Here is a 469938-nt window from a genome sequence, read left to right on the forward strand (position 1 = left end):
GGGACAAACCCAACCTCGAAGCTCGTCTCGGCCCCAAAGTTCTTCCCGGAACAAACCCGTTCTCAACGATTGTCCTGGGACAGACTCGACCCCGTAGATCGTCCCAGGATCAACCAGACCCCGATGAAATTCTAGGGACAAACCCAACCCAGAAGCCCGACCCCGAAGCCTGACCCCGCCCCAAATATCTTCCCAGGACAAACCAGATCTAGATGATTGACCCGACCTCGAAGACTGTCTCTGGACCGACCTAGCCCCGAAGACCGTCCTGGGACCAACCCGACCCCAAAGCCAGCCTCAAGACTGATTCGACCCAAAAGCCTGACCCGACACCAAAGATCGTCCCGAGATAACCCGATCCCGATGATCGTCCAAAGACAGACTCGGCGCCGAATATCGTCCTGGGATTGACCAGACCCCGATGACATTCCTGGGACCAACCTGAACCCAAAGCCCATCCTGGGATCGACCTGGCCCTGAAGACCATCCCGGGACCAACTCGACCCCAATGACCGTCCCAGGACCGACCTGACCCCGAAGACCGTCTCGAGACCAACCCGACCCCGAAGTATGCCTAGGAGGTCGTCGTACGTGTGGTGTTTTAAAAAACTTCTGAAAACTTGTTTTTGTGTTTTTAAAATTTTTGAAAACCTGTTGTAGGATTTCATAAAAACGAAAACAAAAAATACAAACAAACACTATTTTTTATTTTGTTTTTTTTTTTAAAACCAAAATAGAAAACAATAGTGATACCAAACAGTGCCTAAGTGTATTCATATACCCAATATTGCAAGTAAGAGAATATGAGGTCAAACAACACTCGAGCCACCATAAACGATGGAATACAACCCACAAACATGAGAATTGCAAAACAAAATTGAGTTAACAAACTAAACTAAACTAAACCCTCACAGTACAAATGGATACCGGAGGTACTAAACCATGATGAACACCGGACTTCATAAATAAAACGAAATCACAATACAAAACAAACATAGAACTAATGTCTTCACATTGAGGTAGGATTGTGATAGCAAACTTGCATCTACAGATCCAGATCTATCAGTTTGAAACAGTATCCAAAATAATGACAATTTGAGTCAGCATCAAAGCATATGTAGATCCAAATGTAGATCGAAAGAGATCGACCATCATCATCATCGCACTGATATTGTCAATCGACAAACCCACAGATAGAACACGTAGGAAAAAATTTCTTGAGATGTACTTTATTCAATGATCCTGCTCGTTATGTTATTTACGCATTATAGTCTTACAGGTTTTGGTATAAGTTACTTTTATGTTTCATTAACTTAACTAGGTGTGAAACCTGCACTTTGCGCGATCTGTGATAAAGAACTTCACTATCTCATATAAATCAACTAACATATACTGAGGAATTTGAGAAAGATCAACAACTGAGACCAATAATGAATGGAAAGAAAGGCATACCAAAGAAAATTCAGTGAAATATAAAATAGCATACAATAGGGATCACAAAGAAAATATCATACCCAGAAAATAAATTCTATAAATCCTCATCTAAATGAGCAATAGTTTGTTCAATCTTCACCATTACTCTAGCAAACATAATAATTCTATAAACCCTCATCTACATGAGCCTCCTAGTAATGTCATCTTCAATCATCACTGACATGACAGTCCAAAAGAACCAATATCAAGCATTATCAACTCGCCCGACTTCAGCTTTTTCGACTCAGCCCCTCAACCTGCTTTGCAACCCCCTTCACCGATGACATCTCTTCCAGTACCATTGAATCCGATTGCTTCATATTTGATCGGCAACATGCACCCATCAATCCTCTGCTTGAATACAGAACAAAAGGCAAAAGAGGGACCTCAATCGCATAGATCCCAAGCATCATGTCACAAAGCTAATTCGAAATGACGATAATGAGAAACCATATATAACTTTTCTGAGTCCCTTAATATTAATTACTAACAACAACTTTTCAATAAACTCACAATAATAGTCTGTACAAAATTAATTCTCATATATTTTAAAGCAAAATCCACTAACACCTCTTAGTGGGAATGTAAGCCATTAAGTGTGAACGGTAGCTAAGATAAATTTAATATGATTTAATTTTATTTAAAACAATAATAAATAAACGTTATTTGTGTATGTATGTAAAACTTGATTTTTATTTAACCAGTCTTTATCATAAATCCAAGTGGAAATCATAGAGTTAATTTAGGAGCTGGCATGGCAGCACCAAAATCATTTCCTTATTCAGTAATCATATTGTGTATATGATTTCAAGTTCCTTAAGAAATTATTAATACAATTGTCAATAATTGAATCTTCCTTGAAAATACTTTTGAGAGCGATTTTGCACTGAATATATACCATTCGTAATTCTAGGTTAAGACTTTATTCCATTCATACACGATTTAGATTGAAAACCAAGATTTGAAGTTTTCGATTCCCATGCATTGTAAACTAAATCCTCGTTTTCTCCAAACATTGATGAGATGTCTTGTTAATCTATGACAATGGGAGTACTGAGAATTAGCACATCTCTTTTTAATTTCATGAATCAAAACAAGGTCAAATCTTGTTTGCACTTTGATGTGTTGGTACCATATGTGTGTATATATGTGTAAGTCACATTGAATTTCGGGGATTATCACTAGTCACATTTGTTAGATATCTCACATCGTTTGGATAACTCAAGTGATATGGGTTTATAAGAAAACCCAAGTCTTTACCACTTAATGAATTCTTTTTTTGGATCTAAATACCATTAAGTGAGATCGATACAGTGGTGTGGGTCCGATGTATCAATGAGAATCGGTACACCCAAAACGGACAATATCATTGATGTGAGTAGGGTCGAGTGGTCATTATCCATCATTTTATCAAACATATCAAACCCTATAAAGTTTTCTCTCAAATTTTTTGGTGGATTCTAGTGTTTCTTGTTTTCAATCAAACGTAGGTTTGATCTTTCGTTGTTCTACCTGTGTTAAGTACCAATGAGACGGTATCAATTCACATGTTATTAATACATTTTTGAAATATGAATTGCAAATTATCTATTACATTCTCAATTATCCATGCATTGTCACCAATCGCTCCTGTATTGACACAGTCCTGCAACTTATTGATTTTGATGCACCACATTAGCATATGACATGGTGTGCCAAGACTTTGAATAATTTCTCATCAAAAATGATAAAGATCTCATTGATAACCATCTCAGTAGTGTGTGGAATAAATGCATGCCACAAACTACTTAGATGCTTCTGGGATGGTTATTGCTGGAATCCCCAGCATTGTTGACATTTCTCATACTATCTATATAACTCCAAGCGAAAATGATGCATGGGCGTAAAGTTTCAGCAATCCAAATTCCAAAGGATACTTGAGGAGTTGCCGATATATATCGCTTTCCTTATTTTGTTTGACTTGCATACCCGTAAATCTCTTCATATTATGACAAAACTCTCTCTCTCTCTGTCATCGTGTTCAAATGAAAGAGTACATACATACATATATTCAGCATGATGTGGACAGAACACAAACAAAAAATGGTGTCAATACTATTTATACATTAAAAATACTTCATTATTTCTAGCTGTTGGTATCGTTGTCAAAAAAAAAATCAATTTGGAGTTCAAAGAATAAAAAAAAAAAAAACAGTAACATTGAAAAGGGAAAGAAAATGACATGAGTACGTATATATAACGATCGAAATATATGTATATGTGTATATATATATATATATAGCTTCAAAGCAAGTTGAATTTAGTCGTCATGATGATGATCAAGAGGTTTCTTTAGCACATGATTGTAAATTACCAGTTTTATACCTTCATTATAACTCCATAATTTCATCCTTCATAGTTCACTGAGAACAATATTTTTGTGGTCACGAGATGAGTTTTGATCAATTTACCCAATCGTCATGTACTCATGTGGAAAAATTTTGTACGCACAACCTTGACTGCCCAAATTTTCAGTCATATTTAGATTTATATTGAATGTCCAAATTTTTGTTCTCGTTAAAGGAATTGTGCTTGAAGCTGAAGCATGTTTTTAGGATTATAGGGTGAGACAGGGACCCGACTTGGTGGGAGCTTGGTCAACAAAATTCCTTCTGTGAGGGCAGTTCCACATAAGCGTGTCAATACGTGTGTGGGTGGTCCCACGGAGGGCAGCTATGGAAGTAGGGGTCCCCCGCACACATCGGGTCCACACAAGGACTGCCAGTACGGTCGCCCCCAAACATCCTCCTCTCTCTCCTATATATATATATATATTGCCACCCCATAAATATATAATCTCCATTTTTTTCTCACAACGTTTTTCATTTTCCCTTCAAAAACCTACATTTTCCCCCAAAAAAACTCACATACCTCTCTCTCACTACTCTCTTCTTTAAACATGCATTGGAGCTAAACCCAAGAAGACGAGCTTCTACATCCATATCTACCTAAATTTTTCTACACCATATATACATATATATAACAAGTGAGCAAGGTCAAACTTAAAGGATGTTGCAAGACTTGATGCAATTACAAGAACAGCTTCCCAAGGTCAATTTTCCAATCTCTTCTCGTTGTATGAATGCATTTATGCACTTTTTATACATTTCATGCCAAACCCAATTCATAGTTATATATATATATCTAAAGCATTCATGATCAATATAGTTGTTTGTTTGAATATTTTTATGTAATTATCTGCCTTAATTTGTATAATTGTATTGGGTTTCTCTCTAATTTGTTCCTACTTGTTGATCTTTCTGTAACAACATTTTCTTGCCTTTTCATGGTCTTTTGATACACTCATACACCAATTCAACTCTCTCTCTCTCTTTCTCTATATATATATATACACACATCATGCTTTAAAGATCGAGAAAATGCAACATTGTATTCTTGAAAACAGTCGTTATCGATCACTTAAAATGCGCATGATAAGTGTTTTTCAAAATTGAACTCATCATCTTCGTTTTGATAATCATGGAATATGTGTCTTTTTGTGCTTCTTGTTCAAGTTTTCCACATTTTTTATTCTTCTGTTCACTTAGATTGATCAAGGTGCCAACTTTACATCCCAATGGCAACACTTCACATCACATAGGATATAAACAGTACTGATTTTCTTTCAATTCCCACTGTTTGTTCCAAACAAGTCCTGTTTTCTATATATTGAAACAGACAAAAGCATACCATTCACTTCCCTTGTTTGTTAATGTAATTGATTTTTAACTAGTTTAGGCACATACGTCTCACATGGAGCTAGCATATATATATACTGATCATCTTTATCTCCTTTGTCCTTGTAACTTACATGGTTCCTTCACCAACATAGACAAAGTTCTGGGTATGTCTTAAACTAGTTCTTCATTTTCATGCATATATAGCTTGTGTGAACACATCACTCGCTGCGTCTGTTAAACGTTAGGAATTAGATTCTTCCCAATCATGACAAGTATAAAGAATCGTGCTTAAGTTCCATCTCAAGCTTAAGAAATCATCAATTAATCATAATCTTTTTGAATGTGTTACAGGAGGAGATTTTGAGCCCGTTTAGTGCTCAGATGTTTGAATTTTGCGACCGCGAATTGTTTCCAGAAACAGTACTTACTGCGACTTCAACTGCTACTGCAAATACTACTAACAATAACACCAATGATCTGTCCATAATTTTTGATTCCCAAGATGAGATTGACAACGATATCGCTGCTTCGATCGATTTCTCTCCTTCACCTGCATTTTCTGTCCCGCAATTTGTCACTAATCAGCAAGACCAGCTTGATTTACTGTCACTGCAACCACAAATTCAATTATCAGATGTTGTTGTTGATGGACTCTCTCAGTACCCTGCAGACCCCATTTCGCGTCTCATGGGGCCTCCATTGCCATCAGTTTTTGAAGAGGATTGTTTGTCTTCAGTCCCATCTTATGTTCCATTGAACCCTCCTTCTCCTTCTGGTTCTTTCCTTGGACCTGCCATGGGTACATACATGGCTTCTGGGTCTTTGACTGCTGCATTACCTGCTGACAATTCCGGGTTTGTTGCTGGAAGTAGCTTCATGGGTGGCCCCGAATTGCAACCACAGGACCTGGAATTTCAAGGTGATAATGGTGGAATTTTCTTCCCCGATTCGATTCAGCGCATGTTCAACCATGAGGACTTGCAGGTAACTGACATCATAAATCAAGGATCAATCAATCAATCAATTATTGTAATTACTTTGACGTTTTTGTCTTTGATAGGCACTTAGTGGGGAGAACACAACACAATTGGTTGGTGGGGTTGGGAGTTCTGTTCCATTAGCAACAGAAATCTCAAGCTTGGAGGATTCATCTTTCAAAGTGGGGAAACTCTCTGTTGAACAGAGGAAGGAGAAGATTCATAGGTACATGAAGAAAAGGAGTGAAAGGAATTTCAGCAAGAAAATTAAGGTACATACACCAAAAAAATTGTGCATGAAGATTTTATTTTTCCCTGTAGCTAGCCTTGCTACATAGTAAATAGTAAAAAAAACCAGAACCATCATCGTATCTTCTGTAATAGTTTCAAAACGTACTCAGATTGTAATTACTACTGATTGTGCTATGAAACATTTGTAGTATGCCTGTCGCAAGACGCTGGCGGATAGTCGACCCAGAGTGAGAGGAAGATTTGCTAAGAACGATGACTTCGAAGAACCCCACAGGAATGTTTGTAGCAACCATGAAGAGGATGATGATGATGAAGTAAGACATCAACAATGACAATGTTTTCTTCGTCTTACAATGGTATTAATTTGGTTTAGTTTTGTGGTTACACAGGTTGGTGTGAAAGAAGAGGATGATATGGTTGATTCTTCAGACATATTTGCTCACATCAGTGGTGTGAATTCCTTCAAATGCAACTATTCTCCGCAGTCCTGGATTGGATGAGCAACTTCACCAGATTAATTAATTAAACATGTTTGCAATTTTGGATGACCCTTTTCTTATATGCATCTGGGTCTGCTAGAGATAAAAAAAAAAAAAAAGAATAATTGGGTCATGATTATACTATGAAACTGAGTCAGATTACAATGTAATTTTTGTAGGCTTATATATATATATATGTGTATACATTACATGACTTTTAATAGACATTTTCTGTACAATTCTTTGGCATTGATGAAGAACAAAAGTTGGTATAGGTTAGATTCTTCTAAATTGATGAGCATTCCCAAGCCATATGCCTGTAAAGGCCCACACTTTAATATGCCTAATCTTTTGTATTCTGAGCACTTGCAGTTACTAGGTCATTCCAGGCCCTTTGGCCCATGTTGAGCCCGAGTTTGGGCGAAGATTTGGCCCATTCAAGCACCCCTTAAGATTGAATATTTTCTCACACAATTGATTTTCACGTACATATTTTTTTGTTACTAGGTCATTCCTGGCCCATTTGACCCATGTTGACCCGAGTTTGGGCAGAGATTTGGCCCAATCAAGAACCCCTTAAGATTGAATATTTTCTCACACGATTTTCATGTACATATTTTTTTGTAGTACTCAGCTCGAGTGGGCAGAGATTTGGCCCAATCAAAAACCCACAAATGGTACATATTTTTTTGTAGGCATATGTATATATATACATTACAATACAATACATGGCTTTAACAGACATTTTTTGTACCATTTTTTGGCATTGATGAAGAACAAATGTTGTACATTGAGATCCTTCTATATTGATGGACATTGGGTGCTCTTAAAGTGTGGGCCTTTATGGGCTTTCGAATAACATGAATGGCCTAGTGAACCATATGCCTATAAAGGCCCACACTTTATTGAGCTTTTGTTAATAAAGGTTAATTTGCCTAAATTTTTTAATTCTGGGCCATTCCTGACCCATTGATCCATGTTGAGCACGAGCTTGAGCGGAGATTTGGCCCAATCAAGCACCTATTAAGATTGTATGGAAAAAATTTCTCACATTTGATTTTCACCTACATATTTTTCAGTGTACCAATTCCTTTTTTGTTTTTTGCTTCGCATAAATATGTAGATATTTGGATCGTTATACTCTCCCAAATACCTTGGTTAGACCTTAAAGTATTAATAGAGGTGGCAAACGGGCCTCAAACCCGTCAGCCAATTTGGGGCCGAGCCAGCACCTCTTCAAAGTCCGCAATCTGTGGGCCCACAATCTCTGACGAGACCGGCCCACCCAGCCCCCGAAGGCTTCGGGGCCATCTGTGGACACTTGATAAAGTCAATTCAAATCGTTGTCGTATATCTACATTTATGAATATATATAATATTATAATGAGCAAATAAGACCAAGGTCCAACAGTAGTGAGTAGTGACCCCTGACAATAAGATCACACATAACATGTTCATGGGATTGAAGGGTACAGGGAGTTAGTTATATGTCCTTATATTTATAGTTATATTTATAGTTCTCTTAATGATTTGAAAGGTCACAACCTACTAATTGTTCGAGCCCACAACTACGAGTTTGAAATTAAATTGTTTGACAAATGGAGCCGAAAAGTTAGCAATCCTTTGAGAATAATGTAGACTTTTTTTGTATTTGATACACTTAATAACAAACAAGGTCTCCAATTTTTCTAAGGGTAGTTGGGTTGCTTTTTTGTTTCAACCAACACTTTGAACTAATTTCCAATTAATTAAGTCCACAAAATGCCTAATTGAGGATTCTATTGGACCCACTCCTTCAAAAATATTTCAATTATGAATATCCAAATTGCCGGGGATTTTGGGATTTCGAGAAGGATTCATTATAATTTACAACCCTAAACCTAACCACTTTGTTTAGGAGTAGTCGAAAATGATTAGAACAAAACAAAATGTTAAGGAACCAGTAAATGCGATCTCAATCATCCTAATAATTCATCTTATCACTTGATTGATATAAGTGTAAGGACCCACAAAACCTAATGATTGAATTAGAGGGGGACATGTCAGTCACTAGTCACTAGTATAACATATATCTCATTGACTGAGATCTCTATCACTTATGAGAAAAAAAAACCCTGTCACCAACTGATTTATTAAAAAAATAGGTAAAAGTTAATAGTCAGTATTGTTGCATGTATATTTGGATCAATCAAGAGAAATAGGTAGGTAGCTAGCTGAGTTGGGATAAGGACAAACTTCACTAGCTCCATGATCAGTATTTGAATTCAAAAATGTGGATATGGTGAAGCAATAATTGAGCAAATCAAACAAGAAATTAAGGGTCATGTGATCATCTGGATTCAAACATTATTGATTGCTGATGAATATAAAATTCAAAGAAAGCTAACATCTTTGAGGCAATTTGGGTGTTTTAAGGTCAAATGGTACATGATGCATGCATACACTAATATGTGTTAAGAGTAGGTTTTAGGTAACAAGCTAGATAAGTTAGATAACAACCCCTTTTTTTTTTAATCTCTATAGTTTTCAAATATTTGGATTGATTTGCTATGCTAGACAGATAAGGGAGCATGTAGTATTAATGGGTACTGTTTTATATAACTTATATTAGGGGTGGAGTCAGGAAATGATAATAGGGTGGGCTAACATTTAAATAATAGTATTTTGACATGTTTGAAAAAATTTAGCGCGAGTAGGGATTTGGGGGTGGCACTTTCAATTTTTTTTTTTCAGGGTTATTTTACAAAAATATAATTTATTGAAATATATTTTTGAACATTCATATTGATATTTGATCTCATAAAGTAACCAAAAGATTAACATAAATACATATTAAAATTGATGAAAACTGATTAAAAATCACGTACAAGACGAAATAGTATATAAATGTATAACTAGAAGTCATATTTCAAATGTAATATGTTTTTTTTTTATTTTTAAAATAAGTGTTGTTGTTTAATATTAAAAATAATGAAATGAAAAAAAATCCCAAATTGGTGTTCTCAATACTTTCTGACCTTGGATTCGACAAATTGTGACTCTCAGAGTAGTTGCATGTACATGACTTCCAACAGGGTGCTGTTACCCTGGTTAGTAGACTGTTGACTAATAGTAATTTTTTAAGCATACCACAAGTTCACATCAAAACCAACATTATTTCTAAGTCAGTATTGATGAAATAGAAAAACCAACCAGCTTAATATATGGTTCAGTGATGGAGTTATAGGAGTGCAACCTACAAATCACATGTTCTATTCCTAGATACAATAGTCTCTCCACATCCTATCTACCCCCGACTCCGTTCGATACAAAAGCTTAGTTGGTTTATAATTGGTCAAATAGGATTGCTAAGGTCAAATTGTCAGCCAATTAGACCAAATCAATGATTTGTGATATATGTTGTCTTGCACATGGAGGTGCCTCAACACTATGGGTGGCAGACACCTACTGTAAAATTTTTACGACAGGTCTCGCTGTAATGACCCTAAAGCCATTCTAAACTTTAATTTTTTTAAAGAAAAATTATGGATGTGTTTTGATCATGTTTACGAGTCCAACAGTATTTTTTTGTCCCAAACAAAAATCAAATTGAACATGAAAAATATATGAAAAATTGTGGACCGTTGAATATGAATCTAAAATGTCCTATGTCAATTTTGTTATGAATTTGATTTTTATTTGGGACAAAAAATATATTGTAAACACGATCGAAACACATTCATAATTTTAATTTATTTTTTAAATGACTTAAATTTATTAAGTTGGGGTCTGCTGTAAAAAAAATTACAGTAGACCCCCGGTACCCCAAGACTATATGCTTGTTCAATCACAGCACTACTTTTTTTCTTTTGTTGCTAGTGGAGGTGCCAGTTTTACCTATCACAAGACTCATATTTCTGCACCCACTCAACTTTACCCTTGAATATCGACAACCGCAAAAGCTCTCTCCCCAATTAATGAACCATACAGATGCTAGTTTTCTACTTTTCTGATCTCTACTTGTTCCTAAAAAAAGCCATATTTAAAGCTTCACCAGTTTATTAATGTAACACAGAAAGCACAGGTCAAGCATTGTTCATCCATTAAATATTGGAATAAAACAGTAGTCTCCTCCATCTAATTTGCTCATAAAGGTCACATGCAACTACATATAGGGCTCGTAAATTAGTCCATTTTACACCGACCAGATAATAAATAAAGTAGGAGAGATAAGGAGGAGTGTATGACATGACTCATGAGCACAATAAAGCCAAAAAATGGATAGATAAGAGAGGTGTATAGTGTAGGAATGTATGTAGTTTGACCAATTCTCTACGTTATCCTCAAATACCCAAAAAATTTCTAATCTTTCCCGAGAATCAAGTTCAAAGCAAAAGCATATATACACACAATAAGAAAACACATAAAGTCCCATGTCTAGTGATGTTGCCACCCCTGTTTGAGGCAAGTTGGCCGTGCCTTTCTTAAGAACTTTTAGTGGGACTCCTGTCCTGTAGCTGTTTGTGCGCACCAGCTCATCTACTTGCCCTCTTCTCATCGTTTTCCTTGTCTCTAAACTGCAACAAAAATTTAATAAAAAAAATTTGGAAAAAGTGGCAAGTGGGTCCAACTGGGCAACAATGGAACCAAAGTTCCACAAAGAGACGTGGCTTAGATGATGTGTTACCACTTACCACCTTCATCGTTGCTTGCACACCCATTACCTCGTTTTAGAAGTTTCTTTCTTTGGTTTTTCTTCCTCTAGAAACAGAAACTGGAGATTTAAAAGAACATTGTGCTGGAAACAGAAAAACTGTTCCTTGCCTTCGAGAAGAAAAAAGATAAAGTTTTGTCTGAAGTTGTGCTCTGGGTTATCATTCTTGTATGGGAGATGAGCTTGAGATTAATGAAAGTTGAAGTTGTTCCTTTATTGGGAAACAGAGTTTGATTGAAGTGGGTTTTTGGTTCTTGGATCCGTTTGTTAAGATAAGGTAAAGGTTTTCCCTTTATTTATTTTGTGTTGTACTCGTTCAAAGGCTGCAACTTTCGTTGTGTGATTATTCAGTAACATTATTTTTGGGTACTCTGTGGATTAACTCTGCAAGATTTAGTTTTATGTGATTTTGTGGGTTTGTTTACATAAAGGCGGTATAGAAGGAAAACTACTGGATTCATTCCTGGTCTATTGTGATTTTTTAAAAAACCTATTCAGTGATATCTTTTGCTACTTATTATTCAAGGCTAAGTCTGAGTTTAGTGAATTCCATTGATTGGATCTGCGGCAGCTGGAGTTTCGTGTTTTAGGTTCTCATCTTTCATCGGGTAAGGCTGTGTCTCCGTGTATTTGTCTGCTGGGAGAATGTGTAATGATTGAGTTTTAATGGATTGGGTTGTGTGTTCTGGGAAAATCAGTGACTGTATGTATATAATGGATTATATTTCTTTGATGTTTCTGTCTGTGATTCTGTTCTTGTTTCTTCTCTGTATTTCACTTCGATAATTAAAATGGTTCTACTTCTCTAATTAAAATTTTCATAGAAAATTTGAGTGATAAAAATTTTAGTTTTATCCTTCTTCTTTTTTTTTTTTTATAATTTTTATTGCCCATTTGATATGTATGAGCGTTTGCTGTTCTTCCCATTCACATATATACTTGTTTGTAATGTATTGATGGCAACTGTTCGTGTTACTGATTCAGAATCCTCTTTGGGGTGCAGCGAAGGTTTTTTTTGTTGCATCACATCTGAAGATGGAATCCAAAGTTTTCCTCCATTAATGCAATTTACTCGTTGAAGGCAGAAGATGGAAGATAGAATTTTCAATACTGAAAAAGATTCTCAGCATGAGGAACATTCATCTTGCTTGAACAACAATAGAAAATTTTCGAGAGATTATGGTTCTGATACTTCTGAGTTTAAAAGAGAAAGGTTGGTGAGGAAGGAGAATCCACAACATATGCTCACCTTGCAAATTAAGCAGTTACAACAGAGTAGGAAATGTGGCGAGGATCCATTGCTTCAAAGTATTCACGTCTTAGGTGGCATTATCCCGAAACATATGGTGACTCTTGATGAGAAATATCTTCGTCGTTGCCTGGAATTGATTCACATCAGTGCATCCAAAGCATCACCTTGCAACATCTCTGTGACCTATGGCACTCGGAATACTGGTATTTTCTCTGGTGACTTGCATCCTGATATATACAGGAATGAAAATGCAAGTGATTCGACTAGTTTTGTTTTTGAATGTCCTTTGACTGCTGGGACTGCGAGTGTGGTCTTTAATCCTACCAGACAATGGATTGTAGGCTCAATCATGGGTTCCAAGAGTATGATGAACCTATTGAAGAGCCCTTTCTTACAGCAACTTGGTGCATTGGATGGCGCTGATCTTGAAAGTAGGAGCTTGAATGATCTTAAAGATTTTGCATCTTACAATTTCATGGGCACTCCAGATTCTTTAAGTAATTACTCGATGCACAAGCTAGAGAAGGACTCGCCGAATTTGTATAACCATAAATATGAGTCCAAGACTTTGGATGACAGGCTTCTTTCTATGTCGAGTACAAACTCTTCCTGTTATGATTATTCTTCTTCTACTTCTGTCTCTATCGTTCAAAGCATGCTCCACTGCACATGGAAAGCTGGTATTCCACGTTTTGTTTTCTCCCTGGACGATCGGAAAGAGGTTTATATGGCTGACTTATGTAAAGTTGAGTCAGCTGATGACAAGTCCCTGGATTATATGTACTTGTTCTACTCAAGAAGGAGTGACCAAAAGGAACACGACATTTGTGATAAAGAATCTCGTCTGGTTGGCAAGATGAGGGTATCGACTTCTTTCACCATATGTCCAAACAACTCCAGACTCCTAGAGACTGAGTTCGTTTTGTTTGCCGGCTCAGAAAACTTAGGAGGAGAGATGCAAGCTTCAAGCCATAGCCTTAGGAATAAGGGGCTGTCGAAGAAGGTGGTGGAAGTGTTCAGGCCCAGCCATTCATCAAAGCAGAGATCTATGTCAAGATTTGGTGGATCCAGCACCATACTGGAAAACTGTTCTTGGGAGCAACACCATGATACAGACAATAATTTTGATTTATCCAGTGGGGCTAATATCCCCGAAAATTCTTTTCCACCAAATCTTGAATTGTCTGCCATTGTCGTGAAAGATCATCTTCCTGATAATTGTCAGGAGAAAATTGGAGGTTGGGGATTGAAATTTCTCAAGAAAGTAGGAGCTCGGCAAATTACTGATACTAATGAAGCCTTGGTTTCTGTTGCTTGTGCTAGAGATGGTGGTGATTGTTCAACGAGTATGTCAGTTGTAATTCCATCTGGTCTTCACGGAGGGCCAAGGACCAGAAATGGTGGTCCTTATGGTCTTCTCGAAAGATGGAGATCTGGTGGAAAGTGTGACTGTGGCGGTTGGGATCTAGGATGTCCATTGAGGGTATTTAATGCCAAACAAAGAAAAGCGGAAATTGTTCCCCACGCTGATACAGAGGGAGAGTGCAAGTTAGTTGATTTATTCCTACAGGTATCGTTAATCTTGTGGTACACAGTTGGTCGATTACAGTTTACAACGGATACTGATATTAATTGTTCTTCTAGCTTTAGTATCGTTGATTTTGTTTTTGTCTTATTTCCCTCTAAATGTGTGCCTTGTGTGCTCCTCATAATGAGAAAGTACATGGATTCCCTAGATGAGCTTTATTTGATTATGAAGATAAGAATGCTACAGCCTACACATTATACCCATATAATTTTTAATTCCTCTGTGAGTCTATGACCCTTCAACTATTTTTTGTTGCAAATAGAAGGTAGAGGGCTCACATTTGTTCCTTAATCAGATATCACTCAATGTCTTTCTGGTTATATTATCTGTTCTTCACTTCAATCGTTATGTGCATGGTAACTTCGTTTATAGAATATAGCTATTGAGTTCTTTTTAGGTAGATATAAAACTATTTCTTTTACTTCCCCTGTTCATGGATTGGTGCTATATGAATATTTTGTAATTATGAACTTGAGAACAATTGTACAATACTTGAACGTGCATGAGTTGACCAAGACCGACTTCAAATTTTCAGGGTTCAGAGCATGATTCTCCCACCTTGAGGATGGTGAATGTCCATGATGGGTTGTATTGTATTCATTTTCAATCAACAGTATCAGCTCTACAGTCTTTCTCTGTTGCGGTGGCATTTATCCATACACAGAGTCCCACCCTACATCCCAAAACTGTACAGGATTCGAAGTAGCAGCATATTCTTTGTTGAATATTTAGTGCTGTGACTGTTACTTTATAACTTTATCTGTAGGTTGAAACTGAAGTATCTATACATGCATAGTGTTGTAGGTTGTTTTGAGACGGTGGTGTTTTTTTTTTTTTTGGCTTTTTTGTTTAGTTTGAGCTTACTATCTCATTGTAGGTTAATTGGTACTTGCTATTGATTGGGTGTTTTTCAGCCTGAGAGTTTTTGTAAAAATTTATTGTAATCTGCTCCATTTTGATTGACTGTAAAACCTTTGATAAAGGGCATTTGATATTGAACCATCTTGATATCCATTATTAGATTGTTTGTAACAATTTCTCTTTCTAAAGCCATTTTGGCCGTGCAAAGATAAGTTTTGGTTAAAGAGGATCCAGGTTACTTATCTTTGCGTAAACCCAATTATTGCGCCATTACATTTGAGTATATACAATGAGTATGCAGTTTTTCCCTTTTTGTCTCAAATTTAAGAACTAGTTGATGATTAGAAAGATTTGGAAATAGTGTTGGGCTATTGTTTCCACATCTCATAAAAATGAATGTAGCATGATATACTTTGCTAACGACTTTGAAAATTGTTCTTTTTCTCACTCATGGCTGACAAAGACATTAGTTATGAATGTTCAAACAGTTTGTAGTAGCTCAGATTTTCCTGCTGCTAATAATGTTTTGTTGTAGTGGATGCCGAAAGTTATCAATTTCTATCTCCTCAATGTGTTCCTTTGCATTTGTGTCTATAAGTGTTTTTTGTATGTCCATGTGAGAGAGAGAAGGGGGTGCTTGGGGGGGGGGGGGGGTGAGGTACTGTTGGAAGCAATGAGGCTCATAGTTTTCCTTGCTCCTGTTTTGGAGCTTTGACTTGTATGGACGTGTTCAGTTCTGCTGTTCGAATTCAATGCTTGGCAATAATAATCTGCCTCCAGCTGGTGGGGGAGACGCATATATTTTGACATTTCTCTATCAACATCTACTCGACAGCCGGAACTGAGATTTTGCAGTGGCGCTTTCCATCATTGCTGTTCATTTGCATGCCGTTTGAACTTTATGCAAAACACTATGGTATGTTCGTGTAATTGTATTGCAACTTTTATTCTTTTGTCCTGCTGCTATAATTATTGTGTTCCCTCCCATTTGTGACGGCATTACTCTATCATGTCTTACTTTGGCATACCATTGTTTGAACTTTTAAATGGCCAAATGTAACATGTTTAGCTTAAAATCATAGATTTGGAAAGCATTGTCCTGCTGCTTATCGCCCGATGAATGACCTTGTGACCAACTGCAATTCCACATGTAAGGTAACCCTTTTTTCCGCCCTTAAATGTTTTAATGAACAAAATTGGCGGTCTCTATATGCCCTATGCGTAGACAGTTTTTTTTTCTTTCTTTCTTTCTTTCTTTCTTTCTAGGTACGCGGAAGAAACCTTCTTTGTTGGTCAGTAGCAGGACTTGGACTTGGTGAAGATGATAAATCAGGTAAGTTATTTGTCTATTCTGAACTCCTGCGATGGTTTTTTAGGCATGAGGGGCCTGAAAGTCAGTTTCTGGATGCATTTACGGAGCATGTGGCTTACATGATCAGTGTTCTACTGTAGAAGATAGCAGTAATTGTTGGCAAAGGAGATTCTATATTTATATCAAATAGTTGAGTTATGAATTCATGACTATGTGCTTCCATTCAGTGGCTCTCATGACGATATCTGTCCAGATGCTTTCACACCCGACACTTCTTTCTTGATTATGGGATAACATCATAACATGTAAAAGGAATTTAGGAAACCATCTCATGGAACGCGAAAGTCATCACATTGCCAAACGCTTCAGTAATATAAGCCTCGAGGTACATCAAGCTTGGTTGGGAAGTAATTGAAGTGTTGTTGCACTTGCATCACTTTGGCAACTTGCTGTCTTCCCATGTCCTAAAGAAAAGGAGAATGGCTCTGAGTGAGTCTGTTTTTCCGGTCCCAGGCTCCCTATGGGCAAGATGACATTAGGAAACAACTGTCTGTGACCAAAGAGTGAATTGCTGTTGTATTTTCTTTGCTATTGCGACGTTGCTTCCTCGGACTTATTTCATGTTATGTTACTTCAGTGAGAATTTTTCTTTTCCAAAGGTTCCATTTTAAAGGGAATCCCTTTGATTTGGGTGGATATATGAATTTTAAAGGGAATCCATGGTTTAATCATATGATATATCTTTGATTTAGATGAATGTTGTTGCAGGGGTGAGACAACTGAATGATGGTGTGAAGTGATACTGTGTAACGGCATTCTAAGCTTCTTCCTTCTGAAAAATGATTGAGTTCCTGCAACGAAATAGTTGATCGAGATACGTTACCTGGAAATGTATACTTTGGCATTATGGTTTTGACTTACATATGTTCTTTCTGTGACAGGACTATGGTAACGGACTTCAGTGTCTACAATGGCTTCTGGAACCCCATTTTTTCAGGGTCCCGAACCATCAAGAGTAACGGTAGGATCTTAACTATGATTTAGTATATTATGAGCTTTTGTCACAGAATTGACATAGATTGATCTTGTTACCTACAAATGGACTTCAGTGTCTACTCGCAGGATGTTTGCGGAATCTGAATAATGAGTTGCTAGTTTGCTACACTAATGCATGCATGATTAAGGAGCTCAAGGCACAGAATCACAGATCCTTCTGTTATTGCACTGTGACGGTGGGGCATCAGTCGACGACTCAGAAAGAGAAGGGGAAGGCTGACCAGATTTGTAGTACTCTTGGAAAATTTAAAGATATCTTAGCTGATGTGTTTACTGAAGATTTTATTTAATACGAGAGGAATTTGTGTACCAATACCATACTGTCTCACTGGCGTTTGGAAGAGATCATATTGTGAGAGGAGCAGAAATATAAAATTGTTGTGAACAAGTAACAGTTATATAATGATCTTACTATGCCTGGTTTTAATGAACTTTACATTCCATTTATATAAACTTCTCATATATGCATGTAGTCGACTCGAAACTTTTGTGATAAAAGCTCGGATAATGATAGTTCTTTGTGTTCAAAGTTTCTTAATGTAATGACCCTAGACTATGAGGCAACTTTTGAGATGAAAGGATGATTTTAAGAAGCTTTTAGGTTTTAGTCTTTGTGTTCAAGTTTCTTAATAAATATAATGACCCTAAACTATGAGATATTATCAAAAAAATCGTGTCAAATCGAATCAACCATCAAACCGATCGATTGACTAGTTATTGTTAAACATATGTCAACGATGACTGATCGAAAAACCGATCGAATGACCAAAAAAATCTATCAAATCGTCAATAATCGACTGATTGCTAGGTTAAATTTATGTCAAAAAATTAAGCAAAATCGACCCTGAACACCCCTACTATGAGATAGTATCAATTGACTCCTTGTAGTGGAAAGAAGCAAATATCTAAAAAAATTTATTTATTTATCCTGCATATTTAGTTTTAGTTCTTTGAAAATTCTAAACAAGTTAAATAAATTGAGAATATTACCTTATTGAATTAATTCCAAGCAATATGATTTTTGAAATAAAAAAATCAATAAATCATAGTTGTGCTTGGGCTTAGCCGAAGCGCAACCATTCTTAGGTCCAAGCCCAGTTAAAAATGAGCCAGCCCAACAAATAAAAGTGCCGTGTACTCTTCTGGTATTTTGTAAAATGAGCGTGGTCTAAACTGGTATTTCGCCGATCAGTCACAACCAAAAACCCTAGTTCCCCTTCCATATATCTTGCAACATCTCTGAATCGACCTTCCGTTTCCCTTCACTCCGCAGAGATGTCGAAGCGAGGTTAGTTTGCCGCTACTCTCTCTCTCTTTGAATAGTTAGGCCTTCCATACAATATTCTGTTTGTTTTCCGTGAAAATCACTGGGAATTAAATTTTGAATCGCATTTTCATTTGGTAATACTCGAGCTGTCTATTTTTCAATAACATCTATTATGTCAATATCTGTTGTGAATTCAAAGCGGAATAAAAGAGCATGATTTGATGGTTTTTTGTGTAAATTCTCGTCTTCGTAGCCAATCAAAAGTTAAAGCTTTTGTTATACTGGTTTTCTGTTTAAGGTGGCGTCATGATCAATTGCGGCTAACTAGATTTTCCATGGATTTGGCCTTTCTGTTGGGTTCAAAAATTTATTTTCTTGCGTTTCCGTGTATTGTTGTTTGAGCGCTAACTAACTCTTAGAACCAAGCCCAAACTTTTTAATGCGAGTGATAGCATGTATTATTTATTTAATTGTATGTTAAAATATTAATTCAGGACGTGGAGGATCTGCTGGTAACAAGTTCAGGATGTCACTGGGTCTGCCAGTGGCAGCCACAGTGAACTGTGCCGACAACACCGGTGCAAAGAACCTTTACATCATATCCGTGAAGGGGATCAAGGGTCGTCTCAACAGGTTGCCATCTGCTTGCGTTGGGGATATGGTGATGGCCACTGTCAAGAAGGGGAAGCCTGATCTCAGGAAGAAGGTCATGCCTGCCGTCATTGTCAGGCAGCGCAAGCCCTGGCGTCGAAAGGATGGTGTCTTCATGTACTTTGAAGGTCATTATTTATTTCTTTATCGTCTGGTGGCCAGTAATATTTTTAAATGCAATTGTTTGCTCTGTGATTTTTCAACTTGTGTTCATTCTTATGTTTTGTTTTGTATTTTACCTTCTGTTTAATCTGGTTGATTGCATCTACAGAAATGGATTTAGAAAGTTTAGTGAGACAGTTTAGTTTCACAATTATTTCATTTGATGTTTTATGATTTGCATTAATCTGCTTTAATGGTTTTGCATTAGTCTGCTTTGAGGATTTGTGCGTAGTATTTTGATGATGTCTTTTGGCAATTGACTTAGTTAATTAGTTCTTGTTCGTGTTAGTCACCATTGATGTTTAAAATTTTGGGCAGGCTACTTCTGAGTTCTAAGTTTAACATTTTCTTGTGGCCATTGAGGTGTTTTTGAGATGTTGTTTGCCAATATTTGTATTGTTTCCCAGTTTCCCTGTCAAAATTTCATAGCAAATTAGTTGATACAATTTATGTCCATTGTGCTGCAGGTTTATGAATTTTCCTGTATTTCCCACTTATCATATTTCACTGATTAATTTCTTGTATTGAATCTTCTGTGGTTATTATCTGTCATTATTTTCTTTGGTTGATTTGCTGGTGATGTGGTGTTGAGAATTTTCTTTCAAAGTTTCTCTTCACCTCCCATACCCAGCTAGACTTGTATTACCAACCTTACCCCTATTATGGGTGGTGTGTATTTCTATCAGACTATCATCCCTGTCAAGGTTGGGATATTTGTCAACTTTAGTGTAACTTGTTATTCTGGTTAGAATTTTTTGGGCAAAATTTATATAGTTATGGAACTTTTGAAGATTCTTTGTTTTTTATGGCTTCCGTTGAGAGCTTTTCTCTCTTAAACACCAGACGTAAGTCAGGTATCCTCTTTGTTATTTGATGGTTGATACAGTTACATGTCTGGGAAATTTATGGGGTCCATCGTTACAGATGTCTTGATGCTTTTGATGCTCACATCTGCTCCATTTGGACCCTACATCTCTTTGTATAAGCAATAGTTGTTATCAATTTTGCTGTTCTGTTTTAGAATTTTATTGTATGCTTTTGCAAATATGCCATTTTGGTGCCAAGTAATGATCTTCATATCCCCTTCTGGAGCTTTGTTTTCAATGTGGAACTCTGGTAATCGTTGGTCAAGTACAACATGCTTGCTTTCCTTAGATGCCTTTGGGTTTTTTTTCCATTTACGAAAATTATTTTTACTTCAAAACACTTCACCTGATGGTATTCCATTGTGTCTGGTTTCCTTTCAGATAATGCTGGTGTTATTGTGAACCCAAAGGGAGAAATGAAAGGTACTCGTCAATACAAATCCATTTGAAATTTCAGTTGCTCTTTGTTGTGGTGTGATCACTGAATGTAGTTTTTGATGTCACACAACCGTTGCTTCCCCGTTCCTATTTGCAGGCCAAATATGTAGTCTCTTTTGCTCTTTATGGGAAGGGGAAAGGGATTTAGTTTGGTTGATTTGACATTTGCTTCTAACCTTATCATCCACTTCGAATAAACAATATCGGATATAATGTCCAGCCCATTGCTTATTCTCTCCTCTCTATGTGCCTCTCTTCCCATTTTTGGTGGGGTTGGGGGGACAGGATTGTTGCTATCTATGGGGTGTTTGTTTCTGTCCTTGCTATAGATTAGTAAAGGTGTGCGTTGTATTATAGTTGACATTCTTGCTGATTGCTGTTGTTTTAGGTTCTGCTATTACGGGTCCAATTGGGAAGGAATGTGCTGATCTCTGGCCTAGGATTGCAAGCGCAGCTAACGCTATCGTCTAAGATTGTTTCTTGCGTTATCGTTAAACTGTAAAAGCCCTTGCTTCACAGTTTTTGCCATAACTGAAAATTTTGTAATGACCTTAAATGTGTGTAGGCAGACTTGAATTTTGTGTTTTGCTTGCTATCATATTTTAGTTTTGATGACTATCTGAAAACTTGGTGAGCTAATATGGTGAAATGTTTGTTGGTTAACGCTATCGTCTAATATATATGTTGAGTACTTACAAAGTCAAAACAGGCCTCAAAATAGATCCAATTGGATGTGGTAAGCATATTGCTAGCGTTCTCGATTCCTTTCATCACATCTTACAACACTCTTAAACGGCTTAATATATATGTTGAATTGTCTCACGTAATCAAATTAGGTCAATTATTTTATTTTAGATTTATGTAAAATGTAAATGTTAAGTGATTTTATATTAATATTATTAGTCATCTAATATGACTGTAATTTAGATACGTCAAATGCACCTCACAACATCGCATCATAGTTTTAAAAGTGATGCGCCAAACAATTTTTGCGATCCAACTCATCTCACAGCATCATAATTTTATAACTCACAACACTTTACAGCACTCCCAAACAACACCAATTTTGGACACTAGTCTGTTGTTTGAAGGACGTGGGATCAAATACTACTGGTTTCAGACGTGCAAAACATAATTGATGAATGATTGGAGCTGGTTCCATTGTGCTGCTAGGTTACACTTGGAAATATTATTAGTTTAAGGTATTTGCCAGCCTAACTAGTAACCGGCATGTGAATGTGATCCTTAATCAAGAATAATCAGATTCTTGTTCATGACAACTTGTTTCCCACAACCCATATGCGCCCCATTTCACTCCATTGAATATAATTTTTATAAACAAACTGTACTCATATTATAAACTCCAATGCCAGGTTCTCCCCAGTCCTCACCTCTTTTGTAGGGGAAGACAATGGAGAGATATCTAGGCTTCTTGTTTTGTCTCTTGGTAAGTGCATCAGCAGTCTCAGACTGGAACATTTTGCATCAGAAGACCAAGAATGGTCTGATGATCAGCTTGAAAAACTATTGTGAAAGTTGGAAGATGAATGTTGAGCTCCACAACATTAGAGAATTCGAGGTCGTCCCCGATGAATGTGTCGGATACATTGGCAAGTACATGACATCAATTCAGTACCAGGTGGACTCAGAGAGAGCAGTCCATGAATCAATTGTGTATCTCAGCACTAGCTGCAGCTTGAAGAATGATGGTAGAGATGCCTGGATTTTTGACATTGATGATACCCTCTTGTCAACTGTGCCTTACTATAAGAAACATCGTTACGGGTAATTTCATACTCTTCACACTTTGATTCTTGATTCATAGATATATTATTAAACACTAGATCATGTTTTGCTTACATGAGCAATGAAGTTTGTGATTGGAAACAGTGGGGAGAAGCTGAACTTGACATCTTTGGAGGAATGGATGAGCAAGGGAAAGGCACCGGCCCTGGAGCACGCGCTCAATCTCTTCAATGAGTTGAAAGCCAGAGGAGTACAAATCATTTTGGTGTCTTCAAGAAGGGAACATCTCAGATCAGCCACCATTGACAACCTTGTTGATGTTGGTTACCATGGTTGGACTGGTCTCATGTTAAGGTCTGTCTCCCTTTCTCTGCTCATTAGCAAAATTTAAATTCTTTCCACTCAACTCACAATTCTGGTTCATTTAGGGGGGCTGATGATGAACTGAAGGGAGTGAAAGAATACAAGGCCAGCGCAAGAAAACAATTGATCGATGAAGGATACCGCATTTGGGGCATCGTTGGAGACCAGTATAGCAGCTTTGAAGGGCTACCAAGCGCTAGGAGGACATTTAAGCTCCCAAATCCATTGTACTATCTTTTTTAAAATTCTGATCCTATTTTTTCAACTGTTGATTTGCTTCTGTCATTCATCACAACATCCAGAATAACAGAGTTTTACTGAAAATGGAGAATAAAAGAGTAAACTGCATTTTTCTCCTTATTATTCAAATTTCAGGTTTCAATCAAAGATTACTGGTGGCTATAACAGTTTGCAAGATGACTCTAAGCTAGTAATTGGACATAAAACAACATGCTTCAGCATAAACCATATGCTCATACTCAGGTGCCATTTTCTGTCTGTCGAGATCCAGTGCGAGAAGATAATAGCATTCACACACGCTAAGCTGAGTAAGGGCTTATCTCACAAATTGCGATAATGAAAACACCCATGAGACTTTAACTCACAACATCCTGCTTGCGCTAAGAGTTAGCGAGTTCAGATTCACCATCTCAGCCAATGACCCGTTCAATCTAATACTTACAGCTTATACTTGTACACAACACCGCTAGATATTTAATTTAGTCCATGTTAAACTCCCCAATAGTATGATAATTACCAGTGTAAGTCTCCCAAGGGTAAATCGTCCAAGTCGAAAAACGCAACATGTTGCTGAAGAACACTGAATCCATCATGCATATGACCCCAGGTGTAAGGTGTTCCATATATGGATTAATGGATACTTTGTGTCTGGAGCTGGTAATGCTCTAGCCGTATCTGGTTTTACATATATAAATAAATCATGAATTACGAAATAATAAAACCCAAACTCTGGTTTCCATGGACAAATACTCAAATAGAGCCTTGAGAGTTTAGGGGGCGAACTTTTTTGAACTCAAGCTCCGCCCATTTTTTAAAATCGGGTACGAGCCTTCAAGTATCTTCATTAAGCCCACTAGGCCCATCCAAAATGCTTTCAAACCAAACCGCTACGGCTTCTTGTAGTCCAGCCCATAGAGAAAGGGCAAACCGCAAACGTACGGGGGATTCCACAGAAGAAGGGAAAACGAGCCTTCAAGTATCTTCATTAAGCCCACTAGGCCCATCCAAATGCTTTCAAACCCAACCGCTACGGCTTCTTGTAGTCCAGCCCATAGCGACAGGGCAAACCGCAACCGAACGGGGACTCCACAGAAGAAGGGGAAACGTTTTGCAAAAACCCTGGACGGATTGATAATAGTTTCTTTCTGCCCAGGTCGTTATTCGGAGTCGGGGTTGGTTATTGACGGTACAATCTTAAAGGAATGGCAAGCGAGATTGCGACGGAGACATTTGTCCCGACAGAGGGAGCCGCTGCAGCCGAAAAGCAGCCGCACAAGTTAGAGAGGAAGTGGAGTTTTTGGTTCGATAACCAATCTAAGCCCAAGGCAGGCGCCGCCTGGGGTACCTCTCTCCGCAAGCTGTACACCTTCGAAACTGTAGAAGAATTCTGGTGGTATGTATGTTTTCTCTCCCCTCCTCTCTGTTTATCTCTATTCATATGAGTGTGTATATCTGGGCCGATCTACTGGTTTTGTGGTTTGTTGATGTAAATCGTTGAGGGGGTTGTATTTGGTGTTCAAATAGGGGAATTTTGAGGCTTCTACTAATGCTTTCCATTTTTTGATTTATTTCGTTGGATTAGTTGCGTTAGATAGTCTGGCTTATTGCTTATCGTGGATCGCCTTTTTCCTTGTTCCTCCTTGAATATGTTTGCAGTATTTTAGTTATTGGATTTCTTTCTGTTTAAAATCCTGTGAGCAGAAATTAGTTTTCTAGACTTTTATTTTATATTTCTTAACTAGATTGGTTAGCAAGAAAGGGACATGTTTAATTTGAAAGTTTTCTGCAGTTTGTATGATCAGGTAGTCAAGCCCAGTAAGCTTCCTGCGAATGCTGATTTCCACCTGTTCAAAGCTGGAATTGAACCCAAATGGGAAGATCCTGAGTGTGCTAGTGGAGGAAAGTGGACGGTTACCAGCAATGTGAAAGCTAACTTGGAAAACATGTGGCTTGAAACTGTAATTTTCTAAATTCCCCTGCTACTACTTATGTTGAATTTTTTTTGGAATGCCTGAGGTACTGGGTCTTGGTACAATAAGATTTATAACCATTTTTGTGATGAGTACTGACTAATTAGTAATTTTTTTGTAGTTAATGGCCTTGATTGGGGAGGAATTTGATGAGGCGGATGAAATTTGTGGTGTGGTGGCTAGTGTGAGGCAAAGGCAAGATAAACTTTCACTGTGGACTAAGGCAGCTGCAAATGAAGCTGCCCAGGTAATCTGTATATTCAGTTGTTACCCCTTACTTCTAGTTCTGGTGTTGATGAATTTTTATGACCTTTTCGTACTTTATATCTTTTCTGCAATAGGAAATATCGCATCTGTGTAATTCTATGACGTGTGAAGATTTATAGCTATTATTTTAACTTTTCATAGACTCCAACATTCTTTTTTCTTTTTTGCCTTCTTGGCCTCTACACGTTTTATTTTATGGCAAAATGATATCATCCTAGTTGCCATTGGGTTTCACTCCATTTTTAAAGAGCTGGTGACAGTGGTGACATTTTGTGGTAGGTATTATGTTAAGAGCTTTCTAAAAAGATGTTAGCTGTTACAATTATATTGAGCATCTCATGAAACATCTATATTGTTATATTGCGATCATGACTCAAGTTTGCATGATTTGTCCTACTTGTTTCTGATGAGTTGTTAGTTGTTACATTTGGCTGTCATCAAATTCGAGTATAATCCGTCCACTTTTGATGGAACCACTTATATCTCAAGCCATATGTTCGTAGAAAGAAGTTGCTGACTAATGTATGCCTGTTCTACGAATTGGGATCAATACCTAGTTGCCTAGTGGCTCAACTCTCAAGTAAGGATTCCGTGCATTTCGTTTGAGTCACTCCTCTGTGTTGTGCTAGGTAATTGCTCTTATGGTGGCTGTAGTGTAGTTAAAGATGCCAAGCACAGTTGAATCTCAAAGCATGGGGGATGGATCATTTTTGTTGTCAAAGTGAGCCATACAACCTGGTGCATTATAAGCACAAAAGCCATGCGCTTCACTTTTGCTTGAAGTGCAAGGAGAAAGAAGAAAAATAAAGCAAGCCCTTTCATTTTAGTAATTGGTGCATTAACAAAATTATCAATTTGTGGCATAAGGGTTAGTGGGATATGGATATGAGGTGGTTTATGTCTACCTCCCTATAAACGTGCATTTGGTATTTATGTCTACCTCCCTTATCACATTTTTTCATTTCTCTGCCATTTGTTGGTACAAAATAATAAACTTATCAAGCTTTCCTCTTTGGGGTTTTTTGGCTCATTGTTCTCTTTTTTGGAAGTGGTGTTCTTCTTTCTTTCCTTGCACTTTCGCGTTTTAGCAGACATTCATCAAGGAGTGGATATAAGTTATGAACCTTTTCTATTTTCAATTTTATTGATCTCTTTGTTCCACCTTCGCGCTTCAATAAAAGTTCTATCATTCAAAAATCCAAAGAAAAAGAAAAAAAGAGAAAAATATGGAATCTCTATTGTATTCATAAATCATAAATACAGATAATATAATTGTGCCTTGCTTTTTAGTTGTCTTCATGACCAAGTATTTATTGGCGTGTATTTTGAGTTGGACGACATGGTATGGTTGTAAAGCATGTGAAAATGAAATATTGTTCGGAACTGATTATAAATAAATGGATTGATTTTTCTTTGTTATTTTGTTGTCTACCAAGCCAAGAATTCTGGAACTTTTGTGTATCTTGTTGAAACCATTGTGATAAAGACCCACTATGATTCAAGTGGTTAATTACTGTGCATGTATTGGAACTGCATCCCCACATTCACCCGTTTTAACTGTTATTATTTATTTCTAGGCTTTTCGGCTCGCATGTGTGGCATTACCCTGTCCATTCCTTGTTTTCCTTCACTTGTTTCCATCCCCACTTCTCTTCTCTTTTCAGATGTAATTGGGCACTATTCAAATGACATTGGGTTTCCATTAGGTCAGATTTGGGAATATGGGTCTCAGTGTATGATGCTCATGATGATGGATTTCAACTTAGCAGATGTCTCATGTTATAGATGAAGTATAGGAAGGTCAGAAAAGCCTAAAACATCTATGAACAGTAAACCTAGGAATTTTAGAATGTTATCATATGAACTCTGCTCTGATCTTAATGTTGTTTATTGATTTTTAGCCCCTTTTTTGTGAATATTTGTTCTGAAATTTCATTCCTACAAGGCATAGGCTTTGCGTTTTTATTTTCTGGATTTGAGTAAACATTTAAGAGAATTTCATCTTTCCCCTCTAGTCATGGATATTGTAGTGTACATTTGTTAATTTCCAATTACAAGTTCGTCTTGATAATCTGCTGCTGCGAGTCTGTCCTTCCTACCTGAATGCATTGTTTTGGCTCCTTTGACCACAGCCTTCTTTTACCACCCTTATTTCCTACTCTGAAGTCTGAACCTTGGTTGTTAATGGAACTGGTCCATCTACAGTTATTAAGAAACCCTTCCTAGTGTTGTTCTATCATTTTAACTGTGTATCAAATATTAATGGATAAGATTTGACTAACTTACCATTTGCCACACATAATAACTGGATCTGTTACTGTGAGTTTACCTATAGTAGCTTTAATTTTCCGAAAATACCTTGTTTTTGCAGGCATGGCTGACTTTTTTTTCTCAAAGGGGTTATGTGCACACTTTAAGTTGCCTATAAATTTTGTTCCTTGTTAGTATTTGTCATGGCTTACTAATTTCTAAACATGCAATCCGACAATGTGGTCTTTTTTGCATATCCTCTGCTCTTTCACTCACTTTAACTGACTCATCATGAGTTGTTTTATTTGATTGATAAACATGCGATGTGATCTTCCTTTGACCTGTAATTCCTTATTTTCCAGATGAGCATTGGGAGGAAGTGGAAGAAGATAATTGATATCAATGACAAGTTCACATATAGCTTCCATGTAATCTTTCACTTTTTGTTTTTTGAATATGATCTTCCGCCAATTTTTCCTTCTAATTCTTAATCCTTATCCCTCTTCTGACTTCCAGGATGATTCCAGGAGGGAAAGATCCGCCAAAAGCCGATACACTTTGTGAGACCATCTCTCACTCGGCCTTGGTTTTTGTAACGTTTCGTCCAGAGCATCAATACACTGCAAAGCTATTTCAATTGAGATGTTGTATTTTGTTATAACTTATAATGCTTCCCAACAATATTTTAACTCATGGAATATCAGGATGTTCGGCCATCAATTGCAATGGTTGATTCTAAATTCCCCATTGCACTGGTGAATTTGTTATTTTCTTAACGCAGCGGTGACGGTGGTTTAATTTTGAGATGAACTGAGAGATAAAGCTGGTGATGATTGTATTGATGTGCCCCATGCTCTATTATCTATTCGAGGCAGTGCGAGACTTGATCTTCCTAGCGTTTTGGCAATTTAAGACGGGAAGTGTGCTAAATAATTAGTTCCGGTAAATGATAGATGTTTAAATTTCATTAATCTAAGAAAAAAAAAAACCATAACTCAATAGAAAAAAGTGTTAGATATCTTATGACCTAGTGTCTATTATGATTTTGGGGATACCAGATCAAGTATCAACATCTGAAATGCCTTAAAACGAGTAGGCATGTGATTTTCATCAAGCTAGGAACCCAAGTCTATCTCCATTTTTCTTAGCCAACCTCATCTGTCCTTGCCTCTGATTTGCAGAATTCAGTTACCACCTGCAAACAGCATTTGAAAGTGTGGACCAAATTCAGCTCAAGTAATCCAATATAAGAGCAAATGTTGGTTCATGGACTTAAGTTGTAACACAACGATGGTTTTTTGTTGTCTCAATTCTAATGGGCCGAGCATGAGAAATTGGTGTTTGGCTAACTCCATGTTGACTCACTTTGTCCAAAATGGAATTCACTTCAACATATACGCATATTTTTACACAGACTTATCAAAAAAAAAAATTTTTACACAAAAATCAATATTGACCCAACCTCTATTACACAAAAATCAAACTAGTAAATTTATACTATTGTACCAATACATTTTGTTGGTCCAACCACATCAACAAAACACATCCCCAATACAACCACATCAGCAAAACCGAAACCTCAAACATTACTCGTATGCATACCCCAACAAAAAAAACACCATTGCTCTAAGCCTCTAAGGCGCCGTTTGGATGGGAAGATAAGACTCTGTATAGTATAAAATTATCCTTTAATGAAGTTATCGGGTGTTTGAATGATTTTTAAAATACTTAGGATAGTATAACTTTATACAAAAGTGGTTTATACGATATCGGTCGTATAATATTAAAACACCTTTAACTCGTTTTTATTTTATACGGAGCGCTTAGTATAATAAATAACATGTCAAATGACAAAAAAGACACTCTCTTTCATTTTAATTGGGGATAATCCAGATATAATACTACAAATCTTATATTATACAAACCTAATATCATATTATTTCTAAACCACGGATAGAATTAAATTATATATCTATTTATATAAGGATTAAATTATACATTGAATAGAAATATTATATTATTCTATTACGGTGTCCAAAGGAGTCTAAACTCTTGATTCTAAAGAGGAGATTGGTTAAGAAAGGATCAAAGAACGTTGAAACTGAAAAAGGGTATGCATTCACGTGAAGTTTGAAACAACTGCCTCTCGATCGTCGCCGAGGGAGAGAGTTCCCTGTTCTGATGATTTGATCCGTGGACCCAAAAATGGCATCACTGGCCACCCATTTTTCAGCCTCTCTTCTCCTCCTCCCGGTGGGGTTGCGCCGCCTCCTCTACTCCTACTCCCTCTACCTCAAGAGCCCTTCCCTCTTCCACTCCAAGCTTTACTACTTCTCCCAACCCAGATACACCAATCTTGACCTCTATACTCTCCTTCTCTCCCTCCCCATTGCTACCTTCTCTCTCCTCTTCCTCTTCCTCACCCTCTCTCCTTCCCTTTCCTTCCCCTCCTACAGATTCTCCTTCCTCTTCCAATCCCAGACAATTTTCCTCTTCTGGGTTTTGATTCTCCTCTTCTTAGCCCGCGAGAGTGTCGACTCATTTTTCATTCCCGAGAGTTTCGTCTTCCTTCTCGCGGGAATCACCTTCTTCGCTGAGTACTCCGCAACTGGCTATGGTTTTGAGGGAATCGCAGCGGTTTGTTACGGTCTGTTGGGGAATTTGACACTTGTGTGTTGTGGGAGTTGCTTGATTTTGGCGATCAGGCCGACTGCGTTCTTTGCCGAGTTTGGGTTGTGTTTCGGGCTGCTTTTCAAAGGTACTTGGCTGATACAGTCCGGTTTGTGCCTATACACCGATGTGTTCGCTCTCAAAGGGTGTCAAAAGGTAGTGGTCTCACCACCACTGCCGGGGAGTGGAGGAGCTATGGATGTAAATTGTGGACTTGACGATGACCGGACGAGGGGCGTGGCGTTGATGAATTTACTCTTCGTCGGGCATGCAATTGGGGTCTTGATTGTGAGTTTTGTGACGTTTGGGATGCTTGCAATCAATAGAAATTCAAGGTGTGGGGAGGCTAGTGGGCCGTTGCTTGCGCAGCTTGAAACAGAGAGTGCATTGACGATGCGCGCTCATCCTGAGTTTGAACTGGAATGAAGCGTATGGCTTTCTGCTTTTTGTTAAATGTATCGTATTCTTTTTTTTTTTATTGGCACATTCTTGTTTATATACCCGAGGTTGTTACCGGCGCAGGAATGCATAGAAAAGACTGAAAGTTTTCTATTTCTAAATTATGAGTTACTGATGTTTTGCAACTCTTGATGGTCTTCTTGATTTTGCATTCTTTTGAATGATGGCATGTTCTTAGGCCTTCTCCCAAACCATTTTTAGGGGGACTCCTTTCCAATAATTACTGGGTGTTGAAATGCATTTTGACGAAGGGCATAGAAAAGATAATCAGTATGATGAAGAATAAAATAAACTCATCAAAAAACTTACTTTAGCACAGATTAAGAACCTTGAACTTATGTTTTGATGTGGGCAATACTTGAAATTAGTTAGTTTTTTTTACCCTTTAGCCTAACTTACATGGCTGCAAGTCATGAGTCCACTTTTTTCCAGAGGTAACTTCTATTATATCACTCTGCGAGTAATGTAAGTGTTAGAATGTCATCATGAGCTTATGTTGTGTTGATTTGCATGAGCTCAAATAAAATTCATTATAGACAATTTCACTTGTATAAATAAAATAAATTTTCAAACTCTTAGGTGCATGATGGAGATAAACTACAGATGAAGAATTATTATTTAAAAAAAAAAATTAGAAAAGAAGATAACCAATATGTTGTGGTACTTAATTATTTATTAAATCCTAACAATCACGATATAAAAACTGCAGATGCTAGTGTTGATACTATGCAGCAAGTAATTTATAACCCGTTATTTTTGAGGATATGAAAACATCCTAACAATAATAACTGCATTGATTATATGAAGGCTGGCGAGATATCAATTACTTTTTTTTAATGTTTATACTCATGTTGCACATCATGGACATGCAAGCACTATACCACAACTAATAATATATCCATGAGATGTTTTATGGCTTTTTCCATCAGTAAAGATAATAGTAAAACTGGAAATGTTTTTAGTAGAAGGAGATTGTTTAAAATGAAAGAAAACTGGATTCTTTGTATGTATTTTTGTTTATCTTTCTGGAGATCTATATGTAAAATGGCTGGGATCATAGATATCTATTTCATTTTTTAAGTTGTTGTATGAAATATATTATACGTATCAACGTAGCTTGCAGCTGGTCATTTTCTCTTTGTCCTATTTCCATTAATTTCTATGTATTCATTGGACAACCTTGGCATCATTGAAAGTAGAATTACGTAAATTTCTGTTGCTTTGTTTTGTATTTTAGTCAGCAAGTTTTAAGCACCAGTCTGTTCTGTGGTGCCTGAAACTAACTACATATCAAGGAGATGAAGTTGTGACAAAGAAAATTGGTACAGGATTATCTTTATTTATTTATTTGTTTTTGCTATTTATTGTTAGAATTAAAGAATCCATTTTATTTATTAATTTATTTCTTGACATTGTTAAAGGATAGCCTTGGATCTGGTGGTGTTGATTTTTATTTCTTGACGCCCTTTGATGAATTTTCTTTTTTTTTACCTCAAATGAATTGTAAAAGCTGTCTTCTAACTTTTATTAAATAATAATTCATTACTTGAGTGCAGACTCATTCTTTATGATCCATAAAGTATGGTGGATATTTTGGCATGGTAAATCTCATTCACTGGGCAATTGTATCTTGTGTCAATGCTTTTGAAGCTGTCTATTGATAAAATAGCGTAGTTGCATGCAGCTGTTTTTCCTTTGACTTGTAGTCTAAAGAGTGAAGAGAGCATTATCATTTTACCTTGAAGGAGGTAGAAACTGAAGCATTGTTGAGGACTAAATAGATTTTGCATGACTTGTGGCCACGCATTTGTGCCAGTTACTATAGAGTATCGACACCTGCATATGCCGTACGGTTAAGATCTGAATCATTAGTAAGTTTGTTGCTTCTTCACAGGTTCATATGGAGCAAACGAATTGATGAAGGTTGCCTTTCCAATTTTCTGAGGATCCTCTTATTGCCGGTAAACATGCTCTATTTTTTTTTCTCTGGTGCTATTTTGAATTTCTTATAGGCCCTTAATTGGCATGCCATTGAAAAATAGACTAGCTCCACTGTTTTTTTTTGTGTGTGTAAGCTAATTGAGCTGCAACATAAACTGCTATGTAAAATGGCACATGACCACTCACTCATATTTTCCTCCATTGGCCTGACACTCTTGAATTTATATTTGGCAATTGCTGCAATTATGTCATACTTTGAGAATATGAAGGGTTGTCTACTTGTCTACCAAAAGGTAAACAACACCTGTGTACAAGGCTCCCCAATGGGTGGGGTCGGGGACAAGTAAGATTTACGTGGACCTTACCCCCACATAATACGTGGAGAGGTTGTCTACTTGTCTAGCGTTCATAGAAAAAAAAAGTGCTCTTTTTTTAAAATTTTTTATTTATCTTATGATGGTTCCATATTCCTGTTTTTTGTTACTTGGAAAAACCATTACTTCCCTGCATTCGTTTCCCATTTTAATCTTTGACATATGCCAACCATAGGAATGCTGGATATTTGTCGATTTCTTGTGAGTTAGTGATTAAGCCTTGATTTGCATGCTATTTGTATTCAGTGATTAGATGTGGGATGGTTCCAAGACTTTCTAATCTGAAGCACAGTCGGTACTTATGTTAGATTGATATGGATTAATGAAAATACAACCACAAATTTATACATTGTCATACAAAAGCTTAATTTTTAAGGTGCTCATACTGCATCTAACATGATATTATAAATATCGAAACTAAATTAATCTAATTTTCTATATCCCATTCGGGAAGAAAACTTTGGCATTGCCAACCATCGTCGCTGTAGCTGGACACGTCCATGAATTTTTATTCGGGAACGGATTCTCTTGATCTTTTTGGTGAAATCACTACATCTTCGTTTAAGGATCTTTGTTTTTGACAACTTCACCAGTTTTTGCATGTACCTGCATCCTGCCTCTGCTCGTGGCCAAATACACCATAAGTATGACCAAAATGTAAAGCAAAACAAGGAAAATAAAGAAATTATCATTTTTCCTTTTTGTATGACTTTGACTGCAAACCTTATGCTAGTAAGGGTGTGAAAGAAACAGTCTTGATACTCTTTAGAAGTTGGGTTTTTTTTTTTTCCAGAATTATTGTTTCTTGACATTCAATGGGATGAACTTCGGGTTCAGTTAGCCCATCAAATCTGGAAACACCTTTTGGTGCATCCGTCTGGGTTGAGATTGGAAGAAAGATTAGTTAATACTCTTTTGTTTATCTTCGTTAATTTGTATAAATGTTTATGCATACCTTGAACCTCTTCATTATGTTTGTCATCCTTTAGGCTTGCCTTCTGCAGGACCTGCAAGTTGCATTGATAAAATCAATCTTGCTGCCTTTTAAGTGCTTGATGTTACTATTGGGTTAGTTCAAAAGTATTTCTTGATGCAAGGGGCATGGAAGCAATGATTAAAAAAACATAAACAATTTATTTATAGAAATCGAAAGACCATGATTCTGCTTGGTTCTCAAAGGTTCTTTTTTCAGTACCTCAACCAAACTTTCCATACACCTTCGCATCCTTCTCTGTATGTAGCCTCTGGTGCACTGTTTTAAACAGTTTGTCAGACCCCAATCTAGAATGATTACAATTGCATAATGGATATGAAGAGATTTCCTGTTAGGAAAGATAAGTCAATGGCCAAAGAGCATCACCTTTACATGTCTTTTCACATAGCCATAGAAGTTCGAAAGATTCCATACGGTTTTGTCTAGTTTTTTACCTTCAACATGATGTGAAGAAATATCTGTCAAAGTGTTAGCAGATATGCATTAGGTGAGTCCAAATGGAGTTTTTTTTTTTTCTGGTGCAACAGAAATCAATTATAAGGAAGAAATAATCTTTTTTGGAGTTTTTATGGTTTCTGTTTGTACTGTGATATCTTTGCCTAAGTCATCTGAATACAGTGCTTTAAGGACAGTTTCTTTGCTGGATTTGGTGCAAGAACGTACCAAAAGAGACAAATCCCCCATTGGTGCTCAAATCCTCAAAAGATTCTCCTCTAAGTTCTGGAGGAGGGATTGGTGACCAGGAGCAAGGTGGTGCTTTAGACCATTTTTCTGAACTTCCCTCATCCATAAGTTCCTACAACAACAAAAGTAAAAGATTAAAATAAAGACAAAATCAAAGTAACTTCATCATTCCAAAGAATATCAAGAAGATCTATTTCTGAAATGAGAAATGTTGAGAATATATGTTCATGAATGATCTACAAACCTGGAAGAAAGCTGTTGCAATGATCACGTCTGAATATTCTTTGAAACGCATCGGGAATACTGCAGTGATTTTTTGTGGCTGTGACACACATAAACCGATTTACTTTTAAGCAATCTGGAGATAGTGCAATATGATGTGATTTCATGCAATGGAATTTTGTATAGGTCCTGCTACCAATACTAGGTCCTGCTGCCAATACTAGATGATCAGTCTTTTGATCACATGATTTAATAATGTATTTTCTTGTATTTTCTTTATAATGTCTTAACGTCCAATTTAAAGTTTCTACTTTAAGTATATATTTATGTTTACAGAAGTTAATGTTGGGGATATCGAAGTCCAATGCTGGTTGAATACTTAAATTTTAAAGCAGGCTTCAACCATGATTGCTCCCAATTCACATTTGTCTTACGGATCTTCAGTGCCTTTGTTTCTCATTGTAATGAGTTTTGTGGAGTGGAATGCAAAAAGTTTGTACACTCTGAGCATTGGATAGGGATTCTGTGGTTGGAAAACTGCTTTTATAACATTACCTGTATGTTGATACAGGTCTCTCAGTGAAAATTTCGCTAAGCATTGTAGTTCATGTTATACTCAAAATAAAAAAAAAATGAAAACTTGGAGTGGTACCATCTAACATGAACTTTGTCCATGAATTCCAACGACGGCTTTCAACCACACAGCCTATTTATTCGAAGAGAGACAGAGAAATTACCTGTTTGATGACGTAGAATGGCTCTCGTGGGTGATAGACAAGTTTTATTGGCTTGTACATTCCTTGCGTTGAATCCTGGATGTTGACATTACTTAGCATTTCTTTCAACTGAGAACTTAGGATTACTGCTTGTACGGAGGAAATTTGCCCAATCACTTTTTCAGAGTCTGAAATTGACATCAAACAATTGTGGTTTGTGAGATATGGAAAATTGAAAGCTCAATATGAAAGTGATCTTCCTATCTTCCTCTATCATTTCTCTTCGATCGTTTATTACTACTCAAGCAATGATCTTTGGAAAGGAAAATATTTTCATTGAATGATCTGCTTCAGACCTTGAAATAGCATGAGCTCTTAGCAAAATAGTAAGTCCATTCCGAATATGTTTCATGTTCTTTTATTTGCCTTGACATACAATGCTGAATGCTCTTAGTCTCTGTTCTGCGACTTGTTCTATTTGGTTTGGAAGGTGATTTCAATTTCCTTCCTGGATGAATGTCCCTGTCATACGCTAGGTGCGGTGTGTATTTTTTTTACCCGAGAAATATTTACTTTGTTAATCTGTGCTTTAATTGCCATCTCTAGGTTCAAAATATTTTGGCTGCACTATTAGCCCTTCTCTAGTTTATCAACTGAATGTCATATTCTCTCTCAAGCATTTATTTACTTTACTTTGAACTTGATCAAATTCCAGTTAATTTCTTCTGCTATCTATCATCTCCATGTTTTTTTTTTCCCTGATTTGTTAGAGATGTCAACCTGTTTAAATGCTCGATGCACACATTCACAGGCATCATATATATGCATGTACTTGTTAATCCTTTTCTTTTCATGGTCGGGCTTAGTGCCAGTCATATTATCTTGCTGCTCTACATGGTATGAAAAAGCATAGGAAAAATAAATAACTCTCAAGAACGGCTGTCCAATTCTGGCTACCAGCACAGAGCAGAAGTGACATGTGAATGTCGACCCCGTATGTGCTTGATGCACATGGACGGCTGGGAATACTTGGATGGGCTCTAGAAATGATAGCAATGGAGAGGAATATTGTGACATTCCTGTATCCCCAAACAGTAGCATATTTGGACATTTCTTATTTTATCTTTCTCGTCTCTAAGAGATGCTAGTTGCACATAATCTGCTCTCTCTCTCTCTCCACACACACTATTTACAGAAGGATTATAATGCTCGAAACTGGGAACAAAGCGAATATGCTGCTAAGGGTTGAAAAATTTTGTGCATAGAGATATTGAAAAAACCGACCTTTTTTACGTGGAATCTTGGAAAAGTTGATTTTCATAGTAAGGTGGTATCCTTCTTTTGCAGGTTCAACAATCTCTACAGCATCAGAACAGTAATCCTTCACCATCTGTATTGTATTTGGAGAGAGCCCATGAGATTGCATGACTCCTTGGGACAGTGGTGGGGTTGATATTGACAAGTAGATGTCTTGTGCACTGGAAACTGAACACTGTTAAAGACACATGACAATCATCAGAAATAGTTATGTTATTTTTCAAATATATTTTTTAATAGATTGCTTGTGTTTAACCACACACTTGATTCTTTTGTAGCGGCTACATCAAGTTGAAATTGGACATCGCATTACATGGTTTGACCAAGTCTATAACAGATCCGACTCAGACAAATGGTAAGCTTGCCTGTACTTACCTGAATGTGGTATTCCACAGAGCCAAACTCATATAAGTGATGATCAATCTCCACGGGCTTTTCACTGCTGTAACGAAAGGAGGAACATGGTTAGCATTTTATTTTATTTTTGGGTTAAGAGCTCATGCGATGCACTGACCATATATGGTTTGGCAGGGAGCAGCTGCTAAGAAAACAGCAAATATCCAAAACAGTCTCTCTTCTTTCTACTTTCAAGGCTTTGGATTCGTTTTAGTTGTCTTGTTTCGATTAAGTAATGATTTATAGTTTTTGTTAATTTCTCAGTTTCTAATTCCAATCCCATTGTATGAGCAGTTTTCTATTTGGCTCATATGCATAATGCATTAGATGATAGTTTCAGGTATATATCTAGAGTTAGGGGGAGTCTCTGGTTCTTAATTTTGATTAGGAGCATACGTTTCTTCAGTCTAGGTCCGTGTTTCATATATTGGCTCTGTTTGTACTTAATTTTGTGTTTTTCGTCTCTGATGTTATATATATTCCACCATGTGTTTATTGAAGCCAAAAGGCTGAAAGGGATATTTTATCCAACAATAAGAAAAGCTCTCTCTTATGGTCAACTGAGCCTGACCCTAAAACCATTCAAAGGTTGTGTCTACATGTTTTTGTGCTTACTAATTTAAAGGACCAGGGATGGTGTGAGAAGTGAACTTCTTACCTCACTAGGTGGAAAATGTTGTCATAGACTATAATGGGTGAACTATTGAGTTATTGTCCAACTAATCCATCATTGCAGTACAAGTAATTGATCATCTACCTAGACAGGACCTATTATTTCCGCCAAAAGTTGGTAAGTTACTGTCATCTGATGAGGAAAGCTATCTTTTATTCCCCTAACAATGTCTGCAACTTCTTGTGCCTCCTTTTTTAATCTGTCTTGAGTAACATTTATTTTATGGTAATTAAGTGAAATTTTGTTGAGGACTGTTACAGGTACGTCAGCACAAGTTGCTATTTAGTATGCTATTCTTTCTGTCAAGAAAATGAGTTAGAAACCACATAGAACAACCCTAATCGTTGGCGAGTCTATACTACACTAGACAGCAACAATCTCCCTTTAGTTTTTTTAGTGATTATACTGTCAAGAATAGTGTCAGGTGAGTTTTGTTTTATGGAAGCTACTTGTGGGATTTTGATGTAGTTGAACTTGAGACTTCTAAGGGCAAGTTATGTTAGATGAACTGTGTACAAAAAAATGTTTTCCTGTTAGGATTGCTGTGTATTTATACACGAAATCTCTAACCATGATAGGGTATATAATGTCAGTCACAAGTTTTCCATGTGTAGCTTAACATTATCATCCATCTATATCTGCCATTGACAATTAAAAATGCTCACAAGTATGGCCACCAAAAGTTGGCTCTTAGAGCCACTTAGGGGTCAATATTTATTTGTTAAAGCATACTTTCAATAGATTAACAGTGCTTACCGGTATAATTTGAGCAGGATTTGCTTGAGAGCCGGCGAAGACTTGTCCCAACGTGCAGCCATCGCCGGGAAACGCTGAAACTCAGCTCTCTCAAAAAATTTCCCAGCTCCCAAACAGCAGGCACTCATTAGTGGTACTGAAGTGAAGTGAGGTTCTATCAATATAAGAAGGGTTTGAGTAAAACACAAGTTCAATGTTGCTATCATTTTTGCAGTTGGAAAGAAAGCTTTGAAGCAACTACATTCTCTCTCTTTATTTGAAGAGTACGCCAAATAATTACCTTTCTACTTGTTGCCTTCTTTAATAATTTACATACTCAAGGTCATTACATTTTGCTTCATAATTAATCTATTTTCTGTCACGGGTTCAAATTCCACCAGACGCACGGGACCAAAATACCCGCATCCATGAAAATAGAGAAATTACGACTTGTAGTAACCCAATTGGATGGCAGCATTGTGGAAATCTAGGATCCGTTTGACCGATAATTTCAACAATAACATATATTCTAGTATATATTGTGGTAGTAGATATACTTGATAATAATGGAGGGTGTTCGTAACTCTTTATGTTTGGAAACTAGCCATTATCATTGTTATTTTACTGAGAGTCTCAAGAGTTCTCACAAAATGAAAAAAAGAAGAGTAGAAATAGTAGTAAGGCAAACAATTCACACAGAAACATCATGCTTTTCAAAAGAGTAGGTAGAGAATCAAAACAATCCGAGATACGAACACTAAACAGAAGAAGCAAAACATTGTTTCTTTTTTGGAGTATATATCAAACCCTGCATCAGAACTTTGTGTTTCTTATTTTTGATGATGTTGTATAAAGGTAGACTGATCTGTTTACAGGCGCTACGCGTGTATCTTGCAGAGCAGAATGAACATCAGTGGCATCTCTCTGAAAGATCTGGTTTTGGACTCACTGTGGTGCAGTTATCCAGTTCGAGAGGCTGGCAGCAACGTTAATTTCTGGCAGCAGAGGCTTCAGCGGAGTATAATTCGATTCTGAATTCAAAGATGATGCTTGCAAATTTGACTTCGAGTTGGAATTGAGCTGTTTCATTGATGCTTGCTCTACTGCAGTATTTTCCTTCTTCTGGTGTTTTGGTGGTGCTGCACTTGCTTTCATTGCTTTCCACTGCGTGAGATTTTCTACCGGCTTCAGCACCGAATGCGCATATTCGCTCCTCTCTCGAGCATCCGCTCCAAACGTTCTCAACTCTTCGTCAGTTGAAGCAGAGAGTGGCTTAAGATTAGCATTCTTGTCCTCAGTGAACCATTTAAAAGAAGCTTCATTCCCAGGCAACTCTTCTTCTTGGTTCAATTCTTTATCACTGGCATCACAATACCAGTCATCGTCGTCGTCTTCTTCACTCTCATTGTCGAGGTATGCTATATCATCCTCCTCATCATAGCTGTCAATGAAATTCCGATATCTATGATTGGACGGATAAGATCTTATCTTTGATTCAATTAGATTTTCTTCACCAGTCTCTTCTTTCCTTCCCCCCTCCTCATCAGTCTCCCCAAAACCAGTTGCGGCTTCATCACTACAAATTGGCTCATAAGTTTGGACATTCAAGTTAAAGCTAACCTTCTTTCTGATTTTGTTGCAGGATCGCTCTTTTGGTCGGCAACTGCAAGTCAAACCATATTCAACCCACTTTAGCACCAGAGAAAGCTCCCACAACACGAAAACTAAAGCAAATCTGAGACCATAAATAATCTACTGACCTGATTTTAGAATCTGAGCTTCTGGGGTTTCCTGTGATGTCAAGATTTACGGGGACATAGGAATCCAGAGGTTCATAACTACCAATTCCCTGCAATGAATTCAACACAGAATGAAAATGTTAATCTAATCCAGAGAAGAAGAAAAAAACCTGTAAATGCAGTATTGAAAGATGGGCTTACTTGGTCCCCTGGTTGGATTTTATTGGCTGGTTTTCTGCGCTTTCTCTTGCCAGAAAAACCGAAGCAGCCAAGAAAACAACCCATCTGAACTCGTATGCTGCTTTCAGGTTCTTCTCTCCATGGTCGATCTGAAAAATGGTTCAAATAGAGAAGAGAGAGAGAATTTTAAATGGTTTTGGCTCCAACGGGTTTTTTTGAAAATAGGAACGTTGGAGTTTAATGATGGTGGCAGTGATAGATCGCACGGCTTCAATAAAGAGCAAAGACACGAAAAGGTCTTTGTCTATCTGGCGGCTTCGGCTCCTTTACCATGAACAACGGCCGTCGCATGTGAATGGTGAAGAATAATAAAGACAAAATGAGATGTTTTACTTTTTATGGATTTTTTTTATAAAAAAGTTGTGACCCGCATTTCATTCCAAGATAATAAAGTTCAACCTAACGCCACAAAAGTAGTTTAAGGATTTATAAACATCGGATTAAACCAAACTATACCAAGATATATCCAAATAGATTACTAAACAAAAAAAAAAAGAAAAGACAAAAAAAAGAAGTTCGGGATCAAGAATCTTACCTTCCCTTTCGAGAGAGATTGATCTCCATCAGATTTAGGAATCGTATCACTGTGCATCTAATATTTGTCGCTAGAACACAACAGAAATAATTGATATTACAATAATAGTGATTGATATTGCAAGTAATGTAGATAGGGGTGTTAAGAGTTTCCCCTATCAAAGTAGAGAGGTTTTTGATTTAGTGTTTGGGTTTATGATTTCAGGTTTATGATTTTTTTTTGAAATATATTATATTCTAATAACACATTTTAAAACCATAATTAAAGATGATGAAAATTGGAGTGAATTGTAACTAAAACAAGATAACTTTATTTGCATCCCATTATTTACTAAGGACACTTCATTCTAAACAAATCTAAATTAAAAATATAATAATTATGAGTTCACCCCATTTTGTGTTTTTTTGAATTTTACAAACTGCACCCCATAATCTCGATCCAACAACTAAGCTTAAAGAAAAATAAAAAAAATAACTCAATCTTCTTCATCAAACCCTAGAGAGGAATTTGAACTCAATGGAATCAATCTTCCAGGAATTTGAACTTGATGCAAACTCCCTCTGGTTAGCACCTAAACTTCATCTCCATTATCGCAAAACTTCAAACCAAGACCACCATGCTCCCCCCTCTCAACATTACCAGTGCTGTTTAGAGAACCATTTGTTGCTCGAAATGGATTTAGACCTGACCCCGTCTCACCTGATGAATTTCTCAGCCTAGCATGCGAAGATTTCCTCAGCTTTACCAGCCTAGGATGAACATTCTAGAGTTTGGCGGATCTGAATTTAGAGTGAGGAGAAAGTTTAGAGACGTGGTTATGATGGGTTGGGAATGAGATGATGGCGTGAGGAGAAGGTTCAGAGACGTGGTGATGATGGGTTGAGAAGGAGATGATGGTGGGGGAGAAGGAATGATAGAATGAGGAAGGAAATGATAGAAAGTGTCTATATATCAATGTTTTTAGAGTGTTTTTGAGGCGTACTTAGTAAACGGTGTGGTGCAAATAAGGTTATGCTAAAACAATTGTAGCCGACAACCCTCCCGCTTCACCTAGATGTGCGAATATGCGAACCCACAAGAAATCTCCACCGTCAATCCAAATCAAAATAATCTCCACCGTCAAAACCTAATATCTACCCGCACACATATTCCGTCTCTCTCAGCTTAGCCATAAAACTCTCTCTCTCGTCGGCCACAAACCCTTTTTTTTCCCCTTTTACGCCAAATCCCAAACCCTCAAATCTCCCACACACAGAGAGGGGAGGTGGAGATGGATTCGGATCAGGGAAAGCTTTTCATTGGCGGGATTTCGTGGGAAACGTCGGAGGATAAGCTCAAGGACTACTTCTCTCCTTACGGAGATGTTTTGCAGACTGTGGTGATGCGAGACAAGATCACTGGAAGACCTAGAGGCTTTGGATTTGTTGTCTTCGCTGATCCTGCTGTCCTCGATGGGGTTCTTCAGGACAAGCACACCATCGATGGTAGAACGGTGAGAGACCCCCGATTTTGTACTGGTGTATTTTGACCTAATCAGTTCTAGGGTTTCATTTTATTTTATTTTTTTGGCATTAGTGATTCCAGTTGTGCTTTTTTACGAGTCAGATTTGTGATTCTGAGCATGGTTGTTTCATAGATGTTTTTTAATGTTAGCGTTAACTATTTTCTTTATGGTCTGCGGACTTCCGTTGTTGTACTTTTGAATTTGTTATATTGTTTTGTTGCGTTGCAATTATTTTGTGAGTTGCATTAGCCTTTGATTTTCTAATGTGTTCGGTTATACTACTTGTATGTGCCTTCTGTGTTGGTACTTCTTCTTACTCTCTAGGTTGTCATATGGCTTGCACAATTGTTGTTGCATTGTTAGTGTTGTTTGGTATCTGTTCCAATTTTTCTGATTAGTAAAATCTAGATGTTCTGTTTAGGGGTTTCTAACTAGTTTGAATTTTCATCCATGTTTTGATTTCTAAGAACATACTGCTGGTAATTGAGGTTGAAGCATTTTGATTGAGGTTGAAGGTGCGAATTGTTCTTGGCTAATTTAAAATTACAATTGCATACATTTTCCATTCAATTTATTTTGAACTCGTTTGGATGTTATTTGCGCAAAAAAAATTGCATCTTAGATGAATTTCTGAGTTCTCTCTTAGAAAACAAAGAGGCGTGTAGACAAAACTTCCAATGTTCCTTTGTTTGACTTACCATTTCTTAAGCTGTAGGAGTAGTAAGCATGGATACTAAGTTAATGGTATCTCCTTGTTTGCTGGTTAGCAACTGATGTGTTTAGTGGCCAAATGTGTAGCACTTTTTAGTATGCAAGTGATGTAACTTAAACCATAATTTAAGTGATGTAACTTTAACCATGATTTACATCATTGTAGAAGCGATAATTAATGTTCATGTGAGTTGGCATTTTTTATGGTTATGTCAAGATTGAGTCTCTGAGTGAAAAGTTTTGGTGATGCAGGCCATTGTTGCATATTGAGGTTATGCTATTTTGTACTTTTTATGTATGTTAAATTGGAGTCTCCAAGTGTGTTCTAGTCTCATTGGTGCATATTTTGAAAATATAGTAATACACTTGTCCTGCTGTGTTTCATGAGATTTACAACTAGCCTTTTCAATGAGGGGAAAAGGAGATTTACAATGAACCTTCTGATGCAGATTTTCATGTTCTTCAGTAAATGGGTAGTTCCTTCAGAAAATGGTGGACACCTATAATTCATTAAGAGGTTTCAAACTGCGTTTATTTTCCTTAGTAGGCCTCCATGGACAAACCTTTATTTGGTTTCTTGAGCTTATTGGTAGACTTTTATGCCTGTGTTAAGTGTTATGGCCATTAATCCGAGTAATGTTTCCATTCATTGCAATGTTTAAATATTAATAGGCATTCATTCCTGAATCTTATCCAATGTTCGAAGCGTATGAACTTCTTTCAATTGACATTTTTGGATGATTTAATCTCAAATTTTGCTTCAACATGCTCTTTATATACTCTCTCTTTTGTCTTCCTCAATAAAGGTTGAGGCAAAGAGGGCCTTATCCAGAGAGGAGCAGCAAACCTCTGGAAGAGCTGGAAATTTCAATCCTTCTAGAAACAGCGGAGGTACTGGAAATGTTAGGACCAAGAAAATATTTGTTGGAGGGTTGCCTCCCACTCTGACAGAAGACGGATTTCGTCAGTATTTTGAAGCCTATGGCCTTGTAGCAGATGTAGTTATAATGTATGACCAGAATACTCAACGGCCTCGTGGATTTGGATTCATTTCTTTTGATTCTGAAGATGCAGTTGACAGAGTTTTACACAAGACCTTTCATGATCTTAATGGTAAGCAAGTTGAAGTTAAGAAGGCTCTTCCTAAAGATGCCAATCCTGGTGGAGGTAACCGTTCCATGGGTGGTGGTGGTGGTTATCAGGGATATGGTGCTTCTGCTGGTAATACTAGTAGTTATGATGGTCGAATTGACTCCAGTAGGTACATGCAGTCTCAGGGTACTGGAGGGGGTTATCCATCTTATGGCTCTTCTGGGTATACTACACCTGGCTATGGCTATGGTCCTGCCAATAATGGTGTTGGCTATGGTGGCTATGGTGGTTATGGTAGTGCCAATAGTGGATTTGGTGGGCCTGCTGGAGCTGCCTATGGTAACCCAAACATTGCAGGCGCTGGTTATGGGAGTGCTCCCGCTGCTGCTGCAAGAACTTCGTGGAGCAATCAGGCTCCCTCTGGTTATGGTGCTATGGGCTATGGGGGTGCTACTCCATGGGGTGCTCCTGGTGCTGGCAGTGGTGGTCCTGGTTCAGGACCTGCTGGACAATCTCCCAGTGGAGCTACGGGTTATGGGAATCAAGGTTATGGGTATGGTGGTTACGGTGGAGGTGATGGATCTTATGGGAATCCATCTGGATATGGTGCTGTTGGAGGGCGTTCTGGGGGTACTCCAAACAGCAATGCTAGTGGTGGTGGGGTTGATTTACAAGGCAGTGGTGGCACCTATATGGGCAGTGGCTATGGTGATGCCAATGGGAATTCAGGGTATGGAAATTCTGGGTGGAGATCTGATCCATCTCAAGCAAATGGTCCCCATGCATCACAAGTTGGTTATGGGAGTGGCTATGGCGGTGGTCAGTCTCGGCAAGCTCAACAACAGTAAATTTCAAGAATTTGAGGCCAGCTGGAACTTCGTCTCTGTTACATTGACCCCTCTTGTTTATTAATGGAAGCTCATGGTTTCTCATTTCCAGCGGCGAGGATAGCGGCTCAAGTTGATTCTCAATATGCTTTGGGTCTGGTTGGATTGCTTGAATTCCAGTACTTTGTAGTATCTATTTTGATAGTTTATAATAAGTAGTAATTGCAAGGCGTACTAGGTGCCCACATTTAATGCTTGAGTGTAGTTCTAAATTTGGCGTGCTTATAATTGTCTACTAGATCTTATGAGCTTTTATTTTATTGCCGTAGTTGTTTATATAATGTTGGTTTGATTGCAATTAATTATTTTGTTATTAGTTTGTTTGTTTTCATTTTACCTTTTTAAAATAGGGTGATGCTAAGGGAGATAGATTGAACAATTCTATCGGTAGATTTATCATATGACAAGTAGAAGACTTTTTCTGGTAAGGTATTTTTATGATAGCAGTGGAGTTATGAATGAGTCATTTGGGTTGAAAACGTCGTAATGGTAGCGGTATTCATAATGGTAGCGGTACACGTAGTGGTAGTTGACTCTTTCCGGATGGCATAATCATTTCTCCTGTATTTTGCCCTTGTCTTGTACAGGAGAGTCACTCAAGTTCTGAGGTGGAGTCAACCGACCACTAATTGCTGAACCTGAGTTTCAGTGTGTGGTGTTCAACATCAAATGGCGGTGGAAGAGTTTGTTCAGCTGAATTTTAAATCAACAGACATGAGAGGTCGGTTTTAGCTCGGCAATGCCGATCATGACTTGTGGTAAGCTGTTGTTGGCCTGCAGAATGTGAAGTAGTGAGTTGGTACCTCGTTAAGATACTGTAACCCATCTGTTTAGGCATGATTCATTGCAGTAGATGATGATTCTAGATGTTTTGGATGCTAGAATTGGCTGTGAGGTTTTCGTAGATATTTAGGGCTAGAGTTTATTCATGTTTATATCTTATGGAAGGCGTTTATGGGAAGTCTTTTTAAATTTGGGTTAATGGTCTCTCTCTTGCATTCTTCATTCAAATATCAGTTGTGACTCATAATTAATGCAGCTTTTCCCCACGGATTTATGAGGCCCTATTTTAATCTTCCCTCAGATTTTTTTTCATTAGGCTGGAACTTTCATTGCTCTAATTAGTTGTTCCTTTCGAAGAGGGTGCAATAGTTAGTAAAAAAGTGTGCATTGTTTTGCATGTGTTATCAGGCCAATTGGAGAAGGCCTGAGCAACATACTGCTTCTTCTTCTATCATTGTGTTGAATGCGAAAGACGAATGTTTCAAGTGTGATGGTTGATGATTGAATTGAAGTCTATATCTATATGTATGCCTAGTGTGATCTTTCTGTATCTCAAGTGAAATGTTGATCTTTGGTAGTCAAATATTTGAACAATGCTAGGGTTCCATGAAAATTACAAGTCTGTATTCTAAGTAAGACACCGGTTTGCGGTCGACGGCATTGATTGATAACTTGGATTGCATCCAGCATTAACCGTCAACAAATTTATCTTCCAACAAAAGATTGCTAGTCTCTCTCTTTGAATCTTAAACATAAAAAGTCGACTCCCACGCACAATATTTTCCCGGTAAGGTGGGATGAAACAACTCTACTGGCAGTGCTAGGCAATGGACATATAAATCATATAAAAAGAACTTTAGAAAACAGGGCCAGATGCCCAGGTCCAGTCGCCAGTTTTCAGCAGCGATAGATTCATAGTTTAAAATGTTCTTTCAAATAACGTCTAGCATCAAGAATCGGAAAGAATCAACTACTTAAAACCAAAATGATATATGTCCATAATTTTCTCATCCATAAACTTACATAATCTATGTGGCAAGCAAAAAATGCATATCACATAGATTAAAAAATACAAACAAATTTTATTAAATAAGTCGCATACGCTTGCCACATGTTTATGTAAGTTTATGGATGCTTATTTTATGAATGTGTAGTAATTCCGTACTTAAAATGGCTTGAAAGAATTGGCGTTCTTTCAATGACCGTGAATATACATACATATATGTATGTATGTATGTATGTATCTCAGTACTCTGAAATAAAGGCCTTGTATGGATTGCTGAACGTAGACACATTTCCTGGACGCGAGAATACGACCTACAGGAGAGAGGGAACCCAGATAAACTTCAGTTATATGAATGAGTAGTTTTATGCCATAGGCATCATGTCTAAACAAATAAAATTGAGAACAAGCAGCATGTATTCGAATAAGCAACAATTTTTGCTAATATATACAGTTACTAAGATACATATAGGGTTGGTATCAGCAATAACTTTGCAGTTTCAGATAGCAACTATTCCGCAACTATTCCACAAATATTTAGATTTCCAATTATGCTGCTATTTTTTGCTTGTGTCCTCATCTTAGTGGGGTTAAAAGAATTTTCGAAATTTGACGTCTCTGTCTCTGGTCTATTTTAATAAGCCACTAGCACTTGAGCATATATCTCATCATCATCATCATCATCATCAAAGCCTTTGTCCCAATTGCCTTTAGGGCCAGCTAAATGAACCTATATAAGAAATCAAAGAATGCTCTTTCACCACCATTCAATCTTGCCCCAAATGACACTCTCATCGAATCCTATATAGAGAGCCTATGTCATTTATATCCATGTCTTTTTTCAGTCCCCTTCCCATTTTTGTTCTCCTTTATAATCCCTTAAGCATATAAATAAGTAAATTTAGAGTTCAAGACTCTTTCGTGAATCCGACTGACGCGTTCGGCTAATTATCAGTTTTGTTATATTTTTGTAATCAAATTAAGGAAAGCATGAGTTCTCACATGATTCAGCTATGCAATGGAATCTTTTAGACAAAATGCTACCCAACTATCAACTTCAGACAATGAGCACAAGTAAATAACAGTTGCATGGTCTAGAGATTATTTACCTGATAATTGCCAAGTGTCTGTGTTTTAAAACCAGCTGCACAATAGTCAAAATAATACTCCCATGTCCTAATGAACTTCTCATTGAATCCCAGGGAGAGAATTTCACTGAGAAGAAAAGTTAATGCACCAGCATTAAAGGAAAGAACTTGGTCCAAGTATTAGTATCATAATTTCTTTAGTTGTAGAACATTACTGATTGTTACAAGTAAAAAAAAAAAATGTAAGAGGACAAGAAAATTTAGAGCACAATATAAAACTGCATGGTGGGCTAATATGCTAGGTTATTGATAAGGAGATACAGCTTGCACTTATCATTGTCCATATCAAAGATGTGACTGGAAGCACTGTTGGAAAATAAATTAAGGAGACATGAATTTGTAAGAATAAGTGCTGAAGTCTCATGGGCAATTGCTTATTTTGCAAGAAGTTCTATAAAGCACTAAATTACATGCCAGCAGTAGCAAACTTGTGATAATTATTCAATAGGGGACATCTCCAATTCTTTTAATTATTAAATAGGACATATCCACATATTATGTGAGGTAAGGTCTGTGTACATTTTGTCCGTCTCCAACCTTGCCCATTGCGGGAGCCGGGAGTCTTGTGAACGAGAGTTGTTACCCTTTTTTCCCCCAAAACTTTCAAGAAATTTTAGTGTATCATCTTTCGTGAAATGTTAAGTTTTCCTTTCAGCCATCTGGAAAGATCAAACCAAATGAAGTGTATCCTTCAAAAAACCCTTTGCAGCCCCCCCCCCCCCTCCATCGAAATGTAAAGCGAAGTCTCAGCCATGATTCAGGATGATTAAGATTAAGCATATTATCAGAACGTAATAAAAAAGAATCCCGGTAAATGATATCTAAATTCTAAATACTAGCTGAAATCTTTCCTTGCAAGGCTGTCAAGCTGATATCATGATATTTTAGATTGTAATACCCTTGACAAGGTCTTGGACCCCAAACAAGCTATTTAAGATGGGCGGTGTCATTGGACATTCTTATGATACCCAAAATCAATTGCTGCATTTACTGATGCACTGTAAAACAATATTTATTTTAGAAAATACATTTGAAAAATCATTTACCTCTGCTTTTCTAAGAAATTTTTTCTCCAGCATCGTAGTGTCTGGTAGTAATGGATTCCTATATTTTCCAGGTGCTCCACACTGCGACGACAGAAGTTTCAAGAAATCAATTGAAATCAATCAGAAGAAAAGAAAAGAAAACAATCAGCTATGAGGATTTGCCCATGGCAATAGCTTATACCAAAGTCTGGATGCAGCCGCCATGGCTGATGTCAAACTACTTAACGAAGGCAAGCATCCACCAGGGAAAATATATTCTTTGATAAAATCGGAACTTAGCCTGTACTCATCATAGCGCTCATCCGGGATTGATATGAACTAAGGAAAAGCAGCCATTAGCAAGGTATTCAACGGGACGAAAAAAACATGAACCTGTATTAAGTAGATGATAACATCATATGCATATAACAAAATCCCTTTATCTTGTCCCTTTTTCGTGTTACCTGTAGAACAAGAAGCCCATCTTCTGCTAACACAGATTCGCAACAGCCAAAGAACTCCTTCATGTATTCGTGGCCAACTGCCTCAATCATCTCACTGGAAAAGGCCATTTATTATGATAACTTTTCTCACGACAGAAACATGCAGAACAGGTGGTCAAAGAACTCACCAAGATATGATCCTGTCATATTTGTACGTTTTAGGCAATTGGCGGTAGTCACAAAGAAGAAATCTGATGCGGTCCTGTTATTAAGATCCAGTTAAAGGATGAAGTGTCAGGAATTAGGAAAATAGATATACACAGTTTAGTATCTGTTCTTATACAGAATGCAGAGAGAATTTATTTCATTGCAATTCAGACAGTTGTGGTAAGTTTTGACAAGCTTACAGTAACTTACTGCAAGGGATGGGCAACTTCTATAAGACGAGGGATAATTCAAATTTGGCCTATGAAAAGACAAATGGTTCTCAGGTTATTACCTGAAGGCCAGCTTCACTCACTCTCTTTTTTGCAAATTTCAGTTGCTCCTCAGATAGAGTAATGCCAGTGTACTTGCATCCAGTTTGTTTGACAACTTCAATAGCCAAGCTTCCCCAGCCACAACCAATCTCGAGAATTTCATGATTCTTATCTACTCTTGCCTGACATAGGTTAAAGGGTTACAAATAAGTCCAACAACAAGAAGATGAAAATAATTTATGAAAATTGATACAATAATCCAAGATGTACTCACTTTTTCAATCAGACGTGAAATTTTCCTCATCTGAGCACTTTTCAAGTCTTCTTCTTCTGACTGGAATAATTTGACACACATATGAACATAAGTTATATCCATGAATACTGTAGAATACAATTACTTCTCATATCCAGCAAATTAAAGTAAAACCATCAAAAGGTTGGTTTACTGACCTTAAACAACGCACATGAGTAAGTCATTGTTTCATCCAAGAACAGCGCAAAAAGTTCATTACTCTGAAACACAATACAAAGCAGAGATATAATTCACAAGAAAGATAATTACAGAAGTCTTCACCTCCCAACGAAGACTTGACATCTTCACTTCAACTAGTGTTTCAGTTTTTCTTTACAGTGGTAGGGTGGTAATCTTATGTTCTAACGTCTGTTAGTCTGTAGTTATGTCTGCCCTGGATGGGCATATCTGTCTTATGTTCCCATGAACACTCTTAACTTACAAAGGTTCTTCACAGAACCCTAATCTCTTCTTTCTATACTCTCTTCTCTCGATTTCTCACCAACTTGAAATGGTATTGGACATAATAATCCTAGCTGGCTGATTGGTGTCAACATTTGTACATCTCTTCTTATATCATTTAAGATCTGAGAAGAAATGAACGACGTGAAGGTATTTGGTAACAACTTCTAGAATGAACCTGTCAGTCTCTTTTTCATCTCTCTGGTGTATTTAAAAGAGTGGGTTTCTGAGTTCTCTGGCAGTGTCTTTGTCTACGGCCACCAAGTGCCACAGCAGTTGCTTACATGCGAACCCAGCCACATGGTAAATTGGACAAAATTACCTAAATTGAAATGTACAAACTTATATATATATATATATATATATATATATATATATATATATATATCTATATAAACGTTCAAACTTATGCAGGCACATACATGTAATAAACTCAGTTCATGCATCCTGCATCCATATCTGAAATATATCTCATAATTTGGTGCATGACAAATATTAGTAGAAACACAGCCTTATTGCCTTACTCTTGCAGTATAGAGGCTCTATATACCAATACAACAACCTTACGACTGCACCAACGTCTACATCGCCAGAACTATTCAAAATACTCAAATAATTTTCACAAAAAATTTCATTTCTTGAGCACAATGAAGGTCTCCAAAATTATTTATATTTAAATAAAAAGCTTATCTCCAGTAACCAAATTTTGAAATATGTCAGCACATGAGTTCGCCTCGTTCTGAAAGCTCATAATGCCACTGACCTACACTTCACCTTAAATGGTATATATTTAAGCTTGCGCATGCATAAAATTTAAACATTTAGCTTTTATTAGTTTTTCCTTCTTACACCTTTCAAAAGATATTTAAAAAAAAAAGAGGAATTATTGTGTCATAGTCTCATACCAGGTCATAATGACGGGAGATATTCCTACGAGCTTGTGTAAGACTATTTTGCCTCAAGAAATGCTGAAAGAAATATTTTGCTGATGCAACTCCGGCTGTGAGTAGCAATGGTGTCCACCATCCCCTAAAACCAGAACTGATGAACACTTAACACAATGTTCTACGAAAAAATGTCTAAGGAAAATTCACTGGAGGAGTTCAATGATCAGAAAATGCCTTTTCTTATTCAATTTTGGGACAGATTTATTATTATCTCTGTTGGCAATGAGAACCTGAAAAATATATTACAAAGGAAAATTAATTGCGAATAGATGCTACAAGAATGAGTTTGGAGTAGGACGATAGACAATATCTTACCATAATAAAATTCAAAATACCTTCATCTTTATCTATGAAAGAAAAATCTCCATTTATATATGCATCTGCAAGGCCTAAATCAGCCTGTGTTATAACCTGACAAAATTTTCTAGTGTTTATCAGCAATGGTAAGAGTAGGTTGCGGGGACATCATTCATGCTTTAATAATATGTTGTTAGGCCAGTTCTTTGAATTTGAGAAATTTTCTTTTAATTATATCAAAACCTCATGGAAGGCTATCCCCAATAAAAGAAGACCAGAAAAGGAGCAAATACCTTCCAATAAAATTGGGGACTGTGAACTCTCAGTACAGTTTTCAAAGAACATCTTTTTCCTGTTCCATCAAAGGTGAAAATTGTACCTCCTTCCTCCAACATACTGTAATAACACATGGCACAATTCAATATATCCTACATTATTAAGAATTTAAATTTTTTTACAAAGAACGCTGCAAATGTATAGAGATTTAGAATTGAGAAGTATTTTATTAGAAAGGCCAAAAGGTTCATGAAAAAATGTCTGGAGCAAGTACAGAATGCCCCACTTCTACGAACAAAGCAATAAAAAGTCCTAATGCATGATGGACAAGAGTGAATTTTTAGAGAAAGAATGTATAAAATTCTAGGAAGGCAATGGTCATGCTTAGTAAGGACAAGATAAAATGTCAATGTAGTCTCAGTTCAAGTGCAATGAAAAGCTGAATAGCTATCTGAAAATAAAGATGAATTCAAAGTCCAGGCTGCCAAAAGACAAGAAGCTCTACAATATAGATACTGTAGATAAAAAAATAAAAAAAAATAAAAAAACTAAGAAAAGGGATGATGATTCAATACTTAATGAATGCAAAACCCATAATGGTATTAAATCAAAAGATGTCAAAAGTAAAAAAGAAATAACGGGAACTTCATTGAAGTAGTGTACAAGAGTAAATAATTTACCTTATCACGTAAAAAACTGAGTGACATAAATCAAACATCTAAGGAAATAAACTTTTACCTCTATTATTTTTTAAGCTGAATGATGTGAGTCACCTATTGTATAACCCTCATTGCTTAGCATTTAAGACTACATGGACCTAGAAGAATGTGCATGTTTTTTTTCTATGAAAACTGCTTGACATTGTGTAGTATTCTTTAGTTTAGAAATGAAAATTACAAATGAACTTACATCAAAGAGCCATTGACGATATAACGATCAAGAAATCTAGTAACGAAAATGCGTGCCGCTGTTTCCATCACAGAAGGTACCATGTGTTTTGGGTTACTAAGAACAACATAACTTTTTCCAAGCACATCATGTGCAGCAACCATTCCAGACTGCAAAAACGCATTCCTCACTAATAAGCAATATATCAAGTTTGATTTATTATAGGAAAGAATAATGAGTTAAAAAGAAATGAGTACGATAAAGACCTAATCCTTTTTCATCTTAGAACTAGAATCACTACCACAAAAAGTGCAGATTCATGAAGCATTTGGCTACCTTTAATCCATCTTCATGGAAGCCATAACCTGAAAAGTAGCTCTGATTGTCAAAACTGTGAAGATGATGCTAACCATAATAAATCAAACAAGTTTGAGCGACAAAAACTATGTCATTATAGCAATGATAAATCATGTAAATATTAAGCAAAAGCTACAGAGTTGAAGCCAATGGGATTCATGGTCCCAGTAATCAAAACATAGCTGGAAGATGCTTTGTTTACTTCAAACTAAAATACAAAAATTCCGGTTGCAAATTATATTAAAAGCAAAGCGGGCCAAAATTAATGCCATTTTCACTTAAATGCAGTACAGCTGTAGCCATGATACTGAGATCATAGACATGTATGCTTTACATCACAATTGAAGCATCACAATCAAAGATACTAAATGCAAATTCAGGTGGTTCATAAACAAGTTAGTGCTTAGGCTCACCCTGGTATGCTCCACAAAACCAAATCCCTCTCTTCCCTTGAATATGATCAAGCTCAAGTGAAGCTTTTGATGCAGCAACAGATGGGACTGGATGGCTGGTTGACCACTTAAGTAAGGTATGCTTAGGTATCTGACCTGGATTGAGCGTCACAAGGTAAGGTAGACTTGTTTCTTCAATATTCTGCAAGGCTCCATAGTCCATACAATTGCAGAAGAAGAAAAAAATATTAAGAGCAGCTTTTGATAATAGGACAGTAGCTTAAAATAAGTATATCTTTCTTCATGGTGTGCACAACAGTCAACATACCATTCTGCCTTTTACGATGGTAGTTTAATTTGTTTGTTGTTTTATTTTTAGTTGCCCTCGTTAGTTTGTAACTCTGTATCAATATTTATCAGGTAGACAGTTCATAAAATATGTATCTCAGGCCTGACATAAATCTATATATTTGAGTAAATAGACCATCCCTGCACATGGTGCGGCATTTCCATTCCAGTGCTATGTTGATTATTGCAAAAAAGAAGAACATATCTGATAAGTTCTCCAAAATGTGCTACTATACAGCAAGATTTGTGATTATTTGAATACAGATTCTATCTATATTCGCACATATAGCCATGTAATGTACATCCGGAATATTTACATCCCTTGTATCATATGAAATTTCTCTATTTTTTTATATCACACCAACAGCAGAGTATAACAATTACCACTAGCCCATTGTCCGGTTACTTTTCGCTAAACAAAATAGGATATGGATTTTATTGTTAGATGAGCACGCACTTTGAATTTCAACAAAATCGTTTATTGCGCATCGAAAATCCATACATGTCTATATGATTCTATGGCAATTTTAATATGAAGTTCTCAGTAGTTATATGATGATTCCCAAATGTGTTTGACTATCATTGTCTCCGACGATGTTAGTTAATTATATACCCAACAGAAAGCATGTTTAAAATTGTGAATCCCGTGCATTCAAGTGGACAAATTCAAACAAGCAAGCAATCAAAGCCTTAATTCCAAAAATAATTGAAGTGAACAACCCTGACAACTTTCCTCTTTCTTAAATCGTTAGTGAAAATTATGTGATAATCACCCACATATTCTAATATCATTTGGATTCTAAAACAGAAAATTTAAATTTTGTTTTACATCAAGAGAATGAGCTATGTACCTGAAGCAAATTAAGCCAGTATGTCAGGCAAACTTTATTGCCTGTACTCCCCAGAAAATTCCACGCACTCCATGCTGCGTGATTTTGGGGCATAAAAGTTTTGTCACGGTGAAGGAAAATATCACTGCCAATAGAAAGTTAGAAAATGATTTTTCATTGTGAGTAAAGTAAGTTCACTTTTCACAGTAGTCAGCAGCTGACTCTTTAAGATTTTCAAGAAAAAGGGGTCTTGGGGCATAATCAAAAGTACTTGTTCATATTGTTCTTTTGACATCTATGACTTTCCCAGGGGTCATTCCAACGAGTACAAGCAACCTCCCAGAACATCTTACAACACAAACTGTTTGGAATTAATTATTCCAACAAAACATGATGGTTATATATGTGAAACATTAGAAGTTTTTAAGTTGAAAATCAATTGAAATTCTACCAAGTGTTGGGTAACAGTCAATTTCTATGTATTAATATCGACTACTCAGAGTTTAATAGCCGGAATCAAAATAAGAAGCTATATCCATAAATAATTAGATTAGTGCATTAAATAATGAGAAAAGTACCTAGATTCATATTGAAAAGCACCAAGTACTCTCGTCTCTTCAAATGTTGCTTGCTTTCCTAATATTTTCAAAGCATCGGGGGCATGAACAGCCATTATGCATCCACTATATATTTCTTGCGAACCATCACAAAGTACTGTGCAACCTGCTGAATTTTTTATTACATTACTATCAGAATTACATGAAAATTGATCAAAAAGAATCACGTAATGGTCCATCATCGATTTGCAGGTTTCAGATTGTAATAAGGCTCCATTAATGTTTTTCTCTTTGTTTGTCCTTTGGCCTTTCCTTTTTAACTGAGTTTTTTCATGTTTCAAAGAGCTTTCAAACGGTTGGGTACCAACTACTGCACATAGGTAGCTTCCTATAAGATCAAAATTCAATATCCAATTATGCACTCTATAAATAGAATTATGAGAAGCTTAACTTTGAAAACAATAAAATCCTTGATCACATTTGCATGAAGTATGATTACCTGCCTGGCAGCAGAGTGTGACTATCTAAGAGCATTTCTATAATGTCAAAGCATCTACTGGTGTTTTTGTAAAACTAAAAGGCACATCATCTCTTAAGAGTCTTAGGCTTCATTTCTAAATAATTTTCTAGCTGTTAAAATATTTTGTAACAAAGCCATTTGTATCTTTGTATGAGAAACATTGAGTCAATTTTATTTAACAGCTCGTTTTAGAAGCCATGCCAAACAATCCCTATGTTGAAATTGTCTTCGATAAAAAAAGGTAAACAACTCCCGTACACAAGGTTCCCACGGTAGGTCGGGGACAGGCAGGATGCACTTTACTGGACACAAAAAAAGCTAAAAGGACTGTGGTTTCTTGAACAATACATTCTTATGTTATAAATTCATTTGTTTTGGCCAGCAGCATCAGTCAACAAAAACCCCTCTCGAAAAAGAAAGTACTTTTTTAGTTTTTTGAGTTATTTAAATGAGTTTTCTTTTTCTAAGCTCATTATGTGTACTGATAAAAAATATATCAATACTCTCATTTTCATGATTCGTTTTTAATCCGACCTTGCCCCCACATAAGATGTGAGGAGGCTGTTTCCAACAATTGAACCATTGACCTCTAGGTTGCACCATTGCAACTCTATCACTATGTCACATATTCGCCTGTGAAATTGTCTTCAATGTTGCAAAAAAATTGTCCACAAAGTTTTGCATTGTATTTAAAAAGTTGATAAAGAATACGATAAAGATTTCTTTGCTTACCCTCAACTGTTGTAGAAATAGATTGTACCTCAGAACCAGTTCTTATCCAGCAACCCCAACTCTCGAGCTGTTCTCTAACCTGGACTTTTTTCATGGCCAATAAAGTTCACTTTAAATCTTAAATCTGAACCATTAGGTTGAATGTTTATGAAAAGAATACAATGTAAGAGAAAGGCACTAACTGACATGTACCTTGTTGACATAACTATGTGAACGCCATCTGACAGTAAGCCATTGTGGGCGACCAAAGAGCTGAAGCAAAGACCAAAAGGAAAAATAAGTCATTGCACACAAAATTTTCTAGCATTTGACAAAATTCAAAGCTTTACACGACATTAAAGTACAACAATGAAGGTTGTATACCAGAAAATGAAATAGTTGCATGTATATGCATGATCTTAAATGCACACATACCATCTATCTTTTAGATGAAATATGCAAAAATTATCATGTTCATCAGAAGGTTACTAGACCTTATGCTACAAAATAAAAGGTAAATCTCATATCACTGATCCCCACTCCAAACAACAAGAAAAAAAAAAAACAAACACCATTATTTACCAGTAAAACATGATGATTGCGGCAAAAAGAAAGAACTGAGTAAGCTGAAAAGCGCATGACTCCTTCTGAATGACAGGACCAAATTGAACCACATATTGGTATCTGTGGACATAGAAGAACATTATTATTGCCACTAAGCAGGAAACGGGGCAATGAGTACGCTTGAGTTAACAAGTTCAAGGATGTGAATGAAATTAAGAGTTCAGTCTTCGGAAATGCTCACAAGATAAGCCTTTTGAAATAATTCAGAGTAACCGTGTGACTTAATAAACTGTTCCAAAGTTTCATTGCGATCAATGTCTGGGTTGTTCTCAAGGTCGTCAAGATAACTGCACAGGAAAGGAAATTAACCATGGTAAAGATATACAAGACAAGTGAATTAAAAATTATTATAGCAAAGTCACACCGTATAAAGCTTGTGCAAGTAAAAAGAAAGCTGACCCATTTCCAGCCAAAACATAAACATTGTTTGAAGAGAATAAAAGGCAGCCAAAAGTCCAAAACAGATGCGAACAAGGACATGTCGCCAGCAATTTTTCTATTCCATAGAATATTTTTCGGAAGACGTAGACCAATATTCTGACTAGAACACCTGAGACAGGAACTATCTATACTATACTATACTAACAGATTTATTCTTAATTAAATCATTCCTCAAATATATTCAATATCTTTCGATTCTTCAAACAAATCTATTAGCTTGATCAAAGCAATATTTGCAGATATGAAATGTGACATTGGCAGCTTCCAATGCCTCATGTGGGAATGCCCCATGGCATCAATGTGATAGTATGTTGCTTTATTTAGACATCAACGCCATCTTTAAAAACTCTGACGAGCGGTATCCCAAAAAGATATAGCAAACGATACCACATTGTTTATTTTCAACTAAAAATCGAATAAATCAGTCAAGAGATAGGCTTGCCTGAGGACATCGGCCTTGAACTTGATAATTTCTCGAATCATTTGCCAAAAGTATGGATTCAAAATGTTCTTCTTCTGTGCAAACAAACCTGATAAGCCATTTAGACTACCCCATTCACACCCATTGCCTTTGTCCAAGCTTACTGAGAATGACATATCAGATAGCTCCATATCAACTCCAAGATTCTCAAAGAACTCCAACATATTAGGATACGTTACCTGTCATTGACCAATCACAATCAGGCAAAAAAAAAATATTTATCAATACAAATTGGCATTAAATCCACATTGACAAAATATATGTAGTGCCGTTACTGCACCCGAATTGGAAGTGGTATTAACATGTTTGGGCATACTTCTCTAACTTGTGATTTCCTATAAAAGTAAGCTCCAGCGGTTCTTGCTTTCGTGATATGGGACAATATCTATCAGTCTCTCACACATAAATACAAACAGTTTTCGTGCATTCCATTACATGCAGCAATTATAAGTTATAACTCGTATAACTAGTTGAAAAGAAAAAAAAAATCCCAAAAAATGAAGTTTGAAAAGAGTCCATAATTTCAAGAGAGTGTGAAATATTAAAGAAAATAAAACCCAAAAAATTTTCTAGAATTTTGCAAAAAAAAAAAAAGTCGTCTAGAATGATTAAAATTTTATGACAAAATTCATGCAATCCTAGCAGCAGAAAAAACTAAGAGGAGAGGGGGGGAACTGTTGAGTCATTTGATGAAACATCGCAGGATTATTTATCTCCCCAGTATAAACATAAATAAATGGGGTCCACACGGTACTGGCATTATCAAAAATGCAATGCAAACACTGATGACTGAATGTATATTTTACCCAGACAATTTCTGCAGCATTTTTTGACTGTTCTAAATGCTACAAAAGTGAAGCATTTTGTTTGCATTTTGAGGCAACATTTCCCTATTAACGTTATTCTTGAGAAATAGTACGCCAATTCGGCCATTCTTTTCTTTTTTTTGGTAAGTTCAAATATGGCCATTCGTTTATCATCCACTCAACCCCCCACATAGGACCATAGATTGATTAGATTCCGAGGCCCACCCCACATGCCACACTGCTTTCACAATTTTTTTTTAGTAAGAACTAAGAACACACACAGTTCAGCAATAATTATTAACTTTTTTCCTGTCTTATAGCAACATCTTTAATGTTACAAGACCCAGTTTCTCGGAGTCCGTGGGCTCTGCTCTGCTGTAGTTTCGGACTCCTTTTTTTTTTTTTTTGAGAAATCATAAATATTTTGGACTGACTGACAAGTGTGAGTTGTAAAACGATCCATTTTACCAACTGTTTTGGAGTATGGAATATTCACAGCAGTACATACAAATATTATCATATTCAGAATGTCAGAGAGAGAGAGAGAGAGACTTACGCGATTGAAGACCATGAAACCGAGGTCCAAATCGACGCCGTCGAAGTTGACAGTCTTGGCATGGCCGCCTAAGTAGTCCTCCCTCTCGTACAGAACCACCTGGGCTCCGGCTTTCGCCAGCACGTACGCCGATACCAGTCCGCTGATACCACCACCAATCACAGCCACTCTCATTCTCGACATTCTTTTCGTTCTTCTCTGCAAAATGGAATGAATGAATAATTGAATGAATCCTAACAAACCTAAGGGCTTTGGAGAGGGAGTTTGTGTTTCGGAAGCTACCGGGAGAAAGAGAGAGATTCAAACTTCAAACTTCAAAGTTGCTGCAGATCCAAATGCGGAGAGCGCGTCCTCTTTGAACTGCGAGATAAGTTCACGTATGGTCTCGGATATTGCATTGATGTCATTCCCCTCATGTGGACATATATACTCGAATATCAATAAATAAAATAAAATAAAATAAAGCTTTTATTTATTGTCTTCTACAGGAAAACTGGAAAAGTCTTTGTATGAGTTTGGCAGTGTGTTACAACTGTGTTCAGTTGCAACACAACTCACCGCACCACAGTTTTTTGTGACACGCCAAATAGCTTTTGCGTTCCAACTCACCTCACAGCACCACAGTTTTTTACCTCACAACACTCCCAAACGTATACAATATATGTTGAATTGTCCTACGTAATCAAATTAGGTCAATTATTTTATTTTATATTAATGTACAATGTAAACCTTAAGTGATTTTATATTAATATTAATAATCATCCAATATAACCGTAATTTAGATACGCCAAACGCACCTCATCGCACCGCACCACAGTTTTAAAAGTGATGCGTCAAACTGTTTTTCGCGTTCCAACTCACGTCACAACACCACACCGTATCGCACAACACCTCACAGTATTCCCAAACAACACCTTTAATTCATTGCAAAAAATCGTGTCGTGCAGCTTGGTTGAACCATAAAATCGATGAACCGATCATTAAATGTGCACGGTTCAACTAAAATACGAAATAAGCAATCGAATAGGAAAGAATCAATAAAATATACAAACTAAGCAATCGAATATGAAAGAATCGGTAAAATTGGAAGATTTTTTGAAAGAACCATTAAACCGTATTGATAAAATCAGATGGTTTTTAGAAATATCGTTTGAATTTTGAATTATTTATTATTAATTTATTATGTGAAACTTGATTTCTATATGCATATACGATATGAACTTGAATTTTTTTAATTTATTTTTTTATGGACAATCAAATGATATGATTTTAGTATTAATTTATTTTTTAATTGAATATGTGATTCGACGGACGACTCAGTGATTAAAACAGTGAAACATGACCTATTCTCTTAACATTGTCATGGATGTATATGTGGATATTGTGTTTGATTTACGATTTTGGGAACAGTAATGTTAGGTAGTCTATATAATGGTAGTCCATAGGAGCCCAAATCTTTTAAACGAAATTTTAAAACGTTTTGACTATTAAAATACATGTTAATTTTTAAAAAAAATTACATATTCAAAATTAGCAAATAAAACTCTTTCTAACAAGATCTATTGTCCATGAGTTTTATCGGGTAAATCTTAATTCCATTAGTTTTTTCAATGAAATTTCTTAATTCCATTGTTTTTTTGAATGAAATTTCAAAAACAAATGAATTCAGAACTAAAACAATAAATTCTAAACTGTGCTTTAAAAAATAATAGAATGTATATTAAAACAATAAATTATGGGATAAAATAATGTAAATAAAACTATTCCGTTGATTTAAGAATAAATGTGTTTGATTTTCATGGACTATTAAACACATGAGCTACATGTGTCATTTTGGGAAACACTCAAAAATTTACAAAGCATACGTGTTCAAATAGCATCCGCGTTTTATGTAGAGAGCATGTATGAAGAATAGATATGCCACGTCAGTCAGACTTAAATTATTAAATATAAAACACGTGAATCAAATGGACAAAGACTTAAAACACTAGCCTTTGAGTTTGAAGGGGAAAAAAATCTCAATAAACCAATAATATGTTTGTGTCATATAAAAAGAAAAGAATAATATTTGAGACCCTAAAAAAGTGATCTTGAAAAATCCTCATTTAATATAGAGTGTTGAATGTGAAGTGGACCCTACATATGTGTTTTTAATCAATCACTATTTTAATGTCACATAGATTTGAGGAATTTTTAAGAATCAAATTTTGAGAGTCTGTAGACTCTAGCATTGTTCAATAGAAAATCATGGGCCTAGACAATCATAGGCTGAAAAGTTGCATATTCAGGTCAAGTATCCAGGAGAGGTGCAGTGTTAAAACACACTAAACCCTTCCAGTGAAGATTCTTATCCATCAAATTAATCTGATGGCTTAAAAAAAATCATTTTTTTATTAAAATTTTCAGCGTCTTTATCTTCTCCTCTCTGATCCATTCCTCCATCTCCATCTCCATCTCCATCTCCATCTCACTAGAGACTCCTGAACATCAGAACCCATTTTAGCTTTCAAACGTTCGGTAGAATAGATCCCCCAATTCATTTTATGACAGAATCTCCGCTGCGATGCGTCCATCTCCACTGCGATTCCTTTCCTCCCATGGTGATGAGCTCTGGTTACTTGTTTAGACTTTCTAGCCATCTCTTTGTAGGCTTGTTCTTGTATCCTATTTGGGCCCTTTTCATTCGTCTTAAGTATTATATATTGGGCTAGCCCATATTGTATTTAGGCCCAATTTTCTTTTATATCTATTGTTTACCTATGTCTATTCCAAGTACTGTACCTATCAGTAATGGTTTATAAGCTTAGATTGAGCCGTTGCCTTTATAAGATTTTTGAATGCCTTTATAAGATTTTTGAATGAATGAATGAATTCTTTGAATTTGACTTCACCAACATCTCCTTCTTCTTCCTCATCTTCTTCTCTTCTTATCTGATTTCTGGTTCTTGTTGATTAACATCACATGCAAACAAACACAGAACTTTGTTATTACAAAGTATATCATTTTATGGCCCGTATGATTTCGGGGAAAATGAAGATGAAAAATTGAAGCAAATACGGGATTCGAGACTGCACAAAACAGTCAAGTTTTCTTATGTCTCTTCCTCATCAAACAAACAAGAAATGTTTCCTAGGAGGATGACCAAGGAGATTCTGTTGATGTCGATGTTAGAGATGAGCTTATAATGAATGTCTATCTGCTCTTGGCCCTTGAGACTTTCGGGGGACGTTGAGCCAAAGAGGTTAGGTCTCAATCGAACAAAGGGAAGGGGAGAGGGAAGAGTGTAGCAAATCAGAGATGAGACGGAATGAAGAGGAATAAAAAACATCCTTTTTTTTTGAATGGTGTTTACTCTTGATCGTTGGATGAAATGAACGGTTAAGATCCAAACGATTTTAAGTAATGGCTGCAATGTAGATTGCAGTGCCCCCATCCCATAGCAAACGGTAAGTCTTCTTTAGAATATTTAATTGGTGTGGGTCCCGCATATTTATACTTTAATTATTTTTGTCTTTCTATACTATTAAATTTTTCGTAGCACTCAATTAATATAAAATTAAAATATATAAAATATAATAAAAAAATATTACAGCTTCTTGACACAAAAATAAAAAATATTGAATAAAATAAATATTATAATTATTTACGTGATATATAATTTTAGAAAAATATTAATTAATTAATTTATCATAAAATTGATGATATAAATGATTTAGAGTATGGTTTAGAGTGTTTACTGAGTGATGATACTGTTAGAGAAACTGAAAATTTATGAAAAGTGTGCAAAAATTAAACATTTGGAGTTTTTGTTAAGAATATTTATTGTATTGTGGATGGTCTAATATCTAAGAACCTCAAATTGGGCTTTTGCATGAGAAGTATTTAATAGCCCAATATGGTTTGCTTCTTTAACCTAACAACCAAGGTCAAAATTCAAGAACCAATCACAGACTTGGGTAAGTTGACATCCTATAAATTAGCAGGAATTATCAATAGAATTTCACAGGGATAGGGGAGCTCCAATTTTTGGATCCAATTCTTTATCAAAATCATGTTTAATCATGAGTTAAAAAATTTGATTGAGTATTTTGGTGTTTATAATGTTAGAATATAACAGATTTTGAAAAAAAAAATTCTAAATCATAAACCCTAAATTCTAACCTCTAAAGCCTAAATACCAAAAATTAAGCCATAAATTGAGTAACTGAGGCCCGTGGGCATTCAGGGCCGCCATAAATATGGAATACAACCTAAGAACTAAAAAAACACAAATAAAGTAATAAAACACAAACACTAAATCAAAAATTACCAGACATTATTGGACGACACCAGATTACACCATACACCGCCGAACCACTGTCCAACGAGTCGACTCTATCAATCGAAACCAGGTAACAAACACACAAATTACAACTTAGATCTACTGCACGGATCCCGACTTCCCCTACAACAAAGAGGAGGTAGCTGCTCTCCTAAAGTTTCTTGAGAAAAAGTTTTTTCTTGAGAGGGGGAGAGAAAAGTTTCTTGAGAGAGAGGGAGAGTGTGCAGATATTGTAACCCTAAACACTAATTATTAACTCTTAAACTCTCTAATATGTCATTTTACAAAAGTAAAATCATGATTTAAGATGATTTTTAATAGAGAATTGACGCCAAGAATTGGAGTCGTTCCCATGCCCAATTTCACATGACCATTAGCTTGACTATTGGCATGTCTCTACTTAAAGCTAAATTAAGAAATCATGGTCATATATTACTAATATTTTATATAGATTCTGAAACAATGGAATGTGAAATCCAAATTTAGTAAATTAAATGAGAGGTCCTGGAATCCTTCTCGATCTTTACTATGTGATATGTCCATTTGTAGACACAATGAGAGTTCTTAACTTGAAGATTTATTCCTTAATCCTGCAAAGTAAAATAATAATAATAATAATAAAAGAAAATAAAGCAGAAATACACGGAATTGCAAAGGAAAAAAAAAGGCTATTATCATCCTTGTTTTCCTCGCATAACAGAACAGCGTTGTCATTAACCAATCTCTCTCTCTCTCTCTCTCTCTCTCTCTCTGTGTCTGTCTTAACATACAATCAATCGCTGTAATAACAACCTAAACAAAAAAACATTGTTCTCTTTCAATTTAAAAGAAATGCCCACCTCTCCCTACCCTCTCCCGCCCGATATCTGATTCCAATTGTCGCCGGAAATTGTCCCCCCACCCAGCGCTCCAGCTCCATGGCCCACCACTCCCGCCGGGACTCCGTTTCTAGCCCCACCACCGACACGGAGCTCGACTGGCCTTTCGGGAAGCTTGAAGGAATCGACCGTGACGACGTACGTGAGACGGCATATGAAATCTTCTTCACGGCCTGCCGCTCCTCCCCGGGCTTCGGTGGCGGTCGCAATGCCATCACGTTTTACTCCAACCATGACAATAACAATAATGGCGGGTCAGGGGATGGAAGTAGTGGAGGGTCAGGGTCTGGGTCACCGGGTGGGCGGGCGAATTCGGTTGTGACGACGCCAGCGAGCCGGATAAAGCGGGCATTGGGTCTGAAAATGCTGAGGAGGTCGCCTTCGCGGAGAATGTCGAGTATCGGATCGGGGATAAGCGGGCATGGAGGGTCTGCCCCGTCGTCACCGAATTCGCACGGATCAGGGTCGAGCCCAGGGTCGGGGTTTTCCACTGTCCCACCACCATTGAGGCCTAGAAGGCCGCTGACTTCAGCGGAGATAATGAGGCAACAGATGAGGGTGACGGAGCAGAGTGACAATAGGTTGCGAAAAACTCTCATGAGAACCCTCGTTGGCCAAGTACGTATACATACATACATACATACATATATATATAATTTTCTTTACGTGCAATATGAGCAATAATTGACCAATATATGTGCTTGAAAGATACATTCAACAAGGCCAGTTTCTTTGGATTTGCCGTCATTATTGGAAAATGTATTATTTTTTCTGATGATATATTGAATTTGTGGATGAATTGAGTTACATATTGCTTGCAAGTAAATTTCAAATGTAACAGAATCTTTATTTGACATGGATTACAGATGGGAAGAAGAGCAGAGACCATAATCCTTCCACTGGAGCTGCTTCGCCACCTAAAACCATCAGAGTTCAATGACTCGCATGAATACCATCTATGGCAGAAGCGTCAGCTCAAGATTATTGAAGCCGGTCTCCTCCTCCACCCATCAATCCCTCTAGACAAGTCCAACACATATGCAATGCGCCTGCGTGAAATAATCCGAGCCAGCGAGACTAAACCAATCGACACTGGCAAAAACTCAGACACCACGAGAACACTCTGCAACAGTGTAGTCTCATTGTCATGGAGAAGTGCCAATGGAACTCCCACTGATGTTTGTCATTGGGCTGACGGCTTCCCTCTCAACATCCACCTCTACATTTCACTTCTTCAATCAATATTTGATATCAGAGACGAAACGTTGGTTCTTGATGAGGTTGATGAGCTTTTGGAGCTCATGAAGAAGACATGGTCTACATTGGGGATTAATAGGCCTATCCACAATTTGTGCTTCACATGGGTTCTGTTTCAGCAATATGTAGTGACAGGGCAAACAGAACCGGACCTTCTCTGTGCTGCTCATGCTATGTTGACTGAGGTGGCGAATTATGCCAAAAAGCCGGACTGGGATGTTGTGTATGTGAAGATGTTGTCTTCTGCTTTGAATTTGATGCATGGATGGGCAGAGAAGAGGTTGCTTCAGTATCATGACTATTTTCATCGGGGAAATGCTGGCCTCATTGAGAGCCTTCTTCCTTTGGTATTGTCGGCTTCGAAGATTTTAGGTGAAGATGTTACAATCACAGAAGGGAAAGGGAAAGATAAAGGGGACACAAAGGTAGTGGATTCATCCGGGGATCGCATCGATCACTATATAAGATCTTCTGTCAAGAATGCATTTGCAAAGGTGCGTGCACAACTTAATTTTTCATGTTTTCATTTAGTTTCATACCAAAAACAGTATTACAATGTCCCTCTAATATATTTGCTTCCCTATTGTTGATTGCAACAGGTAATTGAAAACGAAAATGCTAAATGTGAAGCTGCAGAAGTGAAGGAAGAGGCAAGTGAAGCTTTACTTCGTTTAGCTAAAGAAACAGAAGATTTGGCATTGAAAGAGAGGGAAAGTTTCAGTCCTATTTTGAAGAAATGGCATCCGATTGCAGCTAGTGTTGCGGCGGTGACTCTGCACCAATGTTATGGAGTGGTGCTAAAACAATACCTAGCCGGGACCACGACACTCACGAATGAGACAGTTGGGGTGTTACAAAGGGCAGCAAAACTAGAGAAAGTCTTGGTTCAAATGGTTGTTGAGGACTCCACAGATTGTGATGATGGAGGCAAATCAATTGTGAGAGAAATGGATCCATATGAAGTTGATTCTATCATATTGAGGCTCTTGAGGCAATGGATTGAGGAGAGGTTGAAGACATGGATGGAATATCTTAACAGAGCAAAAGAATCCGAAGTAAGCATGTGTTTCTTTAGAGTTGAAAAGGGATATAAAACTTTAGAATACTAAAAAATGTCTTTCATATTCGTACTTGATACTAGAGAGTGCTCCTTTGCAATCTTTTTCTTGCAGACATGGAATCCAAAGTCCAAAACCGAGCCATATGCATTGTCCATTGTGGAGCTAATAAAACTCGCAAAGGAAGCTGTGGATGATTTTTTCCAAATCCCTATTGGAATTACTGAGGATTTGGTTCATGATCTTGCTGATGCTTTAGAGCATCTCTTCCAGGAGTACACATCCTTCGTCGCCTCATGTGGTAAGAACACACTTCTTTCTGATCTATTTCATTGTAACTAATGTCACATGGCGAGGAATCTAATGCAAGACTTCCTGAATTTATTTGACTCTTTTTGTTGGATCTTTAATGTTTTGCAGGAACAAAGCAGAGCTATATTCCAATACTTCCCCCACTAACCAGATGCAACCGAGACTCAAAGTTCCTAAGGCTATGGAAAAGAGCTAGCCCTTGCAGTGTGAGTGGAGATGAAATGCATACAATTGGAGTCAATGAAGGCCACCACCCTCGGCCCTCAACAAGTCGTGGAACACAACGCCTCTACATCCGCCTCAACACCTTGCATTATCTTCTTTCACACCTGCATTCCCTTGACAAGACGCTCGCTCTCTCCCCCAAAATAACTACTTCAACGCGTCACCGTTTTGGCAATGGCCGTAGGAAACGTGCCAATTCTTCTTGTTCTTACTTTGATTTTGCACAGTCGGCTATTCTATCTGCCTGTCAACATGTATCAGAAGTAGCTGCTTATCGCCTCATCTTCCTCGACTCGAATTCTGTTTTCTATGAAAGTCTATATGTTGGTGATGTTGCAAATTCCAGAGGTAGGCCTGCATTGCGGACACTTAAGCAGAACATCACTCTCTTGTCTGCAATTATCACAGACCGAGCCCAGGCATTAGCAGTGAAAGAAGTGATGAAGGCCTCCTTTGAAGCCTACTTGATGGTTTTACTTGCTGGAGGATGCTCTAGAGTCTTTCATAGATCTGATCATGAGATGATTGTGGAGGATTTTGAAAGCTTGAAGAGGGTATTCTGCACATGTGGAGAAGGACTAGTTTCTGAAGATGTGGTGGACAGAGAGGCGGAGACAGTGGAAGGGGTGATTACACTAATGGGAGAATGCTCTGAGCAATTAATGGAAGATTTTAGCATTGCAACCTGTGAAACCAGCGGAATAGGAGTCGTCAGTGCAGGCCAAAAACTACCGATGCCTCCAACAACAGGAAGGTGGAATAGATCTGATCCAAACACAATATTAAGGGTGCTGTGCTACAGGAACGATCGAGCAGCCAATCAGTTCTTGAAGAGAACATTCCAGTTGGCAAAGAGAAGATGAAAGAATTGTACATTTCTGGTGAAGGGAGCATATTTTTTGGTGCATTATTGTATATTGACTTCAAGATAGGAAATTGAGAGGGAACACATTGTATATCCAAATTCAGTTGTATGACATAGATTGCATAACTGTATAATCTGTCAACAAAGGGAACACCATAGATTATATCCTGGACTCTTCTTGGATATTACCCTGCAATCTTATCCCCTGCAACTCTTCAGCAAGAACCACCATTGAATCCGAAACTTCAGCTTTGTACACATAGAACTTGATCACAACCAAGAAGAAAATCAAGTTGAAGAAGTTCAATATTGCGAAAAATGCATAGTAATAGTCAAGATGAGAAGCATTCAGATTGTTTAAGATCCATCCATGGTGACCATGCTCCTTTGTGATGCGAGAAACTGTCGAAAGGAGGAAGCTACTAATGAAGTTTCCAAGTCCAAGACTTGTACTTGAGTAAGATGTCCCCAGACTCTTCATACTTTCCGGGGCCTGGTCGTAGAAGAACTCAATCTTTGCCACCTCTAGAAATGCATCAGCTATTCCCATAAGCACAAATTGAGGAAGCAAAATGAATATTGTCAATGGAACTTGTCCTCCATTTTCAACTAATCCATGATCTTTAGCCACGCGAAGCCTGTAATTCTCAATCAGAGATGCAGCTGTCATGATCATGATGTGAAAAACAAGACCAATCCCCATTCTTTGAAGGAGAGTGATCCCTCTAGGATTCTTCGTCCACCTTCGGATGAACGGGACAAAGAATCGATCATATAGAACAACAGAGATAAGCATTGATATGGTGACAAATGCAACTAAACTTGCGGGGGGAATGCTGAAGTTCCCAATTCTTCGATCAAGAGTAGTCCCTTGCTTCACAAAAAGTGTATTTATCTGAGCAATCATCGTGCTCGGAACAAATGTTGCCATCAAGATTGGAATCATTCTTAACATTTGCTTTGTTTCCTCTACTTGTGTAACTGAACATAGCATCCATGGACTGTTTGAGCTTGTTTTCACAGCAGCTTTGTTAAGAAACCTGAAAAAAAAAAAGGGCACCAATTAATATAGCCTAAGTTGTTAATGTTAATGCTAATATATATATATATATATAGACGGACACTAAGATGAAATAGCCCTACTAATATGCCCAATGTCGCTGCTGCAACAGCAATATGATGAGAGGCTATTCCTCCTGGAGCAAAAGGATTAAGACATTCCACACCCCACACTCGATTTACAGACCGGTTCTTTCTGTTTAGTCCATAAGGATCGGACACTCATATTCCAGCACCGTAATGGTGCGGATATCTATAACATGGACTCTGTTTCTTGAGCAGTTCTGAAAGCGAAATAGCAAGTGGGGTTTCCACTTGTTAAAAAACAGTGGAGTCCGTAACTTTTCTGCACCTGAACATTGTGTGTGTGTGTATATATATGTAATACATACCTTAAAGTGTTTGTGGAATCAATTCTGAACTTCCCTTTATTGGCATACACTTCCAAGTCAAGTTCATAGAGTTGTTTAGGGTCAGTAGGAATTGGCACCCTCCATTTTCTTATAGCAGCAACTATGACTCTGCCCATTCTTGTAAATGGGCTTCCTGCAGGCACCCTGTGCCTATAAAAAGGAGTACCAGCCAAGAAAATAGCAATCGATATGGCAAGCCCAAGAGTAGGAAGCCCATAACCCAAAGACCAGCCCACATTGTCTTGTATGTAAACAAGGACTGTGTTAGCAAAAAGTGTCCCAAAGAAAATACTGAACATCCACCAGTTAAAGAAAGATAGCTTATGCGCCTTCTCCTTCGGCTCAAAATCATCAAACTGGTCTGCTCCGATCGTTGAAATGTTGGGCTTCGTTCCGCCGGTGCCCACCGCAAGCGTGTAGAGCGCACCGTAAAACACCGCCAACTGAAGGGTCGACGCCTTTTTACAGTTCTCCAAATTGGTGTCATGGCAAGGAGGCGGCTTTAGTCCTGGTAGTGAGACTGATAGTGTTAGGACAGACATCCCCTGTATTGTAATTCAGCAAATGTTAGAAGGGTATTTCAGTCAATAATTTGCAAAATTGACAGAATGTACGAAATTATCGAACATTTATAGTAACACTTGAATTGTGCGCACGTGATTTCATTTTAATAATATGAAACTTGTGAAGTCCACGAATTCATTTTAATTTTGTATATTCAACTCAATAATTGAAATAATTGATAGATATACACTAGATATTTATCATTTTCGATCATGGAACAAGGTCCTGAGATCTAGTTGTGGGTTGTGACCCTCGAAAGTCGTGGTCATTGGGTCAGACTACTAGCTCATATTGAACAAGACAGGTTCCTACCGACTGTCGCGTTGCATATATTTCATAGTCAAGATTTCAAACGCTCTATCTGAACCAATAAAAAAAAATTATTTGATCCATTCCTAGGTCAAATCTATAATGAACAATGACAAAAATCCTATTGTCGTCCGTCAAAGTAATGGTTATCTTATATGTACTAGACAATGAACATTAATCAATCACGCATCCCAAAGTCATATATATCTATATATACAAACAAAAATGTGTCTCATTATCATTATTAGGCGCTGGGCTACAATTATTTTAATTAGATTTGGCTACGGCTCTATCCATTGTAATCAAAATTATGTTAAATCATGAATTTTTAAATTTTTTTCAAAGATTACATATTAGAATTTAGTAGTTATGGTTTTAATGTTTGATATTTTTATGATTTAAAGAACAAATAAGTTTTGGTTGGGACGATAAATGTGGTTTAAATTCTTCGTAGATGTTTTAAGTTCAACTCTTACGTCCAACAATTTTGATGTTATTTCCTTGCATATATCATTGCATGGGCCAAAGACCTATAGGAAGCTTTGTGAAGTTGACTTTTTAGGTTTTAAGATTTAGGGTTTGTTAACACATATATATAAAATTCAGTTCATTACCATTAATAATGCGTTTTTTTAGAGGAAAATATCTCGTATTAACTTCACAATTAAGCGTTGCGAGAGCATTATTGAGACGTGTGACCTCCTAAGAAGGTAAAGTCATGCGGATCCAATATATCCACCGGAATCGGACAATTCGAAGTAGTTAATATGATTGATGTGTATGAGCTAAAAATTCTAATAGGGTTTAGGATTTTTAGTTTTTTTTTTAGCATTGTATATGAACACCTAAAATACTCAATAACACATTTTAAACCATGATTAATATGATTTTGAGGGAGAAGTGTAGTCAATCTATCTAAAAGAATTATAGCCCTCCATCCCCATTATTAGATGCAACTGAAATATTCATTGCGATGATATATTGATATTTATGTATGTATGTATGCATGCATGCATATATGTATGTATGTATTAGGTGTGTGTGTGTGTATATATACGTACTGAGAGATAGATGACGGATGCGACGATGAAGGTCCAATAGCGGCCAAGATGAGCGTCTGCAACATAGGCACCCAAAATGGGTGTAATCCAAATAGTCCCAACCCAATTAGTGACATTGTTGGAGGACTTGACCGTGCCCTGATGGAGCTTCCTTGTCAAGTAGAGTACAAGATTGCTTGAGATTCCATAGTAAGCCATCCGTTCAAACACCTCATACACTGTGCATATATATATATATATATTCATACATACAAGTCAACAAAAGCAGTCAAAAAAAATAGGTAAAAGTCTTAGAGATGATAAGAGCCGGTAAGTCCACATTGTTGTGTTGTTTAATTAATAGCGTCTAGTTTCAAAGATAATTTGATATTTGTTAGTCCATGACTAGGAGAGAGTTGAAATTCCTGACTAATTAGTCCAAATCAATAAATGCAAAATGGAATCGTCTTTATGTAAAGAACTGTCAGTTGCAGCTTTGATTATAAACTTTTCAATGAAGAAAATGTATATGTTCTTTTCATGATTCTAGCACCACCAAAAAATTCTTTGATACCTTGAAGCTATCATAGAATCCATCCACAATATTAGACTTACAAAATTATGGATATAATCAAATCGAATCGAACATATCAATCGGTCAATTAAATTAATATCAAAAAATCAAAAAACCAAAAAAGAGGGACCATAATCGACTGTTTACACCCCTACATACATAATATTATTTTATTATAATTATACTATATTCCATTAATAACGAATGCAAGTGTAAATTCTGAAAATTAGGACAACCCATATATTGAAATTTGATTTTACTGGAAAAGAGAGATGAATTATTAGTTGAAGACGCTACTCACATTCATGATATTGTCCGCCTTAAGTTTACTGATTCTCATGGATATATCGAACTCACATGACTTTGTTCCTCCCTGAACCGTCTCATTTAATGGTACTTAAGCCCAAAGAAAAATGTCTCATTCATGTGAGAGAGGGGCTAGCTCATATAAACTCACATCACTTGGCTTGACCAAGCGATGTGGACATATCAACTCATAACATAACTAACATGTAAAATAACAAAATGATTATTATTACCATAAACTACAGAACAAAACCATACACCCAAGGAAAAAAAAGACAAAAACTAAAAGGTGATGTGAATTTCAAAACGATTGATGGAGTCTAATATCACAAATATTTTATGGAAAAAATAATTAATGTCATGATGAAACAACAAGGACTGATTTCCATGGAAAAAACGTTTGGTGTCTTTCTGGGAGGGAGGGAGAGAGAGAGAGAGTTACCGACAACAAAGGAGCAAGCAGTCCATCCTCCTCTTTTAGATCTAAGGACAGGGTTTCCTTTGAGATCCACAGTCCCATCTTGTGTATAATCATCTCCCTGCAGCTGCTCTCCTCCTCCTTCCACTCCAGAACTTTTTCTTTCTTTCTTCATACTCTTAAATTAGTTTTGTTTTGTTACTTGTAAATCACACAAGTTTTGCTTCTGTGCTGCTCCCTTTTTATACTACTCTCTCTGTTTCATGATATCTTCCTTAATTTGCTAAAATACCCATTCCTCTCTCCTCTCTCCTCTCTCCTCTCTCCTCTCTCTACATTGTATTATTTTTTGGAAAAGACTTAAATGACCCTCACTCTTTTCTTTTCTTTTCTTTTCCATCTATTTTTGTTTTTTTTTTTTAAATCCTTGAGAGGAGAATTATGTGCCAAGCTAAGAGCACTTGCAATGGTGTTATTTTGTCTGTGCCAACAAATATGTATGAGGTTTTGTGTTTTGCTGATGTGGTTGTATTGAGTTTTGTGTTTTGCTGATGTGGCTGTATTGGGAGATGTGTTTTGCTGGTGTGGTTGTATTGGAAAATTGTGTTTTGGTGTAGTTTTATTGTGTACAATATGGAGGGAATGAGAATTTGTTTGCCTGCATGTTGGATGGGAAGGAAAAATGTATAGCAATTTGTATTTTGCTGATGTGGCTATATTGAGAGATGTGTTTTGTTGATGTAGTTGTATTGAGATACGTGTTTGACTTGACTTTTTATGTAATAGAGATGAGATCCAGTCTTGATTTTTGCTAGCCCAGCAAATTGTTCCCATTGCAATTGCTCTAATATATTGTTGGAAAAAAAATGTGAATAAGAAAATAATTTTTAATTTGAAAGATGTGTTTTTTTTGTGAATAGCTACGATTGTTAAAGTTGCATCTCTTTAAAAGAGTTGTATCGTTTCTTTTGAATTGAAAAGACGTGATTATTGGTATGGATGCAGCTCTTCATTCCAAAAAACATTATCATTCATTAGAAAGACATGTCCGTTACATGATGTCTCTTGTGAAGAGTCCCCAACCCTGCTACTCGTCCTAGCAACTGGGATCCCAGTGATCTCAGTTGCGGAGGTGTATGGAGGAGATTAAAAGTGTAAGTGGGGCCCATCATTTGCATTTTTAATCTCTTCCATACACCTCAACAACTAGGATCCTAGTTGTTGGGACAAATAGCTTTTTCGAAGAGTCCCCACAAACTATATGAATAGAGAGTTCATTAAAGTATTTTATGTAGAGATTAGAGATAGATTAGAACAGATCAATTATTCATTCATTCGAGTCAAGTATATTTACATACAAGAGAGGACAATTATATATTTTGGTTCCATCAGAGACATATAGAAGTGCTGCTCAATTCCTTTCTTGTTGGGAGATCATTTTATCCTCTGAGATTTTTTGTTCGAATACTAGAAACAATAGTGGGGGACAAATCAATCTTAAAGAAACAATGTTCAACGCTACTCTTGATCAACATTTCTACATTTATTACTGCAAACAGATTTTGTTTCTATTGAATTACTGCTCATTATTTTCTCCACTTGTGTTGTGTTCTTGTTTTGTATTTTTCCTAAATATATATATAAGTATAGCATATTGTTAACTAAGATACAACATATATTAATTTGGTCATTAGAGGAAATGCTACATTATGTTATGGTCGATGCAAATTTGCACAACCCACACGTCAACAGGTAGGGTTCAGATTGCGACGTAGACGGTGAATCTCCAACTTGCAAGAATGGAAACAGGCGGTCCTTCGTGACCCAGGAATACTCGGACGCTCAAGTAAGTATTCTTTAGAGAGAAATCAGAGTAATCAAAGTAGTGAATTCTTAGTGCGTACCTCCTTCACAGGTATGATGTTCATTTTATAGTTGCTGTGGAGTGTATCTATTTAGATTTTTTTTATCCCATATTCCCCATTTGATATCGTTGTTTGAAATTTGATTTACAACGATTCCATTGATCTTACTTCGTTTGGATTTGAATCCTCCTCGATTGACGTGAGAAAGCTTCTTTGTAACTCTTCCTGTGTCACCTGATGTGTTGACTAGGCATAGGATTTTTATCCATTCACATTTATCGATGGGTTAGTATATGTATAAGTATATATATATATATATATATATATATATATATATATATATATATATATATATATATATATATATATATATATATATATGCTCTCTCTCTTCTTCCTATTCTGTTTAGATTGCCTAATTTGACCGTTTACATATGTTAAATATAATTATATATTTAATGTTGGAAGAATACATGCATCGTACGTCTTCATTTCACTTATCAGAATCCCTACTTACTGAGAAAAATCCAAGCACAAGAAATTGTGATTTCACATTATTGTTGTCCTTCATTTGACTAACAACAGGGCATATTGGAGCAGCTTCTAGAAGCTTGAAAATTACTTTTGATAAATTAATCGTGTCAATCTTTTCATACATTACGTAGCTGAATTTTGAAATATTTTAAGTTTCATATATATATATATATATAGACACACTAAGTAGGGGTACACATGGATCGGGTTTAGAGAGATATCTCATCCGATCCGCATAGGGTCGGGTGAGGTTTTCTTCAACCCTCAACCGACCTCATCTGAATATGGGTCGGGTCGGGTTGGATTGGGTTTGAGGTTGGGCCGGGTTGAAGGTTTCTATATTAAATATACATTTAAATGTAAAGGTTAAATAGTTACAGAAACAAATAAATAATAATATATATTTTCATAATCTCATTTAAGACATCTATACAATGTTGATCAAATAGATTGTTTATATAAAAAATAAAAAAATAAAAAAATAAAAACTAAGAAGTCTCTTAATCGAAAATGTACAGGTTGTATTGGACAGTAGACTAGTTAGTACAATAATGGTGGAAAGTTCTATTAAATATTGAGTCTTTTTTTTGATAAGCAAATATTAAGTTATTAACTATTAACTTACTAAGATTTATCAAGTATTAACTATTAATCCCTTAGTGATATAGAATTGCATGTCATTAAGGGTTGGGTCGGGTTAATAAGGGTCAGGTTGTACCATAACTCATAACCAACCCATACAAGATCGGGTTGCACATTACATAACCCTTATCCAACCCTCATCTAAATGGGTAAGGGTCGGATTAGCCGGGTTGGGTCGGGTTGTCAATGTTGGGTCGGGTCACATGTGGGTTATGTGCACCCCTGACACTAGTGTGTTTGGAATGAGGGATTTGGGGGAAGGGAAGGGAATAAATCTTCCCTCTAATTATCTCCAAATCTCTCCCTTTAATGAAATCTTTATCCCAATCTTTTTCAAATCCATCTCTTTAATTTTTTATAAACTATCCAAATAAAGAAATTAAAAGGAAACCCCTTTCCCTTCCCCCAAATCCTTCAATCCAAACACCCGATAATTCCACGAGTTGCACATCAAATGCCAAAATTTAATTGCTGTAAATTAATTGCAGTCCTCCGCTTTTGGAGACATCACATGATGATAATGAAGTGGAAGGTGGTACGATTTTCTTTTAGGTGTTGGGTTAATTCATTTATGCATGTGTACCGATAATTGGTGTGTTTCGCATGTGTGTAGGGAATCCAATGTAGCGGCTCATTTAATGGTTAATTAGGAAAGGCCTGGATTCTCTTTCTTTCCAAAAGTTCCAATGGATTTGATCCCCACCGTGGCAAGGGACAAGCATATTGAACTTGGATGAGTGTTTGTTATTTTAGGTTCTTTTGCTGCTCTGCAGGTGTTAGTTGGAGTGTCTATTGTTTGTATGTCTTAGGTGTAAGTATTTCGTTTGGTCTCTTCGTGGGTGCTTTCTCTTGAAGTGTTGTTTCGTCCACCTTCGGGTGGAGATAGTCACCACAATATGTCGATTTGTATTGGATTTCTCTAATCTAATCAGGTTCACCGACCTTTCATTAAAAAAAAAAAAAAGAGATGATGGGTATCTTTAACGCACAATACAAGGATTTTAAGTTTTCAATCACTGTATACCATATGGGATGAACACACTCTCACGTAATTAAAATACATATTCTTCTAATATGGCATTTTAAGACTCCAATACACATTTTTCATCCTTATCTTGTGCGTTAAGGACACCCGTTATCATTTTCCTTCATTTTATATTTTGTCATTATACATTACATTGCGCTTGCCTACATATGTCTACCAAGAATCCAATTGGCCTCCTTGTTTTCAAGACTATTGAGAAGATGTACCAATGAATTTATCCAGTGTCACAAAATACACACATTGCTATAGTTATTTCAATTATGGTATTACAATTCTAATCTTAAGATTGCTTGACGACATCGTAACTTGTTTGACAAAGCTTATAAGCTCTGCCAAACACCCCACATAAACTCCAAAAAACACTTATTTTAGAGTTTATGTTTGTTTTTTTTTTTCATTTTTTTTCTTATTTCTTATTAAGATAATATTATAAAAAAATTTCTTTTAAATTAATTTTAAATATACTTTTTTAGAGTTTATAAGCCAATTTATTTTGACAACAAATAAACTCTGCCAAACGGAACCGACATTTTACTTTTGATAACCAAGACAGCAATGTTTTTCCTCTTCTTGTTGCGCTATCTCATGCGACCACGTATTGTTTATTTTGTACCCCGTTGCCTGACTTGACAACTTTACATGTATTATTTTATTTTCAAATATCTATTGTTAACAGTGGTATAAATTTTTGGGGCCAAGTGGCAAACAAAATGTATTGGGGATGTGTTTTGCTAATAGGGATAGGCCAACAAATTAAATATTTTGTACAATGATGTAAATTTATTGACTTAATTTTTGGTGTAATATAGGTGATGCCCAGTATGTATTTTGGTGTAGATGTAAGTATGTTTATTGTGAGGCCCGACAAACAAGCAAACATGGGGCATTGCAAACTCCATTGGTTCATGTTCGTCCCATTAAATTTGGGATAATAAAATTGCACCATTGAAGGTATTATTTTTAGGGTGCCCATTAAATAAGCCAACAAAAGGTATCCGTATCCATGCACCCTTAAAATCATTCCGTTGTGGTTGCTTTACCGTTGTATGTGAACCCGAGATATATAAGCTCTCTGATACACTATTGGTGGAATTAATTGACTTTATTGATGGAATTAATAATATTCACAAGGAAAGTCTTCTCTTTTACAAATTAATGATAGATCATTTGATTAATTAACAAGGATTGGAAAAATAATTAGAAATTCTTTCTCAATGCACCAAATATTATACCACACATCTAACAAACACCAATACAAGAAAACTAGAAAAGTGGTTTAAATAAATCCAAAGTGAAAGTGACTCATAGTGTCAGATCCTTTTCATCTTCATCATCTTTGTCGTCTAACGTTTTGTTTGTTTTCTGAGAATCAGATTCAAGACGTATCTCAGATCACTTACAATTCACAACAATGTTAGAAACCTTTTCTCTCTCTCTCTCTCTTTTACAGAAAACTTTTCTCGAGGAAGTGGGCAGTTGGGCCCGTTTTTTGTTTTCTTTTTTTTATGGGCCGATTATGATTATATAAGTATGTGGGCCTCGTCTATTTCCAGTATGGCTAGTTGATAGCCCATTATTTTTGGACCTCTATCTCAACGGCCCATCTACCTGATTTGGACCTGTCAACCCACCCAAACCCCCACAACTCTGTCAGCAGTCAGCACTCCGCCGCCGCCGCCGCCTCATGTGTGTCCAAGTGTAATAATGGAATGCACCGCCGGCCCTGCGGTCCATTACGAAACTCACTAATACAAGAGATAACGTTTGAGGTCCACTGAAATCTATATATTCTCGAGGGGACATTGGGAGTGAGTGAGTGAGAGAGAGAACAAATTGAAGATTTGAAATGGAGGAGACAAAGACGACCATAGTCAATCGCCTACTGGCGTTGAAACTCAAGTCCGGCAAGACCTACAGTGAGATAGCAGAAGAGACCGGGCTCACGAACGTGTATGCGGCCCAACTACTGAGGCGCCAGGCGCAATTGAAGCCTGATACTGCTAAAAAGTTGGAGGCCGCCCTGCCTGGTCTGTCGAAGGAGCTTCTGGAAGAGATGATGAAGCCACCGATGAGGTCCTACGACCCTAATTTGATCCAAGATCCTGCTATTTACAGGTTTACTATTTTCTATCTGGTAATTTATGTGTTATGAATTACTGAATATGATTGGGTATTCGACAATTGGGAATTGTTTAACGAGTCGCTTTTTTTTTGTTTTCAATGGGCAGGCTGAATGAAGCAGTGATGCATTTTGGGGAGAGCATCAAGGAAATTATCAATGAAGATTTTGGTGATGGCATGTAGGTGTTTCACTCTTGTCTTTCTTCTTAAGTTTGTTTTTAACATTTGGTTCACAATCCTTGTTATCTTGAGTTTTTGGTACTTCTTTCTTGTGCCATAATCAAATTAATGATGAGTCTGGAATGCCAATATAGTGTTTTCCTCTAGTGGGTGCAAATTGATACAGTTACATAGTAGTTCACATGTTTTGTAGTCCTTGAAACTTGTTTGAATCTCATGTTTGTCTTTAGTAGAACCAGCAATCTCTACATGTAATGTTAGTTTGATCATCGGATCAGTAGCAATATGAGAGAGTTGGCAGCCAACCCAAAAAGCAATTTGATGGTTTCTTGAGTTGTTGAATGAGAGTAAAGTCAAGTAAGCTACATAGCACTAGTAACATCGTATTATGTATTCCTAGATCTTTTGCAACAATATATCTGCTGGTCATTCCTTTAATTCCGTATTCACGCTGATATGAACTTTGACATCGGCTGCTGATCTATTAGAAGGCTATTGTCTTCCTGAGAGACTTGATATAATGTTACGCAAAGGATGGATTGGAATATGTTATTGCAATGTATTTTACATTTGAGCCAGAAAATATATATCTTTGGAAGTGATTTTCTCTTTTCAGCATAACTAATGGCCCCTTTCTGGTTTGTTAAGTATGTCAGCTATAGACTTCTACTGCTCTGTTGACAAAGTTAAAGGCATTGATGGAAAGGATCGTGTTGTGTTGACATTTGACGGGAAGTATCTGCCCCACACTGAGCAGGTTTGTCGTCATTAACTCTGTTTATGTACTAAGTGATAGAAGAATGATAAACTCAAGCTTCAAGTAGAACATATTTTATAAGGTGCCTCTCAAAATTCCATCTGTTAACATTTAACATTAGCAGGATTTGCACCCATGACTTTATGAATAGTGTTCTTATTATTTTGTCCCCCTATTTATCGTTTAATGAAAAGTGATTGTTTCAAGATTATTAACAAAATTTTTTCCTTTCTGTGAGTATTAGTTTGTCATCAGTCGTATTCTTTAAAACTCTACGGCAAAACTGCAAAAGAAAACCAATATTTTTAGTTCAATTATGAGCATGTAGGACAAACTTGATTACACTTCACTTTTATAAATATCTTAAGGTCCTAAAAATGTAAGATTAGAAGCTGAATTATTTACTTTAATCTTTTATAATTGTGAGATTAATTATCATCACAATACCAAGTTTTTGCTAAATTAGGGAAATTTAATTGGGTAGACAATTATTCTCATATACGTCTTCGTGGGATCGACCGCTTCTTGCTGAGCTATACTTCTGTACGGTTCATGCGCTTGCGAGTAATTTGAGAACTTGAAAATGTCAAAACAATAGGGAATAAACAGAAATTCGGCCTGGTCAAGGCTTGCTATAATTTATACAAAGTCCACAGAGTTTGAACTCGTGCCCGCTGGAAGTAGGTGAGACTGACAATATCACATATGTATATACTTGTATTTGGATTGTTAGTTTTGTATTCATCTCCTTCTCACGTTCTGCGAATAGTCGGGACATTGTGGAATATCTAGAAAGGCATTTAGGGAATGGGTCTAATTCTATCTTTGTTCATTCAGTTTGAAGGAAGGAATGATCCCAAAGAATCGATCTTTCTTTTTAGTTGTTGAATCCCTCTTTGATTGATCAATGTGTGTGATATTCCGAATCCTCGTTACTAATGGAATCGAAATGATCTATGCATTGATCAAAAGATCCTTTCAATTAGCTAGAATCCCACTTGAATTTTCGAGTTTTCAATGAATGTTCATTGTTGTTTTCCATGTCATTTGCAGAAATCGGAGAATATGGTTTCACGACTAAAGGCATCACTGAAGTAAACATGAATCCGTCATGAAGATTTGGCGAGATGTTGGGTGAGATATAATAATGCATTTCTGCTTACGTACAAGTTCTCAGTACGACCTTCTTCTTCAGTGTGTATTAGTATTGTAAGCTAATGCTGGTTTATAGCAGCTGCTTGTGTAAGGTACACTTGTAATGATCAAAGCGTGTATTGTAATACTATTATCTACAGGAATAAGAAATGAGCACATGTTGTGTTCATTTTTTCTTTGTGCAGCAAGAATTTCTTTACACAAAACAAACAAAATACATTAGGGGGTTTATGCCCGAGACTTTTCATAGGCCTATTTTGAATGAAAACTGAGTTGGAAATGCGGCTACTCCATTGGAGGTTGATTTTAATACTCAGGCTAGGGTGGCAAAAATCAGGTTCCGAGTCGGTTTCGGATCGGACATCCCTGGATTAGATTTCAGACGTACTTAATTGACTAAACCAGAATTGGTTTAAATCCGGACAATAATCTAATCCGAATTGGGGTTCGGACAAGTAAATCAAACAAAATTTATGAGTTTGGATCCGGACCCGATTTTAAACTAGACAAAAGATTTGTATTTGGACCCAGATTTCGGATATATAATTTATGTTCATACTAGGTTTAATTCGGATCGGACAAATTCGGTCATTCGAATCGGACAGAGTTTTGCCACTCTTACTCAGACATGAAGTAGGGGTCCCTTTTTTTTATTTTTTATAACAAGATAAATTGTGTAAAATCGAATTTGAATCTTCTCATAGGCTAAAAATAACTAATAATAAAATTAATATTATTCTTTTAAGGGATAACTATGGATTTAGCCCCTCTACTTTACATCTTGGATCAAAAAAGCCCATGAACTTTGTTTTGGGTCAAACAAACCCCTCAACTTCCAAAACGATACAAGTTACTTCTTCTGTCAAACAATCGTTAAAAAATGCTTATGTGGACCCTAATATCTTATGTGGCTTTGATTTTTTTTTTAAAAAATTCATATGTAAATGACATGTCACTTAAATCAAAATACCTATTAAATTTATCAAAATGATATATGTTCATAATTTTCTTATCCATAAACTTACATAATCTAGGTGGCAAGCCAAATAGACAAGCCACATAGATTAAAAAAAAACAAATAAAGTTTATTATAGAAACCACATAGACATGTCATATGTTTATGTAAGTTTATGGATATTTATTTTATGGATGTGTAATGTTACCGTTAAATTTTAAAAAAAAACCTTAAATCAAAAAACATGCCAAATTAAAAAATTCTAAATTAAATTTTAAAAGCCCTAAATATTTTCCCCCCTCTCCTTCCTCCTCCTCCCTTCGTCACCTGTGTTTGCACACATCCACTGGACCACTACAAAAGCAAGTGGCAGCATAAAAAATTCAACTTTAAAATTAGCAATTCTTCTCAATCAATTTTCAATCCCAAAGAAACCACTTAAATTTCAAACAACTAAAGGAATTACAGTTTGACTGAGTGTATGTTTTGTGTAGTTGAACAGAGAGATCTTCGATCTATAAAAATCGATGTCCAAACAAGTCCGTTGTCGGGTTAACATCGTGATTTTCCAAAAAAGGATATGGATCCTTTTCGAAGAAGAACAAGTCCGCTGCAGGCTTAACATCGTGATTTTTCTGGCAGAGACCTACCTATCTCTCCTGTATATTTGATTGTGCTTTCTAGGCGAGAAGTGGTCCGATTTGAAGAAAGCCTTTTTGCAGATCTCGTCGGAGATGGAGCTGGACATTCTTTGTCGCCGGAGAAGATGAATGTTGTTTATTATTTTTTCATTTTTAAAATCATAAATTAAAATTTGTCACGTGTCACAAATTAATAGGTGACATCCACATACACACCACGTAAGAAATGAATTGAAAAAAAATCACTTAACGGCCACATCAACATTTTTAACGATTCTTAGACGGAAGGGTTAACATGTATCATTATGATAAGTATAGGGGTTTGTTTGATCTAAAAAAAAGTTCAACCGTTTTTTTATCCAAAATATAAAGTACAACGGCTAAATCCATACTTATAAAAGAAATTTATCATATAAAAGCCCACGAAAAGCCCAAAATATTTTATGCAAGCCCAGGTCAGTCGAGGATGAAATTAAATACCGCCCATATCCCTCGAAACCTCCCTTCTCTAAAACCCCGTTCCCCAGCCCCAGGTCCTCTCTCACTCTCGATTCCCAGAATGGCACATACCCTAGCTCGCTCGCCAACCGCCACTGTCATGCGCAACCTATCTCTTTCTCTTATACTCCCCAAGCGCCTCCTCTCGACCACCGCCATAACCCGTCCTCCTCCAATTTCATCTCCCCTTCTATGCCGTCGTTCTATTACTCCTCTCTCCCATGCCGCCCGATCTATCCAGTTTGGTCAGACTGCCTCCCGTTTCGCTATCATTAGGTGCCGGGTGAACAGAGCTGGCAACTCTGGCTACTCTCCCCTCAACTCGGGCTCCAATTTCAGCGACCGACCTCCTACGGAGATGGCTCCGCTTTTTCCAGGATGTGACTATGAGCACTGGCTCATTGTCATGGACAAGCCTGCAGAGGGCACTACCAAGCAGCAGATGATTGATAGTTACATCCAAACCCTTGCTAAAGTCGTTGGAAGGTAATTTTGGTTTTTAAACTCTTTGATTCTCGAGGATGTATTGGATAATAAAGGGAACTGATGGATTGTTATGCATTGTTTCTTAAAAGCAACACTTTTTTGGCTTATAATTGTGCTGTTGTTTCCCGTTTCTGCTTTCTGGTTTCTTCTAAAGTTTAGGACTGTTATGTTACTAATTTTTTTTTTTGGCTTTGAAATAATTGCGAGTTCAAGAATTTTATTCAGTTCTTTTTTTTTTTCCATACAAATTTTTGAACGGCAGACACTGAGGGAAATCTAATAAATTATATTCGAGTCTTGGTAATTGGAAAGTGTTATGGTTTCATTAGAAGATTTCCTGCATTTATTTTTTTAATTTATTAGTTTGTTGTTAATTTATGCTATTGTGAATGTATTCTTTCTGGTATATTACTATCATTACTCGGGCAGTGTGTGTGAATGTGGTTTTTGTAAGTGATGCATGCAATTGTTATTTCATTGATTATTTTGGTGTTTCTTTGGTTTCTCTGTTTCAGTGAGGAAGAAGCCAAGAAGAAAATCTACAATGTTTCGTGTGAGAGGTATTTTGGATTTGGATGTGAAATTGACGAGGAAACCTCAAACAAGCTTGATGGTATTTTCTGAACTTTCTTCATTAGTAGGTTTTTTTGATGGAAAAAGTTTTTTCAGTTGTAGATTGTTTCGTTTGGTTGATTGATTGTACTGATAGAGTGATTGTTTCATCAATAGGCCTACCAGGTGTTCTCTTTGTGCTTCCAGACTCTTATGTTGACCCTGAATACAAGGACTATGGGGGTAAGTCTATAAGCTTTTCAAAGAGTAAAACTTGTTGATCTGTATTGTCAGTCATACCACACATTAATTTGCATATATTGTGTCATAGACTCATACTCGTGCAAAATGTCCATGTAAAGGGTATTGTAATGGTCCATCTTGGAAAATCTAAGAGGCTTTTTGCAATGTTTAGCTTTTAATGTTAATGTACTGACATCAAGTGTCTCTTTTGAGTTTTCTGTGCTTTAGAGTTTATTCCTCATGGAGAAGCGGATCATTGAAGATGAAACATTATCATCTCAATTATGTGTACCGGTCCTACTTTCACATCACAAAATTCCCTTGTCCTCTGTTTTTGTTGGGCGTCTAATGTTATTTTTTTTTTATCAATCCTCTTAATTTATATGTGCATGAAGCTGTTAGATGCTGTGCCCCACTCATAATCAGGTTTTAAGTGCAAATGGCATTTATCCATAGAATCCAGTGTACATATTTCCCTAGGACAACCAAACTTTTATATCTTGGGTATGCAATTTGGTGGCATCCAATACAAATGAATTAATGTCCAAGGTTTTTTCTGCCATTTCGGTTTCTGGGCTGTGGTTGCTATTTCTGATATCTGCAGCTGCATTTGCATGTTCCTTTTTAACAATAAAGAAAAAGAAAATGTAATATTTGCTCTGCTACCTCCACAACTTGTGCTCACTTGAGGTTTGAAGACAGAGTCCTTGCATGATAAATAGGAATTGTGAGTCGAGTTTGGTGACTATCTCCTCCTTTACTAATTTGTCGTATACTTATGGCCTGATATGTTTAAGTTGAAAAAGAGAGTCCTTGTATTGCCTATGTTCTTATAACCTGATACCACTGTTGCAAAAATCCCTCTAGTCGGCGACTAGTCGGCCGAGTAGTCGCTAGTCGAGCCTTGCCGCTTCGACTAGAGGGTAATGGAGCCACTTAGTCGGTGACCCGATTAAATACCGACTAGTCGGGGCGAGTCGGCCTATTCGGAGGATCTGTGAAGCACTGTGCGGCAGATCTGCGACAGATCTGTTCTCTGTTGTCGATAGCTCTCTCCTCTATGGGTTCTCACTCGTCGACGGCTCTCTCCTCTCTGGGTTCTCTCTCATTGACAGGTCTCTGCCTCTCTGGGTTCTCTCTCGTCGTCGGCTTTCTGCCTCTCTGGGTTCTCTCTCGTCGATGACTCTGCCTCTCTGGTTTGTCGATGATGCGCGTCTCTCTGGGTTCTCTCGTCGACGACTTGTCTCTCTAGTTTGTCGATGACGCGCGTCTCTATAGCTAGTCACAGGTCAACGCCTCTGTTTAGTTAATGTTTGTGAATTGTGATATAATAATATATTAATATATGTGCAGTGTGATATCCTCGTGGTTACAGAACAACCAAACAAAAATGTTTTTTTAACATACACTGCCACTTGTTCTAACATGAATTCCAACCACAAAATCTAATATTGTTTAGTAGTCCCGGTTCCATTACTGGCATTACATGAATTCCAACCACAAAAATGTTTTGTATATATTCAATTGCAATTATTTTTTAAAAATGATGAATAAATTATATATTGTATATATATAATTGTATGTAAGAATTTGTCATTAATCTATATGTGTTCAAGGTATTAGTTCAAGGTATTACTTTCATTTATATTGTGTTTTTACATATATATATATATAATTAAAAAAACTCAAAACGATTAATCCGATTAATCTCCGACTAGTCCCCGATTAATCCGATTAATCCCTAGTCCCTGCGAACCGCCTAGTAGCCGACTAGCGATTTTTGCAACCATGCTTGATACTAATTAAAGCTACAGATTCCCAGATATACATTTGTTGACCCAAGATTTATACACTGTCTGCCAAAATAGTATCGGTATCCTCTGCATTCTTGTTTCCTGTAAATATTTTCGGCAACAACTACTTAAATTATTTTGCATGACAGCTTAACTTATCAACTGTTGATTTTGGTAACTGGATAACCAGCAAGACTAGACTTTAACTTCCTTATCTTGTCATGAAATGTATCTTGATTGTTTTGTGTTTTTCTGCTGTGAAGTAGCCAATAATGTGAATCACAACTGGTGTATCCTCATATTTGGTTGGTCAGGTTCCATTAAAGAATAGCAGATGTTAATAGTATTTCTGTCGCTTATTTCCTATTTCTCCATCTCTAATGGTTTAGTCCATCTTGGCAAAGCTATTAAACTTAAGTAGGCAATTTATAGTTTTGAATGCTTATGGACTCACTTAAAAAATCTTCTCAACCTGTTCTGTAACTCTATTCTATGTAGAGTGTTGTGGAATCATTTGAGATGGTACAAATTCTGCATTACTGTTTTGTTACCTCAGTGTTATTGAGTATTCAACTGCAGCTAAGACCTTGTGATGCGTTAAATGAAATGGAGAGGGTATATAGAAATCCTTTGACATTTCCATCTTCTTCCAAGTGGTTTTTTGTTAGCCCAACACGACTGATGTGTATCTTTATATTTGGTTGTTCTGGGTTCCATTAAAGAATAGCACAGGTTACCAATTTGCTGTTGCTTATTTCCCCTCCCTCGAACTCTAATGCTTCTAGTCCATCTTGGCAAAGCTATTAGCCTTAAGTAGGCAATTTATAGTTTTGAATGCTTATGGACTCAAATCAGAAATCCTCTCAACCTGTTCTGCACCTCTAGTCTATATGTAGAGTCGTAGAATCATTTGAGATGGTACAAATAAGTGATGCATTGTGATCATTTCTGCATTCTGCTATGTTACCTGTGTTATTGGGTATTCAACTGCAGCTAAGTCCTTGACTCCTTGTGATGCATTAAATGTAATGGAAAGGGTGTTGAGAAACCCTTGACATTTCCATCTTCTTCCAAGTGGTTGGTTGTTAGCCCAACACAACCGATGTGTATCTTTATATTTGGTTTTTCTGGGTTTCATTAAAGTATAGCCCAGATTATTAATATTTATGTTGCCTATTTCCCCTCCCATCTTGGCTAAGCTATTAGCCTTAAGTAGACAATTTCTAGTTTTGAATGCTTATGGACTCAAATAAAAAATCCTCTCAACCTGTTCTGTATCTCTACTCTATGTAGAGTTGTGGAATCATTTCAGATGTACAAATAAATGATGCATTGTTATCATTTCTGCATTGCTGTTATGTTCCCTCTGTGTTATTGCCTTATTGGCTATTCAACTGCAGCTATGTCCTTGTTATGCATTAAATGAAATGGAGTTGGTGTTTAGAAATCCTTTGACATTTTTATCTCCTTCCAAGTGGTTGTTTCTTTGTTTGATTTCATGTGTGTGGGTTGTTGATTGTGTCTTATGTTCATTCAGTTATTGTTGTAAGACTCTTTTAAAACTACCATTTGCGTAATTGGTTCTAGGATTGGTTTGGGTTGGTTCTCAAATACTTAGGAATTCGAAACTGGGTGAACAGCTTGGATCGATCTTTGTTATTGATGTTGCAATTTATTTATTGAAATTGAACATGACTGAGATAATAACCAGTTTTTGAGGGAAGAGCTGTAGAGGTTTTAATAGAAAATTGCATGACTGAAAAAGTTCTAGGCTTAGAGGAAATCTCTAATTAGTAATGATCTACCTGTTGATTTTCCTGGTCTCTTCCATAGTAGAGATGCCTATCCAATGATCCATTGAAATATGAAATTCGGATTATATATTTACAAGTTTTTGTGGCTTCATTAAACATTAGTTTAATGTGTAGGTGAGGGGTTCTTCTGGAACTTGTCCAAAGGACCAAAACACCCTTGTTTGGTCAATCTTTACAAATCTATTAGCCTTAAGTAGGCATTTCCTAGCTTTGAATGCTTATGGACTCGCATCGAGATCCTTTCCAACCTTTTCTGTACTTTCAAGCTTTTGGAGTTGACAACTGTTGGGGAGGATACACAAGCTGTTTAAAAAATCATTTCTGTTTCACATGTTAAGATACCGTAGTGCATTACTCTGCAAATGAAAAGGCTGTTTGTGAGCCTATTGAACTGGTTCAAGTCTCTTTTCAATATAAGTGAAATTTATGTGGTGATACGCATTCAGTTTTGGCTCTCTATCATGGGAAATTTTAGCTAAAAGTTCCATTTTTAAAGCCGAGTGAAGATTACAGTGGACTAGAGAAATTAGCTTGTTTTTTTGTGAGACAAGGGCTTAGAAATGGGTGTTGGATGAAAAAAAATGGTGTACCTTGTTTTAGATTTTGAGTTGTCTACATGCATTTCGTTGAAAAAGAAAATATTGTTATCTAGAAATGGCTTTTGATTTTACGTTTGTTGCCTAAAGATGCTACTTTTTTGTTGCTGGTGCCCAACTTTATGTATAATGTCTTGCTAATAGTGGTAAAACTTTCTAATTTGTGATAAATTCTTCATTACCTTGTCTTGTAGCTGAATTGTTAGTGAACGGGGAGATAGTTCAAAGACCACCTGAAAGGCAGAGGAGGGTGGAGCCACAGCCTCAGAGAGAGAGAGACCGCCCCAGATACAATGACAGAACCCGATATGCTCGCCGCAGGGAAAATATGCGATGAAAAATTAAAAAAGGGGATCTCTGTATAGACAACAAGGTAGAGAAGAGGAAGTGTGACCTTGTGAAGGCCTCCATCCATGTTTGGCTGTTGTGTTTTCGTGGTCGACCAAGGAGGGCACTTGGCTTTCAAGGGTCAGAGACTATGGTAATGGACCGGTGGTTGTCGTTCATCAAGTCCAACTAGAAGAAGTCAGATTTAGTTCTACTTTAGGCTAGTCGAATATGGTTATAAATATCGCATGCCATCAATTTGTGCTCACTACCAGACACTTAATTTAATAAGGAATGAATAATGGAAGTTTAATATGATGTATGTAGGATTAGGAAGAGTTTTTTTTTTTTTTTTTTTCCTCTCTTATTCTTTTGCCCCTCTTGAATATTGGTTGTTTCTCTGTCTTGATTTGGAAAACAGTTTAGATGGTGATGATTGCATATAATATAGGAGTAATGGATAGGATACTTTGGCAGGCTATCTTTATTATAATGAAGAATTGTGAGATTTCCTCTTACATAATCACTGTATCTTTAGGTTAAGTAGCCTTGAATTGTATTTGTTGGCGAAGCTCTAGTTCTAAACACTTTTTTTTTTTGATAAGCACTTGCTAGGATAAGTTGGTTTTGATGTTTAGTTTCTGTTATTATTTTGAGAAAGATGTATTTTATTAATTAATGTTGTTCACATCACAAACCTTTGAAATTCGGATTTGTGCTCTCTTTTTAGGGGATTTGTAGCTACAATTCTCTCCAAAAAAAAAATAGTAAAGCATGACTTAAAAAGTGTTATTTGGTGTTTATATAGAATATAGTAGATTTTGAAAGACAATTATAAATCTTAAATTCTAAACTCTAAATCTTAAATACTAAAATCTAAACCCTAATTCTTAACTTTTGAACTTGAATAGGTCATTTAAAAAAAAAATGATATAAAATGGTTTTTTTTGGGAAATTGTAACTAATAATTGGAGCCCTCACACTTCATTTTTTAGGTGGAATTTCATATAATTATTTATTTGCTATCTGTTTATATTGTGAAAAATGCTATACTTTGTATGCTGAGGGTGTTTGTTTTTCATTTTTTTTTTGTGGTAGCTTTTCATGTATATTTTTTGACAAATTACATATATGAGCGTTATCAATCAAACAATAATAAGGTACACAAATTTTAAAATATATATTCAATTGTGAAAAAGAAAAAAAAGAGACGCCCATAAGAGGGTAAAAGAAACCCTAAATCCCCTTACAAAAAATCAACTCAACGGTATTATGACTCACAAGTCTAATAATATTTGATTTGGACCATAAAAATTGTTAATTTTCTTAGAAACCCTAAATTAACAGCAGCGAGTCCAGTTATGGATTGAACCCTTGCGTCGGTTATGTGGTATGAATCATGCTAGTCTCACCGTAAGGAAATAATTGTGTAGACTTTCTCTAAGCTCACGTTCCCTGTTCGCTGCTATCCAACCCCAGGAAAGGAACCACTCCACTGTCTCCCGCTGCGCCTCCTCCCTCGAAAGGTACAATCTGTACTTACAACTTCTGTGTGTACTCATGTATTCTCTTTGTGCTACTCGTGTTTCAATTGTTCTATGCGATCAAATCGGCCCGTTTTGATGGCTTGCATCAGACGGAGAGAGAGGTTCTCGCTGCGAGTTGGCTTCGAATGCTAGATTCGAGGCACTGTAAATTCCTAATTCTGCTGGATAGTAGTTTTTTCCCCTCGTATCCCGAAAGAAAGAAAAGAAAATCAACTCGCGAGCTGTTCATATGCTATTTTTGAGTGCATGCGGAAAAAAAGTGTATTTTCCGACTGTAATGGCTAGGTTAGTGAATATTTTCTGAGACTGTTCAATTTAATTAGTTGCGCTTTCCTCTCTCTACTGAAATTGATGGTTTGTTGAGATGATCTCCTTAACAGAAAATTATTTTATTCTGCAGTTCCAATATGTAGACATTGAGAGGTGACTAGCTTGCTAGCCTGTTTTGAAGATTTATGTATGATCAGGCTGTAGTGTCAACTAACTTTTATATTGTTAAGCCGTTTTACTTTTTAATGACCCCAAAATTCTGGCAATGGGAAATTAGGATGAAAGCATGTTGAGCAGTAGTATGAGTTTGTTGAAAAGTTTACTCTCCGTGCAGTGTGCGTGTTTTGTTTTGGGTGGGCGAGGGGGGTGGGTGGGAGGGGTGATTGGTGGGTGAAATTGTAATGCCTTCAATATAGAGTTAAGTATTGCTGCTTTTGCAGCAAAATAATCATGGATATCATTCGAGACCCTAATGCAGTTTGAATATTAAAGGAGCTTGTAATTTATTTTTCTAATGGCTCGCTATTAATGGTATTTGTTTGAGTTTTGGAAACCGATAGACTTGCGTAGGTGTTGCATAAGTTGACGACTGATTTTTATTGTATCGCGGGATACAAATGTCTCCATTTCCCCTTTATAGTAGTCTATTTATAGCGTTGTGTGCCATTTAAACAAGCTTCTAATGAACACAGGACACTACTACAAGAATACATTCGTTGTCCCGCAATACAGTATCGTTGTTAATGTATCTGCTGAAAGTACTCGTGTTCTGTTATACTGACTGAAATTGATGATGCTTAATTTGTTTTTCCGATTTTCTTCGTGTTGAAGTGATGCTAGTTTACTGACAGTGAAGTACAAGCCGAGTTCTGGGCTTACAACCTGTGCATTCTACTATTTTCTGTGGTTATTGTCCTGAATGCTTTGTACTTTCTATTCTCTCACAATTAAGCAAGATGAGGAGCACTAGCCGGCAGAAAGAAATATATGGAAAAACTAAGCAGTCCCCTGGGAACTTCAATGAGGGAACTGCTGCTCGAACAAGACCCTTTAACTTTGATGAGATCATGGCTAGAAGGAAAGACAAGAAATTATCTGAAAATGTCAAAGTGGGAGTGGGAGCTAGTGAACCAGTGAATATATCAACAGTTGGCATTGTTGAAAATGTTTCCAGTCATTATAGATCTGAAACAGATAATGGAGGTGTTAAAGGTTCATCCTTGACACATGAAAAGCCCTTGTTGGAGGAATTTGTAGAGGCAGGTTTCAGAGAGAAAGATAAGCAAAAGTTTACGAAGGATGATAGTTCAACTAGAAGGAAACACAGAGGAGATTATGATTCAGAAACTAAATCAATGAGCAAAATGATAAAAGACGTAAGCAATAAAGCAAAAGAGGTGACCGATAAAACAATTCATGGCCGGGGAAGATTTGACAACCCGTTAAGTGATAAGGAAACTGCAAAGAAGCGTTCAAGAGATGTAAATAAGAAGGATGGACATGCAGACAAAAATAGAGGAGAATCTGAAAGAGGAAGCAAGAGAAATTACCCAAATGGAGGTAATGAGAAACACAGAGAGAGAATAGCCCCAAAGAAACATGATCGAGAAACAAAGCAAGAATCTGAAATTTCTGAGAGAAGGGAAAGGAAGGAGTTGTCAAAAGTTTATAATGAAGAATTAAGGTTGAAAAGAAGGCGATCAAAGAGTCGAGAGCGTGAAGGCAGGAAAAGGAGGTCTGTTTCACATTCACCCAAGTCACGCAAACATACTTCTCATCAGAGGCTAGAGCATGGGGAGATGTCCACACATTCTTTTAAGGATAGGTCTGGACAAAAGCATTCTGATGTTGACAGGAGGAGGGTAACGAGCAATGGTTTGACTAGCTACCATAGGCGACACGGTGGGTCATCTAGTGGGCTTGGTGGCTATTCACCAAGGAAGAGAAGAAGTGAAGCTGCTATGAAAACTCCTTCCCCAATTCATCACTCACCTGAGAAGAAAGCTGGTAAATCTACCGGAACAGGTACATCAGTCCCTGGTTCAGTCGCTTCTGATTTGCAAGCATCAAACCAAACTATATCCTCAAATATCCTTGAAGTTACCAGTACTGTTCCTATCGCTTCAACTTCAACGAAGCTCCTTTCTGCTGTTTCACCCAGTGTTTTATCAAATAAGGAGAGTGGTCCGATTGACTCTATTCAGCTAACACAAGCCACCCGTCCTATGAGGAGGCTCTATGTAGAAAATATTCCTGCTTCTGCTTCTGAGAAGGCTGTGATGGAGTGTTTTAATAATTTATTGTGTACTTCTGGTGTTAATTATATTGAAGGAGCCCAACCATGTATCAGTTGTGCGGTAAGTACCCCCATCACTCCTGAATTATGTGTTATTTTTGTAATCTGTATAATAGTAGTTTTTAGGCTTTCAGCATGATTTGTTGTATCTTAACTGCAGATTCACAAAGAGAAGGGCCAAGCTCTGCTAGAATTTCTTACTCCTGAGAATGCTTCAGCTGCCCTTTCTTTTGATGGCACTTCATTCGCAGGCTCCATTCTCAAAATTAGACGTCCCAAAGACTTTGTTGAAGTGGTAGTAAGAATTACAATCCTGCCACTTATTTCTTACTGTTATTATGACCCCATAATGATCTGTCTTTGTGTTGCTTGTTGTGATTTGGTTGATTGATGACCTGTGCTAGATGAGGAACTAGTAATTGTTTTCCAATTCTACGATATGTTGCAACTATGGATGTTTGAATTTTTCCCCTGCTATTTTCACCAGTCACATATCTGCAACTAGTTAATCTTTGCACGTAAGGTGTTATCTTTTGACTAGAATGTTTGGGCTCTGAGTACTTTTGCTTGAAGTTCTCTTTAGATCAATGTAATTGCAATTTTCTATGGGGATAATGGCAATGGGATTGGACATAGCCGTGGTTCACATCTAGAATCCATTTTAGTTAAGAAGCATTTTTTTTGAGAAGCGAAAGAGAGAATTAGTATAATAGGATAGACTAGTTAACAAATGGTGAGATTAAGTGCATGAAGAAGCTGATTTTCATCAACATTACAGTACCTGAATTTCAATGACTGAGGACTTTCCTGGTCCTTGAAAACTCTAAATTTAGACAGTATTGAAAAAGAGAAATAAAAAATGGTGAATTATGATTGTCCTCTTAGAATTTGGTAAGCATTATTAGGATTTTATCTGTGGTGGCTCGTATTAATTTCTCTTCACTTGATTTAGGTTTATTGTATTGGGTAGTATGGATGTAAAGAACCAAAGTTTAAGTGCCTGTGATGGATAAAGGAATGTTTATAGCAAAACCCTAGCACATGGGAGTTATACTCATTCTCTGGTGAAAATTTATGCTTTCACTGAAGCAATAGGTTGTGTTTTCAATGAAAGATTTGTATTATCGAAGACACATGATCCGCCATACGAAACTATTAGTTTTGGTTTCTGGTTTTCTCAATTCATGTATTTTGCAGCACAGAGTGGTAGTTGCACATAAGGAACCTCAGTGTTAGCTTGTCTTAAAGCTATTGCGGGCAATTTCTCGAAGAGTCTTATGGAAAAGGTGGCATTGGATAGTTCATACAATCATACTTCAGGAAAGAGATTCATGTCTGCAGCTCCAACTAGCTTGCTATTAAGCATATTTGGTTTAGCTGATTTTAGATTCGTATCTTGGATTACCAACAAACATTATATCTTTATGCGTATGTAAATACAAGTTTGTGTAAGTAGGACTGATATTATATTGAATCAACTAGGATAACACTAGTTCAACTATTCGAGCTCCTAACTACCCTGCCCAGTGAGGCAAGGGTTCACATGCCCACACCTATTGACTAATAAAAAAAACTAATTAACTGCAAAATGAGTTGACGGTGAACTATATTGGGTTCATAATAGGAAACACATTGGAACTATTAAGTCAGAAGACGGTTATGTTGTTGAGTTGGTTGGGTCTATCAATTAGTTTTAGATGTGAACCTCAGATGTAAGGCATTAAGTAAAAGTTTTGACTGGAAATATCCAGAGTCTAGTTATGATTGGTCAAATGAAAAGGCGCCATGGTTTGATGCATATAGATCAACTGCATAGCCTTATTCATTATTGAGTTGGTTTAGGCATTTTGATTCCTCAATATTGGAGGACACGGAGGAATTCATTATGAATTGTCTAATTATCTAGGGAGGGTCTTATAATTGTAAGAGTGTGTATGACATCACCATCTATTTTCACTGGGTTATTAATTCTCTTTTTCTTCATTGAAGCAATATCAATTGACTATCGACTTCATCACTGGGGACTATTGACTGTTGCTATTGCTTAACAAACTTTCTATTGCACATGGAATGTTCTGTTTGTCCCGTTATATGAGACATTTTCTGACTGTCATGCTGGAATCTCTTAAATAGGGAGTTTATGTTGCATGTGTCGTTATTCACGTTCTGGATGGTGAGGACGCTTGCTACTAAATAAGAAGATCTCCAGGTGTAGTGACAAGTTTGAGTGGTTGCCACTTCTTTTTCTGGCATTGGTTTTGAACGACTGATGTAGGCTGTTCAAACTGCAATTTTGTTATTTATACTACATGTAGTATAGTATTGCTGCATCTTTGGAATGCCTTGAGAGTTGAAATGTAGTCATACAAGGATAGAAGGTGTGATTCTCACGAGTAAGTGCTCACTTGAGTTTCTTCATAGTTATGCTGGACATAATATTTCAATCTTTGCTTACTAAAACACCGGTTAGTGTTGCAAACTGATGCTTTCCTCATAACACGAGCATGTATTGTACAAACTTTAATTGAATACATATAATCGCTCGTCATGAATGCTCATTTTTTTTCATCCTATCTTAGCGACTTCACTTTTTAATGGGTTATATGTTTTAACACAAGTTCTCTTCTATCACGGTTATGTCATCTCTCTCTTGTGCTTTGTGTGTGTCTGTGTCAACTCAGCTTCAAATGAATACATGGGAGTCATGTCAATAATTTGTAATAGTTCAGCTCAACTGAGTTTATTTTTGATTTAGTCCGTCCTTGCTTTCATCTTCCTTCAGCTATTTTATTATAGATGCTTTGAGGCTTTTGGTTTTGGAACTTGTCTCAAGGCATATAGGATTTTGGGTTTCTTTACTAAGTTTTTCACATGTTCTCTTGGATGATGGGGAAGCATTTGCAAAAAACAAGTAGGTTTTCAATTTTCTGGTTGCCACAATGGAACGGCACTTTTGAATAACTATGTGGAGTTAACTTTACATTTCTGTTTAGTTTTGTATTTTTATCCAGATAGTAAACAGGTTTTAATTTTCTAGTTTTAGTTTTTTGGTTACAATTTTTGCAAGTATTACCAAACAACTCACGGGTTCCCCTTTACCCTTCCGATTTAACTTCCATGTATGATTCGTAGAAGGTAATTTTATGTTACGCTGGGATATATATGTGTATACATGCTATTTGTATGATGTTTCCAGTCGAGAGTGATGTTTTTAGACTCAAATGATATTAGAGAACCACGAATTTTATGCTGATTTATATATGGTGATAGCTTTTCAGAATTCAGTGTTTTTTTGTTACTTTAATGTTTTGCATTGCACTCATTTAGCTGTCCAGTTCAATGCTTTAGAGTTTGTAACTTTGTTGTGGAAACAGGTATCCTGAAGGTTTCAATCTCTTTCGTGATCAATTAGGTACCTTTTAGTTATGAAAATTGGCACCATTCGAGAGGAACAGTAGTTTCACGTTGGGCCTTAAATCTTTAGCTGTCAGATATATTATTTTGTAGTTTTTTTACCTGTTCAACTTAAATTTGGCTTTTGATTTCTTTTCTGTCTTTTCTGTGCAAAAACTGGCATGTATGAGAAGGTTCATAATATCATGATCCCATTTCTGTCGTCCAAAGCCTTATTCTTTCGTCAGAATGATTACAATAATGCACCTGCGTTCTAGAATGGAAGTATAATGGTGGGATAAATAATCCTGCCATGTTTGATGTTGCTGTACAACAGGTTTCGTTGCTTACAATTTAAAGTTATGTGGAATTGTAATACCCTTCCCCCCCCCCCCCCCACCAAAAAAAAAAAAAATTGCATAGTCTTCCTGCTTGCTTATGCTGTGAGAATGAGTATTTTATGATTAGCACTTTCAACTACTGCTTTGCTGTTTCTGAGGTATGTTGTGGTTACCATTCATGTATCAGGTTTTCAGACACTTGCTATTTTCATGCAGACTGGTGAACAAGGAAAATCCATGGCTGCTATTGATTTGGTCAGTGATGTTGTGAAAGACTCTCCTCATAAGGTATGCATGCAAACCCACTTATTGTATTTACTATATTTATTTGGAGAGTATAGCACTAGACTCATGTAGATGACACTAAACTGTTATGGAGAAAGGCTATGGTGACGATGATTTAAGCTAATTTACTGAATACTGATTAATGTTTCCACAATAACTTCTGGGGACTTTGATGATTAAATGTAATAAAGCTTGACGTTGTTGATATGTGCTGTTGGAAGAGGTCTTTTAAGGCAAGGTTCCAAGATTACTCGATATTGTTGAAGATAAAGATTTCCTGGGTTTCTTTTATGCTCTCTCTCATAATTTTTATTTTCTTAGTTTATTCTGTTTGGGTCAATCTTACACAATACGCTTTTAGTCGTGTTGTTTTGCGATTTTTTTTTGTTCATTGTCTATCAAAGATACACACATCGAAACATTATTTTTGCATGCTATTCATTGAATGTTTTGAATGTTTTTTACCTATAATGTTCTTCGTTTGACTGTTGGTGCCAGATATTCATTGGTGGAATCTCAAAGTCAGTCTCGCCTAAGATGGTAATAACACTTTTAGACCCTTGTGGGCAATTTTGCTTTCATAATAACCTCTATAGTTCCCATTTCCTATCCTTACCAGTTACCACCCACATTCTTTCTTCTAAATCTTTTACTTTTTCTGCTTTTATTTCTTGGCTTTCTATTACTATTATTATATAGTGACTAGGACTTTTTACTGGTTTCTAGCTTATGGAGATCGTTAGTGCATTTGGACGTTTGAAGGCATACCATTTTGAAGTTGTTAAGGATCTTAATGAAGCATGTGCTTTTCTGGAGGTAATGTAGCACATAGTCACATACTTTTGGCTTGATTAATTTCTGTAGACTTGGTGCAATATTAGTTCAATCTGGTATAGTTGCACTGCCTACTTCTTTTCTTTTTGAAAATACTAGTCAAGTGATGTTCTGTTACATCTTGAATATGTTAACAGTCACTGAGTTGTTCATGATCTAATATTGTTGCGATCTTCTTCAATTTGCTTTTTTTTTTATCGGATTTCCAATCATTTGTATTCATTCCTTATTTGTTTTATTGAAATTGTAGTTACTTAGTTTTCTTATATGCAAATAGCTGATGGGTAATGAACACTTGTAAAGCATATGGGTTTTATATAGCTTGAACAAGTTCAAGTTGAATCAACAGAGGAGATATCAAAAGCCTTTTTAGTGGTAGTGCCTGCAGGAGTTTGATGTTCTAAGTTGGCAATCAGAAGATGGTATATTGGTCAACTCTAAAAGAATACAGGAATGAGGACCCAGATTGTAGTAGTTGATGTCTATGAGGATGTCATACTTGTGGGCTGTTTAGGGAATGGCGTGAGAACTTGATGGTAATGGGAACCTATGCATACATTCTGGGTTGAGAAAGCCCTGTTATTAAAGCCTTCTATGATAGTTCTAGGAAACAAATTGTGGAGGACCACATAAATCATAGTTTGGGGTTATATTGTGTTAGGTAACTCAAGTACAGGAGAAGTATAGTATTATGTTTTTCTTCCCTCTAATGTTTGCTGTTAGATGGTTTTTGATAGTTTCCGGATAAGCCTAATATTTTTATCTACTAATGTCAATTTTACGTTGCTTTAGATGGAGGAAGACGTTTAAAGTTCCCTACACATATACTTGCCTTGTAGGTCATTTTCTGTGCTTACATGTGGGTTTGGAAAAATGTTTTCTACTTGTCAAGTAGGAATTTGGTGGCTTTTCTCATTTGTGATAGCCCAGCCAAACTGGTATTTTTAAGCTCTTCTGATGTAGTTTTTGAAACTACCGATGTAAAATTTGTGTAGGATTGAGCAACCAAAACCCTAAAAGCATATAGATGAAGAATTATGTTGATGCTCAAAATTGGATAAACAAACAGAGTATGCCAGAGAATGATGTATAACTATAAGTTTCTGATTAAAGTTCTGCCGGCATTCTCACTTTGCATTTATGGAATGCTGGAGTGCTTTCTTTTGGCGTGTGGGATGACAAATGAGGGCTATCATGAGGTCCATTCCCTTACTGAATCCTTAGAAGACATCGTAATGTCAACGCCAACAATTGAATCGACATGCTACTACCCAATTAGCTATTAGAAGATTACGACCATTCTTATTCTTATTATTATTTTTGGATAGGAGGACCATGATTATTATCCATCAGACTTCAAGAAACACCTAACACAAAATAACATTGTAGTACAAGTACTCATCAAACTTGACAACATTAGTAATCTTGTCAGATGCTATGCTTCTTTGTGATTTGTGAATGTTTTGTAACTGTGAGTATTTATATTTTACCTTTATGCTGGTGCTCCTTTTTTTTTGTATTTTTTTTGTGACATACGCGTCGCTTTGGAGTTTGAAAATAGTTGTCTTGGTTGAATCTGCATTTGCTTAATTGCATCTCTCTCTTACGATATTGAATTTGTCAAGAAGGCAGCATGTCTTTTTGAGTTTGCGCAGACTCTCTGGAAATATACTGCTTGCAGATTTTGGGTTTTTGCTTTTATTTTCTTAAACTAATCAAAAAAATTTCCCTGAGTATGGATGTCTAAAATTTGTGTGTTCTGTGTCAATCAGTATGTTGACAAATCAGTTACTCTGAAAGCTTGTGCGGGATTAAATGGCATGAAGTTAGGAGGGAGAGTAATAACTGCAGTTCGAGCAATTTCAGATGCATCAGCATTGGTACTTGTGGTTCTGTTGCTGTTTATCTACAGATTTTTAATTTCCTATTTGCTTATTTACATTACTGCTTGAAGTTATTTCTCCTGTATATTTTTTATATTGAGATGTGCATTAATGAGATGAGAGAACACGTGCTAGGAAACAAGTGGAGACCTACCATTCTATGGGATCCCTGGACATGCTAAACCACTTCTTGAGCAGCCCACTCCAGTTCTGAAGCTGAAGAATGTGGTATGAAACGTGTCGCTAAATATAAAATTGTTTCTTTTAATAATTCCTTCATACCTTCTGTTCCACCGAACTATATGATTAGTAGTCTTTTTTTCTTACGAATTAAATTTATGATATTAAAAATTTCATGACGAATTATTTTATCATTTTCCCTTTTCCTTATTAGTTAAATTCAGAAGCGCTTTCATCCCTGTCTGAACTCGAACTGGAAGAAGTTATCGAAGATGTACGATTAGAGTGTGCCAGGTTCAAGAAGATACATTCTCCATTCAAAATTTTCACTTTACCCTGTTTTAAACGGGTGTTTGAAATGTGAATGTATTTATACTGCAGGTTTGGCACAGTTAAATCTGTTAATGTTGTCAAGCTTCATGAAGGCTGTATGCTCATGTCAGAAGCTTGCAAAATTAATGACAAAACAGAATGTGATGAGAGCCAGCAAATTTTAGGCAATGAAGAAACAGATTTGAAAGGAGGGTCTTCAGAAGAAGCCATTGACCAGTTCTCTGGAGGAAATAGTGGAGCGGAGTCTCTGGATGGCACCAGAGGAATGTTGGAAGTTGATGAAGTTTTAGAAAGCAGTGGCATCAATCATGAGAGGCCCGACCGTATGGAGGATGTGCCATGTGAGCCAGGTGGACTTGATCATGACATTGATGTTGAAGCCCTAGCTGGCAAGAGCACATTGGGATCATTTGCTCAAGAAGCTCTTCTGCAGCCAAATACACCAAGAGAGGAATCAGACCTTAGAGACAATGAGGTAAGCGTGGGTATGGAAGGTGGCAACAGTGGTGTGGAAACCAAATTAGTCATTCGAGAAGAGGGAACTCGTGAAAATGATAGTGTGGATGTATCTGAGGCTTCTGGCAAGTTTGACAATGATGATCAGGATCGTAGTAGTCTCGAACGCATGTTTGAGCCGGGCGGTGTTTTTGTTGAGTATGGAAGAACAGAGGCTTCTTGCACAGCAGCACATAGTTTGTATGGGAGGCTGTTCGATGACCGCATTGTGACAGTGGAATATGTACCTCACCATCTCTACCGGGCAAGGTTTCCGAAATGAATGTGCTACGTTATCGATTAAACTGGTTAGCATGATTTTGTTTGCCAAATGACAGTTTATATAATTAGGTCTGTCTAAGCCTGGTGATATTCCTACATTGAGCTGCACTTTGTTTATGCCAATATCTTATAACAACCTTCAAAGCTTTGGCCTGGTTGTGACTGGTGAGATGAGATCAGATTGAATAGTTTGGTTACGTCTAACACAGGTGTTAGATCACATGAGACAGGTGTTCAGTGATAACTTTATTTTTTACACCCTATTAGTACATGGTAAAGTTCTTGGAAGGGATATTGGCACCCCCACTTTTAGTATTCGAACTCCATTTTATTGAGCTTCGGGTCTCTTCAAGGTACAAACTTCAAAAAAAAAAAAAACTATTTTTGTTTGTCATTCTGTCGTTTTCTCATACTTATTTTTGTTTCTTTCTCAGTATTTTAATTAATTAAAATTTTAAAATATTCATTTTTATCATTTCTTTGAAATTCTTATAATTAATTAATTTCATTTCAAATGAGACATTTATTATACTATTATATGTTTTTCTTTTCTATTTTTTTATCTTAAATTAATCAATTATCTTTAACGTTAATCTGTTAGGTATATACCCCTGTTTGGCTGCATTAAGCAAGTGTTTAAATTCTTTTAAAAAGATCAAACTTTTCTAGCATAGCATAATCATAATCAACATCTAACAATGGAATTATGCTCTAACAAGGAAATCATGATAAAGGAGTCTTAAGGGTTTAAGAAATGAACGTCAGAACCCTCTTTGTTTTTGGTTGAACAATTTGATGCAATACTTTTATAATTTGTTCCCTAGGAAGCTAAAGCTTGTGCTTGTTCATTAAATATTAGCCAAACTCCTTGCCTTGGAGTGTCACCCAATTGCATATGACCAAAACCATGTGCATCATCTTGGCTCAGGGGTACACATTGCTCACCACTCCTTTGAGATCTCCATCTCCTTTAAGCTCCCCTTCTAATGGTGCATCCTCATCCAAGTCTAGTACCCATGTGTACCATTAGAATTCAACTCCTATGGATGTTCAAGGGCTCTTCAAACTTGAAAAAATTTGTTTATCTACCAGCACAATGGATTCAAGTGTGGTTATATCATAGAAAATTATCTAACACACTTTTCGTAACCATTTTAGGCGTAAATTTCTCAAGATTTTCTTTTGTATTCAAGAAGAAGCATTTTCAAATTAAAAACACTAAAGTAGACAACTTTAGGTTTCTCTTCATACAAAAGCTTACAAAGATGATTTATTCGATAATTACCTCATATTCAAACTATTTCATATATTATATGCAATTCATGCTTATTTTACAATCTTTTTCAATAAAATTTCAAAGGCATGCAAATTCATCACTCTCATGCAATAGGCAAGCATCATATGAAAATGTTCAGGCATACCCAATGGAATACTGAAACACTAAAAAATAGAGAGGGAAGGGAGTGGAGTGGAGTGTTGTGTTGTGCATGAGAGAGTTGTTGAAGATTATACAATGTTTTGTTTTGTTTTGTTTTTATAATTTTCTTAGTGTTTTTTATTTTTCTTTCTGGGCAGCTTTGTTTTGTGTTTTATTCTAAAACTATCTTGCATTTTCTTTACAATTATTTATGGGCAGTTTTGTTTTTCGTTTTTGATTTATAACCAAAAGTAAATTTCAAAGGAAGACGCTACTATTCTCCTTCATATCCAACTTCTTTGGAGAAATCGGAAACAGAGGTGACCGTTCTATACGTTTGGATTCTACATATAAGCGTTCCAACATCAAGTCATATTGACAACGCGTCCTTCTACGAACTGACTCACTCAAATCCATACACCCAAAAGCTCAAGAAGACCCAATGAAATACACAAAGACAGAGAGAGGAAAGGGAATGTAGTAAAAAAATTCAGTTGTGTATGAGAGATCTGTTGAGGAGAAGAAGAAATAAATGGTGGTGTGAAGTATAATGGTCCCTCATCCTCATCCTGTGTAGAGATAGGTATGAAGTAGAATGGTTCCCTCATTTTGTGCTTCTTTCAATTTTAGGAAACATACTTGGAATAGATAGAGTCATAGAGGCAGGGAGTCGGAACCCTAGTCTATCTATCTACAAAAATGCGTTGCTAGATGGAGCCCCCCATCAAATGTTTTGAAAATCAACTTTGATGCAGCTTTGAAGGCCCCTAAGATCGGGTTAGGGATGATAGCCAGAGATCAGGCAGGTGCTCACATTGCCTCTTGGTCTGTTTGCCGCTATTGGCCCTCTAACCCTTTCTTTGCAGAGTGTGTTGCTGCCAAGGAAGCTATTATGTTTGCCAGGTCTCTCAACTATGATCATGTTATTTTGGAAGGAGATTCGACGTTGGTCATTGCGGCCTTGAATAGTGAAGATATTGGTTTGTCTGAAACTGACCTATGTATCAGTGGAGTCAAAGAGTTGTTTTCCAATATTACATTGGTTTATAGTGATTTCCTGCCTGTTTTCTTTTTATTTTTTATTTAACTCAGCTAACAAATAAGACTTTGTGTTTATGGTTGTTATTCTGTGGTGCTAATGGGACGGGCCACAGTCGTAATTGGATTTACTATTGTTTGTTATTCGTCATGGTGTTCGTGTCGGTTTTTCCTCTGTTTTATTGTCATCCTATTAGGCATTTTTTTTATTCTTCTTTTTGATAGTCCTTTCTCAGTAATTTTTTATGAGTTGGTGCAATCCTATATTCTCTGCCATTTAATCTGCTTTGCATCCAATTGTTTATGCCTTTTTTCCTAATTCTGTGTAACTCTCGCTTTTTCCGATATTACATTGGTCTATAGTGGTTTCCTCCCTATTTTTTTTTGTTTTTTATTTAACTCAGGTAACATATTTGACTTTGTCTTTATGCTTGTTTTTCTGTGGTGCTAAGGGGACGGGCCACAGCCATAATTAGATTTACTATTGTATTCGTGATGGTGTTGGTGTCAGTTTTTCCTCTGTTTTAATGTCATACTTTTAGGCATGTTTTTCTTTTGATTCTTCTTTTCTATTGTCCGTTCTTAGTAATTTTTTACCAGGAGGTGAAATTATGAATTGTTTGCCATTTAAAATGCTTTGCAATCAATTGTTCAAGCCTTATTTTGTAATTTCCTTTTTTATTTTTAGTTAATTTAGGAAAGATATTTGGCTTTGTCTTTATGGTTGTTTTCTGTGATGCTAAGGGGACGGGCCACAGCCGTAATTGGGTTTCCTATTGTTTGTTATTTGTGATGATGCTCGAGTCAGCTCTTCCTCTGTTTTATTGTCATACTATTACGCATGTTCTTCTTTTGATTCTTATTTGGAATCATGTATTGCCTGTGATATAATATGCTTTGCAATCAATTGTTTATGGCTTTTTTCCTAATTCTGTGCAGCTCTCACATTTCCAACACTGCATTGGATCTTTCAAGCTTTGATTGTACACAACATTTTCCAGGTTATCTTTTATAAAAATAAAAGACTATGATATTATTCATAAATCTTTCCCGTGTTGTTACTTATTGATTAGTCGTCATTGATTTCGATTGTGTGCTGTCAATTTTTATTTCATGCTTGGGCACAATGGCTGATGTTAATCTAGCTGTTTGTCAATTAAGAAGAGCTAAAAGGAAACAACTTATTGTTGGTAGGAGAGTTAATAGTTCAAAAAATTATTCTGGGGGTGTTGTCACATCAATGGGGGAGGGAGGTAAGAGGAGGCAGATTATCCCCTCTTTGATGCCAAACCTGAAGCATTTGGCTACCTTTAATCCATCTTCATGGAAGCCATAACCTGAAAAGTAGCTCTGATTGTCAAAACTGTGAAGATGATGCTAACCATAATAAATCAAACAAGTTTGAGCGACGAAAACTATGTCATTATAGCAATGATAAATAATCGAACCACAGGATTGCACATGTAAATAATAAGCAAAAGCTACAGAGTTGAAGCCAATGGGATTCATTGTCCCAGTAATCAAAACATAGCTGGAAGATGCTTTGTTAACTTCAAACTAAAACACAAAAATTCCGGTTGCAAATTATATTAAAAGCAAAGCGGGCCAAAATTAATGCCATTTTTCACTTAAATGCAGTACAGCTGTAGCCATGATACTGAGATCATAGACATGTATGCTTTACATCACAATTGAAGCATCACAATCAAAGATACTAAATGCAAATTCAGGTGGTTCATAAACAAATTAGTGCTTAGGCTCACCCTGGTATGCTCCACAAAACCAAATCCCTCTCTTCCCTTGAATATGATCAAGCTCAAGTGAAGCTTTTGATGCAGCAACAGATGGGACTGGATGGCTGGTTGACCACTTAAGTAAGGTATGCTTAGGTATCTGACCTGGATTGAGCGTCACAAGGTAAGGTAGACTTGTTTCTTCAATATTCTGCAAGGCTCCATAGTCCATACAATTGCAGAAGAAGAAAAAAATATTAAGAGCAGCTTTTGATAATAGGACAGTAGCTTAAAATAAGTATATCTTTCTTCATGGTGTGCACAACAGTCAACATACCATTCTGCCTTTTACGATGGTAGTTTAATTTGTTTGTTGTTTTATTTTTAGTTGCCCTCGTTAGTTTGTAACTCTGTATCAATATTTATCAGGTAGACAGTTCATAAAATATGTATCTCAGGCCTGACATAAATCTATATATTTGAGTAAATAGACCATCCCTGCACATGGTGCGGCATTTCCATTCCAGTGCTATGTTGATTATTGCAAAAAAGAAGAACATATCTGATAAGTTCTCCAAAATGTGCTACTATACAGCAAGATTTGTGATTATTTGAATACAGATTCTATCTATATTCGCACATATAGCCATGTAATGTACATCCGGAATATTTACATCCCTTGTATCATATGAAATTTCTCTATTTTTTTATATCACACCAACAGCAGAGTATAACAATTACCACTAGCCCATTGTCCGGTTACTTTTCGCTAAACAAAATAGGATATGGATTTTATTGTTAGATGAGCACGCACTTTGAATTTCAACAAAATCGTTTATTGCGCATCGAAAATCCATACATGTCTATATGATTCTATGGCAATTTTAATATGAAGTTCTCAGTAGTTATATGATGATTCCCAAATGTGTTTGACTATCATTGTCTCCGACGATGTTAGTTAATTATATACCCAACAGAAAGCATGTTTAAAATTGTGAATCCCGTGCATTCAAGTGGACAAATTCAAACAAGCAAGCAATCAAAGCCTTAATTCCAAAAATAATTGAAGTGAACAACCCTGACAACTTTCCTCTTTCTTAAATCGTTAGTGAAAATTATGTGATAATCACCCACATATTCTAATATCATTTGGATTCTAAAACAGAAAATTTAAATTTTGTTTTACATCAAGAGAATGAGCTATGTACCTGAAGCAAATTAAGCCAGTATGTCAGGCAAACTTTATTGCCTGTACTCCCCAGAAAATTCCACGCACTCCATGCTGCGTGATTTTGGGGCATAAAAGTTTTGTCACGGTGAAGGAAAATATCACTGCCAATAGAAAGTTAGAAAATGATTTTTCATTGTGAGTAAAGTAAGTTCACTTTTCACAGTAGTCAGCAGCTGACTCTTTAAGATTTTCAAGAAAAAGGGGTCTTGGGGCATAATCAAAAGTACTTGTTCATATTGTTCTTTTGACATCTATGACTTTCCCAGGGGTCATTCCAACGAGTACAAGCAACCTCCCAGAACATCTTACAACACAAACTGTTTGGAATTAATTATTCCAACAAAACATGATGGTTATATATGTGAAACATTAGAAGTTTTTAAGTTGAAAATCAATTGAAATTCTACCAAGTGTTGGGTAACAGTCAATTTCTATGTATTAATATCGACTACTCAGAGTTTAATAGCCGGAATCAAAATAAGAAGCTATATCCATAAATAATTAGATTAGTGCATTAAATAATGAGAAAAGTACCTAGATTCATATTGAAAAGCACCAAGTACTCTCGTCTCTTCAAATGTTGCTTGCTTTCCTAATATTTTCAAAGCATCGGGGGCATGAACAGCCATTATGCATCCACTATATATTTCTTGCGAACCATCACAAAGTACTGTGCAACCTGCTGAATTTTTTATTACATTACTATCAGAATTACATGAAAATTGATCAAAAAGAATCACGTAATGGTCCATCATCGATTTGCAGGTTTCAGATTGTAATAAGGCTCCATTAATGTTTTTCTCTTTGTTTGTCCTTTGGCCTTTCCTTTTTAACTGAGTTTTTTCATGTTTCAAAGAGCTTTCAAACGGTTGGGTACCAACTACTGCACATAGGTAGCTTCCTATAAGATCAAAATTCAATATCCAATTATGCACTCTATAAATAGAATTATGAGAAGCTTAACTTTGAAAACAATAAAATCCTTGATCACATTTGCATGAAGTATGATTACCTGCCTGGCAGCAGAGTGTGACTATCTAAGAGCATTTCTATAATGTCAAAGCATCTACTGGTGTTTTTGTAAAACTAAAAGGCACATCATCTCTTAAGAGTCTTAGGCTTCATTTCTAAATAATTTTCTAGCTGTTAAAATATTTTGTAACAAAGCCATTTGTATCTTTGTATGAGAAACATTGAGTCAATTTTATTTAACAGCTCGTTTTAGAAGCCATGCCAAACAATCCCTATGTTGAAATTGTCTTCGATAAAAAAAGGTAAACAACTCCCGTACACAAGGTTCCCACGGTAGGTCGGGGACAGGCAGGATGCACTTTACTGGACACAAAAAAAGCTAAAAGGACTGTGGTTTCTTGAACAATACATTCTTATGTTATAAATTCATTTGTTTTGGCCAGCAGCATCAGTCAACAAAAACCCCTCTCGAAAAAGAAAGTACTTTTTTAGTTTTTTGAGTTATTTAAATGAGTTTTCTTTTTCTAAGCTCATTATGTGTACTGATAAAAAATATATCAATACTCTCATTTTCATGATTCGTTTTTAATCCGACCTTGCCCCCACATAAGATGTGAGGAGGCTGTTTCCAACAATTGAACCATTGACCTCTAGGTTGCACCATTGCAACTCTATCACTATGTCACATATTCGCCTGTGAAATTGTCTTCAATGTTGCAAAAAAATTGTCCACAAAGTTTTGCATTGTATTTAAAAAGTTGATAAAGAATACGATAAAGATTTCTTTGCTTACCCTCAACTGTTGTAGAAATAGATTGTACCTCAGAACCAGTTCTTATCCAGCAACCCCAACTCTCGAGCTGTTCTCTAACCTGGACTTTTTTCATGGCCAATAAAGTTCACTTTAAATCTTAAATCTGAACCATTAGGTTGAATGTTTATGAAAAGAATACAATGTAAGAGAAAGGCACTAACTGACATGTACCTTGTTGACATAACTATGTGAACGCCATCTGACAGTAAGCCATTGTGGGCGACCAAAGAGCTGAAGCAAAGACCAAAAGGAAAAATAAGTCATTGCACACAAAATTTTCTAGCATTTGACAAAATTCAAAGCTTTACACGACATTAAAGTACAACAATGAAGGTTGTATACCAGAAAATGAAATAGTTGCATGTATATGCATGATCTTAAATGCACACATACCATCTATCTTTTAGATGAAATATGCAAAAATTATCATGTTCATCAGAAGGTTACTAGACCTTATGCTACAAAATAAAAGGTAAATCTCATATCACTGATCCCCACTCCAAACAACAAGAAAAAAAAAAACAAACACCATTATTTACCTGTAGAAGATGATGATTGCGGCAAAATGAAAGAACTGAGTAAGCTGAAAAGCGCATGACTCCTTCTGAATGACAGGACCAAATTGAACCACATATTGGTATCTGTGGACATAGAAGAACATTATTATTGCCACTAAGCAGGAAACGGGGCAATGAGTACGCTTGAGTTAACAAGTTCAAGGATGTGAATGAAATTAAGAGTTCAGTCTTCGGAAATGCTCACAAGATAAGCCTTTTGAAATAATTCAGAGTAACCGTGTGACTTAATAAACTGTTCCAAAGTTTCATTGCGATCAATGTCTGGGTTGTTCTCAAGGTCGTCAAGATAACTGCACAGGAAAGGAAATTAACCATGGTAAAGATATACAAGACAAGTGAATTAAAAATTATTATAGCAAAGTCACACCGTATAAAGCTTGTGCAAGTAAAAAGAAAGCTGACCCATTTCCAGCCAAAACATAAACATTGTTTGAAGAGAATAAAAGGCAGCCAAAAGTCCAAAACAGATGCGAACAAGGACATGTCGCCAGCAATTTTTCTATTCCATAGAATATTTTTCGGAAGACGTAGACCAATATTCTGACTAGAACACCTGAGACAGGAACTATCTATACTATACTATACTAACAGATTTATTCTTAATTAAATCATTCCTCAAATATATTCAATATCTTTCGATTCTTCAAACAAATCTATTAGCTTGATCAAAGCAATATTTGCAGATATGAAATGTGACATTGGCAGCTTCCAATGCCTCATGTGGGAATGCCCCATGGCATCAATGTGATAGTATGTTGCTTTATTTAGACATCAACGCCATCTTTAAAAACTCTGACGAGCGGTATCCCAAAAAGATATAGCAAACGATACCACATTGTTTATTTTCAACTAAAAATCGAATAAATCAGTCAAGAGATAGGCTTGCCTGAGGACATCGGCCTTGAACTTGATAATTTCTCGAATCATTTGCCAAAAGTATGGATTCAAAACGTTCTTCTTCTGTGCAAACAAACCTGATAAGCCATTTAGACTACCCCATTCACACCCATTGCCTTTGTCCAAGCTTACTGAGAATGACATATCAGATAGCTCCATATCAACTCCAAGATTCTCAAAGAACTCCAACATATTAGGATACGTTACCTGTCATTGACCAATCACAATCAGGCAAAAAAAAAATATTTATCAATACAAATTGGCATTAAATCCACATTGACAAAATATATGTAGTGCCGTTACTGCACCCGAATTGGAAGTGGTATTAACATGTTTGGGCATACTTCTCTAACTTGTCATTTCCTATAAAAGTAAGCTCCAGCGGTTCTTGCTTTCGTGATATGGGACAATATCTATCAGTCTCTCACACATAAATACAAACAGTTTTCGTACATTCCATTACATGCAGCAATTATAAGTTATAACTCGTATAACTAGTTGAAAAGAAAAAAAAAATCCCAAAAAATGAAGTTTGAAAAGAGTCCATAATTTCAAGAGAGTGTGAAATATTAAAGAAAATAAAACCCAAAGAATTGTTTAGAATTTTGCAAAAAAAAAAAAGTCGTCTAGAATGATTAAAATTTTATGAGACAAAATTCATGCAATCCTAGCAGCAGAAAAAACTAAGAGGAGAGGGGGGGAACTGTTGAGTCATTTGATGAAACATCGCAGGATTATTTATGTCCGAGTATAAACATAAATAAATGGTGTCCACACGGTACTGGCATTATCAAAAATGCAATGCAAACACTGATGACTGAATGTATATTTTACCGAGACAATTTCTGCAGCATTTTTTCACTGTTCTAAATGCTACAAAAGTGAAGCATTTTGCTAGCATTTTGAGGCAACATTTCCCTATTAACGTTATTCTTGAGAAATAGTACCCCAATTTGGCCATTCTTTTCTTTTTTCTGGTAAGTTCAAATATGGCCATTCGTTTATCATCCACTCAACCCCCCACATAGGACCATAGATAGATTAGATTGATTAGATTCCGAGGCCCACCCCACATGCCACACTGCTTTCACAATTTTTTTTAGTAAGAACTAAGAACACACACAGTTCAGCAATAATTATTAACTTTTTTCCTGTCTTATAGCAACATCTTTAATGTTACAAGACCCAGTTTCTCGGAGTCCGTGGGCTCTGCTCTGCTGTAGTTTCGGACTCCTTTTTTTTTTTTTTTGAGAAATCATAAATATTTTGGACTGACTGACAAGTGTGAGTTGTAAAACGATCCATTTTACCAACTGTTTTGGAGTATGGAATATTCACAGCAGTACATACAAATATTATCATATTCAGAATGTCAGAGAGAGAGAGAGAGAGACTTACGCGATTGAAGACCATGAAACCGAGGTCCAAATCGACGCCGTCGAAGTTGACAGTCTTGGCATGGCCGCCTAAGTAGTCCTCCCTCTCGTACAGAACCACCTGGGCTCCGGCTTTCGCCAGCACGTACGCCGATACCAGTCCGCTGATACCACCACCAATCACAGCCACTCTCATTCTCGACATTCTTTTCGTTCTTCTCTGCAAAATGGAATGAATGAATAATTGAATGAATCCTAACAAACCTAAGGGCTTTGGAGAGGGAGTTTGTGTTTCGGAAGCTACCGGGAGAAAGAGAGAGATTCAAACTTCAAACTTCAAAGTTGCTGCAGATCCAAATGCGGAGAGCGCGTCCTCTTTGAACTGCGAGATAAGTTCACGTATGGTCTCGGATATTGCATTGATGTCATTCCCCTCATGTGGACATATATACTCGAATATCAATAAATAAAATAAAATAAAATAAAGCTTTTATTTATTGTCTTCTACAGGAAAACTGGAAAAGTCTTTGTATGAGTTTGGCAGTGTGTTACAACTGTGTTCAGTTGCAACACAACTCACCGCACCACAGTTTTTTGTGACACGCCAAATAGCTTTTGCGTTCCAACTCACCTCACAGCACCACAGTTTTTTACCTCACAACACTCCCAAACGTATACAATATATGTTGAATTGTCCTACGTAATCAAATTAGGTCAATTATTTTATTTTATATTAATGTACAATGTAAACCTTAAGTGATTTTATATTAATATTAATAATCATCCAATATAACCGTAATTTAGATACGCCAAACGCACCTCATCGCACCGCACCACAGTTTTAAAAGTGATGCGTCAAACTGTTTTTCGCGTTCCAACTCACGTCACAACACCACACCGTATCGCACAACACCTCACAGTATTCCCAAACAACACCTTTAATTCATTGCAAAAAATCGTGTCGTGCAGCTTGGTTGAACCATAAAATCGATGAACCGATCATTAAATGTGCACGGTTCAACTAAAATACGAAATAAGCAATCGAATAGGAAAGAATCAATAAAATATACAAACTAAGCAATCGAATATGAAAGAATCGGTAAAATTGGAAGATTTTTTGAAAGAACCATTAAACCGTATTGATAAAATCAGATGGTTTTTAGAAATATCGTTTGAATTTTGAATTATTTATTATTAATTTATTATGTGAAACTTGATTTCTATATGCATATACGATATGAACTTGAATTTTTTTAATTTATTTTTTTATGGACAATCAAATGATATGATTTTAGTATTAATTTATTTTTTAATTGAATATGTGATTCGACGGACGACTCAGTGATTAAAACAGTGAAACATGACCTATTCTCTTAACATTGTCATGGATGTATATGTGGATATTGTGTTTGATTTACGATTTTGGGAACAGTAATGTTAGGTAGTCTATATAATGGTAGTCCATAGGAGCCCAAATCTTTTAAACGAAATTTTAAAACGTTTTGACTATTAAAATACATGTTAATTTTTAAAAAAAATTACATATTCAAAATTAGCAAATAAAACTCTTTCTAACAAGATCTATTGTCCATGAGTTTTATCGGGTAAATCTTAATTCCATTAGTTTTTTCAATGAAATTTCTTAATTCCATTGTTTTTTTGAATGAAATTTCAAAAACAAATGAATTCAGAACTAAAACAATAAATTCTAAACTGTGCTTTAAAAAATAATAGAATGTATATTAAAACAATAAATTATGGGATAAAATAATGTAAATAAAACTATTCCGTTGATTTAAGAATAAATGTGTTTGATTTTCATGGACTATTAAACACATGAGCTACATGTGTCATTTTGGGAAACACTCAAAAATTTACAAAGCATACGTGTTCAAATAGCATCCGCGTTTTATGTAGAGAGCATGTATGAAGAATAGATATGCCACGTCAGTCAGACTTAAATTATTAAATATAAAACACGTGAATCAAATGGACAAAGACTTAAAACACTAGCCTTTGAGTTTGAAGGGGAAAAAAATCTCAATAAACCAATAATATGTTTGTGTCATATAAAAAGAAAAGAATAATATTTGAGACCCTAAAAAAGTGATCTTGAAAAATCCTCATTTAATATAGAGTGTTGAATGTGAAGTGGACCCTACATATGTGTTTTTAATCAATCACTATTTTAATGTCACATAGATTTGAGGAATTTTTAAGAATCAAATTTTGAGAGTCTGTAGACTCTAGCATTGTTCAATAGAAAATCATGGGCCTAGACAATCATAGGCTGAAAAGTTGCATATTCAGGTCAAGTATCCAGGAGAGGTGCAGTGTTAAAACACACTAAACCCTTCCAGTGAAGATTCTTATCCATCAAATTAATCTGATGGCTTAAAAAAAATCATTTTTTTATTAAAATTTTCAGCGTCTTTATCTTCTCCTCTCTGATCCATTCCTCCATCTCCATCTCCATCTCCATCTCCATCTCACTAGAGACTCCTGAACATCAGAACCCATTTTAGCTTTCAAACGTTCGGTAGAATAGATCCCCCAATTCATTTTATGACAGAATCTCCGCTGCGATGCGTCCATCTCCACTGCGATTCCTTTCCTCCCATGGTGATGAGCTCTGGTTACTTGTTTAGACTTTCTAGCCATCTCTTTGTAGGCTTGTTCTTGTATCCTATTTGGGCCCTTTTCATTCGTCTTAAGTATTATATATTGGGCTAGCCCATATTGTATTTAGGCCCAATTTTCTTTTATATCTATTGTTTACCTATGTCTATTCCAAGTACTGTACCTATCAGTAATGGTTTATAAGCTTAGATTGAGCCGTTGCCTTTATAAGATTTTTGAATGCCTTTATAAGATTTTTGAATGAATGAATGAATTCTTTGAATTTGACTTCACCAACATCTCCTTCTTCTTCCTCATCTTCTTCTCTTCTTATCTGATTTCTGGTTCTTGTTGATTAACATCACATGCAAACAAACACAGAACTTTGTTATTACAAAGTATATCATTTTATGGCCCGTATGATTTCGGGGAAAATGAAGATGAAAAATTGAAGCAAATACGGGATTCGAGACTGCACAAAACAGTCAAGTTTTCTTATGTCTCTTCCTCATCAAACAAACAAGAAATGTTTCCTAGGAGGATGACCAAGGAGATTCTGTTGATGTCGATGTTAGAGATGAGCTTATAATGAATGTCTATCTGCTCTTGGCCCTTGAGACTTTCGGGGGACGTTGAGCCAAAGAGGTTAGGTCTCAATCGAACAAAGGGAAGGGGAGAGGGAAGAGTGTAGCAAATCAGAGATGAGACGGAATGAAGAGGAATAAAAAACATCCTTTTTTTTTGAATGGTGTTTACTCTTGATCGTTGGATGAAATGAACGGTTAAGATCCAAACGATTTTAAGTAATGGCTGCAATGTAGATTGCAGTGCCCCCATCCCATAGCAAACGGTAAGTCTTCTTTAGAATATTTAATTGGTGTGGGTCCCGCATATTTATACTTTAATTATTTTTGTCTTTCTATACTATTAAATTTTTCGTAGCACTCAATTAATATAAAATTAAAATATATAAAATATAATAAAAAAATATTACAGCTTCTTGACACAAAAATAAAAAATATTGAATAAAATAAATATTATAATTATTTACGTGATATATAATTTTAGAAAAATATTAATTAATTAATTTATCATAAAATTGATGATATAAATGATTTAGAGTATGGTTTAGAGTGTTTACTGAGTGATGATACTGTTAGAGAAACTGAAAATTTATGAAAAGTGTGCAAAAATTAAACATTTGGAGTTTTTGTTAAGAATATTTATTGTATTGTGGATGGTCTAATATCTAAGAACCTCAAATTGGGCTTTTGCATGAGAAGTATTTAATAGCCCAATATGGTTTGCTTCTTTAACCTAACAACCAAGGTCAAAATTCAAGAACCAATCACAGACTTGGGTAAGTTGACATCCTATAAATTAGCAGGAATTATCAATAGAATTTCACAGGGATAGGGGAGCTCCAATTTTTGGATCCAATTCTTTATCAAAATCATGTTTAATCATGAGTTAAAAAATTTGATTGAGTATTTTGGTGTTTATAATGTTAGAATATAACAGATTTTGAAAAAAAAAATTCTAAATCATAAACCCTAAATTCTAACCTCTAAAGCCTAAATACCAAAAATTAAGCCATAAATTGAGTAACTGAGGCCCGTGGGCATTCAGGGCCGCCATAAATATGGAATACAACCTAAGAACTAAAAAAACACAAATAAAGTAATAAAACACAAACACTAAATCAAAAATTACCAGACATTATTGGACGACACCAGATTACACCATACACCGCCGAACCACTGTCCAACGAGTCGACTCTATCAATCGAAACCAGGTAACAAACACACAAATTACAACTTAGATCTACTGCACGGATCCCGACTTCCCCTACAACAAAGAGGAGGTAGCTGCTCTCCTAAAGTTTCTTGAGAAAAAGTTTTTTCTTGAGAGGGGGAGAGAAAAGTTTCTTGAGAGAGAGGGAGAGTGTGCAGATATTGTAACCCTAAACACTAATTATTAACTCTTAAACTCTCTAATATGTCATTTTACAAAAGTAAAATCATGATTTAAGATGATTTTTAATAGAGAATTGACGCCAAGAATTGGAGTCGTTCCCATGCCCAATTTCACATGACCATTAGCTTGACTATTGGCATGTCTCTACTTAAAGCTAAATTAAGAAATCATGGTCATATATTACTAATATTTTATATAGATTCTGAAACAATGGAATGTGAAATCCAAATTTAGTAAATTAAATGAGAGGTCCTGGAATCCTTCTCGATCTTTACTATGTGATATGTCCATTTGTAGACACAATGAGAGTTCTTAACTTGAAGATTTATTCCTTAATCCTGCAAAGTAAAATAATAATAATAATAATAAAAGAAAATAAAGCAGAAATACACGGAATTGCAAAGGAAAAAAAAAGGCTATTATCATCCTTGTTTTCCTCGCATAACAGAACAGCGTTGTCATTAACCAATCTCTCTCTCTCTCTCTCTCTCTCTCTCTCTGTGTCTGTCTTAACATACAATCAATCGCTGTAATAACAACCTAAACAAAAAAACATTGTTCTCTTTCAATTTAAAAGAAATGCCCACCTCTCCCTACCCTCTCCCGCCCGATATCTGATTCCAATTGTCGCCGGAAATTGTCCCCCCACCCAGCGCTCCAGCTCCATGGCCCACCACTCCCGCCGGGACTCCGTTTCTAGCCCCACCACCGACACGGAGCTCGACTGGCCTTTCGGGAAGCTTGAAGGAATCGACCGTGACGACGTACGTGAGACGGCATATGAAATCTTCTTCACGGCCTGCCGCTCCTCCCCGGGCTTCGGTGGCGGTCGCAATGCCATCACGTTTTACTCCAACCATGACAATAACAATAATGGCGGGTCAGGGGATGGAAGTAGTGGAGGGTCAGGGTCTGGGTCACCGGGTGGGCGGGCGAATTCGGTTGTGACGACGCCAGCGAGCCGGATAAAGCGGGCATTGGGTCTGAAAATGCTGAGGAGGTCGCCTTCGCGGAGAATGTCGAGTATCGGATCGGGGATAAGCGGGCATGGAGGGTCTGCCCCGTCGTCACCGAATTCGCACGGATCAGGGTCGAGCCCAGGGTCGGGGTTTTCCACTGTCCCACCACCATTGAGGCCTAGAAGGCCGCTGACTTCAGCGGAGATAATGAGGCAACAGATGAGGGTGACGGAGCAGAGTGACAATAGGTTGCGAAAAACTCTCATGAGAACCCTCGTTGGCCAAGTACGTATACATACATACATACATACATATATATATAATTTTCTTTACGTGCAATATGAGCAATAATTGACCAATATATGTGCTTGAAAGATACATTCAACAAGGCCAGTTTCTTTGGATTTGCCGTCATTATTGGAAAATGTATTATTTTTTCTGATGATATATTGAATTTGTGGATGAATTGAGTTACATATTGCTTGCAAGTAAATTTCAAATGTAACAGAATCTTTATTTGACATGGATTACAGATGGGAAGAAGAGCAGAGACCATAATCCTTCCACTGGAGCTGCTTCGCCACCTAAAACCATCAGAGTTCAATGACTCGCATGAATACCATCTATGGCAGAAGCGTCAGCTCAAGATTATTGAAGCCGGTCTCCTCCTCCACCCATCAATCCCTCTAGACAAGTCCAACACATATGCAATGCGCCTGCGTGAAATAATCCGAGCCAGCGAGACTAAACCAATCGACACTGGCAAAAACTCAGACACCACGAGAACACTCTGCAACAGTGTAGTCTCATTGTCATGGAGAAGTGCCAATGGAACTCCCACTGATGTTTGTCATTGGGCTGACGGCTTCCCTCTCAACATCCACCTCTACATTTCACTTCTTCAATCAATATTTGATATCAGAGACGAAACGTTGGTTCTTGATGAGGTTGATGAGCTTTTGGAGCTCATGAAGAAGACATGGTCTACATTGGGGATTAATAGGCCTATCCACAATTTGTGCTTCACATGGGTTCTGTTTCAGCAATATGTAGTGACAGGGCAAACAGAACCGGACCTTCTCTGTGCTGCTCATGCTATGTTGACTGAGGTGGCGAATTATGCCAAAAAGCCGGACTGGGATGTTGTGTATGTGAAGATGTTGTCTTCTGCTTTGAATTTGATGCATGGATGGGCAGAGAAGAGGTTGCTTCAGTATCATGACTATTTTCATCGGGGAAATGCTGGCCTCATTGAGAGCCTTCTTCCTTTGGTATTGTCGGCTTCGAAGATTTTAGGTGAAGATGTTACAATCACAGAAGGGAAAGGGAAAGATAAAGGGGACACAAAGGTAGTGGATTCATCCGGGGATCGCATCGATCACTATATAAGATCTTCTGTCAAGAATGCATTTGCAAAGGTGCGTGCACAACTTAATTTTTCATGTTTTCATTTAGTTTCATACCAAAAACAGTATTACAATGTCCCTCTAATATATTTGCTTCCCTATTGTTGATTGCAACAGGTAATTGAAAACGAAAATGCTAAATGTGAAGCTGCAGAAGTGAAGGAAGAGGCAAGTGAAGCTTTACTTCGTTTAGCTAAAGAAACAGAAGATTTGGCATTGAAAGAGAGGGAAAGTTTCAGTCCTATTTTGAAGAAATGGCATCCGATTGCAGCTAGTGTTGCGGCGGTGACTCTGCACCAATGTTATGGAGTGGTGCTAAAACAATACCTAGCCGGGACCACGACACTCACGAATGAGACAGTTGGGGTGTTACAAAGGGCAGCAAAACTAGAGAAAGTCTTGGTTCAAATGGTTGTTGAGGACTCCACAGATTGTGATGATGGAGGCAAATCAATTGTGAGAGAAATGGATCCATATGAAGTTGATTCTATCATATTGAGGCTCTTGAGGCAATGGATTGAGGAGAGGTTGAAGACATGGATGGAATATCTTAACAGAGCAAAAGAATCCGAAGTAAGCATGTGTTTCTTTAGAGTTGAAAAGGGATATAAAACTTTAGAATACTAAAAAATGTCTTTCATATTCGTACTTGATACTAGAGAGTGCTCCTTTGCAATCTTTTTCTTGCAGACATGGAATCCAAAGTCCAAAACCGAGCCATATGCATTGTCCATTGTGGAGCTAATAAAACTCGCAAAGGAAGCTGTGGATGATTTTTTCCAAATCCCTATTGGAATTACTGAGGATTTGGTTCATGATCTTGCTGATGCTTTAGAGCATCTCTTCCAGGAGTACACATCCTTCGTCGCCTCATGTGGTAAGAACACACTTCTTTCTGATCTATTTCATTGTAACTAATGTCACATGGCGAGGAATCTAATGCAAGACTTCCTGAATTTATTTGACTCTTTTTGTTGGATCTTTAATGTTTTGCAGGAACAAAGCAGAGCTATATTCCAATACTTCCCCCACTAACCAGATGCAACCGAGACTCAAAGTTCCTAAGGCTATGGAAAAGAGCTAGCCCTTGCAGTGTGAGTGGAGATGAAATGCATACAATTGGAGTCAATGAAGGCCACCACCCTCGGCCCTCAACAAGTCGTGGAACACAACGCCTCTACATCCGCCTCAACACCTTGCATTATCTTCTTTCACACCTGCATTCCCTTGACAAGACGCTCGCTCTCTCCCCCAAAATAACTACTTCAACGCGTCACCGTTTTGGCAATGGCCGTAGGAAACGTGCCAATTCTTCTTGTTCTTACTTTGATTTTGCACAGTCGGCTATTCTATCTGCCTGTCAACATGTATCAGAAGTAGCTGCTTATCGCCTCATCTTCCTCGACTCGAATTCTGTTTTCTATGAAAGTCTATATGTTGGTGATGTTGCAAATTCCAGAGGTAGGCCTGCATTGCGGACACTTAAGCAGAACATCACTCTCTTGTCTGCAATTATCACAGACCGAGCCCAGGCATTAGCAGTGAAAGAAGTGATGAAGGCCTCCTTTGAAGCCTACTTGATGGTTTTACTTGCTGGAGGATGCTCTAGAGTCTTTCATAGATCTGATCATGAGATGATTGTGGAGGATTTTGAAAGCTTGAAGAGGGTATTCTGCACATGTGGAGAAGGACTAGTTTCTGAAGATGTGGTGGACAGAGAGGCGGAGACAGTGGAAGGGGTGATTACACTAATGGGAGAATGCTCTGAGCAATTAATGGAAGATTTTAGCATTGCAACCTGTGAAACCAGCGGAATAGGAGTCGTCAGTGCAGGCCAAAAACTACCGATGCCTCCAACAACAGGAAGGTGGAATAGATCTGATCCAAACACAATATTAAGGGTGCTGTGCTACAGGAACGATCGAGCAGCCAATCAGTTCTTGAAGAGAACATTCCAGTTGGCAAAGAGAAGATGAAAGAATTGTACATTTCTGGTGAAGGGAGCATATTTTTTGGTGCATTATTGTATATTGACTTCAAGATAGGAAATTGAGAGGGAACACATTGTATATCCAAATTCAGTTGTATGACATAGATTGCATAACTGTATAATCTGTCAACAAAGGGAACACCATAGATTATATCCTGGACTCTTCTTGGATATTACCCTGCAATCTTATCCCCTGCAACTCTTCAGCAAGAACCACCATTGAATCCGAAACTTCAGCTTTGTACACATAGAACTTGATCACAACCAAGAAGAAAATCAAGTTGAAGAAGTTCAATATTGCGAAAAATGCATAGTAATAGTCAAGATGAGAAGCATTCAGATTGTTTAAGATCCATCCATGGTGACCATGCTCCTTTGTGATGCGAGAAACTGTCGAAAGGAGGAAGCTACTAATGAAGTTTCCAAGTCCAAGACTTGTACTTGAGTAAGATGTCCCCAGACTCTTCATACTTTCCGGGGCCTGGTCGTAGAAGAACTCAATCTTTGCCACCTCTAGAAATGCATCAGCTATTCCCATAAGCACAAATTGAGGAAGCAAAATGAATATTGTCAATGGAACTTGTCCTCCATTTTCAACTAATCCATGATCTTTAGCCACGCGAAGCCTGTAATTCTCAATCAGAGATGCAGCTGTCATGATCATGATGTGAAAAACAAGACCAATCCCCATTCTTTGAAGGAGAGTGATCCCTCTAGGATTCTTCGTCCACCTTCGGATGAACGGGACAAAGAATCGATCATATAGAACAACAGAGATAAGCAATGATATGGTAACAAATGCAATTAAACTTGCAGGGGGGATGATGAAGTTCCCAATTCTTCGATCAAGAGTAGTCCCTTGCTTCACAAAAAGTGTATTTATCTGAGCAACCATCGTGCTCGGAACAAATGTTGCCATCAAGATTGGAATCATTCTTAACATTTGCTTTGTTTCCTCTACTTGTGTAACTGAGCATAGCATCCATGGACTGTTTGAGCTTGTTTTCACAGCAGCTTTGTTAAGAAACCTGAAAAAAAAAAGGGCACCAATTAATATAGCCTAAGTTGTTAATGTTAATGCTAATATATATATATATATATATATATATATATAGACGGACACTAAGATGAAATAGCCCTACTAATATGCCCAATGTCCCTGCTGCAACAGCAATATGATGAGAGGCTATTCCTCCTGGAGCAAAAGGATTAAAACATTCCACACCCCACACTCGATTTACAGACCGGTTCTTTCTGTTTAGTCCATAAGGATCGGACACTCATATTCCAGCACCGTAATGGTGCGGATATCTATAACATGGACTCTGTTTCTTGAGCAGTTCTGAAAGCGAAATAGCAAGTGGGGTTTCCACTTGTTAAAAAACAGTGGAGTCCGTAACTTTTCTGCACCTGAACATTGTGTGTGTGTGTATATATATGTAATACATACCTTAAAGTGTTTGTGGAATCAATTCTGAACTTCCCTTTATTGGCATACACTTCCAAGTCAAGTTCATAGAGTTGTTTAGGGTCAGTAGGAATTGGCACCCTCCATTTTCTTATAGCAGCAACTATGACTCTGCCCATTCTTGTAAATGGGCTTCCTGCAGGCACCCTGTGCCTATAAAAAGGAGTACCAGCCAAGAAAATAGCAATCGATATGGCAAGCCCAAGAGTAGGAAGCCCATAACCCAAAGACCAGCCCACATTGTCTTGTATGTAAACAAGGACTGTGTTAGCAAAAAGTGTCCCAAAGAAAATACTGAACATCCACCAGTTAAAGAAAGATAGCTTATGCGCCTTCTCCTTCGGCTCAAAATCATCAAACTGGTCTGCTCCGATCGTTGAAATGTTGGGCTTCGTTCCGCCGGTGCCCACCGCAAGCGTGTAGAGCGCACCGTAAAACACCGCCAACTGAAGGGTCGACGCCTTTTTACAGTTCTCCAAATTGGTGTCATGGCAAGGAGGCGGCTTTAGTCCTGGTAGTGAGACTGATAGTGTTAGGACAGACATCCCCTGTATTGTAATTCAGCAAATGTTAGAAGGGTATTTCAGTCAATAATTTGCAAAATTGACAGAATGTACGAAATTATCGAACATTTATAGTAACACTTGAATTGTGCGCACGTGATTTCATTTTAATAATATGAAACTTGTGAAGTCCACGAATTCATTTTAATTTTGTATATTCAACTCAATAATTGAAATAATTGATAGATATACACTAGATATTTATCATTTTCGATCATGGAACAAGGTCCTGAGATCTAGTTGTGGGTTGTGACCCTCGAAAGTCGTGGTCATTGGGTCAGACTACTAGCTCATATTGAACAAGACAGGTTCCTACCGACTGTCGCGTTGCATATATTTCATAGTCAAGATTTCAAACGCTCTATCTGAACCAATAAAAAAAAATTATTTGATCCATTCCTAGGTCAAATCTATAATGAACAATGACAAAAATCCTATTGTCGTCCGTCAAAGTAATGGTTATCTTATATGTACTAGACAATGAACATTAATCAATCACGCATCCCAAAGTCATATATATCTATATATACAAACAAAAATGTGTTTCATTATCATTATTAGGCGCTGGGCTACAATTATTTTAATTAGATTTGGCTACGGCTCTATCCATTGTAATCAAAATTATGTTAAATCATGAATTTTTAAATTTTTTTCAAAGATTACATATTAGAATTTAGTAGTTATGGTTTTAATGTTTGATATTTTTATGATTTAAGCAACAAATAAGTTTTGGTTGGGACGATAAATGTGGTTTAAATTCTTCGTAGATGTTTTAAGTTCAACTCTTACGTCCAACAATTTTGATGTTATTTCCTTGCATGTATCATTGCATGGGCCAAAGACCTATAGGAAGCTTTGTGAAGTTGACTTTTTAGGTTTTAAGATTTAGGGTTTGTTAACACATATATATAAAATCCAGTTCATTACCATTCACAATGTGTTTTTTTAGAGGAAAACATCTCGTATTAACTTCACAATTAAGCATTGCGAGAGCACTATTGAGACGTGTGACCTCCTGAGAATGCAAAGTCGTGCGGATTAAATATATCCACCGGAACCGAACAATTCGAAGTGGATAATATTATTGATGTATATGAGCTAAAAATTCTAATAGGGTTTAGGATTTTTAGTTTTTTTTTTAGCATTGTATATGAACACCTAAAATACTCAATAACACATTTTAAACCATGATTAATATGATTTTGAGGGAGAAGTGTAGTCAATCTATCTAAAAGAATTATAGCCCTCCATCCCCATTATTAGATGCAACTGAAATATTCATTGCGATGATATATTGATATTTATGTATGTATGCATGCATGCATATATGTATGTATGTATTAGGTGTGTGTGTGTATATATACGTACTGAGAGATAGATGACGGATGCGACGATGAAGGTCCAATAGCGGCCAAGATGAGCGTCTGCAACATAGGCACCCAAAATGGGTGTAATCCAAATAGTCCCAACCCAATTAGTGACATTGTTGGAGGACTTGACCGTGCCCTGATGGAGCTTCCTTGTCAAGTAGAGTACAAGATTGCTTGAGATTCCATAGTAAGCCATCCGTTCAAACACCTCATACACTGTGCATATATATATATATATATTCATACATACAAGTCAACAAAAGCAGTCAAAAAAAATAGGTAAAAGTCTTAGAGATGATAAGAGCCGGTAAGTCCACATTGTTGTGTTGTTTAATTAATAGCGTCTAGTTTCAAAGATAATTTGATATTTGTTAGTCCATGACTAGGAGAGAGTTGAAATTCCTGACTAATTAGTCCAAATCAATAAATGCAAAATGGAATCGTCTTTATGTAAAGAACTGTCAGTTGCAGCTTTGATTATAAACTTTTCAATGAAGAAAATGTATATGTTCTTTTCATGATTCTAGCACCACCAAAAAATTCTTTGATACCTTGAAGCTATCATAGAATCCATCCACAATATTAGACTTACAAAATTATGGATATAATCAAATCGAATCGAACATATCAATCGGTCAATTAAATTAATATCAAAAAATCAAAAAACCAAAAAAGAGGGACCATAATCGACTGTTTACACCCCTACATACATAATATTATTTTATTATAATTATACTATATTCCATTAATAACGAATGCAAGTGTAAATTCTGAAAATTAGGACAACCCATATATTGAAATTTGATTTTACTGGAAAAGAGAGATGAATTATTAGTTGAAGACGCTACTCACATTCATGATATTGTCCGCCTTAAGTTTACTGATTCTCATGGATATATCGAACTCACATGACTTTGTTCCTCCCTGAACCGTCTCATTTAATGGTACTTAAGCCCAAAGAAAAATGTCTCATTCATGTGAGAGGGGAGCTAGCTCATCTAAACTCACATCACTTGGCTTGACCAAGCGATGTGGACATATCAACTCATAACATAACTAACATGTAAAATAACAAAATGATTATTATTACCATAAACTACAGAACAAAACCATACATCCATGAAAGAAAAAAGACAAAAACTAAAAGATGATGTGAATTTCAAAAGGATTAATTGATGGAGTCTAATATCATAAATATTTTATGGAAAAAATAATTAATGTAATGATGAAACAGCAAGAACTGATTTCCATGGAAAAAACGTTTGGTGTCTTTCTGGGAGGGAGAGAGAGAGAGAGTTACCGACAACAAAGGAGCAAGCAGTCCATCCTCCTCTTTTAGATCTAAGGACAGGGTTTCCTTTGAGATCCACAGTCCCATCTTGTGTATAATCATCTCCCTGCAGCTGCTCTCCTCCTCCTTCCACTCCAGAACTTTTTCTTTCTTTCTTCATACTCTTAAATTAGTTTTGTTTTGTTACTTGTAAATCACACAAGTTTTGCTTCTGTGCTGCTCCCTTTTTATACTACTCTCTCTGTTTCATGATATCTTCCTTAATTTGCTAAAATACCCATTCCTCTCTCCTCTCTCCTCTCTCCTCTCTCCTCTCTCCTCTCTCCTCTCTCTACATTGTATTATTTTTTGGAAAAGACTTAAATGACCCTCACTCTTTTCTTTTCTTTTCTTTTCCATCTATTTTTGTTTTTTTTTTTAAATCTTGAGAGGAGAATTATGTGCCAAGCTAAGAGCACTTGCAATGGTGTTATTTTGTCTGTGCCAACAAATATGTATGAGGTTTTGTGTTTTGCTGATGTGGTTGTATTGAGTTTTGTGTTTTGCTGATGTGGCTGTATTGGGAGATGTGTTTTGCTGGTGTGGTTGTATTGGAAAATTGTGTTTTGGTGTAGTTTTATTGTGTACAATATGGAGGGAATGAGAATTTGTTTGCCTGCATGTTGGATGGGAAGGAAAAATGTATAGCAATTTGTATTTTGCTGATGTGGCTATATTGAGAGATGTGTTTTGTTGATGTAGTTGTATTGAGATACGTGTTTGACTTGACTTTTTATGTAATAGAGATGAGATCCAGTCTTGATTTTTGCTAGCCCAGCAAATTGTTCCCATTGCAATTGCTCTAATATATTGTTGGAAAAAAAAATGTGAATAAGAAAATAATTTTTAATTTGAAAGATGTGTTTTTTTTGTGAATAGCTACGATTGTTAAAGTTGCATCTTTTTAAAAGAGTTGTACCGTTTCATTTGAATTGAAAAGACGTGACTATTGGTATGGATGCAACTCTTCATTCCAAAAAACATTATCATTGATTAGAAAGACATGTCCGTTACATGATGTCTCTTGTGAAGAGTCCCCAACCCTGCTACTCGTCCTAGCAACTGGGATCCCAGTGATCTCAGTTGCGGAGGTGTATGTAGGAGATTAAAAGTATAAGTGGGGCTCATCATTTGCATTTTTGATCTCTTCCATACACCTCAGAAACTGGGATCCCAGTTGTTGGGACAAATAGCTTTTTCGAAGAGTCCCCACAAACTATATGAATAGATAGTTCATTCAAGTATTTTATGTAGAGATTAGAGATAGATTAGAACAGATCAATTATTCATTCATTCGAGTCAAGTATATTTACATACAAGAGAGGACAATTATATATTTTGGTTCCATCAGAGACATATAGAAGGGCTGCTCAATTCCTTTCTTGTTGGGAGATCATTTTATCCTCAGAGATTTTTTGTTCGAATACTAGAAACAATAGTGGGGGACAAATCAATCTTAAAGAAACAATGTTCAACGCTACTCTTGATCAACATTTCTACATTTATTACTGCAAACAGATTTTGTTTCTACTCATTATTTTCTCCACTTGTGTTGTGTTCTTGTTTTGTATTTTTCCTAAATATATATATAAGTATAGCATATTGTTAACTAAGATACAACATATATTAATTTGGTCATTAGAGGAAATGCTACATTATGTTATGGTCGATGCAAATTTGCACAACCCACACGTCAACAGGTAGGGTTCAGATTGCGACGTAGACGGTGAATCTCCAACTTGCAAGAATGGAAACAGGCGGTCCTTCGTGACCCAGGAATACTCGGACGCTCAAGTAAGTATTCTTTAGAGAGAAATCAGAGTAATCAAAGTAGTGAATTCTTAGTGCGTACCTCCTTCACAGGTCTGATGTTCGTTTTACAGTTGCTGTGGAGTGCATCTGTTTAGATTTTTTTTATCCCATATTCCCCATTTGATATCATTGTTTGAAATTTGATTTGCAACGATTCCCTTAATCTTACTTCGTTTGGATTTCAATCCTCCTCGATTGACGTGAGAAAGCTTCTTTGTAACTCTTCCTGTGTTACGTGATGTGCTGAATCGGCATAGGATTTTTATCCATTCACATTTAACGATGGGTTAGTATATGTATAAGTATATATATATATATATATATATATATATATATATATATATATATATATATATATATATATATATATATATATATGCTCTCTCTCTTCTTCCTATTCTGTTTAGATTGCCTAATTTGACCGTTTACATATGTTAAATATAATTATATATTTAATGTTGGAAGAATACATGCATCGTACATCTTCCTTTCACTTATCAGAATCCCTACTTACTGAGAAAAATCCAAGCACAAGAAATTGTGATCTCACATTATTGTTGTCCTTCATTTGACTAACAACAGGGCATATTGGAGCAGCTTCTAGAAGCTTGAAAATTACTTTTGATAAATTAATCGTGTCAATCTTTTCATACATTACGTAGCTGAATTTTGAAATATTTTAAGTTTCATATATATATATATATATATATATAGAGTCATAGACACACTAAGCAGGGGTACATATGGATTGGGTTTAGAGAGATACATCATCCGATACGCATAAGGTCGGGTGAGGTTTTCTTCAACCCTCAACCGACCTCATCTGAAGATGGGTTGGATCGGAGTCGGGTTGGGTTGGGTTTGAGGTTGGGCCGGGTTGAAGGTTTCTATATTAAATATACATTTAAATGTAAAGGTTAAATAGTTACAGAAACAAATAAATAATAATATATATTTTCATAATCTCATTTAAGACATCTATACAATGTTGATCAAATAGATTGTTTATATAAAAAATAAAAAAATAAAAAAATAAAAACTAAGAAGTCTCTTAATCGAAAATGTACAGGTTGTATTGGACAGTAGACTAGTTAGTACAATAATGGTGGAAAGTTCTATTAAATATTGAGTCTTTTTTTTGATAAGCAAATATTAAGTTATTAACTATTAACTTACTAAGATTTATCAAGTATTAACTATTAATCCCTTAGTGATATAGAATTGCATGTCATTAAGGGTTGGGTCGGGTTAATAAGGGTCAGGTTGTACCATAACTCATAACCAACCCATACAAGATCGGGTTGCACATTACATAACCCTTATCCAACCCTCATCTAAATGGGTAAGGGTCGGATTAGCCGGGTTGGGTCGGGTTGTCAATGTTGGGTCGGGTCACATGTGGGTTATGTGCACCCCTGACACTAGTGTGTTTGGAATGAGGGATTTGGGGGAAGGGAAGGGAATAAATCTTCCCTCTAATTATCTCCAAATCTCTCCCTTTAATGAAATCTTTATCCCAATCTTTTTCAAATCCATCTCTTTAATTTTTTATAAACTATCCAAATAAAGAAATTAAAAGGAAACCCCTTTCCCTTCCCCCAAATCCTTCAATCCAAACACCCGATAATTCCACGAGTTGCACATCAAATGCCAAAATTTAATTGCTGTAAATTAATTGCAGTCCTCCGCTTTTGGAGACATCACATGATGATAATGAAGTGGAAGGTGGTACGATTTTCTTTTAGGTGTTGGGTTAATTCATTTATGCATGTGTACCGATAATTGGTGTGTTTCGCATGTGTGTAGGGAATCCAATGTAGCGGCTCATTTAATGGTTAATTAGGAAAGGCCTGGATTCTCTTTCTTTCCAAAAGTTCCAATGGATTTGATCCCCACCGTGGCAAGGGACAAGCATATTGAACTTGGATGAGTGTTTGTTATTTTAGGTTCTTTTGCTGCTCTGCAGGTGTTAGTTGGAGTGTCTATTGTTTGTATGTCTTAGGTGTAAGTATTTCGTTTGGTCTCTTCGTGGGTGCTTTCTCTTGAAGTGTTGTTTCGTCCACCTTCGGGTGGAGATAGTCACCACAATATGTCGATTTGTATTGGATTTCTCTAATCTAATCAGGTTCACCGACCTTTCATTAAAAAAAAAAAAAAGAGATGATGGGTATCTTTAACGCACAATACAAGGATTTTAAGTTTTCAATCACTGTATACCATATGGGATGAACACACTCTCACGTAATTAAAATACATATTCTTCTAATATGGCATTTTAAGACTCCAATACACATTTTTCATCCTTATCTTGTGCGTTAAGGACACCCGTTATCATTTTCCTTCATTTTATATTTTGTCATTATACATTACATTGCGCTTGCCTACATATGTCTACCAAGAATCCAATTGGCCTCCTTGTTTTCAAGACTATTGAGAAGATGTACCAATGAATTTATCCAGTGTCACAAAATACACACATTGCTATAGTTATTTCAATTATGGTATTACAATTCTAATCTTAAGATTGCTTGACGACATCGTAACTTGTTTGACAAAGCTTATAAGCTCTGCCAAACACCCCACATAAACTCCAAAAAACACTTATTTTAGAGTTTATGTTTGTTTTTTTTTTCATTTTTTTTCTTATTTCTTATTAAGATAATATTATAAAAAAATTTCTTTTAAATTAATTTTAAATATACTTTTTTAGAGTTTATAAGCCAATTTATTTTGACAACAAATAAACTCTGCCAAACGGAACCGACATTTTACTTTTGATAACCAAGACAGCAATGTTTTTCCTCTTCTTGTTGCGCTATCTCATGCGACCACGTATTGTTTATTTTGTACCCCGTTGCCTGACTTGACAACTTTACATGTATTATTTTATTTTCAAATATCTATTGTTAACAGTGGTATAAATTTTTGGGGCCAAGTGGCAAACAAAATGTATTGGGGATGTGTTTTGCTAATAGGGATAGGCCAACAAATTAAATATTTTGTACAATGATGTAAATTTATTGACTTAATTTTTGGTGTAATATAGGTGATGCCCAGTATGTATTTTGGTGTAGATGTAAGTATGTTTATTGTGAGGCCCGACAAACAAGCAAACATGGGGCATTGCAAACTCCATTGGTTCATGTTCGTCCCATTAAATTTGGGATAATAAAATTGCACCATTGAAGGTATTATTTTTAGGGTGCCCATTAAATAAGCCAACAAAAGGTATCCGTATCCATGCACCCTTAAAATCATTCCGTTGTGGTTGCTTTACCGTTGTATGTGAACCCGAGATATATAAGCTCTCTGATACACTATTGGTGGAATTAATTGACTTTATTGATGGAATTAATAATATTCACAAGGAAAGTCTTCTCTTTTACAAATTAATGATAGATCATTTGATTAATTAACAAGGATTGGAAAAATAATTAGAAATTCTTTCTCAATGCACCAAATATTATACCACACATCTAACAAACACCAATACAAGAAAACTAGAAAAGTGGTTTAAATAAATCCAAAGTGAAAGTGACTCATAGTGTCAGATCCTTTTCATCTTCATCATCTTTGTCGTCTAACGTTTTGTTTGTTTTCTGAGAATCAGATTCAAGACGTATCTCAGATCACTTACAATTCACAACAATGTTAGAAACCTTTTCTCTCTCTCTCTCTCTTTTACAGAAAACTTTTCTCGAGGAAGTGGGCAGTTGGGCCCGTTTTTTGTTTTCTTTTTTTTATGGGCCGATTATGATTATATAAGTATGTGGGCCTCGTCTATTTCCAGTATGGCTAGTTGATAGCCCATTATTTTTGGACCTCTATCTCAACGGCCCATCTACCTGATTTGGACCTGTCAACCCACCCAAACCCCCACAACTCTGTCAGCAGTCAGCACTCCGCCGCCGCCGCCGCCTCATGTGTGTCCAAGTGTAATAATGGAATGCACCGCCGGCCCTGCGGTCCATTACGAAACTCACTAATACAAGAGATAACGTTTGAGGTCCACTGAAATCTATATATTCTCGAGGGGACATTGGGAGTGAGTGAGTGAGAGAGAGAACAAATTGAAGATTTGAAATGGAGGAGACAAAGACGACCATAGTCAATCGCCTACTGGCGTTGAAACTCAAGTCCGGCAAGACCTACAGTGAGATAGCAGAAGAGACCGGGCTCACGAACGTGTATGCGGCCCAACTACTGAGGCGCCAGGCGCAATTGAAGCCTGATACTGCTAAAAAGTTGGAGGCCGCCCTGCCTGGTCTGTCGAAGGAGCTTCTGGAAGAGATGATGAAGCCACCGATGAGGTCCTACGACCCTAATTTGATCCAAGATCCTGCTATTTACAGGTTTACTATTTTCTATCTGGTAATTTATGTGTTATGAATTACTGAATATGATTGGGTATTCGACAATTGGGAATTGTTTAACGAGTCGCTTTTTTTTTGTTTTCAATGGGCAGGCTGAATGAAGCAGTGATGCATTTTGGGGAGAGCATCAAGGAAATTATCAATGAAGATTTTGGTGATGGCATGTAGGTGTTTCACTCTTGTCTTTCTTCTTAAGTTTGTTTTTAACATTTGGTTCACAATCCTTGTTATCTTGAGTTTTTGGTACTTCTTTCTTGTGCCATAATCAAATTAATGATGAGTCTGGAATGCCAATATAGTGTTTTCCTCTAGTGGGTGCAAATTGATACAGTTACATAGTAGTTCACATGTTTTGTAGTCCTTGAAACTTGTTTGAATCTCATGTTTGTCTTTAGTAGAACCAGCAATCTCTACATGTAATGTTAGTTTGATCATCGGATCAGTAGCAATATGAGAGAGTTGGCAGCCAACCCAAAAAGCAATTTGATGGTTTCTTGAGTTGTTGAATGAGAGTAAAGTCAAGTAAGCTACATAGCACTAGTAACATCGTATTATGTATTCCTAGATCTTTTGCAACAATATATCTGCTGGTCATTCCTTTAATTCCGTATTCACGCTGATATGAACTTTGACATCGGCTGCTGATCTATTAGAAGGCTATTGTCTTCCTGAGAGACTTGATATAATGTTACGCAAAGGATGGATTGGAATATGTTATTGCAATGTATTTTACATTTGAGCCAGAAAATATATATCTTTGGAAGTGATTTTCTCTTTTCAGCATAACTAATGGCCCCTTTCTGGTTTGTTAAGTATGTCAGCTATAGACTTCTACTGCTCTGTTGACAAAGTTAAAGGCATTGATGGAAAGGATCGTGTTGTGTTGACATTTGACGGGAAGTATCTGCCCCACACTGAGCAGGTTTGTCGTCATTAACTCTGTTTATGTACTAAGTGATAGAAGAATGATAAACTCAAGCTTCAAGTAGAACATATTTTATAAGGTGCCTCTCAAAATTCCATCTGTTAACATTTAACATTAGCAGGATTTGCACCCATGACTTTATGAATAGTGTTCTTATTATTTTGTCCCCCTATTTATCGTTTAATGAAAAGTGATTGTTTCAAGATTATTAACAAAATTTTTTCCTTTCTGTGAGTATTAGTTTGTCATCAGTCGTATTCTTTAAAACTCTACGGCAAAACTGCAAAAGAAAACCAATATTTTTAGTTCAATTATGAGCATGTAGGACAAACTTGATTACACTTCACTTTTATAAATATCTTAAGGTCCTAAAAATGTAAGATTAGAAGCTGAATTATTTACTTTAATCTTTTATAATTGTGAGATTAATTATCATCACAATACCAAGTTTTTGCTAAATTAGGGAAATTTAATTGGGTAGACAATTATTCTCATATACGTCTTCGTGGGATCGACCGCTTCTTGCTGAGCTATACTTCTGTACGGTTCATGCGCTTGCGAGTAATTTGAGAACTTGAAAATGTCAAAACAATAGGGAATAAACAGAAATTCGGCCTGGTCAAGGCTTGCTATAATTTATACAAAGTCCACAGAGTTTGAACTCGTGCCCGCTGGAAGTAGGTGAGACTGACAATATCACATATGTATATACTTGTATTTGGATTGTTAGTTTTGTATTCATCTCCTTCTCACGTTCTGCGAATAGTCGGGACATTGTGGAATATCTAGAAAGGCATTTAGGGAATGGGTCTAATTCTATCTTTGTTCATTCAGTTTGAAGGAAGGAATGATCCCAAAGAATCGATCTTTCTTTTTAGTTGTTGAATCCCTCTTTGATTGATCAATGTGTGTGATATTCCGAATCCTCGTTACTAATGGAATCGAAATGATCTATGCATTGATCAAAAGATCCTTTCAATTAGCTAGAATCCCACTTGAATTTTCGAGTTTTCAATGAATGTTCATTGTTGTTTTCCATGTCATTTGCAGAAATCGGAGAATATGGTTTCACGACTAAAGGCATCACTGAAGTAAACATGAATCCGTCATGAAGATTTGGCGAGATGTTGGGTGAGATATAATAATGCATTTCTGCTTACGTACAAGTTCTCAGTACGACCTTCTTCTTCAGTGTGTATTAGTATTGTAAGCTAATGCTGGTTTATAGCAGCTGCTTGTGTAAGGTACACTTGTAATGATCAAAGCGTGTATTGTAATACTATTATCTACAGGAATAAGAAATGAGCACATGTTGTGTTCATTTTTTCTTTGTGCAGCAAGAATTTCTTTACACAAAACAAACAAAATACATTAGGGGGTTTATGCCCGAGACTTTTCATAGGCCTATTTTGAATGAAAACTGAGTTGGAAATGCGGCTACTCCATTGGAGGTTGATTTTAATACTCAGGCTAGGGTGGCAAAAATCAGGTTCCGAGTCGGTTTCGGATCGGACATCCCTGGATTAGATTTCAGACGTACTTAATTGACTAAACCAGAATTGGTTTAAATCCGGACAATAATCTAATCCGAATTGGGGTTCGGACAAGTAAATCAAACAAAATTTATGAGTTTGGATCCGGACCCGATTTTAAACTAGACAAAAGATTTGTATTTGGACCCAGATTTCGGATATATAATTTATGTTCATACTAGGTTTAATTCGGATCGGACAAATTCGGTCATTCGAATCGGACAGAGTTTTGCCACTCTTACTCAGACATGAAGTAGGGGTCCCTTTTTTTTATTTTTTATAACAAGATAAATTGTGTAAAATCGAATTTGAATCTTCTCATAGGCTAAAAATAACTAATAATAAAATTAATATTATTCTTTTAAGGGATAACTATGGATTTAGCCCCTCTACTTTACATCTTGGATCAAAAAAGCCCATGAACTTTGTTTTGGGTCAAACAAACCCCTCAACTTCCAAAACGATACAAGTTACTTCTTCTGTCAAACAATCGTTAAAAAATGCTTATGTGGACCCTAATATCTTATGTGGCTTTGATTTTTTTTTTAAAAAATTCATATGTAAATGACATGTCACTTAAATCAAAATACCTATTAAATTTATCAAAATGATATATGTTCATAATTTTCTTATCCATAAACTTACATAATCTAGGTGGCAAGCCAAATAGACAAGCCACATAGATTAAAAAAAAACAAATAAAGTTTATTATAGAAACCACATAGACATGTCATATGTTTATGTAAGTTTATGGATATTTATTTTATGGATGTGTAATGTTACCGTTAAATTTTAAAAAAAAACCTTAAATCAAAAAACATGCCAAATTAAAAAATTCTAAATTAAATTTTAAAAGCCCTAAATATTTTCCCCCCTCTCCTTCCTCCTCCTCCCTTCGTCACCTGTGTTTGCACACATCCACTGGACCACTACAAAAGCAAGTGGCAGCATAAAAAATTCAACTTTAAAATTAGCAATTCTTCTCAATCAATTTTCAATCCCAAAGAAACCACTTAAATTTCAAACAACTAAAGGAATTACAGTTTGACTGAGTGTATGTTTTGTGTAGTTGAACAGAGAGATCTTCGATCTATAAAAATCGATGTCCAAACAAGTCCGTTGTCGGGTTAACATCGTGATTTTCCAAAAAAGGATATGGATCCTTTTCGAAGAAGAACAAGTCCGCTGCAGGCTTAACATCGTGATTTTTCTGGCAGAGACCTACCTATCTCTCCTGTATATTTGATTGTGCTTTCTAGGCGAGAAGTGGTCCGATTTGAAGAAAGCCTTTTTGCAGATCTCGTCGGAGATGGAGCTGGACATTCTTTGTCGCCGGAGAAGATGAATGTTGTTTATTATTTTTTCATTTTTAAAATCATAAATTAAAATTTGTCACGTGTCACAAATTAATAGGTGACATCCACATACACACCACGTAAGAAATGAATTGAAAAAAAATCACTTAACGGCCTCATCAACATTTTTAACGATTCTTAGACGGAAGGGTTAACATGTATCATTATGATAAGTATAGGGGTTTGTTTGATCTAAAAAAAAGTTCAACCGTTTTTTTATCCAAAATATAAAGTACAACGGCTAAATCCATACTTATAAAAGAAATTTATCATATAAAAGCCCACGAAAAGCCCAAAATATTTTATGCAAGCCCAGGTCAGTCGAGGATGAAATTAAATACCGCCCATATCCCTCGAAACCTCCCTTCTCTAAAACCCCGTTCCCCAGCCCCAGGTCCTCTCTCACTCTCGATTCCCAGAATGGCACATACCCTAGCTCGCTCGCCAACCGCCACTGTCATGCGCAACCTATCTCTTTCTCTTATACTCCCCAAGCGCCTCCTCTCGACCACCGCCATAACCCGTCCTCCTCCAATTTCATCTCCCCTTCTATGCCGTCGTTCTATTACTCCTCTCTCCCATGCCGCCCGATCTATCCAGTTTGGTCAGACTGCCTCCCGTTTCGCTATCATTAGGTGCCGGGTGAACAGAGCTGGCAACTCTGGCTACTCTCCCCTCAACTCGGGCTCCAATTTCAGCGACCGACCTCCTACGGAGATGGCTCCGCTTTTTCCAGGATGTGACTATGAGCACTGGCTCATTGTCATGGACAAGCCTGCAGAGGGCACTACCAAGCAGCAGATGATTGATAGTTACATCCAAACCCTTGCTAAAGTCGTTGGAAGGTAATTTTGGTTTTTAAACTCTTTGATTCTCGAGGATGTATTGGATAATAAAGGGAACTGATGGATTGTTATGCATTGTTTCTTAAAAGCAACACTTTTTTGGCTTATAATTGTGCTGTTGTTTCCCGTTTCTGCTTTCTGGTTTCTTCTAAAGTTTAGGACTGTTATGTTACTAATTTTTTTTTTTGGCTTTGAAATAATTGCGAGTTCAAGAATTTTATTCAGTTCTTTTTTTTTTTCCATACAAATTTTTGAACGGCAGACACTGAGGGAAATCTAATAAATTATATTCGAGTCTTGGTAATTGGAAAGTGTTATGGTTTCATTAGAAGATTTCCTGCATTTATTTTTTTAATTTATTAGTTTGTTGTTAATTTATGCTATTGTGAATGTATTCTTTCTGGTATATTACTATCATTACTCGGGCAGTGTGTGTGAATGTGGTTTTTGTAAGTGATGCATGCAATTGTTATTTCATTGATTATTTTGGTGTTTCTTTGGTTTCTCTGTTTCAGTGAGGAAGAAGCCAAGAAGAAAATCTACAATGTTTCGTGTGAGAGGTATTTTGGATTTGGATGTGAAATTGACGAGGAAACCTCAAACAAGCTTGATGGTATTTTCTGAACTTTCTTCATTAGTAGGTTTTTTTGATGGAAAAAGTTTTTTCAGTTGTAGATTGTTTCGTTTGGTTGATTGATTGTACTGATAGAGTGATTGTTTCATCAATAGGCCTACCAGGTGTTCTCTTTGTGCTTCCAGACTCTTATGTTGACCCTGAATACAAGGACTATGGGGGTAAGTCTATAAGCTTTTCAAAGAGTAAAACTTGTTGATCTGTATTGTCAGTCATACCACACATTAATTTGCATATATTGTGTCATAGACTCATACTCGTGCAAAATGTCCATGTAAAGGGTATTGTAATGGTCCATCTTGGAAAATCTAAGAGGCTTTTTGCAATGTTTAGCTTTTAATGTTAATGTACTGACATCAAGTGTCTCTTTTGAGTTTTCTGTGCTTTAGAGTTTATTCCTCATGGAGAAGCGGATCATTGAAGATGAAACATTATCATCTCAATTATGTGTACCGGTCCTACTTTCACATCACAAAATTCCCTTGTCCTCTGTTTTTGTTGGGCGTCTAATGTTATTTTTTTTTTATCAATCCTCTTAATTTATATGTGCATGAAGCTGTTAGATGCTGTGCCCCACTCATAATCAGGTTTTAAGTGCAAATGGCATTTATCCATAGAATCCAGTGTACATATTTCCCTAGGACAACCAAACTTTTATATCTTGGGTATGCAATTTGGTGGCATCCAATACAAATGAATTAATGTCCAAGGTTTTTTCTGCCATTTCGGTTTCTGGGCTGTGGTTGCTATTTCTGATATCTGCAGCTGCATTTGCATGTTCCTTTTTAACAATAAAGAAAAAGAAAATGTAATATTTGCTCTGCTACCTCCACAACTTGTGCTCACTTGAGGTTTGAAGACAGAGTCCTTGCATGATAAATAGGAATTGTGAGTCGAGTTTGGTGACTATCTCCTCCTTTACTAATTTGTCGTATACTTATGGCCTGATATGTTTAAGTTGAAAAAGAGAGTCCTTGTATTGCCTATGTTCTTATAACCTGATACCACTGTTGCAAAAATCCCTCTAGTCGGCGACTAGTCGGCCGAGTAGTCGCTAGTCGAGCCTTGCCGCTTCGACTAGAGGGTAATGGAGCCACTTAGTCGGTGACCCGATTAAATACCGACTAGTCGGGGCGAGTCGGCCTATTCGGAGGATCTGTGAAGCACTGTGCGGCAGATCTGCGACAGATCTGTTCTCTGTTGTCGATAGCTCTCTCCTCTATGGGTTCTCACTCGTCGACGGCTCTCTCCTCTCTGGGTTCTCTCTCATTGACAGGTCTCTGCCTCTCTGGGTTCTCTCTCGTCGTCGGCTTTCTGCCTCTCTGGGTTCTCTCTCGTCGATGACTCTGCCTCTCTGGTTTGTCGATGATGCGCGTCTCTCTGGGTTCTCTCGTCGACGACTTGTCTCTCTAGTTTGTCGATGACGCGCGTCTCTATAGCTAGTCACAGGTCAACGCCTCTGTTTAGTTAATGTTTGTGAATTGTGATATAATAATATATTAATATATGTGCAGTGTGATATCCTCGTGGTTACAGAACAACCAAACAAAAATGTTTTTTTAACATACACTGCCACTTGTTCTAACATGAATTCCAACCACAAAATCTAATATTGTTTAGTAGTCCCGGTTCCATTACTGGCATTACATGAATTCCAACCACAAAAATGTTTTGTATATATTCAATTGCAATTATTTTTTAAAAATGATGAATAAATTATATATTGTATATATATAATTGTATGTAAGAATTTGTCATTAATCTATATGTGTTCAAGGTATTAGTTCAAGGTATTACTTTCATTTATATTGTGTTTTTACATATATATATATATAATTAAAAAAACTCAAAACGATTAATCCGATTAATCTCCGACTAGTCCCCGATTAATCCGATTAATCCCTAGTCCCTGCGAACCGCCTAGTAGCCGACTAGCGATTTTTGCAACCATGCTTGATACTAATTAAAGCTACAGATTCCCAGATATACATTTGTTGACCCAAGATTTATACACTGTCTGCCAAAATAGTATCGGTATCCTCTGCATTCTTGTTTCCTGTAAATATTTTCGGCAACAACTACTTAAATTATTTTGCATGACAGCTTAACTTATCAACTGTTGATTTTGGTAACTGGATAACCAGCAAGACTAGACTTTAACTTCCTTATCTTGTCATGAAATGTATCTTGATTGTTTTGTGTTTTTCTGCTGTGAAGTAGCCAATAATGTGAATCACAACTGGTGTATCCTCATATTTGGTTGGTCAGGTTCCATTAAAGAATAGCAGATGTTAATAGTATTTCTGTCGCTTATTTCCTATTTCTCCATCTCTAATGGTTTAGTCCATCTTGGCAAAGCTATTAAACTTAAGTAGGCAATTTATAGTTTTGAATGCTTATGGACTCACTTAAAAAATCTTCTCAACCTGTTCTGTAACTCTATTCTATGTAGAGTGTTGTGGAATCATTTGAGATGGTACAAATTCTGCATTACTGTTTTGTTACCTCAGTGTTATTGAGTATTCAACTGCAGCTAAGACCTTGTGATGCGTTAAATGAAATGGAGAGGGTATATAGAAATCCTTTGACATTTCCATCTTCTTCCAAGTGGTTTTTTGTTAGCCCAACACGACTGATGTGTATCTTTATATTTGGTTGTTCTGGGTTCCATTAAAGAATAGCACAGGTTACCAATTTGCTGTTGCTTATTTCCCCTCCCTCGAACTCTAATGCTTCTAGTCCATCTTGGCAAAGCTATTAGCCTTAAGTAGGCAATTTATAGTTTTGAATGCTTATGGACTCAAATCAGAAATCCTCTCAACCTGTTCTGCACCTCTAGTCTATATGTAGAGTCGTAGAATCATTTGAGATGGTACAAATAAGTGATGCATTGTGATCATTTCTGCATTCTGCTATGTTACCTGTGTTATTGGGTATTCAACTGCAGCTAAGTCCTTGACTCCTTGTGATGCATTAAATGTAATGGAAAGGGTGTTGAGAAACCCTTGACATTTCCATCTTCTTCCAAGTGGTTGGTTGTTAGCCCAACACAACCGATGTGTATCTTTATATTTGGTTTTTCTGGGTTTCATTAAAGTATAGCCCAGATTATTAATATTTATGTTGCCTATTTCCCCTCCCATCTTGGCTAAGCTATTAGCCTTAAGTAGACAATTTCTAGTTTTGAATGCTTATGGACTCAAATAAAAAATCCTCTCAACCTGTTCTGTATCTCTACTCTATGTAGAGTTGTGGAATCATTTCAGATGTACAAATAAATGATGCATTGTTATCATTTCTGCATTGCTGTTATGTTCCCTCTGTGTTATTGCCTTATTGGCTATTCAACTGCAGCTATGTCCTTGTTATGCATTAAATGAAATGGAGTTGGTGTTTAGAAATCCTTTGACATTTTTATCTCCTTCCAAGTGGTTGTTTCTTTGTTTGATTTCATGTGTGTGGGTTGTTGATTGTGTCTTATGTTCATTCAGTTATTGTTGTAAGACTCTTTTAAAACTACCATTTGCGTAATTGGTTCTAGGATTGGTTTGGGTTGGTTCTCAAATACTTAGGAATTCGAAACTGGGTGAACAGCTTGGATCGATCTTTGTTATTGATGTTGCAATTTATTTATTGAAATTGAACATGACTGAGATAATAACCAGTTTTTGAGGGAAGAGCTGTAGAGGTTTTAATAGAAAATTGCATGACTGAAAAAGTTCTAGGCTTAGAGGAAATCTCTAATTAGTAATGATCTACCTGTTGATTTTCCTGGTCTCTTCCATAGTAGAGATGCCTATCCAATGATCCATTGAAATATGAAATTCGGATTATATATTTACAAGTTTTTGTGGCTTCATTAAACATTAGTTTAATGTGTAGGTGAGGGGTTCTTCTGGAACTTGTCCAAAGGACCAAAACACCCTTGTTTGGTCAATCTTTACAAATCTATTAGCCTTAAGTAGGCATTTCCTAGCTTTGAATGCTTATGGACTCGCATCGAGATCCTTTCCAACCTTTTCTGTACTTTCAAGCTTTTGGAGTTGACAACTGTTGGGGAGGATACACAAGCTGTTTAAAAAATCATTTCTGTTTCACATGTTAAGATACCGTAGTGCATTACTCTGCAAATGAAAAGGCTGTTTGTGAGCCTATTGAACTGGTTCAAGTCTCTTTTCAATATAAGTGAAATTTATGTGGTGATACGCATTCAGTTTTGGCTCTCTATCATGGGAAATTTTAGCTAAAAGTTCCATTTTTAAAGCCGAGTGAAGATTACAGTGGACTAGAGAAATTAGCTTGTTTTTTTGTGAGACAAGGGCTTAGAAATGGGTGTTGGATGAAAAAAAATGGTGTACCTTGTTTTAGATTTTGAGTTGTCTACATGCATTTCGTTGAAAAAGAAAATATTGTTATCTAGAAATGGCTTTTGATTTTACGTTTGTTGCCTAAAGATGCTACTTTTTTGTTGCTGGTGCCCAACTTTATGTATAATGTCTTGCTAATAGTGGTAAAACTTTCTAATTTGTGATAAATTCTTCATTACCTTGTCTTGTAGCTGAATTGTTAGTGAACGGGGAGATAGTTCAAAGACCACCTGAAAGGCAGAGGAGGGTGGAGCCACAGCCTCAGAGAGAGAGAGACCGCCCCAGATACAATGACAGAACCCGATATGCTCGCCGCAGGGAAAATATGCGATGAAAAATTAAAAAAGGGGATCTCTGTATAGACAACAAGGTAGAGAAGAGGAAGTGTGACCTTGTGAAGGCCTCCATCCATGTTTGGCTGTTGTGTTTTCGTGGTCGACCAAGGAGGGCACTTGGCTTTCAAGGGTCAGAGACTATGGTAATGGACCGGTGGTTGTCGTTCATCAAGTCCAACTAGAAGAAGTCAGATTTAGTTCTACTTTAGGCTAGTCGAATATGGTTATAAATATCGCATGCCATCAATTTGTGCTCACTACCAGACACTTAATTTAATAAGGAATGAATAATGGAAGTTTAATATGATGTATGTAGGATTAGGAAGAGTTTTTTTTTTTTTTTTTTTTCCTCTCTTATTCTTTTGCCCCTCTTGAATATTGGTTGTTTCTCTGTCTTGATTTGGAAAACAGTTTAGATGGTGATGATTGCATATAATATAGGAGTAATGGATAGGATACTTTGGCAGGCTATCTTTATTATAATGAAGAATTGTGAGATTTCCTCTTACATAATCACTGTATCTTTAGGTTAAGTAGCCTTGAATTGTATTTGTTGGCGAAGCTCTAGTTCTAAACACTTTTTTTTTTTGATAAGCACTTGCTAGGATAAGTTGGTTTTGATGTTTAGTTTCTGTTATTATTTTGAGAAAGATGTATTTTATTAATTAATGTTGTTCACATCACAAACCTTTGAAATTCGGATTTGTGTTCTCTTTTTAGGGGATTTGTAGCTACAATTCTCTCCAAAAAAATATAGTAAAGCATGAATTAAAATGTGTTATTAAAATGTGTTATTTGGTGTTTATATAGAATATAATAGATTTTAAAAGAAAATTATAAATCTTAAATTCTAAACTCTAAATCTTAAATACTAAAATCTAAACACCTTAATTCTTAACTCTTGAACTTGAATAGGTCATGATATAAAATGGTTTTTTTTGGGAAATTGTAACTAATAATTGGAGCCCTCACACTTTATTTTTTAGGTGGAATTTCATATAATTATTTATTTGCTATCAGTTTATGTTGTGAAAAATGCTATACTTTGTATGCTGAGGGTGTTTGTTTTTCATTTTTTTTTTGTGGTAGCTTTTCATGTATATTTTTTGACAAATTACATATATGAGCGTTATCAATCAAACAATAATAAGGTACACAAATTTTAAAATATATATTCAATTGTGAAAAAGAAAAAAAAGAGACGCCCATAAGAGGGTAAAAGAAACCCTAAATCCCCTTACAAAAAATCAACTCAACGGTATTATGACTCACAAGTCTAATAATATTTGATTTGGACCATAAAAATTGTTAATTTTCTTAGAAACCCTAAATTAACAGCAGCGAGTCCAGTTATGGATTGAACCCTTGCGTCGGTTATGTGGTATGAATCATGCTAGTCTCACCGTAAGGAAATAATTGTGTAGACTTTCTCTAAGCTCACGTTCCCTGTTCGCTGCTATCCAACCCCAGGAAAGGAACCACTCCACTGTCTCCCGCTGCGCCTCCTCCCTCGAAAGGTACAATCTGTACTTACAACTTCTGTGTGTACTCATGTATTCTCTTTGTGCTACTCGTGTTTCAATTGTTCTATGCGATCAAATCGGCCCGTTTTGATGGCTTGCATCAGACGGAGAGAGAGGTTCTCGCTGCGAGTTGGCTTCGAATGCTAGATTCGAGGCACTGTAAATTCCTAATTCTGCTGGATAGTAGTTTTTTCCCCTCGTATCCCGAAAGAAAGAAAAGAAAATCAACTCGCGAGCTGTTCATATGCTATTTTTGAGTGCATGCGGAAAAAAAGTGTATTTTCCGACTGTAATGGCTAGGTTAGTGAATATTTTCTGAGACTGTTCAATTTAATTAGTTGCGCTTTCCTCTCTCTACTGAAATTGATGGTTTGTTGAGATGATCTCCTTAACAGAAAATTATTTTATTCTGCAGTTCCAATATGTAGACATTGAGAGGTGACTAGCTTGCTAGCCTGTTTTGAAGATTTATGTATGATCAGGCTGTAGTGTCAACTAACTTTTATATTGTTAAGCCGTTTTACTTTTTAATGACCCCAAAATTCTGGCAATGGGAAATTAGGATGAAAGCATGTTGAGCAGTAGTATGAGTTTGTTGAAAAGTTTACTCTCCGTGCAGTGTGCGTGTTTTGTTTTGGGTGGGCGAGGGGGGTGGGTGGGAGGGGTGATTGGTGGGTGAAATTGTAATGCCTTCAATATAGAGTTAAGTATTGCTGCTTTTGCAGCAAAATAATCATGGATATCATTCGAGACCCTAATGCAGTTTGAATATTAAAGGAGCTTGTAATTTATTTTTCTAATGGCTCGCTATTAATGGTATTTGTTTGAGTTTTGGAAACCGATAGACTTGCGTAGGTGTTGCATAAGTTGACGACTGATTTTTATTGTATCGCGGGATACAAATGTCTCCATTTCCCCTTTATAGTAGTCTATTTATAGCGTTGTGTGCCATTTAAACAAGCTTCTAATGAACACAGGACACTACTACAAGAATACATTCGTTGTCCCGCAATACAGTATCGTTGTTAATGTATCTGCTGAAAGTACTCGTGTTCTGTTATACTGACTGAAATTGATGATGCTTAATTTGTTTTTCCGATTTTCTTCGTGTTGAAGTGATGCTAGTTTACTGACAGTGAAGTACAAGCCGAGTTCTGGGCTTACAACCTGTGCATTCTACTATTTTCTGTGGTTATTGTCCTGAATGCTTTGTACTTTCTATTCTCTCACAATTAAGCAAGATGAGGAGCACTAGCCGGCAGAAAGAAATATATGGAAAAACTAAGCAGTCCCCTGGGAACTTCAATGAGGGAACTGCTGCTCGAACAAGACCCTTTAACTTTGATGAGATCATGGCTAGAAGGAAAGACAAGAAATTATCTGAAAATGTCAAAGTGGGAGTGGGAGCTAGTGAACCAGTGAATATATCAACAGTTGGCATTGTTGAAAATGTTTCCAGTCATTATAGATCTGAAACAGATAATGGAGGTGTTAAAGGTTCATCCTTGACACATGAAAAGCCCTTGTTGGAGGAATTTGTAGAGGCAGGTTTCAGAGAGAAAGATAAGCAAAAGTTTACGAAGGATGATAGTTCAACTAGAAGGAAACACAGAGGAGATTATGATTCAGAAACTAAATCAATGAGCAAAATGATAAAAGACGTAAGCAATAAAGCAAAAGAGGTGACCGATAAAACAATTCATGGCCGGGGAAGATTTGACAACCCGTTAAGTGATAAGGAAACTGCAAAGAAGCGTTCAAGAGATGTAAATAAGAAGGATGGACATGCAGACAAAAATAGAGGAGAATCTGAAAGAGGAAGCAAGAGAAATTACCCAAATGGAGGTAATGAGAAACACAGAGAGAGAATAGCCCCAAAGAAACATGATCGAGAAACAAAGCAAGAATCTGAAATTTCTGAGAGAAGGGAAAGGAAGGAGTTGTCAAAAGTTTATAATGAAGAATTAAGGTTGAAAAGAAGGCGATCAAAGAGTCGAGAGCGTGAAGGCAGGAAAAGGAGGTCTGTTTCACATTCACCCAAGTCACGCAAACATACTTCTCATCAGAGGCTAGAGCATGGGGAGATGTCCACACATTCTTTTAAGGATAGGTCTGGACAAAAGCATTCTGATGTTGACAGGAGGAGGGTAACGAGCAATGGTTTGACTAGCTACCATAGGCGACACGGTGGGTCATCTAGTGGGCTTGGTGGCTATTCACCAAGGAAGAGAAGAAGTGAAGCTGCTATGAAAACTCCTTCCCCAATTCATCACTCACCTGAGAAGAAAGCTGGTAAATCTACCGGAACAGGTACATCAGTCCCTGGTTCAGTCGCTTCTGATTTGCAAGCATCAAACCAAACTATATCCTCAAATATCCTTGAAGTTACCAGTACTGTTCCTATCGCTTCAACTTCAACGAAGCTCCTTTCTGCTGTTTCACCCAGTGTTTTATCAAATAAGGAGAGTGGTCCGATTGACTCTATTCAGCTAACACAAGCCACCCGTCCTATGAGGAGGCTCTATGTAGAAAATATTCCTGCTTCTGCTTCTGAGAAGGCTGTGATGGAGTGTTTTAATAATTTATTGTGTACTTCTGGTGTTAATTATATTGAAGGAGCCCAACCATGTATCAGTTGTGCGGTAAGTACCCCCATCACTCCTGAATTATGTGTTATTTTTGTAATCTGTATAATAGTAGTTTTTAGGCTTTCAGCATGATTTGTTGTATCTTAACTGCAGATTCACAAAGAGAAGGGCCAAGCTCTGCTAGAATTTCTTACTCCTGAGAATGCTTCAGCTGCCCTTTCTTTTGATGGCACTTCATTCGCAGGCTCCATTCTCAAAATTAGACGTCCCAAAGACTTTGTTGAAGTGGTAGTAAGAATTACAATCCTGCCACTTATTTCTTACTGTTATTATGACCCCATAATGATCTGTCTTTGTGTTGCTTGTTGTGATTTGGTTGATTGATGACCTGTGCTAGATGAGGAACTAGTAATTGTTTTCCAATTCTACGATATGTTGCAACTATGGATGTTTGAATTTTTCCCCTGCTATTTTCACCAGTCACATATCTGCAACTAGTTAATCTTTGCACGTAAGGTGTTATCTTTTGACTAGAATGTTTGGGCTCTGAGTACTTTTGCTTGAAGTTCTCTTTAGATCAATGTAATTGCAATTTTCTATGGGGATAATGGCAATGGGATTGGACATAGCCGTGGTTCACATCTAGAATCCATTTTAGTTAAGAAGCATTTTTTTTGAGAAGCGAAAGAGAGAATTAGTATAATAGGATAGACTAGTTAACAAATGGTGAGATTAAGTGCATGAAGAAGCTGATTTTCATCAACATTACAGTACCTGAATTTCAATGACTGAGGACTTTCCTGGTCCTTGAAAACTCTAAATTTAGACAGTATTGAAAAAGAGAAATAAAAAATGGTGAATTATGATTGTCCTCTTAGAATTTGGTAAGCATTATTAGGATTTTATCTGTGGTGGCTCGTATTAATTTCTCTTCACTTGATTTAGGTTTATTGTATTGGGTAGTATGGATGTAAAGAACCAAAGTTTAAGTGCCTGTGATGGATAAAGGAATGTTTATAGCAAAACCCTAGCACATGGGAGTTATACTCATTCTCTGGTGAAAATTTATGCTTTCACTGAAGCAATAGGTTGTGTTTTCAATGAAAGATTTGTATTATCGAAGACACATGATCCGCCATACGAAACTATTAGTTTTGGTTTCTGGTTTTCTCAATTCATGTATTTTGCAGCACAGAGTGGTAGTTGCACATAAGGAACCTCAGTGTTAGCTTGTCTTAAAGCTATTGCGGGCAATTTCTCGAAGAGTCTTATGGAAAAGGTGGCATTGGATAGTTCATACAATCATACTTCAGGAAAGAGATTCATGTCTGCAGCTCCAACTAGCTTGCTATTAAGCATATTTGGTTTAGCTGATTTTAGATTCGTATCTTGGATTACCAACAAACATTATATCTTTATGCGTATGTAAATACAAGTTTGTGTAAGTAGGACTGATATTATATTGAATCAACTAGGATAACACTAGTTCAACTATTCGAGCTCCTAACTACCCTGCCCAGTGAGGCAAGGGTTCACATGCCCACACCTATTGACTAATAAAAAAAACTAATTAACTGCAAAATGAGTTGACGGTGAACTATATTGGGTTCATAATAGGAAACACATTGGAACTATTAAGTCAGAAGACGGTTATGTTGTTGAGTTGGTTGGGTCTATCAATTAGTTTTAGATGTGAACCTCAGATGTAAGGCATTAAGTAAAAGTTTTGACTGGAAATATCCAGAGTCTAGTTATGATTGGTCAAATGAAAAGGCGCCATGGTTTGATGCATATAGATCAACTGCATAGCCTTATTCATTATTGAGTTGGTTTAGGCATTTTGATTCCTCAATATTGGAGGACACGGAGGAATTCATTATGAATTGTCTAATTATCTAGGGAGGGTCTTATAATTGTAAGAGTGTGTATGACATCACCATCTATTTTCACTGGGTTATTAATTCTCTTTTTCTTCATTGAAGCAATATCAATTGACTATCGACTTCATCACTGGGGACTATTGACTGTTGCTATTGCTTAACAAACTTTCTATTGCACATGGAATGTTCTGTTTGTCCCGTTATATGAGACATTTTCTGACTGTCATGCTGGAATCTCTTAAATAGGGAGTTTATGTTGCATGTGTCGTTATTCACGTTCTGGATGGTGAGGACGCTTGCTACTAAATAAGAAGATCTCCAGGTGTAGTGACAAGTTTGAGTGGTTGCCACTTCTTTTTCTGGCATTGGTTTTGAACGACTGATGTAGGCTGTTCAAACTGCAATTTTGTTATTTATACTACATGTAGTATAGTATTGCTGCATCTTTGGAATGCCTTGAGAGTTGAAATGTAGTCATACAAGGATAGAAGGTGTGATTCTCACGAGTAAGTGCTCACTTGAGTTTCTTCATAGTTATGCTGGACATAATATTTCAATCTTTGCTTACTAAAACACCGGTTAGTGTTGCAAACTGATGCTTTCCTCATAACACGAGCATGTATTGTACAAACTTTAATTGAATACATATAATCGCTCGTCATGAATGCTCATTTTTTTTCATCCTATCTTAGCGACTTCACTTTTTAATGGGTTATATGTTTTAACACAAGTTCTCTTCTATCACGGTTATGTCATCTCTCTCTTGTGCTTTGTGTGTGTCTGTGTCAACTCAGCTTCAAATGAATACATGGGAGTCATGTCAATAATTTGTAATAGTTCAGCTCAACTGAGTTTATTTTTGATTTAGTCCGTCCTTGCTTTCATCTTCCTTCAGCTATTTTATTATAGATGCTTTGAGGCTTTTGGTTTTGGAACTTGTCTCAAGGCATATAGGATTTTGGGTTTCTTTACTAAGTTTTTCACATGTTCTCTTGGATGATGGGGAAGCATTTGCAAAAAACAAGTAGGTTTTCAATTTTCTGGTTGCCACAATGGAACGGCACTTTTGAATAACTATGTGGAGTTAACTTTACATTTCTGTTTAGTTTTGTATTTTTATCCAGATAGTAAACAGGTTTTAATTTTCTAGTTTTAGTTTTTTGGTTACAATTTTTGCAAGTATTACCAAACAACTCACGGGTTCCCCTTTACCCTTCCGATTTAACTTCCATGTATGATTCGTAGAAGGTAATTTTATGTTACGCTGGGATATATATGTGTATACATGCTATTTGTATGATGTTTCCAGTCGAGAGTGATGTTTTTAGACTAAAATGATATTAGAGAACCACGAATTTTATGCTGATTTATATATGGTGATAACTTTTCAGAATTCAGTGTTTTTTTGTTACTGTTAATGTTTTGCATTGCACTCATTTAGCTGTCCATTTCAGTGCTTTAGAGTTTGTAACTTTGTTGTGGAAACAGGTATCCTGAAGGTTTCAATCTCTTTCTTATCAACTAGGTACCTTTTAGTTATGAAAATTGGCACCATTTGAGAGGAACAGTAGTTTCACGTTGGGCCTTTGGGCCTTAAATCTTTAGCTGTCAGATATATTATTTTGTAGTTTTTTTCCTGTTCAACTTAAATTTGGCTTTTGATTTCTTTTCTGTCTTTTCTGTGCAAAAACTGGCATGTATGAGAAGGTTCATAATATCATGATCCCATTTCTGTTGTCCAAAGCCTTATTCTTTCGTCAGAATGATTACAATAATGCAACTGCGTTCTAGAATGGAAGTATAATGGTGGGATAAATAATCCTGCCATGTTTGATGTTGCTGTACAACAGGTTTCGTTGCTTACAATTTAAAGTTATGTGGAATTGTAATACCCTCCCCCCCCCCCCCCCCCCCCCCGACCCCAAAAAAAAATAAAAATAAAATTGCAGAGTCTTCCTGCTTGCTTATGCTGTGAGAATAAGTATTTTATGATTAGCACTTTCAACTACTGCTTTGCTGTTTCTGAGGTATGTTGTGGTTACCATTCATGTATCAGGTTTTCAGACACTTGCTATTTTCATGCAGACTGGTGAACAAGGAAAATCCATGGCTGCTATTGATTTGGTCAGTGATGTTGTGAAAGACTCTCCTCATAAGGTATGCATGCAAACCCACTTATTGTATTTACTATATTTATTTGGAGAGTATAGCACTAGACTCATGTAGATGACCCTAAACTGTTATGGAGAAAGGCTATGGTGACGATGATTTAAGCTAATTTACTGATTAATGTTTCCACAATAACTTCTGGGGACTTTGATGATTAAATGTAATAAAGCTTGACATTGTTGATATGTGCTTTTGGAAGACGTCTTTGAAGGCAAGGTTCCAAGATTCCTCGATATTGGTGAAGATAAAGATTTCCTGGGTTTCTTTTATGCTCTCTCTCATAATTTTTATTTTCTTAGTTTATTCTGTTTGGGTCAATCTTACACAATACGCTTTTAGTCGTGTTGTTTTGCGATTTTTTTTTGTTCATTGTCTATCAAAGATACACACATCGAAACATTATTTTTGCATGCTATTCATTGAATGTTTTGAATGTTTTTTACCTATAATGTTCTTCGTTTGACTGTTGGTGCCAGATATTCATTGGTGGAATCTCAAAGTCAGTCTCGCCTAAGATGGTAATAACACTTTTAGACCCTTGTGGGCAATTTTGCTTTCATAATAACCTCTATAGTTCCCATTTCCTATCCTTACCAGTTACCACCCACATTCTTTCTTCTAAATCTTTTACTTTTTCTGCTTTTATTTCTTGGCTTTCTATTACTATTATTATATAGTGACTAGGACTTTTTACTGGTTTCTAGCTTATGGAGATCGTTAGTGCATTTGGACGTTTGAAGGCATACCATTTTGAAGTTGTTAAGGATCTTAATGAAGCATGTGCTTTTCTGGAGGTAATGTAGCACATAGTCACATACTTTTGGCTTGATTAATTTCTGTAGACTTGGTGCAATATTAGTTCAATCTGGTATAGTTGCACTGCCTACTTCTTTTCTTTTTGAAAATACTAGTCAAGTGATGTTCTGTTACATCTTGAATATGTTAACAGTCACTGAGTTGTTCATGATCTAATATTGTTGCGATCTTCTTCAATTTGCTTTTTTTTTTATCGGATTTCCAATCATTTGTATTCATTCCTTATTTGTTTTATTGAAATTGTAGTTACTTAGTTTTCTTATATGCAAATAGCTGATGGGTAATGAACACTTGTAAAGCATATGGGTTTTATATAGCTTGAACAAGTTCAAGTTGAATCAACAGAGGAGATATCAAAAGCCTTTTTAGTGGTAGTGCCTGCAGGAGTTTGATGTTCTAAGTTGGCAATCAGAAGATGGTATATTGGTCAACTCTAAAAGAATACAGGAATGAGGACCCAGATTGTAGTAGTTGATGTCTATGAGGATGTCATACTTGTGGGCTGTTTAGGGAATGGCGTGAGAACTTGATGGTAATGGGAACCTATGCATACATTCTGGGTTGAGAAAGCCCTGTTATTAAAGCCTTCTATGATAGTTCTAGGAAACAAATTGTGGAGGACCACATAAATCATAGTTTGGGGTTATATTGTGTTAGGTAACTCAAGTACAGGAGAAGTATAGTATTATGTTTTTCTTCCCTCTAATGTTTGCTGTTAGATGGTTTTTGATAGTTTCCGGATAAGCCTAATATTTTTATCTACTAATGTCAATTTTACGTTGCTTTAGATGGAGGAAGACGTTTAAAGTTCCCTACACATATACTTGCCTTGTAGGTCATTTTCTGTGCTTACATGTGGGTTTGGAAAAATGTTTTCTACTTGTCAAGTAGGAATTTGGTGGCTTTTCTCATTTGTGATAGCCCAGCCAAACTGGTATTTTTAAGCTCTTCTGATGTAGTTTTTGAAACTACCGATGTAAAATTTGTGTAGGATTGAGCAACCAAAACCCTAAAAGCATATAGATGAAGAATTATGTTGATGCTCAAAATTGGATAAACAAACAGAGTATGCCAGAGAATGATGTATAACTATAAGTTTCTGATTAAAGTTCTGCCGGCATTCTCACTTTGCATTTATGGAATGCTGGAGTGCTTTCTTTTGGCGTGTGGGATGACAAATGAGGGCTATCATGAGGTCCATTCCCTTACTGAATCCTTAGAAGACATCGTAATGTCAACGCCAACAATTGAATCGACATGCTACTACCCAATTAGCTATTAGAAGATTACGACCATTCTTATTCTTATTATTATTTTTGGATAGGAGGACCATGATTATTATCCATCAGACTTCAAGAAACACCTAACACAAAATAACATTGTAGTACAAGTACTCATCAAACTTGACAACATTAGTAATCTTGTCAGATGCTATGCTTCTTTGTGATTTGTGAATGTTTTGTAACTGTGAGTATTTATATTTTACCTTTATGCTGGTGCTCCTTTTTTTTTGTATTTTTTTTGTGACATACGCGTCGCTTTGGAGTTTGAAAATAGTTGTCTTGGTTGAATCTGCATTTGCTTAATTGCATCTCTCTCTTACGATATTGAATTTGTCAAGAAGGCAGCATGTCTTTTTGAGTTTGCGCAGACTCTCTGGAAATATACTGCTTGCAGATTTTGGGTTTTTGCTTTTATTTTCTTAAACTAATCAAAAAAATTTCCCTGAGTATGGATGTCTAAAATTTGTGTGTTCTGTGTCAATCAGTATGTTGACAAATCAGTTACTCTGAAAGCTTGTGCGGGATTAAATGGCATGAAGTTAGGAGGGAGAGTAATAACTGCAGTTCGAGCAATTTCAGATGCATCAGCATTGGTACTTGTGGTTCTGTTGCTGTTTATCTACAGATTTTTAATTTCCTATTTGCTTATTTACATTACTGCTTGAAGTTATTTCTCCTGTATATTTTTTATATTGAGATGTGCATTAATGAGATGAGAGAACACGTGCTAGGAAACAAGTGGAGACCTACCATTCTATGGGATCCCTGGACATGCTAAACCACTTCTTGAGCAGCCCACTCCAGTTCTGAAGCTGAAGAATGTGGTATGAAACGTGTCGCTAAATATAAAATTGTTTCTTTTAATAATTCCTTCATACCTTCTGTTCCACCGAACTATATGATTAGTAGTCTTTTTTTCTTACGAATTAAATTTATGATATTAAAAATTTCATGACGAATTATTTTATCATTTTCCCTTTTCCTTATTAGTTAAATTCAGAAGCGCTTTCATCCCTGTCTGAACTCGAACTGGAAGAAGTTATCGAAGATGTACGATTAGAGTGTGCCAGGTTCAAGAAGATACATTCTCCATTCAAAATTTTCACTTTACCCTGTTTTAAACGGGTGTTTGAAATGTGAATGTATTTATACTGCAGGTTTGGCACAGTTAAATCTGTTAATGTTGTCAAGCTTCATGAAGGCTGTATGCTCATGTCAGAAGCTTGCAAAATTAATGACAAAACAGAATGTGATGAGAGCCAGCAAATTTTAGGCAATGAAGAAACAGATTTGAAAGGAGGGTCTTCAGAAGAAGCCATTGACCAGTTCTCTGGAGGAAATAGTGGAGCGGAGTCTCTGGATGGCACCAGAGGAATGTTGGAAGTTGATGAAGTTTTAGAAAGCAGTGGCATCAATCATGAGAGGCCCGACCGTATGGAGGATGTGCCATGTGAGCCAGGTGGACTTGATCATGACATTGATGTTGAAGCCCTAGCTGGCAAGAGCACATTGGGATCATTTGCTCAAGAAGCTCTTCTGCAGCCAAATACACCAAGAGAGGAATCAGACCTTAGAGACAATGAGGTAAGCGTGGGTATGGAAGGTGGCAACAGTGGTGTGGAAACCAAATTAGTCATTCGAGAAGAGGGAACTCGTGAAAATGATAGTGTGGATGTATCTGAGGCTTCTGGCAAGTTTGACAATGATGATCAGGATCGTAGTAGTCTCGAACGCATGTTTGAGCCGGGCGGTGTTTTTGTTGAGTATGGAAGAACAGAGGCTTCTTGCACAGCAGCACATAGTTTGTATGGGAGGCTGTTCGATGACCGCATTGTGACAGTGGAATATGTACCTCACCATCTCTACCGGGCAAGGTTTCCGAAATGAATGTGCTACGTTATCGATTAAACTGGTTAGCATGATTTTGTTTGCCAAATGACAGTTTATATAATTAGGTCTGTCTAAGCCTGGTGATATTCCTACATTGAGCTGCACTTTGTTTATGCCAATATCTTATAACAACCTTCAAAGCTTTGGCCTGGTTGTGACTGGTGAGATGAGATCAGATTGAATAGTTTGGTTACGTCTAACACAGGTGTTAGATCACATGAGACAGGTGTTCAGTGATAACTTTATTTTTTACACCCTATTAGTACATGGTAAAGTTCTTGGAAGGGATATTGGCACCCCCACTTTTAGTATTCGAACTCCATTTTATTGAGCTTCGGGTCTCTTCAAGGTACAAACTTCAAAAAAAAAAAAAAAACTATTTTTGTTTGTCATTCTGTCGTTTTCTCATACTTATTTTTGTTTCTTTCTCAGTATTTTAATTAATTAAAATTTTAAAATATTCATTTTTATCATTTCTTTGAAATTCTTATAATTAATTAATTTCAATTTCAAATGAGACATTTATTATACTATTATATGTTTTTCTTTTCTATTTTTTTTATCTTAAATTAATCAATTATCTTTGTTAATCTTTTAGGTATATACCCCAGTTTGGCTGCATTAAGCAAGTGTTTAAATTCTTTTAAAAAGATCAAACTTTTCTAGCATAGCATAATCATAATCAACATCTAACAATGGAATTATGCTCTTACAAGGAAATCATGATAAAGGAGTTTCAAGGGTTTAAGAAATGAACGTCAGAACCCTCTTTGTTTTTGGTTGAACAATTTGATGCAATACTTTTATAATTTGTTCCCTAGGAAGCTAAAGCTTGTGCTTGTTCATTAAATATTAGCCAAACTCCTTGCCTTGGAGTGTCACCCAATTGCATATGACCAAAACCATGCGCATCATCTTGGCTCACGGGTACACATTGCTCACCACTCCTTTGAGATCTCCATCTCCTTTAAGCTCCCCTTCTAATGGTGCATCCTCATCCAAGTCTAGTACCCATGTGTACCATTAGAATTCAACTCCTATGGATGTTCAAGGGCTCTTCAAACTTGAAAAAATTTGTTTATCTACCAGCACAATGGATTCGAGTGTGGTTATATCATAGAAAATTATCTAACACACTTTCCTTAACCATTCTAGGCTTAAACTTCTCAAGATTTTCTTTTGTATTCAAGAAGAAGCATTTTCAAATTAAAAACACTAAAGTAGACAACTTTAGGTTTCTCTTCATACAAAAGCTTACAAAGATGATTTATTCGATAATTACCTCATATTCAAACTATTTCATATATTATATGCAATTCACGCTTATTTTGCAATCTTTTTCAATAAAATTTCAAAGGCATGCAAATTCATCACTCTCATGCAGTAGGCAAGCATCATATGAAAATGTTCAAGCATACCCAATAGAATACTGAAACACTAAAAAATAGAGAGGGAAGGGAGTGGAGTGGAGTGTTGTGTTGTGCATGAGAGAGTTGTTGAAGATTATACAATGTTTTGTTTTGTTTTGTTTTTATAATTTTCTTAGTGTTTTTTATTTTTCTTTCTGGGCAGCTTTGTTTTGTGTTTTATTCTAAAACTATCTTGCATTTTCTTTACAATTATTTATGGGCAGTTTTGTTTTTCGTTTTTGATTTATAACCAAAAGTAAATTTCAAAGGAAGACGCTATTATTCTCCTTCATATCCAACTTCTTTGGAGAAATCGGAAACAAAGGTGACCGTTCTATACGTTTGGATTCTACATATAAGCGTTCCAACATCAAGTCATATTGACAACGCGTCCTTCTACGAACTGACTCACTCAAATCCATACACCCAAAAGCTCAAGAAGACCCAATGAAATACACAAAGACAGAGAGAGGAAAGGGAATGTAGTAAAAAAATTCAGTTGTGTATGAGAGATCTGTTGAGGAGAAGAAGAAATAAATGGTGGTGTGAAGTATAATGGTCCCTCATCCTCATCCTGTGTAGAGATAGGTATGAAGTAGAATGGTTCCCTCATTTTGTGCTTCTTTCAATTTTAGGAAACATACTAGGAATAGATAGAGTCATAGAGGCAGGGAGTCGGAACCCTAATCTATCTATCTACAAAAATGCGTTGCTAGATGGAGCCCCCCATCAATTGTTTTGAAAATCAACTTTGATGCAGCTTTGAAGGCCCCTAAGATCGGGTTAGGGATGATAGCAAGAGATCAGGCAGGTGCTCACATTGCCTCTTGGTCTGTTTGCTGCTATGGGCCCTCTAACCCTTTCTTTGTAGAGTGTGTTGCTGCCAAGGAAGCTATTATGTTTGCCAGGTCTCTCAACTATGATCATGTTATTTTGGAAGGAGATTCGACGTTGGTCATTGCGGCCTTGAATAGTGAAGATATTGGTCTGTCTGAAACTGACCTATGTATCAGTGGAGTCAAAGAGTTGTTTTCCAATATTACATTGGTTTATAGTGATTTCCTGCCTGTTTTCTTTTTATTTTTTATTTAACTCAGCTAACAAATAAGACTTTGTGTTTATGGTTGTTATTCTGTGGTGCTAATGGGACGGGCCACAGCCGTAATTGGATTTCCTATTGTTTGTTATTTGTGATGATGCTCGAGTCAGTTCTTCCTTTGTTTTATTGTCATACTATTACGGATGTTCTTCTTTTGATTCTTATTTGGAATCATGTATTGCCTGTGATATAATATGCTTTGCAATCAATTGTTTATGGCTTTTTTCCTAATTCTGTGCAGCTCTCACATTTCCAACACTGCATTGGATCTTTCAAGCTTTGATTGTACACGACATTTTCCAGGTTATCTTTTATAAAAATAAAAGACTATGATATTATTCATAAATCTTTCCTGTGTTGTTACTTATTGATTAGTTGTCATTGATTTCGATTGTGTGCTGTCAATTTTTATTTCATGCTTGGGCACAATGGCTGATGTTAATCTAGCTGTTTGTCAATTAAGAAGAGCTAAAAGGAAACAACTTATTGTTGGTAGGAGAGTTAATAGTTAAAAAAATTATTCTGGGGGTGTTGTCACATCAATGGGGGAGGGAGGTAAGAGGAGGCAGATTATCCCCTCTTTGATGCCGTCGTTTGCTCATTCTGACGATAATTATGATTCCATTGTGCCACTAGATCTTTGTTGTCCCATTTATAGCTGTCATTTTTGTGGAGCTTTGTATTGGCATGCTGAACGTGTTAAATCTGGTTCTAAAACTAATCCTAGATTCACTATTTGTTGTAGTGGGGGGTCGGTTGTTCTTCCATTGTTAAGAGATACCCCTGCTTTTCTTGATTATCTACTAGATTTAACTCATGCTGGTTTTGTTAAGTTGTTTCGTGAAAGCATAAGAATATATAATTCTATGTTTGCTTTCACTTCAACTGGCGCTAAGGTAGACGCTGCCATTAACAATGGATCAGGGGTTTATGTTTATAGGATTAATGGGCAAAATCATCATAGGATAGGTTCTCTTCTCCCTCAACTTGGTAAAAAACCATCATATGCCCAACTATATGTTTTTGACACTGAGAATGAGGTTAGTAATAGGATGTCATTGTTTCCATCTGCTGCTCATGTTGGTGGTATAGATCAGGGGACTGTTTCCGAATTGGTTAAATTACTTGATGAATGTAATGAGATTGTTAAAGCTTTCAGGATGGTTAGGGATAGATTCGATCAAAGTGGCGTTGTTTCAGTGCGATTGAGATTACTTGAGAGGAGAGCACGAGATGGTGTTCAATATAACTTACCTACCTCTTCTGAACTCGCTGCTTTGATTGTGGATGATTTTGGTCAACACTCTGAGGGTAGAGACAATATAGTCGAGCATATAAATTCTGGGTTGCAGCGTATTAGTGAACTGCATCCCAGCTTCATGGCAATGCAATATCCTATTTTGTTTCCATTTGGGGAAGATGGCTATAGGGTTGATCTTAAACGAAATTTAGGCCGTTGTCGTCTATATGGTAAGAGAGATCGAATAACAATGAGGGAATATTATGCATTTAGGTTGCAACATCGGATTAATGAAGCGAAGACATTATTAAGGGGAGGCCGTCTTCTTCAACAATACATTGTCGATGCCTTTTGTTCTGTTGAGGAGATGCGTTTACGGTTTGTGATGGATAATCAAAAGCAACTTAGAGTTGAAATGTATAGGGGGATTCAAGATGCATTACTTAGAGGTGATACGAACACAAATGATGTTGGAAAGCGTATTATTTTGCCATCAAGTTTTACAGCCGGTCCTAGGTATATGATCCAAAATTATCATGATGCAATGGCTATTTGTAAGGTTTATGGACACCCTGATCTATTTATTACGTTTACATGTAATTCCCAGTGGCCTGAGATCCCAAATGCATTAAAATTGATTGAAGGTCAGCGTCCTGAAGACAGGCCTGATATTGTCAGTCGTGTATTTAAGATGAAGGTTATTGAACTCCTGAATGATATTAGGAAAAAGATGATATTTGGTGATGCTCTCGCTTGTGTTCACACAATAGAATTTCAAAAGAGAGGATTGTCGCATGTGCACATTCTTGTATGGTTGTCTTCATCTCATAAAAATCCAAGCGCATCAAAAATAGATCTTTTGATTTCAGCTGAAATACCAGATAAAACCATTCATCTGCTTGCATTTAACACAGTTTCTAAATTTATGATGCATGGTCCTTGTGGTATAGATAATCATTTATCGCCATGTATGCTTAACGGAAACTGTTCAAAACACTTTCCTAAAGAATTTCTGTCGAATACAATTGTTGGTAAAGACAATGTTCCACGTTATAGAAGGAGAAATGACGGTGTGTCTACTATAAAAAATGGTGTTCCCTTGGATAATAGGCATGTACTTCCTCAAGATGTTAATCTCATTGTGAAATATCAGGCACATATTAATGTTGAGTGGTGTAATAAATCACGTCAATAAAATATCTTTTCAAATACATAAACAAAGGTCTGGATAGGGCAAGGGCAGTGATTGAAGAGGAATTTCAAGGTGATTCCTTTGCTTCTGATGGTGAAAATACATGTAAAATTATTGATGAGATCAAACTATATTTGGATTGTCGATATGTGAGTGCATATGAAGCTGTATGGAGATTATTTGAGTTCCAAATACATTATAGATATCCATCAGTAGAACGACTAGTTATTCATCTTCCAGACATGAATTCTATTATTTTTGGTGAAGATAAGGACCTACGGTTTATTGGACATGTAGAAGATCTTGGAAAGACAATGTTTACTGAATGGATGGCCACTAATTCAAACTTTCCAGATGCACGTGAATTAACATATGTTTTATTCCCTACACGATGGGTTTGGAATGGCGGACAAGGGAATGGGACGAGGCATTGGGAGAGGCTGAACATTGGGCAACTGCTCCACAACTCAGGCAACTTTTTATGACAATGGCTATATTTTGTGAGGTGGTCAACGCATGTGTTCTGTTTGAAAAATATTTTGCGGCTTTGTCAGATGATATTTTGTACGAGGCAAAAAGTGCAAAACATATAGGATCGTCGTTAATGATGGATCTGGATGTTAGGGATCAGCTTCTCCTTCAATTGGAATCTCTATTCAATGCAAATTGCAGCTCCCTTATAGAACATAAATTACCACTTCCAAACGTTTCTTCATGTGCTGGTTTGGAGAACAGATTTTTTAGAGAGGAAATGAGTTATGATTCTGATGTTCTTGCAAATTTGCATTCACATTTAATAAATCGCTTAAACGTTGATCAAAGGGTGGTATATGATTCAGTGTTGGAATCTGTTGATAATAACTTGGGGAAGTTATACTTTGTGTATGGTCATGGTGGTACGGGGAAAACATTTCCTTATCAAACATTGATAAGTAAGATTAGGAGCCAGTCAAAGATAGTATTGGTTGTTGCTTCATCTGGAATTGCATCATTACTACTTCCTGGAGGTAGGACGACTCATTCACGATTTAAAATTCCTATACACATTTATGAGAATTCAACATGTGATATTAAAAAGGGATCACAACTAGCAAAGTTAATCCAGGAATCAACATTGATTGTATGGGACGAAGCCCCAATGGTCCATAGGCATTGTTTTGAAGCACTTGATAGAACTATGAGGGATATATTAGGTGGTTACAATGGACGAGATAGTGAACAAATATTTGGGGGAAAAACAATTTTGTTGGGCGGTGATTTTAGACAAATTCTCCCAATTGTTAGCAGGGGTACAAAATTAGATACGATTCGTGCATCTATAACAAAATCTTATCTTTGGAAGCATTGCAATGTCTACCTGCTTAAAATGAATACGAGGCTTTCCTTTGATGGTCTTGACCCATCAAAAAAAATTCTCATGACAGAATTTGCTTCTTGGATCTTAAGTGTTGGTGATGGTGTGGCTCAAGGGACCAATTCACATGTTCCTGGAGATGGTGAAATGTGGATTGATTTGCCCCATCATTTACTCTTAGAAATGACACTTACTCTCACGTGTTCCGACTGAAGAAATGACATACCATAGCTTTGATTCAATATGTCGCTCCTCAGGATGCATTAATGACGAAAACATTCTTTACCCGACTGACTTTCTTAATTCCATTAAAGGAAATGGACTTCCTGATAATGAGCTAAAATTAAGAGTAAATACACCTATTATGTTGCTGCGTAATCTAAACCAAACATCTGGTCTCTGTAATGGGACAAGACTATTGGTCACTAAACTTGGTAAACGAGTCATTCAAGCAACCATAATCGATGGCTCTCATTCAAAACAGACTGTTTATATACCTCGGATAATAATGACTGCTTCTGACTGAAAATGTTGCTTCATCATATTATCTGAATCTTGCAGAAAATCTAATCATGCCATGCAAACAACATGCTACACTACCAAACCCATTCCCACACATGATTGAATGTATGATATATTATTCAATGCCAATGAAATCTCTATATAACACAGCTGCTCATTCTCTTTTCTTCTACCTCAATCACCTCCCCTCATTCTCTTTTTTTCCACACCAATCAATCACATCTACTCATTCTTTTTTTCTTCCACAGCAATCACCTCTACCTAACAGAGCCAATGGTTGTTTTTCGTCCCTCAAGAATAAGACTCCTTCAGGAGTTAACAGAGGCATTTCTTGTCCCAGAACCTGCATATTCAATCATTCACAGAGTCAACAATCGTGATAAGGTTGTTTAACATTGGGCATATATGACCTTGCCACAGGAGAAATATATAAGACAGAAGCTGTCATAACTGATGGCTTAAACAGGGCACAAGAACTTGCTGCGGAGGCAATGTTTAACATGATGAAGAACAAGTTTGCTCTTGAAATAGATGATCTCAACTTTGGTAACGTCATGTACTACCAAGACACCATAAACACGTGTGAAATACGATCTAAACTGTTGAATGGCAGTGAGGTTTGCTTAGTTATGTGATGTATTCCTTGTTTTATTTGGCTTATTTAAGTTTATGTTTGACTTAGGTTGTTACGTGTCTGACTTGTTAAGACATGTTTTATATTGTTTTATTTTTATGTTTGTAAGTGAGCCACGTGAGCTAGCTAGTTTCAGGAACTAGTTTACATCTAAAAGCATGTTTTTGTTCTTGTGTGGCTGTACTGTACTTTGTATTGCAGACTGAATATACGAAAGTTTTCTCTGCAAGTTACTATTTTTTGATCAGTTCTTCTGTGTTACTTCATTTCAGTTGTGTTTTTTGAGTTTCTCTTGTTGTGAAAGGTTTAGCTAGCTGCTGACCTTGTATTGAAGTTCTGAAGTGAAGGTTGCAGGGTGCTGGTGTGTTGATAAGTGTTCTCAGGTCAAGCCAGCTGCTGATCTTGGTGTTCTTGTGGTGCTAACAAGTGGTATCGGAGCCTAGCTTCTTAAAGGACCTGTGTTGGAGTCTTTGAGTAATCTAGGGTTTGTGAAAATTCTGAAATCAAAAGGTATGTCTTCAAACAAAATCTCTCTTCCACCACCACCTGTCTTTAGTGGTGAAAGCTATGATTTTTGGTCTATAAAGATGAAGGCCTATCTCATGGCACATGATTTGTGGAGAGTAGTTCTGGATGGTTATGTTGAAACAGAACTGCCAGATAATGCTACTGTAGCTCAGCTCAAATCTCATACTGATGTATACACTAAGAATTACCAAGCTCTTAGTTTTATACACTCTGCTGTACATGAGACTATTTTTCCAAGGCTGGTTGGTGCAAATACAGCCAAGGCTGCATGGGACAGGTTGCAGGAGGAGTTCCAAGGCAGTACTAGGGTGAGGCAGCAAAGATTGTTGACTTTGAAGAGAGAATTCGAGATGTTGAAGATGAAGGAGAGTGATTCTGTTAAAGATTACTCAACTAAGCTAGTAGATTTGGTGAACCAAATGAAGCTTTATGGTGAGGATGTGAAAGACCATAAGGTTGTGGAGAAAATACTTATCAGTTTACCTGAGAGGTTTGAAGCTAAGGTTTCAGCTATAGAAGAGTCATGTGATTTAAGTCAACTCACTATAACTGAACTTTGTAGTAAGCTTCAGGCACATGAACAAAGAACATCTTTTAGAAATGAAGATGTCACTGAGGGAGCCTTTCAAGCAAGGCATAAAGGGAAGCATTCCTCGGCTTCCAAGGATGGCAAAAAGAAGTTCAATGAGAAGGGTTGGAAAGGGAAGGCAGCTGAAGGTGCCAGTTCAAGTGATTCTGGAAAAAAGAAAATTTTTCCTCCTTGTCCACATTGTGAGAAAACTAATCATCTAGAGAAGACATGCTGGGAGAAGTATGGTAAGCCCCAAATTCAGTGCAGATTTTGCAAGAAGTTTGGGCACATTGAGAGGTTTTGCAAGCAAAAACAAAACTCAAGCCAATCTGAAAATTCTTCTCAGCAGGCTAATTTCTCTGATGTTCAAAAGAAGCAGCAGCAAGATAGTTTGTTTATGGCTTTGAGTGGTTCACAAACTTCAGAGAGTGATTATTGGCTTATTGACAGTGGCTGTACAAGTCACATGGCAAAAGATATCAGATTGTTTTCATCTCTGGACAAGTCTGTGAGGACCAAAGTTACATTGGGGGATGGTGAAGTTGTTGAAGCAGAAGGAAAGGGCTCAGTGTCTATTAATACTAAAAGGGGTACTAAGCATATAAATGATGTGCTTTTTATTCCAAGGTTGAAACAAAATTTACTCAGTGTATCTCAAATGATGAAGAAGGGATATTCTTTGATCTTTAAAGACTGCTGGTGTGCTATTTCAGATTCAAGTGGTTCTGAGGTGGTCAAGATCAAGATGTCTGATAATTGCTTTTCTTTGAATTTTAATCCTGCTGGGCAGCAAGCATGCACTGTGAAATTAGACAATTCTTGGTTGTGGCATAGGAGGTATGGCCATTTCAATTTGAAATCTTTGAAATTTGCTATTGATGGTGAATTGGTTAGGGATATGGGAGATGTGTATATCAGTGAGGGCGTTTGTAGTTCTTGTCAGCTTGGGAAGCAGCACAGGTTGTCTTTTCCAACTGAAGGAGCATGGAGGGCTAGTGAGAAGTTGGAGTTGGTACATACTGATGTGTGTGGACCTATGAGTGTCCCCTCACTGAGTCAGAACAAATACTTTGTGTTGTTTATTGATGACTATACCAGGATGACATGGGTGTATTTCATTAGTAGTAAAGCTCAAGTTTTTTCAGTGTTTAAGAAGTTTAAAACTCTGGTGGAGTCCCAAAGTGGGATGAAAATCAAAACAATCAGATCTGATAATGGGAAAGAGTACACCTCAAATGCATTTAATCAATTTTGTGAGGATGTTGGGATTGCTCATCAATTGACTGTGAGCTACACTCCTCAGCAGAATGGAGTTTCAGAGAGGAAGAATAGGACTGTGATGGAGATGGCAAGGTGTATGTTGCTGGAAAAGAAGTTGCCTAAGCTGTTTTGGGCAGAGGCAGTGTATACTTCAGTGTATCTCTTAAACAGACTTCCAACAAAGTCTGTAAAAGGGATGACACCAGTTGAAGCTTGGCTAGGTATGAAGCCATCAGCTAAGCACCTGAGAGTTTTTGGCTCAGTGTGTTATTCTCATATTCCATCACAGAAGAGAAGTAAGCTTGATCAAAAAGCTGATGTGGGGATTTTCTTGGGGTATGCTTCACAGTCTAAAGGTTACAGAATCTACAATGTGGAGACCAAGAACATTTTGGTTAGCAGGGATGTTGTGTTTGATGAAGATTCTTGCTGGAATTGGGATGATCAGGTTGTTCAGAAGTCTGTTTTGGAGCAGCAGGAGAGTGTTTCTACTAAAAAGGCTTCTAATATACCTATTGATGTTGCTGAAGTTGATTCGGATGATGAAAGGGAAGTGGTGAAGCACAAATCTCTTTCAGAAGTATATGAGAGATGTTGTGCAGCTATAGTGGAGCCTACCAGCTATGCTGAAGCTTCACAATTTGAAAAATGGAACCATGCTATGAAAGAGGAGCTGGTTATGATTGATAAAAATCAAACTTGGGAGTTAACTGAAAAGCCTCAAGGACAACATGTTATTGGAGTCAAGTGGGTCTATAAGACCAAATTGAACCCTGATGGTTCTGTATTTAAACACAAGGCCAGGCTGGTTGTAAAGGGGTATGCTCAAGTGGCCGGAGTGGATTTTGGAGATACTTTTGCACCAGTGGCAAGGCATGACACAGTGAGACTTTTGGTTGCTTTGGCAGCTCAGTTGGGCTGGAAAATATACCATTTAGATATTAAATCTGCTTTTCTGAATGGTGTGCTTGAAGAGGACATTTATGTGCAGCAACCTGAAGGTTTTATCGTGTCAAGTAATGAAGATAAGGTGTACAAGCTCCATAAGGCCTTGTATGGTCTCAAGCAAGCACCAAGGGCTTGGTATACCAAAATTGATTCATATCTCCTACAGCAGGGTTTTAGGAGGAGTGATAATGAGCCAACCTTGTACGTGAAGCATGGTGAAGACCAGCTGATTGTCTCATTGTATGTTGATGATTTTCTGGTGACAGGAAGGAGATTAGCTTCTGTGGAGGCTTTCAAGGCAGCAATGATGAGGGAATTTGAGATGTCTGATTTAGGGGAGATGAAGTACTTTCTTGGTATGGAAGTGTACCAATGTGAAGAGGGCATTTTCTTGTCACAAAAGAAATATGCTCAGGATATTTTAAAGAAGTTTAAGATGGAGAATTGTAAGGCAGTGGCTTCTCCTTTGATTGTTAATGAGAAGCTATCTAAAATGGATGGGGTTGAGAAGGTGGATTCATCCATTTATAGAAGCTTGGTTGGAAGCTTGCTTTATTTGACTGCTACCAGACCAGATTTGATGTTTGCAGCAAGTCTGTTGTCTAGGTTCATGAATTCACCTAGTCAAACTCATTCAGGTGTTGCTAAGAGGGTTTTGAGGTATCTTAAGGGTACTGTGGATCATGGAATGTGGTACCAAAGGCTTGGTGATTGTACTTTGCAAGGTTATGTGGATAGTGATTGGGCTGGAAGTGTTGATGACTCAAAGAGCACATCTGGTTATATGTTTTGCTTGGGAACTAATGTGTTTTCTTGGAGTTCTAAGAAGCAAGAGGTTGTAGCTCAGTCCACTGCAGAGGCTGAATATATCTCAGCTGCAGCAGGTGCAAATCAAGCTATTTGGTTGAGAAAACTTCTGTCAGATTTGGGGCATAAGCAGGAGGAAGCAACTGTTATTCATTGTGATAGTACATCAGCTATTGCAATAACAAAGAACCCTGTACAGCATGGCAGGACCAAGCACATTCGAGTCAAGTTTCATGCTCTAAGGGAGGCTGAGAAAAATGAAGATATCAAGCTTGTGCATTGCAGTTCTGGTGATCAGATTGCTGATATTCTGACCAAAGCACTGCCTAGGGGCAGTTTTGAAGCTCTGAAAGTTATGATGGGTGTTACTAAGCTAAACCTCAAGGAGGAGTGTTGAATGGCAGTGAGGTTTGCTTAGTTATGTGATGTATTCCTTGTTTTATTTGGCTTATTTAAGTTTATGTTTGACTTAGGTTGTTACGTGTCTGACTTGTTAAGACATGTTTTATATTGTTTTATTTTTATGTTTGTAAGTGAGCCACGTGAGCTAGCTAGTTTCAGGAACTAGTTTACATCTAAAAGCATGTTTTTGTTCTTGTGTGGCTGTACTGTACTTTGTATTGCAGACTGAATATACGAAAGTTTTCTCTGCAAGTTACTATTTTTTGATCAGTTCTTCTGTGTTACTTCATTTCAGTTGTGTTTTTTGAGTTTCTCTTGTTGTGAAAGGTTTAGCTAGCTGCTGACCTTGTATTGAAGTTCTGAAGTGAAGGTTGCAGGGTGCTGGTGTGTTGATAAGTGTTCTCAGGTCAAGCCAGCTGCTGATCTTGGTGTTCTTGTGGTGCTAACATAAACACCAAGAAGACAAAATCAAAGATCTCAACACCATTGTTAATTCTGTTATAGCAGAGAGAGAGGAGGCCATGGACAAAATATATGAACTGAACCACCAGTTTGAAATCACCAAAGCACAAAGAGAAGAGGCACTGAATGAAACTGAGGAAGTCAATCAACCTCAAGTATGATATCACAAGTTTGAATTTTGTTCATCAACAAATCACTACAAACCAGTGTTCATATTAATGAAGAATTGTCTTTTCAATAGGTGATCTTATCATTCCAATCACTATATTCAGAGTACTATCAAACCACAAACACAATATTGTATTTCTTTATAAAGCATCAATCACACAATAATTTAACATTCAATTAATTAGTTCCTTCGTGCATATCTAACTCTTGTAAACGCTAATTCTTCTTCTCCTACAACTAAACACTCTAACTATGATCCCTCTGCATTATATGAATCAAGTAATTTGTTCAATATTCAGAAATAATTTAAACCTGCCATAAAAAAATACTTGACTTTGTAATTTAACTAACTGTGTCCCTAGATTCTTTTAACTATAACATCTATCTATCAAAAAAATTCATGTTAGTATGCTTCATTTATACATCAGTATTTCAACACAAATATGTTGTTTAGGATTTAAGTATTATTTACCAAGGGATCAAAAAAATCTAAAAACATGATAAGAACAAGGTATTTGTCAGTATAATCTAATTAAAGGAAGCAAAAAAACTGATTATTAATGATTAAAATTAAAATCTAATTAACGCACGATCTTCCAAGTCATTGGAAGTAGAACCGACGGATGAGTGTTCCATACGTCGTATGAGTTTGGCAGTGTGTTGCAACTGTGTTGAGTTACAACACACCTCACAGCACCACAGTTTTTTGTGATACGCCAAACAGCTTTTGCGTTCCAACTCATCTCACAGCACCTCACCACACCTCACAACACTCCCAAACGCTTACAATATATGTTGAATTGTCCTACGTAATCAAATTAGGTCAATTATTTTATTTTAGATTAATGTACAATGTAAACCTTAAGTGATTTCATATTAATATTATTAGTCATCTAATATAACCGTAATTTAGATACGCCAAACGCACCTTACAGCACCGCATCACAGTTTTAAAAGTGATGCGCCAAACAGCTTTTTGCGTTCCAACCCACCTCACAGCACCATAGTTTTATAACTCACAGCATCACACCACACCTCACAGCATTCCCAAACAAGCCCGCCAACAACTCTCACAAAACGTCACCGAGAACGGACCCCATCCACACGGGAACAACGAGCACATGTGAAACAACAAGCAACAGAAGACTTCAAAGACGAAAGCAACCAATTTCAACATCACAACAAAGAGAAGGTAACTATCCATCCACTTTTTTGTTAATCAAAATCGAAATATCAAGTGTTCTACTCCATGTTCCTTCAACAATGCATTTATTTGCTTCTTCGAATTTGCTTCAATTTGAAACCCTTAAAACTCCAAATCAAGCCCTGGAATGGTAAGCCATTACATGTTTGTTGTCAATTACAAGTTTGAAGTGAGTCCCTAATGGGGCAAGTACATTCAAGACTACTGAAACAAACTAGGATGAGTTCAAAAAAAAACAAAGCAGAAAATCATTAATTAGATTGTTCTGTGATGAACAAACCCACATTAACTTTGAATTATTTATATCAATATTAGTCTTCAGGTGAATCCATCAATGGAAAAAAACTAATTCATAACAATTACAACTGCATGTATGGATTACTATTTTTTTTATCTCTCCTCGTAAGACATGGATAGTGATTGCCAAATTTCATTTTATCCTCCATGCATTAAATCCCTGTATCATATCAAAAGGATTACAAATGATGCTTTACATTGAGGTTGCAGAGCTGATGAAGACTATAATCTTATCAAGAAAATTGATTTTGGAAGAAATACTGAGGCAACTTCACTTGCCGCCCCCCTTCTATACCATTGAAATTCTGGATGATGATAGGTACAGATCAAGGATCAAATTGCCACGATACGACAATTTCAACAGAGACAGCATTAACAGCACTGGAGATGACTGTGTCACTACAGGGAAACTGAAGAGATAGCAGCAAACCGCATGCTAAACTATTTTACATACCTTAGGAAGATCGAGATCAATGACTACAATTATATCCTTCATTGTTACCACAGGGACTTAGCAAAGCAGATCGGAAAAAGTTATCGCAAGCAAAGGAAAAGAGCAAGAACATGGAAATTGCTGGCGCATAAGGAGCACGCTAAAAGAATGAGAGAGATTTCAGATGTAAGCGGCCAAGCAAGTAACACATCAGATCATGAAAGTCTTACTTGATGAACTGCCTTATTTTGTTCTACCTGCAAAAGATCGTTGATATCTTAATTATTTTTGTTTGCATACATCTCTCTGACAAATTCATGGAATGCCATGATAAAAAGAATTAAACTGTTTTACAATGAGAGAAAACGCCCATGTATTCACTTCTCTCAAGATATTTGTAATTTTTACTTTCAATGTGCATGCATAACTGACTATTAATCACATGGATTTTGCCTGAGTTTTCCTGTCATCTAAGTCCCAATTTATTGCATATATTATATATGGTGTCTAACTCTAATGACATTGACCTCCTTCCCATGACTGAAACAATTGACCAACATCATTTCTCATTAGTGTTAACTTTAAACCAGGTTCATTTGCTATTCATAGATTACCTTTTATGATCTTTCATAAATTAGGATCAATGGAATATGATTAGTTTCACTTTTAGGGTCTACTGATATATATTAACACACCTCTCCAAATGGTGTGTCACCCTATGTTCTTATAAAATCTCTTTTGTTTATATATTTAAAGTGTGATTTTTAATGTTTTATTTCCTGTCTTCTTATGAGATTTTTGCTCCAAGTTTTAATGATTGTGGCTTCCTTGGTGATTCTATGCAGCTATCACTTTCTCACAGGTTACATTACAACATCCCGTCTTCAATTTCGTCAAGTACTTTCCAGGCTCTCTTTTAAAAAAAAAAAATTCTCTGGTCTTATTTATAAATGTATACAACGATTCAAATACATTCCTTATAGGGGAATATTTATACAAATAATATACAACACACCATAACCCGCTGCAAAGCGCGGGAGTCACCTAGTATTAGTCAATTTGTGTTAATCACACTTTTATAAATTTGTGTTAATCATTCTTTTACATGGTTTTGTATTTGTGAATTTGTGTTAAAACCATAAAATTAATTTAAGTTAACGATGCGAGTTCGATTCTCACTACCCGCTCTATATATTGTCATAGACTTTACAAATGGAGTCGATATAGGATGAGTAGCTTGTTGGAAAAATGGTGGTCAACCATAGTTTGACCTAAATTTAATGACTAATGAATGAGAGTCATTAATAATAATTGATGGGTCTTAATCTTCAATATGAAGAAAAGAGTTTGGAGTTTAATATGTTTCAAAACCATTTTTCGGTTGAATGAAAATTGATTCCAAAAAAACCATGTTAATCATGAATAACAAAAGTGCAATAAGTGTGTGTATGAGAATCCCACATAGGAAAAATACAATATGGATGTGTTGTTTATAACCCTAATATTTGTATGAAGGCATTGGGCCCAAGGACAAGCTTTTGTAGAAGGGAGAGGCCCTCCACTATGGACTTGGATTAAAAACACACGCAGGCGAGCAAGCCGGGCCCATGCGCAGACTTGGGCTTACAATATCAATAGTCCTCTATATTTTTGCAGTTTATTTTATTTTGGCCCATTAATCCAGTCAGGCCTGCAATATCTGCGGCCCACACCCTTTACTTAGTCAAATCAGATGCAACAGCCCAAGGATATACATGTCCTGGTCAATTGCAGGCCCATAAATCAATGATAGTGCACTGATTTTTTGGGCAGTGATAGTGCACTGATTTTTTGGGCTGGTGGTTGCTGGGCTCTGCTACATAAGGAGAGCTTGACAGCAAGTTCAAAACACACCAAGAACATTCTTCTTCTTTCTCCCTGCCTGTCTCTGTTCTTCTCTGAGAGTGTAGTGTTCATATTGGTTCGTTTGAAATCCACCAATATTGTTGTGCCGCTTACTCGTGGTTTGGAGCATTATATCTTGGGAAGAGGTTGTCCAAAGGCAGAGGCACCAATTCGGCTGGGGCAAATTCTTTTTAAGGAGATTCGCAAAGGCGTACCTCGCTCCCACATTCCCTGTCCAGCTGTTTTCGGTTTTGGCATTTTAAATTTAAGCAATAATTACTGTATTCATATATGTTATTGTGTTATTGAATACATATGTCACTGTGTTATGCATGCAATCTGCTATGTTACTGTATCTGCAATAGTTCTTCGATACTATTACAGTAGTTTCCAGTTTATCATATGCATGTTTATTCCAACATAGCTTTGTTTTGTGTTTTTTTTTAATTATTTATAATTATGTTGTGTTTTTTATGGACAATTTTGTTTAGGGGTGACAAAATTTTGATCGGTCTGGATGATCAAATTTGTCCAACACAGATTAAACCAAGTTTGGACATAAGTTATATGTCCATTATATGTCTGAAATTTGGATCCAAATACAAAATTTTTGTTCAGTTTAAAACTGGCTCCAAACATAGTAATCTTGTCCGATTTACTTGTCCGGACCCTATACTAATCCGGGTTTGGTCAATTAAGTAAATCCAAAATCCAACATGTGTTAGGGTCCGGATATGTAAATATTTTATAAACATGTGCTATTTCGACCCGGAACCGATTGTTTGTCCCCTAGTTTTGGTTTCTGTTTTCTTCTATAATTATTTTGTGTTTTCTTTTCAATTTTTTTTGTCTCGCCTTTATGGCATCGGGAGTCTCATTTCTGATAATCATTAAAACTATTTATTATAAAACGTGTTTTTATTTTGCTTGTTCACTTAGTTATATAAAATAATATATATAAATTAATAAAACAGTATAATCTTAGATTTATTGTACTTTATAATTAACAAACAACATATAAATATTAAAAAAAAAATTCTTGGGCATTGCCCCTGAATCCCCACAGTACCCCTAATCCCGAATCGTGGCTGGCTATGTCCTGATTATTATTAACTATTTCTCGAAATATAATATTTTTCCATGGCAGCTCACTGTTGTTCTTTTGCCTGATAAAAGACGGATCTAAGCCGACCATCGCCCTCCCTCTCTGTTTTAATTTTTCTTTTTCTTTTTCTTTTTCTATAATTATTGTACAACATGTGAATTGTGAAATACTGTAAAAATTGAAACTACTATTTTTAAAAATATAAAAATTCTCTCTTTTTCTAAAGAAAAACTATTAAAAGATTGATTGACAATACAGACCCTTTTCTGATTAATGCTGAATACTTGAATTTTGATGATGAAAAGGAATTTTGCTTTCAATGTATAATAATTAGGGCTAAGAAGAAACGATTTGTTGCTTTAGTTACACACTTTACGGTCTCTGAAAATTGCCAAACCAGTAACAAAAACCAAAGGAATATGTTTGTTCTATAGAGGCCTGTTTACAAAAATATATTACTTACACCCACAGAGTAAATGACAAATGGACTCCTCCCCTCTATTATCTCTTTGCCTTGACGACTCTTGGTATCATCAGTCTATGTTATGTCACTCTGTAGATTATTGATTAATGTCCCGCGCTTAAATCAAACTTGATCATCTGAAAGGCTCAACGGGTGTAGATTCTTCAAGGAGAGCTGCTGCTTCGAAGCATTCGGCTGTTTCCAGTACCGAGACACTAGCATCAGCCTTGTACAGAAGGCCAAGATTGTACCATGCAGAGGAATTTGTTCTGTCGAATCGTAGTGCATCAGTGAGGAAGCCTCTAATGACAGGCGTAGACTGGCCGCCAAGCTTTCTGAGGATGCAAGCAGTGGATATCAAGCTTGGGACATGCGTAGGTTCAACATCTAACGCCTTTCTGAACGAGTTTAGAGCTTCTTGGTGGAAGCCCTTTGCTTCATTAAGCAATCCTGCAAAAATAGTAATCGAAGAGTTAGCTTTGTCGTGTAAATTATGAAGACCAGCCAAACATTCTCTCTGTACGTAATTTAATTAACAGATGACGCATAAAATCTTGGTATTCGAATGCAACGTCTGAAAAAATGATGCTAGAATATTTGCTAGCTATAGTACAAATCATTTTGAAGGTTTCCGCTAACATGCTATCAGTTTCAGATGGAAAGTTAAGAGGAAGTTTGGACCTTTAGAGGTGGTCACATGGGTAACTTTGAACAAAAGAGAAATTCCAATACAGAATGTAATCCAAAATTGCACACACTCTCTCAAGAAGGGTTAAGAGTTACTCACCAGTAGAGTGCCATCTAGAAGCCGAATGAGGATTGATGGCCTCAGACTTCAAAAGACAGACCTCAGCATCCCGCAGTTGAGACAAGCTTATGTATACGTTAGATAAATCATGCCATGTTTCCATTTCCAGACTTCTATCATGTTTTCCCCTATTCTGTGGTGAAAAGAATAATTCAGAGCACGTAATTTATCAATCAATTATTTGAGCCAGTAAATTTACATGATACTAGTACGGGGTAACGTTCAAGAATCAGAATGATAAAAGTACTTTTGAACTCCAGACCCCATACGCACTCCCACGTTATGAAATCTTTTGCACTCCTCTTCATTACTTTTTGTCATTCATTCCTTTCTAAAAAAGATCGTTAGGGAGTTCAGTCACAAAATTCTATATTGGTTCCTAAATTACGCACAAGAGAAAACATGTTCCATTTTTATTTGAAATCAATTCCTTTCACAGATGGCTATGGAAATATGATGTCGTGCCTTGTGAGCATACAGTTAAAGCAATATACCTTTAGAAGCTTCTTCGCTGCACCCAAGCTTTTAGCCCGAACTTGAAGAATAGCAAGAAGATGAGTATATGTTTCTACAGCATTTTTTAATTGACCTTGTGCAATCTGGAGCTTAGCTTTAGTTTGCAAGAGTTCTCCTTGGTCCCATTTCCCAGTTTGATCTAAAGCAGCATTAATTACATTCGCAGCATTAACAAACTGCTTTTGGGCAGACAATATGCGAGCCAAAAGGATATATCCTTTAACAGTAGATCCCGCCTCAAGTTTCAAAAGCTGCTTTGCATAATAAAGTGCGGCATCCAATTTCCTCTGCTCAGCATTTTCCAGACAAAGATGGTGTATAATATATGGATCTCTTTCCCTCATTTTTTTATCTCCAATTTCTAGTGCCTCAAGCGCTTCAGATTGCTTCAACGTCCTCTCGGAATCAGAAGCAGCCGACCTAGCTTGGGCTGACCGTAACAGTCCCAGAAAGCAGTGTCCAATGCTCACCATCTGTGCACATTTCCCATGCAATTCCTCGAGCGCTTTACAAACATAATTTATGCCTTCTTCAACATAAATCACGTTTTCCCCACAAATTTTTGAAGCCGTCAATAATTCTAGAATGCAGCCTGGATTCTCTCTGTTGTTTAACAAATTCCTAAGAAGATTCAAGGCAACCATGTTATCACCTTCACCATAATGAGCGAGAGCCATGGTGCAGTATTTTTCCTTCCTTTCCAAAATTCCAGGAAGTAACTCCTCTATCTGATGAGCTAATAGCCTTAAATCCCCTGAAATTGATAGAGCAAATGTAAGGTGATCTATGATTGACGGGTCCCATCGGATCCTTTTGAGAGCAAATTTTCTAAGTAGTATCAATAACAAGAGAATAGCCTCTTCTATGTTGTTCCTTGGCACGAATGAACCTTCCATCTGCGAGCCTAGATTCGGAGGACTCGCATCAGCTCCACTGTACAAAAGAAAAACTGCAAATTCCTTCTCGAGAGTTGCTTTAGTTGCAGTGTCAAGATTCCAATAATAAAGAAGGGCCTGCCTGTATGATAATATGACTTCTTGGGGAGATCCGGCAAGCTTCCATAATTCTGGAAGCAATTCAACAGCTTTGCTTAGAATCTCCTGTAATTTATTATCTGTGGAGAAGTTATCAGGAAGACCATCTGGTAATGCTGATTCAACAGTGTCCAAAATTACTTTGCATGATTGAGCAGCATCTGCATGAAAGGCCATGGAAATTTAGCCATGCAGTTTCACTGATTGTGATTCCAACTCCGGTGCATGAATGGGTGGGTGAACGTGTGTGCGCGGGAGGGAGAGAGAAATAAGTTAGAACTAATACAACAATGACCCATGTAAACAACCAGCCAAAGTCAAATATAGATTTCAAAATATGACGAGGTTCATGCTAATGTCTTTTAGTGAAGTGCAGAATCTGAGAAGCATAGAGACTTTTTCTCGCATCCGGTTAACCTTTATTTTCTTCTCAAGTGTAAAATCCCCAGGAAGAAAGAAGAAGAAATGAATGGGCTATGTCACAACTCTAAACCTCCAGGACAAGTTCAATTTAAAAGAAACATAAATACACACAGCTGGTTGGTCAAAGCAGGTACGGATGAAGAAATCAGCCTCTAAAGTCTAACCTCATCTGACAAGGTACCCAAAACTTGGTTCTCAATACATGTATAACATGATAGCTGAAACTTTTACATTGCAATAGATGAAAAATGTCAGTGGTGACAGATAAGCAAGCATAAGGTGAAGGTTTTACCTATAAACCTCCCGAGACCCTGCAATGATTTTGATTTTAGAAAAATAGCCTCGAGAAGTAAACAGATAGCATGCATAGACATGAGTGGAGCAGCATCACTTTGAGAACGACGTTTGTTTTGTTCACATCTTCTAGAAAGGGAAAATTTCATCCTCGAAGTCACAGCAGCAATGTCAATTCCCTCAAATACCTGAAGAGCACCTTCCACATTACCTCTCTGATATTCGAGCCTTCCCAATAAAGCTCTAGCTTCCTGAAAGTAAGGAAGGTACCGTAGCTCGGTGTTATATTATCAGAAACGATAAACTTCTAAGTATGTCAAAAATGGAGAATCAAGAACATGCAATAGATGATAGCAGTAGAAAATTATTGATTAAATATGTATCACTGGAAAATCAATGATAAACTGTAGTTGCATTAAAGTCACACCACTTTTACGTAATGGTTGTAACTTGTATATAATAGTACCCCAAAATTTATGGCTCCCATAGAAAAAAGAGTTTTTATGTACACATTCATTATCCTGCCTCATTTGTTAAAACACTGGATTTTGATGCACTTCAGTGGGACAATGATTAACGCAACGAAATAAATAAACATAATACAACTAACCACATTCTATTGTCCTGTTATAATATCAGAAAATACGATTTCCTTGCACCCGAGCAAGAGAATATTGACTAACATGCAGGGAAATACAAACTTGACCAACAACAGAATTCTTATATCACAGACAGCAAGTCTTTGGTTTACAGCAAGTGTACCACCAGTACGGTCATGTGAACAATGCCTTAATAGCACTATCCCGCAAATTAGTTGGTTTAAATACAAGATAATGATTAATTGTTACATTTTCGCACACCATATAAGAAATTTTTCTGAAGAGTTCCCAAGTTAAGTCAATAGTCTCCTCCTTTTCTTCAGAACACTCAACATTTCAGTATCAATTGATATCTTGACAGTCAAAATTTGGCTAAAACAAGCATTAGTTTTATTCCTTAGCTTAAAATGTAATGTAGAGGCTAGGTACCCAGTTGACTCACACAAGATTGCAATAGTTTACAGTGGTTTCTGGAGATTGTGTATCTACAAGGAAATGCTAACCTATAGGACACAGAAAAACCACCAATGCATTCCCAGCTCTCTAGTTCACAACTTCCGTACATTGACATTACATCTACGGTTCTATTCTCTGACAGACTTCAATGCAGTTGTCTTATGGAGGAATTGAACTTTTACAAGTGCATACCATCAGTCATCACGCAATACTTAGGAGAAAACATTTTATGAGTTTCAAACACTCGACTTGTAATCACATACGAGGGAGAACATGCTTGCAATAGAATAAAAAAAAAGAGATGCAACTAACCTCATAGTTCAGGTAACCACTCTCACGAAGAGACGACTCTGCTTCTTCAATATTGCCGTTGTCGACCTTTGTTTCCACTTCGCCAGCTCGAGAAGAAAAACCACTTACTGAATAGTCTCGAGTAGCCAGGGACTCGGATGAAGAATTCAAGTCCTCTACCTTTAACCGCTCACCTGAACGAATGCACTTCATCATCTTCTCCAGCCTCCCTCGAATGTCAAATCCCCACTTATTTATCCAATTCTTGATTCTCATAGCGCTTCATTAAACTTGACAACTTCACAAATGGAATAAACAATATAACATCCCAAATCAGCCCTTTTCAAAACTCAACAGCAAAAGGACTACTACTCAAAGATTCTTGGATAATCAAGACAGTCTTAAGTGCCCAAATCTCTGAATCACTGAATCAAGTTTTCGTACTTGATGAAATTACCTTGGTGTTGACATCATACAATAAGGACGAAAGACTATAAGACCATAAATTGCTGATTTTGACCCATTTTTCTACCCACAAACCCATGATTCCCAACATCAAATATCCATATAACTCTTATCTGATTCAACTGGAATAAAAATTCCTGCAACTTCACCTCATAAATCTACTCCATTCAGTCAATTACAAGGCTTAAATGCCCCATTATCTCATGAAAAGACTAGAAACAGAGAAAGCTTAATAACCCAGAAAATGCCAGCTAAACCCAGGAAAGTTCAATCAAATTTGCTCCAGAAATGACCAAGTTGCAATGATTAGACGTCAAAGTTGAAAGCAAAAGAGCCCATAACAGCACAATAGAAGGTAAAAAAACAGACCACAAAAGATCAAGAACAGGCGCCCAAGAAAGTACCTTTTTGCGGGTAAAAAGCAATGAACGAGCCCACAAGTCATCAACACCACACTGCATCTCCACAATTCAGACAAAAGAAAAAACCGAAAAGGGTCCCCTTGATTTTCTCTTGGAAAGGAAGAATCCAAAGCTCCAAGAAATTATAATCCCCTCCCTCTCTCTCCCTCTCTTCTTCTCTCTCTATGTGGACTTTTTTGTTCGGTTTAGGACAATAACAGTTGGACACAAACCATTCATTTACGACTTCCGGTGTGTCTACATTAAATTAAGAAACCTACCATTAACTGGTTCTTCGTGTCAAAGGTGGGAACAGATAAAAGATCAGGTAAATATTCTTTAATGCAATCTTTTTAAAATATATTCGATTTTTTCTTAAGAAAAAAATGATAGTTAATTCACAGAAAAAGAAATGTCATGGTCCCAGTTTGAAAAGAAACCACCCCCAACAGTACGGTCAACCGTCTGCCGGCTCCATTCTTCTGCTCCATCATTGATTAATTTATCTAATTATTATTATTATTGGTTAATCAAAAATATTAAAAATTTTAGAAGAATAAAAAATATAAACTAATACCAACAAAAATTAAATCCTCCAATTTTTTTTAATAGAAATAAGGTCACTTCCTCCTCAATTAAGAAGACAAAAATACAATTTGGGTACTCCTCAAGCCAAACTCGAAAAGCACCCCAACTTTTGGAATTTCTAACCACCCGATGAGTTACTTTGTTACAATTCCTAGAGATATAATTAAAACATTCCACACGCAATGGCGAAACAACGTTGTATTAAGGGGTCAACTTACCCCCTCAAATTTTGTTGTAAAAATCATGATCATGTTCAAATAATAAGGTATGTGACAAATATTACTTATTATATTTATAAATTTTTTATTCTTAGTGTTATTTTTTTTATACTTTCAAAAGTATAATTAATGGAAAACCCAAAAAAAATTCTTCCGAACCTACACTTAGCTTTGTCCACCTTAACATAAAATCCTCTGTCCACCACTGCGACCCCCTCGTGTTAAGTCTTGGCTTCACCCCTGTCCACACGTGGAGATTCACCAAATTAGGAGATGTAATCTAATATATAGTAATTTTGACCTCCATTGAAGACTCTTGAACTTGGTACTAATATGCCCACAAAGAGAAAGAGAACTTGGTACCTAATGTTACAATGTATCAGATATCTCTGTCTTATCTGGAATAAAGAGACCATGCCAATCAGTTTTAGGCAATGCACTAAATGTTGTGTAGGTACATCCACCAAATTTATATGTTTTTTTCTTTTCCTTTTTTCATATTTGTGATGTTCAGATTTACAGTTTAATATTGTACTAAAGTTCAAAATTTTCCAAAATAGAGATTGTGTAATGAATTTAAATTGATTTCTTGACTTGGGATTCAAGCAGAAATCATAATATTTGCAGTAGAGGTAGAGTACTGAAACAGGATTGAGCAATTCATCTCCAACCAGTGCCAACCAGGCAGCTAGCCACCCATGCTCTAAAGTCTAAAGAAAGCCAAAACCATGGTAGTGGGGTTGGACCCCACAAAAATATAATTACACTCTCAAAACCAGTCACCAATGGTCCACAGAACCAAATCTCTGTTCACACTTCACGGATAACCAAAAACAGAACACACAAACTTAAATGAAATTTCATTTGAGCAGTATTGCTTCTTATTTATTTATTTATTTAATAAAGGGAAAAGGAAATGAATAAGCTCGAACTCGAGACCTCTATGATAATATATCGCATACATGAGTGTCATGTGAGTTACTCGTAATTCTCAATATTGCATTTTAATTTGATATCTGTTCATTTATGTTTGTTTATATATAATTACACATATAGGCAAGGCATGTGATTGTTTGGTAGGTCATTAATCATGCATGAACCATGAAAATTTTTTCAGAGTGTAGAAGAATTTTTAGTCCAATAATACTGCCAAGTGTCAAGTCCCTTCTTTCTGCTGCCAAGTTTGATTTGCATCAGCGTCGACTGTGTGGCCATTTAAATTAGATTTTGGCTACAATTAACATGGTGAAGGAGAATATATATATATAGCAAATATAAAAGTATTTGTTGAAAAAATTATTCTACATTTCTACTTCAAGCACCATAAAACACGGTGAAGTTAGTTACTTGAAGCGAAAACATTGGACTCCTCATTGAGTCATGTTGTCAATCTTTTTTAACATATATGTGTAAAGTGCAACTCCCATGCATGCATGCAACGTGGAGTTTATGGTTGGCCAATTCCACCACCCCATCCACCCCCAAATCCACTTCCTCCACCTACTCCTCCACCACCTCCACCACCACCACCTCCTCCTCCACCTCCGCCACCTCCACCACTACCTATGCCACCTCCAAAGCCCCAACCTCCACCAGAGCCTCCCCCTCCACCATAGCCTCCCCCTCCCCCTCCACCTCCACCACCACCAATGCCACCACCTCCTTTTCCTATGCCCCCACCAAATCCACCTCCCTTTCCAAAGCCTCCACCTCCACCTAGACCTCCCCCTCCACCTCCACCTGCACCGCCACCTCCACCAATGGCGCCGCCTCCTTTTCCTATGCCCCCACCAACTCCACCTCCCTTTCCAAAGCCTCCACCTACACCTCCCCCTCCACCTGCACCTCCACCTCCACCAATGGCGCCCCCTCCTTTTCCTATGCCACCACCAACTCCACCTCCCTTTCCAAGGCCTACACCTCCCTTTGCACCGACACCTCGACCATTTCCGCCGCCTCCTTTTCTTATGCCACCACCTTTCCCAATCCCTCCTCCAACTCCACCACCTCCTCCTTTGCCAATTCCACCACCCTTGCCGATACCACCACCTATGCCACCCCCCTTTCCAATGCACCCACCCTTTCCAATGCACCCACCCTTTCTACCACCCTTTCCAATGCCCCCACCCTTTCCACCACCTTTTCCAATGCCGCCTCCAGCAATTCCTCCACCCTTTCCAATACCACCACCAGCTCCACCCCCGCCACCAGCGCCACCTCCACCACCAATTCCACCACCCGGGCCTATCCCAACACCAAATCCTCCGCCCTTCCCAAACCCACCACCACCTACACCGCCTCCACCTCCACCTCCATAGCCACCACCAGCAGCACCCCCACCCGCACCAAATCCACCTCCCTTCCCAAAACCTAGGAACAAATTCTTCTCCTCCTCGTCAGCTTTCGAGTGTCCGTCATCATCTCCTGCAACTACATGCACACTCACCAACAGAAAATGAAAGCAAAGCAAAGACAACACAGCAACAACTGTCCTCATCCCACCTCTCATTCTCGTTTGAATATCTAGGGAAACGAGCTTGTCTATGAAACATTTTGTACAAACGAACGAGGTCCTTATAATAGTCCCTCTTTAAGTTGTGCATTTAATAATCTCAACTACTAACAGTTCGCGGCATTTAATCTTGCAACCATAATCTCGCGTTTGGCTTGGGGGAGAAATAATTCAAAAAGAGAAGAATATAGGAGTAATATTTTTTCAAATCTTAAAGTTTGTTAAACAAGAATTAATGACATGCACATCAGCACATATACATTGATACATATTGTACGTACGTACAATATATTTTTGACGTGACATATATATGTATCTGACACAAATTTAGAGCCTACTGACAGGAAGGTTCTCATGAACATTCAAGAATAAGTAAATGAGGTTTGGGAAAAGCTGCAATTTCAGAATTTGGTAGCCGACGAAAATCGGAAAAAAATAAAAATGGGCACTTAGTTTTAATATGGAAATAATACATCAGCAGAAAGCCCTATGCGTCTAGTTTCTAATGCTTCAAAGATTGTGCGATTTGGAGTTTCCTAGAAGAAATTATGACCATTCTATTGAAGAGTGTTCAGGCCGGTTACAGGCTTCCAAAAATGGCTAGTTTGCTATTATAAATCTGTTTTGGTTTTTTTTTATGGTGTCTTTTAGAATTCCTATACTTGGAGGGTTCTTCCAAGTAGTCTATAAATTCTTCTAATCTTGAATAACAAGTCAGTTCAGATTTTAAGTTACATAAAAACTTGAGTGAAGAAAACCTTCTTCTCTACTCTGTATCTCTTGGGTGGATTCCCTAGAGTGGTGAGTTACATCTCCTTTCACTCTAAGTGGTGTTACTGTATCTTAAGAGTGGAGGAAATATCTTATCTTTATCCAGCCCGACATCACCTACACTACATGGTTGTCTCCTAGAATATTTAGTTTGACTTTAATTACTGCGTGAAACTTACACATCAATTGTACCATTCCATTAAGAATTTCTAAAGTTCAAATTTTGTTCGAAATTCTCATGAAAAAAAAAAAAAAATTTGTTTGAAATTGGAGCAAATATGTCGTCTTCGCTGAGAAAATTTGTGCCCTAATCTTTCAGGGCAGAAAATGCACAACTGTGCCTACATTATCCCATTGCAGGGTCTAAACAGACAATAAGAACTAAGATTATTGAACTTGAAATGTATTTGAGAAAAAAGAACGATATTAATTATTATTGCCAGCGATGTATGGTTGATGGATACACCAAGCAAGTCCAAAATGTTTGAAAAATTAGTGTTTGTTTTTTTCTTAGTTCCTTCGAATTAATTTAGAAGACTATGCATAAGTTGTTTTAATTAAGAGGATAATGACATCAATCAACAATGTGTGACTGTGACTCTATTAATTTGAGATGTTCAATTGTTCCATTGAACAAGCCCAGTCTCACTTAAATAAATGTCAATTAGATGAATTTTTAGGGGGAAAAAAAAGAAAAAGAAAAAGAAAAGAATATATATATATATATATATATATATATATATATATATATTAATCTAAACAGCATGACGGCTAGCTTAAAACGAGATTTATGGTTGAGAGGAATTAATAAACATGACAAAAACCCATCTACTTTTGATCTCCATGAACAGCAACAGCTAGCTTATAACTTTTATTATTATTATTATTTTGTTCGCATGCACGTGAAAGGTAGATGAAAGATTTATTACAACGATGATGATTTAGCACCAAAGCCTTTTCTTTCTTTCATATATATTTTTTTTAATATCAAAGGTCAAATAATATTGCTGCTTAGGGCATTTGCAATGGTAGAAATGCTAATGTCCCCAACAAAATTAATCTTGGGTCTTACCTCTATTACACAAAAAGTTAAACTCAAACACGTATTAGAGTCAAACACGTATTCTAATACAGCCACATTAGCAAAACACAAATTTCTATACATTTTCTCTTCCCACCCAACATGGAGGCCAACAACATTCCATTCCTCCATATTATCCACAACAAAACTACACCAAAACACAAAATACCAATACATCCACATCAACAAAACACTTTTTTCAATACAGTCATATAAGCAAAACACGTTTCACAATACAGTCACATCAATAAAATACAATATATTTATTGGCCAATAACACTTTATCATTTCAAGTGCGCTTAGGTTTGAATAATCCTTGTGTTGTCAATGGAGCTGGTAAAGCATCGCATCAAGATCAAAGAGTCGGTGACACTTAATGGGTTGCCCCCATAAACAGTACTGCAAACTGCAATTACTAATTACTACCTACTTTCAATAAACTCAACAAAAAAGAAGAAATAAGACTACCTTTAAGAGATATACATATACCAATGAACTCCTCAAACCGTCAACACTACACTACACGTATGTAGTTATAGCTAGGTACGTAAGTAGTATAGTCCATATTGTGGTAAATGTATCTCCTAGGTAATTTCTCATAATGTTCCATTATTAATGCACCCCCACCCCCTCTTGGTAGGTTTTCACATAGAACTTGGTCAAATCGCTTAGCTTGATTATTCTATATGATCAAGATTCAAGACAGCTCCTCCTACTACTGCTTTTTTAGAAATTAATGCTTTACAGAGAGATGCAATAAATTATAATGCAAGTTATAGACAACTTTCGGTCATGAGGAGATTTCCATTTTAGACCTAGTTGGGCCTGGCCATAAAAATGGGCTCAATAGTAGATGTTTACCTAACGAAAGTACAATTGTTCAATCAAAAAGCCCAACTCCACTTCTAAAGCTATTATTATTATTCATTGAAATTTGGATCTAGGAAGTACGAACTCTAATATAATTTATATAAATAAAAGCCTTTCTTATTTTTATTTTTGTTTAGTCAAAAAGGTTCAAAAAAAGTAAAATACAATAATATTTTACCCCACAAGTTTGGGGTGGTTCACAGACAAAAGCGCTCCCAGACCCAGTGGGGGTATCGTGATCTTGTCATTCTTGTGCTTGAACCGTCCCCAACTCCCAAGGATTGCTGTCATCCTTCGAAATGACCATTATCTCCTCTCTTTTTTTTGTCATTTAAATACATTTTATGAGCCATTATTGTTTTCTTTTTTTCATTTTCTAAAAAATGAAAACAGAATGTTGTGAAGGAATCTAATTAGGTGTGAGATATATTATAGATTGAGATATCACATGCCCTAGAAGATTAATTCCGCCTGAAATTTTTGGTACGACTTTAATGAGATTACTGGACATATCACATTCTTTTGTCCATAACTCATCACACACTTTACATTAATGGACCCCCAAACTATTGGTAATTAGGCATTGAATAATTCATACTTAATCAAGTAAATTATTCAATGCCTAATTATTAGTAGTTTGGGGGTCACACAATTACATTCACAGATATGAACTGAGCAATACAGAGGAGAGTTGAGTGAACAAGGAAGGAAGTAAAACGGCATCGTATGGTGAGAACTAACGATGTCACGTAGAATTGCTAGAATAACGAAAACTCTTATCTTCCATAAAATACATATACATAAGTTTCCTGAAGGAAACTTCGAAGAATTGGTCGCAGATATGAATCTGGAGAGAAATGGATGGTAGATCTAAGATCTGGATTTTGAGAGAAGAGTGGTTGTTCTGAAGGAAACACCGAAGAATTGTCAAGAGAGATGGAAGGATAGTAATTTCTTACATGCTGAGGTGGGATCTTGACAATGTTCTCCTTGGAGAGCTCCTAGACACTAGGTACGCTCTAGAAATTAACAAGGGCTTCATGGATGATTGATGACCCAAAATTGACTCTTTTTGAATCTAATGACTGCTTTTGTATCTTAGTTTTGGTAATGATGACCTATGGAGTATGAAGAAGCCATTGCTTTGGTAGATTTTTGGTTTGTTTGTTGGTTAGATGGTTTGATGAGGCTTGAGGGAGATGGTCGTGTAAAGAGAGGTGTGGGTGTTGATACTGTGAATTTTGAGGTCTACTTGTTAAGTAATAAAATACTTAAACAATGTAATAAGAAGCTGGACAAATGTAAAAAAAAGACTTAAACAATGTAATAAAATAAATGTCTATGTTGATCAAAAATAATGTAATAAAATAATTGAAATTTCTCATTGAGTCCAAGAACAAGATAGAGCTAGAAAAGTGAAAACAATAAAGCTTGAAAAAAATTTCAGGCCAAAGAGAAACATCTAACAAGAGAATTCCACTTGGTAGGTTGCAGTAGCTTGAACATACTCTCGCTTCAGTCAAGCCATGTGAACCAAAAACCAGTAAACAATGTAATAAGAAGTTGAAACAGTGTAATAAGAAGTTTAAACAATGTAATAAGAGACTGAAACAATGTCATAAAGATCTGTGTAGATCAAGAACAATGCAATCAAATAGTGAAATTTCTCATTCTATACAAATAACTTAAATGTTTTAAAAATAAATAATGAGGTTTCTCATGCTATAAAAAAACAATGTAATTTAAGTAAATATATAAAAAATAATGATTTATCCTTCTTTTGAAGAACAATGTATTTGTATTAATTTTTTAGTATTATAAATTGTTATTACATTGTTTGTAGTGTCCAAATTGTTATTACATTGTTTGTAATGTTTCAGATCTTGTTACACTGTTTACAAAAATAGTGTAATTAAGAATGACCGGATAAAACATATCGACAATAGTCTCGTTAGAAAGAGTTTTACATGTTAATTCCAAATATGTAATTTTTTTCGAAATCTAACATATCATCTTTCATATGTAGCATGCCACATGTTTATGGATGATAAGTGCTACCGACTAAATGAGGCCTTTTAAATAGAGGCTTGACATGATCAAGGCACCAAATTGGGAATAAAATTAAACCAAACAATGACACAATGCATAAGAATTTAAGGGCAACATAGGAAAGCTCGTCAAAGTTTGCCATAAATACATCCAACCCCAACAAAACAAAACAAAATGAAGCAATTAAACCTTTTCAAAGTTATAAAATGAAGGTGTAACTATCATTAGCGCATCCCAATGGGACATGCAAATAGAGAACAAAATGGTTTAGCTGTCATTTTGCTCCTTCAAACCACAAAATCAGGCCTCCGATATAGTGACAAACATAATAATAGAAAATTATGATCCTCTTTCTTGGATGCAAAATCTAATCTCAGAGTAGAGAGAAATTTGAGATGTGAAGTAACAATTAGGACCTAGAAGAGAGTTTGATTGAAGATATTTAAACGGTTTTGGGGTTTCCATATATGAAAATAAGACTTTGAGAGATGATTACTCGTTTTCGTTACTTGAATTGGAGTATGTGACTTTATTTAAAAATTAAATGAGATTATAGTGCTGTGGTAGTAACAAACGGATATTTTTATTACTTGATTTTGTTATTAGAATTGGATATGCTCTCCATATAAGTTAATGGCGTTTTCGTCATTTTATTAAACAGCAGGGGCATTCCAGAAATAACGAACACCTATAAATAATTTTAAATCTCCTTTCTTACTCACTCACATTTCTCTCGTTCCCTATCAAATTTCCCTCTCTCCGCCTCGTTACTTCCACAACTTGTGTTTCCTCCTCTCACCGCCGTTACTAGCGGCGGCGCCGTTCGGACAACTGGCCGTGAAGTAGATCCGGCAATCGCGCATCAGCCATCTGGATCCGATTTTAATTTCTGGAATCTCCAATCTAATTAGCCCTATCTCTTCTTCCTCTCTCCATCTCTCGTGTTTTTCAGTTAATTTTTTTTACTAATTTTTATTTCTCTTCATTTTTTAAAATGTTTTTATTTTCTGGCCAGCGGTGAGTCATTTTTCTAATCCTGTTTTAACCCGTATTGGACGCTACCCACTCTCTTCTCGATAAAGATGATTTGACATTTTTACCCCCAAATTGTAAACCGAGCTACAGACTTCGGGGTGCTTACGTGGCGTGTTTTAGGGCTATAAAATGAGTCATCATCCTCGTAGGATCGTGCCACCTGGCCTATCCAAAAAGCGCAAGGAGAGGGAATCTCCTAGTTTTCCTATTAAGCCCTCGGCTGCAGTTCCGGCTCGACCTGCAGCTTCAAAAGCCGTCGAGCCGATTTGCTCAAATCGGCTGCTGGCTGGGTATATGGCGTATGAGTTTCTGACGAAGGGGACTTTGTTTGGGAAGAAGTTTGTTGTTCCGGCTCGAGCGGGGGCTGTAGCAGTGAGGAGCAGCAGCTCAGCAGAATTGAAGCGGGTTAAGAGGGAAGCCGAGCTGGTAGGAGGAGAAAAGCAGGAGGAGAGGAGTTATGATGAGGTGGCAAGTATAGTGAAGTCAGATGGGGTCCACATACCTGGAATTGTTAATCCTACACAGCTGGCGCGGTGGACTCGAGCGTCTTAAATAAGAAGAAGGTGGATCATTTGAGAGAGAGAGAGATTTTGGTTGTTGGTATGTCGATTAACTGCTGTAGTTTTCTGTAGGGAGTAAAGAGTAGCAAAAATGTGTATCTGGGTATTCTCTGCTTCATATAATCTCACTCTGTTGATGTGTTTTTTTGTTGAATTGAATGGATGGATTGATTGAAACGTCAAGTCTGTTAGTAGATTTTAATTCATATATTGTATTCTGTCTTTGAGTTTCTACTCACTCTGTTCATGCATGTCAGATTTGGTCTTCTGGATCGATCTGGTAGTGTTTTTGCAGATCTAACGCATCAGAGGCCATTTGTGTTGCTTCTTCTCTTTTTTTCTTTGTTTGCTTGCTAGTAGCTATGTGGATTACTAGTTAGTAATTGGCTAATCTATATCTACCCTTTCTATGACTGTGGATTGCTTTGATTGGTAATTCTTTTAAAAATATATATTATAGGGAAAAAGAGGCTTTGATTAATGCATTAATTCATGCATGACTAACAAGCAACTACCATGAATATGATTTTATGCACCAAAGTCAATATTGCAAATCCATTAGGATCTTATGCATTAATTCATGCATCATCAAACAAGTTTCTAGTAATGGATGTTGACAAGATAACAACAACTGAGCAAATAATTGTTGCATGTTTTTAGAAGGAGGCAATAATGTCCTTTTTAAGGAGGTTTAGACTCGATTATACCCTAGTTAAAGTCAATGACCAGGTTAACTAACAAGAACACAGTAGCAAATACAGAGAGACTTCGAAACACCTGCAACAATAAATGTGAATCCTCAACTACGTATATTGATGAGATTGTGAAGCAGAAAAATAAGGGATGGTCAGAAACCTCTGCAAATCATTAGAATGGATGGTCTTGGGAAGAGTAGAGATCCATGCATACATATATATCATCCTCTTCTTCCCAAACCTTCCATTCTTATAACTTGCAGTGGCTTGTCTCCTTCCCTCTCCTCCAAACATGTCTCCTCCTTCTCTTAATATCTAATTTTTTGTGACCATGATCAGAAAACATCTATTTTGGTAATGCGAGTATGCTCTTTTCACAGAAAGAGCTAACCTTTCTAAACTAGAAGAACCAAGTCATCGAGACTAATTATATTTCTGGGTAAAACGATGATGAGATTAAAGAAGTAGAGGAAGAAGGGATAGGGATAAACCTCTGCAAATCATTAGAATGGAAGGTCTTGGGAAGAGAAGAGACCCAAATATCAACAGAGACCCATCAACCTCTTCTTCCCAAACCTTCCATTCTCATAACTTGCAGTGGCTAGTCCCTTTCCCTCTCCCCCAAAATGTATATTCTTATCTTCCTCTCCTGATTATCTGCTCTGATTTTTTTGTGAGAGGGTTTGGTTCTATTTATAATAGTCCCAATGGATAAAATCTCCACTTGTAGGAACTGAAAAGTACCACACTGTGTAATCTCTGTAGCTATTGAATAGGTCCAAATTCCAATGTATTGAAAACTTCAGAGGTAAAAAAAGCACAAAATTAGGGATCTCAACTGAAGTAGATCTAGGCTTGTCTCTCACAACTACTCATACTCTTTCTTTCTCTAGAAAATCCTCTCTAGAAAACTAAAAGCTTTCAGACCTTTTTTGGTGGAGGAGGAGGCGTAGATCACACATCTACTATCTCCTCCTCCATAGATCTGCCTATTTTGAAATCTCTTTTCACGTTTATTATAATTTCTTAGTTAAATGACTATTTTTTTTATTGCTCTAGCTTGTTTAGAGATGGTATATCCTTGTGGCTTCTTGATGAAGCATTTTATTGTTCGATTGGCATGTTTTGTTGGAACTCTACTTGTTTTGCAGGCTTATGTTCGGGAAGAAGCCATTTCACCTTTCTAGTAATGGGTTCTTCAAAGAAGGGTACTATTGGGTATGTTTGCAGTGGATATGGCTTCAGATATGCTTTGATGACTCATCACAGCCAACAACGTTGGAAATCGATGAACGGCTGATGGATATGCAACCTGATTCTTCTATGCCTAATGCCAATAAATTAATTTCAGCACGCCTACCACACTATCCGGTTGGGTATTCACCAATTGAAAAGTTACATTAACCCGGACACGGATGACCTAGATCTATGTCAAAAGGGCCACAGCATTGTGTTGCATTCCCTATGTCTTTATGCTTATCCACTTGGACTAGCTTTAATTTTGATTGTTTGAGGGAAAATCATGTATGGGTTGTATTTCATTCTCAATTGTACCTCTTTTTTTGTTAATAGATATTTGCCAGACAAAAAAAAAAGATAAAGAACTGAAGTAGATCTAGATATTCTTGTATTTGCTTATGGTACCCTTGTAGTTCTGTTCTTTTTTTTTCCTACCACATTTTAACTTCTATAACACTCGATGGGTCCTCCTACTACTATCTTTGCAGAAAATAAGTCCAAGAAATACATTTGGTGTGAAAGCAGCCACAAAAAGCTTTAAAATCATCTTACTTGGGGAAGCAATGCTGTTTTCTCCAGTAACATTAGGGACGCTGAGCAAGCTATTACCAATGTATTAGGCAATAAACAAGCATAGCTTCTTCTTATCTTTTATACATGAATAGGGATTTAATTCTTTCCTACATAATCAAGTAGGAACAAAGTCACATCGTCTATGCCTTCTTGATTACAACCGATCTTGCTTTCAGATTCAGAAAGATTGCCCTGAGCAGTAGCATCAAAAGAAATGAGTCCATATGCATGATACATATTACCATGTAAGACCTTGCATGATGTGATATTTTAATGCATCATTAGCTCATTAATTTAGAAAAATTGCAAAAGCCAAGAACAACTGCAGTTAATCACAAGCCCCATAAATGTTAAATTCGACGCAGTTATCACAGACGTTTCAAGTTCACAATTCATGCAACAACAAAATTAGCATACATACAAAAAATTAGCCAAACAGGAAGAGATCAGAATTAGAACAACCCAAGATTTTCTTGTATAAGTCACTATGCAGATGAGAGATGGACACTCGTGGGATGATGAAGGGAGATTGATAAAGGGAAAATAAGAGAACAAAAGACGGAGACAGAGAACGATACCAGCCGGAAGCAACGAAACTGTGAAAGAGAACCCGGAACTGCAATGGCATATACTGATAATTTATCCAATCAACAATAGGCCAGAACTGCAAGTCATAACCATCAAGTTTTAGTTGATTTTTTTTTTTTTTCCTTTCTATCTTGGTCTTTGGCAAACCACTCAACAGGTATACCATGTGATATGAGAAGTGAAAAGAAATGCGAAAAAAGAAAATTCACGTCTCTGTACCTTCCAGGCAGTCAACTGAATGGAAGGATAGTCCTTTCGAAGTTTACTCTTGACCAGAACCCACGGTCTTCCTGCATTGCCAGACAGGAACTTAAGTTTTTAGAAAACAGAAAATTGTGCAAATAATAATGTGATCCATGTCTCTTTGTGTTTCTGTAGTCCAAGCATGAACATTCTCCAGGAATTGACAATATAGTCAGGCATCTATGATATTAACAGGCGAAAACAGGAAAGACAAGACCAGACTTTTTTTTTTCTTTGTCGCCTGGAAGACAAGACCAGACTTGTGTGTAACTAGTATGTAAAAACAGTGACAAGAAAATACACATAATAAGGTTATAAGTATTATATTTAGTGCAAAAGTAAGTCCAAAGAGATATACTTTACATAGCATATTACCAATAACTAAAATTAGAGAAGGTGAATGAATCTACTTATAGTGTTAATTGATGTATGTTGTAATGATAGGTATAGGCTAATAAGAATGGACAAGTTACAATCATTTTGTTAACTGAAAATAAATATTTGGCTTGAGTTCTGTTTCTGGCCTACGTCAACTAAGTTTCAAGAAGAACATAGTCATCTGATTGAAACCATAAAGAGGTGGGGGTAAAATGCTAGGAAACAGCAATCTTATCTAGTCCATAAGAAATTTTGAAGCAATCATGTTTGTAGCTTATATGCAATGGAGACCTTAAAAAGCCAACGCAAAACAAATGACGAAGACAATTTGGGACAGCGAAAACAGCAGTCTTTCATTGATACATTGAGATATGACAATGCTATAATCAGATTGAAACAGATTAAATCAGAAGTTGGGACATACCTTCAACTACCAAGCCATAATACATTATAAAAAACATGTTGTTCCATGGAGAAGAAGTCCATTGCTCCAACATCACCTAAACAAGTTTAAAAAGGGGGAAAAGAAAAGAAAAGAAAAAGACTTTCATACACCAAATTTGAACGCAGATATCGCCATTACCACATAAATTACCACAACAATCAGAATAAGAAAATCATAAGAACACTATTAGGCATGAGACACTAAAGGCTTAACTGAAGTGGAATTTAAATGACACCGGAAGGCGTACCTTGTTGGCAACAGTTTCTTTACCCTTCTCCCCCTTGAAAATAATTTCCATTAGTTTGTGAAGGAAGTGTCCAAAAGGTCCCGAATATGCAAATCCATACAACTGCAATGCAATTTGAATCTCATACGGTCAAGACTTTGCATAAGAATTTCTGTAGAATAATCACTGTCAAAAGATTTTCTGTTTGGTTTCCCAGAAATTGGTGTCGGTGATTCGATGGTTTAACTCTAAAGTCAACCTACACAAGCTGTAACACTCCATTGACTTCATCAACAGCAATTGCACCATTGTAAGACAAGTCAAAAGGTCAAAATACAAATCACATTTTCTTTCCCACCATTTTCTCAGCAGCTAAAAAAGAACCCAAACTCTGACCTAAATTAAGAGTTGCAATCCCAACAGGAAAAAAAAGAAAAAAGAAAAAAAGAAATCCAAGATGGAGAATGAACATACCATGAAGAGGAGTAATCGCCTGAATTGAAGCTTCTTGACGCCAGAGATCTTTTGAGCGATGGCATCACTGCATCCAACCAAAACTCCTGAAGTGATTGCCTGATAACCCCACCCACAAAATAACATTATAAAATAATGTAAAGAAAACACACATAAGGGCTTAGAAGATTAAGGAAAAGAAAAGGTATAAAAGTGAACAGAACGGCCATAGAAGAGATTAATCAAGAATAAGAGAAAGACATTGGTCCTAAGAGGGTGAAGTTGGAGTTGCAGAAGATATTTTCTCCATGCTTCTTTGGCTATATCAGACATGATTCTTCTTCAACCTTGATCCACCCCCTCCCTCTCTCTCACTCTCACGATAGTAATAGTGTTTTTCTTTTCACTTCCAAGATTTTTGAGCAAGAGAAAGTTCAAACTTCAAAGAGGCATGTAAGAGAGACAGATCTCAAGGACTCCAGTTTGTATTAGGGCTTGTCCGTTTGAAGGGTTGGAAGGTGTTAGGTTGGGAGGTGTTCGTTCTCAATCTACAGTTTCAGACGTTGGAGACTATTGAGACAAAATCTCTCTATAAAGTTATATATAAAAATCTCAACACCTTCCAACCAATACCCCTCAACCCTCCAAAAGGACAAGCCTTTAAACGTTCAAGGTCAAAACAATATTCGTTGATGTAGTTGCTACTCAGTAGCAATTAAAAATTTAAAGGCGAATCTAGTTATAGCATTAATTGGTGGGTCAATATAACTTTTGTACATGAAAAGATAATCAGCCTTTCAATTTGTACATCGTTGTTTAAAATATTTCAATTTAATCACCCAATGATAAAATTGTTTCTTGGGCAGATTTTTTCACTTTAGGGAGTCAAACTGCACGTATGTCAATCAATATTTGAACAGTTAATGTGCCACATGTGAAGTATGACTGTCTCAAAGTGAGAAAATTTGTCACGGAGACTAAGTTGAAACAATTTTATCATTGAGTGACCAAATTGAAACATTTTAAACAACAGTGTACAAATTGAAACACTGACTATCTTTCGATGTGTAAAAGTGGTATTAACCCATTAATTGATATATTTGTTTTCCCTATTCATTTTCATCTATGACCATACTTATATCAACTCATATTGAATTCATATTATTTTTTATTATTTCAAGCCAATTTCTCTTTAGTTTTTTTTTTTTTTCGATTTCTCCTCTCTTATATAAATTATCTCAATTTTCTAATGGTCGTATAAAATTTATACCATCGTATACAATTTTCTCGCAACTTATCTTCAATTTTCGGTGTGCTTGTCAGAAAATATAAAGTTAAAGTTAAAGACAATTTATGTTGAAAATGTGGGCTCGATAAACAGCTCAATCCAGCTAGAGGCCTGCAACGTCTTTAATCAAGTACAGGAATTTTTATAGCGTGATTAATTTATAGAGGAGAGAACAACCAGCAAAGCAAATAACGTTGTTTTCTTTTTTTTGGTATTTAAAAAAAAAAAAAAAAACGTGTTTGTTGTTGTTAATTGAATAGCCCAACAACCACCATCGTTGATGATGCACGTGTTTAACAAACAAACAAAAGGGGCTGATGACCCTCCCTCCGTTAGTTTGCATCATCAACATGTGTATCTAAGTTGAACTTCTTCCATAAGTGGTGCACATCTGTAACGGGTATGCTTCTGCCCTCAACTACGTATGCCCCCAGCGTGTGTGCACAAGGCAAGTCAAAAGTGTGGAATGTCTTGTGGCTGCAAGCAGCTAGATCAACACCTAATTTATGTGCAACAAGAACTTCAGCTTCTATCTTCACCAATGCAGCATTTGAAACTACCCCAACCAGATTCTTGTATAGGTGATTTCTAAATCTTAGTGACGCTCTCGTTAAGCTCTCCTCGAAAGATGCATTTATGTCAAGTAGCTGACCCTCTTAAAAGCGGGTGGATAGTTTCCAGAGACGTAACAAAATCATGGACAGAATTAGTCAAATGTCGCTTTAACTTTACATGACTACCTTCAACACGATTAGTGGTGTGTGTTCCCCAAATGCAAATATTGATCAATCGAAGCAGAAAGAAAGCAATCTTTATAATTCATCAACCATGACCCTGTCACATATGTCAAGGCAGATGGCCAGTCCTTGAAATTTTGAATCAGCATTATCATGTTGTTGTCATACTCCTCTGCCGTGGATGAGTGCATCAAAGTAGCCCAATGTCCCATAAATTCATCAAAATCAGCTTTCCTGTTGAAGAAACCAACACATTTGCTAAGAACATTTCCCTTAATGTGCGAACGACATAGTAAAGACTTTGCAAGGGGGAATACCTGCTTCACTGCATTCATCAGAGCAAGTTCACGATCCATTACAAACACTCCTGGAAGCTGTCCACTGTCAAACAAATCCTTCAAGCAATTCAGAGCCCATTCATAATTATCTTGTTTCTCTGCATTCATATAATAAAAAGCCAGCACAAAAGTCTTCTATGTAGATGTCACTCCAACTATCTCAAGCAACGGTAGTCTATACTTATTTGTCTTGTAAGTGCAGTCAAGCACATAGACATACAGGAATGCCTTGGCCAATTCGATTAAAGGAGAGTATGCCCAAAAAAGATCCAGCACAACATTGGTAGTAGGCTCACCGCGATGCTTCGTGACATAACCAACCTCTGTCAACATCTTAAATAGTTGTTGCATCTGTGTTCTACCACACAGTTCCTTGATCTTCAAAGTGCTTCTGACATTGTAAATTGTCCTCATTGTGGACGCATTTGTAGAGTCATTGAGCTTAATTTGATGGAGGATTTCTCTAGTGTTCACACCAGTCTCTCCACAATATCCCTCTCTTCCTCATTTAGCTACCAACAAAGCTGTGACCCACCTCTATCTTCATGAGTTCATGGTTATGATGGCCATTAGTGACATGCAATTCCTATTTCTTTGTTGTCCTATCTACCATATGTGCTTTCAACCTAAACGGGCAATTGCATTTCTTTGTCGAGAACCTCCTCTTCTATGTAACCCTCTTGCCTTTTCTAGCTGATTTCTCCCTATAATTACCACTCCGCTCACAAGCAAGAACAATCCTAGGGGTCCTATTGACATCATTCACGTTAGACCTCAATACAACCACTACAACTCCATTGGTACATCCAATGCGCCTTGCCCATTCAATCACAATGTCTTTACTATCAAACACCAAATCAGCTGTGAAAGCAAGGGCAGTGCCGTTGTTAACCTCAACTCCAACTGTTTCCCCAACCTGCGACATGAAATCGAAAAACCCTGACCCACAAATCGACAAAACCCAAACTACCGAAAAAAACACGAAAAAATCCTAGCAACTTACCATTGTGATGAGTGTTGTTCCAAGCAGTTGGATGTGCGTCGTCTTCGTCTACTCTCCTTTGTGATCTACGTAGCACGCTCAGATGACCGCAAATCACCCTCTCGTTTTCGTCATTTGAGAGGAAGGAGAAACGAATATGTTTTTCGAAGACAGTGGGAGTGAGGTGTTATGAGCTAGGTACAAAAAAAACACAAAGTCAAAGGAAGTCGGGGTGTGACTAAAGTTTTCCGTGTTTGTTAGTTTACTTAATAACTTGGCCCAAAAGAAGAAGTTGTGCTGACCAGAATGGCCCAAGTTCAGTTGCACGGATAGGTTGGATGTGCGTTGTGATCTACGTAGCACGCTCAGATGACCGCAAATCACCCTCTCGTTTTCGTCATTTGAGAGGAAGGAGAAACGAATATGTTTTTCGAAGACAGTGGGAGTGAGGTGTTATGAGCTAGGTACAAAAAAACACAAAGTCAAAGGAAGTCGGGGTGTGACTAAAGTTTTCCGTGTTTGTTAGTTTACTTAATAACTTGGCCCAAAAGAAGAAGTTGTGCTGACCAGAATGGCCCAAGTTCAGTTGCACGGATAGGTTGGATGTGCGTTGTGATCTACGTAGCACGCTCAGATGACCGCAAATCACCCTCTCGTTTTCGTCATTTGAGAGGAAGGAGAAACGAATATGTTTTTCGAAGACAGTGGGAGTGAGGTGTTATGAGCTAGGTACAAAAAAAACACAAAGTCAAAGGAAGTCGGGGTGTGACTAAAGTTTTCCGTGTTTGTCAGTTTACTTAATAACTTGGCCCAAAAGAAGAAGTTGTGCTGACCAGAATGGCCCAAGTTCAGTTGCACGGATACGTTGGATGTGCGTTGTGATCTACGTAGCACGCTTAGATGACCGCAAATCACCCTCTCGTTTTCGTCATTTGAGAGGAAGGAGAAACGAATATGTTTTTCGAAGGCAGTGGGAGTGAGGTGTTATGAGCTAGGTACAAAAAAAACACAAAGTCAAAGGAAGTCGGGGTGTGACTAAAGTTTTCCGTGTTTGTTAGTTTACTTAATAACTTGGCCCAAAAGAAGAAGTTGTGCTGACCAGAATGACCCAAGTTCAGTTGCACGGATAGGTTGGATGTGCGTTGTGATCTACGTAGCACGCTCAGATGACCGCAAATCACCCTCTCGTTTTCGTCATTTGAGAGGAAGGAGAAACGAATATGTTTTTCGAAGGCAGTGGGAGTGAGGTGTTATGAGCTAGGTACAAAAAAAACACAAAGTCAAAGGAAGTCGGGGTGTGACTAAAGTTTTCCGTGTTTGTTAGTTTACTTAATAACTTGGCCCAAAAGAAGAAGTTGTGCTGACCAGAATGACCCAAGTTCAGTTGCACGGATAGGTTGGATGTGCGTTGTGATCTACGTAGCACGCTCAGATGACCGCAAATCACCCTCTCGTTTTCGTCATTTGAGAGGAAGGAGAAACGAATATGTTTTTCGAAGACAGTGGGAGTGAGGTGTTATGAGCTAGGTACAAAAAAAACACAAAGTCAAAGGAAGTCGGGGTGTGACTAAAGTTTTCCGTGTTTGTTAGTTTACTTAATAACTTGGCCCAAAAGAAGAAGTTGTGCTGACCAGAATGGCCCAAGTTCAGTTGCACGGATAGGTTGATTTTGGTAAGAAAAAGGCCTAGTGGCCCATTACAAAAATTACGCCCAAAAGAAGTTGCGCTGATCAGGACGGGCCCATGATCAGTTGCACGGCGTAGGATGATTTTGCCATTTTGGTAAGAAAAGGCCCATGATCAGTTGTGGCCCATTACAAAAGTACCTAATTAAAAGGCCTCGCCGTCTGTGGGAATCGAACCCACGACCACATGGTTAAAAGCCATGCGCTCTACCAGCTGAGCTAAGACGGCTACGCCTTCCAGTGTTGCCTATTTAATATATTATCGTAAGTGAAATTAATTAAGTGACGTCTGACAAAAACTGATGCGTCATTTTGTGCAAAAGGTACGTGTTTGAATATTTGCAATTAAATCTCCAGTAGGAATTGCTACTCCATAATCCATATATGATAATATATATGAAGTATGAACCACCAACCGTTTGATAAACAATTTTGACAGTAGCATATATTGTGGACAATTTATGCTGGTATAAAATGGTAGCATATATTGTTGCTGAAATGTTGGTAGGTGTTTGGTTGTACTTTTGCTGGTAGCATATTGGTGTTAAAATTGTTGTGACAAATTACGTGCAGGGGTATTATGTATTTAAGTTGTAATGTATTCAAATAAATAATAAAATAAATAACAAATAATTTATAATATTGATAAAAACATTGAAATTAATTTTAAGATTTTTTTTTTGAAAATTTCTTTCACTTTATTATTCAATTCAAACTAAAAAATTTCACAATTCATTATTAAATTTAATTTTTATTAAAAATATTTAAGTATTACAAATATACATATAAATAATCTATTATTAAAAATATTTAAGTATTACAAATATACATAAATATCAGTAGCAATCGAGGGTATTTCGGTAATATAGGCATAATATTGTCTCAAAATTGTTCAAATTGGAACAATTCCAAAAAGACAATAATATTATCCAAAAAATGCCTAGGAATATGCACCCAAAAATTGCTGTTTGTTTCACAAGTAGCATATATTGTTTGGGAATTGTACTTGGGCAATATATGGGGCTAGTTTGGTAGAGCATTTGTAAAGTAGCAGATATACCAGTAGAAATGGTGGTAGCAGAAATGCTGGACAATTTTAGTAGCAGATATGCTGTTTGAATGCTGGATAGGTGTTTGGTTGAACTTTTACTGTTAACGTTTGTGTTGTGTAACATATTGAATAAATTACGTGCAGGGGTAACATACATTTTAGTTGTATAGTCGTATCCAAACATACAAATTTTATAAAATAAATAAATGTATTTAAATTAATTGAAGATAATAATAAATTATAGAATAATTAATAAATTACCAAGATAATTAAATTTAATTAATACATTATTTATTAATTAAATGAGAAGGATTTTATTAATAACACTATTCACACATACGTGGAACATATTACAGTACGAGCAAGACGGTTAGCGGAGGTGAGACTCGATTTCGTACATTTAGGTTATACAAGGGTATATGTGGTAAATCATTAATATACATGGGGCAAGATTGAAAAAAGCTAGGCAAAAAATATGAAATTGTTCTCAAATGCAGCATTTCAAAAAGTAGTTGAAATGTTGGAATAAAATGTCTCGGAATACGTGTCGTAAAATTGTTGTTTGGTAGGCTTGGAGCATTTATACTAGATACTAGTATAAATGCTGATGAAAATGCCCAACCAAACGGGCCCATTGCCTTCAAAAATTGTTTGCCAAACTGGCACATACTATTAAACACAACAATTGTTACTTTCAAATGATCAGTACCATTAATCCATTATCAAACCTTGTCGTTGTTTGTTTCAGGAAGGGAAAAATCTAACTTAGAACTTTGTGTACAGCAACTATAATGGCTCAATTTTAAGGGGGCATGCAACCCTTTTGTTGTTTTTTTTATGGGGAATGGGAATAAAATGGTTCAAATGGTGGTAATTTGTTGTCTCTAATTTTGTTGTGGACAACATGGGGCATGGGATGGTTGGCCTCCATGTTGGCTCCGACATATGGGTCCCACTTAAATTACACTCACAATTACATTAAAAATCAATACTGGCCCCACCTCTATTACACCAAAAGGTAAGCCATCAAATTTATATTATTGTACCGATATATTTTGTTGATCCAACCACATCAGCAAAACACATTCTCCAATACATTTTATTGGTCCCAATAAAACCACATAATTGTTGTTGATCAAAGTGCATAGTGCATGCAACTGTGCAAGTGCCTCGATGTTCACATCATGATTCTTGTCATGTCCATGTACAAATTCAAATTTAAAAAATAATAATATTGATTCGATATATAAACTAACAAAGACAACCCCCAACAAAGTGGCCTTTTCTTGACTCATCAAAATTTTTTTATATTCCAACAATGCCTATTTATTAGGCTCTTTTTAATTGTCCCAACTTCAAGGCATGTAACATGCAATGCTTATATGTTGGTCCAAAATGAGACCCACATCTCACACATACTCATATTTTTTTTCCTTTAAATCAATATTGGATATTACTTCTATTACACAAAAGTCAAACCAGTAAATTTACACCATTGTATCAATATATTATATTGACTTTCCCACATCAACAAAACACGTCTCCTAACTCATATTTTTGTCCCGAACGAAAAGTTATCATTGTGATTGTTGTAATATGATAATAGAGGAAAAGACAAACTTAGAAATAAAAAAAAATAGAAATTTAAGAATTATAAAAACAATATAAAAAACTACATCATAATAATATATATTCTATAGTACAAAGAAAGCCCAGCTTGTTTGATGCAATATATACGTATATATAATACGTATATGTCCAAATTAAGGCCCAACCAGCACTCTCCCTTGACCTAAATAGTGATTTAGCTTTATAAGATTCCTATCAGGGTTTGGTAGTGGTAGCACTGTGAAGTTGTTATAATTCTCTGTAATGATCACTTCTTAGTGTATTTTACATTTCGATCATGGTGTTTGCAATTTGTAAAGAAATGAGTTGTTTATAGATACATTTTATTGTGTGACATCACTGCACTTGATTTCGTATCCAATTATTGGTTCAATATATTCCGTATCATGGACAACTTGTATCTCAATTCCGCTGGCTTTTGGTTATATATTATATTGAATCAATTTCAATGAATCTAACACACACACACTGGACGTAGTGTTTGATGATTTAAAACTTGTGTTGGGGTTAGGTATTTTGAGAGGTCACTGTAATGCATGCACCCACCTAATTAAGAGATGGGGTCTATACATGCGAAACCCACTAAGTATGAATAATACTTCATACCCCTAGATAAGACTCTCGTCTTACCCTCAATTAACGACGATGTTAAGTGGACCCTATATATATGTTTATAATCAATGACTATCTCAAATGCCACATCGAATTAGGAGTGAAATGAGAGTTATATTTTGAGAATTTGTAGCATTACTCATCACACACACATATATATATACTTTCTACTTTTTTGCTTTTATTAGTTTTAGGGCCGGTTTTAGCCACTTTTGGTGTCCGAAACAACACTGTAAAGTAGTGCCCTAGCGTAAAAAAAATCATGTAAAGTGAGACAATATTAATGTGTCGTGTGCGTGAGTACTGTTGGCCTGAGGGGGAGGGGAGGGAGTTGGTTCAAGTATTTTTTGACTAATAGATTGATTTTGGGTTGGGTCGCTGGACTTAATGGGTTACGTGTAAATTTTTTTTTAAAATTGTGGTGTTCTAGGTTGGCTTGGTGTCCAAAACCCTAACTTTGGCTACTTTGTGCAATTACTGGCTCTGATATATATATGATTTAGTGGTTGGAGTTTTCTATAAATAGTGTTTTAGAAAATTCACCCACTAACTTTACATATTAATGCATTTCAATACATTCCACTCAAAATGGTGAGGTCTCAATTAATTCATTTTGCTTTCTTTTTATAACCCTGATTGGCTTTAGTGTCTACACATGAATGATGATGATATTGCATCAGGAACACTATCAAATAACAACTTGAAGAGTCTCCAATTTGCTTCACCACCGATCCTATCTATATATATATTATAACTTACATGAATTCTCATATAAAGGTCTAATGTAAGGGTTTATGTTTATACCATTGATTTAAAATATGTGAGACCCAAAGTAGTGGACCTCACTTGTCATCTCATTCATTCACACCATTAAAATGTAACCCTTATTTTACACCCGTACATTAGACCCTTATGTGAGAAATCCTTTTATAACTTAAGCTGCAGTTTGAATTGAATGATATCTTTGTGAATGACCCACAAATATTACACTCATCTACCCCCTTCATTGATATGGGAATTTATTGACCATATATGTTTGCACTTTGCATGCGTGTTATATAAAACGCTAGTTGGCTAATTATTATTATTTTTTCAATATGGGATGTTCTAGATCACAATAATGTATCTCTTTGTGTTAGATATGAAAAGGGACTTAAAATGAGCTTGAATATCAGCACTGTGATATGTGATATGTGATATGTGATATTCAATATCATATATGAAAGTATACATGTGTTAAATTTTATAAGAAGAATAAAGAAAGTGAACAAATAAATATGTATATATATATATATATATATGGCATTGACAATGATATATTTTGGTTGGATAGGAAATGTTTCCATAATGCTTGGACAGGATTTGACCAGAAAAGAAATGGAAGTAATGTAATGCAACTCAATTCTCTTGCATATATTGCTTGTGGTTCCACTTTTAATAGTAGTTACAAGAATGATATATATAATTAGTCAAACTTTCAAGCAGGCCGCAGCCCTTTCTTCAGTCTACTCCATTGCCTGCCTTCCATCCTCTAATTGTCATTCTCGATCTTTACATTCTGTGGTTACAACTATATATATGGGAATTCATTTGCACAAGGTGACAAATACTTGACTATTTCTTGAGATGATTCCTCATGAATTGGAAGATAAAGAGCACTAAAAAATAAATGGGAAATATTTATTTCTTCCTCAAATAATTGCAAACGGGAGGTCCAATAATATATATATATGCATGGTCGAGTCCCCATAATTAACTTGTTTTGACTTTTATGTTATTTTCTCTTTAAGGTTTTATCATTATTACAACAAATATTATTGAGAAAAAAAATTGATAAACTCTTACTCAACCCAACGTGTGCGAATGCGAATGTCATTCTATATTATCTTTTTGCACTGGGCCTCGACCCAAGTCTCAATTGGTCCTTGGGGATTGTGGAGTTTCATGTGACCCGAGATTTATCAGTTAGTTATTCATTGGACAGTTGAGTGGGTTCCACGTTACCAAAAAAAAGGAGAAGAAATCGCTCGTATATATATGCAATAATGGTTAACTAGTACAACCTCTTTGCATGCATTACACAATTAATCAAAGACATGACTACATGAGTTTGGTACAATAATTGGTCATCTCTCTAGTATTCAGACAGATAAACATTGTCTTTCAATATTGAGCATGAGGTCTATGACTTCTTTTAAAAATAAAAAATAAAAATTAACATCATGTCCATCGTGTAAAGCACTAGATTAATTAAGAAAATTTTAGTTGGTTACATCCAAACGCGCATGCATGAATATAAGCCCTAATGGCTTAGAAAAAAATAATGAGCAATCGGATTCCATATAAGTTGATCAAACAAATGGAAAGTTACCTAATTTAATTAACATGTGCAATCGTGCCTAAAACTATAAATGGAAATCGTCTTTTTAGTTTTTTCTATTATAATTTTTCCGTCCATACACATAAACAATATTGTCTACTTTGGGTTGTCTGGTTCCATGTGGATACATCAGGCCCGCATGACTTTGCCTTCCCCAGATATCACCCATTCCAATAGTGCTCTCGCAGAAGCACGATCAACAATATTGTCCGCTTTGGGTTGTCTGGTTCCATGTGGATACATCAGGTCCGTATGGCTTTGTCTTCCTCGGAGGTCATCCATCCCAATAGTGCTCTCGCAAAAGCACGATTAACTGCAGAGTTATTACGAGATGTTTTCCTTCAAAAAATCACGTTAAGAATTGAAATTAATTATATATTTTAACACTCCCTTGCACTTATGGGTTAGGTTATACCTGACCCAACAAGTGGCCAGATTGTATGGGTTAGAGTTACTTGTGGGTGGTCTATCCATTGGACATCCGAAAGGCCCTACAAACACCCCTCACCTATGGGTGGTCCGTCCATAAGGACATCCGAAGATCCAACAGGTGACCCAAACGGGCTGAGCTGGCTCATGTTAACATTTTCTTCAAACTCTCCAATAAATGAATTTTATTCTGTTTAGCCAAATCAAACCTAGCCAGGCTTAGGCTTGATTGATTGAGTTCAATTGGAAAGAAAGCAAGCGTGAGTATTATATTATATTGTTAAGGCCAACTGACTAAGAAGAATCTGCCTACTTCGGAGACACATTGACATTATTGTGATTTATCATAATTAAAGTTGTTGAATCTCACTTTATGTTATAAAAACACACACACACACACATAATTGTCCAATTAGACGTTTTCCATAAATAAATTATCCAAGTGTGCATTTGGTCACATTAAAAAAACATGGTAGATACCAGTTGGTGCAGGCTTCGAAGGTAATTAATGGATTACACGCACACCAGCAAGAGACATTGTTTTTGGTTAATGCAATACGCATTTAATTAAGGATTATAGTAATGCAATAATATATAAAAGGCTACCACATTAAGAAACAATGAAAATGAGGGGGATTAGAGCACTAGTGGATTGTGCATTACAGTACAATTTTTTTCTTTTATCTTGTAAAAAAATGCAATTCAATGGAAATGTGACCTAGAAAGCTAGATCTCCAAATTTTATTTTCTTTTTCTTTTCTTGTGTTTTGTTTTGTGAGTAAAAGGCCTCAAAAGTTCACTCCAAAATTAAAATTGTTCTGATATCCTTAGTGGAAACTGAACACACTTGCAGCCAAAGAGGTGAGGTTCTTTTATTTTTTGATTTAGTTGTTGTTCCACTATTAATTGTTGTATTAACTACAGAAATCTGGCTCTTGTGCGAAAGATAGGGGCATTTTCTCTATTAATGTCTTCTAGCTCTCCATTTTGGGGCACATATATATATATATCAATTAACTTTACCATTCAATCAAGAATTATATGGTCTTGTTAAAGTTCTTGTGTTCTAGTGATGGTGTACTCTTAATTTATCACTTGCATCATGCAAATTAAACAAGAAAATAATAATAATAATAATAATAATTTAAAGGACCTTATAAGAAACCTTTTTACCTTATATATATAGAAGCAATCCTTAAATAAGGTCAAATTTTTTGAGATAGGGGAGCTCCAATTTTTTAATCCAATTCTCTACCAAAACTCTTATTAAATCATGAATTAAAATGTGTGATTGAGTATTTTGGTGTTCATAATGTTATAATATAATAGATTTTCAAAAAAAAAATTTCTAAACACTAAGTTCTGAACCCTAAATCCTATACTCTAAACCCTAAAAACTAAAAATTAAACCCTAAACCCTAAATTCTAAATCCTAAACTCTAATTCTTAACCCCTTAAACTCTAATATGTCATTTTCAAAAAAAATAAATCATGATTTAACATGAGTTTTAATAGAGAATTGGAGCCCCTCCCATCCCAAATTTTTTTGGCTTAAGCGTTAACACCAATCTCGGTAAATTGCAAAAAAAGTTCAACCTTATTAATTTGTGGATAAATCATATAAAACCATTTGCATTTTAAGTTTTTACTTTAATTCCACATAGTATATTTCATATATATATATATAATTATATATATATATATATAGAAGAATTCTCACATAAGGGTCTATTGTAAGGGTGTAAAATAAGGGTATATATATATATATCCACACCAAGATTTGAGGCACTTTGTACCCAATATGTTTCTTAATCTAGATGTTGTTTTATTAACATTCTCAATCAATATTCCCCACTTATTTGCACAGCATATTGAAAGATATATTATCTTTAACCCTAAAACACACAAGTTGGCTGACTACTTCATGTGTCAACCAATGTTGACAGCCTTTAGACTACTGCAGCCAGTAGTATCCCATTACATAATTGCCCCTCACTCTCTGTGTGTGTGTATATATATATATATAACACTTGAAAATGTTCATTTCCAATTTCCTTTTCCACCAAAAAAAATGAAGAGCTAGGTCCCCCACAACATTCCCAAGAACCCTAATTAAAAGTTGTATGTATGTATATATGTATGTATGGAGTTGTGTGTATTAGTGGTGGAACATATTGTTCCAACGTCATGCACACTCAAACTCAATTGGATCTACATTTTGTATGTATATTCATCAGCAACTCCCACTACTCATACCTGTGACTGTGATTTCTTTTCTTTTCGGTGACTGTAGTGCACAACTTGTAAACAGAACTCTCTCCAGATTCTCTTAACTTGTAGTAATGCCAACTAAGGTGTATATTAATTCTGGCAAAGAATCTGTACACGTGTTCTTTTAGTTCCACGAACCAAACGAGCCACCACTTGTGATTGACTGTATGCCCACATCAGAGATTAATTGTTAAATAACCCTTAAAAAGTTAAAACTGGTGATTAATTATATACGTAATTATTAGTTACTCCTTCCAATTAGCTCCGCGTGGAGGCCAATATATCCAGAAGCTCTGATCATGGTACTACTCTCTCTCTCTCTCTCTCTCTCTCTCTCTCTCTCTCTCTAGTAATGAATTATGATGTGCCATCACTAATCACTTTAGAAGATATGGAGCATATATTTGTGAATCACTTGGCAATAGCCTAATTGGTTATCTCTCAAAATTTAGAGTGTACGGTGCTCAAGATCGGGAGTTCAAACTAACCAGTTAGGATATTTTCTTGTGTAATATCTTGGTTTCGTGGGCTTTCTCACTTCCGGGCCCCTTCCTGCATGAGTTTTGGACCAATCTTATATGTCATCAACATGACGTAGGCTGTTCTGACGGCTCGAAATTTACGCTCACTCAGATGTTGAAGGACATGTTGAGTTGGGTGATTCCTAGTTTGGTTACCAAAAGGAGAGCATATATTTGTGCTCTAGTAGCGATAGGGATTACTACATACTCTCATACATACATATATATAACCATATGTAAACCTTGTAAGTCAATCAAGTGTACGTAACATATCTCTAATCTTGTTCACAAGAAGACCAATCGACGACGTATATACATTTGTGCCATGAACACAACACATACTGTGTATTATACCCCATGCTTTTGCTTGCACAAGTTGATCGAGTTAGCAACATATATAGAGAGAGTTCATGCACTAAACCAAACTATATATATAAGTGCTGCACAAAATCTTTGATAGGGAATATTCTCTGAATTGATACTCTTAAAACTATACGAATGATTCCCTTCTTGGGTCGCTAGTGCGATAGCTAGAAAATATATAAAAAGATTAATTAAATAGCACTTTAAAGGCTAAATAGAGCCGAAGAGCATTATGTGGTGATTTGATTTGGCTGACCAAATGTATTGTAGCTTAGTGATTAATAAATATATGGAGCACCATCCATTTTTTGCCAATGCTAGTTAAATTTGTGTTCAATGATACGAGGTAATAGGGGTGTCCACAACCGATCCGCAACCGAGAAATCGATCTGTAACCGTAGTTATTCGATTTTCGGATATGATTTTTTGGTTATGGTTTCAGATACGGTTATGATTTTAGTGAATGTTTGGATTTTTTTTGGTTATGATTTTTTTGGTTACGATTATGGTTATAATCGAAAAAATGAATAATATTAATATATATTATATATTATATATATCATATATCATATATTATATAAATATATGGTAGATTAGATTATATATATATATAAGTTACATATTGGGATATGAGACTATTATGGGAGGCCAAGTAGTTTATAACAAATTATAAATTTAGATATCAATTAACTTAATCATTACACAAATTATAAATTAAGATTGATTAGTTGAAACTCATGGTGGCTTTATCATTTTAAAATTCATATAAATTAAGATTAATTATTGCTAAAGCGAAAGTGGGGAGACATCTTCATGTACGTTTTATTTTATTTTCTTTTCTTTCTTGATAATATTATTTCTCTTGGTCTTGTAAATTTATTTTTCTTTAATTGTGATGAGATAATATATTTATTATCATTATCGTGAATTTTTATCAAACTTTGTTAGATGGAGTTTGAGTCGATCATGGGTTATTTTCTCACTCTATTTGAGATTTATTCATACTTGTTCTATGTCTTCAAAACCAATCCGATTCAAAAAATATGATTATTTCGGTTTGATTATCCGAACATATATGGTTCGATTATGGATTCTAAAATATCATAACCGAATCGATTCGGACATTTCGGTTATAATTAAAAACCGAATAGACACCCCTACGAGGCAGGATGTGTTCTATAATTCCCCCTAGCTCTTTGGAAATACCTTAAATGCCCTCATTATCCATTCCACTTGTTCTTTCTGCTTATTGGATGTAAATAGTTTATTGTTTAATCTTATGAACTATATATATATATATCCTATTTAGTTGTATTTAATGTATGTAATGATTAACAAGGTACGGTTTTATTCATTTTGCCCGGTGAGCAGTCTGGTATCCTATTTGACTGGTTGAACTGGAATGTATCGATCAGTATTTAAAACATTGCTTCCATGATCTTGAAAACTAGTTTCTCTCGGTCTTTCGTCTAATGAATCGATAGAATTATACTGTTTTAAATAGATAGAGAACCTATATATGATTTTCACCTAATCTTTTAATCTCAACCGTCCATCAAGGTTAAGAGTATTTATTTAGGAAAATCAATCATTATTCCATTAGGTTTTTAACAGCTAGAATTTTTATTTTTTTTTTGAAACGCTCATAGGACACACACACTAAGTCATGTTCGAGGGGCATGAAGATCACTACAACGGTTGAAAACTACTCAAATCTCAACCCCTGGTGAGAATAGAACCTTAAACCTCAAGGTCCTGAACAGGTAACGTGACCAACCACTGGAAGTTGTGGCACAACCCAACTCTTATCAAACAAAACAATGTTACGTGGACCACACTAATAGATTAGATTATAATACTTTCATGTAATTGATATTCAATCCTTGACAAATTATTATCTAATTATAGTCACTAATATTTAAGTATCTTCGTCATCATTATCATCAAATTATTTATCCCAAAAAAAAAATGTTTTGTGTTTGCAAAACGAATCCCATGAGACATTAATGAGAAATAATTGATCATACACATATAGTTCGTAGTATTTTCAGAACTCTTAGTCTCATATAGTCATGTGTTGGAAAGAAAATCGATTTCACCTCAAACCTCTTTAAAATTGACCAGCACGCACGAAACGACAAAAATGTCCTTCCAAACAAGAAAACATAATTTCTCCCCATTGTCAATAAGCAACCTCACTCCATTTCTCCACGCGACTCTTTTGTCCATCTCTCTCTCTATATGTATACCACTCTAGTTCCTCTCACAATCTGTCTTCAGCTCCTCCCTCTCTTTCCTCTCTGGTTTTTCACTTGACTTGAGAGAGGATTTGAATAAAAATGGTGAAGTTCTCGAAGGAGCTGGAAGCTCAATTGATCCCGGAATGGAAGGACGCGTTTGTCAATTACTGGCAACTCAAGAAACACATAAAGAAGATCAAACTCGCTAGAATTTCCAAACTATCTAAACAGTTAAACCACGACTTCGGGCGCTCCATTTTCGACCCCGTTCGCTGCTTCCTCTCCAAGAAATTCTTCACCAATTCTGGTAACAACAACATCGCCACCACCGAAGTCATTCAGGTTTGCGTTTCTACTTCCAAAAGAAACGAAATTTCGAGCATTTTTTTGTGTGCAATGGTGTGCGCGCGGGAGTAACTAGTTTTCGGGGCCGAAAAGATACCCGAGCTTTCGCGATACGGCGATTTCCGGTATTCATCGGATTTCGTTCCAAGTCGGCTGGTCCTTTAAAAAAAACATAAATCAGGTGCGGCCGTTTGATTTTCCGCCTAAATCATGCGCCGTCCGTTTAAATGGGGCCAACATGTCAAAGTTTGAACGTCATGATTGAACGAAAAATACTCGACACCCTCAATTTATAACCTCTATTTTATCCTCAATCCATGTGGAGTATTGAATATTAAATAGTCCTACATATATTGATAATCAATGACTATCACACATATTGCAAAGAATCGAGGATAAAATGAAAATCATAAATGAGCGACTGTAACATTGCTTGGTATTATTACGTAATACAAATAAATACAACGAGGAAGATGATATATCATATCTATATTCTATATTGGGGAAAAGTTGAATCCAATACGTTGTACGTAGCTAATTAAGTTTACCTTTTCAAGAAAATTTGCTTTCAAGTTTCTTCTTATTCAGTTATTTGGGAGGAGTTTCTCATTTATGTATCTAGCAAAAGCGACAAACGGTTATGTGCTGCTGTTGCTATGGCGTGGCTTAGGAATCACGAAACTATCGTGAATAGTATTAACAGATTAAAGCAAAGCGACGCCAAAAGGCGTGACAGGTTGTTGAATAAATTGTTAAGCACCAACTAATTAGTAATTATACAGGTGAATACAAAAAGCATGGATAGTGATGAAGAAGAACAAGTTTACCAAACCGATCTCCTTCATTTATTCTCTGAAGAAGACGAGGTAATTAAATAATTAATACTATATCAATTTAATTAATTTTCTTATATTATTTTTTTTTACTGAATTAATGTATGCTTTCTGTGTTGGTTGAATTTGTTAAGGTGAAGGCGTTTTTTGAGAGATTGAACGATGAGCTGAACAAAGTGAACCAGTTCTACAAGACTAAAGAGGGTGAGTTTGTCGAGAAGGGAGAGATTCTACGCAAACAGCTTCAGATTCTTGTAGACCTTAAGCAGATTCTCAAAGAGCGGCGTCGGAAGCTCAATCCGGAGATTCTTCCTCGATCTTGGCCTTCCTCTGGCCGTCACTCTGATTTTTCAGGTGAGTTTCTCTTCGCATCAAGTATAAAAGAAACTTATGTCATTTTCAAGGCACGATTGAGGGTAGTTGTGTAATTTCAACTCAATCACTTTAAAACGAGGGATAGGGGATGTAATTACCTTGGCTGTAATTAATCCCTGAATGGCTAAATCCCCCAAATAATGGTTTTTTTTTTAATATTCTTTGTGTTATTAAGTATTTCGGTCATCATAATATTATAGGATATATAGATGATTTTGAAAAAAATGAAATTCTAAATCCTAAATTTTAAATACTCAACCCTAAACCGCAAATTCTAGATCCTAAATCTTAAACCCTACAATAAACCCTAAATCCCAAAACCCTAAAATTTTAAACCCTAACACTAAATCCTAACGCCTAAGTTCCTAATAACACAAAAAAAAACTAAAAAAAACAACCATTTTTTTGGGAATTTAGGGGATAATTATAGCTAATTACAACAAATGCAATTACAAATCCACTTTCTCCCTCCTGAAAGGAATGGTTGATTTTCATACGTGTTGAAACACAGTTGGTTTAGCAATAGTTTGGAACCCTACTTATTGGGGATTGGGGTAGTCTGTTATTGTAAAATAGTCGTCCCTCCTCTTTCTTATTTTTGAGATATAAAATATTTTTAAAAATTTTCAATAAAATAAAATAAAATGGAAAGTATGTAAGATTGTAATTATTGGATCATTTATTCAACTCTTAGATTTTAAAAAATACAACATGTTACATACTTTACATCCAACGGCTTAGAACCACTCATGTTTTTCAATTATTTTCTTTAATTAATACAATTTTTTATTCAACAAAAAATACAAAATTAGATTCAAAATCATTGATATTTATCATTTATTATTTTTTGAAAATTTTTAATAAATTATTGATATCAAAAAGGTAAGGAAGAGGAGGTGTTGCTATTTTTTTACAATAACAGTCTATCCCAATCCCTTATTGGCATACTCAAGCTTTTGGAAAAAAAAGAGCAGTCCCTTCTCTTCTTCATTTTTGAAGTATAAATATTTATTAAAAATTTACAAAAAATAATAAATAGAAATTATGTAACATTTTTGACTGTAGGATTATGTAGTCAACTTTTGAACCTTAAGATAACATGTTACACACTTTTAATACAACGGCTTAGAACCACAAAAGTTTTTCGTATATTTTATTTAATTAATTGATTTTTTACTCAACAAAAATACAACATTAGATTCAAAAATATTGATATTTTTCATTTATTATTTTAAAAAAATATATTGATATCAAAAGGGAAGAAAGATGAGGGGCTGCTGGGGCTGATTTTTTTTTTCCAAGAACAGCATACCCCATTCCCACTTGTACATAAGTGAAGTGATTCACTATCTAGTTTTGAAGTAAATAGTAGTTGTTTTGGTCAAGGAAAAATAGGTCTTTTTGCAACCCAAAATATAAAAATATGTTAAAATGGTTACTTTGGATGACCAAACATCATGTTTCCGTTTCGGTGATAGAATAGTAGCATATAGGCTTTTTTTCATTAATCATAATATTATATGATTGTAATTAAAATCGGATCTTGAGCACACATATGTTTAACCCAGCCGATCATCAACCAAACTAATTCTTGTTTGTATTGACCCCTTAATTTTGCATGTGGAATTTGTACAGTTATAGTTTACTATTTTGAGTTTATATTTTATTATTTAGAATTGTTATATATGGATTTTCCAAAAAAATATGTAGAGAGTCCTGCGGAATCAATTGATCGGGCATCAACAGAGACATCAGAGACAGATGACATAATCGCTGCATTAGAGAAGAATGGAGTGAACTTCATCAACTCTGCGTCGACGAGGACTAAAACAAAGAACGGGAAGCCTAAAATGGCTATGAGGATTGATATTCCATCAACAACACCGACGCGAACAATCACAGCAGTGACATCAATGCTTTGGGAAGATTTGGTGAACAATCCGAAGAAATTACAAGGACCTGGAGATTACATTAATAGGAAGAAAATACAGTGTGCTGAGAAGATGATTAGAGGAGCATTTGTTGAGCTATACAGAGGTCTTGGTCTTTTAAAAACTTACAGGTAATGCTCATAACTTTAGACTTAAAGCAATCTTAATTATAGCTACATTTCTTCCTCAACAATTGTTATGTTGTGGATATGAAAATGTGTTCTTAATTAACAATTGAATTGCTATATTTGGCAGCTCATTGAATATGGTGGCTTTTACAAAGATACTCAAGAAATTCGACAAGGTAAGACAAATAAATAGAACCCTTTAAAGCTATTCAGTGACAGGTTCATGTGGGAATTCTCTATCTGTCATAGTTGCAGATCGAGAACATACACATATACTTTGTAGTTTCCAGTAGAACTAAACTTGAAATGTATATATTGAACAGAGACGACATGAAAAATACTCGAATTAATTTGTATAATCAAAGCATGTATAATACTAAAGATTGAAAGTTAATCTTACTTGAACAGGTAGCAAACCGGCAGGAATCAGCGAGTTACTTGAAAGTGGTAAAGAGATCTCATTTCATTAGCTCTGATAAGGTAATGTGTTAAGACAGCTTTTTTTTTGCAAATTTTATTCTTCAAGAAAAATGTTCTTTTACTAGATTTGAAGAATGAGATTGAAAATATTCTAATGGGGTATTCCATGAATATCATATGTCGAATTGATAAAGGTTGTTAGACTGATGGATGAAGTGGAGTCCATATTCACAAAGAACTTCGCCAACAATGACAGGAAAAGGGCCATGAAGTTCTTAAGACCGCAACAGCAGAAAGATTCACACATGGTCACATTTTTCGTTGGTAACAATCTCACCTTTCTCTCATCATACACGGAAAAACTTTGTCGATACTCGTATAATTTACGTCAATTTTTTTGCAGGTTTGTTCACTGGTTGTTTCGTATCATTGTTTGGTGTTTACGCGATACTGGCACACTTGGCTGGTGTTTTTTCCCCTAGTACTGGAAAAACGTACATGGAAACTGTCTATCCTGTTTTCAGTGTGTTTGCATTGTTGAGCTTGCACTTGTTTATGTATGGATGTAACCTATTTATGTGGAAGAGTACGAGGATAAACTACAACTTCATTTTTGAATTTCAAACTAGCACAGCTTTGAAGTACAGAGATGCATTTCTCATTTGCACCACTTTCATGACTTCTGTGGTTGGGGCAATGGTCGTCCATCTCCTTCTACGGGCCAATGGCTTTTCCCCGAGTCATGTTGATGCCATTCCAGGAATTCTTCTCCTAGTAAGTGGCATTGCTACTACTACATTCACTGTGTAATATTTCTAAGTAAAACTCACAGAACCTTGTACTAATTAGTTCTTGATTTCATTTTCAGATTTTTCTTGTGTTGCTTGTATGTCCATTCAATGTCTTGTATCGACCAACTCGCTATTGCTTCCTGCGGATCATACGAAACATAGTCTGCTCTCCATTTTATAGGGTACCATCACATCATTTCTTGTTTGCTGATAAGATCATCGGGCCAGCCCCTCTCACGCATAACCAAGGCCCAACCGACACCCAACATATGGGCCGGCTGTACCAAGGCCCCAGTGGGCTAAGCCCCCTGAAAACCTTGGATACTAGTGAGAGGAGAGCCCTCACTTATCTATTGCACTTCTCACTCACTCCTAACCGATGTGGGATACTTATCAAAGCCCACCCCTTCAAGACCAACGCCCACGTTGGTCAAGCACCCTGGCCCCACCCCTTCAAGACCAACGCCCACGTTGGTCAAGCACCCTGGCTGGCCCCTCCGAAGCCAGTCGGGCCGAAGCCACACTTCGAATGGGCAGGGGTTCGGCCTCTAGCCTACTGAGCCCCCATCGAATATCTGAACTCCGTGGGTCAAGCACCAAGGCTGGCCACTCCGCAGGTGCGGCCCCAAGTTGAGGGCCAGCAGCGTCCCCCCACATGGCAGGAACGAAGGCTTCGATACCTTTGATAAGATCATCGGGCCAGCCCCTCTCACGCATAACCAAGGCCCAACCGACACCCAACATATGGGCCGGCTGTACCAAGGCCCCAGTGGGCTAAGCCCCCTGAAAACCTTGGATACTAGTGAGAGGAGAGCCCTCACTTATCTATTGCACTTCTCACTCACTCCTAACCGATGTGGGATACTTATCATTTGCTTATATTATTTTAGTAAATTCCACTTAATATTCATTAAGTAGTACCTACAAATTTTATTCCTCGTTTGTATGCAGGTTTTGTTGGTAGATTTTTTCATGGCAGATCAACTCACTAGTCAGGTGAACACTCATATTCCTGTGACTTTTTCAACTTTCATTGGTTCACAATCAAATTAAAAGCTATGTCTATATTATATTCTTGATCATTATAAAACGTGCAATTCTAACACTGGGCTACATGTATTCTTGATCCATTATAAAATGAAAATTATGAAACTTTTATAATCTGTATATGCAGATTCCTCTGTTGAGGCACTTAGAATCCACAACCTGCTATTTTCTTGCGGGAAGTTTCAAGACAGGTAGCTATAAAACCTGCAACTCCACAAGGTTATATAGGGAACTCGCTTACGTGATCTCCTTTACGCCATACTATTGGCGAGCGATGCAGGTAACACTCCTTAGTGGTTTATTCACTTTAATTTGATAAAGTGAACTAATCAATTCAACTAACTCAGTGTCTTCTAATGACAGTGTGCGAGACGATGGTTTGACGAGAGTGACTTGAATCATTTAGTGAATATGGGGAAGTATGTTTCGGCGATGGTAGCAGCAGGATCCAGAATTACATATTCTAGGCAGAGTGACAACCTATGGTTTGCTATAGTGTTGGTGACTTCTGTTTTTGCTACTATTTATCAGTTGTACTGGGATTTTGTCAAAGACTGGGGCATTCTCAACACCAAGTCCAAGAATCCATGGCTCAGGGATGATCTTGTTTTGAAGAACAAAGGCATTTACTACATGTCCATTGTGAGTCTTTCTCCCTAATCAAAAGTCCCAAAGGTATTTGGTCTTGTTGAAAAAAGAGACTAGCTCACATTGTAAAAGATTTGAAATCTTGATTGCAGGCACTAAATGTAGTTCTTAGAGTGGTTTGGGTGGAGACTATCATGGGGTTCCACTTTAACGTGGTTGAGTCTCGATTACTGGACTTTTTCATGGCTTCGTTGGAGGTTATTAGACGAGGGCATTGGAATTTCTACAGGTACAATGCCTTATGACATGTTTCTTAACAAAAAGTCCTCTTTTTTTTAAAATTTTTTTTTTATCAAAGATTGTTTAACCAGATTGGTCTCTTAAAACAGGTTGGAGAATGAGCATTTGAACAATGTTGGGAAGTATAGGGCAGTGAAGGCAGTGCCATTACCCTTCCGCGAGACTGATTCCGATGGCTGAGATGAAATGTGGTTGTATACTTGTATGTATAGAATTGTCATGGATAAGCTGACAGAGGAGTAGCATTTGATCGGTGCTTTCTACCGCCATTGACAAGGGATCCACATTTTAGTGGAACTATTTGGCCAGAGCTCGCTCAGCATTCATTGCAGTGATCCGTGCTTCAAAATCTGCAATTGTAAAGCTCAGAGTATGATGAGTCTCATTTGTATCCCTCTCTTTCTGTTTTTTGTGATGTAAATGCATGCAATGCTAACAGTGTTGCATTGTTCTATATGTTTGACAGTTAGCTCCAAGTAGCTATGGTAGTATATATGGTCATCTGATAAGAGTGTGGCGATGGCAAAAAAAATAAAAACGGGATCATCAACCGCCCTAGTTTTTCATTTTTGTTGAAGCACAGACAAAATAATAAGTCATTTTCACCAATTTGAGTTACCATAGCAAAACAAAAATTATGTTAGGTGACTGTGAGTGTGAGGTGAGGTGCGTAGGGGTATTTGTGAAGACAGCGTTGAACCCCCCTATTTTGAACCCCCTCCCCACCCTAGACTGTCATTTCATTTCATGTCATGTCATGTCCCCCTCACACACACACATATATATAAAAAGATTACATTCTTACTTGTATTTTTTTCACCCATTTTTTTTATTAATTTAAATGTTTTGATTTTGATTAATATTTTTGGTTTTTATTAATTAATTATTTTCCTTTTTAATTTTTTTGTAAATGAAAGATAAATTATATTTTTTGATATTAATTTGATAATTTTTCAAGACAGACAATAATTTATTCAAGCACATGAATAAAATTTTCGAAATATTTGATGAATCCATATAAGTGCATGTACGCATTGAATCGTTTCGCATACGGAGTAGCCCATGCAGCTGCGTAAGTATGCCACAGTGAACCCATTCAGGAGTGATGGGAGACATTGGATAATCCCTTGTCAAACCAACTTTGAAGTAGTGATTACCATTTACGTGTCCCATAGCGATGGCAACGTGCTGATAGGGTGGTGGAGGAGCTGTACGTAGTGGTAGATATGTCCAACTCTCTGCATGATGAAGAACATGCAATATCACATTGTATACAGAAGCAATCAATGGATGTCCCTTCATATATGTTGCAGGATCATGATTATGCTCTGCACACACCACCTCCACCAATTCAATCATCGTCTAGCTTCATTTTCATCCCTCTCAATTTGAACGGACATTCTATTTTTTTCGTGCCAATCTGCTTCATTGAGGGTTTCTTGCTTTGGTAATTACCACCGCGATCACATTTGAATTGTAATCTGTGTTTTTTACCGAACCCACCAAGATCTGATCTATAAATGACGATGATATATCCCAATTTGCGTCCGGTTTGTTGAACCCAATCGATCAACGATTATCGTGATTTGAACACCTGATAATGTGTTAGTTCTTATTAGAAATTTATCAATATTCATTCAACATAACAAAAGAACTCATATTTTGATTGACTAAAACATTATACCATATCAGTTTCAAATTCACATCTATCGTCAATTTTGATATTATCTGTCATCTCGTCCGCATGTTCGTCTTCTTGTTTTATTCTGACTGAGATAAAATCACCCTATCAACAATATAATTTACAGTGAGTATGTGTAGAAAAACACTAAATAAAAATATTTACTTAAAATACACTAAATAAAAAATATTTACTTAAAAATATTAAATCAGTATCTGTATTTACATGTTCACTTGAGCTGTTTGGCAAGTGGTAGTCGAAAAGATCGCTCAAGTAATCCATATCCACAATAGATCTCGATTGCATTTCTTTCGAATATTGGTGCGGCTCTATAAGCTGTTGTTGTCCATTCTTTTAGTTCTGTTGGAAAAAAAATATACACATGTATCATTACGCAGCGGAATACCTGTTGTAGCGCAGATTCACGGATCGAGCTGCTTAGTTCCACGTCGCTTACCGTTGACACGTCGGTGACTAACACGGATCTACGAACACGTCTGGACTCGGGGATCGCTACCAGAGTCCTCCCACTATTCACACCCTAACTAGCCTTGATCACGTAGGCGGAAGATCGGAGTTTGAGAGAGAGAGAGCGTTTACGTATATTATTTGGGTGTGTGAAATACAAAGGACTGACCCTCTATTTATAGGCTTATAAGGGATAAGAATTGATGTCTTCTAATTTGATTAGAAGTCTATCAAATCTTTCAGGATAATACCATTCAAAATAAAATACTTAATTTGATTAATATCCAACTAGATATTATTCCTAATTATTAATTAAACAAATTAATTGATAATGTGGACGTTTATCCACATCTCCCACTCGTCCACATGGGACTCTTTCTCAAACGTTGTACAAGCAGTAGGGCGTGCGACCAGACAAAGAAGATTCAACACTCGGTTGAACAGTTACACTAAGTTACCACCTAACTAGTGTAACATATCATATAGATATAGTTCGTCTATGCTCTAGACAGTTTGACCACACCAAACCAAACACTCTCAACACCTTTTGAGAATAATCTCTGAACAGTGCTTGATTTCCACACAGGTACAAATACTCATCCATGATCACTTTGTTGCTAAAACAATTTGTGATCGCCCGGGCTATGAATTTGTACTATTAAGGCATGTTATCAAACAATCTTCCTTAATGACTCATATCAATTTGTCTTTGTTTTAATATTTTCTAGTTGTGCCTCATTCGACCGTAACAATATTCATGGCCGTGTATGACACAACTAAGAAAACACTTCAAACTCCAACTACATGATATAGTCTTAAGTCATAAGAGTATAAATAATTTTCAAGGCTCACACAATGACAGATAAGGTGTTTTTCATGTCACTCCTGAAGTGGTCGACTTAGCACATATAAAAGCATATTACATGCTATGATAAAGCTCCCATTTGATGGGATGTCACTAGCTTAAACATCATACGGATTTTTCATAGATGCTACACAATCATCCAACTTAAAATGTCAACTCATACATTTTGTCCGGCTTTCGTAAGGCTTATATGTGGTGATTAATCACACATTCGACTATAGAAATAGTCTCATCTCAGACTTACTGAGGCGACGTATAAATTAAGCAACTTATGCAAAAATAAACCACACATGTCACTACTTAAGTGACAACTAGGTTTCTTGTCTCTTTCTGCCAACCACGCAGGTGATAGAATTATTCCCCGTGTGAGTAAGGAGATCGTAGCCTTGTGACATTAAATTGTGCCTAAATTTATGGTGTAATAAACGTAAACATATTATGAATAATACTTCATTTTATTTCATAAAAAAAAATGAGAATCCAATAAATATCCTTTACATAACTAGAGTCTACGTAGACCCATTGTTCTAACATGAAATGAAAACAAATCTCTAGGTATTGCTTTTGTTAATGGGTCAGCTACCATCTCTTTGGTGGGAATGTGTTTAAGGGTAACTTCTTTCTGGTTGACCATAAGTCGGATATTATGATAACGAATATCAATATGTTTTGTCTTCCCATGATACTTGGGATTCTTTGCATACTCCAAGGCGGCCATGCTATCGGAGAAAATCTCGACAGGCTTTTCAATCTGAGAGGTAGCCTCTAGATGTCGTAAAAAATGCCTTAACCAGACGACCTCCTGGACTGCAGCTGAACATGCAACGTATTCAGCTTCCATTGTTGATAGAGCGATGCAGCTCTGCTTTTTGCTACACCAAGATATTGCTCCTCCACCAAGGATAAACACATATCCAGAAGTGGATTTTCTTTCGTCTCTATCACTGGCCCAATCAGCATCACTAAATCCAGTTAGTTTTAGGTTTCCTCCACCATAGCAGAGGATTAGATCTGTGGTTCCACGAAGGTAACGAAATTTTCTTTTCACGGCTTCCCAGTGGGTAAGACCTGGATTACTTTGATATCGGCTCACTAAGCCAACTGCAAAACAGATGTCAGGACGAGTACACAACATAGCGTACATTAGACTCCCAACTGCACTGGCATAGGGAACCTTGCTCATCCTATTTCTTTCTTCGTCTGTCTTAGGGCATTGATCAAGTGATAAATATCGACCTTTTTCAACAGGGGAATCAACGGGCTTTGATTGATGCATGCGGAACTTCTCCAAAATTTTCTTAATATAATTTTCTTGAGACAAACCAAGAATTCTTTTGGATCTATCCCTCACGATCTTGACGCCAAGCACATAGTTAGCCTCACCCATATCCTTCATTTCAAAAACGGAGGATAGTCAATCTTTCATGGCATTAATCATCCCCATATTATTCCCAGCAAGTAAAATGTCATCTACGTACAGAGACAGGATCAAAAAACCTTCTCCTGTCCTTTTGACATATACACAATGGTCATCTTCAATCATATCCATGCCTGTCAACAAAATTTCTTCATGGAACTTGAGATACCATTGTCTAGATGATTGTTTGAGACCATATATGGATTTTTTAAGACGGCACACTTTGCCTTCTTGTCCTTCTGCCACAAAACCAAAAGGTTAATCCATATAGATCTCCTTATCCAGCTTCCTATTTAAGAAAGCTGTCTTAACATCCATCTGGTGTAGCTCCAAATCTAAATGAGCTACTAGTGCTAGGATCGAGCGAATAGAGACAAATCTCACCACAGGAGAAAAAGTCTCTTCGTAGTCTATACCCTCCATTTGGGTATAGCCTTTCGCTACAAGTCGGGCTTTATGCTTGTCAATTGAGCCTTCGGCCTTCCTTTTTACTTTTAAGACCCACTTATTGCCAATGGCCTTTCGGCCTGGTGGGAGGTCAACCAAGTCCCAAACTTGGTTCTTTGCCATTGACTCCATCTCATCGTTCATGGCAGCTAACCAATCATTGCAAGCAGGTGATTGAAGTGCTTCTTTGTATGAAGCTGGCTCATCTACATCTAATAGAGAGCATAACAACGCATGTCCTTCAACTCCAAAATGTCGACGAGGAATGTTTCCACGTTGACTTTTCCGCAAAGAGTTTTCATCACTCACATTATCTATGGCGATTGTCTGAGAAGGACGTTCTAATTCCCTCTCTTCGCCAGAGATAGTAGAAGATTCCGTAGACTGTAACTCATACAATTCTAACTCTTTGTGGATATCACCAATGCTTGGGAATTCATTCTCTAAAAATTCCACATCTCTGGATTCTGTCTCTGTCATACCCCCATCAGGATGTTTACCATACATCACATACCCTTTTGAGTGTTCAGGATATCTGATAAACACCTTTTTGTTAGCCTTTGGGCCAAGCTTCCCATACTTATGGGAGGTAGAGTGAACATATCCTGCTGAGCTCCATGGTCGCAGATGATCTAACTCTGGTTTCCTTTTATTCCAGAGTTCATAGGGAGTAGTAGGCACAGACTTACTTGGAACACGATTAAGTATGTATGCTGCCGTAAGCAGTGCATCGCCCCAAAAACTTATTGGGAGATTGGCTTGAGCCATCATTGACCTAGTCATGTCCAACAAAGTCCTGTTTCGACGTTCCACTACACCATTTTGTTGCGGTGTCCCAGGAATTGTAAGTTGCCTACTAATTCCTTTAGTTTCACATAGAAGTTTAAAGGAATCGGACAGATATTCACGTCCCCTATCAGTTCGGAGAGTTTTCAAATTTCTCTCTTGCTGAGTTTCGACTACCGCAACAAAGCGTTTGAAGCATTCTAATGCTTTATGTCGATGGGAAAGCAGGTACACATACCCCAATCGTGAATAATCATCTATAAATGTTATGAAGTACGACGCTCCATGTCGGGCTTTAACATTCATAGGCCCACAGATGTCTGAGTGAACTAACTCCAATGGATGAGAGGCCCTAAGAGCCTTACCAAAAGGCTTTCTTGATGCCTTTCCCATTAGACAATTCTCACACATAGGGAGATTGACTTTTTCAAGCGAGCCCAATAGGCCCGCTTTGGCTAATCTAGCCATTTTTTCTTGACCAATATGGCCAAGTCTAGCATGCCATAACATACCATCTATTTTAGGGAAAGTAACAAGTGCAGAAGAAGAAGAAGCGGCATTATAATAATCCAAATTTAACTTAAAGAAACCATTGACAAGTTGTCCATTAAAGAACAATTTATTATCAAAAAACATGTCAACAACATTGTTCTCAAAACGAAAAGAATAACCTAAAGGCAATAAAGCTAGCACAGAGCAAAGGTTACACCGAAAAGTTGGACAATACAGAACATCATATAGGATTAAACTGTGACCCCCTAACAATCTAAGTTGATAGGAACCGCATCCCAAAATCTCCACTTGTCCATTATTTCCCAGATAGACATACTGAGTTCCAGTTGGGATTCGGTGAAAATCCACAAAGCCCTGTCTGTCACGAACTATGTGTTTGTTCGCTCCTGTATCCAAAATCCAATCAGGAATGGAGTTAGCAACTAATGCATAAGAACAAACATTGACAGAAATCAATTGAGGAACTACCTTCTTAGGCTCAGAACAGTTTCTGGCCAGGTGTCCCTTTTGCCCACAGTTGTAGCACTTCATCTTAGCTACATTCTTCTTGGGCTTTGGCTTCTCAATCTTCTTGCCTTTAGGCCCGTTCCATTGCTTCTTTTTCCCTCCTCCTTTTCCCTTATACCCATTTCTGGGTTTGTTGGGAGCGTTGGCCACTAAGGCCACTTTCTTGGTAGTAGCTTTGCAATCAGCTTCTAGCTCAAGGTGACGAGAAATATCATCGAAGGTCTTGATATTCTCTGAGTGAGTCATCAATTGCTTCATGTGGGCCCACTCAGGGTTCGGCAAGGAACGGATCACGGACAACACATGTTGCTCATCACTGAGCTCAACACCAGCATTCCTCAAATCCTTAATCATGCCCTTCATTGCACGAAGATGCTCGGGCATTGTGTGATTTGGGAGCAACGTATGCTCATTGAATTTGAGGTTCAAGGCACGTAGTCTAGTGGCGTTGGTTTGCCCAAACTTGATTTTGAGCTCATTCCACATGGCCTGAGCCGTAGTGCAATCCTCAAAATCACCAATTAGGTCATTTTGCATAGCACTAAGCATTGTGAACCGTGCACAACGATCCTTTTTGACCCAATTGTCATAGGCTTCCTTGTCACGGCGGTGCTAGGCAGTGTTACCTTCTTCGGGTGGCACCATAGCCATCTCCAAGGTCTCGAGCACTTCTTGCTCGTTGAGAAGATACTGAATCTTCCTCCTCCACACATCATAATTTTCAGATCCAGTTAACTTTTCTCCTTTATTAAGGTCAGCAATAACATTTTTCGAGGCCATTACTACAAAAGTAAATGAAGGTTGGATTTTAATAAGGCACAATTTATCAACTTCAAATATAAAAATCAAATAATTTTCCTAAAAATGCGAGATCGAAAAATCGCTATGCTCAAGTCATCACCCACAATCAAAGGAAAAATCATTTAACCTTCATATTTCATCAATCAATAATCAAAGAACGAATCTTTATGATCCATTACATTAACAATATAATATGTAAGCAATATTGCACATAAATTTATTATTATAAGCACTAAACTTATAATAGATATATTATGAGGATTATTATGCACATAGCACAAAAAAAATTTTGTGAGCTTTCTAAGTTAGGGACTAACAAATTTAGCAACCAGATTGTTCCCAGGAAAGAGGGGTCCTTCCGTTTAATACGGCGCACAATTAAGTAACCCTTTTTCTCGACAGAATTTTCTAGACATTGCTAATAACGTTTTGTCACTAACAAAGATTGCCCATAACATATATGGAGATCATAATTCAACGAATGAATTTAATCACAATTAAAATCCTCATTATAATTCAACAAATGAATTATTAATCATACAATACAAAAAAAATGATGATTTATAATCACAAACACTAAGCACACAATTAATAAAATCATGTGAGTCATCAATTAATTTAAGTTATCACATAAATATCAAAAAATAAACATGGATCAAATTACAACGGGAAAACACATTTGTAATATAAGTTTACTTAAAACGTGGGTTTAAGTTCAAGAAAAACATATTTTTAGGATTTTTCATAAAGACATAATCTTTATTCTAGCCTAAATAAACTTTAAAGTCCAAATTAGGACTAAGCCCATTTTTCATATATATATATATATATAATACATATATAGCCCATTAGTCTTTAGTCTAACCAAAAAAAAATAAGCCCATTTAGCCTTTAGTCTAACCAAAAAAAAAAATTCAGCCCATTTTGATTTAAAACATATAATCGGCCCTTCTTTTTTTTTTTTTATTTAAGACCATATTGGACCACAAAAGACCCTACTTTTTATATAGCAATTGTTGCAACATATGCAACAACAAGACTAAAACGATTATATATATATATATATAAACAGAATTATATAAAAATAAGAGGGTTCACATAAGTGTCATTAATTAAAAAAAAACGATTTACACAAAATCATAAGATTAAAATCAATTTAATCAATTGATGATTAAAACCTATTTAACCATAAATACGGGAACTGAATGACCAGCTCCGATATCAATGTTGGAAAAAAAATATACACATGTATCATTATGCAACGGAATACCTGTTGTAGCGCAAATTCACGGATCGAGCTGCTTAGTTCCACGTCGCTTACTGTTGGCATGTCGGTGACTAACACAAATCTACGAACACGTTTGGACTCGGGGATCGCTACCAGAGTCCTCCCACTATTCACACCCTAACTAGCCTTGATCACGTAGGCGGAAGATCGGAGTTTGAGAGAGAGAGCGTTTACGTATATTATTTGGGTGTGTGAAATACAAAGGACTGACCCTCTATTTATAGGCTTATAAGGGATAAGAATTGATATCTTCTAATTTGATTAGAAGTCTATCAAATCTTTCAGGATAATACCATTCAAAATCAAATACTTAATTTGATTAATATCCAACTAGATATTATCCTTAATTATTAATTAAACAAATTAATTGATAATGTGGACGTTTATCCACAAGTTCAATTCTTTACTGGTGGATATACGCATAGAAAGAAAGAGATATATATAGGTGGATATGAGAGAGATGAGAGATTGTCAAGATTCTCATAGGCATGCTCATGAATAGTATAAATCAGGGTTTAGGGTTTAGGTATGCTCACTTGCAAAATGTGACCACGACTTTGCTTTGCTTTGAGAATCTTGGCATGCGCAAGCCGACAAGAGTACAAGAGCACATGCAAAATATATGATTGATTGATTGATAAGATGGGATAGGTAGGTTATAAGGGGGTTTGAATGGTGGGGGGTTTGAATAGTGCAACCCGCTCGTTAATCATTTCTGGATAATCTATTTGGTTATCTCTTTGGACATCGCATGAAATTGACCGTTGGACTCTAAACAAGTGCATTCACTATGTGCCTTCTCTATTCATAATTTATCCCATTATATTTTTTTCATTAGTGCTATAAGAAGGCTCACATACTAATATACTATTGTGGTTTTCACCACCATCAAGATCATCTACATCCGTCTTCCTTCACCTGTCTCTCTTGGATACACTCTCTCTTGTTATGCACACCAATGCAGTCATAGCTGCATGCTAAAGATCAAATTTGTACTGTATTTCATATTTTGTTGAGGAAAATAAAAGTCAAAACACTGACACGAATCATCCTACTTGAAATGCTGCCTTTTAGGTAGGGCTAGAATCTCATTTGGGGGAAGGCATAGATTTATGAGGATACATTGATGGTTGGCATAATCTCCTTATAGTGCAGCCTATGCAACAGTCATGTTACTTATAAAGGAATGTGTTATCCAGTCCCTCTACACAAAAAATTTCTTAGTTTAGCACTTTGCTGTTTATTTATTGTTATTACATTAGCAGATCTTCATTTTTTTGACTCATATGATAATAATTATAACATATCTTTACATCGCAGTCCTATTTTCTCTTCCACTACTGGTTTTGTCTCTAATAAGCATCCTAAAGTTGTGTTTGATTATCATAAAAAAAATTTCATGGTCGTTCCGACGGAGTAGCTTTCCATTTTAGGCTTTGATCTTTATTGGGGTGGAGAGATCCATTTATATTTCAAGAATTTGGTCACTCAGGTTGCATACATTCATGTAATATTTGTGGCGTAGTGCTATCTCTATTTTGCGCTTCTTTAAATACAATATTATCTAAAGATTTTTGGGATTGTCAATCTTAGTAATTCTCTTTTTGGTGTAATCATGTAATAAATAAGAGTATGATGCAACAGTTTTTTTTTTCCTTAAAAAGAGACCGAGCTAGATGGTGTAGGGAGGGTCAGGCTTCCATGATCACTCAGACAGTTTTCCCTCAAAGAGTTTTTTGCAGATTTAATATCCTTTTTCTGGACATTATTTTCAAATATGAAATGATTGTCCCTGGATGGGGATTGGTATACGTTGCCCAGAATGAGCAGTAATCTGTTTACGGGAATTATATATTTGGCCTGCCAATTGGTTTTCTCTAGACGGGGACGAACTCCGATAGGTTACGTAAAATCTCTTTAAATTTATTCTATTTGAGCGATGGGCAAGGACAATAATTTTGGCTTCCAATACATTCCTGATCCTTTGCAGAATTCCTTGGACCTCTCTTGAGGTATTTGACACTTAGAGGGAATGAAGAGGAGCAACGAACATATCTATGCTTCTGCTACTACACTTATTTATTTTATTCAGAAGAAAAATGTATATAGACAGACATCTACAACTCTGACTAGTACATTTCAGTTGTATGAATTTTATTGGCTGCAGATTTGAAATAAAGTCTCCTCAGTCCCAAATTTACACAGTACGTGCTTGTTCCCTTGCTTCCATCACTCTTTTCTGAACTAGCTTTAATAAAATTTGGTTTGTACAAGATAGAGACATGCGCAACGTATTCCCGTTGTTTTAATACATTATCTTTAGATCGAGACTATTCTGAACTGCTAAAGTGAATACTGCTGAGTGCTGACCATATTATAAGCTGCAGCCATGCATTTTACAACTACAATAAATCTGACACAACCTGTTGGATAACTTATTTTCTCATGCATTGGTAGATATGATGATGATGAAGAGATGCAATGTGGGGAGAAGGGGGTGGGGGTAATTGAAGTTTAGCAATCTTTGTTTCTTAATGACTCTGCTATTCTCTTTGCAATGCAGTAAGCAGTGGACTGGATGGTGATCATGGGATTGACACCAATAGCACTTGGCAGAACACTTGCATCGCAGACATATAGATCCTCTGCTTCCCAACTCCCTCCATTCTCATCGACTGCACCTTCTTTTGCATTTTTCCCCATTCGGCAACTCCCCATCTGATGGGCAGAGCTATAGATTGTCCAATTCTCTTCAAGTGATTGTGCACCTCCTACTGCAGAAACGGTGTCTAAGAATTCTTGCAAATCCCTTTCAGTAATCCCCTTGGACTTGATTCTCTGCCCATCACTTCGATGGGTGCCCACTTCTACAGCTCCTGCTGCTATTAAAATTCTCAATGCCCTATGCAGTCCAGCCCTAAGATTTTCTCTGTCGAATTTATCCAAATTATGGCTTATCATACCCTCTACCTTAATTTCCCCAGACCCTCGATCCCTGATTATAGTTATCAAGTGAGCTGTTCTTGCATACTTCAGCATCCTTTCTTTCATGTCAAGTCCAGATTTCCAAGGACACATTACAGCAAATGATGCTGGTCCTAGTGCAGGGGTTTCTATTATAGCCCTTACGTTGGAGCCTTCAGAAAGCACCTTATGAATTGACGTGATTATACCACCTTCATAGGACTTCCCCTTGAGCTCTGAATTTGAATCTGGAAAGTATCCCCAAGCCATTAAAACAGGATGCAGATGGAGGTTCTTACCAATGTTCTGATTTTTCAATCCGCTGGATATCATTAAAGGGGGTGTCAAAAGAGCCCCAGACGCTGAGATTGTTACTTTGGCCTCAATTTGTAGTTTCTTTGTGATGGTGTTGCTTAGTGTTCGTGCTATAACTCCCAGACATTTCTTCTTCCTTTTGCTTCCATTCGTGTTATCTTTTAGTATGAACCTCTCTGCTTTGCATCCAGTTAAGATTACTGCACCTCCATTTACGGCATCAACTAGCCATGTCCGGTCAGTCCCTTTCTTGTCTCCACTCTTACATCCATAACCACAGGAACCACAGTAATGATTCTCTGAAGAATTTCGCGGAACTGTATTTACTTCAAGTCCAAGATTTTTGCACCCTTTTCTCAGTACTTCATTTTGAAATCCCTCCTCAGCACAGTTTTCTGTAACCCCAATTCTCTTGCAGACGGTATCCATGGCAGAAATATATTCAAGGCTCCCAAATAGTGAAATCTTATGGTTCTCTGCCCAATCCTGCAGCACCAGCCTGGGAGTTTTGATGCATGCTGACCAGTTCACAGCAGAACCACCACCAACTGCTGATCCAGCAAGAATAGTCAGCTTGGCATCAAGAGTTGCAAGGATCCCTCCTGATTCGTACAATTTATCCATGGAGGGTCCTTCTAGACCAGAATAATCAGCCTCAGTAAAGTAGTTCCCTTTCTCGAGAACAATGACCTTTTGGCCAGAATTTGCTAAAATTGCAGCTGCAACACCTCCACCGCAACCAGAGCCAACAATCACAGCATCACACTTGATCCTGTACAGGTTCTCTTTTGCATCCAATGCAACTCTGATACCTTTTTGGCTTAGGGAGTTTAGAAAGGTTGAGTCAGTTTCATGCATAGTCTCCACAGTTCCCTTTCCAAGGGGTCTCTCTTTTGGACCTTGAGACGGTCTTTCATTAGTTTCTGGGTGATATCCAATGGCTTTCCATGATGGATTGTCACCATCTTCATCAATCTGCAAGCAGAAGCAATTTATAAGTTGAGATTTTTTTTTGAGTTTTGTGCAAGTGTTGCCAGTTCTTCGGTTTTATTGCTTATGTCCAGCACTCCAGCTTCTGGTTTGTGTCTGTCTGCTCATATTTTCTCAAAAATTTGATCAACAAGTTATAAATTGTAATTTGCAGGAATATACACAGGCACAATGTATCACATGGATGTGGTGGTAGTAGTACTGGCCAAGTGAGAATCATGCACTGTCTACTTCAATATTTTTCCTATTTTGAGGGTCTACTTAGCTGCTCAAAGGAATTGTAATCAATATTTTGGTTCCTTAAGGACTTCAATCTCTTGATTGGGGTCACTGGACCCCCTCTTATCTTCCTCTAAGAGAAAGACTATCATATGACATTATTATTGGTAGCATCCACCCATAGAAGACTTGGTATAAATAATTTATATGCAATAAGTACTTAACCTAATTCATTGGCATATTCTGGTCCATACAGAGTTTTAGTTGCATCACTTTCCTTTCTGTACTAATGGTGGTTTGCATCTTTTTTTCCTTTTCAAGTAATTAAGTGGTTTAGAAGAACTCTTGTGAAAAATATCTTTGTAAGTCACTAACCATGCTATTAAGGAAGAAAGTGAAAGGAAACTGAAACATTGATTTCTTCATCGTCTTTCCTTTTTATCTCCTTTGCATTTTTCCTCTCTTTTGTCAAAAGAAATAAAGTTACTAAAATAATATATAATGAGAAGGATCTTCTTGTATTGGTAAATATCATTGGGAGAGTAGAATCAAGATTTGGGGGGGGAAACAGGAACAAAAATGATCATGAATTAATTTAATTTATTTACTGATTGAGATTTTTTGGGAGTCAGAATTACCTGGGAGTAGAAGATGTAGACACACAATATTTTGATATAAAAAAATGCAGCTCTGATAGGGGGCAAGAATCTGTTCTTGAACCAATTCTGCAAAACTTTCTCCCTCTTCTCTATCTCCATACATGAGAACCTCTTCATAAAAGGCCATTTCTCACCAAAACAGATTGACCCACAAAGCAAAAAAGTCCCCAACCTTGTACTCAGAAGCCACAAAATCAGTCTCACTATCACAATTGCTCTCTTCAATCCCCTCTTCATCAAAAGCTCTGCAGCCTGTCATCACACATGAACATTAATTCCAGTTAAAATCACAGAAACCATAATATATATATATACTATTTTGGGTAATTAATCCCTTAATCTAATTACCTTATCAGGCAGATGATCTTGAGAGCCAGAGAGTCCATAAAAGGACTGCACATCCTGGTTGGGTTGGTCTCCATTGGCCTCCAATTGAGCACTATTTGGCACAGGAGGGATAATGGTTTCAAATAGGCTAGCCAGTGACTCCATTTCAGATGAAGAAAACCCATGACTGTATTTTTCCTCTCCTCTCCCTCCTCTCAACAAATGATCACACTCTTTTGCCATCTCTTTCTCTCTGAATCCTTAATTTCTTGATTCTGTCTTGCCTATGTGTGTGTTCTATGCTGGTGATGATCTCCTTTATATAGTGGAGTTCCAAAGAAATGCAATTAATTTGGTTTTATCTCTTCCATTTCTATCCACAAAAGAAGTTACCATCACAAATGATTTCATGTAATATTGATTATTAATTTAAGTCGCAATCAGAATCAGGTTTTCGTGTATTAAGAAGCTTTTAAAGATATGAAAAATACTTCTAGGAATGAATTTCTAACCAAAAATCATAATAAACACCTGAATTGGGTAGACGTTTCTCAGTTTCATTGGAAGAGTAAGGAAACTTGCTTGATTGGCCAGTCTCGGAGTGCCAAGTGGATCTCGAGTAGACAGATCAGTATAACTTGTTTACGTGGGCAAGTCCTTACCCTAAGTACTACGTTACATAATCATGTATGTGTTAAAAAATAATAATCAATTTTTCTTTAAACAAATTTTAGAATGAATTAATTAGGGATTGAGTGTAATTTCCCCCAGGTTTTGTGGGTTTGGTTGGAATTTTGTTGTCAAACATGCAATTATTTTGTTTTATTATTTTCAGCTGAATCACATCACATGCATGCAGAGAGAGTTTAAGACATTCAAAGCCTTCAAATTAGGTGATTGCAACCAACAATAGAGGTGATTTGGTTGACAATCGATTGAGTTAGACATATACGTATCCAATGTTCGATTCCAATGTAAAACATATTTCTCAACGGTATTTCAAAAAAAGAAAAAAGGTAATTGGGTCAATTTTGGGGACATGAAACAATTTCTCATCATTTCAACTAGTAGAATTTTAAGCAAGTGATTTCTATGTGACCATATAATTCGTACCCACTTGAAATTAAATGGGACACAAAGATTAAAGAAAGTAGCTCGCTCATTAATAGATAGACTCATATCCACAACTAGTTCTCCAAGCACTCACAAACTTGTGAGATGGACCATTAGTTAGCTACATTAGTATCCAACTATCCATAAAAAAGAAAAAGACAAAAAGAAAAAAGAAAGAAACACAAGCCTATGAAAAACATCAATGCAATGGAAAGTAATATGTAGGGATGTGCCGTTTTGGATTCCAACTATCCAATGACTTTGTCAAGTTGACCACAACTGTTTCTGTACAGTTATGCAGGGGGAATATATACATATATATATATATGTTAGACTGAAACAAAAGTCTAAACAGTCCTAACCAAATTTATGTGTTTCCTTATTTGAAGGCTATTCAAACCAAATGGTACAATGTCCAGTGTTTCAGGCATGTGCTTCTACAGCTTCCACATATTTAATAGACATCAATGTATAACAGAGCAGTTGGAGGAAGTTTTTTGACATATAAAGTACACTTCATCATGCCTTTGAACAATCCTCACAACAAATAAAATGTACTAAGATGCTGAGCAGAACAAATATTGTTTAGAAAACTCGAGACTTTTGCATAAGCCAAAAACTGTCAAATGAGAAACATACCTCAAGAACTCCTCATCCAGTCATTTTGATTCGCTTGAATAATTTAGGAGGCATTGTATTTGTTCCACAATCCACATAACTTAAACATAAAACACATCAAAGTGAACATAAATACAGCATTTAGAAGCTGCTTCAGTTATCAGCAAATCTATGCTTAATGTTTTAGGCAGCATCCAATATATAAAAGAGCATAAACAATAGCACATTGTTATGCTGATGGTTCACCTTCAAAGCATTATAAATATACTTTTTATAGCATGTATTACACCTGTGCTAACTGCCTCCACATTGCCGGACGATCTCTTGATATGAGGAGAACGCGAGAGGATAAGTAATCAAATGAAGGGGAATACAAGTCATCTGTGCCAATAATTTCACTGACCTTTTGGGTATTACCATAATCAATGGTCGAAGACAGCAGTGCATCATCTTTCAAGGCATCAAATATAAACAAACCCATTCCACATACACCCATTACAAGGTTTGAATTCCCCCAAACCTGAGTTATGGCTGAGTGATTCAGGTGTGCTCCCGAATCTGGCAAAGAGTAAGTGCTGCACAGCCTTTGTTTACGCAAAGAGAACTGCTGCACCTGGGAACAATGTGCTTTTTTCCCAGATGATCTGAAGTTTGTGCAGCCAAGAAAGATTGAATCACCTCGAGAAAAGACAGACTGAGCACTGACACCAACTTTAGGTATCTTAAGACCAATGCCAGATGGGTTGCGAAAATCCAAGACATTAATAGAATCAGGAGTGCAGAAGACACCATCATTTCCTTCTGCTTCTGCCGAACTAACTCTGCATTTGAAATGCCTAGTTTAGAACTGGGAGGAACTTTCCACAAAAATTCTTCGTACAAATGCATTCAACAAGCACATTACATGAAAATTGAATATTTTTAGGAGTTACAGTGAGAAAATCAACAACAAAAAAGATTAACAAAAGTAGGCTATCATGTTCTCTTCTCCAAAACTTTGCATCCCACATGCCAGCCAATTTATACCCTAGTGGCTAGAACATCTTATAAATTCTTCCTAAGCTCTCCATATGTTCAATCAATATTTAGTGGCATTGATTCATAAATACACCAATACTAGCATCATCCAAATTGCATGTCATAAAAATCTGAGCACAATACTAAAACAATTAAGATGCGAGACAGAAGCATTTGTTTGGTAAATCACAGAACCATTTGTTTTGAACCAAAAAAAATGTGCAGTGAAATGCAGTTCAACATGAATCTAGGAAAAGCAAAATGAATAAGAGAACACCAGAATACAAGCCATCCAGAAAAAGGGTGACCAAAAAAAGCCAAAAGGTCTTACCTTTGTCGAACCCCGCCGCCTATTTCAGCATCAGTGTTATTCACATGAAGCGCTGAGACCTTTCTGCTGGACAAAGAAACAGATAGTAAAGCTTGAGGATTAAGGGAGTTCACATCCCAAATAGAGATTGCTTCTGCTTCAGCTATGACAACTTTCCCTCTGTTTCGCCATTGCAAAGGGCTAGAATATTCCATTGTTGACACAGGCTTCTGCACTTCCCATTTAATGATTTGCTCCCCGTCACGGACATCATAGACTTTTACAACCTTCTGAGAAGTAGCTGTAGAGATTATAAGAGGTCCACATGGTTTATACCACCATTGCCGTGTTTCGGGTAACAATATACTACATAAGGCATTTCTTCTATGTGTGGGATTATTATTTAAGGGACCGAGTATAGTTCTTGAAGTGGTTGTTCCGGCATCCTCAATGTGGAAAGCCTGTACACCCTTGTCATAAAAATCCCATGAACAAAATCCAGAATCCATAGAATTCCCAGCAGATGCAGCCACAACATATCTTCCTGAGCAACCATCAGCACCAGGTGCACGAATGATCCAACAATCTCTCCAAACGTTTGGAGATACTCCCATTGGAGGCCTGTAAACAGTCTTCTCCTGAGAGAAAATGAACACTAGAACAAATAAGCCTCAAATACATTGCTTACATTGCTCAACGCCAAACAAATAATTTGTTTTTTCTTTCCCCTGAATGAGTCTATGTTCATGTACACATTAACCTGTCTATAATTATAAGCTTACAAATTTTTTGAATCTTACTCTCATGCGTAAACATGTTTCAAATTAAGGACATGCCATGAAAGATATGGCTATAATAGAATCACATTATCAAAAATTGAACTTAAATAGAAAGAATGAAGCAATCCATTGAATTCTCATGGAATGCAGCTAGACGTCTAACTTCTGCAAGGCTGACAGAATTTCAAGCATAACTAACACTATTGTGGCACTTCCCATTGAGAGAGCACATTTACGAAAAAGAGAGTCAAAATTGGATATTCCAATGCAACAGAACCAATATTTAACTTTCATATGATGGAAAATCATACCTCACAGTTGGTAATATCATAAAATGAACATGAACCATCATCATGGGAAAGAAGCACCGACTCTCCCTCAGACACAAACCATCCTCCTGTTGAAGTTTTGTGGCCTATTTCATTGAGCTGATAATTGCAAGCATCCCCTGTGTCCTCTCCAATGATAATTTCACGTTTGTTCTCCTGATCATCAAAGTCATCAAGTGTTTCATCACTTGTGAGAATGAGTTCCAAATCGCGCTTTGAAATTGCTATGTTTGAATAATTTTCTTTCCCTGAAGTGTCACCACCATCTGTTGCTTGAACTTCAGAGCACTCCAAACCGGACAGCCCATCCCTTGTGGTGACCTTACCTTGCCCCTCATTAAGGGAAGCCAAGAACTCAAGAGCTACTGGATTCTCCCCGATAGGGCTCAATGACTTCTTATCCCCCTTTAGTTCACTACTGGAGTCCACTACTTTAAGGGGTTCATGATTTTGAGAACTTCCAGATGATGCCTTCATGGATGTTCTATTGCGAAGTAATTTCTGATGAGGTAGGAGCCTTGCTTCCAATTCCTCACTATTCAATCCATTAACTGAATTCTTAACACCATCCACTCCCTTATCCTTATCAACAACTTTGTTTCCTCCATCATCATTTTCATCACTTTGCAAGCCACTTACTTTACCTTCTAATGTCTTCTCAATCCCCAATATCTTGTCCTGAATATCTGAAAGGATTTCCTTTGACACATCAGTTTTGTTCTTGTCTAACATATCCTTCGTCTTCTTGATATCTGATGCAATCCTCTTCACCTTTCCTTCTAGAAATGCTAGCTTCTCATGAAGCTTGCTCTGATACTTGATGCCGACAGAACCCACAGAATCGTCTTCTTTTAAACCTTTCTCTTTCAAATTTTCAAAATCCTTCATATCACTTGAGCATCTATCACCCATAATCTTAGAGCAATGACTAACATCATTTCCAGCCTTCCCAACTCTATCACCAGATTTTAATACAGGCAGAGATATCTTGTGGACAACATTATCAACTTCAAAACCATCTTTTTCTTTAAATTTAATGTCTAGACCAACCTTATCTTTAATCACCCTTGATTTTACCGAAATGGAGCTAAAGTTAGCTCCTTGAATCATACTACCATTTGCCATTCCCTCACTTAACTCAAATTTTGAATCCCGATCCCTGCATATTCCATTAACATCCATCAAGTTTGGACCAGTACCACCATTTTCTTTAAAGTCCCTAAAAACCCTGGATCCATTTACACTTTTTTCGCTCACTTTAGAGTTCAAATACCTACTACCCTTTCCACCCTTATTCACGATCCCTCTATTGCTCTCGTCCCGATCCCTAAATATCCTAGAATCCTTATCCTTTTTCAAATCCGAAAACCCCCTAATAAACTCAGAAGGGCTAGCACTCCTACCTCTCGGCACGGATGACGTTGACCACCGTCCTCTCGCCTCGCCACCGCCAATCGACCCCACCGCGGCTGCCTTGTCTACACGGGGCACAGGTCTGACTATTGGCTTCTGCGCTGATGCTGCCCGTGGCCGAGAACTAGGCCTGGGGTTCTCCTTTCCCGATGCCGATTTTTTGAGGGCGGAATTAGAGGTTTTGTCGGAGATCGTAGTTAAGGTTTTGGATGGTTTCAGGAAGGCAGTCTTGGGTGCCGCGATTACATTTCGGTCTCTCAACTGGAGAACCGGTGGCTCCGGTATGGACATTTCTGTTTGGTATGGATTAGGGATTTGGGTGGTTTTCTGAGAGAAATAGACAAAAGAAAAGGTGTGTGAACTCTTTGAAAGCAGGGACGGACGGGTGAGTATGGGCGGGAAAATATCAAAAGTTTTGAGTTTTGAAATATCCTTTGGAAGGTTGCGTCTTCTATTTTTATTGCTAAACAATAATTATATGGAGTAATATTTTATCCTTCAAATAGAGTATATCCCTAATTTCACTTTCGTTCTTCATTTCATTCCTCAACTATGTGAAAATAATCCAATTGTCTCTCCATCAAACTCGAGAAAGACGTCAAATTCCATATTTGTTTTTGAGAAATGATGTTTTAAACTCTCAAAAAGTAGTATTACCACTTTCCCAATTATTGACTTACATATAGTTACATGGGATTTGATACTTTACTCCATCATTTTCTGTGTTAGCTAGCAAAGATGCACACGCTTTACATGAGATTTGATGCTTTGTATGTATTGTCTTTTGTTTAGATAAAAATATCATTATTCTTTTTATTTAAATAAAAAAAATTAATTAAGTAAATTTATTATATTACATCAATGTAGATTGACAGGTACATTTAATGTATGTTGCAAGTTGTTCTTTGTATGAGTGACTCATCGTTTGTAGAATCTTACATGTATCTAAACCACTGAATCATAATAGAAGGCATCGGATAATCATCTGTCAATACCAATTGAACAAAGTGATTATCATCACAAATCCTATTGTGATAGTAATACGTTCAAGTTGAGCTGGGGTATAGAACGCAAAGGCAAAAATATCAAGCACGGTGACGTTTCTCAAATCCACCCATTTATGACCTTCTTATAACAAAAACAAATCCAAGAGCACGTGCAGTATTATATGAAATTCGTATAAGAATATACCATTTCAGTGACAAATTCATCTGTGACATCGATATTCATTTCTTCTTCATTTCCTTCTTCCACAACAACCCCTTTCTCCTGTTGTATTTCATTCCTACTAAAATCATCCTGCAAAAATAATAAAAATTATGCTACTATTTTACTTAAAAAATTATTAAATAACTAAACCAATGATTTACCTCACTGGAAATTGGATAATCTTAAATTTTCGGCCCAAATTCTATGATTATCCATACTAAATAATGTAAGCACACTTGACATGAGAGGAAATCTCTTGAGAAGAACGAACCTCTTCACTTGAAGAAGACAACAGTGCTCGATGGAACACAGCAAAATGAAACAACCGGAGCACAAGAGAATATGAGTGACGAAGTCGTTTTTAAAGGCAACCGGAGCACTATAATAGTATAGTGCACAGAGAGAAAGAGTATGAAGAGAGATAGAGAGAAACAAAAGAGATAAAATAAAAGACAGAGAATATTGTCTTTATTTTTTTACACAAAATACGAATGGAGATAAAAACAAAAGAAAATACAAGACAAGCTTACACGAAAAATCAAGAAATAAAACATCATATCCTATTGTAAGTCTATTGGGGGAGTGGAAATATCACTTTTCGAGGGTTAAAACACCATTTCTCTTTGTTTTTACATGTTGAAATATACCTGGATGACAAGACAACACACATTTGAATCTTAAATTAAAAAAAAAAAAAAAAAAACTCCTCCTACATTTGAATATTTGAGGTAAGTTCAAAATTTGTTGACCGCTCTATGGTCCAAATTTGTAGTAGAGTTTTAAAAAAACTTCTCCTACAATCACTAGTAGTCCATTGTTAAGTTGTCTTTGATGAGTTTTTAAATGACAGTATACAATCTTTATTTGTCATATTGCTAGAGTTTTTTTTTTTTAAAAAAAAACTATCATAAATCTTAGTAATGTGATGAATATATGTTTTTGATTAGTTTTCTATATTTGTTCTCTACGAGAGATAAAGAACCACGTTTAGGTAATTTGATATCAGTGCTCTTATGGTAATTTATTCTCAATTAATTAAGTCAAAAGTAGGTTATTTATTTCAAACCACTCGCTCTCCTCTGTTATCATATTATGCTTTATTAACGAGTGCCTGGGAACGACCTCCAGCTTAAATGGTAATGATTCCCACACCTAAATATTAGGTCTAGGGTTCAATCCCCTCCCCATCCAATCCAATGTATAAAAAGGAAAAAAAAAAAAAAAAAAGGTGCCCTAACCTTTATTAAACCTTAAAGAGTGAAAACAACAATTAGCAAATGTCTACTGGTGGGTGTGGATGCATTTTCAATCCCTTTAACCAAAGGCTGTTCGACCCTTCTTTTAGTGACGATCAGACATTCACCACAGGTGTGAGCCTAAGCCACAATGTGAAAGAAAAAGAATTCTGGAAAGATAGTGAATAACACTACTGATCAGTAGCCAAATGTAAGTAGTTCTAGAACTCCATTATACAGGCCCTCTTATGATGTGAGACTCATTCACTACCGGTGTAAGCCACAATGTGGAAGAAAAGAATCTGAAAAGAATAACACTGATCAGTAGCCAAAAGTAAGTAGCTCTAGAACACCATTATACAGGCCACTCAAAAGCTTAATTTTAATACAACACATTATACCAGTGAGTACATATGTATATATACTCATCCTACTTAATCTTGAAAAAAGGCGCAGATATAGATATGCCTTCATCACGAGAGCTAATGTCTTCTGACAGTGATAAAGGTGCAGAAGTCAAGTGAGTGGAAGTTTGTTCTCCAGTGGAGTTAATGGGAGATGCCCATGTGAGTGTTTGATGGCCTGCAATGTTGTTGCCTCCTCTCCTGCGACTGTTGCTCCGTTGAGCTGCACATGCACATTCCATAAGCACTTCAAATATGCGAGCGAATTTAGGTTTGGAGGTTTTGACTAAAAATGGTAGTTCAATATATTATATGTAGTTATCAAAAATTAAAAAATGAAACAAATTGTTACCAACCTTCAGTGTGAACTTTCCATGATCATCTTCAGGATTCTCCCATTTGTCAAGCACGCCAATCTGCAAAACAACAGTATTATTTATTGTTAGGGTTGGAATTATCTTTGGAAACAAATGAAATCCCACCCGAGTCTATACCATACCCACCATTTTTTGAACTGGCGTGTTTTCCTTGTTAGAGTTTTTTGCCATGGAGTCCACCTTCATTGACAAAACTGGATAAGACTGAGGATCAATGTCCTCAGGCCTTTTCTTAGCAGGCACTGGAGTTCCAATATGTTGAGACAGCTCCCTGTAATTCCCACAAAGTGTAAATATGTTCTGAATTCTTAAATGCCTATCTTTTGAGCTCTCTCTCGCAAAGCTTTCTTCCCCTAGTTTTGTGCCAGAAAGTTCAGGCATTTGTTCAAGTTTTTGAGGAGAAGATGTCAAGTATCCTGCATCAAAATTGATTCTGGGGCTTGAACGCACACTCTTTACCTCTATAGCTTCCTTCTCTACTTCTTCATCCTCAACATTCACTTGATGTTCTTCCTCCTCTTCTGCGTCTTCTTCCTCAAAAACAGTGCTCAAACTTACTTTATCTCCAAATTTTGCTGCAAAGTCATCATCATGGTCAGCCATCTGATTGGCAGTAAGAAAGCCTTGGATGCCACTGCTTTTAAATTGATGAAGGGCACCATTTACATGTTTCACATCCCCAACAAACGGTTCCTGATCATCCATGTCTAAGTCCATGGATTTTACCATCCCTGGCTCTTCATTGGCATAAGCCCCTAATATCCTTCTTGCAAAGTTATTCCCATCCATATCCCTTGACCCGTTTTCATCAATTTTTCCACCCCTTGAACTACATAATTCTAACTCAACTTCCTCCAACCTTCTTCTTAGCATCTCACATTCCTCCTGCTGTCGTAGTATCCTCTCTTCCATCCTCCTCCTCTCAACTTCAACAAGCTCATCCACCATTCTCCGGTGCTCCAGCAACTTCTTTTCCAAGTCAAGTTCTAGCATCTGTGTGCGCTCATTCACCTTCATGTTGATCTCGTCTTCAGTAGCCCCAGATCCCTTCCCTTCAATACGAGCTCTTAGAGCTGCAATTTCCTCTTCTTTCTTCAAAAGATGTTTGTGTGCTTCATCCCTCTCTTTTTCCCGGAGCTTTTTCTCCATTTCCAGCTTGTAGATAAATTGGTCCATGGCGGCTATTCTGGATCCTAAAAGAACTGCAGATAAATCTTCAGCTCCATTTTTACCCTTAATTGGTGTATGAGGACCACGGACAATGCATTTTGCTTTAGCTCCATATTCAAGTGTGCAGATAGTCTTGTATAATTCCCTGGGGTCGGGGCTTGCACACAGTATCATTAAAATCTTTGACTTGTCATCCTCAAAAGAATCCTAATCAATGATAAAATTCTCAGACTTCCAATACACCATTATATAACCCAATCATAAATGACACCAGCATGACCGAAACAACTTACCTGGAGAAGCATGGTCAACTTGCTGTCTCTGAAGGGGACATGCGAATCTCCATTTGCAATGGATTCAACCACTCTTTTTAGGGCTATATTTCCTTGGTTAATCTTTGCTGTCTACAATTACAATGCAAGCACAAATTAGCTTCCCTTATTTTTTCTACAACAAAAATTTGAACAAACCTGGGACTAGTAGCAAGAAAGGAAGGAAATGAGATAAGAATTTAGCAAAGTAAAAACGAAGCAAAGCTCTAAATAATAACCTGCATTTTAGCTTCAAATCCCATCTGACCAGCTTGCTCAATATTTTCAGAACCTGCCATGTCCACAAGCATCAGCCGACCTCCGACTGTTGGGACATCAAGGATTATCTATGCCATAGGAAAATAATTATTAATTTTAGTGTGCAACAAGAATTTGGCAACGTTATCATCTCAGCCATCTCTAAAAGGATCATACCATGCAATGGCTTCGTGAACTTCTGTCATTACATTGCGTGCTTTTAACAATCCTCCTTTTCTCTACTTTCTGTATCTCTTTTGAAATCTTACCAGCTTCGTTTCCAGATATAAATGTTGCATTCTTCGCTTTTTTGCCCATAACCTCGAGTCTCACCTGAAAATGCAAGGCACAACTTGAGGAATGGTTTCTACTCTTGCCAACTTAATAACTAGTCAAACAATTTCATAGCCTCTATGCAAAGAAAGAAAAAATTGATCTATTACCCAGTTGTCAATTAAAAAACTTTTGCGTCTTCTACTCACTTCGGCCCATACAGAAAGGATAACTAGTAAAAGTTCTTAATGTTATACAATATGAATGTGGTACAATATTTTAGCAATCTTAAATTTTTCAGAAAGAAAAAGCAAAGGCTTGCCTTTAACCAAGATAGGTCATCTGGCCATGCATATAGGCATGAACACTGTGGGGTAGTTATCAATTACCTATTGTTACCTGATACTTTCTGTTACATCCCTTACAATATGTTTTTTATGTTCCTCTTCTGTCTTTTTTCAAAGCAAGTAAAGGTATTTAGCTACCATTGCACAAATTTATACCTCCCATTATTGTAAAACCAAATATTGTTTTTCCTGAACAAGAAGAGCAAATACCCATGAAACACAAGACAAATATTTGCACAAAAGCCCACCCATAAGAAATCAAACATTACAGGACTCACAAGTACAGATAGAAAGGTCATCAAAATTATATCCAAATTTAGCCATCAAAAGTAAAGAAAAGAAAGAAAAGTCGATCAGAACTACCTTAGATCCACAGCCTCCTTTGGGCCAACCAATACCAAACCCACCTCCACCATTGCTGGACAAAAGATCGTAGATCTCCTCATTGTATATTTCCAGCACTGTCACTTGCACAAAAGCAGCAGTACCCACGCTATCCTCATCCCCTTCACTTCTCACCTCCTTCCCGTCTCCCAATATATCCTTCAGTGACCGGTACACAATTCCCGGCTGTTTTCCGCACCCAAACATCGTGTGGCTCTTGCCCGAGCCAGTCGGTCCATACATCATTATAGTGCACTTCGCTCCCAGCTTTACTCCATTAATTCTTGCCTCAATGAACTTCTTGTAGAAACTGTCAATATCTTCTTCCTCAGATAAAGAGATCCCGTCAAGAACGAAATCTCTGTACCCAATATCAGCACGGACCCGGACGGTCTGTCGATCCGAGTTGACATTCAAGATGGAATTAGAGGTTTGCTGTTTGTCAAGAGAGTTTCGAATCCGACCAATAACTTCGATTGGATGGTCTAGCGGTGCCGTTTCTTTGAGAGCGTTTGAAGGATTGGGAGAGGGGTTCGTGTGCGGCGTCCTCCCGGCGGTGAAGTTGAGGCGGTGCTTCGATTGTGGGGTTTTGAATTGCACGTGATATGACTTTGCAGGTGTAGGAGGCATTGTTAAGAAACCAAGATTCTAGGGTTTTTTGATCTCAGTATTAATTAGAGATTCAAGAAATCAGAGAGAAATTGAAGATAGAGAGAGAGAATGAGTCGAAGTTCTTGAGATGGCAAGAGAAAACAAATGCGATTTTGGTTTTGAAGTTTAAAATGAAAATAGCCGTTGCAAGCTCTAACGTCTATTTTCCTGAGTTGTTACAGACTGAGCTTTCCCCGTCTCCTTCCCTTGAATAAAACCTTAATAAAATATGAAGTGAGACCACATGGGCCTAGAGAGACCAACCAATTCTCTTACGGGCCTTGAGTTTTAACAGAAACCCAGCCCAACACAGAGATTAAACCCAGCCCATTGCTATTAGTTGGCTAGCTTCCTTCCTGTGACATAGCATGAACATTATAATTGTACAGAAAAGTCACTTGTTCCTTAGGGGTACTTCATTGCTTGTGTTTCCACCTCACAAATCATAAGTAGCATACGGTCACAAGGCAACGATTAACAAATCTGACAAGAATTATAAACAGAACCACAAAAAAAGAAAAGAAGCCTGAGCTCCTCTCTGTCTCCTCCGGATATCGGGATCAATATAAGTAACTTGAAATTCACCACTCCCTGTATTTGATGAAGGCCTCAAGGCATATGGTATTCGAGGTATCTCTAACGGCAGAAGTCGTGACAAGTTTCCGGTCGTTTTGCCGAGGTTTTCTCGAATGTTATTTTCACCATTGCAGATCTTGTTCAAGCCATTATCATCATCATCATTATTTTTCCTGTTTTACAGTGATGGAAAATGTAGTATAATCGGAAGAAAATAGGAAGGAAACATAAATTCTTCAGAAAAAATGTAATAACTTGGATATCAAACATTTCAACTATCATAGGCACACAAGAACAAATTTTTGACAGACTACTTGACCTTGCGAATACACAAATGCCTAAAGAAATTGAGAGATATTGACGATTATTTCGTTTATGTGAGAAATGGGTTTGAAAATTTACCTACGAAATAGGTGTTCCTCTCTTGCCACTTTAAACCGTCGAACGACATTGTTGATGCGGCCACCGTCGTGTTTTCCAATAGATGAGAGGCGGCCACCGTCGTGTTTTCCAATAGATGAGAGACGGAGAGATGGTGATGCAAGAAGAATAGTCCATGGTGTGGGTAGAAGTCCCACATCAGTGGTGACTGGCTGGGAGTCGCAGTATATAAGTGGGTCAAACCTAACATTGGGTAACCGGTTTTCCAGTGGGTAGTTAGGGCAACTTATTGCTGGGCTTGGGCTGGGCCTGTAGTCGTTGCCCTCGCTGCATCAGTTGGTATCGGAGCCAGGTTGGGCTGTTAGGGCACTGGGATGTGCCCCTGTTGGCAGGGGGGAATGATGCAGGATGAATAGTCCATGATGCAGCGAGGCAACTACTACAGGCCCAGCCCAAGCCCAAGCCCAAGCCCAGCAATAAGTTGCCCTAACTACCCACTGGAAATCCGGTTAGCCAATGTTAGGTTTAACCCACTTAAATACTGCGACTCCCAGCCAGTCACCACCGATGTGGGACTTCTACCCACACCATGGACTATTCGTCCTACATCATACTTCTACCCACACCATGGACTATTCGTCCTGCATCATTCCCCCCTGCCAACAGGGGCACGTCCCAGTGCCCTAACAGCCCAACCTGGCTCCGATACCAACTGATGCAGCGAGGGCAACGACTACAGGCCCAGCCCAAGCCCAGCAATAAGTTGCCCTAACTACTCACTGGAAAACCGGTTACCCAATGTTAGGTTTGGCCCACTTATATACTGCGACTCCCAGAGGGCAACGACTACAGGCCCAGCCCAAGCCCAGCAATGAGTTGCCCTAACTACCCACTGGAAAACCGGTTACCCAATGTTAGGTTTGGCCCACTTATATACTGCGACTCCCAGCCAGTCACCACCGATGTGGGACTTCTACCCACACCATGGACTATTCGTCCTGCATCATTCCCCCCTGCCAACAGGGGCACGTCCCAGTGCCCTAACAGCCCAACCTGGTTCCGATACCAACTGATGCAGCGAGGGCAACGACTACAGGCCCAGCCCAAGCCCAGCAATGAGTTGCCCTAACTACCCACTGGAAATCCGGTTAGCCAATGTTAGGTTTGACCCACTTAAATACTGCGACTCCCAGCCAGTCACCTCCGATGTGGGACTTCTACCCACACCATGGACTATTCGTCCTGCATCAGATGGTGAGAACCAAAGAGAAAATTGGAGGAGAGAGAAGTTTCGTGATTGTTGGTGAGAGAGAGTGAAATCGCATCTGACAGTTTTTGAGAGAGGTGAACAAATATCTAGAAGGTTTAAGAAGTCCCGTCCAAATTTTGAGCAATTTGTTTTTCATTTGAATTTGTCATGTCATAGTCCTATGTGTCATGTCACATGTGTTTAGGCACACTTAAGAGATGTTTGCTTAGGGATGACTAGTGTCACCGTATATTTAATTTTTTTGTCACCATAAATAAATAAATATTAAATCTATCATATCCATAAATGTGGAGATAGAGAAGTACCGAGTACGTATACGGAATTAAGGACAGTCCTAAGAAATAACAACTGAACCAGATCATAACTGGTCTAAAGAACGAACCTTTGTCACGAGCCTAGGTTGACTCCGACACTATCCATTGGTTCCTCCCAGTTTCGTTGAGCGCTCTGGTTAAAAAACGGGCCTTCTCGTATTCTTTGCGTCTACATTCACTCCATTATACTCAACTCCCCTGTCTCGTACTTACCCTAAAAATTGAGAGAATTGGGGTTTTGTGCTCAATCCATGGAAGCATCAGGAGCTGCAAACCCTTTTCGCACATCAAGTGCAAACGATCCGAGCGATGAAGAGGTAAATCTGTCTCTTTTTTTTCCCTCTTATTTAACTTGATGGTTATGGTTACTCTGTTATCACGGGACCTTCTGTGTTAGGCCTTTTTTTGTTTGTCTTCATGTGGGGTACCTATTTTTTTAACCTGTGCATGCGACTGAATCATGACACAAGCTATACATCCCTATCGTGTCTCCTGAGAATGTGCATAACTGTTTGAATGGACTTCTAGTTATTCTGAAAAAAGATGATTCCTTTTTATGGTGTAATGATCCTACAATTTTTGTTGCACATATAGATTTTGTGGTGGATTTGATTTGGATTTTCCATTGCAGAAAGCTGAGTCTTGCATTAATATTTATGGAAGAATCCAGTGATTTTTTTTTGACTAAAATGGATCTTTTTGCATCAACTAGTTATCATATAAGCTTATTTTCATTGTCCTTCGCTTCGCTATCTCCCCTCCTTTCCTCGGTCAATTCCTTACATTTGAAGAGGGGAAAAAGTAATTAGTATTGTCAGCAAAGGAAGGGAAACATGTGGCTTGACCATTTAGGGTAAAGGAACTACAGTTTTCTTGTTATTGGATGTGATTGGTGTTTAAATAATTTTCCATCGATTTGCATTGAATGGAAACGGTTGTCTATACGCCTGAATTTATGGTATATCTGGGGACTTCGGCTTGTTAAGATTTCTGAGCCGTCTTAGATCCTCTCACATGCAAATTTCTAGTTTTAGGGTTATATTTTTGTGTGGAAGCTGTTGGCAACCTGTTCTTGTATTTGGGTGTCATATTTTTATCATGTCACGTGTTTGTACTTCGCTTAGTATCTTATAGGTGAGTGCATTTCATTAGAATTGTCCGGGGATTTTTTTAGCTAGTAAAAGCTTTTAATGTTATACATTAAAAACTGACCTCCAAGAGGTAATGGGTTTGAGTGAGGGAGGCGGGCATCCCGCCTAAATAAATCTGTGTGGGCCACCAAGGGTGCCAAGCCCAGGCCCAAAGCAGACAATCCCTTGGGTGTGAGGTGGACGGAAAAAAATCCTCTCACAAGAATCACATCCCTTCTGTTCCTCCATCCCCCAAAATATCCAAAACTAATCTGCTACAGGCATGTGAACCGTGTGCTTATATCTATTTTGTGTCATACACTTTGAATTGCAGCCGTGTTTGGGCATTTGTGTTTAATAAGATAACCTTTTCTGAATTAAATGGTTTCCTGCTCAGTCTCACCACCGTAATTTGGTCATGACTGCATTGATAGGGACAGTTCTCTTCTCCAAATGAGATATTGCTTTCCTTCATTGGAAACGAAAATAGAGGAAAATGTTTCCTCATTGCTTGCATAAATGGAATTATGGTTTTGAATTCATTAAAATTTCATGCTCTTACGGTACTTAATGTGGGTCCTCTTTCGGGAATGATTCTTTCCATATGTTTGCAGATAAATGTATACTTCAAGATTTTGAAAACTGTCGGTTTCAAAGTTAAGAGATCTGAGACCATTGACAATCTCAAGAAGCGTTTACGTGAAATTGAAGGCATCGCTGAAAATCTTCAAGAGTTCTTCTTTGCAGGAAATCGGCTCAGTAATGGACAGAGGCTAGTTGATTCTGGTATTCATGAGAACTCCAGTATTGATTTAATTGTCCAGAACGTTGTCTTAATGAAAATATTTGTCAAGATAGCATCAAATCAAAAGACATTCAGTGTGGAAGCAAGGGCTCAGGATAGAGTCCAATATGTTAAGTCCCTGATTCATGCGAAGGAGGGTTTCCGACCTGATCAGTTCACTCTTGTCTATGATGGAAAACTGCTAGACGACGATAGAACTTTGGCCTCCCTCAACATGAGAAATGAGTCAACCCTCTATTTAATTTTCTGTCCAAAAGATGTGTTGTCAATTTTTGTGAAAGCACCAACTGGAGAGATTGTGAAACTTGAAATAAAAGCTCAGTTTACTGTCCGTGACATCAAAGAAGTTATCGCGAGCATGATAGGTGTGCCAGTCATTGATCAGGATTTGTACTTTTCAGGGGAACGGCTTGAGAATTGCAAGACACTGGCTTTTTATAACATATTTGAGGAATCGGCCTTGGAGATCCGACCTCCTTCATTTCAGATATTTGTCAAACCTTGGAGTGGGAACTCCATTATTATTGATGTTTTTCCATTTGATACTATTGAGAACGTGAAGCAAAAGGTTTCCCAGAAGGTGATGATTCCTGAAAAGTATCAATCTCTTGTGTTTGCTGGAAAACGGCTTGAGGAGCATCGGGATTTAGCAAGTTACAAGATCCAGAGGCACTCTACTCTCAATGTGGTTATGACACTCTTAGCATGTAAGATGAGTTTGATGGACATTGGACGTTCTGAACGAGTTAGTATTCGTGATTTGAAGGCCACCATCAAAGAGAAAATGGGTTTCACAGTGAAGACAGTTGTGTACAAGCTGTTGGCACTGGACGATGAGCGTACACCATCATCTTATGGAATCTCCATTTATGATGAGTTGGTCTATTTGTTTTAGTGGGTGTTAATCTATGTTATTATCCACCTTCATCTGATTCCTTATCTGGGCTGTGTTCGTTGCAAATTGTGCACAGGTCACAAAATTTCAACCTTTTTTTTCTTCTTCATTTTGGATTGCCTTAAGTTCTTTTGCATGTTGTGAGAAAGAACTAAGAATAATGTGCATAAAAACTAGCCCTTTTATTTTCTGGTTTAAACTGACTGTCATGCAATATTTCTTCATGTGATTTTGTTTGGACGTTGAAGGTGTAAAATATCAACTCTTTAGCCCATTTTTATTTCTTACTTCCTTAAAAGGGTTCCGTGTTCCATGGATGGCATGATGCCTTAATGCATCTTGGATGTCCCAATTAAATGCCGACCGTACAAGTTATGTTCTCGTAGTTTAACTTATTTTCTTCTTTATCTGGATAGCAGGACATGAAAATATCACTAATTTTCCTTTGTGTGTCCAGACAGCACAAGATGCTGGAAGGTATCTATTATATGATTGTGTAACATTATTTTGGATAGGTATTCACAGCCTGAAAATACAAAATTATATTGGTATAAGTTTGTATGAAAATTCTTATCTCAAATTCATTAGTTGATTTTCTGAAATGTTCTTGCTGCACCAAGGGTTTATTTGTGGAAGAGTCTATAGTTTTGTTATGTCTGCGTGATTCTGAATTGTAATGCCCCCTAATTAAATGACATTTTTCAGACTTATAGCCTTATTATCTGCAGTTTGTTTAATCGCTAGGCGATGATTACCTAATGCCTACTATTGAGGTTGAATTTGTGTCTGATATTATTCCTTGCTTTAATATTGAATAGGTCTGATGTATGATAGCTGATTAGGGCAGTGTTGAGATATAGGTGTGTAGTTAGGCTGAAACTATTCATGTTCTCCTTTGCGGTACATCAAGAACTTGGAGTGTGCATCGCTAGTTTTCATCACAAGGTAATCTTTCTCTGGTTAATGACATTGATATGGAAGGTTTCTTGATAGTGACATTGATATTGAATTCATTTGATTGTATCTTTTCCATCGACGAGATCTTTATTTTGGAATGTTGTCGGAAAGTTGGTCTCTGAAGTGAATAGTGGTTCAGTCATGACCCTATAATATTTTCTTCAGGTTTATGAATTTCCAAAACCCTCGTTTAATCACAGTGATTGTTGTGATCAAAACTGAAAACCCTATTCCATCAAGAAGTTGTTCCTCCTTTTAATCTATGTTCTGAAAACATTTCTTATTGCTGAGACTCCATCGCCGTGTGCACACAATTTTATATTAAAAGCAGTAACTTTGGATTTAGGGTTCATGATAGGGTTTATTCAACAAGGGAAGAACAGGCAGCCTGTCCCAGTCCATTATCTGCCTCAAACCAACAACTCTCAAGTGTTGTCTCTTGCCTGTCACAATATTAACGTATTAAAGTTTGATTACACAACATGATCTAGCTTTCAGTGTATTCTCTCTCTCCCAATTCATGCATTCCCTACTAGGGCCTCAAGCAGGTTCTACATTACATCCATGAAACTACTGACTTGAGCTTTCATGTTTGAGTTGACTCTGCACTCATCTTTCTGTATTTTTCTGATGAGCACTGAGAGAGTTGCCCAAAAACTCGACGATCCACAACTGGCTGCTATCGCACTTTTCATCAGTCCGATTGTGTTTCATGGAGTGTCATCCCTATTGCTCTCTCTAGCTTCAAAGCTGAAAACCAAGCCATGACGCAGACACACAATGCTGCAAAACCCACCCGGCATTTGACATTCAATTTGCAGAAATGCTTAATAACCCTTCGTCTCTATTCGAGCTAGTGTGTCTTCTGGCCAAACTAAGCCTGGTACCTCTACTTAATTTGCAGTGCAACATTTGACGAGCATGAACCATTTCTCATGCATGCATGCATGCGTGCAATCAAACCCAAATCCAAAAGAATTGAAATATCAGTTGATGGGCACAAGGGAAACTCCTCTAATGTTAATAATGAATATATCAAATAAGGGATGAAAGAAATCATCACGAGAAAAATCACTCTGTCTCAGACACACCTGTCTTTGGATTCTTTATCCATCAAAACCGTTTCATTGTCCATATATGAACAACTACAAGGATAGCGTCCTTATTCTATTCAATTATAGTTGTGAAGGAAGAAATCAACCAGAAAATTTTTATTTAATTCTACTAATACAACCCAGAAATTTAAATCTCAAATTAATTGCACTTATTATTTTAATAAATAAATTGCACAAAGACAAACAAATCACATGTGGGTTTCTTGAATGAAAGATAAACCAACACGTCATTTAAGACAACCTAGTATAAAAACCAATTGAACTAGACGACAGTCACTATCAGCAGCTGAGGAATTCAAAGGCATTTCTGATCACAGGCTCACAGCTTCAAGCAGAGGTAAAAGCACCAATCTTTTTCATGTCGCAGCTCCTCCTAATCGTCCATTTTTTAGTTTCTTTTTTTTCCTTCTTTGATCTGTGTCTTGCTACATTTTTTACTTATTTGTCTATCAAAATTTAGGGAATTGGTTTCTGATCAAATCACCATGGAAGCATCAAAGGCTGCTGCAAATGAACCAACACCCTTCACAGGGTCTGGTGATATTGAGGTTGATTCTTTTTACACCCTTCATTTGCTTGTTTTATTTGGTGTTTATGTTGTGGTATCATGAGATACTTTTTTTTTTTGTGGTATCATGAGATGCAGTTTGAATTCATTTGAAAACCATTTGCTCTTTTGAGTGTTTGGTCGCTGAGAATTCTGTAGGACTAGAGAAAAAATGAAATAGATCAAGAAAATGAAAAAAAAAAGACTGCCTTTTTCTTGTTTGTTTGTCTGTCAGGTCGTTTGTGATATGATTTCCTTTTTGATGTGTCTCCTCTATACAATCCTACGTCCGAAGATCATGATTATATCAATCATGATTTATATGTCATGATATGGTGTATCTCACATATTGTGTTTGGCTTCACCATATATATCGGTCTTGATTGATACACCATAAATATCCTGTATCCATTTTGTAATTATGCCAAACAAACAAAGAATTGTAGAAGTTTACTGAAAACATAGATTGTGTGGTGGATTTGCCTTTGTATATCAAAAGGTGGCAGAAACCTGAGCCAGCATTGTAAACGTCCTCAAACTATATATCCATTGTATTATATTATTATGAGAAAGCCATCTTCAGGGCGCGAACTGGTTGACACATAGCCTTTTTTAAAAAAATAAAAAATTATTGTTAGTTCTCTAATTCTCTTTTGTTTTCTTTATCTGTTTGCTTATCACCTTGCATGGTAGAGCAAAAATTAGTTTATGATACTAGCAAAAGAGGAAACCATGTTGCTATTGACTGTGTGGGGTGATTAACAATTTTCTGATGATTACATGTATGATTCTTGTTTCAATATTTAGATCCTCTATGCCAGAAAAATCGTTAGTGTTACGTAAACTTTTTTGTGGGAGGTGTTACAAATGAGCTCTGCATCTGTGTTCTACATTTGCAATGTCAATGAGTGCATTTCCATTGAATCTGCATCCTTTTTTCTCCATCTTCGAAATGCTTGCATACTTGGACCTTGGTTTCGTTAAGCTAGTTCGGTGAATATGAGTAAAACTAGAAATCGTTTTCCGTATCACTCTATGTAATTAATGTTTCTTTCTCTAATTTCTCTAAGCAGTTTCCTCTTTTTTTTGCTTAAATCTAATTTCAATCATACTCTTGTCAAACTTTATTTGGATACTATTTAGGGAATGATGCCTTTTGTTTGATTACAGAATGATCTAGTCCACAAGATCAAGAAACTGGCGGCTTTGGAAGTTAAGAGATCTGAGACAATGGCCAATCTCAAAGCATTTCTTGAAGAAAAAGAAGGCATTTCTGCAAATGTCCAGGAGTTATTCTTCGCTGGCGAAGAGCTCCATGATGGCCAAAGGCTGCTTGATTATGGAATTGAGCAAAACTCCACTACCGAGTTTGTTCTTCCGGATGCTTTTATGATAGTCATTAAGATACCTTCATGTCAGAAAACCATTGCTGTGGAGGTGAGGCGGGAAGATACTATCAAATCTGTGAAATCAAAAATTCAAGCAATGGAGCGTTTCAGACCTGATGAGTTCGTTCTTGCTCAATGTGAAAAACTGCTTGAAGATGATAGGACTTTGGCGTCCTACGACTTTGAAATTGAGCCCACATTCTTTTTATTCTTTTGTCCAAAAGATGTGCTGTCATTTTTTGTGAGAGTACCGAGCAAGGAGACTGTGGAACTCAAAGTTAAGGCTATGACTACTATTCGCGATGTCAAAGAAATTATCGGGGGACTGCTTGGTGTCTCGGTCATTGATCGGGATTTGTGCTGTCGGGGGAAGCAATTGGAGGATGGCAAGACCTTGGCTTATTACAAACTCTATGAGAAGTCAATCTTGGAAATTCGTTGTCCTTCTTTCCAGCTATTCGTCAAACCTTGGAGTGGAACTACCATAATAATTGATGTTTGGCCATTTAATACCATTGAAGATGTGAAGGAAATGATTTTCAACAAGCTGAAAATTCCAGTTAAGTATCAGAGTCTTGTGTTTGCTGGAAAACGGCTTGAGAATGATCGAGATTTGGCAAGTTATGGTGTTGAGAAGCATTCGACTCTCAAAGTGGTTTTAACACCCTCAGCAGCGTTGTATGGGTTGAGCCTGAGACGCACTGGAGCCAGACCAACTGATAGCCTTCGCACTTTGAAACGCAAAATCAGAAAGAGAAGTCATGCTGGAATGAGGACAGTGTTGTACAACGAGTTGGCATTGGACACTCTGTCACTTATGGAATCACCATGAATGATAACGTGATGGCGGTGCTTTAACGGGTGTTAATCTACATCCTATCAGCTATTCATATGGCCGCACAAAGTGTAATTTGTGCATAGGTCGTTAATAATATGCTTTTCTCTTTTCGGATATTTTAAACTTTGTTCTGCATGTTTGGCGAGAAGTTTGCGAACGCCATGGATAATTTGCTATTCTCATTTTGGATATTTTATATGTTTTTCTGGATGTTTGGGGAGAACTATGATGATTACTGCTTGAAAAATAATACCTTCCCTTTTTTAGTATACGATCCGTTTTTTACTTGAACTGTTTGTCATGCAATATTTCTGTTCTCGACTTTACGTGCATGTCGGAGGTTTAATCTTTCTGTTCTTGATGCCAATGGTGTCGATCTGTTTGTAGAAGTGGTGATAGTTTCTTCACGTTGATGCTTCCTAAACATGATATTAAATGTCCTATTTTAGATTTGATTGAGTATGTTTAAGGTAGAAGTAGTCTGTGTCTGATATCATTCTGTGTCTGAATATTGAATGTGCATGATGTATATGGTAGTTCTACATTAATATTAAGGCCTAGTTTTGCATTGTTTGAGCTTAGTGAAACTACTTTAAAAAGCGCTTATAGATGTTCTTACTTTCATTGATTGCTATTTTTTTTCATGAATCCTGTTAGAGTAATCTGCAATATTTTCAACAGGGTTTTTTTTTTCTCTTCTTTTCGAACATATATGGATTTTAATGTTTGTTAAAGCACAACAACCTAAATCCTAAACCCGTTATCCGGTGATGTCCGGTGTAATACGGTGTCGTCCGAGAGTGTCCGGTGATGGCCGTTGGTAATTTTTTTTTCCTCCTGCAATCCATCTTTATGCTTCTATTAAACTGAACTGATGTGTATGATAATAGTGTGTATTTTTTTTATTACAGTGGAAGGGGATGGGGGAGACTCAAACTCGAGACTTCTATGAGATAATCACACACATGAGTGCCATTTGAGCTACTCATGGTTCTCATGTATGATAATAGTTAACCAAACACTGTAATTGATAACTTATTGTCTCTATGATTGAAGTAATAGTCCCTTTTTTTAAATGGAAATGAATGCATAACAAGGGATAGATAAATAATGGAGGAACAACTGCACTATTAGTTGTAGGGGAAAAAAAATTCCAATCACTGAATTAATCCAAAGCAAAAGATTCTACATTTCATTTATGATATAACAATAAACAAATAAGTAACAAGTTAACAAAACCATGGAGAAGAAGATAAACGAGCTCTCAATGAGATTATTGCTTTGTTTGTGATCACATTTTTTGCACCTCTCAAGTACACACAATCAGGTTTCTCTTGAAACAAAGCCTTTCATCAGAGTTATGTTTGTCAGGTTTTGGCAACTTCATTTACCACACAGAGAGATCAAAGCATTGAGAACCAACAAAATCTTTGAAAGGCTGTTTCAAATTTGCTTACAACTTTCTCTGTTGTCTTCTGTGCATAAGCAGCACAAAATAAAACCAAAAATACAATAATCATGGGAAGAATTTTAGTCCAGTTCCATGGACAGGACTCTGTTCAATCTAAATAAATTTTCTTTTTGTTACTTTTAGACTCTTACCCTCTGGGACTCCTATCAATTCTTTCTTCCTATGTTTCCAAAACTGAACCTAGTTGGTCCTCGTTGGTTTTCAATCCTTCCATAGATTCAGACACAGATCCAGCATCTGACGATGTTTCAATCGGATTCTGTCCCTTCAATCTTGACGACCTTGATGACCCTCCTGATCCCCCCTTGGATTTCTTTTGACGAGATTGTTTTGGTATGGTGGGTTGTTCATGAGAAGGTGATTCCAAGCCAAGACTTGAAGTCTGATGCCGTCTTGAGGTTCTGGAACTACCTGATGAATCTTGAGAAGGAGAGCCAAAGTTGGAGTTATGATTACGCCTGGAAGGTTTTGGTGCATCAGAGCCTCGTCGGGTTGGGGAGTTTAAAGCTGAACCAGTAGTGTTTGTTGATCGCCTTGATCTATGCTTTGGCTTCTTATTTCCATTCTGTTCTATCTGATGAACATCTGTTCAGAGATAGCAGCAGCATCAGAAAATTGGGCATTACAATTTAGAGACCATTAACTTCAATACCATTAACAAACACTGAAACACATTTATGGTTATAGAAACAAAATGGAAAACCAGACCATTAATAAACATATTGGTTATAGAAACAAAAAGGGAGACCTTCGAGGGATAGTTTATTTGTGAAGGGGCTCTTAGCTTCTCCAATCAAACTCAGAGGTTCAGAGGCGGAGAGCTCTGGCGCAGATTTAAACCCATTCATCTGCATAAATATCAGGAATGTCATTTCTGATGAAAATCAAATGAAATGAAGACAAACAACACAGAAAGAAATGATGTTAGATGCATTGTGTCGTACCCAGCTCGGTGTATTTGCAGATGGTCCCTCCCATCCAATGTGCGCTACGTGCTTTACGTCGGTGGGAAGACCAATTTGCATCTCTGGTTCTTTTTCATCTGCAAAAGTTTTGACAATCCGATGGAAGATTACCCTTTTTCAGACATTTGTAGATAGGCATTGTAATGCTTGTGCACTGGCAAGATAAAAATTGATGAAAGTGGCGAAGTTGACAGCAAGAATCATACCAAACATCTGGGAGATGTATCGGAAGCCTTTCAAAAGGCCCTTCACTTTTGTTCCCATTATAAGGCAATTTCTTGGCTATGTGCAACACAAACCTTCCTGGTGTTGGTTCTCCTTTAAGCCTTGCTTTGTTTGATCTTCAAGACATTATTGCAAGAATTCAGTGTCGTCTCTCCAGAAGTATTTGATGATTAAGACTGGGCAATTGAAGAACCAAAAAAATGCAGATTTGCTTACTCAAATACAATTCTTGATTGAACAAAATACAGACGACTTGTTTGTCTGATGTGTTCAATCAAGAAAAGAAGAGTGGAGATTGAAGTTGGGAAATCTCGAAATCGAAAACTGGGTGCATAGGGGAAAATAAAAGATCCAGAGATGTGAAACCAAAAGAGCCCCCAAGTTTTGGTGGTTTTTTTTCACCAACGGTCTTAATTTAATGAATGCGCGGGAAAAGCGGTTATAGAATAATGTACGGCAGCTATGGCTTGCCAACCTGTTGGGGGTATTTTTGTCATTTACGCTCCAAGATTAGGCCGCGTTTGGAGGTATTCACAATTTTATTTTGCTTGCCTTTTAATGTTAGCATAGAAGTATTTATCGCACTAATTGAAAAACCTGTGTTTGTGTGTTCATGGGAAGGACAAGCTGTGCTTGTGATTGCCAACATGTTTATAAGAGCTCCGTTTGGTAGAGCTAACTTATTTACTGTCAAAATAAACTAGCTTTGTAAGCTAATTAATGATTTATCAGGGGCGTCAAAATAAACTAGGACCAATTGAAAAACCTTCGTCTCGAGCCATGTCATGGGTAGTTATGTTAATGTGTAGTGAAAAATGAGACGTGATATGGATTTCCTAGTTTTCACAAAAAAATATAGACAAGTGTCCAATCTCAGGTAGTGAAGTGATTAGTTTCAGGTAGTGAAATGATTAGTGGCTAAAGAATGGCAACTCACAAGCATCACTTCCAATCTCACAGATTGCGACATGAGTCGGAAAGGGTTTGCATTCCCATCAAAACCATAGCATAACTTCAAGATGGCAATAGCATAGAAGAGATTGGCAAGAAAGATAAGTTCCTGCCGATATTATCGGTATTTCGAGGTTTTAAAGGAACAACAAAGTGTTCAACAGTTCTAAATTAGAAAAAGGAGGAGAAAACCATAGCCATTCTCAATACCCTTCTCCATTTATGAAGCTTTAAGACCATCCAAGTGAACACTAGCCTGCACCAGCAGAATGAAATTGGTTAGGCATCACTACAATGAATTCAACATTCAAACACAGTTTAATTTATGGAGAAAAGAGTCGGTGGTCGACTCAACACAATAGCAATACATAGAACTCTGATCCAGTTATGTAGCTCTTGCACAAGTTCTTACCAGAAATTTGTGATTCTCTTCCAAAAATGGAGAAAAATCAGAACAAAATTTCTGCATGTCAGCAGCAACATCACCAGACCCAGCAATAACTTCCATGAATTTCTTCCTATTCGGAGCAAGCTTCATTGCAAACTACAAAGGAAAATCCATAAATAAGTCAATTCTGATTAGTGCAGGTAGCCATCCAGCTTCCCAGGGCAAAGAACCCGATTAATTAGCAGGAAAGAACTACCAAAACAAACAAAATTATTTTCCTTATAAACCGAATACAAGAAATAATTGTAGGTACGGTACACTTTTTTTTTAATAGCATTGAGTTTCGTAGGTCATGGTTTCTTATTGAACAAAATGACAGGCACTAAAAGTGCATAGCCTTTTCCTCCCTTTTCCTCCTCAACAGGAAGAGTAAAAGACGGCAGAACAGACTGATACAGCTCTCTTATTATCAATTAAAACTTTTTTTCTGAGTAGTGCTTCCCAAGAATTGAAAAAATGGAGAGTGAAAATGAAATTGATTTGATAAGAAGACAATTCAAAGCCAATAATATTTTGCTTGCATCAAAAAAGTGGGAATATGTCAAACAAATTAATCAGAGTTTCAGACTATTAAACATGTATGACCAAAAAAATAACACCAGGTAAGAGTCTAGCAACTCTAGCACATAAAACTTAGGACAACATGCTGCAAGCTACTATAGCCAACAACATCCACTATTGTAATGCAAAGAATTTTATGAGCAATAGGACATTACAGTGAAACTTGAACTGGCAAGCCAACCGTGATATTTTTTCAGTGTCTTGCCATAGGAATCTGTACAGGCTTGTGACATTGCCCATTCTGGATGCACAAGCAAGTTGCGGAACAGTTCCACCAGAAAATCCATTGCTCTGAAATATCATAGAAAAGGACACAATCTATGAGTTGTTTGTCATTTACATTAGGCATTAAACTGCCATTCACAAAGTGGGATGGAGATTTCCTCGGTTACCCCTAATAGTCGAAATGTGAGAGTAAACAAAATAGCATCGAAATCAAAGTTCACTAAATTCCCATGCATTACTTGCTTTAATATAAAGAAAATCATGTGCAAGGTCCTCTTTAATCTTTTCTTTTTATATTGGCGGAACCAAACAAACACTCTACTTATAAGTATATTCTACTATTAAAGTGCCATAAACATAAAAGTGTCCAAAAACATATCCCTATGCATGGAAAGTTGTAAATATATGAAAAAACATATCGACGACAATATGCACCTTGTCAACCAAAGAAGACCATTGGTACAACTAGACCCTGATTTTGCTGTATTAGCCTCAACCTCTTCCTTCACCATACTGTACAAGTGTTCATATTTAGATGGATTTGATTGATATTTAGAATCCAACCTCTACAAGGAAAGAACAAACTGTTAGCACACAAATTTAAACGCGAAAAAAGGACGTATAGATAGCATTCTACAACAAACTTATCTACAGAAAGTAAGCAGACATGAGGCAAAAACTTAAAGGAAAAAAAATCTTACCGATATATTACCACCAATATCAGACTTCACAAGAGCCATAGCAGCTCCGAACTTATTTGGCATAAAAAAAATAGTGGAATAATTTAATTTATGTCATGGCCTGTAATTGTAGTTACATCGTGTTCTTAAAGATCAATGCCTAAATATTTGGGGGAAACTCTTTCATCAATGCTATACTTGTACAGTTGTACATAAACAAAAATTTCATGAGTCTGAGATCAAGAACAAGAATGTCATATGTAGTGGAGTAGCAGGAATAAATATAATTTTATTTTCTATTCACGAGAACATAATGCTGCATCCTCGAGATTCATACATGCATGGTTCTGCTAGTGTCTCGTCAACAATTTATAAACGCCAGCAATATATTTACTGCACAGAAGCTGGCTCAACTATTTCCAGACAGATGCTTCTAATTAGTTCTTTACCCTGGAAAAACAATAATATCTAGATGACTTGAAACTAGATCTTAGACTGTGAAGGATGTTCTGATCTAATTTTGGATAATGGTCGAGGAGAGTCAAGTTAGCCACCATGTAAACAGTACAAACTTCAGTTTTTAAATGCCAATAAAAATTGGATATGTTTTTATTAGCTTAATTTGTATTGAGCAGTCTAAGATGCCTTTCTATGTACTGAAATTTGATCAACAACCTACATTAAAATAACATAAAAGGGATAGAATTCCAATTTTTAAGAAATCATTTGTACGTATACTTATCGCCTTATCGGGGGAAAATGCAAATAGGCAGGTTACCATGGTATATACAGCAAAGACAAAGTTCAAATCCAGTCACACCTTCTAAGACACGAGTCACATCTACCACCAACTAAAGAACAATGGAAAATCGCCTAATGCAGACATATGACTGTACGTGAAGAACCAGGGTGGATATATCACTTGCTAAACAAATCCAAATGTGAACCCTGAACTAAGAATCGTAGATATAAACCACATCCTCAGAGAATTACAAAAACAATAATTCTTGCAATTTGCAAAAATCAACTAGAAGTTGTTAGCTGATAAGACAAAGAAAACACACCGATAACAGGCAATATCATCTTGCACACATCCAAGAAAGGCTTAGTCAGCATTTCCCCTTGTTCCGATTTCACATGCTTCATCCCACCCAATGCCGCGGCAAACACAGTCCCTTCCATTTATACTGTTATCTGCAATAACCAAAGCACCACAAAAAAATATGAAATCAATTGAACTCTCATCGATCCAGAATTCAGTGTCAGATCATCCATAGTTTCTAAAACACACAAAAGTTCATATAAAGCTTAACTAGTTAAGAATTAGTTCAAACAACAGAGAAAACCTGAAAAACAAAATTACTAAGATAGGAAATAAATTATAATCAACGACGCTAACTTATAAAACGATGGAACCCAATTTGATCAGACCTATCGAGACTACAATATCACTAATACGAAACCAAATGCTTAAGAGAGAAAGTGAGGGATTCATACATAGAGAAGATTCGAGCACTTCAGTGCAGAAATGATGCGGAACAGAGGAATGAAAGAGAAGAGGAAAAAAAAAAGAACTTCTTTGAAAGAGAAAATCACTGTACAGAATCAGATTCTGCTCTGTTTTGTTTGATTAGATCGAATTTTTTATGCTTTTTTTGAAAGCAGTGTAGAAATGAAAGGGCTGCTATGGAAGCTAAGCAAAGCTCTACGCTATCAGTACCCACCGTTACACCTCTTTTTTTTCCTGAGAAATACACACACACGATGCAACAGACACAGCAACACACACTGCACCCCGAAGGCCAAAGGGACCATCTTACGTCCACCCCACCCTCGTTAAAGACGGTCCGATTTAAAATATAAACTTTTGAAAAGACCATCATAACCTTCACATATAATTTTAACACCCTTATTCTAATGAGGTGGAGGATCCACTCTTTTGATGGAGGTGGACCTTAGTCAAAAATCCAAGGCCAAAAAGCAATAGGATTAACTGCGCCTATATACTACATAACACAAACACACACACTTCCGATGTGGGAGTTTCAGTGGTAGACACAGTCTCCATACACCACTCACACTTACCCAGGGGTCATCATTTGGCCCGCGAGCCTAGGCCCAACCCAGGCCCGTAGGCCAAAGCCCGGCTCAGCCTGAAATTAGACCACACCTGGGTAGCCAGGCCCGACATCTTGGGCAGGCCTGGGCTTCATTTTTGGGGCTCGACCCGAAGCTCGACACCTCAGGTCAATTTTAGCCAGGCCCGAGCCCGACCTAAGCCCAACTAAACAACATATATTATTTATTTATATATATATAATATGTATATTTACATATATTATATATATACATACATATGTATGTATATATATACATAATACATATATATTACACATATGCATATATATAATACATTTTCCTCAAAAAAATACATATATAAATATTATATAGTCAAAAACTTGGGCTCGACCCAAAGCCAGACTCGAGGCCCGAGCCTCAAGGGCCCAGGCGGGGCACGGGCCTCATTTTGAGAGTTAAGGCCGCCTCGAAGCCTGATTCTCAAAATAGGGCCCAGGGCTGGGCCGGACCCCGGCCTCATATTTCTGGGTCAGCCCGATGTCGGGCACTACACTTGCCCACCGTTAGACCTGATCAAATATTTTGTTATTATTCCATTTTTCAGATTTGGGGCATGATAAATTGTATCAAAACTAATGATTTTAGAAAACTATGAATAACCCCTAATCCCGGTAGACACGCAGTTTTCATGTTCAAAGCAATAAGCAAGCAATCACGCAAGTTTAATTGGCAAAGCAGTTTTTGACAACTTCAAGTGAAATATGGCAAGACATCGATTTCATTGATTTACATTAATTTACGATGAAAGCTTAAGAGTAGCACACTTAATTTTCAATCAAAAGACCTAGCCGTGCCAGCATCCTAGTTCCACACTTAAAAATCAATTCACCATAACATTACCATATCCATTCCATAGGTACCAAACTACTTCCAATCAAGACTCATATAATCACATACATGCAATCAATGAAGTTAAGAATTAGGCTTTGAGGACTTCCATACAAACATGCTCAGACATCGGATTGCAAGATTATCAATGAAAGCTTGGAATACAACACACCAAATTTTATGAATTAATGTTCCCAACGGCTTGGCTTAATTGTCAATCTAGTTTCACACTCCAAATCTCTTAATAATAACATCAACATGCTCGTTTATAATTACCCATATCAAAACCAGCAATCAATCACATGAAAAACATCAAAATATTTAGAACTACAAACCACACCTTGAACAATCCAACTTTGCAACTATCATTCAGGGACTAGAGACTAGATAAAGAGATTAGCCACTCATGACTTTGTGATAAACAATAATTTTATTGATTTAAATCAGGGCTAACTACGAAGAAAACAAATCAATTATCAAAAATGTTTCAAAATAACTCTTAGAGTAGGGTTATATAATGTCTCCTAACCCTAATAAGTCCTAACTACCCGTACAAAATGAGTCCCAAAGGTTCTATGTTTTACTTCCCAAGTTTCCTTCCAAAACACTACTCACGGGTCTGTTGGTCGCGACAACCCGTCCGAACGGGTAAGTTGGTCTTTCGGACGAACTCTTCAAAACATGCTTTGATCATCTGGCCGTCCAGACGGGTAAATTGGTCGTCTGGACGGTCTCTTTAGTTGAGCTCCATTCTACACTTGTTAAACTTCATTTGTCCGGACAGATTTTGATGATGTCCAGACGGGAGATCTGTTGGTCACCTGGCAGCTGCATTCACTCCAAAAATAGCCACTTTACTCCCGTTTCCTACAAAACCAATGGGAAATGCATGTCCAAGTAAAATGATACTAAAACACAAACAAACACATTAACTAGATATTAAAACATCATCATTAAAGGACGTTAGAACCTCAATTTAGAGGTCCAATCACATTGCTCACTGCAAACTCCATTACTGTAATTAGCTAGTAGTCACCTCAGAGTACTTCATTTGTCATAACATAACTTTTTGTACTTTGTCAAATGGTTAAATTTGAATCTCTCAATCAAGAGAATTCATTCCCATCAAACTCTCCCACCTTTGTCTATAGGAGGTAATAAAAACTTTAACCAGAAGAGTCGAATATATAAAGTTGAAGATTTTACATCTCTTTTTCTTGGAGATAATATAAGCTCTCTTTGTGAAGAGTATTTTTGAAGCACATAACATGCTAAAAAAATCAATACAATGATTCCAAAGTGTAAAAATTCTCTAGACTTATTCATATACTCTGTAATCAAGTCCATTCATATACACTGTAATCATGCCCTCCCTGCCCTACGTCACCACTGTGCACGCCATTCTCACTCTATCACAATGGTGAGTTTTTAGAATATATTTGTTTTTGGATCTATGGGTTTGCATCAGTTTGGGAATGATCAAATTCTTGATTTACTAAAGTTGAATTAGTCTAGGGTTTAGGGGTTTATCAATTGCATCATTTCAGGTTGACGAATAAGTTTGAGCTTGAAAATCATGAACTTTCAGCATAGATGCAATGCTTTTCAGTCTAATAAGGACAATAATTACTTTCATCAAAAAATAAGTAGAAATAGAGGCCATGCATGTGATCTCTGCTGCCACACAAAGCTGGGTGTTCTTGCCTCATGTACATATCCAGGTTAGAGAAGAAATCAACGTCGTCTCGGGAGGTGAAGAGAAGCAATGCTCCCAAGCAACCCATTACTGTCCCATAAATGATGTACTCGCCATCACTAAGAATTAGAGTGTATGCAAGCAAAGTACTGCTAAACATTTGATACTCACATGCCATAAAAGAAAAAGGATCTTCACACTTAAATTCCCATCACTAATGGTGACTTTTTTTGCCCCCTCACCACATTGGCCCCCCACCATCGCTGCAGGAATACAGCGCACAGAAAGATGTGAGTTTTGTTTCTCAAAATTTCTAGTGAGAATACTGTAGACTGAATACTCTTAAGTTAATTTGGAAGTTTAAACATTTTTAGGTGGGTTAAAAAAAAGTGTTATCAATATAAAATCATGGTGTTGTATTTAATAAAAATGCATTAAGGATATAATAATAAATTTGGGGTAGTGTATTTATAAAAATAAATATATTTTAAATTGATGTTGTAGGGTATTTATTACATGACATTGTATTTAACAAAAATACTGATGTATTTAATCGCCCTCTTCTGTAGAGATACTTGTTTGCTATATATATTTTTTTTACATTTGGGGTGTATTTCATAAATTCATGATTTTTTGATTATTTATGGTGCGGTTAGATATAGTGTAGTGGTGAAAATAAAGCCCACCAACCTTAAAATAATTCGAAAATCCGTCGGATCCATCTATCGGGGCCTAAATGAGGCTGTTTGGTTGGCCCAATTCAAATACACTCCTCAGTCAAGGATCCATTACACAGGAGCCATTGGTTCACTGGCAAAAAAAAAAAAGTTAGATCCAACGGTTTAAGGCCTCCCCCAAACGCCGAACGCGCTATAATGTAAAACCCTAATTTCTTCTCCCCATTTCATCTCTACAAACTCACCGCCTCTGTCCCTCGTCTTACGAACACTTGAACGAAATCCAAAATGGTGAGTTTTTCTTATCTCTTTCTCCGTAACTGCAGCTTTCTTTGTTTCGATCTCCCTGCAACGTGGTGGTTTTCTTCTATTGTTTCTTTTCCTGATTGGGTTTCCTTTTTGTTTTTCTTTTACAAAACTGTCTGGTGCAGCCTTTCAAGCGGTACGTGGAGATCGGGCGGGTGGCACTCGTCAACTATGGGAAAGACTACGGCAGGCTCGTTGTCATCGTCGATGTCCTCGATCAGAACAGAGTAAGTCATATGGATATACACGCGTTTTATGAATTCATTAGTATTTGTATCCATTTAGTCGTATATTTATAAAGAATGGTATATAAATGCCACATTGTTGTCTCGTTATTGGGAAAGTTGGATTCTGAGTTGAATTTTTACCTTTAAGATGACTTTGTAGAAGCACCCTAGCTATTGTTAGTTATCTATTTGGCTGTGTTTGATTAGGAGCACCTCTTGTGTTAGGCACTGAATCGTGTGTAATGATAATTGAAGAGAAGTTTATGCAGTCCATGCAAAACATTGATATTCGGAGATACAGTAAAGTACACTCGTCAGCTCTCCTTGAATTACTTGAGAGTGTAGTCCATGGTAGCCCCATAATCAATATGCTCTGAAGTAATATGTTTTCTTTATGCAGTAAAAAAATTAGCATGCTTAAATTATTGGAGGCTGGGTGATGTCTGTGCATTGTGCAATGTACAATGAAGTGGTGCTTTTAATTAAGTTTGTACTATGTCAGTCATTTTTATGTTTCATGAGTGGGTTTCTTTGGTTGGCTGGAGGTCTGTTCTGTTAGTGTTGCTGCCTCAAAGATTTTTGCAGTACATTTCTTTCCACGCTGAAAATGTTTTTCATCTTGTATTGACTTTTGTTCTTATCTGTTGACAGGCCCTTGTTGATGCTCCAGATATGGTTAGAACCCAAATGAATTTCAAGAGGTTGTCTCTAACTGACATCAAGATTGAGATTAACCGGGTGCCCAAGAAGAAGAATCTGATCGAAGCTATGGAGAAGGCTGGTAGGTCTAATTAATCTTTTAATAAGCTTTAGATATATCTGTTCCAAACTTTTTATATAATTGATTTTGCATTTCTTGGACTGCAGATGTTAAGAATAAGTGGGAGAACAGCTCTTGGGGTAGGAAGCTTATTGTTCAGAAGAGAAGGGCATCTCTTAATGACTTCGACAGATTTAAAATTATGTTGGCCAAGATCAAGGTATGCGTTTTATGAATTTACATTGAAATTATTTTTATATTTTAGAATCTCATATGCAAGCTTATGCATCTTGTAAACTTGTGTGCATGTGCAGAGGTCTGGATTGGTGAAGCAAGAGCTTTCAAAACTGAAAAAGGAAAATGCATCCTAGGTGATTATTTATAAGAATTTCCCAGTTTTGTTTGCATATTCCTTCAGATGATGTTTTTGGATCCTACTCATTTTTCTTGTTTACTTTAGAGAGAGACCTTCAATCTGAGAATTTTGCAAAAATGAGATTTTGTAACCTGTTTAATGTGACCTAATCTGTCATGTGGTTCCTGCACTTCAAGTTTATGTGCTTTGATGGCCTTTTAAGCATTTATTTTTCTGATATCCTTTTCACTGCAAATTGATTTTTTAGCTTTGAATCCCTAATTTTGTTCTGATATCTTTCCCAATCTTGCCGCAATGTTATAGCGTAATACTGCTTGGAACGTTTTACCAAGATCTGACAATTGTGCTTTTGACTCTGCAAATTGATTTTTCAGATGTGAATCCTTAATTTTGTTCTGATACCTTTCCTGATCTTATTGCGTAATACTGCTTGGAACTTTTTACCAAGATCCGAAAATTGTGCTTTGAAGTAGTGGTTCAAGTCTCTTTTTGTTTGGATCAAAAGTTTCATTGCTGTGGTGTAATCTTATTCCCTCAATGAACGGTTTCAATGATGCGGTTACTCTCGATGAAGGTGTCCTATATATTCGTTTTGTTTGGATAATTTATAAAAAATTGAAGGGAGGGTTTTGTTTTGTTTGGATAGTTTATAAAAAATCAAGGGGAGAGTTTTGAAGAGGATTGGGATAAAGAATTCATTATAGGGAGGGATTTGGGGAGAATTAGGGAGAAGATTCTCTTCCTTTCCCTTTTCTCCAAATCCCTCAATCCGAACACACTATTAGAAGAATAGGAAACTAATTCTGGTTTCATGCGATCATGAGCTGGGGTGTCTGTATCTCTACCGTCCTCTCCACTCTCAAACTAATGGCACTTGTGCATACCTCCAAGGGGATTTTCATGTCTGGTTCTTTTATAAATATTTTCTCAATATACTATTTATTCTCCTAAGAGCACTTGTTGTCTGGGCCAACAAATATGTATGGGGTTTTGTGTTTTGTTGATGTGGTTGTATTGGGAGATGTGTTTTGTTGTAGTTTTATTGTGGACAATATGGAGGGAATGAGAATTTGTTGGCCTCCATGTTGGGTGGGAAGGAAAAATGTATAGGAATTTGTGTTTTGTTGATGTGGTTATATTGGGAGATGTGTTTTGTTGATGTGGTTGTATTGAGAGACGTGTTTAGCTTGACTTTTTATGTAATAGAGGTGAGACTCAATATTGGTTTTTACTGGCCCAACAAAATAGGACCATTGCAACTGCTCTAATCTCCTTGCCCTTTGGATGGGCGTGAAACAACATTTGTGTTCTTTCAATATCTGCATTATGCAAATCAATGCAACGCTTGATTTTTTTTCTTTCAATATCCGCATTAGGATTTAGAGTGTGGAGTTTAAAATTAAATGGGCTAGCTCACAAAAAAGAGCTTATTAGCTCACTAGCCCATGGAAATGTGGGATTGGGCCGTCGTGATCCATGACTAGGAGTGGGTGAAGCCCAAGTCAATCAGTGAAGTTTCCAACTTAATCGGGCAAATATAGGACAATAAAAGCCTTATGTCATTTTCCGTTAACTAAACCCACCAAAATATGATAAGTGCAATTGTCAATTATAAAAACCTCTTCCTTTTCTGTTATTTATTATAAAAAAAAAGCACTTGTAGAACAATAAACACTTCTAGAACCCATGGTGGTCGTGGGGACACCAATCTGTCAAAGTTTATATATATATATATATATACACACACACTAGTGAGCAACCCGCGCGTTACTGCGGGTATGTCGTTTTTCTTTCTCGTTCATAACACGAAACAACAAATAAAACAAGAAAGAAAGAAAAGAAAACTATAATCCAAGGCAGACGATATGTTAAAAAGAAAGAAAAAAAAGCACTTGTAGAACAATAAACGCTTCTAGAACCCATGGTGCTCGTGGGGACACCAATCTGTTTTATATATATATATATATATATATATAAAATTTCCACACAAACCAAACCCACTCGCTATGTGTATATATTGACAGGGTCAACATTAGATATATATGCATTATAATTTCCACACAAACCAAGCCCACTCGCTATATGTATATATATATTGACAGAGTCAACATTAGAATTTACACTTATCTAATTCTTTAAACAAAACTCTGAAAATCTCTGCCATTGGAATTGATTGATATTTGATATAAAGAAGCTGTTGGATTGATTTCATGTAAATTAAAATCCTTGTTTACTTGAAAAGTAAGAAGTACGTTAATCATATAATTTTCAACTAAAACAGACAATTGGAGTTGAATTAAGGCCTAGTCCAAACCATTTGACGGTTCAAAAATTCTAAGTTGGTAAGCCAATTCAAGTCTTGAAGAGATTCTAGAGGGGTGTCTAGGTCACCATAGATGAAATTTAGTCACTTCGTTGAAAAACCTTGCCCCAAGTAAAATGACCAAAGAAGAGCAGAAAGAACAGAAAGGAAAACTGTTACATGTTTGATTTTTCCTTCTTTTTTTAATAGATACAAAAGAATCCAATAAAATCTACGCATTAATTCCAGTTAGCTCTATATATATGGTCAGGACTCTGTATTGACTTCAAAAATCAACCTTTGACTAATCTTCCAAGCCATTATAAATTTAAAACAAAACCCACATTTTACACTGCCTAGTAAATATCCCTCTCTCTCTCTCTGTCCCTCTCTCTCTCTCTACTTTTCCATTCATCTGCTCCAAAAACCAAAATTACTTGAAGGGTCTCTTGTCAATTTTGAGGAATAAACATGGGTTTGAAGCATCTTGGTCTCAAGCTTAAGGTGATTCTATTTCTATCATCTCCATATCTGCTTTCACTCTATGAATATATATGATCATCTCTGTAACACCTACTCCCGGATTTCCATACACGTATGCTTTACTAATCCACTTATGCACAATTAATCTCACAACCCACTTCTTCATACATGTTCCTAACAAAATTTCGGCAGTTTTTCCTTTATATTTTGAACAACTCACCTGCAAGAAATTCAAATGATGGCCTCAGACCCTCACTTATAATACTTGTTCCTAATACATCCTTTATTTGTTTATTTCACAAAATCATACTTATCTATTATTAAACCACACTTAAGAGGTTGAGGGTGTTACAATCTCTCTCTCTCTCTAATCTTGGGTTCCTGAATGAAACAAAGATTATGACTAACGTGCTATTGGGTTCAAAGAAAGATGAGAGCTTGAATAGAATGTCACCAGTAGATGAATAGTCTTGTAGTTGGTGTATATGAAATGTGTGTTCTTTATGGTGTAGGGATTTCGTTTGAGACTTTTTCGCATTGGAGATGTTGGGATGAGAAGAAGAGAGGAAGAGATGGAGAAGAAGCCTTCATGGATGATACCAATCTCTCATGGCTATCATGTTGTTGATAAAATGGATGAGTCAGAGCTGGACTCTGTTGTGGTACAGAGAGAAGATATTGAAGGACTGGAAGTGTGGTTTTACGGAGTTTTCGATGCTCGAATTGGAGATTCTGTAATCAAGTATATGCAATCTCATTTCTTTGACAGATTTCCAAAACAGGTAATCAGAAAAAAATATCACACAAGACAATTGCAAGCTTTATTAGTAATTGTTCTGTTCACAAAATGTTTTTGTGGCTTTCAGTGTCGTATAGGGAGAAAGAGCAAACAGACAATGAGAAAAGCATATCTGAGTGCAAGAGCAAAGGCTAGGGAGGCACAAAAATCAGATGAGAAATGCATGGCAGGCTCAGCATCAGTGATGGTCATTAATGGAGAAAAACTGGTGATAGCTAACATGGGTAACTACAGAGTTGTAATTTGCAGAGATGGCAAGGCACATCAGATAAGCACAAGGCATCACCGAACGGCCAAAAAACATTGGTCCAGTGGACTCTTTTTGGGTACTAAAATTTCTCCTCACTCCACTTTTAATCATAACTCACAAGATTCAGTATTGTAAAAATGTGAATTATGCTGTGTGTGTGTGTGTGTGAAGGTGGCATGTTATCATGGAACTACAAAAATGCAAGAGGCAGAAGCCATGACAAGGGCTCGGAGGTTGCTGTAGGTGCTGAGGGGATCGATTCTGGTACCGAATTTGTGATTCTAGCAAGCAATGGCATATGGGAGGTAAAAATCTGGGTTTTGTTCTTAATCATAAAGCATCACAATTCTATTTTAGAGAAAAGAAGCTTCAGAGAAATGATAAACTTCTTCATTTCATCTCTACGGCATTACTCACAGAGAAAGTGATATTGCAATATTGCATGTTTGGGCAGGTGATGAAGAATCAAGAAGCTGTAAGTCTCATTCATCACATAGAGGATCCACAAGAAGCTGCTGCGTACCTGGCCAAGGAGGCTGTGAATAGAATGAGCAAATCCTGCATTTCTTGTATTGTCATCCGCTTCGACTAATTCATATTAGCTGTGTTGTTTAGTTTTTTTAGAGTAATAGGGCCATGTATTGACAAAGTGAGACAAACCATCAAGTCCAGTAGAATATTTATTTTTTTTGAAATAAAATTAACCATCTCTGACGTCAGAACAGGTTTCCCTTACACTCTCCACCCACAGGAAAATTTCAAAAATTACCCAACCTGATCCCAGGAATCTAAAGCATTAGTCTACCGGATAAGTCTACATGTAGAGCTTTAGATGCTTTAGACAACAAACTTTACATCTATACAATTCTAAGGGGTTCGTTTAATTAGTTTGGATCAAGACTGTAACACTTCAGCATGACAGTTCAGAAGCAACTTATGAAGGCACAACTGCAATATATTATAGCCACAAGATCACAAGTTCACAACTTCAAGTGTTAATATCAAAATGCGGCAACACAAGCAGCATAATATGACGTAACTGATCAGAATTACAGAGAAGTTGAAATCTGATAAATCCCAAAAAACTATTTGCATTCCATAAGAATATCAAAATATTAGTTTCACTGCAAGTTCAGGTATACAAACCCATACCTCGTGCATTGTCCAAGTCCAACCAGTCATCAGTTAGAGAAGGTCCAGAAGGAGCAATAATGCAACGCACAAGAGAGCTGCTGCAGCCCTTAGGGCAAGCTGCATTTCCAGGGTCATGGTCGAAAAGTAGGGAGTTATGACTACATCCCATTTGATCAAGATTCATTGAAAAAAGAACACCCTAAAACTCTCTTGAAACTCAAATCTTATGGTTTGGGTATTGTCACGTCAACACAAAATTCAAATCATATTTTTCCCTCCTAAACCCCAACAAAGAGTTGGTGAATATCAAGGAATTTCAGGCTATTAGAATTTCTAGGAATCTCATCTCAATCTATATGGGATACTGAACGTAGGGTACCACCGTAGAGGAGTTATCTGTGGATGTACCCAGCTACTACCATTATTCCGATATCATGTAGCCAAACCATGTCCATTGTTGCATTGCATGACACCAAAAATCCAAGAATATATATATATATATATATATATATTTGTTAAGTGCCATAAACCCAAGACATCTTCCCCTTTCAGGCAAACGAGATACTGATTTCATCCATGAGAAGCAAGAAAAAGCTACCTAATTCACCACAAGAAAAGAAACAATTGATTGGGTATGTACAAAAGATCATTTATACAACACGTTCAATAAACACTCTTTCCAGATTACAAGGCCAGAAGATCAACAAATACAGAAAACACCAAAGAATCCCAGGGAACGTGGAACCAAATAAAACAAGATTGTTGCTTCCTCACCTTCAATTTCAGATAGTCAGCTTCTTTTCACTGGTCTTGCTCCGGAAGGGTGACAACAAAGAGAAATGGCGACCATCTGCAGCAATATTAATAATTTCTTGGTCACAAGTCTATATCCATTTCAATAGATAATATTCGTGACAAAAAGTGAAACAGCAAAGAATGGATTGCAACAAGTTGATGAATGCATATTGCATAGGAATGCTGCTTACTCTTCTGAGTACTACTAGCAGTGGGTGTTTCATCCTGAGATATCAGATTCTTCAATGTATGAACTGGTGAGAAAACCAACAATAGTAGTCAGCTCACAAACCAGATATAATCATGTATAACTAGAGCTCTCATTAGAACTACCCAGAAACTGAAAATCCATCAAGAACTTCCCAAACTTTCATGCAGACATTCGTTCAGGTAAACATAGATAAATCACAAATTTGTTAGGCATATTCCAATGTATCAAAGTTCACAAACAGTCTCCTTGAAAATATACTGATCAACCACCTTGGTTAAGTAATTAATCTTCGCACAGTTAAACGGTAAGTAGAACTGTGTTCAAAGCTTCGCATAAAGACTGAATTGTTTTGAAGGTTTCAAGGTCATTTGTTTCGCATATTCATCACCTCCACTACTGCAAATACTATCATGTAAACTTATATGATTTTATTTGAATTCCAATAGCACTCTCATTAAGCTCAATTAAATTAATTTTACCAGAAGCACACGAGTCCCATTTTAATGGACAAGAAGCTAGTAAGTTCTACAAAATTTCAGTCCGTTAATTCAAATTCCTTTTTACGCTTGTATCATAGAAATTCTCAATTACAACATTGAACATTAAGTTATGCTTGAACATTGCAATATGTGACTATGCCCGAGCTACCAACCAACTTCTAAACAATTTGAATAACAGTATAATTTAGGGGGAAGGGGCACATGTGGACAACAAAGTAATTGCAAAAGATATTGATGCAACTTTATCAACTTCCATAAATCTTTTGAATGAGAAACCCCGTAGCATAAATTGGACAGATTCCTAGATACTTATTTCAATCATTACATGTTTCTGCCACTTTTAGTCCCAATCAGTAGGACTTTTTTATATGCAGGCCAATCACGCATTTCATATTAAAGTGCAGTTTACCTTCGATGGATGAAGAAGCATTTGTAACCATATTATCAGCATCTGAGCCATTGACACTGACATTATTCGATTCAGAATTACATTCACCCGCAGTTGAGCTATTAGTCTTTTTTCCAAACTTCAACAAACGTCTAAACCCTTTTGACGATTCCTTTATCTGAGGCTTATCTAGCACTTCTGTAATCTTTTCTAGTTTTGAGTTTGTAGAATCAGCTACATGAACTTTAACAGTTTCCATGCCCATCGTTGCCATTTGCAAGTTTGTTGGGGGTGCCCTGCCATATTCAGAATTTCCAGTACACGGGTCTTCCAAAGAAGAGACTCGAGCATAAGGAGCTTGGTATGGCTTTTCAACACCACTAGAGCTTGAAATGCTGGACGGCTTCTTCTCCGCATGACCCACATGTCCAGTTGTGACCTGATGACCATGCATGATGTTACACGTAAATTTTCAATACATCCATGAATATGTAAAGTGGCCAGAGGAGAACTCCTATTACTCTTTCCAGAAAGATGTCCTGGGTTTCCCTCGGCGAATAACTGTATTTCTATCATGAGAAGAGAGATCACAAAACCAATTTAACAGCTATTCCAAATGCAACAGTCACAACGAGGACAGCGAGCAAACAGTAAAGCTACATGTACAGCTAGTTCTAAAAATAAAAATGCAAATTCCATGAAGGTAGTTGAAATCAATTGGTAATAACATTAGATTATAACTAGGAAACTTACTGCTGCGGTGATCTAGTGCCATGCTGACAACTACAAACAGTTTAGCAGCTGTTGTTTTCAGACCAATGTGATAATGACTACAAACAGTAATCCTCACATGCTCTCTCTCCTTAAATCTGAAATGCTTCCATATTTACATTAGTTTAATCTCTTCTGTAAAATATTACACTCATTATTTGCACTGAATTTTACATCACATAATTTCAAGACACTGCCCCATATGCTATAAATAAATTTAACTCATTCAATATGCAGTTTGTCAGACATTTTTAAGCTTCATGAACCCTACCTCACGAGCACTGGGTGGCACTGGTACTTTCCGTTCAACAGGTTCTCTACCATCTCCATGGATGGTAAGAGATGAAACTGGTGCATGTATAGGTGCGTAATCAGCCAACGGCTCAGTTTTATCCTCTATTTTATAGTTATTAACTGGTCCCCTCTGTAGGCAAATACTTGCTTCTGATGCATGTACAGCGGGATTTGAGGATTTCTCATATTCAAGCATCACAACAGTCTTCTCAACTATTGGATTGTCATCTCCATCACTGTGATGCGAAATCTTGTCAGAATTCCTCTTTGCGTCCAGGACTTCAGGAGCTGTAGAAGCTTTGGTATCATTCGCCTTATTTTGCTTTTCTTTTATGCCTGATTTCCCTTGGGCAACACTAAGACCTTTGGCCATTTTAATTTTCAGTTCTGGAAGAGAAGCAGCCTTGCTTCTATCATGGTTCACAATGGCTGATAGATTCTTGCTTTCCTGCCCCTCAGATGCCTTTTGCTTTGATGATGGTCCGCTGCTCCGTGGCTTCATGGAAGAAACCTGAAGGCTGCCACTCATTTTAGGTTCTGACAGTCTTCTAACCCGTGCCATGGATGCCTTCGTATCAGGTGTCACAACACTGTTTTCTTTCTTTGGCTCAGGCAGTGATGACACGGACCGGCTCAACCTGTTTCCACCTGATTCGTTTCCAGCATTCAATTTGCTGGATTTAGATGCTTTGTGGGAATTGTTGGATCTTGCTGAAATAGTTCCGACAGGAAACCTTTGTAGAGGAGACACTGGTCCAGGTTCTGAATCACTAAATTTTGATCCTTTCTGAGAACTTGGGGAAAGTTTTGTTGGCAATTGTTTTTTTGTTTGCTGAGATGGTGATTGAGTAGGAATGGAACCACTTCTGGCAGCAATTCTCTTCTGCCTCTCTATCTTCAGAGCTTCCAGCCGCTTCATCTGTTCCTCTTCCTGGAAAAAGAAAAATACATCAAGCTACATAAATATACAGACTATAGTTGAACAAGAAGATGCTAAGAGGGACAGGAAGTCGTGCCCAAGCTCAAATTATTGGAACCAACAGGAATTAAATTTGAGACAACAGTTATGATAAGCAGGATCACCAGGCCACTTGTATGCGTTCTAACTCTTCACATTCAAAACAAAGCATCAAATAATAGCCAAATACCTTCTCTTTCTTAATTTTTTGTAGATCAGCTTTAAAGTTTCTTAGCTTCTCAGCGCGTGCTCTAGCTTCATCCAGCGGACTTGGCTTCGCAGGCTTACCCTTCCTTATTGGCCCAACAGTCTTCTTCTTATCCGAAGTATCTGCAGTAATTTTGGATTTCTGGTAATTGTCTGACTTCTTAGAGCCGCGCTTGGCATCAATTACAGCCTCCTTATTTTTCTTATGCAATGAGGCACCATCCTTGGATTGAATCTGCATCTCATAATCTAAAGCAGGGTCATAACCACTTGATCCTTTTTCCATTCCGCGTTCAGGGATCAATGATAATTCGTCTGGTTCGTAATTGACTCTGTTTCCAGTCCTACTAGACAAGCTTTCTGCCCTTGGATGTGCAGATGGCAATTCAGAATCCATGACTATAGCATTTCTATCACCGGATCCAACTTGATCTAATGAATTAGACCTCAATGATACCACATACGAGTCATCGTCCATGTTTTGTGGTGACCTCTTATCCAAATCATAGGTTGCAGGATCAAATCCATTCAGTGGATCTGATGGAGAAGCTGTATAACCTGATTGATTTTGCCTACGAAGAATAAAATCATCATTTGTACTCCTCCTATATACACCTCTTCTGCCATCTATTTCCGTAGACTGTAGGTCCATATTACCATTCTTCGCACCTCTACCATCACCAGAATTACCCAAATTTCTAGAAATCAATGATTCATCATTTGATCTACGGATACGAGACAAGTTTCCATTAATTTTATGCATATCGATTACCTTGGCTTCTTCATACTCACCTATATCTCTTCCGTCAAATGCTAAAGGATCATCGGCCACCTTACTTTTTCTCCTGACTCGAGCCTCCTTTTCAATTGCAAACAAATTTTGGTTGGAGTCACGTTCCTCTTCATCAGCATCTCTCAGCAGATAATTTTGAAATGCTTGCCAATCCCCACCATCTGTCTCCTTTGCATCAGCTTTTCCTTCCTTGTCAGATGGATCCAATGCATCAACAGGTTTTGCATGACTTCCATTCCTTTTCGAAGACCTTATAGAATGCTTGTGCTTCATATTTGGAGTACTGGCTTGTGCATCTCCATCGTCTTCTTCCTCAGTTAAAGAGCCAGAAGCTGACTCTGATTCAGTACCAGAATAGTCCCCCCCTTTCGAAGTGATATAATTAATATTCCGAATAACAACCATGCCCGATTGCTTTCTACCTGATCGGTTTGCCTTTTTCACCGGTTCTCTATTTCGTGAAGCTCCCTTTTCCCTGTCCTCATCGTCTTGAGAGGTCCCTTTTGAACCATCCATCTCCCATGTTTCTAATTCGGTATTACCATCCCCACTATCAACGGATTGCCGTCTCTGTCCCATCCTTTGACCAGATTTATGTCTTGAATCCTCAGTGACTGGATAGGGCGACTGAAAAAATGGGCTATTTCCTTGATGGTTCTGATAGTATGGCATCCCTTGCATTGGATATCCTTGAAAGACTGGCAGTGTACCAGCTGAAGGATGTATTGGCCAAGGAGGGAACATATGATGTGGAAACTGGCCTTGAAAATATTCTTCTTGTCCTGGCGAGAGATGATGGTCCACATAAGGCTTCTCATCTGACACGAGCAGATGCCATATTTATTTATCAACTTGGAGATTTCAACAAAAAGATAAGAAGTATTGATAAACTTATGGAAATAAAATTTAGAAACAAATTAAACTACAATGGTAAACAACACCCGCGCACAAGGCTTCCGCAGTGGTGTAAACCTTATGCCCACATAATATGTGGAGAGACTATTTCCAGGAATAGAACATGTGACCTCTAGGTCGCACCTCTGGAACTCTACCACTAGACCACATATTCGCCTGTAAACAAATTAAACTACAATGAGGACATCATTAATACTATTTATTCCAGAATAAAAATGCTTTACAAAATTATTCAAATTGTTTCACGCACCATCATCATAATCATCATCAAATCCTTTATCTCAAATAATGTCTGGGATGACTACATGAATTCAGGAGAAATTAGTGAAAATCCATCATATGAATTCTCCTACGCCATTCATTCCAATCCAAAGCTACATCCTCACCTAATCATACAGAGTCCATGTCCTTTCTTATCACTTGCATCTATGTTTTTTTGGTCTTCCTTTTCTCCTTTTAACATCTACCACTAGAATATTTTCTTTACATACTACCACACCAAAATATTAAAGTTGTTTCACAGTTAAATTTTTTTGAAGCACTGAGGGCTTCAAAACCTCGTACTCATGTTGACACCTATACCTAGAGGAAGTTTTTTTTTTTAATATTGATTATGCACAAAGCAGAAAAATTTAACAGCATTTTTCAATCTGCATGATAGAATTAGAATTAAGGAGACATGTTTTAGGAAAGGAATCTCACTTGGAGTAAAATCTCATGAAATTGAAGGAAATGAACTACACTAATATGAGGGTATTTTGAAATCCTATGGGACCAAGGCACAAAAGGTGAAGTAGGTCAGTTGGATGTATCACTAATTCAGTTAATTTTAGCAAATGAAGGATCAGGTTTTAGCTTCCTTGACGTTGAGGATGGAAGCACAATATTATTTTTGTGTTTTGTTCTCCATGACTTAACTTTCAGCAAAAGCTGACCTATTCTCCATGCAGAGACTTCAATTTAACTATAATGCATAGACAGTTCACCTCTTCTTCAAAAATACAAAATGCATATCGACAAGTTAGTCTGTGAATTCAGCAAACCACCATATCAGAGTAATTAATGACTTATATCCTTTATATGTATGTACGTATGTATTTTCATCAATACCAAACCTCTTACATTTTACAAGCTCGTACCTGTATTCGAGTTAGTACTTGCTTTCCCATTGTTTTCTGAAGTTTCATGCCCAGCTTCCTTCATTCCAGATGCTTTTATCGCAGAAAAATCTGATTGAGTAGTCATGGCTTCAGCCGCTTCAATTTCAAGCCACTGGCCAGTTTCGTGCTTTCCTTTCCAAAGTTCCATAAATTTTAAACACGCATTCCTGTTCATGATTAAACCATATGAAATTACTCCCCAGGAGGCTTCACAATGGCTAGAGTATCAACAAATGATAAATTCGTCCTTGGAATATTTTATTGGAAAATAACATATATCACAAATGCAGCTTACATCAAACGTAAAGCTCCGAAGCTTTCTGCAAAGGACATTAAAGGTGCCATGTGATCCATGTCAAAACCGGCAGCTGCAGCACGTGCAAAAGCCATGCCTTGCTCTTTCTGCAGCAAGGTTTTGCGTGTCTCTAGGACTTTCAAAAGCTGAATTCTGCTCAATATCAAATTTTAAATTCGGCAAGTGATTAGCACTCTTGATTATGCTAATGTAATAGAAAAACTAAAGAAATATGCAAGCACAGATAACAGTATCATAAAGTCCCACAAGTACATTTGTCATCATACTCTGAGCCTTTTAATTACCTATGTACAGTACATGAATAGGCGGTTTAGTCCTGAACAATAACTAACTAAATCTTCTTGGTGGATACACACACATAATAAATCCAAGAAAAATTAAAGCATGGAAAAGTAAGTTTCTTATGATTTGATTCTTCTCCAACGGATAGAAGTAAAAAACCATAAGTAATTCAAGGAACTAATAGTAGAACTTAACCACATATATGGCATCTCTACTTCGCGAGCTACAAATAGATGCACTTAAAGGCGAATCGATGAATAAAACAGCATCAAAGTACACCAGCTTTAACGTGTTTGTAATTTAAATAATCAATAACCTTCATCTACTAACTTTAATTCACATTTTTCCAAAATCTGGGTTTCTGTAGCACATACTTGGAATTTCCCTCCTGCTTAGCTGAACCATTTCCCTCAGGTGGATGTGCACTAGGCTGCCAGATATATAAAGAAACCAAATTAGAGAAATTTACAGGAACATTTTATCAAGATTAGTTTTCGTTTACTGTCCCTTCACCTTGTAGAGTACAATAGCTGTCTCCTCATTAGAATCCATAATCCTGCCACCTGTTCAAAACCGTTCAGTGTTTCAGTTTTCATTCAAACGCCACCAGGAGCAAGAAATCAGATGTTTGAATCATAATCAAATCAGATGAGTACAGACAATCAAAATTATATTTATATCATTCTCTCCCCCTCTAAGAAGAATAACATCAGACTTTATTATGAAACAAACACCAGACAAAAAATCCAGTTCATCAGCACCTTCAAAGCTTTCCGCTGACTTTTCTTGATGATCAACCTGAAACAAAAAAAGGAAACTGAATATAAATCTAATCTGCAACTTACACTTACAGTTAGAGTTAAATTTTTTTTACTTACCGTACTCAACCCTATATCATTTCTTCCTTGAATTGCAATTGCCTCCTCAATCTGCAAGATCTCAGATTCTAAGGTGTAGACTCGTTCTAGGACCTCCGGAGTGTTGACAAAGCGAATAAACCTATTGAACAAAAACATATCATCTGCCAAGCCAACTTTTAGGGGGTGTGATTTCAACATTGCATGATCAGCTTGATAAGCTAAAAAATGGGCAAAATTGTTTTTTAGCAGAAAGATCAATTGGCATAGAAGAAAAAAACTATGCAATCTCAGAATGGAATGAAAAAGGTTGCTATATTAGTTTAACATCCAAAGCACGCAGCTCTAGCTTTGCATCCTAAATTAAATTATAGAGAAATGTACAGTTGGGTCGAAATAGAGTCTTGCTCCCCACACTGTTACGAAGTGGTCATGGGTTCAAACCTTCCCACCCCCAACTTACCTACATAAAAAATTTCTTGCACTATAAAGTTTAATGCTCTTCGACAAACCAAAGGAAAAGCCAGACGACAGTGGTAAACGTTTCCGCTAATAATTGATATCACATATTAATAGGGCAAAGGTACTTGATGAGCTGGATCTTTTCTGCAAAACACTATCCTAGCAAGAAGTATAGGGGAAAAGACTTCTATTTTGCGATGTATTACTTCAGGTCCTATTATAATGATGATGGGTTCCCTCTCCTTTACTTATTCTTCTAAAAATAAATCTACATCCACTTGTATGCTCAATTGTTCGTAGAAAAAGAATTTCACTAATATTTATTGAGATTCGATTGGTGAGATGCTATGCCCCTTCTTTCCTTATTCTAGATAAGGCATGCGCAGGTGATCCGTCAATGGAAACTTAGAGAATCTCAGAGTAGGTTAAATTGTCAACATGCGTGGATAATTTTCAATACTTCCTTATGTTGCTAAAAAAAAGTATTTCAACAGCAACACCATGCATAATTTGGCAGGCAGATACGTAAATTACATTTTTTGCCATCAGAAGTATAAGCTATTCTATATATGATCTTTTTTGCCATCAAAACTAAAAAGTAGAAGCTATTCTATATTTGTTCCTCATGAGAGCTATACTTCCACTAATTTTCATTCATATATTATGTAGCTGGTACCAGCTAGTCGAACTTGACTATAATTTGAGAAAGCATTCTCAACTGAAGAATGAACAAAGTTCATTTCTTCTCTACAGGCAAGAATTCAGGGGGAGGGTGGACTTAAACATATAACCTCTTGGCAATGGAGATGAAGTTCAACCACTCAACCAAGTGCCGATAGTCCAATACCCAAGAATGAGCAAAGTTAGCAAGCTCCAAATATTGAAGAAGTATATGAAAAGATAACTCTCCCGAACAAAAAAAAAAAAACGCGGACACATAAGAGCCAAGCATCAAATAAAAACTATACAAACCTTTCCACTGTTGCCTTCGTAAACCACGTTGCATCACCGATATGCTCTGGCTCAAGAGTAAGTGAATATCCCCCCTTGGCCATCTGATCCTGTGCAGTCTTCAAGTGGGCAAGAAATGGTTCGAGCAAACCAGAAATTATTTTCTCCGTTTTTCCTTTAGCAATTATAACCAAATCACACCTGGAATTAATGCAAATGTCAGGTATACTCCATTAATACAATTAGTCCCAACCCACTACGCCTATTCTAATGTATAATTGAGCCCTATTTGGACAGTAACTTCTATCTTAACTCTTAAAACTGCAAAATTTGACCAGGGTAAACCAAGAATCGAGGGGAAAAAAACACCATTTCATCAAGAAAATACACAAATGAAGCTCAATGATTGAAAACACCCTTTATTGCAATAACAACACACAAAAACATACAACATGGAAATCAAAACTTTTAAAGGAAAACATAAGAAAAGAAAGAAAATCATACATAATAAAGCTAAAAATAGTAATGCATCTACGGATTGATAAATCAAAGCACAATTAAATTAACTGCATATGCATATCAATTAAAATAACTTACCGAGTTCGAGTTGGTGTGAGCTGAAACACGACCGAGTCAAGCCGAGTTGAAGACTTCATTTTCGGCAGCAGAGACAGATCCTTCCCCCGGCTGAGATCGCTCAAAACTTCAATCAAAGGAGAGAAAAGATTCTCAAACCAAAATCTTCTTCATCCGAAAATAAATATAGGTTTCCCTCTCGTAAAGATAGCTCAAAGCCTCAAAGCAGCACCAGAGGAAAAGTCATACAGAGAATCGAAAAGCAAATCCACTATCAACAGAGAGTTTTAGAGAGAGAAAATGTGCATGTGAGAGAGAGAGAGAGAGAGAGAGAATCCAAGGACTGAAGAGAGTGAAAACTTTTGGCCGAAATAGAAAAATGTCACATCGTTTTGGTCGTTATTGAATTTTTCAAAGTAATAATTGAGAAAAGAGAAGGGTAAACTCGGGAATACAGAAAGAGTTGACCAGCAAATATGAGGAAAAAGCTGCAGGTTTTTTTAATTTTCTCTCCAGATCACGCATTGGATTTGGTATTGGCCACTAAAATTACTGAAATAGCCTTACAAATTTTCCTTTCCAACGGCTACGTTGAATTTTTTGGCAGCTACAGCGACTGACGATTCCACTGGCTTTCAGGTTTGCGGATCGAACTAACGTGCGCACCAATCATAGTTTATTAAATTATTTTTTTTAACATAATTCAATAATCAATAAATGCTTTGTTTTTTTTTTTTAAAAGAGAAGGGAGAAGGGGATAGAAATGGGGAGACTTGAACTCGAGACTTCTATGAGATATCGCACTGTCATCTGAGTTATTTGTGGTTATCTTACTATTGAAGAAGAATACCCTTTTTCCTCAAATAAAATAATTATAATAATTTTTCTTTATATGTTAATCTTTTGTTTATTTTCTCTCTATGTTAATAACCCTTACCGACAATAATAAATTCATAATTGTTAGGAGCAATGAAAGTAGGGTACTAAGAGCAACTTCAGTGGTGTAAATTTGCTGGCCCAGTAAAAATTTATATTGGGTCCCACTTCTATTACATAAAAAGTCAAGGCAAACACGTCTCTCAATACAATCACACCAACAAAACACATCTCCCAATATAACCACACCAACAAAACACATATTCCTATACATTTTCCTTCCCACCCAACATGGTAGCCAACAAATTCCCATGCCCTTCATGTTGTCCCCAATAAAACTACACCAAAACACAATCTTTCAATATAAAACACATCTCCCAATATAGCCACATCAGCAAAACACAAAACCCAATACAGCCACATCAGCAAAACACAAAACCCCATACATATTTGTTGGTCCAGACAAAATAACACCATTGCAAGTGCTCTAATTAATGCTTATTTTCTTGTAATGTTTATGGGGGTACTGAGAAGAAATTCATTTTGTCCCTTCATAAATAATATTAATGATATTATTATATATATATATATATATTTATCAAATCATCATCAAATAATCAAGTTGGGCTGAATGGATATTAATTTCATGATTCCTCTCCCCACCTATATATCTATCTAAAATCTTTAAGAAATACCAATCTAATCAGCCGAAAGTAAAGTTAGGGAACAGTCTTTCAATGTAGGTCCAGTGTCCTCCAACTTATAGACATGGAATAGGCGCAGTCCCAATGTAAATGAAAGGCAAAGAAAGGGGAGGTTGGTATGAAAAATTATTAGAATGGAATGGTATGGTATGACAAAATTTCTTTAAAGGGAATTTATTTTTTGCTGTTGTGGTGGGTTACATGTTTTATATGGATCTTCACCAAATTATTCCCAAATAATTGAATTTGTGTTGTGTCTACGATGACTCCAAATTCATGCATTGAACCCCTCACAGGACATCTCAATTATACATTATATGCTTTCTAGTTAATTTGTACACCCACCATTCTTAATAATGCACAAGTTAATTAAGTTTGTGTCAAGATTAATATGTCATATTGGATTGACATAACACAACGTACGAGTGATATATAAGTAAATGTCTTGCACTTCGAATACAACGGATGTGTATAAATAAATAATGCTTTGAGGCCATGATATTGGATACCCATTGAGAATTCGGGTAATATGTTGGACAAAAGATGACAGTATCCTTATGTGGGCCTAGTAATTCCTATGAACACTCCAATTCCTCAAGGACGAGTTTTCTGGGTATAAGATTCAACGACAACTACCCAACAAATATGCATAATTCGTGACTCAGAGCAAACAATATCCTTTTTGTATTGTTTAGGTTGGACTTACATAATTTGCTAGAAAGATTTATTCCCAGTCAACTCCGACATCTCATATGGTTAGCTGGCTGGGTTACTCAGTACAAAATAGTTATAATCAATAGTACTAAAATTAACATCTTAGAGAAAATTGGCGATCATAGATTTTCTTTGGTCTTCCAACATCAGAAAAGCTTCTCAAAATCACTTTATCACCAATACCACCACAGTCTTTTGAAGGAGAAATCCCAACAAGCTTGGAGCAAATTTTACCTATAATACCTTGTGCATTATTCTCATCATCTTCATCAGGATCCAGCAACCGACCCGATTCTTGAATCGGATGGCAATTCCATTTGTGTTTATCTTCAAATTCCTCCAAGCCTCCTTGAGAGTAGTTGCTGTCATTTGCAGCTAATTCATATATGGAACTTGTGGAGGAATATGAGCCAAATGAAGAGGCTCTTGATGCTTCGGAGGATGTTGATGATGAAGATGAAGATGAAGAGTTAGGAGAGGGAGTGAAATTTCCAAATCCTTGAATCTCTCTTGTTATTTTGAGTGCTTTCAATCTTGCTTCTTTCAGTGGCTCTCCTCCTCTTAGAAGTTCAAGTATGTTCTCTGCTCTCTTTTCCATGTTAGCACCCCAATTGAACCTAAACATACAATAATCAATAAACTTATATATACATATACATATACATATATATATATTCTCTATAGTTCCTATATATCACAATTAATTTTAATTATATACCCTTTGCCATCTATGTGTTTGAATGCCCCAAGATCTTGAATGATATCGAAATCGCGTTGGAATTCCTCTGCAAATTCTACAGGACCATGCGTTAGTAAGAACTCCAGGAGTACCAATGATTTGTACAGCTCCCTCCAATGCTCCCAGTTTATGCTCTCGAGCCTGTATCACATTGTCAATTTCTAATTAAGCAAACATAAACAAGATTTGGGTTCTTAACTAAAACAAGTAAGCAAAAAAAATTGGGCACTCAATCTACAATTTCTCCGCATGCACACATGAACAAAATGGTGGTTCTTGGAAGTCGTGATCGGAAATGTATACAATTTTGTTTTTACAGAAAGACTGTTTCTAGGATTTGAACCTGCGAAGCATAAGAAACATGAAACAGCAAAAAGAATCTGAACAAGATAAACTTTTCTTTAGGTCTATTTAATCGATTGAAGTTACCTGTTGTGAAGAACATCAGCAACTCTCCAAAAGTCCTCAACGTCAAAGGATGCCTCAGCAATTGTACTCATTGTTTTGGCATCAGGGCTCCCTGGTTCATTATTTGTTGCTTCCCCAGCCAACCTTCACACACATACACACACACACATATATATATATGGATGACACAAAATGTGTTAGAATAACGTATTGACAATTAGCTTTATATAATTCAACAATAATAACTAATAACTAACAAGAGTGGTTGGTTTACAGTTCAGCTTGTGTAATATCAGTTAAGGCAAGCCTAGCAGTTCTGTACTTGTCATGGAGAAAAGAGCATGCTTGCTTCTTCATCTGGTTTAACAAAGAGATTCCCATGTCTAATTGAAGAAGAAAAAAAAAGAGTAGTCTTAATTTGATTATAAGCAGCAATTAAGCTTCACAACAATACTTCCAAATTAATTATGTTAAATTAAAGGACTCATGCATCTATAAGACAAATAAGAAGTCTTTCATGAAAATCATCTTCCAACACTTGTGAGGTGTATATTAATTAGAGGAATTATACAATATTTGCATGGGTGTGCATGCTTTTAGGACTAGGTGTTTGAAGAGAGATTGTAGTTCAAGATTTGACTTAGTAGTGTAAATTAATTTCAGTTTCTTTTAAACTTTTTTTTTTCTTTGTGTAAATACTTCTCCCTTGAATTTGTGCCTGAAAGAGAACTATTCCATAGCATGAAAGTTAGGCCCTTTAGAAGAATTTGTGTGTTGGTGCTTGGAGATCTATATTAGATTCCAATTCCTAATCTAATAAGGAATGAAAATTTTAATTAGAAGTATATATATTTTAACTCCACAATTATCACTAAAGCATTAAGTCTAATTACCAAAGTTCAACTACAAGAATTAATCATAAATGAAAAAAAGAAGAAGAAAAGGTCACGTATATGGTGGATTCTCTTGAATCAGTATTTTGTAGGAGAGTAAATAAATAGGGTTGCACTTAAGTAGCTCGCAACCTGCATTTGGTTTTGGCCTCATGTATGCTACTACTTTTAAAAGAAAAGGAATTTAGAACCCATACGTGACTTTGGAACTTTGGTTATTCCTACAAATTTTGAAGAGGCTAAGAGACTTGGAAAGCATGAGAAAGCAAGTGAAAAAAAAGCCAAACATATTCAAAGCATATTCTTCATCTTCTTCAACCAAGATTTCTTCCATTGTTGTAGCTTTGAGCTCCTTACTGTAATTAAATCCGTCAAAAGCTATCTAACATTCATTGTAACCCTAATTTATAAAGAGCATATCTTCTTGATTTAGTTTTGATTATCCCTATTTTATTGACCACTCACGAATCATGTAAAAGTTATGAACGTTACTTCTAGCTACAGTGGTACTCTGTTTTCATTTGGGTATGCGATCTTGGATTGTTGTTGCATATATATTCAGATCCTGTTGTACCTGCAACTATTTTCTTGACATATCCAATAGCAAGGAAGTTTTTCTGATGGTATGTCTTTAGGAATCTATGATACTTTCAACTTTATGATTGTATTCCAAGCTAAACACTATCCTTATGCATCTATTTCACATGTTAGGCATGGCCAGTGTATTTAGCGGTTTCCTATTCAGTGGTGTATGTATGGTTCCCTGGTAAATTCTAGTTTGATCAGGGAAGCCAACGAAAATGAATATGCTAATGAAGATTACAAATTTGGTGAAGAAGAAGAAGAAACTTATAATGTTGTAGCTGTTCATGGTTATTTTGGTCGATTGATCTTCCAATATGCTACTTTCAACAATTCTCATTCTTTACATTTCTTTCTAGCCGCTTGGCCTATATAATAGATATCTGGTTCACCATCTTAGGTATTAGCAGCATGGCTTTCAACCTAAATGGTTTTAATTTCAACAATCTATATGGTTGATAGTCAAGATTGTGTAATCAATACTTGGGCTAATATTATTAATCGCGCTAACCTTGATATGAAAGTAACGTTCATAACTTCCCTCTAGACTTTGCAACTGTCGAAGCTCCATCTACAAATGGATAAGACTTAAATCTTAGTGCAGAAAATATACTTTTATTGTGGAAATAAAGAATCTTTTAAAAATAGCTGATGCAAATGGACTAATATCAAGGGAAGGAAATCACATTCAACGTAAAAGGGTTCGTAAGTATTAATGTTGAAATTTTATTAGCATTAGGGTTTTGAATTGAATTGCGCTATTAGGAACAAGTTGTTTTAATAAATTGAATTTATGATACCTTTTAAATTATAGAGGAAAAAACATTTTATAGCACTCTTGGACTCCCGAATTATTAGTATCATATGACTTCCACCTAATTTGTGATTGTTTTCGCGGAAACCGAAACACTTAGGCTTATTGTCTTCACTCCACTTTTATAAAATTTCTGGTGCAGACAATTTCCTAGTTTTTTTCACAAGAACTTGACATAGTAATGACAAGGGGGGCCCGGGGGGGGGGTGTGGAACTTCGAGAGTGCAGTACAACGAAGAATGGGTTATTATATAATCCGTCAATGAAAGTAATTAATATTCCTTTTTATGTGATCATAATTTTCTTTGATACTACTAGAGTTCAACTTTGCCGAACCACTTGTTGTAAGACAACTCCTTTGTAGACAATATATAATAGAGCAATAAAAGACAGAGCAATCGAAACAGTAAAGAGAAAGAATAAGAGAACACAAGATTTACGTGGTTCTGCAAGAGTGCCTATGTCCACGAAGTCTATGACTACTTTCACTATGAGAATTGCAACATTGTACAATTGCCCTAGAGTTTCTCGACTGGTACGTACACTATGCTCCCCTCTCGCACAACTTTCCCTTTACTAGAGCTCTTAGGTCTCCAATATGAGCCATTTTATTCTTATGTCTCATGGTAGCATGCTCCAGTCCCTTTACGGAATTTTCGTTATTGAGTTAGCTATACACTTCACATGTTTCTAGCGATTCACATGATATCATCAAATGATACAAGTCTTGGATAAGAATCTACAAGAACGCCCTTGTTAACAATCCTTTATTTCGATAGCATCCAGGGTTCAAGAAAGCTTCACTAAAAATTTATAGTCCTTTGCTAGGATTTTTTTATAATCAAAAGAACCACCCAATTCAGCATGTCATTCGGACAGCTAAACAACCCGCACCACGCTGACGACAAGTAAGATTGGGTTGAAGGCCCATGCGAATGAAAATGAGGCTCTTAACCCATTTTCAAAAGTGGGCTGAATACCCACAAGACTAGGGAAACCCCAGAGAAATACTCTCAATTGGTTTGAACTCCCAAAACCCAAAGATATAACTAATTGAGTTATTGCATAACTCTTTTTTTGTGGTAACCCTATTGCTAGAACTCCCTACAAGGACAAACCTAAATCAAATGTTGAAGTAGCCCCATTAAAATATAATGGTCTGAACTCTGAACTAGCATTGGGTATCTCATGAATACCGTACATAATATTTATATTATGCATCAAAAATGAAATATTTTATTTTACACTTCTTCTATCATTTTTCAATATAAGTCGAGTATACAACGACATATATATATATATATGAGGAACTAGACATTTCCTTCTGAAGAGAGAATAATCCAAATATCTGAATCGCTCATCAAGGAGGAATGTTGAAAGTCATGCATCTGTTCCGTGATCGTTCAAAACATGAATCCTCACTGAAAAAAAACCCAAAACTTGCCATGGAGACTGATTCATGAATCTCTGTATGTAGATCAGAACAAGAGTGGGGGGGAGTGAAATTTATTGAACATTTTGTCTATCATTTGAAAACTTTTTCCAACTCATTCAAGGAAACGCTATTTTGTAAGGAATAAAACGTTTTATCTTGTTGTCTTCCTTCCAATTTAACTTCATTGTAGCTGTCACCAATTTGTTTTCTATAGAAAACGTGTATAAAATGAATTGGATATGGTCATATAGATATAATTCAAAGCAGATTCGACCAAAGCTAGCATTGATTATTTAAAAACATATAACAACTGAAGGAAAAGACGACATGAAAAGAACACGGGGTTGGCACATCAACCTTACATCTCAACTCAAATTCTATTCCCCTGAAAATTAAATTCAAAATATTAACTAACTAGACCTCCTAAAAATGGTACTTTTTTAGGGCAGAAAAAGCTCATATCATATACTACCAAGTTCGATCTTCACAGAGATAGCTTCAAGGTCAAATCCAGTTTTGTGGCGCCAGATTTGGCACTGCTCTCTCCTCCTGGTCCTGGGGCCACGAGAGGACGATCCAATTGTTGAATAAGTAGCTTGGAGCCATCAACGTATGGCTCTTGACCCATCACTGCATGTTGATCAGTAGTCTGCAGTCGAGGTGTTGGATGTGGGGGTAACCCCATTCCAACTCCAAAGTTTCCATCTACCCTTGGAATTTGACTTCCCCCAGCACCCAAAATACGTGGTGTGGGTCTTACAATAGCCTGCTGTCGTTCTTGGTACATCGACGACGACGGCGGACCATAACCAGTTTGGCTAAGTGGAGGAGGAGGCACCACTGGCATAGGAGTAGAATTAGTCTGCTGTCGTTCTTGGTAGATCGATTGACCATAACCAGTTTGGCTAAGCGGAGGAGGAGGAGGAGGCATTGACATAGGAGTAGGATTAGTCTGCTGTCGTTCTTGGTACATAGACGGACCATAACCAGCTTGGCTAAGTGCAGGAGGAGGCACTGGCATAGGAGGATTAGTCTGCTGGTGCTGGTGCTGGCGCTGGCGCTGGTAGGGGTGGTAAAATTGGTGGTTTCTAGGAGTAGGAATATTGATTGGTCCCCGCCTCATTCTTGAGGTGGATCGATGATTCTCATCATTCATATGCAATTCAAGGTGGTCTATGAGAGCTTGAATGTTCACAAAAGGCTGATCACAAATTCTACAAGCAATTGTGAGGCGTTCAGGCCATTGAACACTAGCATGCCTATGGCTAGTAGATCCATGAACATTGTTATTCCTCAAGTTCAAAGGATATCCAGCCATGGCTAGCTAGTTCAACCACAAATCTAGAGAAATTCTTTGAGAAAGATTGAGATCACCCAAATGCAGATAAACCCTCTAGGGTATTAGGGTGTATTTATAAGGGGGAATTAATTATTCTACCATATTAAGGTTCTCTAATGGTATGATATAGATATATATGAAATTCTCATTAATGTTGCCCTTCTTGACTTTGAATAATAATTTTCTGTCATTCCATAAGAGAGAGCCAACTAGATAACCTCTGGGCGCACTTCATTAGGGAAGTGGTTTAATTGAAATAGTCAGATTTAGAATAAATGTTATTATGCATATTGATATGAATCCAGTACATTTTTAGGAGTGAATTTATTGCTGTTAGTTTTAATTAATTACCTGTTATTAAGTGATGCATTTTCTTGAATCACAACTGGATTTACCTATTCACATAAAGCAATTGAACAATTATAGAGTATGCACACAATTATATCAACTCATTATTTCTTTTTAATCTCCCTTTTGTTTGGTAAATCAATAAAGTTGAAAATTTTATGAAGTTTACATTGATTGTTCACATTTTCGATAATTTTATTACCTCTTTAAAAAAAAAAAATTGGTGAGTAAAAAAATTCACATATCACTACATTAGATAATAATTTTTAGGGGAACATTTGTTACAGCAAAAAAATTCATTATCGCCACTAAAAATAATGAGCGGCGACATTTCCACCGTAAAAAGTTACGTCACAAAAAATATGTAGCGATATCTGTTGCCGTATTATGTGTTGATATTAAGATTCAAAATGTCTATCCATTTCCATTGTATTCTTAGCAACCAAAGGAATCAAACAAGAAAAGAAAGCTAAAACGAGTTTTCACTTGTTACATGGGGGTCGCATGCGAGAACTACAACTCGATTAAGACGAAGATTAGATTTGACGAACACAAACAGAGATTTGTGGAGAGATTTCAAGGATCTGCGATATAGTGAGCCAAAAAGAAACGAAACAGGCTTCACAAATCAATAATCCAAACACTATATAAATAAAAATAATTGAAGAACAAAGAACCTACCGAAATCACGATTTCGCTTTAGATTTGTTGTTTGAGGGAGAGCAACGATTTAGAGTAAAAGGAGCGAAGGAGACTGAAATTTTATTTGTGAGATTTATGATTAGTAGAGGCGACAAAACAATGTTGCCGCAAATAGTCAAAGTTAACAACGGTGACATTGGCCATTACTGCTAAATATTATATATGTTTCCGCTCAATGTTATGTATTATTTACGACAATCATTTATATTACCGCTATTTACTTACATATTTGTGGCGATATTTGTTTTTGTTGCTGATAGCCTACATTTAACGGCAACACTATCCGTCACCTTATATATATATATATATATATATATAAGAATTCTCACATAAGGATCTAATGTAACGGTGTAAAATAAGGGTTTATGTTTACACCATTGATTTGAAACATGTGATACCTAAAACAGTGGACCCCACTTGTCATCTCATTCATCTACACCATTAAAACGTAACTCTTATTTTACACCCTTACATTAGACCCTTATGTGAGAATTCCTCATATATATATATATTTGATATATTTTTATGTGTATTTTTTAGTAAGTGTACATATATGTTTGTATATTTAGATTTTGATATTTGAAAATTTTCTTTTTTACTTATTACCTAATAGTAATGAACAATACATAATAATAATAATAGTAACCTTGAAATTATTCTTTCTATTATTGTTAATATTAAACAACAATACATACCAATACTTATGTGTTTTAGTTATACATTTATATATTATTTCATCTTACATGATTTTTATTTAGTTTTCATCAATTTTAATATGTATTTATGTTAACCTTTTAAGTTACTTTATGAGACTAAATATTAAGATGAATGTTCATGGCTTTCTATTATTTGTTAAAAAACTGCATGATCGAGGCAAGAGTGATGTATACACTTAATAGTTAGATCAAAGAAATTATAGTTAATAAGACAAAAGACATACCATTAACTCCTTTTTTAAAAAAAAATCAGAGTGGATAAAAGTATTGCCATCTAATTAATTGATTGCCCGACATGCCAAGAGATACTAGTCATCTAACTTAAATATAAACTAGCTAGTTTACTGGGGTTAGAGTGAAGGGGCATATGAGAAGCGCAATTCAGAGTTTTAGATAGTCCACAAGTGCAAACTTTAGGACTTATATGCCAAGGTGTCTTATCAAATGTGATAGTGTCTCAATGTATATATAGTTATAGACATCATGAAGAAAGAAAAAAAAATTCTCAACTTCTCAACTCTCCAAAGCCATCAATCGGATTGGAGAAGGTGGAGATCCTTCTTCTCCTCCTCCCTCTTTGTTTTCTTTCTTTTTCGAGCGGCAACCTTAGTATAATTGTCGAATAATTTGAGTTATCTTTGTGTTCTTCTTGTGAGTTTGTCGATTGACAACATCAGTGCGATAATGACGAACAAGAAAAAGATGATGATGGTCGATCTCTTTCGATCTACACATGGATCTGTTTTGATTCTACCTCAAATTGTTAGATTTTTCTTCGATACAATTTTAAACTGATAGATCTGGTTCTACAGATGTAAGTTTGTTGTTTCAATCCTACCTCAGTGTGAAGACAAGAGTCATCTGTTTGTTTTGTATGTTTTCATTTTTTTTCTTCAAAGTCGGATGTTCTACCCGTTGTAGTACATCCGGTGTCCGTTGGTACCAGTAGATTTTAATTCGTTTTCGTTTGTTATTGGGTTTTGTCTTAATGAGTTTCGTCTACCCATTCGACGGAGAAAATTACCACATGATGTGGTATTCCGTATTGGTTTTTAACTAATACAATAAGGTCTTCTGATCTTTCAAAAAAATATAGACATCATGAAAATGAAAAAAAGAAGAAGAAGAAGAAGAAGAAGAAGAAGAGAAATTCAATAGGAAATGAAAAAAAAATGAAAAAGACAAAGAAATGAAAAGAGAAAAAGGAAAAAAAAAAGTAGAAAAAGAAGGGGGTGGAATAAGGGTATTAAATGAGTGTGGCTAATTCCATGGTATTTCAGGATCATTGAATATTTTCTCTTACAAACTATGATGATTAAACATCAAAGAGAGAGATTGAGATATGGTGATTAAACATTAAAGAGAGAGATTGAAAAACTAAAGTAAAAAAACAATGACATAAATAGGGATTAATATATTAAACAACAAAACACTAGTTAAAAAGACCATGAAAATGAATACAAATTGACTAAAAAAAAACACGTATCTGTTACAAAACTAAGACTTAAAAACCATATGATATGGTGTTCATTCATTTTGCCAGATTAAGCAACATATCTAGACATGAGTTTATTTTCAATACTAAGATCCACATTCAATGTAAAAGGCTCTTACAATAAATAATTAACGTTGAATTTTTTATGAGGATTTAAGGTTTAGGGTTTCCACTCACCCTGCATTAAATTTGTTTCAATAATTTGAATCGTTTATAAGGATTAAGGTTTAGGGTTTAGAAGCACCCTGCATTCTTTGAAAGGTCATTCTGCTTATACTTAAAAGATAATTGTTTCAAACAAAACAAGATGAAGGACAAAGAGTTGGTTTAGTGGTGACCTAGACCCTAAATTTATCAAAGAAAGAAAAAAGAAGATCAAATATAAAGATAGAAGAACAAAAACTTGAAAGTGAACACCAAGTATTGAAACTGTAGCCTCTATTAAGGTATATGGAGAATCTAAGGAACAAAGATAAAGAACCTCAGTTTTCTCTTTGAAAATATTGATCAGAAGTTCAGAACATTTTTAATTATGCATCAAAGACTAAGAGGATTGCTGAAAGTGATGAATCGCTAAAAGTTATGACCTAACATCAATATAATTACATGAAATCAATAAGTATTAGTGATTTGGAAAGTGATGAATCGCTAAAAGTTTGTGGATTTGTTTCTTATGATCAAACTTATATATTAAATTATCACACGCTTGTCAAGCACGAGGGATCTGCGGCCTATTGTACATGCGAGTACATGAGTTTATTCGGTGCACATCTGAAAAATAGTGGTGAGGATTTATATGTCATGATTTTAAAAAAAAAAAACTAGAATAAAATATACCCGAAAAATTCTATGAAAAGAAATACTTCATGCTACTATGTATTTGGAGAGAAGGTCTGTTAAAAAAAAAAAAAAAAAAAGAGGACAGAAAATGGTAAACAATTTTTTTAACATTTTTTTTCTAAATTTTAAAAATTTTCAACATGTCCAAAGTTAATATGTTAAGAGTGGAAATTTTGTTGTAATTGTCACCAATTTGTTTCTTTGATTGAAAATTTGTTACACTGAATTATAACTAAAATTGAGTAGGAGCAAAGAGACTCAAAAAGACACAAGTCATGCGTCCCATAGTCTAGTTTGTTCTAATTAGCTAGTTATAAGCAAAATCATGTCAACAATTAATTGTGAGTTAGGTACAATTGTCTTTAACCAAGAATGACAATATAGAAATTTGTCATTTGGACATCTACTATGGGTTTAAACTTAGACTGTAAGGCTAGTGAGTACAGAAGTTTCCTACCTGACGACATGCTAAATTAGATCAAATCTCAGCGCATCATCACTACGGTATATCTCTCATTGGAAATCGAACTCAGGATTTTTTTGAATCCATATTATTTAACCCTGGAGCGTCATCAATACGCTATTACACAAGTGGTTGAATCCTCATTCTCCATTGTCATAATTTATCACAAAACCTAAAATATGGTCGTAACTCAAAGTAGATACTAAGATACTACACAATTGTATTTCATTTACTAAAATCTTATTGTAACTCTAATTATTAAATGAAAACTGAACCAAAAGACAAAAAAAAAAATACGAGGTTTGCATTCTGGTTGATGGAATTCCAAACTCTCATCGAAACAAGCTCAACGAGGCAACACCTCTTCAGAAACTAAGGAAAATAACCAAAGGACAGAAAGCATTAGTGTAAAATTCTAGATTTTTAGAGGGTCTAGTTGAACTAATATTGAATTGTGGGGTAATTAAAATCCGGAAAGGAGGGTTGTAAGTTAGATAAATAGAAGTTTGGTGTCAAAGATTTTTTTTTTAAATAAATAAAACCCATTCTCTCTTGCCTCGCACAGCCCCACAGCCAACAAGTGAACTTCGCCGACATTGCTCCGAAATGAACTACCAGGTAACTACGACCCATCCCCAGCCTCACCTACAGACAATAGCCACAAAATCTATCGGAATCAAGCTGCGAAGCCGCGACCACCCGTTGAAGGAAAAGACCTGATTCGGCCAATGCAATCGTTATCATCGACAGCCACTAGAACCACCCTCCATGGACTCACGAAGCACGGGCAACCATCCCCACCCCTTGGCCGACAAGAATAAGAGCAACCACAATGGTTATATTTTGTTGGGGGCATGGATATTGTATGGAGATTTGTGTTTTGTTGATGTGGCTGAGCCAACAAAATGTATTGATATAATGGTGTAAATTTGCTTGCTTGATTTTTGGTGTAATAGAGGTGAGATCCAATATTGATTTTGGTATAAAATGTGTGTGTGAATGTGCTGTGGAGCCCACTTGAGAAAAAATATGGCCATGGCCATGCCCACTCTCCAACAAAAATGTGCAAGCAAATGACACCTATTGGAGCTTCTTTTTTTAATTGTGTCATTAGAATGTGACAACAAAATAATCCATGCCCCATTGAAAAGCCTCCATTGCAATTTCTCTTAGAGTAGGAGGACCCGTGGAGGCCCAACGGGTCAAACATGACTTGAGTTGATCGAGATCCGATGGACCTGATTTCACGTTTTTGATGATCGATTTCTACTTCAAACGTGACCATGAACCCATATTCAACGATCTTAACATTCGAGGGATGATTGGGACACTTGTCGAGAAATTAGCGATACAGTGTACTTGACCGATGGGATTTATAATATTAAATAATATTATGGTGTAGGAAAATTTGTATATTGATAAACCCCAACTCATGGATCCAAGTATGCTTATGGGGACGAGTGTGAGGGGTATTTGGAATGTGTTTGTACGAAAACTAAAAAATTTGGGAAAATCATCCAATATTGAAATTTATATTGATAGTATGATAACTTGGAGAATTGTTGATCAGATTTCACTTCTTGGGTGTCTAGTGGTAGGGTTTGACCAAATTGACTGACCCGTTTGACCAAATGGGCCTAAAGGCTGATGGCCAAGCACAGTATAGGCGGAATATATTTGAAATGTTTGGGAGATAAAAACTTGTTTAGGGTAGCTTGATATTAAAATTGATTATAAATAATCAGTAGTATGTTGGTGTTTGTTGTTGTTGATGGTAGCCGGATGAAGTGGTTGGGCTACTTTGTGTTGGTTGAGTGCTAGCTACATACCAACTGGAGACGTCAAGATTGTTTGGGATTAGCTCCTCCTTTATTTGTTGCTACATGCGTGATGATATGGGGTATTGCTAGACCTTTCGTTGTCCCTGTTGATTCGACATCACGTTGTAGGAGCCATGGCCTCTGATGTGTGTTTATGGGTCGTGCATACATGTTTTGATTGTTTGTGTCATATTTGTATACTTATCATATGCATTAGTTCTTGCCTCTTGTTTGTCGTCATTTATTTCTTTAGTTTGCTCTCTTGTTTCGGTGGTTTTAATCTACACCTGATATTGTTTTGCTTGTTTTGATATTTTTACTCGGTTATCTATTTTGTAGGTTTTCATGTTCTTGTACAGTATTTATCCCTACAGAGTTTTTTAGCTCACTTTTTCTTTTGAATTCCCTTTTCAAGTGAGTTTGTTGAGGGAGATCAACACCATGTAGAGTGATCGTGATGGCGTGGATACTAGCTCTAGTAGGGTTAAGGTTTGTTAAAAGTTCCCGCGCATATTTGGATTTCGTTTGTTTGTCTTTAACATTTCTAATATTTAACTGGTAAGGGTGGGAAAACTGGTGGCTTGTAGGAATAACTAGTCGCCTTAGGCTTCTTGAGGCCGTCCGATTATCCTCTTCATTCATATGATCTTCGATGTGGTTGATCAGAGTTTGTGCACTCGCATGCAAAAGCATGATCACAAATTCTACAAGCAATTGTGGGTTGTGATGTAGCATGGCTGGATCCATGAACATTGTTTCTCCTTAAGGTCGAAGGATATCCAGCCATGGCTAAGTAAAAAATCTGGAGAAAATTATGAGGAGAATTGAGACCCAAATGCATGGAGCCTTTAGGGTTGTAGAGTGTATTTATATAGTGTGTAATTAATTTAATTTGTTTCCCACATTGAGATTTTAATTTAAATGGTATGATAGGATTTGCATGAAAGGCATTACTCGTTGTATAATCCTGGCATTTCATGGGTAAGAAAAATATTAATAGCCAACTAAATCCCACACCTAGTCCATTTATTAAGATAACGAAATTAATTGAAGTGGTCAAATTTGGAACAAATTGTTATAATCATTTCTGTTTAAAAAATCTTGTACATTTTAAATATTGAATTAATTGTTATTGAGAACTTTATGTACTTACCTATTGTGATATTAATGCAATTTCCTTGGAGTACCGAATCGTTCGGCGGTTGTCCGGTGATTTTCGGTGTCACTCGGTATCGTTCGGGAGTATCCGACAATGACCATCTTTGTGTTTGTATTTTTCAAGTTTTTCTTATTTTTTTAGTCATTTTGATTGTACTTCATCTTTGTCGCGGCCCAAGTGTCTACGGACTTCATTTGCCTAATTTATTGAGTAAAAAAAATGCAATTTCCTTCGATGAGTACTATTTACACCCCGTACTTGACTAACTAAACCCTATTCTAAATAAACCCCAGTAGAAAATATAACATTTATTACTGCACCCCTTTTTAAGGTTTTCTGAAAAATAACCATCAGCACCCCACCTGTTTCTACTTTTCTTGCTTTCCTCTACCGGCACGATTGAGGTGTTTGCATCAGGGTTTCCATTGCAGACATGTAGGTGTTCATCTCCCATGGCTTCTTCAGGTGTTGTAGCCTCAACTCTGAAAGTTTGGTTCTTTGAGAGGAACAAATTGTGGGTGTTCAACACTTTGAAGCATCTGACGGTATTTTGTCTTCTAAGCTTGGTTCTGGGTAAATGTGGTTCTTCTTCCTCAAAATTCAGGAGAAGTCCTTGTTGTAAACAGTACTCCACATGCAGATTCTCCCCTATGAGCTTCAAATTTCCATTTGCACTCTCTCACACAGATGTATGCAAAAGTTATAAATTCTAACCTGAAAATGCGTTGAGGTGGGGGTTTGCTGCCAGAGGTTCGAAAGGGTGACGGAGTAGCTTTGGCAGAGCCATCCCCGGAGGTGAGGCGCGCCGCAATGCTACGGGCTGACAGAGCGGAGAGTGGATCTGGCGGCGGTGATGGTGACCATTTGTCTCCGTCAAAATTGCTTGGGTTTCCAGGGAAGAAGAACAGTATGATTTAAGGGTTCAAAATGGTAGGGTCATTAGGGGTGTTATTAGATTGATGTTTTTTTGACTTTTTGGGGTGTAGTTAGTTAATTCGGTGGTGCAAATAGTCCTCATCATTTCCTTCATATAAGGAAACTCGAACAATTGTAGATTATTATATAAATATAATCATATTAGCTCATTTTCTATTTGTTTCCTTTGTGTTAGGTATACCAATATTTTACTGATAATTTCCTTAAAATCTCGTAAAGTTTCCATTTAATGTCCACATCTTATCTAAATCCTGAATTGCAAATTATCTTTCATCATATTAACACATTAATGTTTTAGCATTTATTGAGAATATACCTTATAATATGAAAAAAAAAAACCTCATGTTTTAGCGAAATTCTTTGCGGCCACGTCAGCATTGTGTTACTCCGAAATGCTACCACATGGATTGAGAAAAAATCACATACTAAATATTAATCATTATAACTGCATCTTTATTGATCATTTATCTTTATAAATTCATAATTAGTCCTCCTTAGATATATTGAGTACAATTGATTAAAGTCATGTGTCATATATCTTAATGTATCACATTAATCAAAATAAATATACAAGATACATTCATCTTAAATGAAGATAAGGGCTTTGTACGCATTTATGGCTCTTTGATGAATTGAGTCACTTAAGTAACTATATATAAAGGGTGGTTGGGACCTACTGTAAATTTTTTACAACAGCTCCGCTGTAATGGCCATAAACTTTTTTTTTATAAAAAATTATGAATATGTTTTGATCGGGATTACGAGACCAAAGGTATTTTTTTTGTCACAAAAAAATCAAATTGAACATGAAAAAGATATGAAAATTGTGAACCATTGAATACATACCTGAAACATTCCATGTCTATTTTGTGATGAATTTGATATCGTTAGACTCATAAACACGATCAAAACTCATTTGTAATTTTATTTTATTTTTTATAAAATTTTAAATGATTTATATTTATAAAAGTGGGGTATGTTGTAAAACAAATTACAATAGACCCCCAACACCCATATATAAAAGACTTTGGTCCTCTCCACCCAATCAATTTTATGATTCAATCCACGTTAATTGTTCCTCTATTGATATTGATATCGCTTTGTTTGATGATTGTTTTGACACGAGCGACACGTGTTAAATATTGCAGTAAGTTTCGTTGAATCATAACTTCGTCATCTATGTTGTATGTGTGATTTGACACAATTTACAACGATCATAAAAAATCAGAATGATTCTTACATATCGCTAAATGTTATAGTTGGATATTATATACATAAATAAGAGCACCGAGTATAAAGTTAAGATTAAAGGAGTGGAGATAATTAGGGCAATGAGAAGCAGTCTTGATTTATTAATAATTAAAACAAATTAATATGCACAAAAAAAAGGAAAACATTATATAGTTCACTAAATGAAATACACACAATTAACTCCTAATACAAAACTGCATAGGATGAAATTATTATAATTCAAATAATTGATTTACGACCGCATGAGAGTGAAACACAATCGTTGTGTAGAGTTACAATAACTTTTTTTTTCCTGCTTTTAAAATTTTGGAAAATCTGCTGTAGATTTTTATAAAAATCAAAACAAAAAAATACAAAAACCACTATTTTTTTTTTCTATTTTTTTTAAAACCATAACAAAAAAATAAAAAACATACCAAACAGAGCCAATACTTCCAAAATATTTACACAAACAACGCCAAAAAGAAAAACAACTCGTATCCAAAAGTTGTGGTGCAAGAGGAGAATAGATGAATATGCAGTTCAACTCAACAACCCAGGAAGAAAAAAAAACACACAGAATGCGGGATACCAATTTGGAACATCTCAATAGAACTTGGCGAGATTGAGTAACGCCATAGTCAAGACACAAATTAAAAAAAGAAAAGAGGAGAAGAAGAAAAGACTAACCCCTGTAACAAGAATAGAGTTGCACCATAATAACACGAACATGGTCCAAACCAGGTCCATTAACATCATGTCGAGATGCACTCGACCAACGGCCAAGCTACAGCATGCTGGGTGACTATGAATATACTGTACATACAGAGCACCAAACTTATAATCATGACTGAACATCCAGCAGCAGTTCTTCATTGATGCACAAGGTCGGTCCACTAACAACAGCATACTCCAGACACCTGCCATTAAAATGCATCAGTTAAACTACTTCTAATTTGGACTGCAATATCCAAAGTTCTTCACATATAATTTGGATACAGTTAATTGTACACCTTTTGTTTTCATTAAAACTCAAAAAACAAATAACAAGCCAGCAAGTTTACAATTGCCTCACCACTATGTAGTGGTCTACTTTTCTTCCCCCTCCCTTTTTGGGTGGTTCAGTTGGGAGCTACAACAGCAAAACGAACACAAACAGAAACCACAAAGCAAGCACCTTCCGATAGCCAAGAAAACAGAACATAGTAACATTGGCGAATTGTTCTAACCATAAATCACAGCTTATACATCAATATGCCCGCGTCTGTGATGCATTATTTGCATTTCGCAAGATCTCCCTACACACCACAGCCTAAATATTGCTTATGATGTCATATCTTAGGTCGATTGCTAATGATAACATTAACAAGAGGACTTTATTTTTGCTGGAATATTACGCACAATTCCTTCCAAATTAAGAGTACAAGAACCTGGCAAATGCATGCAAAGATGAAAGGAAATAATTCAAAATATCCTCTGAATTTTGCTTCCAGCTTAAAATTTAAGATATGAAATAATAGCTCTACAGGAAGGACAGTTTTTGTTGACGAAACTCAAAAGCCAGATAATTAAAGGATTATATGAAACAAAGAACACATTATCAAAAGAAAAAAGAAAGGGAGAACATATCATGCCCAATCTATCTGATCTGGAGAGGGAGAGAGGTTGCAATCCCTTGAGCAGTCAAAGGAGGATAGGGAGAGATAGATAGAAAGAAATGTCTTGAGAAGTCAAAGGTAGAGAGGGAGGTGAATATGAGGAATTGTCTTAAGCAGTCAAAGGGATCCTACCATAACCAAAGGCGACAAGGTCTTAGAAATTATGAAACTATTCTTTTATTCATACCACAAACCTAGGCAAAAATTTATTGCATTGCTATAGGTACGATCTAGATATGACTATCCTTTTTTCCTTTTTTAGGAAAATTCTAGATATGACTATCTAAGAGACTAAGACACAGATGAGTCAGAACTCCCCTATGTATCCCATTTAGACCCACATCATATATGAATCAGCCACTGAAATTTGTGATCAATGATTGTAAGCCTGCCAAAAACTAAGTAGACGGTAAAAATTGCCTTCTCTGTCCACAAGGACCACAACAGACGGAGAAGTGCATTATTTTCACGTGAAAGAAATGAATTAAACCTAAGGAAATTACAAAACTGGAATTTCATTTCATAATTACTAAAATTGTATTTCACCAATAACTTTTCAAAACGAAGCAAATGGCCAAGGAGAATCCAAACAATGGATTCAACTAGATTTTCTTATGAATTCATGTAGCTGGCACCAAAATGTTTGGGTAAGCAATATGATGACAATGATAATGACAAAGTTATAATCAGAATCGCTTCTTATGGATTCAACTACTTTTTCTTATGAATTCATGCAGCTGACTCCAAAATATTCGGGTATACAGTAATGATGACAACGACGTAGTTGAAGTTATAATCAAAGTATAGTTTTTAACATAAATTTAACTTTTTTCTAAATACTTTCTAATGTTAGATTTACTTAGTTCATTGTACCATAGTACTATAATATTGTAATGTCTGTTTATGTTACATCATATGTAAAGATCTATAAATTCTATACACGCTAATATAATCATGACTAATATCATTTTTTCCTTTAAGATTACCATATCCACATAGTTGTATCCCTTGTCTTTTTTCTTCTTTTTTTTAACTGACAACGACACCATACAAACTTTCCCTTTGGACATCCAATACGGGTCTAAACTCGGGGGCTATCAAGCCCACGCGCATTAAAGTTTCTCACCTGACGAAAAGGTAAATTAGGCCAAAGCCCAGTGCATGACCACATGGGTATTGCTCACGGTAGGAATCAAAGTCAGGACCTTCCGAGTCCATATGATTTGACCCCAAAGAGTTTGACCACTAGGCTATCACCCAAGTGGTTATGTATCCCTTGTCTGTATACATGACTAGTATATCGTCAAAATATGCTTCTTTATGCAACATGGTGGTCAGTGTAGTCAAAGTGAAAAACAAAACAACCCAAGAATTTCCGGCCGTTCAAAAGATTAACTATGAGGGTGGAAGCAGAAGAGCATATAGTAAGCATAGATGCATTAACAAGCGTTACACTAAGTGTAAAACCATTATCTCTCTAGCAGATCTGAGCCTCTAATGCTATAAATCTATCCTTCATTGAATATTAGGGTGGGTTTGAGAAATAGAAAAAAAAGAAAAGACATATACCCCAATTGTTGGGTTCTATCTAGAAGAAAATACCTAGAAGCACATGTTGGCAGTCGAGCAATATCCAGTAAGACTGTATCTCCTGCAATCCTTACTTCTTCTTCTTTTTCCCCTTTGGTTTTGAGGGCAAAACCATGAGGCCAAAAGAGGACAAAATGTCCCAAGCTGACCAGGGCATAAGCTTAGTAAAACTTCGTCAGGCTATGGCTTACGTACCATCTTATATAAGTAAGACTCGAGTTCAAGATAATAATGTTTCTAACTGAGCCAAGCTCAAACACGTAAATACTCCAGCTTCGATTGTCATAGAATACCAATTTAAATGCAAATAATGGTAAATCCTCGTAAAATAACAAGAGTCGAAGAAACTTTTAAATTTGAGATCACCACAGAAATTATTTGTTTCCTTCCCAAAAGATTGATCAAATTAGATTTTTAGATTTCCTTGAATGGTAACACTTGAATGGTAACTCCATATAACATACCAAATTAATTTCAAAATGGTGCCTCAAGCGATTCATCCCAGATATCTCCACTTCCATTTGAAGCATCTTCTCCATCTTCTTCCATTGAGAGTCTTATATATTCTCTATGTGCAAAACGATCCCATTCAGTCAAGGTAGGATTTTCACGTTCCTGTCAACGCATTTGTTTCTTATAATCAGCACAGCGAGCAGTAAAAATGCCTCAACTCAATTATTTGAATGGATAAAACAGCCACAACACAATTCTCTCCCAATAAAAATGCAAAATAAGAAGTTTTCACAACCTGACGAATAAGAAAAGGATCTCGGCTTTCAAAAGCAATGAACTTATTGAGATTGAAAAGAATATTGAAAACATTTCCCGATAGTTTGCAGCCTTTCAGGTCACGAAGGGTGATGTAGCCCTCATTCTGTGATCAAGTATCAGGAAGTCGACAAGGGTCATGCAGAATACATAATTAATAGGGGCAAAAGTTCAAATTCGAAATGTAGCCATGCTAAGAACCGAAAACTAACCTCTGGTCCAATCATGTCAATAATTTGGCATAGTATATCCTCGAAAAGCACTGGCTCTTGGTTCATGCATTCCATCCGATGTAACTGCTCCTCATAGAAGAACTGCAATTCATTTGGTGTGAGTACTCCATTTCCATCCAAATCAATGCATCTGAACCTGAGTATCAATGAATTCAACAGATCACATATAATATTTACCATAAATAATATGCAGACTAAGGCCATAATAAAAAAGCAATAAATTCCATCAACACAAATTACAGAAGTGAAATAAATCTCCGTTGTTCAGCCAAATGTCATGACCGAATGATCATAACCAAGTTCTGGTTTTTCATGAACAAGAAGCAGACTACGAAATATTTACAAACTCTAAAAGAACTTTTCACAATAATTCTTGCTGAAGTGTTACACCTAAAAAAATAAAAATAAAAGTTGCTTAACTTCACTGAGGAAAAAATGTGACACCAAAAACCCCCAATGCAAAATGCCATTGCAGTGTTCTAGCGGTCCAGAAAGGGTTAGCAGTATTACCCCTCCATTGCAGAAAGAGTGCTAATATATAAAAAGGACAGAAAAATACCAAAAATAAACTTACATACGCACTTCCATTATTTATATATTAAATGAATATACTGCAGAAAGAGTGCTAATATATAAAAAGGACAGAAAAATACCAAAATACATACGCACTTGCATTATTTATATATTAAATGAATATACATGAGCTGGAACAGTCTACCTATAATCATAGTTGTCAAAGGCGATAGGCGCACTCAAGGCGCAGAGGGTCTTCTATTGCCTAGGCGCAAGGTGAACTTAAAGTGCACGCCCGTGCGAAGCAAGGCTCAAAATTAAAAATAAAAATAAAATAATTCTAATAAATAGAGAGGGCTTGGAATAATAACTTGAATGAGAAATTCAGGTTATTATTTCAGCAGGGCTTGAAATAATGACTTAGCCATAGTAAAGCAGACAGAGGCCCAATACTAAACTAAGCCCAAAATGACTAAGTCCAATGAAGACCCATGTTCAATGAAGACCCACGTTCAAAAGAAGACCCATATTAGGGCACTGACGAGCAGAGAACGGAAGAAACCAACATGAAACTTCTAGATCACAGAAGTAGAGGCACAGAGCTGAGAGAGAAGTCCCACATCAGAAATCTATTCAAGACTCCATGGACGATCGCAGAAGCTCCTCTCATATGCTCCTCATCAGAGATCTAAGGAAGACTCCATGGAAAATTGCAGCAGCTCTTCTCATCTTAATTTATCTGACTTTTTCTCCACCATTAGATGTGAATTGTAAACTCTAGGGCATTGCAGAGCCCCTAAATCCGTGAATTAGCTATTTGATTCCTAATAATCAGCACTGTAAAGTCATATATTGTGAAGGACTCCAAAGGACAGAGGGAAGTTTTTCTTTTCCTCAAACTATTGTGTATTTTGACAAACATCACCTTGCACCAAACCAAGTAATACTCATAACAAATCCGCACAAAGCTAATGCATGTAATTCTATGAACCTAAACACACTTACAAGTGTCTTAATCACAAAGGCGAGTAATCATTGTCAACAACATCCTTGTCACATAATAAATTTATCCAAAGTTCAATAAGTGACTTAGTGCATAAAGCTAAGGACAAAGAAGGCAAAACATATACCAGTATTCAAGGCTAGGTTCAGAAGATTTATCCTCCTCTGACAGTATGAAGTAGACAAAATCTTCATAACCCATCTTCCCTTCAACCTTGCAAGTAAATTTCCTTGGAACCTGTACCGTAATTTGGGCATAGATAAAACAAAACTGAGTTATTTTTATTTCAGACAGAAGATAGTTTGACAATAATAGTAAGCATTTTAAAGCCATAGCAACAATAGCCTACAATAAAAACATCAAGTATGACACAAATGCAAACCTGAGAAAAAATTCTATCAACAATCCGGTAGGTAAGAGCATGGTTACCATATCTGATAAGGTTCTCCTTGTCTATCAAAAAATCATGGTCGGTGTCGAGCTCCCAGAATTTGCAGTATATTACATAAAAATGTTCATACGAGAAGTACCTGAACTAACAAAAACATCAGGAGAAAGAAAACATTACTTCATTTGGAGTGATCAGGACAAGAATATGTGTGAGCGTACGATACTATATGTATTGGCATTAGCATGAGGATCACCTAAAAAATAAATATGATTGATGTTATTAACAGCAGTAACAGCTAAGGTTAAACAAATGAAGATTTGAAGAACAAAAACCTTCTTCCTACCGCGCACCATAAAGCAAAAGAGAGATGTTTTAAATATACCAAAAAACAAGACCCTATCTCAGTACTCGATTTCTCTGGGATGCAGTAATTCTATACAAGTTCTAAGTAGGCCAGATAGAGAATAAAAAAGGAAGTGCCTTTCTTATAACAAAAATAGTTAAATTTCAAAGACTTCCACTAAAAAAAAGGAACCACATATGTAGCAGACAAGCTTACCTCAAAACTTTATTTATGTCTTCTTCTTCATCTACATGCTGCATTGCAGCAATTAGGTTCCCACGCTTCAACTCCCTGAGAGTCAGGTGCCCCATTCCTGATCTATTAACATAATAAAATATTCTGTATATGACCGTCTCAGCTGCTCATTGCAAAAGAAGTTGATGTATAAGCCAATCGGAGAAATATATAAGTTTTTCCTACCAAACAAGTCTGAAACTAATAGTCAGAAGATTTAAAATTCTAAATTCCTATGTTTACCATAAAGCAATAGAGAACTGAATCAGATTCAATAGAAACACATGAAAGAAATACGAGCATATATGCAGTACCCTTATTTTAGAATTTCCACAAAAGTTTCATGAGACAGAAATAAACGGAACATGGCCTGCATGTAGCATCAACTAATATAGCAAGTAGAACAATGTACAACCAGAGGTGATTCAGTCAAAATCATATGGCCTACATTGACACCATAAAGGATTAAGGAATCTGAATAATTAGCAATGCACAATTAGTTGATCAATAGCACATTTAATTCACATCTAGTCTGTAATCAGTACTGAAGGCACATTTTTGTAACCATTCAGCATTAAAATTTCAGTAACAAAAGCACATGCACAGAATCATATATCAGCCCCAATAAAAAAAACAATAAAATGTACTGAGAATGCTAACTATCATAGTCCTACCATATCTTTCCTGAAATTCTGGGGTGCTTTGTAGAAATTCCAATCCCGGATGAGAAGCCAAGAGTTCCTTTAAAATAGGTTTAAAATCATCCTGCAGTCAAGATGAAGTAATTACTAAAAGAAGGGAAAAGAAAAAGGCAAAAGAGGAAAGAAATCAGTCACAACTTTTGTCTTACCAACAAACACCATAGAGCTACTCCATACAGACCTGAGTAAGGTATCCATGATCTTGTTGGCCTAAAACAGCGTATACCCGGGTTGGTAAATCCATTGTCAAGAAGCAGCCTCTAATCCAATGGTCAACAAATTGATCCCTAGAATCAACCATTAAAACACAGGTAACTGTAGTTATGGTAGTTTTATTTATAATAATTAATAATGATTCAATAGTAGATCCAATTCAAAAAAGACAAGAAATACATATTTTGTTACTTGAAAGATTTGTAATTGGATAGCAACAGTTGAATAAAAACTCACCAACAAAGAAACCCACCAAATGAGAACAGTTAATGAATATGCACAAGCATTATAAAAGGAACTAATTGTACAAAAAACTATCCAACACGTTCTTTACTAGAATTCTAGTAGGGAAGAAATGTAGACCGAATAGCTCTTACATTTTTGTTGGAGTTGGACCCAACTATGCTTCCTAAGCCCTTCTCAATATGGCTTTGACATGATGAGTATCTGGAATGATAAGCCCTTCCCACCATAAAACGCGAAAACTACCAAAACTCCTCTTAAAACTGAAATCGAAATCCTGAAATACACTATGAAATTAAGCTCTCACTAGAATCCTAAGAACAGATCACCTAACCTATGGCCCATTAAAGCTTCTGCTGGACCACAAGAAAAATTTTACATGCTAATATTTGACAACCCATAACAAATCTTTGTAGGAGAAAAAAACTAAACCAGTACCGTTGACACCATACGGCATATCCTCTTCCAACTAAAACTAAAATTCAGGCGGAAGTTGAGATCATGATTCGATCCCATTTAGGACAGTATTTCATCAAGCTAACCAGCAAGAAGGGGTAAATTGTCCAAATCAAGGGCAGACGGATTACTAAAGTTTCTAAGCCATCAGGAACTCAGTATTCCTTACACAAATAAGAGTTTTCCAGCAATGATTCAAGCTGTCTTTGAGCCAAAACATGTCAAGAAGGTCCATATTCAATGAGGGAATAATAACATATATGCAACATTTAACCAGCAGAACCAGCTATTAGCTTTAAACAGTATGCCTCATGGATTGAGATCAAAAAATTTCCAGTCATTTTAGATTGACCATTTAGCTGGCTGCCATCAACTGCTGATAATTAATATAATTTTTGCATCCATCACAATCTTCCAAAGCAAATAAAGTGACAAAACCATTTCAACAAAACAACGTCAAATGATTAAATGACACAGTGACCAATATAGATATGCATACCTAGTTACAACACCAGTCCCATTGACATCAATCTTTCTGAACAGAGTACTGGAGAAAAAAGATGGTAACTTGCAAATTTCCTTTGTGATAGCTTTAAACTCTGCCATATCAAGACACAAGGTGGTGATGATGATAACTAACATTTGTGGATCCAAAAAATATTATAAAGAGAAAGTGCTTAAAGCAAATTTCGCACCAAAAACAGAAAAATGAGAAGATATATATTCTAGGAGAACTGTTTTATTTTTTTTGGGGGGGAGGGGGGGGACAGGGAGGAGAGAGAGAGAGAGAGAGAGAGAGAGAGAGAGAGTATATTAGAGTGCTTCTCACCATGCACTTGCAGTCCATCAGGGTGAGCAGTAAAAAGCTGATCGATTACAAACAAGCAACGTTCTTTCATTTCATCAGGAGGTGAGCAGCCATTTTTAAAGTAAAACTGAAGATATTGTCGAATTAGAAACTCTCCACTAAGTATAATATAAAATACAAGGAAATAAGAAAAGGTCCTTTTGCATGTTTATACCTGAGGTATGACCTCTCGTACTGGCTCGCTTACTACTTTCAAAGGAGATCCTAAAGAAGAAGGGTGAGTCCTTTGTTTCACCGTACGGGGGGAACCAGATGAACTGCGTGGAGAAAGTGGAGGAGTACTGCCAGCAGGAAACATGGAAGGTAATGAATTGCTTGAAGCGACATTTGCACTATTAGAGTTCCCATGGACATTTAAAGGAGCCCCTGACTTTGCATCAGCGACCAAAGACTTTACCTATGTTCACGGTAAAACAAAGGAAATAATTCTAGGTGATTAAACGTCCAATAAATGGTCATTCGAAAAAAGAAAAACAACGTAATGCGGAAATTGGAAGATGGGAGGATCAGGAAATGCATAAATCTAACGGAAAACTTATAATTCACTAGCATACTGATCTTTAGTTGGTCTTTCAACTCAGAAGAAATCTTAAACAAAAAAATTAGAAAGGTTTTGTAGGTTTCCTTGACTAAAAGACCGCAACGATGACAGCATTGGAAAACAATAAAATCTCCAAGATTCAATTCACACCAAACAATTATCTGCCAAAACGAACTTTCTGATTTCAACCCCTTGCATGCTTTCCAATACTAGCCATCACAAGGAATCACTTTCTTTCTCAATTCTTAAATCCAAGTGCATAGACAAACTTACTTTGTTGCACTGACATTGACAAGATCATAGCTGGCTGAAATTAACTGGATACCTCCCAAAGGATTATGTTAAAATTAGTTACTTTGACATTCTTCCCAATAAAATTAACTTGTTGGGTTGGGACTTTTCACATTATAATACTCCCCCTCACATGTGGGCTAGACAATCCGACTGCCCCACACGTGTACATGTAATGAGGCCCAACACTAGGACTACTCTCACAAAAATCCCTCACTTGGGGCAATAACAAACACACATAAAGGCCCACACTTGGGGAAATAACAAATGGGAGTTTAAATTGCAGAGGCTAAGGTTTGAATCCAAGACCTCAACTCTGATACCATGTTAAGATTAATTACTTTGACATACAACCCAATAAGTTAAATTGTTGGGTTCGGACATTTCAGATCATTTATGTAGATTCTAACAAATTATAAGGATATTATCAGCATCATATTAATCAGCCATGCAATCAAAATAAAAAGAGCAGATGTAACAAAATATAACAGTTAGAGAATCATGCCATAAGATCACAACCTTAAGGCATCTTTTTTAACTTGCACTACACTGAAGTAATACATAGAGAAAAGCAAGGGAAACCAATTGGCTAACGTGTATAACAAAGAGATCAAGAATATTAAATGCCAAAGATCGAAGAAAATTAAAGTCGTGGTTTATTTGGGACCTTATATATATAGGGGTTTTTTTGGCTTGGATTAAGTCTTGTTTTAAAGTTTCCTTCAGTTACAAATTATTTGATCAGTTTTCATGAATTTTTATAAGCACAGATTTTGTCAAAATTTCACATTCACTAAAATTTCAAATTTACTTAGTGATAATGGCCAACCTCCCCAATTTCAATACACTTCTACTGTTTGAGTATCCGTTGACAACAGAAGAACAAAATTCCAAATTCCACATTTTTCTCTCTTTGTTTAACCACAAAACTTTGCCTAGCTTTGCCCAGTAAACCCTAATCTCTAAACCCATTTTTTAGCTTCACGACACCAAATTTAACCTTCGAAAAGGAAGAGAGTTGCGATCCTACCACACCTAAACAACCAGCCTACAATCAAGCTAACAGTAAATAATAAAAACAAGAAACCTAATTCATACTCACAATTACACCCAATTTTCCCTTGGCTCTTGACCTTTAACACGATACTAACTGTAAATAGGTTTCTGACCCAATTAAGTTCAAACCAACACAAGTAACACTTACAGGCTCTTAGAAACTTCACTTTTTAGCACATATAACAAATATTGTTATCAAACAGAGGCCAGAACAGGCAGGAAAAATAAATAGTAAGACATAAATAAATAAGTATAACACAATTGATGACAACTGCGATTTTAAAGTACCAATCTTGCGGTGTCGGGGAGAGAGAGCCATTGCGAGAATAGCTCCTCGGCAATATATGGCTGCGATTTGAGGGCCAAAGGAGACAGCTCCGGTAGTTGCAGCATCTCGGGGTCCAGTGACGCCACGTCTCCTACAACTCCCTCCACATCCATCATATCGATCGAAGAATTACAAAACAAAAATTACGAACCCTAGATCCCAATTATCAATGGCACTCTCCTCTTCGATTCGACGCAAAAGAAGGCTATGCTTCCAAAGTCGAATTTCATTCAACTAGGGAATGTAGAGCGAAAGGAAAGATTTGAGAGCGCGAGAATTTGTTACGTTGGATGGTGATATAAACAGAGCGAGAGACAGACGGGGTGGGGGCAGTGGCACAACAAAAGGCGCTATGTTTTTGCGACGGTGAAAGTGAAACAGGAAGAGAACTTTTACAAGTAAGATTGATTGAACAAAACGAGGATAATCGGTAATCGCACGGTCCAAATTGCGTTCTTTTATTATCATACTATGGTATTCAACGTACTATATTCCTTGAACAGTCAACGGTAACATTTTTGTCGGACGGCGGTAAGAGATTGGGATAAGAAGTTAAAACCTTTTTTCTTTCTAACGTTAACAATATTGTTTGATTATTGGTGAAGGGGATCGGAGGCTTGAACTCAATATCTCTATAAGATATTACATATATGAGTGTCATCTGAGATACTCGTGATTCTCACCGTTAACAATAGCACAACAATTTGTATTTGATTTTCATAATTCTTGACATAGCATTATACATAATAAAAAATTCCAAATAAGTTTTGAACAATGTCAATACATTAACATTATAATGTAGGTTTATATTAGTTTAATATTAATTTTTACAAAACAATAACACGATGATGTTATTGTTTCAAACAGTAACATATAACTATCTGATCTCATATATATACGATCTCAGATCTAAACTAAGATACATCTTAGATCTAACAAGATGAGAATAAAGAATGATAAGAAGAAGGAGAAGAAGAATATCAATATGAAAATGAAAACAAAATCGATCTCTCCAAGTCAATGATGCCAAGTAAATCAAATTGATAGATGATACGAAGAGGTGATTATGTTACAAAAGAATGAAATCAATCATAGATTGAAATTATAAATCAAATCTGGTTAAAATTTTCACAAAATAGAAATTTCACATAAATCATGAAATATTTAAGAAGGATAAAAAGGAAATTACAAAATTATTAAATAAATAAACAGATACTTAGGAAAAAATGTACTCACGTGGCAAATTTTTTTGTTGGATCTCTGTCTCAACTTTAATGAGGTGGGCACTTATATGTCATTTTTCGATGACTAACCTTGGTTCATTCTTGCTCAAAAGAACACAAATGATGCACAGCTGATAAAATGCACCAAGTGATGAGTCATTGCTCCAGCATACGACAAAATATTGCAGCTAAAAATCATACAACATTACACACACATACCTATTTGTCTGTCTCAAAGAAGTTTTGCTTTTGTGAAGAAAAAATAATAACATCAACAGGGCTTTTATTACAAGGGTCAAATATACGAACAACAAAATCTCTTTCTTGTATGAATCTTGGAGAGGCTTTATAGTGGCAAAGAATCCCTGAAGAGACGTACCCTCCAGATAATGTTCGGGGTTTAGAGTTTAGTCTAACAATGCATGCACATATACAGGTTACTGCCGTGATAGGCAAAGCCATGACAGAAACTTCATTTCAGCATTTCAATCCTTTCCACGGGTTCATTGCCATGTAATACAATAAATATGTCGCCTATTTCCTCCTTCCCGTACCAATTGACAGGAGCTCCAAGCTCCGTAGAGTATCATCACGACCACCTCTCGCAGCACCAGTACGTGTAAAAGACAAAGATTTAGAATCAAATCCAGGCTGAACCCTTTGGGTTGTAGATACACGTCCGGTGCTTGAGAGCAGCCTGCTTGCCCGATTCTCACTAGTAGGCTCACCAGAGGAGCTTGGGCGACTGCCTGATACAACTGCTCTCTTAGAAGAACTGCCATTTCGTGACGAAGAGCGAGGCCTCTCTGAATCAGGATGCTGATAGGTGAAAAAATTGAGACAAACAGGATCAACATAGAAGAAGTAGAGTTAAAAAGTCTACAAAACTTCCATTAGGCAGAATAAAAGAGAATATTCAAGGAGCAAAAGGTAACACCCTATCAAAATACAAGTGACAGTACACTATACGTCAATGTTTAGTTTTATTTGCCAACACCTACCACATCCTTGGATGGTGGCACATCATCTGAAGGTCTCTGTCTAGAGTGATCGCCATGTAGACCATGCCCAGAGCCATTTCTTCTAGCAAAAGCCTCAACTGCACCTGAGAATCGATCTCGAATCTCTTGTCCCACTAGATGAAATACAAGAGTAAGATGTCTAACATGATAAATATACAATCTATGTTAACATGGCATGAAAAAATTGAATTGGACTTTTTCTTCTCTTGGGATATAAAAAATATTTAAGATAAGCATCATGGTAAAGTGAAACCCCATTAAGCGACGCTAGAAAATCTGAAGACTTCATAGAAGGATAAATCTAAAGATTTAAACTGACAGACAACACCAAGTACTACAAGCCAATATGAGAACTATAAATCAGCACTTTTTTATGAATGAGGGCAAAAATTGCACTCAGCACTCCTCAGAGAACAAACAAACCCGAGGGCCCTTCAATTCTTTCTACGGATGGTCCTGGAGCCATAGACATAGGACATTGTCTTCTCTCAGGAAATAAATTATACTCAAGATAACACAGCGTGGTAAAGTGAAACCCTAGTAAAAATCCAAAGACTTCATAGAAGAATAAATCTAAAATTTGAAATTTGAACGGAGAGACAACACCAAGTACTATAGAACGAAGAGTACAAGCCAATATGAGGAGAATTACAACTATAAACCAGCACTTAAGAGTTTATAAGGGCAAAAAATTGCACTCAGCATTCCTCAGAGAACAAACCTACCTGAGGGCCTTTCAATTCTTTCTACAGATGGTCCTGGAGCCATAGCTGGTTTGGCAATTGGCTGTCGAAAAAGAACAAAGGCGAGAGATGAGAATTTTAAAATGATTAAAGATATATATGCTGTGCAGTTTCACTTCTAATCAACATCTTACAAAATACTGACCCGTACTCTAGAGCTAGACCCAATCTGCGGATACTTCAATATGGTCCAGTCAAATACATAGTCAAATTGATAACCTGCAAGCATTACAATTTCAGATTCTCAGAATAGGTCCTAAGTTCCGAGAGCTTGTGAGGAAAATTCAGTATAAAAAATAGGGAAAATAATTTAATATTATATCCAAGTAAAATATCTTAAAATCCTGCAAGTTAACCTTCTCGAATAAACAGGTCCCGGAAAAGTCTCTTCAGGTATGAATAATCTGGTTTGTCTTCAAACCGCAGTGATCGGCAATAAAGGAAATAAGATGTGAACTCAGATGGATATGATTTACAAAGAACCTGTTAAGTATACAATGATACATCAAATATTCAGTTGAAGATGTTTAGTCCACTAACAGATGCATTAGGTCGAGCTAACAATTAGAATATTAAAATGGACTCCGGTATGTTCTTTTTTTTTTCGATGGCAAAAGAATTTAGTAAGAATGGCATAAGGGAGTGCCTTCCAAATACACAGGAAATTAGTTTTTAAGAGATAAGCTTTAAAAAATAAAAAAGAACAGAGAAATCTACATCAAGAGTGCCTCCTGTAGTAACTTTATACGTTTCAAGAATTTTGAATAATTAAATATATCCCCTCTCGAAAATATATTGTACATTCCTCAAATAATTGAGAGTGGTGTGAAACACGGGAATTTTGAATGGGTTGAGAGGTGGATTGAAGATGCTAGGAATTTAAGTTTTGACCTCAATTGGAGTAAGCATCTTCTTCTCACTAATCTTGTCGTACTTCTGCTTTTTAGTACCTGCTTTCAAACCCTGCCAAGGAAGGCTGAGACAAAGAATAATTAAAACTCAGCTAAGGGAGCATCCAAGCTCAAGAGATGTAGAAACAAAAGAGTTCAGTTGCCTACCTTCCCCTCAAAAAATACATCAGCACATAACCAAGGGATTCCAGATCATCTCGTCTGCTTTGCTCTGAAAGAATGATAGGATCATAACAGATCAAATGTATGTTAAAAAGAACTTGAATTTGTTAAAGAGTAGTAATCATCAATCATTAGTTGAAATGAGTTCACTCACCAACCCCAAGATGAGTATTAACACTAGCATAGCGTGCTGTTCCTGTGAGATTCTTGTTCTCCCTGTGAAGAAGGATGCGAGAAAGTGTGTGTGTGAGGATTATTCATGATACATCATCAAAAAAGGCTTATGTAAGAATACAAGAATCATAGTCATATTCAGTATGTTCATATAAACGACAAATATTTCAGAAGACATGGCAATGTGATTGCAACACATCATCATGGTAAACTTTTCCTACTAAATGGCGAAATGGCATGAAATCATAATGAAGGATAAAACATATAAAAATTGAGATGCCAACAATTTTAATATGTAACCATAAATCAATAGTTATTTAGGGAACGCTAGAACTCCAACCAACATGCAAGATACAAGTGACCAACAAATCAACAACACTGCTCAATTTAAATTTTCCACATCACATGCCTACAAATTGAACAAGTTTGCCTTTTCTTATGTCACAATATGCTCCATCTAATCCTCAATTACTCATAAATACTAACTATGAGACTATTCAAAGTCTTTGTTTGCTTTTCTTTACATATAGCTCCAGTCCGAAAGCATTAATTCATCACCAGATACTGCAAATTAAATCTTTCATGGTTCTAATGTAAGATGAGACCTTTAGGCTTAAAGCTCGATGGCTTTACAAGCAGGATTCAACTAATCGTCGTTAAGCTAATTTGGTCAAATGTCACCCAAGAGAATAAAATATAGAACACAAACAAAATTAAGCAAGAAAGCATCACATAAATTCCTTCCATTTCTCCAGGCTAACACCATTTGGATAAATACTGAAAATCCTAATAAGGACTAATACCAAGTATACAGAAGTAAACTGCACAAACCCAGCAAAACAACTGAGGGAAAACCACGAAAGGAATGATAAGAATTATTCCCAGTTTGCAAGTGAATTCATGGGAAAAGCAGTGCTAGCTTAGAAAATATATTTCCTGAATAAAATTTGGGGTTCAAATAACAGGCCAATAATGCAGTCATAACGTACATTGGCCAACTCATGGAAAATCTATGTCTGTTACCTGTACGGTATATGCTTGTGTGTTTGAAGATCCCGGTACTTCTTTGCAAGACCATAATCAATTACGTAAACCTGTTCTTGGGAAAAAAGGGAATTTGCAAGAATATATCAACACTTGAAATTACGGGATCTTGCAAATGCAAATTCATCAAATTTCAAAGGTGCAAACTAAAATGAGCTAGGTAAATGGCACCATAAATTCAAAGATAAACATTTTTAGCAGACAATTTCAGAGACGTGTTCTTGCTATCCATTAGCAAGAAAGTGAGTAATGTAGCTCAAGATGATCAATTAATAACTGCGCTCAGATAACTCAGTTCATACAGTGACAAACCAACTCCTCAGACCTCTCCCCCAAACATCCACATCTCAACTCATCATCATCCACATCAAAATAACTTCACATTTAAAACACCCATGGTTAATCAAAGCAATTGTCAAAGGCTCAAAGCATCGTCAGTTGCAATGGAACAAAATTTTGCAGCATAGTTTTAGACACCTCTCTCTTTATATTTCTTCAGTGTTTTTTCCCATATTACACCTCAACCAAGTAAAATGGCTACCCTTTCATCAATGTTTGGAAGTTCTACTGGTCAAAATAAAAATCTTTATGTAGCTCTTTCACATCCAACTTTATATATTCATTGATGATCCTATCTTCCACAATCTAGAATTTTATCATAAAAAATGCACGAGTAACACACCCAAACTCTTGACATTCAGTACCTACCAATTATGGTTCCAGCACAAGAACTTAGCTGGACAACATTTTTTAACATAGCATAGGTATTTGGTGAATGTTGTGTGATGTATTTTAACCCCTCAGCTCACAAGCAATAGACAGCAAACAACAATCTGCTTTGGGAATTACTGGAGCCAGGCAAGTTAAGCAGCAAAATATAAGTCCAATTGCAGTCAAAATTTTTTTAAGAGGACATAAGATATCTTCCTCCATAAAGATTATACCATCTCCAGAACATGCCTAAACTTTAAAGGCTCCATCTGGCAAACAGACACAAAAAGCAAGAAAAAAATAGGTGTCCCAAGATTATACATCGTCTCTCTTACTCAGCAGAGGAAACCAAATGGACACCCTTACTCTGTGACATCCTAAAATACTATCAAAGCAACTCCTGGTGAATTTTCTATTACACTGGATCTAGTTTTTCTTTTGTTTCTTTTATTTTCAATACTTAATTAGAAGACACCATTTTTAACTTCTCTCCGGTACGCAAAAAAAATTCATCCACGGGCTCTCTGATGCTCGGACTTGAATACTTTTCCCCCACGGGTTCATAGTTTCCTGTAGCATCTCTGTCATCAAATCCATGACATTAACAAACTGTTGAATACATCAAAAAAAGGTCCACCAACTTAGCATTAACACAAGACACAGGTAACAATGTTTCCATCAACTTAGCAACCGTGCTTCATCCTTCACTACCATCTTTGGCAGCAGCGTATATCAAGAATCACTCCAAACAATCCACTATAGATTCAACTATGTTTGCCAGCATTGTAGTCTTATCAATTCTTACTAGTGCCAATGCATTATTTAGAACAAAGGTCCCTTTTTTATTTGAGGGGAACATAAGAAAGTACTCACAATAGAAAACTATAAGGAAGGGCAGGCCATCATTTCAGTGACATAGTTGTCGCCCAACTTACAGAGATAAATGTAACCATCATCTTTTCCTTCATCAATAAGATTGGAGGCTTTGGGATGTGGCATGTCATATTGTAAATGTACCTTCTATGATAACTAGTTCAGTATAAAAGAGCTGCCCAACACAAATATTTACAAATAAACACGTATATGTAGGCCAAAACACATGCAAAGTTGGAAAGCAATAAGTGAATGAGCAAACCTGATTTGCTTTACGCCCTAAGCCCATTAAAAAATTGTCAGGCTTTATATCACGATGAAGAAAACCTCGTGAGTGCATGTACTCGACTCTGTTTATCTACATAATGCAAAAATACAAGCATAAGTATGATAGTTATTCATCCAAGCACGCCGTCCTCAGAAGGATAGGCACACTCACCAACTGATCAGCAAGCATTAAAACCGTCTTCAGCGAGAACTTCCGATTGCAATAATTGAACAAGTCCTCCAGGCTTGGCCCGAGAAGGTCAATAACCATAACATTATACTCGCCCTCCACCCCATACCATTTGAAATGAGGAATACCAGCTTTATGAAAATTTTAAAAAAAAAATTAGAAAGAGGTAAAAACGAAATGAATACACAAAAATGGGAAAACAAAAGTACGCATGGCTCTAGAAATTACAGATCACATCAATGAACATAAAGAGATACAAAATGAGTAACTTACTTCCTCCTTGAAGAAGCATATACAATTTCGACTCATAATGAAGCTGAGGGTGCTTGGTCTTCACTGATTCCTGGATCAACAAGAACAGCACAGGTTGAAAACAAATACTAGTTTTTGAACTATTGCTTAGATAAACTCTAAAATTGCTACAAACGTTTATAGAACAACATTATTATTATTTTGGATGTAAAAAGTGACATATTCAAATGCAATGATTTCTGCAACATTGAATACATGTAGTTTGATACCATCAAACAAACAATCGTGCAAAAAAATTTCTAGGTCCACCACATACCAGCTTGACAGCCACTTCCTCCCCAGTTTGAACGTTAACTCCTGAAAGAAACCCAACAAAGTAACCATTAATAGGATAAAAAAAACTTCAAACAATCATAGTATAACATCTAATCATTCTGACATGTAAAGTGAACACTGCAGACAGAACTGCCATACCTAGATAGAGTTCACCAAATGATCCACTGCCGATCTTGCGACCCTGCTTAAATTTGCCACCGATTACATGATCCATGATCTCAACAAACTACAAAAAATAATAGATACCCTCTTTCGCTAAGTTAGTTCACAATCCAATTCAATGCATGGATTAAACCGGAACTCCTCCTTTATTGTAAGCCACTATTAGAAAACCTAGCTGCCGATCCGTCAAGAGTACCTCCCAGATCCATCAAATTTATATACAAACACAATAATACATAACCCGAGCATATCACTGTACACCCAAGTCGAGCAATCAAATAAAAACCCAAATATGAAAGAAAAGGATGAATAAGAATATAGAGCTCTTGTAACCGATCAATAATCTAAGTGCACAAAGCAAAGCAAGAGGCAGCTTCAAAAACTAAGCAAAACCCACAGAATCAATTAATCGAAAGCATCGGATTGGAATGATGGAAGTGCGATTTTCTCAGGAAAGTTGGGGATAGAAAGTGGAGAGAAAAGGAGGGTTTTTGAGGGAAATGAGAGGTGCTTTTTTGTTGAGAAAGGAGAGAGAGAATCCAGTAGGGGACGGGTTTTGCGGCAAGAATAAGGGAATGGGTTTAGAGGGTGAACTTCGGATCTGGGTAAGTTTTCACGAGAAATATTTTGAGATTCTGGGCGAGGAAAGGAGTAACTAGGGAGAGAGGGAGACAGAGGGAGAGGGATTATAAAACGACAAGAAAGTTGGACGATATTTTTTGGATTTTGTTTAAAAGAAAATTAATTTTTGTTTGCTGTTTTTATTTTATAAAAAATGTAAGTTTCCACGACGGAAAAAATATTCTCACCCCCACAAATCGGTTATCCCACCCCTAATTATTTACTTTAATTTATTATTATTATTTTATATATGATTTGACATTTGATTCTTTGAATTGTGTGTGATTTGACATTTGATTCTCATTTTAAAAATTAATTTTCCCACCCCTTATTGGTTTTTCTATCCCGTCAATTAATTAAAACAAACTTATTACATCACATCAATACAGATTAGCGGGTACATTTAATGTATGCTGCAAGTTACTTTTTATACGGAGTGATCCATTCGTTCATATGATCATACTTGTATCTAAACTATTGAATCATAATAGGAGGCATCGGGGAACCATCTATCAATGTCAATTGAACGAAGTGATTACCATTCACAAATCTTATTGTGATAGTAATACGTTTATGTCGAAGTGGAGGTATAGAACGCAAAGACAAAAATAAAGCTGACGAGCACGTGAAACATGTAAATTTCATTTTACTTGCTTACATGTAAATTTATTGAGCTTATTGATTGTCAAAAGTAGAATGATTATTTTCATGTGAAGTTGATATTACGTGTTTAAATTAAAAAAATTTATATATAGTAGTATTTTTTTTTAAATAAGGGATTTGGGGACAAGACTCGAATCCACGCCTTAATGGATGAGTCGGTCTCTTACATGCAAAGTGATTATCATTAACCAACGGCTCACTTGCATAGATAGTAGTATGTTTAAATTAGGGGAAAATGCTATATTTATTATACAACCCTTGTGGTTTGATCCATTTAAAGGTTCAGCAGCTGTGGTTTTAATATATATACTGTATTCGAATCCCTTCCCAGTTTCAATATATATATATATATATATATATATATAAAAGAAAAACAGTTTATTACAGGTGGGACCGAATTAGTTTCCTTTTTGGTGGGATGGCTAATTGTTGTTGGCTAAGTCACCTTAAGACATGGTTAGTTGGTTACTCAACCCACTTAATTTATAATAAAAAGAGAAGTCTATGATTGTGGAAAATAAACCAAAAAAAACATTGTGGATTGGAAAGCAATAACCAGGACTGTTCAGAAAGCAAATATTATCAATATTATCTTGTGAAGATGAGACTTTTTTTGTGAATGTAGGGCTTGATAGAGTGGAAATCTCACCATATTTTCTCTTTGATAACGATAAATATATATATATATATATATATATGCAGGCTACCATTTCCAAGTCCTATACGTATATATTGGTGACTTGACTTTACTGAAAAGTGTTTACGTACCTGGAAAACACCAAGAGCTTGGTACAAAATTCATTTGCTGACCAGAGAATCAGCAGAAAATGCAGAATTAATGACATGGTCTTGTCATGTGTTCAACAATCTAAGCTGGTACATTGAGAAACCGAGACTGTCAAGTTCATATGTTTGCTTATGATTAGGCAAAATAAATTGTTGAGGGCCCATAACACCAATCATCATCTGTTGAAACATTTGGTGAGAAAATGAGTTTGCTTCCAAACTGTTGGCCTAACATCACCCTCTATTTGTGCTTAGAGCTTTACAAATTAAATATAACTTAAAAGAAAAGAGAATCATCTTTCAGTTACGACAGACGGATTTACCGTATACAATGCCAAGATGTAACTTACAGATTTAAGGTACCCCACTGGTGCAATTGGGTCCTGGATCTTCTATGCTTGGTACCTTTTGTATGATAATCAGAAGCACTGGAGCTAGATATGGCTGCTGCAAACCTCTTCATGGTTGATACCTGTGGCTGTGGTGTTGGCACCAGAATACTCCACTCTCCAACGCTTGCTCCATCCGTGCTGCAACAGCCGAACACTTATTCTCAAAGTACCTATAACAGAACCATAATGCAGAGTTTAAATGCATCTGATGGACTACAATGGAACAACATAAGAGACTTTTGATGTCGAATATCTTCGGGAGAAAAGGAAAAAAAATTAAAGTTACGCGGACCTTCATTCTCTTGCAGCTTGCTTAGGGATAGGTGAAACAGGAATTTCCCTGATCGGCTGCCACTGTTGTGTTCTGAACCTTTGTCATTGCTACATGTTCTCAGACTGTGTCAATCAAGGTGACTTTGAATTTCTTATCAGAAAACAAAATGAGCCTACAAATTATGGTACTGTATTAATCGAGCTATGTCTTGAGATAAATTTAATTAACTATGCCCTGTTACCAATAGTCTCCACAAGAACACCTTCCATCATTAAAATGGTGAAAACGGCTATTATCCCGAACAATTATCTCTCTCTGTACTATCTTTGATATAAATTTGATCGCTGTGTGGCAGTCCACACAAACCCGAAGGTTCTTTGTTACCCGAATTGTCATCCCAGCAGGAGTGCTAATAAGGCCAAATGCTATGGCTAGTCTCTCACTGTGACGAAATAGTAAGTGTCTCTTCTGCTCCTCATCAACATCTTGAATGATCTCTCTTGTATCAGGAACATACCCTGCTTGTTCCATCCGCTCTAACAGAAGATCTTGGGCCTCATTTATTTTATCATAATATGGATGGGATGTATCTCCTGCAGTAAAAGCGTGCACCTTGTTATGAACTTCAATCCAACTAGAAGCAGGTTTCTTCTTCATCCCCTTATCCCTCATTGTAGTTCTCAACTTTGCTGCATCTTTCCATCTCCGAGCAGCTGAATATGTGTTGAACAAAAGAATATGAGCTCCAATATTCTGAGGATCCACCCTAAATAATTTTTCAGCAACCTTTTCAGCCAATTCAACATTTTTGTGGACTCGACAAGCAGACAACAATGTTGACCAAACACTTCCCATTGCCCCAAAATTCATGCCAGAGATTAACTTATAAGCTTCCTCCAATTTTCCTGCTCTACCAAGAAGGTCTGCCATGGCAGCACAGTGTTCTAAGCCTGGAGCAATCCCGCGATTCTGCGTCATACTATTGAAATATCTCCAAGCTTCATCTATCAGTCCAGCATGACTACAAGCAGTTAATACAGCTATAAATGATACATAATTGGGTTTCACCCCCTCTGTTTGCATCCGTTCAAATAAGGAAATGGCTTCATGGGCACGTCCATGCAATGCATTTCCCATAATTATGGCTGTCCATGACACTGTATCATGTACCTCCATTTTATCGAAAAGCCACTTAGCAATCCTAATATGTCCACACTTGGCATACATGTCCAGAAGTGAGCTGGCTATGAACACATTAGCATCAAATCCACACCTAATGATGTATCCATGGAGTTGCTTTCCTAAATGTAGTGTGGTTAAGTGAGCACAAGCCGGCATGATACTAGAAAAGGATACATGCATGGGCTTAATTTTTGCCTCCAACATCTGCCGAAATAATCTCAGCCCTTGATCAAAGAAACCATTTTGCACACACCCTGCAATAAGAGAGTTCCAGGCGATGCCATCACGTTGAGTTAATAAATTGAAAACCCGACATGAATCTTCCACTCTGGTGCAGTTTGCATACATGTCAATTAAGCTACTTCCAATATAGACATCCCTATCGAACCCATGCCTTATGGCAAACCCATGAGTCTCCTTACCCTTAACAACATCTGCATACTCTGCAAAAATAGGAAGAACAGTTGACAAAGTGAAGCTATCAGGCTTCAAATTTGCATTTGCCATCTCCCTAATCATTATAAGAGCTTCTTCATACATCCCATTTTGTGAATTCCCAGCTATCACAATATTCCAGGAAGCGACATCCCTTCTTGGCATTGTCTCAAATATCTTTCTCACACTGTCCATCGGTAACATAACACTGACTTGATTCTCTTTGGCATTATCATCAATACCTACCAACGGTTTCTCCAATTCGTATTTGCATTCATGAATATTATTATTATTATTCAAATCATCACAAGTAGCCTCTCCTGTAGTAGAGTTCCCATAATAATTGCACGGAGTTCTATCAGTAAATCGAAGAGAACTAGCAAAGCAATTCCTAAGTTCGCTATTACTTTTTCTCTCAGGCATTCCGTCGAGCATGTTGCAGAGATGAATTCCCTGCCCATTACCCCCATTTAGGCCCTGAAGTTTAGCATACATATTCATCAATGCATTAGCTGTATACAAATAAAAGTCGACACCAAGCCTGATGGCGCAGGCATGGACCGTCTCACCAAGCCTCAAATCCTTCAACAAGGTGCACGCTTTTATGACAGAAGGAAAGACATTGTGATCAGGGTACGCACAAGAAGCCATCATTCTCGTAAAAACAGATAGGGATTGAGCACAATGGCCATTGGAGGTGTAGCACCTGATGATGGATTTCCAGGCGGAACAGGACGGTGAGCGGAGGTTGTTGAAAAGGAGGGCTGACTCGTGCAAAAGGTTCAAATTTGAGTATACAGAAATGAGTGTGGAGATGTAAGAGAGAGCGGGAGTGCTGGGGTTGGTGGACCCGAGGATGATTTGGGCATGGAGTTGTTTGGCTTGGGACGAGGACTTGATAGAGTTGGAGTCTCTGAGGAGGATTTTGAGAAGGTTTTGTGTTGAAGAAGACATTGGATTTTGGCGATGACGCGAATGCGCATAGGAGCGCTGCGGAGCTCCCAAATCCTAGGGGCGTGGGCCAGTTCAATTGTTTCAGTTCATTGACTTTGGCCTACAAACCATCCCCAACTCCTACTCCTTGTCATATTCAACAGGGAACGCTATGTATTTTTAATAAATTCAGTCATAATCAAATATAACATATAATTAGATATGTAATAATGAAATTCAATATAATTAGATAATGTAATAACGAAAGTCAATGTAATTATGAAAGAAATTATTAGGGATATATAGAGTTTTCGATATTCTACACGCTTCATTTGGTCGAGTTTTCTTGTGATTTTAAACGCTAACTGAGAAGTTATGAAAAAGAAAAAAAAAACTAACTCATAAATTGTTAAATAAGCTTTGGAGTGTTTAGCGAATCTTTAAGATTATGGTAGTTTATAAATTATGAATATTATTTTATATTTATTATTAAATTTTTTTGTATAAAATAAATTTCAAATTACTTATAATTTAATAAACAAAATAAAAGTAAAAACAAAAAAAATGCTGGAGTGGTTTCGCAAATCAAACTTCATATATTGTTTTTTTTTTACTAGCGATATCACCTCTTTGGTGGTTCACACATGCAAGTCATGTCCTTGTGAAAAACATGATAAAAATATTTCATTAGTATATTATTATTGTACTTAGATTTAATCAATTATATTTAGAGTACATTTTTCTTAAAAAATCATGATTTTATTAATAAGTATATGGCAAATAGTGAAGTCAATTAATTCAATTAACCAAACACTACACAACTCATTCCATAGCTTATAAGTTACAAACAACTTTTAATTCACAAAACACCTGATAGCTTATTTCATATATTGTTATGGTTTCGCAAATCAAACTTCATATATTGTTTTTTTTTTACTAGCGATATCACCTCTTTGGTGGTTCACACATGCAAGTCATGTCCTTGTGAAAAACATGATAAAAATATTTCATTAGTATATTATTATTGTACTTAGATTTAATCAATTATATTTAGAGTACATTTTTCTTAAAAAATCATGATTTTATTAATAAGTATATGGCAAATAGTGAAGTCAATTAATTCAATTAACCAAACACTACACAACTCATTCCATAGCTTATAAGTTACAAACAACTTTTAATTCACAAAACACCTGATAGCTTATTTCATAACTTTAAGTTCAATTTTTTTTTCCACAGTCTAACAATTAACGTTGAAAATCAATACAATCGCTCTACCAAACGGAGCCATTAACTTTAAAATAACGGTTATGTTCGGGATTAGTACATATTTAGAATTCACATTCATTTATATTAACTTCTATAAATGTAGAACAATAGGGCAGGAATCACCAGCCTTTCAACAAAGGAAGGGCAGTCAACACTACAACAGCTGCTATTACTTCCCTAGCAAACCAAATCAATGAAGAAGAGCAAATGTGTAAAAAAGAGTGTAAATTTCAGAACCGAATACCATTTTTGTCTCTCATTTTTGCCTTCCTGTTTTATCAAAGAAGGTACAGCCTTGGTAAAAAAATGAAACAAGGATGATTACATTGGGTATTTAGACCAAAAGCCGGCAATAGAGGTAAAAAAATTGAAAACCTATACATTCTGGTAGTTTATGGCTTATCAACTATAAGTAACAAAAAAGTGGCATTCTCTTAATGCTACAAAATGAAATTGTTTACTGCATGACTGCTCCGGAGATGCTTCTTCGTCCCTCGGATCAGCAGAGAATACAAAGAGAACTAGGAATGAATGCAAATATGTTATCTACTCTGCTTCTCGGACACTTTCACTTGTCAGCCACAACTTCTTCTGGATTACAAACACAACCTCATCTCCATCCTGGTCTGAATCTGAACTAGAATCAGTTGCCACTGCTTCCCAGTGCAATGCCGTTAAATACTTCTTTACGAAATCTACCACTGACTGTTTGTCCCGGATTATGACAAAACCAGTGGGTCTGAGAATGCGGTCCATCTCAAGCAGCAAATCCTCAGCGCTACAGCCTTTCTTTTCAATGTCAGAAAAGACTGTCCAAGCATGGAGTAAGTCGTAGGTCCGAGGATATGTTGAGAAGGCTTCACACCTATCAAAACAATTTCTCCAGTGAATCACAAAACAAATACACCAAATTCAAGGTCATTCAAATTCATGCTCACCCCACTAAATCATGGTTAAAGTCTTAAAGATTCCACAGAGGTAAAATAACTTTAAATAAATAAATAAACAAAGGCACCACCAAAAAGTTAAAACAAGCTACTCTGGTACTGTTTGAGCAGAATTGCTCGAGCAAGAACTCTATGCCACCTATTACCACATGCTATGAAAAAATTCATTTCTTTTTTGCAGCAAGAAGCTATAGGAAATATCTACGATCTGGTGATGGATTTATTGCCATCCCTAAGTCATAAAATTAACCCTACCCTCGAAGTTTTGCATTCGATTACTGAAGTAATTGAAAAGATTAGAAACAAGTAATACTACTGGCTTAGCCAACAGAAAAGGAGGATGGCCACACTATCTTAGATTGTTGACCACCACGACCTAGGAAGGCAAGTGGTGGCAAGTCCGATAATAGTTTGAAGGTTTCGCATGCAGAACATGGAAAATTTAAAGAGAACAGAAAATTCAGTTAAAGTAGATGTACGTCAACCCAAAAAAGCAAATGTTGCAATGTAGTTCGGAAAGCTGACTTGCATACCAGTTGTGGATAGTGCCTATCAGGCCTCTGTCATATATCAGCTTTAGGGTATTCGGACCATCCTCGGGTACAACATTCATCACCCAGACATCCTTGCCCTTCAGTGCTGCACCAAATGAACCCATGCTTGCTTTCATGTCCATCAAATTCCTCAGGGTGTCTGATTCAATCTTTGGACTCAAGATATTCCAATAACTCTCCACCCTCCGTCGCCACATTTCCTGCATTAAATCAGCAACACCTAAGCACAAGTCTTTGTATGCATTTAGTAACGGAATGATGGAACCATCTAAACGGGCAAACAATGGCATTTCTAAAATAAACAAATATGCTCTAAATAAAGCAGCCTCTAATTACCATGTCCTTTTCAAACATGTCTTCTGAATAGCCAAAATCAGCAAGACGTGGCGGAGCACTACTCAATCTAGCTGGCCATGGAGCTAATCCACTCCCTTGCACTTTGTGATCATCTGAAAGAAAAACAAGAAACGTTTACTCAGCATATGGTTTCAACAAGGATTATAATCTAAAATATTAAGTTTAAGCTTCAACTTATTCAATTAAACGAAAGTCAGTCACAAAAAGTATACTGAAAGATGAAAGGCACAGACTATCTAGTAGTCTCAAATTCAAGGAAGTTGCACCAAACAAGTCCTAAAAAAGAGTTGATGGCTCGACAAACAAGTAGTTGATAGCCTTGATGAACAATTATCGAGAAAGAAAATCAAGGATGCTACCCAGCATAGAGTGGAATACTCTATGTCAAACTTAAATAGGTAAACAATACCCATGCACAATTGCTCCCGTAGTGGGTGAGGTCGGGAACAGGCAAGATGTACTCAGACCTTACCCATTACAAAAACTGATGGTACGGGGCAGCCTATATCCTTCAACACATTTGCTAGAACCTAGTTTAGCATTATAAAAGCATAATCCCTCTAAGACTTCATCGTTATCGATAAGTCTTTGATAAACTTTTAATCGTTGTTTTATAAATTATCGGCACATAAACCATAACAATTTCACATATCAAGCATGATCATATTCCAACACGAAATTTTGGAACTAATTACGTAAGAAGTGTCTATATAATATATACCGTTCTTGATCAAAGGGACAAAAAGACAATGAGGAAAAATTAGAACAATTTATAGTTCATAGTCCATCAGCTAGAATGACGCTAAGAACAGCAGCTTAAAAGAAGACACTCACGGTCAGAGTAAGGTATGATGCATGCTTCCATTTGTTTACCCCATACTGAATCGGGATCATTGTCAGAACGGCAAAGGGGAGGTTGAGTACCAGGTTCTCTTTCCATGTAACAGTCATTTGACAGGGGTTTTTGCCAGACAACAGTTTGATTCCTCTTTGCAGCTACTCTCCAACACATCCGACCCACAAGGGCACTCATTTCTCTCCATATCTTGAGATCCTCCTCATCCTGTGCATAGGCTTCTGGAGATGAATAGGCAAAATATCCCCCTGGACGGAGTACCCGATCTAGCTCAAGAAGTAGGATACCATCCCTTTGAAGCCAATCTATTCTACAACGAGAGCAGTGTGCAAGCTCAAAAGATCTGCTAGGGTAAGGAAGCCTATTTGTCCCTAGAACACCTAGAAAAGCTGGAATTCCTCTTTCTAAGGCAAACTGGATTTGGTTTTGATGCACATCATTGGGTGCTAAGGACATTGCTATAACATCATGATTAAGAAGATAAGCTCCAAAACTTGCAACGCCGCATCCAACATCGAGTACCGTTCGTAATCGTCCTTCATTATCTATATTATTGTTTGAAAAGTTGAGCATCTGCAATTAAAACATAATAAAATTAATAAATTAATCCAGAGTATAAGAAAGTTCTGAGAACCATCATTGTCTAAAAAATTCAGCAATCCCAAAATCGAAAAAAGCAATGATCATGTACACTGCTGAACTTTTGTGAACCATCATGGTCTAAAAAATTCAGCAATCCCAAAATCGAAAAAAAAAAAGCAATGATCATGTACACTGCTGAACTTTTGTGCTCAATAAGTAATAGACTACCCACTAACAACTTTCAATCGAAATTTACGATGATACAATGCTCATAATATCATGATAAAAGTGGCTAAAAGCAATAAGAAGAAAAAATAATTCTATTAGCAAAATAAACACCATTTTCATTTTTTCTTTCAAAATTGTTCTTCCCTTGTCAAAATTTGCACATGCAAGCCATAGTCAACCAAAGATTTGATTAGTAGTCAACTGGATTCAAATTTTTATATGAAAAAAGTGCTTCTTCCTTCACCACCATATTGTGAATTGGGGATCACTTTGCTGAGTTTGTCAAGAGTTAGTAGCCTTACATTTGCAATTGAAGCAATATACTTGCCAGCTCCATAGTGAAAATGTGTGCCTCCCCCAGGAAAGTTTATCTTTTCACCTTTGACAATCATCCAGTTCTGATCAGACTTCTCATGTGCAAGATGTGTATGAGGAATATTTGCTTTCCATACTTCATCCCTACTTCTTGGCCACTTAATTGTGATCTGTTACACCACAGGTATTATAACAACAGTAACTTATCGCATGAGCCTTAGTGGTCAAGGAAATCACAATAAGACAAAAAAAATTTATCACATAAATTTGAATGCAACTTAATGATTTAAGCACCTTGTAACCAGGTGGAGGCAGAATCAAGCAATTGTACCGCCTTTCTGGAGGAGGGCAATGCCGTTCATAGTGCTCCATTAAAGAAAGATCTAGCTTCAACCTCATTTGATATATGAGGTTCCTGTCTAAGCAGGGAATTAGTTCTGAATGCCGGGCATCACAAACCTTCAAAAACAGGATCAAAAACGGACATGACATCAATATACACAAAACAATTCGGGGGAAGGGTAGGTGCTAAAACCTAGTTCTGCTTTGAATTAACTTACTGGGAAACTCTTAGGTATAATATCATCTTCCCTGTCTTCCCGCCCAAATTTCGTTGAATCATCTTGCTTACCATCGGCATAATCATCCCCACCCCAATAAGATGAACCAAGTTTTCTTAAGGATCTGCTGCCATATTCCAAAGCTGATGCACCATGGCTAGAGCCGAAAATTGATCCATGGTACAGGTAAATAAAGCACAGAAATAAAGTGACAACACACACGGAAGTGATCAAACGCTTCTTTTGGCCTCCATCAGATCTTCCCCTCATTTTTTATTTAGTAATGGAAATTTTCAATCAAAATTATCCAATTAAAGTTAAAGTACCAAGAGATCACAATGCAGATCTCATTGCACTAAAACTAATTTGCTTAGAAATAACTAATTCAAAATATTATTCACTTTCGTTGTTTACTATCAAGATTTAAAATGTGACGGTTCCAACAGTAAAATACAGCTTTGATTAACCTGTGAAAAGACAAGAAAACAATTATCAGCGGGGCTCTTTAGCATGTATGCACAAAAAAAGGTTATAACTTATAACAGAGAGTGGAAAACTCAAAAAACAATCGAAAGAATCCTTTTACCGCCTGTGGGAATTGAAAATTTTCAAATCAAAGTCAAAAATAAAAATTCAAGGTAGCAGCACAAATTATGTGAGATCAAAACCAGAACCGATAAACACGGCTAGCTTAATTTTAGGTACCACCATCCCAAAATCCAGACAATAGAACAATAAGTCCAGCCATTTCAAACCTGATCAGATCACTATGGAAAACCATGGTGAAATGGAAGCAACCGAAGCTACTAAAAGAAGAGCTTTCACAAACCATATGAGGATGCCAAATAACTCTAGCAGTAAGTTGAAGAAGACATGACACAGAAGGGTCTTAGGGAATACTCAGTTATGTATCCATCAAACACACACAAAGAAAATACAAGGGTCCTACTCCTGCAATCTTATCATAAGCATCGGCAGCAAAAACAAGACAATGATAAGAGATACCATTAATGCCATTGAACTAAGAAATAAAGATCATACAATTAATGAACAATTCAGAAAAAGAAACACCATTTTTGCCATTGAGAACCAATGTAAACGAGAACACAGAAGAACAATTGCAATGCCGACTCTTTAAGTAATATTAAAAGTCATAGATCTGACGCTAACATCCGATGCAAAACCACTCCTTTCATTGAAAATCCATCAATGAATCAGCCAAACTGACAAACCAAATTGTCCAACTAGACTGAAAAAAATCCAATTAATTCATAACAGGAATACATTAAAAAGAAAAACAACAATCGAATCAAAAACCCAGATGGGATTTCAATTAGATTATTCAAAAAATCTATACTTCGAGCAAAACCCAAGAAGTTCAACCACAGAAAACAAGCACGAGAGAAAGCTTACTGGGTTAGAACCAAATAACCAAAATGGAAAATTGAGACCCCTAGAGTTGCACCGGAGCTCTGAGCCGGAGAGGGTTCTATGTGTATAAATATCAAGTAACGAAAGAGGAATATACTAATCTCGAGACTTTGCTTTTGTTATTCTACTTTGGGAGAGAAAGTAGCTACTGTTTTTGGGTATGTGTGTGTAGATGAGAAACTTTAAGCACCCGTTACGTTGAGGTAGTTAAGGCTCCTCTATCTCGTCTTCGTCGCTGTCAAATAAATCTCTTAAATTTTGGTGCTTCTGCTGGTAAATCTCCGACAGAGAGTGGTTCCAATTTCCAATCTTTTGCTACAATCTTCCTACAAAATCATGTTACATACTTAAATCATGGGGTTTTTTATTTGTAAATTAGTATTTAGGGCGCAATTTTTGGGCTTTGCCCATCCTACTCATCTTGTTTGTTGCTATTGCATATAATCCTTATGCTATGTTTGGTTAGTCGTGGGAATGAGAACGAGGATAGGAATGAGAACAGGAATGAGAACGGGAACAAGAATGAGAATTTTAATGATTTTGATGTTTGGTTGGTGAAGAAATTGTGATAAAAACATTGAAGAATAGGAATGACAATAAATGACAAAAAACTATATTATCCTTGATAGCATATTATACTCATATGATAATCTTGTATTATATTTAGTTGGATAATTATTTAATGATAACTTTTTCCTCAAAAACAAAAATTGTTTAATGATAACTTTCATATTGGGCCAACAAGAGGAGGACATCACAGTTTTCTATATTTTACAAAAAATTAAATTTTGTTTAATTTTAAAATAAAGACATCCTGCCTCAATTAAAAAAAATACAATTTCTTTGTCTACAAATTATCTCTCAGCACGGTCAAGAAGAATCAATTTTTGGGTCGGTATTTGTCTGTGATCAGGGATAAAATTGTCATTACATGTGTTATGAAGTCTCCATTCCAATTGGAACCATAGATTCTTTAGGGGGAGATAGGAACCATAAGTTCTTGAGATGACGGGAATGGAACGTTCCGTTCCGTTCCGGTAATGTATGTCATACCAAACAAAGGAATCACTTGAAGAACAGAATTCAACGTTCTGGTTCCGACCGAAAAGATGCAACCAAACATAGGATTAGTTTGGTAAAACATTTACAAAGTAGCAGATATGTCAACAGAATTGGTGATAGCAAAAATGCTTGATAATTTTAGTAGCAGATATGCTGCTTGAATATTGTGTGGTGTTTGGTTAAACTTTTGTTGGTAACATTTTTGTTATGTAGCATATTATAATAAATTACGTGCTGGGGTATTATTCATATTGGTTGTGATTGACCAATATACATGTATCCAATTGTAAAAATTTATATATATAATTTATATATATTAATTTTAATAAATTAAATATACGTACTTAATAATCAATTAATAAATGAATTAAAGTTTTAATTAAATTAAATTTATTTTGAAGTACTTTATTAAATGAGAAATATTTTATAATATGTGGAACTACTTCACTTGAAGATTTTTGTTGTCTTACAATTACACAAAAATATATTCATATAAGTTTAACACATATGAGGGTAAAATTGGAATAAACATATTATGATGGCGACAAAATGAAAAAAAGCTGGTCAAATGTGGTGAAATTGTATCAAGTAGTAGCATTTTCGAAAGTAGTATAAATGGTCTCTCAAAATCTCTGGGAAAATGTACCCATATTATGGTGTTTGGATGGCCACCAGCATTTATACTAGCAGGTAGTATAAATGTTGGTAGAAATTTTGTTATCCAAACGGGGCCATAGTGTTAAATTTATTATTGGGTAGAGTCCACTGGGTGCTTTGATAGATACCCTCGTTATCCAAAAAAAAAGTGTTTAGTGTTTAGGATTTAGATTTTAGTGTCGACAAACAAAAAATCATGGTTCAGATAGTTAAGTTAATTATTTGAATCTCTTATCGTATGTACGTAGGAGGTCGTAGGGTTTAACACCCACTCTTGTGCAATTTGATATTATTTCTGCACTGAGTTTCGGCCCAAGACTTAATCAATCCATGTGCTTTGCGGGTTTTGCATGTGACTCGTGGATTTATCATTGGGGAGAAGTCTGATGGACTGTACTTTCAATAGATTCTCTCATCATCGGGAAAAAAATAGAATTTAGGGTTTAAAACTTAGAATTTTTAAATTTGAAAAAAAAAATCCATGGATTTAGTGACATGGGTTAAATCTCAGTTGTTGGTCCATGAAGAATAAACCCGTGAAAGTAATCTTATGTATCAACGAGAATCGAAACTCTAAAATGGATGATATAATTGATTATTGAGGTGTGGATTTCTGATAATTAAAAAGTGGGTGGGTGCTTCAACTTGGTACAAACGAGGTTTTTGTTTATTGGTGTATCACTGAATCTTCAATAATGGATTTGAGTATGGACGACATGTTTTTATGTCCAATCAATGAAGGGGTGCCCGGGGTCTGCTGTAAAATTTTTACAGCAGACCACACTGTAATTATATTGGACGGACGGATTTGATCTGATTAAATCAAATGGTTAGGATTTCAAGAGCCTAGAAATATTAAATGAAACATCTCTCTCCTGTTTGACTCTCTGATTTTTTTTTCTCTCTCTTAAATTCTTTCTTTCATTCATCAAATTGAATTGCAACTAAGAGATACTAACAGAGAAATGAAGGGAAGACGAGAGACATGTAATCCAAGGTAATCGCGAAATCAAACTCTTTTTGGTCTCAAAATCATATTCCTTGGGCACTCAAAAAACGAAGATCTGCAAATGAGTGGAGACAAGAAATCGATAAGGAAACTAAACCAGACCTCTCCTTCTCTCTTTTATTTTCTTCAACAATAATTTGTTGGAACTTCCTAAACGATTTGGGTAATCATCTCTGGTTTTTGGTTTGAGAATTATGTTTTTCGAGTGCTCAAAAATGGAGATTTGCAATCTAAGGTTGTGCACCAATAGAAGGAGATCTCTTTGTCTCCCTATACATCATGTCTTCAATTAACTTGATATATTTCTTCTGGGTTTGAGAGGTTTTGCAATGAGAGCTTCATCTGTGAAAGAAAAGCGTCTCTCTCTGTGTGGGTTTAGTGAGAGAAAATAAAATAAGATAGTTTTGGGTTTTAAAATGTCAGCCATCAGATTGAATTAGTTTACATCTGACCGTTGGTTGAAACTACAGTGTGGGCTGCTGTAAAAATTTTACAGCAGACCCCGGGCACCCTCAATGAAGGCGGATGATGTTTTATAAACCCCTACTTTTACTTCTCACATCCCCTTTTCTTGGGATTGAAGCCTTCATGGTTTCTTTTTCAAATCAATGTGATAATTCATTATTTTTTAATAAAAAAGATGGGACCCATGTTTATATTATTATTATTTTGTACCTTTTTATTATTTTTTTATTATTGGTTTTAGCATTTAATTACTTAACAATTTTATTAATTTAATATATATTATTATTTTACTTAACATTTTTTTAATAATTTAACTTAAAAAATAATTTATATTTTATTAATAAATCATATTATTAATACTTTAAGATAATTATTTTAATTTTGATATAAAAATATTTAATAATTTATACCAAAAATTAATTTAAATAAAAATTATATTTATTAGATTAAATTTAATATTAAATTAAGCTCAATTTTTTCACATATTTTCTGCTAGCAATGAAAATAAATCTTTTCGTTCTACCAAAATGGACCCAACACAACTTTTTATTAGTATTGAAAATTAATTTAACCACTCTATGAAAGGCACCCTCAATCAGACTTGGAGTCAGCAGTATCGTCTATTCATCAACTCATCCAAGGTCAGTTCACAGCAATTAAAACTAGTTTGGAGAAAAACAAAAATATTATCCAACATCGATTCAAAATAGGCCTATTCCGAGAATTACGGGGTTTTGTCTCAATGGATGCGTTGAATCTGATTTGGTTGGAATTTGAATGGTCTAAAGTTGTTGGAGAAGAAATCTACTCTTGTAGATGTAAACTTCGTACGAGTAATAGACTGTCATGTGCGCACAAACTTGCAATATACACGATTACGCAGCTGCATGGGTCACGTTGTACAAATAACAACTAGAAGAATTTATTTAAGTGTAGACGTTCTATATTTCCTCCTGAAATCACGGTTTTGTAATTTACATAATGTGTTTGAGTACTGAAATGTTATTTGTCTGTATTTTAGTTGAATATTTGAAAAAGAGAGTCAGCCTATAAATGAAACCAATGAAAATCAGTGAGTGCACTAAAACATATATATATAAAAAAAAAATTATTATACTGAAAAAAGACATTAACAATTATAAAAATTTAAACCTTTTTAATCATATTGAAATTAATGTAGCATGGCTCTTACAACAATTATAACACAATTAATCGATTTTTAATTGATTTATTTCCTAAAAATCATTTAAAAAAAAAGAAGCAGCAAAGCGACCTGTCAAAAGTGGACGCTTATTTCCACGCTTTAGCGAACAATGATGGCATTGTGTAGCGTGTACGGGATATATATGCGCATGCGGTGCACATTAACAGGATCCGGGGGAGGGCCGGTGCACTCATGCACCGGCTATTAACCTGTTCAATTTTTAAGCCATTAGATCTTAGGATTCATATCTGACAGTCCTTATTAACTTAAAATTTTAATATTTTAAATAAATTTGTTCTTATCTCGTACAGTTTTATCTCTCACTTCTCTCTCTAACAACAATGGAGTCTTGAACCGGTAAAGATGAGAAATTCTGTTTTTTTCTTTGATAAATCATCAATAATAAATTATTGATGGATAATTAACAAGCAGTAAAAAGTCAGTGAACAGGTCTTTACAGAAGGAATCTCTACCAAGAGATCAGATAAAAAATCAAAAACCAGGTCCACCATCTTCGAACCATTAGAGAACCAATCTTGAAGACATTGAAGCCAATAACCCAACACCAAACAGAGAAGCCAGAGAAGATTGAAAATCAACCCAAAAAAAAACACAGAGAAGACAATCAAAGGGAAAAATCCTTCTTCGGGTGACAAAAACATCGCCCCTTATGGTAGCCAGAAGGGGAGCCACCTCTAGCCTTCAGCGGAATAGGCTGTTGAATTTGAGATTGAGGAAGACTACCAACTTCAACTTCTAAAGCCAGGATTTGAATCAAAACTGTTTGATTTTGAGAGAGAGACTACAAACACAAGAGAGGAAAACTTTGATTACGAGAAGCTACTTCGTTTTCAAGAGGAGAGAAGCCACCGTCACGTAAGCTTTGTGCTGATTCGACAAGGAGGACGACGGGAAGTTCGAGCTCAGACAATTGAAGCTGCGGCGACGGATAACTGGAAGGACAATGCGCGATAGTGAGAGACCTAATCTAAACACAGAGCATTTATCCTATTTTTTTATTAAGTTAAATATGAACCGTTAGATATAAATCTTAACATCTAATGGTCTTAACAATGAGCAGGTTAATAGCCGGTGCACTAATGCACCGGCACTCCCCCGGGTCCCATTAACGAGGCTATAGTACCCTCAACATTCGCAACAACAATTGGGCCGATAAAATTCCACTAGATTTAATAGAGTAGGAGGACAAGCGTCATTTCACGTCAATTCATGAGGGGGTGAAATAAGTAAAAGAAGGGGGCTGAGAATAGCATCGCGGATAACTAAACCCATTTAGTTTGTTGGAGCAATCACTGATTCACTATGAGTGATTGAATTCAATGGTAAGTCAAACTTTAAGGTTGAATTAATATCAAATTCAAGTGACTTGTTTCTCATGCAAAATAGTAAATAAATCTCAACCGACATGCTAATCATGGGAGAAGTGTGGGCCTCCGGGCCCTCCACTAAGAGACCACTCCGTGTTCCTAAATGGAAGCAAGCAACTTGCAATTTGTTTTTTCTGGTTTACAGGGCATCTAAAAATCTACAGGTGTGGGAAGACATGGTCAATCCGTTCAAGGGTCTCCTGGCCCGATCAAATAAAAAACGGGTTTGGGAAAATTATTTCTAGTTATGGGTTGGGGTTAAAAGTAATTATTAATAAGGACAAAGTTCATTGAATTACCTATATAAGTCCTAGAGTCTTTTTTCGAAAGCCACAAAAAGCATCTCAATCGGAGCTCAAATAAGTGAGTTATGACTGTCCGAACACACTGTCATCGAACACACCGATTTCAAAAACACAGCTATGACGCGCAAACCTTGAGCATCGATTTGATCTTGAAAATGTTCGAATCTATAAAAAAATTTTAGACACAGTTATGTGCGTCTTCGAGTCTGTTTTGAAGTTTGAAACTCCATAAAAACCATCTCAATCAAAGCTCAAACAACTGAATCATGATTGTTCGAACACATTGGCGTTAAAAACACAGCTCTGACATTCAAACTTTGAGCCTCAATTTGACCTTTAAAATGTTCGGATCTATGAAAAAAATTGGATACAATTCTATGGGTCTTCAAGTATGCTTTGAAACGTCATTAAAAACGTCTCAATCAGAGCTTAAACGAGTAAGTTATGACTATTCGAACACACTAATGTCAAAAACACAACTCCAAGTTGCAAACTTTGAGTCTCGATTTCACATTTAAAATTTTTGAATATCTAAAAATGTATTAGACACAATTTTATGGATTTTTTTTAATCTTCTTTCGAAAGCCATAAAAATTGTCTCAAATCAGAACGCAAACGAGTGAGTTATGGCTATCCAATCACACTGACATCATAAAAGATACTATTTTATTGTTGAAATTTAGAAGTGCGATAAGGGTTTAGGGTATATTATGATCAATAAAAAAGATATTTTAAATAATATGTCTTTAATGGAATAAATTTTATCCACTTATGGATCTTATGGATTGAAAAACTTATGCTCTGTTTGTTTGGAGGAAAACTAACATCTCATGGAAAATATATCTCAAGGAAATAATTATCAGGGAAAAACAACTGGTATCAGGTGTTTGAACAAAAAAATTGCTAATGTTTTATATTGTTTGTTTGATGGAAAACATAAATTTGAGGTACAACATTATTATTTTCTTGTGATGATATAATGTGTGCATACATATATTTATCAATGTGTCAATACATAGCAACTATAAGATGCAAATATTGAATTCTATTTTGAGACAATAATCCAACAAAATACAAAATAATCCAACTTCTTTGATGCTTTTTATATACAAACACATCCAATATTACTTCATTTCACTATATATGTGGATGTGTATATAACTATAAATGGTCGGTGTACACAAGTATATGCTCAGTACATTCTCTAATAGAATATATTCACAATCACAATAATATAACTTGTTAAAACTTATATTTTCTAATTAATATTTTTCATATATATACATATAAGATGTATAATTTTAATGTCTTATTATATACATTAGGTACAATTTTAATTGACTTAAAAGTTCCTCTGGGTCTCACTTGACATTGAGAAAAAAATTGTTTTAATTTAATGTCTTGTTATATGTATTATATATATGCAGTATTATGTGTAAAATATACCTTTTTCAAATTCACCTTAAAAAGCCTTCCATGTATACTTTTAGCAAAAAAGAATTAGCATAACAATGAGTTTATTGTTGTGGGGAAAACAACATTCCAAGGATAATAAGAGAAGTTGTTTTCCATCTTACAACTCCTTATTTTGAGTTGATTTATTATAAATTTTGTTTTGACTAATTTTGTTTTCTTATCTCCAAACACCACAAAGTTAGGAAAACATTTTTAGGAGGTTGATTTTCCGTCAAAAAAACGGAGCATTAGAGTGTACCTATTGGAATAAAAGTTTAATTTGAGAGACATTGTTAATTAACATTTTTTTCGGTTGTAACTGGGCCAAGTACATATTTGGTTTTGAGTTGGATAGATGCTTCAGGTGGTGGTCCTGACCCGGTATGATCAGAAAATTTTAAGTTATAACCTTAACCCGATCCGTTATATAATCAATCATAATTGACATTTTAGGGTTTTTTTTTTTTTAAAATACCGTTGAGAGATTTTCATTGGAATCGAACCTTAGACACACATATGTCTAATATTGTCAACCGAACCACTTCTCATTGGTATGGGGGGCGCTACAATCTATATTGCAGCTATGACTCGAAATCGTTTGGATCTTAACCATTCGTTTCATCCAACGGTCAAGAGTAAACACCATTAAAAAAGAAGAAGATGCTTTCTATTCCCCTTCATTCCGTGTCATCTAAGATCTGCTACACTCTCCCCTCTCCCCTTCCTTTTGTTCGATTGACACCTAACCTCTTTGGTTCAACGTCCCCCGAAAGTCCCGGGGGCTAGGAGCGGATAGACATTCATTATAAGCTAATCTCTGACATCGGTATCAACACAATCTCCTTAGCTCATCCTCCTTGGAAACATTTCTTGTTTGTTTGATGAGGAAGAGACATAAGAAAACTTGACTATTTTGTGCAATCTCAAATTCTGTATTTGCTTCAATTTTGAAGAAGAAGCCATTGTTGTGCTTCAAAGAGTAAGAACAGAGGAAGAGATAAAAGGAATTGAAGCATCTTTTTCTTTTTTTGGAATTGTGTTTATCCTTGACCATTGGATGAAATGAACGATTATGATCAAAAAGATTTCAAGTAATAGCTGCAATCCACATTGCAGCTCCCCCCATCCTCTTCTCATTGGTAGCATTTTTAGGGTTTGTCTTAGTGTTTAGAGGAAAGGAGTGGCTTCAAATATTTTAAACGAAGTCAAAGTCAAAGTTAAAGGGCTCGTTATTAAAATAGTAAAAGTGAGTGAATGTATTTGTGGGCTCAACAAGTAAGGGCCCATCTTAAGACCTGGACTCTGCCCAATGTGTATCATAAAGGGCAGAACAAAGTTCCATTGTCGTGTCAAAGCTTATTGTCTTAGATTCCTTTTGTCTTAATTTCTTTGTACTTAAACTATTGGCAAATGTCTCCATCGATCAAGGGGTCTACAAATGGAAGGTGAATACTTATAAGATCTACTGATGTTTTTTATCCAATAATTGGTACTGATGCCAAAGGAAGGTAAAACTTTCTAAAAACAACAAATACATACAAGCCAATTTTAGTAATAGAAGATAAGGGTTGAGAAGTTTTTGTTGGACCGTAAGTTCTAACATGTATGATTTTGATGATTGTCTATCATATGCTATTTGATTATGTGATGAATTTGTCTATATATTACGTGAATGTGAAATGACTTAGATGATCATGATAATTAATTTGAATATCATTATATCTTTTTTCAATCACGCTTAATCATATTCTAAATGAATTAAAAGATCATAAACTTGTTCATTTTCGGCTACTCAAATCTGTCTAGAGATCACTTATATTTTTGGAGTTTATTAGAGCTTATAAGCTAGCTTATTAAAGTTTACAAGTTTGCTTATGTTGAGTGTTTGGCAGAGCTTATTTTGAAGCTTATAAGCTCCAACATAAGCTCTACCAAACAGGCTAGCTCCTCTCCTTTCCAAAATTTTCAACTCTCCTCTTCTAACACATTTGTTGATCACAACCTAAATTCTAAATCCTAATTGCAGAAATTAATCGTGGCATCTAGTGTTATTTTCATAAGAGATTTGTTTGAGTATACGAACATAAAACCCTCCCAGAAATATATGCAGATATTCTCTGCCAAATATATAGCTACTCTTCTACCCATCTAGAAGACCCTAGAAATAACAACATTTTTTTTATTACAGGAAAAGAGGATGGAGGAGGCTCGAAATCGAGACCTCTATCATGAGATACCACACACATGAGTGTCATCTAAGCTACTCGTGATTCTTTAGAAATAATAACATGCATCACAGTGAGATCACATCTAATAAACTACGTCATATTGATCGCTAGAAATCTCTTGTTCTAAGAGGATGCAGCGGTGCACAAATACACACACACACATATATATTATAGACCTTCAGAGACACGTTAAAAGTAAAACATAGCTATCTTCAAATATGTAATATAACCTAGTTCCTGTAAGGAATCAAGTATACCTTGTCGTTCCTACAAATTAGCTTCCTCAATATATTCTCTCATTCAACCAACTTAAGACAAAAAAATTGTGCACAAGTAATGACTAGAAGATAGATAATGCAAATTACATTAATCATGCACGCAAGGAGAGAAGGCATCCCAAGATGCAATCTTTTTGTTAATTTATTCAAGAACACAACACATGCTGTCTGCTGACCAAAAAGTGAATTACACAACACTAACAGTACCAAAATGCAAGAGATAAAGTTTTACTACCTGGTCCTATATATATAGGATATATGACTTATTAGTATGTTATAAATGCATTTTGTTTCTTTGGGTTCAACTCATAAATCAATAATGCTCAAGTAAAATTGTAATATGCTAAGATTATAATAATGGAACAAAATAAGAACAAATTATATATAGGCAATCAAAGAACAAATTATAATTCCTATGCACCCAAGAATGCTAATGATTTTATCCATTATATGCTCAAATGATCATGTTGGTTTTAATATATATACACCATGATGATTTTTTTTTTTTAAAAAGAGCCAATATAAGTATGGCCCCGGAAAAATCTTTGATAAATGATTTATAATGATTAGAGAATCAATATAATAATGGCCTAGTCATGTAATAGACATTCGTATGTTACAGTCTATATAGATCATACAAACAAAGCTCTAAAATATTTTGTTACCTTAATTAGCTTTAAATTTTCAAATGTGATCAGACTCTTAAATATTCACTAATATATATATATATATATATATATATATAAATCAATTAATGAGCATAAAAAACCACATGAACATGAGTAGCAGAACAAACATTTTAATTAGAAATATTTGGGGTGCTTGTTTGTTTGAAGATCTTTACATTATAATAATTAGTTTCTTTGTGAATCATTTAATCACTACAGACCAACTTGTCTTAAGATACCAACACCCCTAACAAACATTTGATATATAGAGAAGCAGCAACACAAAATGACTAACCAACCATGATTAATCACATATACATCATACATAGGTTAAAGTTTAGGGTTTACTCTTTGTGGGCTAAAAATCCAATGTTGTTGTTGCAATTAATTTAACACATGCATGCATTATATATTTATATATATGATATCTGACGCACGTACTATCTTATATACGTAACAGTTCAGACAATGCAAAGTAATTTTCTTTTTTTGCAAGAACCGAGATGTTGAAGTAAACTAAACCTGAGTGTTGAATAGGGTTCATGTGATCACGGCCTTTTCGTTAAACTCGATGTTATACCATTGATTATTGATATGACATGTTGCAGATCAGCTGGGCGTCTGAATCTGTGGATAATAAATGAGGCCTTCACACTATTCAAATGAAGAAAAGTCTACTGGCTCTAACATATATAATATCTATATATACACAGATATGAATTCAAACCCTAAATAGAGCACCCACATTGGCATGTAGGTAGATCAAAGACGTTAATTTGTGACATATACTTATCTAGTGCTAGACTGCTAGTACTAGTACTGGTCTATTTACATCATTTTTGTTTCTTCTTTTTCTTGGGAGCTATGGTATATGGATTCACCTCAAAGTGAGCAAAAGCAACCAAATGAACTATTGCAAAAGAGGAAGAGAGTGAAAAGAGTAAAATTAAACCATCAAAGTTACCAAATATAAATACACACACAAATATACCATGTATAGTAATATAGTGCTCGACAAAACTGACATAATCTATGAAAAGCTACACCTCCTCCAGACTCCAGTACCCACCCTCCCTTTATTTTAATGCCTGATTGATTTGCCAATTCCATATACAAAGACAAGAAACCCAAAACAAGACACATAACATGATCTCCAAAATCTTTCACAGTTACAGTGCTCATCTTCAACTCTACTAGTACTGATAATAATTGAGCAAAAACACATAATAATGCTTCCAATAATAATTCATTAATTACCCACGACAATATTCCAGTCAAGCTGTTCACAACCTCCATATAATTAAGCAAGCAGAGAAAATGCAATAATAAACCCTAATTCGCATGATTAATCAATAAAGATAAATAAAACATGTCTTTTATATCTATATCTATATATATAGATATATATATTGGGTGCAAATTTTGGTGATGAAGTAGCGCTTACTGGCTTGCACTAGCATTATTAGAAGCGGCAGCAGCAGGTTGTGAGTTCTGATTCTGTTGTGGAGGCCGCTTTCGCTTCTTCTTCTCGTAACTAATTCCTCTGGCTTTGGCCTGAGAATCCCGGACTTCGCGGAGATAAAGCCTAACTGCCCTGGCACCGAACGGGTTCGCCTCAGGCCTACCTCCGTGTTCCTCAAACGCGGCACGGAGTCGCCCTATCAGCGCATCCAGACTGCCCCACGCTTGCCGGAGCGGGCACGGGCAAGGGGCGGGCGGGTTCGGGTGACCGAAGAAGGGGCAAAGTTGCGTGTGCACCTTAGTCTTCCCGAATTGATCCAAGTAGCGTAGAAACTCCAGCACGTGTGCGCCGCTGCAGCGCGAGAGAGAGAGCGGGGGCCGGTGATTGCGGAGGTACTGCCCGAACGTGTTCCAGTCCCGCCTCTTCTGGTTCTCGTAGCGGCTGAGTGTTGTAGGTGATGTGGAGGCGGAGGATGAGCCGCCGACTACAGTAGTAGTGGCGGTGGGGATGGTTAGTGGAGGAGAGTTCATAGGGTTTGGAATATTCGAACTATTTTCGAAGTTTTGATCAACAGAGTCCATCAAAATTATTGCTTGACAATAGATTCTTATTAAACAACCGATCCGATGAACATCTGAAGCACTGTAAATGTTGCAGTATGCGTACAGGAGAGAGGGGAGTGGGAGGAAAAGCTAATGGAGAGGATGAAGTGTGTGTATATATAGAAAGTAAGAGGAAAAAGAACAATAGGGCTAGGTATAGCCAGCCAATTAGGATCTTTTCTTTTTAATGTTCTTTGAATCTAAACATGGATGGATGTTTGATCAATCCTAGAATTAACCATGAAAGGGTGATGATGAAAACATATATGACGGGGGGTCTGCAGGCAGATATTTTTCCCGGAAAAAAGGGCAAGCAACTCAGTTTCTAGCCCCTACTTTAGCCCCTAGAGAGAGAGAGAGAGAGTGAGCGAGTTTCTTTCATTTCAGGTAATAGAAAGACTGAAAGAGGTTGACAGTGAGTTTTAGAGAGAGAATAGGTAGGGAGAGAGAGAGTGATGGAGACAGGATAAAGCAGACACTAATTGGTGGTAAAAATTAAGGAAAAAAAATAATGCAGGAGGAATATATAACATGATTTTGTTTGTTCACCCTTTTTTGTGTTGATTGATTGACAACTCCTTTTGGCAAATTACCAATTTCTCCTCCACTGTTTTCCACTTGTTTTGAAACCAGATGAGATATCATATCAACGCACAGTTGCCCTAAACAGTATATCCTTTGGAAAGGGGAAAAAAAAAAAAATGCATCCAAGACAGCTACATGTAACTCTTCACTACATGATAAAATATCATGTTGTGCTAAATCAACCAAATATCGACACAATAACACCAAAAAAATCGACTAAATCAACACCCAAATCTAAGCATGCAGAAAATCAAAAGCAATAATATATATAGAGATCAAATTTACATGGTTGGGCGTAAATCTTATGTCCACGGACAATAGAGGATGTTTGCACCATGTTGCAGAAGAAGAAACAAAGTATAGAATCCACCAACATAACAATATCAAGTCCCAAGAACTCTCACTCACTCACAAATGGTGTATTCTCTCAAAGGGGAGGGTATGCGCGAATTAGGATAAAACCCTAAAAAATTTCTATTTATACCGTTGGGTCACGTAGCAGATCTACGATAGGTGTTCGAATGACTCGAGTAGCTATCCAAACAGAATGCTCTCGGACAGAAAACGACTCAAAACAGTCATTAGATTTTGTCTGAAGATTGCTATATGGACGGCTCCTAGGCTCGTCCGAACAACTACAGAAGAATTACACTCTAAAGTCTAAACACCATAATTAAATTAATATAACTTGAAATCCATGAAATAAGTTTGGAATCTACCATGGAAATAGAGATAAACCTCCCAAATTATAGTAGTTTATCATTGATTTTTTTGACGAAGACGACTACAACCCTATAAATACTAAAAACCTAAAATCTAATAGATATGAAATTATCAAAAAATACTAATTAGGAAAATTAGACAAAAGTACAAAATGAAACATTATATTCCGAAAAGCATAATTCAAGAAAAACTTTATAAAAAATGAAAAATGTTATTAACTTATTAAAATACCATTTTCTTTGTAAAAGATAAAACACGCTTCTCTTCTTCTCTCTTGTTTCTCTTCTTCCTTCACTGCCTCTTCTTCTCTCTTCTTCCTTTGTTTATCATATATGTTATTTGTAAATTGTTAGGAAGGTGAGATTGATTTGGTTTAATTTTGTTACGTGTTTGGGACAGATTTCATTTGAAAATTTCAGAAAATCGAAACAGAAATAAGATATCAGCAGTTTGAAACATATAACAAATTTGTGGGCATAGTGGACTACCCTCGTTTAGGCACCGATCAAGGCCTTCAACCAACCAATGAGAAGCGTCAGAGCACCAAGATAAACCCCCAACCTCGTCTCCATCAGCTGCAGATTCCAATGGATTTTGACCTTGAAGTCGTGGCCAACCTGGAGAAAAGTGTTCGATCCGGTCATTGGAGATAGCGTTGTTGCAAGCAACCACCAAGCGAGTGTAACCCAGACCTCGGTGCACTATCCCCACCTATTGGCTGGTTGGAACAATTGTCGGAGAGGAATATCCGATTTGAGTGTCAAATGAAGACGATGATAATAAAACCAATGTTTATGAATTTTTGTCCTTTATGAAATATTTTATAAACATGATGGACCTTATGAAACAAAATTTATTAGAGTGTCCTTATTGAAACAAAACTTTAAGTGAGGGATTTATCTCTAATTTTCCTATACTAATTTGACTAGAACACAAGAGTAATTAAATAAATAATGCAAATTTTGTCCTCGTTAGTCTCATACATATCATACAATTACAAAACTAAAATATCATAAATTCGCTAACATGAGAGTTGATTCTTTCCAAAAGACAAGGGTTTACCATCACAATTTACAACACAGCCTGAAAATATCCTCCATTGGGATCTTGACATGTGGCGAGAACTACTGAGCAAACGTGTCAACCAAGGAGTTTCCTTGATCACCGACCAAAGTAGAGTCGAAGAGTCCAATCTAAGAAAAAGAACCTGGTAAGCCCACATAAGGCACGGTAATCAAGAAGAGAGCATCCCAACAAGATAGAAATACCCATTTGTTATAATACTGAGCATCTCACATCGATATCACATGGTGATGAAACACTTAGAGGAAACCAAGAGTTCTAAAATAGACAAACTCCACTTAGTAAATAAATTAGGATTTGATTCACCTTCCTATAAATTCACCAATATTAAGGAAAATTAACATATACTCCTACAAAAATTAGAACTCTTCCAATTGATATAAAAAGGAGATCTCTAGCTATAGGTAAACGATTTTGAATGCCACACTTTACTTGTTGCTAATAGAGAGAGAGCTCCAAGCATTCTCCAATAGTTTACTAACTTTAGCTTCGGAGAGATCCCTTGAACACATCGCCCCTTTTAATTTACATGTTCTACTACGCAGACCATTCTCAAGGTAACCAAGGACATCATCTGACACGTCATCAAGATCGTACACTGTTTTAGACGTCATCACAGCCAATCCGATTGAAGTTACATATTAATGTTGTTGTAAAATGTCGCAAATGCCTATATTAATCATGGATGTGCTTATAGGAAAGGTCTTATAATCAATATCACTAATTTTCAAAGCTATCCAGCCAATATAGAAAGTGACATTCGCAGTTATGTGAAATGATCTTGTACCCAATACCAGTACTCCTTCATCAGCTTGAAGAAATGTTTACTCTGTCTTCCATTATTATTTGCTCTATATCCTCGAAACATCACTGACAACAACAGTGCTGACATTCATTCCACTCAGATTGTATATTTGTATTGAACAATAGGGCAAAGCAAACTTCTTTTAGACGGGCAAACCATACATAAGAAAATATTTATAAATAATGAGAAATATAGAAATATTTTTTTTTTTTTGGAATTTTGTTAGCTAGGTATATCAATTCAGATTAATAATAAAACTAAATTCTAAAATAATTATTTTTGATATTAAATCTTTGAATTACGGAATCTAACTAAGTGATGGAAAAGAAAAGAGAGTTTGTCCACCATATACAAGACAATCTCACATGGTTAATAGTAAATTAAAGTACGATAGTATTTATTGTATATAACCAAACATCCCTAAGTATTCATAATTATTTTTTCTTTTCTTACGTGAAACTTCAAAATATTTTATATCTCAAAATATATGTTAGATTTCAAAAAAAAAAATTACATATTCGAAATCAGTATGTAAAACACTTTCAACAAGACCCATGTCAATATTTTTCACCTGGTCATACTTTATTACACTATCTGGAGAAACAAAAACACTAACATTTATTACATTATTTTGACCTCTTATTACATTGTTTCACACTCCTATTACATTATCCCGACCACTTACTACATTTTTTTCTCAATGAACCAGACTTCTTTCACATTGTTTTTATAGGAGCCTCCAAATTGTCTGTGGCAAGCTAAACTCGTTGGAATCGAACTTAGTGTAGTGAGACAAGATGGAATCCACTCTCATTGTCGCCGAAAAATAAAAATTCAACAAAAGCCAAGTCAGGATTTTTTGACGATTTCGACAGTTGTGCATATACCTTATGGATACTTATGGATAAATAGTTGTATGGAAGTTTAGCATTTTCGATTAAAGTAATTAGGATTTATAAAGATATTAGCCTAAAAACATATGATTTTTTTTGAGTATATTCATATTTTGTGATATTTGTATTGTGGTACTCTATTGAATTTTAATTAGAGAAAATAATTATACTGAATATACGTTTTTGCTTTAATTGTTTAATTACTCAATCGTCCCTTATGATGTAATTGCCTTTTCTTGATTAATTGAATCTTCAGCTCATAAAAAATAATTATATGTTGCAAAAAAATTATAAGACATTAAACAAAGAAAATATTGAGATAAATATTATTTTTTTGAGGAAAACGAGTAATACATTTTTTCAGGAAAACGTGCAATACTTGATGATAAAATAAAAATATGTAATTTTTAGGGGTTTAATTCAGATAAGAGAAAAAAAAACTAGAAAAAAAGATAAAACGTGTAGATAGAGATAGGATAAAAACAATTGAGGGACAATTGAAAAATGAAAAATTTCAAAGGGATGTTAAATATTTTTAGGAACAGATGGTTAAATGATAATTGAAAAATGATAAATATGAATTATTTTTAGGAACAGATGGTTAAAATTTATAATAAACATGAGACCCTTGAAGGAATCTCCAATCTGAATCGAAGGAAAAGAAAGGAAAGAAAAAAATAGGAATTGCGAGCTTGAAATGCAATGAGTTTAATTGTTCTAAGTAGTTCTTAGTTTTTTTTTTTAAATGCCATTGAGAAATTTACTTCTCATTGGAATCGAACATTGGGCATACATATGTCTAATTCAATTGATTGTCAACCGAGTCACCTCTCGTTGATCTAAATAGTTCCCTATTGGATTGAGAATCGAAGAAGAGTTTTTTAGGATACAAAAACTTGAATCCTCGTGATTTCTAAAGTCCATAGATTTTTCTCTGACTATAACTTTCATTGTTCTCGATATTAACATGTAGAACGAGATTTTATCGTTACTCTCCTTTATATGAGACCATAGAATCTAAGAAAACATCTTTGCATACACTCAAAACTTGTTCTCGGGATTAAGTGTGAAGACTTAAAAGCGTGCACCGCAACAAATTAGGGTTTTAGCGATGAAACTAGCTAGGTTAATTACCCTAATAATATATATAACCCATTTATGATCTCTATTAGTTTCTTATTTCAATGTATTTGTATTTGTATAAACAGTCGGTAATCAAGCAATCCCAAAGCGTACATGGAAGCCTAAAACAAGGTAGTATGAGTGTTTGATTGATCCAAGACCTACTAGATTTCAGTTGTATATTTATGTTCTTGACATATTGTATGGTCTACAAATTTTCCCTACAATAATAAACCGTTTTATTATTTTTCTTTAATAAAGAGAAACTCATTGAGACCATGAGACTCACTCCTACATGGTAAATTCCAATCGCAGGATCTAGCCCCACATTTGAACTAGCTTCTCTATTGTGGGGGATTTTTTCCCGCCCCTGTGAGGTCCACACCACACTCAGAGAATTGTCCGCTCCGACCACTTGTGCAGGTAATGGGTTCTAATGAGGGAGGTTGGATATCCTGAAATAAATCCGTGAGGTTGATGTGCTTGTTGGTAGCCCTATCCCATGGGGGGACTGGACTAACCGGTGCACAGGTGGTAAGAGTAGATAATTCCTTGGGTGTGGTGTGAATAGTGGCGGACGCACACTTTGTGCAATGGGGGCATGGCCCCAGGTCAAATAAAATTGTTTTACACTAAATACACTATAAACCCATGACAAATTAATCCTAAGGCCCCCAATAAAAAAATCGAGGCCCCCAACCCCACTAAATCCCATCCAGTCCACTAACTAATTTTGACTCGAGTCTCTTAGTACCATTCTCCCGGCCAAGCCGACAAACAAGTCCCAATAGAGCCCTAAGCCCGTTGTAGTTTCGCCTTTGTGTTTTCAAAATATGAAAACTCGTAGAGAACAATTGTGATAATTACAATGTATATATATATTTTTTATTGTTTTGAACTATCATTAATGTATCTTGTGTTTATGATCTATATTTGTAAATCGATTACATAAATAACCCAAAAAAATTTTTTGGGGGCAGCATCACTTTTGTGCCCCAATGATTTCAATTTCTAGGTCCGCCATTGGATGTGAACCCTACAAGGGCAGAAAAAAAAATCCCCCATCTATATTGGTAATTGTGGAAAGATACATATGAAGACTGATTTAATCCTTCTCAACTAAACTACTTTTTTCCTTAATATTGAGGTGACCTTTGTGAATTAAGAATAAAGACGACAATACCTTGCTGATCAGTCAATTCTACGCACTAGCTGAGTTAATTACAGCTGTAGAATCAATTAGTTAAGTAGCTTCCAATATAATCAAAATTAGCATCCTCCTTTTATCGATCCTTTTCTGTCTCTTAAGCAACATATATGTAGAATATCTTCTATTAGATGCTATAAATTGTTTAAGTAATTAATTAATCTCCGGACGATAATCGTTTCGTACAAAAATGATGCCATTAGCCTTTAACTTTAAACTATCTACAGGGTTTCACCACTTAATTTTACAGAATGGAATCGTAATGAAGATCTGTTTAGCGGGCACCAGAACCATAATTTTGCTCCTTTTCTTTTTCTCTTTGATTAAGAAAAGAAAAGTTAGCTAGATTAGTAGATTCTTTTCAAATAAGAGAGATTATTTGCACAAAAGCAATTCATGCTTTAGAGATGATATTACTTGAGTGCTTTGAGATTTCAAACATTAATTTTGCTTAATTTGGTGGATGCCATAAACTAAAGTGGTGTTGTACAAAGTGGCATTTAAAGTCAAGAGTGGCAATAACTCTAATGGTGTTTAGATCCCCAAGTGGCAAATTTAGTCTTCATAAATATTTAAGAATATTTCAAGAATTTGAAACCCCATTTGCCTCAACAAAAATATAGAGGTGCCAAATGTTTCAAATATGATGTGTGAAGTAAAGAGTGAATTTGTGTGGGCCCCTTTACTGTTAATTATTTAAGTTGAAAATAAAGTAAGTCATTACATCATATCAGAGACACTTGTGATGCTAATTTTTGAGATCCCTATCATTGTTGTTGCCTCAATATCCTCTTGGGTCACGCTCAAGGTTCGAAAAAATTACCTAATATATTGTAGGACGAAATGACTACACATGATTAGGAAATAGTAGGAACCTTAAACACCCTTATTAAAAAAGAAGAAGAAGCATGGATGACAATAATAAAACACTTAGTGGTAATCCTTCCTTTTTTTACTTTCCCATGTCTCTCCCATGTGATGACGTGGGGACGTAAAAAGGAAAGAAATGGATGGGATTTCTCCAAAAGAGTGCTCTAAAACATATTAAGGCGATCCAAATACCTTAAAATATATGTGGAGTCAAAGATATATATACTTTTACCTTGACGGTAAGGAGGCTACTAATTCACCTCTACTCGTCTACTTGCTATATGATTCCTGAAATAACAACCACAAAAGGCCCAAATGCTTGGTCCCATGCCGGAAAGACAATCACAATGCACGGTGACACGGGATTCTCTCTCTCTCTCTCCCTCCTTATGAAGACTATAAAATTTATAAGTATCACATGATGGATGAGATCCTCTATAATTTTGATCCTTCACAAGAACAGCTTCAAAGTAAAACATCAGCCAAGCAAAGAAAACTTGTTGCGAACTGTATTATGATTTTCTAATATAAGCAACCATTATATTCATGCTGCAGAAAAAGATTATTACAAGACATTTGGTTGTTGTTTTGAGGGGGAATGAGAGTATGATTAAATATTATCTTGTTTGGCTGAGTTTTGAAGGGTGGAATCGCTAACTCATTCGAATAACCAAGCTTACTAAAATGGTGATAATATCCACAAGGAAGAATTGATGTGCAAAATACTCTTTTACCCTTGTTATAAAATATTGTTTTATTTACTAAAAAGAAAAAAAAGATAATATTGAAATTATACTATTAATATTTTCATACTCATGCTCACTCTTTATTTTATACCAAACATGATCATGCTTATCCCAAACTCATAACAGACTCACTTCGCACTATGCCTATTAATCACCAGCTGCGAAGCCAAAGTCTATATATCAAAAAGTTAAAACCACAATGGCGCTTCCCTGCTTCCCATAGATCTCACTAAATCATTGTAAATAAACAAAAACCTCAGAATAAACTTTTGAAATAAGAGACAGATGGGTATATTTTACAAGAGAATCACAATCTCAAATTTCAACATGGCTTATCAACAAGAATCTAATACAATCATAGACCATATAACAGACTTGGTCAATAGAGCATAAACATATCCTGTACTGCACTTTCATGAAAGGTAACAGAAGTAGAGTAACTAATGAACGGTCTCGCATATCGTGCATCTCATCGCAGATGCAGAGGACGCCTCATTGTACCATAGATGATGGTTTGAGGAATTTCAATTACTTCAACACTTTGGCCAACTCACCTGCAAACAAGATTACAACGTTAAAATTGTTTTTCTTACTGCCAACCATTTAAGTTATTGTAAGAATAAAGGAGTTTCAAAAGTAAATCATGACCTTCTATCTGGCATTTAGAATAGGACTTCTTCTAACAATATGAGAGAATAAGCTTCAATACGTTAAGGAGTTAAAGACAGATGGGGGGTGGGGAACAGAAACTTAACTCTAAGATGATCTCAGATTCTTTTCCGGCCAAAATACAGGGGGCTATGATACTAAACTCTAACTGACTTGTAAGCTAGGACACTGTTTCTTGGGTTTCACCTTCTTGGTCTTCATTGATAAATTGTTTTTCTCCTTCAAAAAACAATTTTATTTGAGTTGGAAATAGGCTCACCTTTTACAGTTTCACCTTATTGGGCCTCAATAGTTACACAGCATACAGCCGTACAACCTGTTCAATCTTGGTGCGACACACAGGGCAACCCCATTTCTTGATCTCCTTCAAACAAGACATGCAACCAACCATGTGGCCACATGGGACGCAAGCACCCTCAACTGGAGCATCCAAACATATCACACATGATGATGAAGAGCCGTCATCCTCTTTCCTTTCTCCTTCACTACTTGGTATCTTCTCAACAGTTGGAGAAGACAAATCAACAAGGATTGAATCAATTGACGGATAGTGAATTGGACCATCTTCTATAGTCTCATCCCCAAGGGGTGGAGCTGATGCTGGTGTATGTTCTAAATTATTTGTCGTTTTAGAAGCTTGGGTGACATCACTATGGCTCACAATATCCTGAGTCTGTTGAGTTGCAGAGACATTTTGACTGCCAGAATTTGCAGAACTATTCCAACTGGTGGATGTACTTGCTTCAGTGCCAGAATGAGCATCAAAACAAGGTGGTTCTGCAGTAGCAGTTTGGACGGATGCATTGATTGCCATTGCCTGTTCTAAATCTTCCGCAGCTGGTGCAGTTGCATGAACAACTGGAGTATGAGAGTTCTGAAGAAAAGCAGGATGCATAGCCTGAAACAAATAATTGATTCAAATCTTAGTTAGAAAATTTCTGAATAAAATGCTTGCAATTCAAGGTCAATTTTTTAGATGATTGAAGACTTCATCTTGTGACATGGATAATTGAAAATACTAGCAAATTTTGGTATTTCTATGCACAAAAATTGAAACTGAAAATCCAATCAAGACCATGTACTTCTGTGGATGCTCATAACTGACAACCCGGTAACCAAGCTGATGCTGTGAGTATGAGTGACATGGGATAAATTCACTCTCATTGACTAAAAAGCTCTGAAAACAGGACAACTAAAGATACCCTATACCTGTGGAATTCCTTTGCAAGCATCACAAAACCACTGCAGTTGTTGCCTGTCACCTTCATGTGCAGGTGCAAGCTTGATGCTGGTTTCTGAATGAAAGAACACCAAGTTCAAGAAAATCACATGGAACAAATTTCTCCTTGAAGGAGTTAATTAGAAAAAATAGAGCGGTGGAAAATTTTCAGGCATACAAATTAAGGACCAATTTTTCCCTACCATCAAGCAAGTCTACTTTAAATTGGAGCCTGGAGAATGATGAGGTCCGTATTAAATTTATATCCTTTTTATTTGAAGATTCCTTTATTAATACACTTATGCTTCTTCAACTACTTACTCCGAACATAATTTTAGTTAACTGTTATACTCTTACGCCTACTTCATCTCCCCCTCCTGCCTCTTGATACCAGGCATGAACAAATATTGTTACCAAATAAAAAAAGACTAAACAGTGGATCAATTCAATTTCCAGAAAAAGCCAACCAAAAAAAGAGTTTCAGTATCAGGAAATTACTGTTGGGATCAATTATTGACACTGAAGGATCAGCACGCTGGAACTTTGACTCCTCCAAATTAGCTTTCCAAAGTGCAAAAACTGTGCGTGGTCGGGCATCCTGCTCATTTGTTAATAGTTGCAAAAAGAAAAACAAAATTAGGGAACTTCAAAATATTTTAGAGCAGTTTGAAACTATATAAACACATGAACACATGCAAGCATTCCAATACAAATCTATGTTTTAATGCTTCATATTTCAGTTTAAAGAGCAAAGAGTAGACCACAAAAGACAAAACGAAGCTAGATATAGATGCTAAATCAGAAAAGAAAATCACTAAATAGCATAGGTAATGGTGCCACAGAGAGTGTAACATATAAAATAAGGAGCAACAAGTCAACATACAACCCTAGGTTTCCAGGGGCAAAAATGAGTACAGAAAGAAAAAGAAAATACTCTCTTTTTCCGCATCAGTAAACCCTAGTACCAGTGTGATAATCTGATTGCGGATTCCCATTGGACATCCAGGTGGTACAGGGTATCCCAGTTCACTAAAGCAACCAATAACTAAAATGGGATGAAAGACCAAGGCTTACAGAGGAAAATTTTAGTGAACAGTCCGCCACCCACAATAGGGACTACAAACTATAGTCGGTCCCTTAACACCTTGTGCCAACAGAAATAATAAGTATTGTAATATTAAATTTGAAACCCTAGAGTAGATGCTAGGGGTCAGTAGGAGACAGCATATGCAAGGATGTGTCAAAATCAGCAGGAGAGGCACCAAGGAATGATGAAGAGAATGCACAAGGACCAACCACGAATTACACAAGCAGAATAGACTGCAGAAATATACAATTTCTGCAAAAGACTTAAATGGGAATCTAACAATTAGGATTCTCCACGATTAATATCTCGGTGTTGCCGAACTCATGTTCATACACAACGTGAAGAGATGAATGAGTACATGACAAACATGAATCTCAGCACTAATGTTTTAAAGCCATGATTCTATGAACATAAAGGCTTGGGGAATCATTTGTAGGAAGTCCCACAAAATCTATAAACCCCACAATAACCGCTGCAATAGGTGGAAAATTAGACGCCCAGGATATTAAAAGCCTAACAATAAATTGAATAAATCTCTTGCTGAGTAACAAACTATGCCTGTGATACCTGAAAACTAGCATACGTTGCGAGCTCCAATTTGAAAGGCTGTTTAGGATTACGAGAACCACATGGCAACACAACAACCCAACTGCAGATGTAGCAACACTAACTGGAATAAGTTTCTGTTACTTGTGGAAAATAGTTGATCAATCACAGAATGCAACTAAGGCAACATCAGCATGTGTTACATAAATTGCATCAATTAATGAGTCCAGCTTACAGAGAGGCAAAAAAATGGTACAGTAACAAAAAAACACATTTACTTAATACCCACACTTTACGTGTAAGCAGCTGAGGAGCAAATACTTCCAGAAACCCTGGTCCATAAAATTCCCGCATCCAACCAGAGAACAAGCAAATGTGGCTCTGAAGATCATCATTATAAAATCCATGGTCAGATTTTAGCCCATCAAAGGGAGATAAAATTTAGAAATCAAGCTGAAGAAAAATATATAAAATGCATATGCAGCAAGATCAAATAAATGCAACTTTAAAAATACCTCAATTGCGCGGACAACATTGCAGTGACCTTTAGCTCTAGCAACATCAAGGGGAGTCTGACAGTCATCATTCATGACTAAAGGATTAGCTGAAAATGTGAGAAAATCACCAGTTAAGCTACTAAAGAACCAGCAATAATTGTCAAAAAAAGAATTTAATTTCACATTTCATTATATTATCAGAGACTGCACCTCCATGTGACAGAAGCAACTTGACAATACTTTCAAGGCCTCTTTTTGCTGCATGATGTAAAGGAGTCCCTGCATTACGTCCTACAATACAAAATGTCCAGAAAAGAAAGAAAATTAAACATATATCCATGTCCCCATTGAAATTTAAAGATGACTTCGGTTGGTGTTTCTTCTATCAATCAACCAAAATAAAATATTATTTTCTTCCTTTTGTTTTTAATTCCATTTTGTCAGTTCCTCAAAAGAAGAATTAGAAACATGTAATTCCGCAACCATTCTCTTTTCTTTTCTTTTTTTTTTTAAATTCTGATCTATATGTACATTTCATGTCTTATTGCACCTAACAAGGCTTCTTTCATTTTCAGACAATGTTGTCAAGGTCCCATTCCCTGTAAATATTTTATCCACCACTTCTTTTATTTTCTAATGAGCCACTAGACCTCCCTACCTAAGCACTGAATGAAGCATGGTCTTTTAATACGAACCCAACAAGTAACAAGAAAAACAACCTAATGACATAAGCCCATCAAGTATCACGAAAAAAGCAAACGAATAAACAAGTAAATGAATGAAAAGAAAAACCAGGCCGATAAGCATTGACATTGGCGCCGAGTTCTATGAGCGCTTTGGCGACATTGTAAAGTTGAGGATTCAAGCAGGCCACAAGCAAAGGGGTTTTCCCTTCTTTGTCAATCCACTGCACCCAGAATTAATCGCGATCACAAACAATCCAACAATCAATCACTCAAAGCATCCAATACAACATGTGTTCAAAACCAATTGACGACGGACTGGGAGCATCAAAAAGTAATTATTTTTCGTTTGTGTTGTTGGTACCTCAAGACGAGCACCAGCTCTGCAAAGGGCTTTGATTCCGTCGATGTTGCCGTAATTGACTTGCTGATAGAGCAGCTCGTCCTTGGATTGCTGTTGCCCCATCTTTTCGAGGACGGAAACAAAACCCTCGAAATTGTTAGGTTGTTTCAAGAGACGCAAAAATCCAGGGAATTATGAGATAATAATCATCCGGAAACGGAACTCTGGCATATGTTAAAGATCGATCGGGCGCCTCTTAATAGGAAAGTTTGTGGAAATCGATTTCGAAATTGATTCCTTAGCAGAGAAGATTTCCGCAAGTCAGGAGCCAAATAGAATTGGAAATCATTCAACGGTTTTTTTTAAGAAATAAATTATTTTTGACTTATTGGTTAATTATAATTGGCAGGAACCGTTAACTAAAAACGGCGTTTATTATGTCTTGAGATGACCCACTAATATGATGAGAGAGATGACATGGATTTTTTTTTTATAAGGAAAATCTTCAATTGATTACTCACTATTACATTCTAAAATCAACCAGATCCGAGATTTTTGAAGTATAGGAACCTCATCAAGGAGGATAATCATACGAACCCCGAGTAGTTTAGGAGAAAGAGAGCATTCTCACCTCTTAAATTGGTTATGTCACATCCAAATGATTGATTTTCATTTTTTAATATTATTTTATATATGATTTGATATTTTATTCTTTTGATAATTTGACATTTGATTCTCATTCTAAAAATTAATTTTCTCAACCCCTTATTGGTTTTACTACCTCCATCAATTAATTAAAATAAACTTATTATATCACATCAATGCAGATTATAAAAACAAATAAACTACAACAAATAAAAATAATCTCATCTATCACGTATAAATCTAAATACTTGAACCGTTGAACAAGAATTGATTTCTATTCTTCATCTTTTTTTTTCTTTCTATAATTTCATGATTAGCTATCGTAGGTTCGAATTCTAATGCATTTTGTCACTATTTAAAATTTTGATTGATAACTATATTTATTTAAGTTATAAGCAAAGGAAATTGAAGTATTAGAGCAACTAAAGTGGTTCAAGGATCTTTGGGGTCATTATATTTTTTGAGAAAGTGTTAGGATGACATGACAAGAAAGAAAAATACGTATTCACACAGTGGAAATATGCATGTGATATATATATAATAAAATTTAAAGTATTGATATAAAAAAAGTCAACATGAAAACCAACAAAACTTTATGCTCGACCCAACAAAAACATGTCAATAAAATGACACTATTATCGCACCCCATTCCTCCATGGCCCAATAAAAATCACTTTAAACCCATCCACGCCCCAACACTTATGTACCATTGCAATTGCTCTTAATGAGCAAGAACCAATAATTCACATTACAAAATATTGGATATTGATCATCAATACGAGGCAAATACTCAATATTGGCATATATCCTAACCATGTTCATCAACTGTACACCTACGAATGTTTAGAAGTTGAAAAACAGTACAACACAAAGAAAAATATGTATTCACACAGTGGAAATATGCATGTGATACATATATAACAAAATTTAAAGTATTGATATAAAGGAAGTCATAATGAAGACCAACAAAACTCCATGCTCTCATGCTCGGCCCAACAAAAACATGTCAACAAAATGACAGTATTGTCACACCCCATTCCTCCATGACCCAATAGAAATCATTTTAAACTCATCCACGCCCCAATAAAAATCACTTTAAACCCATCCACGCCCCAACAATTATCTACCATTGCAATTGCTCTCGGTGAGCAAGAACCAATAATTCACATTACAAAATATTGGATATTGATCATCAATACGAGGCAAATACTCAATATTGGCATATCCTAACCATGTTCATCAACTGTACACCTACGAATGTTTAGAAGTTGAAAAACAGTACAACACACAAAGAATGAAAGAATTACATGAGTAAACAGAGCTACAGGTCATTGTTTCTACTGCAGCTAAGTCTAAGACCTTCGTAGGCGTCCTCGATCCAATTGGGATTTATGTGGACATTTTGCTCTCCCAACATCAAGTCATAATGAATTAAATTCTTGCCCTACCAATTTTCTAAGAAAGGATCCTTTTTTATGATCCGTTCTGAAGACATTCACTGCTAACTAGTCTGCAGATTTGCAGTAGGAGAATGGCTCTCCTTGATCCTGCTACGCACTTTTGCATTACATTGCAAGAGGATATATACTAAGCTTCAGAAGAAGATTCTTCTTTAGAAGACTGAATTTCCTGAGAAGGATGTCCTTCCTCGTGTTCCTCGGAAGTTGCAGGAATAGATGATGATCTAATAGGATCATTGTTTGGTATTTGTGTGTTGTACCTCTTAAGCACCCTTTCTTTGTTTCTGTTCCACCATGCCTCTGCTTGTTGCTCAGCAAATCTCCGTTTACTGCAAAAACATCAAAACATCCGAGGCGGATTTTAGGCAGTCAGATAAGAACACTTCATGAAAGTTATTGAACCATTTGCAATGCATAGTCATATTATATAGTCCACATTTTCACAAAAGCAGAAGCATTTCATGTATGCAACTGTAATGTGGTTTCGAGTGACGAACTGGCTCTAAATAGTAAGGTAGTGTTTATGCATGTAACCATGTTTCTATTTGGTGCGTTAATAGACTACAACTCAATACCTTCTTAAAATGCAATACTAAATTTGTCGTCTTGTCATTCAATATTAGTAAGTGATTTAGTTCAATTAGAAATCAACTGAAAATACTTGAAAAGCTTTGCTGAAAACATAAATTACTAGATGAATACTCACAACTACAAAAATGCAAGAACAGGACGCCCAGACAAGGAAAGGCCTAACATGTTTTCACAGATGGGGTTCATGAAAGGGGGTGGGTGAAGAAGGGAAGAAGAGTTGGAAGTTGTTCACCTCTTCTAAAGAATGTGGCATCCAAGTGGCAGGAATTGTTAAAACTTAAAAGTATCCTGTTCTTGAGTAGTTGGCCCTAGTTAAGCGAAATAGACAGCAATGTGCAATAGTTCCTTTTACTCCAGATAACATAATCATCCTACTTCTTGAACTATGCAAATTTAACATATGTCTTTAGGAGAATTTTATTGTTGTTTAGTGTAATAACTAAAATGTCCACAAATTATCTCAAATTTGGCATTAGCCTTCAACTTTGGGTACTTGGGGCAACATCCTAATGCTAACATAATTGGTGTCACACTAGTTCAACACAAGCATGTGTAGGCCTACTGGCGCCAGTAGCCTGCTGTATCCACTCGACGTACCAAGAGGTTAGTGAGAATTCGCTATAGCCCGAGAAAATTAAGCTTTTTTTTTTCCTCATTTTATTAGAACTTAGGTTCTTCACAGGCGAACCTGTGACCAGTGGTTAAGTTGCATAGGTGTAACTTAGAAGTCACATGTTCAAATCTCGAAAACAGCCTCTCTGCATATTATGTTAGGGGAATGCTGCATACATCTTGCATGTTCCCGACCCTGCCCACTGCGGGAGCCTTGTGCATGGAGTTGTTTATCTTTTTTTAGTAGAACTGAGGTTCTTCCTAAATAAGTTTGTTTCCAGGATATGCTATTAATGCAGACTCTACCCATGTTAATTAGATATTAAAACTTAAAGTTATATCAAATTTTCAAGCAAGTACCTGAATCTAACTCTCTTGAAGCTTCTGCCACCATTTCGACGTTGAACAAAAGTTACATAAACTCCTGGTTCAAATTGTTCAATAATTTCTTTTTCTCCTTCGCTCCTTCTTGTTGAAGTGTCGGTTGATTTGGAGTCTTCCTCTGAGCTTTGATGAGATGCAGCTCCATTTGTAGTAGAAACAGATGGTATACTATCAGTAGGAACATTTCCGCCACTATAAGACATATCAGTAGCTCCTGTAGAGTCGACGTGGTCTTCCATCTTATTAGAAGACTCATGTACTATTGGATTTTCATCAATTGCATTTTGTTGATCAGGCTTGGAGCCTGCTTGCAAGGAAGATAAATCTTCAGATGTCTCATATGTGTCTAGAAAAGCTTCAGCCTGAGCACTCATGGTTCTAAAGGTTTCACTCTCTTGGAACTCGGAAGGCAGCTTTTCTGTCATTTCCTTCAACTGAATAACAAAGGCAGTGAGAATTCTAACTAAAAGCATATTTTACTAAAGGAGCTCTTGGCCTAGTGGTTCCTTAGGAGTTAGGACATAAAACAGGTCCGACTCTCCTCTCACGCTAATGATAATAATAAAAATGAATATAAACAGGGAAAAAAAATCACCTATTACTCATATTTCCAATGATTTTATACATTTTGTAATGTGAATCATGGTTTTTATTGGCATGGATTCATTCCATACATGTTTCATTATATGAAAGGACTGAGTTACTCTCAACTTTTTTAATAAATACAAGGATACAAGAATTTCACATCAATATTGCTTTGTGTAGTACAACACTGAATGACAGGGTTGTATCTCAATTGAGAACTGACGTGTATTTCCAGATCCACGTGGGTGGAAACATAGTAAAAGCATTGCTGGAGACAGCTAAAGTTGGTTGCATTTCATTTGCTTTTGTGTATTGAATAATTCAATTAAAAAGGTGGCAAGCAAAATTACCAAGCGCAACCAGGATGGTAACAAGTATCTAAGTATGTATTATGTAAGCAGTAAGCAGGCTTAATTTGATGAATAGCATGATATTTTCTCCTGTGTTGCACCATAAACAGGTATTGCCATTCTTGTCACTTTTTACTTGTCTTTTACGTAGCTATTAGAATTACTATTGCTAATAATTAAACAAATTGTCCTTTGGTATTTACTGAAGTCCTTATATGCTAGGAGTGTTCTCTTTCATTTCTTTTACTACACTGATTTTTTTTACATTGCTCATTGTATGCACTTATTCACAAATACTTCACGTGAAAAATTCAATTCTAACTATTCTAAGTTTCTAACTCAATTAACATTATTGGCTCTAACTTTTACCATCTCGATCATCATTTTTTATAATTACCAGGAGCATATTTGCTCCTGACAATTCATTGTATTGAATGACGAAGTGAATTTGAAGAAATTAAATCTACCTGTTCTGCGATGGACTTTACAATGTCCTTTGCTGCTCTACACCTGGAAGATTCAGCTTCAGCCAATGAAGCAGCACCTTGGGCATTCTTCTGTAGTTTCTGAATCTCCATGTCTTGAACATCACCCTTCTGTTTCAAATTTCTAATCTGAAGTCAATTGGAAAAAAAATAGGGTTATTTCTTACGAAAGCTTCTTGAATTAGATATGAAAACAATACAAGGATGCAAGCAAAGCAAGCTAGAACAACAGGGGTAAAATCCATTGGAAAAAGACAGGGTTATTTCTTACGAGAGCTTCTTGAATTAGATTAGAAAACAATACAAGGATGCAAGCAAAGCAAGCTAGAATAGCAGGGGTAAAATAGTACTTGATTGTGCAATTTAGCTACTTCTTGGTGCAAAACGTCATTTGACTTTTTGAGTGTATCAATAACACCTCGGGAAAATCCAGGAGTGGCTGAGCGTGGGGGGCTTGGTCTCCTTGAATATGGGGAAGAAGGTCTTGAGTTGCTAGTGGGCTGAGGTATTGGGAGGAGAACAGTCTGAGGTGCTGAATTCATAGCAAGCTGAGGTGCTGGATTCATAGCTGGCTTCCATGCATTTTGAAGAGCACTAAGTGAACTTGGAAATGCAATATCTTTCAGCTGTAGAAGTGAAGGAACTTGAGAAGCCCTTATTATAGAAGGAGAATCAGATTGGGCTCCTTGTTTTCCAGACTTGACTTCAAGGTATTTGATTGGCTCTGTAGTGGGAGAGAGCAAAATCCTCGAAGATCTTACCTCTCCTCTGTCTATTCTTTCCCTAGAATCTATTGACCGACGAGGAACAGTAACTTTTCTGTTAATATTTGAAGCATTCCCGGCTTCAGCAGCTTTAAGTTTTGCATAGCAAGCATCGCATACACGATGTGGTTTGCCAGGAGTTGGAGCTAATGCTGCTTTCAATGCTTTTTTGGAGCTGCAAGCATGGCAATGAACCAGACCACAATTATAGCAGTTATGCCTCTTCCTTGTAAAACCAAATGCTTGCCGACAGCCAGAGCAAACTGATTGGTCTGCTCCTGAGACCCACTTATGGATGCATATACTGGAAGTAAAGTTTGAGCCACATGCTATATTTTTAACGTGCCTATCCTTCAGAGTTTCGACCACTGTTGGGCATTTTCTATCTTCCGTGTCCCCATGACCTAATCTTCCATTGGCACCTCTTCCCCAAGTGAGTACTTCACTTCTTGATGTCAGGACAGCAACATGATATGCACCACAAGCAATTTCTTCAACGAATTCACCTACCAATTTATCTTGGACTAGGCAAGGTATCTTTCCATCAGAAATTGGATTTCCTAGCTGACCGTTTTCAGGACTCCCCATGGTAAACACATGGCCAGAGGTGGTGAGGGCTACAGTCATGGTATGCCCACATGCTAGCTGGTGGAAGTTGTAATCGATAAGAGAAGAGACACAGGTGGGAAGCAGATAAGTGTTCTTATTTCCATGACCTAGACGGTATTTGTCACCATCACCCCAGGTGAACAACTTTCTAGATGAAATATTTGCACCAGATTGGCCCATAACCTCCACAATAGCGGCTGTGTGCCATACTCCACATGCAACCTTAATAGTCTTTAGTCCACTCAACAACTGAACTTCTTTTGGACACGAAACACTTTCTCGATCTCCATGGCCCAGAACACCAAATGCTCCATCGCCAAATGTGAACAGTTTCCCATTTGAAGTTGCCAATGCCGAGTGCCATGAACCACATGCTATAGATAAAACTTGAAGTCCTTCTAAAGGACCAGAAACTCTTTTCGGTATCCAGTGGCTGACATCAGTACCATGTCCAAGAAGTCCAGCATTATGGGTGCCATCACCCCAAGTAAATAGATCTCCGGAAGTAGATACAGCACATGTATGGTACTCACCACATGCAACAAAATCCACATTTGTAACTGCCAAGAACTCTACAAGACGAGGATGACTAAAGTCTTTTTCAATTCCATGACCAAGTCTACCCCCAGATTCCTCTCCCCAGGAGAAAACCTCACCTTGCCTTGTTACAAGGGCAACATGTCGCACCCCGCAAGCAATCTGATGAACATCAAGAACTACATTTGATTCTAAGGGTTTAGGAGTCAAGAAATCAACTTTTGTTGGGATTGAGCTCACAGACCCGTCGGAAATCGCATCACCCCAAACTTCTCCCCATACATAAACATCACCGAGTGATTCTATGTCATCTGGACCAGATCCTCCACTTGAACAACTAGGAGAACTTGACACACTAATCCGAAAACCATCTCCAGTACTCGTTCTTAGTTGCATATTTGCATTATCTGACCTTGCATCTGAACTTGTCGATGTCAAAGGAGAATCACGAGTACCTAAATCAAGAGATACCCTCCCACGAGTAATACTAGAAGAGTAATCTAGAGATGTACCAAAAGGACGACCATTTTGAACAAAATCTCCACCATGTACCTGCAGAATAAACATGCAGATAAATAAAGTTCTTTAATATTATGCTATCAAACAAAAGACATACAATGAACCCTCACGAGTCACGACACAGTGCTCAAATTCCCTTAGGTGATATTGACAATGGATACAAGGAATAAGAAAGACATATTTGGAGTAAAAGCCCCCATGTGACACAATTGAACAAGCTCATACAAGATCTTCCATCATTAACTGAAATACAGCACATTAAAAACTTCTATGGCTTGTAAAAACAACCGCAAAAATATTTAGGATTTTGTAACATTCTTCTAGATTGCGAGTACTAGTTGCTTTCTTAATTATTAAGTGGATGCAATATTCAGATTTCCTAAATCCAGGCCATGAATACTTGAATTCTTCTTCCTTTGTTTATTCTTTACTTTTTTTGCAACTAAGTTTAAGATGCTTCAAAATTGAAATACTATTTTTTTTTAACTACGAGTAAAAATCTCCTCGATGAAAAAAATGCAGAAAACAAACTGTTCAATGTAAGTAAACCCTTGCATTTTCTTCCTTTATTTACATTCATTCATTCATTTAATTTTTTCCCTCTATTTCCTTTTTTTTTCTTTGTCTGCATTTATTTTCCTCCTAGGAGAATTTCCCTAATTCACTACATTCATGAGTTGACCCCCAAGATCATCAATTCTCTCATTATTTGACCAGAGACAGTTCAACAGTGGGTACTGGTAAATAGCATGAGGAATATAGGCAAGTTTTAGCTTCGATTAGTACTGGATCACTGTCATGAAAGAATATGCGAAAGTGATTATTGGTATGATTAAGTGGTATGCACTGCCCTTGAGCAGATTTTTCCAGCTCAAAAACTTATTGTACATGTTTTATTAAGATTCCATCAAATATGGCCATTTCTAAATATTTATTAGCCTATTTGTTGGTTGAATCTCAAAAAGGCATATTTACTATTGCACGCTTGCATAAGTACATCTTCTGAAATCAACCTCAAGAAATCAAGCTTGATTTTTTGACAATAAATCTAACTTTGACATACACCATACCCCCCAACCAAACCAAGGTTTAAAAAGTAAATAAAAAGATGACTTCAGAAAATTCAGGAATGTCACTATTTGCAACGCCAAACATCTGCATAAAATCAGAAACTTACGTCAGTGATATCACTATTAGCACGTCTATTACGATTTTTCCCAATCAATGTCTTAAGGCCTCCAAACCACACCTCCGCCTCAACCTTGTCCTTGCAGATCTACAGACAGTAACAATCAAGAACAACACTAAATATAACATTATCATCAATCAGAAAACAGCAAAACAGAAAAACAGAAAAACAACAAAACAAAAAGCAAATCTGCCAAACGTTTAGTGGAACTAACCAGATCAAGAGATCTTTCACCGTTATTATATATAAGTGAAAATGACAAATAATCCTTTTCCGGGCGCAAGTATCTTCTGAACACAGCCTGTTAAAAGAAACACTCACAGCAGTTATTCATGCCACTTGAGGGGGAAACAACGTCAGAATCACATAAAAGAGTGACCGGACTGAAGATCTCTTCATCAAGAATTTTCAAAGGAGGTGTCTAACTCACAGTTCTCTGTCCAGGGATAATTCGTAAGACTGACGAGAATCTTAGATTCCTTTCGTCTCCATGTGAGATCCAGATCAATGTTGTTTCATCCTGTTAATACCACTAAAATTAAAATGATTCATGTATTTGAAATTTATGACAGATTTGCTATAATTATTCATGGAGGAGTTGTATAACTGAAACACGAAGAACTGAATAGGCAAGTTACTCCAGACACACACACACTCAAAAAAAAAAGAACAGAAAAGAATATGCACATGTCTTTCACCAAATTGCAAATTTGCAATGCATGCAGACAAAAACTTACCGGTGAAACTCTGAAGGCACGGAATTTAGGTTTCCCTTTCCTGCTGTACTTGATCAATTGTGTGCCTTTTTTCAGAGTAACGAGAGCCTTCATAGAAAGGGAAGATCAGAACAAATTCAGTGAACGTATTTAGTAAAAATGAATATAATAAAAGCTTAAAATTTAGAAATTATAGTCTTGGTGAAAGATGGAGAACAGAGAAATTTTAATACCATCAAATGCCATAGAATTTAGAAATTCCAAGGATTTACTTTCTAATTATATCTATCCTATCTAGAGGAACCCATATACAAGCCAACAGGCGATGCCCTACATTATGTAATACACAAGCAAGAATGTATTTAGGTCCCGCTAATGGCTGGCATATGAAAATCCAGCCATTGATAAATGTAGATTTTCTGAAGGAATTATTCCCACATTTGATTTGAAAGTAAGGGTTATTAAAAATTTCCTTGAACTGACAAACTAAGTTACTTCCTTAAAGCCCAAGCTTATTTTTATTTGACAAAATTTTTGTGAAGAGCAAAGTTTAAAAGCTCAATACTTGCCTGTTTAAAATTAACTATTTCAATATCTACAATTTTATGCTCCTTAAAATGATTGTGTATACTCAGCTTATCTTTAACTGTAGAATTAACAATGCCATCCAAGCTGCACTACTTCACCGTCAAAGGAAGAAGTTTATCAATAATTTGACTTAAACTTAAGACCTCAGTGGCTATTAATTAGCAAGCTCCATCCAATCTCTTGATATTTATCTTAGCGTGCTCCTTAAACAGCTCCAAAATCATAATACTCATGGAATGTGTTTGCGGGTATGCCATGACTGTATATCATAACAGCAATTGATCGAAAATTCAGAAGAATCAACAAAACTAAATGCAACATATGGAGAAAAAGGAAAGTGAAAAAAAAAAAACAACACATTTAATTCTCTTTCCACTAGGGCTAGAAAATCACTAGAAATGCCGCTTGATAGAACAAAATTTCAAGTACATTGTTAGTGGACACTTGATTCCATTCTTGAATCCCTAGATTTCAGTTTTTCAGCTAGGTAAATCGGAAGAGAGCGAATAAAAAAAAAGAGGAAATGACTAACTTGCTCGATATCACGCTCAGGATGCCCATAACTAACAGGATCCGCCATTCCATCGCCGAAGAAGAAGCTCAACCGACAACAACAGCATTAGGTGGTGCGGCGGCGACTTCCGTGGCCCAGTCTTCATAGATGCATGTGTTTTCTTCTGCTTTTTCGGCCTCTCATCAAACTCTCTCGTCGAGGTAATCCAAAAGAAATCAGAATCCAGGACTCACAGATCAATCGTCACAGAACATGAATTAGTCGTGTCAATCGTGATTTTTGAGGCAATCGGATCGTGAAGCGAATGCAGATCAGAGGGAGAAGAGAGAGACAGAGCGTGGAAGCGAAATGAGAGGGGGAGTAAGCAACGGGTCTCATGTTTAGGGAAGTTCGCAGCTCAAAAGGAATTGGGGTCAGATATTGGCGCGCTCTTTTGCTTGCTTCCACGTCCCACCAACTCAACCATAACTGATTATTATCATAATTGTATTATTTAACACAAAAAAAATACACTTATGAGTATTAAGGAAAAAATAATCTCACTTTCACATACACAGACAGCCTTGGGATCATTTGTCTGGGCACTTCCACTTTTTTTTAATAGATAAATGCAACATCTATCTAAAATGTTTAGGATTCCCCAATTTGGTATTAGTAACCAAGGCAATTACGTAAAGTCACCCTCTATTATAACAACAAAAAATAAAAAATCGCATAGTGAGACGCACTCAAACAATATATATATAATTTGATCTTGGTGATTTATAAATAACACAATTCACTTCAAAAGTCATTAATGAATCACAATTTTAAACTACTTAATTTTTTAAAAAAATTATGGTACCCTCAACAATACTGGTGTCGAAAACCCTAGCTTGGGCTACTTTAGGCTAAGACGGGCCCTGTTAAAGAATTCTGTAAAGCAAATGGAGGATAACTAGTTGTATTATATATCAAGTTGTACAACACCACATGTTTTGTTGGCCCATCCAAGAACCGGGCAACAAGTCAGTCTCCTCCCCAAACAAATTGCTAAGTACTAATCTTCTTCATAAATCGGATGCAGTTTGTATGAAGAAAAGAACACTTTTTCAATGAAGCTCCATAGTTAAAAAGGATATAAAAAAAAATGTACAAAACAATGGTGGTACATTTCATAAGCTTTGATGACCTCTACAAGATAGAAGGATCTTTGTATCTCTTGAATATGTCTTCAATATTTGCATTTACTTCTGGTGGCAAAGGCCGCTCAGCTGTCAAAAAAGCATCAATGTCTTCTTCTAGTTGGTCCAGAGAGGTTGCACCAATGATTGAGCTCGTCATGAATTGGCGATCTCGCGTGAATCCAAGAGCAAGCTGAACGGGAGTTAAGCCATACTTCTTGGCCAACTTGACATACTCTTCTGTTGCTTCCTGAAAATTAAAAAACAATGTATTTAAACCTGGATAAAACTAGCAGCAAATTTGATTCTTTTCCCTCAACAATAGGGATTGTAAAAGCAGCAACCAGATGCTTGACATGGCAGAGTAACAGCTTGCAAAATTATAAAAGTTGTTTAAACAAATGTCTGCAAATGTGAATGGTAAAAGGCACATATAGTAAGACTATTTATGTACTGAAAAATGTACTCATAACTTGTTTCTAGTAAGAAGAAGCTTTCCTGCTCATAGGTGGTAGGGATCCCCTACCCCTCTTTTCTCACCAGTATTGGATATTAGAAGGTTCTCTTTCTAGTATTGGATAGAAGGTTATAGGGCTTAAAATTCACTTTCAAATTCCAAAGAGGGTAATCGCAAAAAATATTACAAAACTATCATAAGGAGCATCGCTACTTCATAACAACTTGCTACAAGTAAACATAAAACCATCTTCAAATTGACTTCTTTGATGTTTAATACAAAAATACATGAGCTCTTAACCACAATACAAAAAGAAGTTTTTATAGAAAATGCAATGTAAGATATAAAACATATGTACATATAAAGAACGATAACATATTCTCTCACAATATTAATGCCACCACTGTAAAACCCCTAGCAACAATGAAAGTTAAATTTCTCGATTGAGCAAGTAACTGGACATGCATCTGAATCTCAGCAGGTTAAAACATGTTGCAAATATTCATTTACACTACAGTTACAGTTAGGTTGTTAACATACCCTTGCAATTGATTTGTTGTATCTGTCCATGTAGCCAGGGAACATGTTAAACCTTCCCTGTTTAGCAGCTTCGGAATTGGTGTCTAAATATTTTCCAGATAGTGCTCCACCACCCAATGGCGAATAAGCAAGTAAGCCAACATTGCAATTGTTTGGGTGACAAACTTCAACTAGATCAACTGCAAAATTCAAAAGGACATGACAAGCTACTAAACTTCGGATTCATTTCCAGTAGGCATCAAGAGAATGTACACTTATGCTCAGTATGATCCTCGGATCAATTTTAACATACAGATTGGTGAAGTATTTCATGAACAAAAGACGTTATGCTGTAAAACAAAAGAATTCCCATATCATATGAAAGGGAACATTTTTGTAGTACCAGCCGTAATTCATAATTGTAATAGAAATAGATAGAGACATAAACAAGACTACCTTCGAAACGACATCTAAAAAGCAAACTGTAGTTGTTTTGGATACTAACAATCTTTGGTAGCCCTTCAACTTTAGCTGCATGAACGAATTCCATCACTCCGTATGAAGTCTCATTTGAAACACCAATATAGCGCACCTGGAAAATTTTACATACCACAGACCATCTGCATTACAAAACTAGGCAAGACAGAAAAGTAACTTTCCTTTTGAAAAGAAATGCCCAATTATTTTATCATACATAGTGATAACGTTTATTTTCATCCATGAGTTATATGAGCATCATAAGGAACCCATAGTAAATTTTAATGTCAATAGACACCAGTTCATACAAAATAGAGCTTCTCAGAAAAGATTTAAATAGCCACAGAAACTAGGAGTAAAACCCAAACTATGAAACAAAATATTACCTTCCCCTCATCAATCAATTCTTTAAAGGCTCTCAATTGCTCCACAAATGGCACGCTGGGTCTCCATTTTGAAGGATCATAGAAAAATTCACCAAATAATCCCACATAGCGATCTGGCCTGCAATGAAGTAAAAACATACAACAAAATTTCAGCAGACAATAAGATATACAATTTTTTCAGTTTGTTAATAAAAATGGACATCACAACATATTTGACACTTCCTAGCTAAATGAATTCATAACAACAAAGAATAGCAAGAAGTTAATATGAAAAAGGAAAAAAAAAGAAAAGAAAAAGAAACCAGAGGGAGATAAGTTGATCAACTCATCCGCTATAATGCAACGTGATGCTATACCGAATACCTAACATTCAAAAGCACCCTATACTCAATCAGAAAGAGTGAGAGCAAGGCAATGTTTGCAAGACTAATTTTACGTGGGTCAGAAGTCATGTCGTGTTACGAGCTTTATGTGACTCTCGCCATGACAAACAATGCTTCAACATCTTACTGCATCAGAGAATTACTAAATGAACTTATTTGTTATTTCACAATGTTTTCTCATTTGCCTCAGGCCAAAGTAACATCCCTTCAAGGAGAGAAACTAATCTGTGCCAATTCTGTTGGACTAGTTCTTTTTCTTATTCATCCATGCATCATGGGTTCTTCCCATAAGCTAGCACTCATCAAAACAACAAGAATAGTTAGTACCAGGATAAGCAAAACTGGTTCCCACCATTGAATATAGTGAAAAGATTATAACACCAGCCAACTGTATGGCCAACGACAATAAATTAGAAAATAATGCCATTAATTTTTTTAAGAAAATCTGAACCAGAAATTACTATTGCATACTCCGATGTGTTGCCCCCACGGGCCTCCTCTTTTCGTGAATTTCTATTAGGTGACCAGATAATTTTTCAAGTTCTACATTCTAATGAAATTGGTCACAGAATTTACCAATGAATCTGCAATAGATCAATGTAATCAGTTCCAAGGCGCTTGAGGCTTTTCTCAACACTTTCTCTAATATTTGCACCATCAACTCGCACAGGCTTTCCATTGTCACGCAAATAAGTTGAACGCTCTGAATATCCAGCAACTTTTGTTGCCAAGATAACCTATCCAATTCACAATATGAGGAAACAGTATGAAGAACCTTGAATAAAAATACATGGATTAACGGGTATGATTTTCACTAATTATGTTTGAAATGCTGTATAACAATTTTCACTCAGTAAGTTTGATAATGCTGCATTACCCGACTAATGCCACTCTAGGATTCTGTTTTTCTATAACTCAAAACAACAAGTACACCCAAATGGAATCCTGTTCCCACAGTTCAATTTCATTTAAGATTTTTTCTTTCAAATTATTTGAGATCAAATCCTCTATAACTACAATTTACACCATTTAATCTCCCAAGAAATTGAAAACCTACTATTGTTACTCCAATTTTCTATTTCCAACGAAGTTAGGATATATTAAATTGAGAGTTATGCTCTACTAGAAGGAGGTAGCCACTTCAGATTACCACTGCCATTAGTATAAAGGATGAGAGCAAAAAAAGAATAGAAAGTGCAAAATTGTTTTTGTTTATGCATTTTAATATTTTATAGAACTGGTAATACTTGAATTTAAGGAAACAATCGAAATCTAGAAATATAGTATTTTCCCTGTTGCAGAATTACATAAATAAATAACCAGAGGCAACGATATGCTATATACCTTATCACGGGGCTGAGACTTCAGCCAGCTACCAATATAGAGATCTGTTCTTCCTTGTGTCTCCTGCTTCATTGGAACAGGATACTACAAGCACAACAGATGTAGAGACATTACATATTGCTGAGTAGGTTAGAGTAATTTCATTCGAAATCATACATTCATCCACATCTTTATCCTAAGTTAAAGAGACAAGAAGTCAGACACCAAATTGGTATGAAAACCTACAGAATTTCTCAAAATTTATCACTGAGATCCTACATAGTGAGTTCCTTGGTCCAATTCCAAGTGGTTGAAGCCAAGGAAGAAAATTAATAATTACATCCCATTTTCTTTAAATTCATTTACAAACTACTCTGCTTTTTTTTTTTTTCCTTTCTTTTTGCAGGTTATCGGTGGTAATGAAAATATTCAAGCACACAACCTTGTTGTCAAGCTAGTGATATAATTTTTGTATGTCATGTTAGTATGTTACTATAGAGAAAGTTAAACCGAATAAACTTAATTTACAGAAATTAATCGTCAAATCAAGTGAAGTTGAAGATAAGTTGGGGCAAGAAATTCGAAAACTAGCCTGATTCTTTCGAATGCCGCGGTCAAAAAATGTTCAGAAGAACTTACCACCTCCGCCGTATCAAAAGCATTAATGCCGCGTTCAACTGCGTAGCTAAGCATTTCATGAGCTTCCTCCTCTGTATTCTGCTGTCCAAATGTCATCTGAAACGTTGAAAATACAACAAATCTCAAGAGAATTGTAACAAAATTGAAAAGAATTTTCAGTTCCAATAAATTAAAAACAGTTGGATAAGACATAACAGTGCTCAATTATTCTTGTTAATAGCCCAAACACGCAAACGACTTGTCAGTTCTTACCGTTCCGAAAGTAATTTCACTAATTTCAAGATCAGAGTCTCCAAGTTTCCTGTACTCCAACGCGCTTGTCTGCGCTCGTATGACGCTGAAACGTGTTCGGGACGAGCAGCCCCGAAGCTGCTTTGTTCGACCATTTGGTGGCGTCCAACGCTGCGTTAGATCACGGCTAGAGAGAGAGTGGGCGCGGGTGTTTTTGCAGAGAGAGACAGAGAACATAGAGGCGGCGGTGGAGGACGCCATCGTCGAAGTGGCCTCAGCCAATGTTGCCTATATCGATTATCCAAGGGTTTTTTTAAAAAATAACCCTTTTAATAAACAATTTTTTAATTTAGCACTTCTTTTCCAAAACACTTAAATATAACTCTTTTATCTGAGAAAAAGATATTTATATCATTTCACATCTTTTCATGCATCACCTCTCTCTTAAACTCTAAAAATGATTTTCTCTCCTAAAAGCATTTCTCTCCCTCTACGAAACCACTCTCTCTCTCTCCCTTTCAAACCCAATAAAACCGCTCATCTATACCTCTTTTATTCAAAATTTGTCACAGATCTAGTGAAATCCATGTGTCAAAGCTCAAATCTTCAAGGTTGAAGTATCGGGACGTCTAAGCTCCGTAAGCTGTCATAACGACGTCGTCGAAGACACAAACAAGCCTAAAGTCGGCAACGCAAGCTTCGTATTCGTTCCCATAGAACACATAAATGCTCACCGTTGTCGCTAAGTGTCCAACCCTTCGTCTCCTACTTCACCGAGTCTGTATTTTACCCTACAACATTTTGTGCTCAAAAATCTTGTCATTTAAGTCGAGAAGGAAGATAGCACTAAAGTAAGGTTAGTGTAGTGCATTTTATGAGTTACTATACCAGTACAAATATTTCGTTGATAAATGCATGTTGTTTTCGTTTTCGCTGATGTGAGACAAATTTTTCGTTTGTTACTTCGTTTGTTTTCGTTTTAACTCAAGCAATTTTTCGTTGATAAAACATTTATAGGGTTGATAATATCACGATTTCAATGAAGGGGGTTTCTCACCCAACAACTTTAACCATGGCTAGATGCATAGCGCAGAAGATGGTTCGTCCAGTCAAAAAATATAAGATTGAAGAAATAATGAATAGGATGGTTAGACCAGTCGTAAATGGCAGAAAGTTTACACTTATACTTCACCATTCTAGGATTCTTCAATTATTTCCAGGAATATCAACTCGTGTGAAGCACGTTGGAGGATTTATAGACGAATTTAATTGTGACCCTTCTTCGATGTCCATGTTTGACATTGAATTGTATCTTGAGGGTTTAGGGTGTGAAACATATGATGAGTGCTACTACCAGGTACTAGGTATCAAAGATCTAGAACATGGACTTCGGATATTGAAGAACAACTGCGATATAAGAGATATGATTGCAACGGTTAATGGATACGAATGTATCAATGCTTTGTTTCCCACAAATATTCAAATGATGAGGAGCCCAAAGCAGATATGGCAGAGGATGTCATATAAACTGTTCAAAATGCAGTAAATCTCGATGAATAATAGCAACTTTATGGTTATCATATTAGTTCGTTGCTGGGTTTGTAGTTTAGGTATTAGGTTCTGTTAGTGTAACAAAAACACCAGTAAATATATTTCGTTGCTAAACTTGTGTATTTTGGTTGCTAAACGTGTATATTTTGGTTGTTAAACATGTGTATTTTGGTTGCTAAATGTGTGTATTCTCATTGCTAAACGTGTGTATTCTCGTTGCTAAATGTTTGTATTGTCGTTGATATCAGACAACTTTTTTAGTGGATAACTGTTTTACTTTTCTTAAATCGTACCAATTGCAGGTATTTCATTGATGACTGTTTTACTTTTCGTTGCTAAACGTGTATAATTTGTGCATGTTTTGTTGACAAATTGCATGTTTTTGGTTTTTAATTTTTCACATGCAAATTTTGGTTGATAACCCTGTTACTTTCCGTTGAATTTTTTGGTTGAATACTCACTTATTTTGTGATTCAGAAATGGAAGAGGTTAGCATATTGGTTCGTTATTGTGGGTCTGGGGAAAAGTTTGGTCTCAGTTATGCATATAAAGGTGAGAAGAGTAAGGGCATGATCATTCCAAATGACGTTTCCTACAACCAATTATTGGATCTGGTGTACGAATTGACCAATATCGATCGTCGGACACATAACATCCAATTGAAGTATATTTTCAATGTCCACGGTCCAACTGAACCTGTTGAGATTGAAGGTGATAGGGATGTTCATTTTTTTGTACGATGCAACAACGACAAGAACATACCTGGGACATCTCCATGCATTTCAAACACTGATAGAGAGGTATATGATGATGATATTGAGGTAAATTTTGAGTTAAATGATGATCGATATGATATTGCAGATACAGAATTGTTTGATGAACCTGACTTAGTTGGATTCAGCCGAAACATTGATGATCGTAACGAACCTGAGATAAATATATCAGAAGTTAACGCCAATGATCATACAACTGCCAAGGAAATTTTTTTTTCTGAGGGTAATGCTGGATTTGCCGATTCTAATTCAATTGGTGCGTTACAAAGCTGTGGTAATATGATCTCACCTGTTGTACATGATGATTTATATGCTGTTTTGAAAGTCGGAGAAATATTTTCAGACAAAAAGAGCTTGTTTAAAAAGCTATGCATGCATACGCTTCATTTGCACTTCGAATTCAAAGTTTTTTGTTGTTAGATGCAAAGTAAGTGAATGCAAGTGGTGGGTTCGAGCAACAAGAGTTGAGGACACTTGTTTTTTTGTGATAAAGGTATATCGTGACAAACATTTGTCTTCTTCTTGTTTTGAATTTAATGAAGCTCGACAAGCAACAATGTCCTTGACCAATCCCCTGATCAACGAACTCACAAGCAATCCCATCTCAAATGTATCATCTGACTTTTTAACTGAACTAACATCAAAGTCAGCTCCTGGGTTCTGCATAGGTTGCTTAGCTTTCTTTGCCTTCTTTAATATGACTCCTACATTCCCTTCACAATTAGATGTGTACTTCTGCTCACTTTCTGAGTGTGTGTTCACCATTTCAACAACTGTAACCTGAAGATGAAAAAATCATATAAATTAAAACATCTACATTATATTATCAACGTAAATATATACGATACCAACTTAAAATTTTCATTAACAACTAAAACATCTAAATTATAAATTATCAACCTAAACATTGTCATTATAAACCAGAAAAATATAATTACCTCATCCGCCTCCAGTATATCATTGACAGTCTTTCGACTTTGGTGCCTTAGTTGATGACCACTTCAACATTCTAGGCAGCAAATTCAGATCAACACAGTTTGTAAAATTTCTGCAATACTGGGAATAACCTCATATACCCACAGTTGGAAAGCCCACGGAAAACCCAGTAGATTGTACCACTCATAATCATTCTTCTTAGCCTTAAATTTCTCGGACCTTCCAACAAGACAATTAGTCAGGGATTGTATTGTCTTCTTGTATGATAAAGTTCTCCATGGATACTTGTTGAACATATCCAGATAATCGACCAGATTCAACAAATCAACATCAATCAACAGCTCAACATCTCTACCTAAGAGCACAGACTTAACAAAATATACAAGTGCCAACTTAAAGACATCTTCTGGATTTTGGCACTGCATAAAAGTCATTTGTAACTCTTGGCATGAAATATGATAGCTTCCGTTGAAATACTTATATTGCAAACCCACCCTAGGTTCGCCAGAATTCTCCATCTCTTGCAAATATAATGAGATGTCTGGTAGGGAGTGACACCTCAGTCCAGTTATGAGGTTAAATTCCCTTATTGAAAAACTAGATTCTTTTCCACCAATCAAAAACACCAACTTCCTTTTTTTTTCATCCTCTTTTGATTGTATTTGCCTAAGGAGGAGTTGGTGTACAATCTGTGGAGCCTATTTCATGTTTTTCAATTGTAAGAACGCCCCAAAACTGGATCCCCTAAACAAAGCCAACTGATCTTTGTTCAGCTTACTTTTGATATCGCTTATGGTTTCATATAACTTTGAAAACGAAAGAACCTTTGCACCAAATCTCTCATTCATGGGAATTTTGTAAGCCATTTTATGTCAATTCTGTATGTATACGAAAAGTGTAAAATAAGTTTATCAAACATAAACACAAAACCAAAACATTTATCAACTAAATATATATGTATTTATCAACGAAAAAGTAATACAGTTATCAACGAAAAAGTAATAAGGTTATCAACCTAAAATAAAAGCAGTTATCAACGTAAAAGTAATACAGTTATCAATGAAAAAAGTACAAACTTTCATGAACAGTACAACACCTTTTTACATGTACTGGAAAACTGATAACAACCAACATGCATGCCTTTACCAACGAAACCCAACACCCTATAACATATCTATATGTTACACGCATAACTGTTTCACTAACATCTTCCAAAAATCTCATACATATGAATGAATATTCAAACAAAAATAACGTAAACCAGCACCGTCAATCCATGAAATGAGACTAACCTTAGTCGCGTTCGTTGTTGTTGTTCGTTGGTAAAAAACGAGAAGAAATTCCAACAAAGTGGTATGTCTCGGAAGAACGAAGAAGATGAAGATGTGAGAGAAATTTTTTTATCTCACTCGTGTGTGAAGAGGAAGAAGATGAAAGGACGAGTATAACGCAAATCGAGACGGTTACGGTTTGTTTTGCAGAGTTTTTGACCGTATAAGGGTAACTTTGTCTTTTCACAACGTAAAAGAGTTAGATTTTAAAGTTTTAAAAAGAAGGGTTATAAGTTCAACAAATTAGGTTACAATAGAATTTAAAGAATGGAGGAACGCTCTCGCGAGGAACGCTCTCAAGAGGAACGAGATCTGCTTAAGCGCAGCAACAAGAAGGTTAAAACCACCCTTGATAGGGTGGAGGACGGGGTGCATGATGTTGATATGGTGAATCGCGAGGAGGAGATAGTTGCTATTCAGGCTTCGGTGGACGGGAGTCATGGCAATCACCTTTCTTTTAAGGATAAGCTCATAGGGTTTGATAATGGGCCACAACATACTTGGGGTGGAGAGGATGAAGATGATTGTGTCTCAGATGACGATGGAGATATGGTGGAGGAGGAGGATGTTGATTGCCCGGTGATAACTGTATCAAAGGAGGAAAAAGCTAGATTACGGAGGCCATGGAAGCATACCCTTATTGTGAAGCTGCTAGGGAGACCTATAGGGTACAATTTCCTCTTGAAGAAGATTAAGGCGTTATGGCGTCCAAAGGCTCATTTGGAGTTGGTGGCTATTGACAATGATTTCTTCCTTGCCAAATTTTCTTCTAAAGATGATTATGAGTATGCTAAGTATGAGGGCCCATGGATGATCTTGGACCACTATCTTACGGTACGACAATGGTTTCCAAATTTTGACCCCAATCAAGATAATCTGGAGAATCTACTTGTTTGGGTTCGGTTTCCATGTCTTCCAATTGAGTATTATGATTACGACTTTCTTATGCGGGTTGGTGAGAAGATTGGTAGACCAATCAAGGTGGATGATACTACTATTATGGCTTCTCGTGGCAAGTTCGCTCGTTTATGTGTGGAGGTGGACATTAATAAACCATTGCTTGCTAAGTTTAAGTTGAGAAGGAGAATCAGACGCATTGAGTATGAGGGTATACATCTGATTTGCTTTGGGTGTGGCAAGTATGGACATCGGAAGGATATGTGTCTGTCTGGTGAGGGTCAGGTTCCGGTGGAGACTGAAAAAAGGTCGGTTATTCCGCATGAAAGTACGGAGAAAATTGTGGATGCTTTACGAAATAGGAAAGACAATATTCCTGAAAATCCGGAGATAATGGAGAGCTTTGGACCTTGGATGCTTGCCACGAGGAAGATGCGTAGACCGTTTGCCAGGCAGGATAAGTATGGAAATTTGAATAAAGGGCGTAATAGTAGAGGTGACATGATAATTGATGTCTCTAAATCCAAGGAGATCACTCAGGGGCAATCTCGATTTGCGTTATTGGACACGCATGAGCAAGATAATAGGCTGGATAATATAATAAATGAAGAAATTTTGGTGGGCCAAGAAGATGTGGGTGGTGCAAGACTTGGTAGTAAAGGAAAGCGTCCCAATGTGCAGGTGCAAAAGGAAATATATAATATTGAAATGGGCCAGCCTGTTTCACATGGGCCCAATATGTACAAATCTAAGGGTAAGAATGATACTAGTTCTGAGACACCCAAATCTTTCAACAAGCCTCGGCGTGCAGCTGCTGAAACAGATCATGTCTTGGTGCGTGGATCTAAAGGCGGAAAGGAGATAGTTCGAACGGTGGTTAATAATGTTCGTCCTCATATTGTAGAAGAGCTGCCTCCTACTATAGAGCACCATCAGGATCCTCCTATGTTCCATACTCTTGGTCATACCATAGAGAATGATTTTATGGATGTTCGAGATGGTGGTAATACTGATACGCATGAACCTCTGCTAGTTGGTGGAGATTTAGGTGTGGCGCCTACTGTGGTGGAAGGCGTTGAGAATACTAAATCTTGATTTGTGCTTGGGTTTTCTGGTCTTCGTTGTTTTATTGTTAATATGGTTTTTATGGATTGTGTTATTTGGAATTGTCAAGGTGCGGCCTCGAGGGAGTTTAACCGCGCCCTAAAGGATCTTCTTCGCCTTCATAGGCCTGGTGTCCTGGGTTTGTTAGAGCCTAAGGTTAGTGGCTCTCACGCGGATTCTCTTTGTAAGCAATGGGGTTTTGCAAATTGGGTGAGGGTGGAAGCCTTTGGTTTCAGTGGAGGTATCTGGGTTTTTTGGCATGATAAGTATCAAATTGAGGTAGTTCACACCCACCCTCAATTTGTTCATTTGTGTGTTAATGGTGTTGGGGCTCGTAATTGGTTTTTGACTGTGGTCTATGGTAGCCCAAATGCAACTCTGAGAAAGATGTTATGGCAAGATTTGCGCAAGGAGGAGATTGGCATTACGGAGCCGTGGTTGTTAGCTGGTGATTTTAATTCAGTTGTTTCTTCTGATGAAGTCAGCTCCAACAGGCATCAGGTCCACAAGAGGTGCGCAGGTTTTGTTAATTGGATTTTTGATCAAGGTTTGATAGATATGGGTTTTTCTGGGCCAATTTATACTTGGAGCAGAGGTTCTCGAGAGTGTATTTTAAAGGGCGCTAGGTTGGATAGAGCGCTTTGTTCTGGTGGTTGGAAGGAGAAGTTTCCTACAGCCTCTATTGTCCATCTCCCAAAGCATCATTCTGATCATTCACCAATCTTAATTCGTTTTCAAGAGCAAGATCGTGATAACTGTATCAAATCTTTCAGGTTTCAGGCAGCATGGCTTACTCACCCAGATTTTCAAAGGCTGGAGAGGCAAGTTTGGGATGGTGGGCAGTCTGTGTTGGAAAATAATTCTAATATTGCGACTGCTTTAACTGGGTGGAATAGAAATACTTTTGGGAATATTTATCATCGAAAAAAAAGGTTGTGGGCTAGAATTGGAGGGATTCAAACTCGGATGGCAGTTAGTCCCTCCTGGAGATTGCAGAAATTAGAGTCCAAGCTTCGGAAGGAGTTAGATGTTGTGCTATTTCAGGAGGAACTTTTGTGGTACCAGCAGTCTAGAGAAAATTGGATAAGATCTGGGGATCGCAATACGAAATTTTATCATGCTTCTACTATGGTCCGTAAGAGTAGAAGTAGAATTGAAGCTCTGAAAGGGCCCAATGATATGTGGATCTCGGATCCAGCTTCTCTTCAGGTTATGGTACATGATTATTTCATGAACTTGTATACTATGGATGATAGTTGTGATATGTCTTTGATTCCTAGAGGTTGTTTTCCAGCTCTGAATATGGAACAAACCCGTGAGATTCATATGCGATTTTCGGCTGAAGAAATTCGTCAGGCTCTCTTTGATATGGCACCCTTGAAAGCTCCTGGCCCTGATGGAATTAATGCAGGTTTTTACCAGAGGATGTGGTCTGTAGTTGGGAACTCCTTATGCCGGTTTGTTATTGAGTTTTTGGATTCGGGTATAATGCCTTCAGGAATTAACGATACGCTTCTTGTCCTTATTCCTAAAGTTATGGTGCCTGAATATGTTAGCCAGTTTAGACCGATTAGCCTTTGCAATGTAGGCTATAAGTTGATTACTAAAGCTCTAACTAATCGTTTGCAGCGGGTTATGCCTAGTATTGTTTCTCCGAATCAAAGTAGCTTCGTTCCTGGAAGGCAAATAACTGATAATATTATTGTGTATCAAGAGGTGTTGCATTCTATGGGTAAGAAGCGAGGTGGTAAAGGGTATATGGCTATCAAGATTGATCTTGAGAAGGCTTATGATATGCTTTCTTGGGACTTTATTCAAGATACTTTGACAGAGGTGGGTCTTGATGATATTTGGGTTAGAAATATCATGCAATGTGTCACTACATCTCGGATGGCAGTTATTTGGAATGGGCACAGATTGGACTGGTTTAATCCTAGTCGAGGTATTCGTCAAGGGGATGCTATTTCTCCTTATTTATTTGTTCTCTGTATTGAGCGGCTGGGTCATATTATTAACAGAGCGGTTTCTCAAGGGGCTTGGGTACCTATTAAACTTTCCAGACAGGGCCCAAATCTCTCTCATTTATTTTTTGCGGATGACTTGGTGTTATTTGCCGAGGCTTCTATTGATCAAATGAATGTAGTCCAGGACTGTCTTAGAACTTTCTGTGCTGGTTCTGGGCAGAAGATTAGTCTTAAAAAATCGCAGATTTTTGTTTCGAGGAATGTGGACCCTGGTGTTGCTCAGGAACTTGCCCAGATGTCAGGATTTACTCTCACGACTCATTTAGGGAGGTACTTGGGTACTCCTTCTATTCATGGCCGAGTAACAATGGGGGACTATAATTATATTCTGGATCGTATTTCCTCTCGATTGCAAGGTTGGAAAATGAAATATCTTTCTTTTGCGGGGCGAGCAGTGCTTGCTCAATCAGTCCTTACATCTATCCCATCGTATGTGATGCAAACGACCTTATTACCGAAGGGGGTGTGTATGAATATTGAAAGATTAGTGCGGAGGTTCCTGTGGGGAGGTAATGAGGAGCTGAGAAAGGTGAGTATTGTTAATTGGGAGAAGGTGACGAGACCGAAAGATGCAGGGGGCCTAGGGATTAAAAGAATGTGTCAAATGAACCATTCTTATCTTGCTAAGATAGGATGGCGCCTTATTAATGAAAAGGATAGTCTTTGGGCCAAAGTGGTAAGTAACAAATACATTCATTCAGATGCTAGTCTGGACAAGTTACAGAGTAAAAATGGGGCTTCTAATCTTTGGCGTGGAGTGATTATAGCTGTCCCTATTTTGACTAAGGGTATAAGGGCTATGGTGCGCAATGGGAAGGACACTCTTTTTGGTTGGATGTTTGGATTGGAGATAGTCCTCTGTTTGATATATCTTTAAAGAATGTTAATATGGTGGATATGTACAGGCCGATTAGTCATTATTGGAGGAGAGGGGTTGGTTGGAACTGGCATACTCTTAAGGATTTCCTTCCTAGTCATATTGAACAAAAGTTGGCGGCTTTCATGCTATCAGAAGATGATGATGTTGTGGATAGTTTATGTTGGGGCAAGTCTTGTAGTGGCGAATTTTCAATCAAGACTGCATATGACATTGCTACAGGTTATGAGGGGGTCAATACAAATAAGATATGGAGGTCTATTTGGAAAATTGAGGCTCCTCAACGGGTCAAGGCCTTTATTTGGATGGTTAAACATCAACGATTGCTATGTAATTCAGAAAGGGTCCGAAGAGGATTTACTGATGTTCCTTTTTGCAAAAATTGTCCTGGTGAGATTGAAGATGTGGATCACTTATTTAGGAGGTGTCCTATGGCAGTGCATATTTGGAACTTATTAATGCCTCCTGTTGAAATCCGTTGTCAAAACTTAATGGGTTTTCAAGATTGGCTTTCTTATAATTTGTGTAAGAATTCAGTTACTGACCTTGGGGCTAGCTGGGACACTATGTTTGTCGTGGCTATTTGGAGCATATGGAGGTGGCGAAATGACATGGTTTTTAATGATAAGGACTACTTGGTGGATTCTAAGCTCATGTGGATCAAGAGGTATTTGGCTGAAATCAAGCAAGCCTTTAGCCTTCATGCATCTGTTCTTGTACATAAAGGCATGTATGGTTTGCAAATGATTGGGTGGTCTCCTCCTCCTCAAGGATGGGTGACCCTCAATACTGATGGGTGTAGTAAAGGTGAGCATGGTGCAGCTGGTGCTGGAGGTTTGCTAAGAGACTATCGCGGTGTATGGTTAAAAGGTTTTTTTGCTAATATTGGCAGTTGTGGATCGATAGAGGCCGAACTCTGGGCAGCGATTCATGGGCTTCGTCTAGCTTGGGAAGAGGGTTTTCGCCAAGTTATTTTGGAGACAGATTCCTATATGGTTGCGGATTGGCTAAATAAGCAGAGTGTTCCAAAGCTCTCTCTTTCCAATTTGATTAGTGTGTGCCGGAAGCTTGTTCATCAAGCTTGGGAGGTGAAAGCAATTCACGTGTATAGAGAAAGGAACCGGGTTGCTGATTTCCTTGCATCTGAGTCTCTCAACCATGGCAATGGGCTAACGATTCTTCAGCATCCTATTGTTGGCATTCAGGGTCTGCTTTGGGAGGATTTTATTGGAGTTGCTTGGCCTAGGCGGGTATTGCAAGTAGAGGTTTAATCCTTTGGTTTGTTTGTGGGTATTCCCCCTCCCTAGTATCAAAAAAAAAAAAAAAAGAAGGGTTATATTTCAAAATTGTTTATTACCGGGGGTCATTTTTCAATAAAACCCATTATCGAATCGCTTGCTTCCGCAGCCTAGGTCTAACATAGTCTACAAGGGAGCTAAGTAGCTGACGCTGACGGGGAGCTTTACGTGGGTTAGGCAGCCCATTTCCAAACAAAAGGCTGGGCCCCTTCCTTTAGGTTATCAGCCCATTTAGGGTTTTCGGCCCTTTTAGACTGGACGCGGTGAATTGAAAATGCGAGCTGAAGATGCATAGATCCAAAAAGAGTACGGAATTAACGCATGCAATGAAGTTACCCAAAGATCCGTCCTGATACAAACACAATTTTACCCAAATAGAATCAGCGCCAGGTAGCAATCTGCACTGCCGATCAACACCCACGTACCCAAAACACAAGTCATTATGTGTAACCAAGTAAAGGCCCTTCGCAGCCATGCAACACAAGTATAGACATTTCTACATGCAACTAACCCAACACGTTTCACCCAATATTCGCCACCTCCCAAACCCCTAAACCCTCTATAAATAGCCGATCCTCCCTTCCTACTCCACAACACACAACAGAGTCGAGTAGTCTCTCGCAATGGCTTCCTCTTATTTACTTTGTTTCACAATATGTTCTCTAGTGCTGTTCAATGTTTGCTTAGCTCAACTTGAGCAAGTGTCCCAGATGAGTCCAACTACTGAACAGAGACGAGGGCAGCAACAACGATGGGTGTCCGAGTGTCAGATTGAGCGCTTAAACGCAGCCGAGCCACATCGTAAGATTGAATCCGAGGCCGGAAACACTGAAATATGGGACGAGAATGACGAGCAGTTCCAGTGTGCTGGAGTCACCGCCGTTCGCCACACTATTGAAAGGAAAGGCCTCCTGTTGCCTGCTTACGCCAATGCTCCTAGGCTCCTCTATGTAGTCCAAGGCAACCACATTCTCTCTCTCTCTCTCTATATATATATATATACTCTCAAAATTAATTAATTAAAAACCATTTCGTTTACATAATTCTGACTTTTCATTTTTTTAATACAGGTAGGGGAATTCAGGGACAAGCAATTCCAGGTTGTCCAGAGACATTCCACTCAGAATCAGGGTCCCAAAGGAAAGATATCCCAAGAGACCAACACCAGAAGGTCCGAAGAATCCGAGAGGGTGATGTTGTTGCTGTACCTACTGGAGTCACTGACTGGATTTACAACGACGGCGACTCCCAGCTCATTCTCGTCCAAATTGTCGACGTTGGTAACGATGCCAACCAGCTCGATCAGAACATGAGGGTAAGAATTAACAGAAACAGAAACCCAAATTCCTAATTTTTTATGATTATTTTATCTGGGCTTGTGTTTAATTTCAGAAATTCTACCTCGCTGGAAACCCACAACAAGAATTACAAGGACAGAGGGAGCTCCAAGGCCAGAGCGAGAGGGAGAGACAAAGTCGGCACCGCAGGCCAAGAGGCAGCCAGCAAGACAACGCTGGAAGCGTCCTCAGCGGCTTCAGCGAGCGAATTTTGGCCGAGGCATTCAACATTGATACCAACCTAGCCCAGAAAATTCAAAACAGAAAAGACAGGAGGGGAATTATTGTCCAAGTCCGCGAGGAACTCAGAGTGGTCATGCCAGAAAGCGGACGAGAGGAGGAAGAACACGAGAGGGAGCAAGGAAGAAGACTACAACCTCTACCAATCAACGGCATAGAAGAAACTTTCTGCTCAGCCAGGATGAAGCATAACATCGCCGATCCCAAACATGCCGACGTGTACACCACACGTGGTGGTAGAATCTCATACCTCAATGCCGCCGACCTTCCGATCCTCCAACACTTGCAACTTAGTGCGGAGTACGGAAAGCTATACAGAAACAGAGTTGAGTCACCACACTATAACCAGAACTCGCACAGCATCGTTTACATAATCAGAGGTGATGGACGGATGCAGGTTGTGGGAGACAACGGAGAGTCAGTTTATAACGGCCAGGTTCGAGAGGGACAGATGATCGTGGTCCCACAGAACTACGTGGTGATAAAAGGGGCTGGTGAGAACGGATTGGAGTTCATCGCATTTAAGACTCATGACACGGCGAAGATCAGTTCGTTGGCGGGGCGTACCTCGATATTGAGGGCAATGCCGGTGGAGGTGTTGATGAACTCGTATCAGATCTCTAGAGAGGATGCGCGGAGATTGAAGGAGGGTAGACAGGACGTGACTGCTTAGTCCGACTCACTGTGTTTGTAATGAAAGAGGTAATATGTTTAGGTGAATAAATGCCTTTATGTAGGCAGGACTAGAGTCGGTCAATAGGCCAGTTTGGTTTGTGGCTGGTCATCCTATGTTACGTATTAAAATGTGTAAAATGCGGCATAATAAGAAGGTTTTTTTTATTAATTAACGAGTTATAAAAAAATTCAATAAAACACATCCAAATATTGTTGAAGTTATATATTATTGTTCCAAATCACATGGAGCTTCTAGAGGGAAAAAAAATCAAATCAAAGTGAACTTGTTAAGTGAACATATGGGGCCATGATACACAAAATTGAAGACCACTTGCTATTACGTACGTGATATTCCATTTTACTCGGTTGACGATCAATCGTTGTTCCATTTTACTCGATTGACGATCAATTGGGTTAGGCATAAAAAATTCGCCATTAAAATTTAATGAGATTTACCTTGAAGAATTCAGCTCCGTTTTCATCTTCAGCTTTGTGAATTCGTCATTAAACCTGATCCGACCCATCTCGTTGTCATTCCTAACATTTGTTTTTTGGTTGTTTAGATTCATGGGTTGGATTAAATGTCTTATATTGGTTTTCAAGCCCAATCTCCTCTTCTCAGTCTTTCCAATTAGATTTGGGCCTTGTATTGTTTTAGGTCCATTAAGTCTAGACTCGGAAAATTTATCGGTCTGAATTCAAATCTGGATTAGTATAATCTTATTTGTTATGTTACGACCGTATCTGGTCAAGTCCCAGATGGAGGAGAGTATATGATGGTGCATGTTTTCTTCCAGTTCTAAATATTGAATCAATGAAAACTTGATTCTCTCATTTTCTCTCTCTTTCTTCTTCAACCTCTTCTTCTCTTACTCTGTGATTGCCTCTGGTCCATCATTAAATGCTCTGGTCAAGTAGAGATTTTTATTGAGTCTGTATAAGGACACTGAAAGTGCTAAACTAGCTGTAAAACAATTAAGCAAACAAGGAACAGCAGCATCCACATGGCCCTTTTCTTTTTCTTTACGAGTTCGAAAGTGATAGAGACACTCCACACAGATTCACCATAACTTTTTTTTTTCTCTTTTAAGAGCGATGGAGAGAAAAGTTATGCTTTAATTATTAAAGGGATCCCACAAAAGAAGTTATGCCTTAATTTGGATCTAAGCAACTCATATGTTATAGTCATGTTATGTACCGGCTTCCTTGATGGGAATAACCCAAACCCAACTGATCAAGCAAATTTTGTGTTCGTTAATTATCAGATGGGCAGGTTGCTTAATGCGATAGGGAAGGACAAAAGAGACTACACTCTTTGTTCATTAAGGTTATACCGTAAAGAGCTCTGCTCTAGTGCAACGTGACGAGGTCCACGTATGAATAGTGTGAGATGGATCCCGTCCTGCATTGGAGAATGGGGTATACTACAAAAGCAACACTTTTTAATGGCAGTCATAGCCGCCCACACCAAGTCAAGATTATGTAGCTCTTTTAAACAATTGTCTTTGATTAGTAGTTGAAACAGATGGATAAAAGATTAGCTCCAACTAACCACATTTTAATGGCTTATCATTTTCAAAAAGTGTCTAAATCCATGCTTATTTCTTCACTTAGAAGAATCGATTTTCCACTTAAAACAATCTAAAATCTACAAAATCTTAGCACCACTGGAGCCCACGCCAACCCAGTTTGAAGTGGCTGACCCAATTTACAGGATTTTTTGCTTTCTTAGGACCCAAGTTGGAGCCGAAAGTTGATCAAAGACTGTTTCACTATCAAAATACTTCAATATCTTATACTAATTGCAGCCTTTGCCATGAGCCATCCCACCTCATGTTTCTCATTTTAGCTGTTACATACATACAAGTAATGGCATTTCAGGAGTATTATTAAAATCCCATGGACTATTTGGCACCACCAAATCCATGATCCAACTCTGCATTATAAAGAGTCTGTTCGTTAAAACTTCATCATCTGAGACACATCCTTCAAAATTCTTCTCTTTCATGGTTGTATTACCAGAAATCAAGTCTGCCATGTCTCGCTCAAGCTTGTCAAAGAAGTTGATAAAGGTGAAGAAGATGTGGAACCGCATCACCAACACAATCCCCCAGAAACTCAGCAACTTCAAGCTCCACAAGGCTATCAAAACCATAAAGACCAACACAAATCGCATCCTTGCCTTCAAGTCATTTCGTTTATTCTTTTCTTTCAAACGACAGTCTTTGACCAGAAATTCTGACAGGAGATGGGAGTATAAAGGCTTGTCTGAGTACTACTACAAGCAAAATCAGCCTCACAACAACGTCTCAGCCTCTGCAGTATACATTGACAAGCTATACACAGAGCCTGCTGTGTGTGGGGAAAGTAGAGAAGTAGTTGTGGCTCATGACAAGGTAAGTGTGGGGAAGGGAAAGGAGAATTCCAGGAGCTTGTATAGCGTTGAGGATGCGTGGAATGCTGTGGTGGCTTCGTCACCGCAGCTACGCGGAGTGGATGAGAGAGCAGAGGATTTTATTTCCAAGGTCAGGGAAGATATGAAGCTTCAGAAGGAAAGATCGCATCTTGAATTCCAGGAGATGCTGAAAAGGAGTGCCTGAATTATATATTCTTCAGTTCATAATATCAAAGTGTGGTTTTTCTTTCAATTTTTTGTTCTTGGAATAGCAAAGATAGGTTTAGGTTGGGGGACTAGAGGATTGAACATATGATTTTTTTTAATTTGTTTTATTTTTCATGGGTGACAGATAACACACTTGTTTTTCAGAAGGGTGTGATTGTGATTTGTGCATATGATCAGTATGGATTGGTCTGAGAGCTTTTTGGGTATTTCTTTTGTTCACATATAAAAACTTGTGAATTGGCTTTCTACTCTATGAAACAAATATTTTTTGTGCGTTTTCGAATGTTGTAGTTGTTGTAGTGTATTGTGTGTGTGCTTAAAACAATATAAGGAAACACCATGATCACGGAATAGGATGTGATTATCCTTAACAAAACTTGGAAGTAGGAGTGCACAAGAAATGAATGGAACAAAATCAAATCAATTTGGTGTTTTTCACTTCAACTTTTCAGATAATTTCCGCTCCATTTCAGTTTTTTAGACAGAAACCACAAATTCTTAGGAAAGCATGCTATTTTCTTTTGAAAATGAGAACAAGCAAGGCTACCTAAGTCCAAATAGATGAAAATTCAGATATCTTTCCATCATATTCAGTGACAGAGTTGCAGTTTCTGGAAAAGTATAAAGTGCAGTGGCTATGTAAAATCAAGAAATACCAAGGGGCAGATGACATAGACTGAAGAATGTGAGGGTTGATTTCCTTTCCATCCTCATAAACCTCAGTAGTCAGCTGGTGCAACCAGCTTTTTGTGCTCCCTCCAAGCTCCAATTCTACCTGCTTCTGGTGATCCTCCCTTGATTTGAATGCCACTACAATACCCATAAAGCAGCATTAAAAAGTGAAAAAAGAAACGTATTGGAGCTAGTATCAGTGACAAGAACCAACAGCAGTGCCATAAAATAGTATAACTGTTGGCAACTGCGTATCACTAGCATTATATATACAATGTGCTGCAACTTTCCTTGACTTATGACCCTTGAAGCAATCATCACCATCATTCTCATGACGAGAACAACGAAAATCATCATAAATATTGAGGATGTTCCCTTGGCCAACACAATCCTAATTACTACATCGGATGAAATTCTTGTATAAATTTTTAAGAATAACATTTTAAAGGATTCAACAGTTGCAGTTGTCAAAGAGTTGTTCATTCCAGTACCAATTCATTTTTGTACAATTTCCCCACCAATAATTCCTTAAAATTCAACTAAAAGATCTTGATTTAAATCCTAAATGTAAGCAGTAAAGAAACTCACTAGTATTTCAATCTCTTTTTACCTTGATCTTATTCCACCATTCCTCTACTGTTCTTGTTAACCGCCATCACTACTGAAAACCCCACATTGAAACCAAATCGGGATTCCAGCGAATTCATTCGTAAGCACCTCTGATAAATTGGGTCAGTGGCACAACCACAAACCCATGTCTCCCCACCATCTCGGCCCTTTGGGCCGTGGCAGTTCCCAGGCCCCTCCATAAGGAAAAGACCTAGGCAAGTGGTTGAAGGCCTGCACCGGTCTCCCCACCATCTCGGCCCTTTGGGTCGTGGCAGTTCCCAGGCCCCTCCATAAGGAAAAGACCTAGACAAGTAGTTGAAGGCCTGCACCAGCTTATATGCTGGATACAAGACCCCTCAACAATCGATGTGAGATTTTATCCCTTAACACTCCCCGCACTCGTGGACTGGGCTTTGCCCAAGACCAACGAGTGGACTTCTTATCGGGGACGAGCACACCTGCTTCGATACCATCAGATAAATTGGGTCAGTGGCACAACCACAAACCCAGGTCTCCCCACCATCTCGGCCCTTTGGGCCGTGGCAGTTCTCAGGCCCCTCCATAAGGAAAAGACCTAGGCAAGTGGTTGAAGGCCTGCACCAGCTTATATGCTGGATACAAGACCCCTCAACAACCGATGTGGGATTTTATCCCTTAACATGTTGTAAATCCACACCCCCATACACACCAACAATATTGTCCGCTTTGGGTTGTCCGGTTTCCGTGGATACATCTGGCCCGCACGGCTTTGTTTCTCCTTAGGCCCAAGCAGGTGGGCTAGGCCCAACCCACTCAAGCTTAGGAAAAGGCCTTGATGGTGGTAAGAGGTGGGACTTTTACACTCCCTCGCACTTGTGGGCTGGGTTATGCCAGACCCAACAAGTGGAGTAGAGATCATGTCCAACAGGAACGAATTGCTCTGATACCATGTTGTAAATCCACACCCCCATACACACCAACAATATTGTCCGCTTTGGGTTGTCAGGTTCCCGTGGATACATCGAGCCCGCACGGCTTTGTTTCTCCTTAGGCCCAAGCAGGTGGGCTAGGCCCAACCTACTCAAGCCTAAGAAAAGGCCTTGATGGTGGTAAGAGGTGGGCTTAGCTTTATAAACAAGGCATGAGTGCCCACATCTTTAGATGTGGGACTTTTACAGCACCGAAGCTAAAGAATCACATAAGCCTTATCTAAAACACGCTGAGTTCCTCACGCAACCAAATCAACATTTTTCCCTTATCAGAAAATGCGAAAAACAAGCATTACCACCAAAACCTAGCAGAGCTTCCATATCAAAAACCAAGCCAAAATCGATATACCAACAAAATTCAACAATGAACAAGAAACCCCATCAAATTGTAGTAAACAAATCTTTACTTTCTTGAACAAATTAGGTTTCCACTTTATGAAGAACAGGAAATACTTAATGCGGTAGCCATGTTCAATAGAAAAGCCAAACCGAAACGACCAATATAATTCGGAAGAAGGAAGAGAGTAGGAGTAGGAGTAGGGTCACCATTTGGTCCGCAGGTGTAGGCTAGGCCCGAGCCTGGCTTGGGCCCGTTGGCCAAAATTAGACCAGGCCTGGACAGCTTGACTCGACCCTTTGTATATATATGCATATGTAAATGTAATATATATACATATATACATATATATGTGTGTATATATATATATATATGTATATTATTACAATGTATGTGTGTGTATATATATATATATACATAATACGTATATATTACACATATGCATATATATAATACATTTTCCTCAAATAATACATATATAAATATTATATAATAAAAAATTCGGACTCGGCTCGAGCCTTAAGGGCTCGGGCTAGGTCTGGGCCTCATTTTGAGAACCAAGCCCGACTCGGCCCAATACCCGATTCTCAAAATAGGGTCTGGGCCTTATATTTTCGGGCCGGGCCGGGCCGGGCCGACCGAGCCCTAAGTAGGAGTGTAGGAAGCTTTTGATTTGGTTGATAATTGAATTTTCCCATTATTGAGGATACATTTTAGGTATTTACATGTCTAGACCCTAACTCAGATTATATTTTGGACATACTTAATTGAGCAAATCTGGATTGGTTTAAATCCGAACAAGTAAATCGGACAATAATCTAATCCGAATTAGGGTCCGGATAAGTAAATCAAATAGAATTTATATATTTGGATTCAAATTTCAAATGTATAACTTATTTTCAAACTTGGTTTAATTTGAATAGGACAAATTCAATTATCCGGATCGGAGAGAGTTCTACCACGCCGACTGTAAGTCGGCGAGGAGAGTGCGAGACGACAGTGTTTTAAACAGTGGCACAGGGCTTGCTGGCTGTATGACATTTTGTGATCCGCTGGCCCATTGGGCTTAAGACTAATTATCTCAAATAAAAAGATATCAGAGCTCCTTATATAGAAAACAACTAATGGAAGATTGCAAAAGGAAAAATACTTAAAAATTATAAAGAGAAAAAAATACTTTAAAGGAAGCATGATGTGTAACGTTTACTACTCTTACTTTTAAGCAAAGCAGTTCATCAATCACATTGAGCATCCCGCATCCGCATGTTAAGTGACGGGGAAATCCATGCGCGTCATACCTAAAATACGTTGTCGTTTTTATCCGTTTCGTTTCCTTGGTTCTACCACCACTGCCAGATAAATACCCCTGCTTCCCTACTTTGTACTGTATTATAATTTCTCAGTCACTCATCCGTCTCTACAGTCGTCTGCATACATCTCAATCTGTTCTTTCGGCGCCTTTTGATCTCCACCGATGGCCAAGGAACCAGTTCGCGTTCTCGTTACTGGCGCTGCAGGTATTGTAACTAAAGATTTTCAAAAGAAATTTCACTGTTCTTATCATGTGCTGCATCGATTTTTCACTAGATCTGGCTACTTGTCTTCGTATGTTTTGGTTTTGAATGTGTTAGTGATGCAGGTAGAGTGATTCTCCTGGATCCGTTGGCCATTTCGGATCCAGTGATCTGTTAATTCGGGCGAACAACGTGGGGATTTGTTTGCACTTGTTACACATAATTGTATGATGTTGTTGTTGACCTTGTACTGGCTAATTTTTTTTTAATATTCGCTTTTAGATCTTAGAGTCGATATCCTTCTGTGAAGGATTAGGCGAGTGACTTGAGTTTTTTTTTTGTTGAATTAGTGAATCTTATTAGTAGTCCTTTTGTTGAATTAGTGAATCTTGCTAGTAGTCAAGGAGATAAGTTTAATTAATTTAATTCTATTTTTTTCTGCTTACTGTAATTAATTATAATGTTTTCAGACATATGTCTTCATCTGGATAAAATTAGTAATTGCCGAGAAAACTACATTGTGTGGCTTGTAGTTGGTGATAGCTAATGATTGGAAGCTGTTACTGAATTTTGGGAATCCAATTATGGGTCAAGGAGATAATATTTGATTGAACTCATTCTATTATTTCAAGATTATGCTAGTTATAATGTCTTGTACATATTTCTTTATTTTGAGTAGCACTTACTAGTTATTGAACAATAGTGGATAGGGTGACTTCTCGTTGATGATTACGGAAAATGTTCTATTTTGAGTTGGACCATAATACTTCTACTTGCTTGTATCTTGTTTAAACATTGGGAAAATGACGAATCTGGTAATGATATGAAAGCCTTTCTCTAACATATTGCTGATTCAAACTAGCAACTTCTCATATCTCATTCTTATGTAATCTCTAGGTATAATATTTGCTGGTTTTGGATTTATTTCTGTGAATATGGTCAAGTGCCATAACTGAAATTAGCTAACTATGTGTCTGGTTATTATGGTGTATACTGATAGAGTGTTACTGCTTTTGTAGGACAAATTGGGTATGCCCTTGTACCCATGATTGCTAGGGGAGTCATGCTTGGTGCAGACCAACCTGTGATCCTCCACATGCTTGATATCCCACCAGCTTCAGAGGCTCTGAATGGTGTGAAAATGGAGTTGGTGGATGCTGCATTCCCTCTGCTAAAGGGTATTTGTGTACTCTCTTAAGTATTGAACGAAGTTGTTGAGTGATAGTTGTATATCCAGTTGAGATTGTTTAACAATAGTGATTGATTATGATGAGATCTGATTTAATATTCTTATCAGGTGTTGTTGCCACGACAGATGCTGTTGAGGCATGCACTGGGGTGAATATTGCCGTCATGGTTGGTGGCTTCCCAAGGAAAGAGGGCATGGAAAGAAAAGATGTGATGTCAAAGAATGTTTCCATTTACAAAGCCCAGGCTTCTGCCTTAGAGAAGCATGCAGCTGCAAACTGCAAGGTGTGTAGATCTTTTCAAAATAGCAAAAATTTTGACATTGTGGTGCTTTATTAGGAAGAGGACGATTTTCTCATAAGATATTTTAAAGTACTGCTGGTTTTTTTAAGTACTATAAATGCAACTTGATGGATCTCTTAGAACTGTCTTCAGACACAACAGGGAATATGCATGGTCTATTGTAATTTGACTTGTTTTTATGGCTATTGAGTGGCAGGAAGACAGCCATTTCATAATAGACATCGTATGTGGTTTGATTATCTGACAACCAGTGTAGTTTCAGTGGCTTCCTTGATGTTTTAATGTTTTATATGGCCAAATTCAATACTGGATGAATGTTTGTAAATGCAGTAGTTGAAATTTCAGATGCTCTCTTACATGTCTTTAGCCAAACTTTTGGAATATGCATGTTCCCATTGAAGTTGACAGGAAGTTTAATGTTCACTCGACAGGAAGTTTAATGTTCACTCATATATTGGCTGTTTTTCTAGAGCCATCTTTTCTTTGGAGAAGTCTTCAAAAGCTGTTAACGCAAATACGCAATCGAAATTGAAAATGGCAGCTCGTCTTTGTTTCTTTTAAGCATACCATGACTATGAATTTGCCTACTTCTTTCAGGTTCTGGTGGTTGCTAATCCCGCGAACACCAATGCACTTATTCTGAAGGAATTTGCACCATCCATCTCAGAGAAGAACATTACTTGCTTGACCAGACTAGATCATAACAGGGCACTTGGTCAAATCTCAGAGAGACTGAATGTTCCCGTGTCCGAAGTGAAGAATGTCATCATTTGGGGAAATCACTCCTCAACACAGTACCCTGATGTCAACCATGCTACTGTTAAGACTCCATCTGGGGAGAAGCCAGTCCGTCAACTTGTTAATGATGATGCCTGGTATAAAAACTGCTAATAGTTTTACTTTTAGTATTATGTTATTTTCAGGGATTTATTTTGTGTACTATTTCAAACTTGTTTTGTAATTCCGTTTTTGTTGTCTAAAGGTTGAATGCAGAATTCATTACCACAGTCCAACAACGTGGTGCAGCAATCATCAAAGCTCGAAAACTCTCGAGTGCGTTATCTGCTGCTAGTTCAGCTTGTGACCACATTCGTGATTGGGTTTTGGGAACTCCAGAGGTAGGAATCTGTATCTTATTCTATTATGATTTTATAGGGGTTTGTTCTTATTTTTATTTACTTGTAGGGCACTTGGGTGTCCATGGGGGTATACTCTGATGGTTCATACAATGTACCTGCTGGACTCATTTATTCATTCCCTGTCACATGCCGCAACGGAGAATGGCAAATTGTACAAGGTATGGGTACTATAAAATCTTATTTTACTGAACTTTTATTTTTTGTTCGTCTCATGTGGGGATAAAAAAGTAACAGTAATTTATACACTTCCATCATATTCTAAATATTGGTTGGACATTATCACTGTAAGTGGACGGCTGCATATTGCCATCTTGATTTGAGAACTGTTTTCGGATCAAACTTTTTCATGTATGTATCTATGTATTTGCAAGTGTGCACATACGCCAATTTCATTTCTTCTTCGTTATCTGGCACTGTGTTGTTATAATCTCCTATTCTATGGGCTATGATTGGGTTTGAAAACAAAAGTCTTCTCCTCTTTTTGGAACCTGGTGATGATCTTGTTGGTTTCATGTGGCTTTTGGTAATCGTTTTGTTGGTTTCATTCCAATGGCAACATGGGTTGTGAACTTAATAAAGGCTTTTATAGCATGATGGAATGATTTGTTTTGTAACTGTGTGCCTCAAAATGAGCTGTTTAAATTAGGAGGGAAGTTTAGTATTTTACTGTGAGACAGGTTTTCTACGTCAGTTTTCTTTAAGTGCAACGTAGGTTAATGTGTTGAGGTTATCTTTCGTACATTTCAGTGTTTTAACTTGCACTGGAAGATTTCATGTCTATCAGCAAGAGATTGTAGTAAACTTTTGTTAGTAAGAGATTGTAGTTTTTCAATTTTATGTCTATCAGCAAGTTCAACTTCTCTGTTTGATATCTTAATCATTAGTGTTTTGGTCTCAGGGCTGCAAATTGATGGATTCTCAAGGAAGAAGTTGGACTCGACTGCAGAGGAGCTGACTGAGGAGAAAGCTTTGGCATACTCCTGTTTGTCATGAGTGGTCTCTCCGTTTCTCACATTTTTGAATAAAGTCATTGTCTGAAATATGTGGCACCTTTGGAAGTAATTGGAGTTTGACTGTGTTTTTCTCCATTTGTGTACTCTTGATTTACTAATTAAAGACATTAGATGCTCACTCTGTCCCATTTTGCTTGCCCTTTCTATTTTGGGTTGGCCCAAAATTAGTATCATTTTTCTTCATTGTTAACATTGTTACTTTAAAACATCAAACTTCAAAGAAAGACCTTATTTTTTAAGTCAATAAAGGTAAATTTAGAATTGTATAATTATTTTGTGTAGTTGAATTATAATAAATTATATTTCCTTAAAAAATTGAATTTTCAAAGATGACAAGCAAATTGAGACGTATGGAGTAATTGACTATTGATTTACTCCTTTAATTAAAAGTATTTATGGACATGAAAATATGGAATAATTGCATATTATTAGGAAAGGCTTGTAGTTGGCTAACTATTAATTACTACATAAATAACGAATTTCATACAATTTTCAAAATTGAATCTGAACAATGCGGTTTGACCGTGCTTTTGGCAAAAAACCCACGTGGTCCAACCCGGCCTAACACGGTTTAATACTTGTTCGGAGTCAATTAGAAAACCGACCGTCATATCTCAAAATAATGGTTGAAACCGGTCTGATCGCCGGGCGAGGCGGATTTAATAATACCATCAAGCAATATTAGTATACCAGCGTATCAATTTATATATATATAACTGAGGATCCACAAGACTTCTCCTTAATTCTTGGTGCCACGTGGACGCCTCTACAAAAAAGCGTACACATTCTAATTAAACTTGATAAAAAGGAATGATTGACAACTTGAGTGATGAGAATTAATTTAAAAAAACAAAAATGTAACGGACAAAAAAAAAAATATATATTGAAAAACTTACGACCCATAATGGGGATTTAATGTTTCATGGAAGTGGTTTGATGTTGTTTCAGCTTCACTAAGGTCATGTATTGTTAATTATGAGAGTCTTTTGATATTACTCAATTAATGAAATTCCTTTGTAGTATTTAGTTTGAAAACATTTTGTATGTTTTTGGCATTAATTATCATCATTTTGTGGGAATTTTTGTGTGTTTTTATCATTATTTTTGTGTGTTTTTATCATTTTGTGTGTTTTTGATGTATTTTGTGTGTTTTTGTAGTATTTAATTGATGTATTGTGCATGTTTAGAGTTTGGTCAGGTTTAGTAGTCTGTTTGGATTGCAACATACACAACATGAGAGGTTTTTCTCACACTATATTGTTCTAATGTGTAAGTAAATTCAGCTCATTTGGTATTTGAACATGTAAGTGGTGACAGGAAAGCATGATAGAATTCAATGAGTTGTTGAAGGTCAAAGTGATTATAGGCATAAATCTACCAGTCATACATAACATTTCAAAAATATAAATTCAAAAATCTTATTCTAAAAATATTAAGAATCTTATTCTAAAAATATAATTTCAAAAATATTACTTATGCTACATTGTATTTCTCGATATTGAATGCCACTTTATAGAGAATGTTGTACTAACCATATAATATTGTCTCATAAACATGCTTTGGTGACCTATAACACTTTGTAGATACTAACGACACAAATAAAAATTGATAAACTCTTAACATACTTATTTCTTATGAATCAAATTTCTTACACCCTATTAGAAATTTTTTTTCTTAGCAAACTAAAAAAAAGGTATTGTACATATTTTATTTTCATCTTCATTTCACAATCATCTCTATTTTCTACAATTAAAACTTACTCTACTGCTCTTCATGTTAAGAAAGTATTGAAAAATTCTCACATATCTCTATTTTCCAATCAAACTATGTGCCGCGCGAAGCGCGGGCATGCAACTAGTTTACCAATCAAAATAAAAGCAAACGGAGTAAAGGAAGGAAAGAGTGAAAAATGTCCAAGGCTAATCAGATCCGGGCCCAGTACAAAGGCCAACTAAAAAACTAACCCTAAAGAGACTAGGATTCTAATCCTTTTTAGATTTCAAAAGCTGAAACAAGTTTGGATTTATAATTAGTAACAACTTAGGAAATCCATATATAATTTCAAGCGAAGAAAGGTTTCGTTTTCTATAAATTTAACTCTCTCCATTGACAAGACAAATTAAGCTTGCATCACTGTCATGGCAGCCCTAAATTGTAACAAAAGGAGGAGGATAATATCAGAGCAAGAAGATCATGACTTAACAGAACCGGATTGGTCAGGGCTTCAACCAGAACTAGTAGAGTTCATTCTGTCCAAGCTCTCCATCATCAACATGATACGATGTCAAGCCGTTTGCTCTGCCTGGTGCTTAGTTGTGAAAACCATCTCTTCCTCCGGTTTCAGTCCATGGCTCATTGTTCGTGATGACTATGATGCTGGCTCATTCTGCTTCTTCAGCACTGCCGAGGAGGATAAAATTTTCAAGATTAAGAAACATGAATCAGTCGGAAGACGTGATCGGTGCATTGGATCGTCGAACGGATGGCTTGTGCTTTGGGATGATAGATGGGTTCCATACCTTCTAAATCCATTCTCCCAAGTGAGAATCCAACTACCATCGTTTCCTTGGCTGCAGCATGCACATGTCCGGCAACACAGGGTATCGCGCTATTTTCTCTTCAGGAAAGTTATCCTGCTGTCAAATCCATCTCAGGACAAAAATAATCATGCAGTAGTAGTTATATATTGGAATATGCATAGCAGAGCCACAAAGCTTTGCTTTTGTAAGAATGGAGATCGAGAATGGACTGACATTGATGGTAATCTTGAAGTCTATTCGGATATCGTATGCCATAATGATATGCTTTATGCAATAGGAAAAGATTGTTCAATTGAAGCTTGGGATTGCCGTGGTCCTCGTCCGATTAAAATATTGAGCCTGAAACCTTTGTTGGAATCTAGACAACAAACTGGGATGGAGAAATTTATTGACGGTCGTTACCACAAGATAAAGAACAAATATTACTTGGTGGAGTCATCAGGCAAGCTTCTACTTGTTGTAAGGAACACTTACTACTTGCCATACAGAATGTTGTATTTTGATGTTTATGAGTTGGATTTCAATGAAGAAAGATGGGTGCTCGTGGAATCGATTGGTGATCGGGTTCTGTTTCTGGGTAAAAATCATTCTATGTCGATGTCAGCTGCTAAGAGTTTTCCTGGATGTGAAGGAGATTCAATTCATTTCACAAGCGACTATCGGACGAATGGACATTATGAAGTTGGTGTTTTCAGTTTAGGACGTGAAACTGTTAAACCATATACAGTGAAGGTTAGAAGACCTCCATTGTGGATTACTCCAAACATGTGGTGAAATTCAGTGTCTAAGTATATTCCTAATGGAAATCATCATTCATGTCTGATCTCTGGGTTACTTACACCATGTCTCTACCTTTTCTTTTACGCTATACGGACAAAGATTGTTTAATGACATTCCCTCAGTTTAATTCAAATTGACAGCGATCGAGTCAAAATTATTATTCTTGGCATAATTTTAGGAATCAAAGAAGGCGAAAAATACGAAATTTGTGGGGTGTCTTTATTGGATTGAAGCAAGTTTGAGATTTGGGTTACAAAAGGGTTGCTATTGAGGTGGATGCTGTAATGCCTTTGGTGCATCATATTTGGGATCTCTTGAGCAATTCAGATTGGCAAGTGGTGATTAATCATGTTTTTCGTGAGGCTAACCAATGTGCAAACAACCTTTCTTCATTTGCTTTTAGTTTATCCATGGGTACCCATTATTTCATATCTCCTCCCACTTCCTCTTGTAATGATCTAACCATGGTTGATATTGTAAGGGTTGTCTACCCGAGATTGGTATCTGAATAAAGTTTTTCCTCCCTTCTGATTAAAAAGAAGGAGAAAAATACGAAATTTGATTGATATTGGAAAAGCTCAGCTCAGCTGGCCTTTTGTTTCATTTTGTGCATATCACATGCAAAGTAATGAATGGTACAGGTAAGAAAAGCACTACCCATGTAACAATGTCTCAGCCTTTTCTGTGATGCTCTTTAATTGCTTTTCTTGTTCTTATTCCATATCACCCACAAATAACCCTAATCCGTACTGTTCACTTCTCAAGTTTGATATAACCTAGCCCATAAATGAGGGAAGTGTTAAGATATATAGATAACTTCAGTTCATAACCATTAATAATGCTTTTTCTTGGAGGAATACATCTCATAGTAACTTCGCAGTGAAGCTTGCTTTACGAGAGTCGTGCGAGCACAATGTATCTATGAAAATCAGACAATCCAAAGGGGACAATATTATTGATGTGTAATGGGTTGAAAATTCTAATACTGCATTTCATTCTAGCATCATTTGTACATGAATCATTATTTTTTTTTTCCAAAAATGGCCTAATGAAGGTACTTTCATCCCCGGTTGGAAGATTCAAGGCAAGGAGCATAGCCCTCTACCTTAAGTCTCACTCAGGTCCAAGGTTTACAATAAAAGGCGGCATCATATGGCGATTCAATAGATGCATGTTCTATAAGGGAAGGAGATGCATGTTCCATGGAATTCGCAAATGAACACGACAGGTCTAGTTTCATTGAGTGCGGAAGACAACTGTTGAAATTCTCATCCCAAATACATTAATTATAATGTCCGCTCTGAGTCACGGACTATCACAATTTTGTTTCTATGGGCCATATAACTTAATGGTACTTGAACCTAAAACAGATTTGGTTAATGTGAGAAGAAGTGAGCTTTGCTTATAAATTACTCGACTGGGATAAACCAGATAAATGTGGGACCTTTTATGTGTTGACACTCAATAAATAGAGTAGAGATTGTGTCAACCATATTAATGACGGCTAATCTTAATAGCGTCATTACAATTGACTATTTTAAAAAAAGATTAATGACTAATTACTTTGTAAAAAAATCTCGCCACCAACGCCTCATTCAAAACTCAATTATTAGAGCATCCACAATGGTGTTATATTTAACATTGTTAACAATACTTTTTGGATAAATATAGTGCTATACTCTCACAATGGATATAATTGAGTGTATTTCAAGTACTTGAAATGTTACTTTTTTTATAAATATAGCGCTACATGCACACAATGGGTGAAAAATGACACTCGAAAATTTAGTTGTGGAAAAATGATACTTGAGAGTTGGAGTATATATATAGTTGATGAATAGTGAAGAGAGATGATGAAAATGAAGAGAAATGTGATGAAAATGAAGAAAGAGAAGATTAAAAGGAAGAGAGAGGTGATGAAAAGAAAGAGAGAGAATATGAAAAGGAAGAGAGAGATGATGAAAATGAACAGAGAGAAAATAGAGAAAATGAATATAGAGTGTTCAAATTTATGGAGTGTTGATGAATAGTATTTATTATGGGACCCACTCATCCAATTAAATTGTGCCACATAGGAGAGAGGAGAAGAGAGAGAATAATTTTGAAGTGCTGTATTATATTATACTAGTGTGTATATAATGAAAAGCAGCTCCTCATATCAGTCTCATGCTTCATATCAAGTTTTTTCCCATGATCGTACGGTGATGGCTTATCCATACTAAAGATCCAGTACACGTGGCAAAATCTCACTTAACGAAGTGTCTCCAAAAAGGCATGTACGGAACTCCATTCGAAGTTCAACTGTTCAAGACGGAGGAGCGCTCTGTTAAAGTTACCCTAACAGCTATACCGTGTTTAAACCGTTGGACTCAACACGTGGCGAACTGTAATGAGTTCATAACCTCCTCAGGATATTCTCTCAAGACATTCCGTTGAACCATCTTTCCTTATTAAAAGCAAAGAAATCGATCATTCCCCCGCAACCAAAAACCAAACAAAATACTCATGACCCAACAACTACACAAGGACTACCAAATCTGTGAGGAGATCGGCCGGGGACGCTACGGCACTGTTTTCCGATGCCTTTCTCTTGCCTCCGGTGAGTCATTTGCGGTCCAATCCATCGACAGGCTACTGATCTCCGGCGACTCACTTGAATCACAGTGTCTTCTAACGGAACCCAAGATCCTGCAACTCCTCATGCCTCACCCTCAAATCACGCAGCTAATTGACTGTTACGAGGACGACTCGCACCTCCATATGGTCTTGGAGCTCTGTCCCAACAATGACCTCCACCAGCTCATCGTCAATCACGGCTCTCTGACTGAATGCGATGCGAGAGCGATCATTACTCAGCTGATGCAAGCAATCGCTCATTGCCACAGGTTCAATATCATTCACCGGGACATCAAGCCCGACAACGTCCTCTTCGACTTGCGAAACCGCGTGAAATTGGCTGATTTTGGTTCGGCGGAAGCCATTGTGGAAGGTGAATTGGCGAGTGGAGTGGTGGGGACGCCTTATTACGTTGCGCCGGAGGTGTTGTCCGGGAGAGATTACGGAGAAAAAGTAGATGTGTGGAGCGCGGGTGTCGTTTTGTACATAATGTTGGCCGGGTTTCCGCCGTTTTACGGGGAGGATGCGGTGGGGATATTCGAGGCGGTTCTGAGGGCTAATTTGAGATTTCCGACTAGGGTTTTCCAATCGTTTTCTCCTTCCGTAAAGGATTTGTTGAGGAGGATGCTGTGCAAGGACGCGTCCCGGAGATTCTCTGCAGAGCAAGTTTTAAGTAAGTCGGTCTTCAATTTCATTTATGTTAACCTTTTTTTCTACTCTGTTTTCTATCTCTGCCTGCTATGTTTGGTTGCCGAGAAAATGGAATAAGGAATTTTAAAAAGAAAAAATTGGAATGTAATTGAAAATATTTTAGGGTTATTTTAATATGATTTCTAAAACCCAAATGGCAGAAAGAATTTAGGGAAGTATGTTCATCTTTATATTTTCGGATTGTTTAATTAATCTCTATATTTTTTTCCCCACTTTTGCAGGGCATCCATGGATGAGAAGTGGTGGATGAATGGTAGGTCAGTCTCTGCAGATTCTAATATATTGTGAGAGAACAAAGGTGGTTTTGTAAAGGGTATGTATCGAGGGGACACCTTCTAGGCTTCTAGAGAGGAGAGAGTATCCTGCTTAGTTTTTTATTGCGAGGATGGTTTTCCCCTGGTTTGCAGTTTCTGTCCTGGGGGAGGTTTGCTAGCAAGTGACTTAAAAACACTCTGTATAATATTTTCATGAGTGTTCTACTTCTATGATATGTTAATGTTTTGTAATGGAGAATCTTTTTTTTTAATCTCTTATTAGGGTTCTATATACTAATTTAATGTTTAATCTAATATTATCAGTAAAGCATATTAGTTGTTTGAAGATCATCAATGGCTGGCAATGGTGGACCCTAAAATTGATGAATGTTGATAATTGAGAGGTTACTCCTCCTTAAAATGGTGTAGTTGGATAGATGACATGTCATATTATTGTTTCTTAAACAAATTAGGGTTCTGCGAGTTGTACCATCCAAGGGTTTTGCAAGAGTCTACAAATTCGTTTAGAATACATGAGTTTACAACTTTAATCCAACGCTTTGAGATGTGTGCCACATTACAACACATTTTTTTTTCTTCCAATTTTTAAAATTTGTATGACGTATTCTCCATCATGAGGTCTGAATCGTGGACTCTAATGAATTGGTAATGTAGATGGTGGGATAGATATCCGACTTTTCTTTTTCCACTCCCTTTGAGGATAAGCATCCTCAGTTATTAAAGATCTGTTGATCTCACATGGATCAAATTTGGATTTGATTTTGTTGAGAAAATCCAATTTGAATTTGAGAAGGAAGGATTTGTTTCTAGTTGAAGGGGATCCTAACCTTGAAGTCACTATCTTGGTTCAACTTATTGTCTGTGCTAAAAGATGAGACTGTGTCTGTACTTCAACAAAAAGAGGCTACTTACACAAACTCATGTGGAAAACACAATTAAAAAAAAAACACAAAGTCAATAAATCTCAAATCTCAATTTCAAACAAGTCAAAAGTTCAAGGATTGTGCAGTTCACCAAACCTTGTGTAATTCTTTTCATCATCTCTTGAATCAAAACATCTTTTTGAATGGAATTTCAAATAATATTTGTTTCTACAATGAATACAAATACAAGTTGCTTGGAATACCAACACTATTTCTTTGTAGTTATGTACAATATTAACACTGTGTGTCATCTCTATTCTAACAAGAGGGGCTGCTCATAGCCAACTGACACAAAACTACAAATATCTGACAGTATAGATTGGATTTTTTTTTGAAATACCACTAAGAAATATGTTTCTCATTGGAATCGAATATTGGGCACACATATGCCAACCCAGTTGATTGCCAACCGTGCCACCTCTCGTTGATGTATCTAGACCGGATTATTAATATTAAAAGGGCTATTATTGTTCATGTTCTTGTAGATACAAAAGATGGTAGCTAAGGTGATGAGAAGGAATTAGAATTTGTCATCTACTTCATTACTTCATCCATGTCCATTGTGGTGGGTGTAAATGTCATGGATGGTTCTTTTTCAGTTTCGAAGATAAGTTATTGGACCAGTACTATGGGTGATCGGATGCAGTAACAGTTTGTATGGACCATGTATGAATATCTCATGGCTGCCAATTAACCAAATATTGGGCTTCTTTAGCTCTTCTTCTAGTTGCAAGTCTTATATATTATCTAAACATTCCTGCATGTTTTAACCTATTTTCTATTGAACTAATAATTGTTTTGGGATCTAATTGTATTGCTTATATTCAATTTAAACAAAGCACTCACCTCAGACTTATTGACCAGAGGTCACCAAAATTGAAAAAATTTTCCTCTTAGAAACCAAATTGATGAAACCAACCTAATAAGATAAAATATGTTATATCCTTTTACCTCATACTCATAACAATTATATTGTCCTCCAATATGTTTTTGAAGGTTAGATTTAATCGTTGTCGGAGTGTCAAAACAAAGTTTGAGATAGCCTTCTTTATTGGAGGTCGAGGGTTCAATTCTTACTGACTGTTTGCGTGGCATACATTGTGTTAGGAGTTATTACGCAAATCTATCAACATCGAAGGTTAATAAATGCGAGTTCCCATATCGTAAATAAATAAATAAAAAGTTAGAAAATTTTATAAGAAAATGTTAAAGAGCCCAAGCCTATGATGGAATGGAAGGGGCTCCATATTTCTCCCAAAAAATTATGTTAAATCATGGTTTTTTTTAAAAAAAAATGATATATTAGAGTTTAGGAGTTACGCATTAGGGTTTAGAGTTTAGGGACTTACAAAAAAAAAAAGAGTTTAGGGCTTAATTTTTAATGTTTAGGGTTTATAGTTTATGATTTAGTTTTTAGATTTTTTTTTTCAAAATCTACTATACTCTAACATTATGAACAATAAAATACTCAATCATAAGTCATCCCAAGTCTAGGTGGCATGTCCATGTCAACAATCCTATGTGGATAAATTTTAAAATTTGAAAATTTCACACATATATCCACTTTCTCTCCCCTCCCCGCTCACACACTCTCTTTTATTGTCTCTCTTTCTCCCTCACTGCTGGAACCCAAGGTTCACTGTCCAGCCATCGACCCTCCATGAACCACCACCCCCGTTGGACTTGCTTTGACGAGCTTTAAAGGATCCAACCCTTAGATGACAGAAATAGTTATTCCATTGTTTTAGTATGTTATTCCATTGACTTTTTTTAGGTTCCAAGACATGTATTGAACTGTAAGTTCAAGTGAATATTTATTGACTCGTGAAGCTCGACAATGGCGAGCTTTTCATTGTTACCTGGGTTGATTATATAAACTGAAGTTCATGCAAGAATCCTTATGGCTCTCTCTTTTGTTTTTTTGCCCTCTCTTTATATCTTTGTAACAAAGAACACAACATCAATATTCCATTGATTTAAAACAATGAATTTTGATATTCCTTTGATTTAAAACAATTGATTTTAGCTATTACTGTGATTTAAATTAGTAGATTTTGGCCATTCCATTGAAATTCAAAAGACAAACAATGAATTTGAGTTTAAAAACTATGGATTTTAGTCAACTAAACACACTTCGAAAACCGTGAAACGCTTCAAAAATTGTTTATTTTCAAATTTGTCTAGTCATTTGCCTAATCATCTTGCCAAATAGAGTTGACTCTTGAGTTGAGTTGTGCTTCTAAAAGTTAGGCTCCCTAGCATTGTCGAATTTTATAACATCGAACAAAAGTTGACAGATTGCTGCTTGTGACTCAACATGTCAGGGACCCAGTGGCCTGTAATACGGGTATGGATTAGGGGTGTCCATCGGGCGCCTAAACCCGGACCGACCTGATGACCTGAACCTTATCGGGCCGGCCTGAAATAGTTATTACAAGATCGGGCCTTACCCGGCCAGTTAATTTGTTAACAAGATCGGGCCTCGAGTCTGATTATTATTCATTTTCGGGTTATCGGGTCCGATTATTATGCATTTAATTAAGTTACTAATTTTAGTTTTACATATAGTATTATCAATAATATGAATTATCATTACCTATTAAGTATTAACTAATATCAATTAACTGTAACAAATCAATTTTGCACAAAAAAGAAAAAACCTAGGTCACCTCCTGACCTCCACCACTCACTCTGTGTCTCTGTCTCTGGCTCTCAGCCTCTCACTCAGTCACTCACTCATCGTCTCACGTTGGCGCCAACAGAGAACAAGATTGGAGTACATCGTCGGCTTCTCGTTTTCGCCGCTGAGGGATTGGCATCTCACAGACTCGCACTCACAGTCTCGCAAAGTCGCACTGTCACTCTATCGCACTCTTCACTCTCTTGTGGTTCGTGGCCTTGTGGTTGACTGGTTGTGGGTCGTTGAAACCGTGTATTTCAGATTTGTAAGTTGTAAGCTCTGCTTTGAAATTGATACTTTGATTTCCATTATTCATAGTATTCACTATCTAATGGTTCTGTTTATAGTTTAAAATTTAAACATTAAAGCATGGTGATATTGCTGCAGGTAATGAATCAAGTAGAAACTCTCTGTTTGCAGTTAAAGTTGTTTCTTTCATATCTGGACTATGTCTACTCCACTATATTTATTGTATTTTCAAGACATATGCAGTTGAAACTGGTTAAGTTGTTCTGTTTTAAGACAGATTTCTGTACCGGTTTGAATATTTGTGGTGGGATTTTGCATTTTGAAGGAAGAATAGTTGTGTCTATTTAGTTGACGATTTTGGAATGTAGTAATAGTGTGGCTATGTCTATGTGCTGCCTATACTGTTATAATTAGTTACAAGATAAAGTTTATATGCTATGCAAATGCAATTATGCAAGTTCAAGTGGGCAATGACAAATTATAATGCACAGATTCACTTCAGAAATACAGCCTGCAGGAGCAATTCATTAATTTCTTTTTCTGTTTTAAATTTTAATGTCAAATTGCACTTCAGCATTTTGGATTGGGCTTGTTAAGGGGACCTTGTTATCTTGTGTCGCATTGAGCCTATTCAGTTACTGGATTACTCGGTACCCGGCCTGAAAAACCCGATGACCTGGTGACCTGGGACTAATAAACCGGTACCCCTTAAAAGGGTTATCGATTGGGTTAGCACTTTGTCAAAAAAACCGGGTCGGGCCAAACTCGGTTCATTAACCTGACCCGATGAACACACCTAACCTGGATATTCTACTAGCCCACTTGTGACTTGAATTTGTTATTGAGAAAAAAAAAAGTTTCAAAATTTTGTTGGTTCTGAGCCCAAAAGGTCAAAAGTAATCCATATATCTTTTCTACAATAGTGTGTGAATTTGTTTTTCTAACTTGTTATCATAAATAGCTAGCAACTCAAAAAACTTTAAAAAGAAAGTGAGACTATCATCAAGCAGAAACATTATTACTTAAAATTATTACACATAACCAATGAGAGGTGATTCGGTTGGTAATCGATTGGGTTAGACATATATATGTCCAAAGTTCGATTCTAATGTGAAACATATTTCTCAGTGGTATTTTAAAAAAATTTTATTACACATATGTAATTGAAATTATTACATGAAGGAAAATCATAAACAAGTACCACACGAATCAAAATCAAGCACACCATATAATCAAAAACGTATAAGCATTTTGGGACTTGCATTTCTGAAATCACTCAGGATTGACAGTCCTTGCAGAAGCAGCAACCTCCCCATTCTCTTCCTCATTTTCACCTGACAATTCCTCCAGAGATTTCCCCTTCGATTCCGGCACCAGAAAAGTGAACAACATGCCCAACAAATTGACCACACCAAGTGCAATGAGTGAATTCTTGATACCAATTCCAGTAGGGTAACCTGCATCAGTCTTCTTTGGGTCTGTACTTTGTGCTGCATACAAGAAACCGAATGCACCAATAATAGCACCGGCTTTTCCCGCGGCCGCCGAGATTCCATGACAAGTTGATCTTAGCCTTGCAGGGAAGATTTCTGCTGGCACAACAAATGTTGTTGCATTTGGTCCAAAATTTGCGAAGAAAAATGTCAGTGAGTAGATAACAACAAACCCAATTCTGTTAGGCTCTAAAGTCCAGTGATGATATGGTATTGCAAGTGCAAACATGAAAACTGTCATGAAGAAGAAACCCATCAACTGAATCACGAATCTCCCCATATAATCGATGAATGCAACCGTAAACCAGTACCCCGGCACGGTACTGCACAGGGCGATGAGGGTTTGTGCTCTTGCAATTCTGTACACCTCATGAACTGCATTCATCGTTGCTGCTGGTGGAATCCATTTGATAGCAGTAAATATATCTTTTTGGAACAAATTCTGAGAATAGAATGCTATATCCAATAAAAACCAAGTACTAGTAGTTCCAAGCAAGTGAAGACCATGTCGTTTTGCGAATTCCTTGGAGAACAAGCCAAAAGAATTTGATGGTTCTTCAGTTAATTTTTTTACCTTCTCCTCCTCTGCTTCAAGATCAACATTCAACACCTTAGACATGTCCATAGCAGCCTGTTTCGCGTTCTTGGCTACTAAGGCGGTGTAACGAGCAGTCTCGGGCATCTTCATACGCCAATAGAAAGTAAGCGCAGCAGGTAGTGCGCCAACCATCAAGATTATGCGCCAAATATAGTCAGCTTCAGGCACAGTTGAGGCTTTTGCATCAACACTATAAGGAGGAGCCTTGAAACTGTGATCAAATGCAGCTGACACAATAAGAGCAACAATCCCACCAGTCAAAATCCCAAATCCTTGCATTGCAAACACCGCAGCAATGAACGCGCCTCGAGTCTTTTTGTTGGCGTATTCAGACATAATTGTAGCCGAAAGAGGGTAATCGCCACCGATACCAAATCCAAGCCAGAACCTGAAGAAACAAAGGGTCGCCATAACACCCTTTGGAGAACTTCCAAACGAAAGCCCAGATGCAACAGAACAAACAATCATTAGAATCAGAGTCAGTCCGTAGACTTTTTTGCGACCAAGTTTGTCCCCAAGCCATCCAAAGAAGAGCTGTCCAGCTAAAGTTCCACATAGCGCCACACCATTAACTGCAGCAGCAACTCTGGGAGGCAGAGAGCCTGGCTTTTCTGCACCTTCAATGTGGTAGTATATGCGACCCAACAGTTTGGTGACTAGTGATATGGAGAAGAGATCATAAGCATCTGTGAAAAAACCCATTCCCGCAATCACAATTGCAGTGAAATGGTATAGTTGGGTCTTTGCTACATCGAGTGCATTAAGCACTCCCAATTGTGCTGACATTTCTGCACCAGTACTAGCTAGGGGATTCTCCTGAAATAGTAAAAAATTTGAATCTATTATTGCAGGCCTGGTTTTACAGTAATAAAAAAAACAGATGGAAACAGAGTAGTTAAGTCTATTTTTCGAAAAGACACATGAAATTTCATGTCGAAGAAGCTGACAATAAAAGCCTGCATAATTTTCAAACATATTGTCATCACTTGACGTCCCCAAAAGAGATTCAAACAAGAAGAAGAAGCAAAAGAAGAAGAATAACTGAATGAGAAGGACAGGCCTAGACTTTATTGGTTCCCTTGGAAAACAGATTGGAAAGTCGTCCATCACTCTATATTTTTTCTTCTTACTGTTACTTGTAAGTTTCAAAGAATTGAACAGTCTAAATTGAAATGGAAAGTACTACTTTGTAGACAATCCTTCTGAAATTCATTTTGTTAGTGTAATGAAGAAAAGGAGAAAAGTAACTGACTTTCAGCAATAATTTACATGTCGACTTAGCAGTAAGAAATTCAATCATTTGGCCTCAAAAAGAAGAACAGGAAAATAGGATCTGAGAACAAATTAAAAATGAAAAGTCCAGTGGATAATGAATTCTGGTAAAAATATATTTTGACAAGAAATTTCAAGACTGTGTGTGTCCCACCATCATCATGCATACCTTTTTAAACCTAAACAGTGCAAATGATCCATAAAGTGATAGTAGTGATGATTTACACTAAGAATTCAGCTCCAATAAGTATGGAACTTGTTTGTCAGCCTCCATAAAAAGTTCCTCAAAAAGAAAACACACAGAGAGAGAGAGAGAGAGAGAGAGAGAGAGAGAGAGGGCTCACCTGGAGAAGACTGTCAGACAGAGAGAAGGAGATTCTTGCAGATTTTGAGAAAAAATGGCCGCCTATTTATGCTAATCTAATCGGATATATAAATGGTATATACCCCTATTTTGTATTTTGTCAACGGGAGCATATATATTGCAATTGCTTGCTTGCTTCCTCCTCCACGTTTGTATTTTTTTTTCCTTCAAGCTTTTGAGTACACACTTCTCTGTCATGTATTGACGTTTTCGCTGGCTTGATTGGCTTAAACAAAAGTTGCATAGATATTAGCGGACATGAAAAGCCAGCTGAGAGAGGTAAAAGACGAAAATTTGATGCGAAGTTGGTATTGTTTGTAGACAGATATAACCAGTGGTGGATATTGGTCCATACAGAAAAATTGGGATAGTGCCAACTGCCAACTGCCAACCCATTGTGAGTATGGTTTACAATTCCTAAACTTGTCTAAGACATAAACCATCTGTATTATCCCTTAATCCAAAATCAACTCATCATTATCATCGTTAATGAAGTTTTTTTTTTTAAATTTAATTTAAATAAACTAAGCACAGCCTGTATTGAATTGGATTGTAAAAGCAAATGGTGATTTTTTTTTTCCTCTACGCATTATATTACATGCTAATGTTACAACTGTGTAAATGATGATGCTATCAGAAATCCAATCCTATACAACCAATCATATTATCCAAAGAAATTGAGAGAAATCTCAAAAATATTATTAATTCATCAATCATATCTTTTTGCCAAAACGGTTACAGCCAGTACTTGAGCATAAGGGAAAAGGACTAGTTAGAGATTGAAGATTGGGCCCTGTTACATAACTATATTATCCGCTTTGAGTTATCCGGTTTTCATGGATATATCGGATTATCATTAAGGATTGGTTTCTCCTAAGCGTAGCAACAAACAATCAACTAGGCTTTTTTCCTACATTTAGTGGGTTGGGCTTAGCCTAGTTGCTAGGCTTTGGAGGAACAAATCCGTGAAGGTATTATGATGTATCTACTGGAATTGAATAATTCAAAATGAATAATATTATTGAGATATATAGCGACGTGGATCTATCAAGCAAGAAAAAAAAACTAATTAAACGGTGAGAAATGATGGACTGTTTGTATGACAGGGGACACTGGGACAGTATCCAGTCAATTGCAGTGCCTATAGTGAAAAAAGGTGCAAGTAGTTATGGTACGTCACAGCAGGAAATGTTTGCTGAAACATCCCTACTATTAATGTGAAAACTTGTACCCAATGTTTGTCTACTTGTATAATTAATTAATTAATTAGCTAATTAATCATGTTGGAATTTCCATGCAATTCCTTAGATGTAGACATATAACATATTAAAAAAAAATTAAAATTAAAATGAGGAGTAAAAATTCCAACTATTTTTCCCGGAAAAAAAGTATTGATAATGATACCTTAAAATAATAGTTATTCATTATAGCTAAATCCTCAAAATTAACCTACTCGGAAACAAGCATTAAACAACTATTTAATAAACTAGTGGGGTCCATTGCTTTTTAACAGTGTGTAAATGATAAGTGAGACTCACTATTTTGAATCTCATATGTTTTAAATCAACAATGGAAATATGGGTGGGTAATTTAAGCGTGCATAAGAGAATTCATATATATATATTAGTGGTTTATATGGCCGGCAAATGATAATTACAAACACATCAACGACAAATATTCAAATAAATTAATTGATATCAATTATTTTGTTGAGCTGGTATTGTTGTGCGTCATACTTGTCCAATCAGAGGCTGCCAGGTCAGAGAATGACAAGAAAGCTTGGTCATTAGGTAAAATTTAGGCAAGTCAAAGTCTTAATAGTCAAATTCTATTACGCGTTTTACTGTGGTAGTATGGCCCATGGGCTTTGTTTTCTTGTTCGTTGTCGACTAGGAAAGCAAACTGCCAACCGCCAACCGCCAAATACATGGCATATCTGTTGTTTGTCATAGAATTCTTTGTTTTGTTCAATGTTTTTTTTATTGGTCATATTTCATTGTTATCCATTTGTGAATTTGACCAAAAAAATGACAAACAAATTACCGTCATCTTTATTTAAAAATTAAAAAAAAAAAAACCAGTTGCAGAAGCTATTGCTAGCAACAGAACAAGAGTTTGATGAACATTATTTGCACCCCATTTTATACTAAGTATACCCCACTTTAGTATATTTTTAAAGGACTAATGAGATATATTTAGTAAAAAACGGGGTGCAAATAATATTCAAACAAGAGTTTTCAGACTTGAAGGGCATGTCCAACAATTATGTACTTCATTTTGGGTACACAATTTCTCCTATTTTAAAGAAAATTTTATTTTAGGTAAATCATATTAATATCACTCTAAATCATATACTTCATTTCAACATCACATCTAATATTTAATTATTTCAAGGCAAGAGATAGTGAAAAGACAAGCAAGAGATACAAGAGATGGAATGAATAAAAAAAATTTTCTAAAATTTGGGTATTCTGGACATATTTATACTCCAAAGTTAGGGTATTAGTACATGCAAAAGCTTAAAATAGGATAATCGTTAGAAGACAATAATTTTAAGTGGTACCCCAAAATGGGTTGATTTTGGAGTACCGGTTGGATATGTTCTCACACTCCTGGCTCATGTTTAGGGTTAAAAATGATTATAGATAGTTGCAACTTGTTAGAAAATCAACCCCAAACATTACAAATCAATATTGACCATTTTATGTCTAAGCCCGCACAATTTTGTTCTTATGGGCCGTCACCTATGATACTTGATCTCATAAAAAGTCGTGGTTGTATGAGAGGTAGTGAATATTTGATTATAAAATACTCGTTTGGATTATGTCATGAAATTTTTAATCTCACACAACTTGCAATTACTTGATATCAATATATTGCTTTGATATTTTATGTCAATGAAGTACGGATTCGTGGATTCATAATTCATTGATATATGAATTCGTGTGTCCCGTGCATTCATCATCTCCAATTCCAAAGTAAAACAAAGCTGTTGACCTCTGCATATTATTCCTTTGATCCTTCGCAAATACAATGGGCCATTGTCAATGGCCACACGTTATTATTATTTTTAGTGATTTGGTATTTAATAAACCCATTACATATCAATCTGACCATTCAAATTACAAAATTTTATGACGACACTGATTAGAATAAGCCCATTGTTGTATTATTTTGAACATATGCCTTGTCTCCAATTGCTGCTGCATTACGGCTGCAATAGTGCATGCACTACCACAAACACACATATACATATACATATACATATACATGTGTGTATGATTGTATGAACGTGGAGTTGTATATGAGTGTGAGGTACGGAACTAATTAAGTATAGAATCATCTATGAGAGTTTATTCTTTGCATATTCTCCATATATATATATATTATTTTTAAAAACTCCAAATCACAAATTGAAGATCAAACTGAATTAATCTAATTATGTCAACAAGTAGGCACGTCCGCCATCTATCCCTTACATATCGGGTCAGATCGTACATAGTGCACACGAAAGCTTGTTTTGAAGTCAATTATATATCATCAATTTGAAGATTATTATAAGCTTTCATTGAAAACTAATCTCTTGCTCATTAGTTTGATATAGGTCAAGTAGTATTGTCATAAATCCCAACTCACTCACATCAACAATATTTGTCCACTTTAGATTTATCGGTTCCTGTGAATACATCGGGTTCACACGACTTTGTTCTTCTCTACGTTATCTCACTTTATTGGTACTTGAGCCCAGAGAAAAGACTTTATTGATAGAGTGGGGGAGGTCTTGTCCTTATAAACTATATTGGATCCTCATTTTTTTTGATGTGGGATTTCTAACATTCCACCACACTTGTGTGTTGCGTTATGTCAGACCCAACAATTGGAGTTGAGGCTATAACTGGATTGGATTGCTGCAATATCATGTCATAAATCCTAACCCACTCACAACAACAATATTATCCGCTTTTAGTTTACCGGTTCCCATGGATACATCTGATCTGCACAATTTTGTTCCTCTCTGGTCCGTCTCATTTAATGGTATTTGAGCCTAGGGGTGTCCATTCGGTTTTTAACCATAACCGAAATGTCCGAATCGATTCAGTTATGATATTTTAGAATCCATAACCAAACCATATATTTCGGATAACCAAACCGAAATAACCATATTTTTCGAATCGGATCAAATCGGTTTTCGGTTTTTAAAGAAATGGAAAAAATATGAATAAATCTCAAATAGAGTGAGAAAATAGCTCATGATCGACTCCAACTCCATGTAACAAAGTTTAATAAAAATTCATGATAATGATAATAAATATATTATCTCATCACAATTAAAGAAAAATAAATTTATAAGACCAAGAGAAATAATATGATCAAGAATAAGAAAAGAAAAGAAAAGAAGCATACATGAAGATGTCTCCCCACTTTCGCTTTAGCAATAATCAATCTTAATTTATATGAATTTTAAAATGATAAAGCCACCATGAGTTTCAACTAATCAATCTTAATTTATAATTTGTGTAATGATTAGGTTAATTGGTATTTAAATTTATAATTTGTTATGAAAATATAATCAGAGTTTTACAAATACTACTTTGCCTCACATAGTCTCATATTCTAATATGTAACTCTTATATATATATATATAATCTAATTTAATATATATTTATATAATATATATTAATATTAATATTATTCGGTTTTTTTTGTTATAACCATAACCGTAACCGAAAAAATCATAACCGTAAAAATATCCAAACATTTACTAAAATCATAACCATATCCGAAACCATAATCGAAAAACCATATCCGATAATCGAATAACCACGGTTACGGATCGATTTCTCGGTTGTGGACACCCCTATTGAGCCCAGAGAAAAGGCTTTGTTGATAGAGTGGGGATGGCTTGTCCTTATAAACCATATTGGATCTTAGAAGTGACAAAACTCTGTCTAGTCCGGATGACCGAATTTATCCGACCCGAATTAAACTAAGTTTGAATATAAGTTATATGTCCGAAATCTTGGTCCAAACATAAATTTTTGTTAGGATTAAAATCTTATCTGGGTCCAAACACATAAGTCTTGTCGAGTTTAGTTGTTTGGACCCTAACCCGGATTAAGTTATTGTTTGATTTACTTGTCTGGATTTAAACCAATCTAGTTGTGGTCAATTAAATATATCCGAAATTCAATCCGAGTTAGGGTCCGAACATGTAAATATTTTTGTAAGCACATGATGTTGTCCGACCCCAACCGATTTGTTTTCCACCCTAATTGTATCCTCACATTTTTTTGGTGTAGGATTCCTAAAACGAGTATAATCGCATCATCCGGCCACTTCAATTTTGCTTAAACTTGAAGAATTACATCACAAAACCGTGTTGACACTTCAGATCAAAAGAAATTGCGAGGATGAGGATGTGATCCTCCCTCCCTTTGTTTTTATGCTCATTGTCTCAATTAGAATTAGTGAATCAAATATTTCTTGGTCTTTAGGTTTACTATCAGTGATTGAATGTTTGCACTACAAGGCGGGGGTTCCAACCAATCAGAGGCTGCCAGATCAGTAACTGACAAAAAATCTGGATAAGTGACAGGCTGATAGTTAAAGGTTTATATCATATATCCGCAAGTCAAGGTCTTCTCTTCCTCGGTAGGGCGTGTGGGTTACGTTGATGATGATGTTTCCATTACGCGTTTTATTTTCAAATTAATTAATAATGGTGGCACTGTGGCCCATGGGCCTTGTTGCCTTGTTCGTTGTCGACTAGGGAACCAAACTGCCAACCGCCAGCTACTCTGTTTTTTTTTTCCCTTTTTGTCCCAAACTGCCCTAGAATTCTTTGCTTTGTTCCATGTTTATACTTAGTAGGCTGTAATACATTTGAGTATTTGATTATGGAGAAATTAATACTTTTTTATGATATGATACGGGATATTTGTCAAATTGAAATTGGTCATCCGCATTCCTGCAAAGTTCAAGGAAACTAAGAGGATCTTAAGGTCGATGGGGTGCCGATCGAAAGGGCTCCCACTATTAAGTTAGATGGGTTCCCAAGTATTTTAGTAGGTCAACAGTGTTTGAAAGAGGAGATCAATTTTTGGAATATGTTTGTCTTATTTTTCGGATACTCCTCGTTGGAAGAGGGTGACGTGGATCTTCCCCCTCCCGTCGATCTTGTCCCTTGGAGTGGATAGCGTGTTCCTACAGAGTAATTCTTAAATGAAAATATGATGACAAGACTTGTGCCAGATTTCATGCTCTAAATTGGAAATAAGACTAGGGGTATTCTGAAATGATGATGTGTCAGTGATGAGATTGGTGTAGTTCTCAAGGTCATTACAGGGAGACGTATCCCAATGACAATTATAGGGATTGATTGGTATAGGGCGATTGGCCAGGCGAACACTTTCCTTTATGTTTTGTTTGGTCCTGGGGGATATTATGCACATCGTCTGATAGAGATGACTCGGTTGAATGGACGATACTTGTCATGACTTGGTGTTTAGGGTAGTGAAATGGCTGAGATTTATTGACTTGGGCAAAGGTATAACACATATAAAGATAGCGAAGATTTGTATGAGATCTTGACTTGACATGTCCGTGTTGGCCCGTAGGCTTAGTCAATGACCCTTTTTCATACTTGGATAGTGGACCTTTGGGACCCAAATATTGAGACTAATCGAGTTGGGCCAAGCAGGGCCGATCCTAGTGTTTCCAAACCGGCTTGGTAAATGGTGCCCTATTTAAAAAATAATATCGTTGACCCTTGGTGCCATGGACGTAGCCAAGATATGACATAAGGGGTACTAAACTCTTTTTTGTGCAATTAATTAAGCTCAACGGAGAACAGATGGCAATTACAGTTGTTTATGGCTCTTCCACACAGAATTGCATCAGCTGTGTCTGTGCCTCTACTTCATTCTTTTATTTCAAAAATTTTGTGAAATGGTTTCTAATGCCACTGGTTTTGATCAAACAGAGACCTATGAAACATTTTTCTTAAAAAAAAAGACCTCGTCACTCATTCAAAGTGGAGAACACTGTATCTTCAGAACAAACTCCATCTCAGTTACAGAAAATACAACGCAACATATCGCATTGCCACTTGGTTACAGGTTTTTGTGAAGGTTGGCAAAAATAAAGACGAACAGGTAAAGATGAGCGATGCCAAATCGTTACTACACACGAAAGGAGAAGTTTATTTTACGTTATGTACAAAACACAACCACTGGAAGATTTTCTTGCTTTGCTTATACTATAATGCCGACCTGCTCAGGAGAGAGTGTACTAAGAGCAGAAAAGAACAGGGTTTGTGGCATGTGTCGCAGCTAGTCATCTCCACAGAGAAACTAAAGCAAAGATATTACATCAAATCCTATATTTATTGCTGAAGAAGATCTCCAAGTTAGCTTGAGCAGAACACTTCTGCCAAGTTATTCCTGTGCTGAAGTCGATATTCCTGTCTGCCTATGCTGTGCCCATTACACTCGCTGCCTTCTAGTATCTCATTCAGCTAGAAAGCTATCATACCTTCCCACCAAGAAATGACTGGGAAAAACGGAAGACACTTGAAAGAAAATTCTGAAAGTTTCTTTGGCAAAAAGTGATGGAACAAGAGAAATGTGGAGGGGCAGGGGGGAGGGACAAAAAAAACTAGTGCAAATATTAGTGAAACATGCAATGAAATTAGTGAAACAAAATATCTGAAAATGAGAGACACACGTGAAACTTCAATAACTACTCTTACTGCTGCTTTAGAAATAAAGTAATAAGTAGCAATAAAAAACTTTTAATCACTCAAAGCTATTAAACGAGGAACGAAAACCTTTACCATCTATCTAAAAAAGATGTTCTCGCAGTTCGAGCCAAATATGATAAAGCAGGGGCGATAAACCACGAAGAATTCTGCCAATTATGCTAAAAGAAGCATGGCATGCGAAAAAAATGAGAGCACATGCAGTGACAAAAGTACAATTCGCACATAAATACCCATAGGGTAAAAAATGTGCATGGCAAAGGCAAGGAAATTTAGGAAGGTTCCAGTTATTCTTGGGTGGTAAGATGGCTTTTGCAAAATTTCTCACATACGCTCATTTGAATAACACTTTATTTGACGGGAATCTTTTTGAACACCAAATTATACCCAGAGAAATAAATTCAGTAGTTTGGAACTTCAGTGTCATTGGTGTGCCTAAAATTTTTGTGGAGTAAATCTAACAACTAGACACTACACTAAAACAGAATTTACTTTTAAGTTCTTGTAACAGGTGGCTTATCAGAGTGCTCATAAAATTATACAATTTGATCCAGGAAAATAAGGCCACGATACCCTTCCTCTTAAGGCCGAAAGTTTTTACGCATGAAAATATTCAAATTCTTCCATGTAAATGTGGAAAAATGAGCCATGTTTATGTACCGTCATTAACTTTCTCCAACGTTTCGTAGCGTCCTCCCCAAAGATTAGCACCAATGGAAGTACAATTTTCACAACAGCCACATTGTATTATATAGAAAACAACAAATCTTAATAGACTAGCACAATATCATCTCAATAGAAACTAGTCAAAGATAAGGGGCCACAAATTTAGAGTAACCAGGGCCAGTGTACCTTAATTCCAGTTGAAGTCACAGACTTAGCTGTAACTGTTTTTCCAAGGCCAAACTTTGGTTTCTTATCTGCAGGCTTTAATATTTGGAAAGAACATATAAGATTCTCATCCACACTCATCATCGCACCAGCATTATCAAATTCTCCACAGTAATTTGGTGCTGAAAAGATTGTCACGAGTTGCTTATTAGCAAAGAACTCATATCCATCTTCCACAACCTGCAAAGCTACAAAATAGACAATGAGCGGAAGTCATTTCAAAACAATCTTAAGTCATGGTTAGCTTCCACTGAAAGAATATTTCAAACCTGGTGAGCTCTGATAATCAAATCGATATCATGCTTCTTAAGAAATTCTCTCACCCTATCAGCACCAAAAGTATACGAAACTCCTCTATCATTTGCACCCCAACCTTGTATGTCATTAGAAGGATCAGACCACAGCAGATCACAGAGCAAACCAGTCTCTGGAACATCAGTAGGTCGCTGTATATTCCTAATCTGATCCAAATTTTGCAGGTCAGGAGAAAGTCCACCATGCATGCAGAGTATCTTTTCATCAATGAGAGCAGCCACAGGGAGGCAGTTGAAACAATCTGTGAATACCCTCCAAAGTCTGACATTAAACCGACGTTTACACTCATCATAAAATCCATATATACGGTTAATGGAAGCACATTCATGGTTACCCCTAAGAAGGAAAAAGTTCTCAGGGTATTTTATCTTGTACGCAAGGAGAAGGCATATTGTTTCCAGGCTTTGCTTTCCACGATCCACATAATCTCCCAAGAATAAGTAATTGGCACGAGGAGGAAATCCGCCAGATTCTAAAAGCCTCAGAAGATCTGAATATTGACCATGTATGTCCCCTGGGAGACAGAGAAATTGAATAAAAAAGTTATTAAATGTGACTGTTATTTCTTACAAAGTTAACCATGTTAATTGGTTGTGTCTGTCGAAGATAGAATATAACCCATTTGATAGACTTTGACACACTACTATTGATCAAAGATCAAAAAACAAACTTGGTTCGTTATTAAACAGAATACAGAACACAGCATGAATAAACAGGTACATGAAATGTTCATGTTGGATTGACATAATAGTACTCAGTTTAGGCAGTGACCAGTGGGATAGAAGATGCTGAAAAGCGCATTGTATAGAAAAGTTGCTGAAGGTCATGAACTAAGTGAAGTTAGGTATTACTCCACGTTCACGATAACTGAGAGGCAATTTATTGTGACTTATCAACAAGTCAGAATTCAGAGATGAGAAGTACAGGTTCAGAAACAGAACAAAGAGTACTTAGTGAAATGGACTAAATAGTATATTATGTCTCCTGCAATATTATTTATAAAGAATACATCATCCAGCCAAAATATCTTTGATTAGAATCTCTGCCCTCTATTTAAACTCGGTAATAAAATTAAAATCAATAATAGTAGCTTCCATGGTTACCAATTCTGACTTGATCAATCACTGACTCATAATTATGAATTTGCTATAAATATATCTGGTCATATATGATAAGGTAGTATATCCTGCAACAAACAAGTTCACCCGATATAGCACGCAAGCCAAAGTGCAGAACCTGGTTCTTTTGCCCTTATTTGCAGTAAAATTCAAAACAATAAAATCCACATCAACTTCAGAGCCAAATTACATGATATCCAATTCAATCGACGGCAAGAGAAGGATTGTGGAGGTGAATTCTAGAAATTTGAATCAAGCACTTAAAACTCCACCAATCAATTTATTCTTATTGACAAAATTAAAATTAGTCTTTCATAAATGAATATGAACCAACATTTTTAGCTTATTTTAACAATCTAAGATAAAGGCATAGATAGCGACTCTTTTTAAGAAAAATTCAAGAGAAGAATATCGCGATTTTTAATTAAGCCAGTTGCCAGAACAACAGAAAATACATACTGTTTTGAATATATAGATTTATATCTCAACATCTTTCGTATCTTATCTTCTATCGCATGTTGGAAATACAAAATTCAATTAGTAGTGTAGACAAAACAATATGCTGATTTGAATCGCACAGACCTGTAAGTATTTATCCATATAAGTTTTGTAAAGCTAAATCAATGAAGCTGAGCGAAAAACTCAAGTTGGAATTGCAGACAGGCGAAGCCTAGAAATAGGTCAACCCTCGAACAAAGTAAGTGAACAAAACTCAAGTATAATCAATAATTGACCCACTACCTAGTGGTGCTTGCTTGAGTGTGTAGAGTTTGTGAACTAGTTTTTATGTGGAGCTTAAGTATAAGTTGTTAATAACTAATTTTAAGATCTCCTTATATAAACCCTAATGAAAAAATAACCTCAGCATAAAATTAGGCAACTGAACTTAAACATCATCTTTTTGTGCTCAATTAGGGCTAAACCAGGTTGCAAAACAAGCGTGAACAGAGCACAACTCGACTAAACATGGTACCCCAAAACCCTAAATCCAAACTCAAACTCAACAATTCCAAAGCATATCAAACTCAAAATCGATGATGCAGGAGGCAAGCCGTAAAATTGATAACATCTCATTCTCTAACAATCTAAGAGACTAAGACCAAGAAATTAAGGGAAAAAAATCAATGGTTTACCACAGATTTTGATAGGTGCTTCAAGCTCCAAAAGGTTTGGCTGCTTCAAGAAAATGGTCCTGGAGGTAATACATAGCTGCCTAATCTCACCCTCGGAGAGCTGAACCTGCTTCCCTGGTCTGCCTCTACCTTCAAGCATCCTATTAATCAAACCGTCAAGAACCGAACGCTCCATACCCAATTTCTCAAAACTGAATTGCAACGCCAAAGATACAGATAAGAAAGGGCACAAAGCACAAACGGAAAAGCAAAGAAGAAGAACAAGAAGAATAAAGAACACTAGCACTTCCACTATGATATTCTTGAATTGAAAATAAACGCACGCGGCACGCCGTGTGAAAGAGAGGATTGAAGAGAGAAAGATAGAGAGCTTTTATATCAAATCAAAGTTCTGGGTATGGCTCAATTTTTGTTCTTTATGGGGAGAGGGCACTTTTCTTGGTGGTGGAGCAACGAATGGGGTTCACCGAGTATGAAAAAGGAAAAGGCGAGAGAGAATATATTCTAGATCAAATTTTGAAAGAGAAAAAGAAGGGAAGATTATACTTAAAGGTGTGCTCGAGCGAGAGTGAGTGAGGAGCCAAAGTAGGTAGGTGGAAGAAATGGACCCCAAACAAACTCTAGGGAGAAAAACAGACAAGAAGACGACGACCATCGGGTTTTGAGAGTTGCGAGCGGGAACCGTGGGGGCGGCAGAACCCAAGTACCGAACTTGACACACGCACGATGGTTTTTAAGGATCAATAGTGTTATAGTGATAGTTTATGGAAGTCAAAATCTCTTGAACGAAATTTTAAAAGGTTTTAATTTTTAAAATATATGTTAGATTTTTTAAAAAAATTATATATTCAGAATTAATGGATAAAACTCTTTCTAATAAAATTTATTGTCGATGAGTTTTATCGGGTAAATCTTAATCCCATTGTTTTTTTAAATAGAATTTCAAAAACAAATGAATTCAGAATTAAAATAATGAATTTTAAACTGTGTTTTAAAAAAGAGAAAATTGGAGATGAGCCCTCACTTAAAAGTTTTATTCCATAAAATCCATAAAGTTTAAAATACTATTCCATAAAGGACAAAAGGTTAAAATATATGATTTTATTACCTAAAATACCCTCATCTTCATCCTCAACATAACACACTCCTCCTACATGTGATTCATCTCTGACCTCCGTCGGAAGCTTCATCTCCGTCGCCGGAAGCTTCATCTCCACCCCTCATGACTTATTCAACAATTATATGAAATTTTTTAAGTTATATTTCATCTTTTTTTTTTGTATTTGAACTAGATCTATTCATACTCATCAAGATGCTTGTAGATCTTGTTGTTTTTCTTCGATCATCATTATTTTTCGGTATTCTCTATGGTGATTTTCGTGGTTTTTTAGTTCTGATTTAAGATCTGCATACTGCAGGTGATATGTGATCTGTTTCGATTAATTTGATATCTGTCATATGCTATATGTTTTGCCAAATGTTATTTGTCTTGTTAAAATGTTATATGTCTTTAATGAAATATTATCTACTTGAAGTTCCGAAAGGACAAAAACATATCATGTGACATATCAGAACATATTCGAAACAAATATATCTGCATATTCAAATTCGATTTTAGAAGAACAGTGCCAATGCAAAACAGATATAATATTGATATATACAAAACATATATAATATTAGATATTGAAGATAGAACAACGCTTTTTCATGTTCGTTCTCTATTTCTCTCTCTAGATCAAAACTTTGCTTTGAAAATCCGTCTCTGCCTAAAGTGAAGGAAGAATAAAGAGCCTTGATCTCGATCTTAGTCGCAAGGAGGAAGAAGAAGAAGAGAAATGTCGATCTATGTCGCAAGCAAAGGAAGAAGGGTCGATCGAAGAAGAAGAGAGAAAAAGTAGTAAAGAAAGAAGAAAAAGAGAGGCGTGGAAGGAAGGAAGAAGAGAAGCGCTGAAGAAAGAAGAAAGAAGAACAACGTATTTTACAATAGGAAGGACATTTTAGTCACATAACAACATTTGTATTTTTTTCTAAAGTTTTTTCCGATTTGTCCTTGGTGGGATATAAATGTTGCTTTTTGTCTTTCTATCTAATTTTCCCTTTAAAAAACAATAGAATCTATATTAAAACAATAAATTTTGGACAATGGATTCTAGGATAAAAGAATGAAAATAAAACTATTTGATTGATTAAATCAATGGAATAAATCTGTTGGGCTACTAAAATGATGGGTTACATGTCATTTTCGTTTAAGGATTACGAATAATTCAGATTCGAGGATGATTATTTATTAGGGGCAGGCAGGCAAGGGTTCAGACTTGAAAGTTGAAACCCAATTCATTGGTCATTTCTCAATTTGTTGAGCTAAGCCGAACCATCATCTTAACCCTGTCCCTGTTACTTTGTGCTTAATCCTTGCTTGCTTAATGTGGTATTCCTAATTACACCCTATATTTTCACCCTTTTTTATGAAAAGAAAAAAAATATGATGAAGAAACAAGAGTTTTTAGCATCTGGATAGTTTGATGATCCACTCTTTCAAAATATCTTAAAATGTGAATCCCATACTGGAAAGAATTATCTCGAGTCAACGCGGCATTGACTACTCTTGGACAGCATCACATTCTCACCAGATTGTTGCTGACAGGATGACTACTTCACTTGATACTTTCTATACTATATATATATATATAATACGTCATGGTGACATGGTTGGATGTTTACTGAGATGAAGTCTGTGTTGGGGTTGCAAAAGGTATGGCACTCAAGTCTTGAGGTGTCTTTATTCTGCTATCAGTCTTCGTCTCATACTCTCATCACATTTCGTGGACTGAATTTGTAATTTGGGCCTTTTAAGTCGAGTTATTTAATTGGGTTTATAACGCAGTTGGTTTTATATTGGATACTTACTTTATATTGTGAATATTGGGCCCTTTAACATACTTTATATGTGGTTGGTCTTATGTATGTATACTCACCACGTTCACGAGAGTATTTGAGTATTGAGAAATTGATTTTCTTTGTTCTCTACTTGATTTACTTTCTTACGGGTTGATTAGTACTTCTGGTGGTTGAATCCTTAGTTCGGATTGAATTTTATTGAATTGTTGTTGATGGTTATACTTTGTGTATTATTCTGTTGCACTATACCCCAACACATCTAATGATTGAGAAAAAAAAAATCAAAAATCAAATCTATTAGATTCAAATTGTAGACTCTCCTACTTTAAACGAATTGTGGAGCTCCTAGTCTATGTTCAGGGCTACACAGTCAACACTCAACAGAACTAAGGAAATTGATCGCTGAATCCTCAAATTACTAACAAAGGTCCTGATCGATCAATAGATAATGCTAAATGTACACATATATGGATAAATAAAGCCAATTCAAGCCTACAATTGTAACCTATCCTGGCCCTGGGTGGGAATGGAGAAAAAAAATATGGTGGGCGTTCCCACTGATGGGCAGTAAAGTGAAAGTAACATAACCTTTTACACGCACTACTGATTATCTTTAGTCTTTACACATAGAAATATGTAATAATGCATGCTGTATTTGCAAAATAATGTTGGGCCGTTGAGCGGTGCAACAACAAAAGCTTCATTTTGAAGCTTTTGTTTTGACAACGATACTACTAGTTTTATGTATGCTGTTTGGGGGATCGGCGTCGCTTGCGAGACCGCCCCACCAAATAGACATTAATTAAGTTTAGTATAAAAGATAGAATAAAAATTACATAAAAAATAATAAATGTATAAATCATTGTAATTTGTTATTTTATTATTTTTAATAATTTAATAAACAAAAATTTAATTCAATTTAAACTTATAAATTACAAGATATTTTTATATAAATAAAATTTAAATGTTAAAATTTTATAATATAATCTTAATAAAAGGAGGAAACGACAAAAAAAAGAAAGAAGAAAAAAAATATTCTAAAATAAACTTCAATTATTTGGAACTTATAAGCTAACTTATCTTAGGGTGTTTGGTAGAGTATTTACTCCTCTAGCTTATAAACTGTACAATAAGTATAATGGTTTGGACAGTTGCCCCTTTTTTTCCCTGTGGTGGATGAGAGACATAAATATGTAGCATGATAAGCGATGGCGATGTGATCCGGGTATTTCCTCCGAATAAGCTTGAGGTTTTCTTAATCACCAACTTGTTGTAATCCCATAAAGATGATAATGACAGTAGCTGCAATAGTAGATACAATTCAAGCAGCACCGCTCGACAGCAATAAACACAGAGTCTTTCTTATCAAAATTTGTCAAAGAAAATCAATCAATGCATAACAAAGCTTCAAAGCTGAAGCTTAACAATATGGACGCAGGTTTTTATACATTTCAGAATAAGAAAAAGGGAATTATGCTATCTAGTACGTACCTTGGTGAGTGTAAATGACATAAAAGTGTTTTGTAGTTCGGAAAAAACTCTATTGGAATATGTATTTTAAATTTAAAAAAATTAGGTGAACGAGTATTCATCATACATTGCATATTGTGGTGAATCTTTAACCATTGATCTTAGGGTACCGGTTAACAAGATCCTAAGAAAAACTAAGAAATGGTCCTCATTTAAGAATATGACATCCTAATTGGCTAAGTTTTTCAACTTAATGGGACTCAAATGCACCTAATTGTATCAAAACCCTGGGCCTAGTAGCTTGACTTATTACACAGCTTAATTAACAAATGAAATGGACATAATTTAACCTATGGTTCGTAGCAGAGACCCCCCAGAACACTATAAAACGGCACCAATTCTCTACATTCAGTGCCATCAGAAATCCAAAGATGTCTCTCACAAACTTCCTGCTGCTGCTGCTGGGACTGGTGGCTATTCTTCCTTCTCTTGCTGATTACCATAAGCCACCATATTATAAGCCCCCAGTAAAGAAACCACCGATATACAAACCACCACATTATAAGCCTCCCCCAGTAAAGAAACCACCGGTATACAAACCACCTATTTATAAACCACCAGTTTATAAACCTCCTAAAGTAGAGAAGCCTCCAGTTTACAAACCACCTAAAGTGGAGAAGCCCAAGCCACCATACTACAAACCCCCGGTGTACAAGCCAAAGCCACCTTATGGTTACCATCCAGGACACCCCCCAACGAAGAACGACTAGGCTCTCATCCATGAAACAAGCAGCCACAGAAGCATATCTATATCTATATATTATATTATCAGCTACCTATGAAGTTACTGATGTAATTATTATGATGGTAGATTGATATAACTAGCTAAAAATAAGAGAGCTGTATGGACAGATACACTATCTTGCGTACCTCATTAATGAATCTATATGCTATTATTATATATGTTTACGGGTACTGTATAGTGCTCATATTGTTGTTACTCATGAAAGCTTCTGCCTGTTTGGTGCAGCGGATCCGCTGCACTAGCCTCTCTCCATTTCCGCTGCCCCAAATGGTGCAGCGGAAATAGCGAAGGACAGTGGATCCGCTAAAAAATAAAAAGCTCACTTGAGGAGCTTTTGCAGCGAAAACGCTGGAACATATTTTTTTTTAATTTTTTTTAAAGTGGGGCCCATGTAATGATTACAGTTTTAAAGTGTGGCCCACTATTCTCTTTTCTTTTAATTTAACATTTATATAAATAAAATATTTATACTTTAATTCTTTGAACCTTATACGTGTTTACTTTTAATACATAATGATTTATTAAAATAATACAATATAAATGTAATAAATTTCATTTAACATGTTATATTATTATTAATTCAGTAATAATAATAAATATAAATATTTCTAACGAATTTATAATTTATACTTCAAATTTATTAATACAATATTAATCTGAAAATAAATTAATTTATTAATATTTATAATTTATTTTACTAATTAACATTTTCAGTTTTGATACAAAAAAATGTCTAATATACTTAAAGTAATTTTAATAATAAATTATATTTATTAAATTTCTTTAATAACAAAATGATTAAAAATTTATGAAAATTTATTATTAAATTCAAGATAATACTTTTAGTCAACAGTTTTTCCGCTAGCGTTAACTATTAGTTCACCAAATACCTCAGAGCATATTTTACAGCTTTAAGCTCAGCTTTTTTCCCACAACTTTTCCTCTAGCATTGAAAATCAACCCAACCGCTCTACCAAACGGACCCCTTGTTTCCTGGTTGCGAGCAAGAAAAATGCAACGTCATCCTCACAGCATAAAGCATTTCACCGTTTTATATATTTGACATAGCTTCATCCATACTATGTGCTTAATTGAGCTAAAACAGACTAAAATCACTTTAAAATGCAATGCACAAGAAGTTTTCCAGAGCCATGCACCATATGATAGGATTAGTCCTCCTATGCAGAGCAGCCTGTGGTTCAACTCAGACACCTAAAACAGGGTAAATAGCATACCAAAATTGACGAATTTTTGGAACATCTGCTTATTTCTTATTCGGGACCTTTAATTTTTCTTCAAATTTGTCGATATTGGTAGGTTTTGGTCAAGAATTGAGATTAAGAATGATCTATGAAATTTCTATTCCTCGACGCTTTTGTATGAATTGGCGTTGCTGGTGTAGTGGTGTTGGAGAATGTACACCCCAAGTCTCACGCGGAAAAAGAGAGAGTGTGTGGCCTTATATACAGTGGAATAGCTTTTGAGGTCGGATGGGCTACCCATCCATTTGTGTCCAAAAACTCATCTTAGCCCCATGTAATATGAGCTCACACTCAATCCAAGGAGTTAACTCAAGTAAAAGGCAAAACAAAATCGGCATAGAGCAACTACAATGGTGAATAACCAATTTACCCAATAATTTTTTTTTGAAAATTGTAATTTGGTGACATGGCAAGGAAAGAGATGTGTATGCAATTGATTTTTGATGTCATTTGTTTTTTTTTTGGAAAGTGTGCTTTGCATTTGTCCGTAAGGCAAGCAAAATGACATGGGAAGTGTGCTTTTCATTTTTTATCAGCTTTTAATCTAAGCCGTTGGATAGATCCAACTGCTTATATATATATATATATATATGTTTAGATGTTTATTGAGCTGAAGTTTGAGTTGGGGTTGCAAAAGCCAAAGGGTGTGGCACTTAAGTCCTTAAGGTGATCTTTATTCTGCTATGTTTAAGGCTACACAGTCAACACTCAACAGTCCTTGAGTTTGCTTAATCAGTTAAATGAGAATTTTAATTTTTTTTAGTAAGGTAAAGCCACCACTGGAAATTGATCACTGAATCCTCAAATTACTAACAAAGGTCCTAATCGATCAATAGATAATGCTAAATGTACATATGTATGGATAAATAAAGCCAAATGAAGGCTACAAATGTAACCTATCCCGGCCCTGGGTGGGAATGGAAGAAAAAAAAATATGGTGGGCGTTCCTACTGAGGGGCAGTAAAGTGAAAGTAACATAACCTTTTACACGCACTACTGATTATCTTTAGTCTTTACACATAGAAATATGTAATAATGCATGCTGTATTTGCAAAATTTCAACATATATATAATACTAAACTCTTGACACAAGGTTAAAGAGAGGGCCTATATATATATTAGCCTAATATATGCATTAAAGACCTTTGCCAATTGTCAAACTTTTCAACCCAGTTCACATACCCAATTTTTTAGTGGAACCCAGTTCGAATTTTTCTGCATACATTAAGTTAATTAATTATTAGACAAAGCCATGCAAAATGACATGGGCCGTGACGTTTACTAGATCCTCTTACATACTATAAAAGCCACTCAAGTGTTCTACTTCTTGCACAAACACCAAAACATAAAACATGTCTTCAAAACATTACTTGCTAGGGCTGTTCTTCCTCCTCAGTGTTGTGCTACTGCACACCACTCCCTCTTTTGCTGGGCGCTTTGAGCGTAACAAGCCCCCTCAACCACCATCCGAACACAAGCCCGAGCCATCTAAGGGCAAGGGTGACAATCCACCATCGGAGCACGAGCCACCAAAAGGTAATGGTGACAAGCCACCCCATAAGCATCACCCAGGACACATTCTGGTAGAAGAAGTGGAGGGCGTGCACAAGCCACCGGTCAAGCAAGCGCCGCCTAAGGGCAAGGGTGATGAGCCACCGTTTGAGCGCGAGCCACCGAAAGGTAATGGTGACAAGCCACCCCATGAGCATCACCCAGGACACATTCTGGTAGAAGAAGTGGCGAGGGTGCACAAGCCACCAGTCAAGCAAGAGCCACCTAAGGGCAAGGGTGACAAGCCACCGTTTAAGCCTGAGCCACCTAAGGGTAAGGACAACAAGCCACCGTTCAAGGATGAGCCGTCAAAAGGTAAGGGAGAGAAGCCACCAGCAGAGCAGAAGCCACCCCATGAGCATCACCCAGGACACATTTTGATAGAAGAAATGGAGGGCATGCACAAGCCTCCACGGAAGCTAAATCCACCAACTTATCCAAAGAAGAAACCGGATCACCCCCACAAGCCACCACATCACCCCTAAAAGCCCCCACAGTAGGCACCTGATAGTGCCATGCCGGCTAGCTCGGTTAACTACAACTACAACTACAACTATTAGTAAGAGTGATAAATAAGTGCTTCTACGTACATCATGTATTTTGCTTCTGGTTTCTAGAAATATGGCTAGAGTACTTGTACTGTACTAGGTATTATTATTATGTTAATGTTAATATTATCTTTGCGTCTGTTGAATTGTTTGCAGTGTTAATCTTTCAAAGAGCACAAACGCCTAGCTATTATTTTTTGCTACGTGCATGTACTAGTTGGGTGGAAAGAATGAATAATGAAATTCAGATGGTTTATGAAGTCGTAGCAAAGATAATAAATTGTAAGAAAATTAATGATCAACCGACATAGAGTAATATTTAAATTAAGGAGTGGTTGTACTTTGTAGGCTCTTTAATCCTTAAAATATATGTCATTGGTTAATCTGGCGAATAGTAGTGCAGAACATCCAAAAAAGACAGAAATAATGGGTATGTTCAGTAGAGTTTATTTGCTGTTAAAATAAACTAGTTTATAAGTAATTAAAAATAAACTAATATATAAGTTGTAGTTTTGAGATGTTTGGTGAAACTCATAACTTATAAACTGTGAATTTTTTTATTTAAATTTAGTTTAAAAGATAAAATAAAAACTATACAAAAAAATCAGAACTACATAAAGCATTGCTTTATAGTTTGTTATTTTATTATTTTTGGTAATTTTTATTTTTATTATAATTATTTTTAGGAAAATTTTTATTTTAAATTTAAACTTATAAATTACAAGATATTTTTATATAAATAAAATTAAAATTAAAATTATAAAAAAATGTATAAAATTATCTTTATAAAAGAAAAGAAGAAACGAAAAAGAAAAAGGAAAAAAAAAACAAAAATTCTAAAATAAATTTCAATTTGACATTTCCTTGAGATGTTTGGCAGAGTGTTTGCCACAGCTTATAAGTTGTGCCACACACTAAAATAAGTATCATGGGTTGGGCAACCCTTAGGAAATATGGGCCTCGTCATATTATAGTGGCCCATGAGTAGGCCGCTTAGTCATGTCTCTTCCCAGCAAATGTTTAGATGTGGCCTGCGGGAACAGACGAAGAAGAATAGTGGAGTGTTTTGTGCAGCTCTCTCTTCTTTACTCATTTGTATTTTTCTTCCTAATTTGTATTATAACTAGCTACGATGTCCATTATCTATTTGCAACCCTCGAATTGACCCTGTTTAAACCAACGAGCAGTGGCTCGGTTGACAATCGATTGGATTAGGTATATGTGTGCCCAAAGTTCGATTTTAATGAGAAACAAAATTTTCAATGTTATTTCAAAAAAATTGACCATGTTTAACATCGTATGAGGAAAAAAAATCAAAATCCTAAAAAGTAAAATCTAAATCCTAAATCCTAAATTTTAAACTTTTTTTTGGTAATTTCCTAAATTCTAAACACTAAGAGTGTGTTTGGATTGAGGGATTCGAGGGAAGCGAAGAAAAGGAAGAGTGAGGTTCCTTCTAATTTCCTGATTTGGATAATTTAAAAAATATTAAGGGAAGGGATTTAGAAAGAATTGGAGGGAAAATTTTATTAAATTTTTGTCAAAATTCTTCCTCTCCAAAATGGAGTCATTTGCAGGGAAAAGATGACTTATTAAGTTATTTTTAAGTTAAAAACCTATCTTACCGTTGTACATGGAGTCATTTGGAGGGAAAAGATGACTTATTAAGTTATTTTTAAATTAAAAACCTATTTTACACTTGTACATGGCACATTAACATAAAAAATAAGGATAAATTAGTAAATTAAACTAATTTCTTTCCTTTCTTCTTTTAGGAATTTTTACTCATAAGGACAAAATTAAAAATTGTATTACAATAAGGACAACCTAAAAAAACTTTAGAAAAAATGACAAAGTCTGCTAACTTATCAAAATACCCTATCTCCTTCTCCCCCCCCTCTTCTTCCTCCTTTCTTCTTCTTCTTCCTTGCGTCACCATATCGAAAGTTTGCCATCCGGCCATCATTTTGGACCAATGAACTACCAAAATGAAGCTCTAGGTCAGCCCGATCAAAGCACAATCATCACCAATAGTAGGAAATCACTTGAGTCGTCGAAAAAACTTCGTGAAATTACGGTCACCATTTGAAAAATAGTTAGATCCAGCCAATACGACCAACGTCGGTGACCGTCAACACCCCCAACCAACTCCACAGATCAAGGCGCATCACTTTTGAGGTTTTATTGCATTTTCAAACTCTTTTTTTTTTAATCTGAAATTGGATCTAAATCTGCAAATATTATATATGTTTCAGATTTGTTATGATATGTTATCTGTTTCAGAACTTCAAACAGATAACATTTCATTAAAGACATAGAACATTTAACAAGACAAATAACATTATGACAGATATCAAATTAATCGAAATAGATAACAAATCACATGTAATTTGCATATCCCAAATCAAAACCAAAAAACCACGAAAATCACCATAGAAATTGTTGAAAATAATGATGTGATGAAAGATCGAAAGAAAACAACAAGACCTACAAGCCTCGTGGTGAGTATAAGTAGATCTAGTTTGAATACAACAAAATATAGGAATGAAAAATTACTAAAAATGCCGTAGAACTCTCAAATAAGTCATGAGGGGCGGAGACGAAACTTCCGGTGAAGGTCAGAAATGAATTATGTGCATGAGACATGTCATGTTTGATAATCAAGATAAGAGTATTTTAGACAATAAAACCATATATCATGATTTTTTGTCCTTTTTGGAATATTAGTTCAACATACATGGATTTTATGTCATTTTCAAATAAAAAAAAAAACTATGATTTAACATGATTTCAGGAGACAATTATAACTAGAAAAGGTTAGAACCCCTCTCAACTCTTACAAAACAACTAAACAAGATGGCTAATTTTGAAAGGAAAGCATCGGAGCTAAACAAGTAAAAGTATCAGACCAAAATCAAGGTGAGATCTGATGAAATAGAGAAGGAAAATGAAAGCAGTGAAAGTGAGACCTCTCTCTATCTATGGCTGATTTTGGGACGCGCAGAAAGGGCATATTTTCAAACTTTTCAACTCCTATGAAGGGACGGCTATCGGACAAAGTCTTGTCTTATCAAAATTTGTCAAAAAAATCAATCAATTCATGCATAACAAGAGCAGACATTTTTGAGAGTGTGTGGATTGAGAGATTTGGGTTGGGTTGGGAAATTAAGTTTCATTCTAATTCTCTTATTTAGATAGTTCAGAAAAAATTAAGTTTCATTCCAATCCCATTTGGATAGTTTAGAAAAAAAAATTAATGGAGGGATTTAGAGAGAATTGAGAGAAAATTTCATTAAATAAATTTTTCTGTTTCTTTTTTATCTATTCAAACATGATAGAGGAAAAAATGTATTTTCTTTCTTCTTTATCCACCGACAAGCTGTTTATTAAAAAAGTAAACACGAGAGAGTGAGAAAGCAATAAACAGAGTCTACTCACATCATCAAAGTTGTCAAAGAAAATCAATCAATGCATGACAAAGTTTGAAAGTTGAAGCCAACAATATGGATGCACGTTCTTGTACATTTCAGAATAAGAAAACTTATAAAATGGTCCTCGTTTAAGAATATGACATCCTAATTGGCTAAGTTTTTCAACTTAATGGGACCCAAATGCACCTAATCGTATCAAAACCCTGGGCCTATTAGCTTGACTTATTACACAGCTTAATTAACAAATGAAATGGACATAATTTGAGCCATGGTTAGTAGTAGAGAGTAGAGACCCCCCAGAACACTATAAAATGGCACAAATTCTCCACATTTAGAGCCATCAGAAAGCCAAATATGTCTCTCATAAACTTCTTGCTGCTGCTGCTGGGACTGGTGGCTATTCTTCCTTCTCTTGCTGATTACCATAAGCCTCCCCCAGTAAAGAAACCACCGGTATACAAACCACCATATTACAAGCCTCCCCCAGTAGAGAAACCACCAGTATACAAACCACCTATTTATAAACCACCAGTTTATAAACCTCCTAAAGTAGAGAAGCCTCCAGTTTACAAACCACCGAAAGTGGAGAAGCCCAAGCCACCATACTACAAACCCCCGGTGTACAAGCCAAAGCCACCTTATGGTTACCATCCAGGACACCCCCCAACGAAGAACGACTAGGCTCTCATCCATGAAACAAGCAACCACAGAAGCATATCTATATATTATATTATCGGCTACCTATGAAGTTACTGATGTAATTATTATGATGGTAGATTGATATAACTAGCTAAAAATAAGAGCTGTATGGACAGATACACTATCTTGCGTACCTCATTAATCAATCTATATGCTATTATATATATGTTTACGGGTACTGTATAATGCTCATATTGTTGTTTCTCATGAAAGCTTGTTTCCTGGTTGCGAGCAAGAAAAATGCAACGTCACCCTCACAGCATAAAGCATTTCACCGTTATATATATCTGATACAAGGTCATAATGAACATAAATCAATCTCTTTAGACATAAGGAAAAAAATCATCCTAGTTTTGACACAGCGTCATCCATACTATGTGCTTAATTATGCTAAAACAGACTAAAATCACTTTAAAATGCAATGCAAAGGAAGTTTTCCAGAGCCATGCACCATAATTGGCGAATTTTTTGGAACATCTGCTTATTTCTTCTAATTTTTCGATATTGGTAGGTTTTGGTCAAGAATCGAGATTAAGAATGATCTATGAAATTTCTATTCCTCCACCCTTTTGCATGAATTGGCGTTGTTGGTGTTGAAGAATGTACACCCAAGTCTCTCATGGAAAAAATAGAGTGTGTGTGCATGTGACCCCTTATATTTGTGTCCAAAAACCCATTTTAGGCCCATGACACCCCATCCAATTCCAAGGTAACTCAAGAAAAAGGCAAAACAAAATCGGCATGAAGAAGGTGATCTGATCTGCTATACGAAGTTATCTTTGTAAGAGTTGTACTCCATTCTTAAAAATGGATGCCATATTCGCCCAAGAAAACCAAAATTCATGTCTTCTTTCTTTCATATTTGCCTGTTTGATGATCGGATCCGTTGCATCAACAGCTAACCGTTTCCGCTGCATCTTTTGATAGAGCGGAAATAGCGGATCCATTTAAAAAAAGCTCATCCTAAGAGCTTATAGGCAACGAAAACGTTGTATTTCTTTTTTATTTTTTAAGTGGGGCCCACGTGATGTTACAGTTTGACAGTGTGGCCCCATGTGATTATTATATTTATATAAATAAAATATGTATACTCTAATACTTTTATTGATGAATTAAAAATACAATAAATGTAATAAATTCAATTTAACATGTTATATTATTATTAATTCAACAAATGAGCCATTGGTTGAGTGAGAATGATTTTATTTACATGTCCCTGACTTCAGGTCATGGAGGAGGTGTGTGGGCATAGTTTGCCCTTGCAGGGGCTTGATTTGTGCCTCCTGCGTGGAGCCTGTTAACACCTGTATTTTCATAGGCTTGATCTGGTGGTGTGTCGTATATTGTATTTGTACTTGTACTAAAAAAAATTATTTCTAACAAATTTATAATCTATTCTTCAAATTAATTTTAAATATAAATTATATTTGTTTAATTAAATTGAAGATTAAAAATCATATTATAATAACAAAATTTATTATAAAAATCTTAAAATACAATATTATACAATTTAACATAATACTTTAATACTACATCTTTTTTGCTAACGTCAACTTTTAATTCACCAAACATCTCACAGTATATTTCACAACTTTAAATTCAGCTTTTTTTTCCACAATTTTTCATTAGCATTGAAAATTAATCCAATTACCCTATCAAGCGAAGCGGAACTGATATATTTCCGATTTAAGGTTTGGATTCTCTTTTTGTTACATGGAGCCGTGGGCCAAATGCGTGTCTGGACAAACTCTGGGTTCTCTCAGGTTTTGGGCCGGTCACTTGCAATCTTGAACGGATCGATGGTTGACCAACACGTGTCAATAATCAATTGGACTGTCTCAAACTGCGTCTCTATTTATGCCGCATATTCAAAAGCTAGGGTATAAAACACACCCCTCTCAACTGCTGAAGCGCTCTTATCGATTCGTACTCAATTTCCCCTCAAATCCCAAAACTTCTCTCCTCTGCATATGGTTAGTTGTCTGATCTTGAGAAATGGCGACATTTGAGCTCTATCGGAGGTCGACGATCGGGATGTGCTTGACCGAGACTCTCGATGAGATGGTTCAAAACGGAACGCTCACACCCGAGCTTGCTATACAGGTCCTTGTCCAGTTTGACAAGGTACGCTTATATTTTCATTTGTACTGAATTTGATTTTTTTTAAATAAAATTTTTGGTTCTATTTCTGAACTTGTGATTGTTCTTATGGGCATGTCAATTCTTTACAGTCTATGACTGAAGCTTTGGAGTCGCAAGTGAAGAGCAAGGTGTCTATTAAGGTAATGCTTTTGCTTTTTGTTGGTGATTAGTGCGTCCTGAATTCTTCTTGGAACGGGGATCGGTTTCTTAAGTCGGTTACAATTTTCCGATTAAAAAAGTCGGTGGCAATTTTTGGCTTTGTAGGTCAATAATTGTGTTATTATTTATTACTAAATTACATAAAGTTTGTAGTTCTTGTTTTGGGTTTCTTATGCGGCTCTATTAACATGTTTTGTGTTGAGTAAGTAGAATGTTAGAGGTGCAGTATTAACTTGTATAGAAGAGATTAGTTGCTTATGCCGATGAATTTTAAATAGCATATTCATGATTTTTGTAGGACTAGTGAGCTTATTAAGGAAAACATTAGAAGAGAAAGGTTGTTATTTTAGGGTCTCCTTTAGTTGACAGTATATGAGGTTGAAAGATTGCCCCTTTGGCATGTGGAGACTCAGCCAAATGATAAATTGGTGGACGTAGCTATAATGTTGTAAACTGTGAAGTTCTGGCCCACGTGATATATTCTTCTGGTTTGCCCATTATTGTTACGATTGGAAATTGCAATGGACTGGAATGCATCCCCCAATTGTGTCTTTGGGATTTGATAATACTATAAATGCATAGTATTGAGTTATCCATCCTCTAGTTTACCTCCACTTACATCTAACATGGCTTGAAGCTTGAGCTGTTTCGAACTGCCCTCCACCTTTCTTGTTGTCTTACTTGTCTCTTTGCGTCATTTGTTTTTAATTTCATAGAGTATACCGTGGCACAACTACTAAAAGAGGAGGCCTGGTTCTATATTATGCTTGACCTGTTGCATAATTGAGCTTTGTAAAAGGTTTCTGATGTACAAATGTTTCTAGGTGTTGCTTCTCTTACATCATTAATGTTGGTATTCCTTTCTTGCAAATTGCAATCGGTAACACCAATTGTGATCCATGTGTCACCTAAAAAGCGTTGAATTGATGCCTAGTGATGTGGGCACTTTCTCTATGAAGCCTGCCTTGAGGAACTGCTTCTCCCAACACCCCCCTCCCCCTCCTTTTCTAAATTAGACGATTACTAGAATGTGCTTGTTGCCTTGTTCCTGTTTAGGAAAAGATGTGGTGGTTAACTTTTGAAGTGAAGGATGCCATATAACTTTTGGTATTAAAGATGAGATGAAAATGTGGATTTTTTGGGGCATTATATAGAAGGTGGTTTCAGTTGAATTGGTTGAAGTGGTCCATACACGGACTTCATATTCTAGTTTTACATTCTTCATTTGAAGGAGTTCAAAGTCTTCCCTCTAATGGATCCTAAATTCCTAATGCATGCTTTTAGGTGTGGCAGTCTTCCACTGGGATAATATGGGAAAACAACATATATTGTGGTAGATGTAAATAATCTTCTCCATATAAGAGCAAGAGAGATATGAGCATCTCAGTGTTGGTTTTTTTTTTTTTGTTTTTCTTCTTCTTCTTTCTACTTTTGATAAGCTGTAAGCATGATCCTCTGGTTCTTCTGCTTTGTTTTTGTGACTATATGCATTATATTTCTATGTGGGCTCTCTTCCAGTGTTTAGAAAATTGGTAAATGCAAAAACCATTATCTTATGCGCCTCAACTCAGTTTCCAGTTTAATTATAAGCTTGCTCTTCATACTTCACTGGCTAATGCTTGTGTGGAGCGAGCAATCAACCTGGAATTGAGTTTCTTTTGTAATAGAAATGAACTGTGGGTTATGTTGGTGGTTCAGGGAACAACTTGGTTGCGGGGATTTTTAATCTTTTTCCCCCCTGCTATCGCACCTGTCTCTGATTTATCATAAACACTTGAAAACTCTTGTTAGATTAATCCTGCAAAGAGCTATATTTGGTCTTATTTGGTTTTGCTGATCTTGAATCTTTAAGAGATGCCATTATAGATTAAGCTAGTAGTTCATCAACAATTTGACTTCCTCCTTTATGTAGTAATCTCCAACAAGACATGTCACATCCTCCACCGAGTGACAATGGAATTTTGCTATAGTGTGAACTTGAACAGTATGCTTATGCTGATAAACTTTTCTGGTGTTCTGGAGATTAATTAGTTGTTGTTTGGCAAATAAGTTGAGTATTCAAATTACCAGTGCAAGTTTGAACCATAGATGTTAATTTGAATTTCAATTTAGTTATGTAGACAATAAAATCTGTTCCTCCGTAATTTCCATTTAGTATTCCTCTGACGAACTACTGTTTATTGTCTTCATATATAGAGGGAAGTCAAAGTCCTTAATCATAAACATGACACAGTTAAAATTTTATTCTTCTTTGGCATGTTCTATTTTGCTGGGTGGTTATTTGATAGATAAGGAGGAGACATCACTCAGTACCTAAGGCCCAACCCATCTACCAGCTCATAGCCTGGGCCAAACCATGCGGCCCATGTGCTGGCAGGGGTTGTACCTGAGGCCCAGTTTAGGTTGAAAACCCCAGGTACTAAGGAGAGGTACTACCTCCCACCTATATACAACACTTCCTCCCCTCTCCTAACCGAAGACCAACGTCCACGTTGGTCGAGCACCTTGGCCTGCCATGGCAGAGTACTCAGACTCAGGACTCGGGACCCTTCCCTATCGCTATCCTTTCGGCCCCATATAACAGAACACCAAGGCCGGCCACTCCGCGGATGCGGCCCTAAGGGCCAGGGGCACAAGGCCCATGAATACCAGAGCTCCCCGTAGGGCAGGAACGAGGGCTCCGATACCAATGATAGATAAGGAGGAGACATCACTCAGTACCTAAGGCCCAACCCATCTACCAGCCCATAGTCTGGGCCAAACCATACGGCCCATGTGCTGGCAGGGGTTGTACCTGAGGCCCAGTTTAGGCTGAAAACCCCAGGTACTAAGGAGAGGTACTACCTCCCACCTATATACAACACTTCCTCCCCTCTCCTAACCGATGTGGGACTCTTATCATTATTTTAATAAATAATGTCAATAGTTTTTTTGTTGTGTTATTTTTCTAGTGTTACTACTATACTACCTAGCTGACAAAGGAACTGATATTGTTGGGCAAAAAAAGATGTGTACCAGGTTGGAATCAAGCCGTGCATATGCATTTCTGCAGTACTATTTGCTGGCCTTGTTCACATGAACTTGGGCCCATGGCTTCCACCATGAATGCTATTTTCATTATTTTGATTGGTTTTAGGTGTGGAGATGTCCTATACTTGACACAGACACATGGTGTAGTACTCATGAATCATAATATCATTTGGTAGGAAGTGGTGGCTTTGTTGCTTTGTTTGTGCAACCTATGAGACGTAGATTCTTTAAATGGAAAAGAACCCATTCTAATGTGGACTGGCTGGTAGTTTTGAGAGGTGGTGGCATGAGCTTTCCAGCAGGGCAAGGAAAAAGATACCAATACTTTAGTGGTTTTGATGGCTTTGTTAGTATGAGTGCTTTAAAAATGTACAGTGGTGTACTGCAATACGACACGTGGGCTGCTATTGTGATAGACATCAATGAGGTCAAACCGTCAAAGGAAAAAAAAAGTTTTATATATGTTGCATGTTAAGTGTTAACTCGGGGCCTTTTACTAGTTAGTCCCGGTAAAACCCCCAGCCGGCGTATTTTTTTGAAACGAGGCCCTCGGTAACGTGACATAAAGACTCCTTTTTTTGTATTGAAATTTGATAAACCTAACTTAAAACTGAACTAAATATATACTTATACTAGAAATAAGAATGAGATGCTGACTTCATAATCATCCAAGTCTTGGTCATTAGCTCTAGCACATTATCTCAGAAATAATGAGTACTGTTGCTCTGTCTTTGTAAAATGCCTCCTTATTTGGATTTTCTCAGTCCTTGCCTGTCATTATCTAGATCAGTCTGCTTTTGCCTATCATGGCTTGATTCTCTTGTTTACCCACAATTATCGTGGAACTTTGATTATCTCGTCATATCATTTCCTTTAGGTTTTTTCGATTCTTAGTTTCTTTTGGCTTCTTGGTTTCATATCGTCATTTAATCTTCTTTTGGACACTTAATATGAAAATTAAAAATGCAACATAAAAGCTCACTTACTTTTATTGTGTGTAGGGACATCTGCACACCTACAGATTCTGCGACAATGTTTGGACCTTCATCTTACAGGATGCTTTGTTTAAGCATGATGACAATCAGGAGAATTTGGGTCGGGTTAAAATAGTGGCATGCGACTCAAAGCTGCTCATACAGTGATTCATCTGAATCTTTTGTGCAAGCAGGTAACAAAGGTGAATTGTACGTTGGAAAGTGGAAGTCTAGTTGCTTGATGTATTGGACTAGTGAATGTTACTAGAAGGCTCATCTTCTTGTTTCCCTCTTATTATTTACTGTCCCTTATTTATTTTTATTTTTTTATATTTGGAATCAAACCATGGATCTTGGGAATGTATGATCTGTATAATGTACTGCTAATTACTGTTGCCCTTCCTTGAATGTGAAGTAAGGTCATTTTGTGAATGCGAAGGGCAGTTATGCTGGATGAATTTTCTGTAAGATTGATCTGTACTTATTTCCAGAGGACGTATGGGGTAGATTAAGTGGTCTATGCCAGACCAAGTTCATATTTTGATGATGCAAGAGTACCTCTCTTACCTGAAGATATTCTAAATATGCAAACTATTTTTGAAGTATTTTATTTTTCTTTCGTTTCATTTATGAACAGTATTAATTTTATTATTAGTTGTTTTTCAGTCTTTCGACTTGTTTTACGGTATTGATTCATCTTGGCGGCCTGCGTATTGTTTTCTTGCCGTCATTTGAAACTGATGGTTATCTACTCAGAACTTGCTCTTGAACTTGAATACAAGGATATCTATGCACAGAACTAAGAGCTTTCGAGTTTTGACTTGCCCAAAATCCACTGTCAAAGGATTTGTGTCTATGAATAGAAACCTTGAAAGGAGCCGATAAAGATCCGATGAGCGTAAGGGGTTGTTGACAGTGAGAGAGGCAGCAGAGGAATCACTGAAGCAAGAAGCAAGGGATACTGGGATAGTATTTTGAATAAAGAAGCAAGTTTGTCCCTGGTATAGTGCATTATGAATAAAAATGAAGCAAGTTTGTCTGTGGTATGGTGCATTGGATAAAATATTTCTATCTGTATAATTATTTTAAGCTCTCAATAATGTGAACTCTGAGATAAAAAAGCAGAGATTTACCCTCCTTGAGCTCTCCTTTATGCTCTTATTATTGGGAGCCTAGCTCAATGCGTTGGGTACAGCCAAGGCTTTATAAACAGCATTCCTCTTCTATTCTTTCCTTGTGGGACTTGGTGTGTGAGTTGGCCTCCACCAGCATTGTTTCAGTGGCACGACATAGTTCATATCACAAAAGAAAATGGTGGAAACCAGTACAAACAAAGTAGAGTTGGGCTATAATAGACCGAGTGAACTGAAAGCGTTTGACGATACAAAAGCCGGTGGCCTTATCGCTGCAGACCGAGGAGGAGGTGGAGTACATGACTTAAGTTCCTTATTCTAGTGCTGCTGGCAGTCTCATCACTAATGTATGCAATGGTATGCACTAGGCCAGAGATTTAACAAACTCTCTGTGTAATTAGCAGGTACATGGAGAATCCTGGAAAAATTCACTTGCAAGTTGTGAAGTGGATTTTGAGTTGCACTAGGCCAGAGATTTAACAAACTCTGTGTAATTAGCAGGTACATGGAGAATCCTGGAAAAATTCACGAGCAAGTTGTGAAGTTACCCTAAAGGTACTAATGATGTTCGAAAACTCTTTATGTTCCTAACTTTAGCATCCAATTTGTTCATAATCTAGGTGACATGCTTACTTTTGTCTTTGTCATGTCTTTCCTCTCTCTTTCTTCTCTCTATTTTCTCTCTGCTGCATCATCCGCTATAAAATATGGAGTAGTGATTTCGTTTTAAGTTTTGTGAGGTTCGTTTAGAATTTCACGTTGGTGATTTGTGCGGAAGAAGTTGACAATTTTTTTTTTTGGATATTCTATCAACAAAGAGATTAGAAGATGCATAAATTCACTGAATATTCGATGTGAGCCCTATCATGTTTGATTTACAAACACAAATGGTGGATATTAAAATGCCATGAGTTTTTACAGGTTGGACAACGAGTGCAAAGTTTACTTACCAATGGCTTATTTCATTGTCAACTTAATTACATTCAAGTGTCTTATTTCTTTGATAGTGTAACATTAACATTTAAAGTGTAATAAGTCATTGACAAACTAAATAAGTCAACACTACCATGTTTACTCACCATTGGACATTGACAAAGTAACTAATTACATTCAATGTGTAATAAACCCTTATCAAACTTACTAAACCACCACAGTCAAGTTTAATCACAAGTGTTTTATTTCATTAACAGTGTGACATTTAAATTTAAAATGTAATAAGCTTATGCCTAACTAAAATAAGCCAACCTATTAAGTTTACTTACTAGTGGCTTATTACATTTATAGCGTAACTAATTACATTCAAAGTGTAATAAGAAGGCAGAGCATAAAATCCCATAAATTTTCATCTAAAATTAATTTCAATCCATATCAGTGGGTTCACAATGACATTATTACAACACTTATGAAAACCCAGACCGAGATCTTAAAGACCTATGAAAACCCACGCCGAAATCTCAAAAACCCATGAAAAACAAAACCGGAATCTCAAATACCCATGAAAATCCAAACAAAACTCCAATCGGAATCTCAAATAACCATGAAATCCCAAACAAAACCCAAGCCAAAATCTTAAATACCCATGAAAACCCAAATCAAAATCCCAAATACCCTTCACTATCATCGCTTTCTCCTATTACTTGGGCCTGGTTTGACAGCTATGAAGATGATAGAGAAAAAAAGTAGGAAGGGGAGATGTAGAGAAGGTAGAGAGAATGAGGGAATGGATGGAGAAGAGAGAAAGAGAAATAGCATATCTTTTTTAAAACTTTTTATTTTCAATTTTTTGAAATTGTCATGGAATGTCTAGTTGGCATGTCACCTAGTTGTGGATGATTATAGATGCGAAACTTATGAACATGTATCACTTTGGTTAATTTCCATATCTTGGCATTTATGATCTCACAAATATTATGGCCCCGTTTGGTTTAGGTTTTTTAGTAGCATTTATACTACTGCTAACTCTAAACTAAACAGGTTTTTTTGGCACGTAATTCGAGATATTTTTCCCCGGCCTTTTATGTTACTTTTGACATGCTACTTGTATGAACCATTTTAGTAGTATATCATTGTACAAAGTCGATATTGTCCCCGTCACTTTGATTTATTCCGTTTATACCCTCACTTTTATGTGTCATCTAACCAAAAACTCTCATTTGATAAATTTAGTAAAAAAAAATTAATTGTTATTAAAACTTTAACTAATTAATTAATTTATAATAAAGTAAGTATCTTTAATTTTTATTTAATTATATTAAAATTAAGTAACTTTAAATTCACAGTTATTTAAATTTTATTTCATTATATTAATTTTATAAATTAATTTTAATGTTTGGATATGGTTACATTTCTCTTATACAACTAAAATGCATAATACCCCTGTACGTAATTTATCACAATATGCTACACTGATTAAATGTTACTAGCAAAATTTCAATCAAAGGCTACAAAACATTCAACCAGCATATCTGCTACTAAAATTGTCCAACATTTCTACTAGTATATCAGCTACTTTCAAAAAGCTTTACCAAACTAGGCCTGAGATAATTTTGTCACCTATTGATTTGATTTAGAAAAGAAAAAGTGATGATAACTTAATTGGTTGTCTTTTCTTTCTATATCACTCTCGCTCTTCACCATTACATTCATAAACCACCCTGTGCATTGCATTCATATCTATAACCACCATTTCTAACTCTTTGCCAAAAAAAATGGGTGCTGAAACGGCGAAATCAGGCTACGATAGAACCAGTGAACTAAAAGCTTTCGACGAAACAAAAGCCGGAGTTAAGGGACTTGTTGACGCTGGAATAACCAAAGTCCCTCGCATGTTCTATCAACCACAAGATGTCTCGGACGACAATTCATCGTCTGGTAATGAAGATTTAGTAGTCCAACCGAGTATTCCTATCATAGATCTTGAAGCCCTTGATAAATACCCGATTCGACGCAAGGAGATAGTTGATGAAGTTCGATGTGCATCCGAGACTTGGGGGTTCTTTCAGGTGGTGAATCATGGGATTCCTGTGAGTGTTTTGGAGGAGATGAAGGATGGGACTAAGAGGTTCTTCGAGCAAGATATTGGAGTCAAGAAACAATACTTCGGTCGTGATACTAAAACAAAAAAGGCAGTGTACAACAGCAATTTTGATCTTTATAGCGCGCCAGCGGCTAATTGGAGGGACACAATCATATACTATATGGCTCCAGATCCTCCAAACCCAGAGGAGCTTCCCGTCGTTTGCCGGTATGTCATACTCCTGTGATAATTTGCTGATATGAACAAATTCGCAACTGTTTGATGGATGGTAATGGGGCATGCGTCCATTCCACTTTCTTAATGGGGTTATTCTCCCACCTGTTTGATGGATGGTAATGGGGCAGATCGGGTGCAGATCATGGCCACTCCGTTCATGCCCCACATCTCTATTTATATGTCCCGTCCTACCCCTATTAATCTCGGCATTTACTTGATCTCATCATAACTCGATCCTATCATAATCAATATCAACATTAATCTACCAAATCAACTTGTATAATCCAACAAACATACAAATAAATAAAGGATGATTATTAATTTGACCTAAGATTTGGGGTTTTAACAACATAAATTAAATTATGTGTTTAAATTAAGAAATCTGTCACTTTCACTTAGACTTTAATAACAATATCAAGTATAAAAGAAATTTAGAAAACTTAGGTATATTTAAAGATAAATTTAAAAATATTATTAGTTGGGATGAGTCACTTGCTGGTCCTTGCCTCGTCACCATCTACTCCCAAAGTCGGATAGGGAAAAATCTGCGCTTGTCGAGTTCTTCAAGTCGAGACGGATTGGGTAAGAATTGTCATCTATTTGATGGGCATGACCCAATAGTAGTACGATCATGACCCATATCCATGTTAACGTGCGATGTGGGGTTTCGCAATTCATTTAAAATGGTAGAGTTTATAATTTAAATCCAATATTTTGGGAGGTTTGCAGCATCACACCACATTTTTTATTTTTCCATTTTTAAAATTTTTCTAAATTTTTCTCCACAATAAATTATAAACTTTAAGAAATAGTGGAGCCCTGAAATCCGTTAATGTCATGTCACCCTGTAATCATCGTATACCAGCTTCAAATGCTTATACTCCTGACAATATTTCATACATATGCCTGGAAGCATGATTAGGTTATATTGTAACATTTGGTATGCAGAGAAATACTTGTGGAATACTCGAAGAGAGTAACGAAGTTGGGATACTTGTTGTTCGAATTGTTATCGGAAGCTCTTGGATTAAACACAAACTATTTAAAGGACATGGATTGCGCAGTAGGACTGTCCGTTTTGGGCCACTACTATCCGGCGTGTCCGGAGCCAGAATTGACCATCGGCACAACCAAACATGCCGACAATGACTTCCTCACGGTGCTCCTGCAAGACCACATTGGTGGCCTCCAAGTTCTACATCAAAATCAGTGGATTGATGTACAACCCTTACCCGGTGCACTAATTGTCAACATTGGTGATCTTCTGCAGGCAAGAAAATCAATTGCATGTTCATAGTTGGATTGCGGATCATTTGTTCCTTTGACACCTTAATTGATGAAATTTCTCACTGGTTTGGTTTTCATTCAGCTTATGTCGAACGACAAGTTTGTAAGCGTGGAGCATAGGGTCCTGGCGAATCGGGCAGGGCCAAGAATATCAGTGGCGTGCTTTTTTGGGACACATGTTAAGCCATTCCCTAGACTTTATGGTCCAATTAAGGAGTTATTGTCAGAAGACAATCCTCCAAAATACAGAGAAACTACCGTGAGAGAGTATGTGGAACATTTCAATGCCAAGGGCCTTGATGGGACTTCTGCATTGCTACATTTCAAGCTCTAATTATAGTAGACAAATTTGTACTTTTGTGCTTATTATGAACATGTATATACGTAAGAGAAGAAAATAAGTTTCAGCGCACCTTGAAACAATTTCGTTTCATTTTTTTTTTAATATTAAGCCTTGGTTTATAGTTTAGTTTCTTCTTGTCATTTGATGGTATGAACTCAAAACTTACTCTTGAACTTGAGTCTGTAATCTGTATATATACAAGGATATCTGAGACCATGAAAGGAGTCGATAAAGATCCGATCAAGCGTAAGGAGGTTGTTGACAGAGTGAGAGATGCAGCAGAGGAATTCCTGTTAGTATTATGGATGAAGAAGCAAGATTGTCTGTGGTATAAGGCATTATGAATAAAACAGTTCTGCTTGTAATTTTTGTAAGCGATAACGTTCTCTATTAATGTTACTGATCCAAAAACAGCAATTTACCTCCGTGAGCTCCTCATCTGTATGCCCTTGTGATTGGAGGCCCAACCAAGGCTTTATAAACAACATTATCTCTTTCTTTCTTTTTTTTCTTTTTCATACAAGACTTGTTATTTGAGTTGGTCTCCAACCAGGGGCGTCCCTGGGGGGCGAGACGGGTTTCACCCAGGGCCCTCAAAAATCCCAATGCCCCATATTTTAGAAAAAAATACTAGACTATTAATACGATAGTAATCACAAGAAACGGTAAATGAGTTTGTTATATTGTCTATTACAAGTGATTGTCCGAAAAAAGTTGATTACACCAATATAATTAGTGATTTTTCATTAATATTACAAGATTCATATTTTTAAGTAATATGCGACATTAATTTTTTTCTCAGAGGGCTCATTCTTAAAAGTTCACGCGGGGCCCCGGAGAACTCAGATACGCCACTGTCTCCAACAACACTGTTTCAGTGTCAAAACATAGTTCATTTCACAAATTAAAATGGTGGAAGCCAGTGCAAACACAATGGAGTTAAGCTAGAAGGGTCCATTTGAAGTAGAACATAAGACTTCATATGTTATAATATTATCATTTCATGACACATCATGTGGTGTTTCATGATTTTAAAAGACTCTTGATAATATAATTTTATGCAAAATAAGGCTATTATATGACGTAGACTGTATAATATAAAAATACATCCAACATGCTTTATTTTATAAGAAGCGATTAGGATAAGAGGTAACGCGTCAAATGACAAATACCCTTACCCTCACTCAGTGACAGAATCAAGGGGGGAATGCACTCGACTGTAGCCCAGTGTAGATTTTTTCTTCTTTTTTAAAAATAAATATACTTAATATAACTCTTACAAAGTTACAAGTTAGAAATATAAATAAAAGTGGTCAAAAAATTAAACCCACATAAACTCATCAAATACATCTCGTACTCGTTAAATAGCCCTAACAAGAATACTCGTACTTGTCTGAGTTGTCTCGTTAAATGTAATTTGTGCTTCAATTTTCATTCACCACCTTGAATATGATAAGTTAAGTTCATATTTTTTACTTGTATGTATGATAGCCTTCTTTATTTATATTAACATTTTAGGTTACTTTATGAGACAGAACATCAAGATTAATATTAATTGAAATATTATCTCAAGGAGTTGTATAGTGGTAAATACCCCCTAGAAAAACTCACCCCTCAACGTTTCAAAAGTTACACTATGGCCATTGAGGTTGCACCAGTGTTACACAAACAGATTTGAGTTATTTCAAGTCAATCAATTGGATGATGTGGCACATTAAAAGTCAAATGTAACCGTTTTTTAACCACCAAGTGTACAGGTGGAATTTTTTTTTTATTTGTGTAAATATAATTCACAATTGTCAAGATAAACATTGTAACAAATCAACCACTAACATTATGTAAGTGTAACAAAACACCACTTGAATAAATAGTTATAGTATACATGTTGGGAATTTAGACCCACGATCCTTCTTGATAGAGATGTCACACGAATAAAGAGATAATTGAAATAGAAAAATGCAACAATCAATACAAGAATATATGTGGAAAACCTCCAAAACCGGAGGAAAAATCACGGCCGTTGTCGAAAGACAACCAAGAGGAAATTCACTATGTAGAAAATTTGTATAATCACACTCAATTTTCTCTCACCTAAGAACCCAATTACACCCAAGAGATAAACTACAAAGTTTTTCTCTACCTTGCTCTCTCTTTGTAATACTTGTTCTTAAGCTAACTCTCGGCACTCACATACCACTCACGGCTCACCCTTTAAAAAGAAAAATAAGAAAAGTGTTTGTGTTAACCTTGCCTTTTAGCTCTACACCCTTTTAACACTACACGAAACCTATGTTAGTTGTCATTTGTCAACATATATACATATACGTATATGTATATATATCAAACATATGTGTCGTGTACTCCACCAAAGACAAGAAATCCAACACTAACTTTGCTTCTACCTTCTCTTCAACGGGTCCCACGCCATATTTTTTTTTATCAAAATACAACAATTCTTCACCTTGATCAAAAAACCCATAGTATTTGCTAAACCACCGTGTTCACCGACAGTCACAACTCTCTCCACCAAGAATTGTCCTCCATAGCTTTCGATATACGTTGTCTTAACCAACAATCATATTCCACCATAAACAGTATACCTACTAAGATTTTCCTTGACTTGTATTTGCCACAAGCCAAAATTCATCCTCCCATCAAATTTCTCGATGTCGACTTTCACTTTTGACATGTCTGCTTTATGTGCTTTATGGTATCTTTAACTGCCCAAGAAACTGAATCCAAGAGCTCTGATACCAATTGTTGAAAATTTAGACCCACGATCCTCCTTGACAGAGATGACACAGGAAAAAAGAGAAAATTGAAATAGAAAAGTGCAACAATCAATACAAGAATATACGTGGAAAACCTCCAAGACCGGAGGAAAAACCACGGCCGTTGTCGAAAGACAATCAAGAAAAAATTCACTATATACTCAATTTTCTCTCACCCAAGAACCTAATGACACTCAAGAGATAAACCATAAAGTTTTTCTCTACCTTCCTCTCCCTTTGTAATACTTATTCTTAAGCTAACTCTCAGCACTCACATACCACTCATGGCTCACCCTTTAAAAGAAAAACAAGAAAAGTGTTAGTGTTAACCTTGCCTTTTAACACTACACCCTTTTAACACTACACGAGACCTATGTTCGTTGTCATTTGTCAACATATATACATACACGTATATGTATATATATCCAACATATGTGTCGTGTACTCCACCAAAGACAAGAAATCCAACACTGACTTTGCTTCTACCTTCTCTTCAACGGGTCCCACGCCATCTATTTTTTTGTTATCAAAATAAAACAATACAAGTCTAATATCATATCCTTTTCATACACTTGGTAGGATTATTATATTATACATAAACTTATACAATAATTAATTTATACATTGAATAACAATATTATACTATCTTATACGATGTCATACTATCCTATACGATGTGCCAAATGAATCCAAATAGACAGTGAATTTAATGCCTTTGGCGACACAAAAGCCGTGTTGCAAAACGGGTTTTCTCACAAACAATCACAGACTATAGAACAATATAGAGAAGCAATCGAAAAGAGAAAGAGAGAAGAATAACACAGGATTTACGAGGTTCGGCAATGTTCCTACGTACATCCTCAGGGTTTGCGGTTGTGTTCAATACATGAAATTCCTTAGTACATTCGGCTAGGGTTTTTAACCCTTATATACTAGCTACCTAAGTACTTGAAAAATACAACTTTACCCCCCAAACTTACTAAGCCACCACTGTCAAGTTTAATCACAAGTGTCTTATTTCATTGACGATGTGACATTTAAATTTAAAGTGTAATAAGCTTCTGCCTAACTAAAATAAGTCAATTTATCAAGTTTACTCACTAGTGGCTTATTACATTTATAGCGTAACTAATTACATTCAAAGTGTAATAAGAAGGCAGAGCATAAAATCTTATAAATTTACATCTAAAATTAATTTCAATCCATATCAGTGGATTCACAATGACATTATTACAACACCCATGAAACCTAGACCGAGATCTTAAAGACCCATAAAAACCCACGCCGAAATCTCAAAAACCCATGAAAACCAAAACCAAAATCTGAAATACCCATGAAAATCCAAACAAAACTCCAACCAGAATATCAAATAACCATGAAAACCCAAACAAAACCCAAGCCGAAATCTTAAACACCCATGAAAACCCAAATCAAAATCTCAAATACCCTTCACTGTCATCACTGTCGCCTACTACTTGGGCCTGGTTCGACAGCTACGAAGATGATAGGGAAAGAAAATAGAAAGGGGAGATGTAGAGAAGGTAGAGAGAATGGGGGAATGGATGGAGAGAAGAGAGAATATTTTAGAGATAAAAGAGATATGACATATCTTTTTTAAATTTTTTGAAACGGAAACACTACGTGTACATAATTTATGCATCCATAATGTGTCCATAACTAGGTGACATGAGGAAAATGTGGAGACCATAATTAGGTGGCATGGGGGAAACTGTGGGAACCATTTAGAGTTAGCATGCCATATAGATTATGGACACATATCATTTTAATTTTTGAAATTGTTATGTTGGAATGTTTAGTTGGTATGTCACCTAGTTGTGGATGATTATAGATGCAAAAATTATGAACATGTATAACTTCGGTTAATTTCCATATCTTGGCATTTATGATCTCAACAAATGTTATGTAATGACTATTTGTCAGATAATTTTGTCACCTATTGATTTAGAAAAGAAAAAGAAACTTGGTAGACAATGGTACACGTCTTTCCAAAAATAAAAGTCATGATAACTTAATTTAATTGGTTGTCTTTTTCCTTTCTATATCACTCTCGCTCTTTACCATTGCATTCATAAACCACCCTTTGCATTGATTCAGATCTATAACAACCATTTCTAAATCTTGCCAAAAACAAATGGGTGCGGAAACGGCGAAATCAGGCTACGATAGAACCAGTGAACTAAAAGCTTTCGACGAAACAAAAGCCGGAGTTAAGGGACTTGTTGACGCTGGAGTAACCAAAGTCCCTCGCATGTTTTATCAACCACAAGATGTCTCGAACGACAATTCATCGTCTGGTAATGAAGATTTAGTAGTCCAACCGAGTATTCCTATCATAGATCTTGAAGCCCTTGATAAATACCCGATTCGACGCAAGGAGATAGTTGATGAGGTCCGAGGTGCATCCGAGACTTGGGGGTTCTTTCAAGTGGTGAATCATGGGATTCCTGTGAGTGTTTTGGAGGAGATGAAGGATGGGACTAAGAGGTTCTTCGAGCAAGATATTGAAGTCAAGAAACAATACTTCGGTCGTGATACTAAAACAAAAAAGGCAGTGTACAACAGCAATTTTGATCTTTATAGCGCGCCAGCGGCTAATTGGAGGGACACAATCTTATACTATATGGCTCCAGATCCTCCAAACCCAGAGGAGCTTCCCGTCGTTTGCAGGTATGTCATACTCCTGTGATAATTTGCTGATATGAACAAATTCGCAACTGGTTAGCCTAAGTTTGCCTAACTAGAAAGAGTTAATTTGGTTCAATCACACAAATCACTTGGCGATAATCTACTATGTTATCTCTTCGGATTTAGAATGTACAAAACTCACTCGCCCGAGGTCAAAGATTCGATTATAAATTGGCGCCACTAATTCCAAATAGTTTGCATCCGACTCAATTAATTTATTAGACAAATTTGCACGTGCCTAACTTATTCTGAGTATGGATATAGTGGGTGTTCAAAGATATGCTTACTGAGTTATTCTCGATTATAAAAAAAAAAATAGCAATCACACATTATTTCTACACATCCTAGATTTCTGTCTTGATAAATAAAACATCTACCTCACAAAGCTAGTCAACCATATTATGCCACGTTTTTGGGCATGCGTCCATTCCACTTTCTTAATGGCATTATTCTACTACCTGTTTGATGGATGGTAATGGTGCAGATCATGGCCACTCCGTTCACGCCCCATATCTCTATTTATATGTCATGTCCGTATTGTGGCAATTTTCACAATCCGTCCCATGTGGGCCCCGTCCTACCCCGATTAATCTCGGTATTTACTTGATCTGGTCATAACTCGATCCTATCATAATTAATATCCACATTAATCTACCAAATGAACTTGTATAATCCAACAAACATACAAATAAATTAAGGATGATTATTAATTTGACTTAAGATTTGGGGTTTTAACAACATAAATTAAATTAAGTGTTTAAATTAAGAAATCTGTTTTCAGCCACTTTTACTTGGACTTTAATAACAATATCAAAGTATAAAAGAAATTTAGAAAACTTAGGTAAATAGATATAAATTTAAAAATATTATTAGTTGGGACGGGTCAATTGCAGGTGTGGGTGGGAAGTAGATCCGTCACTGACCTGCCTCATATGTAGGTTGAGTTTCTTTGCCCCGTCCCCATCTCGTCCCAAAGTCAGATAGGGGAAAATCAGCGCGGGTCGGCGTCTTCGGGTTGGGGTGGGTCGAGTAAGAATTGTCATCTATTTGATGGGCCGACCCAATGTCATGACTCATATCTATGTTAACGTGGAAAAAGGGGGCTCCACAATTCATTTAAAATTGTAGAATTTACAATTTGAATCCAATATTTTTCGAGGTTTGTCACATCATTCCACATTTTTATTTTTCGAGATTTATCACATCATATCACATTTTTATTTTTTACATTTGTTTGACTTTTTCTCCACTATAAATTTTAAACTTTAAGAAATTGCATAGCGCGAAATCCATTAACAGCTGTCATGTCACGTTGTATAAGAGCTTCAAATGCTTATACTCCCGATAATATTTCATACATATGCCTGGAAGCATGATTAGGTTATATTGTAACATTTGATATGAAGAGAAATACTTGTGGAATACTCGAAGAGAGTAACGAAGTTGGGATACTTATTGTTCGAATTGTTATCGGAAGCTCTTGGATTAAACACAAACTATTTAAAGGACATGGATTGCGCAGTAGGACTGTCCGTTTTGGGCCACTACTATCCGGCGTGTCCGGAGCCAGAATTGACCATCGGCACAACCAAACATGCCGACAATGACTTCCTCACGGTGCTCCTGCAAGACCACATTGGTGGCCTCCAAGTTCTACATCAAAATCAGTGGATTGATGTACAACCCTTACCCGGTGCACTAATTGTCAACATTGGTGATCTTCTGCAGGCAAGAAAATTATTTGCATGTTCATAGTTGGATCGCGGATCATTTGTTCCTTTGACACCTTAATTGATTAAATTTCTCACTGGTTTTCATTCAGCTTATGTCGAACGACAAGTTTTTAAGCGTGGAGCATAGGGTCCTGGCGAACCGGGCAGGGCCAAGAATATCAGTGGCATGCTTTTTTGGGACACATGTTAAGCCATTCCCTAGACTTTATGGTCCAATTAAGGAGTTATTGTCAGAAGACAATCCTCCAAAATACAGAGAAACTACCGTGAGAGAGTATGTGGAACATTTCAATGCCAAGGGCCTTGATGGGACTTCTGCATTGCTACATTTCAAGCTCTAATTATAGTAGACAAATTTGTACTGTTGTGCTTATTATGAACATGTATATACGTAAGAGAAGAAAATAAGTTTCAGCGCACCTTGAAACAATTTCGTTTCATTTTTTTTTTAATATTAAGCCTTGGTTTATAGTTTAGTTTCATCTTGGCGGCCTGCGTATTGTTTTCTTGTCGTTATTTGATGGTATGAACTCAAAACTTACTCTTGAACTTGAGTCTGTAATCTCTATATATACAAGGATATCTGAGTGACGCAACCGGAAGTTGAAAACTCAAAGAGTTTTGGAAAAGAATCAAGATTCTTATTAAAGGCAAAGTAAAAAATTGTGTCTACAAAATCCTCCTAACGACATATATATATATGAATAAGAAACCTAATAAGTATAGAAAACCTAATACTACTTGAAAACAAATAAAGAAATTTAAAAGAAACTAAAACTCCTCCGTAAACAGGGAAAACGTCACTTTCCGGCCTTGATTGGAACTCTTCAATCTGTGAAATTCCCTAGCTGGATTTCAATTCAGTCCTTAAAAAGATATTATGGGTCTCATAACTTCAAGCGGATCAAAAGTTACAGCCACTTTTAAATTTACCATTAAACTGTTAAACTGAACTTCGTTTTTTAAACTTTCGACGCTCCAAACAATCCAAAAACTCATTCGCAATGACGTCCACGTCACTGAGTCCATGAAAGGAGCCGATAAAGATCCGATCAAGCGTAAGGAGGTTGCTGACAGAGAGTGAGAGATGCAGCAGAGTAATCCTTGTTAGTATTGTGGATGAAGAAGCAAGATTGTCTGAGGTATAGTGCATTATGAATAAAACAGTTCTGCTTGTAATTATTGTAAGCGATAACGTTCTCTATTAATGTTACTGATCCAAAAACAGCAATTTACCTCCTTGAGCTCCTCATCTGTATGCACTTGTGATTGGAAGCCCAACTTTGCCCGAAAGCTATAGCTCCAAAGCTTGGGTTCAACCAATTAAGGCTTTATAAAAAAAAACACTATCTCTTCTATTTTATTTTTTTTCTATATAAGACTTGTTTTTTGAGTTAGTCTCCAACAGTACTGTTTCAGACAAAAAAATTCATGCGTAACGTAGTCATATTGTTTTAATATCAACCCACACACTATTATTTCTTGGCTCTGCCCCTGCCCGCACTGTATATACCGAGAAAAAATATATTAGGTGGACATGGATGAACTTTATATACAAGGTTATTTGTAATGATATTATGTAAGGAGGAGATTTGGTAATTTTCTATTATTATATTACTATAGAAAGATTGATAAGAATAAAATTATTTAAAAGTAATAATTATTTTAGTTGGGGTAATTAAAACATATTACCACAAATCTTATACTATCGTTTTGTCTAACAAAAAACCAAAAACTATATAAGAACTGTATTATACAAGTCTAATACATATCCTTTTCATACACTTGATAGGAATATTATATTATACATTAACTTATACAATAATTAACTTATACATTGGATAATAATATTATACTATCCTATAAGATGTGCCAAATGAACCGTAATAGGCATCGTGAATTTAATGCCTTTGATGACACAAAAGCCGTCTTACAAAACGGGTCTCCTCACAAACAATCACAGATTATAGAACAATATAGAGAAGCAATCGGAAAGAGAAAGAGAGAAGAGAACACAGGATTTACAAGGTTCAGCAATGTGCCTACATCCTCGAGGTTTGTGGTTGTTTTCAATATAGGAAATTCCTTAGTACATTCGACTAGAGTTTCTAACCCTTATATATTAACTATCTAAGTATCTGAAAAATACAACTTTACCCTCATACAAAACTAACCAACTCATATCAGTAATACTCGCAGAACTTCCTCTTTCTTCAGAGTTTTTAAGTACTAGATAATACTTCTAATATAAGTCATTATTTGACAAGCTGGTGTGAAGGAACTCGTCGACGCTGGAATCACCAAGGTCCCTCGTATATATATTCCATCAACCAAATGATACTTTATCATCTCCTGAAGTCCAAGGTAGTATTCCTTGTTGGAGTGTATTTATTTTTAGTGAATGAAAGTGTATCATGTGAATAATGTGTTTATACTTTATTGCTTGTGGTGGTGTGTGTACCCTACTAGTCTTGAATTATGTGGTGCCTTGCTTGTGGTGGTGTGTGTACCCTACTAGTCTTGAATTATGTGGTGCCTTGCTTGTGGTGGTGTGTGTACCCTACTAGTCTTGAACTATGTGGTGCCTGTGAATTATGTGTACGACCTATGAAAGTGTTTGACTTACTTTGTGGCTGTTATAGTTGAGTAGTTATTGTCATTTGGTAGTTTATTATTTGTGTGAATGAATTATACGTGTCATACAATTTGTCTCTTTTTTGCTTTTTTGAATACAGAAGAAGAGGATTGAGAGACTTGAACTCGAGACCTCCATGAGATATTATACACGTGAGTGTAATTTGAGTTATTCGTGGTTCTCTCCAATTTGCATCTTTTGTTTTTATAGTTGTTATATATATGTACATTTACCATTTGAACTGTTACGTCTCTAGTCGGTTACGATATCAGTTTTAAGTTATCAGTAGTTAAGTGGTTATTATTTCACTTGTTTTCACATAACCACATGTCTGTACAAATTGTACGATTATTTGAGTATAACTAGTATTTTGGAGGGAGACACTACGATTCACAAGGGATTAATAGAGGAGATTACTTTCTTCTAATCAAGCATATGTTGTATCATACTAGACAGTCATCATTAAACTACTAAGCAATCTTGAGAATATGTTGCAAATATGTCGTTAGGACATTGCAATTGCAAGCTTCAAATTATTCGATTTTGTTCTCATTTTCTGGTGTTCATCTTGTTCTCACACTTGGTCTACTTTCCAACATTCCTATCACTAATCTCGAAGGCATAAGATTGATTTGACCAAAAAAATATGAAACTTGGTAGACAATGATACACGTCTTTCCAAACCTAACAATCATACAAACAAAATTGGTTTGGACTTTCTTTCTATATCACTCTCTCTCTTTACCATTACATTCATAAACCAACCTTTGCATTGCATTCATATCTATAAAAAGTAAAAAACCATTTATAACTCTTGCCATAACCAAAAGAAAAAATGGGTGTGGACACGATGAGATCAGGCTATGATAGAACCAGTGAACTAAAAGCTTTCGACGAAACAAAGGCCGGAGTTAAGGGACTTGTTGACGCTGGAGTAACCAAAGTCCCTCGCATGTTCTATCAACCACAAGATGTCTCGGACAACAATTCATCGTCTGGTAATGAAGATTTAGTAGTCCAACCGAGTATTCCTATCATAGATCTTGAAGCGCTTGATAAAGACCCGATTCGACGCAAGGAGATAGTTGATGAAGTTCGAGGTGCATCCGAGACTTGGGGGTTCTTTCAAATGGTGAATCATGGGATTCCTGTGAGTGTTTTGGAGGAGATGAAGGATGGGATTAAGAGGTTTTTCGAGCAAGATATTGAAGTCAAGAAACAATACTTCGGTCGTGATACTACAGCAAAAAAGGCAGTGTACAACAGCAACTTTGATCTTTATAGCGCGCCAGCGGCCAATTGGAGGGACAGTATCTTCTACTCTATGGCTCCTTATCCTCCAAACCCAGAGGAGCTTCCCGTCGTTTGTAGGTATGTCATGTCCATTTGCTCTGAACACATTCGCGACTGGTTAGCCTAATTAACTAGAGAGTGGTTGACCTAACTAGATACTAAGTTCGATCCATCAAGGTAGCAATCACACAATTTATTTCTGCACATGCTACATTTCTGTCTTGATATATAAAATCTTTGTTTGTGGAAAGAATATATTCTCATTGATAATTTAATATATGCAAGTATACATCAATTATATATACAGTCCTAAGAGAGACTATTCTAGGGAACCAATCAATACATTTAATAGCGAGATATATTCTCCTACAATTACGCTAGTCATCCTATAATCATGCAGTATCATGTGATTGATATACAGCTCATTTGACGTATCATGTGATTGATATACAGCTCATTTGACACTCCCCCTCAAGTTGGAGCATATATATCTTCCATACCCAACTTGCTAAGTGAGTTCGGATCTCACAAATGATACCTCAATGATCTTAGCCTCGAGCTTTTCTTTGATGAAATGTCTGTCAACTTCAACATGTTTTGTTCTATCATGTTGTACAGGATTATGTGCAATATCAATTGCAGCCTTGTTGTCACAATATAACTTCATGGGATGTTTGGATTTGAAACCCAAATCCTTCAACAAGTATCTAATCCAGAGTAGTTCACATATTCCATATGCCATACTCCTATACTCTGCCTCAGCATTGGACTTTGACACCACTTTTTGTTTCTTACTCCTCCAAGTAACTAGATTACCTCCTACAAATGTAAAATAGCCGGATGTTGATCTTCTGTCCGTAATTGTACTTGCCCAGTCTGCATCCGTATGCCCTTCCACATCTAAATGTCCATGACATGAGAACATCAAGCCTTTTCCAGGAGCTGTTTTTAAGTACCTCAGAATTCGATTTACGGCATCCATATGTGCTTCACTCAGTGCATGCATGAATTGGCTCACCACACTCACCGCATAAGCTATATCTAGTCTAGTATGTGATAGATAGATTAACTTTCCCACAAGACGTTGATACCTTGCTTTGTTGGTTGGTACCTGGTCCGGATATATAGCAAGCTTGTGATTCTCCTCCATTGGTGTGTCTGCGGGCTGACAAGCTAACATTCCTGTTTCAGTTAGAATGTCAAGGATATATTTCCGTTGTGAGAGAAAATTCCTTTGTCTGAACGGGATACTTCAATACCCAAAAAATACTTTAGTGCACCAAGATCTTTCATTTCAAATTCACTGGCTAAATAACGTTGCAATGCTGCCTTTTCTTCTGAATCATTTCCGGTAACTACCATGTCATCAACATAAACAATAAGAGCAGTGACCTTACCTTTCCTATGTTTGATGAAAAGTGTATGGTCCGAGTTACTCTGCTTGTAGCCGAACTTCTTCATTGATTTGCTGAACCTTCCAAACCATGCTCTTGGTGATTGCTTTAACCCATATACAGACTTTTTTAGTTTGCACACCATGTTGTTCTGGGTGGATTCCATCTTACATCCTGGTGGTGGATCCATATAGACTTCTTCTTCCAAGTCACCATGCAAGAAGGCATTTTTTACATCAAACTGATGTAATGGCCAATTTTCGTTTGCTGCTAGAGAAATAAGTACGCGAATCGTGTTGATCTTGGCTACCGGTGCAAAGGTCTCCTCATAATCAACCCCATAAGTCTGGGTATAACCTTTTGCCACTAGTCTTGCTTTGTACCACTCAATGGTGCCATCCGCCTCGTACTTTATTGTATAAATCCACCTGCAACCCACGGTTCTCTTCCCTTTAGGAAGATTAGTCATTTCCCATGTTGAATTTTTTTGGAGAGCTCTCATCTCTTCATTCATTGCATGAGTCCACTTGGGGTCTTTCAAAGCTTCCTGCGCATTACTTGGGACAGATACAGTAGATAATTGACATGCAAATGATGCACATGACGGAGATAGTCTATGAAGGGAAACATAGTTGGCAATAGGATATTTAACTTTAGACTTGGGGTCTGGATCATATTGTTGTTTGGGAATACCTCTATTTATTCGAGGAGGCAATTGATAGCCTATGTCCTTTGTATGAATAGACTCAGGTGAAGTATGACTTGACTCAGATAAAATGTTTGTTACAGATTGTTCGGTTACCTGAGGGAGATCTATAGGACCTGATTGGATGAGTGGTGATGGTACTGTAGGAGGAGTTGGTGATTCAGAAGTCAATACATCTCTCATCATCTCCTGTGGCTCGGACATAGGTTGATCTGAACCGATTATTTCTTGAGTTTGTTCTGTCATAGTTTGATCCAAGACCTTCTCTGCAGCTCCTGAAATGTCTGAAGTTGGGATGTTATACTGAGTATCTTCTGCAAATATATCATTCTCCCCCTGCAGAGGATACACAGAATCTGCCTTTGAGTAATAAAACTCGTTTTCATTAAAAACAACATCGGTCGTGATATGTAAGGTTTGAGTAGGGGGATGGAAACACTTGTAGCCCTTCTTAGTATGGGCATACCCGACAAAGACACACCGTAAAGCACAGGGATCAAGTTTGCCACGTTGATGTGGGTATACCTGAACATATACTACACAACCGAAAATACGTGGTTCTAGATTTGGTGTGGATGGAATGGTGAGAAGGTTGGCCAATGTCTGATATGGAGTCTGATATTGGAGAGTGCTGGATGGTGTTCGATTAATGAGATAAGCTGCAGAACATAGAGCTTCTCCCCAAAAATGATGCGGCATATGTGCCTCCAATAAAGAAGCTCGGACAACTTCTAGAAGATGTCTATTCTTCCGTTCAGCGACACCATTCTGTTGTGGTGTATAGGCACAAGTGGTTTGATGAACGACACCATTCTGGCGTAAAAAATTATGTAAGTCATTGTTGACATATTCTCCGCCATTGTCAGACCGAAGGGTAGCAATTTTCCTTTGAAACTGTGTCTGGACATATTGATGAAATTGTTTGAATTTGGCAGTGACTTCACTTTTCTGTTTCAGAGGAAAGATCCAGGTCATCCTGGTGCAATCATCAATAAATGTCACAAACCATTTATAACCACTAAGTGTAAGAACTCTTGACGGTCCCCACACATCAGAATGAACTAGCATGAAAGGCATAGAACTCTTATTCAATCGTGACGGATAAGAAATACGATGGCTTTTCGCCAAAATGCAAGTTTCGCAATGAAAGTCTGATTGGGTAAATTTTGAAAACAAATCAGGAAATAAATGTTTCAAATAACCAAATGAAGCATGTCCTAAGCGCCTATGCCACAACCAAATTTCTTTCATTCTGATCGATTCGTCCCCTCTTGTATGATGTGCTTGGCTCAATTTCTTTGTGTTGTCTTCTGTCAGGTCCATATAATACACCTTTCCCCTCCTAGTACCACATCCAATCACGGCCCTGGTGAGAAGATCCTGAAAGAGACAATATGAAGGCCAAAAACACACAGTACAATTAAGAGAATCAATGATTTAAGGAACAGACAACAAATCATAATCAAGGGACGGAACCACTAAGACATGGTCTAGGCTTAATGATGGTGTAAGGGATATGGAACCTTCTTCCAATACTGGAGAGATAGTTCCATTAGCACTAGTCACATGTGTTTGGCTTGATGGTTTAGTAGAGTGTAATCCAATAGAGCTAGAAGTCATATGATCAGTAGCGCCAGTGTCAATAATCCATGATCTATTACAAGTAAGTGAAGGCATTTGAGAGATATTACCTGAAGTACACAAAGTCGTTGAGTCATATGTACCTGAAGGAGACTAGGATAGAGTTTCTGAAGCAGCGGAAGCAAATGAGGCTCTGCTGGACTCTTTCTTTCGCCCTTTGTGAACCCATCCCTCAGGATAACCAATGATCTCATAACAGCCTTTAATTGTATGGTTATTTAAACCACATTTGGTGCACTTCATTGGAGGTCGATTACGAGTAGAATCAATATTCTGATGATGTGGTCGAGGTTGTTTGAATCGAGTAGTGGCCAACGCCGTGGATTCAGATGTGACACTGGTATCCGACATGGTTCCTTGTCGGTTACTTTCTCTTTTGATATGTGCATAGGTTGCTTCAAGTTCTGGTTTGGGTTCCATTCGTAAGATTTCTCCTCTAATCTGATCAAAATTGTTATCCAACCCTGCGAGAAATATATAAACTAGCAGCCGTTCAACCTCCTTGCGTCTGATTTCAATGTCTGTTGGATGCTCCATGTTACTAGGGCTCAGTTGATCAAGTTCTTGAAAAATCTCAGTAAGCTCACTGTAATAATTTGTAATAGGTGCCCCATTCTGTTTCATTGTGAAAGACCTTCTGTGAAGATCATAAATCTTGGCCTCATCTGAACTATCAGAATATGTCTTCTTGATAGCATCCCATACTTGTTTGGCTGTATTGTAACGGATAAACCGTTTCATCTGAGTTGGGTGCATAGCATCGAATAACCAACTCTTGACTTGGCAATCAGATGCACGCCATTTGTTGTAATTCTGATCTGTGGTTGCTGGTTGAGGTATATCGCCGGTCAGGTAGCCATGTTTTTCTCGACCGGCAATTTTCATCTCTATGACTTGATGCCATAGAGAATAATTGTTATCATCTTGCCGGACCCCTGTTGAGAAGCTGGAGTTATCTCCCTGGATTGTGACAACTTGAGGTTGTGAAGAAGATCCATCTGTGATCAAGGATTGATCACTGTTGGTGGCTTTGCCAAGGTCATCGTCGGTAGCCATGATAATAGTGTTTGAGGAGTGACTTTACGAAGCGAAAAAAAAAAAAAAAAAAAAGAATGAAGAAAGAAGCTATGGAAGTATGCTGGGATTTTGTAAAGAGATAGTCATGATTTGGTAAGGAGTCCAGCAGAGCCTCATTTGCTTCCGCTGCTTCAGAAACTCTATCCGAGTCTCCTTCAGGTACATATAACTCAACGACTTTGTGTACTTCAGGATCTTCTCACCAGGGCCGTGATTGGATGTGGTACTAGGAGGGGAAAGGTGTATTATATGGACCTGACAGAAGACAACACAAAGAAATTGAGCTTAGCACATCATACAAGAGGGGACGAATCGATCAGAATGAAAGAAATTTGGTTGTGGCATAGGCGCTTAGGACATGCTTCATTTGGTTATTTGAAACATTTATTTCCTGATTTGTTTTCAAAATTTACCCAATCAGACTTTCATTGCGAAACTTGCATTTTGGCGAAAAGCCATCTTATTTCTTATCCGTTACGATTGAATAAGAGTTCTATGCCTTTCATGCTAAAAAAAATTTAAAAAAAAAAAAAAAAAAAAACGAATGAAGAAAGAAGCTATGGAAGTATGCTGGGATTTGGTAAAGAGATAGTCATGATTGACTCCTCTGATACCATCTTTGTTTGTGGAAAGAATATATTCTCATTGATAATTTAATATATGCAAGTATACATCAATTATATATACAGTCCTAAGAGAGACTATTCTAGGGAACCAATCAATACATTTAATAGCGAGATATATTCTCCTACAATTATGCTAGTCATCCTATAATCATGCAGTATCATGTGATAGATATACAGCTCATTTGACATAAAATACCTACCTCATAAAAGTGTTGAACGATATTGTGCGACGTTATGGGCATGGTTCCATCCACTCTTTTAATGGCTTTGTTCTTCCACTCATAGGATGTCAGATGAGTTTGTTGAAATCCACCAAACCCATATAGTATTAACTGTGTATATATTACCTATAAGTTATTTATGTATAATATTACTTATTATAAAATCTTTTTAATCTCCAAAAAAACTCTTTACCACTCCATCTAAATATTTATTTATGAGATATATAGATTCAGCTTACGATTTTTATTTATTTATTTTTACAAAGTTGTTAGAGTTTTCATTGTTATAGTTGGCCGGAACGGGGATTCCCCCGATGGGTTCGAGGATAAGGGTAAGTACCAAATAGAATATTTTTGCTTGCTTGTTGGCATTCTTGGTGGATATTTTGGGCCATATCCTCTTGGTGGAGTGTTGAAGGAGTGGGTGAAGACTTTTACTTGCTTAAATTTCGCCAATGTGAAGATTTGTGATTTGTTGGCTCAATTTGCGCTATATGGGTAAGGCTGTCCGGACAGTCAAGGGGGTTGTTCGAACAACTGCTACATCACTTTTGGACCAAGGTCTTAGCACATCGATTAACCAACCAATTTTGAAGAGCTGTCCGGACACCCCTTGGGATTGTCCGGAAAGCAAGCCCAAATCTGCACGTGAAACCCATTTAAAGGGTATTTGTTCGTGGGGTTTCAAACTAACTTCGTTTTGACGCATCATCTAGAGAGAAAAACAGAGAGAGATATCCCTTACATAGGGGAAACAGAGAGAGTGGAGGGATCCAAGAGAGCGACATTTAGGGTTTTGATTGCCTTGTGAGTAAGTGAGTTTCTTGTCTTTGTTGGTTTCTCCATTAATTTTCTTGTTGCGAGAGCTTGTAGGAACGAGATAATAGATAGGGTAAATTTGTTCTACTTGTATTCGGTAGCCTCTCTTAGTTTATAATTTTCTCCATATAGTGAAATTGATTTTCTACAGTCCGAGGATGTAAGCAAATTGTGCCGAACCTCGTATATCGCTTGTCTCGTCTCTTTATCACTTTGATTTGTTTAGATATTGTTTATTGGTTGATTCTCTACATACTTAACACAACAGCTAGGAGCCACATGAGGCGGTCTTTGTGCTGCTGTTGATGATAATTTTCACAATTCCTTTTGAGGATCCAAACTCAAGCTCTTGAGCTTTTTCTGCTGTTGTTGTTCTAGTTTTAAATGGTGGTAGTGGGTGATTGACAGCACCGTGGAATGAGAACAAGGGATTTTGGACTATTTTGATCATGTAGGATGTGTGGATGTGTGCTGTTTATCTTTTTAGGGTTTTGTTAAACATGGGTTGCAGAATGTATAATAAAAGTGTATTTGATAATGTCATATTTTTAACCGGGATTTATTTAATTTGCGATGAACTCAGTAAAAGACGGGATGCAAATAGTGTTCATCCTTGTAATCATCGTCTACGAGCTTCAAATGCTTATACTTCCCAAACTATTTCCTGCATGTCATCTTGCTTATGTATCATTTTTTGTGCAGAGACATAGTCGTGGAATACTCGAAGAAAGTAACGAAATTGGGTTACTTATTGTTCGAATTGTTATCGGAAGCTCTTGGATTAAACACAAACCATTTAAAGGACATGGATTGCGCAGCCGGACTGTCCGTTGTGGGCCACTACTATCCGGCTTGTCCAGAGCCAGAATTGACCATCGGCACAACCAAACATTCCGACAATGACTTCCTCACGGTGCTCCTGCAAGACCACATTGGTGGCCTCCAAATACTTCATCATAATCACTGGATTGACGTACAACCCTTACCTGGTGCACTAATTGTCAATCTTGGAGATCTTCTGCAGGCAAGAAAATTAATCGCATTTTCATAATTGGATTGTGGATCAATTGTTCCTTTGACTCCTTAGTTGATTACAATTCTCACTGGTTTTAGTTCACAGCTGATATCCAACGACAAGTTTGTAAGCGTGGAGCATAGGGTCCTGGCGAACAGGGTCGGGCCAAGAATATCAATAGCTTGCTTATTTGGGACACATCTTAAGCCATTCCCCAGACTTTATGGTCCAATTAAGGAGTTATTGTCAGGAGACCATCCTCCAAAATACAGAGAAACCACTGCTAGGGAGTATGCACAACATTACTATGCCAAGGGCCTTGATGGGTCTTCTGCATTGCTGCATTTCAAGCTCTAACTTTATGGTAGAAAAAGTTGTACTGTTGTGCTTATGATTTTACGAACCTATAAGAGAAGAAAATAAGTCCGGCGCACATTGAAACAATTTCATTTCCCTTTTATATCTAGTTTTGGCTGGATGCTGAAGCTGTTTAAGTACTCTGTGGTATTATTATTTTGAGTGGAAAATAATTATGAACTGAATGAGTTGGTCAAAAACTTGAGGTAATCAAAATTCTTAACACAAATTAATCATTTAACTATCCACAACATTGCAGAAGATGTAGAAGCAGCACAATCTAAAATACCTGGATTTTCTCAATGGGCAATCATCTCTCTCATTTGGCTGTAGCTGCTACACTCAACCGGGAAGTTGACCCAAGAATTGCATGATGCGGCAGCTGATCCAACTCTTCCTCGCACGAAATCTGTTCGTTGCCCTGATTGTAACCATGGGGAAGCTCTGTTCTTGAATGTCAACTGTGGCCATCGATGGAGAGAAGATTAACGTCTACGCTCAACTGTCAAGCAACGCCAAAAATGGTACAAAGAAAACTGAGAAAAAAAGAGGAGGGGGCATTCCGAGAATCGAACTCGGGACCTCTCGCACCCAAAGCGAGAATCATACCACTAGACCAAATGCCCACATGTGAAATGTATTTCAATTACAAATAGGTGTTTTTGTCGAACAAGGTCTCGTCTAGGCCAGTATTAGTATACAGATTTTGTTATTTATTTTTCTTAGATAAACACCTGCCTCTTTTTTGACTTGTGCTGTATGAGAAACACAAGTGTTGGTTGTAAATTCTTGTTACAGAATTTGGCTGAAGCTCGAAACAATGAAAATACCATTAAATAACGTAGCACTGTTGATGCGGACGTGGTAAGCAAAAGAGAAAGAACAAAGCTAGGACAGTTACTACGGGGCAATTCACCAAGAACTGGCCATGCAGCAATAGAGAGAAAATTCTCTGTTTGTGTTTTATTCAATCAATAGCTACCTCCCATAATATGCATAACATAATATAAATACTCAAAAGAAATTAACCCTACGTCAACTACTAGTACCAAAAAGGAAACACAATACTATTAAGACTCCTAAACAAATGGTAGCTAAAATAAAGAAATAAAGGAAACTAAATCTTGAGGTATCAATCAAGCCTTCTTGTATCAATCAAGTCTTCTTGTTACGATCCCATGCCAAATAGAAGTGCTCAGCAGCTGCAACTGCATCATCCTCCCCCACGACAACAGAATTTGCCCGCAAATTCGCAGAATCATCATCGTCTGAATTATCACCCGTATAAGGCAACAAATGGCGTACCTTTAATACGTCGGCCGTACGAATATGACTGGGAAGCTTTAAACGATAAGCGTTGGGATTAATCTTTTCAACAATTTCAACGGGGCCAATTTTTCGAGCAGCCAACTTGTTATATTCACCCGCGGGAAACCGATCTTTTGTCAATACTGCCCACACGAAATCCCCCACATTATATTCAACATGGCGACGGCGGAGGTCTGCCCTGCGCTTGTAGGAAGCAGTAGACTCCAACAATTTGAGTTTAGCGAGTTGGTGACCATGCTGAATGTTGGTAACAAAATCGTCAGCACCACCATGAATTTTAACAAGCTCCGTAGGTGGGGCAAGGTCCAGTGGAGAACGCGGATGTAGGCCATAAACAATGAAAAATGGGCTCTTACCGGTACTTCGGTTAATGGAGTGATTGAAAGCAAATTCAGCTTGATAAAGTGCTTGATCCCAGGACTGTAAATTAGCTTTCACAAGGCAGCGCAATAAATTCCCTAACGACCGGTTCACCACCTCCGTCTGCCCATCTGTTTGAGGATGATAAGCACTACTAAACGTCAGCTTAGTGTTGGACATACGCCACACACTTCGCCAAAAATGGCTCAAGAATCGAGTATCTCTATCGGATACTATAGTGATAGGCAGCCCATGTAGACGATAAATCTCTCGAAAGAATAATCCCGCAACGTTAGAGGCATCGGTCGTTCTTTTGCAAGCAATAAAATGAGCCATTTTGGAAAATCGATCCACGACAACATAAATAGAATCCATACTCCGTCGAGTGAGCGGAAGTCCCAACACAAAATCCATACTGACGTGAGTCCATGGTTGATCCGGTATGGGCAAAGGAAGATATAAGCCAGCATTGGTTGAAGTCCCTTTAGAAAGTTGACAAACACGACAATTTGAGACAAATCTGCTCACTTCACGCCTCAAGGATGGCCAATAATAGGAATTGGACACAAGCTGGAGTGTCTTATCACGACCCATATGACCTTCCTCATGCATCTCCCGTATGATCTTTGCTCGAAGGCTAGACTTAGGCACACAAAGTTGCAACCCCCGAAATAAGAAGCCTTGGAGCACCGAATAATCAATTGAATTGCCGGCGGTGGCCTCCTCCCAAATTGGAGCAAAATACGCATCAGATGCGTATAAGGCAGTAAAGGACTCAAATCCCACCACTGTATTTTTCATGGTCGTGAGCAAAGAACTCTTGCGACTAAGAGCATCAGCAACTTTGTTCAAGGCGCCAGACTTGTGCTTGAGAACAAAATTAAACTGTTGTAAGAACCCAACCCAACGTGCATGTCTGTCCGAGAGCTTGTCCTGGCTGCTAAGATACTTCAGTGCCAAGTTATCAGAATAAAGAACAAACTCTTGATGCAACAGATAAGACTTCCAATGTTTAAGAGCTTGAACTACAGCATAAAACTCCACATCATAGGTAGAATAATTTAACCTGCTACCATTCAATTTTTCACTAAAGAATGCTATGGGTCGGTTTTCTTGACTTAGGACACCACCAATACCAACCTTTGACGCATCACAATGTAACTCAAAAGGCCTTGAGAAATCCGGGAGTGCTAGAACAGGTGTGGTGGTGAGCTTTTCTTTAATTGTTTCAAAAGCGGCAGTTGCTGCAGCATTCCAATTGAATTTTCCAGCCCGCATACAGTCAGTTATTGGTGCCATAAGGGTACTAAAGTGGGGAATAAACCGACGGTAAAAGGACGCGAGCCCGTGGAAACTCCTCACCTCCGACAAGTTTTGCGGTATGTTCCAACTGCGTATTGTCTCCACTTTCTCTTCATCAACAGCAATACCATCACCGGAAACTATATAACCCAAAAAAAGGACACTACTCTTCATGAAAGCACATTTTTTAATCGTTGCACATAAACTAGCATGTCGTAGGGCAGTAAGTACTTCTCGAAGATGTTGTAAATGTGCATCGGAGGTAACACTATATATAAGAATATCATCAAAATAAACAACAACAAACCTCCCAATAAAAAGCCGTAACAACTGATTCATAAACCTCATAAATGTGCTTGGTGCGTTGGAGAGGCCGAAAGGCATGACGAGCCACTCATATAGCCCCTCTCGCGTTTTAAATGCAGTTTTCCACTCATCCCCCGGCCTTACTCGAATTTGATGATAACCCGACTTTAAATCCAACTTGGAAAAGATCGAAGCCCCACTGAGTTGGTCTAGCAAATCATCCAACCTTGGAATAGGGAACCTATAACGCACTGTGAATTTATTTATCGCTCTGCTGTCTACACACATCCTCCAGGTACCATCTTTTTTTGGGGTAAGTAAAGCTGGTACTGCACATGGACTCAAACTTTCCCGAATGAACCCCTTTGCTAACAATTCCTCTACCTGCCTCCGTAATTCTTCATGTTCTTTCGGACTCATGCGATAGTGCGGACGATTTGGTAAAGTAGAACCCGGGATTAAATCAATGTGATGTTGTATATCTCGTAACGGTGGTAAGCCTTAAGGTAGATCGGCTGGAAACACATCTTGGAATTCTCTCAAGATCGGCTGAACCGGTGTTGGTGCTGTACCCTCATCCATCGTGGCTTCTTTACCCACAAGGACGAAGACGACCCCACTTTGCTCAAGTTCCTCTATAAACTCAGGTCTGGTTAGCATATTTGAAGATTCTCCCACTATGGCCTTCGTATCACTCTCCTTTCTGGGCACCAAAACAATTTTTGTTTTGTCAAAAACAAAACTATAAGTATTCTTTCTTCCATCATGCACTACCCCTCGATCGAATTGCCATGGTCGGCCCAACAACACATGGCACGCGTCCATGGCTACTACATCACACCATAATTTTTCTTTGTAACGCGGTCCAATGGATAAAGGAACTAAACAACGTTTTGTTACCTTCACATCAGTCCCTTTTTTAAGCCAGGACAGTTTATAAGGACTAGGATGTTGTTCAGTCTGCAGGGCTAACTTGTTTATTGCTTCCTCAGAAACGACGTTCTCACAACTGCCCGAGTCGATCACTAACCGACACACTTTTCCACCTACTGTGCATGTGGACTGAAAAATATTGTTCCGAAGCCAATCCTCTCCTTCCGATCCTCTTGGAGCAAGATATGAGCGACGCAACACCAACAAGGGGCCAACATCCCCTTCCACATACTCCTCATGCGCACAAGCATCAAAGTTGGGATCACCAGAGTCATCAAAAGTAGGCTCGTCTTCACTTGGTTCATTATCCACGAACAACCCCTTCCCATACTTGCCATCTTTTCTGCATTCAGCCATGCGATGCCCTAATTCTCCACATTTAAAGCACCTCCCAGC

At 36.7% G+C, this 469938-nt stretch overlaps 58 protein-coding genes, 1 long non-coding RNA gene and 2 other non-coding genes across 89 annotated transcripts; 32 read left to right on the plus strand and 29 right to left on the minus strand.

The window, feature by feature from the left end:
• Nucleotides 1-4338: 4338 nt before the first annotated feature.
• Nucleotides 4339-7203, plus strand: LOC120015707. Its single transcript, XM_038868242.1, has 5 exons — nucleotides 4339-4563; nucleotides 5544-6176; nucleotides 6253-6441; nucleotides 6610-6735; nucleotides 6811-7203. The coding sequence occupies exons 1-5, from the start codon at nucleotides 4522-4524 to the stop codon at nucleotides 6919-6921; spliced, it is 1101 nt and encodes a 366-aa protein (XP_038724170.1). The 5' UTR covers nucleotides 4339-4521; the 3' UTR covers nucleotides 6922-7203.
• Nucleotides 7204-11554: 4351 nt separating this feature from the next.
• On the plus strand, nucleotides 11555-16688 carry LOC120014895. Of its 3 annotated transcripts, XR_005471650.1 has the most exons (4): nucleotides 11555-11870; nucleotides 12597-14415; nucleotides 14969-16210; nucleotides 16377-16688. XR_005471650.1 is itself a non-coding variant. In XM_038867005.1 (3 exons), the coding sequence occupies exons 2-3, from the start codon at nucleotides 12682-12684 to the stop codon at nucleotides 15137-15139; spliced, it is 1905 nt and encodes a 634-aa protein (XP_038722933.1). In that variant the 5' UTR covers nucleotides 11555-11870; nucleotides 12578-12681; the 3' UTR covers nucleotides 15140-16688. The 3 variants fall into 3 exon arrangements, 2 of the variants coding, with proteins under 2 accessions (XP_038722933.1, XP_038722932.1); XM_038867005.1 differs by having other exon boundaries at nucleotides 12578-14415; nucleotides 14969-16688; XM_038867004.1 differs by having other exon boundaries at nucleotides 14969-16688.
• Nucleotides 16689-18803: 2115 nt separating this feature from the next.
• Nucleotides 18804-21709, plus strand: LOC120014351 (60S ribosomal protein L23). The gene is made up of 4 exons (XM_038866280.1): nucleotides 18804-18950; nucleotides 19424-19708; nucleotides 20990-21031; nucleotides 21435-21709. The coding sequence occupies exons 1-4, from the start codon at nucleotides 18938-18940 to the stop codon at nucleotides 21515-21517; spliced, it is 423 nt and encodes a 140-aa protein (XP_038722208.1). The 5' UTR covers nucleotides 18804-18937; the 3' UTR covers nucleotides 21518-21709.
• A 705-nt stretch (nucleotides 21710-22414) lies between these two features.
• On the plus strand, nucleotides 22415-23515 carry LOC120015706 (acid phosphatase 1-like). Its single transcript, XM_038868241.1, has 3 exons — nucleotides 22415-22831; nucleotides 22937-23146; nucleotides 23221-23515. The coding sequence occupies exons 1-3, from the start codon at nucleotides 22458-22460 to the stop codon at nucleotides 23396-23398; spliced, it is 762 nt and encodes a 253-aa protein (XP_038724169.1). The 5' UTR covers nucleotides 22415-22457; the 3' UTR covers nucleotides 23399-23515.
• A 949-nt stretch (nucleotides 23516-24464) lies between these two features.
• Nucleotides 24465-28749, plus strand: LOC120014051 (eukaryotic translation initiation factor-like). Its single transcript, XM_038865975.1, has 5 exons — nucleotides 24465-24788; nucleotides 25185-25353; nucleotides 25487-25612; nucleotides 28245-28310; nucleotides 28399-28749. The coding sequence occupies exons 1-5, from the start codon at nucleotides 24598-24600 to the stop codon at nucleotides 28444-28446; spliced, it is 600 nt and encodes a 199-aa protein (XP_038721903.1). The 5' UTR covers nucleotides 24465-24597; the 3' UTR covers nucleotides 28447-28749.
• A 1207-nt stretch (nucleotides 28750-29956) lies between these two features.
• Nucleotides 29957-39347, plus strand: LOC120015163. 10 transcript variants are annotated; one of them, XR_005471690.1, is made up of 5 exons: nucleotides 29958-30981; nucleotides 32906-32972; nucleotides 37290-38752; nucleotides 39102-39217; nucleotides 39299-39346. XR_005471690.1 is itself a non-coding variant. In XM_038867397.1 (3 exons), the coding sequence occupies exon 1, from the start codon at nucleotides 30088-30090 to the stop codon at nucleotides 30976-30978; it is 891 nt and encodes a 296-aa protein (XP_038723325.1). In that variant the 5' UTR covers nucleotides 29973-30087; the 3' UTR covers nucleotides 30979-30981; nucleotides 32906-32972; nucleotides 35563-35970. The 10 variants fall into 10 exon arrangements, 2 of the variants coding, with proteins under 2 accessions (XP_038723325.1, XP_038723326.1); XR_005471692.1 differs by having other exon boundaries at nucleotides 29964-30981; nucleotides 37290-37614; nucleotides 39299-39347; XR_005471689.1 differs by having other exon boundaries at nucleotides 29957-30981; nucleotides 37290-39217; nucleotides 39299-39347.
• Nucleotides 32979-39323, minus strand: LOC120015162 (actin-related protein 2/3 complex subunit 2B). 3 transcript variants are annotated; one of them, XM_038867394.1, is made up of 10 exons: nucleotides 39085-39323; nucleotides 37635-37698; nucleotides 37227-37434; nucleotides 35964-36130; nucleotides 35249-35326; nucleotides 34984-35116; nucleotides 34687-34778; nucleotides 34522-34578; nucleotides 34282-34333; nucleotides 32979-33945 (listed from the first exon to the last, which is right to left on the minus strand). In XM_038867394.1, the coding sequence occupies exons 1-10, from the start codon at nucleotides 39288-39290 to the stop codon at nucleotides 33749-33751; spliced, it is 1254 nt and encodes a 417-aa protein (XP_038723322.1). In that variant the 5' UTR covers nucleotides 39291-39323; the 3' UTR covers nucleotides 32979-33748. The 3 variants fall into 3 exon arrangements, with proteins under 3 accessions (XP_038723322.1, XP_038723321.1, XP_038723324.1); XM_038867393.1 differs by having other exon boundaries at nucleotides 37635-37701; XM_038867396.1 differs by lacking the exon at nucleotides 34282-34333 and having other exon boundaries at nucleotides 32979-33948; nucleotides 34482-34578; nucleotides 37635-37701.
• Nucleotides 39348-39714: 367 nt separating the features above from the next.
• LOC120014592 (myb-like protein V) lies at nucleotides 39715-41346 on the minus strand. Its single transcript, XM_038866582.1, has 3 exons — nucleotides 41004-41346; nucleotides 40824-40912; nucleotides 39715-40726 (listed from the first exon to the last, which is right to left on the minus strand). Exons 1-3 carry the CDS (start codon nucleotides 41085-41087, stop codon nucleotides 40009-40011), a joined length of 891 nt encoding a protein of 296 aa, XP_038722510.1. The 5' UTR covers nucleotides 41088-41346; the 3' UTR covers nucleotides 39715-40008.
• A 1385-nt stretch (nucleotides 41347-42731) lies between these two features.
• On the plus strand, nucleotides 42732-46031 carry LOC120014553 (heterogeneous nuclear ribonucleoprotein 1). Its single transcript, XM_038866535.1, has 2 exons — nucleotides 42732-43069; nucleotides 44599-46031. The coding sequence occupies exons 1-2, from the start codon at nucleotides 42848-42850 to the stop codon at nucleotides 45730-45732; spliced, it is 1356 nt and encodes a 451-aa protein (XP_038722463.1). The 5' UTR covers nucleotides 42732-42847; the 3' UTR covers nucleotides 45733-46031.
• Nucleotides 45810-60833, minus strand: LOC120014551 (tuberculostearic acid methyltransferase UfaA1-like). Of its 5 annotated transcripts, XM_038866534.1 has the most exons (25): nucleotides 60720-60833; nucleotides 60438-60635; nucleotides 59037-59254; nucleotides 58335-58440; nucleotides 58112-58213; nucleotides 57743-57802; nucleotides 57551-57629; nucleotides 56320-56464; nucleotides 55763-55886; nucleotides 54585-54765; nucleotides 54151-54179; nucleotides 53836-53984; nucleotides 52944-53046; nucleotides 52669-52764; nucleotides 52528-52583; nucleotides 52312-52435; nucleotides 51103-51165; nucleotides 50927-50986; nucleotides 50673-50834; nucleotides 50362-50435; nucleotides 50195-50288; nucleotides 49933-50069; nucleotides 49752-49832; nucleotides 48667-48772; nucleotides 45810-47871 (listed from the first exon to the last, which is right to left on the minus strand). In XM_038866534.1, exons 2-25 carry the CDS (start codon nucleotides 60618-60620, stop codon nucleotides 47800-47802), a joined length of 2604 nt encoding a protein of 867 aa, XP_038722462.1. In that variant the 5' UTR covers nucleotides 60621-60635; nucleotides 60720-60833; the 3' UTR covers nucleotides 45810-47799. The 5 variants fall into 5 exon arrangements, with proteins under 5 accessions (XP_038722462.1, XP_038722459.1, XP_038722460.1 ...); XM_038866530.1 differs by lacking the exons at nucleotides 45810-47871; nucleotides 58112-58213; nucleotides 58335-58440; ... (1 more) ...; nucleotides 60438-60635; nucleotides 60720-60833 and adding an exon at nucleotides 48522-48607 and having other exon boundaries at nucleotides 48666-48772; nucleotides 57743-57794; XM_038866531.1 differs by lacking the exons at nucleotides 57551-57629; nucleotides 57743-57802; nucleotides 58112-58213; ... (2 more) ...; nucleotides 60438-60635; nucleotides 60720-60833 and having other exon boundaries at nucleotides 55763-55836; nucleotides 56320-56458.
• Nucleotides 60834-65563: 4730 nt separating this feature from the next.
• Nucleotides 65564-69390, plus strand: LOC120015032 (protein unc-13 homolog). The gene is made up of 5 exons (XM_038867217.1): nucleotides 65564-66255; nucleotides 66504-67388; nucleotides 67494-67949; nucleotides 68067-68253; nucleotides 68373-69390. Exons 1-5 carry the CDS (start codon nucleotides 65677-65679, stop codon nucleotides 69350-69352), a joined length of 3087 nt encoding a protein of 1028 aa, XP_038723145.1. The 5' UTR covers nucleotides 65564-65676; the 3' UTR covers nucleotides 69353-69390.
• On the minus strand, nucleotides 69372-74287 carry LOC120015031 (protein NRT1/ PTR FAMILY 5.2-like). The gene is made up of 4 exons (XM_038867216.1): nucleotides 74062-74287; nucleotides 72761-72978; nucleotides 70806-71371; nucleotides 69372-70394 (listed from the first exon to the last, which is right to left on the minus strand). Exons 1-4 carry the CDS (start codon nucleotides 74210-74212, stop codon nucleotides 69515-69517), a joined length of 1815 nt encoding a protein of 604 aa, XP_038723144.1. The 5' UTR covers nucleotides 74213-74287; the 3' UTR covers nucleotides 69372-69514.
• Nucleotides 74288-79860: 5573 nt separating this feature from the next.
• On the plus strand, nucleotides 79861-82520 carry LOC120014660 (cyanate hydratase-like). The gene is made up of 4 exons (XM_038866679.1): nucleotides 79861-80238; nucleotides 80352-80423; nucleotides 81073-81181; nucleotides 82235-82520. Exons 1-4 carry the CDS (start codon nucleotides 79970-79972, stop codon nucleotides 82277-82279), a joined length of 495 nt encoding a protein of 164 aa, XP_038722607.1. The 5' UTR covers nucleotides 79861-79969; the 3' UTR covers nucleotides 82280-82520.
• A 1872-nt stretch (nucleotides 82521-84392) lies between these two features.
• On the plus strand, nucleotides 84393-90759 carry LOC120014385 (multiple organellar RNA editing factor 2, chloroplastic-like). Its single transcript, XM_038866325.1, has 4 exons — nucleotides 84393-84916; nucleotides 85432-85529; nucleotides 85646-85711; nucleotides 90109-90759. The coding sequence occupies exons 1-4, from the start codon at nucleotides 84399-84401 to the stop codon at nucleotides 90249-90251; spliced, it is 825 nt and encodes a 274-aa protein (XP_038722253.1). The 5' UTR covers nucleotides 84393-84398; the 3' UTR covers nucleotides 90252-90759.
• Nucleotides 90760-91518: 759 nt separating this feature from the next.
• LOC120015064 (splicing factor U2af large subunit A) lies at nucleotides 91519-102695 on the plus strand. Of its 5 annotated transcripts, none has more exons than XM_038867271.1 (10): nucleotides 91519-91767; nucleotides 92890-94415; nucleotides 94515-94652; nucleotides 98305-98376; nucleotides 98872-98913; nucleotides 99100-99189; nucleotides 100980-101087; nucleotides 101226-101318; nucleotides 101485-101564; nucleotides 101652-102695. In XM_038867271.1, the coding sequence occupies exons 2-10, from the start codon at nucleotides 93015-93017 to the stop codon at nucleotides 102379-102381; spliced, it is 2754 nt and encodes a 917-aa protein (XP_038723199.1). In that variant the 5' UTR covers nucleotides 91519-91767; nucleotides 92890-93014; the 3' UTR covers nucleotides 102382-102695. The 5 variants fall into 5 exon arrangements, with proteins under 5 accessions (XP_038723199.1, XP_038723203.1, XP_038723200.1 ...); XM_038867275.1 differs by having other exon boundaries at nucleotides 94515-94649; XM_038867272.1 differs by having other exon boundaries at nucleotides 92910-94415.
• Nucleotides 102696-106050: 3355 nt separating this feature from the next.
• LOC120014231 lies at nucleotides 106051-112854 on the minus strand. The gene is made up of 11 exons (XM_038866149.1): nucleotides 112741-112854; nucleotides 112459-112656; nucleotides 111050-111267; nucleotides 110348-110453; nucleotides 110125-110226; nucleotides 109757-109816; nucleotides 109565-109643; nucleotides 108334-108478; nucleotides 107777-107900; nucleotides 106599-106779; nucleotides 106051-106172 (listed from the first exon to the last, which is right to left on the minus strand). Exons 2-11 carry the CDS (start codon nucleotides 112639-112641, stop codon nucleotides 106051-106053), a joined length of 1320 nt encoding a protein of 439 aa, XP_038722077.1. The 5' UTR covers nucleotides 112642-112656; nucleotides 112741-112854.
• A 4730-nt stretch (nucleotides 112855-117584) lies between these two features.
• LOC120015067 (protein unc-13 homolog) lies at nucleotides 117585-121411 on the plus strand. Its single transcript, XM_038867277.1, has 5 exons — nucleotides 117585-118276; nucleotides 118525-119409; nucleotides 119515-119970; nucleotides 120088-120274; nucleotides 120394-121411. The coding sequence occupies exons 1-5, from the start codon at nucleotides 117698-117700 to the stop codon at nucleotides 121371-121373; spliced, it is 3087 nt and encodes a 1028-aa protein (XP_038723205.1). The 5' UTR covers nucleotides 117585-117697; the 3' UTR covers nucleotides 121374-121411.
• Nucleotides 121393-126316, minus strand: LOC120015066 (protein NRT1/ PTR FAMILY 5.2-like). Its single transcript, XM_038867276.1, has 4 exons — nucleotides 126089-126316; nucleotides 124787-125004; nucleotides 122838-123403; nucleotides 121393-122415 (listed from the first exon to the last, which is right to left on the minus strand). The coding sequence occupies exons 1-4, from the start codon at nucleotides 126237-126239 to the stop codon at nucleotides 121536-121538; spliced, it is 1815 nt and encodes a 604-aa protein (XP_038723204.1). The 5' UTR covers nucleotides 126240-126316; the 3' UTR covers nucleotides 121393-121535.
• Nucleotides 126317-131904: 5588 nt separating this feature from the next.
• LOC120014663 (cyanate hydratase-like) lies at nucleotides 131905-134564 on the plus strand. Its single transcript, XM_038866682.1, has 4 exons — nucleotides 131905-132282; nucleotides 132396-132467; nucleotides 133117-133225; nucleotides 134279-134564. Exons 1-4 carry the CDS (start codon nucleotides 132014-132016, stop codon nucleotides 134321-134323), a joined length of 495 nt encoding a protein of 164 aa, XP_038722610.1. The 5' UTR covers nucleotides 131905-132013; the 3' UTR covers nucleotides 134324-134564.
• A 1872-nt stretch (nucleotides 134565-136436) lies between these two features.
• LOC120014386 (multiple organellar RNA editing factor 2, chloroplastic-like) lies at nucleotides 136437-142804 on the plus strand. The gene is made up of 4 exons (XM_038866326.1): nucleotides 136437-136960; nucleotides 137476-137573; nucleotides 137690-137755; nucleotides 142153-142804. The coding sequence occupies exons 1-4, from the start codon at nucleotides 136443-136445 to the stop codon at nucleotides 142293-142295; spliced, it is 825 nt and encodes a 274-aa protein (XP_038722254.1). The 5' UTR covers nucleotides 136437-136442; the 3' UTR covers nucleotides 142296-142804.
• Nucleotides 142805-143564: 760 nt separating this feature from the next.
• On the plus strand, nucleotides 143565-154756 carry LOC120015076 (splicing factor U2af large subunit A-like). Of its 5 annotated transcripts, none has more exons than XM_038867291.1 (10): nucleotides 143565-143813; nucleotides 144936-146461; nucleotides 146561-146698; nucleotides 150373-150444; nucleotides 150933-150974; nucleotides 151161-151250; nucleotides 153041-153148; nucleotides 153287-153379; nucleotides 153546-153625; nucleotides 153713-154756. In XM_038867291.1, the coding sequence occupies exons 2-10, from the start codon at nucleotides 145061-145063 to the stop codon at nucleotides 154440-154442; spliced, it is 2754 nt and encodes a 917-aa protein (XP_038723219.1). In that variant the 5' UTR covers nucleotides 143565-143813; nucleotides 144936-145060; the 3' UTR covers nucleotides 154443-154756. The 5 variants fall into 5 exon arrangements, with proteins under 5 accessions (XP_038723219.1, XP_038723223.1, XP_038723220.1 ...); XM_038867295.1 differs by having other exon boundaries at nucleotides 146561-146695; XM_038867292.1 differs by having other exon boundaries at nucleotides 144956-146461.
• Nucleotides 154757-157495: 2739 nt separating this feature from the next.
• Nucleotides 157496-159870, plus strand: LOC120014232. Its single transcript, XM_038866150.1, has 2 exons — nucleotides 157496-159368; nucleotides 159416-159870. The coding sequence occupies exons 1-2, from the start codon at nucleotides 157496-157498 to the stop codon at nucleotides 159868-159870; spliced, it is 2328 nt and encodes a 775-aa protein (XP_038722078.1).
• A 12393-nt stretch (nucleotides 159871-172263) lies between these two features.
• On the minus strand, nucleotides 172264-177928 carry LOC120015136 (protein NPGR2-like). The gene is made up of 6 exons (XM_038867361.1): nucleotides 177718-177928; nucleotides 176870-177146; nucleotides 175501-175753; nucleotides 173730-174946; nucleotides 173215-173368; nucleotides 172264-172877 (listed from the first exon to the last, which is right to left on the minus strand). Exons 2-6 carry the CDS (start codon nucleotides 177122-177124, stop codon nucleotides 172561-172563), a joined length of 2196 nt encoding a protein of 731 aa, XP_038723289.1. The 5' UTR covers nucleotides 177125-177146; nucleotides 177718-177928; the 3' UTR covers nucleotides 172264-172560.
• A 1939-nt stretch (nucleotides 177929-179867) lies between these two features.
• On the minus strand, nucleotides 179868-181057 carry LOC120015786 (glycine-rich cell wall structural protein 1-like). The gene has a single exon (XM_038868339.1). The coding sequence runs from the start codon at nucleotides 181027-181029 to the stop codon at nucleotides 179968-179970; it is 1062 nt and encodes a 353-aa protein (XP_038724267.1). The 5' UTR covers nucleotides 181030-181057; the 3' UTR covers nucleotides 179868-179967.
• A 5484-nt stretch (nucleotides 181058-186541) lies between these two features.
• Nucleotides 186542-187575, plus strand: LOC120014635. Its single transcript, XM_038866642.1, has one exon. It carries the CDS (start codon nucleotides 186968-186970, stop codon nucleotides 187388-187390), a length of 423 nt encoding a protein of 140 aa, XP_038722570.1. The 5' UTR covers nucleotides 186542-186967; the 3' UTR covers nucleotides 187391-187575.
• A 2290-nt stretch (nucleotides 187576-189865) lies between these two features.
• On the minus strand, nucleotides 189866-192753 carry LOC120014634 (peroxisomal membrane protein PMP22-like). The gene is made up of 7 exons (XM_038866641.1): nucleotides 192500-192753; nucleotides 192260-192358; nucleotides 191807-191908; nucleotides 191539-191614; nucleotides 190713-190783; nucleotides 190484-190569; nucleotides 189866-190097 (listed from the first exon to the last, which is right to left on the minus strand). The coding sequence occupies exons 1-7, from the start codon at nucleotides 192569-192571 to the stop codon at nucleotides 190046-190048; spliced, it is 558 nt and encodes a 185-aa protein (XP_038722569.1). The 5' UTR covers nucleotides 192572-192753; the 3' UTR covers nucleotides 189866-190045.
• Nucleotides 192754-197424: 4671 nt separating this feature from the next.
• On the minus strand, nucleotides 197425-197497 carry TRNAK-UUU. The gene has a single exon. It is a non-coding gene; the product is annotated as a tRNA-Lys (tRNA).
• Nucleotides 197498-208841: 11344 nt separating this feature from the next.
• Nucleotides 208842-216065, plus strand: LOC120014772 (phosphate transporter PHO1-like). Its single transcript, XM_038866827.1, has 14 exons — nucleotides 208842-209106; nucleotides 209892-209975; nucleotides 210077-210296; nucleotides 212028-212379; nucleotides 212504-212552; nucleotides 212785-212856; nucleotides 212991-213120; nucleotides 213200-213570; nucleotides 213665-213769; nucleotides 214539-214583; nucleotides 214762-214914; nucleotides 214998-215276; nucleotides 215375-215511; nucleotides 215612-216065. Exons 1-14 carry the CDS (start codon nucleotides 208864-208866, stop codon nucleotides 215700-215702), a joined length of 2331 nt encoding a protein of 776 aa, XP_038722755.1. The 5' UTR covers nucleotides 208842-208863; the 3' UTR covers nucleotides 215703-216065.
• Nucleotides 216066-226639: 10574 nt separating this feature from the next.
• On the minus strand, nucleotides 226640-230064 carry LOC120014541 (long-chain-alcohol oxidase FAO1). Its single transcript, XM_038866518.1, has 3 exons — nucleotides 229791-230064; nucleotides 229422-229694; nucleotides 226640-228549 (listed from the first exon to the last, which is right to left on the minus strand). The coding sequence occupies exons 1-3, from the start codon at nucleotides 230010-230012 to the stop codon at nucleotides 226810-226812; spliced, it is 2235 nt and encodes a 744-aa protein (XP_038722446.1). The 5' UTR covers nucleotides 230013-230064; the 3' UTR covers nucleotides 226640-226809.
• Nucleotides 230065-231518: 1454 nt separating this feature from the next.
• Nucleotides 231519-235723, minus strand: LOC120015771 (KIN14B-interacting protein At4g14310-like). The gene is made up of 3 exons (XM_038868320.1): nucleotides 233918-235723; nucleotides 232849-233465; nucleotides 231519-232321 (listed from the first exon to the last, which is right to left on the minus strand). Exons 1-3 carry the CDS (start codon nucleotides 235637-235639, stop codon nucleotides 231784-231786), a joined length of 2877 nt encoding a protein of 958 aa, XP_038724248.1. The 5' UTR covers nucleotides 235640-235723; the 3' UTR covers nucleotides 231519-231783.
• Nucleotides 235724-238083: 2360 nt separating this feature from the next.
• Nucleotides 238084-242035, minus strand: LOC120014840 (kinesin-like protein KIN-10A). The gene is made up of 7 exons (XM_038866919.1): nucleotides 241296-242035; nucleotides 240490-240645; nucleotides 240294-240401; nucleotides 240037-240147; nucleotides 238700-239950; nucleotides 238553-238612; nucleotides 238084-238419 (listed from the first exon to the last, which is right to left on the minus strand). The coding sequence occupies exons 1-7, from the start codon at nucleotides 241944-241946 to the stop codon at nucleotides 238309-238311; spliced, it is 2448 nt and encodes an 815-aa protein (XP_038722847.1). The 5' UTR covers nucleotides 241947-242035; the 3' UTR covers nucleotides 238084-238308.
• Nucleotides 242036-244554: 2519 nt separating this feature from the next.
• LOC120014387 (polyubiquitin-B-like) lies at nucleotides 244555-248378 on the plus strand. Of its 2 annotated transcripts, XR_005471556.1 has the most exons (3): nucleotides 244555-244825; nucleotides 246253-247414; nucleotides 248157-248378. XR_005471556.1 is itself a non-coding variant. In XM_038866328.1 (2 exons), exons 1-2 carry the CDS (start codon nucleotides 244760-244762, stop codon nucleotides 247336-247338), a joined length of 1152 nt encoding a protein of 383 aa, XP_038722256.1. In that variant the 5' UTR covers nucleotides 244556-244759; the 3' UTR covers nucleotides 247339-247625. The 2 variants fall into 2 exon arrangements, 1 of the variants encoding a protein (XP_038722256.1); XM_038866328.1 differs by lacking the exon at nucleotides 248157-248378 and having other exon boundaries at nucleotides 244556-244825; nucleotides 246253-247625.
• A 1233-nt stretch (nucleotides 248379-249611) lies between these two features.
• On the plus strand, nucleotides 249612-252425 carry LOC120015708 (polyubiquitin-like). Its single transcript, XM_038868243.1, has 3 exons — nucleotides 249612-249747; nucleotides 249871-249958; nucleotides 251128-252425. Exons 2-3 carry the CDS (start codon nucleotides 249896-249898, stop codon nucleotides 252175-252177), a joined length of 1113 nt encoding a protein of 370 aa, XP_038724171.1. The 5' UTR covers nucleotides 249612-249747; nucleotides 249871-249895; the 3' UTR covers nucleotides 252178-252425.
• Nucleotides 252426-253814: 1389 nt separating this feature from the next.
• Nucleotides 253815-255022, minus strand: LOC120014234 (CRIB domain-containing protein RIC5-like). Its single transcript, XM_038866152.1, has 5 exons — nucleotides 254826-255022; nucleotides 254599-254696; nucleotides 254403-254502; nucleotides 254292-254318; nucleotides 253815-254239 (listed from the first exon to the last, which is right to left on the minus strand). The coding sequence occupies exons 1-5, from the start codon at nucleotides 254881-254883 to the stop codon at nucleotides 253815-253817; spliced, it is 708 nt and encodes a 235-aa protein (XP_038722080.1). The 5' UTR covers nucleotides 254884-255022.
• Nucleotides 255023-255813: 791 nt separating this feature from the next.
• Nucleotides 255814-259525, minus strand: LOC120015595 (glycolipid transfer protein 1-like). 2 transcript variants are annotated; one of them, XM_038868081.1, is made up of 7 exons: nucleotides 259434-259525; nucleotides 258774-258903; nucleotides 257731-257786; nucleotides 257465-257595; nucleotides 256960-257095; nucleotides 256208-256339; nucleotides 255814-256051 (listed from the first exon to the last, which is right to left on the minus strand). In XM_038868081.1, exons 2-7 carry the CDS (start codon nucleotides 258889-258891, stop codon nucleotides 256016-256018), a joined length of 609 nt encoding a protein of 202 aa, XP_038724009.1. In that variant the 5' UTR covers nucleotides 258892-258903; nucleotides 259434-259525; the 3' UTR covers nucleotides 255814-256015. The 2 variants fall into 2 exon arrangements, with proteins under 2 accessions (XP_038724009.1, XP_038724008.1); XM_038868080.1 differs by lacking the exon at nucleotides 259434-259525 and adding an exon at nucleotides 259207-259426.
• A 3667-nt stretch (nucleotides 259526-263192) lies between these two features.
• Nucleotides 263193-264937, plus strand: LOC120014749 (60S ribosomal protein L14-1-like). The gene is made up of 5 exons (XM_038866790.1): nucleotides 263193-263340; nucleotides 263481-263582; nucleotides 264234-264363; nucleotides 264450-264562; nucleotides 264657-264937. The coding sequence occupies exons 1-5, from the start codon at nucleotides 263338-263340 to the stop codon at nucleotides 264711-264713; spliced, it is 405 nt and encodes a 134-aa protein (XP_038722718.1). The 5' UTR covers nucleotides 263193-263337; the 3' UTR covers nucleotides 264714-264937.
• Nucleotides 264938-267370: 2433 nt separating this feature from the next.
• LOC120014293 (putative protein phosphatase 2C-like protein 44) lies at nucleotides 267371-269195 on the plus strand. The gene is made up of 5 exons (XM_038866211.1): nucleotides 267371-267524; nucleotides 268016-268285; nucleotides 268370-268628; nucleotides 268724-268857; nucleotides 269007-269195. The coding sequence occupies exons 1-5, from the start codon at nucleotides 267492-267494 to the stop codon at nucleotides 269142-269144; spliced, it is 834 nt and encodes a 277-aa protein (XP_038722139.1). The 5' UTR covers nucleotides 267371-267491; the 3' UTR covers nucleotides 269145-269195.
• A 285-nt stretch (nucleotides 269196-269480) lies between these two features.
• LOC120014294 (COP1-interacting protein 7) lies at nucleotides 269481-280466 on the minus strand. Of its 2 annotated transcripts, XM_038866213.1 has the most exons (14): nucleotides 280144-280466; nucleotides 279568-279747; nucleotides 278155-278275; nucleotides 278038-278074; nucleotides 277790-277839; nucleotides 277651-277706; nucleotides 276974-277126; nucleotides 276658-276845; nucleotides 273794-275421; nucleotides 272623-273576; nucleotides 271602-272019; nucleotides 270673-270735; nucleotides 270461-270536; nucleotides 269481-269803 (listed from the first exon to the last, which is right to left on the minus strand). In XM_038866213.1, the coding sequence occupies exons 1-13, from the start codon at nucleotides 280200-280202 to the stop codon at nucleotides 270469-270471; spliced, it is 3975 nt and encodes a 1324-aa protein (XP_038722141.1). In that variant the 5' UTR covers nucleotides 280203-280466; the 3' UTR covers nucleotides 269481-269803; nucleotides 270461-270468. The 2 variants fall into 2 exon arrangements, with proteins under 2 accessions (XP_038722141.1, XP_038722140.1); XM_038866212.1 differs by lacking the exon at nucleotides 269481-269803 and having other exon boundaries at nucleotides 270289-270536.
• Nucleotides 280467-282510: 2044 nt separating this feature from the next.
• LOC120014235 (epsin-3) lies at nucleotides 282511-283944 on the minus strand. Its single transcript, XM_038866153.1, has 4 exons — nucleotides 283838-283944; nucleotides 283585-283707; nucleotides 283135-283296; nucleotides 282511-283033 (listed from the first exon to the last, which is right to left on the minus strand). The coding sequence occupies exons 1-4, from the start codon at nucleotides 283942-283944 to the stop codon at nucleotides 282511-282513; spliced, it is 915 nt and encodes a 304-aa protein (XP_038722081.1).
• Nucleotides 283945-298862: 14918 nt separating this feature from the next.
• LOC120014516 (probable serine/threonine protein phosphatase 2A regulatory subunit B''gamma) lies at nucleotides 298863-310131 on the minus strand. Its single transcript, XM_038866485.1, has 13 exons — nucleotides 309726-310131; nucleotides 307704-307946; nucleotides 307511-307616; nucleotides 307181-307280; nucleotides 305951-306056; nucleotides 305743-305833; nucleotides 305051-305192; nucleotides 304483-304630; nucleotides 304228-304337; nucleotides 302564-302720; nucleotides 302332-302457; nucleotides 302048-302198; nucleotides 298863-299255 (listed from the first exon to the last, which is right to left on the minus strand). The coding sequence occupies exons 1-12, from the start codon at nucleotides 309879-309881 to the stop codon at nucleotides 302058-302060; spliced, it is 1626 nt and encodes a 541-aa protein (XP_038722413.1). The 5' UTR covers nucleotides 309882-310131; the 3' UTR covers nucleotides 298863-299255; nucleotides 302048-302057.
• Nucleotides 310132-311235: 1104 nt separating this feature from the next.
• LOC120014517 (casein kinase 1-like protein 10) lies at nucleotides 311236-318506 on the minus strand. Its single transcript, XM_038866486.1, has 14 exons — nucleotides 317812-318506; nucleotides 317654-317694; nucleotides 317359-317428; nucleotides 317068-317216; nucleotides 316891-316986; nucleotides 315024-315094; nucleotides 313981-314042; nucleotides 313812-313875; nucleotides 313645-313729; nucleotides 313110-313236; nucleotides 312899-312972; nucleotides 312736-312796; nucleotides 311990-312123; nucleotides 311236-311807 (listed from the first exon to the last, which is right to left on the minus strand). Exons 1-14 carry the CDS (start codon nucleotides 317885-317887, stop codon nucleotides 311523-311525), a joined length of 1395 nt encoding a protein of 464 aa, XP_038722414.1. The 5' UTR covers nucleotides 317888-318506; the 3' UTR covers nucleotides 311236-311522.
• A 1516-nt stretch (nucleotides 318507-320022) lies between these two features.
• Nucleotides 320023-323218, minus strand: LOC120014513 (putative pentatricopeptide repeat-containing protein At3g23330). Its single transcript, XM_038866483.1, has 2 exons — nucleotides 320590-323218; nucleotides 320023-320467 (listed from the first exon to the last, which is right to left on the minus strand). The coding sequence occupies exon 1, from the start codon at nucleotides 323140-323142 to the stop codon at nucleotides 320809-320811; it is 2334 nt and encodes a 777-aa protein (XP_038722411.1). The 5' UTR covers nucleotides 323143-323218; the 3' UTR covers nucleotides 320023-320467; nucleotides 320590-320808.
• Nucleotides 323219-324599: 1381 nt separating this feature from the next.
• LOC120014515 (probable methyltransferase PMT3) lies at nucleotides 324600-330541 on the minus strand. Its single transcript, XM_038866484.1, has 8 exons — nucleotides 330203-330541; nucleotides 328790-329256; nucleotides 328524-328688; nucleotides 328217-328399; nucleotides 327083-327677; nucleotides 326228-326340; nucleotides 325871-326091; nucleotides 324600-325255 (listed from the first exon to the last, which is right to left on the minus strand). Exons 2-8 carry the CDS (start codon nucleotides 329057-329059, stop codon nucleotides 324937-324939), a joined length of 1866 nt encoding a protein of 621 aa, XP_038722412.1. The 5' UTR covers nucleotides 329060-329256; nucleotides 330203-330541; the 3' UTR covers nucleotides 324600-324936.
• An 11326-nt stretch (nucleotides 330542-341867) lies between these two features.
• On the minus strand, nucleotides 341868-343362 carry LOC120014519 (protein LIGHT-DEPENDENT SHORT HYPOCOTYLS 4). Its single transcript, XM_038866489.1, has one exon. The coding sequence runs from the start codon at nucleotides 342980-342982 to the stop codon at nucleotides 342380-342382; it is 603 nt and encodes a 200-aa protein (XP_038722417.1). The 5' UTR covers nucleotides 342983-343362; the 3' UTR covers nucleotides 341868-342379.
• A 7912-nt stretch (nucleotides 343363-351274) lies between these two features.
• On the minus strand, nucleotides 351275-356439 carry LOC120014518 (putative E3 ubiquitin-protein ligase XBAT35). The gene is made up of 10 exons (XM_038866488.1): nucleotides 356103-356439; nucleotides 355848-355962; nucleotides 355266-355346; nucleotides 355074-355162; nucleotides 354848-354939; nucleotides 354580-354661; nucleotides 353424-353523; nucleotides 352916-353001; nucleotides 351966-352604; nucleotides 351275-351591 (listed from the first exon to the last, which is right to left on the minus strand). The coding sequence occupies exons 1-9, from the start codon at nucleotides 356202-356204 to the stop codon at nucleotides 351999-352001; spliced, it is 1353 nt and encodes a 450-aa protein (XP_038722416.1). The 5' UTR covers nucleotides 356205-356439; the 3' UTR covers nucleotides 351275-351591; nucleotides 351966-351998.
• A 1401-nt stretch (nucleotides 356440-357840) lies between these two features.
• Nucleotides 357841-367066, minus strand: LOC120014627 (PH, RCC1 and FYVE domains-containing protein 1-like). The gene is made up of 9 exons (XM_038866635.1): nucleotides 366648-367066; nucleotides 365549-365635; nucleotides 365242-365331; nucleotides 365026-365112; nucleotides 364800-364898; nucleotides 361544-363655; nucleotides 361176-361322; nucleotides 359750-360207; nucleotides 357841-358515 (listed from the first exon to the last, which is right to left on the minus strand). Exons 1-9 carry the CDS (start codon nucleotides 366693-366695, stop codon nucleotides 358314-358316), a joined length of 3330 nt encoding a protein of 1109 aa, XP_038722563.1. The 5' UTR covers nucleotides 366696-367066; the 3' UTR covers nucleotides 357841-358313.
• Nucleotides 367067-367547: 481 nt separating this feature from the next.
• Nucleotides 367548-372514, minus strand: LOC120014381 (protein tas). The gene is made up of 8 exons (XM_038866322.1): nucleotides 372229-372514; nucleotides 371977-372072; nucleotides 371359-371442; nucleotides 370591-370751; nucleotides 369632-369749; nucleotides 369225-369360; nucleotides 368790-368968; nucleotides 367548-368042 (listed from the first exon to the last, which is right to left on the minus strand). The coding sequence occupies exons 1-8, from the start codon at nucleotides 372466-372468 to the stop codon at nucleotides 367803-367805; spliced, it is 1254 nt and encodes a 417-aa protein (XP_038722250.1). The 5' UTR covers nucleotides 372469-372514; the 3' UTR covers nucleotides 367548-367802.
• Nucleotides 372515-383340: 10826 nt separating this feature from the next.
• Nucleotides 383341-385387, plus strand: LOC120015696 (legumin B-like). The gene is made up of 3 exons (XM_038868226.1): nucleotides 383341-383958; nucleotides 384069-384313; nucleotides 384391-385387. Exons 1-3 carry the CDS (start codon nucleotides 383622-383624, stop codon nucleotides 385246-385248), a joined length of 1440 nt encoding a protein of 479 aa, XP_038724154.1. The 5' UTR covers nucleotides 383341-383621; the 3' UTR covers nucleotides 385249-385387.
• Nucleotides 385388-386991: 1604 nt separating this feature from the next.
• On the plus strand, nucleotides 386992-388156 carry LOC120014776. The gene has a single exon (XM_038866835.1). The coding sequence runs from the start codon at nucleotides 387176-387178 to the stop codon at nucleotides 387848-387850; it is 675 nt and encodes a 224-aa protein (XP_038722763.1). The 5' UTR covers nucleotides 386992-387175; the 3' UTR covers nucleotides 387851-388156.
• A 279-nt stretch (nucleotides 388157-388435) lies between these two features.
• Nucleotides 388436-390617, minus strand: LOC120014777. Its single transcript, XR_005471628.1, has 3 exons — nucleotides 390315-390617; nucleotides 389156-389262; nucleotides 388436-388683 (listed from the first exon to the last, which is right to left on the minus strand). It is a non-coding gene; the product is annotated as an uncharacterized LOC120014777 (long non-coding RNA).
• A 1208-nt stretch (nucleotides 390618-391825) lies between these two features.
• LOC120014536 (malate dehydrogenase) lies at nucleotides 391826-395734 on the plus strand. The gene is made up of 7 exons (XM_038866514.1): nucleotides 391826-391976; nucleotides 392993-393151; nucleotides 393271-393446; nucleotides 394062-394339; nucleotides 394447-394582; nucleotides 394650-394761; nucleotides 395502-395734. Exons 1-7 carry the CDS (start codon nucleotides 391934-391936, stop codon nucleotides 395594-395596), a joined length of 999 nt encoding a protein of 332 aa, XP_038722442.1. The 5' UTR covers nucleotides 391826-391933; the 3' UTR covers nucleotides 395597-395734.
• Nucleotides 395735-397754: 2020 nt separating this feature from the next.
• Nucleotides 397755-398930, plus strand: LOC120014236 (putative F-box protein At4g17565). The gene has a single exon (XM_038866154.1). It carries the CDS (start codon nucleotides 397755-397757, stop codon nucleotides 398928-398930), a length of 1176 nt encoding a protein of 391 aa, XP_038722082.1.
• Nucleotides 398931-401412: 2482 nt separating this feature from the next.
• On the plus strand, nucleotides 401413-402868 carry LOC120014710 (phosphoenolpyruvate carboxylase kinase 1-like). The gene is made up of 2 exons (XM_038866743.1): nucleotides 401413-402225; nucleotides 402485-402868. Exons 1-2 carry the CDS (start codon nucleotides 401442-401444, stop codon nucleotides 402511-402513), a joined length of 813 nt encoding a protein of 270 aa, XP_038722671.1. The 5' UTR covers nucleotides 401413-401441; the 3' UTR covers nucleotides 402514-402868.
• A 4522-nt stretch (nucleotides 402869-407390) lies between these two features.
• Nucleotides 407391-410354, minus strand: LOC120014399 (low affinity inorganic phosphate transporter 1-like). Its single transcript, XM_038866343.1, has 2 exons — nucleotides 410098-410354; nucleotides 407391-409297 (listed from the first exon to the last, which is right to left on the minus strand). The coding sequence occupies exon 2, from the start codon at nucleotides 409265-409267 to the stop codon at nucleotides 407663-407665; it is 1605 nt and encodes a 534-aa protein (XP_038722271.1). The 5' UTR covers nucleotides 409268-409297; nucleotides 410098-410354; the 3' UTR covers nucleotides 407391-407662.
• A 6813-nt stretch (nucleotides 410355-417167) lies between these two features.
• On the minus strand, nucleotides 417168-422014 carry LOC120015169 (serine/threonine-protein phosphatase PP1 isozyme 3-like). The gene is made up of 4 exons (XM_038867407.1): nucleotides 421334-422014; nucleotides 419037-419596; nucleotides 418729-418947; nucleotides 417168-417668 (listed from the first exon to the last, which is right to left on the minus strand). Exons 1-4 carry the CDS (start codon nucleotides 421506-421508, stop codon nucleotides 417645-417647), a joined length of 978 nt encoding a protein of 325 aa, XP_038723335.1. The 5' UTR covers nucleotides 421509-422014; the 3' UTR covers nucleotides 417168-417644.
• Nucleotides 422015-426111: 4097 nt separating this feature from the next.
• Nucleotides 426112-434169, plus strand: LOC120015227 (repetitive proline-rich cell wall protein-like). Its single transcript, XM_038867530.1, has 4 exons — nucleotides 426112-426202; nucleotides 426263-426291; nucleotides 427454-427457; nucleotides 433723-434169. Exons 1-4 carry the CDS (start codon nucleotides 426133-426135, stop codon nucleotides 433977-433979), a joined length of 360 nt encoding a protein of 119 aa, XP_038723458.1. The 5' UTR covers nucleotides 426112-426132; the 3' UTR covers nucleotides 433980-434169.
• A 1714-nt stretch (nucleotides 434170-435883) lies between these two features.
• On the plus strand, nucleotides 435884-440844 carry LOC120014884 (transcription initiation factor IIA subunit 2). Its single transcript, XM_038866992.1, has 3 exons — nucleotides 435884-436121; nucleotides 436229-436279; nucleotides 440330-440844. The coding sequence occupies exons 1-3, from the start codon at nucleotides 435993-435995 to the stop codon at nucleotides 440468-440470; spliced, it is 321 nt and encodes a 106-aa protein (XP_038722920.1). The 5' UTR covers nucleotides 435884-435992; the 3' UTR covers nucleotides 440471-440844.
• A 3252-nt stretch (nucleotides 440845-444096) lies between these two features.
• On the plus strand, nucleotides 444097-446820 carry LOC120014882 (1-aminocyclopropane-1-carboxylate oxidase homolog 1-like). Its single transcript, XM_038866989.1, has 3 exons — nucleotides 444097-444679; nucleotides 445637-445958; nucleotides 446058-446820. Exons 1-3 carry the CDS (start codon nucleotides 444144-444146, stop codon nucleotides 446307-446309), a joined length of 1110 nt encoding a protein of 369 aa, XP_038722917.1. The 5' UTR covers nucleotides 444097-444143; the 3' UTR covers nucleotides 446310-446820.
• A 4325-nt stretch (nucleotides 446821-451145) lies between these two features.
• On the plus strand, nucleotides 451146-454009 carry LOC120014881 (1-aminocyclopropane-1-carboxylate oxidase homolog 1-like). Its single transcript, XM_038866988.1, has 3 exons — nucleotides 451146-451777; nucleotides 453202-453523; nucleotides 453618-454009. The coding sequence occupies exons 1-3, from the start codon at nucleotides 451242-451244 to the stop codon at nucleotides 453867-453869; spliced, it is 1110 nt and encodes a 369-aa protein (XP_038722916.1). The 5' UTR covers nucleotides 451146-451241; the 3' UTR covers nucleotides 453870-454009.
• A 2919-nt stretch (nucleotides 454010-456928) lies between these two features.
• LOC120014883 (1-aminocyclopropane-1-carboxylate oxidase homolog 1-like) lies at nucleotides 456929-465497 on the plus strand. The gene is made up of 3 exons (XM_038866991.1): nucleotides 456929-457534; nucleotides 464643-464964; nucleotides 465061-465497. The coding sequence occupies exons 1-3, from the start codon at nucleotides 456999-457001 to the stop codon at nucleotides 465310-465312; spliced, it is 1110 nt and encodes a 369-aa protein (XP_038722919.1). The 5' UTR covers nucleotides 456929-456998; the 3' UTR covers nucleotides 465313-465497.
• A 369-nt stretch (nucleotides 465498-465866) lies between these two features.
• Nucleotides 465867-465938, minus strand: TRNAP-UGG. Its single transcript has one exon. It is a non-coding gene; the product is annotated as a tRNA-Pro (tRNA).
• Between the last annotated feature and the right edge of the window lie 4000 nt (nucleotides 465939-469938).

Source organism: Tripterygium wilfordii, chromosome 14, assembly GCF_013401445.1.
Source record: "Tripterygium wilfordii isolate XIE 37 chromosome 14, ASM1340144v1, whole genome shotgun sequence".
Classification (NCBI taxonomy): Eukaryota; Viridiplantae; Streptophyta; class Magnoliopsida; order Celastrales; family Celastraceae; genus Tripterygium; species Tripterygium wilfordii.

Coding starts and splice junctions, on each gene's coding strand:
- LOC120015163 (XM_038867397.1), top strand. CDS start 30,088: ATGGCATCACTGGCCACCCATTTTTCAGCCTCTCTTCTCCTCCTCCCG.
- LOC120014515 (XM_038866484.1), bottom strand. CDS start 329,059: ATGAGGGGAAGATCTGATGGAGGCCAAAAGAAGCGTTTGATCACTTCC. Junction 328,689..328,789: donor TTATACCTAAGAGTTTCCCA/GTAAGTTAATTC, acceptor CTGTTTTTGAAG/GTTTGTGATGCCCGGCATTC. Junction 325,256..325,870: donor ATAGGCACTATCCACAACTG/GTATGCAAGTCA, acceptor TTGTTTTGATAG/GTGTGAAGCCTTCTCAACAT.
- LOC120014541 (XM_038866518.1), bottom strand. CDS start 230,012: ATGGCAAAAGAGTGTGATCATTTGTTGAGAGGAGGGAGAGGAGAGGAA. Junction 229,695..229,790: donor AAGATCATCTGCCTGATAAG/GTAATTAGATTA, acceptor GTGTGATGACAG/GCTGCAGAGCTTTTGATGAA. Junction 228,550..229,421: donor TCTACATCTTCTACTCCCAG/GTAATTCTGACT, acceptor TTCTGCTTGCAG/ATTGATGAAGATGGTGACAA.
- LOC120014399 (XM_038866343.1), bottom strand. CDS start 409,267: ATGTCAGCACAATTGGGAGTGCTTAATGCACTCGATGTAGCAAAGACC.
- LOC120015169 (XM_038867407.1), bottom strand. CDS start 421,508: ATGGAGCGTTCGGTTCTTGACGGTTTGATTAATAGGATGCTTGAAGGT. Junction 419,597..421,333: donor AGCACCTATCAAAATCTGTG/GTAAACCATTGA, acceptor TCTGTCTCCCAG/GGGACATACATGGTCAATAT. Junction 418,948..419,036: donor TGATTATCAGAGCTCACCAG/GTTTGAAATATT, acceptor GTAGCTTTGCAG/GTTGTGGAAGATGGATATGA.
- LOC120015696 (XM_038868226.1), top strand. CDS start 383,622: ATGGCTTCCTCTTATTTACTTTGTTTCACAATATGTTCTCTAGTGCTG. Junction 383,959..384,068: donor GCTCCTCTATGTAGTCCAAG/GCAACCACATTC, acceptor TTTTTAATACAG/GTAGGGGAATTCAGGGACAA. Junction 384,314..384,390: donor AGCTCGATCAGAACATGAGG/GTAAGAATTAAC, acceptor GTTTAATTTCAG/AAATTCTACCTCGCTGGAAA.
- LOC120015595 (XM_038868081.1), bottom strand. CDS start 258,891: ATGGAAGGGACTGTGTTTGCCGCGGCATTGGGTGGGATGAAGCATGTG. Junction 256,340..256,959: donor TTGCCAGTTCAAGTTTCACT/GTAATGTCCTAT, acceptor TTTCCTTTGTAG/TTTGCAATGAAGCTTGCTCC. Junction 256,052..256,207: donor AAGAGAATCACAAATTTCTG/GTAAGAACTTGT, acceptor CTGCTGGTGCAG/GCTAGTGTTCACTTGGATGG.
- LOC120015066 (XM_038867276.1), bottom strand. CDS start 126,239: ATGAAGAAAGAAAGAAAAAGTTCTGGAGTGGAAGGAGGAGGAGAGCAG. Junction 125,005..126,088: donor TGCTTGCTCCTTTGTTGTCG/GTAACTCTCTCT, acceptor ATATATGCACAG/TGTATGAGGTGTTTGAACGG. Junction 122,416..122,837: donor GATTCCACAAACACTTTAAG/GTATGTATTACA, acceptor TTTTTTTTTCAG/GTTTCTTAACAAAGCTGCTG.
- LOC120014536 (XM_038866514.1), top strand. CDS start 391,934: ATGGCCAAGGAACCAGTTCGCGTTCTCGTTACTGGCGCTGCAG. Junction 393,152..393,270: donor TGCATTCCCTCTGCTAAAGG/GTATTTGTGTAC, acceptor TATTCTTATCAG/GTGTTGTTGCCACGACAGAT. Junction 393,447..394,061: donor ATGCAGCTGCAAACTGCAAG/GTGTGTAGATCT, acceptor TACTTCTTTCAG/GTTCTGGTGGTTGCTAATCC.
- LOC120014884 (XM_038866992.1), top strand. CDS start 435,993: ATGGCGACATTTGAGCTCTATCGGAGGTCGACGATCGGGATGTGCTTG. Junction 436,122..436,228: donor TCCTTGTCCAGTTTGACAAG/GTACGCTTATAT, acceptor AATTCTTTACAG/TCTATGACTGAAGCTTTGGA. Junction 436,280..440,329: donor AGAGCAAGGTGTCTATTAAG/GTAATGCTTTTG, acceptor TATTGTGTGTAG/GGACATCTGCACACCTACAG.
- LOC120014234 (XM_038866152.1), bottom strand. CDS start 254,883: ATGGGAACAAAAGTGAAGGGCCTTTTGAAAGGCTTCCGATACATCTCC. Junction 254,697..254,825: donor ATACATCTCCCAGATGTTTG/GTATGATTCTTG, acceptor AAACTTTTGCAG/ATGAAAAAGAACCAGAGATG. Junction 254,240..254,291: donor TAATGGTATTGAAGTTAATG/GTCTCTAAATTG, acceptor ATCTCTGAACAG/ATGTTCATCAGATAGAACAG.
- LOC120014776 (XM_038866835.1), top strand. CDS start 387,176: ATGATCCAACTCTGCATTATAAAGAGTCTGTTCGTTAAAACTTCATCA.
- LOC120014881 (XM_038866988.1), top strand. CDS start 451,242: ATGGGTGCGGAAACGGCGAAATCAGGCTACGATAGAACCAGTGAACTA. Junction 451,778..453,201: donor GAGCTTCCCGTCGTTTGCAG/GTATGTCATACT, acceptor TTTGATATGAAG/AGAAATACTTGTGGAATACT. Junction 453,524..453,617: donor ACATTGGTGATCTTCTGCAG/GCAAGAAAATTA, acceptor GTTTTCATTCAG/CTTATGTCGAACGACAAGTT.
- LOC120015227 (XM_038867530.1), top strand. CDS start 426,133: ATGTCTCTCACAAACTTCCTGCTGCTGCTGCTGGGACTGGTGGCTATT. Junction 426,203..426,262: donor TCCTTCTCTTGCTGATTACC/ATAAGCCACCAT, acceptor AACCACCACATT/ATAAGCCTCCCCCAGTAAAG.
- LOC120014895 (XM_038867005.1), top strand. CDS start 12,682: ATGGAAGATAGAATTTTCAATACTGAAAAAGATTCTCAGCATGAGGAA. Junction 14,416..14,968: donor TAGTTGATTTATTCCTACAG/GTATCGTTAATC, acceptor TCAAATTTTCAG/GGTTCAGAGCATGATTCTCC.
- LOC120014634 (XM_038866641.1), bottom strand. CDS start 192,571: ATGTCTGATATAGCCAAAGAAGCATGGAGAAAATATCTTCTGCAACTC. Junction 190,784..191,538: donor TTATGGCTTGGTAGTTGAAG/GTATGTCCCAAC, acceptor CTGGCAATGCAG/GAAGACCGTGGGTTCTGGTC. Junction 190,570..190,712: donor TTCAGTTGACTGCCTGGAAG/GTACAGAGACGT, acceptor TATGACTTGCAG/TTCTGGCCTATTGTTGATTG.
- LOC120014235 (XM_038866153.1), bottom strand. CDS start 283,944: ATGGGAATCTCTTTGTTAAACCAGATGAAGAAGCAAGCATGCTCTTTT. Junction 283,297..283,584: donor GCTGATGTTCTTCACAACAG/GTAACTTCAATC, acceptor AATGTGATACAG/GCTCGAGAGCATAAACTGGG. Junction 283,034..283,134: donor AAACACATAGATGGCAAAGG/GTATATAATTAA, acceptor TTGTATGTTTAG/GTTCAATTGGGGTGCTAACA.
- LOC120015067 (XM_038867277.1), top strand. CDS start 117,698: ATGGCCCACCACTCCCGCCGGGACTCCGTTTCTAGCCCCACCACCGAC. Junction 118,277..118,524: donor TGAGAACCCTCGTTGGCCAA/GTACGTATACAT, acceptor CATGGATTACAG/ATGGGAAGAAGAGCAGAGAC. Junction 120,275..120,393: donor ATCCTTCGTCGCCTCATGTG/GTAAGAACACAC, acceptor AATGTTTTGCAG/GAACAAAGCAGAGCTATATT.
- LOC120014518 (XM_038866488.1), bottom strand. CDS start 356,204: ATGGGGCAACAGCAATCCAAGGACGAGCTGCTCTATCAGCAAGTCAAT. Junction 354,940..355,073: donor ATGTTGTCCGCGCAATTGAG/GTATTTTTAAAG, acceptor GATGATCTTCAG/AGCCACATTTGCTTGTTCTC. Junction 354,662..354,847: donor CAGCTGCTTACACGTAAAGT/GTGGGTATTAAG, acceptor CTACATCTGCAG/TTGGGTTGTTGTGTTGCCAT.
- LOC120015707 (XM_038868242.1), top strand. CDS start 4,522: ATGTTGCAAGACTTGATGCAATTACAAGAACAGCTTCCCAAG. Junction 6,177..6,252: donor TCAACCATGAGGACTTGCAG/GTAACTGACATC, acceptor TGTCTTTGATAG/GCACTTAGTGGGGAGAACAC. Junction 6,442..6,609: donor ATTTCAGCAAGAAAATTAAG/GTACATACACCA, acceptor AAACATTTGTAG/TATGCCTGTCGCAAGACGCT.
- LOC120015162 (XM_038867393.1), bottom strand. CDS start 39,290: ATGATAGCAACATTGAACTTGTGTTTTACTCAAACCCTTCTTATATTG. Junction 37,702..39,084: donor ATCCTGCTCAAATTATACCG/GTAAGCACTGTT, acceptor CTTTCGTTACAG/CAGTGAAAAGCCCGTGGAGA. Junction 35,327..35,963: donor CATTCTACGTCATCAAACAG/GTAATTTCTCTG, acceptor TGTGTGTCACAG/CCACAAAAAATCACTGCAGT.
- LOC120014351 (XM_038866280.1), top strand. Junction 19,709..20,989: donor TGTCTTCATGTACTTTGAAG/GTCATTATTTAT, acceptor GTTTCCTTTCAG/ATAATGCTGGTGTTATTGTG. Junction 21,032..21,434: donor CCCAAAGGGAGAAATGAAAG/GTACTCGTCAAT, acceptor CTGTTGTTTTAG/GTTCTGCTATTACGGGTCCA.
- LOC120014519 (XM_038866489.1), bottom strand. CDS start 342,982: ATGGACTCTGTTGATCAAAACTTCGAAAATAGTTCGAATATTCCAAAC.
- LOC120014551 (XM_038866534.1), bottom strand. CDS start 60,620: ATGTCGAGAATGAGAGTGGCTGTGATTGGTGGTGGTATCAGCGGACTG. Junction 58,441..59,036: donor TTCAAGGCCGATGTCCTCAG/GCAAGCCTATCT, acceptor TTTCCTGTGCAG/TTATCTTGACGACCTTGAGA. Junction 50,289..50,361: donor TATGACAGGATCATATCTTG/GTGAGTTCTTTG, acceptor GGCCTTTTCCAG/TGAGATGATTGAGGCAGTTG.
- LOC120014386 (XM_038866326.1), top strand. CDS start 136,443: ATGAAATTAAATACCGCCCATATCCCTCGAAACCTCCCTTCTCTAAAA. Junction 137,574..137,689: donor AACCTCAAACAAGCTTGATG/GTATTTTCTGAA, acceptor TTTCATCAATAG/GCCTACCAGGTGTTCTCTTT. Junction 137,756..142,152: donor TGAATACAAGGACTATGGGG/GTAAGTCTATAA, acceptor CTTGTCTTGTAG/CTGAATTGTTAGTGAACGGG.
- LOC120014663 (XM_038866682.1), top strand. CDS start 132,014: ATGGAGGAGACAAAGACGACCATAGTCAATCGCCTACTGGCGTTGAAA. Junction 132,283..132,395: donor CAAGATCCTGCTATTTACAG/GTTTACTATTTT, acceptor TTCAATGGGCAG/GCTGAATGAAGCAGTGATGC. Junction 133,226..134,278: donor ATCTGCCCCACACTGAGCAG/GTTTGTCGTCAT, acceptor TGTCATTTGCAG/AAATCGGAGAATATGGTTTC.
- LOC120014513 (XM_038866483.1), bottom strand. CDS start 323,142: ATGTCTTCTTCAACACAAAACCTTCTCAAAATCCTCCTCAGAGACTCC.
- LOC120014236 (XM_038866154.1), top strand. CDS start 397,755: ATGGCAGCCCTAAATTGTAACAAAAGGAGGAGGATAATATCAGAGCAA.
- LOC120014660 (XM_038866679.1), top strand. CDS start 79,970: ATGGAGGAGACAAAGACGACCATAGTCAATCGCCTACTGGCGTTGAAA. Junction 80,239..80,351: donor CAAGATCCTGCTATTTACAG/GTTTACTATTTT, acceptor TTCAATGGGCAG/GCTGAATGAAGCAGTGATGC. Junction 81,182..82,234: donor ATCTGCCCCACACTGAGCAG/GTTTGTCGTCAT, acceptor TGTCATTTGCAG/AAATCGGAGAATATGGTTTC.
- LOC120014294 (XM_038866213.1), bottom strand. CDS start 280,202: ATGAAGTCTTCAACTCGGCTTGACTCGGTCGTGTTTCAGCTCACACCA. Junction 276,846..276,973: donor TTCGGAGCTTTACGTTTGAT/GTAAGCTGCATT, acceptor AATCATGAACAG/GAATGCGTGTTTAAAATTTA. Junction 272,020..272,622: donor TGCCACCCAGTGCTCGTGAG/GTAGGGTTCATG, acceptor CATGGTCATCAG/GTCACAACTGGACATGTGGG.
- LOC120014381 (XM_038866322.1), bottom strand. CDS start 372,468: ATGGCGTCCTCCACCGCCGCCTCTATGTTCTCTGTCTCTCTCTGCAAA. Junction 371,443..371,976: donor CTTTTGATACGGCGGAGGTG/GTAAGTTCTTCT, acceptor TTGTGCTTGTAG/TATCCTGTTCCAATGAAGCA. Junction 370,752..371,358: donor AGTCTCAGCCCCGTGATAAG/GTATATAGCATA, acceptor TGAATTGGATAG/GTTATCTTGGCAACAAAAGT.
- LOC120014635 (XM_038866642.1), top strand. CDS start 186,968: ATGAGTCATCATCCTCGTAGGATCGTGCCACCTGGCCTATCCAAAAAG.
- LOC120014231 (XM_038866149.1), bottom strand. CDS start 112,641: ATGTCGAGAATGAGAGTGGCTGTGATTGGTGGTGGTATCAGCGGACTG. Junction 109,817..110,124: donor GCAATCATCATCTTCTACAG/GTAAATAATGGT, acceptor TCTTTGCTTCAG/CTCTTTGGTCGCCCACAATG. Junction 108,479..109,564: donor TATTTCTACAACAGTTGAGG/GTAAGCAAAGAA, acceptor AAAATTCAGCAG/GTTGCACAGTACTTTGTGAT.
- LOC120014553 (XM_038866535.1), top strand. CDS start 42,848: ATGGATTCGGATCAGGGAAAGCTTTTCATTGGCGGGATTTCGTGGGAA. Junction 43,070..44,598: donor ACACCATCGATGGTAGAACG/GTGAGAGACCCC, acceptor TCCTCAATAAAG/GTTGAGGCAAAGAGGGCCTT.
- LOC120014293 (XM_038866211.1), top strand. CDS start 267,492: ATGGGTTTGAAGCATCTTGGTCTCAAGCTTAAG. Junction 268,286..268,369: donor TTGACAGATTTCCAAAACAG/GTAATCAGAAAA, acceptor TGTGGCTTTCAG/TGTCGTATAGGGAGAAAGAG. Junction 268,629..268,723: donor GTCCAGTGGACTCTTTTTGG/GTACTAAAATTT, acceptor GTGTGTGTGAAG/GTGGCATGTTATCATGGAAC.
- LOC120015708 (XM_038868243.1), top strand. CDS start 249,896: ATGGAAGCATCAAAGGCTGCTGCAAATGAACCAACACCCTTCACAGGG. Junction 249,959..251,127: donor CAGGGTCTGGTGATATTGAG/GTTGATTCTTTT, acceptor GTTTGATTACAG/AATGATCTAGTCCACAAGAT.
- LOC120014051 (XM_038865975.1), top strand. CDS start 24,598: ATGGCAAGCGAGATTGCGACGGAGACATTTGTCCCGACAGAGGGAGCC. Junction 25,613..28,244: donor CTGCAAATGAAGCTGCCCAG/GTAATCTGTATA, acceptor CTTATTTTCCAG/ATGAGCATTGGGAGGAAGTG. Junction 28,311..28,398: donor AGTTCACATATAGCTTCCAT/GTAATCTTTCAC, acceptor TCTGACTTCCAG/GATGATTCCAGGAGGGAAAG.
- LOC120014749 (XM_038866790.1), top strand. Junction 263,583..264,233: donor ATGTCCTCGATCAGAACAGA/GTAAGTCATATG, acceptor ATCTGTTGACAG/GCCCTTGTTGATGCTCCAGA. Junction 264,563..264,656: donor TTATGTTGGCCAAGATCAAG/GTATGCGTTTTA, acceptor GTGCATGTGCAG/AGGTCTGGATTGGTGAAGCA.
- LOC120014385 (XM_038866325.1), top strand. CDS start 84,399: ATGAAATTAAATACCGCCCATATCCCTCGAAACCTCCCTTCTCTAAAA. Junction 84,917..85,431: donor CTTGCTAAAGTCGTTGGAAG/GTAATTTTGGTT, acceptor TCTCTGTTTCAG/TGAGGAAGAAGCCAAGAAGA. Junction 85,530..85,645: donor AACCTCAAACAAGCTTGATG/GTATTTTCTGAA, acceptor TTTCATCAATAG/GCCTACCAGGTGTTCTCTTT.
- LOC120015076 (XM_038867291.1), top strand. CDS start 145,061: ATGAGGAGCACTAGCCGGCAGAAAGAAATATATGGAAAAACTAAGCAG. Junction 146,699..150,372: donor AAGACTTTGTTGAAGTGGTA/GTAAGAATTACA, acceptor ATTTTCATGCAG/ACTGGTGAACAAGGAAAATC. Junction 151,251..153,040: donor AAGCATGTGCTTTTCTGGAG/GTAATGTAGCAC, acceptor TGTGTCAATCAG/TATGTTGACAAATCAGTTAC.
- LOC120014592 (XM_038866582.1), bottom strand. CDS start 41,087: ATGGGTTGTTTTCTTGGCTGCTTCGGTTTTTCTGGCAAGAGAAAGCGC. Junction 40,913..41,003: donor AAATCCAACCAGGGGACCAA/GTAAGCCCATCT, acceptor AATTCATTGCAG/GGAATTGGTAGTTATGAACC. Junction 40,727..40,823: donor AGCTCAGATTCTAAAATCAG/GTCAGTAGATTA, acceptor TTTGACTTGCAG/TTGCCGACCAAAAGAGCGAT.
- LOC120014387 (XM_038866328.1), top strand. CDS start 244,760: ATGGAAGCATCAGGAGCTGCAAACCCTTTTCGCACATCAAGTGCAAAC. Junction 244,826..246,252: donor ACGATCCGAGCGATGAAGAG/GTAAATCTGTCT, acceptor ATATGTTTGCAG/ATAAATGTATACTTCAAGAT.
- LOC120014883 (XM_038866991.1), top strand. CDS start 456,999: ATGGGTGTGGACACGATGAGATCAGGCTATGATAGAACCAGTGAACTA. Junction 457,535..464,642: donor GAGCTTCCCGTCGTTTGTAG/GTATGTCATGTC, acceptor TTTTTTGTGCAG/AGACATAGTCGTGGAATACT. Junction 464,965..465,060: donor ATCTTGGAGATCTTCTGCAG/GCAAGAAAATTA, acceptor TTTAGTTCACAG/CTGATATCCAACGACAAGTT.
- LOC120014882 (XM_038866989.1), top strand. CDS start 444,144: ATGGGTGCTGAAACGGCGAAATCAGGCTACGATAGAACCAGTGAACTA. Junction 444,680..445,636: donor GAGCTTCCCGTCGTTTGCCG/GTATGTCATACT, acceptor TTTGGTATGCAG/AGAAATACTTGTGGAATACT. Junction 445,959..446,057: donor ACATTGGTGATCTTCTGCAG/GCAAGAAAATCA, acceptor GTTTTCATTCAG/CTTATGTCGAACGACAAGTT.
- LOC120015706 (XM_038868241.1), top strand. CDS start 22,458: ATGGAGAGATATCTAGGCTTCTTGTTTTGTCTCTTGGTAAGTGCATCA. Junction 22,832..22,936: donor TATAAGAAACATCGTTACGG/GTAATTTCATAC, acceptor GATTGGAAACAG/TGGGGAGAAGCTGAACTTGA. Junction 23,147..23,220: donor TGGACTGGTCTCATGTTAAG/GTCTGTCTCCCT, acceptor TGGTTCATTTAG/GGGGGCTGATGATGAACTGA.
- LOC120015032 (XM_038867217.1), top strand. CDS start 65,677: ATGGCCCACCACTCCCGCCGGGACTCCGTTTCTAGCCCCACCACCGAC. Junction 67,389..67,493: donor TCAAGAATGCATTTGCAAAG/GTGCGTGCACAA, acceptor TGATTGCAACAG/GTAATTGAAAACGAAAATGC. Junction 67,950..68,066: donor ACAGAGCAAAAGAATCCGAA/GTAAGCATGTGT, acceptor TTTTTCTTGCAG/ACATGGAATCCAAAGTCCAA.
- LOC120014627 (XM_038866635.1), bottom strand. CDS start 366,695: ATGGCGGATCCTGTTAGTTATGGGCATCCTGAGCGTGATATCGAGCAA. Junction 365,636..366,647: donor CTGAGCGTGATATCGAGCAA/GTTAGTCATTTC, acceptor CTTTCTATGAAG/GCTCTCGTTACTCTGAAAAA. Junction 358,516..359,749: donor TTCAAGAGAGTTAGATTCAG/GTACTTGCTTGA, acceptor ATGTTTTTGCAG/TAAACGGAGATTTGCTGAGC.
- LOC120015031 (XM_038867216.1), bottom strand. CDS start 74,212: ATGAAGAAAGAAAGAAAAAGTTCTGGAGTGGAAGGAGGAGGAGAGCAG. Junction 72,979..74,061: donor TGCTTGCTCCTTTGTTGTCG/GTAACTCTCTCT, acceptor ATATATGCACAG/TGTATGAGGTGTTTGAACGG. Junction 71,372..72,760: donor CATCCGTCATCTATCTCTCA/GTACGTATATAT, acceptor ATTACAATACAG/GGGATGTCTGTCCTAACACT.
- LOC120015136 (XM_038867361.1), bottom strand. CDS start 177,124: ATGAGAATCAAGAATTGGATAAATAAGTGGGGATTTGACATTCGAGGG. Junction 175,754..176,869: donor GTGGTTACCTGAACTATGAG/GTTAGTTGCATC, acceptor CCTTACTTTCAG/GAAGCTAGAGCTTTATTGGG. Junction 173,369..173,729: donor CAGCGAAGAAGCTTCTAAAG/GTATATTGCTTT, acceptor TTTTCACCACAG/AATAGGGGAAAACATGATAG.
- LOC120014840 (XM_038866919.1), bottom strand. CDS start 241,946: ATGCCTCCTACACCTGCAAAGTCATATCACGTGCAATTCAAAACCCCA. Junction 240,402..240,489: donor GTTCACGAAGCCATTGCATG/GTATGATCCTTT, acceptor CCTATGGCATAG/ATAATCCTTGATGTCCCAAC. Junction 239,951..240,036: donor AGTTGACCATGCTTCTCCAG/GTAAGTTGTTTC, acceptor ATCATTGATTAG/GATTCTTTTGAGGATGACAA.
- LOC120014516 (XM_038866485.1), bottom strand. CDS start 309,881: ATGATGGATGTGGAGGGAGTTGTAGGAGACGTGGCGTCACTGGACCCC. Junction 305,193..305,742: donor AGAATTTCAGGAAAGATATG/GTAGGACTATGA, acceptor TGCAATGAGCAG/CTGAGACGGTCATATACAGA. Junction 304,338..304,482: donor TTGATAGAATTTTTTCTCAG/GTTTGCATTTGT, acceptor ATTACGGTACAG/GTTCCAAGGAAATTTACTTG.
- LOC120015786 (XM_038868339.1), bottom strand. CDS start 181,029: ATGAGAGGTGGGATGAGGACAGTTGTTGCTGTGTTGTCTTTGCTTTGC.
- LOC120014710 (XM_038866743.1), top strand. CDS start 401,442: ATGACCCAACAACTACACAAGGACTACCAAATCTGTGAGGAGATCGGC. Junction 402,226..402,484: donor CTCTGCAGAGCAAGTTTTAA/GTAAGTCGGTCT, acceptor CCACTTTTGCAG/GGCATCCATGGATGAGAAGT.
- LOC120014517 (XM_038866486.1), bottom strand. CDS start 317,887: ATGGATCATGTAATCGGTGGCAAATTTAAGCAGGGTCGCAAGATCGGC. Junction 317,429..317,653: donor AGGAAGTGGCTGTCAAGCTG/GTATGTGGTGGA, acceptor TTGTTGATCCAG/GAATCAGTGAAGACCAAGCA. Junction 315,095..316,890: donor TAGGGCGTAAAGCAAATCAG/GTTTGCTCATTC, acceptor TCCCAAGAACAG/GTTTACGTAATTGATTATGG.
- LOC120014232 (XM_038866150.1), top strand. CDS start 157,496: ATGGGGGAGGGAGGTAAGAGGAGGCAGATTATCCCCTCTTTGATGCCG. Junction 159,369..159,415: donor ACATATTAATGTTGAGTGGT/GTAATAAATCAC, acceptor ACATAAACAAAG/GTCTGGATAGGGCAAGGGCA.
- LOC120014772 (XM_038866827.1), top strand. CDS start 208,864: ATGGTGAAGTTCTCGAAGGAGCTGGAAGCTCAATTGATCCCGGAATGG. Junction 213,121..213,199: donor CATGGTCACATTTTTCGTTG/GTAACAATCTCA, acceptor ATTTTTTTGCAG/GTTTGTTCACTGGTTGTTTC. Junction 214,915..214,997: donor ACTATTGGCGAGCGATGCAG/GTAACACTCCTT, acceptor TTCTAATGACAG/TGTGCGAGACGATGGTTTGA.
- LOC120015771 (XM_038868320.1), bottom strand. CDS start 235,639: ATGTCCATACCGGAGCCACCGGTTCTCCAGTTGAGAGACCGAAATGTA. Junction 233,466..233,917: donor ATGATATTACCAACTGTGAG/GTATGATTTTCC, acceptor ATTTTCTCTCAG/GAGAAGACTGTTTACAGGCC. Junction 232,322..232,848: donor GGCGGCGGGGTTCGACAAAG/GTAAGACCTTTT, acceptor TTTCAAATGCAG/AGTTAGTTCGGCAGAAGCAG.
- LOC120015064 (XM_038867271.1), top strand. CDS start 93,015: ATGAGGAGCACTAGCCGGCAGAAAGAAATATATGGAAAAACTAAGCAG. Junction 98,914..99,099: donor AGTCAGTCTCGCCTAAGATG/GTAATAACACTT, acceptor ACTGGTTTCTAG/CTTATGGAGATCGTTAGTGC. Junction 101,565..101,651: donor GTACGATTAGAGTGTGCCAG/GTTCAAGAAGAT, acceptor TTTATACTGCAG/GTTTGGCACAGTTAAATCTG.